The sequence below is a fragment of the Limanda limanda genome, chromosome 14 (assembly GCF_963576545.1).
Source record: "Limanda limanda chromosome 14, fLimLim1.1, whole genome shotgun sequence".
Lineage (NCBI taxonomy): Eukaryota > Metazoa > Chordata > Actinopteri > Pleuronectiformes > Pleuronectidae > Limanda > Limanda limanda.
This window is the reverse complement of record NC_083649.1, coordinates 8,852,906-9,418,445: the sequence shown is the minus strand read 5'-3', so window position 1 is coordinate 9,418,445 and position 565,540 is coordinate 8,852,906. Positions and strand designations below refer to the sequence as shown.

Sequence of the window (565,540 nt, the reverse complement as noted above, 5' to 3'; positions counted from 1 at the left end):
GGTCTGGACCCGACAGGTGGACTGACGTGAAATAAACTGAAATAAATCACACTAAAGCAAAAACAGATCGCAGATTTGGACCCGAACAAGTGATTAAAAGCAAACGAGGCAGTGGAGAGAGGAGGAGGAAGTGGAGGAGGAGGGAAAAGAAGTAGACACGTTTCAGAGGCGTATCCGTTTGGTTTACCTCAGCAATGATCTCGCCATTTCCGCGTGGACCTGAGCGACGCCCGCCCCGCTCCGCCAAGAAGGTGAAGACCTCGTAGAGCTGGTGGAGAAAACACATTAACAGCGTAAATCAAAGTGAGCATTTGTCCTCCGATTCATAATGTTTACACAACGATGAGACACTCCTTTTTTTAAACGGAGGGGTCGACCATAAGCCACAATTTACAGGAACCTGATAATCAACATGATGCCTGTCCACCGCGACATGCTGCAATTATCTTGTGTGGTCTCCAGAGGCGGTTAGAGTCATGTGGGATGAGCTGCAGTTGTTGCTGCATGACATCAGTTTTTTTCAAGCTGGACTATTTCAGTTGCCTCATGGGCTCCTCTGACCAACGGAATTAGCCACAGCTGCATGAGAAACACGGAGGAACCGGCCTCACAGCTCCTGGACGCACACTCTGTGTTTCACAGGCACCACACAGAGTTACAGTACGTACCCACAATACATTCATCTGCTGTAGGTTACACAAGGACGGGTTGTTTCAAGAGAGAGAGGAACCAGATTCATGTTCCTCTCTCTCTAATTCAATTTAGAAATGGTGTTTTACGGTGAATTCCAACCGTGGGTCATAGTTTACTCTCCTTTTATGAACTTGAAGCCAAACTGTTGCCATGCTTTTCTTGTCTTTATGACCCTTATGCAACAAGGCATGACCATCCCGTTTCACAGCCAGTCAGCCAGGATTCATTGTATTGATTTTTATTTGTTAGACAATAAACTCTACATTTCACACCAAATGGAACCAAGTGAAACCAAGAGAATCTATGTTGGCAGTGCGGCCACACACACACACTGAACCACACAGGTTGTGTTTGTGCATGTTGGGCAAACTAAATGTTAAAGTGTACCTCGCTGTTGGTCATCTGGTAGTAGTCCTTGTAAGCCATGTAGACCTGGAACGAGTTCACACCTGTGGAGACACAAGGATTCAACACAATTGGGAAAAGGTCAAAGGTCAGAGGTCAAATCCCATCTCGGGAAAATCTCATCTGACTAGGATCTGTACTCTCTTTCCTCATCAATTGAATGACTTGTATTTTGTATCACTAAGTGAATACAATTTAAAGAGACAGGAGCTAATACCAAGCATTTCAGACAGAGGCTGAAAAGAGGAGCTGCAGCAATGAGCACAATAGGCTATGTCTCCCTTTAAGTTCATATTGATTTTTCAAACATGTCTGTCAGATTCTAATTGTACTGTTGCAACAACTGTGACGACATTTTGAGAAATCAACAACAAGAGGGAAGGAATTCGCTTTATTATCGGCTGGTTTTGAGTACAATCCTTATTTTTCAACTTTCTCAAAATCAGAAGTTAATTTGGAACTTGTAAATCTAAACACGCCATCGCCGCCTACCTTTCTCCTTGATGAGGGTGTCTACCTCCTGCTTCACGCTGTCGTTCCAGTGGGTGACGTCCACATGAAGGGAGTAGTCGCAGCAGGACTTCTCGTCGGCCCACTGCCTCCACTGGTCGTAGGCCTCCATCAGGCTGCTGCCGGGCTCGGGGATCACGTGGTCCACTGGAGGAGAGAGGACAAAGGGATGAGGACGGGAGATGAGTGAGAGGGACACAAAGAGGGGAGACGGCAGGTGATGTGAAATGAATAGACGGACAGAGAGTGGACATTAGGACATTAGGAGAGAGGGGTCGGAATGGTCACACGTAGGAAGATGAAGACAAGGTGATGTCGGGATTTGTCTGCTCCTGCTCCCATCCCCTCCCTCTATTGTTGATCTTGCATAACAGGCTGTCTGTCTGAGTTCCTGTAGAGCTCAGCCGGCAGCGAGCCACAGTGTCAGATGTCACATTACATTTACAACATCTTTGTCTCGGTGTGCGCGTCCTTGAACTATTCGGGGACACTTCTATCGGGGGGTATTTTTGTGGAGTTTTTACACCGTTACATAACCATAGTAATTTTTATAGATTACAGCTTGACACTAAAGGGGATCTGGGGATATTGGATAATGTGTGTGCTTGAAACTCAGTGGAGTGTAGAAACATAACATTTATTCATGCATTAAGCTGAAATTTCAGTCAGAAAAGTCCCACAAAAGTAAAAAATCCTAGATAATTGACTGAATTTATAACCTCCACCAAGGACATTGTGGTTTTGTCTGGGTTTGTTTGCTTGATTGTTAACAGGATTATACAGAAACTACTCAACTGATTTCCATGAAATTTTGTGGAAGGGTGCAGCTTGACCGAAGGACGACCCCATTAAACTTTAGTGTGGATCCGGATCAGGGCTTTTATGGATCTTAAACAAAACCCTGGCATGTTTATAAGGAGTGATATTAATGATTGTGTGAAATTTGGTGCAAATAAATATAAAAATCTGCACCTGGTGAATTTAAACGTGGTTTCATGCAGGGACGTATTTGCTGGTCCAATGTTTGTCTACTTGTGTATATTTTAGAAACAAAGGTTTGCACTGGTGCATGTTTGTTGGATCAATCGTCTAAGTCAGCTTTTGAAATGAGTCGTGCACAAAGTAAATCCTCCTCGTGCACGACAGTATCACAGTGCACGGAATATCCGGCTCCATCTTACTCAGCTGTAAAACAATAGAGCCTCCTGCTGCTTCGCCACCTGACCGGCTTCTTCATCTCATTAAAGACGACCCGATCTGCTTATCTAGTCTTTGCACGTTAATAGGATTGAGCCGGAAAATGGCGGCCGCCGAAACAAAGCAATTGTTGTTTACCGCGCCAACCGAATGAACCGTCGTTTCTGTTCACTTCTCTGTGCACCGGCGCGCAGACACAACATCATCTGGCGCTGGAGGAAGACCATGAATGGAGCCGCCTGACAGTAGCGCGCCTGTTGGTGACTGTGCACAGAACCACGCTGGCAGACAAGCAACAGAGCAGCAGCCAGCCCCAGAGAAGCTAATGGTGCTAACGAGACTCTGGTATATACCAGCTGTTGGCTGTGATAGCGTCTGGTCTCATGAACTGTGCACACATGCACAAACTCACACTGTACGCAAACGTGCACAAGGACACACACTGGGGCTCTATTTCTGTGGGATTAGTATTTCACTCCATGCCCCCCCTCCCCTCCCAAATGCTATCCCCCTTACACTTAGTCTTTTGTGCGCTCCTCTTTTGGAGAGCTGCCCAAACAGAGAATTCCCATTCCCTTTTTTCCTCAGTTGGGGTCTCTCTCCACCCTCCCTACCCCCACCCCCACCCCCAGCCCTCTGTGTGTGTGGACGCCCCTTCGCCGCAGAAACCTCACCGATCATGGTCGTGCCCCCGGCCAGAGCGGCCTTCGACCCCTGAGCGAAGTCGTCCACGGTGGTGGTTCCGCGGTACGGCATCTGGAAGTGGGTGTGGATGTCGATGCCGCCCGGGATCACCATCTTGCCCTGGGCCTCCACGGTCTTCACACCACCGGGCACAATCAGGTTGTCTCCGATCTGCCTGTTGAGGGCAGAGGATGTCGTCAGAATTCTACTTTCTCACTTTAACTACTTTTACAATGCAATGACAATCAAATTATGTCGATACATTCTGAAATAAATAAGCATTAACAGAGGTTATTTTTCCTGCTGGTCCAGCCCAACATTTGCCAATTGGAGTTTCTAAAGCAAAAGCAGGTTTTAGAATGAGTCCAACACAAAGCCAGCCAACCTCGAAGCAGCACATTGTCACCATGTCAACACATCAACATTTCAGCGCTGATAAAAAAAACAACAAGAAAAAAACCCTGCTGTTGTTCAGAGTTTATAGACGGGACAGTCCAGACCGAGGGGAAGGCCAAGGCAGTCATCTGGGTGTTTATTATGCAACACCAGCCTTCCAGTGGGCGCCTCTCTCTGAGCTGCCCCTCAGTCGGGCAGCGGGGACAAAGGGTTTATAATTGGAGAATCGAGTGGGAACAGTACGGGGGGGGGGGGAGAATGGGGGTGAGGACTGACTGATTCAGGAGAAAGGAAACTCGGCCTCTTCTGGCAGGGACAGAATTTGGGTCCAGTGTGAATGTTCATCACTATTAACTACAACCTCACTGTGCTGTAGGTACATTTTATTTTTCATTTTGACAAATGGTTGGAGCTAGAAGTCACTGTTATGTTCAGTTGTTTTACTTTAACATGTACACTTCCCTTCTACATACTCTATATGTCTTTGTCGACCCAGGTATTTTTTGGTCCTTGACTATTGGTGGAAACATGGTGGTGCAGTGGATACTGCTGTCTCGGTTTAGAGTTTCAATGTTCGCTCCATTTCTGTGGGTATTCTGGTTTCCTCCCACAGCCCAGAGATGCAGGTTATTTAACTGGAGACTTATTTTCCTTTAGATGTGAATGTGAGCATGAATGTTGTTGTCAGCCCGGTGATGGACGGTTGACTTGTACATGGTTTACTCCGTCATTCACCCTATAAGAGCAGGGATTGGCTCCAGCCACCTCACGATCCCCATGGATGGAAGACTATCGGTAAATGAGACTTCACCTACCACCTCTGATATTTGAGCAGAGTCTGTTTGTAAGGATGGACGACGTGATGGCTCCCTAAAGGGAAACGTCTCAATCTCCACCTGGTGGCCGGCTGCAGTATAGGTCATTAATCCCACCTCCTCCATGTTAATGAATGAGCCAAACTTAAAAGGCTCATTTAAAATGTTCCCCTGTCAATGAAGTTGCTAAATTGGATTTTATTTCATTATTCGATTTTATAGAACGTGTTTAAACTGACTTGTGATTGGTCAAGCGTGTGTATTTGCAGGACCTCGCTTCTGTGGCTATTATTTATGGATTGATTCCTGGATAGTGGGAGACTTTGGAAAAATGCCTTCATCTTTATATATAATCTATGTAATAGAGAACCATGACAATATGCAGATATTTCCAGGAAAACTACTCTCTGCATTTTCTTTCTGTCACAGGTTGAGATTATGTCTGTTACTCTGACAAAACCGGGGGGGACACTCATGCCCCTTGTCGCTGAAGATGTCACACGTGTCCCAAATCTCTAAGACAGTGATTGCATGTGAAGTTAAAAAACGGAAATAGAATCTGACAAAAAGAAAGTGGAATTTCCCTCTTGACATTTACACAAACTCATCTGGACAATCCATTGGATGGATTGAACAACCTGTAACATATCGTTCATGTCAAGAAGAATTATATTTCTGTAATAGCTGCAGCAGCCATCTGTGTTCTCGTTAGAACGACGCTGTTTAACGTGAAGGAGTTGGAACATATGAGGAACAAGTTAACTGTACCAAAGGATGAACGGATGATTTGTCTGAGCTGAGGAATGAGAGCAAATGGGGATGGAGCAGAAATGAGGGCAGTGGACGACTTACTTAATGACGCCATCCTCCATGTAGATGTCGGCATGGAAGGACTGGTCATCGTTCACGATCCTCCCGCCCTTGATCAGAAGCCTGTCGCTCTGTAGAGAGAATGATGGGGGGGGGAGAAGGAGAGACAGAAGAGTTCAATCGAATGTTCTTGCAACAAAGACCCAGTTTGGGCTGGCATCATCTCCCAGGAGGAATATCTGCCAGATAGCTCCGGGTTCTATATTTGGAATTGAACAATGCTTCCCTATTTCTCTGTCGTTAAATATTATCTTTCCTTTCCCCCAGACAGAGGAGACGGACAATGTCTCATTCATTCATTCATCCAGAGATGGAAAGAGACAGGGCATGTTTGTCGCTGTTGTCCCATGTGAACACACCACGCACAGTTGGGCTGTGGACAGGACCACACACTGTCCTCTCTCCCTGTGGTCTTGTGTAGTGAAGGCGATTGATTCCAGCTGCGAGAAAAACCTCATATTTGCATCCATGTTTTCTTCACACCCACGCTCACTGTTGTGCTGGATCGATTATTATAAAAATCTGCCAATATGAACCATTCATAGACATATCGCAGATTTAAAAACTTGTATTTTACGGACTAAAAACATGCATAAAAGATGTGAATTTGTGTTTATATTATTATTATATTTATATATTGCTAAAATAAATTACCCTTATTTTCTTTATTCAAGTTGTTTATGTTTGGTTGTATTTGGGTTTTACTTTTATTTATAGTCATTAAATAAAGGTTATGGTTGAACTGTAAAATATCAAGCTTCAATTTCCATTGTTTGTCATAAAGGTTTGATAATGACATCTTAGGAATCATTGCCATTTTTTTTATTTATGCATTGGTCGATAAAGTAGTTAAACTATAAAACTATAATAGTTTATATCAGCATCAGCCACTTCAATCAGTATCGATCAAGTGAGCCAAACAAATAAGATAAACCTTGCTCCGCCCTTGTCATACATGTCACACTTATGACGTCCTGATAGATGTGGCATATTGAAGCCATTTAAAATTAAACATGCAATGACTTTCATTATTGTAATGTTAGTCTGGATCTGTGTGTGCGTCCTGAACAAGAATTCAGTTAAAAAGAAACTGAAGTGTTTCTTGCATCGAGGCGTCATGTGTTTGACTCTGTTCCTTGTTTTCTCTCTGTGTGCTCATTAAAAAAGATTAAAAGTAAATTAGATTACTGGTTCTCAAATTTATGCTTGTTTTCATCTTCATCATTGCGACTGTCACAATGTGGCTGCCTTCAAAAGATATTAAGTGGTGAAATATACTGATGAATTTGTTCCAGTCTGATCACATCAACGTATGCTTTGCAAAAACAACTCATGTTTCCACGGTGATCCTGATAAAACCTTAATTCTGTAATATGTTGGGTTGTGTTTGTGGGATTACTTTTCGCTCAGACACAACAGATTAAATCTCTCACTGAAAGAAATGTCCTGAAGCCTCAGAGAACAAGAAGCATCAAGTGATGATAAATCATTATGTTCAATCTTTACAGCAGGAGATGATATTCATAGAGAGTCTGTAACTTATAAATTACCTGAACCACTCATGGTGATAACATATCTGAAGCTGAAGCTGCAGGACACAGAAGTGAAGCTGCTTTTTACGACTGATCACAGATTAACATCCAAACAGCCTTTATCCAGATCTGGTTGTGCAACAGAATCTGTGGATGTTATATTCTCAGTAAAATCCATTCATCCTAGAGACCTACATTTGCCACTGTGGATTATTGATCACTTTACGAGGCAGGATATTATAAAACATCTCCATTAGAAACGAACAATCCCTGAATGTGATGCACACACACAATGTCTCTACAGCACAGTCATGTCTGAGGGAGCCTTCAGCCCCAAGTCTGGTAATGTGGTGTGATCTGGGCGTTGCCATGACATCACAGTCGGACATCAAATCTGCTGCTGCTGCTGCTGCGCCAAGGACTAACTCTGTTGTCATGGCGACTGCAGGGAGAGGGAGCCTGGAGAGAGAGAGAGAGGAGGGGAGAGCGGGCCTGGTTTTGCTGACTTATTGGACGGCTGCTCGGGTTTCAACTGGCTGCTGCTGAACAGGGCGGAGGACAACATGGGCGGGGGGGGAGGGGGGGTGATGGTTTGTAGACGGGTACTTGTGCAGCTGGTTGGATGAGTCGTCTGTGAATTAACTGTTTACACTTAATCAGGGCAGGAAGGATTTCTAGATTGATCAAATAGCCAGAAATGATGATTCAGGTCATGTTGCACATAACAATTTGCTGTTTTTATTTCCTCTTATTTGATTCTGTGCTGACTATATTTGTGTTTTATGAGCTAACTGAAGACATTTCCACCAATTCATGACATTTCATTCACCACCTATTTAATAGAACTGCTGTTTGTAGTCCCAGTAATATGTGTTTATGCAGGTTTGTGGTGCAGCCAGTATGATCTGACATGTCTGATACCTTCATGGGAGTACTGTACGCTGCTTCTGCTCCTTCCTCCACCCCCACACACTATTCAGTCGTATTCATGTTTGTGTTAATCACATGTGGATTAGTTCTCCCAGCAGAATCCTTGTTGCTGCTCTGATCCCTTTGGGGTTCACTCTTTTCCCCAAATTTTAAGCTCTGCATAAATCCTATAAGTTCAGTCATTTATCAAGCAGAAAGATTTAACATAGGTTGGTATCAGCTCAAATGGAAAGACGGAATTCTTAATTCTATTTTGCCAAGTCTGACTGTAGGAAGTCAATGAATTACTAATTTCATTAGAGATCAATCAACTGTTTATTTTCTAGATTAATCAATTGTTTTATTTGTCCATAAAACATTGAATACTAATAAAATAAAAAGACGTCAAGAAAAGAAGATGTTTGGTGCTTTTCATCTAGGAAAAGATGACAATCTGATCAACAAAGGATCTGCTGGTGAAATTTAATCTGATTGATTTTAACCGCTGCCGCTCTCATATGAGATTACAGCTCAATGAATCCATTGTGAAAAGAATCATCGGTTACTGCCTGTCAATGACAGTTTGCTATGAATAACCACGCAATGTACTGGAGAAACAAGTTATTGTGAAAAACAATAATATTAGCTTGTACCTCAGTCCACGTTCAGTAAAATGGATCCTGCAGAGAAGACAGACTTCTCTATTCTCCCTTTAACACATGTGTGAGGAGATTTCTTGGCTGCGGACCCGTTGTTTCATCACTGCAATGAACTGCAGCCACTCCTTCTCATGTCAGAGGAAAAGAGCAACGAGCATAAAAAAGGTTTTGTATGTAGCTCGAGTGAAACAAGCTTCATATCTGCTGAGCTCATAATACATGTGTTCCTGCGCCTGTGTGTGTGTGTGTGTGTGTGTTGGTGATGGAGTGGTGTGATATGGGCCGGCAGCAACCACACCCTGAAGCAGCACATTACAACGCACCGTCATCAGTGGCTGGAAACATAGCACCAGCATAGATCATCACTGCAGAGAGCACATGGCGCACGCTGCCCTAAAACTGTCGCTCATTAGCTCAGACGTTCACAGGGAGGAGAGAACAGGGAGTGGATCCTGATACCTTCAACTCTTTCATGGAGATGACGTGTAGAATATTATTTTTAGCCTGACGTAGACGAGAAACACTTCAGACATCATCAAAGTCTGCAGCTTAAAACGCACAAACTATCAGGACTGACAATTGTGGTGATTACACAATTGTGCAGCAATGATTATTCAATTTATCAATTAGTAAACGATAAAATGACAAAAATTTATATATCCTCACATGTCACATATGAGAACTGAACCAGACCCAGTTTGTTATCTGTACTTGAAAAAATAACTAAAATGATTAATTGCTTATGAAAATAGCTGCTGATTCACTTTCCGATGATCGATTAATCAACTAATTGGTGCAGCTCAAGCAACTGAAAAATAAATAACAGACTTGCAGTTTTCAGTCTAGTTAGAAAACAGTGAGAAATGCATCGAAGCAAACTGCTTGTTTCACTGCAAAAATTATCAAATGTAATGATTTAATCCAGTAGGAGAATTTTAATTCAACAGTGAGTTTTTATCAGATTTATGATACCGCAGTGAGGGGTGTGCCCTCATGCATGGGTCCCTTACACACACACACACACACACGCACACACACCCCTCTTTGTCAACTACTGCCCACTCTCCCGACTGGCCTGTAACAGCATGCAGGAGACTGCAGTCATTGGACAATCAATAGAGCTTTCCATTTCCATTACAACCCAGCAACTGTCTGATTCCCCCGTTAATGCATCTGCCAGTGAAATACATAATGAACTTACTATAACTGTTCAACTGCATTTTATATAAGTCTTCAGTGTTTTCACATCCAAACTATGTGTTGAGATGCGTTCAACACATTAAATAATGAAGCAGAAATATGATTTAAACCCCTATCCAACCTGTCACACCACATATAACTTAAATCCATGCGGTGGTGCTGTTTGGCAAACTAACAGCACATAATCTGAGACAGGAGATTTTGCATTAAAGCCTCCTGATCACACTTAATGAATCTAAACGCAGACAGCATTTATTGAGGGTTTTTTCCCTATAAGCCTCAAACTGTCTCATTCACAGACATTCAGGTCTTTCGACCACAAACAGCGACATATTACACTTCAGTAATTCATAGAAAACATCGCAAGAGACAGCTGTTTCCCACTGCCGCCACAGTTATGTAGTGGATGTGCCACAGGATTCTGTCATTTCATTTCCAAATATGATTTCTCATTATTTCTGCATTATTCTACATTTTTAGTTCACTGTAAATGGGGCTCTCGTGGTTTTCCTGTAACCACGCCGACAGGAAGTCATTAATTTTTCACAGTTTTCTCCCCAAAGTAACAAAACTACTGCGACCGTGTAACCATGACATCGCTGGAGTTGAACTGCCTGTGCTATTTTGTGGTTGTGAGAATAACACTAACCGTTTGTCACGACATGAATGAGACAACGCTTTGACCAGATACCACAACCGTCGTGGTGTTTTGATTTTTTTGTTGTTGTTGCAACCCTGGTTTTTGGCGAGGAAGACTTCATTCTATTCAGTGGCTGTGGTGGTGGAGCCCCGAGTCTGAGATGATCCCGTACGACCACAACCATTTCAAGATGGAGGATCTGGGTACGCTCGATATGAGAGTCTACATAATCACTATGTGCAACTAATGACAGACTTTAATCTTGATGAGAAATGAGAAAAAAGCGTAATAAATCCTGATTGAGCTGCTATTACAAAGCATTTCCAGCTCGTGACTGCACTGAAATGTTAACTGGATTAAAACATTTACACAGGGCATCGGTGATGTTGATCCTGATTTGCTCCGACCTTCCAGGGTCACTGACCATGTCCTCGTTTTGTCAGTCATGTCGCTGTTACACCAGACAGTGTTTTTAAGGGGGGGAAACATCTCAGTTAGAATGAACTGTACCGACGCAGGGTAGAACCAATAAGAGTCAATATGCATTATGCGGCATTCACATAGAAAAGAAGGACCAGGGGAAACACCCTGTATTCTGGCATGGAAGGATTCAGTTATTCCAAAGTGGTTAGCGCTCATGCTAGCCTTTGTCACACCAGATCAATCAATTTATATTGTGTTACGTGTTTGGCAAAGTTGCAATGCATATATATACAATTTGCTGAAAGCATTGTGTTTGTACTAGGCTTAGTTTGAATATAACCACTCACATCTGTGTGTTTTAACGCAAACGTTTTCTCAAAATATATTTTCACCGAGCAACAGATATTGTCACAGGAGGAAATTCTTGATATGGGTGCTTAGCTGTGTCCTGCCTACAAAACAAACTGTTCTAAACAACACAACTTTAAATTAAAACATGTATTAAAATCTTTTAAAATAGACTTTCAGTTCATCTGAACCCTGAACCCTTACACGTAAAGATATATCTTTGGCTTCAACAATCACTAAACCTTCACTCCCACACTTAATGACAGTGTGCGTGCGGGACTGTGACCTAATCCCAGTGTTTTGGAGCTGGGTAAACAGAAGAGGATTTGGTGTTTTTCTATGGAAAGTCACTGAGCACAGGATTTCTTCCCGGACAAATTAGGACAGCCGGAGGAGGATTACTGCGAACGTCATGCAAACGTTTCAACTGAACAACAAATCCTTACAAAAAAAGGTTTATCCCAGTTTGAAAAATTCAAAATGTGGACGGTTTGGGTTGACTGTGGGATTCAAGCTGCTTCACTCCTCTGATGAGTCTCTGAAAGAGTTTTTACAGTCGCTGACAATTCTGGCAACAAAGTCCTTTTGAGTTCACGTGACGAAAATATCTTGACATACCAAAGCACCAAAAATAGAGCACTTCACACTGCACAGGAAACTGTCATTTTCTTTTACACAAGCCAGCACAGCAGGAATCCAGAATAGACGGCAGGATGTTGTTCATGTACTGCCCGGCCACTGAGAGCGTTTTTCCACCTTCCACCAGACAGCAGAGGGGAGAATTGTCATAAACCGGGATGGAAATGCACAATAACCACTCATCCTCGGTGCTTTATATGTGGTAATGGTCCTGGAAAAAACTCCACAGCTACACAGGAGAAGGTCTACAGGGTCCTGGGAGGACATTGGTCATGGCTGCGACAGGCAGGGCTGCGTGGGCGGGGAGAGAGCGGCGAGGAGGCGGGCCGGGCCGGGACCACTGGAAGAGGAAAGTCATCCCCAATGTTCACCAGTGCCTCTGCTTCAACCCTGTTGCCTAGCGAGCAAAAATATTTACTCTTTACCCAAAACTGCACAGGATCTTTTTTTTTCCCTTTCTGGAAAAGTGAAAACAATGGGACTTATCAATCTAAATTAATTGCAGAGGCTCCTTCCCGCCAAGGTTTCGGAGAGAAAACTTGCTCGACTGGAATGTTGATCTGGTGATAGGCGGGAGTAGTGTAGCCACGTTACCATGGCGATGACAGAAAGAGAGAAACAACCCCAGTCTGGATCTGGATCTGATTGGGCCAGACAGGTTGAATTACACAGGCTACTCCTTCAGTGAGGACGTGCCTGTATGACAGAGTCTAAACGTGTGTCGAATCACAGGCCCACACGACCGACCAAACACGGCTTGTATTTTCCTTACATGGCAACCGTGCTGTATATCCGTTGTCATGGCGAGTCGCACGGCAACATCTGGGTAGCCACGGGGTATTTTGTTTGCACTCGGGCCCACTCTGCTGCAGCCTGCATGGCACAGGCACATGTCTGGTGTGGTGGGGCTCTGCTCTGCGGGCGAGTCGGTTCCCCGGGCAGAGCCACCGTCTGCCGGCACCGGTTCGTGCCCACAGATGACGGTTCCAGCTGGAGGGGATTTACGATGACATGTCCCAGCTTGGAGCAACAGTGAGGCCGCTGTGAGAGGGTACATGAGGGAAGGGAAGAGCCACACCTAGAAATGTGACAGAGACACTCTGGCTGAGAGCAGACGTAAGGAAACAGCTGGAATGGAGTGGACAGACGTGGAAATACAGAGGGAGAGTGTGGGAGGGGGAGAGGGTTCTGGTCCCTGAAGCGTGGTCCAGGTCCTTTTATTGGAAGTAAATGAGAATGAGAAAGTACCACAGCTTTCTATGAAGATGTTCATGTGGTCTCACTATGATCACTGTATCTCTCAGGCCAGTGTTACAGACATTACAATATCCACAGTATGGCTGTTGAACATTTCTAATAAGTTAAAGAATAGAACTGATGACATTTTGTTTCTTATAATTATCAAATTCTACGAACAGGATGAGTCCGACCTCACTCACTAAAATCTTAAAAATCCTATATAGTGAACTCATTGTTTTTCCCACAATGCATCGTGAAAAGTAGTGCACAACCGGTGGTCACTAACCACAAGCAAGAGGAGAAAGGGGCAGCTAATCTTCTTCCTCTGGTGGTTCTACTCCTTCTTATTAAAAATGTCATGTTATCATGAGGATGAAGACAGACATGTTAAAATTTGCCGGCCTTTTTGTTACACACCAATTTTCAGCGATTCAGGTTTTTTGACGTACGTCCCTATTTTTTCCGATTGGCATAGTTTGCTAGATGTCTAGACCAATCAGAGTTGTGGCAGTAAATATGTAATAGAGTAGTGTCCCAAAGATCTGTACTTAGAAGTCACTATATAGTGAAGTAGAGGTTTAGTGAATGAGTGGATCTCAGAAAATCAACAATGCTGCTATAACAGCCATTGAAACCTAAAGGGACATAACTTTAATAAGGAGTCACAATTTAAACTTATAGTACTTATATGTACTTTTTAACTCATTGTACTCAAGGAGTATAGGAGAACACTGGATGTGTCTCAGTTTAAGTGCTTTTCATAATGGTGGTGGTTAATATCACGATTTTGTGGATTTAGTCGACTTCCTTAAATACCAAAACTCTTGTGACTGACCCTGCTGGGGTCAAACGGGCTGAGATATTTGTGGTTGTGGGAATAACACTAACCACTTGTTACAACATTAAAGAAAAAGCTCTTTGAGAAGGTTCCACAATCATCGTGGTGTTTGGTTATAAAGATCAAATTCTTGTTGGTTTTTACTCTTTCATGTTGAAGATAAGGGAAAACTAGACTCATTCTTAAAGTGAAATCATTACATCAGTTCCCATGTGTGGATGCTATTTTTAGCCAAAAATGTCTCATGAAGAACCATCGTGTAACTGTTTCTTTAGAGTTCTCCTTGTCACCGGCACAGTCTGGTGGGATTGGCGGCTGGTGTGGCGGTAATTCAACCACGAAAAAAACTGTTCACCATCTTCGTTATTAAAAGAAAAACGTAATCAATTTCATTTGGATTTTAAAAAATGTGTTTCTGTTTAGCTGCTTAAGGTGTGGCCGCTTCCCCCGGTGGTTGACATGGGTATCACTTTGAGCAGCATCATGTGTCCGACACCTGCTATTACCACCAGTCCCCACAGGGGTCACCACATCAACCAGGAAGGAAATCTTGAGAAGTTAAATTGATCGGAAGAAAGATTGCACTAGCCTGACTTAATGAGGGCAAATAGTGAATAATAAATTCCATCCCTCTAATGACTTGGAAAATCCTGGCCCACCCGAGCACATGCTGGAGACATGTCCTACTTTAAGTGTAAAGAATGCAAGATATGGCTGAAAATAGATATATAGATTACAACAGGCGCAGTCTCCCCCCAAACTGTTTCTTTAGAGTTCTCCTTGTCACCGGCACAGTCTGGTGGGATTGGCGGCTGGTGTGGCGTGGTAATTCAACCACAAAAAAAACTGTTCACAATCTTCGTTATTAAAAGAAAACGTAATCATTTGGATTTTAACAAATTTGTTTCTGTTTAGCTGCTTAAGGTGTGGTCGCTTCCCCCGGTGGTTGACATGGGTATCACTCTGAGCAGTATCATGTGTCCGACACCTGCTATTACCACCAGTCACCACAGGGGTCACCACATCAACCAGGAAAGAAATCTTGATAAGTTAAATTGATCGGAAGAAAGATTGCACTAGCCTGACTAAATGAGGGCAAATAGTGACAAATAAATTCCATCCCTCTGATGACTTGGAAAATCCTGGCCCACCCGAGCACATGCTGGAGACATTTCCTACTTTAAGTGTAAAGAATGCAAGATATGGCTGAAAATAGAGATATATAGATTACAACAGGCGCAGTCTCCCCCCCCAAAAAATCTCCCCCTTGGTGTAGTATCAGCTGAGAGGAGGAGACAAAGGCTGTGTCTCCCACAGCTGGGCATCACACCCCCGACTGCAGCCCTGAGCCGCAACAATGAAAACTAGACGGAAGGCGATTCGGACTCACACACACACACACACACACACACAGAGAGAGAGAGAGACAACGAGAGGCAGTGGGTGAGGTTTCTCTGCAGTAGTAACACACACCGACACACACACCGGCTGAGTGTGTAGCACTGCAGGCTGTGTGACACCAGCCATGGCCGGTCCACCTCCATCCTGGATGCTGTGACAGGAGTCCTGATTCTCTTTCTCCTGCAGGAGCGGCCCCATTACAAGGCCGGGCTCCTCACAGCTCATGACAAATGGGCGTGTACTCCCCCCCCCCCTTTTACCAACCACCACCCTTCTCCTCCTCACTCTCCTCTGCAGCAGCCTGCCTGCATCATGAACAGAGGCCGGTGTGTCTGAGGTGTGAAGGAAGGGTGGACAGATTTATTCTTAACCTTTAAAGATATAAGCTGCAGTGTGGATCTAATGAGCCGATGCACAAGAATTACAAATTGTTTGTGCTTTTGCTCAATTATTTTCTAGTCCAAATTAACATCAGGGCCAACATAACGTTATAAAATCATTAGGATACCTTGAAGCATGTTCTGTAAAAAAAAAAAAAAATATTCGTGCATCAGGGGAAAGCTCAGTGGAAATGAGAGCAGAGTTAAATTAGGCCCAGATAGCTTCATCTCCACAGAGAGAAAGGCCTGAGCACATTCTAGTCAAAATGGCTAAAACGTGAAAACAAAGCCCATCCTTTTGCATTTAATAAGTCACCAGAGCTCATGTAGAACCCGGTGTCTGAGCAGCATCACCTCCCTGCAGGAAGGAACCTTTTCAGGTGATGCTTTTCAGGGCGAGCCGGCTCCTCTGCGCGCATGGATCCGCTCAACAAAGAAGATGCAGGACACCTTTAAGAAAACGCCTCGTCTCTCTGCCTGGCCGTCTCTATGGCAGCGGATCGTGACATTTCATTGTGCAGCATATTTTTTTTCCCCCATCGGCTTCCTGCAGGCCAAGTCTGACAATGGAGAGGGGGAACGCGTGTTTCTGATCCATGGCGCAGAGAAGAGAAGCGCAGGGATTTTTTATTCATCTTTCCCCCCCAACAGCACAGCATCAAAGTTAACTGTCTCTACTCACTGTGATCTTCGGGATGTTCTTCTTTCCTTGATAAGACATGTTTTCTTTGATTCGGTTCCACCTTCACAGATTGAGCTGGTTTGGAAAACGGAGATTCCCTCTGGTCGGATGCTGCAGCCCTCGCCTGGATGGGAGCTTCAGGGAATGATGGCCCCTCTGTCAGTGCGATGGAAAGTGGCTAAGAGAGAGATTCAGGAGCGTCTCTGCTTCTCTCAGCCGGCCCCTCCCTCAACACGCTCCACTGGAAGAGGAGCAGTGTGCCGGGCTTTCCGCTAGAGGGCGCAGTGGTGCAGCCTGCAAGCGCTTCATTCTTTTTCGCTCAAATTGGGCTAATTAGTGAGTCTGGCCAATCAGAGGTCGTTCCTCCCTCATGAATACATTAATCGAGCTAACCTGAACTAGCTGGTTTAAAAGACCACCCACACGGTGTCTGTCCTGTGTCTGTGTCTCACTGCTGGACACTGAGCGACTGATAAGGAGGTAACATGTCTGTGTGTGTGTGTGTTTGTGTTATATTTGTTCCTGCTTGTATTTATATTTTAAAACAATGTACTTCATTACTGCTCGACAAGGACTCTAGGGCAAACAAGGTGTTGTGTATCATACGTACCCTTAGGTTAAAAAGAAGATAAATGAAATACAAATACTTATTATTGATCGACATCGACATCCGGGGCTGAAATGATTGAGCTGCTTTAAAATGTTGCTGCAAAAATGCAACTGTTCATCGTGTTGATTTATAATAAGAGGAAAAAAACTTAGAATAGACAGTATATGTGACCATTACATTGTTTTTAAGAGTAATTCTTTTAAAACTTAGATTTGTTATCGTAAAAACACAACCAAATCTGTCTAGTTAAAGAACTATATAAGATGAACACTAATATTCAACTAAGGAAAGAGCCTCACACTTCACCAGTCATTGTAAAGTTTGACATAATATATCACTATTATGATTATTATTATTATTATTATTCTATGCTATTATTATCGTAGAGATTTACAACTGGTTTATGTGTTTCTACAGAGGGAGGGACGACATGGTGGAGCAGCTGTCAGAGAGGCTGTCCACCACATTACACCCCCCACATGTCTACCCCCCCAACACACACACACACACACACACACACACACACACACACACACACACACACACCCTCTCTGTGCATGTCCCCACCCAGCCATGTGTCTCTATTGTTTGGACCTAAAGTGGACGACCCCCCACCCACCACTCTTCACTCCACCAGCCATTTCCTCCAACACTCCCCCCCCCCCAGCGCTAATGCACTCTCAATGATGTGCATGTCAGAGCAGACACGTGACTTAGGGTGTGCCTGTGCATGAACATATGTATGCATCTAAACTGAAAAGTGACTTTCGGAAGTTTTCTACAAAAATGTAAACAAGAGTAGACTTGTATTTGTGTATATTGGGAGGAGATAGTTTGCATAAACAGATAAACAGAGAGCCACTGGTTGTTTTCCTCTCTGCTGACATGTCCTTTCATGGCAGTGAGGCAGCAAGGCATTACCTCAGCGTTCCCCCGGCCGTGGAGAATGCGTCAACAACGGAGTTGAAGTTTGTACGCCTGCTTCCTCTGCAGATCCCATTAACCAGGGGACACTGACAGACAGACAAGGGGCAGACAGATCGAGGATGCAGAAAAAAGACGCTGTCAGATCATCAGACCTGCAACAGCAGCCTTTGCACCCCGGTGGCCCAGATTGATCACGTTTAATACTCCTGCTCATGTGTCATGACTTCTAACCAAAGGATGACACCGGATTTAAGAATGCAATGGTGAGTGCAGAATTAGATTTGGGTTTTGGGACAAATGTGTGTGTGGAATAAAAAGGTTACATCAGCCATTAGCAACATACTTCCGATATAAACAAAGATAGAGATGATCCCTGGTATCAGGAGGTGGTATAAAGCACTGGATCCTACATTTCTCATAATGCAACTCAACAACTCTCTTTGTTGTTCTGTGTTAAATAAAGGTTTTTCACACCCCTCGATGTAACAGTCTGTCTGATTATAACACCACCACTACTCATAATAATATTAATAATTATTTAATATTTAGTTAAAAATATATTTATCTAGAAGCTAATATATTTGGTTTTATGAGTTAAGGGTCAGGTTTTTTTTAAATATTAGATAAGGACCCTCTAAATAGTTTTAAGTTTTTAAAAGTTCAACTGGAAAAAAGACACACTGTTATGAAACACCACCACAGGCTATTTTCTCCACTTGTTATTACTTTGTATGTGATGCTTGACTTAAGAGAATGTACTAAAGTCAGAAGAGTGTAGAAGAGCATGTTCCGTCTCTGTTGTCGGTCCAGTGTCCTCTCACACACTTTCTACACAAAGCAGCAAACACACACGAACACACAGTCTAACTCGGTGTCTGGGGATTTCTGCTGAATCACCTTTTAGCTCAGGAGGTGCAGAATTGCAGTACAGGACCAGGCCACCAGGAGGGAAACAGGCCACTACACTGAAGACATGCACATTCACACTTAGTGGATAGGATAATAATGTTTGACTGCAATGGACTGTGACAGTGAAGGAAAGCTGCAGTTCAGATGCATTGTTCAGAGGAGACAAAATGAATATATAGTTGAGATGATGTAAGGATTCAGATACAGACTAAAAGGTCAGTCAGCAAATCTGGGATCTGCCATAAACATCAACAGAAAAGTTTTGTTTTACTGACTCTGCGCAATTAGACTTGTATCAAGAAGAATTCAAGTAAAAACAGTTGCATCACAGGGATAATGCAGCACATTGACATTTTAGACAAGAATATATCAACGTTCTAATTCATGTGTCTAATATTTGGTCAGCTCTTCCTCCCGAAATCACCGGAAATCCCGAAACTGGCTTTTCTCAAGATATGGTGCCTTTCGAGGAAATTCAAAGAGTGAGAACTTTTAGTATGGACCATGCTGTATTCATTATTTCATTATTTTCAGTAGGCCTATAGTTCGAATCTCAAACACAGAAAAACTGAATTTATGATATTACATTGTCATTAATATCCTCCAAAGCAACACAAACCATTTAGCTGAATTAGAGCTAAATGGTTTGAGCTGAAGTCAGGTGCATTAGCAGACAACTGCGTTTCGATAGATTATATTTAAGTGTAATCTGACGTATTGTATAACAGCAGATCATTTCATAATGTTGAACTCTTTATGGCTCCCACACATTTAAACTTGGCCTCAAATCGCTTTTTCATTCTCAGGCTCATGTCTTACACTGCACTGCTATTTTCACTCTTATTTCTCGTCTTATTTATGTATTTTTTATTATGTATTCAACTCTTTAAATTTCCTTTCAAATGCTTCTTTTATGTATTATCTTATGTTGCTTTTAAAATTTGTCATGATGCCTTTCATATTCTATGGAAATCACGCTGAATTGCCTTGTTGCTGAAATGTGCTATACAAATAATTTTGCCTTGCTTCTCACTTCAAGAAGAAAAAGAAAAATCAGTAAAATTAAATCTTGGGGTTGGATAACATTTTTTGTCGTAGTAACTGAATTTTGTTTTTTAAAAGGTTATATACATCTACAACCTCCCACTCCCACTCTATTCTATAGAGCGGAAAAAGTCAAACCCTGCCTCCCTCTCCATGGTCCTGAAACATTAAACCTCGACCTCTCATTGAACGTCTCTCCACGTTGCCACACACACACCAACAGAACATGCAGCTCTCTGACCACACCTGTAACTTGAGCATGTTGTCACAAAGTCATGGTTTAGTGGGACTCTTTAACTGGATAGAGTTAGATTTCATCCAAATGTAAAACAAATTTAAACTGAAATTTCCCAAAAATCGTCAAAAATAAGAATAAATTCACCCACTGCTGTTTTCTTGGCTCGGACTCTCCCATCAGGTGCCATTAAACTCTGCAGGAGAACAAGGCGTATTGAGATGATGGAATTAACAGAGATCTGTCGAGCCTCGGATGGTGTCGCTGATCTGAACTTGCTGCATTAATGGATCAACAGTCCGTCACACAAAAATAGCGAGTCAACATGTTGTTGAATGTCACACGTGTTGCATTCACTCTGCAGCAAATCCTGTGGCTTCACAAAAACAGAGCCACTGTCTGCAGAGGCCCAGAGCTGCAGTGGTGACAGATATAATCATTTGAGGTTTCCCAGGGTTCGATAACAAGATAACACACGACAAACTAATATTTCTGTATGTTGGCTGTGTCTGTCTCACTCCACAGCCATTTTAGCAGACGTGTGTAGTTTCTCTCTAAAGAAAACAACCTTCAACTTCCCTCTCGGCTGCTTGAGTATGAGTTTCCTACTGTTTGAGTTTCTATGACTACGATGCTAAGGCTGGACAAACCTTTTACATCAGTCAATATCAATATTATCAGAAATAAATGTCACAACATTGTTTCTTTTAAATCTTGATTTTCTGAGTGAGGGTTGTGGATTTAAACTCTTCTTCATGAGCAGAGAAAGACAAACCCTTGATAAATTGAACCTTTGTTGAAAACTACATACTTATTGATTGTTTTGTTGCTCATACTTTCTACTCTGCAATAATTTTAAATTCTCTGTATTTAGTAATATTTATCTTCACTGTTTGTTGATTCATATGGTGATGTGCCAGATTTTGGATTCTTATTGAGGTGTGGTCCATAGAACCAGAGTAAATTGGCACAACTTAACAGGCCTACATTACTCCCATCTTTAATCACAATCTCATTTCATTGTACTTGACATTACAGATATTAACCCTTCATTAATCCATCATTAAACTGAGCCTGTAGGAGGTATAACAGAGGAGATAGAGTATAAAACGTTCACGCACACACACAGTGGACAGCAGCCCTGTCATGTTCACATGTTGCAGCAGCAGCAGTCTGCAGCCAGTGCGCACAACTTCATCAACTTTCAGCCTCCTCACCTTCTCGTCCTCCAGGTTCTGCAGCACTTCTTTACCGCTGCTGCTTCTTATCCGGACCCGGGCGGACTCTTTCCCTCCTCCTCCTCTCTCCGACCCGGTCCAGCTCCTGTCGTCCCTCGCCGGGCTTCTCGCCTCCTCTCTGCCGGTCCTCGGGCTCCGGGAGCTCCTCTGTCCGACGCTCAGCGCGTCAAAGTCGATGGTTTTACTCTCGAACGCTCCCTCGACGTTGCTGAACAAGCCGCCGTATTTCTGCCTGGGGACCTGGTCGGCCGTGCCGGGCCGTGCCAGGTAAACCGGCAGCAAGTCGTCCTCTGCCCGGTCCCGGTTCACCCTGCGCTCTGCCATGCTGATGGAGCTCCCTGTGCAAGTGTGGAACAGAGAGAGACGCTGAAAGTGCAGCTGAACTGGAGTGTGTGTGTGTGTGTGTGTGTGTGTGTGTGTGTGTGTGTGTGTGTGTGTGTGTGTGTGTGTGTGTGTGTGTGTGTGTGTGTGTGTGTGTGTGTGTGTGTGTGTGTGTGTGCGTGCCTGTGTGTGTGTGTGTGTGTGTGTGAGAGAGAGACCAGTGAGTTTTTCGTGTGTGTTGCTGTGTGTGTGTGTATGAGGAAACCAGAGCAGTCAGCCAGGCAGGAGTTGAGTTGAGGTGGCACTGCAGTCGCTGTGGTGCCTGATACACACCAGTACCATTTGGTTTTGAGCCCGATGAGTCAAATTAGTCCAGTTCATCGGATTCATTCATGTTCAGTTCATTTTGAGGTCTTGAAAACACACAAACAGGTGTAGAGGAGCAGTGGTGTGGCCAGGGGACACTTTCAAAGTACTCACACAAATATCTACCTGTTCTTTTGGATGTATACTTTCTCCCTTTGAAAAAAAATATATTGTATTCACCTTTTGATAAAAGCACACATTTAGCAGTTTCATTAGTCCTGTGACCTCGTGTCAAGATGAAGTGTGAAAGGAGCTGTCCACTTTGTCGCTGTCCTTTCAGCACCACATTAAGACGTGTCCCCCACCTGCGCTCTCCCTTTAAACCCCCTCGGCTGCCGGCTGAGACACTTTCACTCAGAGTGGGATAAAAAGCTGATGCTCCCTCCAGCAGCGACACCCTGGGGCGATCAACTGATACGCCAGCACAAATGAGACAGGAGTGTGTCAGCAGCCCGGGGAGACGAGCAGCTTTCAGGCTGCAGGTCTCTGAGAGGTGAGAGACTGCTGAGTCCGGAGTGCAACCGAAGAGGAGGAAACCGGAGTCAACACAGTCTGTAAACAGGGATGTAAGGATGGGAGAGCCATTAATCAGCATGTTTCAGAGTGGGATGAGTGGGATGAGTTTGAAGGAGCCGTGACCTTCCTTTCACCTCCAGAAACTAGACTAGACTTCTGGATATAGATCAAAAATAAGACGAAGAAATGTTTTTTCACCTCTAGATGAAACTGAAAGAAAGTGAAAATTATAATATGTACCATAAAGTTCACTCTGTATCCCTTGTCTTCCTTCTCAACTCTGAAACACCGCCGATAACTGTTGATTCAGACTGTAAGAATGATGAGATACAGTTGTTTTAAAATAATACCGACCAGGAGCAGCACTTTCTATGACTCATCTTCCTTCTTACTGATTAAAAGCCCCTCATTATATGTCAGACTGATTAACTGTGATAAAATTAATAAGAGTTCAGTCTGAGGATATATTTGGTTTAACCAAGGAGGGGAACAGCTCGTGGAGATATGTAATCGGATGGATCAGAAACAAGATGTGGCTGCGGTTGAGATCCCAGTGAGTGGACTCCTGTTTCTTACCTCTTACAGACCTTTTCCAGAAGGATCTGAGGACCTCATGGAGTCCAAAGCCTGGTTCTGATGAGGCAAAACGTCTTTTCTGAGGTCCTGGTTATGATTAAGGGTCAAAGTGAATTGTCATCAGGTTAGGGTTAGGTATCAGGTTTTGGTTTTAACAGGTTGTCATCACTGAAATGAAGCATGAGTTGTTTTCCAGGCAGAGAATTCACTGTTTTAAGTCAATATTTGTATTTTAACAAATTGAACAAATCTCAAATGTATGTTACCATGAAGGGAATTCCTTCACACCACAATGTCTCCTTTGGTTCAAATGTCAAATGAGGCTCGATCTGCAGATATCATTATCTTCTCTTATCTCCTGTGCAGCTGAGCCATACAGAATTCTCAGAGGAAGCTGCAAGTTTGAATCCTTGAAATGATCAGGAATTAAATTCTGAAAAGGAGGCTTTGGGAGAGAGAGGCTGGAGCCGGGTACAAAAAATATGATAAGCAGCTCTATTCCACACATTCCTTGCTGAATACCACTGTCGCATCTCTGTTGGCAGCAAGTGCAGCTCCTGCAGAAATTTCCACTCACATGAATGTGATTAAAGCATCAAGGCTTGTGGAGATGCCAGGAGAATAAAAGTGTCTGCATCTGTAACTTTCTGAGTCTGCATTTCTTTAGGCCGTCCATCCTCCAATATGTTACATGTGTTTATTCAGTAAATAATGTCGAAAGTAGGAGAACAAAATATATTTAAGATGACCTGCAAATAATAAAATATTGTGTGAGTGAAGACAGACGATGCTCAGAGGCTCGTGCAGAGTGTGTTGGGAATAAACTGGACCCTGTTTCCCTGAGGAACAGACAGAGCAGACTGGGAGGCGGTGGAGCCATCAGCTCTCACTGTCTGGCTTTCAATGTCAGTGAGGTCATAATAGCTGCAAACCATAATAAAAAAAATAAATTGTTTATGGCATTTTGGGGCGCAACAGAATTTCCACTGTCACTGTCAAAGCGAAGAAGGGAAATTCCTCCGGAGTAGAAGATGAGTCGAGTATCTCTCTGCAAATAATGAGAAGATTGGAATGACGTGCACAACACTGCGACACGAGGCCGTCTGGCACTCAGACAGGAAGATCACTAACAGGATATTGCTTTGACTTAATGAGGCTTTTAAAGAAATGACAGCAGCAAGACTGGAACAAAAGAGGAGACCAGACCCCCCCATATTCATATTAAATATGTATGTGCACTATAAGGTTTGGCCGGCTAATAAAAATGTATTTTATTTTGCCGATGGTTCTAGTGCACGTTCATTCAGGCACGAGGAAGCAACGGAAGAGTTGGAAAATTCAAGTCTGGGCGTCATCATGGATTTGGCACAAAAGGCCTCATGGCGAGTGAGACGTTTGGTGAAGTGGGGAAGTGGGCCACTGTTCCACAGGCAAGTCAATATGAGTTAATGTAAACGGTCATTGGCGACGCAGAAGGTCTGAGAGACACAAAGTGGTTCTTGTGTTCACTCACCTTTATTCAAGATATTAGATAGTATGAGAGATAAATCAGAAAAAAGATGAAGAATGTTTTTCTGTGTGTTAACGTATATCCCAAGATTTGTGAGCATAAGAACCATTTCGATGTTTAGTCTCACTGTAGATAGAGATGTATGACATGACAGCTTTCCTGAAGTAAAGCCAAATCATCTGGATCTCCCCCTGGTGGCTAGCTGCAGTATAGGTCATAAACACTGCCTCTTCTTTGTTAGCAAATGAACATTAAAGTCTTCATTCTTCAGGTAACTTTGGATTTAATTTGCTGATATAAAAACTGGGTGGAAAGTCATGATTGACAACTGCCTCACTGTGACCTCTGGCTGAATACGTGGAATTTTGGCTTCATTTTCAGGAGGACATATATCTTTATATAAGTCTCACAGATCACCTGTCTGCCCTCACGTCCCTGGAGGCTCTAGTTGGCATATTTAAAAAAAAAAACAAAGACAAAAAACCTTCCCCTTCATTATTTGCAGCAACATGGAGCAGAGGGAGAGCAGCCACAGCAACAGGGACACGACCTGTGGCAACAAAACGTTTACACAATAAAGTTTACATTGTATCTCAAAAGGTTGTCACATATTTAGATTTGAACCAAATCATTCTGGTCCTTTAATTGACCGTTAGAATTGTGCATTTAAAAGTTCAGCGTGTAGAATTTAGTGACATCTATCTGTAAAGCATAAGAACCATTTTGATGTTTAGTTGCCCCCCCACTTCCAAACATGAAGGAAAACCTGTGGCAGCCTTCTGGGCTCCTGGCTGACTCTGCAGAAAGGACCTGCTCCCAATGTAGATATAAAGTATTTAAATATAAACGGCCCATCGGCTAAAGAAAACAACAATTCATACAATTCATATGAATCACACTAGAGAAAACATCACTCTGACTATTTTATATTCAATTTCTGTCAATACCGTTAGATCCTTTACACCTAAATCTTACATACTTAACCTTGAAGTTGTCGATTTGTTTCTAACTGGTGTTATGAGACGAAGCAAACAAGTGAGTTTCCATTCTCACATGTTCAATAGGAGCACCGGAGTGTGAGTTACTGAAGAGCTGAGGAGAACAGGACCGGGCAGCTGCTTCCGCCTGAGACGGTTTGGCTGCCGACCAGCTGCTGCTGTAACAAGGTTAAGAGCCTCCACGGATGTGCTGTGTACTGTACTCTGAGGATTTCACTTGTGTATCTCTTACAGCCAGGCAGGGGTCCCTGCAGAGGTTTTCACGTTATCCACAATGACTCATGATTAAAATATGACGCTTTTTAAAACCGTCCACCCTTTTTTCTCAGCTCTGTCAAAAAAGGTTTTAGCTCAAGGTCTGCAGCTTGTCAATATTCTGCAGGGGAAGCAGTTTCCATTAGCACACGATGAATATGTCAACGGGGATTATGCGTTCGGAAAGCAGAGAAACATGCAGAATTTATTGCAGATTGCTGGAATGATGCTGTTCCAACACAGTTCATCAACATTGTTTACATGTGAATTGGTTTTGACAGGGGGATCATTCAGCCAGTAGACACTGTAACCTCTGTGATTGACCTCTGTGTGGACAGGGGGACGGAGAGAAGAGCTTTCATGACAGACGTCCTGTGGCAGGACTCATCACAAGCTCTGGCTCGGTGCCCGGCTCTCGTCCGGCCTGGCAAGGACAGTAGTGAACAAAGTGAAAAGACAGACTTGTTATCCTGGACTGACTCTGGTCCGGAAAACCCCGCTGTTTAATAATCCTGTGAGATAACAGAGGCATTCACTGCTTTTTACGAGTCTTAAAAAATGTTTCATTACACTGACGACTTGTGTGACTGAGCTGCACTTCTACGTAAAGGTCACAGAAATTATGTTATTCCCTTTGAAGAGCACAACTGATCTTTAACGGCAAAGGACACATGAGCTTCAGTACCTCAGGTTTTCCTGCCCATTGATTATGAAACATGTGCAGAGAACATCAGACAGGAGAGGAACAGATGAGCAGCCACAGCTCTGCCTGCTTCCCTCTTCATGACCTGAACCACACAGGAAAACACAGGCTGCAGATACACACGGACCGGAGTCAATAAAAAAAATAAATGGGTGCATATTGTTGTAATTAAATCATGTACAGAAAAAAAGAGATTGATATGATTTGGTGGAAATTTAATTGGTAACCTTGAAAACATGGTCTGTTTAGTAGCTTTGGCTTGAATCACATGATCTTCATCAGAAGACCCTGGTGAATGTAATTTAATTACATCAGATATTTCAGGACAGCAATGAGAGCAAGTCCTTGAAATTAGATTGTTTTATCAACTTCTGCTTCCACCGTCAAGAATTCACTCTCAGGTTCAACGTCTCAATCAACATGAATTAAAATGCCTTAAAGTACCAAAATTTGAACCTTTTAATATTCACATCGCCATAACAACAGACCATTGATGAGGCATTTTTAAATATAAGCCTTTAAAGAGTTAATTGTATACAATAATAACTAAAATACAATGACAGAAACGAATAAATAATACATCCAACATCTTTTAATGGCTATAATACAAATTTTATACTTGAATATTTCTGCTTTCTTAAACTAATTTATGTAATACATTTAATATTTTCTTTTGAACGAGAAGATTCAAATGAATTGATTCTAATTTAAAATCCTGTTCTTCCCAATGCTGATAGTTCTTTATGCTCCACATCAACTTTACTAATCATCCGTGTGATAAAACATGAAAAGATGACGATTTAACCTTCAATGTCAAAGCCATCATTTTTTTTTATTGTTAACAGCATTTCTCCTTTTGTACATTTTATTTAATAATCTAGGCGAAAGTAGGGTTTGGGGTTAAATTCTCATTGGAAGACAGACGGGGTAAAGATTTAAAAAAAAAAACATCCTCTGTGAAATAAAAACAAAATATATATAAATATATACACAATACATTACATGATAAATCAACCGCCTGAGAAAACAACTGTTACAAAGGAACGTACAAGCGGAGACGAGAGGGGAAAGTGCATTTAAGGCAACTGCATCGTTTTGCTGAGTTTGCACAAAAATAGTCTCCGTCCTTCCCCTCGGTGAGTTGAAGTGAGCAGGTCGTGGTCATCGTGTAATGAGACGCCAGCGAGACGCCGCCCTGGACCTGTGAGTGGAGCCAGAGGGGGGGTGTAGTGGCAGATGCACCAGCTCGGGTACACAGGGAACAAGCAGGTTGTAAATATTGCAGGAACTACAGGCTCGTCAGGAGAGAAGAGGAGCAGGTGTAGTGTTGCATTCACTTTCTCCTGTTTCCTTTTGTGGCGGGTGGACGTCTGCACGGTCAGTGATGTGTAGTAAAAGATGAGCGTTAGTATCAAACACATTTTGGTTAGTAAAAAAAGATGGATAGAGGGAGAACCTGCAATATTTCCAAGACAGAATTATGGGTGAAATCATGTTTTTTTTTCTTCTGTTACATCAAATTTCCAATGATTTTGTTCTCGGACCAGACATCACTGATGAAAAATTAAAGCCGACCCGATTGGATGAAGATCATTTTGCACGTTGCTCTGAAAGTATTTACAAGTTGTTTTAAAGATTCCGTCTCTTTAATTAAAGGGCAATTTAAGAGTCGCCCGGGTGACGACAGCGCCACTTGCTGGTCACCCAGTGCCACCACAGTTGGAACAGTGGAACCCAGTATACTGCATGTGAGAGAGAGGGAGGGGAACACAAGAGAAACGGGTGAGGAAAAATATTCCAGTATTCCACATTCATATTCCAACGATTCTTCAGTTTTATAATTGAAGGAAATTAAATTGATCTTTGCAGCCGTCACCACAATAAAACAGAGCAATTCAAGTCATTTACGTCAACTGTTCAAGCTGCTTCAGAGAGGAAAATAAACTATTCACAGAAATAAAAAGGGGGAGGGGGGACTACGTACAATCATTAATTTACATATCGACAAATTTATATATTAGAGTACAGAATAGGGATTTGTTTTCTCAGTGGAAATCGTGAGACATAGTATCAGGTTGGCGGGAGCTGTAAAAAATAAAAGAGAGAGTAAACAGTCTGTTGGAATTCGAGAAGAAGCGGTTTGATAATCTGTCGATTTTTTTCGGTGACGATCCAGGTGGAGTGAAGCTGAACCGGAGAGGTTGGCATCTTTTCTCTCTTCGCTCAAGTCCGGAGAAGACATGTCCCCCTGAGTGTCCTCTACCCCCCCACCCTACTTTAGTGTCTGTACACACCAGCCTCTGCAGTGCACTTCTGTCTTTTTCCAGGGTGTGAACTCCGGGCAGTTTGGTGTGTAGAGCACCGTCCTGGGCCAGCCGGTGAGTCCGGAGTGTTCCTCATCACAACCCGACCCGAGACCAGCACTGCTCAAGCTGCCTCGGCACTCAAGGGCCCTGAGTTTGGCTCGCTTCTATTTCGCCGAGAGGTGTCACTCCTGAATAAAGTCCTTCCCGGGTTGAAAGGTAAAGGAATGAAGAAGAAAGACAAGGAGAGGTTTGTGGTCCGGTGGTTTTGTTTTCCTCGTTGTCTGTGAGTTTTTCTGTCTCACTTATATTCCCGCTGTGGCTAAATGGCTGTGAATGACATATTATCACCCTGCATGGCAGAGAGAGCATTTCCCAGGCTTTGGTTTGGATTTGTCAAAGCATATGTGTGTGCGTGTGTGAGTGAGTGTGTGTGTGTGCATCTGCATGCTTCTGTTTCCGCATGCCTGTCCGTAACCTGTCTGTTTGCGTTTGTAAGTGTATATATGTTCTAGTTGTGTGTCTGTTGCAGTACTCCCAGCTGATTGGAGAGATGTGAAATGTCCAACACGGCTTTAAAAAGTAGATCGTCCAGGGCAGCGTCCTGAGAACCCGGTGCCCATTTAATAAAAAACACAAGAAAAAGAAAAAGTAAATCTGAAGTGTGAACATCCACGGCCAACGCACGACACATCCACCTTACACTGACAGCAGCCACTGATGCAATGACACCAGCAGCCACTGCTACACACACGGTTCCACGCTGGTCCAGAAAATAAATAACACTGTGGTCACGAAGGAGACCTCCACGCCGACACACCACCTGAGAGAGGGAGACAGAGGGAGACAGAGGAGTCACAAACCGGTCACAACTATTTACAAAACTTAAAAGAACACGAATGAGAGTAAACATGGGTTAAAACATCAGATGTGACAAAAGAACTAAAGTCACGAGGGGGAGATGCTGATGTCACAGTTTACTTCCTAATATTTCACATGTTGGTGTAATGTGGTGACAATTAAGAGAAAAGCACGAGACTCGGAGTGCAAGGAGAAAGAAGGAATGGAAATGGAGTATTTCTTGGGTGAAGCAAAGTGTAGGAGAGAGAGGCTGCAGACCAGGGTCAAACCAGGACATTATTTTACTCAAATTTGCTTTCATTTAAATGAGATTAGGAGTAAATCCCGAAATTACATTCAATTAAATATCAACTGAAAAGAAGCATTCCTAGTTATTGTAAAAGGTCAGACGTCCATATCAGGATGTTTTCACAGTTCTGACTACTTGTCGAGGCGGATTCAGGCAGAGTGTTCCCACGTTTGAGTTTGGCAGCTGCCCAGAATGGAGAACACTCGCTGCGCCGGTTCTGCTTTAAAAGGGAAACTATTTGACCGAGGTCCAGAGGAGGGACGGCGGCGGTTTGAACTTTCTACTCGAAGCCCTCAGGACTCACCTCTGCTACGGGACACGCCAAAGACTTCAAGGCCAAAGGATAAAGGCAAGAGAAAAGAACAAGAACAGAAACAAAAACTGTGGGAAGAGAGAAAGAGATGAAGAAAGAGTAGAAGAAACAGTGAGAGGATTAGAGGAACACTCAAGGTATGTTAGCAGACAGGAACAGATATAGAGAAACTGGAACTGAACCATATATCTGGATAATACTCATATTGTAGGTTGTTGTTTTCCTTATTCCCATTTCCTCAACATTCAAAGTTAAATTCAACATTGATTAGACAGTTTTTAGGGGGGAAAATAGTCTCTTTAAACTAACAAATTTAAGCCTTTTATTGTGAGTTTTACGTTGCAGCTGCTAGTCCTTAATTATCGTTTACATCAAACATACCTTTTCCTCCAGATCTTTAATCTGCCTCCTCTGGATTTCCGTCTTGTCTTCGAGGTCACGAATTCTCTGCAAACATCCAGAGAGAGAAAAAAGGTCACAAATGTGTTTCTTTGTTGCAGAACGCTCCAGAATCTTCCATCCACGTGACGGAGACGGACCTGGTGCGCCTGCTGCAGCAGCTCCATCCTCTCCTGGAGGATCTGGCAGTCGAACTCGCGACTCTTCCTCAGCATCTGCCTCCTCAGCTTCTCCACCGCCGTCCGCAGCTCGTCCCGCTGATGCTCATCCAGAGGCTCGCCGTACTTTATCACCTGGGAGGAGCACATCAGGCAGAGCAGAAACCACGATGAGTTTAAAATAACTCTCAAAAGACGCTATAATCCCTCTAGAAGTCTTATAGGAGTTTAAAACTGGATTTCTTAGCAGTAGTTATAATCTTCATTTGCAAGACACCATGTAAAAGGGTTATGTAGCATGTAGACTCCATGTAGATGGGGCAGATCTTCCAGATGAGTGGGATTTTCTCCTCACAAGACAGCATGACAATATCATTTCCCTAATTTTTCCTGATTTGATAACTCACTCCTATTTCACATTACAGAAAACGTCACTGTACTTCTGTTTCATGGCAGGTTGAATTTTATGATCTGTTTGCACCGAGATGAAAATAGTCACATGGCAGCTCATCGTGTTCCAATTGTTAGTCGCCCTCAGGTGATTATTCATGAGGGGCTCTGCGAGGTCAGATGAGGTCGTATAAAAAGAATGATCGATTCCCATGTGATGTTAGAAAACCTTTCTATCAGAACTTGTCCAATGCACTGAAGTGGTCAAAGTTTTCCAAGTCCAACTAACATTGCTGCATTAGGACACCTGGCTGCACATAGGACCTTCCGGATATTTTGTTAAATTGTAACAACAAGACTAAAATAACCTTGTCCTGCTGCAGGGAGTTGTACAACGTCGCTTCCAACTCCTGGATTTGCTGTTGAGAGGAGAAGAGAAGGGATATTATCAACTTTAATGTCACATACATAAAAATATGGGCTCCCTAATGTGATGTATATATGATGCATTAACACACAGACATGCTCACGTACCATGTAGGCCTGGTCCAGGGCCTGTTTTCTGTAGTCCAGCTCTTCTTCTAGATAACCTTTCTGTTTACAGAACATCTCCTGCACAGAATTAGAAGATTGCTGATATTTAGGCTAGTTACCAATAGAGTAGAAAAAGTAAATGAGCCCTGCCACACAAATTTACTGCACATGTCTGGAAAGCAATGGAGTGCAAAAGTTTTTTCTCCAGCTGAACCATAAATATCTGTCATCATGATTGTATATGGTTACTGATCGACATGCAGTGTCCGGTTGTGACTCACCATCTCGATCTCCAGGTCGATCATCTTCTGGTGCAGTGCTGCCTCCGTCCCCTCGATCTGCTGGATCCACTAGAGGGCGACACACAGCATAACATGGGTCGAGTCAGCCCAGAAATCTACAGTGTGTTAATTAAGATGATCTGATATATTTTCTGAAATTTACCTTTTCTGCCAGTGAGAGAACAGTGCTGGCCTGAATAATGGCCACTTGCTCTTCATTTCTTAAATTCTATACAAAAGGAAAAACATTACTTTTATTAATAATGTGCCTGTTACTGCATCAAATGAGGAGGACGTATTAAAATTCATAGGAATTACCCCGTTGTCTCCCAGGATGTCGAGCAGTTTGATGAGATCTGGTATACACACATCCTGTGAGGAAAATAAATTTAAATCAAGAAGAAAACATCATTTATGTTTTGACTTTTATTGAATTCTAATAAATAGTTGCCTGTTAATCTTTTACTTCAGCTCTAAAAACTGCAGGACGTGTAACAGCCAGAATAGAACATGCTCTACTTTAAGATGAATATTGACGATAGGGCAGAAGAATGATTTCCGCTGTGTACCTTCACCCCCTCCTTCATGCAGTAGATCTGCAGAGCACTGACTCCCTCAGAGAACGGATGCATCCTCAGGTGATTGAACGGAGGCGACCTCCTCTCACGCTCCTGCAACAACAGAAATGCACATTTATTATTCAGCGCTAATAAGATAACTTACTTAAACTCTCATCAAAAGACATTCTCACTCGACTGTAGCATGCCTGGATTAAACTGTATTTTCACAGCGATTATCTTGATTAACTTTATGTCAGGTTTAAAACTTATTGTACGGTTCACGACCGAAGATGTTTCAGTTTTCCAGACAAACTGCTTATGCAACATCAAACACCTGAGAGCAACAGTAAAGGTTTTAGATTCAAAGCAATTTGGTACCAATTCATCTCAACATTGCACTGAGCATATCCGAGTAATCCCTTCCCCTCTGTGCTCACTAGGTGGCACCGTACACCCTCTGTATATAATGTGTTAGTATCTGTTCTTCATATGAAAAATGTGTGAGTGCATGAATCAGGAAATATGATCACTGTAGCTGGAAGATAGTTCAGACAAACTCAAGCCAAAATCTGATCTGTTACAGATTTTGGTTGAATTCACTTTAAATCTCTTTACGAAATAGATGAAAAATAAACCGTGAAATATAATCAGAATTTGCTAGACTGTTTGAAGGGATGTTGAGCTCAGTGTGGCATTTTTTCCGATCTCTTGGGTAGGAACATTTTTTGATGCAATGGTAACAGAGGCTTAGTATGAAACTCACCTCAAGCTCCAGTATCCGGAACTCCAACAGTTCATTCTGGTCTCTGGAGTCTTGTAGCTCCTGCTGCATCCGACCGCTCTCTGAGTCCAACTTATCCATCTGGACGTGGATGAAGAATAAGTGCCAACAGGTTATTGACGTTTAAACACACAGGTTTTCAGCAAATCATTAAGGGATTATTATAAAGAAGATGAATCTGATCACAGCTCAAAACCAAGATTATTTAATACACTTAATTTTCCTTTGATTATTATTATCATCTGTTTTATTTAATGTTTGATTATTGGAAAACAAACTAAGTCAAGTCAAACCTTGTCTAAAAGCTCCTGATTCCGCCGTAAGAAGAGCTGCTTCTCCTCCACCCATTTGGAGTCCTGTCACAGGACACACACACAAACAGTTGATGCTTTATTATTTAAACTATTAAATAAATAAAGTAAAAATATATCTTAATATGTTGAGAACAAGAGAACCTGACCACCCCCTCCCCCCCACGATGCTGAAACAGTCAAACCTTCGGTACATTTATCGATATTCTCACACATTTTAACCCATTTAAAAAGAAATAAGCTTTTAGAAATTAACACATTTAATATTGTATCCTCCCCCATGTGTATATGTGAGTGTTTGTGTGTCCTACCTGTCCCCTCAGGGTCAGTTCCTTCTCCAGGTCCTCTATTTTGGCTTTGTACCTGAGAACGTCTGCATGGAGCTGCTCCTGAGCCTGAAACGTGACAGAACAGACTCTTAAACACTACTAGAGCTCGGCCTCTCTCCAAAGATTTGCAGGAACTCGAGTTGAACATGAACTTTGAATGTGCCTGAGTTGCCACAGATGTGTCAGGACCTGCTGCACTTGAGAACAACCTGGTGCATGAGTTTGGGCTTCTCACAGAACAAACCACTCTGACCTCCTCTGCATTACACTGAGCAGTAAAGGTGAATGTCACAAAACATACTAGGATGAGTCTCACTTCATGAGACCACTCTCATAACAGAATAAAAGACAACACTAATTATTAAATCATGTGGTAGTATCAGTGTTTCAGGTTTTAAGCTGAAGAAATTAAATGTAACTCAATTCCAACAACCTGGTGGCAGCCATATGACACAAACATAAACATTCTATATCTGTACTACGACCTAATAAATACAATTAATACATGTACGCACTTTACCTTAAAACAGGGACTGTTACAGGATTGCCTAACCTAGTCAAGGTGAGTAAAACTACCTTTAAAGTTTCAGAGCCAACTGTATCTTTATTATTTATAGCTTTATGTCACCAGGTTTGTCTTGATAAATGATGACTCAGCCCTGTTTGTACCTTGGCTTCCATCTCAGCATCCAGGATGCCTCCCTTCTGTTCCTGCAGCAGGGCGTAGGCTCGCTGTAAGGCCTGGTACTCCCTGGTCAGCTGACGGAAACGCAGCTCCGACTCCTCATTGGCTAGACCCTTGTTCGACACACGCCCACAAACACACAGCTTTAGACACCGGGGATGCAGCAGGGTGATATAGGAAGGATAAAGGATAAAGAACATATTCTCAGTGACGGACACAAGGGGGAGCTCTCACCTGATCCTGGTCGTCATCAGGAGTAGCAGGAGTTCTGTCCATCCGGAAGGAGGCCACCGAGGACGTCTCCGAGTCCATGGACTCCTCGTCGTATCCGAAGAATGTATCTACTACGATATGCCTCTGCAGAGAGGAAAGAGTTCCAGATGAAGTTGTCTCCAGATACAAACGCCCAACAATCAATATGCCTGGTTCACATCACCTCAGGAAACAGACTTGTCTATGTCTTCACTCTTATGTGTTATATTTAAACATTCTGTCATGTCTTTTAGATTCTCGTTTAAAAAATGTGTTTAAATAAACCCTGTGGCAGCATCATAACCGCTGGCAACAGATGTGAATGTAGCTGCAGTGAGAAATTTGGTTTCAAGACTATGAGCTTTTCTTCCTCACGGTGTAAGTGCATTTAGATAATGTTCAAATTCACTTATACTAATTTAAAAGGCAGAATAAAGGGTTGTGTACCGGACGCATGGTTCAACGGGGTTGTACTTAGTTTCTCAAATAATCATGGGCGTGTTTTGAGTGAAACATCCTTTTCACAATCCCTTTTAGAAGCCAGCTGTGCTCGCACCTCGGCAGATTGCGATTATAATTGTGGTTTTATCCGAGTTGTGCAATCGCTAATGTGGTTGAATATTAATACCATCACGATAACAGGTCTTTGATATAATCATATTACTTTTTAATAAGCTTTGTGCACCTTAGGATAAAAGACCCCTGACATATTCAATTATTTTTACCTTTATTGGCCTGGAACTTCTTTTATGCCTTTTCTTTCTTAGTAGTTTTTCACGATCCTGGAAAAAACAAGAGACAAATTCAAAGAGAGATGACACACGACTGTGAGACTGACTCGTCCTTTTCTTTCTTATCTATTGAAATTAATAAAAGACAAACCAAAATCTCAACGTCACTGACATAAGCTGATGAAGATCAAAACTGTGGACCAAATGACAACGAGATGTTCAATCACATCATTCACAGAGAAAAAGAAACACACAGACACAGGGAAAACATGTCAACTCCACACAGGAGTGTGCTGAACTGGGATTTGATGCAGAAACCTTCCTGCTGGGATACGACAGAGCTAATGGCCACACCAGAGAAAACCTTAATTATAGATGTTCATCTAAAAGCTTATAATACATTTCAAAAAGAATGTACCCTCGTCAGTTCGTCGATCATGTTTTGCTGCTCCAGGACTTGGAGCTTGAGAAAGGCTATTTCCTGGTCATCGTGGGCTTGGTCCAGGTCGTTTAGAGACTTGAGCTTCTTCAGTGGAGGATGCGAGCTGATCTTGTCCTTCTGCAGAGACGCAAAGACAGAAAACCTCTCACGTCATCCATCTGTCCCTCTTACAAAACGAATTTATGATGCTGACGTGACTTTGTGACTGACCATCTCCAGGTTCTCCTTGGCCAGGTTCCTGAGTTTGTCCTCCAGCTTCTGGATGGTCTGGGTCAGGTCATCGTTCCTCTTATTCATCAGCTTGTTCTTGTCCAGCAGGGGCTTGCACTGCTTCTCCGACTCTCGAACTCGCTTCAGCTGGGGGACACAGGGACATGTTAAGTGGTGGCCAACATGAGGGACGTGAAAAGCAACACGAATGAAGCTGGGAGATTTGAAGCAAGAAAGACGAAGGTTAAACGACAGACAGATGACCGATTTTTTTCCTCAAATGATTTTGATCATACTTGTTCATTCCTCTCGTCGACCAGCAGCGAGTTGCGGTCCTCCAGTTTGCGTATAGTTGAGTTGAGGTCAGCAACGCGCCTCTGGTTTCTCCTCATGTCCTGAAATAAACCAGACAACAACTGTCATGTGACAAATTCAATAATCAACCAGGTGAGAAAGAGAGAAGAACAATCTTCACAGTACAAGCAATGGAAGGATGCGCTTTGTAACCACAGGTCAATGCAACGGTTACTTACTGTGATCAATATTTTGTTATTTGAACCAAAACTACGAAATCAGCTAATGTAGAGTTTGGAATTTAGGAACTAGAAAGTTGTAGGAAGCTTATGAGAATAAATTGAATTCAAATAAATCCAATGGCAATGAAATTAGCACATCTGCTCCGAGCCAAGTAACTTTTCATTTTATTGTGCTCGGATCTCAAGGGCACTGAATTGAATAGAATAGAAAGTTAAATCTAAATCTGGAGTTGCCACATGGAGATTCAATTCACGAGTTGACTTCATTTTCTGTCTTATTAGGCCTATTGGTTTCTATGCAGTGAGAGGTCACACTCAAACGTCATATTAAAGGAATGATAGTTTTCTTTTTCGATGAAGTCTGTCACACTGCTGATGAGGTAGACACACAGACGGCGTTTCAGTGTCACCAGGTCACTCAGAGGTACAAACGTCCTTGGGATTGACAGTGTAAGTCTGTGCATCAGTGAATCTCTGGGTTTCCTGAACCTTCTCCCATTTGCTCATTCTCAATCTGTTTTCATTTTCTGGAAACGCTGAGTCGATCACATTTAAAGGCTGCATCACATCTCTCTTGCTTCTGGCAGGTTGTCACCTTTAAATGTGTTGTGGGATCTTTGTCTATTAAAACGAACGGAATATTGACACCTCAGCTACAAAGACGTGTTCAAGAGCTGAAGTAAAAAGGGAAAATTGGGGTCCAAGAGGCAGGAGGAAATGAAAGGCCTCAGAGTTTTTATCTCAAATCACCTGATTGATATTAGATCTTTGAAAGATTAAGCAACGTGAGCATGAAACATCTCCTGGCTCTTCTTACCGGGCTGCCACAGTGCTCGGCTCCGTCTCCAGCTCTGCCTGGGATCTCTCTCTTCGGGCTGCCCAGGCCGCACTCGGCCTCCTTGACGAGGAAGAGCTGATCGTCCAGCATGTCCTTCTGAAGCTGCAGCTTCTGTAGGAACCCTGATGTCGACTCCAGTTCCCTCTCCATAGAGAAGATGGTGCGGTCTTTAGATTTTATTTCATCCACCTGCAGGGACGGAGAGAGAAACAGTGGTGTGGTTAAGAAATGTGAGATTTTTCTGGGTGGGTAAATTGTTCAGGGGCCAGTCTGACAACAATCTTATACAAAGACAAGAGCAGTTATTATTTAGACTCTATAAGTCACGTATTATGTATAAATAATACCAAATATTGTCTGGTTCCTAATTTTTAAATGTATACATTAGATTACATCAAATTTGGAAATTATGCAAATTACATACTTTTCTGGATTTTAAACTATTGGTCGCACAACCTTAACGACTGAAATATTGTTTTGCTAAATTCCTCATCATATATTGATCATCTATATCGTTGAACCTTTGCAGGTCGCTCGGGGGCCGAAACAAATCCCAGGTGACAATGGGCAAGAGGCGATAACAATATATTTAGATATTCAGTATTGTAGTATTCGGTACCAGTCTGCGGACGTCCTTCTCGCAGTCCCACTTGATCTTGGAGATCTGCTCCTGGTGCTGCTGGTGCTCGGACCGCAGGTCCCCGGCCTTCATCTTGTCGGACTGGATCATGTTGCTCAGGGCCTCGTCGGTCTGCTTCTTAACGCTCTTCAGCTCCATTATCTCCTGCAGGAGCTTCACTCTCTCCTGGTCGAAGAAGCGACGAGCCTCCTCTTTGGCTTCCATCGTCAGAGCTGTGCGCACCTGAACACGACGGAGTTTGCCAGATTATTTTTTGATTTTGTATTATTGTATTCAGAAACGTGAACTTCTACTGAACTTCCCCCCCCCAATGTCTTAACCTCACCTTCTCTCCGCTGCCGTCGCGCATGGCGCTCAGTGCGGCTTTCAGCCTCTGGTTCTCCTGGTCTTTGATTTTGGCGTGGCGGGCCAGCTCCTGCTCATGCTGCCGGGTCAGGTTTTCCCTGAGGGCCTGGAGCTCCTTCTGCTTTTCCTCGTGCCACTTGGCCCGCTGCTCTGTCAACGTGGCGGTGTGACGGTGCTGCTCCTGCTCTTTCACCCGCTTCACCTCCTGCACCTTGTCGCGCTCCAGCTTGCTCACCTTTGACGTGAAGAGGAGAGAGGAATGAGTTGTTGTTTTTTTATCATCCTCACATACTACATCTGTTCAGACCAATTATGAGTTCCTGTTTAATTTCACACACTCCCTTCTTTCTCAGAGCAATACCCAAGGTCAGGTTATAGATAAAGGGCCAACTAGCAGTACATTATAGATTCTGCGTTCAGGGACTTTCATATCTATCTCAGATGCCCCACACAGAGACACCAGTGGCAATACTGGGATGCTGTGGGAGACATCTTCAGACTTAGGGGGGGACAATTGCTCATTTGACTCTGTTGGCGTTTGTATATTGTTGCACCTTCTGGTCTCATTGATGCATCAAGTCTAAATTAAAATGTTCTGCATAAAACATCAGCTGCTGCCTGAGTTCACTTTTCATCAGCCTCCAGAAAACTTCCATGACAACAAGTATAATTCACTTGTTTTCAAACATGGCTTAACTTTATTTGAATCTTTATTCATGTATAATTTGTTTAATGGAGGTTATATTGTATGTTTGCAAAGAAACCTTCACAACAACGTAAATGTGGTCATTAAAGCTTAAAAATCTTTAAGAGAAACTATAACTCAAATTAAATATTTATTTTTAATCCCAACAGGGTTTTTTTCAGCCTCAAGCATCTGTTCTCTCTGGTTGTCTGTAGTGCTCCGACAACCTTCACAAAAAAGGCTGAGTCCAAATGTCCACCCTGTCGACAGAACAAACCCTCACAGACATGTGTCATGTTCCGTGACATGTTCACCCTCATCACGTCAAGTCTGCGAGAGAACTTGGCCACGGGGACACGAAATGTGCAAAGACAGCACTTCAGAACTCAGCCGTTTCCATGGATATGAACTGAAATTGCCCAAATTATTCAGCCTGTGTTAAAAAAGCAAACCTATTTATCTTTAAAGCAAACGTATACATCAGATGAGAAAAATGCCAAAAATAGCTTATGGTGTGAGGACCTTTTTCTTGAGGCCCCTTATGGACTTTGACAGCTCTCTGCACTCACACAGATGCCAAGAAAACAACAGTTAAGCCCATTAGTCGGCAAGTGCAGAGAAGTTTTAGCATTAGGATTCAGATGCCTCAGACAGAACAGCGGGCGTGTTAGACTCAGAGCAAACATTCAAAGGTGAAATTTCCCCTTCAGCATTGGACAAAGGCTCTTATATCAGTTTAGCACAAACTCATGATAATGTCAAGTTACACAAAGGAAACTAATTCAAACGTTTATTTCTGTACAACATGTGTCTTATGTACAATGTCTGTATTTAAGGTCATCAGCATACTTCAAAGGGCATAAAGATTTATATTGACAAGGACATAATACTTATACTGTAATGTGTTATAATATTTTATATAAACTCCTTTGGCAATATATTATAATTTAATGTATGAAGGCAACATAAAGATGTTATACATACGATATGTCACAAGATCTTGTGATGTGAGCTGGTTGAATTCTGTTATAAGTAATTAAAGACTTTAATTAACTTGTTTTTTGAATTAATGAGCCAACATGTGAGTCACTTTTAAATATTTGAGGTTATTAAGTTATGCTGTACAGTACCTTGCATTTTTCCTGGTGTAGCTCTATCTGAATGTCCGTCAGCTTGGACCTGAGATCCTCATTGGCTGCCTGCAGGGCAGAGATGAGCGCTTCGGGCTTCTCGCCCTTCGTACGCCCTTTCTTGGCCATTGAGACAAACACTAGACAGTCTCCTCCGATGCTTTCATTGAGACTTGACAGTAACTTTCCCGAGGTGCTCCTACGTTCTCCAGATCCTCCTCTTCCTCATTCTCCTGTCAGACAAAAGGGCTGTGGGGGGGAGGAGAGACAAAGAGAGACAAAGTTAGACGTAGCACAGAATACAGAGGTGATCTAATCAAGGGCATGAGTTGAAATGTGGTAACAGAGAAAGAATACAGATCGAGGATAATAACTAGATGATTGGGGCTTTAACTCCTTGGTTACAGCCACATGTTGCACGTAGGCTCTATACAATGGAGCTATATGCTAATGCTGACAAGTTAAAAATGACAATGTTAACATGCTAATGTTGAGCAGGTGTTATGCACTGTTCACCATGTTCTCCGTGTTATTTACATGCTGTTTATTACACTGTGTCATCTGACAGGTTCATCTAAAAATCTAGGCAATTTATCAAATTGAAAGGTTAAAAGTTAATAGAACTAACTTATTGTTGACTTCATTAACCTAGCTGGAACAAATGTAATGTAAGCAGGGATATGAATTTTATGTGTAAACACTAAATCCAAAATAAGTTACATTTACATGGTAGCGTATATAGAGAGTAGCTGAGGCTAGGGGGTACGTCAATAGGTTTGAAGGGATTTAGTCGAAAACAAATTACATTTGAAAGAGTTAGAATTCATACTGAGGGGAACATACTGTCTGTTTCAAATCGTAAGGTAATTCTTCCAATTTTTGAAAAACTAAAATGTCAACCTCATGGTGTCACTAGAGTAAAAGTCAGGAAATAACTACAGTCAAAAGGATTCATCCTCTCGAAACAACAAATGTCTCGGGGGGGGGGGAGCAGGCGACATAATTGAGCAACTCCCGTCTGAAGAGTCAAATTCACAAAAGCATTTAGCGCAAAAAAATTGTTGGATGCGGACGATTAATGTAATAATAAGACCATGTCAGCACAAATTGGATAACATTATTTGAATGTTGACTAACTTCTGTCTCGGTTTCTTTGATGCGTCTTTGAAGTCAAAATATCACACACTAATCAAAGAAACTTCCAAGAATTTGAAAACTAATGATATTTATATATATTTTATAGGGGGAAAAAAGATAATTTATAACGTCTATCATGCTTTTTCGAGTTAACACAAGAATGCTGGATGATTCAATAGTTCCACAGAGATGAGGTCAGAAGGAAAAAGAACAATTCATCAACAAAAGACATCGTAAAATACATAGATTTATGTCTATAACTCATTGCAGGTATATTTGGCACGAAGTTGCGCAGTGAAATATACTTCAACTTAAGGCTCATTCTGGAGGCTGTACTTGATGTGATGCTGCTGTACACTACAGCCCACTGGGTCTTACAATACCGAAAGATGTCCTTTCCATTTAGTTGGCCCACAACAGAAACACCCTTCAGTATAAAGTAAAACATCTGAATGGCTCCACAAGCCAGCGCCTGCACAACGACAACGAGCCGAATCAAGACCAGTTTCTTTAAAATCTGTAACGTTAAAGGCAAGAAGTGCTACTGCAAGACTGCTGCCGACCTCTGTGTTTCAGAAGGACCTCAGACGGTCACTGTTTAACAGGGGGTTTTTCCGACCTCAGGAGGGATGTCATGATTGTGAATAGGAATGAAAAAAAAAGGCGTTATGGCCTTTACAGCAATGCTCGATAGAAATTATTACCAGCACTAAAGAGCCTAAAACATTGTTTGATGCATGTTCAAGGGAAATGCAGATGGAAGAGCAGATATGAGTTATTGTGTAAAGCATAATCCAAAAACAACATCAATGCTCCAACTGCTCGGGTGACGGACCATGAAGTTAAATATAAACTAGCTGAAGTAATTTATCAGCCAGAATCACTTCAATCACGTTAGGAATACAGGAGCATGGTGAGGGGACACTGGTGCTTAAATATACTCTATTAACCTTCAGGCTTCAGAGTGAAATTTCTGAATAAAATCAATTGATCAATCAACCAGTGAATGTGATGAACGGCATGACAAGTTAAATATATATATCATAGACAGTAAATTGACAGCAATGGCTACTTTTAAACTATTTTGTGGAAGTACTGAAGGTTCTGGTTCCAAACCAAAGGGAGAGCGTCCAGAAGTATGTTGATCCAAGGAACCACAAGAATGTTGGTCTCAATACCGTTGGTATTATTCAAATAAGAAATCGTCCTGATAATTGTGTCAGAGTGATGTTTTTTTGTGGAAGAGATAGTTTTCTGAGTATGCAGTTTAAATCTGTCCTCTCTCTACTCACCACTCAGCCTATGGAGGGGTGGGTGAGGTGCTGGAGTCCACAAAACGTAGAAAAAAAAATGTGTGTAAATGTGAATAAAGAAATCGCCTTCCTCAGTCTTAACTTCTAAATTCATCTCCACCTTGCCTGGATCTCTCCCACACCTTTTTTGGGCCGATCTAGTATACACTGTTTAGAAGGAAGTAATGCGGGTAAAGAAGTTATGAAAAAAATCCTGTCTTTGCAAAATCCATTACAGGTTTGGATATTAGGAAACGCCAGAGCCTGATCTGTTTTAAGTTATTGACGTTTCAAATATACTTTAGCTTTTATCATATTGCATTTGTTGTCTGAAATTGGATGCACAGTGTTTGCTGTAAGTGATACTGCATTCCCTGAGACCACATGCCTTCTCTGAACTGACAGCAACCTCTGAACCCAGCAAACTCGGGACTAAGCTCTATGGAAAATTCAATAAAAGGATTAAATTGTATAGGATTAGACTCCGCTCATGAATTAGCTGGACTTGCCCTTATAAAGATCATCAGTGATTCAGTTTGTCTGCATTAAACCACCTGACCCTTCTTTTCTGCACAAGGATATAAAGAACTGATCTTTTCAGAAAGCCGGTTTATAGTTTTTATATTTGTTTCCACTCATAGCAACCACAACATTGTTGGGATGACCGTAAGTGGCCAAAAATAATTGTATTTTAATACTAATATTTTATATATGTAGTTTTGTTGGCTCTACTATTCACAGGGTAGCTTGATTCACTTGTTTTCTGCTTTTGTTTTTCGAGGCCACTTTCCCTGAGCTTTGCAACACTATAGGCAGCACCCGCCATGAAGGGAGGGAGGAGGTGTGTCCATGAAATATTTGATTTTGTTACGAGATGCTTTTGTAACACTGAGGCAATGAATAACAGATACGTAACTGTTAATAAACACCATATGTTACTTTGTTCTGCATTGTGGAACGTGTTCCAACACAATGTGCGGTACACTTAATGTTGACATGCACGCCAACTACGGCTGGAGTAATAATTGAACCCTTCCTGCTCCATCAACAGATTCCTCTTATCTAAGGGCCGGTTTGCCTCTTCAGTTTGCTATTCAAAAAAAGTAATGGAACACAAACTTAGTCAACCTAACATACATGTCAATTTCAGGTTACAATAACAGACTTTATAGTTACTGTTTTTCAGCTACAGCAACAGTCGATTGAGCAAAGTAGCTGAGCTGCTGTTGCCTGGACATTCAGTTTAGAAAAGGTTCTCCTGCATTTGGATGTGGAAAAATCCGATGGGACATTTATTTCAGTTTATTTGCAGCCATTTAATTTGTCATCAATACTGTGTTTTGGTATACTGTGGTGGTGGTGATTACTAATCTATATTCGTCTTAGCTGAATACACAACATTGACTATTAATACTATGTTAACCTACAAACCATTCCTGGCAGCCAGATACTGCTCTGCAGGGTGAGGCCAGATATGAACTTGCTGCGAGCCCAGCTCAATCTGATTACTGTCATCATCAATTTTCATACTGCACAGGGAAATAATCCCCTGTCTGGCCATAACACCCCCACACGCAGGCACAGTACTGGGCCATACACCGGATGGAGCCTCAACTGCCTAACCTATTTTGACATTCAATTTCAATTTTTGCGTATGTATGAATTTCTGTTTATTACCCTTCTCTTTGAAAAATGAGGGTTCCTGATTGAGGTCGGTTTCACAGGGTTGTCCCCTTGTCGTGGAGATAAACAGATGGAATCCTACTTAACCATTCTATCTCCTGGGATTTCTGTTTACTCTGGAATATCTTGGAAATATGCTCAGTCAGAACTCCTCTCTTCCTAAATGACAGGCATGTGTATTGGAATACTTTTAATATTTAAATAGCAACTGCATCTTTAAAGCAACTACTACTGCCACTACTGTAGCATGAGAAGCACTACTTAACGGGATTCAACCTCAGAAGCGTTTTCGCGATCTTCAACCCACAGACGCCATGGTTCTCGTGAGACATCCAAATAGACAGCAGCATACAGCATTTAATCGATATTATCTTCCTGTACAATTTAGAAATAGCAGAGTGGTTGAAAAAAACATTCAGTAAGTGCACTTGGAGAGCACATACATCTGCCAAGGCTAATGTCCTATCTTGCCATGTTAAAGAAAGGGAAAATTAAACAATTGGATTCAGCCCATTTATCAGGACCAACTCGTCATCAAGCCCCAAGCCTCCACAAAATGACATGGAAATCAGTCCAGTAGTTTTTGAGCAATGGTTCCACTGACAGACAAATATACAAATGGTTATGAATACAACGTAGAATCTATGGGCTAAAAGACAATGATAATGTGAATTAGGCCTATTGATCACATAAAGCAAATGTATTCAAAGACTTAGTAAAACACCTTCAACATCAACCAGCATAGAGCACAGCACCAATAGCTAAATCTTTCCGTCATCAGCAGTGAAAGACTTAAAAAAATAAGGAGACACCCTAGTTAAAAAAGAGGAATCACTTACACCACACTGCTTGTAGCTGTCAAAAACCCACCGTGTGACCCCCACAACCGCAGAGCAGTACAAGTCTCTCCGACAAGAAACCAACTGGCAAAACTGAGGAGCATTTTATATAGCGACTCCCAATAAATCTCAGCCAAGTTGATGACATTGCTCGGCCATGCCAGAATGGGGTTTAAAGAACTGGATCGTGCTAAATCTCTTTTACTGTGCTCTTCTGAAAAACTATCAAGCGGTTCATGCCTCCATCACACTGTCACTCTTTGAACCAGAAGGGGCACTCGACAATCGAGATCCCGGATCCGCCCCTTTATCCAGATCCAATGCGAAAGTGGATGGGTTCTTACTTTGGTAATGCCTAACCTATTCATGAAAGTTGCTTAGGTAGTTTTAAAGCAATCCTGCTAAGGACAAACAGCAATGAAAGCATAACCTCCTCACCAGAGGCAATTGAAATCAAATATTATAAAGATGTAGCCACTACTAATGTTTAAACAAGGTTTCAAAGGCCAGGTATATTAGTATTTTGTACTGTTTTGATAGACATTGTTTTGAGATATCTTCTGGGAGTGTTGTTGCCCACCTTTAACTGGACTGGTGTTAATGTGCTTCTCTGTAATGTACTACCCAACGTTATTACTTGGTGTAGCAAGCAGGCCGAGTCAGCCGGAGATGTCTGGACACAACATGACAGTCTCTGGCTGAGCAGACGGAGCAGATTCAGAAAAGGGGAGGAGATAAATCAGACAGAGACACTGGCGAGCACAGTGGCCCATTTTCACTCTGTGCCCTAACGGTGACCGTGTTGCGTGTCTGTGTATCACAGTGTTTGTGTAGTAATGGGAGCTTGTGTGTATTAAATACTACAGCAGGAATTACCCTGGCACCATGACCCACTCAGACATGACATTTCAGTGTAGGCAGTGGGTCTTCCAGAGAGTCTACCAGGAAGGGAAAAGAACCGTCAGCTGTGCTGGTGCTCTCTGCGTTTGCTGATGTCGCTGAGGACTTAGAGCTGGGAAATGACTGTTTATCGATGGTTATGACTTGGTTTTGCCAAATGCGGCTCATTCACTGTAATTCAATTTTGTGTCATGAGACAAATAGACAGTCCGCCTCCGAGTTCTACATCAACATCAAACATTTAGGAGATTGGTAGTGGGCGTCTCTCCTTCTTTCTGCTCATAAACAAAAGGCAACACTCAGAGGGCTCATCTGTTTTTCTTTTCCAAAATAAATAATGGGGACAGTTTTTGCTTTTCTATATCTGGACCTACCATATGTTGCTCACTATCCAGCCAAAACACTGTGCAAGCCACAGTTTGCCTCGGGTTAGAGAAAGAATCAGGAAATGAAATAGGCTTTGTCTGGTTCACATTAGGAGTCTGAATCCGCTATTTCTACACTCTCTTTTTTCCCAGCATTTGTCTCCACTCTAAACCCCTTCGTTGGCTGAAGTCAAGTAGAGGACTCATGATGTGAAACCAACTCTCTGGAGTCAAGGTTCTGCACTTCAAACAGCTGTCACACTCCCAGAGGGCCTTCCTATAAATTGCTAAGGGTACAAAAATATATTTGACTGAATAAATTAGTAGTAAGATTTCTATATTGCTGCCACAATGTAATGCTACATAGTATTTTTTACAGAGAATGCGTCAACGTAAGAGCAAAGCCATTTAATGTCCACAAATTAACAGACGATCATTAAAAGTCTGTTTTTAAACCATAAAGTGCTTCACTTTACGGCGGCAACCAAACTTACACACGACATGACAGGGAATAAATCGATGAAGTAAAAATACACTAATGTTAAGATACGATAGCACGTCGAGATGAATGTATCAGAGTCCCCCAGCTCAGATAACAGCTTTATGTTATTCCACTTGGTCAAATGGAATTAGACCTGCATGCCAAAAGACTAAGCATCTCTAAATCTGTAATAATCTGGTTGTGACTCGAGCAATTGAATATTACGTAAAAACATGGAGTCACAAAGATATTACATCAAATTAATGAACCCACTGTATTTGCAGGACTCTACATGAGGCACTCTTATCAATGGGCACAATTTTGTATGTTTGGTGTGTTTTTTTTTCTTCCAAACAAGATCTTAGAGTTCAGGACCATTTGTTGTCCTCTCCCTGATCCGGGTTATGCAACCGAGTCAGAGAAAGTGAGTCATATCGATGCCAGCGGTGATGCTAATGTGCGAGAGCAACTTAAGTTGAATCAGTCTGGGACGCGGTCGTGATGTGAGTTGGTTCAAAGTGTCTGTCCAATGTTTTTTGGATTACATTCTATTTCAGGTCAAAACACCAACCCTGTGTATTAAGAGATTTACTAATGTGGCAAATACTTCAGGAAAGAGCATCTCAGTGGTCTGGCTCCACATCTGGTGAAGGTTTCTCAAAAAAAAAAAAAATATATATACCCTTCCCTTATATGTACATGACAATTCACTATATCAGTGTGATCGAACAAATCCACATGGATCTTCTGGTTGAAGCTGTTCACTGCTGATGTAATCCAAATGTTAATTGCAGTATAAAAAATTACAATGTTGACGTCCCTTAAAAGTCAAAAGTTGCAGAGCAGCTGAAATTCAACGTACTGCTTCATGAAACAGCTAAAGAATGAGATGGACCAATGATGATAAGGGAATGGATTGTTCAAATGAACCCTCATCAATGTAAAAAGACTTGATAGCAGATACAGAAAATAATGTATCATCGTTTTAAGCTATTAACCAACACTTTAATCATAGCACACGTGAGGGGCAAAATGACAATAACAAACATGATCATTTATCCTATATGTGATATAATTACTTTTTGCTCTATCGATTGGTATTATTGGATGGAACCTGCGACTGCGAGAGCAATCTATAAACTATTAACTCGTCACTGTAGCCTCCATCTGCGCTGACCCTAAAACAACAGGGTGACGAATGCCCTCCCAGCAGGGGTGATGTGTGTGTAACCAGGCCAGTGTGACACCCTGAGGCAGGAGCAGGCTGAGCTGAGGCCTCCGTCAGCCGGAGCATCCTCTCTGCAGCATCACAGCAGCATCCTGTCCAAAACACAGGGCTGGTGGTGTGATGGTGATGGTGTGATGGGCTGAAAGATGCACAGAGACGGTGCACATCTGGATTCACCTGCAGCACCAGCAGCCTGAATCACCACTGCAACAACAAGTATGGGATGTGAACCAAACACCTGCCACCACCACCAGCACACACACACACACACACACACACACACACACACACACACACACACACACAGATGTGCATGATGCTCGATGAATTGTGAACATGCGTCGTGTGCAAGTGTGTGTGTGTGTGTGTGTGTGTGAGGCCCCTGCAAGACGATGAGAATCCTCAGGGCTGGATCATCATGTTTAAAGGGGAGGGGGGGGTGGGGGGGCTGGCTCATGTAGGCCGAGCTCGACCACTTCCGTCATGCGGGCTACACCGATGCTACACGACCAAATATTGACTCTGATCCCGGTTCTATGTAAAAAAAATACACAACGCTGGTTGTCATCGCTTCGGTGGAATTGGAAACGAGCATCGATGCATCGATGCATGTCCCCGCCGCTGAGCCGGGACTCGAGAACCTGCAGGCCCGCTAGTCCCCGCCCGGCTCGCCCGGGGAGAAGCATCATCTCATCAAGCTTACCTCGTCATCTAGTCCCGTCGTGCGTCGCGTCCTAACCCGTGTGAAGCCGTGTCCATGGCATGCTCCTGTTCTTTCTTATTTCTCTGGCTCTCCTCCGGCTCCGATCGCAGCATCAACCCCACAATGAAGCGGTGATGGCCGGTGGTGATGATGCTGGAGCCCCGCCCTCCTCCCAGTGCAGCCAGGATGAGCTCACTGGTCTCAGCACCGCAGTCCGCCTCCAGCTCAGCGCGCAGGGCCGCTCACACAGGGGGCCGTCGGGGGGGGACTTCTTATAACAGCATGTCTCCTTTACGTTAATTTGTTAAAGAGAACGAGCTTAATGAAGAAATGTTCCTTCAATGTGCACCAGTGTCCATTAATGGAGCTGTATCTAACACTGGCTGCAGTTTGACCTATAGAGGGCAGTGGTGAGTCAATGGAGCTAAAGAGTCGCAAAGACGGTTCTCGGCAAAATCGCAAAATCTCAATAAAATACCCGGGTAATGTTTTCACTAGTGTGTAATCATCTAGATTGTACCAATTGCTGTTTTCATTACCTGTTGGGGCTATACTACCTTAAGTGTGGCACCATCAAATGGTGTGCCTTAGGGCATTCAATAAATATGTCTATCAGAAAAATATTTGATATAAATACTAGAAATATTAATAATAAATAATAACTTTAATTTACATCAAATTTACCTCTGGGCACCACCCTTCAAGGAAAGGAAAAATATAGCCAATTTATTGATTAAGTCTCGTGAAATTTCTAACAAAAAATGTGGAACTCTGATTAATAATTAAGTTTATAACTTTAACCAAATTGATCATGTCAGTAGTTAGTAAAGTTGAAGGATATTGAGTTATTGACAGTGTAAAGATTTGCAAAATACATAGTAGACAACATGTGTGTTAAGGAAAAGCATTTATTGTGAAAATAAAGTATAAACTGATGTATATTCTGGTCAGCCGAGAGGTCGCTGTGTTGTAGAAGCTTGATGATGAAGGAAAGAACCGCGGACCCAGAACTTGCAGTATAACAGAGTGTTTATTACACAGAAGTTTCACAGGTCAGGACGAGCTCTAGAGACTCGGAGAAATCACACAGCCAAAAGGTAGAGTCTGACTGTCAGGGGTCGCACACACAGTATATATAGAGAGATTGGTTCCGCCCATGACTTCAGGTAAATGGCGTCCCCCATGGGATCTCTGACTAAAGAGGGACATGTTTTTGTGTCCGAACATGAAGATGCATTGGTCAAGAACATTCCTTCTACTCCCATCCATTAGCAAGTGAGAGGTCACTCTGAGAGTCAAAGTTCATTTCAAAAAGGTAGAGAACTTCTAAGATAAACATCTGGAGGACTCTCTGAGAGACTTTTATCTGGTAAAGCGAATGATTAGAGGTCTTGGGGCCGAAACGATCTCAACCTATTCTCAAACTTTAAATGGGTAAGAAGCCCGGCTCGCTGGCTTGGAGCCGGGCGTGGAATGCGAGCCGCCTAGTGGGCCACTTTGGGTAAGCCGAACTGGCGCTGCGGGACTCTGTCTGAGAGTCCAGAAGGCAGATATCATAAACGTAATTATGTTTTGAACATACACCAACATGTTCTACTCTAACGAATACACGACAAAACATAGAAACTATCTGAGTGTACTTAGTATATACAGACGAGCTGGACACTATGAAGACAACATTTATTTGGAGTAAAAAGAGAGAGAAACAAAGAGGAAATTAGCATATTAATTGTCCAGGTGACTTCCTGGGTCATGGGGGTCATGGGGTACACACTGTACAATATTGGTTAAAGGTTGTTTCCAAGACCTCTGTCTTAAAAAATAATGAAAAGTGGTTGCAGACTTGTATTCTTGTAGGTCCAACTATTGTTCACCAATACTCTGTACCAACACTATAGGCTTAGTGTATTTAAGTACTTTAAATTAACATCGGGAGCGGGTCCTCTCCGTGGAGACAGCCATGTTTTTTTACAGGAGCTCAGCCTGGACAAACTAAACCTTTTAGTTTTTATGACAACTGTAGGCTACCTCAGGTTCTCCTTCACATTTGGAAGTGGAGGGTGAGGTGAGGGGTCTTCAGCTGCAACATGAAACTTCACCAATATAGATGTCACTAGGGGCGGCTGTGGCTGAGGGGTAGAGGGGTCGTCCTCCAACCTGAAGGTCGGCAGTTCGATCCCCAGTCTGACCCATCTGCATGCCTAAGTGTCCTAGGGCAAGATGCTGAACCCCTAAATGGCCCCTCATAATGTTGAGTGTACTAAAAAATGTAAGTCGCTTTGGACAAAAGCGTCAGCTAAATAACATGTAATGTAATGTAATGAATGTGTGTGTGAATGGGTGAATGTAAAAATGTAAAGCGCTTTGAGTGGTCATCATCAGACTAGAAAAGCGCTATATAAATACCAAAGCATTTACCATTTACTAGCTTCTACACACTGAACCTTTAGCATTTTTCAACATTTTCATTAATGCTCAGAGAATAACTCGATGTGAAATCAGGAATGATCAGGGGACCAGTTCTGGCAAGAGTCCACAAACAGAAACAAAACCACAAAATCGTAAATATACTCTTTATAAAAGGAGTCAAAATCTAGAGTCATGACATAATGTAAAGTATATTGTTAAAAACGGCGTGATCTTTTATCCTTTAAGAGAAGTAGAGCCAAACTCAGTTTTGCTCAATTAAGAATTTATTTAGGAAAGCAATGAACAGGTTACGGCAAAAGACACAATGGGCTTCCACACACTAGTTGTATCAGTGCGCCTCAAACATCCGGCATCTGTTTATTTTATACAGTAGATCTTCGTTCCTCCCTCCTCGGAAGTGCGCACGCGTAGGCCATCCTCCTGGCTTTTGGAATACGGAAGTGAACTTGATCTAATCTAGATCAAGTTAATGTTCATTCTTAATTTGTAGATTAACTCGTAGGAAGGAAAAGGTTATTATTAAATAATTTGTATGAAGGCCTTATATCTAACTAAAACTATTTCTAGCTTTATTGCTTAAGAGTTCTTTCAGCCACAACCTTTAGTTAAAAGTTTGAAATTCCTAACAAAAGTATACAGATCTATTTTGTGAATTTCTGTCATTTCATATGGAAATAGTAATTGAAAAATTAACATAAACATAAACATCTGCTTGTTGTATTCTGTCCTGGTCTTGTCTGGGAGCCTTCACCGGAAGTGGCCCCTGCACGGAGGAGGCTTTGCAGGCAGGGGGACAGACAGGGACTATATAAGAGCCGCTGTCCTGTCGACTCTCTGCACATTTCCACTTCCATGACTGCGCGCAGAAATAAGCCCCAGCAGCAGAGGAAACTCTAGGGAGCGATGACAAAGAACAAGAATGGAACTTGTGCGTACGCCGCCGCTGTGCCAAATGGATGCGCACAGAGCCACAAGGAGCTGGAGGGACGAGGGCACTGGGGGTCCAAGGCTGAGTACATCCTGACTGTGATGGGCGCGATCATCGGACCTGGGAACGTGTGGAGGTTTCCATACCTGTGCTACAGGAACGGCGGAGGTGGATGGTTTTACGCAGCAACTTTTACGCACACTAGAAGCGACTTTAAATGTCTTGTGCAAACAAGTAAAGATCCTCTCTGTCTTACAGGTGTGTTCTTCATCCCGTACGTCTTGTTTATGTTTACATGCGGAATCCCCCTCTTCTTCCTTGAGACTGCACTAGGACAGTACACCAACCAGGGGGGGATCACGTGCTGGAAAAAGATTTGTCCACTTTTTCAGGGTAATTAAACAGCGATTATTTCCCCCCTTGTTGTTCACTTTTGTAAAATCATTATGATATTATAATAAACATATAATACGTGTGATTTCTTTACACCGGACAGCGTGCGTAAATGCACTATCTGGTATTTGGACTGCAGCATCGTTTGGAACTTGAATCTGCGCAATAATCCCTCCTCATTCAACAGATGATAAATCCCGAGTCACCATATTTCTCCTTTTTCTCAGGCATGGGCTTTGCAAGTCACTTAATCATCGCATTCAGCGCAACGTCCTACATCATCATCATAGCGTGGGCGTTCTTCTACCTGTTCTTGTCATTCAGCCAGGATTTGCCCTGGGCCTCATGCGGACACTACTGGAACACAGGTAACAGATAAATCTGTAAAAAAAGAGTTTTGTTTCAGACATTTCCCTGAATGTACAACGCTGTAGCCTAACTTTTAAAAACGTGATAAACGATCATAAAGAATTGTCTTGTTATTATCTCAGAGGAAGGGAAATGGCACATTTTATATGTTCTAATGATATGGAACAGGACAAACTTTTGTCCATAAATGAGCATTTTTACATTCCCAGTGTTTATTTTCCTGTCACATTAGACTCGTGCTTGGACTTCAACAATCCAAACCTGAGCCTCAGCATGATGGGCAAAGAGAACGGCACTCTTCCTGTTGTGGAGTTCTGGCAGTAAGCAAGAAGTCAACCAGTTCAACAAGTTGAACTGAATTCTTTTTTATATTCCTTTTTTGATTCTTACCTCATCATCTGTTCCTCCTCATCCCCTCCCACCCAGTTTTTTTTTATACCTGCCTTCAATTCTGTCCTCCTCATCCACCCTTTCACCCGAAAATCCAATTCCCCCCACTCTCCATTATAATTCACCTCCTTCCCCTCCCTCTCATGTCCATCATCTCTCCCCTTGTCTCTCCAGGCGGCGAGTTTTGAAACTCTCCAATGGAATTGAGGAGGTGGGCAGCTTGAGGTGGGAACTGGTCTTGTGTCTCATCCTGACATGGGTCATCTGCTACTTCTGCGTTTGGAAGGGCATCAAGTCCACAGGAAAGGTTCGCTGCTTGAACACGGAACAACATTCAATAACTTGTTTTTTTAAATAAACCCAAATACTGGATGTTCAGAAGTTTCAGGAGGAACTTCTTTCTTGAAATGTCACCTTGCAGGCTTCCTCACTTCTGACTGAAAAGTGGGAGGTTTCAGGTTAGAAATGTAAAACAATTTAAATTGGACTAGGCGTCGCAGTCAAGACAATTGAGACCACAACAGGACGAATGAAACACAGAGACCACTCACTTGTCCATTATGGAGATTAAATGAAGCTTCGATGCAAAGAATTTGAATAGAAGATTTTTTTCTAATCAAGTTATTGGAGTTACTTGAGTAATTGTTTCAGCTCTGTACTCATTATGTTAAACATGCATCCAAGTTTGACTATATGTCCTCTGAAGTATCTAATGTCTGTTGTGTGTTTTTGGATGCATCTCAACTATGCACTGAATCGTAAAAAATGTTTTAAATCAATTTCACATGTTGTTGTTTTCTTTATTTTGGAAACTTGCAAAGCTCCAATGCTTTGCAAGCAAAGCCCTTCTATGCACACACACACACAAATACACACACACCCTCTTCCACACACACTCACAGTCGTGTCTCCGTAACTAAACTGGATTGACTTATATTGATTCACAAGAGTGAGCTGCAGGCGATTCCCACTTTCCCTTAGGTTTAGCTGTTCAGGATTCCCTCTTATGATTTTTTTATGAGTTGTTACATCAGATCTGCCTCTTTGATATTGTATATACTGTTTCTGTCCTAAACTCTTGGCTGAATGTGAGTGTTGACTGACTGTTAAGGTTGTCAAAGTAGCTTTGAGAAACTCAAATCAAGTAAAGTATTTCCAACAAATGACTCCTGTTTTTTGCAGGGTGTTTTCTGTGTTGATTTTAAGTTACAGTAGCTTTTGTTGTATTGGCAATAACTAAACGTCTTTCTTTCTTTTTTTCAGGCAGCCTACTTCACAGCCACCTTCCCCTTCGTCATGCTGTTAGTTTTGCTAGTTCGCGGCGTTACGCTACCTGGGGCAATGCATGGAATCATTTACTACCTCTACCCTGACATCTCCCGCCTTTCAGATCCCCAGGTGAGAACAGATTCAACAATCTAAAGTCCGGTACGGCTACATAGATTTCTCACATTTGTTTGCTCTCTTCAGGTGTGGATGGACGCTGGAACTCAGATCCTCTTTTCTTACGCCATCGGACTTGGGTTCCTGACCTCTCTTGGGAGTTACAACACTTACAATAATGACTGTTACAGGTAAGAGGAATACTAATACACATCTGAAATACCCTGCTGTGAATGAAATGTGCCCCTGAATCCTCTAAATCGTTTTGAGGAAATAAAAGGATTTTCTTGGGCTTTGTCCATATATATTATTCTGTTGGCTCATAAATGAACACTTTCTATCCATGCTTCCACTCCACTGTTGCATACACGTTTCTAGAACTGGATTGATTTTTCTTTCAGGGACTGTCTGTACTTGTGTCTGCTGAACAGTGTCACCAGCATCGTGGCTGGCTTTGCCGTCTTCTCTATTTTGGGTTTTATGACATATGAACAGGGAGTGGATATTTCAGAGGTGGCAGAATCTGGTAGGTACTGGATCAGTTAAGTGGATGACAGTTGTACCTTTCCTGTCTGGCTTTTGGTAAAGTCGTATTTTTCTGGTAGACTTAAAACTTCTTATGCCATCAGTTTATTATTTCCCCACATTGATATTTTACCTTTAACTTGCGGCAAATGGTACTATGTAATGTTAATTAATTTAATTTAATTTGGCTAGATCATCAGGCCATTTGATGCTATGTTTGTCTGATACTTTGGTTTACAAATGTATTGACATTCCCATCAGTTTTTTCTGTCAGTCCTTGTGTTTTACTTCTCCCCTTGTTTCCCCATGCAGCATCAATATAATAATAATAATACGTATAACCAATTTAAATTTAATGGGTAATCTTTCCTCCATTTGCTTACTTTGTCAAGTTGTTGTATAGTTTTGTATGTTCACACTGTTCTCCATTAGTTTCGTTTATTTGATGTGTCTGGTTACGTTGTGTGTGTGTGTGTGTGTGTGTGTGTGTGTGTGTGTGTGTGTGTGTGTGTGTGTGTGTGTGTGTGTGTGTGTGTGTGTGTGTGTGTGTTTGTGTGTGTGTGTGTAGGCCCAGGGCTGGCTTTCATTGTCTTCCCACGTGCACTCGCTATGATGCCAATGCCTCAGGTGTGGTCAGTGTGTTTCTTCCTCATGATTATTCTGCTCGGACTGGATAGTCAGGTACTGGCAAAACCCCTTGTGAATTGAATGAATGGTTGAATGAATGAACGAAGCTCTGACGCTCTCCTCTCACTGACTCCCCACAGTTTGTTGGGATGGAGTGTTTGATGACATCACTAGTTGATCTGTTCCCAGCTCACCTGCGCAAGGGCTGTAGGCGTGAGCTGCTCCTGCTGGCCATCTGCACCTCCTGCTGTCTGCTGGGACTCTTACTGGTAACAGAGGCAAGTGCAGTACAGTCCAATCTTTTAGATGACCCCTCCTCAGTGTTTTCTGCCATAGCATTAGATAGCATTTCATATGCTTTAGAAACTGATCAATAGTGGGCGAAGCAGAGAAAAGAGGTAAAGAGGCATAACACCACAACAGCTGAAGTTAGTTTCTTCAAAATGTCAGATCTTCGGCCAACAAATCATTCCTGGTCAACAGTCGGATAAATCATAATAATCTGGACTGTTATGTTCCTGGTTGAAACATGACTGAAGAACTAGAATTTGTTGTGGTCATTTTCCAAGTCTCATCCAATTAATCACTAAATCCTATCATGTGAACAGATTGCATTCAGACTGCAACCACTGTCAAGAGTTGACTTCAGTTACTAAGTGATGTCGTTTTTTCATTCATGTTGTTTCATGAGACACACTTGGACTGAAAACCTGCTATTATTATTATTATTATTAATAATAATACGGCATGCCTGCTACAAGAATACTAGTTCCCAAGTATTATTATTATTATTCTCCACATATGACACGAACCTTTGCTCTATTTCTAAGGTGGAAAGAACAAGTTTTGGTCACGTTGTTAATGTGGGCCTTGTGACTCAGATCAGAGTCGAAGATAACACAGAGACTTGTCACATCTTATTTAGTCCAAGGAGTTTGCTGAACCAGATTATTTCACCGCGTTTCTCCAAAAGGATTTCTGTTTTATCCTCATTAAGCTTTAGGAAACATTCAGTGATGGAGCGCAGAGCGTTATCATCATTTTTGCTCAGCAGCAATGTTCAGTTGTCACCCAGTGGCAGCTTGTACAGTGAGAATAATAAAGGTCCAAGGCAGCTCCCCTGTGCAACCTCAAAACAGCTGTCTGTCAGACACGTGATCTCCAACACTGACATAGAACCTCCTCCCTTCAATCATGTACCAGTTAAGGACACGGTCAGACAGACCAACCAAGTTCTCTACACGATTGATAAGGATGTCGTAGTCATTCGTATCAAAAGCAGCACTCGGGTATAGGGAGGATTAGAATTGAAACCTTGTCTTCATCAGAGTTTATTCTGAGGTCATTGATTATTTTAGTAAGTGCAGTTTTAGTGCTGCGATGGGCTCGAATGCCAGACTGAAACTCCTCCAGGATGTTGTTCTCTTGAATCACTGAAATGATTTTTTCAAGTAATTAAGGTGAATTTTGCCGGGTTGCATAATTTTTGCAGGATTTGTTACGATGGTCTGTGTCAGGTCAGCAGTAATACCTGCTCTGATTGAGGGGATTTCCCAGAGTCCCCAGCATTCTCTGTAATAATCTTGGAAAAATAATTCTTCCTTACCAGACGTTTTACTCTTTTATAGGAGGTCATAGCTTCTTTGTAAATATTATAGTGAACTGTAAGTCAAGTTTGCCACGGTGATGGGTGGCTTCCTGTACTTGTTGGGTCAGCTCAAAGCAATATTTTGATCAATAATAATCTTCACCAATAGCGACAGACCACGATTAGATACATTAACAAAAAAACGAGTTGCTGAGCTGTCAAAATAAAACTTCATCTCACATAGAGATTTCCACTCACATTTTACAACAATATACCATCACTTCAAGTATCGGAGATTTAGGTGAAGCCACTGCTGAATGCACCTTTTTGAATTGAAAAGTAGGTCAAAGGATAATTGCGTGCTTTTAATGATCGATTTCAAGAATACAGTATTTGTGAGGGAACCTGTTGCTGATGCCCCATTATATTTGTTGATTTTTTTTATATTGATGAAAGTTGTAATCGCTGCCCTTGTTTCTAGGGAGGGATGTACCTGCTCCAGCTGTTGGATCATCATGTCTGCAGCGGCACCACGCTCATCCTCCTCTCTTTTTGTCAGTCTGTCAGCATTGGCTGGGTCTATGGTAAGTCACGCACACGCTAAACAACTAACCTAGTAACGACTAGATTCTTCAAATTATGAGAACATAGGGTTAAACGTATTTTGAATGGGGTCAAGACACCCCTATGAATGTTTGCTATGCTGATAGATTTCATCTCATTTCTGATCTTCTCTTTTACCCACAGGTTCTGATCGTTTCTATGACAACATCACAGACATGATTGGTTATCGTCCATACCCGTTAATGAAATACTGCTGGTGCTTCATTACTCCCCTCACCTGTATGGTGAGTCCCTTGAATCTCTGTCATTTCATTGCTTTGTTTCCAAAATGTTTCTTGCCATCTCTCTTATTGATTGTTCAACATTTTATGCAGAGAAAAGAGAAAACCACCTCGGCCCACAGTCACAGTCATAAGTTACACACTGTAACATTTCATTTAACTTTATTCCACTTTGTCTCCTCCAATCACAGGGCACCTTCATCTTCTCCATTGTCAAATACTCCCCGCTGAAGTTCAGTAACACGTATGTTTATCCACTCTGGGCCAACATCTTGGGATGGTTCATTGCCAGCGTCTCCCTCTCCCTCATCCCACTGTTTGTGTTAGTGAAAGTGTTGCAGGGAAAAGGCACTCTACGACAGGTGAGCCCCATCCTCCGGTTTCTCTGAATTGTTTGAACACTGTGAAGTAAACCTCTGATCAAACTTTTCATTTTGTACTTGTTGATGATAAAAATATATCTGTGCAACTTTGAGGGCTACATTTGTTCTGTAGAGACCACGCAGGTAGCTGGAATCAATCCATCAAAACATCCTGCTTAGCTTAACTCACAAAACTACAAAAAGGGAGATGGGCGGCACCTACGGCATCAACTATGTGTTAAAGAAAATCATGTTTTGATTTGTTACAGGATTTGTTGGGTCTTTGCGAAAGTCTTTTTTGGCCTTGCTCAAATCTCAGGTTCATAGTGGGACAGGCGACTGGAAAATAACTTTTTCCATATGTACAGTTTTGCAGAAATCGCCCATTGGATCAAATTATTCAGACATAGACAAACATTTTTTGAATTTAGTAAGCCAGTAATCCTGGTTCCATAAATCCTCCACATTGTAGTAATATGTAATCTGGTTAGTTTTAGTTTCAAATGGTATTTTAGGCAGTGGTTTAAATATTTTTGTATGAGATGCAGTACGTCCTGTCGTCACTTATGTGGGCTGCGTCTATCTGTACTTGACATTGATTGGTTTGTAGACACATGTTCATCTGAAGTTAATATGTTGTCAATTCAGCCATCATAATCGCTTACCTGTGTGCATAAATAAAAGAAGTATTTTTTGTATGAATGGAGAAAATGCATCAGCTAGTAATATCCACTGTAATATCATTATGGGACCTCTGGCAACTTGAACGTTCTACTCATCTTTTGGTCTGCCCTTAGTTTTAAGGTAATTAGACTTAAACATAATGAATCTTGTCATTCCAAGGCAGTGCAGCTTGCTTAAAAAATTATATATAAAGTTATATATTAAAAAATAAATATTATAATGTGATAAATGACAAATTAACTCACTGAACATTCAATGATTGAAATGGAATTTTTCCTGCCATATCTGCATAACTAATTTGACGTCTTGTTTCTGGTCTTCGCTCAGCGGTTGGTCTTCCTCTGCCATCCTGTGGATGACCTCCCCTGGAATCAAGAACATCCCCCTGCACTGGGAACCAACGGCACCGCTGCCTACACAGCAGAGCTCAAATCTTTTTCCGACACCGAGGAAGTCACTAAATGAGCACACAAACAAGTTGTTTAGCTGAGTTCTGCTCTGCTTTTTCTTCTTTGACTGCACCAATGACCGTCTTCCAAAGTGCGAACTGAAAAAATTTGAGACATTATTATGTCACCACTAACAGCATTATTGTTCTTCTCTGGTATTTGACAAATCACTAATGTAGACTTTATCGTGACCTACTGGTCCAGCGTGCTTGGTTGAGGGTTTGTACGAATTTTTTGTGTTCTTGTCTTGACAAAGACATTTGTCAAGTGAAGGTCTTTTTTACATAGCGGAATATATCCATTCCAATAAATATCTAGAGGAGTGTAGACAAGGACTTTGAAGTTGTGAGAATCAGCAATAATGTCTCGAATGTCAACAATGGTTTCCACTCAGAAACAACAGACAGGCAGACAAACACTCTCTCACTAGTGTCTTACAATTGATAACACGCTTTTTTTGTTAATACTGAAAAGGTGCTACACACAGTCAAAGCATCAGAACTCAATGCCAAAATCTTTCAAGATTCAACATATTTTTTCTCACTTGAAATCAACCAAACCTCAGTATTTACCATCTATTTTTGGAAAATGTTTACTTTACTGTTGTAAAAACACAAATAACTGTTAACTACATTAAAATGTGCTTTCTATAACTGCTATTTGGGGCTCACAGCTCCAAGCATTTGATTTCATGTCTTTCCGACCTCTGTGACTCCAATGAGGTCATATTTGTGCTAGATGAAAAAAAAGGGTGAATGTGAAGCAATATGCAAAGTGTTTTTAAATTTTAATTGAATATGATGTTTTCTCTTGAATTTCCTGCATTTCGTGCTCTTGGAATAACACTAAACAGAGATACTGTAACACTGTCGGTTAAGTTTGTCCTCAGGGGTTTCAGTTGGGTTAAGTTACGATAAACTCATGGATTGTAAGATAGACCATGAAACCATGTTAACCACATGCAACGGCTTAATGACAGAAAAGCCTTCAGGGAAAACTTTGTCCATGCACGAGGGTAACTAAGGTTATTCTATATAGCTACACTTTACAGATGTCTCCCATATGGCTGTTGGTAGAATCAACATCACGTTCTCCAGGAGGACGGTGGACAGTAGATGGATAAGGACAATTCGAAAAACATCCAGCCACGGCTGTTGTGTGCATCTCGACATTGTAACGCTAATTGGGTGAGACATAAAAATGTCTAATGTCATGATACATTTCCTGCATAATGAATCATTTCATACAGATCAGGAATTTCACCAGTTATTTTTATTTTATCTCTGGGAAATAACAGGGAGACTTGAAAATAATATATATTTCGGGTTAATGTTCCAGCAGTCTGATACTTTTGGGAATAAGTTGCAACAAAGCAAAGAGCAGCACATTATTTTGTATATTTGAAGTAGAAACATGTTTATTCATATTCATATGAAAGTTTGCCCTAACCCTAACCCAGAAATCGTATTGAAACATAGAACTCTCCAATGTGGCCTGCATGGTGCTATTAAAACAGCATAGCTTGAGGCTAATGCAGGTACACAACACTCTAAAAACCTCTAAGTGGCCTTTTAAAAACTACTTTCAAGTCATTACGTGATTAAATGGCTTAACTTCCACCATGTTTCAACAAATAAACAAAAACAGATGATGGTCAATGATGCCAGACTTGACTCAAAACACCATCAGAAACACAAAATCCTGGCAGTCCAATCTAATCCTAGTTAATGTGACTGGTTATATTCCAAGCAACGTTGAAGCTGTTGATGCAATCCTTTTTCCTTAGCAGTTGAACAAAAAGACCAGGGAACAGTGAACTCCACCGTGACCTCAGCGCTCTTGTTTTTTTACAATGGATTGTAAGTCTATAACTTGCAAGGCCTGGCTGCAAGCTTAAAAACTTGTGTGGCTGTATCATGATCCCTTTGAAAACACTGTTCCTGGTGACCAATCTATACATTTTCACATAGTTATAATAAAGATGCATTAACTTTTGTAGGGTAAAATAAAGGATATAGAGCCACTGAGCTTCAGTTAAATTTGTTACGACTTATATGAAAATGCTGGACGCAGGAATTGGATCAAATAAAGACACATTTTGATAAATCATCCTGGATAAGAAAGACATTATGAGGACAGAGTGACGAACCATGTAAAACAGTGAATGAAGGCACTAAACGTTTTGATACAAGACACCGTTTATTGACTTGCTTGTTTGCTATCTTATAGAAAGCACACAATGTAAAAACAGTGTAATAACTTAAACACTATATTAATTTAAAATGTCCTGGGCAAGATTTTGGAGGAAAAATCCTCAGATGTATATGTATATTTTTTTGTCAGGTCTGACAGAGAGGAATACTTTGGATGCAGATGAATGATGACATCAAATTGGCACTTATCATTTTAAACCACAAAATAAATCTGTTAGCAATGAAGACATAGAACTTAAGTGTGTAAAAGAGTCCATTACCAGAAGCATGTAGTCTTTGTTATTGAGAAATGTGCGTTTAAATTTGAAATGTATCATAATAACCTGCCCTGACACCATTTGGCCACATTATCCATGTTATCTGTGTAAACATAAATGCTAATGCTTTTATCTTGAAAGTTACTTATAAAAGCTAAAAGACAAAGTGTTGACACGAGAGCCAAAATACACAAGTTTCTGGCATCACTGGAATGATTTGAGGTTGGACACTTTCAGATTTCATTTTGGATTTGAATTAGATACTATTCATTCATTTATAAAACCGAGATTGAACTGATACAGTTTTGTGGTTTTTATATTTGAAAGTTACTCCGAACTACAATAACATATATTTTTAACATTTTTTGTTTGATCTTTATTCACTTATTTTATCATATGGGTCATATGGCAGATGCACAACTCAGAACTGAGCCCTACAGTTTCTGGTAAGAAAAGAAAAAGGACATCATCCAGCCAGATCTTGCATTCCAGTGTCATAAAACATTTGTCAATTATAGAGAGAAGTTGAGGGAGCAAACACTTACGTAAGGTTTGTAAAAAATGTGTTAGAGTTGCATTTATAAAATAGAAATAAGACAACAGGGAGCACGTTCAGCATGTGCATGTTAGATGTGCATCAAACTTCAGTCTACTTCTGTGAGGCCGCAGGGTCTCCGGAACTCTTGTCCTCGCTCGTGAATCCACTTGTTTGACACTGACGAAATGGAGAAAAGGACAGAAGAAAAGCTTAAATAACAAAGCCGGTTAATCAAAGTCTGCATACAAATTTATAAAAGCCACTTTAAACCTTCACTGCCAACATTTTCTAAACCAGCCTTTGGTAAAGTCACTCTCTTTTTATAGTTTAGTTCCCTGGATAGAAGTTGAAATGTGTCGATGATGTGTTTCACAACCTGAATACAACAGAGCTGCACCCCTGCATCTGTAATTATTAGCAGTTAGCTCACCACCAGGCAGATAGAGTATCAAGAATAAGCAGGATCCCTGCTTATTATCCTGCCTGAGCTAAGGGAGCCTTTCAGTGTGATTAAAACATAAAATTGTGATTATTATACTAAAAACCCTGTGACTACCTGAGATTCAGTATTTTCTGACCAGGTCCCAAAAAATGTGGTCTATTCTGACAACAATTATTATAATTACTGTTATAATAATAAAACAGTGATTTGAAAATAAGATAAACATATATCCCTGTACCATGTCATTCAAACAAATTTATTCGGAAGTAGGGATTCAAAAGAAATTTCCGTATCGATATTTTAAAAGAATTATAAAGGATTTTCAGTGGGACATATTTTCTTTGCTTAGTGTCAGTTATAAAGTCCCTGTTTCCACCATTGAACATGTCACTACTTAAATATGATGAATTTCAACTCTGACTCACCCCATTTACTTCCTACTAAGACAGGACAGGCTGCATGCCGGGTCCTGTAGTCTCCCTCTCCGCTCTTGAACAGATTATACCAGAACACTGCTGTTCCCTGTGGAGAAATGCAACAGATGATAAAAACGTTGGTAACATCTGGTATTGACACAAGAAGGAATGTGAGGATCCAACACAGATTAAGAGAGATCTGCAGCAGCTTCAAGCTGATCAGCAACTGACCCACATTTCCCACAAGAAGACTTTTTTTTATGCTCGTGCCACAAAAGAAAAAAAACACAAAAAAATACCAGGCTTATTTTATGACATTGATACAACTACAACGGTTGTGTGGATTGATTTAAATTCAATGGAAAAAAACATCTTACAGTAGTTTTCATTGTTTAAATCACATCTTTGGTAAATTTCCATGCAATACAGATTAATTTATAGAGACTCACATGTGAGATTTTCCATTTTTCAGCCTTGAACCATTAACTGACAGTAACACTGTTAGGATTAGATTTGTTTTCCCACCGTGGACACGTTTTAAAGCACTTTAAACATGCTCAGTTCTAACATGCACAGAGAAAGACACACTCTGCTCCATCACCTTTCTCGGCACGATTGCTGCTCCAAAGTCAGGGAAGACCGTAGCACCTCCTGCCTCCACATCACTCATCTGAGAAAAGAAATAGAAAACAAACTGGTTGGAAACTTTATCTGTAGTTTCTTTCCAAGATAATGTTTCGTGATAAGATCTAGTTACAATCTTCCAAGAATTAAGAGGTACAAAATGACATGTGACATGATATTTTCCTGTCACACCTGATCATTTTCTCTATGCTCTTCGATATCATGTAAATATTGGACAGAGGTGTCAAGGTACTGTTTAAACACTAATGCAACGGCTTTTTTACAACCTCCTCCCTGGGTTTGTTTTCTTCAAAGCACATAAACAAACTGGAGTCAGAACAACGATTTCAGCAAATGGGATTAGCCTGTTATTTTCCAGTCAGATTTAAAAGAGTGTATAGACAGGGTCAAAAATTGTAAATTTAACTTCAGTCTAATGCAAATTTACACACAGTTGCTGTGTACCTGTACACAGATGTTAACCAAAGTACTTAGAATTGTTTGTAAGTGTACATTACAAGCTCAAAATCCTAAAGACTGAATTTAAATTTGAGTCCATATGTCCTGTTATACTCTCTTCAAATTGTTTTCTTATATACACTGTAAATCACTAATCTACTCAGGCACATTCACATCATGCACCGGAGTCAACACTGAACTTTAAAGGTTATAGGAAATATGACAATTCAAATAAAACAATCATTTAAACACAACATGTTTTGTGTATTTTAGGGTGTAAATATCTTTTATATAGGTCAGTGTTGACCAGGGTAAAATAAAGTGTGGATTCTAACCCTAGTGGAAATGGTTACAAAAAAAACTCTCCACAATATGAACCAGAACTGATTGACAGAAAAAATGTAATGTAAATATTTGTCCAGTCATTCATGTGTCTTACTCATTCAGATGATGGGATATTTGTCCAGGCATAATTTTTTAGAGTTTTCTCTTCCAAAAATGTTGCCCTATCTTGCTCCATTACATCAAGCAACACAAGGTTTCAAGCCAAAAAAGACATTAACGCCAATCAGTGCATCTCTGTAAAAGTCAATCAATCCAAGTCCAAGATTGAACCAGAGCTTATACCCATGAATCTAAAACATAGAAGGATGGCAGGAAGCGTAGATTTTTAACCGCCAGCCCGGGCCTTCACTGAACGGCGACTGGATGCACATACTTACGTAGTTCAAAAAAGTCGCCACACGATTTCCCGTGCCTAATCTTTTGAAAGCATCAGGCTCATCTTTCTATGAGATAAAATTCAAGAATAGAAATGCAACATGAAAAAACTGTACGCTAGCAGACGCACGTACTTACGTAGTTTAGGAACGTAGCAAGTCTATTTCCATCGACCTTGAGTTGGCTGTCAAAAGGACGCTGCAACAGATGTTTATAACATTTAACCCACCGCAAAACTCACAAAGGAGTCCGCCACTATGGCACTAAATACGCTCAACATGAAATAAACTACCTGTCAGAAGCATTAGTTACAACTTTTATCTGAGTTCCTAATCAAAGAGCATGACCTTTCATGTTTAGATTATTATTTCTTCATGCAAAAGGTGAACATAAAATAACAAAATGAAAGACTATACTCTTCAATAAAAGTTAGGAAATTAACTCCATGATACGATAAAGGCAGACAACATTTGTATTTGTAACATATCAAATTAGATCAGTCATTCCGTACCAAGACAGCTCCACATAATGCATAATGTAATATGCATCACAAGAATTTCATCAAGGGTTCCCAGATATCACTATCAGAGAGAGCATATGTCAGATCTTCACAGTAAAGACAGACATACTGTATTTCAGAAGACCATAGGAAGTGGGTAAGGGTTAGGAAAGTATTCTCATAGACATTAGATGGTCTTACATTCATTTCAGAGGACTAAGCCTAACACCAACTATAGACTATACAGTTGGGCTGGCCTCACCTCAACATTTAAGGAGTCACGTTATGTAGACTTACTCTTTATTCCCATTAGGAAAACAAGTCCCTATAATGTGCGAAACACATATAGGTCCCCACAACGAGAGTGATATCTGAACCTCATAAACACACACATGCTTGTCTTACATCAGTTGTGAGGACACTTACCCTTGAGAAGTCATAATGTGGCTCGTACTGTCCTCCGACTCCATAGTTTGCAACCTGGTCAGCATTTGACAAAGATTATTAACATGTTTATAAACAATTGTTATCAAAATGTATTGGCAAACTAATGGGTATTGGTGTACATACTGATTTATATTATTTACTCAGTCTTGTGATAACTAAGGCCATTTGTGAGATTTTTACTTGGGCAAAAAAAACAACCCCACAGAAACAGGCAAATACTATTAGCTAATACAGAAAATATTCATCTGGTTCATTGTACTTGTTTCAGGAATCGAATCTGTGATGCAGGTTAAATAGAGAACTATTGATATATTGTTCACAACATTAACTGGAATGGGGACTATTCTTGGCCAAAAAGTCGTTCCAGTCTGTCATCACTGTGACTGTGGGTGTCTCTGGAAAGACACGCTGCTGCTGAGGTTTCCAGAAACATTTCAAAGCTTTTAAGGCCGCTGGCAAGAATCTGGCTATTTCTTTTATACTGGGATCCGGAGATGAATCTCAGATGTGGAGTCAGAAAATCTGTTTTTTGTTTTCCAATTTTCCTTTGTGAAACAGTGCAAGTCGGTTCAGACAAACTAGATCAGGCTAAATGATTTGAATCAATTTGTCCAATGTTCTTCTTATTTTTGTGTAGTTTTGGATATTTGGTACAACTGTTTGTTTTAGTACTTTCTGTTGTCTGCATCACACTACCTGAAGTAGCTCTGCAGTGTCGACTTCGAGGCCTGTGATGTCTTCTATTCTCTGATTGACTCTGGAAATAACCGGATCGTCCTCTTCTTCCAACCATGCACTGAAAGAACAAATACACGTGCGTTTGAGCATGTAATAGAGCTACACAGTAAAATTGTTGGAATCTCTTGGTTTCCTAATAAGAAAACACGTTTTATGAATACATGAATATGAATAAATACTAAAAATGAGTAATATTGAGTTACCTTTTTGATACTCTGTAGTTGGCTGTGGTCAGGAGTCCTGTTTTGGGATCACGAACGGTAGCTCTGGCAAGCTTAAAAGAAAGAAAACACACAAAGAAGTGTTTGGCATTCATAGTATTGCACAAAAATATCAGTATTATTCATATGGACATATACTATCTGTTATTTCCTGTGTTTATTTGCTTTAAGATAATAGTTTTATACACTTTGATGTAAAAAGCCACAAATGCATAGTTTGGATATAAGTGTCTTTTTTTTAAAGGTAAACATGTCAAGTTAAAAGTAAACAACACTGTTTCAGACATATTCACAAAGTAAAGCCAGACACTTTGAACTGCCATCTTTCTTTCACTGTAAATATATGATGTGCAAAAAAGGGGAAACATCTTCAGCAATAAAAGTTAAATCTTAACATAACCATCAGGTCCACTTGCTGTAGGTAAGTTAAACTTGTCGCAATACTTAAGCTTAATATTGACCCTTTATCTGTGACGCCCATTAGAAAAGTAGTCTTGGAATTCATAAGCATTATCATTTGTATCATCTTGCTATTAAAAAAACATAACTTTAAATTTTGGTTTATGGTTTGAGATGAGAGCAGTTAATTTTTTCATCATTTTTAGCCTCACCCTGGGTTTAGACAGCTCCTTAATCTTTGCAATCTCTTGGTCTGACAGGACGTTCAGGTAGCGTACGATGTGGGGGCTGTCCCACTCGTCCTCCTCCTTCATGGGCTTCAGCAGGAGACGAGGGTTCTGCTTCCCGTCGTGGTAGCGACAGAACAAACGGCTCCGCTTCGCTTCATTCTGGTGAAAAAAGGAAATAATAAACCCTCTTTTCAACATCAATAGCAGGTATAAGGAAAAAGGGCACAAAATCCATTCAGTCATGTTCATCACATTGGGAGAGAATTGAGTTTGAGGTGTTGGAAATTATTTTTTACTGCCCTCTAGTGGCAAAATGTGATTTCACAAGAAATGGGCTGGGTTGTTGCAAACACAGATCCTGTTTTATTCGTAACTACTATTTATATTATTATATTAATATATTATTATTTTGTATTCTATAATTATTATGGACAATAATAATAACATTTCTTTGTTACACCATTAGATCATTTTTGTTCATTAGCATATTAAGACAGTTTGATGAATGTAAACCTTCACTTAGAGCAGAAGATCAAGAAGATTTAAAGTGATAAATCTTTGGATATAAATAAAAAAATCAAGTATTCTGACTGCCTGTCTGCCTCAGGTCCTAACATTACATCCCACCTCATTCCCCACATGCCTGTATTTATGGTGTCTCACCATTTGGAGCCCCTCTCCTCTGCAGAGCGCCTCATAGATCTCCCTCTCTGGGAGATGGTCTTTGGGTCTAGTGTAGGTTCCCAGCTGGATCGGCTCCTCAGAGGCCGGCTGGTAGTCCTGGTTCAGCTCACTCATCTGCTTGGCCAGTAACCGCTCAAAATAACGGAGGTTTCCACCTGCCCTCTGGTGGTTGGCGTCTGTAAGTACAAGAAAATGAGGGTTGGTGGTGGCTCAAAACTTTAACTAAGAAGCAGGTTAACCTATAGTGTTGATACACATGTTCACCAAGTGGCTCTGAGAGGAGATTGATTCCAGTCTCATACCTGTGCATGCTATAACAATATTTGTTTCATGTGACAAGTAAACAAGGTCACCACAGCTCTATGAAAAGACGGCAAGCAGCTGCACATACAGGTCTTGAGGCGGACACAAAAGTAACAGTTAGAAACCACGGGCCCTTTGGTCTGGAGGGACTACACCCTGCTGCTCTGGCAACCGCTGCAGTGAGAGTAGGGTTGACTGCTGTGATTAGTAAAACAGCAGGAAGACAACCCATAAATTACCCCACTGTAGGGGGACTGTGGTTGCAATGGTCAGCCAACTGGTGTCTGCATGTGTTGTGGGAGGCTGCTGAAAAAGTGCTTCTTAATTACATGTTAAATGGGCTTATTTTAGTTTCCCAAGAATTGACGGCATGAACCCATTCACCCATCATGTATAGCAACAAGAAAGACAAATAAAGAGGCTCCTGCTGAGATAAAGGATTATTAGATTACAGGCCTCGTAACTTTGATAGTCTCAAGCCATTTTCAGGAATGAACTTTGAGGATATCCGAAATATTGGTTGGGAACTCTCCACACATGAGTGCAGCAGCAGGAGATTCTCTGCTCATACTGGTTCACTGCAGCCCAGAAATCTCCTGCAAGGGCCGATGCAACCATGTTTTTTGTTGGTTTCATTTTTGTGAGATCTGTCGCTTTTTAGAAACATCATCAACACACCCACTCGCTCAAGGTGTATCCAGAAGGTAATCTCCTGCTGTATTCACACATCGGCTCCTTCGGATTTTCTGCAGACTTTATACTAGGGGGCTGGCCTGAGAAAGGCAGAAAAGCAGAGGCTCTAACTTGGACATGTGCGTTCACACATTCAGCTCCTCTGAAGAATGTCAGGAGGAACTTTTGAGGTCAGTACATGTTTGAAAGCAGCTTCAGAATGTTCCCGTCCAGCAGCCACGTTGTAAAGTATTTAAAAACCTTTTAAAGCGGCCGGTGGTCAGAGAAAAACGTTTTATACCCTGTTTGGACACAAACTAAATGCACTTGTGTCGTGCACTTGAGACCATTCACCTCAGCCGTTAAATGTGAGCCTTGTGTGTAATGTAATGAACCTTTGCTCATGCTGCACATTACCAATAGCCACCAGGCGGCGGGTTAGCTCGATGGCTCGAGGCAGGTCTCCCATTTGGTAGACAGAGTAGCTGAGGTAGTCCAAAATGTCCGCCTTGGAGACCACAGCTTCCTCGCCGGCATCCAGCTGCTTCACGGACTGCTGCATCCACAGCACAGCGTGATAATAGTCTGCGTCGTTATAGGCAGTTTTCCCCATGTCGTAGCAGTCATCCACCGTCAGAAGGGCATTGGAGTGCATTCCTGTGACAAGATTCACTGAAGTTAAACACAGATCATATCGTACCGTACTGCAGGTGAAACCTTCCTGGGTTATATTTGAATGGAAAGAAAAATTCAGATGAAGATATATTGGAATGTATTTTTTTTTCAAATAACCAAGCTAATCAACAATTTTTGATAAAGGCTACGTACAATTACAGACTAGGCTGATACGATGGTCTGGCCGCACCCACACCCACACATTTCCATTCTTCATAACATTTTTGCATTATTGTTCATTTCTGCCCCCATGAAAACAAGTTGAGGGTTACTAAACTCTGTTTCCTTGTAATATAAAACACGACCGTGGTGAGTCAGTGCTGTTTAACACAGTAGATCTGTGAATAGTTCAGTAATTACCTGAACCCACATACAAACCTAATCTTCAATCCAGCCATTGCCCACATCCAAAGTAATTATAATATTACCTCAAAATTTACCTTGTACTTAACTCCAGCCCCACCTTAAGCTAAGAGCAATCCCAACTTTGAATTCAAACCAGTTGAAGAACTGTAAACGTGACTTCAATCTGTTGGGAGGTCCAAAACTCAAACACATTTTCAAAAGAAGCAAAAACACAAATACACATGTCAAACAAATCACTATTGGTTGATGCACCTTTTGTTCTCCCCTTTATTTTATAAATCTGCAAATTACTTGACCCTTTTTGTTAGATTGATACATTTTTTACATCACTGCACACTCCCAGGTTACCTGGCAGCCTTCCTCTTGAGAAGGTCTCAGAATCCAGTTGATACGTGTCCTGAAGACGCATCAATGCCTTGGCTGCACCCGTCTCATCCTCCTCATCGGGGAAGTATTGTCTGTGTATGGACATGTTGGAAATGAACCCTGAGGAGAAGGTGAGAAGTTTATTGATAATGAATAAAAACAGAAAAGTGTAAATGAATGATTGAATCAAACATACTTTGTGAGGCCACCATGACCTTTGACCACCACAATCTAATCAGTTTCTCCTTAAGTCCAAGTGAGTATTTGAACTATATTTCAGGAAATGTCCTCAAGGAAATCTTGAAATATAGTTCATGGGAATGAGACGGACAGACAACCTGAAAACATAATGTGTCCGGCCACTAGATGTCGCCGGCGCGGAGGCATAGAAAAAATATAAATCTCTCACATTTTTATGATTTTCTAATGATCAAAAGTCAGTTTTGCAATCCCTGACTAAAACAAAATGATGATAATTCAATAGACAACCTCAATATCTGTGTAACACACTGACAGCAAAAACTTTACTGACAAAGCAGTTCTAGACTTCTCTGTTCTGACCTCAGAAAGATCTAAATGACCAATGCACTGGAGAAACAGAGTCAGCAACTCCCAAAGGCAGATTTTACTATTTTCTTTATTCCTCTTGATGACTTGTTTGTACTTATTCAGTAGGAATATATTCATCCAGTTACAAGACCTGATATCTCATATATTTAGCAAAGGTCTAAATTCTATTTCCATTTCACTCAGTATCCCTTTGTCATTTAACTTTTAGTTTCACCGACATGTGAACACATCAGTTTTGCAGAGACAAAAATAAATCCGGATAAATGATAATGGATAAATTGGCTTCGTACAACACAATCTGCTGATGTAAAGAAACAATGCAAACATTACATTTAATCATTCTGCATTATCCACTTAAGTTTATAAGGTTAACATCCATTCTCTCTACTGTCTCTCTCTCTCTGTTACTCATGGCCACGTATACAGATTTACTTGTGCACACTCATGCTCAGTTAATCTGTCTCCCACAGATACAGACCCAAGTCTAAACATGCGCTCAGTTCCAAACACACAGACTCAAAGGGAGAACATGGCCAACACACACAGAGATGAGGAACAGCTGCTGCAGCTACTACATGACGGATCTGTTCTCCCTCCGCTCTTGTGCGAGGCAGCAAAAACTTCTCGCATCCTCTCTGCATTTTTTATCCGACCGCTCGCTCTCCGCTTTTGCCCAGACATGGTTCATAAAAAAGAAAAAGTGGTAAATGCTGCTCTTTCAGATGCAGTGTACGACGTGAAGGGATTTTTTAAGGTGGAATGAATGCAAAGTCAGCAGGATGGTTAAAACAAGGTGAACGGGCAGATTTAGCCAAGGCAGCATAAAATGATGCCAATGCACATCTGATTGGATTGAAATATCTTCAACTTGTGCATCTGTTTTAATGCAGGCAGAAGGAAAGAAGGAACGAGTCAGAAAATAATTAAATAAAGTGTCTTGGTTTTGCTTTGGTCTGAGCTGTCGAATACACACGCCCAGTTCAAATATCCATGTTCTCCTATGTGCCACAATAATACCAGCATGCAGCCGAAATTACCCAGACTCGTGGGAGCGGTATTACAACTTATCACGCAGGACACATTACAACTCCAAGCAAAGCTATATCCCAGCATGTCCAGTCTGCATTCACCCACACAGTGTTGTGGAGGGAGCTTACCATCAGAGGGGTTCTGCAGCACCAGGCTCTCCAGCTCAGACCACTCCGTGTTGAGTCTCTTCATTAGTTTGTAGGCGTTCACCGGGTGGGCCAGGTAGCCCTCTGGGTCTGAGGTGGACACTCGGGTCAGAGCGTCCAATTTTTTGGCCCAACTATGAGACAGGACAAACATACACTTTACAAAATGAATAAACACCCTTACAGTGCTTGTGATAAATCTCCACAGCCTCTCAACACTAAAAGGTTACAGGACTGTTAATATGAAGAAATCGCTTTGTTTATAACTAATGGAATAGATATAAATGTTTAAAAAAAAAAATTCAGGCACGTTATGAAACAGATGTGTCAGATATGTTGAGATGATTTTGAGTTTACACAAAAGGAGGGATTTTTTTCTGTTGAATATCACCGTGGTAACTTAATACATTAACACAAGGGGAAAATGTGCGCTGTGGTTAAGTAAGAATACTAATTCAACAGTAACAAATACCTTAACCTTACAAGTAGAAATGCTCTATTCAAAGTATGAATGCCTACTTAGTATTATCAGAACTCAAGTTAACAAATAAAAAGTACTTGTTCTGCTTAAAAATGACTCTGGTGATGAATAGCAAGAGAAGACAGAAGGAAATACTTCTGTAAAATATGTATTAATATTTATGTAGTTTATTTGTGAAGTATTGGATATTGGATAGAAAATTAAATCATCTGAACAAAAACATTATTTGGGGGGTTACTGCTGACATTTAAAACATGGTAAGAGGTCCAAAGTAGACACTGGGTTAAAAAGGCTGGTTTAATATTTAACTATATGTTTTGTAAGCTTAAATCTTGATTTGAAAAGTAAATTGCAGCAAATGTCTGACAATTATAGTAGAATCAAAAAAAATGTCCCTTTTTTAACACAGGGGAGTAGAAGTACAAGTCAAGTACACATACTTCAAAAGGGTTTTTATTACGTCACAGAGTTAAGAATGTACCTTTTGACTTCAGCCAGCTTGGACTCCTCTGCTTTTATGTACTCCCTCAAAGACTGGACCAGCTCCTTCTCTGTGTGGATCAGGTCTGTCATCTGGCCTGCGGAGAGCGAGACAGAGGTGAAGAATTAACCAACCAATTAATGCTTTTGGTATGTATCTGTTAATTCAACTTCACAGTGTGAGTGTTTCTGTTTGTGCTGCTTTCTGCCTGTGCTTTAAAAACCTAGTAACCTATAAAATGTATTTTTGGTTACTGCTCTTCGCCCCAGCCACAGACTGTGGGGCTTTGATTGTATGTTCTTCCACAGGGAGGTGGTTGGGGTCATAGTAAACAACTCCATGGAAATGTTAAGTGTTGATTCATTCACAGGAGTTGCCAGGGAAGAGAAAGAAACACTTTTGTTGTTTCTGCATCCAAACGCATGTTACCGACTGGCCAAGTGCAGTCAATCATTGTGATTTAAGTGACTGTTTGACTCATGATAAGCAGCCTGTTGACTGATGTGGTGCTTAATGTGTATCTGAGCACTTTGTGCAAATCAGTAATTTTCTTCTCACATATTTGACGAAGCAGGTAATTGCTCAAAACTTAAAGAAGCAGTTAATCTTTTTTCTTCTTTAAAGTGGGGGAATCTTAATCTTGCATGAATCATGATGTGGTTAAGCAAAACTTTTTGTCTGAGATTTAACTAAAAGAATCCGCGGACCACAATAATCGACCTTTCATTTTATTCATTGCACCTCAAAGTTTATCGTTCTGTACTCTGGGGCTTTAATGTGAAATTTACCAAGGAACCAAATTTAAACTGGGAGCAGATAAATTGGAAATGTTTAGTTGTCAGATTTAATCGTACTTATGGATGTGAAGACCTCTGCCTGTGTGGTCCAGCAGCAGAAGCAGAGCAGAGTCCAGGAGATGAAACACAAGGATTTCCCCATTCTGTCTTTTTAAATAACCTGCAAAGAGAAACATAAAAACAAAGTCATACAATCTAAGACAAAAGTTTTTCTGCAGACAGATTCCTCTTGAACACTCTTCAAGTCAAACTGTGGAAAAGTTCAGCTGTTACCATATTATTTCCATGTTCATCCATAATTCTCTCTGTGCTTTGCTTTCATATTTGCTTTGAATGGCTTACAAGCAGTATTCTGATCCCAAAAGACATGATACTGGGTTTCCACACTGAATCAACTGATGGTGTAACAAGATTCAAAGTTTCCAGTACGTTTCTTGTGAATGAGTCACTAATGTCTGCTGCCCAGTTCTCATTGTGAAGAATAAAACAAGGAGAGGGTGGAAAATAATGGTGTTTTTTGTCTGTTTGGACACTGCACTTTAAGAACACCTGGCGGACTCATCCATACAAACACTTATTTTTATATTATAAAGTTAAAAAACAGCTGCTTGTAAGTTCTTTGTTTTCATTGCTCTCGTCTGGAGTTCAACGTGGCCTCCAGATACCTCATATAAATGTTCATGACTAAATAAATCCCGGCTCGATCTGCAGAAACACAAAAGCAACTCCCTTCCAAAATGCCAATCCAAGCACAACTCCATGACATTTATAGTAAATAATAATGCGAAAATCCCTCAACAGCTCAGCCGAGCACTTTGTTTCCAGGTCTATTATGACCGTCCTGCCAGAAGCTGCCTCCACCGACATCCATCCTTTCAAAAGAGAGATACTGTAATCTGGGTCGAAAGGCAGATATAACAACGGGGCTGAAAAACAAGACGACCCAAAGAAGGATCACGTAGCAGGAACTCAGTCCTGCACTGAGACCTGCTTTGTTTCAGAGGAAAAGTGACACTGCTCCACTTTCCCTTTATGGGTATCCTGCTTTACCACATCACTTCACAGTAATGACTGCTTACTGCTGGCTGAGTGCACGTACAGCACATACACGTCTCTGAATACAGGCCCACGTGCACAGTCTCATCAGTATCTTCCAAAGTGTATAATCAAAGGCTTAGTGAAACCGAGGTCCTGAAGCAGAAAAGTGGTACCTTTAAATGTGAGCGTCCCCGTAGCGGTGGTGAGGAATCAACTTTTCACTCACATGCCAAAAGGTAAGTTGACTTTCTATTGCTGCTGTTAAAATAAATTACTACAAAAACGGTTTCAGTTTTAGCTTTAAGACACAGAGAAACCGACCATCTGTCAAGACACGTGACTATTCCAGGAAAAAACTGCTTCGGGTTAAAAAGGTTGAACAACCACAAATCACAGAGGTTCAGAGGATCCTCTGAAAAATTCTTCGTAAAAAACAAATATGGCCCTAGGTAGAATTTCATATATTTGTGACAAACGGATGCTTGTAACGAGGTAAACGTCCGAGTCGACTGCACCGTGTGGCGCCGACAAATCAGGGAACCTGTCAGCGAAGGGCTGTGAAATGACCTTAACACATTCAGCAAGTGACTGTGAATTCTATTTCCACTCTCCAGTGTGTTTCACTTCTGCAGGTCTTGCATGCAAAGTCAGGGTTTCTTTAAAAAAACATCAAATAAATCTTATGAGGGATGAGAATGTCTTGTTTTCAGCACTTTCTTTGACTCTCTCTTTACTTTAGTGTTTACAATCACAATTATTTTGCTGGGCTATACCACTTTGGGGTGTGAGAGTCTGGGTCTGTGTATTCAAACATTTCACAAGAAGACACATTCTTTGAGTTGCTTTTTGGCGTTTTCCCAACACAGAAAGGTCGTCCCGTGTCCTCAGCAGAGCAGGAGAGCTGCAGAGCTGCCCTGACATGTTGGGTGTTGCCAGCAGCAGGTATGACAGGCGAACATGCTCACATACTACAAAAAATGAAGACTGCTGCATTTAAAATAAAACCAAGCATCCTTGAAAAATTGATGGAGTGGAGTTGATGAGGATTTTTTTCTTATATAGAGTATGTTCCCCTAGGCAAAATTCTTTCGAAACCCACTGAATTAAAGAGAATAACATACAACTACATCGATGAAGAAACTATCATATACCATGCCTACTTGTTAGGCTCACTGCGTAAGTAAAGGGGTCAGATGGGGTTTCACTGTGGGGACAGAACATCAGGGCCAAGTCATTGCTTTAATTATCAATGTTTTCAATAAGTTATCACATTTAGTTCTTTCTACACAATTGACAAACAGTCCCCCGTAAATTCAATCAAACTCCACCAAATTGCAAACACACATAGATCTCGGTCCTTCAAATTAACCTTCATTTATTTCAGCACGATATCCGCATTATATCTTGAGATATTCCAAATTAGGGAAAAAGCATTTTCTCACACTAATGAAAAATTGAGGGGGGAAAAACAGAATCGATCCTTTTCATGAAATCTGCTTAAAAAAGTATTGGGTTCGTCTTTGGCTCGTAAACCATCTTTCCACCAAGTTTCAATCATATCTATACTGTAGCTTTTGGATGATTCTGTTCAGATAAACATCAATGAGGACATGACCTCCTTGGCAGAATTAACTTTTCATACTGCCTGAAGCAGAGCGAGGCTGAACTCAAAAAAGGCTGGTTAAATACACAACTATTTGTGTGCGATTTGAATTTGTTGACCACAGATTTAACTTTGGGGTTAACTCCTTCACTCTCAAAATACACAAAATCCTTTTCTCAGGGAAACTTCTTCCTACTAGTACGAATTCGGTTTCCAGCGTGTGACCTAGAAATGCTTTCTGGTTTATTCAATAGCCAGCCTATGCAACTATGTACCAAGTCGGAAACTACAGACAAACAAACCTCTCTCCTTATAATTTACAGCCTGTGTGATTGCCAGGCTCAAACATCGTCCCGTCTGTTGTTGCAGGCTGCAACACCCCCGGTCACATTCCTGTTAGAGGGGCCAGTTGCATCTACTGCCCAACGTTCCCCCAGTCTTGACCCTTGCCAGGTGCTTCTGACAAATATGGGGAACAACACTGAGGAGAGCAGGACAGGTGTACTCTGTGGGAGAAATGCACTCACAGCCAAGAGGGAAATCTTTTTTTTTTCCCTAAACATGCAGGTGTGGCTCCACACCTGGAGGTTGCAATCCAGAGAAACACGCTTTGCAAAGGAGTCAGGATCCAAGGTCTGTAACGGGGCAGGGGTGCACAAGTTAACTCAGGGATTAAATTGTCCAACATCTGGAGTTGTCTTGTAGTTCTTCAGCAACATATCCACAGTGAAGAGCGGGTCAGAGTAGCAGCTGTCCTGGCTCACACAAGTCCCAACTGCATGGAGAAGAGATTAAAACGTCTCCAGTCTTTCTTTGGATGGGAAATCTTTCTTCAACATCAGCCAAGACTAAAGGATAGAGACTATTATTGTTCTCATCCTTTTTTCCCCCCCAGACAGTTTGAAAATAATTGATTTCACAAGAGATGCAAACAACAGCAACAACAAACTGAGGCTAATGTGAGCAGGGGATTGTGTCAAGTCAACTAAAGCAATAGGCTAATATTCCTGCACAAAAACTATTTCAACGTTTTTCAAAATGTTTCAGTATTTTCCAACACTGTCCTTTCAAAATCAAATATTAAGGAATGTGTAGGATTTGGGACTGTTAGGAAAAAATATTCAGTTAGAGAAAACAAATAAAGACCAGAAGGCATCATTGACAAAGACAAAGAATAAGAAAAAGGATTGAACTTCAGCATGGTTTTTGACAAAAAGTCATGACGCTGTTTACTCAACGTTTCCCAGATGAAAATGTGGAACTATTCAACTCACAGCTGACGAAGCAACACTTCAAAAAGCAAAGTGTGGAATCATCCCGCTTGGTGTTTATTCTGAGGTGTCATCGTAGTTCATCTTGTCACATTTTGGCAGCGGAGGCCAAATTCCAGTATTTTTTATCAGCGAGGAATGAAAGCAGCCGTCTACAGATAAAGGCGCATGGGAGCCTGACACTGAGATGCTGGACAACAGGAATTTTTCAGTGAATAGAACTGGCACGTATGTATCTACACGAAGCTACAGACTAAATAAGTATGCAAACGTGCACAGGATCCTGGAAAGTTTTACTTTTACAATTAGAATAAAATAAATATGTTACACTCAGAGTGATGTTAGGCTGTGCTGGCAACATCATGACATTCTAGGGAAAAGTTGAAAAGGTTTTTTTGGACTTTCACTTCCTCTAAACATCACAAGGGCAGAATCCAGAACCAATAGAGGACGAGCATTTCCACCACACTTTTGCTGACCCTGTGCATTAGACCGTATCAGGAAGGAAGGTTAGAGTATAAATCTCTAAGAACAGCAAACCCCCACTAAACAATATCTCTGCCAGATTTCTGCTGACCATATGGGTTTAACATCAAAGCGAAACTTGGACTCAGATCCAATGGAAAGCTAAAGAACATTTGAGGCTATTTTGCTTTTAAAAAATAAGTTATATAATTATCTAAGCATCCCGATGTGTGCGCGGTAAAACCTGTGATCTTTAATCAATCACTGCTGCCAACAGGTTCGTCTGGAACCGGTAGAAGAGTTTGTCCATATTGCACAGTCCTTGTTTACTGACCTTTTTCAGACTAAGCATTAACATATAAGAGAAACAGGTGCAAGTATAAGTTTAACATAAGCAAACGTCCACATGGTCATAAACACACAAGATTATACACAGATGATCGACTTCCAAACACTTCTCCTGATATGTAAACACTTAAGAATCATACAAGACATACATGTTGAACTAAATATGAATCCCTCACACATTTAGACAAGTTTTGCTTCAATATTTATGATAAAAATACACAGGCACACGGGCTGCAGCTTATACATAAGGAAAAGACTGTTGATAATAGCGGAGATCAAGGTTTTTAGTACTTTCAGAAAACTTAATAAAGCTTCTCTACGTTCCACCTGCATGTCGTACACCATCCTCCGCTCCACCTGCCTCCACAACCACAGCTACTGCTGAGAGATTTATGACATCCCCCTATTTGCTCCCAGCTCACATTAACACAATCCAAAGGCTGCCACCTACAATTACTGCCATTAACACCTGTCTCCTGCTGTGCCTGCAAGACTTCACACTGGTCCCATAACTTTGCTGTTCATCAACCACAGTGTATCCAATCACATTAAAGGATCAGTTCTTCAGTATAAACTATTAGTCACTTATTTATAGACTGAATAGACAAAAAAATTAAAAGACAACTTTTTTGTAAATTCAGTTTTTTTTGCGTCTCAATGTTCATTTAGCTGAATATATTTTGAAGAAGCTTGAATACATCTGTTCTTTGACATTTTACAGTGCAACGGCGTCACTTCAGAAATTACTTATGGATTGAAATGTTTTATCAAATAAATAATTAGGTGTTGAATGACTAATCTGAGTGTTCACAGCTCACAAATTATAATATTGACAAAATCCTCAGCAGCATCTCCAGTACGCAGTGTCTTTGTTGGGTTACTGAAAATCCACAGACCATACTTCAATGTGACTCGGGAGGTACAAGCGGGTCGTCCACTAACCAAAAGGATCCCAAACTCGTCCATTCCACGTGCCGACGTGCCCTTGGGCAGGACACAGAAGCCCAAATGGCCCCTGAGGGCTAATGTGTGAGAGATGTGCGATAGAGAAAGTGCTGCACATGGATGCACTGTATGAATGGAAAGCAACTGTAGTGCAAAGTGCTTCCAGTGGCCATCAAGTCTAGAAAAAAGCTCTTAAAGGGATAGTTCACCGAAAAATGAAAATCCACTCATTGTCTACTCACCCCTCTGCTGATGGACGGGTGGGTGTTTGAATCGTGTGGGAGTCTCAGTGGTAAACAGTTTTACAGCCAAATCCAATACAATGGAAGTAACTGTTCACCACGTCTTAAAAAAACCCAGCAGAAGATAAACACAACATTCATATTCAACTCAAAACAGTGTCACTTAAACCCTTTAAAAGTCCGCTGCCGGAGGTATAGATGCTACCATGAACCCCTTGGGCAAGAGCTTGTGTGCAGTGTGTGGGTGTGAATGAGGACGTGGCTCCAGACGAGGATATCAGAGGACATTAAGGCTAATGACACGTTGCAAAATTACGCTGTTTCGAGTTGAATTTGAATGTTTCGTGGCTCCCTGACCCTCGGATGACCCCACGGGAGCAGTGTGGAGGCATTTAGAGATATTTGTCTGCCTGTCTTCTGATGTTTGAAGAAAAGAACAGTTCCTCCAATTGTATGGATTCTACTCTAACACTGTTTACCCCTGAAACTCCTGAGAGTGTTTTCTGGACTCAAACACTTGACTTCTTTTTCAGTGAACTATCACTTTAAGTTGGAAGTCAGATTTGTTTTGTCTCTTTTAGGGGAAACAAACGCACTAAATCTGACTTTGACGTCATTGGACTTGAATTGACCTGGAGCTGAGTAGCAGCAGCAGAGTCTCATCCTCTTCTTCCTCCCTTCTCCTCCTCCTCCTCCTCCTCCTCCTCCTCCTCCTCCTCCTCCTCCTCCTCCTCCTCCTCCTCCTCCTCCTCGGTCCTCAGCTGGACAGCAGCCGGGGCCGGGTGACGTCAGCCGAGGACAGTTGTTTCTAGAAAGGACGATCACACTTTGAGGTGTCCTGCGGGGGGGGGACCGAGGACCGCCCGTCCACACACACACGCACACACTCACACACACACGCACACGCACACGCACTCACACTCACACTCACACTCACACACACACACCCACACACACACACACACACACTCACACTCTCACACACACACACACACACACACACCCTCTGTCTCACGTTACTGGGCAGGGGACATGTCGGGAATAAACACAGACACTCGTCGGTACTTCACACACACACACACACACACACACACACACACACACACACACACACACACACACACACACACACACACACACACACACACACACACACACACACACACACACACAGAAACACACATGTCTCTGCCTGGCTTCAGAGAGCGAGGGGACAGAAACAACAACATGAGGGAAGTTTCAGAACTTTCTCCTGCTGCTCTGTGGAAACACTGGGACCCTCTGTCTCACGTCACTGGGCAGGGGACATGTCGGGAATAAACACAGACACTCGTCGGTACTTCACACACACACAGAGAAACACACACACACACACACACACACACACACACACACACACACACACACACACACACACACACACACACACAAGCACACACACACCACACTGCAGCTCCTCTCTTAGAGAACCAGTTCACCTCAGAATAAAGTCCCGTTAGAACCAGCTATAGAGGGACCATCACTGCGTGTTCGGCACACAGTCTTCCGCCGGGGGATGTCCGAGACTGAAAGTGTTCTTACCGTAACTCTCCCGGAGGTTCTAGAGGTTCTAGAGTTCTAGGGTTCTAGAGTTCGAGCAGTACCGGCGGTCCGTGGCTCGCGTAGCAGTGTGAGTCTCCAGCTGGAGGGAGTGATCCGCACAGAGAGGGTCTTCATCCGCTGCCACGTACAGAACCTCCTGCAGGACCCAGCCGTAATACTAGGAGCTGACGCGCAGCCGCATTCCTCGCAGGGGTTCACCGCGTTGCCTTCGCGTACACTTTGTAAATTACGACTCTTGGGCTTTGCGTTGTATAATTGTGTACGCAGCCCCTGAAGTACTTTGCTTTTGTCCTGAAAAGCTACACTTGGGTCAGAGTTCATCGTTGCTGGCTCTGTTAAATGTATCAACCAAAGGCAGTTTGCAATACCCATGTCACCTAGGACACATGCATGCAAAAACTAAATTCTCATAGAGGCAAGAAATCACCTCCCTAACAGTACAAAGCATTGACAAATGAATTAATAGCTAATTAGGGTGTTAAAAGGAGTTTGCATGCATACTTATATCAGTGACATTACTAAATGGGGACATTAGATAGTGGCAGGGACATTTGGATCTCATCTGGCTGAATCGTGGTCCTTTCCAAATGTCTGTTTTGTCTTTGAGAATCAGAATGGAAATCCTTTCTTTGGCATCCCATGCTTAACAAGGTTGTGTTTAAATGATGAGATTCACACCAGATTTGTACCATAAGCACGGAGAAAACCGGAGCTGATCCAGTTTTGTTTTCGCCTGTCATTGATTAAATTGTTGTTGCACAGAGAAACAGGATTGTCAGGAATCATTTGATGCGCATGGTGAAGGAAAACAGGCTCAGCCGACAGAAGGACCATGTTTCAATCATAATACTGGAGAAATCCACAAACACTAAAAGCTATAGATACAACTTTGTGTACATATTAACTGTGAGCACAACTCATTTATAAAAGAAGATAAAATAAAGAAAATATCATCTTTGGGGACTTCAGTGGCTACGTCCATTCAACTAATTGCACTCAACAATATCGGGCTACATTTGGTTATGTCACATATTATAAAGCAGTGTTGCTGTTTTAAATAGCAAAGGCACTGGACAAATAGAGATTTATAGCAATAAACAGATCTTTTGTAATTGAATCAGAATCCACTTTATTCGTCATGTATGTGCACACATACTAGGAATCGGACTCCTGTGTAAACAGTGGACTTACACAAATAGACATACAGTAAAAAACAGTACAAATAGAAGAGTTGATGTTTAAACTCTATTCTGATGTGGCAACCACAATGTTGTAACAGCAGTGATCTGTAACAGCAAGGTTAATCTCTAAATTCTTCGATCATCACAAATCTGGTCTTGTTTGACACAACAAGGCGTCTCTGCTCTTGGCTAAACACAGATGTATTTTTGTTTACTTTGCAGTTAAGCTTGAAGAAAAGCACGCCAACCATCAGGTGATTTTCACACCTGAGCAGAAGCTTTGAGGTGAAGCTGTGGTTTAATACATTACATATTGAAAACTAAATGTCTGGCATTTCTGACGTGACAGAATGTATACATTTTGTTACTCACTGATGCAGCTATGCTCAAATATTTTAATTAAATGATTGTCATTATCTTTTGCCTTTGTCCTCATGTTGTCCGTTTGAGATTGTCATCACTGACCTGTCTGGTCACAAGGAAAATAAACAGCAAGGACCTTCTAATGCAACTTAATCTATTATAATTTAACTTTGATGGCTGTCAACCTGTGTTTTATTTCCAGTCGCTACATATCAGTTGGATTGTTTCGTGAAAATCCCTTAAAAATGTGATGATGTAAAGGGTTAAAGACTCAGCGTTACATGCATTTCGTCCTTACCAATCTGCAATCTGTTACAATAGTTACGGTAATGTAATCCCTTCATTCCGTCACGTTCGCAGTTTATTCCTGTTTCCAGGGCTCGTTCTCTGGATGGAATGAATACAACGTGTTGGATCAATTTCTTCAAATTAGATTGTATCACGAAATCCAGTTTTTGATTTGAACTTGAGTGCAAAACTTTCTAAGTAAGATCATTCTCATCAGAAAAGAGGATCCTGATCTCAGCAGAAAGGTGGATTTCACAAACAAATGTAATTAACCAGAATTTTTTTTTAAATAATGCAACATTTGTATTTTATGTTACTATATTTGGACAGATGTAATTATTTCTTTACATCGGATTTGCCTAATAAACATAGATTGAGTATAAAATAAGATAGAAAACTGCTCTCACTCTAAAACAAAAGCAATCATAATAAATAATTCCCTTATTCTGTTAGAATCAGACCTTCTACAAGCTCATGGGCCTCATGAACATCATCACAGTGAGGGACATGGGACCTGGTAGCGATGGATGTTGTGCAGGACTCTGTTACACCTGTGGGAGACAGGGACACATCTGATGAAACAACCCCTGTTCATTGCAATATACACGTGCATCGTCTCAACCATAGCCTGACATGACATATTCTATCTGATGATATGAGTTTAGCCAAACAGTTTGTTGCCTCAAAGTTCACTGATAGTTTCTTATTTGTAAGATACTTTATAATTAATCTTTTAAAACAGTCAGGATTCCATTGATGATGTGATACATTGTACACGTAGTCATTTAACTCGTCAACATATATGATGTTATACTTATAAGAGAGGTTTATCTGATTTCAGATTAACAATGCATTACATCTATATTACTGAACTGCAACATGGCGTCTGTACAGGGTGACACCAGAAGGTGTCAGTGTGGACCAGTGAAAGAACTCCATCACCAAAACCAATTAACAATTACATTTTTAGGGCCCGAGCACTGACACGCACTAGACAGTGAGGCCTTATTGAAATTTTATATATTCTGGAGGAATTCTCAAATTTCAAGGGCCTCACTGTCTGTCAGTGCTCGGGCTCTACAAAATTAAATTAAACAAGACAAACTGCATCACTCGGTGGACAGGCTCATCATCCCGTACACGTTAAGATTTCAGCGTTTCTCGAATTTCTACCATCGTGGCCTCAGAAACCAAGTCAAACACGTCTCATCTGCTCATGAAACTCCTTTTCTTCTTGAACATTCAGGACACAGGACCTTTTCATTTATTTTCTGAATAGGAGACCTCTCACATGAACGCTGAGCTCCCTTCACATAACTTGAAGTTATTTAAATTCAATACAGTAACATAAAGCAGACATAATAGAGTAACATAAACCTGAGAATAATCATATAAATAAGAGTAAGTTAGGTTCAATCAAAATGAGAAAAATAAACAAAAAGGTGTACTAGTAGAGTCCAGTCCAGTTGGCTGCAAGGTCATGACTCAAATTGTTAAATTTCTTTGGGAATATTGGCATTTTTGTTGGTCAACATGCTCAGATGTTAAAGTGCTCCTCTGGGCCGTTACTATATCTCCTGCAGTGGAGAACATCCTTTCAGCAGACACACTAGTGCCAGGAATGCTCAGGTATCTTTTAAACTCTGAAACTGTCCTTGTGATGCTTTGCCAGCCAGGGGCTGTTACATATATAATTAAATATTGCAAAAATTGTAAATAAAGTATTAAAAAATAAAAATGTTGTAGTGCTACTGTATCGATATATCGCGTGCGCAAAATACGATTTTTTTTTCCCCCCACCACTAAACATTACTGTGACATGAAGTGTTATCTGTGGCTGATTGGACACTTGTCCATATTCTAAACACAGCAGAGGGACAGTCCCTCTCATACTGGTGTGTTCTGGAAGTAGTGTCTCCAGAGAGGTCCGATCTTGTCCTGTCCACCCACGTCCCACACAGTGAAGCTAGCATTTTTATATTCTAGCGTCTCCACATTGAAACCTGTGCAGGGGAGAAAGAGAGAGAGAGAGAGAAGGTTTTCAGATTTTAACAACACACATTTATTGCTAATGTGAGATGCACATACAAAAACCGAATTACTGGTAATCTCTTACCAATGGTTGGGATGGTGGTCACGATTTCTCCAAGCTTCAGTTTGTACAAGATGGTTGTTTTACCTGCAGCATCCAGCCCGACTGCAGAGGAGAGAAAATGTGGTTGACAGCAACAGTTACATGAGGGGAGGACGAGAGCCCCAGATAACAACATGAACTCGGAATTACATAACCAGCGTTGTCCTATAGATGTCCACACGGCAGAGGACATGTGACTGTACGAAGCCAATCAGCTGGGCCGACACTGAATGATTCATTAACGAGCCGGGGAAACCAATCCATCGTTATTGCTGCTGCTCGTAGTGTTAACAAATAGTTCAAGTGACAACACGTCAGTCCCGTACTAACCGTAAGTGGCCTTTAGAGTCAATAGTGACTAACGTCCATTTCATGAGAACACTTAGTTACATGATGAGTAGTTAGATGAAGTTGAAAAAGAGGCAGCACTGTAATGAGTCACTATCTAACATGGTTGTTCATTAAAAAATTTGAGTCGATCATCAGCATTATTTTAGTAAGAATTATCGGGTAAAAGACAAAGGGCAGCAGCAGTCTAGCCTTATTTTTAACAAAGCCAACGTAACTTCAAAAATAAAAGTAGGTGTTTATTTGAAGCTGTTGCCGTGATGAAGTCGCCGTCAGCAGCCGAGCTCCCTTTTAAAAACACCCGGAGTGCCATCAACAAAAAACTTGCTCGTCAAAAGTGCCTGTACTGTAAAAGCTCCAAACTCCAAAGGATGTTGTTACTTTTAACGCCGGCTCCTGTCCCGTGTCCTTCTTTCTATCTTTTAAGGCCGATTTATAGTCTATACGACAAAGCGACGCAAGCCTCACGCAGCCCGCAAGGCTTGTGATTGGTCTGCTTACTACATCCCGTCCGGAGTCTAGTTTCCGGTTTAAGAGCATATCAGCGCCATTTTGAAGATGGACCAACTACAGTAACGTTTGGCTGAAGAGGTTCGCAAATATGACCATTTATATAACCCGTCCTTGTCCGAGTACAAGGACACACAGATGGCCCTTAACTCATGGAAGGAGATCTCGGAGAACTTCGGGTTGAGCGTCGACGAGTGCCTGAAGCGGTGGAGGAGAATTAGAGACAAATTTGGTTTGTCTCTAATTGTTTCTTGTACTTTAAACATGTTGCACTTGTTTAATATGCAGACCTAACTTTTTTATTTTGATAAGGGGTTAAATATAAACTTTGATATCTTTTTGAGTTGCATTGCTGACTTAACTTGTAAGCCCTCTTTTTATTTATTTTTATCACGTTGGAGTTGCTAGTTTAAACCTACAGTTTTGCACTTTAATATTTGAGCCTTTGTTTACATTTTGTGTTGTACTGCATTATACAATGACATACAGTTTGTTGTTGTCAAGATAAAATTAACTGAAATGAAATGGTCAATTTGATTTTTTTGGAGGAAAATTAATCGTTTAGATTAATCGACTAATCTATAAAATAGTCGTCAGATTAATCAATAGAAAAATAGTCGTTAGTGGCAGCCCTAGTCTTTAGTATTCCATTCCATAAAAATCTGCTGGTCATAGACTCTAAATGTATGGAAAAAGAGCCACAAAGTAGCAGGCTTCCTGTGGCGTTTCTCCAATTGCACCTAAGACTATTTTGAATCATTTTCCTAACAGCCTGAACGCTCTTGTTCCATCCCTTGGCATCATGACTCATCATTACTCACATGAAGAGGAGGCTCATTCGGTTTAATGACAAAAGCAGACCATGTGAATATGTTGTACATGACGACATTTTTTCTAACCAAGCATATTCTCATTATCTGTCTTTAAATAGTATATTAAAGACACATATATATCTCCATATGTATACTATTCACACTGTTTATCCGCATGTAAAGGGCGATGCCAACATTAAAGTAGAGAAGCAACGTATCAACATGGTGTGTTAAGGGGATGACTGGGTTTGGAAAAAGTCAATATCCATATGTAATGCATATTTTAAGTACATAATTGTAGGAACCCCACAGATTTGATTTGAAATGTTAACAATGCTACTGTTCTCTTCTCTGCACAATAAGAAATAATAAAATGCACCTTTAATGAACCTCCTCATATTAACTTGATATTCTGCAACACCTCTTCCCGTCTCATTTTATATAACTCAGCTAACCCCCTTCTTCATTTACTTATTTTTTACCATTTCTCAATTTTTTTGCTCTTGGGAACAAGTAATGTTCTTTTCTCATTGTGCTACTGGGTGTTTATACAGTATTTTCATTAACGGGGCGTGAATTGACTGGTGTGTTGATGACTCACATACACAATAGTAGAACAACAACCCCTCCTTTTATTATTTATTATTTTTTGTTTTACTTCAAAATTCAATCAATTCTTATGTTGCCTGTTGGAGGCGTTATTAGACCAACTTTGTTTTCATGCAGTTTACACTATAGCCAACAGATGTCAGTCTTTACCCACTGCTCATTAAAAAATGTGAAGGGTTTATTGAACATTGTCATGTAATCACAGCAGAATAAATTCGTTTATGAAAGGATATCTGCAGCTCTTGCCGCCCCCCCCCCCCCACCTGTCCCACATACAGCAGATTAACCCACTATGTTGCAGAACAATAATTCTTATCATGACTCTGGTCTTGTTGACTCAAAAGGGCGTCTCTGCTCTCTGCTAATCACAAAGTTATTTTTGCTTTGTTACGATTAAAGAAAAAAACGAGCCAACTATCACGTCATTTTCACACCTGAGCAGAAGCTTTGTGGTTAAAAAAAAAAAAAAAAAAAAATCGTGTGAAACTGTGATTTAGTAATAACATATCAGAGTGTCTGGCATGTCACGCATCTCGACAGAAACCACTCAGAGAGGAGCGTAAACAAATCGTTAAACAGAGCGAAAGAATGCATCGCCCGTCTTTGATGAATGGTGTTGGCCTCATTGTTTTGTGAGTGTGACATCAGCGCTCAAAATATGTTTTCTGTCCGGAGTCAGTGGCACAACTGAAAATTCATTCATTATCTACTCACCCCTTTGCCGATGGAGGGGTGGGTGAAGTGTTTGATTGAGACTTACGACGTAATAAAACAACAGGAAAAACATAGCATGCCTCCATACTGCTCGTGTGGTGTCAGCAAGCCCCGGCATTCATATTCGACTCGAAACAAGGTCACTTACTGGATAGTAAAAGTTTACCGGAAGTGGCTATGCTAGCGGTCTTAGCCCCATGATGGTGAACGCAGCTCGTAGGAAGATATCAACTGACATTTAAGCTTAAATCATGATGTAAATGACCTCGTTCCAGGTCCAATATGAATGTCGGGGCTTGTGGACACTTGGATGACACCACACGAGCAGTACGAAGACATGACGTGTATTTCTGTTGTTTTATTACGTCTAAAGAATAGGTCACCGTTGACTTTTATTCTATTGGATTCTGCTGCAACAAAGTTTACCCCTGAGACTCCAGAAGTGTTTTGTGGACTCAAACACCTCACCCACCCTTCCATCGGCAAAGTGGGGAGTAGATAATGAGTGCATTTACATTTTCCTGCAAACTATCCCTTTAAGCCCCGTCCTGCACTCGGCTCAGGACGGCGAGTCGAGCATCGGAGAGGCCACAAGGTCAAAAATGCAACCCTCGCTCTGCAGGGCCGAGCTAAACACACACAGAGAGAGACAGTGTGGTTCATGTACATGTGAGATGTGATGTGAGCTGTTCTCTCTGATGTGCCACCTGACCTCTGGCTCGTGTGTGAGCCCCCCGAGTGATCGAGAGTGAACACACACGTAGCGGGTTTTGGGTTTCAGACGATTTAATCAAACCTCATCAGCTGGGCTCAGGGACCCTGACAGCGACTCGGGCAGTTATTCTCGACACAGCAAGACGCAGAGAAAACAATTCAGCGAGCGTGTGTCCGGTCCAGAGGCTCCAACCAGGTAATGAGGCAGAAAAGACGACAGTGGAGGCACAAAGGAGGGGTCCACTCTGATTCAGTCCATTGAGCGACGGGCAGATTTCACACGAGGGATTTTCTGTGTGTTTGTGTTCTGACAGCACAGGTAGAGACACAGATTTTTTTGTTCAATCGTAAAATGTCCTTAAATCATTAGTGGATCAGAAGGACAAGGCACATTTTGTGTGTGTGTGTCTGTTGTGTGTGTGTGTGTGTGTGGGCTCGTGCCAGACAGTTACTCAGGCCTGCATCACCAGAGGATTGGGTAACATGAGTTGTCTGTCAGCGCAGACAAAATGAGCCCCCCCCTCGGGACACGAGAGACAAAGTGTTGCTCCCACCTCACTGATGTCAAATGTTATTTGGAGGAAATCCTTCAAATTTGTTTTAGCGAGCTCGGATGGCGGAGTGGGAGGAGCTTCACCAGCAGAAATCACAGGAATGCTTTGCAAAGTGGATCGGTGTGTTTTTAACTGCTCTGCCGACAGCATGTGCATCCATCTACTCTCTACGCCCTCCCATCGTGTCGGGGGTCACAGGGGTCCTGTGGGTGAGCATACACAGAGGACACTCTGTCACAAACAGACAAATACACACTCACACTCACATTCACAGCTACTGGTGATTTAGACTCATTTGTTCATCCGACCTCCACCTTTCTCTGTAGAACTTTGCTCGTCTGTTGAAGGTTAAGTGCGTAAGATTTAGTTGAAAGGGATCTAATGGCAGACATTGAATATAAAATAATCATAGTGATGTGTTCAATCTAAATTGTAGGAATTCTTGTTTTCTTAACCCTGGCATAAGCATTTTATGTGGAGGCTGCCATGTTTTTCACAGTAGCCCAGACTGGACAAACTAATCCTTTTGAGTTTTTAATGACATCTGAAGGCTAAGGGGAGGGTGAGGTGAGGTGAGGGGTATTCAGCTGCAAAATGCAACTTCACCACTAGATAGAAATCCCCAGTCTGGGGATGATATCCAGCAAAACTAAAAGCTTTTTTAAAATTAGAGTGTAATTTTGATCTCAAAATAAGAAATGCTTTGTATTCTAAGGTTCTGTTTGTAATCCTCTCTGCCTTCAAACGAGGTTTCTTGTCGGGAGTGGGTGGAGTTGATGGTCACTCGCCAAAAGATTCAGCAGTTGTGTTATTGTGTTTATAAGACAAGAGGTAACAATACACCCTCTGAGGAGTGCTACTTCTAGCATATATATTCAATAGACTTATTTCTTTGTCATGAAAAGACACATGTCCCTGTCCATTTCGTGTGTCATGGCGAGTTGATGAACTTTGATGCCACGCCATTAATATGGTGTTTGACGAAAAGTCACAGTAATCTTTTATCTTCATTATCAATGTCTTGAGACCTGTTTGACACAGTTTGACATGGTTGTGTTAAGTGGATGAGGAGGAATACTTCCAAGTGTAAGACGTTCCAAAAACAACACATTTCCTGTTACCACCAGGGGGTGCTGTGATTTTAAGTCAAGATTTCTGTGTTGATGTCTTCAGGTCGGGACTCTTGTCTTATGTTTCTAGTTTGGACTTGATTGGACCAAATATGTCTGAGATATAGACGCCCGTGTTTTGATGGCGTGTGTAATCAAACTTTGACGCCACGCCACGGTCACACTGTGTGACGAAAAAAACGATCTTTGGATAACCTTTTAATCTCCGTGTTGTTGTGATGACACTCATCTCAATTTGAAGTTGATTTGATAGAAACTCTACGACAAGTACATCAAAGTAAAAATGTGGAATATGGCCAAAATGGGCACTAAATCGAAAATGGCGGGCTTCCTGTTGCGTTTTTCATAATGCACTGAGAGACTTTTTTGTGCTTCTGGTCATGATACACAACGGTCCTCATTTTCGTGTGGATCGGTGAATGCTAAATGAGGGGCTTTTCCGTAGGTGGCGCTGTTGAGGTAATTTGCCCTTTTCAAATGAAGCCCTCAAAAAGCCCATTCACTACGCTCAGAATAATCCTTACAATTTCAATAGGGCCTCACCTGTCAGTGCCTGTCAGTGCTCGGGCCCTAATAAATGTTGGAAACACCATGAAAAGTGGAGACTATTGTGAAAAGTCATGGACAATTTCAAAAGGTTGGTTATAATTACACATAAGGGTCAAACACAAGATCCTGAAAGTCTGAAACTATCTTGAAAATTCAGTTAGAGATTAACTAAACTAAAATTCAGGGTTATTCCTATTACCTGAGCTAAACAGTTCACTGTCCTTATTAATGTTAAACCTCTGTTTATATCTTCTCAATTTCTAATCTCTCTTTCTTTCCATTTCCATTTCCTTTTCTCTTTCTTTCATTGTTCGTACAAACTGGTCGGTACATGTGAGTCTGAGAGTGACGCAGCGGAAGCGTTTGTGTTTGCATCCATTTCACTAAAGGCGCCTGTCACCGAAGCATTGTTGAGCAATTCAACTTATCAGTGAGTTACGGCTTCACCAATATTTGCACAGCTCTCCCGGATGAAAAAGCAGGCGGCTCGAGCAGATGCACAAACAGGTCACAGCCTTTTACGGTTGTGAAATACAGAAGGAAGGAGCCGCCCTGCGAGGCCCGTCCCTGACCAGGCAGCTTGTAACACGTGAGGATGGATGTGATATTATGAACATGACTATTAAATGAAAATGGCAAGTGTGTGCATGTGCAAATAAACAAAGCTACACAAGCAGAACAAAAAAAGTTAGTTGGAAATATGCGGTTGCTTTCAAGTATTGCATTTACTGTAAGCACAATACAAACAATTTCTTTAGGTGGCCCTAAGCTTGTAGTTGAAATACAAATTTTATACATTATAAAGCCAGTATAAATATATCTTTTTACATTTATTATTAACATTAATATTAGTATTAATGTATTATATTACCTTGTTTTCCGCATGTGTCAGTATGTGAAAGGTTGATTTTTGATGTTGTAGAGTTGAAACAATGTGATGATGGTTCCTGGTTCCTGATTCTCATTTGTGAGGTTTTTGTTTTTTCAAAGTGATCATGAATTTCATATTTCTGTATCTATATAGTACATAAATATGCTTAAAAATAAGTAAGTCCTGCTTTTATTAAATATCAACCATGTCTTTTCTTTTTAAAGATTATTAATGTCTTTTAACTGCATTTTTCTTGTAAAGCCCCCTGAGCTGCACTTTGCCATATGAAAAATGTTACTGTTATTATCATAATTATTCAAAAAATAGTCAATGTCAGGAGTTTATTTTCACCTGGAGGCAGAGTTCAGTTTCTGGGATCACTGATCATGTCACCTCCACCTATACATCATGTATTATGGTCTGAAAACACTGAAACCAGTCTTTCAATGAACTGGCCCCAAGTTGGTTTACAACACAAACAATACAAACTCGAGGACAGACTTGAAGTGAGTACTCGACTCCTGGAAGGCTTGACCCCGGAGGTCACCCCTCCAGAGGGCGGTGTTCTGGATGCGCACCGAGGGCTGAGCTGACTTCATACCGCACAAGGACTGGAAACCTCCCTCCTGTCTGCCGCTGTCTCAGGAGTTCCCACTGCAATAAAAGATGCCAAGGAGAAATGCAGATCAGCAGACGCTCGCCGGCGGAGAGCTTTACCGGATCTCTTCTTCCGGTGGAGGGATGGGCTGTGCATCGCATAACCCAGTGGGATGTCGGTTCAGGGTTTTGACCTCAGATTAACACAGTGCTTATTCGGCTTGTTTGCTTTTTCATTTCCATCATATTTTTCAAAAACTTTCCTACCTTGTCTATCTTCTTTTTTTAGTAGCTAGGAATTCCCATCCTTCTATTTCACCAGTACACAACTAAACCTGGCTCACAGCTTGGCAGTGAAATTGTTCCCAGTCAGGAAACAGGTCAAATCCTGCTTGTTGTGTAAAATGATGAGCCAACTAAGTCCAGAAAAAACACAGCTCTGCCTGACCTTGGGGATTGTGTTACTGCTGCTGGCTGTCAAATCACATCGACGTCCAGAGCACTTTGTTCTCGTTCGGAAAAAAGACGAGTTGACTGGTAACAGCACAGGGAGGCATAGAAAAATAAAACTCCCTCCGACATGTGCTGGAGCAATCTGGGAGCAAAGACAACAGAGAGGGAGGCAGAGAGAGAGAGAGAGAGAGAGAGAGAGAGAGAGAGAGAGAGAGAGAGAGAGAGAGAGAGAGAGAGAGAGAGAGAGAGAGAGAGAGAGAGGGGGGGGGGGGGGGGCAGGCAACCAGGTCGTCTTCCATTTCATACAGCTGAACACTTTAGGCCAAAAACCACATTGCATCTTAAAACCGCCGCCTGCGAAAGGCGTAGATTCCTTCGGAGAGTGACAGAGTGAAGCAGAAAGAGAAACACTCTGAGCCAACGCCAATCAGATATGACAGCGTGTATTCACTCGCTTAAAATCAAGGGACTTTCTGTGGATCTAGTTCTGCAGATACGAAATCCCTCAATGTCAAAATGTCTATTTCTGTGGTTGTAATTTCTTTCCCCTCTGGCAGACAGACCAGACGTGATGTCACTGACATCAGCGAGAACCATCGAGCTAAGTAGCTAAAAACAGACATCCAGTGCAGCTGTCACTGAATTAGTTCTTCAAGGTGCAGCGGAGTGAGATTGAGTTACATGATAACATCTGAGTAGAAGCTTGGTCAGTGACTGGGACGTGACCACAGTGGCCCGATTGTTGGAGTGCAGCTCCTGAGTGGAGGAGGGTTCCTGGACACGTTCAGTCTGTGTGGGCTTTGTGGTTTTTTTTGTGGGTTTATTTCTGTCCTTGTTGCGTGTAACAGGGACTTTTACAATGATCGTGACTGGAGGAGACCTGAGTCTAAGAAAATGTGTCTCTCCTGGGAGCTGGTGTAATAAAAACATGTCTTGGCAGGTGTGGATCCACCACAAAACTCAAAATGCAGAGGAGGGATTTTAGCTCCATGACTGACTCAAACGCTGACCGAGCCAAACAGAAAGACACCGTGTATGGAAACAAATAAAATACAAAGGATAGATAGGAGCTGAATACCTAACTGTGTATTTTAACTACTTGATTATTAAACTACACGTGATATAATATAGTGTCTGAAATCCTGTGGTTTGACACTCAAAAACATCATGCCTAAAACTTGGTGAGCTCAATGTTAATGGTCACAAAGTGAACCTTTACATTGAACTTTGTAATAAATGTACATGGAATTTTAATATGTAATCGCAATATATAAATTCAAGGTTTTAGGCATTTTTCTTTTTTGAGTGTCAATCCAGATTTTTATTTGGAGCTGCACAAAATTGCACAAGCTCATAAATATAAATCTCCAAAACATTTTTAATCAATATCCATGAATTATTCTCTGATATATATATATATATATATATATATATATATATATATATAAATCCTGCATCCGTTCCTCATCGGATCCACAGCAAAGTTTAACTTTGTTTTCTATTCAGTCTATTACATTTTAATTCTACAGCACCAAATCCCAACATGCAGTATCACACAGTACGTTCAAAGTACTTTCAAGGTACTAATCTAAATTAGCTTTTCTAAATCCACTGCTCTGTTTTTGATCTTCCACAGCAGCCAGTTGTGTGAAAGTCTCAGATTGTCTGAGATACATATCAGTCAAACCTCAAATTCCTGCCAAGCCATAAAAAGTTTGTTTACTTAGGGATTAACTCAATGATGAGCCCAGACAGTGGAGACGGCAGCTTGAGAGGGAAGCAACACGGGATCGTCTGGAAGTCATTATGCAAAGGAGGATAAACTCTTCCTCATTTAGTCTCTTTAAAACCCCGGGAGTCGCCTGGAGGCTGGAAACAGGTTCTCAGGGATTCTTCAGCTCCTCATCCAGACAACGCATCCTGTCATCATTTAAAGCACACACACACTGACACACACACAAACACACACACACACACACACACACACACACACACACACACACACACACACACACACACCACACACACCACACACACACACACACACACACAAGTGAAATAATAATAGATATAATGAAACCTGTTTTAATAGTATTTGAAAACTTTTGTATTAAAAACCTGATGTAATATTATTCATCGTAATCACAACAATTATGTCTTGAGACTTTTTTGTCCTGAATAATCTTTTCGAGAATGACTTTTGCATTTCCTCACATTAATGTTCTCTTGTAATTCATTTTTTCCATTATCTCACAATACTGTTCTTCTTCCTCTTTCCTCTGGGACATTTGTAGTAGAGTGCATTTAACTTAAATAAACTCCTAGATCAAGATTTTCTTTCAGCTGTTCCCCAGAGCAGAACACAAACATGTGGTGAAGCTGCTTTCAGCCATTACGCTCTGAGACGATGAATCAGCCGTCCAGAGGAGCTGAGAGGATTCTTTTAAACGTAAACTAAAAACGTTCATGTAGTGTTTTAGAATTTGAATAAGTTGTATAATTTTATAGCTTTTTCTATAGAATTTACATCAGTTATATTTATTGTGATATGTTATTCTTTTTAATATGTATTTTATAATCTCTTTGTTCTTCTTATTTCTTTCTTTCTTGTTTTATTAACATTTTATTGTTTTACTACCATTGTCTTTCTGATCTTTTATGAGTGCATTGGAGTCTGACCTTCAGTCAATCGCTCGTAAAACACTTTGATTTGTAAGGTGCTGTATAAATAAAGTTTTGGATTGTTGATTGTCTCCCCAGATGAAGTCAGTTTTGTTATGAGCAAGTTGCCATCGTTACTATACTCAGGACTCAATTTACCATAATTCAATGTTGCATGATGGGAATAGGGAACTATTGTGACATCATATTAGGAAGGAATGTAAAAGTAATCCACATAGATTCTTGCCGTGAGCCTTCGTGGGCTCGGGACAAACAGCAAACCACAAAGAAAAGGTCTAGTTTCCTTATAATACAACAAAAATTAAGGGATCCATGGCCAATTAAGAAAGCTATATTATACAACTTCAATATGACAAACTGATATTTTCTTTTTCCAATGCAAGATGGGCATGATTTGTTTTTCATATTATCGATGGAGCCGTTGCTGGAGGGGCTGAGTGTCTGCACGGCCGCCTGGTCTGGTTCAGCTGATGCTCTTTGCTGCGTTAAAGAGGGAGGCAGGTAAACAAGCTTTCAAGAAATAAAGTGAAACAAATGCCAGACACCGGGCAATTTCCTGTGAGTGTGTGAGTGGGTGGTGGAGCTGGTTGTGTGAGTAGGTGGGGGTTCATGTGCAAGTGTGTCTGTGTGTGGGTGTGTGTGTGTGTGTGTGTGTGTGTGTGTGTGTGTGTGTGTGTGTGTGTGTGTGTGTGTGTGTGTGTGTGTGTGTGTGTACTGTTTGGTGGTCTCTTTTATGTTGCTTTCTCTCAAGTGCTGTTTGACATTCCTGCACTGGGCTAGACCTAAGAAGGGAGGATGAAGGGAGGTGAAGGGGGAGCCGAGGAGGGGTAGAAACAGAAAACCTAGTGTTGTTTATTTATTCATATTTTCATAAAGATCTTCAACTTCAAGAAATTGCAAATACTTTCTTTGTCATGTTTTAGGATATTCTTAATTGGAAAGCGAGGACTCCATTAGTGCAAATGTTTGAATTGGTCTGCTTGTGTGTGTGTGTGTGTTTTTGTGTGTTTGTGTGTGTGTTTGTGTGTGTGTGTGTGTGGTGACAGGGGTGTTTTACAGCTGCTGACCAGTAGCTGTAATTCATTCCTCCTCAGAGACGAACAATATGACACCTTTTCCTGCTAAACATACTGTTGGCTGCATGCGTGTTCAAATCCGAGCTTTTTAAGAGTCCTGTGGGAAATTATCACACTTCAGCCCAGTTTCAACTACAGCTTTCCTCAAATAACTACATGTTACATCTCCGAAGACAATCTGAATCCTACTTCCGCTCTTATCTTGAAATAAATTAAGCATTAACACAAAAAACTGAATTTGAGAATGACACGGAACAGTTTTTAGTCTGTGGAATCATATAATTTCCCTCAGACACAAATTCTTCTTCCACGAGGTGAATACAACTGTCCATTAAACAGAGCTGAGTCATGAGTCATGATGAAAACTGAACTGAAACGGACTCTGATGGACTCACGTCTCAGGGACTTCCCCTCCGGTGTCTCACCTTTTAGCTTTGCTGTGCAACACCTGTTCCTCCTCAGAGTCCAAGCCGGATATGTTTGCTCATTCATTGAAGCCGGGCGAAGTCGAACAGTTGGGGCTTTGAGAAAAGACGCAGCAGGGAACACAGTTTTTCACACAAGAAACAAACCCGGACACTTTTGTGTGTTTTCTTTCCCTCTTTATTTTAAAGTAAACACTTCACGACACTGCGCGCTCATTCAGACTCTATTTACTCCACGTTACAAGCCTATAAACAGTACAACGCAGCACAGGGAGCTTTGTAACCTTTCCGTAATCAACAAAGACGTTTCAAATTACTAACCACAATTAACAGACAGAGGGATCACAGAGCTTTCTGCTTGTTAAATCCCTTAACACCCACTTAGTAGCAGGGATAGCGAACGCACAACTACTTTTAAAAAACTCACGCAATGATAGTACCACAATACTCAGGTGTTTAAAATGTACCCCGATCCTTCCAGTGAAAGTGGCAACGTGCAGTAGTTTTGGTGCGATTTGATTGGCTGTATTTGTCCCAGTTTTGAGACTAAGGTGAACAGAATTGCATTTGTGGAAGAGCACAAATGAGCATTATGCATAAGTAAAAAAACGTTTTCCAAATACCCAACCACATGCATCAAGCTGACAAAAGATAAACACATATATACATATTAAACCAACACACTTCCACCTAACCACATCTCACACAGTGACCAATATGACGGTATATGGACTAAATTAAATAGTACAACTGCTACATCTACTAACACTAACACTTACAGTCTGGATCCAATCCCAGCTGAATTTGTGAGGCAGAACTTGGAGAAATTGCAGGGTCAACACACACAGAAACAAACTGCTCAGAAGAATGAAGGGAACCCTTAATCGTCACAGTATAACACCAAGTCAGCTTATCTTCAGGGATTTTAATCCGTCCATTTATGAAGCACAAGTGATTGTGAATCAATGTCACCACCACGTTCAATGGAGAGGCCAGAAGGGAACGGTTTTACATGTGCTGGCCACAGAAAACGTTCTCTCCTTCTCCTTCCTGACTGATTATCCTCTAGTTTTGTCTTCTGCTAGTGTTCCTGTCACCACTGGTAGCATGAGGCGGCACCTGCAGCCCAATCAGGTTGCCAGGTAGTCCAAAGAGCATGGAGGAGCTACCAGGAGACCGGCCGTTACACGAGGAGGGCTGGACTGGAGAAGGGCATCAACCCAGCAGAGGGTATTTGCTCCCTTATGCGAAGAGGAACAGGAGGAGCACTATAGATACATATAAAGACTAGATGTCTCGTTCGACGGAGCATCGGGCAGCTCGCTAACCCATAACATTGTGTTGGTAGTTGTGAATAACCATAACTTGCTCAATTTTCAACCGATTTTGAAACGGTCTGGTTTGTTATAAACGTCAGAGATGTAGTTATGACACTGCAAATTATTAATTTTTTTTTGAAAATAACATAATTATTCATAAGTAAACAGTGTCATATCTACATCTCTGACGTTTATAACAAACCAGACCGTTTCAAAATCGGTTGAAAATTGAGCAAGTTATGGTTATTTACCACTACCAACACAATGTTATGGGTGAGCGAGCTGCCCGATGCAAGATGGCCGCCATGTGGTGACGTTCGTCTCCGTTGGCCGAGTCATCTAGTGTTTATATCTATGAGGAGCACTACCAGAGCTCGATTGACAGTCGCCAGAGAACACCAGAACTGGCAGGTCCGCCCTGTTCTCTTCACAGATGAGAGCAGGTTCACACTGAGCACATGGGACAGGCGTGACAGAGTCTGGAGACACGGTGGTGAATGATACACTCCCTGTCCCGTCATCCAGCTGGACCGGTTTGACGGTGGGTCAGTGACGCACAGACCTCCATGTCACAGTCAACGGTACCCTGACTGCTGTTAGGCACCAGGATGAGATCCTCAGAGCGATTGTCAGACATCACGCTGGTGCACTATTAAGCATCACAGAGTTAAAGTATTCAAGTATTAAGTACAGGTACATCAGAACTGTACTGAAGAAGAAAAATGCACATTGACACTTTACACAGTTGTTGTAGATGTGTTGAATAGATTGATATCACATGTCTATCACGTGTGCACATTACAGTCACGAGACACAGGCCTTCACAGAGGCAGGACTGCTGGCTGGCATCAGCCCTCTGTGTTATTGCACATCAACTGTAAACACAAAGAAGTGAATGTGCTGATCTCAGTTGTCGGCCGTGGGCATGTGTACACGTGAGAAACATTTGGGTTTTCCAGCAGCTCCGAAACATCCAGCACACGGGCACAAAGGGAGCACTGTTGTAGTGTTGATCTGGAGTAATTTATGTGTGAGGGGGTGTTATTTAATAAGGATTAAATTAGATTTGAATCATTTTCAGATGATTCCGAAGCCAAACTCGTGGCCCGAAGCATCATTTTCCTTTATTGTAGTTCTCTTTATCTCCACGGGCGGGGGGGTCAGTTCCTTGAATCGATTTATTCTGTTTCATTCTGGAGGGCAAATGTTGATCGGTGCTCTCGACTTTTTCTTTTGTTCCACAATGAGGCATCTTCCAACTGCAACCACAACTGTAATCAATTAATTGTCCAGAAATATCAAACCTCATCTGTCAGGAATGTGTGTCACCACCACGACCTTTCACTTCATCTCAGGTCAGATTTACTGTGATTTATCAGACCTTGACTTTTACTTTGTCTTAGATCTTATATGTTTGACTATTCAAAGTGATATTATGCAATTGTTCTTCACTAAAAGGTTTAAAAAACACTCGACCTGTGTTTTAAATTGTGTTGAATTCAAGTTATCCACGGTGATTGAACCTAGAGAAATCCACAAGGTAACAGACCGTTTCATACTGGTCCTTTTTGAATTGCTTCATATCCTCTTTACCTGTTTGTCTGTCTGTGCTTTAACTTCCAGGTCAAACGATGACGGTCACTTTCAGGTCACTGCACGTTTAACCATTTTAATTATATAGCACCGAAATAAATTCCTAGGCCCACTCCTCGTCGTGTGGGCCTGTTTGACGATGGCTCTTTTTGAACGTGGATTGTTTACATGCGAGTGCAGCAGATGACATGTGCAGCAGGGTTCACTCTGGGCTAATGACGGGTCTTGGTGTCAGTTGGGAGCTGTCTACGGCTCGTTCAGGTTTCAGTGGATGTCTTGGTTGAGATGGTTTGATGGTTATTCCTGGTGAGCCTAATTAGACACTCTTAAAGAGGGAGTGTATGAAAAAGAGAGAGAGAGAGAGAGAGAGAGATATGTGGAGAAGGGAGGAAAAGTGTGAGAAAGATGGAAGAAGACGCAGTTTCCAAAATTAAACTAGTGTGAAATATCCAAAGAGGCACTCGAGAAGAGTTTTATAGAACGTTAATGTGTTTTTTAAGATTTATGAAACAACAACTCCCAAAAAGTGAAGCCAAAACATCTGTTTTTCCCCCTGGTGGCTGGCTGGAGTATAGTTTAGTAAACACCATCCCCTCCATGTAAAATAAACAAACATCGTTCGGAGAATCCAACATTCACAGTAAGTAGGGAACAAGGAGCACACAACAATCTCCCGTATTTAAATCTGACATTTGGTTTGTGGCTCTACAACAACACTACTACACACTGAGTCATTATTACATTAGCTGAGGGCTCGGCCACTTGATTGTCAACACGTGTTGTTTTGGGACGTCATGTTTATTTTTGATAAATGCAGTAATGACTTTTACACTGTTTACCCCAAATCACGGTTAAAACTATTAAGCCTCAGGGACTGTTAAACAAAAAAAATGAAACGCAACAGAGAACGTGTCAGTGTCCATACACTTGTGCAAACAAACAAGGGTGAAAAGCAGGTTATGTATTTAGCAGTGACAAAGAAAGTCTTCATCAAGGAAAGGTATAGAGGTGGATGAAAAATCAATTATCAATTTTAGTTATTGATCCGTGACCGTTTCACAACCTTGAACCAACTCTCTAACCTGTTATTATAGCCACAATGACGATGGTCCTCTAACCTTAAGGAAACACTTAATGTAACCCTGACCACAGTATTTCCTTAACCTAACCAAGTAGGGTTTTTTTTAGGTCTAAACCTAACCAGACCGTGACCATCCCAAAACCTTAAATGCATGTTTATTACTGTAACCATGACAACAGGCGTCTGATAAGCCTGCTACTGGTACACTGACATTATTCAAGCCTCTTTGGCCAATTAGGGTGGAGACCCTGTTGAACTCGGGATATAAATTAGCTCCATGTCAAAATAAGAGACGCTCACTGAGGCAGATAATTTGGGTTGATCATTACGGAACGTCACAAATATTGTTTACTCGATGCGATTCTGCAACTAACAATGAGTTTAGAAGTTGTTGTTCAAAGCAACTGTGAAGTTGAGGAGGTGACGTGTTGCAACACGTCTTTTAGCGCTGGTCAAAAAGTGACCCGCAGGTCAGAGTCCAGCCTCCTGTACTAGTTTGTATTCTGTATTATTCATTTTCTTATCTCCTGTATTTTCTTTTACATAGAATCAAAGCAAAGTCTATATGCTTGCACAGGCATTTGAGTGTTGCACGTACATGTCTCAAATGTTAAATATATACATAAAATAAACAGGTTTGCCGCATCCCCAACCAGGAATGTCGGGCCCCTGATGAGATATGTTGCACAGCCAGAGCTACATAATAACATATTTTAGACTCATGCAAATACATGTGTACATACATACTGTATTCATGCCTCTTTATGAGAAGCACATGCGTGGAATTTCATGTAGCAGGCAGTCTCATTGGAAACTTTTTAACAAGCAGTTCCAGCTCCTGCTCTTCTCTATGCCTTTGAGTGTTTTACAGTTTTGCGTAATGCGTACCTTGACTGGTGATTCCCAAACGTGCCCTGATATCCCTCCAGCTGCAGTTATGATAAATTATCAGTGAGTTTTCAGTCGCTGAGTGTGAAAAGTTACACACTGAGCGTGAAACTATGAGTAAGTGCGTGTGTAAAAAGTGCAAATTAAATGATTAATGAATAAAGATTCAATCATCAGAGTGTTAAGTAATAATGTTACTTTAAAAACATGAAAATAAAAGTATTTCTTCAATTGTGGTTTAACTTTGCACATAAACCCCCTCGTTTCCCTGTCAGCACGATGTCTCAACAGTGAGCGGATATTTTATTCTCGTTTCGATTGTATCTCATGTTAATGGACAGCACATCTGTTTTTGTTATTCCAACAACTGTAATACTGCAGCACCACATTAAATATTCATTGCTAGCATCTGGTCAGTGTGTGTGGCCAAGAGACAACCGTTCACAACACGGCCGAGGATGGACAAGCTGCATCAAGGTTTAGTTTTTCCTAAAAACCCCAGTTACTCCTCGAGATTAGTATTTCCTCCCGTATCAACTATTCATTATCAATTATTCTTCAACACATCAACTTGCTGATGTCAAGTCTGCAGCATTCTTACGTGATAGCTCCGGGTCTGTGGTGTTCTTACGATATGAGATCATCTGTTTTTCATTTCTGACTCAGCAATATATCGGCCACAAAAATTAAGCTTCATGATTCCCAGAGAACTATTTGCTTCCCCATGGGGGGCTCCAGGCCCCAGCGATGATTAGTGGCACCATTGTTTCCTGCCTGTGTCCAACCAAATAATTAACCCTTTTCAATACAAAGGGACATAAAGCTACCAACAGGAAAACAGAATCAAAAAATATATGTGGTATTGTAGGAAATATGGAACCTATCAGGAGCTGCTGTGGATGTGCTGCTGCAGACGATTGGACCTCAGTCAAAATTGTGTTCATGATGCTGAAGTCATTCTGGTATTCAAATTGTAAATGTGAGTTACTGAGGGGAACATGTTCACAAATATTTGTCAGTGATGTCACAGCAGCAGAATGCACTTTTGAGTCTGTGGCTTCATCGATGAATTGAGTCCAATGTCTCTCCTTTGGCCTCCTGAGAGAACTGTGTGGCTTTAGAGCTGCTAAATGATTTTCATCACTGATAAGGACATTGCAAAAGGTAAATGATATTCATTTACCTTTTGCACTTACTACTACTGATATTACGTCCTGCAGTATAAGAAATTGAGTGCTGTTACTACAAACGTCCCAATAAAAAATGGCCTGATTCGAATCCCACCCAATCATTATCCACCTACACATAAACCAAGGAGACCTCCACCCCCTACAGAGAGAAAACGACCAGCTCTCAGAAAGAAACAGAGCCATAAAATCTACATCCCTTCAAACAGCTGAAATTCCCATCACAAAATTTGAGCTGAGCCCTTTCGGTCTATTATATGCATTTATTTTATTATCAGGCCTATTAAGATTCAGTTTTTTATGACTTACTTAACTACATAACTTTTTACTACTCCAGAGCGTTTCTGCAAAGATTTTTTACACTATTATACTTTTATTTCTGGTGTGACATTAACCGCCTCAAATCTTTAATCTTCAACTGTAGTGGGCTGATAATGGTCCATGGGTTTGTAGTGGGTCACATTTAGTGACTCCTTTCACATATCACATAATAAACTAATACATTTGTAAAAGTACTGAGTATTGCTCCTGTTAGCTTTTGTAGAGTTTTCTAGGTTTTCCACTTTGATAAATACACTAAATGATGAAATATCATTTTGTTTTTCAGTTCTGTTGTAAATATTACATTTGGGTTGTGAGTGTGCAGCCTTTGGGAAAACATGCACAACATTTACATATTTTAAATTCATCTGGGGAGAGGAAAAATGTTAAAAACCCAAGGTATTCTAATAAAAAGACACATCTGTCTGTAACATTTCTTGCTGAACATGAGAGACTCAGCTAGGATTTTAATCAGAAATGTTTTGCAGATTACTGGATGCTGTTCGGGGAACATTAATAACCATCGGAGTCTATTTTCTACCAGTGAAGGAGCTGGGGAATCAACATTTGAGCAACAGCTCAGATGAGCTCATCCTCCCCGACAGCAGTAATGATCCAGACGAAGGCCGGCGGCGCTCGATTACATCAGCGTCTGTCCTACCTGCCTCCCCCAGGTTCCTCCTGGCTGTGCACTGCACAGTCAAAATCAGGGAGTAAATAGATTTGTCGGTGTTTAAAGAGGACTTCTCCGAAAAAGTCGAATGATGGCCATCTGGGGGGAAAAGAGAACAGAGAGATGGCAGCTCTCTGTAGTTTGACTCAGATTTACCGGCGGAGGGCTTTGAAGAAGATACATATCCGAACTGTCAGCCGGCTGATCTGCACAATAACTCTCCAGCGCTGACTGTTCTTTGGATAGCCATCCTTTGATGTAACAAGCAGAGGAGCAGTCTGTGGATACTGTTCAGTGACACCTGCTGAAATGTGACGGTTACCTTTGTTTACATGTCGATACAAAAAGTCCTGTGTTTCACTTGCGAAAATGGGATCATGGGGAATTCATGGAAATAGGAGAGTGTTACACCAGTATGTCCAAGAATTGAAAATGAGCAATGACAGCACCTGATTGATAATCTATGAGCTTATTTCTAGAATCCAAGGTCCTGAGAGGTGGTTGAAGTTTCTTTACACTAAATTCTACTGAAGCGTCTTTTCAATTGGTTCAAAAACCCACTATCATCTGTCTTTTGTCTGCAAAGTGAATGGATATATTGCGGGTCAAGTGACACAGTCTTTTATCGGCCTCAGCTCCGATCGGCAGTAATGGAAACTTGACAACTGGGTAAAAGGGCTTATATGTTCTTCTTCTTTGTTTTGGTTGACCAGATGCTGACGGAACAACTTTTCCAGCGCAACGCTTGTGACGCACATACAATTACATTTTTTGTACTTAAACAATGTGCCCACAGCATTTTTTCCCCCTCATATCATGCAATATGCTACACTGGCAAGACAGCAAGGTTCCCGACATGACGTTGTACATGACCCACAAGGGTAAAAAAACAGAAGGGCAAACTCTTATATCATCTTCTTTACCCGCGTTTATAAAAATGTCTTGTCTAGTCGAATGTGGTGTAATTCAGGATTTTGTGACCAGGGACGATAATCGGATTCTTCTTTGTTTGCTCTTCTTGTAAAAACAGTGGGTCGGCTCTAATCATCCCCGTGTGCATCGGTATTGACTTGTTGCATCACAGCGGCTCATTGTACAAAGTTTATACAAGACATCAAAAACAGAGTGACTCGTGATGAAACGTGATGTTTTGGATCCAGCTGGTCTGACCTCAGCGTCGCTCTCTGAGACAGAAACTGGGACGGGCGAGCGTCTGCCTCTAGGTGAGTCAGATCTTCAGACGGAGCCCCACATGCCAGCAGTTGTCTGAAGAATAAAAAAAAAAGACTGATTCCCAGGAATGTCTATGAGATCATCGGCTGTGCAGTTAGAAAAATTGTACTACAGCTCAGCGAGTCGCTCTGTAATTGACTGGGGGAGTTTAGGAATCGAGCCGTGGGACAGAGAGGATACTGGGATATTCCCTGACATGTGGGAGAGGTCTTTTCTGTCAGTGAGGGTCCCAGAGTTCACCGCAGCTTCGTTGTGGAAGGTGATCATCAGGCCTTGCTGCTTTTAGCTTAAGACCCTGATCAGTGAGCGACTGGCCTCATAGTTTTAAGTGGATGTCCAGATTATCCTCCAAAGACCCAAGACCAGCAGATCCTTCCGCTTCCACCATCTAGGTTTTCATTTCTTTTTAGTCACGCTGGTTAGTGGCTCTACAGTCTGTCGGGGTTTTCTATTGAAATGTCTCACACTCATGTTCCTCACAGGATGAATTATAATAAAGTGACCACACACTTTTCTCCTCCAGCATCTGCATAAGATCCAAATTTTACTTTGTCTGATACTTTGGTTTAAATTATATATTTATATGTCATTGTCATCAGCATTACAACTTTTTGATTGTCATTTTTTATTTTATTGGTGTTTTATCCTCTTGTGGGCTTTTCTTAAATGCTGATTATCAAATGTTAGCCACAGTAATAGGTGTTGTGTCATCTATGAGGGACACTTCTCGATCTGAATAAAAGTCCCGTTTACAAAATTACTTCCAAATAACAGACAGATCAAGAATATGAAAAACTCAAACTTCCAGCAATCACAGGAAGATTGATGTTTAAGATATAATGAAAGCTTGTTTTTCATATTATTATATTTTGATGCTACGTTAAAATACAGATAAAGTTCAATTAAATTGTGTGAACTACTCAATTACTTATCTGTGTGTGTGTGTGTGTGTGTGTGTGTGTGTGTGTGTGTGTGTGTGTGTGTGTGTGTGTGTGTGTGTGTATTTATGTAGGTTTAAATATGTGTATGTGTAAATGGATGAATGGATGAATGAATGAATATATGTGTGTATGCATATGTGTGTATGTACACTTACTACTACTATTACTATTATTATTATATATACTGTTGCTGCCATTATTACTATATACTGCTGTTATATTGGTATAATTACTATCATATATAAATGTATATTATGTTATATGATATACTATATATATATACTGTACTATTTTTATATACTGTCTAACAATAACATTAGCATCATATCATCAGTACTATTACCATCATCTTGCCACTGCACCTTATCTACCTATTTATCTTGTGTTTCTATTTTTTATTCTTTCTACCTCAATATTTTTTATTTTATTGTATTGTATTTTATTGTATTCAAATATACCGGCTGCTATGACGACTTAATTTCCCTTCGGGGATGAATAAAGTAATCTATCTATCTATCTATCTATCCATCTATCTATCTATCTATCTATCTATCTATCTATCTATCTATCTATCTATCTATCTATCTATCTATCTATCTATCTATCTATCTATCTATCTATCTATCTATCTATCTATCTATCTATCTATCTATCTATCTATCTATCTATCTATCTATCTATCTATCTATCTATCTATCTATCTATCTATCTATCTATCTATCTATCTATCTATCTATCTATCTATCTATCTATCTATCTATCTATCTATCTATCTATCTATCTATCTATCTATCTATCTATCTATCTATCTATCTATCTATCTATCTATCTATCTATCTATCTATCTATCTATCTATCTATCTATCTATCTATCTATCTATCTATCTATCTATCTGTCTGTCTGTCTGTCTATCTATCTATCTATCTATCTATCTGTCTGTCTGTCTGTCTATCTATCTATCTATCTATGTATGTATTAATGTATGTATGAAAGAATGAATGAATCAAAGAATGCATGAATGACAGAATGAATGAATGAATGAATGAATGGGGAAAATAAACTACAGAGTAAACAGAACACCTCCACTCAGCTCTCTGACTCCAATAACCCACATTCATACCTGTCGCTGAACAAGAAGCTGATTCTTGTGACGCCTCCGAACAGGGGGGGGCAGCCCGGGGGAAGGACCAGCCGTCACCGCGCGTCACAGGCGGCTTCAGTATTTAAACTTGAGGCAGGAGGAGGAAAGTTTTCAGGGTCGGGACTTCGTTGCTTAGCAGCTCCAGGCGCAGGACTCCGACTGCCTCGGCTCTTCTCACTGCTCTCTACCAAGGAAGCGCGTCCTCTGTCCGTCTGTCCGTCTGTGTCCTCCTCTCAGTCTCCGTGGCCAACATGTCCCACACCGTGACGCTGAAGGGACCCTCTCCCTGGGGCTTCCGCCTGGTGGGAGGACGGGACTTCAGCACGCCAATAACCATCTCCAGGGTAGGTGCCATCTCCACTGCGCGGTGGTTCCGTTACGTCTCCATTCATTCGGGTTGTGCGCAATTACGCATCGCCGGAGCCACTCGGTTCACTTCAGACTTTCTACATTTTTTTACGCACGAAATGATGATTGAAATGTGGTTTATTCAACGTTTTCATCCTCACAAAGTTTCTACCTGACGAGTTGGAAAGTCATCCTAAAATCCTCGCCTGGTTACTTCACCCTAAATGAGATATGGACCTGATTTCAGATCAGGTCCAGGTCCGTTATCCCTCGCAGCAGGAACTGTAATCGTATCAGGAGAAGCTGAAGTCTGATTCCTGGCAGCTGAAGTGGCCCGTTCAGTTTGAGTCATATCGGCTGATCAAGGGTTAAAGTCTGTGAACCTCATCTATAGAGGCAATTTATGCGAGATTAAATATATATATATATATATGGGGTTATTTTTAAAGATTAATATCATAACATAAAACAATTTGAGTATAATATCATCAATATAAGGACAAAATCAGGTCAAAGGTACTTTTTACTTAATTTTGAATATAGAAATAATGTGATTCAATGTTATTTTCCAACTTTTCATCAAATGAAAGTGTTGCCGTGAGACTCACATTATTGTATTATTATTATTATTATTATTATTATTAATATTGCATGTGTTCATCTGTGAGTTGACGTGGTGCCTCTGCGATTCTCAAACCTCCGTGAACTTCCCTGACCCTCAGAATATGGGTCAGGAGTCAGAGTGCTGGCAGTGGATCTGGCAGTAGCCTATAGTTTATCCCAGCCTGGGTAAACACAGGCCGGTGCTGCTGCAGGGCTTGTAGAGAGAGAGAGAGAGAGAGAGGGAGAGGGAGAGGGGGTGGAGGGGCGCTGACATTTGTTTTTCATCAGAGCTCAGTAGTGCTGCTGAGGGATTCCAGGTGTTGGGCTCTGCAGCTGGAGCACCGGCCCCCAAACCGGCCCTTTAACTACAGGGCCCTTTGCACTTCAGACCAGAGGTGTAATTTTTAGATTTACGGTGGGCAATCAACGACTCTCCGAGCGGAGCAGACGACCGCTGAAGGTCACCTGAAGTGCTCCCTGTTTTAAAAACCTGTCCCTGAAAAGGACAGCTGTGATGCAATAATTTGACGTACATACTTCACAGTTGTCTGAAGGTTTTGCTCGAGGCTCTTACTTTTCACAATCAAAGTGAAACGAAAGCTGGATGTTTTGAAATGTCCAAAAAAAAAAAATCCAGAAATCAAACACTCACAGCTCTTTGTACCTAAATGTCCTCTTTTGTTAAGGGCTCAGATATTATTGGCCGTGTGGATCGCTTGCTGTACGTTTGATCTCCATGATTCACTTATCTGCACGGAGCGGAGTTTCCAACTGAGTCTTTGCCCAACACCAGAAGTCATTTGGAAAAAATGGGAAACCGACACTGTGGCCTCATCTCTCCTGTCTCCACTGCTTACGTTAAAGACCAGATGTTGCTTTCCTGCTTCAGGCCCTGTCAGGTTTTTTCGTGACACGTACCTTCCTAACGTCTTGTAGTAATTTGTACAGTAGGCAAGTTGCGGTTTCACTATAATCACTCTCACAATTAATCATCAGTATCTGTTCATGCTTGCATTACTGCCAATATGAAAAACCATGGCATGCAACAGGGGAGAGTTCTTTATGTGTGTGTGTGGACATTGCGTAATTCAGTGATGACGGCATCAGTGAAATTAATTACTTGTTTCACTTTGCAGACAGTTGCATAAGGTGGCATAAAAGAAACATGGAAAAGCTGCTCGCAAGAATAAATAAAAGGGGTTGAGATTGATTCCAAAATCTTGGCTTGAAAATTAGAGAGGGAAGCAGCTGTTGTGATGCAGGGGCGTTTATCTAAATAAAAGTAATGTCAGAGGCAATGTTTCAGCTGAGAGTCTCAGGATTTCACCTCTCGGAGCCGTTTGTGTCTCTGACACATCAGCTGACAGCACAAAATGCTTTGTACTGGCAGGACATTATAATGGTTTTAGACTGGTGTCTCATTATCTGGTTCACAGAAGCTGGTCAAAGGAAAAATTCAACAGAAACTCAGAAAAATAGACGAAGTGATGGGAACAGTGTCCTCTGTGAGTCGTGTGAGCTGCTTGCCTTCTGAGTTTGTGATTCATTGCCTCTGTGTCTCTTAAACTCGTTGTTCCGTCACACGCTTGTTGCATTCTTGCTGTTCACTGCGCGCCCAAGACGACAATTACAGGTTGTTGAATGGTGACACGGAGAGAGATGCATGGTGGGAGCCGAGGAGTGTGTTTGTGGGAGTTTCAGAGTGAGTTGCTTTATGTCTTACAGGATCCAAAATGTCTCTTTGGGGGATTTTTTAGTATCACGTAATCTTTGTACAAGACCAGAACAGTGTGGAGGATGTGTCTCTGTAGAAGAACAGAAGACCAGAAAAGACCTAAAAACCTTTTGTTTCTTTTGAAGTTTTACAGTTCTTTACATAATCCTTCTGATTATACCTTTGCTCTGCGTGACTGACAGATCTCCTCCCTTCCTCTTTATTCCTGCATATTTGAAAGCGGATGCCACGAAGCACCTGGGAGACAGTGAAAGTTGTAAATACCAGAAAACAAGGTCTGCTGGCAGCAGCTGGTTCTTTGGGTAAGGTGATAATGTCCCGGGATGGGCCCATTAGTCTCCTGTCAGCCCATTAGGACTCCCGCCAGTTAACGGCACGTCTACTTGACTTTGGAAACATTCACCCTGATAACATGCCTGTGTACGCGGTGGCAGCTTGTTAAACGGCTGCGTGCGCACGACAGAGGAAAAGTGGCGGAGACGAATATGAAAATCGCTTGTGTAACTGCAGAAGCATTTAGAGAGGACACGCTGAATACGGCAGCTGTGGTTTAAGCCCCTTTTGTGAACCGACGTCCGGGCAGCGGGTGACGCAGAACGCCTGTCAGTCCGGCCAACGAGCAAACACTCGTCTTCTGGACAGGAATTTACAGCTGAGTGTTGTTCAAATAATGACCCAAATCCCAGCGTAGCTTCCTTTCTCAGAACTTTATGTGGCATATTTAGAGGTCGGGTTTCGCACAAGTTCTTTTAACTGCGTTTGTGGCGAGTGGATGGTTTTTTTGAGTATTTTATTTATTGTTTTGTGAGTGATATACAAAAACAGTTTCTTAAAATCCCAAAACAATGTCTTCAAAAGTGTGTTTGTTGCTCAACCAGTCGTCCTGACGTGAAAGAAATAAACCACAGTGACATAAAATAACAGAAAACCAACACAACCTCATGTTTAAGAAGCTGGAACCATGAGAATGTTTCAAACTGGTATTCTTCAATCCAACGATATTCAGTTTATCAAAAAGAAAACAACAAATTTAAATTCTTGAGCTGGGAAATGTTCGGCATCTTTGGGTGAAAAAGTCGTAGTTGTAGTATTTGTTTCGGTTCCACATTTTATTATTTATATGCAGTAGAGAAACGTAATCAACCCCAGCAGACCTTAAGGGTTCTCTTGTTGTTAACACGTTGCTTTGGAATCAAAGTCCAACCTCAGGCAGACAGATACCTTCTTATCAAAGTGGGACAATCTGATAAACTAACCGTTGAATGTTGTTTATGAATTCAAAGGAAAGGTTCAAGTGTATCTTAAAGCAACACTGACATGCTCATATGTACATTTAAGGGGTTATTGGTCCCTGTATGAACTCCGCCTGCACCCACTGGTCACATACACATGCCTCAGATGCCTCCTTGTAATGGTTTTATTGTGATTGATGGGAGAAGAGCGGTAAAGGGATCACATCCAGACTTGAGTAATGATTTAGAAGACTTAAATCTCCTTTAGGCATATAGTTAAAAATATGATCCTTTAAGGAATAAATAAAGCAGAGAGAAAAAGAGTCTCATTGCATTTGCACATTTCTCGTCCTTCGTCATTCTTTATCTGTAAGTCCCCACCGATCTGGAATTTCTGGAATTCTATAGCGTAAAAGAGAAAAAGCAAAAGCCAGAGCGAATCATGACGCTTCACGTGTCTTATGCTGATTAGACAAGTGTATTGAAGCGCATGAATTAGGAGCAACTATTACTTTGATTGCATTATTATATTATATATCATATATCACATGAACTCAATGTCCCCTGTACCTTTTAATCTCCCAGCATACATCTGTCCAGCCCCCCTGCCACACAGACACAACATGTGACCTGAAGCCACATGGGTTAGTTTCTTCTGCGGGTTGTTGCTCCTTTTCTCGTGATGCCAGAAGCTCTATTAGAAACAGAGATATCAGCTGCATGGCACCGTCGAGGAATTTCCTGTTGTCATCAAAGCTTTATGTGAAGTTCCTGAGTCCGTAAAGCAGAGGAGACAATGTGAGTCCTTGGGTTGTTGCCGAGCATTTCCTCCTCATCTGGCTGTCTGGTGTATGAAAGTCTGTAGCTGATGTTCACACCAGTCCTGTTCTTTCATTGTTCAATAGTCAAAGTGCTTTTGTGTAAAAAAGCTGTGATGAAAGCGGGAAGTTCCTCCACTCTTTTCTCTTAATATTGACTTGGACAAGTCCCCGTTCTAAACATGTCTGTTTGGAACGCAGAACCCCTCTGCTGCACAAAGAGCTGTTCATCTGTTTACTGTAAGTCCGGAGAATCTCGACTCATTATGCAGAACTCCCAATACAGAATTAGTTTTTGTTGCCGTTGTTGCGAAACAGGCTTTTGTCATGTTGTCAACAACTTCATTACATTGATGAGTCCCGGGTTGCTGCTCCTGCAGGAGCGCTGGTCGCCTCTTTATTCAAATTTCATGTATATCGAAAATATCACGGGTCCAAATCCCAGCACATCCTACACTGCTCTTCCTTGGGCCCTTAACAATACATATCTCAAGTGTGCAACATTGAACGTTATGTGACAGATTACATTCATTAAAGCAGCCTGCAGTTGGGATCTTCTCTAAGTCTTGATTTATGTGCCTTCTAGGGACGGGAATCGGCAGGGACCTCCCGATACGATACTATCACGATACTTAGGTGGCGATATGATATGTATTGCGATTTCTGTGGGTATTGCGATTCGATATTACGATTTCCTGGGATTTCTTTTGGTTATTTTATTATTTTAAATACTGGACCATGGAAAAATGTTGAATCATTCCTTCAAATACAACACAGTCAAATTCACTTAGAGCTTTACCAGTTTTATTTCAAATATTAACATTAACTTAATAACTGCCGGGCAGCCAATAGAGAAAAATAAATAAAAATGTTCCCTATTATTGTACAGCCCCTGTCAACTGCACACAAACTGACAGATTAAGAAATGTATGCCACTTAGGCTACTTTTAAAGAATAAATAAAAGGTAAATTAAATAGAATGAATAAAAGTTTACTTAAAATATACACTTTGAAATAAACAAAAAGTAGGCTATTGTTGTTTGCATGTAGCCGATGCAAAGCTAGTGCTTGGGTATGTTTAGATTCTTGTTAAAATCGTCATTCACAAGAATCGCGATTTGTAACTGAATCGATATTTCCCCCCATCCCTAGTGCCTTCCCTTCCAACTTCTCGTCTTCTTAGTCAGTGTTGATCACCACATACACGTCTTTGTTTTCCTGCACACGTTGCCAAATATCTAAAACACCGTTCTTGATTCACGAACATGTTGAAACTTCACACGGTGACAAAGACCTCTGTCGAACTCTTCAGGGAAAGTGTCTGCAAAAAACAGTCAGAGCGCTTAATAATGACATCACGATTCAGATTCACAAGGATTTCCACGCGTTCATTGATGAGTAACATGGATGAGCGATATCGTGGTCATCCTAGACAGACACACAAATGCATCACAAATGCAATTAAGTTCCAAGTGACTCTTCCATTTCCCTGCCCTTATTACATACTGAATTAAATCATAAGCGACCGTGTTCCTTGTTGGTCTTGGCGGACGCAGTGTCTTTGTTTGAGTGCGATAATCACACACCAGCGAGAAACTCACACCCCAAGCTATGTAATGTGTCTCCAAAAGCGTCACCAAGGTCATAACCATGGTTCCTATCGCGCGTCCAACAAGCAAACAAAGGCGTCTGACACGCTGCCAGGAATTATTCTCTCTTGTTGTTGAGATGTGCGCCTCACTGATCCCACCCAGCTGAGAAGGGAAAAAAAGCCTCTGAGGAATTCACGCATGAGAAAAACATTAAGAAGTGACAGGTTCCTCTTTCACGAAGCTCGGAAACAACCGACCACGAGTTGACTTGTTGGTTTTACAGGTCAAGAGGTGTTTAGATGATCGGGTTAGGATGAATGTTGATATTATTTAACCCTCTGGACACTGATGTAGAGGCTGAGGGACATTGTTGTTAGGGTTAGGGTTCCTATAAAATCCACCCGAAGCAAAAGCTTGAAACAACTTGAACGTTTATTACTTTTCTATTGAAATACTAAAGGCCTCTGTCTGGTGATTACATTTCCTTATGTGCGGTAGGAAAATTTGGTAACAGTCAGTTTTGATGGGGCATTTACTGAGGGAGATTGTTATTTTCATGATCATATTCTAATCGATCTAAAACTAAAATCATAATGGTTTAAACATTCAGTCTTTTTGGATTAAATGGTCAGATTTTAGTATGACCTACACAGGATGACATGGTCACTGAGAAGTTAGGGAAACAACAGTTTTATAACATAACCCACAATGATTTTCAGTCAAGTTCAGAGCAGTTTAACTTCGACGTCTGTGCCTTCAAACTGCTCTCTGACTGCTACTATATCATACATATACACTATATTCAGCATAAACTACTTCAGGAGCGTATGAGTTTGTGTGTCCATATCCAACACAGATCCTGATCCAGGAATTCTTACTCATCTCTTATTACAATTCCCACATAAACTGACATTTTCACAACAGCAGTAACTATGCAACATTCAGAACAGAAGCTAAAATGAAAGTATTTGTCCCTCATCTCTTTCCTTTTTGGTGCTTTACACACCACCGTTGCAGAAAAACCCTCTAAAGGTCAACAGCACTTTGATTTTATGGCTTCAATCTTGTAATAAAAGAAAGTCTCACTTTCCCTTGAGACTGACGCAGCTTTAATGTGCACTGTACATTTCACATGGACGGTCCACCTGTGTCCTCTGTCTCCCTCAGTCTCCCTCTCAGACCCACAGAGACAAACGGCCACAGTGAGACCACACTCGTCAGCGTGCCACACGATGACTCGTCGTGACACGAGGTTGTCGTTTGCTAACCGCTTCGTCTGGTAGCGTTTAACTATGTCACCGATTGTGATGTGACTGTTTATATTGCCCAACACCCGGTGAAGTCGCTCTCTGCGGGATCGATGCCGCCTCGAAGCCACAACTGCTGCTTGTGCAATCAGTATAATGATATAATAAGACCTTTCTGGTGTCTGTATATGTTGTGTAACGTCAAAGTTAAACCTGAAGTCAGGATCTCGTGCAGATTTGTCTGAGTGAATCAAGAGATGTGGGTGAAAATGGGATTAAATTCAGTTTCTTATTTCGGCCAAGTTTGACTTTTATTTAATTTATTTATCTTTTCTGCCTCACAACAGAAACCAAACATAGTTCTGGTTCCCTCTGCCTTTGAGCCGAGACAACTGTTTACGAGCTGCAGTCAAACGCCCTACAGTACAGACACGTGCCTCTTCTCATTTTTAATTCGGAATAATTTAATCGTATTTCTCTCATCACGTGAAATAAGTGGAAATGGATGTCTCGGCTTTTGTTACTTGCATGTTAGTAAAATGACAAAAAAAGAAAGTTACGGTTAAAAAAAAAAAACTAAAAAAACTTTTGGGTACCCTTTAAGGCTGCTTGGAGTAATTAGAAAATGACGCTAATTATTAAAGCTCCACATCTCCATCATCATTACATCACCACATCTGCAGTGTAAATATAGCAGATGATGATGATTCTTCGGAAACACACAACTCTACGCCCTCTTCACGTTAGGGGAATGTTTAACCTCTGGTGACGACCTCAGCCACGGCACTTAGCATACCACCTCTGTGTGTGTGTGTGCATGTGTCTGTGTGTGTGTGTGGGGGGGCACTTGTGTGCGTGTGATTCATGCTTAACTATTCGTGGCCTGACCCTGAAGTGCTCACTTATGGACTTGAACAATCCACCATGATGCAACCCAGGGTCAAATCAAATCAAACACACCCACCCACCCACACACACACACACAAACACACACACACACACAAACACACACACACACACACACACAACACACACACAAACACACACACACACACACACGCACACACACACACACACAGACACACACACACACACACACACACACACACACACACACACAGACACACACACACACACACACACACACACACACACACACACACACACACACACACACACACCCAGACATGTTTGTACTCCTATCTTAGTGAGGACACTGATTGACATAACCTTAAACATTCAAACTAAATGCCTCACCCTAACCTAAACCTTCTTCTAACCTCAACCCTAAAACCAAGTCTTAACTCTCAAACAGACTGGTGAAATGTCCTCACTTTCCAAAAATGTCGTCATTGTGTAGGGTCAATGCTTAAAATGGTCCTCATAAAGATATAAGTACAGGAACATACACACACATACACACCCACACAATCAGTGACATTTCTAATCCTCTTTAAAACAGTATTTATTCTGAAACCAACCTCCCTTCGATCAAACTCGTCCATTCTTGTGATTTATGTCATTTCTGCAAAAGCAGCTGATGAACCGAGTGAGTTCAGAGTCTTTTCTTTTCTTTCCACGAGACTCATGCACATTTCCCAGAATGCCTCTGACCTCTGAGCTTGCCGGAACTGAGTCAGGGACATTGGGGTCATTAAAAAGCTGTAAATCAGGACCCCCCCCCACATCTGAATCACACGACTTAGCCGTTAGTGCTTCACGGAGCGTGAACTTGTGAGCCTTTGCTCCTGAAGCGCTCGTCCCATAGCGGACGGGTTTTTCTGCTCCTCTCTGGCTCCTCCTCCTCTGTGCTGCTCATCCAGAGTGGATCGCCAATCACATCTGAGACTCGATTACAGGAAAAGTGTTACTTCTATATACAAGGTTTCACTGTTCCAAACACGATACATCTCAATCTACAGCTGTCAAGGTAATAGGTTAATTAGAGGACGTTGTGGGGTCAGACGGTGGGAGCTCTGGTTTGGAGACGAACGAGCTCATCGAGAGGTTTCCACTTAAAACCTGGGATGACAGGACAGAGATTAATCACCAGCACTCGACATGTAAGGTGCTTATTAACTGGAAAATAATCATAAATCATCTGTTGCCCGTGCATTTATGCAAACAAGTCATTTTAGCCTTTTGTCTGGAGTGACAGTTCCCCTCTCTCTTGTTCACTTTTTATTCAGTGGCATATTTGCTGTAGCGGTTTGCCAAATGAAACAATGATTCAATAAATAATAATCTGTCAGTTTAATATAATGGAGAATCTATTTGGCCATAGGATCTTTGAAGCTATGATGAATTTTTAACATTATATGGATAAAGAAATGAATAATGTGGTAGTTAAAGTACCTGTTAGCTGCAACCCAAGAAGGTGGTGCCGTCATCGAAAGCTGTCACCGCTCAAGCCAAAACTTCTTCCTCTCCTCCTTCCTCTCCTCCTTCCTCTCCTCCTTCCTCTGTTGCTCTTAGAAATATTCTGAATGAACATTAGTTTAATCCCCGTTACACATTTTCCAATCTGCAGCAGAGAGTAGCACAATCCTGCTGTTATTCAGGTGAAAGTGTCACACGGATTAATGCTTTAATTTCCTACAAAAACAGTGCGACCGAGGCGATCGTATCCAGCTGCTGCAGATCTCTGCACGTTTAATAGCTGGAAAAACACTGTCAAACCGATCCTCACACATTTCATAGCTTCGCAGAGCACGGAGAGCGACCGGAGACACGATGAGAATTGTTCACATTTTTTGGTTTTCATTGGTACTAGAGAGCATTTTTCCTCTGCAGCTGTTTCACAGTGGAGGTTTGATGATGGAGGATTTGATTGGTAGTTTCTCCACATTTATGTTCTCCAAAAAAACAACACACGGCCAGTCAGAGGCGGGCCTGGAAACAGCCGGGACGGTTGTGCGTGTCAGCTTGAGCTTGTGATAATAGAAAATTGTTATCATATGTTACTAAGTGTGTCTGGGAAGGTGAAAGAGACCCAGTGGGACGCCCGCTCCCCCCCCCCACCTGTGGTGCTCAGATGTCTGCACATCCGCATGCTCTCTAGTTTGAAGCATCGCAGAGAGGAAGCTGCTCACTGTCTTCGGATTATCTTCGACATAAAAGCGATATGGACATTCGTGACAAAAAGGCCGAAGAACGTGTTGAGCAGATGCTTGTGTGGATCTGACGTTGCACAGAGACAGTTAAGGTTCAAGGTTCAAATCCTGTTAATCAATGGGACTTTTGTCAGTGTGAAGGAGTTGCTGTGCAGATTGTTAGTTTTTTGCAGAATTAAAAAAAAGCTCCAGTTCTTTCCATCGAGACTCCGAGCGGCTTCTCACATCCCAGTGCCGTCGCTGCTGGCTTTTCAAAATGTAAACCCAAGGTGCTGCCCAACATAATATTACGTAAATCAAAAGAGAGTTGCTCTTGTTGAATTTGGCCCTCACTAATACTCTTTTTGTATTTCTGTCTCCCTGACAGTTTGACACCATTTATAACAGCATTTTCTTGCTTTCCTTGATTTGCTGTTTCGGGTGTTGCTCGGATTGTTAAGTGTGTGTTTCTTTGTGTGTTGTCTCCAGATCACAGCAGGCAGCAAGGCGGCCCAAGGCGACCTGTGTCCAGGCGACACCATCCTGGCCATCAACGGCGACAGCACAGAGAGCATGACTCACATGGAGGCTCAGAACAGGATCAAAGCCTGCACTCGGCAGCTCGCGCTCAACATCATCAGGTACGAAAAACACAAGGATTTTCTCAACCAGAGCAACTTAACATCACCGGTCATTTGGTCAGAACCTTAGAATGACTCAAGCCCCTGATCCACTGGTCAAAAACACCCACAAACATCTGGCTTACGTCTGCAGTGGAAATGGGTCAAATGACTCCTCAGTAGACACAAGCTTTTATTGGCTCCGGCACCAGTCAGCAGTGATGGAAACATGACACCCGGGTGAACGCACTAATTCCTTCTTCCCAGGACAGGCGTGTGCACTTCTGCCTCTCTAGGCAAAAAATATCATACCGCCCAATATGCAACATACCATACCAGCAACAACACACAAACACTTGTATTCCATACACACACAGGGCTAGTGCACTGGATCACTAGTGCAACAGTATTAAAGCATACATGACGCAATATGCAGCCATTTCTATAGATCCATATCATGAGTCATGGCAGCACAGATAGCTGTTTTCCAAGTATTCCAATTTCAGTTCCTCAAATTACATAATACCAGTGCAACTCTCTCCTATCTCCTTTCAGAAGTGAACAAGTTGGGCCTTCATCGCAGCAAAAGTCTGCCGCAATCAATATGTTTTAACAACGAGCCGCTCTGTCTTTAGAATGCCTGCTCCTTCAATACTCTGCTCTTTTTATATTCACAGCCAGATAATAACACTGCAGTATCTCCTCTCAATGGATTTGTTTTTTCTTAAAGACAATCTATGGACCTATGTATGGGTCTGAAATTAAGTTAAATGAAGTTAAAATTGAATCGACCACTGCTTCTTGAGAGCAGGGGGCGGGAGGCGGTGAAAGAGGCGGCTTCAGGTGCAGCGCCATTGACAGGTTCCTCAGCAATTCACATTTTGCTTTTATCAGTGTAGACACAGTCACTGAACCTTGATACGTTATGATGCACAATAAACTTGAAATACTTTGGCGGGTAACTGGTAGCGAACATTTTTATACCTCATTGTTTTTTTTACATCTTGGGACCAACCTCACAGCTCTTATTATCAAGAAACCTAATTTAGGAGATCTCTCAACCTAACTCCATCCATCTAGTTAGATTGGCCTTCAAGGGAACCTCTACCGTTTTTTTTTTACTGCTGCACATGTGTAAACAGTTGTATAGAGCTACATGAAGTCTGATTAACTGACTCAACTTATGTCACGTGTTGGAATACTACAGTTCTGAAAATGAATAAAACCTGGGGGTATGGAGTTAATAAAAGAAAAGAGCTTACCAGACCATGGTAGTCTGGTCCTCCTTTCTGAATTTGTTCCATTTTCCATACCATGAGAATCAATATGTGCAGACTGATCCTACATCAGGAAATGTTTGAACATTAGTCACCTGCTAATCAGTCGTTGCTGCTCTGACCCTCGGCGCAGGCAGCTTATGGTTTTTGCTCTGTTGCTCATTAAGTGAATTCGAGGTTGAAAAGCCTGAGGGATTTTTGTATTCGCTGCCTCTCGTCCAGGAACCCACATTGTTTCTATTTGTGGAGGGTCTGTTCAGCTTGGCACAGTCGAGTCATGGCAGCAGATGACAGCTTTACGACGGTTTAAATGATCGAGCCGCCGCTCCTATAGAGCGCCGTCAAAGTCAATGGGGCTTGTGCACACAGTGAGTCAGACGGTGACCTTTTCCAACGGACTTCACAGGGAGATATATTCCACTATATGAGGTGGAAAATTGTCTTTCACTCTGCATCATTTTCAAAAAGCGGCCGAGAGCAACGCGTTTGAGCGTCAACGGCGGAGTGGAAGTCATCCGTCGAAACGGTTAATGACACAGAGAGAGGGGGAGGAGACGAGGAACGACCGAGGAAAAACTGAAACGGCAGTCGCTTCCCACATTTGTGTTAGATGGTTACTTTGGACTGGAAAGTGCAGCGCGAATCTGGCAACCTCTAAACTCCAATCTCTCAGATGGAGAACACTGTGGTTTTTTGGCCTCGGTTGCAAGTGACAACTGCCAACTGGTGCTTCAGCTCTCTCCTTTTAGGGCTTCTCTCTCTCTCGCCATGGGCTTTGACCTGCAGACGCAGTGGAAAGAAGACACACTCCCGCAGTAATCGGACGCCTCTGATGAGAGAAGATTCACACGTTTCTCCGCCCTGTATTGGTGCTGTATAGCGTGAGCTCCAGCATGCAGCACCCCCTCCTGCCCTTCACCTCAGCCTGTAGAGGAACTCATCCATTCATATATCACGCTGAGTGATGGAGCGTTCAGTGGCTTGTCCACATAGGGATTGAAAATCTATTTAAAGTTTGTATTTAGCTCAAAGTGCAGGGCAGCACTTCTACACCTGCAGCAGCACAAACAAGGGCACTGCCACACTTTCCCACTTCAGCTTAATTCCCCCCTGAAGCACTGAAAGTTATCTATCACAACAGGGAACGTAGGAAGGATTTAATATGAGCAGGAGCACTTTAAGAAGATAGATACTTGAAACCCTTGGCTGACATTCACTTGAGTTTTTAAAATGCCACTTTTCAGGGTACATAAAAGTGTTCTTGTGCATACTTTCTTTTACACAGTTTTATGGGAACATCAACGCCAGCTGTTTTGAAACCCAGGTATCTTGACCATCATTTTAACTGATGTGAATTTGAACAATGCCTCTCATTTGAGGTTTTGAATTGGGAATTGACATTATTTTTGTTTTTATTGGAGTAAAACATTTTGCCATGAAATCTCACGGCGCAGAATGCTCATTGGTTAAGTGAAGACCTTTTCTTACAAAGATATTTGACACCCGATAAGCTCTTTTACTTTGTATAGCTAAAAAAATGATTCTGCTAAATTAAAACCACAAGACAAACCCGCGTTGTTCATCAATCCTCCTTAATTCCTCATTTAAGCTGACAAGATAGCGGTTGGATGCTTGGTCATATATCAACACAGGCAGGACAAGGCTGGCTGCTGGTATGTGACCTTCTCTGTGTATATTGGTTGAATAATTACAGTGGGAATTGCCCTGCTGCCAGACGGGAGGAGGGCAAGTCATGTCTGAGAGGGACGTACAGCCACACAGCGTTTGGCTCCGGAGCTGAAATGAAGAAGTGGTGAAGGAGACGGAAGATAGAGCGAGAGGGGCCTTCAAGCAGAGGAGGGGGGAAAACAGTTTAGAAAGACAAGAGCGGACAGGTAGTGGCTGACAGGATGAAAAAAGAGAGGATGGAACCAAAGCTGCTTTCAGACATGCATTGAACTCTGGTCACTTTCCTGAAATGTCCAAGTCTGTAGCTCCGAAGAGACTTTGTCAGAATAAAGCAGGAAAATTGACTTGTAACAAATAACTCGGGATGAAAATACAAGTATAAGACGAAGAGTATTCCTCATGTCCTGACTCCTGCATGCTCTGCACCAGGCGCCACCGATCGCCTGAATGTTCCGGATCTTGGAGCTTGACTTTTTTCTTGTCAAATCAAAGCTGTGATTGGGTGAAAACCTCATACACATGTTTTCCAAAGCAATTCTTTCCAGGTCATTAGAGCCGTACATCCGAAGTACCAAACACCTACTGTGTGGAAGCAGTTTCTCTCGGGGGAAATGCTGCGCAGGAAGTTGTGTGTTAATAAACAGCAACAGTTACTGTGACAAACATAAATAGAGCCAAGCCTAACTTCATTAATAGGGGAAAAAAGAGGTCACGCTATTGCAAATTAACCACCGAGACGCACACAGAGGTTTAAATGGTAAAAATAAGTAAATAAATAAGACATGATGCAAAGTCGACTATTTGGGGGGGGTCATTAAACGTTTTCAAACTTTGAAGAAGCTCTTACAGAAAGTCAATGAGCTGTAAAAAAGCATTGAGGTTTGTTTTATGCCCCAATTATCTAAACAAAAGGGGGCGTCATGTTGATTTGTAAAAGTCAAGTGCTTATTATCGCTATTTACCAAAACAGATGTGGAATAAAGGCTCTTTCAGTTCCCTGGAAACACTCCTCGGCTGTGGGTGACTGGAAAAACCAATAATTATTCAATGGAAGCCATTGATTCTGGAGGCCCAGAAAAAAAGAGAAAAAGTTGGGAGTGACTCCCCGAACCCATGCTGACTCACAAGAAAATAATATTTTAGAGGACATCAGCTCTCAGCCCTCATTAAAAGCCTACGCCATAAAATCCTCCAAACAGTCACAGAGTCATAGATGGTGAAACGAGAGACCTGTAATTTTCTGTTGCTGCCGACCGACAAATATATGAGTCCACACGTCTGCTGTGAACCGAAATTACAGTTCGCTGGCTGCATCTGAGCTTGAGGTCTTGTGTAATGCAAGAATGTTTCTTTGTAAAGTCTCCGCATTTATTGCTTTCATAACCCGCCCCTCCTTCTCTTTTTTTCATAACTCATAATACAGAGCGTTTTTTAAAAGAGGGTTTCTGGTGGGCTGCCCCGGGGAAACACATGAAAGCTGAATGAGAAGTGAAGGAGAACCATGACAATTGGGGGCAGCAGCTGCACTTCTCTGTGTGGTATTGTTTTTTATAAAATGTCATTGAACGATGTTGTTAATCTTTGGTTTTCAGAGTTTATTACCTCTGACAAGGAGGTTAAGTTAGTTTGTTTGTTTGGAAAATTTGGGTGCAGATCCGGAACAGGGGACGGACCTTGGATTATCTTTCGCTCGTTTCAACATGATGGGACATTTTTCAACATTCTCACTTATTTCCCAGGGAATAATTTATGGAACTGATATCTATGATTGTGAGAAATCTGGTTCAGCTTGATTTAATTTAAGGTTGGGCCTTGACGGAGGTAAACGCCATTCTAGTTTTAGTCGTAATAAAGTTTGGTACTTTGTCTCCTCTTCTTTTATAACAGGTAGTGATTTCAGTATTTTCTTCTAACCTCTGGAAAATTGACTTGAACGATCCACATTCAGGAGTTTTTGTGCCGTAAACTGTGCCATAAAATGTCCAAATAAGTAATTACACTTTGGGAAAACCCAGGCCTGATACCTGTATATTCCACTATAGAATAAAATGGATACAGAAATGGACTATACATTATTAATAATTAAACGTCTCTGGTTATTGGCTGGACTTGTGTTTGTCCAGTGTGCGGTTACGTGAGGAAGCTGATTAATCGCAGAACGAAAGAGAAAACCGAGAAGGAAAGAAGGCGAGACGAGGACAAGGACAAGGAACCAGTAAGAAGTACTCTGAGGTCACCGGCTTTTCCATTTTCCAATCCGTCCTCCCGGCGCTTCAGGCCTGTCAGCACTCAGCTGAGAGGTGAAACACGCTCGCCGCTGTTGGTGCTGGCGATCAAATGGAGTCGTGTCGTCTCGGTGGGGAGGAAAAATGGCTGCGGCCCCCCTCCGCAAAACACACACACTTAAGTTCAGGGTGGTGTCAGACGACCTGGACAGACTCACCGGGCCCATATTGGTTGTGTGTCACGTCTGCTCGGCCTGTACATCCGACGCTGGGAACACAAGAACCAGCTGTGGAGGTTACTTTCTTCTCCTTCCTCCATTTTTCCCCTCCCGGTTCATCCCTTACCCCCCTTATGCCTGCCCCTCAATGTGCCGTTCATTCGTCCAAATCCCACCCTACCTATCCACAGCTGTTGCTTCTTGTCCCGTCCCCTCTTCATCTCCTCTTCTCTTCCCATCTCCTTCACCCTGACCTCACCTCCCTGCAGTCAGCCCCCCCGAGCCTTCTGGAGAAAAGAGTGCGGTCGTGCGGAGGCCTGAGAAACAGATGCTGGCGGTGGTTGTGATGTGTGTTTCCACCGCCGGTCAAGCTGTCCGGAAAGCGCCATGCTGAGTGGCAAGTTAAATCTGCTGAGAAATGAGTCATGAGGCCTGAGCTGCGTTACTGTGGGTCTTGTTCTGGTCTTCTATAAAAAGGTCTAATAAGAAAACAGGGACACCCTGCTGTTCTCATTTCAGCTTCATTTACAGTTAGGAAGGGAATTTATAGTTAGGTCTCGGCTGGAGTGAAGGATGACGTGCACACAGTTTTGTCATCTCTGGGTTTTGAGCCTTTGATGGGGCTGAATGGAATTTAACTTGTGCAATACAGAGTCTCTTTTGAATTGTATTGATTTAGATTTTATTGAAATGGTAACAGATGATTAAGTAGTTGAAGGAGATTTTCATAAAGAGGTTATATTTTCACCCCTGTTTTGTTGGTTGGTTGATTTGTGTGGACTGCTTATAAACTGATGAACAGTTTTCCATGAAACTTTGTGGAAGGATGGAACATAAACCAAGATAGAAAACATAAAATTATGGCCAGGATCTGGACAAAAGTAAAGATTTTTTTCACGGCTACCTGAATAAATGCAACAACAGACATGGTATTTGTAACAAATGGTCCCTGAGATTCGCTTCAAGCTTTTATCTGCATGTCCTCTTCCTTATCAGAGACTGAAACCACCAGAGTGTTTACACTTCAGTTATGTTAGTGTAGACTGTGGGATGGCTGATAGCAAGTGGTAATGTGAGATCCTCAATACTTAGTTCAAATATGGTTTGTGTTATTGAAACACAATAATAATATGACTCTGTTTGAGAGATTAAAATGGTTACTGAGCCCTCAACCCTATTCGTTTCAAAAGGTTTTATACTTGCTGATGTGCGTTAATCACAAATAACTTTTAATAACCTGGAATTTGATTTGCCTCCTTGATCCCAATCTGATTGAAAGCCCCCAAAACAAAGTCAGTCATTGAGTTGAGATTATTTTATCACACTATAGAAATCATATTATAATGCATTGATGGGAATGCTGACAGTACATAGTTGCATGTTGTATACAGGTGCATATATACAAGTTCGATGATGATCTGGAGTGTGAAATCACAACAGATCCCAGGGCCGAGGATTCAAGAGGAACCGGAGAGAGGAGGCAGAGAAAAGACCCAGAGTCGGACGTCTCTGGCTCGGGATCGGCTCCTGCTGCCTCACTTTGACTCAAGGGCCTGTGACTCACCGCTGAGGAATTATGCACGAGGCCGCATGCGACCAAAGGAACACAGGACTCCAGCTGGGACAAAGAGAAACCGCCAAAGGAGCCAACTCACACACATGCCTCTGCGCTACTACCAGGACCGCTGCCTTCCCCTTCTCCTCCCTCATCACCTCGTATCGTCATTCCACTCACGCTCTCCCAGGGCCTCTTTTTTTGTGGTGACCATAAAGGCAGCGTCAATGGAGTTGAAGAGGAGAAAGGGGAGGAAGGGGGTCGACCACAATCATTCCTCCTGCTTTTCTCCTTTCACTTCGATCTTGTCATCGGCCAGATGCAGATTTTTCCATGTGACTCGCTCAGGTCGTGACCTCCATAACCGCTCTTCAACAGTTTGAACTCTTCTCACGTTACAAAATGACACAGGAGTCGCTCCGGTGGTGTTTGCTGTACAAGTGGCCTGAGAAACCGCTCTCGTTCAGATGCGTTTCGAGGAAGCGAGTCGGGACTCTGAAGTGAACCATAAAATGTTCCGTGTTCGGCCGCATCTTAATTTGAAGGCACTGCAGGGCCGTCTGTCTCGTGCTCCTCCTCCTCCTCCAGCAGAGTGGTGACCGTGTGCAGCCAAAGAAAACTCATCCGCTGCTCCGAAAAAAACAGAACTCCCCAATCAGGAAATTAAAAAGGTCAAGCGAGGGAAACTATGACCAAAGGAAAGAAGAAAAAAATGACCTGGGCTTTTCTTTTGTCTGAGCTGCTCTCTGTATATGGGTGTTCAGTTTTGTCATGAGTCCATTCGTATTCAGTCTCATGTGGATAAAGTTTTGTAGTTTTTTAAAAAGCTGTATTGCCTTTTCTATCCATGATTGTTATTTTAATTCAAGAGGATTATCATGATTACAGAAATCCACTCCCACTTCATCCTCTGTCTTTTCATTTTTCTCGTTGTTTGCCTGGAGTCAATCTTGCTCGAGGTTGTTCCTTCGGGTGGAAATCAAAGACAACACTTGTAGGAATGAGCTCAGGACTCTTCCCCCTTTGTCCGATTTATCATTGTAAATCTCATTAAGAAACAGAGTGTACCGGTGTCTTCCCACAATACCTTTTGGCATCGGAGGAGGTCGAAGTAAGACGAGATAAAGTCTCAGTCGGCAGCTCGGTTTTAATATCTACTTTCCTTGAGCCTTGCAGATCATGACAGTCTGGTTCATACAGATTTACTGGTTTTTACTGGGCAGGCTGGATTCATCCTTGGATCAGACAGACAGAAGAAATGGAAACAGGGAGAGAGATGATCAACAGGTTGGGAATGTGTTTGTGTTCCTGTGACTGCCCATGCAGACACTCGGGGGGGGTTTCTCACATACTGACCTGAAACTGGGAAACAGAAAGTAAAAATATGTTTGTTTTAAGATTACATCCATTGCTCAATATCTGATGTGTGAGATTTTTCCTGATAACTCAAACAGAAACAAAAAGTGTCAACAGCCTCCAACAATGAGGCTGTTGTTTCACCCTGTCTGTTTGTTGGTTGGTTTGCTTGTTTGTATGTAAACAAGATTTCACAAAAACAAATGAATGGATTTCCATGAAACTTGTTGGAAGGATGAGTCAGGGGTCTGGGAAGAACCCATTGAATTTTGATGCAAATCCTAACGAGAAGTGATCCAGGATTGTTTTTCACTTTCTTTTTCATTGTGAGATTTGGTATTTTTCAACATTTACTCCTTTTTCCAGGATATAATTCATGGATCTTGATGAAAACAACCAGGCACATTAAGATGGCTGACACATATGCGTGTGGGGAATTTGTTGCAGTTTGATTGACTGTGGAATTGTTTTCAAACTTCTGGTAACGAATGACATCTCGCTGCAGACTGACCTTCAGTATAACAAGTGCGACAGTGTAACACTGTGAATCCCAGTTTCCACTCACGCCTCCGCGTTCTCCACTAATGATGGATGGACGGTAAAGTCCAGAATGTCATTTCAAAAAGGCGCCTTCAGTCTGAACTCGTTTCAATGGGCTGTTTTATGCCGTAACCATTGAAACCAAACAATCTGACAACATGTGGGGAGGTCGTCCTCCGCAGTAGCTGCTGTTTGTCTGCCAGACACTCGGCGCCTCATAAGAACGTCCTTGATGGCAACACCTCCGTGGTTCATATCTGCAGCCTCAGCTCAGCCAACGCTGTGCCAGCTGCAGGATGTCAACACACACACACACACACACACACACACACACACAATGTATTAACGTTCATTCATTTCCTGAAGACAGGGGAATACCCTCACCTTAATCTAACCTTAACCGTACACTGGGAAACTGGTTGGAGAGAAGTACACACACACACACACACACACACACACACACACACACACACACGTACACACACACACACACACACACACACACACACGCACACGCACACGCATACAGGCACATACGTACACACACAAAGACACACACTGCCTTGCCTTGTAGTCACTCTGAGTGATTTCCTGGTAGTTGTCGGTTGGATGCTTTCCCGCTAAGCAGCTCACGCCATGGCAACAAAAACTTAATGAACCAAAGAAGTCTCCTCAGATCTTTTTCATAAGACTTTCATAAACCTTCACGAAATCAACTTGATGTGAAACAGCAGTGGATGTGAATTGTCAGTGATGTTGCTGATGAATCACAATGAGGAGCAACCTTTAGTTCAACAGAATCATTTCATTCTCTGGCTGATAAAGGACCAACTGGATTTATGTGGACCTCTGTGACCGTGCTGTAAATAAAGTTTTCTATCATTGCTGTGAGTCTGTAAATCGTGCAGTGTGAGCAGAATGGGCAACTGCAGCCAATTACTGGTAATCTCAAAAGCAGGGTGAAAATCTCAAATACCAGTAATTCTGTTATCGCTGCTTTTGAAAAGTCCACGGCCCAGACTGCCGTGTGCTCCTTCAAAGACTTTGGTGGAGTTATGATGTGATGAAGACTTTATCTTTGCACCAGTGGAATGAGGCCCAGGATGTAGCCTTATCCCATTGCTAATGTGAAAAACTGCCAAATGTACAAATCCACTTTGAAATATAGACTGACACAAAACTGCCAAAGGATTTTTCTAACTGTATTTATACTGTAAGTGATTGTTTTGGCACAAACAGGGGACCGCTAATATCAGACCGCAGTAATGGAGTATCATGTGACGCTAAAGATGTCATCTTACACAGCTTACAGTAATTCAAAGAGGATTCTAATAAGTAATGTCTTTCACTCTTTCCAACATTCACACGCAGAAGTAATTACACTCGAAAAACTTGATATTCTGTGGAAAAAAACCCTTTGTGTGTCTCAGCAGAAACGACTGAACGCTTCAATGCCGGGGTGTGAGATGGCAAAAGATTGATCTGACTCACTCTCTCTCTCTGTTTCTCTCATGGGTATTGTCTTTTAGGTCGGGATCCGGAGACAGAGTGTGGTCGCCGACTGTTAGTGAAGACGGAAAGACAAGTCCTTACACGGAGCCTGACTCACAGGTAACCACTGTTTACTCTGGATTTACCGAAAAGCACAACTCACGGGAGTTTCTTCAGATTTGAATTCACGTCAGGGCCTGAGTTTGTCATCCGTACTTTGTCTACTTAGACTTTGGTTTTGAAATTCCCCAAAAAGTTACTCATCAGCTCAAATATGAGAGAAATAACTAATTGGTGAAGTCAAGGCGGTGAAGCCTTGGTCGGCTCTGGGACCTCATCTGTCTTTGTGGTGTTCTAGTGGTGAGATAAGGAAGACCCATTCATCCCCCCCGAAAAAGCATTCATCAGGAGATGGAGAGGGTCATCTACTTCCCAGAAGGTGGGGGGTTCAAACCCTGCCTCCTCCAGTCCATGTGCAAAACGGTTGTTGGCCAAGATATCGAGCGTCAAATGGCCCTTGACGGTATAAATGTGTGTGATAGAAAAGGGCGAATATGACTTGTGAAGCACTTTGAGCGTTCGCTAAGACTTGAAACATACAATCAGTCCATTTACCATCCTACTCTCAAAATTATAAACTATATATAAACACTGTCTCCCAGATGCTATGGTAAAAAAATGACATCTTCTCCATCAGTTCACTGTTTAACCATCACCAGTCCCAGGACCCATGGCTGCCATTTCTGTTCTTAGTCATTGACGTGAATCAGAGCGGTAGCAAACTCGAAATCCTTTGTTGCTCAATTTGTGAAGGAAACACTGCAACATCCAAAACTCTCCCGGAATCCGAAAAAGCGAAACTGATTCAAGCTGCAGATTGCTTTCAGCTGTTTGTTCTTCTGCTCTTCCCCAACGTTAGTGGTGCACGTAGCAGAGCTATAAAACTGTTATTGAAGGATTCTTGCTGAGATGCACGTTTTTTATGAGCACAGGTTCATACCTTCACTTTTTTTAAAATCGAGAAACCAGGCAATTTCCAACACAGATGCATATTTTTTGACTTTAAGGGGAAAGTTTCCTATTCGTCCAAGTTGTTGAAAAGCTCCAACTGTGAATCACATTGTCTGTGGGAGAAATGAATGGAGCTTTAACGCTGTCCCAGGGATTTGGGTTATCCACCAATGAGAGCGCTATCATGTTGATACAGTAGAAGTGAATAGTAAATCTCAAATCATCTTAAAGCTGCATTTCAACTTCTCTATTGATCTAAATAATCCACAGATTTCACTGTGGGCAGGATGTGTCAAAACCAAACACGTCAAAATAAAATCTGTGTGGCGATTGAGTAATATGTTATTTTTTGGATGAAATTAACCTTTAAACCCAGATTATTCAGTGTTACGTAATTCTGAATGAGACGCCACCTAAGATAACTTCCTTACGTTCAAATCCAAGCGTGTGACTTTGCACGTAGATAATCATATCAGAGACTTATTCACATTTCGGGTCATGACTCTTAAAAAAAGCATTTTGGTGGGTGTGAGACTCAAGTCTTCGAGGTCTGTTTATGTCGTAAACAGAATCCATGGAAACGGGCACAACCCTGGATCCGTGAAGTGCATATACGCTAACGTTCACATGATCACAGATGAGATAATGCATCCCACTGTTCACTCAAACGATTTTGAAATAGTATCCTGATTGTTCTCCAATCATACGAGCTGCCAAACGGATATTCAGGGCAGGATGAATTCTTGCAGATGATCTTATCCAAGTTTTTCCAGTGCTGGCAGGCCAACAGGTTTCTGAGCAGGGAGAGAACAGGAGGTGTGTGTGTGTGTGTGTGTGTGTGTGTGTGTGTGTGTGTGTGTGTGTGTGTGTGTGTGTGTGTGTGTGTGTGTGTGTGTGTGTGTGTGTGTGTGTGTGTGTGTGTGTGTGTGTGTGTGTGTGTGTGTGTGTGTTCGCTCGCACATATGCTTCGAGTATGACGACGAGTGTGTGAACTGAACAGTCAAGACAATGAGCGTATTGTGGCTCAGACATGTGAGAGATGACCATTTGTCAAGTATTGTGTCGGGGTGGTTGTGGAGTCGAGACTGATCTGTGTGTGTCCCTTGCTGAGACAGGGGCTTCTTGTGTAAAAAGGGCGGAGCAGTCGCACAAAGAGCTGAGGTGAAATCTATCCGTCACACATCAATGGGAGTTTGACACCTTACAGGAAGATATTGTTTTCAGCGGCAGAGACAAACGGGAAAGAGGCTCCAGCTTATGTAATCAACCAGGGTTGTTGATGGTCGTTGGATGAGAATTCTCATGAGATGATTCATCTTTGTAAGTAGCAGCTTCACAGGGGACTTTTACTCTGAAATGTCCAATCAACAAACTGAGCTGTATTTTGAATACGATATCAATCAAAAGTTAAAGCAACACCATGTACATTTCCCTGAGCAACAACGCCCTCTGTGGTTATACTGGGTTATTACCTCTGCACTCGATGACCCGAAACAGCTGAATGGTGAATATTACCAATGATCCATGGCTTCCTGAAACAGAAGCTGGGGATGAAAAGGATTTATTTGTAGAAATTGAATATAAAATAATCCTAGTGATGTTTTCACCACTAGAAGTGACTAAATTCTATACACTGAACCTTTAAACTTATCCAAAGAGGAAATCTCTAACAAAGTTTGACCACTTGTCTAAGGCAGTAAACAATTCCTAACTCCTGGGTGGAATAACTAATTCAAACAACCATAAATTAATTGCTTAAAAAGTAATCATTTATCTAAGGTGACCCTAAACAACCATGTATAAGACAATCATTTATATCTTGATAGTTTTTACAGTCCCAAGGCCGGTCTTTCATTCTCCAGCCAACGGTCAAAACTGTGCCTCAGTCTTCACATCACAATCTCAGCACTGGCACCTCAGATCCTGCTTTGATTAACGTGAGGAAATACCAAACCTGAGTGAGAGGAACCATCAGCTACAGCAGTTTGTACAAACATGGACATGCATGACGGGACGGCTTTGCTTGTGGGTAACATGAGAGCTGAAAATCTGCCTCTCGCCTGCTCTTTTCTCCCTTTTTCCTCTCTCCCTGTATCTAAGTAACATCTTATCCACTTCTTCCTCTCCCTCCCTCCCTCCCTCCCCCCCCTCGCTGGAGTTAAAAAAATGTTCCCTGGCGTCTCATTTAATGAAGTGAACCTGGACGCCTGGAAACCACTAAGTCAGGGCCACTTTAGCTTCACGCTCAGGTAAATTCTTTTCTGCCCGAACAGGGGAAACATCCGCCCCCCGGGGTCACATAAAAGGCCGGGGCTCGCTCTCTCTTTTGTTTCCTGCTGTGCGAAGATACAGCTGGAGGGGCCGAGCTGACACAATGGTGATTGCTCCTCAGACACCTCGCCTTTATTGGAAACTATAAATGCAGTGGGGCCTCTAATGCTGCTTCCAGACGTGCACTGAACTCCAGACATTACCCCGAAATTTCCTGGAGGGGCTGTGTGTGAGAACGCAAATGTCGGAGTCAGTTGCTCCTACATTTTTCTGTAAATATTCCTACCAGAATGTCAGGAAAATGTCTTACACAGGATTGATTTAAAACTGAATTCTCAGGATGAAGAAAAGGTGCCACACAAGTATAAGATGCTGAAAGTTAATGGGAGATTTCGGCGAAATTCAAACATAATGTCCTGTCCTGCCTTCTGCACTCAGACGCCAGTCCAAGCCTGAATGTTCAGGACATATTCCAATTGTAGTAAACGTGTCTGACAGTATCCTGACTGGGCCCAAATATTTGGATTTCCTGTCTGAAAACTGCTTTATACACAGGCTCAACCCGAATCAAGCCGAAGTGAGTGATACACAGTTGCTCTACAGCTGAGCCAGTTTGCAGAGCATGGACAAAACTTACCAGAAAGACGAGGATCACTGGACATTTTCTGGCTGCGCTGGCAGATTCTAAACTTACCAACCGCTACGTGATGTGACCCTGAACAAAGGGACTGAAGCAGAGCTCTTTGTCCAACAGGGTGAGAGCTGAGACCAGAGAGGGACACCAGCTGATGTCCAAACAATATACTCTGGAAATTACCACACATTATTTCCCGGCCTAAGAAAGATTGACTCATTCCACTAAGAATAGTACAGCAGCAGCATCAGTGAAGCATTTGCAGAACAGTTGCAGCACTTGAGGCTAATAAAAAAAAAAGGTGCTTAAATGGGATGCCAGCATTCTTCAGGGAATTCTGTGCTTAAGTTTTTCCTTTTGTCTTGTTCTTGGGCAACTGCCTGAGTTAGAAATTCCAACCTCACGTATGGGAATTCAGCAGGAAGTGACACGTGGAAGCTCTGAGACATTTCCTGCGCCTCGGGATGTCGTCATAGAAGTGGACGAGGAAATGATGTATCTCTTTGGATACAAGTATCTGCTTGATATGATATTGTTGATGTGAATATTCTACCAAACAATGTTGAAGTGTTTGTGGGAGTGTGCGATGTGTTTCCATTGAGTTGCGCTCACGTCTCGGCAGTGGTGTCCACCGGATGTCATACACAACTTCCTGTAGATAAAGAGAGCTGGCAGGGACGAGATAATGACGAGCCGTCTGAAGCAGAACAACATGAAGTGTGCGTGTGCAGTTTTGACGACCAAAATCTTGATTTAAGCTCCATCGCGGAAAACAAATGAGCTGTAATCAGATATCCTGCACAGATTCTACATTTCAAGCAAAAGCATTGGGTGCATCTGAGAGAGAGAAGATGTAAAACCTATATGAAGCCTAAATGTGAATCATCTGTATCACCCGAATCAGAGGGTTTTACAGTTGAAACTGAAATGCATGACAATAACACAAACCTAACAAAACCACATTCCTCACAGAAATCATCTGGCGCTATTCTACAGCAATTTTCAGGTGTGAATTTTTCAAGAGTTAACTATTCGAGTCAGATGAGTTCACAGCAACAGATATATTTCTAGAACATTCAGGTTATGAGGTAAAACCTGGGTAGATCATGCAGAGGGCAGGACTTGAAATATAAATACCACTTCGGATATCACAATGTTATAGATTAGCTGTCTTTCAAAGTTGACATCTTCATCAGTATCCAGGGCTGCTCTTTCTCATCCTGAGGTTTTCTTATTTTCCACTTTTACGTCCGTCAAATCCTACAAATGTCATCAACGTGCCCACTCGCTTGCTGTGAATTTTCCAGAGGTTTATTTTGCTGTATTCTCACTTGGGCCCATTTTCCAGTCAGTTTACTGCCAGGCCCCGTTCCAGAAAATGTCCGGATCAACTTACCTGAACAAACAGCTCCTCTGGAAAATCTCAATATAAAGTCTGGACTTTGTCTGAAATCAGCTATTTGCTGTTTTACCGTCTAAATAAACCCTGCAATACCCTCATCAGCGTCAGAGCGCTCCCGGTTGCTTTCGTTCCTTTCCTGAATCAGATTCACTCCACTTCAGATGCGGTCCACATTTTTTCCCCCTGGTTGTCGTCACATCACGTATCAAGATGTGTGTTGTGGTTCGCCCGTTGCGTCAAGTTGAGCCTCAGATTGACTTTTAATCAAAACCTCAGCTGGAGTCAGCCGGAGTCAAGTGCGGTGATCACTTGCTGATGTGTGCAGTGTGCTAAAGTGCATTTGAACAGATGCGATTGCTTAGATCAAAATGTGGAAACTACAGTGCTACAGCTCTGACAGATGTTTTTTAAATCTGCAATGCGAGTCATAATTCTCAAATTCCCTCATTTGGACTGAAATGAAAAGTTTTCATGCTCTTGTTGGGTTTCTCTAAGACATGTGAGTTGTTATTAAAATACTCCAGATACAGTGTTTTCATCAGAAGTCCTCAAGAGCGGTCAAATCTGCAAACTATCACTTTCTGCCATTTTCAAGATGAGAGTTTACGTCATGCTTTACGAGATGCTCATGAGTAATTTTAACGACCACGAGTCTTACAAAACAGAACTAAAATAAGTTAAAACTAATTCAAGTATTTATCTGCTTAACTTTGATTTAAGGACCAGTATCCTGATATGTCTTGATCTTAAATCTGAACCTTTTTTCCGATAATAAAGAGTTTTGAGGGAAAATGCCTCACAGGCTTAAATTGTGTATCTGATCTTACATCTTGGTTGTCAGTTTTATTCTTGGATCAGTTGTATGCTCCAGTTAACTCACACCACCAGTTACTGACATTTCAAGTTTCTGAGAATTCCTTCCATGAAATTACACAGCAGCCGCTTCGAGTAGGTGGGAAAAGCCCATTCGTCAATGCTGAATCAAACAATATTCTTCTGGCAAGAGACATCAGGATGACATTCACTGGGACGATACCCCGTTATTAAAGGGAAAGCTATTGTGGCCAAGCACCATGGCCCCCATGGAAAGAATGAGGCTCCGCAATGCGGAAGCTGAAAGTTCTGGATCACACGTCACGGACGCTTCCAGTTCCAGGCTGGGAGCTGGCAGGCGAAGTCGAATTCTCCGAGCTAACGTTAATGGGAGCTGACAGACAGAGTCCTTGCATGACTTACAGACACAGTAATTCCTTTACTGCTTGGAATTTAATCCTCTGGAGGAAAAAAAGGTGATAGATAGGATTAAAAAAACGTCTGTTTTAGGAATGGAACAAATCAGCTGCTTTCAAATATCTGTCATGAAGAATCATTTGCCCACGAGTGTTTAAAACTTAACAGCGCAGTAAACTTGATTTGTCTGAGATGCATATTTACACCACGGAGCAATAAACAGTGAACCAGATGAGACCAGTGAGATGGAATAAGATTTAGATCCTAGAGAACCTTAAATAGGTCTGAACAATATTGGCCCATCAAACCTTTTATGAGTGTTATCATACGCTGCCAAAATGTGTTTACTGCTACCTCCCATATAAAGCCCTGCCAGGAAATCTCAGACCAGTGGGTCATTGCTGGAAAGTCTTTTTAACAGCTCCATATTCATGCGTGTTAGACCTCTGACCTGTGACCCCTCTTGTTTGGATGTTTGTGTTCACTTATCAGTCAGTAATCCCAGAAATGTCCAAACCAGTCTTTGGGCTTTTCTCCGTAACGGAGCCTTCCCGCTCTGCTCGGCTGTCAGCGCGCCGGGGGGGGCGGGGTCACTGAGAGCGCTCACTGCAGGGGTAAGAAAGGTCCCAGGAGAGGGCAGACGTCCAAACTTGTTCAGATTTAGAACAAACCTTTTGTCAGGGGTCTGTCGAAGGATTAGAGGTTTGAGATTTTTAAATTGTCGTAGTTGTTGCTGGAGAAGTGACAAAGATATTTAAACCCTAAAGAAACACTTCCTGTTATCCTATTATCTAGTCACTGAAGCCTTTAAAACTGACGGTAACAGCATTGCTGCCATTAGTGGCTTCTCTCCTGCATAAATCAACATATCAAATTGAACTTGGTGAACCGAAAGCCAACTATCTTGACAGCACTGAGCTGTGAGGGAAGCCAGAGACGTTGCACCATCCACGTTCGTTGAGAAATCCAGTGTGGAGGATTTAGGGAGATCTATAAGTAGAAATGGAAAAATAATATTCATGATTATATTTTCAATCGCCTTAACCTCAGATTCATGGTGTTTTCATTACTTCAGAATGAGCCGATCGTATGTCATGAGGAAGACTGGTGTTCAATTCCCCAATGGGCAGAGTTCCACCTGCATAGGGACTGTTTATTTATGTCCTTATGTGTATATTTCTAGCTATATATAGTTTTGCAGAGCACCGTGGCTCTGTTGGAAAGAATGTGAAATGCAGAGAGGTATGGATCACATGCCACAGATTCCTCCAGTTGTCCTGATGTAAATATGTACAGCAAAACAGGTCCACTACCAACGAGGACTGCTTATACTTGTTTATATGAGATTACGAAGAAGAGAGGAAAGGGTGTTTCACTTGGTTTCAATCTACAACCTCCTCGAAGCCACCAAATATGATACAGTGCACCTTTAACCCTCCACTGTTTGGGCATAAACTGCTCCACAAAACACACAATTATGAGACTTTAGTACAAATGTGTCTTTTGTATGATTATTATTTATTATTGGCCTGTTAGCAACTAAGGTAAATGCTTGATAACACACTTTTGTTGCTACTTTCCTCAACCCAACATTACATAAATCTGGAACCAAACAACTTCTTCAGTAAAAATGAACCATCTCTGTATATCGTTATCACTGAATGACTTTATCCTTCCAACCACAGGAATCATGCTAAAGGCGAAGTGGCTCGTCTTTGGCTCAGATTCTCACCAAGGAGTTAGGTGTCTTACTTTAACCCAGATGGTTTTCTCTTCAACATCTGTACATTCAGTCCGGCCCAAATAAACGTATAGTTTTTTTTATTCTCTTTAATGCTCTCACTTGAAATTACATTGCTGTAACTTGAATCCTTGAGGCCGTGTTGTAATTCTGTACTTGGCTACATTTGACTTGGCAAAACCAGTGTGGGCAAAAAAAAAAAATCTAAAGTTTAATATCACTTCATTTAAAAGTGTAAATTGATAAACTACAACACGTTTCGTATGCGAGACCCTTGGATTCCACTGCGACATTAATCTTCCTCACAGCACCCCCACTCCGCCTCAGCCCGTCTGACTCTGCTCCCAGAGAGGCACCCAGCGCCGGGACCAGGGAGCCATAAAGGGCTGGTTTGTGTTTGGTTAGTGGTGCAGAGCGCCATGTGAAAAGCTTAATTTCGGAGGTCTGGAGGGATTAAACCACGCAAGAGGAGGAGGAGGAGGTGGTGGTGTCCGTGTGTGTGTGTGTGTGTTGAGCATGAATTTGTTTGTGTCTCCGGTGAGGCAGGCAGGCAGGCAGGCTGCTCTCGATCTGCAGGCATATGATTTCAATTAGTGTCCTCCACCTTTTCCTCTCCTCCTCCTCCTCGTCTCCGTACCCTCGGCTGACCAGACTGTGGCTGAGGCACCGTGGCTGAAACATTCAAGCTCTTATTAATCAGAGTAACCTTCAGTCAGGTTGATGAATGGAGCTACTTGGCTCCACTTGGCTGAAATCACCTCGGTTAATATGTTTTCCTTATTTGTCTTTCTTTGGCACGTTCAGACACACATACATGGTCGGTGATCCTGAACCATTAGCCATGCTTGGTCACCATTGTAAAACAGGCCGGTGGAATCAGACGGCCGCCTGAATTTACGAGCATACAGCGGTAGACAATGCTGGTTCTCATAAATCCTTTGGTTCTTTTACTTTTTCTTCCTTTTCTTTTCCTCTGAGCTGGGAGGAATGCAGCCGAGATTTGGGAGAAAATGAGAGAGTAGCCGCTTCCTCAAGAGACAGAAATTAGGAAACAGAAGATCTCACAGATGGCCTTTCTCAAAAGTCTTGTTATGTTGAGTTTCTGTTGGACGTGGACCGACGCTGCTCAGATGAACTCATATTAATTCTAAACTGTTTTGACTACTTTTGGAAAACAAGATAAGGTTACCGGGAGAGTAAGGGTGAGAAGGCATCCACCAGATTAGCTTGTGTGTCACCTTAACACAAAATCCCCATTAAACCTCAATGTAGACCAGACCTGGAAAGGTAAAATAAATCTCTTTAATGAGACGGTCGTCTTACAGCCGATTTTTCGTGATAAAGAAAAGGAACCGTGCTTTTAGAGCAGCTTGAAAGCGCTCACTGGTTCCAGAATGTTACCAAACTGGCATTTTTATAAGGCGAGCCCCAGATGTGCGGGCTAATAAATCCACCGTCCACCCAAAGGCAAATATCTGGATAACAGACACGCAGCAGGCCGGAGAGGAGCGAGTGATATGAGGAGAAAGACAAAAGGAAGGGCTGAGGAGGTGGAGGGGGAAACAGGAGGAGTCCAACCATCTCTGGCAGGAGTGTGAGGGTGAAAATGGGTGAACATTTGTTTCCTGCTGACAACAGGGAAATCTCAGTACAGCAGTGGTTTCAAGTGCAGTAGTTACACAGTTAATCCTTATTTTTAGACTTTTAAGAGCTTCTTTTGTCTTTGCTGGATGTCAATATTGATGTGGCACTTAATAATGTTTAAGGGGAATGAAGGAATTTATCATTCTGCGTCTTCAGGGTTGGATATCCTGCTGTTTTTAAGGGTTCTGGTGGAGTTTTGTCACTTAAGCTGTGCTTTGTAATCCTTGAAAACATCAGGCTGGAATGAAACAAAACAACTGTCCATGGAGTTCAGCAGGTTCAGGGCCGTGGAGACAATTGCGGCCCGAGTAGAACTCTAACCTTTTTTGTCATGTTAAGGAGTTTTGAGTTCACAGTTTCTCCTGACTTGAACTGCAGGTGCCCATCTGGGTCCCACCGCTGATTTAGGGCTAAGCAAATAAAACTTTATTTCTCGTTCAGGGTTATTTTTTCCCCTCCACTCAATAAAACTAGATCAGCATCTTTTTTGTCTCCTACCTCTCTTTTAAATATATGGTCGTATACGTTAGCGTGTGATTACCTGTCCTCCTGCACATGGCGTGTTTGTTCAGATTATGGGTCATAAATGCAATGTCTTTACCGTCATGTCTCTGCAGGGGTGTGTAATTCAATACACTCTCTGGGATTTTTCCTCCGATTGCCTCCCTTTTATATTCTCTAAACCCAGACGTGAATAAACTTGCCTGACGTTGAAACAGTTGTCGTAGCGATTGTTATTTGCAGATGTAGCTTTGTCTAGATATGATAAATGACTACAGGGTTTTTCTTAAGATTAACAAAGACTTGCAGGGACAGACAGTGACTTCACCTTTCCAGTTCTGGGCGCGTTCTCAGGAAGTTGACATAAGATGAACTGTCGGTGAAATAAAAGATTGTCAGGTTCAAAAGGGCATTTTTAAGAAACCAGGCTAAACTACTCAATGCTAACTGTTTATGTCACTAAACATTCTATTGTAGGATATTTTAATCCCACTCAGTTTAGATCCTCCATCTGCACAAACAGGGCTAAAGCCGATGAGTAAGGTCTGGTTTGGTTTGTCTGGTGATGTGGTGAGAGCCAGGCTTCAGAGGGAACCGGCTGGTTTTGATATTCTGCCCAAACAGGGTTTGGCTTCTGGGGTGAAGCTGCCTCGAGCGCTGCCCCCCCCAGAGAACTTAAACCATGAATGGCCACCTGCTCAAATTTGTTTCCCCCCGGACCTTCTGGATTTATCCATCCTCACATGCCCACGGCTTTTGGGGCGAGTGGGAAGAAGTGGTTTTAGATTTCCTGAAAGTCATCTGTCTTGACTGCAGGAGGCTGACTTCAAGATGTGGGCTGGTCCGGATAGATGTGCTGAAGGTCTCCAGTCTGCTGAAAAGTGCTGATTATGGAAAGATCTGAGGAAGTGTGTGTGTGTGTGGAAGTGTGTGTGTGTGTGTGTGTGTGTGTGTGTGTGTGTGTGTGTGTGTGTGTGTGTGTGTGTGTGTGTGTGTGTGTGTGTGTGTGTGTGTGTGTGTGTGTGTGTGTGTGTGTGTGTGTGTGTGTGTGTGTGTGTGTGTGTGTGGAAGTGGAAGTGTGTGGTCCAGGCGAGGGCCGAGGACAGGATGACATCAAGCAGACCCATCTGTTTAAATGACAGGAGTCCTGTGTGGAAAGGCCGTGAACCTCTACCTCCTGTAGCTAAAAGGCATTTTAAACTTCAACAAAAACACACAGTCAGCCACACACACACACACACACACACACACACACGCACACACACACATACACAAGCACACACACTCATTCCAGTGGCATATGCAACAGTCTAATCTACAATGACTCCATTCTCATCCTGCTTCATCCCTTAACTAAACAAGTCGCATATTTCCAGCTGAAGTGTTTATTGTGTAAACTCGTGCTCATGCGTTTCATCATTAAAAGCTGCTGCTATCTCTCAAATTCAAAGCTCTTAAAACACTATCAGAGGTGGTGACATCATCACAAGCCTTGTAATAAAACTTTTTATCTGGAAAGTTCAGTCTCGGTTACTGAGCGGTATCACTCGAGCTGTGCTGATAAACACCGAGCTGCTGGGTGATGTCACTGTGGAGCTTTTTTGCAAATGCATGAAAAGGGCGTTGACCTCGGGATAAACAAACTGGCCGAGCGCTCAGCAGGCGCATGTGCATCTGTCCCGCGTTACTCCGGTCGACTCGTCTAAACAGTCGTCTCTGAGATGAAGTTACAGCGGAGACAAAGTCTGATGCAGCACGACAGAAAGATAATAAATGTAAACTTGTACAGTCCATCAGCTCGGTCGACTACTCACTTCATAGATGGAAGCAGCCAGGGGAAAAGCTGATTTGCTTTGACAGAAGCATTTGCAGGATATATAATGCAAGGTCTTCCTTTATAACCCTGACTATTATAGAAAGGAGTGGGGGGGGTAGGAAAAAGCCTCACCGCAGCAAAGACTCATTTGGGAACAACCACTTTTTCAGCCTCTAAAGATTTGTGGGTTTCCAGCCAGGGCATCACCAGGCTTTGTTAGTTGTCCCTCTTTTCTCTTTTTATGTAGGATGCATTCTGTAATTAAGTCATTACCCTTTCCCTTCCTGAGTGAGCTCCTCTAACGTAACAAGCTTCTCCTCCACCATCGCATCCCCTGTTTCTCTATAATTACACAAATTTTAAACCATAAAAAATGTCATATTTTATCTTCTGTATCCTGTGTTTTTTGAAACACATGCTTCTTTTTTCTCCTGTGTTTCTAGAATTTCCGTCCCATCAACAGCGGATATGGCGGTTACAGCCGTAAACCTTCATACACCCCCGAGCCCCCATCCCCACCGGCCCCCCCGGCCCCTCAGCCCACTTACGCGAATAACGGACACTCCAGACCCAACAATGGCCACAGCTATGGATACGGAAACGGACACGCTCAGTACAACAACCCGACCGGGCTTTACGCTGGCAGCAACGGAGACAAGTATCTGCCAAGCAAGATGGGCGGCCTGAACCTCAGCGCCTCACACAGGTGAGACATTCAAACTGCGATTTGTACTGGGGACTAAACAGGCGTTAAGGTTAGACTGGTTTTGGACTCTACACAACAATAATACCTCATATATCTACAAAGTTATATACCTTTATACATAGCATCTTTTTTAGAAATCAGTTTTTTTTATTTCCTTTTGTCGACCGTCTCTATGTTGTTGATAGCAGGGACTCATGAGGTGTATCAGCTTTCACTATATCCCATGGGGGGTTTTCCACACCTGCCTCATTGCACAACACTACTGTGAGAAAATCCTGGTAATGGTTATAAATAGTACTCAAGTGATTTCCTCTAAAATCCATAAACCTCACCAGGACCTGCAGAGTGAATCCCATGAAGACACTCAGCAACAGATGCACACACACACACCAACACACACACACACACACACACACACACACGCACGCACACACACACACACACACACACACACACACACACACACACACACACACACACACACACAGAAGTGCACACTCTAGATGTCTCCTGACACACCTACAAAGATGAGTTGGTGCCTCTGGAAAAGCCATTTGTTGTTGCGTGTCCCCTCAGGTGGACGATAAATATATTAGTTTAGACTCCAAATGAACGTGCTCTCCAGAGTCCTGGTCATCCGTACTAGGCCCACACACACACACACACACACACACACACACACACACACACAACACATCCTTCAGACTCCTGGATTCAAGCACATCTGTCAGCAGCTCTGTGCATCTCCCAGAGGTTTGCATGTATCAGATGAACGTGCTCTCCTCCTGTGCGGTTGTGGAATAACTTGATGGATGGATGAACATGCCCGACCATAGCGCAGGGCTGTTGTGATTGAGACTTCACGCCGGTGGAATCACATGTCGAGCGTAAGGCAGAGACGTTTGTAGAAAGAAGAATGCTGTATTTCTCATGGTCTGGGAGCCATCATCTGGTTTTTTTTTGTATCTTTATGTTTAGGCTACTTCAGCTCCTTTAGTTCCTTCTTTAGTCAAACATCAAATCACAACAAATGCATTGTTCAAATCAGCCAAAATCACATCATCCCCCGTGATAACTTAATGTTTTTTAAACACTTGACAATAATACTTTGTCTCTTGCCTCTCCTGTCTCCTTCAGCCCAGAGCCTCCAATGCATTCTCCCGTCCAGCCTCTCTTCCAGCCGGCCATGCATTCTCCCATGCAGCCGGCCATGCAGCCTCCCATGCATTCTCCCATCCAGCTTCCCATGCAGTCTCCCGTGCAGCCTCCCATGCAGTCCCCCGCGGGCCACAATGGTTTCAACACACAGTCGGACGTCTACAAGATGCTGCAGGACTACGAGGAGCCCGTCTCTGAACCCAAACAGTCCGGCTCCTTCAAGTATCTCCAGGGAATCCTGGAGGCTGAGGATGGAGGTAAGGATTTCTGTGCTGCACTTCACACCATGCTGCTTTTTGCAGGAACAGGGAAACACCCATAATAATCTTGGTATTGAGCCAGGAGCTAGAGTTGAATTTCATTCATTTGACTTTAAAATGTTGAGATGAGGCATGTATTAGGTATTTGTAATATGGTAAGCCCCTCTGGACCTGCCTGCGTGCATTCATGCAATCTCACAAAGTGTTTTGTAACCTAATATTGTTTATTCATGTGCTGAAAATTCCTGGGTCAATGTTTCCTCCAATGCAAATGAGGCCAAGTCCGGCCAAAGGAACATCTTGCTCAAGACTGTTTCCAAATCCTCTGTCAAACTGGAATACTTTTCCTTATATAGAAAGACACAGGCAGCGAGGACAGAGCGAGTTAGTCAGCATGAGAGAAAACAAGAGACAGAGGGAACAGGAGGAAAAAAAAACCGATGAAGCTCTTTAAATAGCTCACGCACGGATGAACAAGGGAGGGAAGTTTTTCTAAGGCAATCTACTGCAAAAACAACTTCACAAAGGTCACTAAAGAGAGAAATATGGTTTTCCTGTCGGCCCTCTGACCACGCGGCCGCCGGACTTCTGAGAGGGAGTCATGTGATGCTGACAGCAGGGATAATCCCCGGAACTAAAACCCTCTCTTCGGGTTTCCTTGTTTATCACCAGCGCAGGACAAAAGTTGTGAAAGCAGTAATAATAAGCCGAGGGGTTGGTATGTCACAGCAGAGAGAGCACAGTCCTCAGGGAACAGGGGTTGTGACCTGTTAGCTCGGATCATCAATGATTGATACTTATTTCTCACACTGAGGCGTCCTTTAGAAAATGTCCTTTAACTCTCACTGCTGGAACTGGAGTGTCAGCAGCTGTTAATGCAGGATTCCGCAGCGTCATATCCAGCATGTTTGCTCAGTAACAAATACCACGTGTCAACAATCGTTAGAATGGTTTGTGTGCACCGTGTGGACTTAGTCATATTTGAGAAGCTCCGTCCAAAGTTCTAGCAATTGCTTTAATCTGCTCGGAGAGAGTTCACATACTCTGGTTTGACTGATGTGGCTTTTGGATGGCAGTGCTGGTGCAGATGTTTTTGTTCTACGGCACCTAAATATGGCTAATGTCATGTGGTATAGTAAACTGAATATTTTCCATGCAACAAATCAAGAAAAATATGCAGTTTATGTTTCCTCCTGGGGCCCATTTCACCAAATTTGCAGCATGCAGGCTTGCAACTTGAGAGCATTCCCTCTTTTATTAATGTTAACTAAAAAGAAAAACCCAATGCTCTTGTATGGGAGAGCACTGCAGGAGTTGTATTCCCTCGGTTAATTTATTATTGTCAATTCATCCTTGCCATTCTACTGTCTATTAGCATTTGCATGTGTTCCGTATTGCTGCACAGTTTGAAGATATGCTTTCAACTTTTCCTTGGTTTTATTCTCTTTTTTCTTTATATAAAACGTAAGTGCAAGAGATAACAACAATAACATTTTGACGTGTCTGCAAATCACTTTTGGGAAACAGAGACTCATTTTTGACAGTGCATGAAACGGGAAAAGGAAAAATAAGCCCATATCTCTTCTCTCACTAATAATGCTGGGTAATATCAAAGCTCCGTGTATCTTGCTTCTCTGCCAAAACACAGCTGGGATGGCTCCAGCCCCCCCGTTGACCCTTAAAGGGATAAGCGGCGTAGGTACTTAGAGAGATAGCAACGTTTAGTCTGCAAATCATTATCTTTAGCAACTATATACAGTAGGATATATATGGAAAAAGCCTCAGTTTCTCACATTTTAGAAGAAGAAAAAACTGATTTCTTTTCCCTGTGGAATATTACCATCCCGGGGAAAAAAGTGAAAACTTCCCTGCCGGTTATCACACCTCTGGTTCGGCCTTTTGATGTGAGAACCGACAGGATAATCCACAGCACAAGGAACAAACGCTGCCTGCTCCTGCGGCGAGGCCTGGAGCGCTGCCAGGCCGCTTCAAACTGAATTTACTGCTCAATTCTGCACTCAACGTAGCGAGCGGGTGGGGGAGTGTTGTTGAGGGAAAAGAGTGGCGCTAATGATAGACAAAGGCGCTGCAGGGAGAGCGAGAGAGAGAGAGAGTAAGTAGCGCCTCTGATGGATTGAAGAGATTAAAAGGAAAGTGTGTTTGTCTGCTGTCGGTGGTCGTTCGGCTTCGGGGAGACTCGACAGGTTGATTGACAGACCGGGGTCCTCGGTGGGATGAGCCTGACGAATCCTCGGGTTTAACATCGGGATCACTTTTCAAAAAAGCTGAACCTGTCTCTGCGTTCATCTGCGTGAGACGTGTGAGAGATCCCGTCTCTGCAGTGCGTCCCTGGGACGTGCAGGAAGTCGAATGAACAGCTGTGAGCGGATCCGAACACTCGCGGGTTGGAGTGAAATCGTCCTGTTTTTGCATGCATACCTTGTTGTCAGGCTTTTAAATCACCACAGTTGGTCCCACTTTTGAAGAAGCAACCCCCCCCCCTCTTCCTCCCTGGTAGAGGCCATGTTGACTTTCAGGGGGCTTTTAAAGTTAAAGCAAACAAGAGTGTCGGTTTACCCAGAATTCCAGAGGCTTCACCATCATTGGCTAGAAACGTTGATATAGAAAAGGGGAGGAGGTTTAAAGTTGCATCACTTAAGATGGATAGAATATAAGTCAATTAACCAATATTGTTTTTTTATGATAATATATGGAGCTATTATAAGTTATATGGGAATAAATACTTTACTCCTGAATGGAACAACTGCTGTATGTTGTAAGAAGTACACAGACAACTGTTTTCTTTTGATTGTGAAGAGATTTCTCTATCGCACACAATGCTTTATGATTTAAAATAAAAAAGATTCAGGGATAGAAGGGCACGAGAGGACAGGACGTTTGGGAACGTGTTTCTCCAACAGCTGGGAAAAGAAATAAACATAAGTGCCGGCGACCTCCGGGAAACCTCACACCTTCCCACCAACCATATTTTCTACCTTCAGATGTTTATGTCCCAACACAACGACCTTCTATCAACCCGCCCGGGGTATTTCTGCAGCAGAAAGATGGTCGCCTCACACAATGATGAACGACGACCACAAAAGCGAGTTTCAGTGCGTGTAAAAGTGCTCAGGAGGGAAACAGGCCGTGTCCTTTCCCAGAATACGACCTCTGTGAATTCCTACATCCATCAGCGTCTCTGGTCTGCACAGAGGGAAATGTTATACTCTCAAAGTAAAACACTTCTCTGATTATTGATGCCTGCTGGATGATGAAATGTAAACGCGAAATGCTCACACATAGTGGGAGCTGCTATGCTCAGGTCACTTTGTCCCATGAACCATATGGGAGGTCAAAGGGAAATATATCAAAGTGGTCCCTCTGCTCGAATGCAGTGCAGGCGATAGAGTGATGGAGATAAACATCACATCAGTCAAGTTCCCCTTTTTAAATCCACTGCAGAGGAGGTTGATTCTGCGTGCGAGGGTTTGAGGGAGCGTTCAGTTCAGATGATTATTCCTCAGGGATCGAGACGGACCAGAAAAGATTTAAAGCCCCGTTAAGACTTCTGCTCCAGTGGTTGTTAAACATGTGATTCCATGGGGACCCTTCAACTGTCGACAGGCACAGGGGAAAACACTTCAGATCTCCGAACAGACATTATTTAGATTTTTAATTAAATTTACAAAACTAGTGCAATGCTTTTATGAAACCTGCCTGTTTGCTTGGCCTTTTGTGATGCTTTTTTCTGAAACTATAAAAGACCTGCTGAGGGAGCTTCGCTGATTCTGCTGCACAAAAGGGCTGATAACTGGTTTAATTTAAATTTCAACTGAAGCTTGACTCAGTCTGCAGAACCCTGAACTGCAGAATCAGTTGTTGTTGTTGTGAATGTGCTGTTGTCGTCACTTTCACTTTGGTTGCAGCCGCCGCTGCTACAGAGCATTGATCACCTGTTTATTCAAATGTCATTAATACTTTATGTATCACACCAAATTCTAAACTGCTCTGATCGTGTGAAGCCGATAAGATTCCAACACATATGGTTTTAATAATAGATTTTCATTAATCCTTAAAACTATCATGTCAGCACTTTCTTCAGTTGTTCTTTATCTTGTAACAAAGTTTTTCTCTGATGTCCCCAGAGAAGATGCATGTCTCCCTCCAGCAGTGGATCACTGGGCCCATTTTCCAATTCTACATTTCTTTCTAAATCCCCTTTTTAAAACCCTTTGAGAATTTAAAACCCGCAGCTCAAATGGTCAGGAACAAATCAAGACAGTTTTCTCTGACTTCCTTAAAGAGTTGTTGCTATCCCCTCGACAGCTGTATACACTTATATTATTACAGCTGTTTATTTTTCTTTCAATATCGGGATTTGCTTTGCCTGCAACTCCCCCCCCGGCTCCAAACTCTGCACTTGACAGGTCTCAGTCAGACGGAGGCTAACACACACACACACACACACACACACACACACACACACACACACACACACACACACACACACACACACACACACACACACACACACACACACACACACACACACACACACACACACACACACACACACACACGTTTCTGACCGTTCTACATCACATCTGGTTGATATTAGTCACAGTGAGGGACACACTTGTTGCTCGGGGTGAGATACGCCAGCTTGTTACTGTCAGTCAAACGAAACAATCTCTCAGTCGTCTTGTTTTGCTTCCGTCCAGACTCTGAAAACTCTAAATGCCCAATGTCTCTCAAAGAGCGCTGCACATAAATGCTCCTCCATTAGAGAGCATCATTAGGTGGTGGAGACATTAATCCCAGGAATAACAAACCCAGCTCATGTCAGTGCTTTAACACGCCACGGAGCGGTGAGAGGGGAACTGTTACCGAGTCCGTTGAGTCGGGTGCCAGATGCGAGGTTGTTAGGCCGCGGTTAGTATCGGTGATATGAGGCCTCCGAGCCGCTGGCACATCCCCAGTGAAGGAAAACCACTACTGTGCTGCAGTGGCTGTGCCCAGCTGATCTACCCCGGTGCACCAGTCTGAAGTGGTTCCAGATATCCAGTGTTAACCATCCGCCCCTTTTCATGTGATCCAGTTAGACCTCACTAAATGCTCATAAGGTAGCAACCATCATCCACCAGCCTGAGTTATATATATATGTAAAAATGTAGCAACATAAATGAAAAGTTAGTATAACAACAATAAGAACTGAACATTCCACAATCATTTTTAAGGCCTGACCAGTTTCCAAACGTTTGTGTATTTATTCTGTTGTTATTTTCTTATTTCTAGGTGTGTCCCCCACGGAGAGAATGAGAAACTTGAAGTCTCCAATCAGGTCTCCCATCCCCAAACTGGGAAGCCCCATTCCCAGTCCCATGCCTGGTCTCCAGAAGCTCCCGCAGTGCACACGCTGCTGCAACGGCATTGTGTAAGTGCAGACCCTTCTTTAATATGAATTCATCCTTTTTGTGTCAAATATTTCAAAACTAACGGAAAATTATCAATAAGCACTGTTCTGAGTTGAGTGGGTCTCCACATAATATGACCAAGACTTTACTGCAGAACCCGTCCATCGCTACGTGTCATATCCTCCGTCTCCCCCTGTATCCTGTCCTATCCTTTACAGTGACAGCCAAGTAAAGGTCTCCGTGATCCACAATTACAGACTGCTGACGATAAAGTAAACATGATACTGAAAATACGATGATTTATTCTTAGCCTCGCTGTTTAGGCCGCTTCACTCCCCCATCTGGAAAGGATATTTATCCCGCATGTTTCATCGAAATCGCTCGTGGTCATAAAGTTAACAAAGTTAGTCAGTTATGTTAAAACATATCTTAACAACAGGCATTTCGCAAGCAGTCGAATTTTTTTTTCCCATTCATCATTACAAGGATCAAACCAAACCCTGTTCCACACCCCTTCCCTGGCACAAATGATGTTTACACGTATTTTTGACTGCACACGTGCATGTAGCTGCATATTCATAAACAGTGAGCACACGCACATTCTCACACACATACACACTCCAGCCTTCATGCACTGCTAACACCCCCCCCTGTAAAAGCAGCTCCAGGTGAGCAGTGATGTCATCGGCCTTCTCTACCCGTGAACAAGAGGGCATTGTGGGAGCTTGTGTGGCATAATAAAGCTGTTATGACCTGGGAGCATTTTACAGCTTTTTAAACAAGTGCAGAGCAGAAGTCAGGGGTTTATCCTGCAAGTGGTGAGATGGGGAAAGCTGTTAAAAAAAAGAAAAAGAAAAGCAGCAGGCCCTCGACTGAATGATCGGGTCCCGAGAGGAAAGTCTAACTGGAAGCATGTGAAGGAACAAGTGCAGTCACTGTGTCACAGAGCAGAGAGCGTCTAAATGAAGTAGTGTTGATCGGTGGCAAGCCGGAAAAATAAACATGTACTATTCAGATGTGACAGAAGGAATATGTGTAATGTTTTGTTGAAGAAGGAATATATTTAAATATTTGGTTAGTTGCTATAAGGCTTGATAAATGTTGATGTGCATAGATAATGGGAAATGCAATAAACAACTGTGAGTGTGCAGCTTTCTTTTGAAGTGTTCTGCTCAATGTAATGTCGTCTGCAGCGATGCCTTTTAAGGCCGTCTGCATTTTGCTCGTCAAAGCATCATCAGTATTTTAGTTTTGCTCTCCCGACACATATAAGGCCGTGTTATTCCTGTACACTGATGGTAGAAAATAAATGTTGGATTCAGACTATAGAGTCCAGCAGAGCACGCAGCAAAGAGAGCCACATGAAGGGGAGCAAGAAATCAGTCGACACTAAATCATACTGTAAACCTCAAGCTGGATATTAAGGACGGGGTGAAAGACGGAGAGCTGGTCCTAAAATAAATCTTGGTGGCTCTTTGGACAAAGATCTAGAAAATATAACCACATACTCAGGAATAGTTTTTTCTCAAGAGGATTATGCAGCTACAGTATGGGAAGTCAAAATAAAAAGTTTAAATCAGTACATCGAAGATATTTTAAAGTGTCCTTTGATCCTGTATTGTTTTATTTCACCAGGGAGTAAATGGACATGTCATGGTAACCCACTAACCACTTATTTTCCAATAAATATATAATTTTATTTTCTAATTTTATTTTTTGGGGGGGGCTTTCTTAGTATTTTTCACTTATTGCTTTTGTGCCCCTAATTCCCCGTATTTATTTAAATACTTGGACTTTCTATATTTGTTTTTTAATTCTCTTTATCTATTCCGATATTTGTCTATGTTTGTTAGGCATCAAACATGAAATCAACGTTGAAAACCCTACTTGGCATAAAGCAGGATTCAGATTCTCAAGTATCGCTGATCAATTTGAAATCAAAAGGGTGCATCTGTTATAATAGTTTGTTGGAATAAGGCTAAAAACAACATCTGTGTGTTTCATGTTGGTTGTTTTTCATTGTGCGATCGTCCCCTGCTGCATCCCTGTGGTTTCAACATGTCTAAAAGTCTGTCTCCCTCTCTTGTCTCCCTTCAGCGGCACCATCGTGAAGGCCAGGGACAAGCTCTACCACCCCGACTGCTTCAAGTGCGACGACTGCGGCATCAACCTCAAGCAGAGAGGCTACTTTTTCATCGAGGACAATCTGTACTGTGAGACCCACGCCATGGCGCACGTCCAGGCCCCCGAGGGCTACGACGTCGTGGCGGTGTACCCCAACTCCAAGGTGGAGCTCGTCTGAGGTGGAGGCGGAGCCGGTCATTCTGTAATATAAGTGGGAAGCCAGGATATGGGAGGATGGGTCTACTGAGTATCTTAACCTGGGTTTTATTTGGCTCCCTCTTGGATCTTGGAGTTTTTACCTTTTCGCAGAGTCCTATGAAATGTGTGTTTCTACACTGACTGACCTTATGAAATGCAAATAGGCATCAGGCATATTTAAATATGCAAAAGCATCTCCAACCCATTAACAAGCTGATATTGTTCCCCACTCACCCATTGAATCCTACACACACACACAACTACCAGTTAAAGACGAAAACAATGTTCAAATCCACATCACAAGCACATTACTAGATTATCCCATGTAAAAAGAATACAACAAATAAGCATTGCAGTTAACACAAGAGATGTTTGAGCTGATTGGTCTGTTTGCTGTGATGACGTGTGCAGAGGAGCTGCTGAATTCCCATTTCACCCAGTATAACCACAGTTTCCCAGACAGAACACTCCACTAAAGGTATTGGTGATGTATTGTTTCATGCTTGGATGGGTTTAAAGGCTTCTGTGTCTTTTTAAACTATAACTTACAGTTACACACTATACTCCTGCTGCCGTTGGACTTTTGCATTTGTAATTTACATGTTCATTTTTCAGACTTTTATACAGTTACGCAAACTGGGGAGCATCTCTCTTTGATTGTCACTTTTTTTTTGTTTTTGCTCACTTTTCTGTTACGTGTAATTCATTATAAGCCGATCGGGGATGGAATGTGCGTCAGTTTGCTTTGAGGTGTGGGTTTGCTGAACTATAACCTGCAGTGGACGCCTCGGTACACAGCTATGAAAACACCACCTTCTGAAATGTCAACAAAAACTGCAGGAGCCATTTTCAAAGCTCTGCAAGAGTCGTGGTTAAGATTAAGTAAAAGATTTGAGCACAAAAAAAAACCTGAATTCATTTTCAGCAAAATTGCCACAAATGCAGTGAATTTATTCCCAACAAAGGAGATAAAGTGCTTCTGGCTCATGCACCTGACTGAGAGAGGAGCTCTCACACTGAAGAATTCCAGTTCACGGAGGAGAGAGCACGGAGTTCAGCGGGTGTGTTTATTAAAAACACTAGGGGTTAATGCTCGCCACATCCTTTAAAAGCAACCATGTGCATTCGAGGAGATAGAGCCGTAGAAAACTGTTAGAAACTCATAAAGTGGGGCTCCACAGTCGACAACATGTGTGAGCAATATTCTCTGTGTGTAGAGGGTTGGACCCACTGCGGAGAAACAGCACTGTTCCTCTTTTTGGAAGACGGAGAGAGAGGCAGAAGTTGGAGGTCTGCGTAGTTTTTTATTCCCTTCCTACTTTGAATTCAGATTTCTGCTCACAGCCAAGAGATAAATGAAATATTTTTGTACTTGTCTTTTAAAGAGAGAGAGAGAGAGAGAGGGAAGGAGGAAAGAAATGAGGGGACGGCGCAAGTTTTCTTCCATTGACACTTTCCATTGTTTTTTTTACGATATCATTCTTGGCGTGTTGTGAACTGGGTGGAGAAGAGGGATTTGTTTCTTTTAAAAAAACTTCCTAACAAAACTACTTGGATCATTTCAGATGAGAAAATGAACTGTGCCGTGCTGATATCCGTCTTTTTTGTTTTTTTCTAGATATCAACAATGTCGTGTAGCCACTGGTATGCCATCTGTACTAGTCACCTTGTAAATTATGTGAAAATGATATTGCTACCACATTGCTCCTTTGGTATTGTATATATTTGTTTTTAATCGTGATTGCTTTAACATACATTAAACATGTGTACTCACATGCCTTTTGCATAGCCTGTGTCTTTACATGATTTCTTTGACACAAATCCTCTTTTTGTGTTTAACTTATTGTTCTACCAACACGTGTTTTTTTCCTGGATATTCTTATTTGCCTTTTTTTTTAGGATCTGAATAAAATGAGAATTAAATTACAATGATCGTCCACTTTTCTTTACTGCACGAGAAAAGGTTCAAGACCTTCATCTCTTTAACAGATATCTGGGTCTGTACTTGGTCTGTATTATGTGTCGCTGTGCATCTATGTGCAGCTTTTGCTTCTGTGAGAAGGGACAATTTGGGGGTTCGGTATCTGAATGAATGGGGCAGACTGGGCTTGAACCATCTGCCTTCTAGTGTGCCTTCACCCACAGCCTCCCACAAGATATGTGTCTTACATCCCAAATCCTCAGACATCCACTTCACAGATGCTTCGATTCTGAGCATAAAATTGTCAGGATGTAAAACCAGACCTTGTGGTTTCAGCATGTAGCGTCTCATACAGCTTTATCCCCACGAGAACAAGTCTATTTTTCAGGGTGTGAGTTAATACACATAAAGTCTGATTTGGTCGACTCTTTCTGGGCAGAAATACCAGGAGTTGATTTTATTGAAGAAGCTGTGATGCTTGTTTTGAAATTAATCATTTTATTCAGTCATGTCGCCTTTGCTACGTTCAACTATCACTAAGATTCCCCAACATCAACCTGCTCACAGGTTCCCTCTTTAGCTTCCTACTATAAATGTCAACTTGAAAGTCAACAGATTATCTATTTTTATCACGTTTTGTATCCGCCAGACCTTTTTTTTTTTACTTTTCCCGTTACTTGCTCCCTTTTGGCCCAGTGTCCCCACCTCCGTGTCACCAAACACTGCCTGTCCTATATTTTAATGAGGGCCTATAGTTTAATTTGAGAGTTTATACTGACAACATAGTAAAAGCTAATAAACAAGGAGAGGAGGTAAAACACCAACTTTGAATCTGCTTGTCCAGTTCTTGTGGGTGGTCCACATGTATTTCTCCACTGACAGAAATCATTAATTTAGATTTAAACCTCTGTTGCTCTAGATGCATTATGTCCTAAACTAACTCCGATCATTCTTTAGGACATCGGTTTATTAACTTTGAAGTAATGAGAGGCTGAATTTAGTCCGATGCATTTTCAAAACATGTGTGAAAAATGTTTAAACGAACACTTCGGCTCAGACGTGGTTTGGGAATCGAGCCAGTGGTGCTAAAGTCTTCACACATTTCTGCAGCGATGCTTTACAGCGGCTCTAAATGTGTTGACGTTCATCACTTTTCTGGCTTTTCCTGTCGCTGTGTGTGCTCCAGCCACAGAGCAGAACCACTCCGACACACAGTCAGAGCAGATGGCAAAGATTCAAGGGGTTCGTAATGAAAATCAGGAGGTGAGAAGTCATATATTACCCCATTAAATGACCCAGCGCCTTCAGCTCATTCAGCACAAAGAATGAACGTGTGCAGGGAGAGAAACAGACACACAACAAGAAAAGAAAGCAAGAGAGAGGAAGAAGTAAACAGAGCACCAGTGTCTGGACCAACAGATACTTACTACTCTGAGGGGTTTTCGTCTAATCAGCATTTGCATGTGGGAAACATTAGCAAATGCTTCCCACATGCGAAACCCAAACTGAACTTAATGCAGTTAGAGAGCTCATGTAGGAATTTTCTTTAAAATTGGCGCCACGGGCAAAATTCAGTCCACTCAAGATGTATTTGTTTCAGGACAAGGGTCAGATAAGTTTACTGCAAAGTGAATTTCCCTAATGTTCCAAATGACAGACGTCGAGATACCTTAGACGTTCATCCACCTTAGAAAATACTCCTGGAAAATGTTCAATCATCGTGCTTCAGTTCAGTTTAGTGATGTGAGCATGAAGTCAAGGTAAATCTGTTGTGGAGGAACTTTACCGAAGAGACCCACGCAGCGAAAAGGAAGCAAAACAGGCAACAAGAGGGAGCGAGGGAGAGGGAGAGGGAGACCGAGGCTTAAACATGGAAAGAATTCAGCATCTCTCTCCCGTCTATAAATATTTAGTTCATTTTAAAGACAAACACTTCCAGTTGCATAGACACAGAGCTCCCTGTGCTCGGCAGGCTGCAGCTTCGCCACTTGACCAACTAGTTCAGGGTCCATGACTTCTGTGAACTATGAATATCAATATGTATGTATAATATGCAGTTTCCCACAGCGAAAATTAGGGAAGTGTCATCCTCAAATCAAATTGTGCCTGAAATATATAATTCTACAAAGAATTATGCAACTACCCTACGAAAAAGTATAAATATAAACAAATGAAAGTTTTTCAATTAAATATAGGTAAACACAAGTCGAGGTAAAGTGGTTGCGAGGAGCAGAACCACAAAGACAAATTCCTCTGTATGGAATAGATGACTGTCAGTCTTTTCTGATGTATTTCCTCATTCCTATTATTTGTTTGTTTCATGCATTTGTTGTCATGTCAGTTCCGTCGTCCATTATCTATATCGCTCTAGGGTCCCAGGGGATCTGGAGCCAATCCCAGCTGACATCAGACGAGAGACAGGTACACAGGTCGTAAGGATATGGCCGACATACAGGGACAGACAACCATTAACATACACAGACACAATAAAGAGTCAACAATTAACCTTTCCTCAAATCAGCATAAGTTGGAGGAAGCTGGAGAAAACCCATGTAATAACAGGGGGAACATTCAAAGGTCTGAATAAACTGGGATTCGAACCGTGAACCTTAAGGAAACATTGCTAACCACTGACATCTTTGATAATAAACAATCACAGATAAACAAAATATAAATATCATCCTTGGCCAAGCTCGCAACTGAAGAATATTATCAGACTCTTTGTAGCTCGGTGCATAAATACATAAAAAATAATTTATGTATTGAGAAAAGATGTTTGATTTATCAACTGTAACTTAATCGTTCTTTAGGCTTCACATGAAGTTTATTACCATTTCTACTCAATAAATCCCAAAGATGAAAGTCCAGTTCTGTGTCTGTGGCTTATAGGCTTGTTTTTCTTTCTGTAAATGATGTGCTACTCCGGTTCTTTATTCATGTGAGTGACAGCTCTGATCTGCTGATAGTTCACCAACAGGTCTCTGATCCACCGTTAACACCAGGTTCCTCATTCTCATCCTTTCTCCTCTTCTTCCAGTTGCATCCCAACAGTGTCACTATAGCACCTCACCTCCTTCGTGTTTGATGACAACTCAGTCCTGATCTCTCCATCGTCTCTCTTTTATCTTTGCACCTCCCTCTCCATCTTGACGGAGCATACTGTTCATTCCAGGGCTGTGGTTCCATACGGTACCAACCTGCTGCCTGGGACAGCCGTGATTTGTGGAGTCTTACTGGACGAGTGCCGGAGATACCTGCAAATAAGACTCTGTACATGCAGCAGAGTAACATTCTGGCCATTCCAGCTCACGAGTAAATTAGAAACATGCACCATAACTCAGAGGAATCTCATAAGCAACACACAGACCTTTGATTTACTTCAGAAGAGGGTTTGGTAGATGATGGAGGAGACCAGAGACAATCTTCTGTTTTGCTTTAGAGTAAATGGCTGCAACATGAATTCCATTCAAATGTGAAAAGCAATAATGCAAGTGATTTAGTTTATTACGACCGTACACGTCACAGAGAAATATGCATCTTGCGCATTAAAGTAAAAATCGAGTTGTAGCTTTGAAACATGGAGGAGTTCACGAGAGGAGCTCTGGGTTTGTCTTTCAGTTATTATAAGATTTTGGTCGTTATGGATGAGATTCATGAGGATTCCTCTCAAACGTGACAAAACGTTTACAGACAGAGCCACAGTGCTCCCAGAGTATTTGGCAGAAGACTAGGTGACGTCTTCTGAGAGAAATCTGCTGCTTCAAAATTATTTTTTTGTGATTATAGAAACATCCTACACAAATTGGCTGAGCTTTAATTGATTAATGGCATTGTGTTGTTTTTTTGACATTCATGATTGCACATGTGTTTGATATTGTATTTGTATCGTTTTGGCCGCGTGAAGGGATGAGAATCTGATTGAGTGTTGCTTTGAATCTCTTTTGGATATGGAAAAGAAACAGTCAGTGATCTTGAGATATGCACAAAGTTCTCAGAGGAGCTGTGAAGTCTAGAGAGGAAAGTCAGCAGCTGGTCCTGAAGATGTTGGCGAATAAAGTTGATGGCGGAACAAAATGTTAACTTGGAGTGAATAAATCTGTTAATAATCAAGAAACACAGTTTACCCAAAATAAAATAAAGGAAAGAGCCGAGTGGAAACAAGTTCTGGGGTCTGACTAAACTTTGTGCCTTCATGTGTGATTTCAGACCCCAATTATCTTTTGTTTAACACAACATAACCTAATTCAACTTGAGCTGTTTTTATGTTCACTGAGGAAGAGATAATTTCTAGTCCCATTTGTTTGTCAGATTTACTGAAACGGCTTAAATCTGTGTCGACAGAATCAATCGAACGCAGTGAAGTGTGAGACCATTTGCTCTCCAAGTGATTTCTAGGTTCGTTTAGCTGCCTAATCTTATTAACTCGAAAAAGCTTGACCCTGTCTGGAAATTAAACTGCTCCCATCAAGCCTTGAACTGGTTTCACTCAACCACAGAACAAAAGGAATATTCCAGTATCATATCAAAATCAACAATTGTCAATTGTGTTTCGAAATGTATGCGATTTTGATTGGACCAAGACCGAATCCACACATCTAATGTTGCACAAAGGAGAAGTGACGTGAGTGAGCTGGCGAAAGAGTTTCTGCATCTAAGATGGTTTTACAGTCAATATTTATCCATGATGGCAACATTTAAATTGCACAGAACATACATTACATGTGTTGCAATGCAGCAAGGGAACATCCTCTGACGTCCTCTGTTTACTCTGCACAGTGTAAACAGCCAAGATGGCCGTCTTCCAGTCAACAAGGAGCCATCGCCACAGGAACTGTTGATCTTCAGACATATGCGACGCATCTCTGCTCTCACACGTCTGTTTAAATAAATGTGGATATAAAAAACAACTGAAACAGATGGCTCGTGTTTGAGACATTCCCGCTCTGACCAGAACCTGGCTCAGTGAACGGTAAACTCAACAGACAGTGACGACGGATCAAAGCAGTGGTTGTTTTTTGATGGAGGATTATCTTGTCGATCCGAATAAAAAGAAATACACACATATATATATATATATATATCTGTTTCTGTGAAGAACGCATTCTGAAACAAACAAGTGGGAATATTTATGGATCCACCTGCACTGTGGGTTTTCAGTGAATAATTTCTTTATTTTTCAATTAAAAATGGATTTTACCACATGATAAACTTTATTGGCATGCTGGGAATTTTGACCTTAGACTCTACCTGAAACAAAATAATGGTCGAGGTGGATTTCCACAGCCTCCACTGAGTCAGACACACTTGCATAAAACCCTGTTTCTGGTCAGGCCTCTTTGTTTAGGCCATTTAGGCAAAGTAAGAGATTTAAGGGCAAGAGACAGGAAAGACCAGTTAAGCCGATCCAATCAAAACAAGTCAGCCAAAACAGTAAACAGATGTCGCCAGCCGTAAAGAAGTCTCTTGTCTTGTTTTTTCCTCCCTGTCTTTTATCCAAGCCTGGAACTTAGTCCTTTATACTTCCCCCCAGTTCTCTTAATGTCTCTCTGTCTGTACTTTTTAAAGGTCTTTTTAATGACAAACCTCGACAACACCCTAACAAGAAGCAGCAACGTGTCCCAGTGGATACCATAGTGACTCTGTGAGAAGTTCCACGGCTGTTGGCACTACTGGACGAACGCTGCAGGAACGGAGTGCCAATTCTTTCTCTCTTTCTTCTTCTTCTTCGTCTCTTTATTCCTCTGTCTCTCTTCTCCTTTAACTGATTGAAAAAAGGTCTCTTTCTGCAAACAACTTAGGCTGGATGTCGAGAAGCAGACGGATGAGATACCATCATCACAGGAAGCTAAGTATAGGACAAGCAGACTCGTAATTCCATCCGAGGTGCCTGTCTACTGGAGGTATTTGTGTTGCTTTGGTCTTTCTGTATGAATCACACAAACACAGGCAGGACAGTTCATCTCTTCACCTCAGCAGCAGAAAGAATTGAATCGTACAACTTTTTAGTTGTTGTATAAACTTGCTCTAGACACAAACCTGAGATCTTTGACTGTGCAAAGCTTGTTGTTTTTGTTTTTTCAAAATAAAACACCACGAAACTTTATCAAGGTTTAAACACTCACTTAATTTTAAATGTAATTAATGAAACGGTTTCAGACAGAGAAGACAAATGAGCACTGGACAGTCAGTTGGACAGCAGACCCTTGGATTAATATAAATTTACATAAGAGATCACAACGAGAAGGTTCCTGGTTCTAATCCCAGATTGGCATGGGTCTTTCCTTGGGGAGTTTGTATGTTCTCCTCATGTCTGCGTTAGTTTTGTCCGGGCACTGTGCATGGCCACCTACAGGAGGAGTGGTGTACATGAGGGATGGATGGATGGATTTTGGCAGCTCAGATTTTTAGCATGCAGCAGAAACAACAACAAAAACAGCGGCAGTATTAGAACTTTCATAAAACCACATTATTTGTGTCGTACACGTTATTTTCTATGTGCTACAGGTAAGCCAATATAATACTAGATAGAATACAGTGGTAAAACAAGCATATCATCAATATCTTTGGATCAACAAATAGTATATTTACATATGTAGATTGGTTGTAATCTGGTCAGGGGTTCAATATTATTACGTCTCACACCTCATCTCTTGTGTGTGCTACGTGTCAATTGTTTCTGTTCACATGCATGTTTACATTGCTTACAGCTTTTGAAGCTCTTTATTATTCATTTTCATGAGGCTTGCTATAATTTTTTTAAGAGGTTATCCAACTCTACTGATGGCTTCCAAGATCATTATCGCTTAAAGTTACCACAACAGAACAATCATTTAGGAAACATGATGTATCTACTTTTAAAGTGGCAATAATTAACGTTTCAACAATAAAACTGTATCGAATGCCAACGTGGGAACAATGTGTGCATGTGAAAAGGACTTTTGAGGGGAAATACCAACTTAATCTGCAACTCCCATCAGCTGTGGAGTTTAACAGCAGGTTAAAGTATATTGTTTATTTCTCTGGCTCCAGCTTCACCGTGCTGGTCACGTTTCCGGCTGCAGCAGACGGCTGCTTTCAATGAAAAAGCTGTAAAACTCCAGTGTGCGCTACCTGCTTGGTTCTAAACAACAGCATCGCCCAGTTAGTGAGAAGCTGCTGAACATCTGGAGAGTTGGCTGAGACAGACAGCAGAGGTAAAAAGACAGTCGTTGCTGGAGTATTTGCCAGATGGTCAGAAACACAACTACACATTTGCCTCATTATTGGGAAAAACTGGAAATTCACCTTATCAAGTTAAAGAGGGATGATATTTCAAAGTCTCCATGTTTTATTGACAGATGTATAAATCTTTCATTGCATATACATCAGCTTCAAATTACTTTCTTCCGACAGGGTTAGTTCACACCAGAAGAGGGAGGGTGCACACAATAAGTTCAAAATCACCATCCACAATAAGCAGTTGAAAAACAGAAGTAGTCTGAGAACACAGAAACTCTCTGCTCACACACACACACAGTTTAAAGTTATCCAGGTCTGTGTAAATGACAGGGATTGTGTAATTATAGTTGTGTTAATATGACATAATGTGCAATCCATCCCCAGATGTGTGGGAGTTTTCTGCCGACCGCCTCCATGTTACCATGCAGCTCCACCGGCAAACATGAGCTCATCTCCACATTCAGACTCATAGTTCAAGCTCAGAGCTTAAAATTTGATTCATGCGCGTAAAGTTCGTCCAGGAAACAATCTCCGTTAACCTTCGGTGAACCTCAACGAGAAAGATTTCTTCGAGGAGGCACCGAACTTGGAATTCGTCTCGTATTTGTCATGGTGTAACTGCACAAATATTAAAATAAGTCAAGTCAAGTCAATTTATTTGTAAATCTTGTTTCAAAACAACAGATGTTGACCAAAGTGGCTTAAAAAATCAAACAAACAGAGACAGGAATTAATTTGTGGTGGCAGCTATTTCTAGCCCCAACATGGAACGATTAAGTAAATGACTGAACAGAATAAATAAATGTGTTTCTTCTTTTTTTTTGCCTTCTCTATGTTAGTGGATCGGAAATGGGCCGAACAAAAAAGTCAAAATACATGTCAAATAAATTACTCGCAAAGTAATTTGATTTAGTTTATCACGCTGATGTGTGTTCAAGTGTGTATTTATCCGATAAGTTGGGTTCTAATAATTAGTTATTTAATGCCATACAGAAGAGGTGGGACATCATGATTGACATACTGTGGCTCCACCCCTCGGTCACTGCTGCACAGATTGTGGCTTTAAATACACAAAATGGCAGTTACAGTTTGGACATGTTATTGTGTTAACCACAGGAGGTTTGACTGGAGACAGGCCAAGTTTGTCGAGGCCCCTGTGGAGCGCACACCTGTTCCATCCTGTTCCTTTGATTGAATTTGACTTGTAGGGGGGGGGTGAAGAGAGGTCTGGAGGGGTTCGAACACACAGCCCCAAACATGAGTCTTTCCTCCACAAGGTAGAGAGTAGAAAGGGTTGCTCTTCACTTGTTGTCTCAAAGGTTTTCATGAGCTTTGGATCATCAAATAGAGAAAAAGTAAAAGTGTCAGTCAGACCACCCAGTTTCCTAACTCCCACTCACCTTGGACCTGTTACTGGTAAATACACTATAATTGTTACACCGTCCCATTTTTTGACAATCATCAGTATTCTGTGTTGTCTCTTTTTTATCAAATGCAGTTCTACACAGCCAAAACCCCAAAATCTGAACAAGAGCGTTGAGCCCATAATGGAGCATAAAAATTCTTCAAATAGCTGAAAAGTGGATGCTGCCATAGCTTAAGCCTCCATTTTGGCTCATGCTATTATATAATCATTAACTCATTGTTACCACAAATCTGACAACACATGAAAATACCTCTATGAAAGCCTGTGGGTGCTGGAAGCAATGAAGTGGATGTGATTGATCAAATCCATCCAAAAACAGAAATTTAGCTCTCCTCTAATGCCGAGCCAGGCGTTCCCATGCAGCATTTGTTAAGTGTTTTCAGAAAAAAAGGAAATAGCTCCATTAAGCTAGAGCCCTAAAATCCTAAAAGGCTATTCCTGACTTTAATTATTGGCTTATCAAGACCAAAACGTAAAAACAGCTCCCCACCGCAGGCCACACAAAAACATTTTTATGAATTAAAACACAAGTGGGCCGCTGTCGGATGAACTTGATGAACTTAGCCCGCGCTTTAATCTGAGGGGCATTAATCTTCCGCTCTTCAAAATAAGCACATAAAGTAAAGTTAATCTAGGGCAAATGTATCCGTGTCGGTTACCTCACCACCACCGCACCACTGACGCAGCAGCTTAGTGCGAGCAGGTCCCACAGATGAGAGGCCAGCGAGCCGCCCGGCTGCCAGATGACAGCACTTGTTTGCTTGGCATCGCCATGGTTTCAATGGGCAGGGGCTGGAAGGAAGTGCATGGATGTGGTCGTGTGTGAGGGAGCAAAGCAAGAGCGACTGCATGTAGGATCAATTTGTTTACATGAACATGTCGTGCATTTAATTGGGCATGTGCATGGGGAGTTGGGAGGGCTCATGCTTGGTGGAGTTTGCCTGGGCTCATATGACAATCCCGTTGGACTCGCTGAGCTGCATCACGCCTCCCGTGCGCCGCAAGATTGGGACGTCACTTCATCCACGGGTTAATTCCTCTGAAACTGCAGTGACACAATACTCTCTGGCAGGTTCTGTGTGGGCATGACTCTGATTCCCTCTTTGGACAGAGACTACACTGGTCCCATTGTGTTTTGCGCAGACACAAATGCTTACTTGACCATTTTATTTGTTTGCATCCAGGCTGGGCCGTGACAGGTGATCCTGGGTGACAAAGCGTTTAAGGTTCGCTGTCGAAACATTTGAAAGGGGACATGTTATTCTTTTTAATCCTGAACTTTTTTTTAGAACAGGTTTTACCTGAGGGAGAGGAGCTTGTTTTTTAACATTTTGGATTTTACATACAGATAAAATCTACTCAACACACTGGCGGAAAGAGAACAACAGATAAAGCACAACCTGTGTCCTTAAAAAGTAAATTTTAAAGCGTTTCTAACACACTAAATTAATCTTTAATTTCTGGGATTCACTTGCATTCATTTCATTCAAGGTCAGCTTCAATGTTGTTTATGTAATACATTTCTTAATTTAAGGCCTTTCCCCCCCTAAGTGCCTCTTAGCTGGGTGTGTCAGGGTGTTGAACCAGTTCACCGACCAAAGAGCTTTCACTGGGAGATAAGAGCCTTCATTGTCTGAGTGACCCCGGCTGAGACCGAGTTGGCCACCGCTCTCTCCTACTGTGCATAACGCCACATTAATAACATTGTTCACAGGCCTTGAACTCCTTTATCTGACTTCCAGCCGAGAGAAAGAAACTCGCAGCCACTGGGTGTCAAGTGGAAAGCAGGAGAAGGGCTGGGAGGGGTTGATTGGTGGAGAGGTTTGCGATAAGAAAAGACTGATGGCATGAGGAAGCTTTTTCCCAAACCCTTGGCTCATCAAGTGAACATTGTTGGTAGAGGCGTGTTCAGACAGAAATCTGGGCACCAATTGCTGAACCTTGACCTCTGACGTCTTTAATGCATGATGCCAATCGGCAGACGGGTTGTGTTGAGACGTAGCCATGAAAAACAAGAAAACATCTCGGACGACCCTGAGAAGTGACATCTTCTGCTTTCATGACACTGAAGGAAGGTTAACCAGTGCTTTGTTTGAACATTTCTACTTTCATGACTTCAGTACAATCAATGTAAACATTTCCAGGGCCACCGTGCTGGAAATATTATCTTAACAGTTTGAGTGAGTGTGAGAATTATTTATTCAATCTGTGTGTCTTTCCGTCCAACGCCTCATTCAAATTTAGGGTTTTCCTTTGATTATTTTGCTTTCCCATAGATTATTTTACCTTCTCAAGCTCATTTTCTGACTCCATTCATTGCTTATATTTTATTAAATTACATTCATTCTTCTTCCCTTTCGACACTTTTCCAGCTTTCAATGCCCCTTAATTCAAACCAGCTGTACAGTTTATCGTTAGTATTGGACCAGAATGCTTCTTATGTTATTATTTATATATTATTCTAGTTATGATTGCTGTTATTGCTGCAGTATAAATTGTCATAAGGACATTTGGTTTATGGTATAGTCACGAGTTGAGGATTGCCAAATGTGCTCCTTTCTGTCTTCGAAGACTAAAATAGTTTTTTGGGGATGTCGGTGAAAACAAATTCATAACATATGTAAGACAGAGACTGAGGCGCTACTGACCACGGACTGCAAGCAGCAGTTGTGTTGAACAGAACAAACCTCAGTGTTTCCAGGATGTAGCAGAGCGGTGCTGCAGTCAGCTGAGACACACATAATAATACATGTTAGAGTCTTTTGGCTGTGGCGACGGGGGCCTGCTCTTCCTTCTGCCGATGCCTGACCACTGAATCCCAGACAGCCGGTCTCCCACCCAGCCCCCTCTAATGGTGCGTTCACGTCAAACGCGTTCCAAAGAGAGATGACACACAATGTCAATGCAAAGACTCGACTCTTTGGCAAAGCAAATTGCGCGTAATTCGTTTAGCTGAAATATTTGAACTCAGGCAAAAATTTCTCGTGACCTGTTGTAGGGAAAACCAATCAGGACAGAGCATGAAGCTCACCGCACTCAGGTCCTGGCACCGATCCGAGCTAGGGGTTGATCAAACCATCCACTGGTCAGTTTCCGGTAGCGTTGGAAATGACAGACACCCAGACAGCTACTGGAGAAGACGGTGAAATTCCCCGAGCTGTGTCTGCCTTTGGATGGTTTTTGTGGACTCACACACAACAGCGCTGGCTTCTCTGGGGTTTACACAAAATGCACAACTTGCATGAGTAATGTGAATAAATACAAATGAACCCTTCAACGCAAAGCACTATCCTACATGGTGAAATAGTGCACTTTCTGCATGTGTGCTACTTTGTTTTTGTTATAGAATCCAGGAACAATGTATGGGTTTTGTTGACAGCAGCTTTCAAAGTGGATAAATGTTTCAACAAGAAAATAAACATTTTTGCAGATTATATCTTCACATAGATTCAGAGGGGGGATCCTCATACAAGAAGAAGGGGACAATATTGTTCTCTCATCTTACCCACTGGATGTGGGTGAGTGTATTAATGCTGGGATTGTGTTCCCCTCTCTCCCCTGGCTGGCTCCAGGCTTTCTGCCAGGTCCATACAGTAAAATCCTGAGCCTGAATAGAGGATAAAAGCTGCAGCTGTGGAGGCAGCAGGCAGTCAGACAAAAGTAAATGGAGTCATTCTCCAAATCAAGGCCAACTTGCTGGACTGCTGCTGCAGTTGTAACCCAATTACTCCCAGGCCACATGTTCTCAAAAGCAGGGACGTCAGGCCGAGGGGGAAGCCCTTCTTCTTTCTCCTGCAGCCACCCCGTAAAAAAAAAAGCACTGGAGGGGTGGAGAGGGAGGGTGGCGCGGAGAGTAAGTGTTATTCCATATGACCCAAGTGTAAAGTCCGTTTCACATGTTGTGGCTGTGGACGAGGGCTGACATGTGGTGTGGTATGGTGGGCTGAATATTCTAGAATGCAACTGGAATTCGGATATGAGAGACGACAGGCAACCTACAAGAGATAGAGAGATGATTGGGTGGAAGTTAAATGAAGGAAAGAATTCACCTAATTTATTCTACACTTGAATTTTAAGACAGCCCCAAGGTCATTTTGTAGTTATACACTCACAAGGTAAATCCATAGATTTTATAAATCCAGGTAAAAGCACTGAGTGATGATCTGAGTATGGTGAGGAGTAATGACTGATGTGAGAGTTTATATAGTAAGCTACTGCACAGAGTGTGATTGGTCAACTTCCTTGACCATGTGTTGGAAATCTCACGCCCCTTACCCTGAGGCATCAGCTGTGAACCCACTGCAGCCACACTGGGAAGGTATTGCAGAACCAATTCAAGCCAGACATGATGCAGGTCTCTTGACCATAGGAGAAACATTCAATGACTCCATAGCTGGACATTGAACTTATCAAATCTTGTACATGCATTGAATTCACATCATCAACATTGGAGTCCAAAGATATGTCATGATCTGTTATGCAGTATTTAGTTGCATGTTATTGCCCCCTTGTGGTGGTAAGAGGAGAGCAATTTAACACCACATGCAGGTATTTGCAGCCTGAATGAATTTGAAGGTAAGTGAGAAAATGATTCATTCATTAGTTGGAAAGTTACCAAACCTAACCACATTTAAAAAAAAAAAAAAGTAAACAGAGATTATAGTGGTTTCCTTTCTCTCTCTCTCTCATCCGGGTACATGTGATGGCCTTTGTCTCCATCATGTGGTTAAAGACGTTCACCACATTACCTGCAACTCAAACTTCAAGTTCTCCAATCGTAATGAGCGAGTGCTGGTTCCTTGAGTGACCTGAATGTTTGACTTTTTGTTTTATTCCTTGGTCCACTTGGTTAACCCATGTTATAAATGTTCCCTCAGGTTGTTTTGCTGTCTCTGGCGTCTCCCTCATTATATTGTAGACCACAACATCCAGGATTTCTGAGTCCTCTTTGTTCCTCAGTGACCATGACGGCCTCCAGTGATGTCGCTGGGCCATCATTACTATTGCACCTCTAACCTGAAAGCAGAACAGAGAAAAGAAAGAGGTAAATCAGTGTCATGACCTCAACGGCAGCAAGTAAAGTGGTTGAGTTTGTATCCTAACAATGAAGTGAGGTTATCCAGCGGCTGCAGTGAGGTCATCCACAGAGGGAGGAATCCCAAGTAGGATAACTGGCAAACAGTCAGATCTGCGTGCCTGCAGCATGTTATCTTCCAAAATAGATATAATCACTATGATAATCGTCACGCCGTTCCCTGTCATCACCTTCCAGACGGTCGTGGAGCGGGCAAACACAAGGGATTGTAGTAGCAGGAAGCAGAGGAGAGATGCAAAGCAGCAAACCAGCGGTACCTGTGCACATGTGAGTCGTGTCAGTTTCTGTTTTCATCTAAGAATAGTTGGGATATCTCTTAAAGGTTCAGCTCTTCAAACCATTTTGTTCCTTGTGATCTAAAGCAGAAACTATGGCTGCTCATACCAGGCAGTGCAGTTGCAGAGAGAACAAGGCATAAGTAGGTTAAAGGTGTGGCAGGTATAGGATACCACAGCAGTTTAACAAAGGGTGTTAAAGAAAAATGACTCAAGGCGACAACAAAACAAAGGAGCTTAGGATGAAAGAAACACACAATAAGAACTGGTGCACAAGTCGTAGCGGGAATGAAAATACAGCAGAAGTTACTTTCACAGAAAACTGTGCTATAAGCAGCAAAAGCTTATTTTAAATCGCATCGTGTTGTGTTTACTGTCTGGTGTTGCGCCCTTATCCATAAAAAAAGCAGGAGAATCATGTTACACTCAAAAGATGCTGCTATCAGTTGTTTACATAAAGGTTACAAATTCAACTTCGGAATATGAATATTACCCATCAGCTGTTTGTAAAGGATGCATCTTTGTTTGGTAAACAATTACGCCTTAATTTCGGCAAAGATGATTTCAGACCCTGACAAGTCCGGTAGGGCTCGGACAATGATTTGCAGGGAGGGGTTCATGTAGTAGTCTGTCACATGGGCTAGTCCAATCCACTTGCTCTTTCTGCCCTGCGCGTGCCTGTAATCGATATCAATAAACAAAGCGGCCGTCGGGTTGGACTCGGGCTTTCTTATTTTTCTCAGTCGGGTTCTGTGGTCGGGTCAGACCAAAAATAGCACCCGACCCGCACTCTAATGTGCACACAAGTGCATAGATACCGATTGGGTTGGGGTTTGTAATTAGGGTGTTTGGCTGTTAGGTGTGACTTGGTGTCCCCCCCCCCCTTGAGTGAGCCCATGCCGTCTGTGGTGCTGTAGATGTACACTGCGGTTGTTTATAGCATCTGTAATAATAATAATAATATTATATTAACAGTATAGCTGTTTCATGTCAGAACTCAACCGCTCCCATGTGCCATACCACAATGTGACAGGGTATTGAAACTGTTTTTTACTTTTCCAATAAGAAAAAGGTACCTTAAGATGATTTCATTATAGCACAATAGATGATAATAGACGTTACTATCTCTTGATAAAGTGTGCAAAATGTCACAAGGTCTAACTTTGAGGAAACTTTGAGGTTTTTTTCATTTCAGTTTTTGTGTTTCAAAGCTGCCTCTACTGTCTGACATGTTTGCCCTGTTTATTCCTGCTGCTGTCTGTAATTAAACTGACATGGAATAATTGAGCTGGATAAGTTATTAAGCTAACTTCTTAGTTCCTGTTCTAGAGAGCTTTTGTTGATTTAATTTGGACGGTTCTCACGATCTGCTCTTCCCTGGCGTTCACCCGCGGCTTTGCTTCTGTCTTGAATAATGAAAGAATTCTTATTGACAAAGCATATTATAACTTTATTAAGTGGCTCAGTGAGAACTTCAAGAAAACATTCCAGAGATGCCGCCTTTAAAGTTAATTTGATAACAGGGAAATACAGAAAGAAAAAACACATTGCAAACAACGTGCTCGGTTCAAGTAATTACCAGCCTGCATGCAAGAATGGGAAATCTAGGGTGTGTCCTCCCGCCTCTCACAAACGAGTGTCAACCGGTGTTGAGTGAACAGTTAAGTTGTCACTAAAAAGGAGGGATTACATAAGTCTGGTAGGACAGGGGAGTTAAATGCAACCTAACCGGTTGGTGGAGGTGTACAATGAATCCTCACTCTTGTCCACATGCAGGATAAACCGATGTAAGAACTCAAGTGTCCCTCTTGCCCTTGGACTTCTCAGTAACTTCATGTCATCTTTATGTCATACTCATTGAACTTTTTATATAACTTTTATATAGCTTTGACGTTGTGTTCACTTTGTTCATTGTTGTTTGACTGCTGATTTTTGCTCGACAGCCACAAATTAACCCCAATCAGTGGTTATAAATATATCCACATAACCCTCAGTCCTATAATTATACTGCAACACTGCACGCACGCACACAAACACACACACAAACATAGAGCTGTACTTTTCAAACTCCTCTCTCTCCCCCGCCTGCATTAGAGCAACAATGGTGTTGGTGACTGATGTTCTGATGTTTGAGCCCATGATGATTGTAAACGGCCGCCTGAACATTCAGCAGCACACAGACAGACACCATGAGACAAAGTATGTTTTTATAATATAATTACAATTAATCACATGTGTTAATCAATTTACTAACACCGTCATCAGTGTTCCCACCTGCAGCCACTGGATTGGACAGGATGGCATTTCCCATATCCCGGAGCTCCCCTCCAGCTAGTTGAACGGCAGAGCTCACACGTCAAGGGAACAAACGAAGAAGTGGAGAAGCAGAAAGAGAAGCAGGGTTTTGCAGAGGGTCACACGCTACTGATTTCACTCGCTCTGACATTGTCTCACTTCCCATCGTCCAGTTCTGGCGGATCGATGGGAGGCAGTCATATGATTTAAACAACAACAACAGAACTCTCAATTATAGCTACAGCAACACTCCTACTTGTTTTCAATATTGCAAAAGTCACCCTAATGAATACTCTGCTCAAAACAATGAAGAATGACCTTGAATCAATGCTGCTTCCATTATGAGGTTTATACAAATAATATTTTATTGAAGACCTTGGGTTTTGATGAAATGGGCCTGCTTAAGAAAGTTAATACTCTCTTATTAAATTGCAGAAGATTAAATAAAAGTTCAGAGAAAAAAAGGAAGCCCATTCTATTCTATACAGTAAACGAGAGTAAGAAAGGGACGTGAGAAGATAAGAAAGAGAGGAATGAGAGAACGGAGGGGAGGTGCCACTGTGCAGTGCAGATTAACCATATTAGTAGAGAATGACAGTTTAATGGAAAGTTGAGACTCTCCTCCTTTGTCTTTTAATCCCTCTTTGTTTTCATTTCTAAACCGCGTAGATGTTGTCATGGTTTCATTCAGTCAGACCACTACTAAGTATGTAGACTGACAGAACACTTATAGGGTTTAAGACAAAATTCCTTTGTCGAAACAAGACTTTTAAACGACTTTAACCTTGGCTGGTTTGAGCAGTCGAGGAAGTGCAGATTTGACGATGTCACCGTGGCAACCCAGATTTAATGTTGTCATCATTTAATGTTTGAGCTGAGCAGATCAAACAATATCACTGATAATATTCTTTTATAGAACTTAATATAAAACAAGGGCAAATACAGTTTTCGTTCATGTTCATTATTTATAGTGTAAAATTGGTTTTAATAATCAGGAGCCAATTATTTTGATTTTCTTAAATCGTATATACATATCCTACACGTTGAAATATGTGCAAGAAATATTTTATACATCTTTTAGCGATGGGTTGCCCTCATTCATTTTTCTCATTCCAGTGAGTTCAGTTACTGTCGGATAATTTCTGTTTATTATGCTTTTGTGAACAAGACAAATACAAAAATTTGAATCAGAAAAACCGAGTCTAATATTGTCAGGCTTTCCTTTTAGGATCTAATTAGGTTTTTCCTGGAAAAGTTGTTTGTTGTCTTCAAAGGGAAAGAAATCCTCACGATGAAAACTCAGAAATGACAAAGCTTTGTTTATTTTTAGGTCCTAACAAGAGTCCAACTAAGTCAGCTATAAAAAGTATTACAACTTGTTCTGTTTGCTCTTTCTTTCAAACCTGAGAGTTTCCGTCCCTGTGTTGAACACTGAGGCAGGAGGACCCTCCCTCAGTCTATTACCTTACATCTGTACACCATTAGGAGAACAGCGCCTGTCTAATTCCACACATTCTCCCTTCTCTAAAAGCAATACCCAAGGTTAGGTTATATATAAAAGGCCAACTAGCAGTATATAGTGTCGACACTTCGGGACTTTCATATCTAATGCAGATTCCCAAACACAGAAGCACCTGAATCCAAGTCTTTTGCGTATTCCACCAGGGGCAAGACGTAAAGACACAACGTGATTTAGGAATGGTAACTTTAGGCTAAACTGTCCAATAGGATGCAACATAGAGTGACAGCAATTCTAGCCGTTCATGGATGTGCTGTTGGAATTGGGAGAGGGAGATATACTGGGATGCTGTGGGAGACATCTTCAGACTTGGGGGGGTGACAATTGCTCACGTTACTCCTTAAGAGTGCTATAGGCAGAACTTCCACTGAGACGATGCAGATTTTTAATAAGACAAATCATTAATAAGATTAAATAAACAGAACGTTGTGGTTTTTGTATCGTTGCTGCATTGAACCTGATCCTCTTAGGTAACAGGTAACAAATGACAGGGTTGTGTAACTTTTGTAATCCAAATGTTGCCATCAAACGTCTTAAAATACACAATATACCTATGCCAACATAAGCTACCTGTTTGTTCCTGCTCCAGGTTTAAATTGACCTTTAAAAACTGCAGTGGGTGTCAGTCTGCCTCTGTAACCTGAGAACAGAAACCTTACCTGTATGATTGTTGTCCCACAGGTTTGTCGGAGAAGGCAGGTCTAGCAGCAGAGTCATTAAACCCACATGTAGTGTTTGCGTGCGCATCCGTCTGTGGATAAATAGATGTCCTGAGAGAAATGCTCTGGAACTATTGTCATGACTGCGCCCAAGGAGACGTCTGCGTTGTGCAGGGCGGGAGTTGCTTGTGCACTTGGGAGGGCGAGGCACATCCCAACACATGTGCCCCAGGGCTTTTATGTTCATGTGTGGCTCATTTAGGCAGTAAAAATGATTCTGCGCTGCGCTTGGCACCAGAGGTCTCCGCAGGACGCAGCTACAGTAAACCACCGGAGAGGAAACTTTGAACATGAAGGATTACGATGAGAGCATCGCGTTCCTGGGGCAATGGGGACGTTTCCAGCTGGTCGTGTTCTTCCTGCTCTGCTCCACCATTGTTCCCAATGGCTTTGGAGCTTTCACCCTCGTCTTCCTCACGGACATGCCGAGCCACCACTGCCTGGTGCCGGACGACAACCTCACAGAGGACTGGCGCAAAGCCACCATACCAGTGGAGGTGAGAGCTCCCTCTCATTCATTTCCCTCAATGAACACGCGGTTCTTTTGAATAAGGGCGTAATAGTTTAAATATTACGATAGCATATCCTTCATAAAACATTTGTATTCACTGTTATTTGATAAGATAAGACTTTATTTATCTCCAAGCTCTGGCTCCGAGATTACAGTAACACTATCAAAAAAACGAATAGAGTTAAGTTAAACAATGAAAGTGAAAAATTGAAGTTTATAGTCAATTAAATAGAGATAGAAAGTATAGATGCTGAGAACTGCAGAACCAGTGTCTTATAGTAAATATCAACAGTTGCATGAGACAGAGAAACTAGTACACACACACAAAGTGGCAGTGATTGTAAAGGATAAAGTAGTAATTAATATGGGATATTACACCTGATATTGAAATAATATAATAATGATGGTGGTCATTATTGCACATGTTTGGTTATGATGCACATGAAGAAAGAGAAAGAACATTATTGCACTTCTCTTGTGTTGGTTGTGTCCAAAACATCAGTTTTTCTCTGAAGTGCAATTCCACACATCAATTCCAAGTAATTTCTTTGCTTTGCCAAAGACATTTCTGCAGAATATTTATAATTTAAGAATTCAAAGGTCAAATTCTTAGTTCTGTTTTCTAATTAAGCAACTTTGTTCCTGTAGTGTAACTATTGTACAAACATAATACAGATGGTAACATACAGTAGTAGCGTGGCCATATTTCTTGGTTGTATAGGGTTGCAAAATTCCGGGAATTTTCAAAGTTGGAAACTTTCCATGGGAATTAACGGGAATCAACGGGAATCAACGGGAATAAACTGGAAATGTTGTGGGTAATTTATACTAACTGTATTTACCTTGTCATATACTGACATAAATATAAACATTTTGTTTTGTCATAAGCTGATTTGAGCCCTGAGGAAACTTTGGGCACTTAACTATATGCTTCTGCATCGTTGTGGCATTCTTAACATAGGTCTTTTCACAGTATTTGCAAATGTACACAGCCTTTCCTTCTACATTGGATGGGGTGAAATGCCTCCACACATGAGATAGTGCACGTGGCATTGTTCTGTAGAATAAGATGAGAAAAAAGTTTGTAGAAAAACACTAATGCAATGCCAGAGATATAAATAGTTAGCCACACAATTGGAATCGTCTGTAAACATATTTTACAATTGATGGAAAATTGAATGGAAATAGGCTAGATGAACAGATGAACAATCCTCAATCAGCATGCTAATATATTTTCCCCAGTAATATCATCGAAACTTACCTGACAAGTCCTGCACACTACAGCAGGCCTCAATCAGCCCTGCTGTAGTGTGAAGGATGATTATCTGTGCATGTGATGGAAGAATGCACAGTGGAGGGTTGAAATGCAACATGCAGGTGCTGCATTCCATACATCTTTAAAATAGAGTTTTGAATGATGTTTTTATTGCTCAGCGTTTAATTTTGCCTAGTTTTTTGTTTTTTTTCAAAATTCCCAAAATTCCCGAGCTAAACTTCCCATGGAAAGTTTACGGAAAGCTTACGGAAATTTACCGGAAACTTTCCGCCGGTATTACAATACAGGTATTGTATGGATATAGTGCCCAATTAATGCCATATATTTCCTTTGTCTTGTTATTATTTTACACAATATGTTATGACAGATAATATTACTGCAAAATAAACCCTTGTAATCTAGTGACTTATTGTTATTTTGACCACTCTGAGGTGGTGAATGGGAAAGAGGAGCAGAGCAGATGCAGCAGATACAGGTTGGATGTGGTCAGGAATCTGTCCGCTCAGGGCTTCGTTCCCGGCAGAGACGTCAACCTCACCGACCTGGAGCAGGAGGCCTGTGTGGACGGGTGGAGCTACAGCACGGACACGTACAAATCCACTGTAGTCTCTGAGGTAAGGGTGTGATGGCTGAGACTGTGAGTGAGCTTATTTGTCTCTTGCTGTGTCCTGAAGGTTTTTAATTATCAGCTTACAGGGAGAGGCTGATGTGCCTATACTGCATATAAAGGCACATCAGCCTCTCCCTGTCTATGTCTATTTGTATCCCTACAGCATATACGTGCGTTTGAAACTCTCTCTTTGTTCCGTCCGTACTGAAATTAAAGGGGCGTCAATAAAGATGTTGACAAAATGCTGGGCCCAGGATTTCTTAGGCTCGAGTCCACGTGGTGCATTTGACAAAAATAAATAAATATTTCTCTCAGAAAGCCTGGAAGGCAAACTTCTCCCACGTGCACATGTGGATCAAGAGATTTCTATTCAGGAAGTGTTCTTGTTGTGCAAACAGCAATGAAAACAGACCCTCCTTGGCTCAGGTAATCATATCTTGTTGTCCGTGCAATTCCTTGTTCAAATGTTAATGCAATGATATTTCAGTTTAACCTGGTGTGCGATGAAGAGTGGAAGCAGCCGTTAACCGCCACAGTCTATTTCCTGGGAAGTCTGTGTGGATCTTTCTTCTCCGGGCTGCTGTCAGACAGGTATTCAAACACCTGCTCCACGGGATATACACTGAACACTTCATTTAAGGTCATGTTGTAATGTATGAGTTATTTATGAAGACTGCTGGGCTTTTAAACTCCATAAAGAAAGACAATGAACTTTTATTATATATGTGATGTGGCAGTTGGAGTCTTGACATTTTTATCTTTCACCGTATATTACTTTACACATGGCAAGTATTAACTTGTGTGCACAAAATTGAAAATTAATTTTAGGAGACTTTAGGTTTTGTGTGGTTTAATCCCCCTGAAACTGTGATTCTCCATCATGCTTTCACTTTTCAAACTCAATTTATGGTGCATAACATTTCTATACTTTTACGTCAATACAACTTTGAATGCAATACTTAATATTATGACATTTATGAAAAGACTCAACTCAGAAACCCAAGTGTTTCCTCCACCGCTGACGATATTCACAGTAAAACATTTAGTCTTAGACGACTGTACAATATATCTTGATTTATTGTACTTCTCCCTACAGATTTGGAAGGAAGCCTGTTCTTTTTGCCACCGTAGCACTTCAGACGGTTTTTACCTTCATTCTCGTCTACTCTGCCTCATGGCTAATGTTAACCATCCTCCTCTTCATCAATGGTTTGGGGCAGATATCAAACTTCGTAGCTGCTTTAGTGCTCGGTAAATATACGCTTCCCCTCTATCGTCACACACTTTCAAGATTTACAATGAAAGTGTAAATAACTTTCTTTCTCTCTGCGTGCAGGAGCTGAGATCTTCACCGGCAACGTGCGCGTCCTCTACTCATCTTTGGGCACGTGTTTAGGTTTCACCATCGGCTACATGATGCTGCCGGCCTTCGCTTACTTTATTAGAGACTGGAGATCTCTCACTTTGGCTTTGGCGCTGCCTGGCCTGCTCTACATCCCCCACTGGTGGTAAGTTGCACCCATTTAAAGGAAGCTCATATTTGTGGTTACCCTACTTTGAAGGCTCATGAATGGAATGCGTTGTCTCTTACCAGGATATAAATAAGTGTGTTTGTTAGACAGAAGTTGAATCATTCATTATGGAACCCCCCCATCATCGTGACCAACAGTCCCAGTGGAGTTAAACTTTAGGTGAAACCACAGACAAAACATCAGTGTCCGAGAACGAGTAGAACAAAGCTTAGACATGTTTTACATGTTTTCATTACAGAGTAAGAATTTCCAAAAAGAAATGAAGTGACTGAAACAAATGTGGAACTAAAGTAAAGAAAGGTGTCAATTTTTTTTTTTGATTGTAAAGCGGGTCAGAGTGCTATTAATCCTGTGAAAGTATCAAAATACTGAATCTACTGAGAAATGCACAGCCTGTATTCATAAACTGTGTAAACTGGATCCATCTGGTCTCCGCCGTGTGGAATGTGGTCTTTCAGCCGCGAGTGCAGCACACACTCAGCGCCTGCATGGCGGCTTGCAGCTAGTCAGCTCGCAGCTAGTTACCCAGAGACTTTATGGAGAATGAGCTGAGCCTCTTTAATCCTGGTTCAGCAGCAGTTGGTTGTGGTTTTGCTCTCTAAGATCACAGCTTGCCAAGAAACAAACCTGTTCTAACTGGATGTCCTTGATATTTAGGACACCGCTAATGAGAGCTTTCAGGAAGCCCGCTCAACAAACATGCACATACATGAACAGTGACATGAAGTTGCACTTGAACCGGCAGATAAACTTGTATTAGAACAGATAGAGAGTTTGACAAAATTCTCTGCTCAGTGCAACAGCAACACACTATATTTGTATACATTGAAATGACTGTTTGCTGCTGTATATTTAATTTATGTTGTAAAGTTATTGTCTTTAGATCCACTGAAACTGTTGAACTGCAGGTTCATCCCGGAGTCTCCTCGGTGGCTGCTCTCTCAGGGAAGAAGGGAGGAGGCTGAAGCCATCGTGAGAAAAGCTGCTAAATGGAACAAACTGCAGGCTCCTCCCGTCATCTTTGAGATTTGCAGTGTAAGTTGATCTGAACCCTTTTAGCAGTGAGGCTGAGATGTACAGTATGTGGATGAAATACAGAGACACACCCTTTGTTTTGGGAAGAAATAATAATCCAGAGCTCTTTTACGATGAACATCTTGAGCCTGAGGTCCTTGTGTCTTGCAGGAAGATGAGGATAAAACAGAGGTGAAGGAAAGCCACAGTGTCTTCGACCTGCTGAGGACGAGCAACATCAGAATCACAACAATCCTTCTCTGCTGGGTATCGTGAGTTTCACTTCATCCTCCATATATCACATCACGCTGAGATCCTCTCTAACCCTGTCGACAGTTTCAGAATTACAGGCTGCGATGGCTGAGACAGCTCAATATATTAGAACCAGTGAAGAGAATATATTTCACTTTGCAAACACACGTTTAGAAAAGAAAATTGTTTATAAATGGATGTTTTTGCACGATTAACTTTGAAATAGTTTTTTATATGAGTGAAGTTTACCGCCACAGTTATGTATATGTGTATATTATATATACATATAAATTAGGGCCTTCAACAGATTAAAAAAAATTAACTTATCAAACAAAAAAACACACAGTGCTGTGTTTTCAAAGAGGCTCAGGCCTATTACTCCTACCTATAAGTGGCAGCCAGGTATTTAAATATCATGTATGATAAATTGTGTAAAAAAAAAAGTAAATATCGTATTGTAGTGAAGTATAGAGGAATGTCCATGTGCATGTTTATGTGTCTGGGCATGTTTATGTACGTGTGCATGTGTACATTTATATGCATTGTGGGTGCCCGGCCCTTGCAAGAGGAGAACAGTGGGTAGACAAACTGGAAACAGAGCAGTCAGACGCAGGGATGTATGGTAAATAGAAATTAGGCGTTTATTTACAACTGGGGGAAAAGGGAGGAGGGCGCATAAAGATAACTCAAATAGCTTTGCCAGTCTGGCAGTTGGGGTCTGGGGCTCCAGCGGGATCTTCCTGATTCAACGAGAGAGAAAGACAGCAGTTAATCCTCTTCATCTGACAAAAAGGCAGGCCGTTGGCCTCTTACCCTGAGACTCCTTTTGAAAGCGTCTGGTTCCTACTCCCTCAGTGGCTCAAGAGACTCTGGCCCCATTTCCTCTGGTTTTTAAAAGGGCTCCTGATTGCCTCTTGATTCAGTGCACCTGTGAGGGACAACCAGAGACACCTGGGAGGGGAGGAGCTCCCAAGGAGGATCCCCTGGGGTAGTACCGCCCCTCCAATACCACGCCTCTGGATTGTCTCTGCCTGGCTGTCCTCAGCCATGTGTGGCACGGCTGACAGGCTGGGCCATCACAGCATGTGTATATGTATCTGCATGTGTATGTGCTTGTGTATGAGTGTTTACATGTGCATTTTGTATGCATGTGTACGCACATATGTATGTTTTAAGGTTATTTATATTCAGATTTCTGCTGCAGGTTCACCATGATGACCGGATACTTTGGCCTGTCCTTCAGCACGGCCCAGCTCCATGATAACCCCTACATCAGCTGTTTCATCTCAGCAGCCATAGAGTTTCCTGGGTACATCAGCAGCTGGCTGGCGCTACGATATTTTCCACGGCGAAAAGCTATGATCGGCATCTTGATCCTTGGATCAGTGCCACTGTTACTCATTCAATTTGTACCTGAAAGTAAGTTAAATCATCATTAGCCTACAGGAGTTACAGATAATAGTTATATAGTGTTAGTGGCAGTTGGAGCCTTGAGGTGAACTGTTTCAAGATGTTGTTTCAGTGTCGAATGACTGATGAGGTCTGGTTTCAAACATCACTGGTCTTTTCAGAAAGGGCTTCATTCATTGTGACACTGGGCCTGAAATACACAAACTATTTTTTACAGTTTCATACTTCATGATACCATATACGTTTAATGCAGCATCACTGGATAAAAGGTATTTAGAGGCTGCTTCAAGTTTTGCAAGCCGCAAGCTTTTCACAGTGCTCGCTCCTTTTGAAATCCTAAACAACGTCCAGAAAGCTGCACAAGGCTTCATACACAAATGACAAATCCATTTAAATTGCACACACTCATAGATAGCAGTCTCCTCAACGCACCAGAAACAAGACCCGTGAATTATTAGCCCCGTTGTTCAGATACAGGCCGAAATTGAAACAGTTCTTTCTCGGACCATTTTTCAGGGAGCAAACGCAACCTTCCTTCAAGCGACATGGAAATCCGTTCGGTAGATTTTGCATACTCCTGCTGACAAACAGACAGACAGGCAGGAGTGTAAACAATCGTCCTGGGCAGTGGTAATACAGAGCTCCAGGCTTTGTTGTGTTTCCACTGTGTTGGCTTTGGATAAAAAACAAACTCTCCCCTTATCTTTCAGCTCTACCACACTTGTCTCTTGCTCTGGAGATATTGGGTAAATACGCTCTCACCGCTGGTGTCTCCATGATATTTACCTACACCTCGGAGCTCTACCCAACGCCGCTCAGGAACACGGCCACAGGAACAACGTCCACTATCTCCAGAGTGGGGGCCTGCATCGCACCATTTTTGTTGCAGCTGAGTGAGTACACACATTTGCGTTTTTATTTTGTGGCCCCTTTCTATCTGATTTCCCCTCCCTTAAGACCCAGAGCCCATTCTACCATCTAAACGTCCCCTTCTCCTTGGTTTAGGGATCTACCTGAAGGGCCTTCCTCATATTGTGATGGGGTCTCTGTGTGTTGTGTCGATCTTTGCCACCCTCTTCCTCCCCGAGAGTTTCGGACGACCTCTCCCCGAAACTATTCAAGAGATGCACAAAAGAGAAAGGTATTCTGCTTCAGAAATACATATGTTTTTTTCTACCTACCAAATTATATTGGCCAATGCATTGAATAACTACAGGGTGGAAGTGATTGAATTCAGAACCCTACAAGTAATATTGTTTTTGTGTGTTTGTCTTTCTTACTTCTGACAGGATACGGTGTCCATGCATCAGTGGGGGGGAACAAAACGTACACGTTCACTACCAGGACAGTCTACTATGATTATCAGGTCTTTTATTTATTTACAGTGATTTACCTCTGTATCAATATCTCAAAACACCTTGAAATATTACAACACAACAGTTCCCACCAAGCGCAGGCACGTCGGAGCAGAAAAACGGGTGGAGCAGCCATCTGCCTCGATTTGGAGAAGAGAAATATTTAGACTGAAGTGATCTGTGGAATTGAAAAGGTTCAATGAGCTCCTTAAAACATCTTGTACACGGGATTTTAAACACTATTCTGGGTTTTACTGGGAGCAAATGCAGAGAAGCTTAGAGTGGAGAGATGTGATGATCCTGTCAGTGTTCCTGCTGCAGCAGCATCGATCACCTCTGACTTATCAGGACGTCCTGATAATAGAGAATTATAGTAGTACAATCTACAGGTAACGGATGTTTCTACTTGTTTTTCAACATCAATCTAAAACAGGGTATTTGTGAAACCCCAGCAGAAGAATGTGACATTGATATAAGTTGAGTTATACATCTTAGAATTGTAAAGTGATTTTATAAATAAGCTTTCCATTGTTTCAAGAAATGTAACAAATTGTGTTTTTTTTTACATAAATAAACAACTCAAAAGAAGATTGTATCTAAATGTTATTCATTTAAATGTTAAAGTATTACCTTGTATTAAAACCACATTATTAAATGATTGGTAGCTAAGATCATATTACTATTCACTGCACGGTTTACAGTGGTGACAGTGATCAGAAGAAAGTGGCCTTCACAGAATTGCCTGTAGAACTATTTATCTTAACAAATTTAAAACAACACATATAGAAAGACAATTAAATATCTTGTTATGTTTGTGCAGCCATGGGAATCTTCACTGGGATTGTGTTCGTCTTGTTTCCGTCTGTATGTCTGTGCTCGATCGATGAGTGTTCCGATAAGAAAATGGCAACAAAACAGAAAATGTCACGATGACTCTTTTAATGTATCACTCAAAACCAAAATACCTTCATCATCATCGTGACTGATTGTCTAAAGCGTTAGTTCCACAAGGCAAATGTGTGTTTCATCACAACGTTTTCTGGTTCAGAAAATTCCGATAATACTGTCTACGTCGACTTTATCTATTGCACAATGTGATGCTTTATAAACATCTGACAATGAAGAGATATCCAACAATACACCACCATGAAAAATAGGCAGTTTTTATTAAGGACTTTCTACCTCTTAGTTCAGTCTGTGCACTGTTTGTTCTTTTACAAAGATTATTCAGAAATGTTTAAATACACATTTTAAAAGTGAAAAAAAAGAATTGCAGCTAGACTAAATGTGAAAATCAGTATACTTGAACATTCTACTATATTACATGTACCATGAATATTTGTATTTAATTAATAACAGTAAAGCAGCATATAACTGTAGTTGCAGTTGTTGCTCTCTCACAGAAGATATTATTCCAGGTCTATGGAGATATTTCAAAGCATTATTACTATTTATATCATGTTCTTGCTCCTGGTGATGTCACGTGATTTCACCTAAAAATACCATTTAATGACGAACGGTGGGGGGGTTTCCTCCTTCAATAGCTGGATGTCAGTCCTGCACCTTGATCAAGTGACCACTGGATGTTTCTTTTAACTGGAAATTTCCCCGTCTTCCTCGGTGTGTGCTGCTTTGTAAGGCGTCTTCTGACAGCATCTGTAATAAAGAAAAACCAACGGTGATGCCAGTGGCGTTTCTACAGAAGGGGCAGGTGGGGCACTGCCCCACCAGATGGCGCTGGTGTGCAGAAAGCTAAATACTGCATATCTGAACTTTGTGGCAAAAATATATTTTATTTTATTTCATATGCAAGAAGCGTGAATGTGTGTGTGAATAAACGAGACTCACAAGCATTATAGTCTTGTTTTGGAGTCATTTGATGCGTGTGTGTTTCTGTCTGTGTGCTTGCTTTGTGAAACGCTTCCCTCTTGCCGTCCGTCTCTGCACTGGGCTTTGTGAAACACTTTTCTCTCGCCGTACTTCTCTGCTGTGGGCACAACGGGCAAGCAGCAGACCAGTGCCATGGGAGCACCAATCAGCGTGAACCACACAGACCTCAGTTAACATGGGAAAGTAGTGATTATGCAGATGGCCCCTACGACGTTTCCCAGCAAGCTACTCGACTCCAGTCAGCGTCACCCGGTTCGGCGTCACCTGAGCTAACAGGCTACCTCGGCAGTGGACACCACCCGGGTCTGTGGAGAGGTTCACTCACATCGGATGAATAATACGTTTTGAAGTTCAGTTTGTTCTCCTGGCAGAGAGGCATAGGACGTGTGAGCTCCCGTTTCTGAGGTTTGTCAAGTTTAGTATTGTATTAGTAATAGTAAAAGTATAGTAATAGCGATGCTAACGGGACCATAGCCTACGGAGTTATTGACCGACATGAAGCCACATGATCCAGGCCACCCAGCAGAGAGAAGCGTTAGTTTATGAGGATGAGTGTGTTTGGAGAATAAGCACCCCCACGTAAGATATCTAATTGAATGTAAAGTTATTTCACTCGCCAACCCATTTGACTTGACTACGTTACACAGATTATTTTTATGCAGAAACAGATTTACTGTGATCAACTGAAACGTGAGTATTTATAGTAGTACTATATTCAGTTTTTGACATTGTTAATCTTACCCACCACCTATTTCCTAAACTGAAATGATTATAATCTGATGAACTTTGAAGTAATAAACTTTTATTTTTACCATTTAAAAGTCTGTTAAGGAGTTAACATGGCACATGTATGACTTTCTATATTTTTTCTATGTTTATTTTTGTTGAATGTTCCTCTAGGATGTCAAACATGAGACAACTGGAGTCTAACCAGAGTCATCACTGACTCCAGGTACAGACATGTTTTCATAACTTACAAACAATCAAAGTAAAGTATTGCACATAATACATAATGTAATAAATAATATATGCAATACTAATAATGTGGAAGAACTCCATACATTTCATTCATTGTCTTGGTAGTGCAAAGTTGAATCCAAAACCATATTCAAAATCAGTAGTAGAATATCCACAGAAAATAAGGATACAAGCTTTGTTCATAAGTATCACTTCCTCAACAATAATGCCATACTTTTATGTTTCCTATCATTTTATTAGGGATGGACAGATGGACGAGCCTGAAGCTAGTGCATGTCGCCTCATGTTGAGAATAATAAATGAATAAATTATGCAAGTTATTTGAGCTATGTGTCTGTCTTATCTTTTTACTTTGTTGCAATCATTTTACTTTAATGCTGTATTATAGGCAACATCTTTGTGTCGGGCTGAGCGCTAAAGCATGTGAAATGTATTTGAAAAAGGATTTCTGCTGCCTGCTGGCACTCAAAATGCAGCCCATGGTATATCTTACTGGTCTATACAGGCCTACTGCTTATAATAATCAGCTACCTCTATTTTTGGGACGGTGACATGACGTCATACAAAATTGCCCCACCAGAAATTTCAGGCTAAAATCGCCACTAGGTGATGCACTTTCAGCAGAGCCGGCTCTTCATATGAGCCAAGCGGCTGCTTAGGGACCTACAGCCACCAGGGGGCCACAATAGTCATTTACCATCAGCTGAATTAGGGTTGCCAATGTTTTGCTTACTGCGAGAGACTGAGATTTGACTCTAATGAGACTTTGATCCAGAACTGGCAGCAATGACATTAGTATGTTTGTAACACAGGGCCCCTCAGATACAGACAAATGTGCAGGTTGGACATTGAAAGTAATAATGTTGGTGTAATATTAACCAGATGAAAAACATCAAGTGACCAAGTAGTTATTCTTTTATAGTGTACTTTTAAAAAGTTGACATGACTTTTGAATTTTGAATACATCTGGATAAATGGGTACATCCATTTGTATTCTCCATTTGCCCTCGTAGTTATGGCCATGAAGGATACAGTATATATTTGATATTCCAGAAGTATTAGTAGCCAAAGGAAATTACCCTGGAGGTTGAAAAGCAGTGGTTTGTTGTGTGTGAACATACACTGAAGTAAATCATTTTAAATCTGGCTCTTGTGCAGCAAATTAATCTGCAAAATGAAAAATAAATAGTTGAATAATTGAAAATAAAGCTGCAGAAACACAGACCCAGAAGTAAGCTAGTATAAACTAATGATGACATCTATATGAGCTCCAGTCTGTGGGATGCGCTGTGACTGGGAGGTGTAAACTCACCCAGGGAAGGGCTGCATGTGAGTGATGGTGTCGGGCAGAGGCATTCCATAGGTCTCGGGCAGCAGGAGACTCAGCAACCCCGCCAGAGTCATCAAACTCCCCATGAAGATGTAAGGCAGCGATACGGAATAGCTTCCTGTGGCAGCACATCAGAAGAGCAGAGGGTGAAAAACAGCCTCGGCTGCAGAGGAAACCGTCGAGCGGTTCAGAACAAATGAGACAAAAGGTGAAGTTGTAAGAGACTCTGAAAAAAAAGTGTGATTTAAAACCAATCCAGTAAATCTTGGTAGAAACCTCGGCTGGTTTATCCAACCTGTGTGATAATCAAGCTGGTCTTTGTTTTTACTCTGGGCACATTTGTTCCTGCAGGAACAAGCGTCTCGTTAGAAGAAGGAACTGGTTTTATAAGCACTGGATCCAGATTATTTAATTCATTACCATGTTTTAAACATAAGTAGTTATTATTAAGATAAATGAGCATTTTTAACAAAAACTTTATACGGTATCATTCAAACAGATCACTTTAGTTTTTGGTTTTTACATTTATAGCTCATTTGAAGAATAATGAGATTATATCTAGTGTTAACTTGATGCTTGAGTTTGATCTATTAAATTAATGAAAAGTGAAAAATGTAAAACTCCAGAGCGCCGATGTCCACAGTTATTAATGTAATTCTTTAGGACATAATTACCATGATACTTGTAATAACAGTTTTAAAAAGCCTGTGAGCCAAAAAATTTGATTAATGGTGAGACAGATCCACTCAGTGTCAGAGGTCCAGTTCACTCCCACAGGACAAGGGGTACATGACATGAGATCTCTGAACTCGCCCCATGTGGGACTGTGGGTGTGTAAACACTGTAACACAACTAGTCTCGCACAACTCTGAACAGAACCACTGGTATAGACGATGGATCGATGGATGGACAATTTACAAACTGAAATGCGTCCATCAGTCAAAATATGCCAGAAAGTAAGAGAGCGCTTAAGGTTCAGAAACAGGGAGATCAAGATAATGTGATGGATGGATGGTGCAACTCTGCCATCTCTCCCAGATACAGGATGGATAGATTTTGTTTATAGCCTGTACTGCGGCCAGCCACCGGGGGATGATCAAGATGATTTAGCTTCACTTTGGAGATGTCAAGTTGTAAAATCTTCATTAACAGTCTACAGTACCAAAACTAAAGCCTAAAACGCAGCTGGATATTTAGGATTTCATTTCTTGCACGTATCCCGTAGTGACCAGTAGACGGTTGAGTGATGTAACATAAACACACTGTACTTTGAGCAGATCTTAGAGCGTCCTTACTCAAGTAAATGAAGTACGGAGCGATGATGCTGCCTAATCTGGAGGCCATGGAGCAGGCGCCAATGGCCGTGTTCCTCAGCACGGTTGGGTAGACTTCTGCTGTGTAGGCGTACACGAAGGAGGAGGCTGTCGACACGGCAAACTTCCCCATCATCTCCAGCGTTATGGCAACAGGAATCAGGTCTGGAGGGAATAGAAATGTTTTTTGTTCGAGGTTAAATGTGAGTTGTTAAACAATTCGGCTTCAAACTAAAGTTCTGCTCTTATTGATCGTACCTGCTGGGATGAGCTGTATGAACAGTAGAGACAGTCCTCCCATGGAGAGCGTGGAGAAGATGCTCAGTCGTCTGAAAACCCAGCGAAACAAAACCCACGACAACGCGTAGGCGGGCAGCTCAACCAAGGCCGACAGGAAGCAGTTGAAGTACGCGTTGCCGTGAAGGTTCGCCGTGTTCAGGGACAGCCCGAAGTAGCCAATGGTCATGGTGTTCCTGTGGGGATCATTGTTAAGGTCAGAAACAGAGTGAGACTGGTTTGTGTCCCCGTACGAGCAGTTTTATCAGTGATTCAATTCTGTGGCAAAATTGTAAACACAAATAAATTCAAAAGCTGGATGCAAAGCAGACAGTTTTCTTTAGGACTGTTAGTATATATTTGCATAACAGAAAGCCATGTCAATAGTCTATTTACTTTAAGATTAAATAAATGTATGACTGTTGTGTTTACAGTTTGTTTCTGCTGTCTACTAGCGGCGAATAAGTGTTACTGCAAGTCTAAGAAGCATTAACAACACAAACAGGACAGTAACAATATTGCATTCCAGCCATGAGCGCAAAGACACTTGAAATAATTGCAGTAAAAATAGTGGTTTAATATAATATATAAAAATCATAATTACAAGTCAAGAGGAAGGAGAACTACAGATGAAGTTTTGGTGGAGAAAACAAAATGAAGGTAGTTATTAGGACCTGTTATGACCTGTATTACAACAATATTCAGTTAGGAAATTAATGATTTTGTTTATAAAATGTTCAAATTTCACTTTTTTTAAGCGATGCAGGAGTCTACAAAATAGCGTTATCTAGCAATTTAAGCCTAGATATATTTTAAATACAATATTATTAGCAGAAGAGGTCAAAATGCTTAAAAAGGAATCAAATTTCGCTCATTCACCTGCTGATTCGCTTTTGTTGTGTAAGAATAAGTGTTTCGACAAAAAAAAATAAAAGAATAAGAATCAAGCTGCATCTGTTTTTTGTCGCCTCAGTGAGGAAGTGAGCACAGGAAGAACTCAGTCATGCTGTGCAGTTACATAAAGCCTGATTTTGATCTCGGTCGCAGGCTTCACAGCACCTGACAGGTCATTATTTGTTGTTAAGGAAGCAGGTTGACATGCGGTTGAGTTGATGCATGAACTGGCCGTCACCATTTATTAACAGCGTGCGTGTACTACATGTCTGCATGCCAGTGGATACGTGTGTGTGTGTCTGTGTGTGTGTGTCTGTGTGTCTGTGTAGCTGTGCATGCAGGGTCTCTGTACTAAAAGTGGAGGTCGCCTGGGACAGCGGGGACTCACCACACCAGCCACAGCGTGAGCGAAGTCCCGCAGATGTTTCGTGATCGCAGCAGATCGCAGATGTTGTGGGACGTCCTCTCCTCGGACTGGCGCCTATTCTGTGGGGCAGTTGAGCGAGTGGAACAACAAACATTTAACAAGGAGAGGCAGCAGTCCAGAAATAATGTCATTACAGAGGGAACATCGTGAAACAGTGGCCACTTCCTGAGTGCAGAGACGGACGGCAAGAGGGAAGCGTTGCACAAAGCAAGCACACAGACAGAAACACACATGAATCAAATGACTCCAAAACAAGCACAGGTTCTCACAAACAGAGACCAAACGTGATCAGAAATGAGTGCAGGGGAAATGTCCATTATTAAATGAGAAAATGAGCTAAAAGAAAACTAGAAACAAATGTATTGTATGGTTTTATCCCTTGATCCGAGTTATAGTTATCAAACTATTCCTACACTGTTTGTTGCCCTATGCAACTTGGTGGAACCTTGAACTCCAGATTAAAGGCCAATTTATGCCTCTCCGTTATTTCTATTACGGACAGATAAGACCGCCCTATCCGTCGTGAAACGTCCTCTCCGAGCGCCTCCGACAGCTTTTCGTACACGTCTGATTTTTCTAACTATCCGTCTTCATTTTGGAGACCCGACGGACCGCTCTTGGCTGTGATTGGTCCGCGAACGACATCATTTCCGTATGACGTCATTTCCGTATTTCCGGACCTCAAACTTTCTGTTTACTTGTAGCAACAAACACGAACACAACTATGATTCTACGATTAATGTGACGTGTGTGTTAAGCCAGCGGAGTTGTCCGGCTGACGGTGGCTCGTTAGAGCACTGAGGGCATGTGTGCACGGTCACATACGGTTAGAACGAGCTTTCAAAACGGCGCTAGCAGGCTAGGCTAGCGGGCTGGGCTAGCCACCATGCTAACTGCGGTGGTAACAGTGCAAGAACCCGCCGTCACGACTTTAATTCCACTTCTATCATGACACTGTTTCTATAATACCGTCAGGTTAGAAGCAAACACTGGGTAGTAGTTAGTGCCGGGAGTCCCTGCTGACTGTCTGTGGAAGCTGGGGGGGAGCTAGGTCCTGGTAGCTTCTAGCTACATGTAGCCTCAAGCAGATTCAAGCTGTGGAATCAGCAACACAGTTCGGAAACAAGACCGGGGAACCGCTGCGCTAAGAAACGATTACATCAGCATCTTGACACGCTGGGTGTCACTTTATTTAGATCTGTTAGTTGCCATGGTTCAGTGTGTGGGACGCAAGCTAACATGTCAACAGAGACACGTGGACTTCTTCTTCCCAAATGGGGTAGGCTTCTCTGAGCTCGTCTTCCGTTGCGCCACCTATGGGTTTGGCGGGGAATTGTTTTTAGACGGATAGTCGTCGGAGAAGTAAAAATCAAAAAGACACTTTGTCTCCCGCTGAGACCTCTCCGAGAAACGGATACGTAGAAGTATATAAGAGCCTTTAGTTTTGAAAAGGAAAAAAACTTCAGATTGAAGCTTCAGCAAAAGTTGGGGAGAGTAGAAAGAAATAGCATCTCCGCTTGTGGTGGCAATTTCTGTGAATCAAGCACAAAGTCAAACACCTGTCTTTCTGTAAATTGAATCCAGCATCTGCAGATAGACGCACAGTACAATCACCAGAAGGACATGAGCAAAGAGCAGAGATGAGAGTTGTGTTCTTATAACCCACAGCCACCTCCCGTTGGGTATGTAAAGGTATTTATTACCCTTTTGATGACTTATGAGGGTGGGAGCCATCCTGCCTTCATGACTCTGTGGGAGACCGCTGGACTGAGACCCCTGATGTGAGATCCCAACCATTTGCAAAGAGACACCATAAAGTTAAGGCTTCAAGAGGCCATGGGGTAAAAGTCGCTGAGCAATAATCGTAAAGCTAAAGTTGCATGGTTTAGACAAACTAGCTGGTCAATATTCCCATCACATGTCTGCTCATGTAAAATCACATGCACAAATGACAACATTTCCGTTACAAGCTTTAATACACAGTAGGATAACAGTGCCACTCTGTCCAGTCAAGAATGTAAAACAATGTGCTTTTCCACGATAAAGGAAAATGTAAATATAAGACAAACAGGTCCCTCAGTTTGTTTCCTTCTGTCAGTTTACCATCATGTCAATAGCAAATGTGGCACTAACATCCCAAAACAAATATTGGACAAACATGCGGTGCTCTAAGTGAGGTGCAATCTGGATGTGAACCTAATGTGGCCCGTGTGGTAAATGGAGAATATCGACCAAATAGTACCTAACAAATTCGAGCCACTTTTGGCCCCTTTGGACATGTGGTGTTGCCAGATGGCTGGATGAGGGCCAAATCAGATATTTGTGCAATTTTTCCTTGGATTGCCCAGTTTCCACAATTGTGTAACACTGCAGTGTCACAAGTCTGAACACAGGATGACACTGCCTTGGGGGTTGAGAGTTGAACTATTACTGAAGTTAAAGAAGAAAAATGGGTCAAATCTTGCTTAAGACTCTCCTACTGTAGATTATTGTTGACTCTTGCACAACAGTAAATGATTACACCAAACTTATCAGTGCAAGGGTTGCACTCATTCACACCCCCAACGTGCCGAGAGAAACAGATCCACAGAGATTTTGAGCAGGGAAACCGGTTTGAACTGGATAGTGGCTTAGACACCAGAGTTGAAGGGATGCAGAGGGTTTCAATGCTTTAAATTCAGATTGAAAAATCAACTCCCCGCTCCCTTCCCCAGATACGTTAAACAAGTATCTACTTTAATATTGTACTCCTACATCTGGTTGTTGCAGCAGCCAGCACGTTGGGGTTAATGCAATCACATGAGCCGTCTATTTCAGTGAGATCTCACCTGCAGGGGAGTGAAGATGACTGGCGGAGGCTCGATTTTGTTCCTCTTAGCAGCGTCTCTCACTATGGCCTCGGCCTCCTCCACCCGTCCCTGAGAGAGCAGCCAGCGAGGAGACTCCGGGATGAACCTGCCTCGATTTACAACAAGTGGACGGTGAGAGAGAGAGAAGAGGAAAGCAAACTCGTTTTGACTCCTCATCTGAGTGACTGCAGCTTCCATAAAGTTAACATCCACAGATTATTTTGAGATTGTTAAACTGTCAAGACGCAGTGATAAGATAGAACTTTTTATTCAGTAGTTTTTCATAGATTATTATTTCTTTTATAAAATTAAAGCAAAAGAAAAAACTGAAAAGGGTCCAACTCAAGTTCCCAGAGTCCAAAACCTTAATAATTCCACTTTAGATTACTAAATAGTAACATCCCAGAAGATGGGGAAGTTAATTTATTACATTTGGGTAAGAAAAACGATTTTCTGTTAATTTGACAGTTACAGCTCTAAAATAATACAAAACCTAGTTTAAAAATGTGAAAAGGGAAACTTTTACAACCTACAAATAAATATAACACTTATTAAAAAAAACACATACAGTAGAAAAACAGATGGGAAAGATCAACACTCCCCTGGCACTGCCACGATCAGCCTGTAGAAATCCATGCAGACACACACAAGCAAACACACACCTACCTACCACCAGAAAGGAACATTAAGCAAGCCAGGCAGGTTGAGGGCGAGGATGAGCATCCTCCAGTCTCTGATGAAGTAGCCCAACAGCGGCAGCACCATGTAGCCCAGGCAAAGGAAGAGATTCACACCCACCGTGGAGAAAATGGTCCGCACACGTGGGCCGAGAATCTCTGTCCCTGGAGCACGAGAGAAAAGAAACACAAGGAATGTATTACATGTCTCTTGCTTTAGCGTGAACCAGTAAGCGACTATACACTGTAGTTCTGAGAATTATTATTGAGTCAAATGAAGTACCTAAGACGAATGCACACAAATCATTGGAGATGGTTGCCATCCCGAGTACAAAGTATAAAGCGCAGAACACGGGCCAGGACGGAGAAACCACCAGGATGAGGGCAAACACCGTTTGGGCGCCCAAGGAGACAAACAACACGATTTTCCTCCCATACCTGGACAAGACATAAAGCAGAGGTTAAAGATTAAGAAAGCATGTTTAGATCGACAGTTCATTCACACACATGCCACCAGGACTGACTCTTTATACAATACAATACAATTTATACCAGCAATACAACTTCACAGAGCTCAGTGTATCTAGAGATATAAGAATTGAACTACAAAGGTCGGCTAGCCTCACTTCTTCTGATCGTATGTAGTCAAAGTGACATAAGAATTCCTCGGCTGTGTAAAATCAGTTGGGATTTCCTCTAACAGTCCAAGACATGAAGTCGTAGAGCGAACATTTTACCACCTGTTTGATTGATGTGGGAGGTGACACGTCTTTAAACAAGGTGTTCAATGCACTGCTAGTCTTTTTTTGTGTTGATTTATTTCATCTCTTTTCCAAGCACAGTCAGTTTCTCAATCCCTGCATGTGCAATATTTCCCCTATACTCTGACTTCCACAGGAAACATGATCCAAACAGCAAAGGAAGTGTTTATCATCCATTGTGTTGCACAGATGCAAAGACCTGACATTTGACCTACTCTTGTTGTCACGTAGACATCTTCAAGAGGTCATGAGTGAAAAGTGAAAAAGCACATTGCAAAGTCGACCACTCAGTGATTAACTTATTTAGTTAACGCTGACTCGGCTCTGACTGATCTGCTGTTCGTCACCTGTCAGAGAGATGCCCTGAAATGATGGAGCCGGCGAGAACCCCACAGAAGTAGACGGAGGAAGTCAATGGGTTCTTCCAACTATCATCACACACCAGGTTCCACTGAAAGACACACACACACACACACAAACACACACACACGCACACAAACAGATGATGTACCTATCAAGTAAAGTGTTCAATTCTGATATGTTAGCAATAGAAAGCAGTGCCAGGGTCATAATCAATATCTTAAAGTGTAACCTGTTTAGATTAAAATGAGACAATAAATCATAATGCCCATTATCATAATTCTATTAAAGTTGAATTTAGATATCACTCATTATTTCTGTGACATAGCAGCACTATTTACTGCCATATTCCGACATGATTTAATTGAGGTATACAGAATATTTGAAACAAAGAAAAAAAAAAAAAATATGATCTTCTATCATATTTTATTTTTGGGTTGTTGCTCTTGTTTTACCCATGAATTAATTCTGACATCAAACTCTAGTATTTGTGGTGAAGGGTGAACAAAAGTTATCCATCTCTGTCTTTTCGTATGGGACAGTTTCCAGTACTCTCGTGACTTTATGATGACTAATACGTCTCAGTTATGTTAAAAGGGACATATAGATATAGTTCAGCCATCTATCCTCCCTGTTTCCAAAAGCTGTAGCCTCCTCTAATCAGGGGACACCCACCTCAGTTATGATGGTGGAGGTGTAGATGCTCTGGTCATAGTCCCACCCGTCCAGGCAGCCTTCTCTTGGCACCTGGCTCAGATTCACACTGACACCGGGCTCCAAGCCTCTCTGGGAGAAGCTCAGCAGATCATCCAGTTTGTATCTGAGGCACTTGCTGGACACCAGCTCTCCTCCGCTGTCCTCCTCCAGCGGGATGCTGCTGTTCCTCCACGCCGCCGTCAGGTTTACGCGCGCCGGCACGAGGCAGCGGTGCAGCGGCGTGTCGCCCACAAACACGATGGAGACGGCGGTGAAGCCATTGGGCACCACGGTGATACAGAGGAAGAAGAACACCTGCAGCTGGAAACAACCCCATTCTCCCAGGAAGGACGTTGCCTCGTCATAGTCGAGCATGGTGCCTGCGGAACTGCGCGTAAAGTGGAGCAGAGTCGACAAGAGACGCAGAGGACTCTGCAGTGGCTATTTGAAAAGAGTGGGGGGGTGGGGGGGGAGAGAGGGGGACATCAGCAACGACACCATCCCACCTCCTTCACAGTATTGTATTAATTTGGGGGAAACGGGTTTTAAAGGCACAACCCGAGATTCAGTTTGCAGATAAGGAACAAAAGTATGTTTTTCCTTCATATGTTGGGAAACAATTCTTCTGCTCTCCATCTTTTCCAAACTATAAATAGATAATGTAGTGGCTAAATATCTTTTTCTTTTTCCCTATCTCCCCGACATGGAGTCCAATTTTTTTATGTGGCTCATATCTGACACACAAATCAATGCTATTCTTTCTGAATATTAAGGAAATAATCAACATATTGACCATATTGATGAAAAAGGCACTGACTCCTGTTCATAGGCCGTAGAGAAGTGGAAATGAGTTTTCCATCATCAGGCCGACATAATGCTCTTTAAACTCGCTGATCATTAATGTTCCAATCAACCTTCTCTGGATGTTGATCTGGAAGGCAGCTGTGGAATGGGTCAAATAATGTTGTTGTAAAATGTCTCTATTTTTGAGCCTCAAATTTATTTCAAATGTTGGTTAATGGCCGAACAGACTGTGTGTGTGTGTGTGTGTGTGTGTGTGTGTGTGTGTGTGTGTGTGTGTGTGTGTGTGTGTGATCAACATCCATGTGCACCTGCGTGAATACATGATTCCACTTAACTGCTCACAGAGAGAGATCCATCTTTGAACATAAACAAATAAAACTTGAAAAATGTGATGTTTGAGTGAGATAATCTGATGGATGATAACTAACATGCTAACATGTATTAACATGTATAAACCCAAACTGTGGAACAACCCTTGACCCCCCCAGGACAGAGTTACACACACAAATCCCTGTTAATCAACAACTCTGTCATAAAGGGGCCGAGTTTCTGCAGTACTGTTCATGTTATAAACTCATGAAGAAGATAAAGTGGGTCTACAAGGTGATAAATGCAGATGGTCTTGTGCTAACATGATTATTGCCTCTGTGCTGTCTTTCAGACCAGGCTCTTCCAACCAGTAGGATCCCAGAAGCCCAGGTTAATGATTGTGCATGCCGAGTTTTCAACTTAAGTTTGTAGAATTTTGTGACATCTGGTGCTGAGGTTGCACGTTTCAGCTGAATAACCCCTCACCTCACCCTCCCCTTCCACACATCAAAGAGAAGCTGTGGAAACAAATGTTTAACATGTAAAAGTGATAAATAGGGCAAACTGTATGTCCTAAAATGCATGTAAATGAATGTCTCCTTCTGAAGACCTGGGTGCTCTTCGTAAATAAGCACTGCTGCTGTGCGAGTTGAGTGTCGACACCCGCTCCTTGGTTTAGGGTTAAACACTGTACAGTTTCTCCTGGAATTATATTATATTATATATAATATATATTATAATCATATTTAATTATACTTATCTTATTTCACTTCACTGTATAACCGTAATTCACATACGTGTTATACCTGCACTTTTTTTTCTTAGACTGTCGCACTGTTTGTATTTTGTATTGTTTTTGTGACTGTTCGTATTGTACTGTTCTGTTTTGTGATGTATATTTTGTGTAGCACACTGAGAGCCACTTTACCGAGTCAAATTCCCTGTTTGTGCAAACTTACTTGGCCAATAAACATGATTCTGATTCTGATGTTCAGTTGTCATGTGATCATCATAACCTTGTTAGAAGAAATCACCTCAACTCCTTATCCACTTATAAGAAACATATACAGTCACAAACCAATTCCAATTTTGACTTTACAGTGACACAGGAGCCTCTTTCTCACCACAGACACTGAATCAGGCATCCAGATGTTTTCAAACTTTGATCAGTTGTCTCTGAAAGCCAATGGGTGTTTCCTCAGTGATGAGAGACCGGGATTTAATCTTGTCACAATGTCATGTCTTTAATCCCTTCCTTTGTGCCAGGACAAAACAGACCGCAGTAAAGTGAGCCGTCATCTGGGAAGCCAGCCGCCACTCGGGTTTTTGTTGCGCGTCTACTACTGCCTCATACGGTAAAGCTGTATAGATAGTCGGAGCGCTTAAAAAAAAAAACGAAAAGACAACTATATCTTAGTTATAGTCTCTCATTTGATTTTTTTGTGTTCATCTTCATGACTTATCTGTTCATGTAAATTATGTATTTTTACTGCAAATTGAAGGGCAAGTCTGTAAAAAAGGACCACTGTATTCGTAATGTAACAATATTTGGAAGCTTATTAAAAATATTCCTTGAGACCTTAAAAGTTACTTTGTGTGGATTCTTGTTCATGGTGTCTCTGACTATACTGAGATACATTTTTGTGTATTTTTACAGACACCATGAACAAGAATCCACTCAAATTAATTTTTAAGGTCTCAAGGAATATTTTTAATAAGCTTCCAAATATGGCAACATTATGAATACATTCTTATTCATTACAGACTTGCCCTTTAATTTGCATTAAAAATACATGATAATTGACATGAGTAGGTCATGAAGATCGAAAAAAAAAATCTAATAAAATAAAGTTGTGTTTTTCTTAATTTTGGGCCGTTTTACCCAACCATGCTGTTTTACCGTAAAGCCACAAGTAGACGCGCAAAAAAACAGCGGGGGCGGCTGGCTTCCCAGATAACGGCTCACTTTACTACTGTGTACACGTGTTTGCCGGTGCGCATGGTGACCGTCGCGGCAGCAATGAACTTCCCCGTTGACACGTGTTATCTGTACAAATGTTATCTGTGTGTGTTACATGTCTGTTGTCCGGGTCTGTATACAGACTTTAGGTTTGTCTTACCGTTGTTTGTGTGAGACGAGCAGTACGGGATGCGGATATAAATAGACACTCGACTTCCGGGGTAACCGGAAGTGAACCCGCGGAGTTCTAATTGTGTTCAAACTGTTCTATTATTAGTTGGCTATGCCTTTTTGAAGCTATTGTTTGTTAATATGTTGCCGGTTATGTTTCCAGCCATATGGAGTGTATTGTATCAGCTGTTAAAGCTATGGGATGGCCTTACCTGGGACACCCCTGTGTATAATGTTAGGTTGGTTTGTTCCAATTGTGGGGGCGGGGTTAGGTCCCATTTAAGCAGGTCTGTTCAGTATGTATAGGGAGCTGCTACTGAGAGGACGTGATTCTGAGAGCTCCCAAGAAGTGTTTATCAAAGTATATTGCTATTGTAATCATTTGTTTGGGCCATTGTGCCTATTTGTTTTCTTATTTTCAAGTGTTTGTTTTTTTTGCTCTTTTGTTTTATTTTATATTTACTACCTTGTAAGCCTTATATTGGGGATAATAAAATTCCCTCATACACCGGCATCTCCAAGTACTCCTGAGAGTTATTTCCACCTAGCTCAGCCGCTCATATTCATACCTACCTTTAACATTAGGTACTTAATGAACTGATTAACAGTGTCACTAGGGACATATTGGTGATTCATTGTGTAGCAAAGTAACCCACATGAAGAGGGCAATACAAAGCATTAAATGTTGGCTTTTATCTGCAGATTTTCTACTTGTTGAACATTATAAATTGACCAAACAAAGAGTTTAACAGACTACTGTTGTATGTTAAAGTAAAAGGGCACTCAGTGGAGCGCTTCAATCCATTCAGACCCAACAGTCCCCTCAAATTCAATCAAACTGCACTAAAACTTCACATACTCATCAATATCAGTTCCCTAAATATGACAGATTGAATAAATCCCTGGTAAAATGTGGATGATGTTATGTAACGTAAAAGGAAGTGGAAGAAATTCCTGGATCCGTTCCCTGATCTGGATCCACACCAAATGTAAGGGGTCCTTCCCTGACCTATACCACAGCCTTCCACCAAGTCTCATGAAAATTGGTTTATTCATATTTATTTGATCTCGCTCACAAACAAACATAGAAATCCACCAACAGACAAAGGAATCGGGCTAAAACATAACTGAGTAGCTATGTGTGCTCCTCTCCTTTAGAACAGGGTCCACGTGTTATTGCACTGATGCTGAGGACTTAAGTTGAACTAAACTTAATCATATTGAAAAAAAGTAAGATTCTACCAGAAGATTAAGAGTCAGAGGAAAAATAATTGTTAACAAAAGCAAAAAAAGGACACAAACACATCCTGCATGTCGACTGGGCTCCGGCTTTTTGGAAGCTAATTCACCTTAATTCTGAGCATAATCGAGTCAAAGGCACAATGAAGACACAATGTTCGAAAACATCACAATGAAAGGTTCACAAATCTCTGTGTTGAGAAAAGAGGAAGAAATGTGATGGAATTTCAGATTGTGTTGTTTTTAAGATGTATTGTAAAGATTAAATCACTGATTACCTTAAAAACCAATACAGATGCATAATACAAATAAATATAATATGAACAAACTTTGTTTTTGAAGCACTTTAAAGCCTTTTTACGAAGGTTAAGAGAAAGCAAATAAAAGCACGTTACTATAAATATAAAATATTCATAAAAAAGGTAAAATACACTTGATGAGTTATTATTATTATTATTATTATTATTATTATTATTATCATATCCAAAATCTATTACATATTTATATTGGAAATAGAAAGGATGTAGGGAACATAAGGTGACAGATTTAACGTGGATCACATGAGTTTTATGTGTCTGGGAAAGTTTAACAGTTATTGCCAGATCGAATTAAATGGAGACATTTGTTATGTAAAAGCCACCAACAAGTCCAATGAGAGTCCTAAAGCTACTTAGCAACATTTAGAGTACATGCACGTGCACCTCTTTGGAGTATTTAAAAGTGTGGAATGTTGTTCAGAGAAAACTCTGACCACACTTTGACCACAACGCTACGGGGGCTGGGCGACCAGACCGGCCACTCTGAGCCTTTTGATCATTTCACTTTTAGTCAATCAAAACTAATCAGTGGGGTGGAGATCTCCCCCTTCACTCATCCCAGATAAATAGTCTGAGGCTCTGGTGGAAAAAAAAAACCTGACACCCACGTGTGTCTGGCATTGGTGCTGTAAGGATGAAAAAGTGCTCTGTGAGTCCCACTGAGGGATCAGCTCACTCTGCCCCACAGAGCTCAACTCTATCACTCTGCCACTAAGCTGAAGACTTTAAGGACACAGCACCTCATACTTTGAGGAACTTTTTTTTTGCTCTCCCTCAACGCCAGGGAGGCACTCTTATAAAGAATGGGAGACTACGATGAAGACACGGCATTCCTCTGACAGACCGGTCCTTACTTCTGGACCACATTCTTTCTCCTCAACACAGTTTTTGTCTCCACTGGATTCAACGGGCTTTACATCATCTTTGTTGGAGCAGCGCCGAAACACCACTGTCTCATTCTGGACGTTAACTTGACGGAGGAGTGGAGGGATGCCGTGGTTCCCTTCAGGATAGTGGATGGGGAAGCTGTGCCGAGCCAGTGCAGCAGGTAAGCTGGATGTGGTGAGAAACCTCTCTGCTGAAGGGTATGTTCCTGGAAGGGATGTCAACCTCACTAACCTGGAGTTGGAAGGATGCTTAGATGGATGGAACTACAGCAAAGAAATCTACCAATCCAACATTGTCACTGAGCTCAGAATCAATGTGCATATGTGTGACTCATGAAAGTTTTCAGTTTCCTGTCTCCTTTTTGTTTATGTCATGTTTTACGTCTTTTCACAGTGGGACCTCGTTTGTGACAACAAGTGGAAAGTTCCCTTTGCATCCTCGACTCTGTTCGTGGGATATCTGGTAGGATCCCTGATCTCAGGGCAGCTCTCTGACAGGTATTTAATCCATAGTTATACGTGAAATTCCCCTACAAAACATTTTACATCACTATATTCCAATAAAAAAACCAAACTACTAATACTACTATTCTATCTTCATCAGTGGAGAAATGTTGCCTTGAGTTGTGTTAGTTTTAAGAAAAAGCTCAGGAAAACTAACGAGTGATTGTGAAGTGGTTTCAACATTGAGGATAACTGTGGCAAATGTGACCTCGAGGGCTGACACGCTGCCATTTAATTTACAACAATAGCTCCATCTACTGTTAAAGTCAAAGATGCCTGCATGGAAATCTGTGTGAAAGTGCCTTTGTCACTTCTGGACTAAAGAGCTTCAGCCAGGATCAGAGTTTGTGAAATAACAGTGTTTGGGGGATGGTGGTAAAATGTGCAGCCAGATGAGAGAATAGTGGTTTAATTTACCAGTTATAACACAATTGCTGCTTTCAGACACACACTGAACTTTACTTAGTTCAAGTTCAAGGACAAGCTTCATTTCAGCGTTGGCTTGGGTTGAAGTGGTCATGCTTCCTGTTTATTCTCTAGATCTGTTAGAGATGTGCATGTTGGTCAGTGTAGAGCTGATAACCCTGAGAATTGTAGATCAATGAGTCCTTCTCAGGGTTCATCTCAGAGTTTCATCTCTGTGCTTGTGGAGACGCATGTGGCTCAGGACACAGCAGTGAGGAGCGCCTGTGTGTTGATCTATTTATTTCCTCTGCAGCTGTGAAAACTCTGCCCTCCATGGATGAGAACTGGGGGGTGGGGGGTGGGGTTTGACGTTTTAGAGCTTTTTGATCAGTGTGTCACATTAGGGCTTTTCAAGGATTCAAATGAAGCCGTCCAATAGTTTCCCTGCATGTTTCCATCAGTTCAGGAGATTTGGAGGACAGGTGTAACCTTTTTCTAGGTAGAGTTTCTAACTGAGTTTTCAAGTATGTCATGATGAACAGATTTTTGCAGAAGTTGCAGACATGTTTAGAGCATCTGCTGCAGGGAGGAGTGTGAAAACAATTATCTAGCTTTCTTACAGCCACATTTTAGCAAACAGAAACCCAGCACACTTTAATATAAATCAATAAAAGGTTTTGTAGCACAGCTTTGAATATTACAGCCAAATAAACAATGCAGGCAGTTTTATGGAACACAAAGGAACTGTCTAAGTTGTTTTAACAGGGAATAAAATCCGTTAAAAAGTTCAGCTAATCTATCCCAGATATGGGTTGTGCATAGCCTGGGTGCCAGACGAATTTAGCCCCGCCCACAACATTTGAGTTCGGGAAGTTCGGTCTGGCATTGCTCCGTTGGGGAGAAACTATGATCGCACCGAAACGGTTCGATCCAATCAAATTGTCAGGGCGGGCTTTATACGATGATGGACAGATGATCTACAGTGACGTAATCAACCACGTCACCAAAGAGCGCTGCCTGCCGCTGCAGAGCTGAGATGTGTCGATGCTGCCATCGAGTCTGTTTCAGCAGACATCGACAGCGCATTCATTTTGAAAGAGGAACAGAGGAATGCGATAAAGGCATTTGTAGATCGAACAGATGTTTTCGCCGTCCTCCTACGGGATTCATAAAAAGTTTAATTTATCAGCTGGCCCCGATGCTCTGGCCACACAAGCAGTCATATAAATAAAAAGAGAGTTCGGGGGGGGGAACAAAAGGTGTGTTGGTGCAGCATGGCTGCTGCAGGTGGAGGCTCCAGCCTCCACAAGCTAACACGCCGACACGGCATCAAACTGTGTCCAGCTGTGGACTGCTCGGTGGAGGAGGTCAGTCTGGCTGTGGGTGAGGTTGTTGGGTATGACAATGTGAAGTCTGCCTCACGTATGAACAGTGCTGTGGTGGTGTTTGTAAGTAGCATAGAGAAAGCTAACCCGCCACTGGAGAGGGGAGTGGTGATTAAGGGATCCTTCACACCTGTGTTGTCTCTGGCAAACCCTGTAAAGAAGATCCTGATCTCTAATGTCCCCCCGTTCCTGAACAATGATCTTTTAGAGAGAGAACTGGCGAGACATGGACAATTAATGTCCCCTATAAAAATGATTCCCATTTTTTGTAACTCTCCGCAGCTCAAACATGTTGTGTCTTTTAGGAGACACGTGTTCATGGTGCTGAAGAAGAGTGATGAAGATTTAAACCTGGTCTTTAATTTTAAAATCGAAGAATTTAACTACAAAGTGCATGTTACATCTGGTAACATGAAATGTTTTGGTTGTGGGAGAGAGGGACACCTGATCCGTTTCTGCCCGGAGGGGGCCGGTGAGAGCCAGTCCGCTGCTGCGGCACCGGGTCCCCCGCCTGCCTCGGCGGGTGGTGGGTCCGCTGCTCCGGCACCGGGTCCCCCGCCTGCCTTGGGGGGGGGCTGAGGCCTCTGTCCCGATGGAGTTACAGAGCGACACACCAGTTTCACAGGGGGAGAACAGTGAGGACGTCCATCAGGAGAACGAGGTCAGACACACTCACACAGACACTAGAGGAGCAGAGGCAGAGCTCCCTGATGAGGAGGATTTTTTGATGGAGGAAGATCTTCTCAAACTTTCAGCCAAAAGAAAAAGCGCAGAAAACAAGACAAATAGTGAACAGGCAAAAAAAAGTATCGAAGGTAAACCTGCCGTGTTCTTCCTCTCAATTAGAGGACAGTTTAACAGAAACACAGGAGAACATGCCGGCGGATGAAAAGACTCCTTACTCCTTTACCGCGATTCAGAAGTTTTTACACACTACTAAGGGCTCAAGAATGGTTAAAGAAGAAGACTTCTTCCCACATAATGATCTTTTCATCAAGTCAGCGAAAGTGATCATCGGGAAGTCTGAAGGTACCGGCCAACTGGCCTTCACGGTTCAGGAAAGCTACCGTCTGAAAAAATGAATGTCTTAAGCCCGAGCCCAACAGGCCAATGAATGTTAACACCCTGTCTGCTCTCCTCTGTCTGTGTGTGATCCTCTCTCTCATCCTCAACATGTGTGACATAAAGCTGGGCTCTTTAAATATAAATGGTGCCAGAGGAGATGTGAAGAGAGCTGCCCTGTTCAGCCTATGTAAGATCAGGAAGTTAAATGTTGTCTTTCTCCAGGAAACACACAGCACAGCTGAGATTAAAGCTGCGTGGAGGAAGGAGTGGGATGGGCAGGTGTTCTTCAGCCATAAGAGCAGCAACAGTGCTGGAGTGGCCATTTTATTTTCCAGAGACTTTCTTCCTGTTTCCTCGGTTACAGAGGAAATTGTAGAGGGTCGCATTTTAAAAATACAAGCTGTTTTTGAAAATGTAAAAATAACCTTTATTAATGTTTACTGTAGGCACAGAAAGAGTAACTCTGCTAAACACTCTGAACTCTGTGGTTAACTGGTGTAGTGGTGAAGGGCACATGTTCCTGGGTGGTGACTTTAACTGCACAGCTGATGCAGCTCTGGACAGAAACCATGCAGAACCTCATGGAGCCTCCAGGAGGTGTCTTGTCAAACTGATTGAACAACATGATCTGTGTGACACCTGGAGGTTTCTTCATCACACTCAGCGTCAGTACACCTGGGTCCATACTAGAGACAACAATCTATCTATGGCTCGGCTGGACAGATTCTATTGTTTCAAACATCAGGCCAATGCTCTTCAGAGCTGCTCCATACTCCCAGTTGGCATTTCAGACCATTCACTTGTTCAGGTTTCAGTTTCTATTAAAAATATTAAATGCAGCAGTAGTTACTGGCATTTCAATGTAGCCCTGCTGTCAGATAATGTTTTCAAAAATGCTTTCAGTTTGTTTTGGAACAACTATTCAAAAACAAAATCTGACTACACCTCATTACAGCAGTGGTGGGATATAGGAAAGGGTCAAATTAAGCATCTGTGCCTACAGTACACTCTCAATGTCACTAGGGACATGACCAGGTCTATGAAAGCTCTGGAGACAGAAATAGTGGATCTGCAAGATTTAGCAGAATCCACAGGAGACGGAGAACATATTAAAGTTCTCAAAAACAAAAGGTCAGCTTTGTCAATCCCGTTGGGTTTTTCTGCTCAAGGTGCACTGGTTCGCTCCCGGTTCTAGCATGTTGCCAAGATGGATGCTCCCTCTCACTTCTCCTTTGGCCTCGAACGTAAAAACGGGCAAAAAAGACTGATGACCTCCCTGCGGTCCAACACAGGGCGGCTGCTGCAGGAGTCTGCAGAGATTCGCAGATATGCTGTCAGTTTCTATGAGGAACTGTTCAAGATGGAGTTCCATGAGAGACCAGAGGTGGCACAGACGTTTTTTGAGGCTCTACCCAGGGTTCCTGCAGAGGTCAGTGCAGAGCTACACACGCAGCTCTCTGCTGGAGAACTACATGCTGCGCTGCAGAGGATAAAGAACGGCAAGGCTCCGGGGATCGACGGACTGCCTGCGGACTTTTACAAGGTGTTCTGGCCGGTGATTGGAGGAGATCTGCTGTTGGTTCTCAGAGACAGTTAAAACAAAGGACAGCTACCTTTAAGCTGCAGTAGAGCGGTCCTCACCCTTCTCCCCAAAAAAGGAAATCTTCAAGATATAAAGAACTGGCGACCAGTGGCTCTGCTCTGACTATAAACTTTTGTCCAAAGTGTTGGCCTCGAGGCTGAGAAAAGTGATGGAGCAGGTCATTCATGTAGACCAGACCTATTGTGTGCCCAGCAGGCTGATATCTGACAACATTACTCTGATTCGTGATGTTTTGGAGCTCTCTGGTTCATCGGGCTGTGAACTTGGTCTTATTTCTATAGATCAAGAAAAGGCTTTTGACCGGGTTGAACACAGATACTTGTGGCAGACGCTGCAGGTGTTTGGTTTCAGCCCTGGTCTCATAGCCATGATCCGGACATTGTACAGTGACATTGAGAGTGTCTTAAAGATTAATGGTGGTTTAAGCTCTCCTTTTAAGGGGGGAATCAGACAGGGCCGCTCCCTATCTGGCATGCTGTACTCGCTAGCCATAGAGCCGCTCCTGCACAGACTGAGAGTACAGCTGTCAGGTGCAAATCTCCCAGGGTGTCCACAAGCTGTGAAAGTATCGGCTTATGCGGACGATGTCATGGTCTTTGTAAAAAAACAAGAATACATCGATACACTGGTTGAAACTGTCGATCAGTTCAGCAAAATATCCTCTGCTAAGGTTAACTGGGGAAAAAGCGAAGCTTTAGCAGTGGGAACTGAGCTGAGCAGATAACTTTTGTTACCCGGGGGGTTGACCTGGAATAAAGAAGGTCTTAGATATCTAGGGATCTATCTTGGGAATGCAACCTTCATGAGCAGAAATTGGGATAATGTTTTAGAGAAGGTAGAAGGGCGACTTAAAACATGGAAGTGGCTTCACCCACACATGTCGTTTAAAGGCCGCACCCTCATCATAAACAACCTGGTTTCCTCCATGCTGTGGCACCGACTGGCATGTGTGGACCCCCCAGCACGTCTGCTGGCCAGAGTACAGGCGGTGATGGTGGACTTCTTCTGGGACCGTCTGCACTGGGTCCCACAGTGTCATCTTTCTGCCTACGGAGGAGGGGGGACATGGACTTGTCCACCTGGCTAGCAGGGGGGCCGCTTTCAGGCTCCAGCTCGTCCAAAGACTACTGACCGGACCTGGTCTGGAGACCAGTAGCCCGTACCATACTGGAGCGGTGTGGTGGGATGGGCCTGGCTGAGTCGTGGTTTCTAATAGATCTAAATGGATGTAAGTTGGACAATCTTCCAGTTTTCTACAAAGGACTGCTCAGAGTGTGGGGAATGTTCCATAAGAGGCTGAAGGACTGTGACTCTCTGCTCTGGCTCCTCAGAGAGCCAGTGCTGCACGGGACTCGGCTTCGGTGTGATGCAGAACCAGGCCTGCCTCAAAAACTGTGCGAGGCCCGGGTCCTCACACTGGGCCATGTGGTGGAGGTGTGTGGCCCTCACCTGGACAACGCTGCAGGTCTGGCCTCACGTTTGGGGATCAGGTCAGTCAGGGTGGTGAGCCTCCTGCTGAGAGGCTGGAAACAGCAGCTGACTCACCCTGAACTTCAGTTGATCACTGCTTACTGTAATGAACTCATTCAGCCAGTAGTGACAGTAGTGATCCTCTTCCTCAGTTAACAATTGTTCCTGTGTTAAAATGTGAGGGTGTTTTGTTGAAGTTAAAAGCTGCTTCTAGTAACACACTGGGCACCATGACGGGGAAAACAATGTATTATTTACTAGTGAAGTTTCTGAACCAGAACCGACTAGCAGCCCGGAGTGACTCTCCATGGAGGACTCATCTGGCCCTGACAGAGGCTCAGAGGCCGGTGTAACTGTCAGCAAAACCGGCCAGTTTATGCATACTGTTTTATTCTTTTATTTTAGGGTTGGGCTATATATTGTTCTTATGTTCAACTACGGTTTGGGTTATTTTCAGTTTTATTTCGTCGTCTTTTACACGTAGCGACTCCCCTCGCATAATTACCTGCAGCAAAGGAGCGGACGGTTTTATTCAACACACCTGATCCCTCGTTTCCGCCCCAGTGCAATAAAATACCTGCCGTGAGCCCGGAACAGATAGGAGCGGAAACCAAACCGGACGCCAGCTTCGTGGACCTTCTCGGACCTAAGAACCATCCAAACACCAATAGCTTAACACCCCAAGCGGAACGAGGTAAGGAAGCTGGTCCCATTCACATTGCTGCGGGTAGTGCGGAAGGGAGTCGCTGTCACTCTAACGAGTCAGATGTGTCTCACGTGGCGATTTGTTTGTTCATTGTATTTTAACGTTCGTGTTTGGTTTTAATGATTAAAATCTTTGTAACTTGCAACTGTCATTACAGTTTTACGGTGCTACTACGGCAAGCCAGATACAAAAATAAAGAGCTGTGTACATCAGTCAAGAGACTCAGAAGTTTGTATGGAGAAGCGGGGGGCCGTTACAGCCGGAGTGGAGAGCACTCTACAAACCACCGCTGACTAAGAGGGAGGGGACTTACAGTGGAGGGTTCTACACGGAGCTGTTCCTGTAAATGCTTTTGTCTCTGTGATTAATTCTGAAGTTGCTGCTACGTGTCCCTTCTGTCCACAGAGGGAGACAGTTTTTCATTGTTTTCTGAAGTGTGGGCGGCTCTCCTCACTGTTTCTGTTTCTGACTCATTTGTTTGCTTTGTTTAAGGAATTTTTCTCAGAGCAAATGTTAATCCTGGGTTACAAGTACAGCAGTAAAGACAAAATAAAATACCAATTTTTCAATTTTATTTTGGGTCAAGCAAAGATGGTGATCTATCTCAGCAGGAGAAAAAAACTTGAAGACTCACTGGATGTAGATGTTATGTGCATCTTCAAACGAATGTTAAAGGCAAGGTTGAAAACTGATTTATCTTTCTTTGTCTTGACAAATAATGTGGAAGATTTGAGAAGATGTGCCTCAAGAAAGTTTTATGTTCTGTGGAAAAAGATCAGCTGGTGTTTAGTCACATTTTGGATTGAATATTGTTTTTTATTTTTTTGATGTATCATGTTTTTTTTGGAATTTCAATGAGTAAATAAAAGTGGCTTGAAAAATCAAAATCTCTCTCTCTCTCTCTCTCTCTCTCATCTGGGTAAATGTGATGGCCTTTTTCTCCATCATGTGGTTAAAGACGTTCACCACATTACCTACAACTCAAACTTCAAGTTCTCCAATTGTGGTGAGCGAGTGCTGGTTCCTTGAGTGACCTGAATGTTTGACTTTTTGTTTTATTCCTTAGTCCACTTGGTTAACCCATTTTATAAATGTTCCCTCAGGCCATGCTGGTTGTTTGGTTGTCTCTGGCGTTTCCCTCATTATATTGTAGACCACAACATCCAGGATTTCTGAGTCCTCTTTGTTCCTCAGTGACCATGACGGCCTCCAGTGATGTCGCTGGGCCATCATTACTATTGCACCTCCAACCTGAAAGCAGAATAGAGCAAAGAAAGAGGTAAATCAGTGTCATGACCTCAACGGCAGCAAGTAAAGTGGTTGAGTGGTCATCCTAACAATGAACTGAGGTTATCCAGCGGCTGCAGTGAGGTCATCCACACAGGGACGAATCCAAAGTCAAGTAGGATAACCGGCAAACATTCAGATCTGCGTGCCTGCAGCATGTTATCTGCAACAATAGATATAATCACTATGATAATCGTCACGCCGTTCCCTGTCATCACCTTCCAGCCGGTCGTGGAGCGGGCAAACACGAGGGATTGTAGTGGCAGGAAGCAGAGGAGAGATGCAAAGCAGCAAACCAGCGGTACCTGTTCACATGTGAGTCGTGTCAGTTTCTGTTTTCATCTAAGAATAGTTGGGATATCTCTTAAAGGTTCAGCTCTTCAAACCATTTTGTTCCTTGTGATCTAAAGCAGAAACTATGGCTGCTCATACCAGGCAGTGCAGTTGCAGAGAGAACACAGCATAAGTAGGTTAAAGGTGTGGCAGGTACAGGATACCACAGCAGTTTAACAAAGGAGGCTAAAGAAATATGACTCAAGGCGACAACAAAACAAAGGAGGTTAGGATGAAAGAATCACACAATAAGAACTGGTGCACAAGTCGTAGCGGGAATGAAAATACAGCAGAAGTTACTTTCACAGAAAACTGTGCTATAAGCAGCAAAAAGCTTATTTCCAGTCCAGTTTACTGTCAGGTGTTGCACTGTAATCTATAAAAAAAACAGGAGAATCATGTTACACTGAAAAGATGCTGCTATCAGTTGTTTACATAAAGGTTACAAATTCAACTTCGGAATATGAATATTACTCATCAGCTGTTTGTAAAGAATGCATCTTTGTTTGGTAAACAATTACGCCTTAATTTCGGCAAAGATGATTTCAGACCCTGACAAGTCCGGCAGGGCTCGGACAATGATTTTGCAGGGAGGGGTTCATGTAGTGCTTGGTCACATGGACTGGTAATCGTGGAAAACATTTGGCCGTGGTCGGGTTTCAGATCAATAAACAAAGCGGCTGTCGGGTTGGACTCGGGCTTTCTTATTTTTCACAGTCGGGTTCTGTGGTCGGGTCAGACCAAAAATAGCACCTGTTGGGACTGAGGGCCCAGTGATCTGAGTTTTCAACAATGGGTCATAAAGCTTGAGACCAGGCTCGAGTAACCCCTCACATAAAATTCCAGCATGGAGATCTTATCTCCATGTGGAAGCAAATCACTTCCTGGGTCCTTCGAAGGACCCCACTGTAAGCCGCTCCCTGAGACTTGACTTCTGACCTTTCAATTGGCCGAGGGCCACACTGACCCTTGACCCCTCCTCCAAGGAGGCTGGCCTCCTCCCAGGGGTACAAAACCCCTGGAATCACAGAAATCACTCTCTTGTACTCCGATGCTGACGTTCCACTAGACCCCCCCGGGGTCTTCCTAATTAACCCAGCAATCTAATGGAGGCGATAACACGTTTATTTTAACTCATTTCATTTCCTTTATTCTGTTATCTCAGGCGACGTTTTATTCTGATAGGACTTTTTGCTGTTTTAACTTGAAGGACCGAAACAGGAAATCACTTGCGGGACGAGTGAGACACGGACTTTACTATTCTTTTTCCACACGAGCTACAACGGCTACAAGCAGCTGCACGTTCCTGAAAGGCAGCACGAGCTCCGCTGCTGCAGAAGAAGACGAAGCCTCATCCCGCCACGGAGCATGACTGATCCGCTCTGGTTCGGCCCAGCTGCGGTGCTCACGGGAGCCCGCCTGAGAGGCCAAGACATTGTTCACTGGACTTCCGGGATATCCGCGCGGAACGCGCATGCACCCCACGAAACCACGGTCACAGTAAGAGGCGAAACTGTCTGGGCAGATGTTAGTTTAATACGTAGCGTGTTGTTTTAATACTTGAGGGTATCATGTCACATAGTTAAATCTATATTTAGAGGGCCTGAATGCATCTTGCCGCCATTTTGACTCCAAAGCTAAACCTGAACAAAGAATCCTTTTGTTCTACTTCCTCCTTTGTGTCTCACACGTGGTCCGGCGGCCATTGAAGATTATTCATCTCTAGACCCGCCCTAAATTCTGGCTCTAAATTCATAACGAATCCGCCATTTTGTTTTGTAGTTTTAGGCCTAATGACTCCTTTAGTCATTGTCTGCCTCCATCTTAGATGTGACGTCACCACGTGACTGCGTCATCGCCACGCCCCCTTCTATTTCTCTCTCTCACACACACGCACACACACACACACACACACACACACACACACACACACACACACACACACACATTGATAGACACAGACAGATACTCACACACACAGATACACATAGATGAATACATGTGTGTTCTAAATTGTGATAAGCTGCTGCTGTTGTTATTTTTGAAGGGTTCCCCTCTTTTTAAAAAACATCCGAGGGTTCAACGAAGATGACACCGTGGTTCTTGCAGTTCAAGTCCAACTAAATGTGGACCCGGCGCTGGAAGATGACAACTTTCCCCACGCCAAGATGAACCCCAGCAAAGAGAACCAGGAACAACGACCCTTCCAACAGGGTGCCCCTCAAAACCAAGGGGGTGAGAATTTCAACCAGCCCCACAAACAGTTTCGACCTCAGCACCTGAATCCCTCTCAACAGAGAAGTAGGGGCTGGAACCGACGGAAACCCTATCAGTACCAGGAGTATAGATATGGTGACTGAAATCCAACACATGGGATGCATCCTGGGACAGAGGAATTAATACGGACATGTGTGGATGAAGCAATGAGAAGACATTGTGCCACGTGTTCCTCCAGGCTCCCCTAAGAGACCAGACACTGAACCCCGTTGGCGGAACTAGAAGCAGACGCCCTCCTTCTCCACTCCTAAAGATGACTTCAATGACTGGGACATGTGTGTTCTAAATTGTGATAAGCTGCTGTTGTTATTTTTGAAATATTGGAGTTTGTTAAGATGATGAATCATTAAATAACACTAACTTTATTTCACATACACACACACTTTGACACAGACACACACACACACAGACAGACATACATAGGTAGACCGCAGGTTTTACATGTATTTTCTGAATTGTGATGAGTGCTGCTGCTGTGGTTATCTTTGAAATATTGGAGTTTGTTAAAATGATGAATCATTAAATAGCATTAACTTTATTTCCCCTTTTTAATAAATGCTTTTGTAATTAAAGTATCTGTAGTCTGTGATTATTTGTGCATATGTGTGTGAATACAGCTGGATTATGATTGCCTGTGCTCGAACTTAGAAGCCTTCACTGTTTATTAAATAATCAGTAATATTAACTTAACTTAAGATTATTAATTTAACCAATATCATATGAGACTGATATCTATAGCTTGATTTCGTTGGTCCCTGTAACCCGGGTGGTGCCCCTCTACGATAAGTTATGGCCTTATCATTTTTTTTAAATTATTTTTAATAAATAATCTTTTATTTTAATAATCATATTTCATGATTATTAATAATTAGCCAACCTCAAGTCTACTCCTATTGCACAACATAAATGGTGCCCCCTGTGAGGCCATCTAACTCCAGCTTCAACTCCTGTTTCAAAATACTGTGTACAATAATCCAGATTCTTTTTTTTCCAGAAATTGATTTTTTTTTTTGAAATGTAAATTTTTTTCGAAAAATGTAAATGTTTTCCTTTTCAAACTTTTTTTCTCTCATTTTGAATTGATCATGATTAGTTGTTAAAGAAGAAAATAATTCTGGAAATTTATTCTTTTTTGCAAATTTTTATTTTTAATTAATTTGAACCTTTGCCAAACCGGTATACCAGTGCCTTGTGCATCCCTAATTGGTTGCTTATAGCATATCAGTGGTTGTGTCATCTCAATACACAATAATTATAATTAATTTTTGAAGAGAGACATAGGTTTGGAAACTTATTTCTCTTTGAATTTTCTTTATTCTTAATTCCCTTTGCTAAGCAGACTTTTGTGTAACTATGGTTGGTTGCTGACTGCGTTTCAGTAGTTGGTAATTTTTAGAGGAGATTTTCTGCATGCTTTTTAATCTTAAGGAGACAAACTAGATTTGAGAGACTAGTTTTGAGGAGACTAGTTGTTGAACAACTAGGTCTTAAGGATTGAGCCACAGAGCTATCCTTCATTGCTACTATATAGACACAGGGTGAAGCTCATCTGTGCATCTTGTTGTGTAGTGTTAATTAAGCGTTTTTCCCGCTTTTATCCAAGCAAGCTTGAGCAGTCCACCAGGTGTCTTTTCGCACTCAGAAGATGAGTAGCATGTATCACCATGGGGCAAGTGCTCCCTCAGGACCAGACGTCCTATCAGAGACTGTAGCCAGCCTGATTAATTTTTCTAATGATGCGGTGAGTGAGTTGAGTGAGTATGATTTAAGTACCTGCGATCATAAGATCAAGAACTGTCCATGCACTCATCAACCCCACTGGCCCGCATCCGAAAATACCCCATGCTCTGGCACTCCTCTACCAGCAGAGAGCCAAGCTGCAGACCCAAGAACATGCTAAGGCGCTCAGAGCCATGCAAGCAGCATGTCGGGCGGAGCAGGAGAAAAACTCCCACCTGCGGCATATCATCGAGACCCGCAAAGAACAGGACCAGGCGGTGCAGGAGCACGCGCAGGTCAAAGGTCAGCAGAAAGGGGGGCACAGTCAAACAGAGCTGCCCCCCCCCCCTCGATCTGGTATCCCTGATGACAGGGCCAGGACCTGACGTCATTCCCGGGGGAGCCAGCAGAACAGAGACACTGGGAGAAAAGCTGCGAGCACAGCTACACAACCCTCAGGCAGAGGAAGCTTCGCTCTGGAGAGCCAGACACACCCAGCAGTCGACCGCTCCGACCCACTCAACACCAAAGGGGGAGCCGGACTCAACCCCTAGACGTGCAGTGACCTGGGACCGCTATGAGGCAACATCAAATGCCTGTCCAGCGGACACTAAGCATCCACTCCAGCCAGAACAAACACATCCTGCGCGGAGCCATGCTGATCCACATCACGACGACGGAAGGAATCCGTCCTGGAGGGCTGAAGGAGATTCCCAGTCTGCTACTCAGGCAGAGGCGCACCATGACTCACGGTCGCGTCATGGATGGTCCTCCACTCCCGGTGCAAAAGATTGTGGCCACGAAGATGAATACCGTTGCACATACGAGTCAGAAGACACTGATGACTCAGCACCCCCTCAAAGAGAGGAAATCCGCACCCGGCGGCTAGAGCCCCTTGAAAAAGACATTTATCGCTTCGACCAAAACATCCGAGGGTTCAACGAAGATGACACCGTGGTTCTTGCAGTTCAAGTCCAACTAAATGTGGACCCGGCGCTGGAAGATGACAACTTTCCCCACGCCAAGATGAACCCCAGCAAAGAGAACCAGGAACAACGACCCTTCCAACAGGGTGCCCCTCAAAACCAAGGGGGTGAGAATTTCAACCAGCCCCACAAACAGTTTCGACCTCAGCAACTGAATCCCTCTCAACAGAGAAGTAGGGGCTGGAACCGACGGAAACCCTATCAGTACCAGGAGTATAGATATGGTGACTGAAATCCAACACATGGGATGCATCCTGGGACAGAGGAATTAATACGGACATGTGTGGATGAAGCAATGAGAAGACATTGTGCCACGTGTTCCTCCAGGCTCCCCTAAGAGACCAGACACTGAACCCCGTTGGCGGAACTAGAAGCAGACGCCCTCCTTCTCCACTCCTAAAGATGACTTCAATGACTGGGAAGAACAAGGCACTGCCAGAAACCCCCTCTCACCTCCACATCTGAAAGGGGGGGGGGAGAAATCCCAATTTTAAAACAGAAAGACCGCTCAAACCACTCACTCCATCAATAGCTGCATGCCTTAGACCCTCTGTCATTAAATTGTATAAACGTACATTCAGGTAGTGAACCTCCTTCGACCTCGTTGAGGAATTTTGAAGTCGTTACCACTACGGTTGTGCAGCCCTCCCGGGTACACTTGGCAATTCAGTCTTGGCAGTGCAATTCCAATATCTGTAGATCTGCAAACCTAGAAATAGGATTTTTCATAAATTCACAGATTTGCGAACAACAGAACGTGACTCGCCGTTTTGAATATTTTTGGTTTGACAGGATAACACACATGTTTACCTCAAAACACCAGCACCTACTCAAACATTTTCTTCTGTTCCTTTTTCCACTTTTCTTTCATTTCACTCTTCACCGAAATTCATTGGTATGTTAACAATAACTGCCGATAAGCATTACGTGAAATAGAAAATGTGTGCCGTGTTTTAGAATATATGTTGTTTTAGCCTCTGTCTGCCCAGACAATTACCTCTGTTGGGGGTGAAGTCCTGAGATCTGACCTCCAAACAAAGGGGAGCAATAACACTGCGGCCTGTTGGCCAGCCCGAAACCAGTCCAACCGGTTTCTGCTTTGCATCCACACATTCTTCAGACAGCGTGGAGCCTCGCCCAGCAGGGGGGGGCATTTCCTGTGTCCTTCAAGGACCCCCACTGTGACTCTGAAACGCCCACTGAGGTCGAATCCCCGCCCACTAAGGTCGGAACCCTGACATTCTCATTGGCTGAGAGCCAACTGAGGACCATGACCACTTCCTGAGGAGGCAGGTACCTCCCAGGTACTACAAAACCACTGGACTCACAGAAATCGCTCTCTTTTTCCACGCTGCTCAAGTTGTCTTCTGACCTCAAGAGGCCTAACCACACGACTCAGTTACTAAGGAGGCGATTAGACGTTTGTTTATGATTTGATTTGATTTCTTCTTTTTTCTCAGTCAAAGTTTTATCTTGATAGGACTTTTGGCTGTTTTAACTTGAAGGGCCGAAACAGGAAATCACTTGCGGGACGAGTGAAACACATGGACTTTCTTTTTCCAACGATCCACAAACGGCTTCCACAAAGCCGTTCCCTGCAGAAGCGCGACGTTCATCCCGCTGAGGAGTAAGAGACAATCCACTCCCTTCCTGTAAAACAGCACGTTCTCCGCTGTTACAGAAGAAAGAGGAAGTTTCATTCCGTCAAGGAGCACGAGGAATTCGCCCCCTTTTCCGGTCCAGCGGCGAGCTCCGGAGCTCCGCTTGAGAGAGACCACGTGATTCACTGGCCCCCGACACATTCGCGCCGAGGCGCAGGCACACCGCGAGGGTGGTATAGTAAGAGACTTGATTATCTGGGCAGATACGTAGCGTATTTTTTAATATTTGAGTGTATTTGTTTGCGGGACCTCCGTGTCTCATTGTTTTAGCGGCGACGAGCCGACGACTTCCGGTTTCCGGTTATGGCCGTGTTACAGTTTTAAGCGCCGTGACGATACGTCTCCGGCTGCACTGTTCCCGTCTGAGCAATTTTACAGAATTTTTACCGGTCAAACTTCAGCACACAACGCCGTTTGGGTGCTGAGTGATAAGGTAAATGTAACTTGTTCCTGGCGGTATTTTTAAGAGCTTTGTTCTCTCCTTGTATGTTTCTCTCTCTCTCTCTCTCTCTCTCCTTCTAAACCGACCTATACACCCGTTCCGATCTGTATTTAGAGTACAGTTCATGTAACATATTTATATATTATATATATATATATAAACATATTAAATCTATATTTAAAGGGCCTGAACGCATCTGGCCGCCATTTTGAAGCCAAAACTGAGCTAGAACAAAGAACCCTTTTGTTCTGCCTCCTCCTTGTGTCTCACACGTGGTCCGGCGGCCATTGGAGATTATTCATCTCTAGACCCGCCCTCCATTCTGGCTCTAAATTCATAACGGCTCCGCCATCTTGTTTTGAAGTCACAACCATTTTGAGAGTTTTAAGGCCTTGATTCCACGAATCATGATCGGCCGCCATCTTAGATGTGACGTCACTACGTGACTGCGTCATCGCCACGCCCCCTTCTTTTTCTCTCTCTCTCGCTCTCTCACACACACACACACACACACACACACACACACACACACAGACAGATTGATAGACACAGACAGATACACACACGCACAGAGACACATAGATGAATACATGTGTTTTCTAAATTGTGATAAGCCGCTGCTGTTATCTTTGAAATATGGGAGTTTGTTAAAATGATGAATCATTAAATAGCATTAACTATATTTCACACATACACACACATAGATACACACATACACATAGAGAGACACATTGACACACACACATACAGACAGACATACATAGGTAGACCGCAGGTTACATGTATTTTCTGAATTGTGATGAGTGCTGCTGCTGTGTTTATCTTTGAAATATTGGAGCTTGTTAAAATGATGAATCATTGAATAACATTATAACTTTATTTCCCCTTTTTAATAAATGCTTTTGTAATTAAAGTATCTGTAGTCTGTGATTATTTGTGCATATGTATGTGATTGCAGCTGGATTATGATTGCCTGTGCTCGAACTCAAAGCCTTCATTGTTTATTAAATAATCATTAATATTAAAATATTGAGATTATTGATTTGACATTTATCATTATGAGACTGATAATTATAGTTTGACTCGTTGGTCCCTGTAACCAGGGTGGTGCCCCTCTTCGATAAGTTATGGCCTAATCATTTTTTCAATATTTTTAATAAATAATCTTTTATTTTAATAATCATATTTCATGATTATTAATAATTAGCCAACGTCAAGTCTACTCCTATTGCACAACACCTCTCTCTGTTTAGACTCATGCCTCAAAGACATTTATGCCTCTGCCTCATGATGAACTAACTTTCAATGCTTCAACTCCACTCAAGGATTACCTCTCATGGATTATCACTGGACTCTCGACCCTAGTGTGCCCTGGAAACCGGGGGCACGCCCCACTTTCCAGATCAAAGGGGGACTGTTGGGACTGAGGGCCCAGTGATCTGAGTTTTCAACAATGGGTCATAAAGCTTGAGACCAGGCTCGAGTAACCCCTCACATAAAATTCCAGCATGGAGATCTTATCTCCATGTGGAAGCAAATCACTTCCTGGGTCCTTCGAAGGACCCCACTGTAAGCCGCTCCCTGAGACTTGACTTCTGACCTTTCAATTGGCCGAGGGCCACACTGACCCTTGACCCCTCCTCCAAGGAGGCTGGCCTCCTCCCAGGGGTACAAAACCCCTGGAATCACAGAAATCACTCTCTTGTACTCCGATGCTGACGTTCCACTAGACCCCCCCGGGGTCTTCCTAATTAACCCAGCAATCTAATGGAGGCGATAACACGTTTATTTTAACTCATTTCATTTCCTTTATTCTGTTATCTCAGGCGACGTTTTATTCTGATAGGACTTTTTGCTGTTTTAACTTGAAGGACCGAAACAGGAAATCACTTGCGGGATGAGTGAGACACGGACTTTACTATTCTTTTTCCACACGAGCTACAACGGCTACAAGCAGCTGCACGTTCCTGAAAGGCAGCACGAGCTCCGCTGCTGCAGAAGAAGACGAAGCCTCATCCCGCCACGGAGCATGACTGATCCGCTCTGGTTCGGCCCAGCTGCGGTGCTCACGGGAGCCCGCCTGAGAGGCCAAGACATTGTTCACTGGACTTCCGGGATATCCGCGCGGAACGCGCATGCACCCCACGAAACCACCATCACAGTAAGAGGCGAAACTGTCTGGGCAGATGTTAGTTTAATACGTAGCGTGTTGTTTTAATACTTGAGGGTATTTGCTTGCGGAACCTCCGTGTTTCTTCATTGTTTTAGCCGTGACGAGCCGGCTACTCCGAGCCGCCACTTCCGGTTTCCGGTTTGACAGCAATGAGAAAAGCTTCCGGCCGCGCTGTTAACGTCTGTGGAAGTCTGCAGTGATTTTACCAACCAAAACCTCAACCCACAACGTCCGCTTGAGGGCTGAGGGGTGAACCACTGTTAACTTATCTCTGGCGTATTTTTAAGAGTTCGTTCTCTTTCTCTTGCACTCCCTCTCTCTCTCTGTTCTCCTGAACCTGTTTTACACAAACGTTCCGATCTGTATATACAGTTCATGTCACATAGTTAAATCTATATTTAGAGGGCCTGAATGCATCTTGCCGCCATTTTGACTCCAAAGCTAAACTAGAACAAAGAATCCTTTTGTTCTACTTCCTCCTTTGTGTCTCACACGTGGTCCGGCGGCCATTGAAGATTATTCATCTCTAGACCCGCCCTATATTCTGGCTCTAAATTCATAACGAATCCGCCATTTTGTTTTGTAGTTTTAGGCCTAATGACTCCTTGAGTCATTTTCTGCCTCCATCTTAGATGTGACGTCACCACGTGACTGCGTCATCGCCACGCCCCCTTCTATTTCTCTCTCTCACACACACACACACACACACCCACACACACACACACACACACACACACACACATTGATAGACACAGACAGATACTCACACACACAGATACACATAGATGAATACATGTGTGTTCTAAATTGTGATAAGCTGCTGCTGTTGTTATTTTTGAAATATTGGAGTTTGTTAAGATGATGAATCATTAAATAACACTAACTTTATTTCACATACACACACATAGACACACACACACAGAGAGACACTTTGACACAGACACACACACACAGAGACAGACATACATAGGTAGACCGCAGGTTTTACATGTATTTTCTGAATTGTGATGAGTGCTGCTGCTGTGGTTATCTTTGAAATATTGGAGTTTGTTAAAATGATGAATCATTAAATAGCATTAACTTTATTTCCCCTTTTTAATAAATGCTTTTGTAATTAAAGTGTCTGTAGTCTGTGATTATTTGTGCATATGTGTGTGAATACAGCTGGATTATGATTGCCTGTGCTCGAACTTAGAAGCCTTCACTGTTTATTAAATAATCAGTAATATTAACTATTAAGATTATTAATTTAACCAATATCATATGAGACTGATATCTATAGCTTGATTTGGTTGGTCCCTGTAACCAGGGTGGTGCCCCTCTAAGATAAGTTATGGCCTTATCATTTTTTTTTAATTATTTTTAATAAATAATCTTTTATTATTTTAATAATCATATTTCATGATTATTAATAATTAGCCAACGTCAAGTCTACTCCTATTGCACAACACACCCGACCCGCACTCTAATGTGCACACAAGTGCATAGATACTGACTGGGTTGGGGTTTGTAATCAGGGTATGTGGCAGTTAGGTGTGACTTGGTTTCACCACTCAGCCCTCAAGCGAACGTAGTGGGCTGAGGTTTTGATCGGTAAAATCACTGTAGACTTACACGGACGTTACCAGCGTGGCCGGAGGTGCATCTCGCGGCGCTCAAATACTGTAACACAAATAACCCGGAAATGAACCGGAAGTAGCCGACTCGTTGCGGCTAAACAAATAAAAACACGAAGGTCTTACAAACAAATATATTCAAATAAAGACAATGCTAAATATTAAACTAGTATCTGCCCAGACAATCTAGCCTCTTACTGTGACCGTGGTTTTGTGGGATGCGTGCGTTCTGCGCGGATATCCCGGAAGTCCAGTGAATAATGTCTTGGCCTCTCAAGCTGTGCTGCCGCTGGTTCGCCTGGGGGGAGCGGATTTTCTCGTGCTCCCTCGACGGGATGAACGTCGTCCTTCTTCCTCAGGGATGTGCGGCTGCGTGGAGCCGGTTGAAGATCGTGTGGGAAGGATAAAAGTCTGTGTCTCACTAGTCCCGCGTGTGAGATTCCTGTTTGGTCTTTTCAAGTTAAAATAACCAAATGTCCTTATCTTTCAGCTCTACCACACTTGTCTCTTGCTCTGGAGATATTGGGTAAATACGCTCTCACCGCTGGCGTCTCCATGATATTTACCTACACCTCAGAGCTCTACCCAACGCCGCTCAGGAACACGTCCACTATCTCCAGAGTGGGGGCCTGCATCGCACCGTTTGTGTTGAAGCTGAGTGAGTATACACATTTGCGTTTTTATTCCGGGCCCCTTTCTATCTAATTTCCCCTCGCATAAGACCCAGAGCCCATTCTACCATCTAAACGTCCCCTTCTCCTTGGTTTAGGGATCTACCTGATGGGCCTTCCTCATATTGTGATGGGGTCTCTGTGTGTTGTGTCGATCTTTGCCACCCTCTTCCTCCACGAGAGTTTTGGACGACCTCTCCCTGAAACTATTCAAGAGATGCACAAAAGAGAAAGGTATTCTGCTTCAGAAATACATATGTTTTTTCTACCTACCAAATTATATTGGCCAATGCATTGAATAACTACAGGGTGGAAGTGATTGAATTCAGAACCCTACAAGTAATACTGTTTTTGTGTGTTTGTCTTTATTCCTTCTGACAGGATACGGTGTCCATGCATCAGTGGGGGGGAACAAAATGTACACGTTCACTACCAGGACAGTCTACTATGATTATCAGGTGTTTTATTTATTGACAGTGATTTACCTCTGTAGGAATATCTCAAAACACGTTGAAATATTACAAAGTGGAACACAACAGTTCCCACCAGGCGCAGGCACGTCGGAGAAGAAAAACCCGTCGGGTGGAGCAGCCGTTTGCCTCGAATTGGAGGAGAGAAATATTTAGAGGGAAGTGATCTATGGAATTGAAAAGATTCAATGAGCTCTTTAAAACATTTTGTACACAGGATTTTAAACACTATTCTGGATTTTACTGGGAGCAAATGCAGAGAAGCTTAGACTGAAGAGATGTGATGTTCCTGTCAGTGTTCCTGCTGCAGCAGCATCGATCACCTCTGACTTATCAGGACTTCCTGATAATAGAGAATTACAGTAGTACAATCTACAGGTAACGGATGTTTCTACTTGTTTTTCAACATCAATCTAAAACAGTGTATTTGTGAAACCCCAGCAGAAGAATGTGACATTGAAATAAGTTGAGTTATACATCTTAGAATTGTAGTGATTTTATAAATAAGCTTTACATTGTTTCAAGAAATGTAACAAAATGTGTTTTTTACATAAATAAATAACTAAAAAACAAGATTGTATCTAAATGTAATTCATTTAAATATTAAAGTATTACTTTGTATTAAAACAACATTATTAAATGATTGGTAGCTAAGATCATTTTACTATTCAGTGATCAGAAGTAAGTGGCCTTCACAGATTTGCTTGAAGAGTGTAGAACTATTTCTCTTGACAAAATTAAAACAACACATATAGATAATTAAAGATCTTGTTATGTTTGTGCAGCCATGGGAATCTTCACTGGGATTGTGTTCGTCTTGTTTCCGTCTGTATGTCTGTGCTCGATCGATGAGTGTTCCGATAAGAAAATGGCAACAAAACAGAAAATGTCACGATGACTCTTTTAATGTATCACTCAAAACCAAAATACCTTCATCATCATCGTGACTGATTGTCTAAAGCGTTAGTTCCACAAGGCAAATGTGTGTTTCATCACAACGTTTTTGTGTTCAGAAAATTCAGATAATTCTGTCTACGTCGACTTAATCTATTGCTCAATGTGATGCTTTATAAACGTCTGACAATGAAGAGATATCCAACAATACACCACAATGAAAAATAGGCAGTTTTTATTACCGACTTTCTCTTAGTTCAGTCTGTGCACTGTTTGTTCATTTACAAAGATTATTCAGAAATGTTTAAATACACATTTTAAAAGTGAAAAAAAAGAATTGCAGCTACACTTAATGTGAAAATCAGTATATTTGAACATTCTATGTACCATGTGTATTTGTATGTAATTCATAACAGTAAAGCAGCATATAACTGTAGTTGCAGTGGTTGCTCTCTCACAGAAGATATTATTCCAGGTCTATGGAGATATTTCAAAGCATTATTACTATTTATATCATGTTCTTGCTCCTGGGGATGTCACGTAATTTCACCTAAAAATACCATTTAATGAGGAACGGTGGGGGGGTTTCTTCCTTCAATAGCTGGATGTCAGTCCTGCACCTTGATCAAGTGACCACTGGATGTTTCTTTTCACTGGAAATTTCCCCGTCTTCCTCGGTGTGTGCGGCTGTGTAAGGCGTCTTCTGACAGCATCTGTAATAAAGAAAAAAAAACAGTGACACACTTTCAGCAGAGCCGACTCTTCATATGAGTCAAGTGGCTGCTTAGGGCCCCACAGCCACCAGGGGGCCACAATAGTCATTTACCATAAACTGAATTAGGGTTGCCAATGTATTGCTTACTGCTGAAATCCAAAACTGGCAGCAATGACATTAGTATGTTTGTAATACAGGGCCTCTCATATAAAGACAAATGTTGCAGGTTTGACATTGAAAGTAATAATGTTGCTGTAATATTTACCAGATGAAAAAGTATTTATTCTTTTATAGTGTACTTTTAAAAAGTTGACATGACTTTTGAATTTTGGATGCATTTTGGCACATCCATTTTTTTTTCAAACTTTCTTTAACTTGTCGTTAGGGCATTGCGGAGATTTGTATTCTCCATTTGCCCTCGTAGTTATGGCCATGAAGGATACAGTATATATTTGATATTCCAGAAGTATTAGTAGCCAAAGGAAATGACCCTGGAGGGTGCAAAGCAGTGGTTTGTTGTGTGTGAACATACACTGAAGTAAATCATTTTAAATGTGGCTCTTGTGCAGCAAATTAATCTGCAAAATGAAAAATAAATAGTTGAATAATTGAAAATAAAGCTGCAGAAACACAGACCCAGAAGTAAGCTAGTATAAACTAATGATGACATCTATATGCAGTGTTGGGGAGTAACGGAATACATGTACCGGCGTTACGTATTTAGAATACAAATTATTAGTAACTGTATTCCAATACAGTTACATTGTTGAAATCAGTGGATTACATGACGGTACTTCTCTGTTTCACGAGTTTATTCACTCTCTCGTAAATCCAACGGCGGCAAAGCCCCCAGGAAGCAGCTGGAGTACAGGGCTGCCGTAAGAGCGCCCGGGCCCCCGGCGGCGTGAAGAAGCCTCATCGCTACCCGCTCGGGACCGTTACAGGCCCGGGACCTCTACGGAGCTGCTGAACCGCAAGCTGCCCTTCCAGCGCCTGGTGAGAGAAGACCGACCTGCGCTTCCAGAGCTCCGCTGTCATGGCTCTGCAGGAGGCCAGCGAGGCACGCCTGGTTCACACCGGACGCTGAAGCGCCGTGAAGCGCTGATAATATCACCCGTTGACCCAGAAGCATATGGTCACTTGTTTCTCCAACATTAACTGCAACAGCGTCCCAATTTAATGTCATCCATCCTCAAGAACTTCTCCGCTGTTTGCTCCGTTCAATGTCGGGTGTCGAGGGTAAATTACGTATTCTCCACTCAAGCCAATGGGGAGCCCCCCCCCCCCCTCTCTCTTTTTATCTTTATGACTGCTTGTGTGTCTGTAGTGGATGGGCAGAGGGGGGCATTTAATAATGTGATTGGTAAAATTGGTAAAATTAAAACTCCAGGACAACAGAAGGGGAATACAAACTATGGGATGCATACTTTATCATTTATATAATATAAAATATGTCATCAATATCGTTTAAAATCATTTTTCAGTGTGTTTCCTGGAGGGATACGCTCGCGTCAAGCGCAAACAAAAATAGACTCGACGCCGAAACGATCGCTGCACGGCACGAGGCAGCCTTGGCGCAGCGCGGGGCTTCAGCCTCCGGTGGGACCCGCACAGAGGTGGGAGTGGATGGGAGCCGGATATCCACCTGGCCCGCCGCATCGGCGGAGAGAGAGTTTAAAATGCTGCTGCTCCACTGACTATAACAACGCCGCAATCATACACTTAAAAAATGCAATACAATGTGGAAGTATTCCAAGTATTCAGAATACGTTACTCAGATTAGTTAATGTAATGGAATACGTTACAGATTACATTTTTGGGCATGTATTCTGTATTCTGTAACGGAATACGTTTTGAAAGTATCCTTCTCAACACTGTCTATATGAGCTCCAGTCTGTGGGAGGTGCTGTGACTGGGAGGTGTAAACTCACCCAGGGAAGGGCTGCATGTGAGTAATGGTGTCGGGCAGAGGCATTCCATAGGTCTCGGGCAGCAGGAGACTCAGCAACCCCGCCAGAGTCATCAAACTTCCCATGAGGATGTAAGGCAGCGATACGGAATAGCTTCCTGTGGCAGCACATCAGAAGAGCAGAGGGTGAAAAACAGCCTCGGCTGCAGAGGAAACCGTCGAGCGGTTCAGAACAAATGAGACAAAAGGTGAAGTTGTAAGAGACTCTGAAAAAAAAGTGTGATTTAAAACCAATCCAGTAAATCTTGGTAGAAACCTCGGCTGGTTCATCCAACCTGTGTGCTAATCAAGCTGGTCTTTGTTTTTACTCTGGGCACATTTGTTCCTGCAGGAACCAGCATCTCGTTAGAAGAAGGAACTGGTTTTATAAGCACTGGATCCAGATTATTTAATTCATTACCATGTTTTAAACATATGAGTAGTTATTATTAAGATAAATTAGCATTTTTAACCAAAACTTTCTACGGTATCATTCAAACAGATCACTTTAGTTTTTGGTTTTTACATTTATAGCTCATTTGAAGAATAATGAGATTATATCTAGTGTTAACTTGATGCTTGAGTTTTATCTATTAAATGAATGAAAAGTGAAAAATGTTAAACTCCAGAGCGCCGATGTCCAAAGTGATCAATGTAATTCTTTAGGACATAATTCTCATGAAGCCGCGATACTTGTAATAATAGTTTTAAAAAACCTGGGAGCCGAAAAATTGGATTAATGGTGAGACAGATCCACTCAGTGTCAGGGGTCCAGTTCCCTCCCACAGGACAAGGGGTACATGACATGAGATCTCTGAACTCGCCCCATGTGGGACTGTGGGCGTGTTAACACTGCAACACAAGAACCAGTCTCGCACAACCCTGAACAGAACCACTGGTATAGACGATGGATCGATGGATGGACAATTTACAAACTGAAATGCGTCCATGAGTCAAAATATGCCAGAAATTGAGAGAGAGCTTAATGTTCAGAAAGAGGGAGATCAAGATAATGTATGGATGTATGGTGCAACTCTGCCATCCCTCCCAGATACAGGATGGATAGATTTTGTTTATGGCCTGTACTGCGGCCAGCCACCAGGGGGTGATCAAGATGATTTAGCTTCACTTCAGAGGAGCTGTCAAGTTGTAAAATCTTCATTAACAGTCTACAGTACCAAAACTAAAGCCTTAAACGAAGCTGGATATTTAGGATTTCGTTTCTTGCACGTATCCCCTAGTGACCAGTAGACGGTTGAGTGATGTAACATAAACATAAACTGTTTGAGCAGATCTTAGAGCGTCCTTACTCAAGTAAATGAAGTACGGAGCGATGATGCTGCCTAATCTGGAGGCCATGGAGCAGGCGCCAATGGCCGTGTTCCTCAGCACGGTTGGGTAGACTTCTGCTGTGTAGGCGTACACGAAGGCGAAGGCTGTCGACACGGCAAACTTCCCCATCATCTCCAGTGTTATGGCAACGGGAATCAGGTCTGGAGGGAATAGAAATGTTTTTTGTTTGAGGTAAAATGTGAGTTGTTAAACAATTTGTTAAGCTTCAAACTAAAGTTCTGCTCTTATTGATCGTACTTGCTGGGATGAGCTGTATGAACAGTAGAGACAGTCCTCCCATGGAGAGCGTGGAGAAGATGCTCAGTCGTCTGGAAACCCAGCGAAACAAAACCCACGACAACGCGTAGGCGGGCAGCTCGACCACGGCCGACAGGAAGCAGTTGAAGTACGCGTTGCCGTGAAGGTTCGCTGTGTTCAGGGACAGTGCGAAGTAGCCAATGGTCAGGGTGTTCCTGTGGGGATCATTGTTAAGGTCAGAAACTGAGTGAGACTGGTTCGTGTCCACGTACGAGCAGTTTTATCAGTGTTTCAATTCTGTGGCAAAATTGTAACATGACAAATAAATTAAAAAGCTGTAGGGGTACGACTTTCACAAAGTGGATCACAAATACAGTTATGTGGTGATTGATTAAGGCTGGATCTGCCCTGTCAGAGCGGGAGAATCAGACTGCAGGAATCTGAGAGGCTGAACCGGTTTCCTACAGCACTTAAAGCAACACGATGTATGTTTTACTGAGCAACAGCATCCTCTGCAGCAACAACTGAACTGTCGGTATTACCCATGATCCTTTGCTTCCTGAACCAGGATAGCTGCTGCTGCTGTAACAAATCCACCGAATTATGTTTAGAATTCTTCACATTTTATCTTTCCTGACAGAATATTGACGGCGAACGCTGGTTTTTAATGACTTCTTAGTTCTGCAGTTCAGCATCACCCTGTAATTTGCTGGACCTGATCCTGAAATAAAGTTGTTTTGGATTTGAATTTGACGATTGAAGCTGCAATTATCAGTCAGGTCCATACTTCTCACCAGAGAGCGCAGCCACTCAACAAAATAACTCCACGTCAGTGTAGCCACAAGCACATTTGGAAGCTGCTGTTTTTAGGTGGAAAAGTTGCATAGTGTTGCTCAGCTCATTTGTTTGGTTGTCCGGTCCGCTACTTTAGTAAGATAGTAACTTAAGTGGACAGCAAATAATAAGATTCATCAGGTGGATGCAAAGCAAACAGTGTTCTTAAGGACTGTTAGTATATATTTAAATAACTGAAAGACATGTCAATAGTATATTTACTTTAAGGTTAAATAAATATGTGACTGTCGTGTTTACAGTTTGTTTCTGCTGTCTACTAGCGGCAAATAAGTGTTACTGCAAGTCTAAGAAGCCTTAACAGCAGAAACAGGACAGTAACAATATTGCTTTCCATCCATGAGCGCAAAGACACTTGAAATAATTGCAGTAAAAATAATTGTTTAATATAATATATAAAAATCATAATTACAAGTTAAGAGGAAGGAGAACTACAGATGAAGTTTTGGTTGAGCAATCAAACTGAAGGTATTTATTAGGACCTGTTATGACCTGTATTACAACAATATTCAGTTAGGAAATAAATGATTTTGCTTATAAAATGTTCAAACTTGAATGATGCAGGAGACTACAAAATAGTGTTATCTAGCTATGAAAGCCTAGATATATTTTAAATAAAATATTATTAGCTGAAGAGGTCAAAATGCCAGTATACGAGAAGCAGCAGGCTAGACTTGAAAAATAAGTACTTTGCATTTGCATCCTTAATTAATTTGAAAGCATAAATGTAAATTTAAGTATTCTTAAAATCTGTAAAATGTCTCTCATTCACCTGCTGCGATTCGCTTTTGTTATGTAAGAATAAGTGTTTCGGCCAAAAAAAGAAAAGAATAAGAATCAAGCTGCATCTGTTTTCCGACTCAGCGAGGAAGTGAGCACAGGAAGAACTCAGTCATGCTGTGCAGTTACATAAAGCCTGATTTTGATCTCGGTCGCAGGCTTCACAGCACCTGACAGGTCATTATTTGTTGTTAAGGAAGCAGGTTGACATGCGGTTGAGTTGATGCATGAACCGGCCGTCACCATTTGTTAACAGCGTGCGTGTACTATGTGTCTGTGTGTGTGTGTGTGTGTGTGTGTGTGTGTGTGTGTGTGTGTGTGTGTGTGTCTGTGTAGCTGTGCATGCAGGGTCACTGTACTAAAAGTGGAGGTCGCCTGGGACAGTGGGGACTCACCACACCAGCCACAGCGTGAGCGAAGTCCCGCAGATGTTTCGTGATCGCAGCAGATCGCAGATGTTGTGGGACGTCCTCTCCTCGGACTGGCGCCTATTCTGTGGGGCAGTGGAGCGAGTGGAACAACAAACATTTAACAAGGAGAGGCAGCAGTCCAGAAATAATGTCATTACAGAGGGAACATCGTGAAATAGTGGCCCCTTGATGAGTGAACACATGCACGTGCACAGGTTCACACAAACAGAGACCAATGAGTGCAGGGGAAATGTCAAATATTAAATGAGAAAATGAGCTAAAAGAAAACTAGAAACAAATGTATTGTATGGTTTTATCCCTTGATCCGAGTTATAGTTATCAAACTATTCCTACACTGTTTGTTGCCCTATGCAACTTGGTGGAACCTTAAAGTCCAGATTTAGTTTTGAAAAGGAAAAACCAATGACTTTAGATAGATAGATAGATAGATTACTTTATTCATAATTTATTAATTTAAATAATAAAGATTGAAGCTTCAGCAAAAGTTGGGGAGAGTAGAAAGAAATAGCGTCTCTGCTTGTGGTGGCAATTTCTGTGAATCAAGCACAAAGTCAAACACTTGTCTTTCTGTAAATTGAATCCAGCATCTGCAGATGGACGCACACAATCACCAGAAGGACATGAGCAAAGAGCAGAGATGAGAGTTGTGTTCTTATAACCCACAGCCCCCTCCCATTGGGTATGTAAAGGTATTTATTACCCTTCTGATGACTTATCAGGGTGGGAGCCATCCTGCTTTCATGACTCTGTGGGAGACCCCTGGAATGAGACTCCTGATGTGAGATCCCAACCATTTGCAAAGAGACACCATAAAGTTAAGGCTTCAAGAGGCCATGGGGTAAAAGTCGCTGAGCAATAATCGTAAAGCTAAAGTTGCATGGTGTAGAGAAACTAGCTGGTCAATATTCCCATCACATGTCTGCTCATGTAAAATCACATCCACAAATGACAACATTTCCGTTACAAGCTCTAATACACAGTAGGATAACGGTGCCGCTCTATCCAGTCAAGAATGTAAAACAATCTGCTTTTCCACGATAAAGGAAAATGTAAATATAAGACGAACAGGTCCTTCAGTTTGTTTCCTTCTGTCAGTTTACCATCATGTCAATAGCAAATGTGGCACTAACATCCCAAAACAAATATTGGACAAACATGCGGTGCTCTAAGTGAGGTGCAATCTGGATGTGAACCTAATGTGGCCCGTGTGGTAAATGGAGAATATCGTCCAAATAGTACCTAACAAATTCGGGCCATTTTGGCCCCTTTGGTTGACATGTGGTGTTGCCAGATGGCTGGATGAGGGCCAAATCAGATATTTGTGCAATTTTTCCTTGGATTGCCCAGTTTCCACAATTGTGTAACACTGCAGTGTCACAAGTCTGAACACAGGATGACACTGCCTTGGGGGTTGAGAGTTGAACTATTACTGGAGTAAAAAAAGAAAAATGGGTAAAATCTTGCTTAAGACTCTACTTAAGATTCTACTGTAGATTATTGTTGACTCTTGCGCAACAGTAAATGATTACACCAAACTAATCAGTGCAAGGGTTGCACTCATTCACAACCCCAGCGTGCCGAGAGAAACAGATCCACAGCGATTTTGAGCAGAGACACCGGTTTGAACTGGATAGTGGCTTAGACACCAGAGTTAAAGGGATGCAGAGGGTTTCAATGCTTTAAATGAAAATTCAAAAATCAACTCCACACTCCCTTCCCCTGATATGTTAAACAAGAATATTGTACTCCTATATCTGGTTATTGCAGCAGCCAGCACGTTGGGGTTAATGCCATTACATGAGCCGCCTATTTCAGTGAGATCTCACCTGCAGGGGACTGAAGATGACTGGCGGAGGCTCGATTTTGTTCCTCTTAGCAGCGTCTCTCACTATGGCCTCGGCCTCCTCCACCCGTCCCTGAGAGAGCAGCCAGCGAGGAGACTCCGGGATGAACCTGCCTCGATTTACAACAAGTGGACGGTGAGAGAGAGAGAAGAGGAAAGCAAACTCGTTTTGACTCCTCATCTCAGTGACTGCAGCTTCCATAAAGTTAACATCCACAGATTATTTTGAGGTTGTTAAACTGTCAAGACGCAGTGATAAGATAGAACTTTTTATTCAGTAGTTTTTCATAGATTATTATTTCGTTTATAAAATGAAAGCAAAAGAAAAAACTGAAAAGGGTCCAACTCAAGTTCCCAGAGTCCAAAACCTTAATAATTCCACTTTAGATGACTAAATAGTAACATCCCAGAAGATGGGGAAGTTAATTTATTACATTTGGGTAAGAAAAACGACTTTCTGTTAATAATTAATAATCGTTAATTTGACAGTTTCAGCTCTAAAATAATACAAAACCTAGTTTAAAAATGTGAAAAAGGAAACTTTTACAAGCTACAAATAAATATAACACTTATTAAAAGAAACACATACAGTAGAAAAACAGATGGGAAAGATCAACACTCCCCTGGCACTGCCACGATCAGCCTGTAGAAATCCATGCAGACACACACAAGCAAACACACACCTACCTACCACCAGAAAGGCAAACTAAGCAAGCTAGGCAGGTTGAGGGCGAGGATGAGCATCCTCCAGTCTCTGATGAAGTAGCCCACCAACGGCAGCACCATGTAGCCCACGCAAAAGAAGAGACACACACCCACCGTGGAGAAAATGGTCCGCACACGTGGGCCGAGAATCTCTGTCCCTGGAGCACGAGAGAAAAGAAACACAAGGAATGTATTACACGTCTCTTGCTTTAGCGTGAACCAGTAAGCGACTATACACTGTAGTTCTGAGAATTATTATTGAGTCAAATTAAGTACCTAAGACGAATGCACACACATAATTGGAGATGTTTGCCATCCCGACGATAAAGTATAAAGCGCAGAACACGGGCCAGGACGGAGAAACCACCATGATGAGGGCAAACACCGTGTGGACGACCAAGGAGACAAACAACACGATTTTCCTCCCATACCTGGACAAGACATAGAGCAGAGGTTAAAGACCAAGAAAGCATGTTTAGATCGACAGTTCATTCACACACATGCCACCAGGACTGACTCTTTATACAATACATTATACTTTCTTACATTTCAATGACTTCACAGCGAAAAAGCTGTATTTTTTTGCACTTTTAATGGGCCTCCTATCCTCTTTTGGCTTATTGTTTAGTTTTTATGGCAATCTTAAAGTATGGCTCAAATCTAACTTAAACATCTCCGAGTAGCCCTGTCCACCATTGGATTGCCAGACAGAGTTAGGGCAGAGCTACACTCTCAATAGTCACATGTTGTCTTTTCAGATTTGTACGGTGGCCGAGAGAGCTCAAATAACTACAAATGAGGAAAAACCCATGCAGATAGAAAAAACAAACACGCAAATTTAGAAAACAGCTTCATCAATTTGGCAGAAACGCGCAGCAGATAGCGAAAACGGCACCAAAATGTTTCCAGTGGGACTAAAAAAGTGATCAACCTGGCTGTAGATGGGAAGTAATTGAAGTGTGCTACTCGTCAGCGGTGATAGAAGGTTGCATGTGTCGTCAAGTTGATATAGATGACCTTTCAAGTTGACTCCACCGATTTCACATTATAATCAATTGTCGGGCTCATGTTGAGCGAATTCAATGCAGCACAGCTAATGATCATGTTTTTATATTCCAGATATTCTACTTCCGTATTTATACCTAAGAGGTGCATTACCAGCAATACAACTTCACAGAGTTCACCCTGACTCGGCTCTGACTGATCTGCTGTTCGTCACCTGTCGGAGAGCTGCCCTGAAATGATGGAGCCGGCGAGAACCCCACAAAAGAAGACAGAGGAAGTCAACGGGTTCTTCCACCTGTCATCACACACCAGGTTCCACTGAAAGACACACACACACAAACAGATGATGTACCTATCAAGTAAAGTGTTCAATTCTGATATGTTAGCAATAGAAAGCAGTGCAAGGGTCGTAATCAATATCATTAAGTGTAACCTGTTTAGATTAAAATGAGACAATAAATCATAATGCTCATTATCATAATTCTAATAAAGTGGAATTTAGATATCACTCATTATTTATGTGACAGCATGAAACAAAGAAAACAAAATAAAATATGATTTTCTGTCATATTTTATTTTGGGGTTGTTGCTCTTGTTTTACCCATGAATTTATTCTGACATCAAACTCTAGTATTTGTGGTGAAGGGTGAACAAAAGTTATCCATCTCTGTCTTTTCGTATGGGACAGTTTCCAGTACTCTCGTGACTTTATGATGACTAATACGTCTCAGTCAGTGGCGTTTCTACATAAGGGGCTGGTGGGCACTGCCCCACCAGATGGCGCTGGTGTACAGAAAGCTAAATACTGCATATCTGAAGTTTGTGGCAAAAATATATTTTATTTTATTTTATATGCAAGAAGCGTGAATGTGTGTGTGAATAAACTCACACGCATTAAAGTCTTGTTTTGGAGTCATTTGATTCGTGTGTGTTTCTGTCTGTGTGCTTGCTTTGTGAAACGCTTCCCTCTTGCCGTCCGTCTCTGCACTGGGCTTTGTGAAACACTTTTCTCTCGCCGTACTTCTCTGCTGTGGGCACAACGGGCAAGCAGCAGACCAGTGCCATGGGAGCACCAATCAGCGTGAACCACACAGACCTCAGTTAACATGGGAAAGTAGTGATTATGCAGATGGGCCCTACGACGTTTCCCAGCAAGCTACTCGACTCCAGTCAGCGTCACCCGGTTCGGCGTCACCTGAGCTAGCAGGCTACCTCGGCAGTGGACACCACCCGGGTCTGTGGAGAGGTTCACTCACATCGGATGAATAATACGTTTTGAAGTTCAGCTTGTTCTCCTGGCAGAGAGGCTGAAGACGTGTGAGCTCCCGTTTCTGAGGTTTGTCAAGTTTAGTATTTGTATTTATCTGTAAAAGTAGTGATTCGGTACCTGCTGTACCTGGGTGTTAGCTTAGCTCGGCTAGCCCGCAGACATGCCTGCAGCAGTAATAGCGATGCTAAGGGGACCATAGCCTACGGAGTTATTGACCGACATGAAGCCACATGATCCAGGCCACCCAGCAGAGAGAAGCGTTAGTTTATGAGGATGAGTGTGTTTGGAGAATAAGTTCCCCCAAGTAAGATATCTAATTGAATGTAAAGTTATTTCACTCGCAAACCCATTTGACTTGACTACGTTACACAGATTATTTTTATGCAGAAACAGATTTACTGTGATCAACTGAAACCTGAGTATTTATTGTAGTACTATATTCAGTTTTTTACATCGTTAATCTTACCCACCACCTATTTCCTAAACTGAAATGATTATAATCTGATGAACTTTGAAGTAATAAACTTTTATTTTTACCATTTAAAAGTCTGTTAAGGAGTTAACATGGCACATGTATGACTTTCTATGTCTGTTTATTTTTGTTGAATGTTCCTCTAGGATGTCAAACATGAGATAACTGGAATCCAACCAGAGTCATCACTTCAACACTGACTCCAGGTACAGACATGTTTTCATAACTTACAAACAATCAAAGCAAAGTATTGCACATAATACATAATGTATTAAATAATATATGCAATACTAATAATGTGGAAGAACTCCATACATTTCATTCATTGTCTTGGTAGTGCACAGTTTAATCCAAAACCATATTCAAAATCAGTAGTTGAATATCCACAGAAAATAAGGACACAAGCTTTGTTCATAAGTAACACTTCCTCTACAATAATGCCATACTTTTATGTTTCCTATCATTTTATTAGGTACAGACGAGCCTGAAGGACACAGCTGTGCTGACCGTGTTCTGTCTCTTATGGCAAAGAAGAAAAATAAAACACTGGGTTCTTATCTAAAGTGTATTAAATCAGAAAGCAAAAGATAAACATTGTTCTAATAAGTCTTCATTTGAATATATAATATATAATGAATATAGAAATTAACTCTATTTTCCATGACACTTAGCAATGACTCTAAACAGTTGCAGGCCGTCTTTAGTTAGGGAGGAAAACACAAAGTGTTGTGCAGATGAAGCTGGTGCATGTCGCCTCATGTTGATAATAATAAATTAATAAATTATGCAAGTTATTTGAGCTATGTGTCTGTCTAATCTTTTTACTTTTTTGCAATCATTTTACTTTAATGCTGTATTATAGGCAACATCTTTGTGTCGGGCTGAGCGCTAAAGCATGTGAAATGTATTTGAACAAGGATTTCTGCTCCCTGCTGGCACTCAAAATGCAGCCCATGGTATATCTCACTGGTCTATACAGGCCTACTGCTTATAATAATCAGCTACCTCTATTTTTGTGACGGTGACATGAAGTCATACAAAATTGCCCTACCAGAAATTTCAGGCTAAAATCGCCACTGGTCTCAGTTATGTTAAAAGGGACATATAGATATAGTTCAGCCATCTATCCTCCCTCATCCAAAAGCTGTAGCCTCCTCTAAACAGGGGACACCCACCTCAGTTATGATGGTGGAGGTGTAGATGCTCTGGTCATAGTCCCACCCGTCCAGGCAGCCTTCTCTTGGCAGCTGGCTCAGATTCACACTGACACCGGGCTCCAAGCCTCTCTGGGAGAAGCTCAGCAGATCATCCAGTTTGTATCTGAGGCACTTGCTGGACACCAGCTCTCCTCCGCTGTCCTCCTCCAGCGGGATGCTGCTGTTCCTCCACGCCGCCGTCAGGTTTACGCGCGCCGGCACGACGCAGCGGTGCAGCGGCGTGTCGCCCACAAACACGATGGAGAGGGCGGTGAAGCCATTGGGCACCACGGTGAGACAGAGGAGGAAGAACACCTGCTGCTGGAAACGACCCCATTCTCCCAGGAAGGACGTGGCCTCGTCATAGTCGAGCATGGTGCCTGCGGAGCTGCGCGTAAAGTGGAGCAGAGTCGACAAGAGACGCAGAGGACTCTGCAGTGGCTATTTGAAAAGAGTGTGGGGGGGGGGGGGGGTGTCAGCAACAACACCATCCCACCTCCTTCACAGTATTGTATTAATTTGGGGGGAAACGGGTTTTAAAGGCACAACCCGAGATTCAGTTTGCAGATAAGGAACAAAAGTATGTTTTTCCTTCATATGTTGGGAAACAATTCTTCTGCTCTCCATCTTTTCCAAACTATAAATAGATAATGTAGTGGCTAAATATCTTTTTCTTTTTGCCTATGTCCCCCACATGGAGTCCAATTTTGTATGTGGCTCATATCTGACACACAAATCAATGCTATTCTTTCTGAATATTAAGGAAATAATCAACATATTGACCATGATGAAAAAGGCACTGACTCCTGTTTATAGGCCGTAGAGAAGTGGAAACGTAAAAACATAATGCTCTTCAAACTGGCTGATCATTAATGTTCCAATCAACCTTCTCTGGATGTTGATCTGGAAGGCAGCTGTAGAATGGGTCAAATAATGTTGTTGTAAAATGTCTCTGTGTTTTTGAGCTTCTAAGATTTTATAAATAACAAAAATCTCAAAGGAGTCTGAGTCGTGCTTAGAACCAATTGTGTGTTGATACATCATTTCAAATGTTGGTTAATGGCTGCACAAACTGTGTGTGTATGTGAGTGTGTGTGTGTGTGTGTGTGCACGTGTGTGTGTGATCAACATCCATGTACACCTGCGTGAATACATGATTCCACTTAACTGCTCACAGAGAGAGATCCATCTTCGAACATAAACAAATAAAACTTGAAAAATGTAATGTTTGAGTGAGATAATCTGAAGGATGATAACTAACATGCTAACATGGATTAACATGTATAAACCCAAACTGTGGAACAACCCTTGACCCCCCCAGGACAGAGTAAAGTTACACACACAAATCCCCGTTAATCAACAACTCTGTCATAAAGGGGCCGAGTTTCTGCAGGTCTGTTCATGTTATAAACTCATGAAGAAGATAAAGTGGGTCTACAAGGTGATAAATGCAGTTTTTTTAAGGAGAAAAAATGAAGATGGTCTTATGCTAACATGATTATTGCCTCTGTGCTGTCTTTCAGATCAGCCTCTTCCAACCAGTAGGATCCCAGAAGCCCAGGTTAATGATTGTGCATGCCGAGTTTTCAACTTAAGTTTGTAGAATTTTGTGACATCTAGTGCTGAGGTTGCATGTTTCAGCTGAATAACCCCTCACCTCACCCTCCCCTTCCACACATCAAAGAGAAGCTGTGGAAACAAATGTCTAATCACATGTTTATCACATGTAAAAGTGATAAATAGGGCAAACTGTATGTCCTACAATGCATGTAAATGAATGTCTCCTTTTGAAGACCTGGGTGCTCTTTGTAAATAAGCCCTGCTGCTGTGCTCTTAAAGCGCGAGTTGAGTTTGGACACCCGCTCCTTTGTTAAGAGTTAAACTGATGTTCAGTTGTCATGTGATCATCATAACCTTGTAAGAAGAAATCACCTCAACTCCTTATCCACTTATAACACACATATACAGTCACAAATTTAGACTTTACCCTGGCACAGGAGCATCTTTTTCACCACAGAACCTGAATCAGGCATCCAGATGTTTTCACACTTTGATCAGTTGTCTCTGAAAGCCAATGGGTGTTTCCTCAGTGATGAAAGACTGAGATCTAATCTTGTCACAATGTCATGTATTTAATCCCCTCCTTTGTGCCAGGACAAATACCACAGCTCAGCCTCCTCCGCTGAAAGGTCCCTGATCATCTTCATGAAAGGAAGTCAATGCAGGTACTTAATGAACTGATTAACAGTGTCACCAGGGACATATTGGTGATTCATTGTGTAACCAAGTACCCCACATGAAGAGGGCAATACAAAACATTAAATGTTGGCTTTTATCTGCAGATTTTCTACTTGATTAACATTATAAATTGACCAAACAAAGAGTTTAACAGACTACTGTTGTATGTTAAAGTAAAAGGGCACTCAGTGGAGCGCTTCCCTTCATTCAGGCCCAACAGTCCCCTCAAATTCAATCAAACTGCACTAAAACTTCACATACTCATCAATATCAGTTCCCTAAATATGACAGATTTTTATCCATGAATGAATCCCTGGTAAAATTTGGATAATGTTATGTAACGTAAAAGGAAGTGGAAGATATTCCTGGCTCGGTCCCCTGATCTGGATCCACACCAAATGTAAGGGGTTCTTCCCTGACCTATACCACAGCCTTCCACCAAGTCTCATGAAAATCGGTTTATTCATATTTATTTGATCTCGCTCACAAACAAACATAGAAATCCACCAACAGACAAACTAAAACATAACTGAGTAGCTATGTGTGGCTCCTCTCCTTTAGAACAGGGTCCATGTGTTATTGCACTGATGCCGAGGACTTAAGTTAAACTTAAACTTAATCATATTGAAAAAAAGTAAGATTCTACCAGAAGATTGAGAGTCAGAGGAAAAACAATTGTTAACAAAAGCAAAAAAAGGACACAAACACATCCTTCATGTCGACTTGGCTCTGGCTTGTTGGAAGCTAATTCACCTTAATTCTGAGCATAATGGAGTCAAAGGCACAATGAAGACACAATGTTCGAAAACATCACAATGAAAGCTTCACAAATCTCGGTGTGTTGAGAAAAGTGGACGAAATGTGATGGGATTTCAGATTGTGTTGTTTTTAAGATGTATTGTAAAGATTAAAATCGCTGATTACCTTAAAAACCAATACAGATGCATAATACAAATAAATATAATATGAACAAACTTTGTTTATGAAGCACTTTAAGGACATTTTACGAAGGTTAAGAGAAAGCAAATAAAAGCATGTAACTACAAATAAAAAAATGTGTAGTTACTTGTTATTATTATTATTATTATTATATTATCATTATTATTATTAGTAGTAGTAGTAGTAGTATTTATTATTATCCTATCCAAAATATATTACATATTTATATTGGAAATAGAAAGGATGTAGGGAACATAAGGTGACAGATTTAACGTGGATCACATGAGTTTTATGTGTCTGGGAAAGTTTAACAGTTATTGCCAGATCGAATTAAATGGAGACATTTGTTATGTAAAAGCCACCAACAAGTCCAATGAGAGTCCTAAAGCTACTTAGCAACATTTAGAGTACAGGCACGTGCACCTCTTTGGAGTATTTAAAAGTGTGGAATGTTGTTGAGAGAAACCTCCACTTTCACCACAGCTCTGCGGGGGCTGGGCGACCAGACCGGCCACTCTGAGCCTTTTGATCATTACACTTTTAGTCAATCAAATCTAATCAGTGGGTGGGAGATCTCCCCCTTCGCTCATCCCAGATAAATAGTCTGAGGCTCTGGTGAAAGAAAAACAACTGACACCCACGTGTATCTGGCATTGGTGCTGTAAGGATGAAAAAGTGCTCTGTGACTCTGTCCCACTGAGGGATCAGCTCACTCTGCCCCACAGAGCTCAACTCTACCACTCTGCCAATAAGCTGAAGACTTTAAGAGGGACACAGCACCTCAGACTTTGAGGAACATTTTTTTTCTAAGTCTCCCTCAACGGCAGGGAGGCACTTTTGTAAAGAATGGGAGACTACGATGAAGACACTGCATTCCTCGGACAGACCGGTCCTTACTTCTGGACCACATTCTTCCTCCTCAACACAGTTTTTGTCTCCACTGGATTCAACGGGCTTTACATCGTCTTTGTTGGAGCAGCGCCGAAACACCACTGTCTCATTCCGGACGTTAACTTGACCGAGGAGTGGAGGGATGCCGTGGTTCCCTTCAGGATAGTGGATGGGGAAGCTGTGCCGAGCCAGTGCAGCAGGTACAAGCTGGATGTGGTGAGAAACCTCTCTGCTGAAGGGTATGTTCCTGGAAGGGATGTCAACCTCACTAACCTGGAGTTGGAAGGATGCTTAGATGGATGGAACTACAGCAAAGAAATCTACCAATCCAACATTGTCACTGAGGTCAGAATCAATGTGCATATGTGTTTCTTGCATAAGTTGTGAGTCATGGAAGTTTACAGTTTCCTGATGTCTTTTTGTTTATGTGATTTTTTACGTCTTTTCACAGTGGGACCTTGTTTGTGACAACAAGTGGAAAGTTCCCTTTGCATCTTCGACTCTGTTCGTGGGATACCTGGTAGGATCCCTGATCTCAGGGCAGCTCTCTGACAGGTATTTAATCCATAGTTATACGTGAAATTCCCCTACAACACATTTTACATCACTATATTCCAATATAAAAACTATTAATACTACTATTGTATCTTCATCATTAGAGAAACGTTGCTTTGAGTTGTGTAAGTTTTAAGAAAAAGCTCATGAAAACTCAGGAGTGATTGTGAAGTGGTTTCAACATTGAGGATAACTGTGGCAAATGTGACCTCGAGGGCTGATACGCTGCCATTGTATTTACAACAATAGCGCCATCTACTGTTAAAGTCAAAGACGCCTGCATGGAAATCTGTGTGAAAGTGCCTTTGTCATTTCTGGACTAAAGAGCTTCATCCAGGATTAGAGTTTGTGAAATAACAGTGTTTGGGGGATGGTGGTAAAATGTGCAGCCAGATGAGAGGACGTCCTCTGAGACCCTTTAATGATGCAATGGTCGCAAGATCCTGCAATCATCTGTACGGTTGCTGCTTATTGGAAATTAGTTTCTGCTGAATAGTGGTTTAATTTACTAGTTAAAACACATTAGCTGCTTTCAGAGACACGCTGAACTCCGGATGATCTCCTGATATTCTGCATGTGAGAACGCAAAGACTAACATTTCTAACACGCAACAGAAAAACCGACAAAAAGAATACAAATATCTCAGGATGAAGAACAGTAGAAGACACAGATGAAGAAGTCTACTTAGTTTAAGTTCAAGGACAAGCTTCATTTCAGCGTTGGCTTGGGTTGAAGTGGTCATGCTTCCTCTCTATTGTCTTGATCTGTTAGAGATGTGCATGTTGGTCAGTGTAGATCAATGAGTCCTTTCCAGGGTTCATCTCAGAGTTTCATCTCTGTGCTTGTGGAGACGCATGTGGCTCAGGACACAGCAGTGAGGAGCGCCTGTGTGTTGATCTATTTATTTCCTCTGCAGCTGTGAAAACTCGGCCCTCCATGGATGAGAACTGGGGGGTGGGGGGGTGGGGTTTGACGTTTTAGAGCTTTTTGATCAGTGTGTCACATTAGGGCTTTTCAAGGATTCAAATGAAGCCGTCCAATAGTTTCCTTGCATGTTTCCATCAGTTCAGGAGAGTTGGAGGACAGGTGTAACCTTTTTCTAGGTAGAGGATGGAGGAACCTGAGTTTGCAAGTATGTCTTTGTATGATGAACAGATTTTGGCAGAAGTTGCAGAAATGTTTCAAGCATCTGCTGCAGGGACAGTGTTGGGAAGGATACTTTCAAAACGTATTCCGTTACAGAATACAGAATACATGCCCAAAAATGTAATCTGTAACGTATTCCATTACATTAACTAATCTGAGTAACGTATTCTGAATACTTGGAATACTTCCGGTTTGTATTGCATTTTTTAAGTGTATGATTGCGGCGTTGTTCTCTCTCTCCGCCGATGCGGCGATCGCTTCGGCGTCGAGTCTATTTTTTGCGCTTGACGCGAGCGTATCGCTCTAGGAAACACACTGAAAAATGATTTTAAACGATATTGATGACATTTTATATGATATAAATGATAAAGTATGCATCCCATAGTTTGTATTCCCCTTCTGAGTTTTAATTTTAATATTTTAACGATCACATTATTAAATGCCCCCCTCTGCCCATCCACTACAGACACACAAGCAGTCATAAAGATAAAAAGAGAGGGGGGGGGGGGGGCGGAGAATACGTAATTTACCCTCGATACCCGACATTGAACGGAGCAAACAGCGGAGAAGTTCTTGAAGATAGATGACATTAAATTGGGACGCTGTTGCAGTTAATGTTGGAGCAACAAGTGACCATATGCTTTTATACTTCTGGGTCAACGGGTGATATTATTAGCGCTGCCCGGCGCTTCAGCGTCCGTCGTGAACCCGGCGTGCCTCGCTGGCCTCCTGCAGACCCATGACAGCGGAGCTCTGGAAGCGCAGGTCGGTCTTCTCTCACCAGGCGCTGGAAGGGCAGCTTGCCGATCAGCAGCTCCGTAGATTTCTGGTAGCGACGGAACTCTCTCAGAGCCTCGGTCCCGGGCCTGTGTCCCGAGCCGGTCGCGGTGAGGCTCTTTCACGCCGCCGGGGGCCCGGGCGCTCTTACGGCAGCCCTGGTCTCCAGCTGCTTCCTGGGGGCTTTGCCGCCGGTGGATTTACGAGAGAGTGAATAAACTCGAGAAGTACCATCATGTAATCCACTGATTTCAACAATGTAACTGTATTCTGAATACCATCTATTTATTTTGTAACTGTAACGGAATACAGTTACTCATAATTTGTATTCTAAATACGTAACGCCGTTACATGTATTCCGTTACTCCCCAACACTGTGCAGGGAGGAGTGTGAAAACAATTAACAAGCTTTCTTACAGCCAAATTTTAGTAAACAGAAACCCAGCACACTTTAATAGAAATCAAAAAAAGGTTTTGAAGCACAACTTGGAATATTAGAGCCAAATAAACAATGAAGGCAGTTTTATGGAACACAAAGGAACTGTCTAAGCTGATTTAACAGGGAATAAAATCTGTTAAAAAGTTCAGCTAATCTATCCCAGATATGGGTTATGCATCAAATAACAAAATAAAACCAAACTAATCAGAAACTTGGACTAACATCGTGGGATAAAGTGTAAAACAAAACGCTGGTTTGGCCCATGTTCCACCCACTAACATGTCTACTATACAACAGTATTACACCCACCTATACTGTCAGTGATATTTGTGTATTTTTTCCCCTCAGGTTTGGGAGGAAGAAGGTCGTTTTCATCTCTCTTGCTGCTCAGTGCGTCGCTGTCATGGTTCAGTCCTTCTCCAGCTCGTGGAGGATGTTCTGCATCATGTTCCTCTTTGTTGGAGCCTCCCAGATATCACTCTACATTTCTGCATTTGTACTTGGTAAGAAATTAAAAATCACTCCTCGTCCTACGTTTGGTCTTTCAGGCCTTAAATTCACACGGATATCTCAACATGTTGTTTTCCCACAGGGACGGAGGTGCTGAGTAAAACCATGCGTGTGCTCTTCACAACTCTCGGGGCCTTTCTCTTCTATTGCATCGGGTACATGACCCTGCCTTGGATTGCGTATGGCATCAGAGAATGGAGGACTCTTCTTGCTGTTCTGTCCGCAACTTCTATTGTCTACATCCCCCTCTGGTGGTACGTTGCTCCTAATCAGTTTCTTCATTTTGAGTATGGCCCCTGTAACAATGAGCGGGTCATCAGCAAACTGTGGTCTATTTTAAGATGACACTTGATTTTACCGTGCAGGTTCATCCCGGAGTCTCCGCGCTGGCTGATCACTCAGGGAAGAGTGGAGGAGGCCGAGGTGATAGTGAGAGAAGCTGCCAGGAAAAACAAAGTGGAAGCTCCGGTCGTAATTTTTAAACAATCTCAGGTGAGATTTTTGTAGATTTCTTAGAAAATAATTCATGGATCTTGAAATTTGAAGTTAGTTGCATATCGATTGCAACAAACTTCAAATAGAAATTTGTTGCAGATCCATTTAGGAATCGGGATCCAGTGCCATTCTAGTTACGTCGTTTCTGCCTCATATAAATTCAAGCTGGTTAAAAGTATTTTTCAGTCAACATGCATAAATTCTCCAAAGGATTATTACAGCAACGATCATTGTTCATTATTTTTCAATGCCCCTGAGACAATAAATCAACATAAATCTGTAATATCACAGTTATTGCACCTTATGCAAAGTCTAAATGAATCTGCTTAGAATATATTTGAAATATTCCACATGCGGCTCTGGATTAACAACGTGACAAATGCTGTGTTTTGTTTTTGTCTTGTAGCGACACGGGATGCCTCAGTGTAAGACGTACACAATGCTTGATATTCTCAGATCCAAGAACCTCAGATGCATCACACTGATGTGTCTCATTTTGTGGTGAGCGGTTGTGTCCTTTTCTTCTTGTCTTTATTTTAATCTTAAAATCTGATCATGGACAATGATAACACTATCATCACAAGTGTCATTGCTGCTCCCTTCATGTCTGTCAGATATTTTCTTTTGTAGACACTTTGAACATTGATACACCGTCATGTATGTTAGATACTGTCTATTCCTATGAATGTTGTTAAATTCTATATTTTGTTGATGTGCATTTACTTGATTTTGCAACTAACTTTTCTTTTCTTCTTATTTTTTTTGTCAGGATGGCAATAAACATGGGGTATTTTGGTTTATCCCTGAACACTTCCAACCTGAGTGGAAACCCCTTCATGAACTGTTTTTTATCGGCCACCACTGAGGTCCCGGCCTACGTGGTTTCCACCGTGCTGCTGAAGAGGTGTCCGCGGCGGGCTCTTCTCTCGTCCTTCCTCATCATCGGAGGAGGAGTCCTGCTGCTCATCCAGTTCATCCCTGACAGTAAGACATCTTTCATCAGGACAACCTGACCCTGAAATGATAGATATGGGATGGATGGATGGATTGATGGATTGATGGATTGATGGATTGATGGATTGATGGATTGATGGATTGATGGATTGATGGATTGATTGATTGACTAATTGATTGATTGACTAATTGATTGATTGACTAATTGATTGATTGACTAATTGATTGATTGATAGTACTGTCACTTTGATGCCCACTGTTCTTCTGCGTAACTATGAAAGATTAAGGGTCTTCTTACTCTCTCTCTCTCTCCTCCCCAGCCCTCCAACACGTTGCTCTGGCTCTGGAGATGACCGGGAAGTTTGGCTTCACCATGGCTTTCAGCATCGTCTACATCTACACTGCTGAGATTTACCCCACTGTCCTCAGGAACGTCGGCATGGGGATGTGCTCCTCTGCTGCACGCATTGGCAGCATCACTGCTCCTTATGTCATCTATTTAGGTACGTGGGTGATGAGTGCAATGTCTGTATATTCCCTGCACCATATATCTTAAAGAACAAAAATGTCTACATAGGATGATATGAAAGAACAACAGCAAACTTTTTAGAACAATTTAGTCAAAAAAGAATAACAACTTGCAGACATCTTTTAAAAAACAACAACAACAACGCAAGCAGAAAAAACACACATGGGAGGAAGAAAGGGAGGGAGTCAGAGTAAGTTACTTTTTTTGTTGAGACTCTATATCGATGGGGCAGGATGAAGAAGAGGAGGCAGGAGGGAGGGAGGGAGGGAGGAAAGGAGGAGTAAGACGAGGAGGCATGAGGGAGGAGTAAGAAGAGGAGACAGGAGCCAGAGAGGAAGGGAGGGAGGGAGGAGTAAGAAGAGGAGACAGGAGCCAGAGAGGGCAGAGGATGTCACACCTTGTAAAGCCCTATGAGACAAATTGTGATTTGTGAATATGGGCTATACAAATAGCAATCAATCAATATATTGATTTATTTATAATATCAGATGTATCAGATGTATGTACAAATATAATTAATTTTAGTAATACATAAGTCATATGTTTTTCATTTTCTCATGTATACATTTCCATCATTGTTATTTTCAGGTAGCTATAATAAGGTTCTACCTTATATCCTGATGGGAAGTCTCACCATCGCCGCCTCTGTGGTGAACTTCTTCCTTCCTGAGACCCTCAACAAAGATCTTCCAGAAACAGTGGAGCAGATGCAAGAATGTCAGGGGTGAGAACATGTCACTGGATTCAACTAAAGTTCATGAGTTTTAAGTCTCCATTTGCACTTTGCTTTAGATTAGACAGTGAAAACAGGCCTTGAAGCAGCATATCTATCAGAAATAATATTTGAACAATAATAATAATGTATTCAATTATAAGATACATGTCATAATCAACCATTAAAAGCATATATTACTCTATTTTGTTGGCTCCATAGTAAAGAGACAATATTGTTTACTTCGTTGTTTGACCTGCTCCAAACATAGAGCTCAAAAGTATATATGAAGGAAACAATATGAATATGTAATCATCAGTTTGGTTTCTGTGGTAACTGTGTTGCTGATCAACCAGTTTTAACAACCATTTCTTCTGATTGCAGGTTGTGCTATGGACCCAAAAAGAAGAAATACGTTGAAAACGGAGGAACGGGCAACGCACCTCTACAACATGAGGCCAAATCTGACGTGCCAACACTCAATGTGTAGTAGCCACACGTATTTCTTGAAAGAAAGAAAGAATCTGAAAATAAAATCCCAAACATGCACAGTGGGTATTCAAAAAAAAAACACTTCCAAGAACTGTTTTTTATATTAATACTTATTTTTTTACTCAGTTGGTGCTTGGTGAGAAATATTTTGTATGGAAGTTGAAATGCATGAATATCTGATTATTCTATAATGTTTGTGCCACACAATAAAAGAAATGAACATATCTTTGGAGCCATTTCCTGTTTTCGTTTGTGTTGAATATTTAAAAATCTGTTTATTTTGTTTTGTTTAATATAACTGCTGAGACTATGCCAGTAGAACTATTGTGGTAGTTATATTTACTTGGTTTTGGTGGTTTACGCTTTTATTTTGAAGGTATTGCACACAGTTGATTTTATATATGTGTAGGCAGCATAAGCAGCCAGGGTTCATGGTTTTTTACAAGGGCTTCTTTTTCTGTTTGCTTACAAAAATGTTTTCATATTTTCCACACTCCCGGCACAGTCATGGGTGGCAGCCTGCCAGATTCTTCTATTTATAGCTTTGTACTCTAAACTTGGAGGAGGCTGGCACATGCATTTCCTTCGGCATTGATTAAGTCTTATCTCACCAAATGTTATCTTACTCTTAAAAAAATAACCAAATCCATTCGGTTCCTGAATTTTCTTTTCTTTTTTAAATAACTTTTTGTCAAAACTGCACTGAGGACAGATTCTGAATGTGCTGCTGTACAACAGGACTTTGGTCACCAGTGAAAGTTCATGGTTGACCTTAGTTGATAGTTATTGTAGAGGAATGTTTGACCATCCTCACATTTTGCATCTGTACAGCCCCATTGTGAGAGCCTGTCTAATTCCAGACACTCCCTTCTCTCACCAAGCAATATTCTAGGTAAGGTTATAGATAAAGGGCCAACCAGCAGTACATTGTAGTGTCATGGACTTTCATATTTATTTAACTCAATGCCCCAGACAGAGAGAGTGACAGCAATTCTACCCATTCATGGATGTGCTGTTGCAATGGGTGATGCAGGTAGAGGGAGATATTGGGATGCTGTGGGAGAAATCTTCAGACTTGGGGGGGTTGCAAGTGCTCTTTTCCCTCTGTTGCAGTGTTATCTTGTTTCACCTTCTGCTCTCATTGACGCATCTAGTCTACATAAACTCTTTTGCATCAGACATCAGCTGCTGCCTGAGTTATCCTTTCACCAGCTTCCATAAAACTTCCATAACGGTAACTATCATAGTTATAATCTTTCTGCAGTAATAAAAGTCACTTCAAACATCACTGGTTAGACCCTGACCTCGGTGTAATCTACAATTTTTGCAGGAGCCTGTATCTGTCAGGAAAGATTAGTGCAGACTGTGGTGTGTTAGTTGAACCCCACAGCCCCAAAAAGGAGGGGAGGTTTTCCGGGGGGCTTCGGGCTGCGCTCAATACAGAGGGATCCACCTGAGGTTTAAGCTATAGAAAAGAGGGGAGTATCTACTCTGGGTCCTTTGGGAAAAGTGAATACTTCGTTGGGATTTCTGATCCCCGAGCCGAGGCGCAGATAGTTTTGAGAGTGTGTACACAGGGCAAAATACTTGAAATCATTTAAGTTTGCCATCACTGATGTAGTAAAGCAAAATGTAACTGTGGAAGCTCTGATGCTGCGGCAGGGTTTATAATGTATTATTTTTCAAATATATGTGAATATGCCAACAAAGGAAATAATCAGTCCACAGCCGAGGTTATAGCTAAACTGTCAAAAATGTGTTAATGTTTAAAAAAATAAAAAAATAAAAAAATAAGGCAAATTGGAAAGCAGAGCAAAAGTGTCCTGTTAGTTAAATCAGATCCACGGTGATGAACAGCCAAAACAAGGTGCCTGGACCGAAGCCATGTTTTGCTCCAGAATGCCAGCTGGAGTCACAGGCAATGGAAAAGAACAGAGTTACAGTTTTTCGTGTCTTTTTCTGCGCTCATGTGTGAGTGGACTGATTGTGAATGGTCAGTTGCTGGGTCATTTTCCCCACAAAGTTAAAAAGGTTATGACAAATGAAATGAGAGGAGATTGTAGAAACTAGAGCAGATGAAGCCTTATCCAAAAATATCAGTGATGTTCCTGATGGATGCTGATGAATTAATGTACAAAAGTTTCATAAGAAAACACGATGATAAAATTAACAAAGACTGTTTTTTCACAAATCTACAAGATTAATGTGCTAAACAGGAAGTAAAGTTTGAATGTGTATGTGCTGACATCCCTGTATGTGAGTGAGTATTCTTTTGAGGAATTTGCTACTGATAGCTGAAGTGATCACATCAGATAATGTGCGATATGCTTTAGGGAATCAATGAAATGTGATTTAGGAATGCAAACTTAAGGTTTAACTGTCCAATAGGATGCAAACACCTACATGTAACATAGAGAGTGACAGGTATTCTAGCCATTCATGGATGATATGCTGTTAGAATGGGTGACACAGGGTGAGGAAGATATACTGGGTTGCTGTGGGAAACATCTTCAGACTTGGCGGCTGGCAATTGCTTGTGTTACTCTGTTGACGTTTGTATATTGTTCAACCCTCTGGTCTCATTGATGCATCAAGTCTACATTAAACTCTTTTGCAAGAGACATCAGCTGCTGCCTGAGTTCTCCTTTCACCAGCTTCCATAACACTTCCATAACGGTAATTATCATAGAAATTATCTTTCTGCAGTAATAAAAGTCCCCTCGAACATCACTTGACGACAAAGACAGACCTCACAGACTGTTTTATCTGCTGGGAAATGATTAACTCCCTTTACAAGGGTTCCTCGAATGTTTCCTGGATAACTGTATATTCTGTATATTATACCCGTCACTTGAGCTTGATAGTAAACATTTAAATCAAAATAATGTACATATTGAGGCAATGTGTTGCACGACGAAGAAATTGCATGTCACCATTACTTGTATTTTTGCTCTTGTTTTTTTTTTTGTAAGTAACTGAGTAACTCCCAAGATCAGGTGAACCCGCCATAAAATCTTCCACCGAGCAGCAGGACATTCTCTCTCTAGTACTAACAAAGTATCTGTGTGTCTTCCTTCCTTCCGTGTTTCTAAATATCAAAGATATTGTTGAGATAATGGGAAACTCAAAAATCAGGGACTATGACAGCATCACATCTTTTCTTGGATCTTGGGTTCTTTCCAGCTGAGGATTTTTCTGGCCCTGGCCATCAGCATCCTCCCGAATGGTTTTATCGGTGGCTATATAGTATTTGTGGGTGATACCCCACCTCACGAGTGCTATATCCCCCAGGACTACGGCATCAGTGAGATGTGGAGAAATGTGACAATCCCACTGGAAACAGTCAATGGCATCGAGAAGCGTAGCTCCTGCTCCAGGCTCAACCTGGACCTAGTCAGGAACTTCTCCCAGAATGAACTTATTCCAAATGTGGATGTTAACGTGAGTGAAGTTCCTCTGGAAAGTTGTTTGAACGGGTGGACATACAGCAACCAAATCTACCAATCCACCATCGTCACAGAGGTGAGCAGGAAAGTCATGAAATGGTATTTAGTCACGTTTTTTGTAACTATTCAGGAGGGTCATAGTTAATGTGATCTGTATCTTACAGTTTGACCTGTGCAATAATCACTATAATCTATCAGCATTTTAAGCAAATTGGGGGAAAAAGTCATCACAAAGAGTAATTGGCAATAATCAAAAGCGTGAGACAGGAGACTTTGAATTAATAGAAACATACGTATGTGTAAGGTCCAAACCAAACCAGCTAAGATAACAAAAATGCTTGAGTTACGTGAGGACAAAGCCGGGTCAAAGGCCAAACTTGTAATCATTATATCACTCACACACACCTCGTCCCGTTTGCCATTGTGAACCAATACTTTAAACAGTGTTCTCACATGAAATAGTTCAAAAACTAAAAGAAAAATAGTTTCAATTAAATTACTGACACCAGTCACTTGAATTTAGTTACGTTACATTAATAGCAGCTTTGTAAGTTTAAACTGCAGAGTTTATTGAATGATTTAATTATGTGTAATCAGTACAATAAAGCTAAGCATCATCACAGATGCTAGTTCATAACAGGAGATGCTTTGTTTCTGGATATTTACAACCAAAACTGTCAACCATGAAGGTATATCTGTAGCAAAGTAAACTGACCAGCATGAAAATTGAATAAAAGATAATCCTAGGGATGTTTTCATTCATCTAAATTGTATGAATTGTGGTATTCAAATATATTAAATATATAATTTTGTTTACTACCTGGAATGATTTTAGAGGTTCAGTGTGTTAAATTTAGTGAAATCTAGTGGTGAAGTTGCATGTTGCAGCTGAATACACAACCAAAAGGTCTAAAGTTTGTCCAGTTTGGACTACTGTAAAAAGCATCTGTAGCATCGCTCCAGATGTAAATATGAAGTAGTTAAATATAAAGGGCTCATTCTAGGGTTAAAACAAACCCACAAGTGGTACGACTTAGATGAAACACACTAGTGAAAATATCACTAGGATTATTTTATAGTACATTTCTGCTAATAGATCCCTTTCACCTCAATCTCACACACTGAACCTTTTCGTTGGAAATTTCACAAAAATAACTCACTAGACTATTATCAGTTCTTAAATTTTGAAACCTTATGACCATAATGACTATATACTGCTGCGTTGGTTACTGTAATCAGTATTTCTTAGATGTGGGAGGAAACAAAGTACATTTACTTTGTTCCTGTATGTTAATGGGTCTTAGCCTAGCTGAGATGTTAGAGGGGAACTCGTTATTTTCAAATACTTTTCATAGCCTGTACTTTAATAATTTTTTAATTTTCTACTTGAGAAAAGAATGTGTGTACTTTTGCCACCTCTGGTTACTCATTGCACTGATGGATTTTGCAGTGGGACTTGGTTTGTGACAATGCATACAAAGTGCCACTGACCACCTCCATCAATTACGTCGGTGTGCTGTTGGGGGCATTAATCTCAGGCCAGATGTCTGACAGGTCTGTACACTGATTTCTTTTATCATTGTTTCCATTACTTATACTGTTTCTTCTAACAATCTGCTTCATGCCTACTCAGGTATGGAAGGAAGCCTGCGCTCTTTTTCATGATGATCCTTCAAACTTTGGCGATCACGGCCCAGATATTCTCCCCGAGCTGGGAGGTCTTCACATTTCTGTTTTTCTTGGTGGGTGCCGGGGGATTTTCCAACTACATCATTGGATTTGTGCTGGGTATGTTTTCCATTAAGGATGCAATGTTTGGTTACTGCTTAATGCGTCGGGTGACTTTTTGACAAATTCTCCTTTCATTTATCACAACTACAGGAATAGAAATTCTAAGCCCAAAAGCGCGAGTGGTCTTCTGCTCCCTTGGGGTTTTCATGGCCTCGGCTGTGGGTTACATGGCAATGCCCGGGGTGGCTTACTTCCTCCGTGAATGGTGGATGCTGTTGATTCCCATGGCGGCCAGCGGCCTGATCTACATCCCTCTGTGGTGGTGAGAATAATAAGAAATGATCTTCTCACACAGCAGCCTTTGCATTCCTTGGTATTGTCCTTCAGTTCATAACTCAGGTGTGAGGGTGTAAAACCCTTCATCAGTCAATAGAATCAATCAGTTTATTTACTTCAACTCTCCAGGCTTGTTCCAGAGTCTCCTCGCTGGCTGCTCTCTCAGGGACGCATGAAGGAGGCCGAGGCCATTCTGAGACGTGCTGCCACAGAAAACCACATCGAGGCTCCACAAGACATCTTTACACAAGCTGAGGTCGGTTCATCAGCAAGTTTAAAAAATTTCAATGTTTTTGGGTTGTCCATCCCATTCTCGAAAAGGGTATTTCTTCAAATTTGGTACAAATTTTCACTTGCACTTAATGATTAGCTGATTTGATGTTGGTAGCCAAAGGTCAAAGGCCAAGGTCACAGTGTTCTCACAAACAGTGTTTATTTTTCCTGAAAATTATATCTTAAGATCAGCTCAAGGTTGAAGACCTTGTTTAGGTACAAACATTCACTTTGACTCAGAGATCAACTGATATGTATATAGAAATATGTAGAAATGTGTAGACAGAAACTGCACTTGTTGGCAGAGGCCCAACATTGTGGTAATTGTAGTTAGTTTTAATATTTCATATTAAAACTAACTACAATCGAGATCTGGAGAAAATGTGTACCACGTGATCTCTAGGCTCAGTGTTGCTTTTCAGGTTTTCTTGTATTGTTAGGTAACTTATTTTACAACCTAATGTCTAAACTGTCTGTATGAATATGAAGAATCCAACTATATGGTACTGTACTATGTCTTTGTGTGGCAGGGCTCATGTTTCATCTGTGGATTGGAACCTTCTAATCTAGGGTTAAATTGTTGCAACCATTTCTTCTTGTTTTTTCCCAGACTGACAACGCACTTGCCATGAAAGAAAAGAAATACAACATTTTAGACATCTGGAGGAACTGCAACTTGTTCTCCATCACATTAATTTGCTCACTCCTGTGGTATGTCAACAGTTTCCTCACATGACATGAAACCATAGACTGTATATAAAGATGGACGACATGACCGCTCCCCAAAGGTGAACCCAAATCATTTATGTTCCTGTTCTTTATGTCTCTGCAGGGTCATCATCACCCTCAGTTACTACGCTTTAATCCTCAACACGTCCAACCTGCATGGAGACCCTTACCTAAACTGCTTCTTGTCTGCAGTGACTGAGGTGCCAGCTTACCTCATCGCTTTATTACTGCTGCAGCACTGCTCCAGGCACATCTGCCAGTCGTCTTCACTCTTCCTCGGGGGCGCGATGATCCTCTGCGTTCAGCTCGTCCCGCTTGGTAACGCTTAAATCTGTAGGCACAAGGGTGACAAGTCAAACTGTACAAGCAGCTCACATAAATATGTTGATAAATAAATTAACACAATGATGGATATGCTAAGACATTTAAATGGAACTCAGTAAAGCACATAATTATAGTTAAAAGTACTCTGTGATGGGGTAAAGGGTCAATGTATTACATTTAATACAGTAACAGATATTTCAGTCAAAACTTCCAATAACTGTGATAGCTTTTAGCCTTCACATTGCCATCAAAAGGGCCAATGCCACTAGCATAGATAGTCTGCAAGCCACTCATTCGATATTTTCTCTTTGCTGTAGTTAAAGTTGTCACTCTTTTGTTTCCTCAGAATTACCAATTGTGGCTGTGATCCTCGAGATGCTTGGGAAGTTTGGCATCACGTGTGCATTTTGTGTCGTGTACGCTGTCTCGTCAGAGCTCTTCCCCACAGTCATAAGAAACACAGCAATGGGGTGTTGCTCCATGTCTGCTCGGATTGGAACCATCTTGTCTCCCTTTATTATTTACCTGGGTACGTGCAGGTCGTTTCCGATTGTTGGCACCAATGATTCATATTTCTGGAGAATAGAGCTGCTGTGATCAGTCTGAATCTGAATCAGAATGACAAACATTCTCCGGTTCGAGCTTCTCACATGTTTACTCGTGCATGCCAGTAAATTCTCTATTCTAAGACAAGTTACCACAGTAAGAAATGTCCTGTTTCCTGCTTTAATCTGCAAAAAAAATGATAAAGTCTTTTTTTCCTCACCAATCATCATCAAACAGATATTTCACCTATTGTCAATTTTTCATTTGTATTTCCTCTGCCTTCCTCGTGGTTATTCTTTTCCTCTCTATGTAGGACAATACTTCAGGGCACTGCCGTACATATTGATGGGGGTTCTCGCCATCTCTGGTGCCGTCTTGTGTCTCCTGCTGCCTGAGACTTTTGGGAAGACGTTACCAGAGACCATAACACAAATGCAGCCAGTATGGAGGTGAGTGCCCTCAGTGAACATGCTGGACTGATCCCAGTGTTGCAACATTACTGCACAGAAGGAACCGATGCAAAGGTCACAGTCTTATGTTTGCTTCAGCTTACAGTTTAACAAGTAGCTTGTAAGTCTCTCTTTAAACTGTTTTTTAAATGTTTTCATAAAAGTGCAATGAATATGAATTAATGAGGAGTTAATCGCTGATTACGCTTTTAATGTGCAGAGTTGTTTAATGTTTACGAGGTAAACTGCAGTTGTCCCATGACCTTTGATGTCACTCTTACTGTAACCATTATCATCTCAATGTTCAAACAGGAGGAGAGGGAAAAACCAGAAGGAAGCTGAACATGGAGAGAGCACCGCTGAAAATCAGATTAAAGAATCCAAGTTTTAATGACTTATCTTCTTTTTTATATTTATAATGTGTTTATTTGACTCTAACTAGACACCATGGGGTTGTACTACGAAGCAGGATTTGTTCTTATCCTGGTAACTTCAGGTTTACCTCAATTACCTAACTGTGTTTCTTTTAGCCTTGATAAAGTGTTTATACTTCTGTCAGTTCCGAAGATGGTCAGTGGTCAATTTCAGTAAACCCCGCCCCCTTTATGTGCACCAACCAATTATCAAGAGAAGGAAAACCTGGGTTGACTTGTTGGGTTGATAATTACAATCACATTTGTTCGTCAGACAGATAACTGAAACCTATCCTAGGTGTGTTGAACTCGCTTTGTGATACAGGCACAAGGTGACACATTTTATGAAATCTTGTTGTTTTTGTTTGGTCATGTGTCTTTGTATTAGAGACTAGGCATGGTTTAAAAAGACTTGCACTTCTTTTTATTTTTAGACTGTTTTTCAGTTCGTTCGTTTAAGTGTCTGCATTTTTGCCTAGATAAAAATAACTTTGAAAAAAGAAAAATAAAGTGAACATTGTGAGTTAAACATTGATTGCAATGCCGTTCATTCATGTTTTAGAAATGTCTCATTAACACTTGAATCCTATAAAGTATTTTAAAGGATGTGATGATGTTGTAAAATTTCTGATTATAAATGATTTCTAAATAATCAATCAATCAATCAATCAAGTTTTATTTGTATAGCCCACATTCACAAATAACAATTCGTCTCATGGGGCTTTAACATTGTGTGACATCCTCTGTCCTTAACCCTCAACAAGAGTAAGGAAAAACTACTAAAAACCCTTTTCACAGGTAAAAATATGTAGAAACCTCAGAGAGAGCCACATGTGAGGGATCCCTCTCTCAGGACGGACAGAAGTGCAATAGATGTCAGGTGTAAGAAAACATCATCAGGATTTTTAGCAGCATCCATTAGGCTAAACATTTTTCAATACTATGTGTCAGGCAGTCCCGCTGCAATCACAGTCTCTGGCCAGCAGCAAGACCACGATCCAGCATCAGGATGGGATCCACTATAATCCACAGTCATTGTCCACCGCCGCCAGTTAGAATCCATTATCAGCTGCCGCCTCGGTCGTGGTCCCTCATCATCCGATGCCAACGCGACAAAGGATCCTCCATTACAACGACGATCAGCTGGCACGATACAGAATCCACCGAACTGGATCCACCATTGCGACCTCCGACACGCGATCCACAATCATAATCCATGGTGCGGCCACAGCTGTGGCCCTGCATCCGCGGGCGCTAAGGCACAGAAACTCCGGGAAAAGATCAGGATCAAAATAATCAGGATAGATTTGGTTTTTATATGATACTTAACCATCTCTGAGGTTTATACATCCATCACTGACTTTAATTTAGTCGTTGTGCTCACACGATAAATGACAGGGCACAATCATCTAGCCCAAGGCAATCTTTTCATTATTCTTATTATTCTTATTATTCTTATTATTTTTATTATTCTCCTTCATCTTCTTCTTCTTCTTCTTCTTCTTCTTCTTCTTCTTCTTCTTCTTCTTCTTCTTCTTCTTCTTCTTCTTCTTCTTCTTCTTCTTAATATTATTATTATTATTATTATTATTATTATTATTATTATTATTATTATTATTATTATTAATTATATACAAAGCCCAATTCCTGTGTTCTCAAGCAAACAATTCTGTCTCAGGTTCAGTTTGTATATAAATAATAATAATATTCCTTGCGGTTGTTCCACCCCTGGCCTCTAGGGGTCAGTGTCGGTTTCCCTTCAGGTCTCTTCCGTCAAACTGATGATGTGTCGAAGAGAACGTGTCACTTCCTGTCCACCGCTGTGTTGAGCTGTGATTGGGGAGCTGAGTTTACGGATGTGGCTGCAGACTAATGGAGCCACGAAGCTTCTTATTCACTGTTTACACCATTTAAACAACCTGTTCAGTTCCTGGTTCTTCGTGTGACCCGGGAAGTCGGAGCTCATCCGGCCTGACACGAAGCTCCGCGGGGGGGGGGGGAGACGAGCTAGCTTCCGGGCTAGGTGGCTGTGTCGTCAGTGGCTGCCGGACAACTTCTGGAAAATGGATTGCCTCTGTGATATAGTTCAAGCTTTGGTCGCAATAGCAGCTCTGTGTGTCATTGTGGTGAGTTGTCATAGTGTAGTGTTCATGTTGTGTTGTCAGAGATCTGTCCTGCTTGGTTTGGTGTCTGTAGTGTGAAGCAGGGCTGGTTTCCAACTCTGGTTCTTCCTCCATGTTATAAATCCTTTAACAATGTATTTCACTGAGGTAAAAGGCGTTTTATTTATCTTATATTTGCCCTTAATTTAACGAGCCTACATCTTCCTCTTTGCGTACGAGGATTTAAAAAGTAGCTGTTATCAACTGAGGAAATCATCATTAGAGTTCACTCAAAGGTGGAAAACCAAATTGTTTAGCCAAGTAAAACATCCCATTATTCATAACACACTTGTCCAGAAAAGCCGGATTCTCTTCCTCTTGTCTGCAGAAATGACACCTGTTTCACCTGCAGGCAGAGGTAACATGAGTGGCTCTCTCTCTTTCCAGGTGCTCATTGTCGCGCACGCCACGGCCGAGATGGTGAGACTGACACGCCACGAGAAGGAGAAGTACTTCCTGACCGCCTCAGGAGAGAAGGAGCCATTCCCCAGCTTGCACGACCCCCATTCCAGGGAGCTGTCGGTGGTGGTCCCGGCCTACAACGAGGAGCTCCGCAGTGAGTGACCCAGTTCAGACTTGGTAACATCCGTCCTGAGTGATCCGATCACATGTGGTCAACACTAAGTCCAGGTCTGAATGCCTGCAGATGTGTCCTGAGATCCGATGACAAACAACAAACATTCAAAGGTTCTGAGACCCGTGTGGCATCAGGCTTTTTGCTCTGTGAAAGCAAATTCGTCCTTTGCCTCACATGAAATTCAGCCTCCTCAGATGACTTCCTCTGACCTGCTACGCTTTCACAATGAATTTGTACTTTTACTCCTCCTGGTGGTCATATATTGATCTGCTTGTGGCCACCACCACAATATCAACACTGATCATCACCATATCAAACCATGATTGATAGAAATTGGTAAAATATTACTGTATAGCTGCACGAGAGTCATCAGGCCTCTTGACTCCTCTCTCTACCTCTCGCTCACTCCCAAGACACCAACACACATAAAAGCTTTGTCAACGGATACATCTGTAAACTCAGACATTTATTAATTTGCACATACTTAACGCTGTCGTCTTGTGATATGATCTCTCAGGATGAATGTTAATGCTACAGGGTCAGACTGACATGAGTCACTAAAGTCCCATCAGCTTTTGACTTGGATGTGTGGATACAGGAAACTGTTGTATGATTTCATTGTAGTTGCATTACACTTATTTACAGGATACAAACTGTTTAAAATATAAGACATATAAGTCTGTGTTTCAAGCAATTAATAGTTTTGGATCTGAAATTCGTTGGCAACATTCAAAAAGTGAGAAATGCTCAGTTTACTTTGTGTTGAACTGATGAATGTCAAATATTCATTGTTCTACATGATTCAACATGAACCTGCAGTAGGTTATAGACACTAATGTGGTTTAACTGTGTGTCATGACAGTGCCTGTGATGCTGGATGAAGCTATGGACTACTTGGAAAACAGACAGGTAAGTGCTCAGCTTCGAAAGGCAAGTCCTTACAATAACTTTGCTGTAGTTTGATCATTTATTATAATTTTTACTGATCAGAGCAAATCAGTTCTATCATCCTCTGAAAGGCAGAACATAGAAAATATTCAGGTTAGATCTGTTATTCCTAAAAACGGTCAGCAGGTGGCAGCATTCAACTGAAAATGTGCCTGTTTCCTTCCTGCAGAAACAAAACCCATCCTTTACCTATGAGGTCATTGTGGTGGACGATGGCAGCAAAGACAAAACCACAGAGGTAATACCTTTTTTTGTGGGACAATCTGTTTCCATTAACTTTATATGTGCTCAGTGCTAAACATTTCAAAGTGGATGTGGTGGAGATTTGTGTTGAAATGTACTCTGGTGTGTTGTCTTGCCAGGTTGCTTTGCGGTACTCTAAGAAGCACGGTGCAGATAAAGTGCGAGTCCTGACGCTGGTGACTAACCGGGGGAAAGGAGGAGCTGTGCGAATGGTTTGTCTGACAGCACAAAAAAACATTAGTCAGGAGACTGAGAGTGTATTTTGTCTAGATTTTTACCCACATTTATTTCTGACCCTGTCTCATCTAAAGGGAACAATGAGCTCCAGGGGCGAAATCATTCTGATGGCAGATGCTGACGGAGCCACTAAGTTCTCTGAAATTGACAAAGTGGAGGCAGGACTTAAAGACATTGAGCCTAAACCAGTGAGTCTGAATCCAGTCCTTGTTGTATAACATCAGACCGATATCAAACAGATATTTGAATATTTGGCAGTTAGTGTGTAACCTTTCTATAATTCAATCCTTATATTTAGGAAAACATGGGGATTTCCTGTGGTTCCAGAGCTCACCTGGAGAAAGATTCTGTAGCTGAGGTAATTATCTTGCCTGGAGTCTGAAGAGTATTGTAGAGTATTGTGTGTTAAACCATGAAGTAACCACTGTTTGGTCCTTGCCACAGCGATCAACGTTTCGTACATTCCTCATGTACGGCTTTCACTTCCTGGTGTGGTTCCTCTGTGTGAGAGGCATCAAGGACACACAGTGCGGCTTCAAGCTGTTCACTCGGGAGGCTGCACTCAAGACCTTCTCTTCCCTCCATGTAGAGCGATGGTAAGGCGTCGTGCTCCACGGTGGAGTTTTCAGTAATGACATCAATACAAAGTCTGCAAAAAAACATGGATTTTAAAAGCAACTTTTAAACATCTGTACACTTCTTTCTCCATATCTTCTCCCAGGGCTTTTGATGTGGAGCTCCTGTACATCGCCCAGTGTTTTAAAATCCCCACAGCTGAGGTAGCGGTCATCTGGACCGAAATAGAAGGTAGGTTTTTCATGGAATATGCGGTCATGGATCCTCCCAGTGGGCCACCTTTCTGTGGTTCTATAAATATCTCTGTAGGGTTTGTGTACACGCCTGTGATCGACTGATAACTTCTAGTTACTCCTCTATTAGAAATTGTAGTTGATACCTGCTGATCCTTGTAGTTTGTCATCTTGTTTTTGTCCTTGTCTGTTTTGGTTTCTATTTTTTGACTTTGACAGATTTAGAGGGCTACTGTTGCATGCTTGCCTTATTGCTGGAGTGATTACGTATTTGCTGATGACAGAATCAGTATTAGATGTCAGCAAATTGGTCTATTTCCATCATCTGTCCCTCTAACAGCATCATGTATGTGTGTTTCCTCCACCAGGATCCAAGCTGGTCCCGTTCTGGAGCTGGCTGCAGATGGGTCGAGACCTGATTTTCATCCGCATGCGCTACTTCACCGGAGCCTGGAAACTGGAGTCGCCTCGTAAGACTGACTAGCCAATCAGAAGAGGCCCTGGTATCCCAGAGACAGCCTTTGATAGGGCCATCAAACCCTTTGGATGAGGTGGGATAAACAACTGTGTCAGTTTGCCACAGTCTTCTCCTTTCCAAAAGCCACAGGAGGGGAAGTGAAGACACAGCTGTTGGTTTCCTCGTGGTCCTGCCTTTATTTTGTATAATCTGATATCGGCTTGTGATGGCCCCTGTTACACGCACACTTCTGTGGCCGCGGCTCACAGAATGTTCGTATGAATGAAACCGTGTACTATGTTACTTAATGTTTATCTTGTGGCCAATCATGTGTGAGTGACAAGAACTTGTAGGAAATGTGGAGGATCTGATAATCAGTGCGTCATGATTCTGATTAGACTGAATGTTGTTACTGTTTGTGAGATTGTCAAATGGGAGGGGTGGCATGGATGATTTTAACAGAAATAAAAACAAAATATGAATTATTTATGCTTTTGAAAGTCTTTCTTAACCAAAGTAGTGGCAAAAATTAAAAGTATTTAATGATTTCATATTCTCAAATTCCTTTTGCTTTTATTAACTGTCGATGCTTTAAAATAATTTGGACTATTGGTCTTAATAGTGAAAATCAATTAGTTGCAGCTATATTATTAACAGTTAACTAATTAGTTTTATAATTATGAATAAAAAAGTTCACTTCTTTAGCTTCTATGAGATTTGCTGAGAGGATTTTGTGTCGAAGAGTAACAACAGCAAATAAAAGACCTGAGGGTCTCCCCATCACTCACAGGACACAACTCGTGACCCTGTATCATCTTGTATATCAGTCAAATCATAATGTGGCAGGAAGCAAAAACGGACGAGTTTAAACCTGTTGACCAAACCTAAAGTCTGCTGCGGAGATCTTCTTACAAAGAAAAAGTTACTTGTTTGTAATAATCAATAACCCATCGAACAAATGTGATGCTGACTTTTATACTACGTGAAACATTCTCATGCCATTTGAAAGGTTTTGTATGATGTGTTTTCACCCGCTTTGCACCCCCCCTTCCTCCTGTTTGTTTAAACTTTCTTGATACTTCCTGGATATTTTAACAGATGCACCTTTATCTTAAGTACAGAGGCTGACAATACATACTTGCTTCTATCTCAGGTCACTGTTTCTCAGTCTGGGGGTCTAGAGGGTCTTTATCAGGCACTTGACAGGGAATACTCAGGTTTTTTCAATATTATTAGAGAAAATCTCCAATGTTTAACTCTTATTTTATTTGGTTTGAACTCGACTTAACAGCAGAATTCAGCATGACTGTATTAGAAGTACAGTGGGCTGAGTTATCAGTTTGGCTTGACATGAAAGAAAGCAGCAAACCCCTGGATTACTTTATTAATCACCAGAATCATCCCTTTTTTCCTGTCTTGGAAAATGTCCAGCAAGTTTTTTTTTTTGCGGTGGCAGTAAATGAAGTTCTTCATGGGGCTGTTTTTCATAAGACTACAGACTTGTTTGAGCTGGTGATGCCTCCGGGGCCTCTCGGAGCCTCCTGGAGCCCCAGGGAGAGCATCCTGTTTGTGCTCTGGGACCAGACAAGACACACAGGCGCTGGATCATGATCCGGCTCCGGTTTCCTGTCGCGTTTCAAAATGCAACACATTTGAAATGTTGTTTTTTTGTATATCATTGATCAGATAAGGGGAAGGAAATGAATGGAATGTCATTCATGGAGATTAGTTTCACTTTGGAACTTATGCGTGATGCCACAGTTTTTTTCATTTTTATTCAATGAAACATTTATTAATCAGACTTTTATAAAAGCATGACTTTATTTTATTGTCACCTCCATAAATCTATCTTAACTCATGGATAATCATGAGTCTATAAACATGAATCATGAAAGATGTTGTGCAGGTGACAATAAAATTAATTAATCATTGACATTTATATCAGGCTTTTATTTACTTTAGTTATATTGTATTTTATTTGCTACACTCACTCCACTTCCAAAGAGTGAAAATGAACATGGTCAGTGTTTTGCCCTGGGACCTTCACCGAGGCACCAGACCCGCTTGGCTCCGGTGGACCGTCCCCACCTCCCAGGACACCCCGACATGGTGCGTGTGTAGCCCGGGTTAGATCCACCTGGTGGCCCGGGAGGTTCCAGCCCTGATCCCCAGAGTGGTTTCACTCTGGGCTCGGAGTATTGTTACGTTCCGCAGCAGTTGCTGTAAACTGTGAAAATGTCAAACTTGTAGACTCACTGTCGCCAGCCGGGGCTTGCGTCATTAACTGGACCAGTCACGGCACTCCCAATAAAAGGATCGTATCCATCCGCAATGAGAAGAGACGTCTGTGTGCCTCCCAACAATAGATCATGAAATCACTCTGAGGTTTATTTAAGAGGAATAGAAATGTGTTTGTGTGTGTGTGTGTGTGTGTTTGTGTTTCAGGTTATGATCGAGTTCAGGAGGAAGACTGAGGATCCTTCCTCCTCCAGGAGACTCTACTTTCACAGGCTGCAGGTGTAGAGGCTGTGCATGTGGAGGCGTGCACACAAAACAGGTTAACTACTTATTGAATGACAGGTTCCAGGTAGAAATCCCTCATTATATACAACTGAACATGCTATTATAGACTGTAGATCATATTGATTATTGACTAATTAAGCTTCCAGCATCTATAATCCTGGCTATATTAAACTCCCAGGAGAAAGAGACAACTAATTCAATGTGTGCATCCATCTTGTTAATCCTTATCAGTGTTGTATCATCTGTATATGCATGAAAAACCTGATTTAAATAATGTGATGAAGAAATAGTCTGGAAGGAAGATGAACAGGTGGGAGTGGTTTCCCTCCTCACCTCAGTTAGTTAGTGCCAGTAAATAAATGTGTATACAACGAGGTTGGAGGAAACTATGGTTTAATCCTGAGAAGGTGCATGGCACAGGTGGCGCGCACATGCACACGCACGCGTGCACGCCCCTGCCGCTGGATCAGAAAATCCCTGAAACCCTGGTGAAGTTCCAGGAGTGGGGGGGGGGGGCGGAGGGATCTCTTGTGCAGGCGCTGCGGCTCCAGCCAAGCTGACGCCGCCGCGGCTGTGTGGCTCCGCTCGATCTGCAGGAGGAGCGGCGTCTCCGGCCCGCAGACCTGCGTCAAGGGCCCGCACAGCACCGCAGAGACACCGGAACACTGCGGGACTCCGCCTTCACAATAAAGATAGATAGATTACTTTATTCATCCCCGAAGGGTAATTAAGTCGTCATAGCAACCGGTATATTTGAATACAATAAAATATAATACAATAGAATAAAATAAAAAATATTGAGGTAGAAAGAATAAAAACAGAAACACAAGATAAATAGGTAGATAAGGTGCAGTGGCAAGATGATGGTAATAGTACTGATGATATGATGGTAATGTTATTGTTAGACAGTATATAAAAAAAGTACAGTATATATAGTATATAATATAACATAATATATATTTATATATGATATTAATTATACCAATATAATAGCAGTATATAGTAATAATGGCAGCAACAGTATATATAATAATAATAGTAATATAATAATAATAATTATAACATGTACACATGTATAAATATGTGTATATAGACTTATATATACAAAGAATATACAGAGAGTATGAAATAATATATGATATATAGTAGAGGTATAAATATAAGTATTTGACTATACAATAGATAATATAATATACTATGAGTGTAAGAATATGTAGACAGAGTGTGCAAAAGACAATATTATTGTTTAAAATGATATATAATATCAATATGGTTTATATTAACACATATCACATATGATATGAAGTACGTGTATATGGAGCGGAGTGTTGTACAGGGTACACAGTGCAAGGTAAAGGCAAAGATAATGATGCTCAGTGACTTGTTGAGCTGAGCTGGGAGTGATGCATCGCCAATTTAAAATGTGAGCATTTGTCAAAGTTCACTGGTTTGCTTTGCTAATTTATTACTTCTTCTTATATTTGTTTTTGTCCTTTTTATCTTTGTCTTTGTTTTTTTCAGCATGATCGAAATAAATTGCGAACATAAACCAAATTTGTACTTTTTCTTTGATAAATAAATTGTAAAATGTATAAGTAAAAACAGTAACAGTAGAAATTACTTCAAATCACATCTTAATCTATTCTGAAGATGCAACGTTTCAAAAAAGGAAAACCTCCATATGTGGAGCTCGTAAATATATGTTCTTGTATCACATAATATTCATAAACTAATTGGAAACTGACGTAAATTTGACCACATGAGTTTTTAAATGTTAAACCACAGTTAAATGTAAGACTAATTGATTCACAGCACATTCTGTCTATTAATTGTTACACCCATTTTAAAAGAAATTCAGTTTTGATAACAAATGAACACGTATGATCAGTTGACACCATGCATCACATTTTCTTTCTTTTTAAACTTTACTTTGTTATTTTTTCCTTATTATTATTCGTCTTATTATTATTTTGTTTACTTTTTCATATTTTAGCTTCTTTAACCCCGCTTTTATTTCGAAATCTGCTACCGGAAGCCATTCATACTGAGGCCAACTTGACACTTAAACGTCAACACACATGCTCGCAGACACTATCCACACACACGAACATCCACACACACACACAAACAGACACACACCTCCAGGAACCCTTCTCATGCCCAGGACTGTCTGATGCGCACTTGTCATCACTGCTGAGGTGAGAACCAAAAACAAACTTTACATTTCTACAGAAATCAAGAAATTCTCCCACAACCTCTGTTATTGTGAGTGTTTGTATATTTGTGTGCTGTTTTTAAAATACTTGTAAAGAAGAAGAAAAAAGGGTGGCACTGTTGGGCAACTTCTTGGGAATGAAATATTCTTATTTCATCATTATTTTAATTATGATCAAATATTGGGATGATTTAGTCTGATTGTAACAAAATAAACATATACAGTCATTGGTTGTGATACTAATCCACCTAATTAGGAGTGTGTTGGACGCGTGCGTGTGTCTGGCGTGTTGATGTTGTGTCTGCAGTGTTGGTCTCACACTATGACAGGAATGACTTGCTCACATTATCCACTGTGCCGCCAAGGTGAGGAGGCTTCTAGTGGCTTAGTGCGCAGCCCGGGTTTCTTTTTGGAGTCTTGGCACCAAATGAGTGGTTGTAGTCGTAGTAGAGGAAGCTGGCGTGTTTACTTTATTTGGGGCAGGGGGTGTCCTGGTGATAAAGCATTAGGTAATTAGCCTATCTGAGGCTGCAGACTCAGTGACGCCAGGCTCCATAAAGCAGCAGCAGCAGCAGCAGCAGCACAGGACCGATGCCGCAGTCTGTGCTGTCACTGTGAACCGCAGCTGTCTGTTTGTGTGTCTGTGTTTGTGCTCACACTGCTTCTACACGCACGGAGCACAATGTAGACTATAGGACTACTGAATCACACCACTTACTGTTGTTACCTGTTGGCATCTCTAATTAGAAAAGTCCACACAGTCCTGGAGGAGCGTGGTCTGATTCTGTTGTGTTAGATTTGGATGATTGCATGTCCCAAAACAGACGCTGTGGTTAAATTCAAAAAGCCTCCACTTCACCTTTTGTTGGGAGAATCATCTGCACAACATTTACTCTTCCTGCACAACGAGCAGAAATAACCTGACACGCAAGAATGCTTTACAGGAGACAGTGTTTTTCTACCTCATGGGTCAGATATGATAGAGTGTGCCGCAGGACGTCCTGCCACAGGAGATAAAGCAAGTAGATCACCATAATAAAGTCACTGTTGAGTCTCTCACATGCGATTATTGTTACTGTATGAATATCTGAGAAAACAGATGTATCAGTAAGATTGTTGTCGGAGTGACATGCACTGAAAATGCCTTTGTGGCACTGATTCAATAGGCTGGTGGAGCCAAGTGAGCACTTAATACACCTTGAGATTTCCATACCTGATCGATTTCATATCAGTCTTCAATATTTTCCCGCTGGGCAGAGAGACACAAACATAAAAACAGAGAGCTCTCTCTTTCTCTCTCTCTCTCTCTCTCCCTCTGTCTGTCTGTCTCCCTCTGTCTCCCTCTCTCCCTCTCCCCCTCCTGTCCTGTGATGTGTTCTGGCCAGACAGTATGGCTCCTGGGCGTCAGTGGCATGATCATAGAAACAGAGGCCAGAAAGGACATTCCTCATTGTTGGTGAATCTAGACATGAGCTCGGCTCCATCTTGCCCTGCTCTCTCTCTCTCAGGCAGTTTGGGATATGTGGTTACACTTTATTAAGAAGAAGAAGAAGGAGAAGAAGATAAGATTAAATCAAATAAGATGTACCTTTATTGATCCTCTGCAGAGGAAATTCAAAGTTGACAAAGGAGCACAAGGAAATAGTAGCATAAGGGAAATAATAAGAATAGAAACAGAATCTAGAATGAATAAAATACATTCATCCTTACAATTGAATCCTGAGCTCTCGTTACCTGCACATCTTTAAAAACTGATATAATAACATCTGTGTTTATTCAGCACTTCACAAAAGAACACCAGTAAAAATACATCGAAATAACAATAAAAAGATAAAAATAGAAGTTAAAGACGTGACAGAAATGTAAGACTGACCTCCAAATACAATCATTTTGTTTTGATTTAAAGAAAGCTATCGACTCAACCTGCCAGCTTTTTCCTTCTCAGCTAAAGCAGACCTTAATACCGGTTTCCCATCTCTTCTCTCGCCAGGTGATTGAAACCCGACCTGAATTTCTGGCTGCGTGAGGAGCAACCTTTCCTCCAGGAGGCTTCAAATCCAGCGCTGCCGGATCGGATCCCTCCTGTGCCAACCCAGAGAGGAGATTTAGGGTTTGCGCTGCTCTGGCGGGAGTCCAGCTCCTGCAGCCAGCTCTGCTCGGAAGTAACAGCGGAATACGACGAAAGACAGAAAGGCCTCTGTTTACACAGACTCTGCCTCTTTTATCCTCACCTCTGTTCCCTCGCTGTCCCGGCTGCTCATTTTGCTGTCCTCGAGGGAGCTGTTTATCTCTTAAACATCACCCATCAGCTCATCTCGGCCCTCCCCCTGTCGCATTCATCTCAAAATGAACTCCACAAACGCCATTACGTCCCTGTTCTCCTTCACCAGTCCGGCTGTGAAGCGCCTGCTCGGCTGGAAGCAAGGTGACGAGGAGGAGAAGTGGGCAGAAAAGGCCGTGGACTCACTGGTGAAGAAGCTGAAGAAGAAGAAGGGGGCGATGGAGGAGTTGGAGAGGGCACTCAGCTGCCCCGGGCAGCCCAGTGAGTAACATGGGGTCTAACGGGGTCACAATGCAAACCTCAGGGGTCTTGAGATAATTTACAGGATAGGAAATATTAATTACCCTGATATTTGATTGTTTCTTTCACAAAAGTTATACTTTACATTGCTGGACCTCTGGAAATGATGGAAATGGAACAATTTGAGAAGTAAAATCAATCTTTGGTGCACAACAAACAACATGTGACGAGGGGGGGGCATGTTTTATTTCATGAGTAGTGAGATAAACATTTTGGGAGCCTCTGGCTGTGAGATCACAGGTTTGATTGCGACAGAAGCTTTTTTTGCAATGTGTTCTTGCACAAGACCTGGAAACTTAAACGAAAGAAACCATCTTGAGCAAGTCTCCACAAATCCTTGGATTAAAAGCCTGAAATATTAAATTATATTATAATATTTTTTTGCCAGAAATCAGGATAGATATTTTTTCTATTTTTTTCTTTTTTAATCTTTCCTGAAATCATTTCAATTTCTTTTTTGAAATCATGATAAAAAAAGACATATCTAGGTTCATGTCAATTAGCTGAGCAAAGAAAAGAACAGAATCCTCGTAACTTTGCAGAGTTTCCACGCGGTAGTAACAGTATCACAACGCATTTTCCTACTGTAGAAAAGTGTAAATCTGACCGTTCCATTTTCAATCCTTCAGGCAAGTGTGTGACGATCCCGCGCTCGCTGGACGGCCGGCTGCAGGTGTCCCACAGGAAGGGTCTGCCCCACGTCATCTACTGCCGGGTGTGGCGCTGGCCCGACCTGCAGTCCCACCACGAGCTCAAGGCCCTGGAGTGCTGCGAGTTCGCCTTCGGCTCCAAGCAGAAGGACATCTGCGTCAACCCCTACCACTACAGGCGCGTGGAGACTCCTGGTACGCACAATGTCAAAGTATAATCCTCTGAGTTAGCTTTACAACGTGAGGTAATTGTTGAATTTTAATGTGGCAACTGTAAAGCTTTTATTGGTTCTTAAATAGAGGCAGGACATCTGATCCGGTGCAGCGTTCCCGAGCCGAAGGGATTTGCAGTAACATGATCTTTCTCGCTCTTTGTTTCTCCCTCTCTCTCTCTCTCTCGTGCCCTTGTCTCCTCTCAGTGCTGCCGCCCGTTCTGGTCCCACGCCACAGCGAGTTCAACCCTCAGCACAGTTTACTGGCCAAGTTCAGGAACGCCTCTCTGCACAGCGAGCCTCTGATGCCTCAGAACGCCACTTACCCGGACTCCTTCCTGCCGATGCCCTGCGCCTCCTTCTCCTCCTCCAACGCTTCCTCCCTCGTCTCCCAGTCTCCCACCTCGCAGAGTTACCCCGACTCCCCCAACAGCTCCGCGGAGCCGGGCAGCCCGTACCACATCACGGGTAGGGAAACAAAAACAAGCAAGCCCACACCTTTTTAAACGTTGCTGTCTTAGCCGATTTTAGACTTGAACTCCGGAGAATGTCCGCACGTTTGGATCTTTACTTCTTCCAGAGTTTGCCTTTTTCCATATAAACAACGCAGCAGGAGATTCTCTGGTCAGTAGGGACGGGAATCGGCAAGGACCTCCCGATACGATACTTTCACGATACTTAGGTGGCGATACGATATGTATTGCGATTCTGTGGGTATTGCGATTCGATATTACGATTTCCTGGGATTTCTTTTGGTTATTTTTCTCTTTTTAAATACTGGACCATGGAAAAATGTTGAATCACACCTTCAAATAAAACACAGTCAAATTCACTTAGAGCTTTACAAGTTTTATTTCAAATATTAACATTAACTTAATGACTGCCGGGCAGCCAATAGAGAAAATAAATAAAAATGTGCCCTATTATTGTAAAGCCCCTGTCAACTGCACACAAACTGACAGATTAAGAAATGTATGCCACTTAGGCTACTTTTAAACAATAAATAAAAGGTAAATGAAATAGAATGAAATAAACATGTGATGTTGCTCCCCCCATATACCCCCCCCCCCCGTATATACCAATAAATATATTAAAAAATCGATTTGGGAGGCAGCATGGCGATTTAAAATCGTCATTCACAAGAATCGCGATTTGTAACTGAATCGATTTTTCCCCCCATCCCTACTGGTCAGACACATTCACAACACACAAATTTAACTGTGGAGATCATGTGTTTGTGTTGAGAGGACATCAACACAACTTCTCGACTTTAACAATCTTTTTTGGAGTCGTGTATGGCTCCTCTTTTTCATTCCTTTCTCATTTACTTATCAGTTTTCCTTCCATCGCGTTAGAAACATCAACATTTGTGGAAAGTTTTCTTTGTGTTGAACCATTTTTTGCCTATTTATCATCTCGTTGTGTTGTGTGACCTGTTTTTCCAGCTGAGACTCCCCCGCCTCCGTACACCATGATGGAGACAAGTCCCCAAGACGATGTGAAGTCCGGCAACTCCACAACAACCACTAAACTTACCTTCTCTGCTCCACACACAGGTAAGAAAGTAGACAAGCTAAGTACTATATAAATATATGCAATTTAAATTATAGTAATACATCTATCTACAGGTATAGAGATGTTTTTAGTGTATTCATACTGAGGCATTGATTCCTTCATATCCTCAACATCCCTGCTGCAGATAATGTTGCAAATCAATGGCACCAATGTGTCTTTATAGGATTTTTACATCAATATGATAAAGTATCTCAAATTCAATACAGCGCAGGATAGAATGTGTTCTCTGCGTCTCTGAGTCAGCCCTCTCTGGTGTTCGTAGATCTACGTCCCGTTTGCTACGAGGAGCCGGAGTACTGGTGTTCCATAGCTTACTACGAGCTCAACAACCGGGTGGGCGAGACTTTCCACGCGTCGTCCCGCAGCGTCCTGGTGGACGGCTTCACGGACCCGTCCAACAACAAGAACCGCTTCTGCCTCGGCCTGCTGTCCAACGTCAACCGCAACTCCACCATCGAACACACACGCAGGCACATAGGCAAAGGTAGGCTCCTGCAGGTAATAAATGTCGGGACTAGGGTTGCAAAGGGGCGGAAAGTTTCCGGAAAGTTTCCATGGGAAGTTTAGCTCGGGAATTTTGGGAATTTTGAAAAAAAAAAAAAAAAAAACTACGCAAATTTAACGCTGTGCAATAAAAACATAATTCAAAACTCTATTTTAAAGATGTATGGAAAGCAGCACACGCTGCACGTTGAGTTTCAACCCTCCACTGTGCATTCTACCATCACATGCACAGATAACTCCCAGCATCCTTCACTCTACAGCAGGGCTACTGAGGCCTGCTGTAGTGTGCAGGACTAGTCAGGTAAGTTTCAATGATATCACTGGGGAAAACATATTAGCATGCTGATTGAGGATTGTTCATCTGTTCATCTAGCCTATTTCCATTCATTTATCCATCAATTGTAAAATATGTTTACAGACGATTCCAATTGTTAAACTATTTACGTCTCTGCCATTGCATTAGTGTTTTTTTACAAACTTTTTTCTCATCTTATTCTACAGAGCAATGCCACGTGCACTCTCTCATGTGTGGAGGCATTTCACCCCATCCAATGTAGAAGGAAAGGCTGTGAACATTAGCAAATACTGTGCAAAGACCTATGTTAAGAATGACACAACGATGCAGAAGCTTATAGTCAAGTTCCCAAAGTTTCCTCAGGGCTCAAATCAGCCTATGACAAATCAAAATGTTTATATTTATGTCTGTATATGACAAGGTAAATACAGTAAGTATAAATTACCCACAACATTTCTAGTTTATTTCCGTTAATTCCCGTATATTCCCGTTAATTCCCATGGAAAGTTTCCAACTTTGAATATTCCCGGAATTTTGCAACCCTAGTCGGGACACACAGTTTCCTCAGAGACTGAAGGAAAGCTCCTTTTATTTCTGGGGAAAAAAATGAATATGCAAACTTTATTTCTTCCTGCACCGAATCCTTCAGGCTACATAATGTTGTTTCTGTCTTGGTCAAAGAGTAAAGAAAGGCTGCTTTTGTTGGACGGACATCAAGAGTCTCTGTGGGCTACAGTAATCTGTGCTCTGTGAGGATGTGTGTGGTTTTCTATGATAGGGGTGACACAAAGGGTTGAGGGCAGTTTGTCCCCGACTCAGACGCTAGTGACACGACTCAGACATTCCTCATTTACGAGCGGCGATGCCCTCGTGGGTTTTTCTCTGGTGGAATATAAAAAGAACGAAGCCTTTTCCGTGGAGGCGACCGACTGATGATTGTGGTTTTTATGCTCTTTTGGACATTTGAACTGCTTAAGCTTCCAGACATTCAAGTTGTTGACTCCATTTTCCCCCTCAATCCCTCTCAGGGTTACACCTGTACTACGTGGGCGGAGAGGTGTACGCCGAGTGCCTGAGCGACAGCAGCATCTTCGTCCAGAGCCGCAATTGCAATTTCCAGCACGGCTTCCACGCCACCACCGTGTGCAAGATCCCCAGCGGCTGCAGCCTCAAGATCTTCAACAACCAGCTGTTCGCTCAGCTCCTGGCCCAGTCCGTCAACCACGGCTTCGAGGTCGTCTATGAGCTCACCAAGATGTGCACCATCCGGATGAGCTTCGTGAAGGTACTGACTGATACGGGACATGATGAGAATCTCACTGTAACTTTGTATTCTGTTATTTTGACCTTGAAGTTGTCAAATCACTATATAGGCAAACAAATTAAACAGCTGAGATCCATGGTCTGTCCTCTCTTCAGGGTTGGGGCGCTGAATACCACCGTCAGGATGTGACCAGCACCCCCTGCTGGATCGAGGTACACCTGCACGGGCCCTTGCAGTGGCTGGACAAGGTCCTCACACAGATGGGCTCCCCTCACAACCCCATCTCCTCCGTGTCCTAACACGAGCACCCGCACACTCTCGGTCCTTCACACAGGTAGTCGTAGATTCTGTATGCTCCGCTCGCTCCAGGTGTTCTGACCCGTGGTCCGTCTCTCTTGACCTCTCACACAAAATGAGAAAAATGTATATTGCAGCTTTGTCATCCGATGCAGGACTGAAACTATGTGTATAACTGAATGATGGAGTGTTCTTATAATTTCAGTACGGTAAAGCATTTATCTAGTTGACTGCACTCAAAGACGAGACAAATTGGGACTTGTAGGTACTCAAGACTTGTGTTATGTGTTTTAAATGTTATTGCTGTATTGTGTATTGTATTCTATAAGTGTTGAGTAATGTTTGACTTCCTGTACTTTATTCTGTCATTCCATTAAAGTGTTTTTTTTTCTTTAAGAGTTGAATCTTTGTTTTCGTATAATAAATGGAAGAAACATATCCCATTGAAATATAAACACAGAGACAATGATCTGTGATATTGAAGTCTCACCTTCACAGCAGGGGGGATAGACACTAACACAGCTACACAGGAATAACACACAATACGCAGTTTAATTTGTACACACCACCATGCATCCCATCAAACTTCATTTGAATTCATTTTTGTACACAGTTTGAATTGATTGTTCTGTGACATGATAAAAGTTTTGTGTTACAAATGTCATGGAGCACCATCTGAATAAAAACGAGGCTACGGGAATGCACTGCACAAACGTAAACATTAAAAACCTCAAGAGTACTGCATGAATACGACTCCATAAATAACACTAAATAAATAGCACAACAACAAACAAAGAATCTAGTCCAGGAGAATCACGTTTTTAAATCATCTGAGCAATTTAAACTCGACATTTATAATCCAGAGTTTTGATTCTTTTTGCCAAATTAGGAATAAATAATGGATGTGAACTCTAATATCTTGTATTTAGGAAATCAAACCACATAAACAGCACCAGACACGTTCTGATTGGATGGTTAGTCCTGCCTTTAAGATCCGGTGAGTTCAGTTCATCTGTCTCACCGCGGCTGGAGAATTGTTTCAGTATCGTAACGTTTCCCTTTATGCATCAAATGCCAGCGTTCACGTCCACCAGCCGCTGTCAACAGCCCGGGAACTGTCCCTGTGATTGGCTGCGGTTCTGTGTGGCCAGGAGCTGCTGCTGCTGCTGCAGGAACCCGATCACCTCTGGACTCCGGAGCAGTGACTGGAAGACACACACAATCACATGTGAGTGTAAAGTGCAACAGCAAATATTTCTGAGGATCTAACCTTTGACTTTCTTTTTCTGCCTTTGTTGGGGAGATAACGCCTTGTGTCAAAATGTCCTAATACCACATTTGAATTCACTGGATATGGATTTTATCAGAAATATCTGTCCCCTGAAGACGTCTGATTCTTTTCATGAAGAAACATAAATTATACCAAGAGAAATCAATGAGGAATCAATTTGGATGTAACAAACAAATGACCCATCTCACAATGTTAAAGAAAGAGACAAAAATCCTGGATCCCCTGTATTTCCTGACCCAAACAAACAACAGCTTTACACCAAGTTTCATGGCATCAGCCCAGAAGTGTTAATACATAATCCTGCTAACAGACAGACAGACGAATGAAAACATATCCTCCTTGGCAAAAGCAATAAAGTAAGAAGCAGGGTTCATACACATTTTGACCAATGGATTTCCATGACTTTTCCATGACTTTACAATAACTTTAAACCAAATTTCCATGACCGGACATTTTATGAAATCTCGATGTATACGCGAAAAAGTGACAAAATGTAGTGTTCAAACTAAAAATGAGAATTCCAAGGCATACAGTAGTATACCATAAATGACACAAACCCAAGTATGCCTGCTTATATTTTCAGCGTATTTCTTTAAAATCATATGAATTATTTAAAACATTTAAAGCGTAAGTGAACGACATGAAAATATGAATATAACAAATTTCCATGACTTTTCCAAAACTTTTGGGATGTTATTTTTTTCCATGACTTTTCCAGGTTTTCCATGACCGTACGAACCCTGAAGAAGAAGTTAGAAACACAAATGCTTCCTTGCAAGAAGGGGGGATATTCTGGATCCAGCCATTTAGTAGAAAGGAAATTGTTAAAAGTCACATATTAAACAAACTGGCTTGTGTTGGCCGCCAGTTTGAAGACAATCTGTTAAACCTTTAATGTGTCACTATTGTGTTGTTTCCTCCATCAAGAAGGTTGTGTAATAATCAGCGCCTGTTAGTTAGTTGGTAGGATTACGTCAAACCTACTATTCAGATTTCTACAGATGTGGAATGGGTCAGGGAGGAACCCATAACAGTTTGGTGCCTGTCCAGATCAGAGGGCAGATCTAGGAAATATTTGTCAATTCTTGAACACTTTTTGTGCACATTTTTGAGCAGATCCAAGTAAAGAATGGGGATGTATTGAATTTAAATGTGGTTGCATGAGGAAGTGTTGGGCCTTGGTGGAGGTGAGTGCTCTACTGGGTTCTACTAGGTTCCACCAGTGACCCAGTGGGACTCACCAGTCTCTTCTGGTTGAGGACCTGCTCTATCAGGGAGGGTCTGGCCGGTCGGTCCCCCATGGCACCAAGTCGCTGCTTGTTCACAGACACCGGCCGCTCCTCAGAGTTCTCCTGAACACAAACACAAAGACACAAACAACCATTAATTGACTGAACCACACTTACTTACTGAATTCTGGACTAACAGAGGATCACAGGATCAAATGAATTAAATGTAAACAGAGCTTAAGGGGGGGTGGGTAGCCTGAGTCCAGAACATGTGGACATGCTGACATTCTTACATTACAACACACGTGTCTAACTGACATTTGAGTCGGATTTTGAGCTGGACACCATTGTTTCTTATACTTAAAACATGTTGCACTTTGTTTAATATGCAGACCTAACTTTTTTATTTTGATAAGGGGTTAAATAGAAACTTTGATATCTTTTTGAGTTGCACTGCTGACTTAACTTATAAGCCCTCTTTTTTATTTATTTTTATCACGTTGGAGTTGCTAGTTTAAACCTACAGTTTTGCACTTTAATATTTGAGCCTTTGTTTACATTTTGTTTTGTGCTGCATTATACGATGACAAACAGTTTGTTGTTGTCAAAATAAAATTAACTGAAATGAAATGGTCAATTTTTTTGATTCGTTTAGATTAATCGACTAATCGATAAAATAGTCGACCGATTAATCGATAAAAAAATAGTTGTTTTTAGTTAGTGGCAGCCCTAAAACAAGTATGAACAGAGTTTCCTCTCACGTCTATCTTCCCACTGGACATGGCCTGGTCGCTCTTCTTCTTCTTATACTTGTCCTTGTACATCTTGTTGCGGTGCTTCTTGCACATCCACGGCTTCCGCTGCTTGGCCACCTGCGACGTGGTCTCCGTGCAGCCGTCGTACGTGCACTGCTTGGGGGCGTTGTTGTTGTCGCCCTCCGACATGTCCTCGTCGTTCAGCTCCTCCGGGCTGGCGGCGCCGTCCCGCGGGTCCGAGGTGTCCAGCATGTCGCTCTCCTCGTCCGGGTCGTCCATGTCGTAGGAGGACGCGTTGTTGTTGTCCGGTTCGTGGGGGGTGACCACGTTCCGGCTGTCCACCACCCCGGCCTTGCTCACGTAGTACCGCTGCCCGTCCTTGGTGAGCAGCAGCGTGGAGTCCCGGTCCTTGTTGGCCGGAGCCGAGCCGTCATCTTCGCTCATGACTGCGGGGAAGGAGCGGAGCGGCAGCCGCAGCTAGCTTAGCTTAGCTTAGCCTAGCTAGAGAAATAGCATCCCGTTAGCTCGCGTTAGCTGAGGCAGCGATGTGTAGACGTGTCCGCAAGCATTTGACTTTACAACCGGACGTTTCACTAAGTGGTTGTGTTGAATATCATCAGATTTAGAGATAATAAGAGAGGATCTGTAGCTTCCTGTCGATAAACTGCTGCTTAACAGACTGTGTTCACTGAGAGGACCTTCTTCTTCTCTGCTTTCAGGTCATGTCCTGCACTGACCCCCTGTGGTCAAAGGGGGAAATACATGCTCCAAAGATATGTATATTTTATTCAAGATTCAAGATTTTTTATTGTCAAATGAACAGAGATAACATGAAGTAGTTACTGTCAATGAAATGCTTGGGTCACACACTCTCTTTAAGCAATGCTCAGTAATTTCAACCCCAAAAAATAAATTTAAAATAAAAATAGTATAAAATAGAATAAAAAGAATAACAATGAAATAGAATTTCAAAAATTTAAAATAGAAAATAAAATATATACATCTTAATATATATCTTAACAGATGAATGTTCAATTTGTGCAGTAGTGCAAATATTAAAATATGCTTGTTATGGTGCTGGTGCAAATATGCAAATATTCCAGGGTGCTGGTTTGGTGGAGTTATTGCAGTTCAGAGGAGTTTAAAAGTCTTGAAAGTAAATGCTATTAGAGAAGAGTTTAGTAAAACATTAATTTAATATTGTAGAATATAATATAATACATTATATCTTCCTTTACATTCCACAGCTTTAAATTCGCGTTAGCTGAGGCAGCGATGTGTAGACGTGTCCGCACGCATGTGACTTTACAACCAGAGGTTTCTCTAAGTAGTTGTGATGAATATCATCAGATTTAGAGATAATAAGAGAGGATCTGTAGCTTCCTGCCGATAATCTGCTGCTAAACAGACTGTGTTCACTGAGAGGACCTTCTTCTTCTCTGCTTTCAGGTCATGTCCTGCACTGACCCCCTTTGGTCAAAGGGGGAAATACATGCTCCAAAGATGTGTATATTTGATGCTATTAGAGAAGAGTTTAGTAAAAACATTAATTTAATACAGTAGAATTTAATATAATACAATATATGTTCCTTAACATTCCATAGTCTTACATTCCTTAAAAACCTGCATTCATAATTAAGGCCCGAGCACTGACAGGCACAGGCAAATTGTAAGGATTATTTATTTTTTTCAGGCAAATGAATTGGCTTCTCGTTATTATACATTTTCTTTTGTTTTTATTTAATTACATTTTTTCTTTTTAACTACGCAGAAGTGGAACTGCACACCTCCTGCACAGAAGCGGACTGCGCAGGATTTATTTTATTTTATTTTATTTTATTTTATTTTATTTTATTTTATTTTATTTTATTTTATTTTATTTTATTTTATTTTATTTTATTTTATTTTATTTTATTTTATTTTATCTAATTTAATCTAATTTAATTTAATTTTAAACTGTATTAGTACAAAATAGCAATTTATTATAGTTGGTTTGAAGTTTAAGAAATGTGATTTTTTTAATACTGCTGAGTAGCATAATCTGTATCAATATGTTTTTATGTTATACCTTTGGGGTGTTTGACTTGTGTATTTAATACTATTTTTATTTGATAACTATCAATATATTTTCCTTATATACATTCAACTGTATTTTGCATTTTCACTTAGCTGACGCTTTTATCCAAAGCGACTTACAAGTTACAGTTTAAGTTGCAGGTTTGAATATAAGAAATGTAACTATGTGTACTGGTGAGTAGTGTAATCTGTATTCATTTGTTTTTAATGGGCTGGTCCTACATTTTCTATGTAAAATCTATATCTTAAAAGGTGCGAGGAACTGTCGACAGTTGTCAGACAAATGTATTTCTCAAGTTAAGTACTAATATCTTTAAATGTATTTAGTCAATTCCAACCCTGGTAACAAAATATTTTTCAATTTCAGTTTAAAACCTAAACATGGAAATGATGTATCAATATATTGATGAGATTTAATTACTCTAATTCCAAATAAAATAATCAATACTCTTGTTGGTTTATGGTTATTCAGGCAGGAAAGGAGGACACTAACATGACTGAGTGTATTTTCAAAGATCTACATGTGACAAAGCTGAACGTTTCTAAGGACGAGCAGTTTCATTTTTCATTCAAAACGAGTTTTCAGATCTACAATGGCTCCACAAAACTCTGAACTTCTGGGGAAATACAGTAGCTGAGACAATTCTATCAATAATTTCTCTTCACACAGTGACACTAGACGAAAAGCAGTATTATTGTCACAGTGAACCTCTACGGACAGGCCTGATCCCCTGCTGTAACCAACTGTTTCCATGATGTTACCTCGGCGTTCGCCAGTGAAGACAAGGTGGGTCTATCGGCGTTTGCGGACCTTAAGGGGGATTTGGAGAACAAAGGAGAGAGCCGCGGGGGGGCTCGCGCCGCTGCGCGGACCGATCGCGACGTGTGATCTTATTAGCATATGAATCGGAGTCCAGCCGCTGGCTAGAACCTCTCTCTACTCACCATTGGAGGAAACCACAGACCCTTGAAACTAATGTCACTCGTGATTGGCTGGTAGAAGTGTTGCTATTGGTCACCTTATGGGTCATTGCAGTGCACACGTGGGGTCACAGCATTCCGCACGTGGGGTAAGCCCCTCCCACACAATATTTATAATAAAAATGTATATATTAATATTTATTATTATTTATAAGTAAGCCTTTAACAAAAGCACTGCAGTTAATTAAAACTAAACATTCATGTGATGCTTGATGCTATAGGTGAACATATTGTACAGGGAACAAATGTGAACAAGGTATATGTGGAGTGAAAGCTTTATTTACATACAGCAAAAATATTGTACAAAATCTCAGGTGAGGCTTGAAATGTTTCTCTGCAGCCTCTGGGTCATGACTTCTTTGTGGGACTCTTCTCCAGTGTGTAGACGTCTGTGGTGTGTAGCTGTGAGATCCAGTGTAGCTTCCAGTCTTATATGAAGTGTGGGACACAGGTCGGTGCACTCCTGGCTGTGGAAGGATGGATCCATGTCATCTGTCCCGCTTCAATCAGCTGTAAACACATTCAGTAAAATTAGCACAGTTCAATGACAACATACACCTTTACATGTAACTGGAAAATTATTTAATGAATATAACCTTACCCTCTTTCTTCTCCGACAACTCCTCAATGCTGATGTAAGGTCTGGTCGGATCATACCGGCTCATAGTGTGTCTTTGTACGTCATGGACAGGCAGCTGGAAAACAACACATGTAACATGACTTTATTATTAATAAACGGAAATAGCCGCGCTGCATCACCGTTGGAAGATCCACAGCAAAAAAACACCAAAACAATTCATAAACAGTTACTTACATTCAATGGCTTAATTTTCTGCACTTTAAATCCGGACTTTCAGCGTCTCAGCCTAACGCCTCTTTGTTTGTTTGTGTGTGTGGGGGGGGGGCTGAGGCTGTGAAAACATACAGAAAAAAGTCACGTTGATGAAATAACTTAACGAGAACAAACTGTTACATCTAAGTAATTCATACATATTTACACATGCACTAGATCTGCTCCAGCACTCGATGCTGTATTCGTATTTTAGCAACTTTCTCGCTATCCCAAAGAGTGGCGGACATGCTTTCAGATGTACCAGTTAGCTTAGTGGTTAGCATGGCGTCTCTAGCTCACCGTAACTCAGGGACTGTGCTTCCGTCTTCTCCGCCTCGACTCGTCCACACCGGGCCCGCGGCTCTGCCTCCACACGCACTCATCTTCTCCTCCAGAGAACAGCGTCGTGTCGACTTCAGCAAGTTATTTACCCCGAAGACAGAGTCACTCGTACGGGACAAGCTAAACACGACCCGCTTCCTGTCTGCGGGACACTCGACGCTGCTGCACGGCGTTTACGAGGCTCTGATTGGACGAGTCCATCAGCTGATGACGCGAGCGGGTGACGTGAGCAGCGGTTACTTCATGGGATAAGTATTTGACTGAGGCCAGGTTTATTTTTTGTGGTGTTTAGTAAATTTACACACATGATTCACTCATGCTGTTCTGTGTTCGTAACCTTATAGTTGAATGCACTTATTGTAAGTCGCTTTGGATAAAAGTGTTGACTGTTTTAATGGAATACTGAGAAAGTTTAATAACAACAATTAGACAATTGAAGTTCAAATTATGAAGGAATTTAAGCTCTATATTGTGTCTCCTTTATATTTAAAATAATAATCAAACTGAGTGGAGATGTATGTTTTATCCAAACAGCCGGCTGCTGTGTTTTGTCACTGTGCAGTCCATGGGGGATTAAATATTACACTGAAAAAATAAATCATTAAATCAATGAATGTTTCATAGCAATTTTGAAAGTAGTGGTGAAAAGGTACCATTTATAATTCATGGAACAGCTTAGTTTGCCATTGACATGTGAATTTGATGCCAGTATTTTGGGAGGACAGATATTTTTATGGAAAGCCAGTAGAAGTTTGGAGCTTACAGGACACAGATGATCATACCCAGCATCATTTATTTGCTGGTAGAGGTGTGGTTTACACTTCCTCTGTGCATTTAACCAGCACAATTGAAAAAGTGACTGTAATCATGCCACTCTATACAGTTGTTGAGATTTAGGATTGTTTTGGATGACAATAAAAATTTGAAATAAAGTGCATTGTTTCATTTCTTTTGACTGCATTGACCTTTGTTCGTGGTATACAATATAATTCATTATAGCACACTTACTTACTTAAGAACAATTTAAAATTTCAGGTTTAATATTTATTTTAAGCCTGGTTTACTCAGCCAGATAGTTTGTTGGTGCCTCTTACACATTGGTGTTATCTGCTCTCAGGGAAACTGATTTGCATTTGTGAAGCTCAGAGCATTGTCATTTGCATATGAAAGCGTCCTCTAGGAGTTGGAGCAGGGGGGGTCAAATCTCAACAGCTCACAGGCTTGACAACTGCAGGAACCCTGAGCGTTTCCTTTGCTGCCTGCAGATACGTGTGAAAGTCGTTAACCGAAGGATGTGCCAACACTTCTCTGCGACACAGATTGACACAAACGCTTCTTTTCATGCAGTGTGAATAACCCTTTTTTCATGAAACCTCCAGATACTCCCCCACAATACCTTACGAGTGAAAAATGTTTTTATTGCTTTTTATCAATGCCACACAGGACTTTTCCGGCCCACCTCTGATAACTGCAATACAAATGCTTTTTATTGAATGTTACCGAGAGAAAGTCCAAAACAAAATTTCCACGAATAGATGAAGTGGACAAAGTTTCCTCTCTTCTCCACCATCATCCCACCTGTCGTGTCAAGTACAGAAAATGTTGGCTTCCACTTCTCCGACCAGAGCAGTTGTGGGATTTATGACAATATATCAAGTACCTCTATGGTGAAGTGGCTTTTCAGCAGATAGTGGATAACAATAGCACAATTAAAAGCCTCAGTGGGAGGATGTGCCTGTGTTTTAAAGGAAAAATTGACCATTCAATAAAAGTGTGGGATCCTTAGTGCACTGTAAAATATGGGATTTAATGGTTGCATTTGAAAAAGCATGGAAACAAAGTGACAAATAACATAATTGAATAGATTTCAAGCTCTACATTTTATTATCAAAAAGTATTTGACAAATTGAAGCTCTACAAACAACACAGACACTTTGTTTTTGGAACATATTTTAATTATTACTATTATTATTGATAGATCATTGTTGAACAGAGGTACAGGTATTGGTATTGCAACAGGTTTGAACACTGTGGTGCAGCTGTGAGAGCACTTTGGTAAACCACATGTGCCCGTGTGCCGGGGAGAGTTCATCCCCACAGCACAACTAACTCATACTGATTGGGTCAATATGACGGCACATCACTGTCTATGTGTGACGATGGGAACAAATACACAAACTTCTAGACACGTGTGACAACAGCAGGGAAAAAGATCTGAAAAGAGAAAACCCCTGTATCCCACATCTTCTCTTTTTTTTGTTTTGTTCTCACATCAGTTATTGGGAATCCCTTTGCTTTTACAGAGGAAGTGACATCGTTCCCAGTGTCCGACAAGAAGAAGAAATGGTCGTCTCATTTCGTCCGTGTAGATGAATGTAAGCGGTGCAACGTCAGGTCTTTTTCAACGTTACGGTTTCATTTCGACCCGATTTTTATTTTTATTTTGCTGACACACACGAATGACTGAGTTCTCTACCAGTAAATAAATATACTGTATTGTGGACTATCAAAATAAATAAAATTATGTTATTTACATAACATATAAAACAAATACCTCATCACTAAACTGCATTGTTTTTTTTTCTATAAGAATACGCTACTGAATGTCTGTCACGCTTCCGTCTGAATAAATGAAGCCATGAATGAGGTTGTACAGAGCTGAAATAAAATCCTCTTCACCTGTACTGCTTCTCTATTGTGCTGCTGGTTCTCCGGCATCCATATTGACTCTGTCAGACCTGTGTGACTGCACCCAAACCGCAGTACTTTGTGCAAATAGGCAGTCGCTCTCCGGAACTGTACCTGAAACATTTCTACAAAGCCACAAAAAGTGTCGCAACAACGACACTTCTCTTCACTGCTGGAATATGTAGATGAAGTATGTCTTCGGTGTTTTTGGAAAAAATGTAAACAAGGCTTAAAATACATGAGCGTCACAAAATAAACAAGATATCAACATGGAATGAATGTGTGAAATTGAGTGCATCAAGGGGAAATACTTCAAATGGTGAGTTTGCTACACAAGCACCCAAATTCTGGAATTTTATGTGTAAAGATGCTATGGATGAAGCAGAAGGGAGCGATCCAATGCACCATTATTTGACAAAATAGCAGTCTGTGTAAAATGTAAACTGTAAAACTGCAATCCAACGTTACAGGAAGGCAATGCCAATACTGTGTTGAGCACAGGATTATAGCACAAGTGCTGTCTTAGATGTAGTTTTCAGTGAACACTGCTTTCTGGAACACATTTTGTAATAAAAAAAAGTCCCTTCTCCGCTCATTTTTTCAACATTATACTGTTTATCAAGTCTATGCTCATACCTGCCTCACAATCCGAGCTTCTACTTCTATTTCCATTATGTCATTATTCCACAAAGCTCTATAGGACAAGTCAAGAAAAAGTTGTCCTCAATGAAAAAAGGAAAATACATAATCAATAAAAAGAAAGAAAAGAGTATGAATAATAATGAATAAATAAGGTTCAATAAAACATGAACATTAGTCCATATTCTCATATTGCCTTGGAGAGCGGCTCCGCCATAAGGAAGTTTCCATGTTGAGCCCGGATCATCACTGAAGGGTAAACAAATCACTGTCGCCCTTCCTCGCTCCTTGAGCCCTGCAACATGTGCTCAGGTGAGAGAACGTTAAAAAAGGAAATAAAGAAAAGTCTTTCACATCGTTCTGCCCCTCTCCCTCTTCCTCGTGATCCCTGTTTCTTGTTGCCTCTTTAGTTCTTTTCTCACTCAAAGGTCTCCACCCTTTGATCGATCTCTCCTCCAAGTTTGGAGAGATGGATTCAGGGAAGATACAAGTTTTTTCTCGTCCACAGTTTCCCCCTTTCACCCCCAGCGTCTCCTCTTCCTCCTCCTCCATGCAGAGGGAGGAGATGGATGAGGATCTATGTCTCCTCGCGTCCTCCTCTGCACATCTTCTCCTCCACCTGCTCTCTAGAAGGGCGAGCTGGGGGAGCAGACGGTGCTGGCTGAGCTGATGTGAGATGTCATCAGAGTCGGACGGGAGGCTGGGGTACGGGGGAGGGGTCAGAGCAAGTCTCAGGGGTCAGAGAGGGAGGGGCCATGGGCAGGCCGGGGAGGCAACTGGGAGGCTGGGCCCAGGGTGCGTTTGTCGTTGATGTTGTCACTGGTGTCACCGTCAGAGTCGTCGGCAGGGGCGGCGGCTTCACATCCGGGTGGCGTCCTCGTCTGAGAACCTGCCCCTCCTTATCAAGAGCGGTGGCCTGAGGGAGGAACAGGAGAACATGGGATTAGATCCTTTAATTTAAAGGATCGAGTGGAACAGTGAATAAATCCAGGATGGAGGACGAGGAGAGCCAAACGTGTTCTTGGCTAATGAAATTTAATTATACGGTTAGAATAGAGATTCACAAAAATAATAAAGTGGTTCATAAACAACTAAAAGATGCTAAGTGGAAATGGGAGCTGAGATCCTGGTGTTAGTAGATGCAGCCATCACATCAAGCAAAAACAATCCCTGACATAGACAAACATGGGGATCATATATTTGGAGAGGCAGCATTCACAAAGAAATAGCGTAAATGAAAAGTGCCTGTTACAAAATCCTTTTTGTTCATTAAAGAAACATGGGACATTTAGAACCCAAAGGGTTTTCCACAGAAATCAAGGAGACACCGATAAACACGGACACGACAGGGAGGACAACAACGATGCAGGTATGAAAACTGATTTGCAGCGAGCGGGGGATGAAAGGTAGGAAGCAGAAAGCAAAGGACACAGATCACGAAGCAGGGACGACAGGAAGCTGTGAGAGCAGCAGCACGGCATGTGGGGGGGTGGGCGGACATCAATTTCAGGGACACAATTTTGGTTTGTTTGGATTTCTCGCTGGTTTGTGAACACTCCAGCCTAAGTTGTGTGTCTCTATGGCAACCGGGCCTACCTTATCCAGTACATGGCCGGGTGCTGGTAGAAATCCAACGACCCAGATCTCTGCATAGAAAAGCTGTCATCCAGCTGAATACAAAGAGAAAGCAGCACAATCAATCCAAACAGCAGCTCAGCCACAGGAATAAGAAAAGACTTCATGAAAAGAGACAGAGTGTAACCTGTAGGTCAAGGTGAATCATGGGTAGTGTAGTAGCTTCAATGACTTACAGAAATGACTGACACTCCTGCAGTGGTGTCGTTGACCTTCGGGCTGGTGTTGAAGTGCTTCTTTATCTTCCCTGCTACTGACAGCTGGCGATCATTCTCACATAGACCTTCGTCCTGTAGTGAGCAAAAGAGGAGAGGTTTTAAAAACTGAAAAGAAAATCTCATATTTGTGGGACAAAGGAATGAATGTGTGGGGCTCAGTTGGACTCACGGTGACCCAGGGGTGCTCGAGCACCTGGAGGGAAGAGCATCTCTGGTCCACCTCCACCTCCAGCATGGATCGGATCAGCTCCTGCAGCAGGGAGCAAACAATCATCAGGTTTTATTCCTTCATAATAAAGTGAAGTGTCTCTTTTCAGAATACAAACAATCACACAGGGATGCTCACCTTGGCTGTCTCCGACACATGGTCCCAGTACGGGAGAGGAAATTCAAGCTGTCCCATTAGTATCTGATCAAAAAGCACTTCCTGATCCTCACTGCTTCTGCAAACAAAACATTTTCACGTGAACACGAGTATAAACTGCTCCGGTGAACAGTGTTCAAAGGATTTCAGATGTAGAATTATCATCCAACTATTAGCAAGAGTCACACACAAGTTGAATTTCTCTCTTTGGAGCAGCTCTTACCCTCTAAAGGGGGGGAAACCACACAGTAGGATGTAGGTGATGACTCCAGCTGCCCAGATGTCCACCTTAAGGCCATAACTGCACAAAGACAAACAGCAAAGATTCAGAACATTTCTAAGCAATAACACAGACAGTTAATTCTCTGTAACCAGCCTCCCAACGGCGTTCAGACCCAGATGTTGGCCATGAAATGACCCGTCACATTAGAGGAGCTGTGTTTACAGCTGTGTCCTCTGTCTGCAGCAGCTGATGCCCTCACCCTGTTTCTGCGATGATTTCGGGTGCTACATATGTCGGGGTCCCGCAGACGGTGTAGAGGGGTCCGTCCAACACGGTCGCCAAACCAAAGTCCCCCAGCTTCAGGCTCTTGCTGCCGTCTGCATGCTCATACACCTGAGACAAGAACAAATATTTATAATAATGCTGAGATAAGATACAGATAAATAGTGTGTGAGACTAACAAGTCATCCAATGCATAAACATCATTTCTGACTCCCAGTGTTGGGAAGGATACTTTCAAAACGTATTCCGTTACAGAATACAGAATACATGCCCAAAAATGTAATCTGTAACGTATTCCATTACATTAACTAATCTGAGTAACGTATTCTGAATACTTGGAATACTTCCGGTTTGTATTGCATTTTTTAAGTGTATGATTGCCGCGTTGTTATAGTCAGTGGAGCAGCAGCAGTTTAAACTCTCTCTCCGCCGATGCGGCGGGCCAGCTGGATGTCCGGCTCCCATCCACTCCCACGTCTGTGCCGGCCCCACCGGAGGCTGAAGGACCCCCCCCCCCCCCCCCCCGCGCCAAGGCTGCCTCGCGCCGTGCTACGATCGTTTCGGCGTCGAGTCTATTTTTTTTTGCGCTTGACGCGAGCGTATCGCTCCATGAAACACACTGAAAAATGATTTTAAACGATATTGATGACATTTTATATGATATAAATGATAAAGTATGCATCCCATAGTTTGTATTCCCCTTCTGTTGTCCTGGAGTTTTAATTTTACCAATTTTACCGATCACATTATTAAATGCCCCCCTCTGCCCATCCACTACAGACACACAAGCAGTCATAAAGATAAAAAGAGAGGGGGGGCGGCGGAGAATACGTAATTTACCCTCGACACCCGACATTGAACGGAGAGAACAGCGGAGAAGTTCTTGAGGATGGATGAAATTAAATTGAGACGCTGTTCCAGTTAATGTTGGAGCAACAAGTGACTATATGCTTTTATACTACTGGGTCAACGGGTGATATTATTAGCGCTGCCCGGCGCTTCAGCGTCCGGTGTGAACCCGGCGTGCCTCGCTGGTCTCCTGCAGAGCCATGACAGCGGAGCTCTGGAAGCGCAGGTCGGTCTTCTCTCACCAGGTGCTGGAAGGGCAGCTTGCGGATCAGCAGCTCCGTAGATTTCTGGTAGCGACGGAACTCTCTCAGAGCCTCGGTCCCGGGGCCTGTAACGGTCCCGAGCCGGTGGCGGTGAGGCTTCTTCACGCCGGGGGCCCGGGCGCTCTTACGGCAGCCCTGGTCTCCAGCTGCTTCCTGGGGGCTTTGCCGCCGGTGGATTTACGAGAGAGTGAATAAACTCGAGAAGTACCGTCATGTAATCCACTGATTTCAACAATGTAACTGTATTCTGAATACCATCTATTTAATTTGTAACTGTAACGGAATACAGTTACTCATAATTTGTATTCTAAATACGTAACGCCGTTACATGTATTCCGTTACTCCCCAACACTGCTGACTCCCACTGCATTCGTGTTTGTGCAGCAGTGTGAGCTCTTCATTTTGTTTCTCTCAGGCCAAATCCATCGGGGGAATTTGAGGACAGTGGCATGTCTGGCTTTTTGCTTAACTGATCTTTTTTGCTCGAGCCACAGGGGGGCGCCAGGGAGTGAAACGGTTTTAACAAGCACACACTATGAGTTACTTGCAGCCAGAAACTACTATAGAACAACATTTATTGGTAATGTTCACCCAACTCCACTTGTCACTTCAGCACCGCTTCTTTCAGTGTTTTGCAGCTGATTATTTTTAAATTTTTACGAGCCATTACTTTTCTGCTTTAGTTGACTCTAACAGTTCTGATCAGTATCATTTCCAGATGTTGCTCGCAGCTGTTTTTTTTATTTAGCAGCTACAGAGCCAGACATTAACAGCGACCTTGGTGGAGACTAACACAGAGGGAAAAGGTGGTGGAATATTGGATAATTAAAGTATTAGAATACTCATGGCAAAATATTAGCAAAATGACTCCAAAAGGAAAGACAGTGTTGCTCAGTTTCTGGTTGTTGTTTGTTTGGTGTGGTACAGTGGCAAAAATAAACTTAAACAGGTTTAAAAGATGATGATACATTTGAGATAGTGTGCACCTCAAAATCTCTCAAGATATCAGGACCAATCAGGATCAAAACTCTGGCATTAACTGAAAAGAAGCCAGCGCGAAAATATTCATGTCCAATCAAGCTCAAGATTTTATAGCTTACTGAAACAGCTGGAAAGAAAAGAAAACAAGACAAGACGCTGCAATCCCATCTTTGGTCTGTAGGGGGAGAATGTGGCAACACAGGCCATTCAATCATCTATAGGCGAAAACATCCTTAGAGCCTCTACAGGTGAGAACGTCTGGTCCTCACAGTCAGTGTGTTTGAAATGAGAGAAGAGGGGGCAAAGAAGAGCAGACTGAGGATGAGAATACGCCAAGGAAGGCTGACAGAGGAGGAAGATAAGGATGAGGAGGGAGGAAAGAAACGTACAAGGCTGGAGAAGGAGTGTGCGGGAGGTGTGAGGTCGGCAGGGATGACTCATCTTTGTTGTGAGTGATTTTACTTGAGGACGGAGAAAGAGAGAGACACATGCAGAGCCGCTCGGTGTGAACTCACCAGCAGGTTCTCTGGTTTGATGTCTCTGTGCACAATGTTGAGGCTGTGGAGGTATTTGATGGCACTGGCCAGGTTGTAGAGCATGCCACTGGCGTCTCGCTCCGTGTATCTGTTGGCAGAGGTGATGGCGTCGAACAGATCCCCCCCCTGCGGACAGAGAGGACGGCGTGTCAGCGATGGGAACAATAAGTGTCACAAGAGTTTCTCTGGCGCTTTTCACACGGACAACTTGGCAGATTCACTTTCCCAAGTTTTCACAGTTGCTCATCTCGTCTGCTGAGAAGAGTTCTCGGCGGAGAAGTTGGTTTAGTAACAAGGTTTTCTTTTCGTCTGCTCAGCAGCTGGAGGGATAAACTGTGTCCTCATTCCCCAACTCAGTTGAAACATCTCCTCCCTGTGTCTTAAATATTTCCCTTCCGTTTGATTTTTTCCCCCTTTAATTCCCACTTTCTCTCAGGCTTTTTCTTTGTCTGTCTCATTTTCTCATATTTCTCGTTCTGTTTTAATCACCCTCATCTTACCTGTCTCTCTCTTTCCTATTCCTTCTCTCTCTCTCTCTCTCTACCCCTGACTGGACTAAGTGGAACAGAGGCTTAAAATAGGGCCGGATCTCTCCCTCTCCCTGCACAGACACTGTCAGCCTTCGACGTGCACAGCCAGTTATTTAAATATGAGCGCCGTCAAATCCAACAGCTCGGCCCATGAGCAATGCATTGCAATCACTTCTCTGCAAAAGTATGTGGACACTGGGTGAGAGGTTAGACAGCTATACCTGCAGTTGTTAAACATCTCATCTCAAATGCAAAGGCTCATAACGTGGGGCTGTAAGACTCTCCAAGATGGGTGCAGACACATGGTACACAGACAGGATGTCAGTCAGTGAAACCACAGGTTCCATGTTCTTCCACAACATATTAAAATACAAAAAATGTAGTGGGTGTCGTTTATTTAAAAGAACTTCCCAATACTGTCAAAGTTGGACGCACACTTTTATCGGAAAGATCAGTGTGTGTCGTTGCATTTTTCCCTTAGTTGAAATTAAGGGGAAAATGCCTAAAACCGCAACAGGCAAAAACTATGTTGACATAGTCTGAGTTATATTCTGCACCATTTATTTGTTGCATGCTGCTCTTGCCTCCGCTACAAATTCGCTCTCCCTGTCCCTCTCTCTCCACCTCATTCATCCTCAGCCTCCTCTCCATCCTCCTCCTACACTGGGACGCGCTCACGTGTGCACACACTTCTCCAACAGATTGCCTCTCATCTATATTCTGTAGTACTCCACGCTGCAACACGAACAGATGGATCACATTCCTGCCTCCTGAATTATGCACAAATATTTCTCGACTCAGAGAATGAAGAATGTGAACACACGAGCGCTCCGGGGCCACAGATTTCTATCTCTCAGTCCCACACTGGGTGACGGGTTGGAATTCAACATTCGCCTCAGTAGCTGAACGCTGCTGCTCTGTGTCTGTTGCTGATTCTGCCTCGCCTGCTCTTCTCTAACTGGAGATAATCATCATAATCATCATCATCATCATCATCATCATCATCATCATCATCATCATCATCATCATCATCATCATCATACACAGACAATAGTTGCATCCATTATATCTGTCGGGCAAAATAGCTCGGCCTGCTCCCAAACACAAACATAACAAAACTAGAATCTCACTCAATAAATCACAAACCTCCGCCAAGGCCCAGTAGTCCATTTATATGCTGCACCAAATCTGTCATATTAATTTGGACACAGTTCTAAAACTATATATATTATTGCTAATATTATACTATACATGAACAAAATGTACCTTGGGATTAATAAAGTATATTTCTCTCTAAACTATTGCCTTCTGGCTGAATCCACATTATCTCAGCTCAACAATCGGTGGTAAGTACAGGTTTGTTTTTAGATCCGTCTTCATCAAGACACATAAATTATTTCCTAGGAAATCTGCTAAAATGACAACTCGCAATGTTAAAATAAGCGATAAGTTAAATCTTGGACCCCCCTCCCTGGATCGACGCAAAAATGTAAACGTTCTTGTGTTTGTGTGAATCCATTTGATCTTTGTTGTGTAATCTTGTTGACAAACAAACAGATAAACCCCAAAACAACCCAACGAACAGCAGATGAAAACGAAATCCTTTGCAGAAAATGGAAGTTGACGAACACGGACACACACCTTGACCAGCTCCATGACCAGGTAGAGTTCGTTGTACGTGTCCACCTCCTCTATCAGCAGCACGATATTTGGATGTTTGACTCTGCGGAGGATCGCCACCTCGTTCTGGATCATGTGCTCCTGGGAAAAAGAATTTCAATCAATTTTAGAGCCATGGAAAACAAACTGGGAGAAATTTGGTCTCCTAGATACGATGTCGAGAAGAAGTTTTAGAAGTGATGGGTGTGGTCAGAGGTGAGTGACCACACCCAAAAGAACAGAAAATTGGCTCATGCCTTCAGCCAATAAAGCTAAATTTAAAGAAATTATTTGAGAAAAGGTTTTCCCTGAGTTCTGTTGTTCAATTCTTTGTTTTCTCAGCTCTCTGTTAGTTTTATTGTCACTGAAATTATTTACTGATGTTCAGAGGCTAAAGAATCATTTTCATGTATTTTAGCAGTTTTCAACACAAGTATCATTCAGATGAAGCAAACTTCTACTTGTCCAGCTTCAGACTTCTGTACCTTTCCTCTGCATTTGCTCTTGTTGATGATCTTCAGGGCGTACTCCCGTCCCGTGGTGTGCTCCACGCACTCTCGGACCACCGCAAAGTTCCCGTCGCCGAGCATGCGTCCCACCTTGTAACGGTCTGATATGTAGGATGGCACAGCTGGCACCTCATCCACCAGAACCTCGGCTGCAGGGAGGAAACACAAGGTTTAGAACTGAGCATGTTTTGTAAACTTTGTCAGACTGTATCGATTGCATAACATTGCGGTAACAGAGGACATAGAAAATCTTGTTAAAGTCTCCAGCGTGGGTTGAGGCTGTAATGGCTAATAATTGGTACAGTGTTTAGCAATGTGGCCTCACAGCCTCTAGGGACCAGGGCCCAGACATATCTCTGCAGTGGATGGATAGATTATTTAAAATCAAATCAATGGGTGGAGGATGGTGGAAAATATTGTGGGTGGGGCTTCTCTGAGCCATACTCAGTTTTCTAAAACCATCCCAGTACGATTTAACACAAACTGCAGGATACCAGTTCTTTGTGATATATTTGGTAATTATTAAATTCCAATAATAAGCATGTCAGTCGTTTCTGAATCATTCTCTAAGTCAAATATATGCAGAAAATAATAATTTGATAAATAATCAAATTGATAAATAATTTAAATTATTATTAGTTGTGGCCCTTGTGCTCAGAATCCTGAAACATACAGTACTATTAACAAACACTATTAAGACAAAATAAAAGGAAGAGCCATATACTGCGGGATTTCTTATGAAGTAAAACTTTATTAAAAGGCACAGTGGGTCAGGGGAACATGTGTGTGTCTGTGTGTGACATCTTATTTGAACAGGAATTTTGCCCTTCGGGCCTTCTGATTAGCAAATCTCTCAACGACCCTGTTATTGAAGTCCGGAATGTTTCGGACTAGTTCCTTTTCCATGGAGAGCAGAGCCAGAGCATTCAGGTGTTCCTGTGTCTTGGTGTTCCTCAGGAAGGTTTTGATCCGTTTTAAGGTGGAGAAGCACCTCCCTGACTCTGCTGATGTCATGGGTGTAGTGATCAGGATTCTGAGGAGACTGACCGTCTCAGTGAAGGTGTCCTGGAGGTTGTTCTCCATGAAGAACAGGAACAGGGTCAGTGCCCCCCTGCAGGCTCGGAACTCCTTGTTCTTGTATATAAGGGATAGCTCTGTTTTCAGCTTGGCCTTGCTCAACATGGGGTAGGCCTCCACTGTGGCGTCTAGTGCTGAATCTGGGAACCTCCTGTCGTGCTCTGGGAACAGGTCTCCTTGTAAGAGGGTGGCGCTGATGAGGTGAGTGGTGAAAGAGAACCGCTCCTTGGCATCGCTCAAAACGATATCGCATATCTACGAAAAATGAAACGTACAATCATGTCACAATAGTGTGCAACTCTTATATTAGATCCCAAGAATTTAGGGGGAGACAGTGAAACATAAAGGGTCATTTTACAGATTAACAATTACTTAAATATGGTTGATAACAGAATTATGTTACAGCTTACCACTGTAGCCAACTGCTGGCGTTCTCCTTGTCCGAGTGTCCTCCTCTTCTTCATGGGCTGCTCCTGCACAGACCCACTGGCCTGCCCATGCACAGAAGGAAAGGAGTCCCTGATACAAAACAAACACAATCCACAATTATTGTTTCAGAAGCTAACCGTCAGGAAACGTACATATTGGTCTGTCATTGTGTACGGTGTTTACAATATTCAATTAAGTATTTACTTGTTGTTCTAGTGTGTACAACCATGTACGTTCATGTTTTTACATACTGCTTATTTTTTCAATCTTTAATATTTTCTAAGCCAATAATAATAATGAATTGTTTACCTGATCTTTTGCATGTTGTCGGTGAAGCTCTGGAGGATTCCTGAGATGACGTCCGAGTAACGTGTTGTGAGGTTCATCTTCTGCCACTGTTTGAACAGCGTGTCCACGTGGGGCATGATCCTGTGAAACAACGCCAGGAAAAAGCAGAAATCTTCGTCTTGAAGCATCCGCACGAAGCCCCCGGCCTCCCTGACAGTCTGAGGATCCAAGTGACTGGAGTCTCTGATGGTCTGGAAGCACAGCAGGAGGTCGTCCTGGTGCTCGTACACAAGCTGTAGAGCATGCCTGTGGAAGTCCCACCTGGTTGTTAAAGATCTGGGAAGTCTGCGTGCCACCACTTCCTCCAGCGCTGCAGTTCTCTTGCAGGACCTGGAGAAGAACTCAGAGAACCCACCGAGGTCTGAGAAGAACGCTCTGACCCGGGGGATACGTGACGTCGCCTGCTGGGCGATGACGTCCAGATAGTTGGCATAGCAGTGGACGTAGTGTGCATTACCATAGACCTCCAGGACTTCAACATAGCTCCATCTAACAGCTCCATCGTAGGCCTGGGCGATCAGCCGGCACTCCTGGCCCTCGGGCAACAGCGTCCTCAGCTTCTCCAGCAGCGAGGAGAAGATCGAGTCAGGGTTGGCAAGCGAGATGAAGTCGAAGAACCGCTCCTGGACGGTGTTGTGAAGGTCGATGTACCGCAGCACCAGCACCACCTGGCCCTGGGGGGACACGTCGGTGGTCTCGTCCACCTGGATGGCCAGGTACTCTGCCTTGTGCACCTCGTCCAGGATGCAGTCCTTCAGCACGGACAGCATGGAGTCCAGCAGCTCCTGTTGCACCGTCCTCAAGGAGCCTTTGAACACGGTGGCCTTCATCAGATGTTCCTCCAGCACGGAGTCCCAGGAGGACACGGGACCTTCCAGCCCCGGGCCGGAGGAGTCCTGGTCCCAGTGGAGGACCGAGTCCAGCTCGAACACCCAGCAGAGGACACAGTCCACCATCTTGGACAGAATGATCCGGTTCTTCAGCACCTCCTCGTTGTGTCTCCTCACCCGGGCCCGGTGGCCTTCATCCAGCTGCTCGGCCACGCCCCCTGTCCCCAGCATGGCCAGCTCCATGGTGTTCACCAGGTGCGCCCGCGAACACTCGTGGTTCCGGATCTTCTCGGAGAGGTTCTTCATGTTCTGGATTCCAGTGACCGTCCAGGCCGTGTCCGCTCCGGCGGTTTTTAGAAGTAAACACGGGAAGCAGAAGAACGCGTTCAAGTGGCCGCATCCCGCCAGCCAAGCCTTCCGGCGGTACCACTTCCGGGAGAACCCCCGGCTGCTCTTCTTTCTACCTGTCCCCCCGGCGGGAAGGCGGACTGTGAGGTCCGGGTGGTCGGGTCCGCTCTCCTTGATCTGCAGCTGCTCGTCCAGGGGTCTCCTCTCGAACGGGTCCCGGAGAAGAGCTTGGATCGAGTGTGGAAGCTGACCTGCTGTTTTTTGCCGTGCTCCGGCGGCCATCGTTATCACCGCTACCTGACTTCCTCTCCGACTTCCGGCTCCAGCGACCCTCAGTGACCGGGCTCGGGTCCAATCAGAATCGCCCTCTGGCTTTTTTTTACCGACGATGTTGATTGGCTGAATCGACTTTGCTACCCGCGTACTAGATGTCTCGTTCGACGGAGCCGGACGTCACCACATGGCGGCCATCTTGCTACGGGGCAGCTCGCTCACCCATACCATTGTGTTGGTAGTGGTAAATAACCATAACTTGCTCAATTTTCAACCGATTTTGAAACGGTCTGGTTTGTTATAAACGTCAGAGATGTAGATATGACACTGCATACTTATGAATAATTATGTTATTTTCTAAAAAAATTTAATAATTTATGCTCTTTATATATGTCTATGCGTACCTTCCCTAGTATTAGTCCCTTATTGGCTACTGGTCTCTGATTGATTTATGTGCGACCAGCCCAGCCAACCACAGACTGGACCCTGATCACTCGTTTCCCCCTTGAACATATTTATTTATATTTTATACAACACACGTTATTGTGAATTTTAAACACATAAATAAGTTATAATATTTTTTTCAATTGGAATCACACTCTCCTCAAGGGATAGAGAATGATTTCTCTGTTGGATATTGTCTCTTAGTAAATGGTAAAAAATGTTTTATTTATATAGCGCTTTTCTATTCTTGATGAGCACTCAAAGCACTTTACAGTACAGTTTTACATTCACCCATTCACACACACATTCATACAGTGCGTCTATTAGCAGCACTTTTGTTGTTCTATGAGGTCAAATTCAGGGTTCAGCATCTTGCCCAAGGAGACTTCGGCATGCAGATGGGAAAGACTGGGGATCGAACTACCGATCTTCGTGTTGGAGGATGACCGCTTTACCTCTCAGCCACAGCCGCCCTTCGTGTAGTGTGTATCATGTTGTTTGTAAATGTGACCCGCACCTTTATCTGTCGAGTCGGACATTTCACACCCATCAGTGTGTTGTCACGTTTTATAATAGAAGAGACAAAGAGAGACATCTCAAGTCTGAACATTCATCAACTTCTTTTGTTTTTAAGTCCCGGTCACCACCTATTCCAGAAAATCTCTGCACCTTAGCACTGCACGTGCCCACAACTCTCTTACTGTATATATTGTTGTTTTATATTTAAATTGTTGTTTAATGTCTGACTGTTGTTTTATGTACACATGCACCAACCACACCAAGGCAATTTCCTGTATGTGCAAATATACTTGGCAAATAAAAAGAATTCTGATTCTGATTCTGAATCTGAATCTGAATCTGAATCTGAATCTGAATCCCTCTAATTGACCATAACAGTGTGATTAATAAAACATATTTACAAGTAAGTAGGAGGACTTGTGAAATGGATGAAAAACAAATACAGACAGCACAGAATCTGATGATAAAATACTTCTTAGAATAAAGCCATATCTTATTAAAATAGAGGTTTTTAAAATAGAGTTTAATCATTGAGCCCATGACAATTAAAAAATATATTAACTTTAAAGTTAACGAGGGCCCTGGTTACATCCCACTGATGGCATTTAGTCACACTGAGGCTTAGCGGAGGGTAATCACAGTGGCAAATTGAAAAATAAACGCGGATCAAAATGAGAATATATGCAATGAATGTTTGGTTGAACATTAATTTGTGAATTAATGCGTGTCACTTGGGAAGGTTCCCCAGCTCCTCCGTAAATGATTAAAATCAAAAATAAATGTCACATGATATTAAGATTTCTCCAACTCAGAGAGATTCAAACTGTTTGTGGTTATTTCTTTAGTTCAGTGGATTGAGAGGAAGCTTTCTACTACTCACAGTTCGCCAAACAACAAAATATAACAAATCCTCTGGTTAATACATACAAAGACTCGCACTAATGTTGATATTATCCACTTTTTAAATGGAAAGAGCTGCAATCTGTCCCACAACTGCATTTGTTATATTGTTATATGCTGTTATTCACGATTCTTGTAATTGTTTTACTGTTCTGTTCTTGTGTTGCTTTTTATTTATCAACTCTTTGTTGTGTCGTATTTATTAGCTGATTGTAAATGTCTCTCGTTTTCAGATCTCTATTGAAAAAGTAAGGAGAAACTCAATGAGTCTGCCTGATTAAATAAATATTGAATTAAAAATCATATATATATAACAGCACTGTTATTGAGTTTTATGAAGTCAGGGGGGGTGAAGAAAGGTGGAGGGGAGAGGCGGCGAGAACAGAAAGTACAAACCAGAGGAAGAAAACATACAGAAGAGATGGAGATGCATCAGAGGTCATGAACATGATTCAGACACGCATGATTTCCATCACCTTTGCCCACTAACGCACAGATGAGACGTGTCGGGTTTTCTCACCTTCAGTGACGAGTCCATCCCCATCTTCCACGGAGCTGGAGACTTGGGCGGAAGACAGAGAGCTGGAAGAACCCTGGGACCCCTGCATAGACAAGAGCGGCAAAACGAATGTGATCATTTTAATCTATAGTGTTGCCGGAAATAGTTTGTAAGCCACCTGACATTCAATAAAACACAATGAAACTGTCCCTCCTGCGACAATCCTGAAAATAGACGACTCGTTTCATCCCCAGTACATCCTCCGGTCTGTCTGTTATTGTGCTGCATGAACACAGTGTCCATGAAAACAGCCAGAACCGATTTGCTTAAGCTACTTGAGCTGAATATAAATCTGTTTCTTATTCTGCAAACCACCTGCATGAATGTGTGCTCACAAACGTGCTTCCCAGTAAGCTCCTGTCCATTCACAAAACATAAATGTCTGTCTAATCACCCCTTTCTTTTCACTCCTCTCCACTAAACCATAACATAAACACAACAAATACAGGTTTTGGTGATGCTAGTTAAGGCGGATGAATATCACCTTTCATGCGGTTGCTAAGTAGGGGGTCATTAGGGGGAGGAGGAGGAAGGAGAGGGGCTGAGATGCGGCGTCTGCGTCTATCCAAAGACAGAAACTCATTACGGTCTCCACCTCGTAACCCTCTGTCTGGTTGTCATGGAAGCAACAAGGATGGGGAGCGAGGACGGAGTCAGGACTGTAAATGAGAATCCGCCCCTCTCTCATTTCTATTTCTCAGCTTGCCTGTTGACAGTTTTGAAATTCGTCCACTCTATTTGTTCGGGGTCTGGCTGGGCTTCGTTTGTATGATTTATGTTTTCGATATCCATCTCCGCTCAGATTCTTCTCTCCTGCCTCGTTGCAGTGTGTCCTGAACATACAGCAGCAGTAATGCACCTTGGGGGTTTGGGGGTTTCCAGCACTTAAACAAATCCCACTGGTGAAACTGGCACATGTAGTCGGACCCTCACACTTTTTTCTACAATAAAAGCAGAGGCCCTGGACAGATGTGAATTATAAAGAAGTGCAGTTTGTTCAATACCGTGTGTGTCTGCATGAGCAACTTGCCTGAAGCTTTGAGGTGTAGCCGGACTTGTGTTTTGACGTTTAGACATGGTAAAGTCACCTGTTGTGATGCCTGATCCTGAGAAATTATAATTTGAATTGAAGTAACAGACAAATGACAGCCGCCCAAAAGTGGAGCCAAAACACCTGGATGTCCCCCTGGTGGCTCGCTGATTTGGCAATGAACTTTTATAGAATATTCAAGGTTCACAAAAGAAACCGTCCTAAAATGGTGTAGAATTAAATCGCACATCATATTCCTGATTTTTACAAAGCGGGTCTTCAACAACCGTGCAGATCAGAAGGAACAGATCTTATCCATCGTATAGAGGAAAAAAGAGACCTATTGAAATGTAACCTGTGTTTATTTCCGGAATTAAAACAATTTGACCCTTCTGATCTTATTTCTTTGAACCCAGGCCTCATGTGAAGCTCTTGTTTCTGTGGCGTCCAGTGAGAAACGGGCGAGAGAGCTGGTTTGTCGGAGGGGAAAAGGCCACCCATCGTATCGACTTAGATCTAAAAACTATTTTCAGAGCTGATCTGCCCTGTATCTGGGGCCAAGCAACTGTCGGCTCCTTTACTCATCTGTACTGCTGCGGCCCCAGAGCCACCCAGGTGAGTGTGGCTGTGAGTCAGGCAGAATTTGCTTTATGTAATGTTGTTTTTGGTCTGGCGCTCATCCCGGATACAGAGAGGAAAAAAAAACCTTAACACCCATAAAAGCCAATGACCCCCCTGTTCATACTCCTGCTCTTTTATTTCCTCGTCCCCACTCGCCTCGTATATTCACCTTCTCCTTGTGCCCTTATCGCACATCCAGCCCCGTCGTCTCTACCTTCCCATTTTCAATCCTATCTCCCTCTTCCTGCCACCGAGAGCAACAAAATGTTGTTGCTATGGAAACTGCTCACAGAGAGGAGAGAGAGGCAGCATCATGAGACTTTCCAGTGTGGAGACAGAAAGCCTATATAAGGCCATTTCCTGTCTGCGGGCTGGGAGGTATAGGGTTGTGCCTTTCGATGAACATTGCGTCTCTTTGCTGTGTGGAAGACTGTGAGACAGATGGAGTGATAGACAGAGAGAGGAACAGGGAGAGAGAGAGAGAGAACAGAGAGAGAGAGAGAGAGAGAGAAAGAGAGAGAGATTGAGGAAGGGAAACAAAGAAACAGGAGGAATGATGCAGCCTATGGAGTCTGGTGGGGTTTGTATTGATCATTAGATTTGTCTCGTTATTGTTAGACCGACCTGCTTTCTCGCTGTTGCACAATTCGACCGACGTACACTATTCCTGGCTCCGCACCCCGACCCTCTTTGCTCTGGGCTGTGACTCACACCACTAAAAAACACACTGACGAACCTTTTGCATCATGACGGGGGGGGCAGCAGCTCTTCAAACCCGTCGGGCAACACTCAGCGGGCTGAATACTGATCAGTGCATAAACAGGAATTCATCAGGAGCTCCATGATTGACCTTAAACACGTGGAATCAGCCCAGGAGGGAGAAGTGAGGCAGCAGAGACGAAGATTTATTTTGTGGTTGAAAAGGAAGTCCGCCAATGGTGGAATTCGGCATTTAAGATGCACCGCGGATTTACATAACCAACTTAAGAGTAATGCTGGACTTGTCCTCGGTGCCCCCGGTTTGAATCAGATTACGCCACACGTCCTAAAGCCTTCTTTTCGCTCTGTCCCCTAAGCTGGAGGAGGAGGGGTAGAGCCAAACCTTTCCTCCAGCAGCACTTCTTCACTTTCACTCTCATGCAATATCCAGCCAGAGCAGCATTTATTAGTGTTTGTTTCAGTGGGAACACAAGATTTGATTGAATTTAAGTAGTGTTGTGTTTTAAATTCCTCACAAGGAACACAAGGAGGAGGTAAAATGTCACAGCCGTCAGTTTGGCGTCTAGACGGACGGGAAACATAATCTATTTGAGCTGATCTGCAGGGATCAACCCTGTTTGGGTTTTTCCGTCTCTCTGCTCTGCCAGTTGGACACAGGCAAGCTTTCCAATCACGTTCCTTATGGTCTGCAATCCTGGTGAAATCACAGAAACGTGATTAAATAGTCAAGGGAAAATTAAATACTTGGTCGGAGACTTGGGCTGCAGTGGAACAGGGGAGATGAACACACCCCCGGGACTGGGATTGTGTTGTATTCTCTTGCTCTACTGAACACAGAACTGGGTTTAACAAAGCGTAACCACTGATAAATGTAGATAAATACAATTATTTTCATTAGAACCTTTCACTATCCAGTGGAAATTATCATGGATGAGGTATTTTTGCATGTGATGAACCACTGTTAATAAATGAGGAGCATGAGAATAAATGAAGGAATAAAGGAATAAACACAAAATGAAAATGAAATGACAATGAATTTAATCGACATCAACAAATGGAAATTAATACATTAGACAAGGAAAATACAAACAGAAACAAATGAGCCATGAAGAGCTGGCAGCCTCACATCAGAAAATCACAACACACAGACGATGCACCGGATTATTGAAGAGAATTTGCCACAGATACCTTTCATATTTACATATCTTTCATCGCAGTGCAAATTTTCATGTTACAGGTTCTCAGATGGGATAAAAAAAAATATGTAAATAGGAAACCACGTTGGAATGGTTTGGTTAAGCCAGTGCACCAGTTTCCTTCACGTGCTGCCGCCAGTCTCTCTGGCAGCGACAGGAACAGAAATGAACAAACCATCTAATGACAACAACACAACAAATAACAAATACAATCCTTATTGTAACAACACAGTCACATGGATGAGATGAGACAATAATTCACAAGTTCATAATACACACATGCTGGCTCAGTCTGCCCTCGTTCTCTCTCTCTCTCTCTCTCTCTCTCCTCTCAGACACACACACACAAACACACACACACACTCACATAATTTAATCATGAATCACCCAACACAAAATATGGACGATAAGAAAAAGAGATGGAGCATGCAACTGAATGGATTATGCACATGAATGACTCAATGGTGAGAGGAGGATATAGGTGACATATACTGTAGCTAACAATTAGCTCTCTCTGTCTCTCACACACTCGCACAAGCCGACACCTGACTGAATCAGTTGTGTGTTGGAGTCACACACCATCTGTTTGTCTTGCCTTCAGTCTGTCGGTCACCGCTCTGATTTATTCTCCTGTCTGGGTTTTTTTTCTCTCATCTCTAACCGAGAGGAAAGAGCTTTGGCCTCGCCGGCTCGGTCACTTTGTCTGCTACGAGCTTTAAAACCAGAAACAGGAAACTGTTTTCTTCTCTGTGTGGGTGCGTGTGTCTTTAGGGTTGATGATAAATATTACAGCGACGTGAGTACGGAAAGCTGGAGTGCTCTCAGTGAAGCAAGTGGCTGTGAGAAGTACAAGGGAGAAGGAAGAGGGGGGAGGATGGATGACTTCATGAATGTAAAACATCATGATCCTGTTGCTAATTCATAAAAATGGGTCACACTAGCAAACACCAGCTGCAGGAAGCTGTGCACAAATGGAAATAGCATGTATAGTGTTTTTTCTGAAGCCTACATGAACCTAGAAGAGTGCATCTCTCTATGCCTGCAGTTACGTATGTGTGAAATGAAAAGATAAAAGCAGACGCTATAGTTCTGTATGTTCTGCACAGGGGAATAGGTTGTGATGGTCTGAACCGAGCGATCAACCTACTTCAGGCAGCAAAGTGCCTGTTAGTGTTTAAATGCAGGGTCCAGAGAGGTGAACGTTCTAAATGCAACGCTCGTAGTGGGTCACTGAGGCTTCATGCATGGTGAATAGTTCGTGGAAGCTTTCAGCGCTTTACTGGCAAAGAGATTTGAGCTATTTTTAAACCAGAGATGCTCAAATTCAGGAAAAGGGTAATTTCTGAGTCATGGTTTGTTATGTTGAGTTATGCATTTTAGCCACACGGGCGAGAAACATAATCACTTGCCATTGTAAGCGTAACAATAACAGGATTTGACTTTGAGTACTCTAAGATTATTCCTGCATGTTTACATATAAGGGGAACATAGACGGAGAGAAAATGTGAAATTATAGTGTCGGGAACTTGGCGCCTACTTCTCAAAAGAAGCTTAGAATTAATCTACAAGGGGAGCTGGTGGAATATGATTTCTCCCTGTGAAGTTAATACTCTTTCACGTGGGGGGAGAGAGAAATGGGGATGGGTGGGGTGGAAATTAGAAAGTGTCGGGACGACGAGGAAAGGGGGAGGATCGCTAACGAGACGATTAGGGGGAAAGTACGAAGCCACTGTAATATGGCAGGAGCTGCAGAGTGGAGGGGAGAGATAATGGGCTGTGAGGCTTCCTCTCCATGTTTCCGGGCAGGAGCCGTGCAGGCTTAGCATGGAGTGGCTGTGAGTGCAAAGCCTGGAATAATCTCTGTGTGAGAAACACACACGCTCGGCTCGTCGTGTAAAACCACAATTTAAATGTCGTTACACTGAGGTCAGAACCGCACCACACGGCCCATTTGTGGAGGTTAAGGTTCGATGGAGAAAAGTGGGTGGAAGCAGAACGACAACCAGCGTGGCTGATTGTGGAGAGGGAGGAGAAACATATGTGATTTCTCAGTGCATCATGGGGTAGCCAGACTCTCACTCTGAAACTGTGACTGGGAGGAAATAACAGAGCAACTGAAACTGATTACTTATAATGATCTTAATTATAATACAGTAATTATATTAAATAATAACTGTCCCACTTTTATTTACTTATCGAGTCGACAGGAGGAAAGAGCGAGTTTATAGACGAGTGCACCTCCAATCCTCTTTCCCATTCAATCTGTGCTGACCCACTTCCTTTGTGCAGACGACTGTGGAAGCTCCGCTGCACCTTGACCTCCTCTCAGTCCCCGCAGCCCCAATTTGATCTGTTTCCTGTTGTCTGGGCATGACCTTCATATCACATCAATACAACCCCATTACTGATGGAGTCACAAGCCTGAGGGCCACACTCTCCACCGTCAAATAGAGCAAGGGACTGAAGCAAGAGAGGAATTCTGTATACCGCGCTGATTTTAGTGTAATGGATCGGCCGATATGAGCCTTTTAACAGACAGATCAGACGGTATCGGCGTTTATGTTTGTCGACATGCGCTGATAAGAAAACTTTTGTTGTACAGACTAAACGACCTTTTGTTGTACAGACTAAACAAAGCAGAAATTATGTATATTTATGTCAAATACGTCAAATAAATATGTTTATTTTCTTAATTCAGGATCTATATATTTGGTTGTGTCTGTGGCTGTAGTAAAGTCACTCATACACACAGCCACACGTACTCACTTCTGTGCAAAGGTAATTTACAATCACTGTGTCCCTCATTAAACTGTATTGACTTCATCCACTTCTATACCCTCAAAAAGTGTTGTGCCTGCACCAGTAAATATCTAAATAATTACATCCTCATACTCTTCTCATACTGAGTTTTCATCCGGTCCAAATGCTTAGGAAATACACAAGCCGCGTACAGCTGGAGCCCATATGAACAAATCCCAGGTCCACACACACACACACACACACTGGTCTGATGTGTGTGTGACGTGAACTGAACGTGTGTGAGTTTGTTTACGATGGAGCGAGATCTAGATCAGCAACGGGCTTAGGAGGCTCCTGCAAATTAAACAGCGGCTGTTGGGATTGAGGCTGATATTAAAAGCTCACCATCACTGTCAAGGACTGGATTAACACATACTTGATCTTGAACGAACGCACAAACACACACACACACGTCACCCTGAACATTCACTTAACCTCTCTAAAGTGAGATTCAAGGTTATCCGGTTCACTTGCATGCTCCTGCTCTGCACAGCAGTATTTTACAGTGACAACAAGATATACAGTGCACAAAGCCAGTTTGCATCTCAGGTCCTTTCCTCACAGGTTCGCTACAGAAAATAGAGTTTTGACGTTTCAACACATGTTTTTGAAACCCAGGCCAATTTTCAAATATATACTAGTATAAAACTGTCTTTCTAAAACTCTCACAGAATAGGACATGTACAAAATGACACAACTTGATAAAAAAAGTCGTCCCCGATCAAAAGATCAGTAATGTTTGGGTCTTTCCTTTATGCCAAGCACTGCCTGGTAGCTAACAGCTTTGAACCCTTTTTTTTTTTTTTTTAGCAGAATAAAAAGGTTGAAGGTTGAAGCACAAAGCCAATTGTCGGCCTCATCTCTAGATCAGATTAGATCAGACAAACTGCCGTCTGACAGATGGGGTCACATGGAAACGTCAGTGATAGCATAATTCGCTGTTGAGCTACCAAAGGCCGAGAGAGTTCTGCACGAAGAGCTTTATTTGTGGGAATGTGACAGGGAATCAGCACGAAAGGGTGGGGGGAGGATTTGCCCTTTAAGTCAAATTAACATAAAATTTGTAACATAACTGGGTCTTAACATGAGCCTGCCAGTCTTGGACCCCCATGGCAGCACTGCATGAGGTCAAAGGTCAACACCTCGCCCCTTTCTGGGACATTATAGACGGTGGGATGTTGTGGTTCCTTCGTATTCTAACAACTCTAAGATGTAGTCGGCCTATGCTCAGTCACAGCTTTGTCCTTTTCCTGAGAACATAGAGGGAATGTGTTATAGATTCAGTGTCACTAAATGTAAAGGATGAGTGTGTGTGTGTGTGTGTGTGTGTGTGTGTGTGTGTGTGTGTGTGTGTGTGTGTGTGTGTGTGTGTTTGTGTGCGTGTGTGTTTGTGTGTATTACCCGGCGTTGGCTGAGGCTGCCCGGGCTGGTCGGAGAGGGGCTGGGAGACTTTCCCGAGTGAGGAGTGGAGATCTGACTGGCCGGCGTCCCGTTCACTGGAGGGAGAAGGGCGAGAGAGGAAATGGAGCAGGGTGAGACCGGGACAGAAGTATTGAAATAGATGATCCTTTCAGGGTGAATCCACATTTTCTGGAACATCTATATTTCCGAGTGTCTGGCAGCGGCCCACACTTTCCGCCCCTCAGCATCCATCCATTCACACGAGTGAGGCAGAGGTGGATGAGGAGGATGAGGACGAGAGTCGGGGGTGTGAAGGAAAAGAGCACTGAAGTACACACTGCTCTTTTTTGTCTTTTTATTTCAGCCAAAATACAAAAAATCCTGTTGGTAGAACAAATCCGAACCCTTCACACATACGTGCGTCTAACAATCACAGCACGCTCTACATACAACACAGGCTGTCCTCCTTTTCACCACTTCCCCCCCCCCCCCCGTTCAATGCACTTGTGACCTCTCAGCCTGATCTACTTCTTCCAGCTGCGGCACGGCACAAAAAACCCAGAGGCACCAGCTCATTATTAAACAGGAACATTGGATTAATCAACGCTGCCCCTGGAATCCGGCGTGTGCGGTCGAGCACAAGTCACATCCAGCAGCATCAGACCTGCACACTGAACACCAGCCTGTTTGTCATCTGACTGAAGACATGGGCCATTTTCTCTTGGCTCTGTACCAGACAGTTCCTAACCTCAAGTCAACCCAAGGCTGCTCTGGCTTAACCACTGGTCTGTGAAGCTGCAGCAAAGCAGTTGCATTGTGGATCCTCATGCAATCCAAATAAAAACAAGATCCAGTGTAGATTTTTTTTTAAAGGATATTAAAAAACAGGTGTAAGGGAAATATAACAGTTGACCATATATATAATCATGTTTAATCCCCTTTGATTGATCATGATTGAACCTATTACAATATAACCTTGATCATGCTGTTTGCTGTACTACTGAATGAATCTTGGCCTGATTGCTTTAATTAAGGCATTGTTGTTCTCATGTGATCAGAATCAGAATTATTTTATTTTTTCAGGTATGTTTGCACATACAGGAAATTGCCTTGATGTCATTGGTGCACTGAACATAAAACAACAATATAAAAACAACAATATATAACAAAATAAAATAAAATAGAATAAAATATATACAGTAACAGAGTTAGAGTTATGTGTTAAGGTCTATGCTCAGTCACAGCTTTGTCCTTTTAGAAGATTCCCACCTTTGACTTTGTAACAACTCCAACCAGAGTGGGAGGGGTTAGCCAAATGTATAAAGACAAAGAACTGTTTCCCACCGGTGTGCTTGTTACAAACTAACCTTTGTGATATGCACCATGCTCGAGCATGAAAGGAAGGTGACATTACTGTAAGGGAAATTTGTGTCTCGTTTCCTCCTTGGTAGAGTGGGATTGTAGAAATTGCCACGATACAGGCTATTCTTTTTTCTTTTTTTTTTGCATTAAATTCACATTATAAGCCAATGACGTTTCCAGAGCTAGTCCAGTTTGATGCATGAGAAAAATCCAACCTGTGCTGCCACCGTCTCTATAATGTTTATTGTTCCCCTGCAGAGATCAGATAACTTTGTGAATTATTCAGGCCACAGAGGAGATGGAACCCGGGCACAGCAGAATCAAACACCAGCTGCCTCCATCACATTACACCAGTCTGTTGTCTTATAGAGAAAACGAAGTAGGCCAATGCAATAAACTGCTTTCGTTTCGCCCCGTTCCCAGACATCTCCATTGATGAAATTCAGCATCAGCATCAGCGTTACGCACACGGACAGACACTCCTCCCGGTTACACAACGGCACAGCATTAACATCACATCTCCCAGTGACCTCATAGTACTACACAAACAACCACACAGCGGCCGGCATCCAGAGACACACACACATGCATGTCCGAGGGAACACACAAGGAGCAAGGACGCGTGAAGTTTACGCGGTCGTCATTCCAAGGGGAATATGACAGAATCCGCCGAACGTGTAATGGTCCTCCTACCTTCCTCTTCCAGCATGACGGAGAAAACACAGTGATAATCCAGAGAGACGTGGACAGAGGAGAAGGAGGAGATGGACAGCACCTCTGTACGAGCTCCGTCCGAGGGTGATAGTAAACTGTGGTGAATGGAAGAGAAGGAGCAGCGCTGTACTACACCGGAGGAGGAGGAGGGAGGAGGGATGCTTGCGCAAAGGCTGACGCGCATCGAGGAGAGGGAGAGAGGGAAGGAGGGAAGGAGGGGGAGAGAGAGAGAGAGAGAGAGAGAGAGAGAGAGAGAGAGAGAGAGAGAGAGAGAGAGAGAGAGAGAGAGAGGGAAGGAGACATAGAAAGAGAGCGGGAAGGAGAAAGGGGGGAGGAGAGAGAGAGAGACTTAGAAAGAGAGGGAAGGAGACATAGAAAGAGAGAGAGAGAGAGAGAGAGAGAGAGAGAGAGAGAGAGAGAGAGAGAGAGAGAGAGAGAGAGAGAGAAAAAGAGAGAAAGAGAGAGAAAAAGAGAGAGAGAGAGAGAGACATAGAAAGAGAGGGAAGGAGACACAGAAAGAGAGAGGGAAGGTGAAAGTGGGGAAGAGAGAGAGAGAGACATAGAAAGAGAAGGAAGGAGACATAGAAAGAGAGAGGGGAGGAGAGAGAGAGAGAGAGAGAGAGAAAGAGACAGAGAGAGCGAGAGAGAGAGAAAGAGAGAGACAGACATAGAAAGAGAGGGAAGGAGACAAAGAAAGAGAGAGGGGAGGAGAAAGGGGGGAGGAGAGACAGAGAGAGACATAGAAAGAGAAGGAAGGAGACATAGAAAGAGAGAGGGAGAGAGAGAGAGAGAGAGAGAGAGAGAGAGAGAGAGAGAGAGAGAGAGAGCGAGCATGGCACTTTGTTGTCCAAACATCCCCAAAGGCTGCAGCTCTGCTCTGCATATCAGGCTTGTTTCTCTTACTCCTGCAGCTCTGCACTGACTGACTGACTCACTCATGAAGACAGACAGTGAAGAGATGGTCAAGAATCTGAAAACATGAGTGGCAGCACACATGTTCTGGATGAAGGACGATCGAGATGTCCGAGTGTTAAAATGTAGAGGAGCAAAACACTTTGCATGTCTAATGGTTTCACTCTAGATTAGTTTTCATCGGCTGTGGAGGAGTAGAGCTGGATATGAGCTACATAAGATGCAAGGGCAATTAACAGGCTTCAGTAGCTTGCCCGAGGACACTTCGGCATGCAGATGAGGAAGACATGGGATCGAACTCCTGACCCTCCCCGCTGGTTAGAGGATGACCGCTCTACCCCCTCAGCCACAGCCGCCCCTCTGGCTTGTGTGTTTCAGCTTCTTTGCACGAGTCTTCACAAATGAGCTGAGCTGGGAATACAGGACAGCACCTCATGTACCCGCCGGTCTCCAGCTGTGCCATGTGTGATAAAAGGTCTAAGAATCATAACATGGCCTCATAATAAGATACAGAGTCAAAATGGTGGCTACACATGTAAAACAAACCATGTAACTTAAAGTACAAAACATCTGCGACTCAATCCAAGCATTTAAAAACCAAAACTAAACACTGAGAACACTACATCTGAAGCTGAAGGGGATGCAATTAGTTTTGCTCTATTTGGTCATAAACCTAGAGAGCAAATGTTAGAGGGCAAGTTTCCACAACTCATCCTGAGGGGAACAGAAGTGTCAGCAGCTGTTGCCCATCACTCAAAACCACAAACGCCTACCTCAAGGTGGCGCTAGAGGAAAAGTCGAGGCATCCATCCTAGTCATAAGCATTCATCCTCTAGAGACCATGAATGTCTGCACAAAATAAGATATTTCCGTCTGGACTAAAGTGGTGGAGCAACATTTACTGAGATTGTGATTCCAACAAAGCAGAGTGAAAAATAATTTTTGAATGTGGCAGGATTGAATCTTTTCATTCCTAATTTTTTTTTTTTACAATTGACAAGCAATAAATTCGACATTGAGCTTAAATGGTTCAATATATATATATATATATATATTTTTAGTGCTTTCAGTTAAACGCGTTATTAACGGCATTAACGCAAACCCATTTTAACGGCGTCAATTTTTTTAACGCGAGTTAAAGCAGAGCTGCAGCTGCAGCTTCAGTATCTGTGTTCGCTTCCAGTCTGACCTGCTCTCGCTTTTTGTTTTAATATTTCGACAACTAAAATATATATTTTAAGCTATGTAGCATCCCCTCTTACACAGGACACGGAACTTCTTCGTGGTTTAGTAGCTTTTATTATCCTACACGAACATGTGCAGTTCTCGCTCTTACTCCGTCACTCGCACACATCAACAACCCTTCACTTCCTTATTGACCCGCCGATCCCCAAACAACCCCATACTATTGGTCCAAACAGTCACATGTCCCACCCCGACCCCTTCACTGACCCTCAGACATCAGAACACTCCTTCAACACAGTGTTTTACTGAACATACGTCAAAACCAAACATAAACATAAACCCAGTCTGTTACACTATTAGGCTGCAGCTATATGTTTTTATTTATTTCAAAATAGGGTACTTCTTATTTCATTACTTTGTACCGCCCAGTTTGTCAATGTTGTTTTTCAATAAAATAAAACATTTGCATAAAGCAAGCCAATCCACTTTTCCATGTTGATAAGAGCATTAAAATGAAAAAAAAATTATGGAAAAAAAGTAAATGAAGGGACATTTAGAATAGATACAAATTTGTGATTAATTGCGATTAATAGCGAGTTAACTATGACATTAATGCGATTAATCGTGATTAAATATTTTAATCGTTTGACAGCACTAATATATTTATATACAGGAATCTCTAGAAAGACGAATAAATTCTGGATGACCTTGAACCTTATATCAGCCTCATCTTTGAAAAGACTCAATGCTTAACGGCCTTGATGGATTAATGAGTCTTGACTACCAATCAATCACACCCTTCCCTTTACATCTCATCATATTATCAAACACGTTCCATATCGCACAAGCGTATAATCACACAGTTATTTTCAGAACTGCATCTCACCCCACACATTCTCTGGGGTAATTATTTTATTATAATTACAAACACATACGGTTCTTTATATGAACATTTGATGAAGTTAATGCATGGTCTATAAGAAGTCTGTCAAAAAGGACATGTGGGAACTCAACACATGAAGCTAGGAGGTTTAGCAGAAATATACAACTCATGACAAACATGGGACATCTTCTCCTAAAGAAATAGGAGCCAAACCTCTCAGATTCATAAACACATCGCTGCTTCATAAACACAAATCTGCCTCGAGGCTTGTTTTAATCTCGCCCCTAGAGCAAATATCAATACTGCCCAAGCCATGGATTAGGTTTTCCTTGCCTCTGTTATTTCACTTGCTCCCTGTGCTCATATGGTTTGTACCGTGTAGGTTTCTATCGAGAGGAAAAGTGGCAACGGCAGCCAACGTGGTGCGATCACAGTTCAGGAAGTGTCCCGGCAGCCGATCCACGGGGTTTTATTTGTTGGTCGTCAGCCCTGCGCACTTCCACGTGAAGTCGTGCGGTGTTGCTCGTGACAGAGACACAACGATGAGACCCCCGAAGTATCAGCGTGATGCTCGTTGGCACCGTCGCTAGGCCTCTGTTAAAATTAGCTGACATGAGGCATCGGAGGAGAGCAGGGAGACAGATGGCGGGACGCGGCGAGAAACTATGTATGAGTGCAAATTAGTTTTCTCACATTATTCTGGTTGTGTGTGTGTGTGTGTGTGTGTGTGTCTGTGCGTGTGTGTGTGTGTGTGTGTGTGTGTGTGTGTGTGTGTGTGTGTGTGTGTGTGTGTGTGTGTGTGTGTGTGTGTGTGTGTGTGTGTGTGTGTGTGTGTGTGTGTGCAGAGAGCTGATCTGGGGTTGTGAGATCAGAGTGATGACACAGTGTCAGGCTGTCACACAAGAACCTGCTCACACCCACTCACGCGTATACATACACCGAACTTATAGGACTTATATATAACACCATTCAGATGATCTATAACGTGAGGGTGGATTTCTTTTGGTTACAGTGATATTTCAAATGAGAAGGAAATTCAATCAGCTTGTTGTCGTCAATGCTGAGAGTGAGAAAAAGTAAAGGTGTAATTTGTATCTGAAGATTTAATCAGATAAACACACTAATTTTAGTGTCGCACTTTCAGTCACTTTGAGGCTCTTAATTTATATCACAATTATTATTTGATGAGTAATGAAGATCAAGACTCATGATTAAGAGCCACAGTGTGATTCACCTCCCAAACATACAACACACAAGTCTTAATGCTTTAATGTTTTTTCATAAGATAAATGACAGAGAGGAAAATTCTCAAAGCAGGAAGCAGCCTGTATTTACTTATTATTGTGTTTCTAAATTGATTCTGCGTGTTCAAATCCATCATTCTGTCTTTGAGTGTTATTTTCAACACTTTTTACACATTTGTGACTGTGCAGCAAATGATCCGGATCTGCACCAAAACTGAAGGGTTTCTTCCCTGACACATACAACAACCTTCCATCAAGGTTCACGTAAATCTGTTTCACAATATTTCTAGAATCTTGCTCACAAACAAACAAACACACAAACAAACACACAAACGGACAGGTCTGAAAACATAATCTCCTTGGTTGCAGTAATTAACTTTCAATTTGACTTCTGAAAACTATTTGGATCTGCCTGTGTCCTCATAAAGAAGTAAATCCTAATGTATTTTATAATATCATGTAAAGTATGTTCCTATAAATAATTTTTAAAAAAGTCCACTTTGATTCAATGTAAAACAAAACCAGAACATTTACAGGGAGGGCAAATATTTATCATAGTCAGGTTATGTTTTTACAATAAAACTTCTGATTGTCTTCTATGTGTGTGTGTATCTATGTGTGTGTGTGTGTGTTTACAAGTGTGCGACTGTCTGTCTCACCAGTCTGTTTTTGCTGCTGCTGTCTGTCTGTCTGTCTGTCTGTCTGTCTGTCTGTCTGTCTGTCTGTCTGTCTGTCTGTCTGTCTGTCTGTCTGTCTGTCTGTCTGTCTGTCTGTCTGTCTGTCTGTCTGTCTGTCTGTCTGTCTGTCTGTCTGTCTGTCTGTCTGTCTGTCTGTCTGTCTGTCTGTCTGTCTTTCTCACCAGTCTGTTTGTGCGTCCCTCACACACACTCCTGTCGAAACACACACAATGAGAAGCGGCCAGACACACAGAGGGACACCAGGTGGTGTTTGAGAACGTGTTGTGTTCTCTCTCTGTCTGTCTGTCTGTCTGTCTGTCTGTCTGTCTGTCTGTCTGTCTGTCTGTCTGTCTGTCTGTCTGTCTGTCTGTCTGTCTGTCTGTCTGTCTGTCTGTCTGTCTGTCTGTCTCTCTGTCTGTCTCTCTCTCTCTCTCTCTCTCTCTCCCTCTCTCTCTCTCTCTCTCTCTCTCTCTCTCTCTCGCTCTCTCTCTCTCTCTAGATATATATATATCTATGTCTATGTCTGTCCTTCACTGCCTCAGACATCATTTACACATCACTTCTTCTCTGTGCAGCTCCTCCAGCCCAGATTATTAAATGTGATGAAGAACTTTCTTTATTAGCATGTGTTTTGACTGAAAGAGAAATGAACATGGGACTTGGAGGCTGCTTTCAGAAAACCTTGAGATCGGCAGAGTTTATTTATTATCTTTAAATATCTTACTCTCTACTCATCTACGTTGCAGATGTTTTATATATTTGTCCTGTGATTATTTATATCGATTTCAAAACTGCAGCTAAGAATTATTTTTATTATTGGTTAATTTGTTAATTATTTTTTTGATTAACTGACTAAATGTTTAGTCAATAGACTTTCAGAGAAAAGTGAAAATCCTATTTTAATTTTAATTTTCCAATTGCTTTTATTTAGTAATGTTAAATTTGCAATTATACACAACAGAGAAAAGTAGCAGGTCGTCACTATTGAGAAGCTCAACACATCAATATCTGGTACTTTTGCATTTATCTGCAATTAGGATTCATTTTGTGCAGATCAGCTTATTAATTAACTGACTAATCCTTTCAGCAACAGTTTGATGGGATAAGAACAAATTTCAATAGTTCTGAAAAAACTGAACTCACTGTTTCTCAAATATTAAATAAATATCACATGTGTATCACAGGTGTAAAGGAAAGGCTCCTCTCATCACAAACATCAAACCACACTGTTACACACTGGATCTGTTCAGAAATCTCTAATTTCCTTCCCACACATGTGAGGTATTCTGCTTTATCACATCTAAATGTTCATTATTAGATTTGAGACAAGATCTCAGTGCACACACACACACACACACACACACACACACACACACACACACACACACACACACACACACACACACACACACACACACACACACACACACACACACACACACACACACACACCAACACACAACTGTTATTGACTGTTACCATCGGCCTCACACAAACTGTCAGGATCCATCAGTTATTTCTTATCACCTCTCGTGGCTCCAGCACAAACTCTCCTGGTGCAAACTGATGAGGTTTCGGGGACTGAAAACAAAACGCTGTCGACAGTAATCTGGGGACATGTGATGATGTTGGTGGCTGAAGCGGCGCCGGCAGGGAAACAATCCTTCTGGAAGGTTCTGACTCAGGGTTCCAGCGAGGACCCGGCATCAGGCAGCTCCGCCGCAGGCCGCTTCACCGGAAGTCACTGCCAAATATGGCCGTCACAGACTATTGTGTCTGCAGCTACATGCTCCTACTGTGCTATGTTTCTATGGCAACCAAGACGAGTCAGTCTTATCTCTACCTCTCTCTCTCTACACACACAGACACACACACAGACACACACTCAGACACACACACACACACACACCCTCCAGTGCACCTTGATTCCAGACTTGCTTCAGCCGACGAGATCAGACCGCGCATGACTCACTCTCATAACCTTTTCCCCAAAGTTTTCAAGCCGTCAACACCCAGAACTTTCTCTCCTCGCCCCAGTTGCTTCTCTCCACCACTTTGCTTTTCACTGCCACCGCACAAATCAACACAACACATATCAACAACTACAGGTTTTCATTATAGGACATATACATTATAAGAAGCGTGTGTGTCCGTGTGTGTCTGTGTGTGTCCCTGTGGTCCTCGGCTGCAGGTAGACTTGCTTCCTTCTGGGGAATTTCTGTGCGTTGCATCACCCAATTGAATCATTCCCAACCTTAACCTCTCTCCAGGCACCTCAATCACAGAAGTGATAACGGTGAGAAGGAGCAGTCAAGTGTGCTGTTGCATAACTGGGCGTTTTTTTTACATGCAGCCACAACACAAGCTGTGCAATCAGGGAAAAGAACAACCAGATATTTGGTGAAGCTCGGAGCAGAGCGCCAAGTCCTCAGCAGCTCTCGTGGTTCCCACACACGGCGCTGCCTTCAGCTGTTTTCAATTATCACTCTGCTGTGTATTGGCACTTCTTTTAGTTTTTTATTTCTTGCATCCAAAGACATTTTTGGCTTTTTTATTATCAGCCATAAACAATGCAGATGCCCCAATAGCAAGCTCTGACCATTTTTTTTGAATTTTTTTGTATATCAGGTGAAGGGCGGCCGGGGGGGGGGGGAGCTGCAGGATTGCATCATCAACCTCTTCCCCTCTTCTTTCCCTCTCATCTTCATTCCCACTCCCTCACTCGCTTTTTTTTACCTCTCTGTTTGCCTTTTTCTCCGTTCCCTTGTGAAATCATTCTCATTCTGAATTCATATATTCAGAGACACAGCTCACACAGCTCACACACACACACAGAGTTGACACTGCCAGACGCTCCACACACGGAGCTCTGATTTCATCGCAGTGTGTATTCATACTGTTTTCCTTCGATGTGAGTCTGAAACACTGATTGAGTGATGAGCTGGAAAAGTGGTCACATGAGGAAGTATTAAGACGCAAACTAGTCCCGACTGTGTCCATTAGGACTAAGAGGCTGCACACACTCCTCATGCACAAACTCACATACACAAGGGAACACACACTCATTGACAAGCAGGAGGTTACACACTGTACACACCCCAATAAGGCAGTGTAACTTTGTAATAAGCTGGAGATTGTGTCTCTGATCTTATTGGTTGCAAAATCAAATGCATTTCTACACTGTATGTCATCATATTCTGAATTCATAGTGACATCATTCTTTCCACACGATCATAAATGATTCATCGATCTAGAATCCTCGGGTCGTCTCTTTAGTCCAACAGGACCCAGAGATACCTCGAAAAATAAATCTTTGAACTACGCATAACTTAATTTTCTGGCTTCTTTGTATCCACTTGACCTTTTGATCAATTTAAGCTTCAGATTAACTCTTATCTGTGGAGATAAATGAACATATTCTTGTTGACCTTGTCCTTGACCTTTAAGAGAAAATCTGTAGATATCTATAGATACACACACACACACACACACACACAAAAACAGACACACGGAGGGGTGAAAGCAATACCCTGCATCCGGTTAAGCCAGCACGCATGCAGGGTAAGTATCTGTCAGGCCAATTAAACCATGAAGAATTCCATTAATGGATTGGAGGGGAGGAGGAGACAAAGGAAGACACTTAATTGAATTGTCTTACAGGAAGCAGGAGACTTGCTGCGTCGGGCTTGGACGACGGTCCTGGGGGAGCTTCTGGTCAGAGAGCCGGTCATCTTCCCGTAGTTCACCGACTTCATCACACGACACTCTGCAAAAAGCACATGGACAAAACAGACAAATGCTTTGGTAAATACACAAACACAGGCACTGAAGGAAAAAATTTCTAGTGTGTGACACTGTGATATGTCATTGTGTTAAAACACAATAACAACCTAGCGTTTTGAAATACAATTCTGTTGCGCTGAAATTCAAATTTTATGGTTTACAAACCAAGTATCGTTTTAATATTTTTGATTGATTCTGACCTCTAGTCTGGAAAACACAAAACCACTAATGTATCAACACAGCTGTAATTGTTTTTCACCTGGAGGTCGCCTGCAAAAATGAGTTCTGACATTTTTCAGACACACAGTCCGTGAACTTGTGATGGTGTACACACACACATACACACACACACACACACACACACACACACACCCTGCCTGCCTCCTTCATCCCCAAAAATGTGCTCCTCTCCTGCTCATTAACCAAACCCCATTGTAGCTCATTGTTATTTTACACCAGCGGGAAGGAGAAAATCTGGCATATCTCTTTAGCTGCATATATGAGCATGGGGGCAAGTCTGTCTACTTCTGTGTGTCTGTGTGTGTGTGTGTGTGTGTGTGTGTGTGCGTGTGTGTTATGAGCTTGTGTGGCAGCCATTGTGGCCCTGTGAGTAATGTACAATGCAGAATGTTAACATGATGACAGTGTGCCAGAGCTGAGGCAGAGGCGATAATTATAGTGATGCTGAGAGGAGGCAAAGTTGTCTGCAGCTCTGACTGCGACTGTCTCTCGGCTCGGTTTGCCGCTCTGCCTTTCTGTCAGTGCGTTTCTACCTCCGGTGCCTCCTGTTCCCTGGGCTCCAGGACATCAGGCATGAGGAGGTGTCAAAATGAGCTCCGTGTCCCAGAGGACGAAGAAAAAATAACATTACTCATGTTGATGCTGTTTACAGAGTCACATAACGGGGACTTGTTTTCCTTATGGAGACAAAAAGCAAGTCCACATAACAGAAATACCTTTTTTTAAGGTTAGGTTTAGGTTAAGGTCAAGGTTCGTTATTCTCAGACAAGGTCATTTAATCCTAATATAAACTGTGTAACAGCCATTTTAATGTTTACATCACTGACAGAAGGACAACGCCAGCATGATGTCAGAGAAGTCAAGTGTCTGGAATATTTCTCAAATTTGTGAAGGTAAGTCCACAAAAGTCAAAGGCCGGGTTTAACACTCAGATTTGTCAAAGCACCTGAAAACTGTCAGTATAAGCTTGTCCCTTCACCTTCAACGACCTCATGTTAACAAATTATCTCTCCGCCTACACCCCCTCTTTCCCTTTAGACAACCAACCACTTAAAAGAGACAATCATCAGTAACTAATGAAAGTGCAGAGACCCTGGAAACATGGTCTTTGAATGCCGTGTTGCGTGTAGGAGGCTGTTTTATGGTCTTTATCAAGAGAGAGGAGCGCTACCAAAGGGAATCTGGCTAATGGAAGCAACAAGCCATTATATTTGTTTCGAAATGTGAGGAGAGTAAAGGGAGAGGGGGAACGAGAGAAAGGGAGACGGAAGGAGGGAGGAGGTGGGCACCGGCGATGCCCGTGGGATGAACACAAAGGGGAACAGATGACTTGGGGAAAAAAAACAACCTTTGAACAAAAGGCACAGTCATTCATGTGGGAGACAGAAAGAGAGAGAGAGAGAGAGAGAGAGAGAGGGGAGAATGCAGATGAGGGCTAAATGGCAGGAGTCTGCTGTGACAGCCAAGACGGAGAAGCGGGGGGGGGGGGAGACAGAGACGCAGGTGGGTGAAGTGAGGACAAACCACATCCAGACAGTGAGGAAGGCTTTGGGATAAAGTCAGAGGAGCAGAGAGGCGACGGAGCGTAATGAGCTGGAGAGTCTTCACAGAGCTCGGCCACCTGATCCAGGGAGAGGAGGCTCACACAGGGCAGACAGGGGGAAGGGGGGGGGGCTTTTTTTGTGAACAAGCTGTGTGTGTGTGGAGAGTTGTGTAACAGTATCTCATTTTGTGTGCGGAATCAGGTTAGTACATGTGTACAAGTATCTGCAAATTAGTGTTTGCATATGTATAACAAATGCATGCATAGATCTGTGAATGTGTAGATAATTTTGCACCAAAATTGTACGTTTAAATGCAAGTAAAAACACACTAATTGACTCTTATCTCATTATCACTTTTGTTTTAGTTTTTACCCCCCCGGTGTGTGATGTCTAACGTCATTGGACACTGAGGTGCTCTCTCTCTCTTCGCTGTCTTAATGTCAAATTAGCACATTCACCCAGGTGTCATGGCTGAAGGGATTTCCTCTTGGAGCTGGAAATAGGTGTCATCAGTTGCATCGGAAACAGGCAACACAATCTATTACTTTACATGTGATTTTTGCTGCACTTCTATTGTAGCACATCTGCAAGTGTGTGAAAGGATCTGCACGTCTTAACAAAATCCACAATGTGTTTCGTGACAAGCAAGGTGGCCAATAATGTCACTTTTCTCATGCATTTTACTGCATGAGTTACACAACTTTCCACACATACACACATACACACAGAAATACTATTGCTACAACATTGGCCCTGTAGAGAACCCAAGATGGGCCGACAAATGTGAAATGCGAGTCGTCTCACCGCCTTCGTCCAGCATCAGGTCATCCTGGTAGCGGTACTTCTCCGGTCCACACGCAACAAAAATGTCTTCGTCCCCGAAGAAGTCCTGCAAACATGACACCTGGAAACAAAGACACGTAGATGACGTCAGTTATTACTTACACAGATACACACATTCAACCTCTGGCAGCAGCAGAAAGCAATGTCAGCGTTCGACTGTCGGGGGCTGAATGCTTTGTTCGGGGGCACTTTTGTCTGCAGAGATTTAAAGTCCCGCTCCAGGGAAAAGCAAGTTTTAAAGATATGTTACCGTGTCCCCCCCTGGAGCATTTTATATGATGAAAGCCAGAGTCAGTGCCATAGCTAAGTATTTCCACATTAACAGTGAAGGGAAAAAATGCCAGTCTGACAAAGTGGATTCAGACAGCCAGGGTTTGGGATTTCACAAACCTAAGAAACCAATCCTGTAAACCTGTGGGTGGGGCTCAGTGGATGGAGGTGAGTTGTGAGGGTGGGGACACCGGGACAGGGGTGGGGTCCCAATCATGAAATGAGGGAGGAAGGTGGAGAGTTACATTTCAGCCATTTTAAGGCCAAAGACAGAATACATAAATTTGAGGAGCAATGAAGAGCTAAAGGGGGTGAAAAACCTGCTGAAGCGAGACTTGGAACGAAAACTCTCCAATCAGAAGTCTAGTTTACTTAATCCCAGGCGACTGATGCTGTGAATGCATACAGAACAAAAACTGCATTCTGTGTTCAGGTCTGTACATGGTCACCAATATGAACCTTCCTTCCCTGTAATCAGGTGAAGAGTCCCACTGCACTCTGAGCACCAGGAGACGGATAAGGAAGATACTGGGTGTTTATTTGTGTGTTTTATGTTTGCATGTTTCCTCATTGTTGCCTGTGAATAACCAAATAAGTCCCTGAGCTGCAGGTACGTGTCTTATCAGCTCTTTATCCGTCCATCAGCGACCATATCGAGACCTCGCTGACTCACTAATTTGCTAATGCGCTGCGGTGCGTTCGCCGGATGTCTAGAGACCCAAGTGGTGGGTCTGTTCCCTGAAACACCACAGCTCATGAATGGTAATGAATGGCGAAGAAAATAATCATCAAGAGCAGAGAGGGAGACATGAACAGCCCAGAGAGAGAGAGAGTGTGAGGCAGAGAGAGGTTAACTCTATAGGCTATCTGACTCACAGAGACAAAGTCCTTGTGAGTCACTGTGGCTCTTCAACGGACTCCATGCTGTGACGCTAATACAAAATGTACAGGGACACGCTAACGGGCATTATGTTAAAAACAGTAAAACACTGAGTCACTAAACACAACACAACAGGAGCCGGATCAATGAAGAAGAAAGGTCCTTTGGAAAGAGGGTCTCTGGAATCGTGCATATTTAGCCTGGAGGTGCCCGATTAATTCATTATTCCAAACCTAAGCTCCTAATCTGTTCATTTTGTCAGCTCAAGACAGATGTTATTAATTTTTTTTATCCTCCAAGAAGTCTCAGCAATAAGGTGTTGATGATGACAAATTGGCAAAGCTGCTGTTCATTATTTTCTATTTGATTTAGTTGGCAGCTGATTCCATATCTGATCCTAACTCAGCACGATTTACACAAATAACTTTAATTACACCCCACAGGCCAAGCGTCATATTTCAATCCCAAGACATCAATTTCCCAAATCATATTTCCCGATGGGCAGAATAGGATTAAGACAATAGTTTATTCATCCTCTATGACGAATATCCCCCCCCGAAAAACTATTAAGAGCTATTACAGTTTCAGCGGCACACGCATGTTAAGCACCGCCGGGAGTTAACACACAAACAAGAAGCTACCGCTCACTGCGTTTCATGGAAATTATCGTCCAAGAATCCATTTGGATCTTTATTAGGAAGCGATCAACACCCCAAAAGAAAAGTCACAGCTGGTATAACAGCATTATCAACAAAATACCCAGTAAACAGCCAAGAGGCCATTTTCTCTCTCTCTCTATCTCTCTCTCTGTCTCTCCTGCTTTCCCCACCTCAAGTTTAATCTCAGACTCAGACTCTCTGTGGAATATGGGAAGGTTTCATTTAACTTTTCAAATCAAGGCCGGGCGTCTGTGTGTGAATCTGCGTCCGTTTGGCCACACATCGCAGGAGGACACGTTTCTGCACACGAGGAGATTCCAGTTTCATAAAAGAGTGCATATTGCCTTGTTCCCCGAAATCCCCTGATACCGCGTTACTGATTATTTCTCACGCAAGCCTCTCGGGTTCCTAACAAGATGGCTGCAGATACAGATGCCGGTGCCGTCAACACTTCCCCAGTGCGTCTGAGCCACTTCTACCTCTCATCACACTGTTTTTTTTTGTATTTCCCTGTATTTTCACATTATTTTCATCTTAACATAAATTTCATACTGCTGGCTATTGCATATACTGCTTATAGATTCTGTTGCACACTGTGTCCACTGTGCACCATCATCTAACCTTCAAAGTATTGCATTAATAATGCTGTTTGCTGTTCTTGGCTCAGCTGTTATCACATATTCATAGGCAGCCTCTCTGAAGCTGTTTGTGTGAGCAATAGTGATGGTAATTTGAAATCTTTGTGACAATTCGTTTATGAAGAAAGAACAAAAGCAACACATTAATCAGTATTTAAAATAATCAATAGTGCAAGCTAGTCATTTAATTATAATGAATTTAATCAATCAATTTTGATTTGTGTGTCATCTTTTGGAGCAAAGATGTGAAGTTTTCTCTGGTTGTAGCTTCTCAAAAGTGAAGATTAGTTTTGTTTTTTGTTTTTCTTGTATCATGAGCGCCCTTAAAGCTGTCAAACCGTTGTTCAGACAAATCCAGTCACCTTAAATTAAAAGAAGCCTTATATTCGAGGGCACATTACGTTTCTCAGCTATACACTTGTGGTGGTTACAGGTTTCTAGGCAGATTTATTACAATACAGCAGCTGAAAGAAAACTACACCCCTACAAAACCAGGTTTAGATTAACTAGTTAAAGATTTTTATTTGGTTCTACATGGAATTTTGTTTCATCGGGATCCATGAATTATTGACTGAGAAAACAAGGAAAATGTTGGAAAACATATTATTAAAGAAAGGAAAAATCAATCCTCGTACTATTCAGAATCCACACTAGAATGTAATGACTTCCTCCTCGGCTCCTGCCCCACCACTCCACAAAATGTCATGGGAATCAGTTTAGTGGTTTGTGCGTAATCCTGGTCACAAACAAACAAAAACATAACCTCCTTGGCAGAAGTATTAATCAATTGAATCAGCACAGAACTGCTGCTGCTGCTGGACTCCAACCAAGAGGAGGTTGGTGCACAGAGGCTCTTTGAAGCTGCTCGTCCAAATATAGAAACTGTAGCACCAGAAACCACAGGTATAAAAGGAGGAGAGTGTAATCAGGAGGTGGTGAGAACAACACAAGAGACGAATCCGGGAAGAAGTGAGTCTTGATGTAGGACAGCCTCTGAGGGCACCACTGAGCTGAGGGTAAACCAATATGGAGCAACGCACCAACACATACTGGGCAGTGTTACTGAGGAAGGGTGTGAAAAAGTATGGTTGCCATGGCGACAATGCCCTCTAGACACTGGTGCATAGCTGGTGCGTGCCACCGATTCCACGGTGTGCAAACTGCGATAGAGAGCTCCATCATTCATAATTCATTTACTATGGGCAGAGTACTCGACAGAACTGTGTCATTCAGGCAAATACACACAAACACACAAACACACACAGACCGACTGGTTCACATCGAGATACACTATCCCCTCGTTTTAAACAAGATGAGATCCTGAAAGGCTCGTGGAGACAGACGGACCGATGAATGGTGAAGAGGAGAGGGAGCTGGTGAAGATGAAAAGAGTCGAGGAACAACAACAACAACAACAACAGAAACAACAACAAAAACAGTCTGAGATGAAACCAAATCTCCAAAGTCCTCTGAGTCACAGAGGAAGCAAACAGATGGAAAAGAGTAATCGATGAGGATGAGATCTATTCCTGACTGCTGTTTGGAGCCCAATGACAAAACAAGCTGCTTTGATGTCTCGGGTGTTGCGTTCACACAGAGAACAAGCAGCGTTACACAACATCCACGCTGCTAAAACAAGGACGGCAGGAAACAAACAAAGAGGCAGCGAAAGAGAGCGACTATAATAAGATGATGAGGGGTAAGAAAAGGCAGAGCACGGTGGAAATTGGTTTATTCATAACCTTTCTAACTCTAAGGGCAGGTCACAATGACTGAACAACTTGGATACGTTAGATTTGATTTTTACATTTTATTTAACATCAACTGCAGGAGTCAGGCAGAGGGTTAACAGGATTTAAACAGGTTTGTGAATCAGATCTCACGTGTCTGAGAAATCCTTCCCCTTATCGTCCACCTGCCACCATGACTGAGAGGATCATTCATTATCTATGATGGTTTCTGGAATCCGATCGACATTTAACGATATCGCACACGTTACAAGAGTAATTACATAGAAAAGCATAGACACAAAATACATCTCTCCACGACCAGAGGGGTGTGACCTCCAAAGATGTGACCACCATCCCCTCCTGAAAGTGTCTTATGCAACAAATCATAGAATAGCTCTCAGTAAACCCATTTATACTCTCACTACGCCACCTAGTGTGGAAGCAAAGACCAAACACCTTCTAATCTACAGTGTCTGCTTCTGTGTCTCTGATGTCTCTCCCTGGTTTGTTCTTCTCTCTCTTTCTTTCTTTGAGATTAAATCACATTTTTTTTTGGTCAGATACACGGAGCTGCACGGAGCTTTACTTGCACATCATTATTCCAAAGGATCATAGAACTGAGACAGAGGGAAGGCTGACACCACACGGTGGCACTGTTGAATAACCTTACGCCGAGAAACCCAAAAGCTGTTCGACACTGCAACAATTAAAACTAAAAAGCCTTGTTTCTGTAACACAACAGCAGGAGTGAGGTTCAGTCCAGAAGCCAACGTCTAAAGTATAAAGGTTGTTAGCAGATGCATTGAAGCTTTTTAAATCTGTGTATCTGCAGGACAAAGCTTTGTGTCAGTTTGGTGTTTGTCAGGAGGGATGACTGTCCAGATTTTTAGTCTGTGTGCTCGAGGACAAAACATTTTGTTTTTTCATAGGCTGATTTGAGCCCTGAGGAAACTTTGGGCACTTGACTATATGCGTCTGCATCGTTGTGTCATTCTTAACATAGGTCTTTGCACAGTATTTGAAAATGTACACAACCTTTCCTTCTACATTTTATTGGGTTTAAATGTCTCCACACATGGGATAGTGCACGTGGCATTGTTCTGTAGAATAAGATGAGAAAACAGTTTGTTAAAGAACACTAATGCAATGCCAGAGATATAAATAGTTAGCCAAACAATTGGAACCGCCTGTAAACATATTTTACAATTGATGGATAAGTGAATGGAAATAGGCTAGATGAACAGATGAACAATCCTCAATCAGCATGCTAATATATTTTCCCTAGTAATATCATGGAAACTTACCTGACTAGTCCTGCACACTACAGTAGGCCTCAATAGCCCTGCTGTAGTGTGAAGGATGCTGGGAGTTATCTGTGCATGTGATGGAAGAATGCACAGTGGAGGGTTGAAACTCAACGTGCAGCGTGTGCTGCATTCCATACATCTTTAAAATAGAGTTTTGAATGATGTTTTTATTGCTCAGCGTTTAATTTGAGTATTTTTTTTTTTTTTGAAAATTCCCAAAATTCCCGAGCTAAACTTCCCATGGAAAGTTTCCGGAAAGTTTCCGGAAATTTACCGGAAACTTTCCACCCCTTTGCAACCCTAGTCCATACACACACTCACTGGTTATTTAGCCAGTCTCACATGCACAAATCTCTTGACAGCTACAACCAGCTTCTGAGCACAGTGACGGTGCAAAATCTTCACACACAGCTACATCATATAGTTCTGTCTCCATGTTGGACTTCAGCTCTACGTTAGGACTCTTCTGTCAGGAGCCTGATTCCCACAGCAGTGCACACGTGTCAGAGCACATGCTTTTGTTTTTACCTGTACAAAACACCCAACAGATTTAAAATATAAATAGTTTTATTATAATTTGATGCTTCCAGTTTTTCCAAATGTGAGGATGTTGGGTTTGTTGATTCTACAAAACACAAATGTGTGCAGCCATGGTTACAGCACATCAGTTGTTTTTTTTTTATCTTTGCTTTGATAAGAAACAGAGACATTTCTCTGAGACAAACTGACGCCTGCAGAGCCAGAAAGAGGGGGAAAAAGGGAGAAGCACTAATCTGCTGCACCACAATAGACTCACAGTGGTTACACAGAGGACACGGTGAGGTCAACGTAATCCGTCCCGCAGAAAAGACGCGTTCAGGACGGACGGGCTGTCGCTGCCGGGGGAGCTTAGCTCGGTGGAGCTGTCCCTGGTGCTGAACCAGCTGCAGCTGGCCGAGCTGCTCTGCTCCTCACAGACAGACGGACGGACGAACAGACAGATGGACGTGATAGATAAGACAGGTAGAGACACAGGAGGACAGATGGGCGGATTGTGAGAGAGATGTAGGGAGATAGAAACAGAGAGAGCAAGGCAATTTGTTGCAAACATGCAGTGCATTCGAGGTGAAGGGATAAAAGGGAGGAATTATATGATGGAGCTTTAGAACTGGCACAGCAGCAGGTCGGAGCAACATTCACCATCAGTGTTTCTGAACGGACCACAATCAATACAAATACATTAGTTTGACAGACAATTTCTGTGTAGGAGTATTAGTATTTAACTGACTGTACTGTTAGCAGTGATCGATGTGTGTTTAAACAGATCTACATATCTATATTCCACTGAGGTTTTATATATTTACTGTACAGGCTCGAGATGACATTGGCATTCTCTCCATTATCTATACTACTTAACTTACATTGTATATAATCTATATACTTCAAAAATGCTGTTTTACTGGTATAGAGAGTTTTAAAGGGTCACAAACTCTAAAAGAAACAAACACTTCCCTCGTCACTGTCAAGAATACATATCGCATTAAAACATCTACAGAAACTATTTCAGTCTGAATCCCAAAAGGAAACTGCAAAACACCTTTCCTTACACTCCAGGGGTTTTCAAAGTATCCCCTTAGAGAAAAAAGAGAGAGAGAGATGGGCGGGCAAAGAGCCATGCAGGCTGACAAGAGGAGAGGGAGACAGAAATCAATCTAGGGAGAATTCACACACCGCATGACCTCCCGCTGCCTCAATCAGGGAACCTGCGGATAGAGTGAGGCGGCAGGGAAACAAGCAGGAGATGAAGAGAAGAAGGAAGAGCTGACAAACAAAATAAAGGGAAAGGGAACAAGGTTGATGTGAGCCAATTAGCGGTGCAGCGCTGTGAGTTACTGGTCCTGCTTGCACCTCGAAGCAGCGCAGCAGACTGACTGCCAGGCTGGCTGCTCAGTTGCATAACAACTTATGTAACAGCCTCTGCTCTCCAGAGGGAGGATAGCAAACTTCCTTCTGGAGCTGGATCTGTGTGAGCGCAGCCTCCTGTCCTTCAGGGAACCGGTGTTTTCATTCAGACATGAATGGAATCAGAAATACGGTTTTGTGTAGCGCTGGTCCCACGAGGGGACGAGTGAGACCTCACATGGCATCAGACTAAAGTTTCTCTTCCTCTTCCTGCCCTTTTCTCATGCTTTTGTTTTGCTTCATCTCTTTTGTTTTCCTTATCATTAAATTTGTTGAATTATTCTGTGCTTTTTATCTGACTCCCATTTTCTCCTCAAACCCAGATCTTGCATTATTCTGCAAGAGATGATGTCTTCAAATACCTCTCTTTGTCCGAGCAACAATCTGGATACTAAATACATGCAATGTACTGTCACAGGAAGAAACTAACTTATGCCAGTTTTGATAAATTAATTAATTTAATGATAGATGGTCTGGTGATGTACCAATTGATTAATCAGCTTATGGTTTTCGCTTCATGTAAATGCAACACAGCAAACTCTTAAACACATGATGGGAAATATATGTAAGGACAACACGACTCCCACTCCAGTTTAACTGCAGTAACAGAGGTGCAGCAAATGAGCCCTTAATTACATACAAAACTGTTTTGATTATGCAGTATGCATAGTGTATATTTGAATGGTTAGGGTCAGAGCTACTGGTGGCACAAAAACAAATAAAAACAATCAATATACAATACAGTTAAATGGGACTTTTTTATTATTTGAGATTGGGTTTATAATCGTTTCATCTGCACAGGAAGTTCCTATTAGTTCAAAATGATGCGGTACAAGCATTTTTCAAATTGGGATGTCATTTCTTCCCAATATTCCAGCAGGAGGAAAGCAGCTCTGCTGGTTGTCATGTTTACAACCAAGTGTCTCAGTGAGTCATGACTCAACAAAACCTCTGACAGGTGATATGTACGTAAGTTGAGGCCAACAAAAAGAAAAACAGATACACTCTCTCAAAAGCAGATTTAGCTGCGTGAGTCAGGAAAAGCATGAGCCAGACTGTGTGTGTGTGTGTGTGTCTGTGATGAAGTTGTGGTGTGACGAGGTTCTCGACAGTCTGCCAGAGCCCGAAACGTCTGCCATCGATCCTAATTTGGCAGCATGTCCTCTGACTACAGACAGCTCCCCAATCTGCCACAGTCACCAGACATAGACTCAGCTAACTGACTGACTGAAATACAGAGAGACGGGGAGAACGCAAGATTTGTGTGCGATACCATTCCAGCCATTTATGTGATTTATGTCATTTACTGCACATATACTGTATAGCAGCATAAATACTGTATACCCGGTCCAGACGCTCCACAGACAATGCTGCGCAGACTTGCTGTGACTCAGCAAAACAGCAGGAGCAGATGGACTTTGCTTCCCACAATCCTCCCATGAAGAGAAAAGTGACATCACCAGCAAACAACCAATCGAATAAAGATAAACAAGCAGCTAAATGGTTTGTTTTTGAGCAGAGCATATTCCCTGCTCTTAATAATACGCAATGTCTTTAAGTGATGTCCCTGCAGAGCTGGCTAAAGCCAAAAGAGGAGAAAAGAGATGCAAAAAAAAAGTAAGACCAGGAGGGTGTGGAGGGACAGACAGAGAGAGGGAGGGAAGGAGGGCGAGGGAGAGACAGAGAATGGGGGAAGGAGAGAGTGATGCCATATGTTGCAGCTCTTGGATTTGGGGGTGCATGCCGAGTGTGCTAATTAAACGAAGACTAAATAGCCGGAAAAACAATGGCACGTTGACAGCAAGAGACAGAGTGAGAAAAAAAATCCAGTAGAGGGAGGCGAGAGAGAGAAGACGAGAGGGGGAAACTGCAGCTAACGTGATGAGAGGAGCCAATTTGTTTGATCGGAGAAAAAAACTAAACATTATGTAAGTGAATAAAATAATGATGCGTATGAAGAGAGACGCAGAAATTGGAAAGGGTGGAGGGAAAAAGAAAAGAAGTGTGCAGCACTTGAGAAGACAATGAGGAAGGAGGAGGAAGAAGAGGAGGCTGCAGAGAAAAAAAACAAGAAGATAAAAGAGTATTAAAAGCTCTTCGGCGTTGCCAACAAGTAGAAGGACAGGCCAACAATGCAGCTGGAAAAGTGAGAGCTGCACTGCAGATAGTGAACAAGTGGTTCACTCTCACTCCTCTCCTCCAAACGGTATAACCTTTGTTGAGCATGTGACATTTAATTAGTCCAAAGACAGAGGGCAGTATTACCAGGGACACGCTGCGTAGACCAGGTGGACAAAGGAAATCATATTAGTGCTTCAAAGAGGAGGACATGAACTCTGGAGCAACTCGTTAGGAACGGACCGATCGAGTTGAATGTCAAGCAGCAGCACAGATAATAGCCTTTAGTAGGTCTCTGTGAGTTCACAGTGATGTAAAGAAAATTCATCTGCGCAGATTTCAGGTTTACAAAAAAAGGGGAAACTGTTTGATAGAATGAGGTCGTCTCAAAACGCCTGACAGCTTCCTTCATACGCAGACAATATGCAGAAACCAAAACAAGGGTATGAGTTGTAATAATGCAGAGTGGATCCAGGGGTGGATCCAGGGGTGGGGTATGGGGGTAGTGCCCCTGTCCTGTCGTAAAAATGTGTCACTTACACACATGTCACTTACAATGTTGACAATAAATATGACAATTTGTTTACAAGTACACAATATGCTTGAACAAGGAATAATTCTCAAAGTATATTCAATGAAATATGGTTTTGCTAATAGCTAAAGAGCTAACAGCAAACAGGGAAAGAGTTCAACGTGCTAACATATGCTAGGGCAAGAAAATTGGTTCGAAATTACTTTTGTTGTTATGATATTTCAGTCTGGATCAAAACAGTAAACCGACAGATCTCTACAAAACTAACATACAACTGGAGTAGTAGTCTTAATGTAAAGGCAGTTCATATGGGAATTATCGACACTTGCAAATGCTCAACCCACAGAGACACACACTGAAGGATCTCATTAACGCGACGCTCAACAACTAGAATGCAACCAACTTAAAGGACGACTCCGTGGAATCACTTCATGCGTTGGTTGATAATTGCCTATAGTAAATGGCCACTGGTGCATGAGCAGAAATCCAGAGGAGTCCATTGAAAAGCGTGTGTGTCACTGTGCGTGCCTAAGTATGCGTAAGCCTAGCAAGGCTCCCGGCTGGCAGCTGGGGTCCAACACAGCGTGTGTGTGTGTGTGTGTGTGAGTGTGTGTGTGTGTCTTTAATGTGTGTGTAAACAGAGCTTTACGTGTATTAATAGACCAGCCATGTCCGCGTCCTAAGCCACTTACAGGTCGTCTACCATCAGACCAATACTGCAAGGCCCTCATCACAGCGTCGCCGCGGGTTGGCTGGTTCCTCGGCAACCACATCCAATTATCACTAAAACACGGCCAAGGTGAAGAAGCTTGCCACAGAAATATGAGGCTGTGGTAACCCCCAGAGGAGAGGGAGCTAAAAATACCACCTATCAGAGACAGTGAGACCTGAGACAGGGGGCGAATCAATAGAGCGGTGGGGGGTCGGAACTTGATATATAGCTTCTCACTTGGTCGCTCGTATTACACAGAGAAATATGATATCCAAAATGATCAGAGTGGAGTAAGCTCACAACTGAGTGTGTGGCACATATCAGAGGCTCAGACGTACCTCTCACATGTTGTCTCCTCACCATCAACATCGGATTATTCTCATCAACTCGCCCCCAATGGAAAAGCAAAACTTGCAATTTATCACAGTGATAAGAGGAACAGACTGAAAACAACAACCAAAGCCAACGTTTTATAACAAAATATTGATCTGAGGTCAAAAGCAAATACACAGACACACACACAGACACACAAATCATGAAGAGTCATAACAAGACAACTAAGAGAGGACTAGCAGAGACAGACTAACTCTCGGGTGAACTCTTTGCTTTCAGATACCAACAACATTATCTATTATTCATCTCAGCGCTTTTAAGCCTCTGCAACGAAATTTTTTAAGGAGAATCAAATGAGTAAAAAGTATAATTTTTTGTTTTAAACCCACATGAACAGTCTTGTGAGCAGCTGAGAACAATTCTAAAACAAAGGGAAAGGGAAGATGATGGAGAAGATGAAGAAGATGAAGAAGATGAAGAAGATGAAGAAGATGAGGAAGGTGAAGAAGATGAAGAGGACAAAGTAGATGAAAATGAAGATTGGCCTGTGGGGATGTACAGTACATATCCATCCTGCCCCACTGACTCTGGCCTCATTACGGGAGTTAATGAAAGCAAGGAGCCTGAGCTTCGGTTGTAGATTTCTCTCTCAGGCTCTTTAGCTCTGCCGAGACGTAACGTTTCTACCAGCCAGGCCCAGAAACCTACTTCTGCCGTGGGCTGGATGACGGACGTGGCTCAGCTGACGGCAGCAGGCCCATTCTCACAAAAACACTAAACCCTTAAAGTAACTAGGGACGGGAATCGGCAGGGACCTCCCGATACAATACTATCACGATACTTAGGTGGCGATACGATATGTGTTGCGATTCTGTAAGTATTGCGATTCGATATTATGATTTCTTTTGGTTATTTATTTTTTTTAAATACTGGGCCATTGAAAAATGTTGAATCATACCTTCAAATACAACACAGTCAAATTCACTTAGAGCTTTACAAGTTTTATTTCAAATATTAACATTAACTTAATGACTGCCGGGCAGCCAATAGAGAAAATAAATAAAAATGTTCCCTATTATTGTATAGCCCCAGTCAACTGCACACAAACTGACAGATTAAGAAATGTATGCCACTTAGGCTACTTTTAAACAATAAATAAAAGGTAAATTAAATAGAATGAATAAAAGTTTACTTAAAATATAAACTTTGAAATAAACAAAAAGTAGGCTATTGTTGTTTGCATGTAGCCGATGCAAAACTAGTGGTTGGGTATTTTTAGATTCTTGGGCAAAAACAAGAGCTGGTCAACATGCTCTGGGGTGATGTTGCTCCCCCCCTCAATATATCCCCCCGTATAAAACCAATAAATATATGTTTAAAAAAAAATGTAATTATTATTATTATTTTTTTTTTAAATCTATTTGGGAGGCAGCATGGCGATTTTAAATCGTCATTCACAAGAATCGCGATTCCTAAATGAATCGATTTTTTCCCCCACCCCTAAAAGTAAACTTGACCCAGGGCAGGTAATTAATTACCTTTAGCTCACTCCATATATTCAGTAGTGTGTATTTGAGTGTCATCAACATACGGTAAATTCATCCCTTCATTCATATGTTTGTTGTTGTTGTGATTCTTTTTTTATTCAAATGTGTATCTAGACAGTTCATGCAATTGTTAGTTAATCGTATTTTCATAATGTAATGTTATGCTGAGCCTTATTCCCTGAAACGGTTAAGTTAACATGGATTAACTACATTTCACAGAGGGTTTAAATGTGCTACACGATTATCCAGTGTTTCCTGAGACCTTTCAGAAGGAGACGGCTGTTCCAGTCTCGTTGTGGATTTCCAAACACTCATGGAAACTCTCACTCTTTTGCATTCATTCCCATCTTGCTTTATAATCCCTCATTCTTCCATTGGCAGTTCACTTAGTAACATATTCAGAGACGCACACGCTCCCACGTGCGTTAACCCACGCACACATTCGCAGTCACACATACACAAAACCAGGACTCGGTCCTGCACTCAGCCTAGTTTGGTAGCGAGCGTGTTACCATGCCTACAGGCCCAATCAATATCACAATCTAAAAATAGAATAGCCATAATAGTCTTACTTCCAATCGCAGTGGGGGGAACTGGGCGAGAGCAGTGTTTATTGTGTAATCTCCAGGACAACTGTAACAAGTGGCCACCGCAGAGCTGTCGAGCACTTGTGCAAAAGTGCGAGTTTAATCCCCGACAGGAGGTTTCTCAAGGAAAACCTGATCTGATCTGACCGGATTTGATTGGCCGGTGCTGGGATCTCACAGCAGGTCGGGTCAGGAAATCTGGAATGACTTCCTGCTGGGTTAAAGTAGGTCATTACACGGTCAGCACGATTAATCTTTACAACCGGGATAAATGGTAACACCGAGGGACTTAATGAAAAGAGCACAATCATGAGAATCACAAATTAGCCAATCGGGAGATGATTGCTGCTGTGCGACACAAAAATGAAAGGACGCCCTTGATGTCAAACAGAAAGTGTTTCAAACAGCTCAATAACCTGGAGCTACAACACGACCCAGACAGAGAGCAGACACACAGACAGAACCAGGGATGGTGACGGGAGGCGTGAGAGAGGAAGGGACACAGAGACAAACAGGAAGACAGGGAAGAGGTTAGACTCATAAAACTCTCAAAGACATGTTTTCTTTCTCTTTCTGTCCCCTCTCCACAACATGAGCATGTGCCAGCACAGATAATCTGCGTTTCACTGCAGTGCAGAACAAGGTCAGAGCCATTTCCACATGCACAGAACCAGCTGAAGAAAAGTGCATGAGTCTATTCGTATGTTTACTGTGCACTTACACTATCTTACAGTCGTTCTTTTTATACCCTCTACCTCCACAGCTGAGCTGAGAGGGAGCCGGAGAGGTGGGTGGACTGTCAAGGAGCCCGAGACTTATTTCTGTGTCGGGAGGCAAAAGCTCTGGCACACATTGCTGCAGCGTGGGAGAGAACCCAGACTCCATTCATTGCCTCTTTACCTTCTCTCGACCTCTTTCACTCGCTGTGTCACACGTTTGTCTCCGCAGCTCCGACTGTAAACTGGGGAAACGGATGCTCTTCATTCACAAGGGGCTCATAAAAGAGAAATGAGCGTGTGGTCATTAAATATTGATCCGTTCGGAGCCTTCTAACAGCCTGTTGAGCTGTGTTTTCCCTTTTCAAGCAACACCGTCGCAGAAACCACCACCTTCATTAAAGAGTAATTGTTAGTCGCCTTGATTTGAACTCTTTCTGCTGCACATAAAACCTCATCCACAGCAACAGAAACAAATCCCTCCTTATTTCCAGCAGTACCACCCATGATAAAACCATTTTAAAGCCATGTCTGATGTCCTAACAATCCAAACGGGCACAAATGAGAAATGTATTAATTCAAAAGTAAGATTCCTCACCAGCTTCCCCTCCAGTGTGTAGATCTTCTTCACGATTCCGGAGTCCAGCTTGATGGCGTCGGTGATGTCGGTGAGGACCTGCTCGTAGGAATGGGCGGTTTTCTTGTTCAGCAGGATCCTCACAGCTTTGCGTGGCTTCACTCCGCTCCGCACCACTGTCACCAGCTTGGGACGGATGAACTCCTTGTTTTCGCGGTTCTCCGGTCCGCTGGCCTTGGCGCTGCCCAGGGATGGGGGGCCGCGGGAGGTCGCCGCCGCCGCCTTCACGTTCACCGACCAGTTGGGGTTGACGTTCTTTGTGTAATCCAACTTTTTGAAAGCTTCGATGGAGCTGCAGACGTAACTGTCACCTGGGAGAAGGGAGAGCGAGATTAATTGTTAAAAGTAATACAAGAGAGATGAGAAGCTCTTTCTCTTGGGAGATGGGAAGGTCAAGAAAAATGGTCAAAATGAGAAGAAAGGTGAAGAAAGGAGGGAATAATATTTGTTCTGTGCAACTTCTTCTAACCAGGCAACAGCTGCAGCCACTATATATCTTTGATAAACAGATTCATACAGCTTGCATTCCTTTCTACATTTGTATACAGTATATATATATTTCTCAAATCCTATATCAAATAAAGAAGATGCTGACAGTGTACAGCTCCTCCCATCACAGTAACGATACAGTATTGGAGTAAAACAGATCAGGAGAGAGCTAATCTCAGAGGAAACATATGCCTCTGACACCAGATGGCAATTCAACCAGTGATATAATCTTCATAATAATAATCTACAGTCTGCTCTGCTGGATTAGCCAGTTTTGGAGCACATAGAGTGTTGAGCCTGATTTCAAATGGGTCTAATTGTGGGGGATATGGTGTTAGAGGAGTTCTATGCAGCAGGTGGATGTGAAGGAGAGGATCACAGAACCTGGAAGCTGACAGGTGAGCCAGGGCTGGTTCTTTAGGAGAAGAAGGGATGCACAGTCAGGCCGAATGTGTCCAACTAGATTTTGGAATATGAGTCCAGGACTGAAAAGCTTTTGCATGTCAAGCCCTGGTTGTGTAACCCTCTAAGTGAGCCGTGTAGCCTTCTTATAACCTCACCTTCCACAAGTTGATCCACACAGGCGATCTTCTTGGAGCCATCCAGGGTGTAGATGGTCCGGACCCCCTGGGGCAGGTTGACATTGTCGGACAGCGCGCGGGTCAGGTCTGCCAGCAGTGCGTCGAAGGTCCGGAACCTGTCCACGGAGATGGCGTACACGATCCCGTTGAAGTAGCGGTCCCCGTTGCGGTAGAAGCGGACCTTCATGGCCCTCTTCTCCGCGCTGAGGGTCTTCAGGGTGCGGGTCCGGTACAGGCTGCAGTGGGCGCTGTGCGTCGGGCTCACCACCCCGTTCATCCGAGCGCTGGAGCGGCCGTGCCTCTGACCTTTGTCCCGGTCGTCGAAGTGCTCCAACTCCATCTCGCTGCCGAGGCTCACGACGACGGCCGTGCTGTCTGGGATAGACACACACACACACACACACACACACACACACAACGGGATGTGGGTGAAAGTTTTGTGTTTTTTAGCAAGTCAAACAGAAGCAAGCGGAGATGGAGGACGATGCGTAAAGGCAGCCGGAGCTCGTCGCTGGCGCACGGTCTGAGAATAACTCCCTAATGACAGATTAAGTGCTGTTAAGCCGGGCAGTGCTGGACAGTGAGCTCCATGACGAGCCACCACCACCAGGCACAATGTCCTGGGGCGCAGGTGGATGAGCAGAGAATCCATAACAGCCCATTAATGCCCCCAATGGCACAGAGAACCGCAGGGAGCCAACTCCAAAATAAATACCCCAGGACGCCACTGGAGCAAATCATCAAATCTATATTTATATGTAAATATTGATGTGTTTCTGATCAAGAGACGTGGATGGTCAGAAGTAGAGAATTCCAAAAAACAACAATAACAGAAAGGAGGATTTTGACGCACTTACCCAGACGCGTGATTAACGCTTCCGTGACGTTCAGCTCCATCCTGACGGAGGCTGCGTGTCCCTGCGGATCCGAGAGGAGAGAGTTCAGTGAGCTGGTCTCTGATGGGGAAGTGGGATTCCAGTCCTGGATCCTGCAGAGAGAGAGACCACCTCTCTCTCTGTTTATCTTTCTCTCTCTCTCTCTCTCTCTCTCTTCTGTCTCCTCTGTGTGTCCCGTTGTTGTCCTGTTGATTTCTCCACCACCACCACCACCACCACCACCTCCTCCACCAGCACCGAAAACCAGTGTGTGGAGGCACGGGCACTGGGAATGGACGAGGTGGCAGCTGTTTCCCCTCCCATCCTCTCCTCACCCCCCCCCCCCCCTTCCACGTCACTCGGTCGTGATTTCCACTGAGGCACCCTCCCACCACCAACACCACCAGCAGCACCACCACCAGCAGCACCACCTCTTCATAAGGATGCCGACCCACGCTTGCTGGACGCACCCCCCTCCAAGAGTCACGAATCGGCTGGGGAGGGGGGTCGATCTTGTTCAAATTATGAAAAGATGAATTTTAATCATCATAATAATGATTATAATAATAATACGTGGGTAGATGTGGTCTCAGAAGTACCTGGATTATAATCCTATATGTATTAAATTCATTTTAATTTCACATATATATAACATATAGTTATATCTGCATATTTGCGTGGATTATTTTGTTTATTCTAAGAGTTAACATAAACTGAAGATATACAAGTTGCCTATATCAGAAGTTCTCAAAGTTTTCTGAAACAAAGAACCACCTATACAAGATATAAAATATGACAGGGACCCCTGCTTATATGCTCCTATAGGCAGTGGTGTACAAAGTACTTGAAAGCCATACTTGAGTAAAAGTACAGATATCTTACCTGAAAGTGACTTCGGTAAACCCGTCAGAAAATGACTTGAGTAAAAGTCTTAAAGTAGCTCATATTAAAAGTACTTAAGTATCAAAAGTATCTGCTGTTGAAATGTACTTAAGTATCAAAAGTAAAAGTACGAGTACCAAAATTAAAAATGCAAAGTGCTTTTTATAGTAATCCTATACAGACACAAAACAACCCAAAATGTTTCTCCTCAAGATTTATCTCAACTGACTGAAAAATTTTAACAACAATATGAATATAATGTATATAATGTATAATTTTACCAATTTTGAACCCTAGATGCTGAGGTTCAAATAGTAATGGACCAGTGCATCTGAACTTCTAGAGACAACAAAGAATCAACTATAAACAGTTTTCAGAATGTAAGAAGTAGAAAGTTTTGATATTTGTTCTCAAGTAAAGTACAGATATGTGAAAAAATCTACTTAAGTACAGTAACAAAGTATTTCTACTTCGTTACTTTCCACCACTGCCTATAGGAATAATTTGACATGTGAGAAAACAACATGAGAAGATATTTATGTTTTTAAAGTATTTTCAGAACAATATTCAAATGGCTGATTCTGGATACTTCTTGCAGACCCCCATTTGAGAGCCACCAGCCCCTATACAGCCTGTAGGTTGGCGTGCATGGACTAATCTCATCTCATTAAAACCTTGAGACTGCACAGGCACAGCAGCAGCCTTATGTTTGACCCACTGAGATGTTACGTAACACCCTCACTCCTTTGTATTAACCACAGGAGTCTCAAGGCAGCTGAACACTAACAGAGCAGCATCCAGGAGGATCCAAAACCAACGTGAAGACTCTGATGTGGGACTGCCTGAGAGCTACAGAGGAAATGCTGCATGTGTCATTCTCATACGAGCTTGTTTCTTCCCATGAGCTCTGAGGTTTGTTTGCATGTAACAGCAGGAGAGGATCTCCCCGAGCACTGGAACAGATAAAGACCCCTGGCCTACATCCTGGCCCCCGAGAGACCCCCCAATTCTGCTCCATCACCACTCCCCTGTGATCCATATACAAGTGTGTGTTACCCTTACCCAGCATTTATTAATCTGTGCCAGTGGTGATGAATTCTCATTGTTTGACATGTTGAATACATCACAGCTTTATTGTGTAAAAGTATACATGTGTACATGTTATAATTATAATTATTATTATATTACTACTATTATTATTATATATACTGTTGCTGCCATTATTATATACTGCTATTATATTGGTATAATTACTATCATATATAAATATATATTATGTTATATTATATACTACATATACTGTACTATTTGTATATACTGTCAAACAATAACATTACCATCATATCATCAGTACTATTACCATCATCTTGCCACTGCACCTTATCTACCTATTTATCTTGTGTTTCTATTTTTTATTCTTTCTACCTCAATATTTTTTATTTTATTGTATTTTATTGTATTCAAATATTCCGGCTGCTATGACGACTTAATTTTCCTTCGGGGATGAATAAAGTAATCTATCTATCTATCTATCTATCTATCTATCTATCTATCTATCTATCTATCTATCTATCTATCTATCTATCTATCTATCTATCTATCTATCTATCTATCTATCTATCTATCTATCTATCTATCTATCTATCTATCTATCTATCTATCTATCTATCTATCTATCTATCTATCTATCTATCTATCTATCTATCTATCTATCTATCTATCTTTGTGTGTGTGACATTTATTCACTGCCTGTTTTTAGAAGATCTGCTTCGTCCAATCCAAAAAGTCCAACTGGGAACATGCTTGCATCTTTTATGGCTGCTTCCGTGAGCAGACCAGCTTGCGTGAATATGAATCCATCAAAGTGTGTGACAGTGACAGAAGGAGGGTTTTTTTTTTAACCCCCCACACACACACACAGATTTTCTCTATTTCGAGGAGACACACGCAGGGACCCAGTGTGCGTCACAAACTGAGGGGCTGACAAGGTGGTCCCGTCTCAATGAATCCTGGGGAAGCAGGGCAGGAGTGGGGGGGGGGGGGCTGTTGTTAGGCCAGGGTAAGAAGGATGGAGGACAAGGGCAGGACACATTTAGTGCTCTCGTCTCCAGAGGAACTTGGGAGTCAGTGCTGGTTTTTGTAAGTGTCCAAATGCGTTCAATTCACAGACCTGTAGCTTTATCTACGTTTTTAGTGCTTTCATTGAATCATACATTTTCAAAGTTTGCCTCCTCACAGTATTGCAGCGGACTCGTGTGATACACAGGAGACTTGGTAATGTTGCATTCATGCATGCCAGCCATAAAATTGGCAGAAATTATTCAAAGAAGGAGAATTCTGACATCTGAGGGCAGGGCCATCAAAGCTTCTTCGCAGAAATAATTATTTATTTTGATTACAAGTTAACCTTCATGGAGAATATTTAATGTGGAGTGGACACTTTAATGATTTGCTTTGCCTCATGAAAAAAAACAAGAGATAATTACTTTTTTATGCCCTTGACTCACGACTTCCAATTTTGTTATTGCAATAGTTGTTTCAGTGACACTCAAAAACACGTTAAGACACAATTCAGCACATGCAAGATTAAATATGTCTTCATTTTCGAGCTCAGGGGGGACATTTCAAGACTGTCCCCTCAGACTGTTGACAGATCCTGTCGGTAATCACTGCGTATTCATACAACAACAACACAATGTGTGAACGTAAAAGTCGGAATATTCAATTCACAAGTATTGTGATGTATTTCACATCTACACTTGTCTTCTGCACACACACACACACACACACACACTGCAAGTACGCATTTCCTTTGCAGCATGGTTAGTGCAGAGAGAACTGAATTAACACGGGCAGGCAGCAATAGTGTGATTCTTGTTTTGACACATGGTGTATTGATTTGTCACCACGTTTCACCTGAGGGGGGGGGGGCAGCACGCACGGAGTTGTAGTAACGTGAGCTTGAAGACGGAGGCAGAGAGCAGTGTGCTCGCCCTCTCATGAGACGCAACATCATTAAATCCTTAATCTGAGATAAACAACCCGTCACCACAGCGGCAGGCAGCACATTCAGGATCGTTCACCTGAAAAATGAATTCACTCGGTGCTGCTGCAGGGATTTTAGACAGTGGAGCAAACACAAGGAAAAGTCTCCTGTAGCTATTAGAGCAGTCACTGATTCTGGAGTACTTTTATTGAATGAACAAATAAATTATGAAGTGATTGAACCATGTTTGAGGTACAAAATCCAGATAAGTTGCAGCATATCATTTATCTGTATATATAGTTTAAAGGTCAGTTTGGGCTTGAATTAAACAAATTGATGAATTCATGCTGGTTTTGCCTGTGAGACTTCGTCCTCAGTGAGGAGATGCTGTTTCAGGTCAGAGTTTTCAAGCTGACAGGAACTGAACCCATCCTCCGCACTGCTCCACAAACCACGAATGAAACAGCTCCTGGCAATTTTCATATTCACTACTTGGACACAGATTTCTTCCTCCCACATCTGTAGAGGTGGTCGGTGGGCGGGGGGGGGGGGGGACTCTGTTGCTCTGCAGATGAACTACATGCTGTGTGAGAGGTGGATGTGCTGCTGCTTACGTAATGCAAGTTGTAGGAGATGTGTTTGGATATGACCTCACTGCGCTCAACGCTTGTAATATCTGCCATCTCTCATATTTCTCCCTATAGAGAGGCCGGACGTTCAGTGTAACACTGTTTGAATTGTATAATAAACACTGGATTGTGATGCTGGCTGTGGCACGTGGGTAGAAAACCTAAGAATCAGCTTTTGAGAAATGTTTACAAAAACAAAGGAATCTGACAGACGTGTACAAAATATAAAATTAAATTCACAAATAAAAAAGAACATAGAAAGTGTCTTCTGCCTGACAGACGAGCAACTTTACTATGTTTTAAGAAAGGGCCTCTAACATCAGGTCTGGGTCAGGGTCTGTGTTTCAGGTATAGTGCTTCAGGGTGGGTAACCTGTTCCCCCTTTGGGACCTGTCCTCTTCTCTCCTCTCTGCTGTTGCTCCACAGCCGCCTCCTCCTTTCGCGTTCGCTCCTCCTCCACCTTCTTTCTTCTTCTCTTTCTTTTCCTTTCTTAGGATAAGCCTCTGCATTCCTGCTGCTCTGCTTCCCTCTAGGCACCGAGAGATGAGAGGAGGAAATTAAAGACCTGCAGTGTGTGAATGAAGGCTGTGCTCATTCCTGCAGCATGATTCATTTATAAGCTGCGTATCAGAAGCTTGTGCAGCAACTTCAATATTAACACACAGTAATATACACATCAGTTAGTCAGGAAATAAAATAATGAAATCTATTCACAGTAAATGTAGGAAGATATAGGAGATACACATTTTAGTGACCTGCTTTGTCTCTCATTCTCAGGTTATCATAAAAGGTGGTTCCTACTTACATTTACTTTTAGTTGCAAAACATTTGGTAAATCATAAGTAAAGCTGAATTAAACATTAAGATAAAAGCAATAACTCTATTCTGTATAAATATTTCTTTGCTGTTGTGAAACTAATAATTGTTTACTAATAATTCAGACACCCTCAAACACCTGTTACCCATGTGAAGGGTTTAATATCTGGATTTTATTTACTTATTCACTCATTTTGATGCCATCTTGTTCTCTCATATTTGTGTGTCCACCACCTCTACCTGTTGTGCCTCACTGAGCTCCTCAGTTTGCTGTCTAGCGCCCCTTGTGGCCTGGTGGAGTACTGTCTCCTTTGGGCCTCGATTGTGGAGGAAACCTGTGGCAGATGGGGACAGATGGGGAAAAATTACAGTTCCAGGCACTTCAGACTCATAAACCTTAAGTGTAGCTGTATTTACATTATGTACAGGATGTGTGTGTGTCTGTTTTGGTTCACAGGGAAGAGCCAGTCACATGTGGGGAAATTCTTTAGCTCTGAAGGAACCACTGATGTTGCAGCATTAGGCAGAAAGTCCTTGAGTAACTTTTTTCACTGACCAGGGACTCGGCTGTTACACAACAGGACAGAGCCGCTCCAGAGGATAAATGATAAATCATAATTAGACCTGCTGCTCTTTGCACTCTACTGTACTTTTGTAGCCCTTTGCCATGGCAGCCATTCTTCAAGTGGCCATATAATGAATATCCGATGATTTGTAGTCAATATGTCTGGTTTTAGAGCGAATTGCTTGAACTGTATTATCACGGATCAAAAGAACACTTACCTTGGCAATTTCTGAAAGATACGCCCGTCTCTCGTCGTTGGTTTTGTGAAACGCCTGAAAGAAACAGAGGAGCTGTCAGTAATCTGTCTGCTCGTGGCAAAGTGCTTGTTGTGTGTTTATATTTCTACAATGTTAACCAGCAGCAGATTACAACAGGGAATTAGAGGTTGCACGTGAAATCTTGCTTATTGTTCAGCAGAACAATAAACAAAGAACCAAATCACCGACCTAAGAGCACATTGGCCCGGTCGTAGCAGCACAAGACAAATCTTTATCAATATAAGACAAATCTTTTTCAATTCTGTGCTAATGATGGTAATTTCTCATTTTAATGTGTTTAACATGGAAGAATTCAAAGCTGTTTGTCTAAGAAATAATCAAACTGGACCTGGACACATTGTGACCTTCGGTAATGCTCAACAGAAAATCCCTGTTACTGTATCAGCGACAACGACTGACACCAGCACCTTTCCCTCCTGTTCGGTTCTGAGGTGACAGTCCATCAGCTGAGTCTGGAGGTCGCACTTCTCTTCGCTCAGGAGCTTCAGACGCTGCCTCAGTGTTTCCTGCAGGGAAACGTGTAAACACAACAAGAGACTTATAATAAAGAGGAACGAGGCCTGGTGTATTTCTGGGTTTGAGTCCCTCTCGTCCTTGTTATTGTGTATTGCACATTTGAAATGTTTATAAACCAGTTTTTATGTAAGCATTTGAAATACATATGTTAATCCTGCTTATTCAAATACTGTGTGCAAGCTGTGTTGTTTTCACCCGTTTCTGTGTGTGGGTGAGTGTGTGTGGTTACAAAATAATGGATGGATCTTCACAAACTTATCTCAAGACTTTTGGAGCAGTACAAGAAAATATGGTCTGGAAAAAACTATTTCCTAGATATCTTATATGATAGATAGAGGCATTCTAAAGCTTTTAATTATCAGAATTTTGTTTTACTCCATTCATATGACATTATGTGATTGGTAACATCCTGAAGAAGTGACAATGAAGTCAGAAAATGACATCATGCATATTTAAGAAATGCATTTTTTTTCATTTTCATTCTAATCAGGGATTGTGAATCCCCTCCACAAGTTCACAACACATACTAACTCAAAGTCTATGTTATTAAAAGTAACAGTTATGGCATCACATAGAGGCATATTAATATATACATTATACAGTTCAGAATTCAGGAGGGAGAGTATACAAGTACTGATGACACCACAATCATGGAACTAATTGAAGAATAATCTATGTTCTTCTCACATATTCAGTCTGTCTGAGTGTCTCTCTCACAGTTTGACTCCTGATCTCCGGTCAATGTCGTGGTCCCGGCTCCACTAATGAGCATCTGTTAGTTCTGCCTTAAGGCCCAAGGACAAACACACATTTAGACTGTATAGTGAATTCATGTGTGTGTGTTAAAACGTTGTAATTAGTGCGCATCACTCTCTGTTGGTTTGTAATCCTGTGATTACAGTGCTGGGATTAAACTGGTGCATCAGTGGAGAGGATGGAGGGAAGCTGTTGTTACAACTCTCTCCTCCCCTCATTCTGTGTATCTGGCTCCCTCTGCTGGTGTGAGTCTCTACTAACTCATATACAACATCCAGCTCTGTGTTTCATCCTCATTTTATAAAACCTCACAAAGCAAAAAGGAACAGAGTGAAAACAGAGCACTCACTACTGCCATGTCATCATAAGACCGGATGGAGGCCAATCGATCTGTTAAAAACAAGAGAGTCTGAACATCACGAACAAAATAGATATAAACTTACTAGAGATGGATAAATATATATTATATTTGAATTTCCAAATGCATTTTTCAAATGCGAACATTGTGAATTAAATACACCCTGATTGACTATGCATATAGTACTGTACTTGTATAAGTCTCTATTACTATACCGTATTCTTTAAGAATACTTCATCACCCCTTTTCTTTCTACTTTCAGAGCAAACAGAAAAGTCTGAGCTAAACTACTTCTTTTCTAGATGTATTGCTATGGTTTAGTTATTGGTTTGGAGAATGTAAATCAAACTGTTCTTGTGTGTAAAGCATGATTTGAATTTACATAACCAATAAAACCTACTAAATGTAAATAGCCTGCAGTTATACTGTGCTTTTATAGTCTTCAGCCCTTCACACACTGTAGGAGATTATTATTAATATTTTGGTTATGAAACAAGCTGTAATGGGTTTGTATTTCAGAGCTATCATTTTGAGGTATAGAGAGGTATACATTTTATGCTATTTTCTATCGTACATCATCATTCTCATCATTTGATTGAACCAAAAACCTTCTGGTTAGTGGACAACCGGCTCTTCCTCCTGAGCCACAGGTGCTCAAAAACACGAGTGTACTTCCAGAATAAAAGCCTTTAAAAGCAGGAACCTACCCATGGGGTTCCCTCGCAGGTCCTCCAGTCTCTCGTGAATGAGTGAGATCTGTCTGTCCAGCTGCCCGTTGAGCTCAGTCTGTGTCTCATACCTCGTCTTCCACTCGTTACCTGGTGCAGAAGGAGAAACAGAGGAAACTGTCACATTTCAGTGACAGTGATAGAAACTAGAGGACACCAGCTAAGATAAAGTTTTTACAATTCATTCTCTGCTTGTTGATAGAGAACTTTTTTTAACTTGACTGAGCTTCAGTGTCGTGCCTTTGGAGTCTTCTAAGCTGGTTTCCCACTTTTAGAGAGAGCAGCCATTCATTTAACAGTAAAACCAATACATTTCTGAACTATTTCAATCTTCCAGCTTAATACAAGTCAACAAAACTTGATTGTAAGTCTCTCTGCAAGTCAAGACTTGTGAAAGGCAAAATCTAAATGTTTGAGTGATTGTTTTTATTTTTAATTAAAGTAGCAGCTTTAAACTGGTTTCAGGGTTTTCTCCAGGTTTGTTACTCCATACTCCAGTTTGCTTTTAATGATGATAATCTCTATTTTTATTAATTCATTTACCTTCATACGACTCTTGATCTTTTCATTCGGAATCATCTATCTATCTATCTATCTATCTATCTATCTATCTATCTATCTATCTATCTATCTATCTATCTATCTATCTATCTATCTATCTATCTATTTATCCATCTATCTATCTATCTATCTATCTATCTATCTATCTATCTATCTATCTATCTATCTATCTATCTATCTATCTATCTATCTATCTATCTATCTATCTATCTATTTATCCATATATCTATCTATCTATCTATCTATCTATCTATCTATCTATCTATCTATCTATCTATCTATCTATCCATCCATCCATCCATCCATCCATCCATCCATCCATCCATCCATCCATCCATCCATCCATCCATCCATCCATCTATCTATCTATCTATCTATCTATCTATCTATCTATCTATCTATCTATCTATCTATCTATCTGTCCACCTAACTATCCATCACTCATGTATTTAACAATCCATTTATCCATTAATTCATCTATCTATCCATGTATCTATCCATCCATTTATCCATCTATAGATTAAATTATCCATCTATCCATTTATCCATTTATATATTTATCCATCTATCATCTATCTATCAATACATTAATCTATTTATCAATCCATCACCCTTCCATGTATCCATCCATCTCTCTTTAGTATAACTTTAATGATCATCTAACCACACTTTCAGACAGCTTTATAACATAGTTCCAGAGCTTATTAATAAACTGAGTGTAATCTGGATCTGTGACTGACCCTCTCCATCCACACTGTGGAGTCTCTCCTGCAGCTCACGCATGGTTCCCCGCAGGTCACGCACCGACTCCTGCAGCATTTCCCTGGAAGGAGGAGACACAGGAGGCTGATTCCACAGGGATCTACTCAGTGATGAAGACCTGAAGTCTCCTCAGACTCTCACTCACCTCATCTCCTTCTCCTGCTCCAGCTCCTCCTGCAGACGCGTCGCATCGTATTTGCTGAACTCGCTGTCTGCTGCCATGTTTCTGTCTGACAACAACCGAGGGCAGGTTTGTGCCTGGGGGGGTTACCATGGAGACCGCTACTTCCGGCTGCTTTGAGGGCTGCGCCGGAAACAACGCAGCTACTTTGGCGAGAAGTTGAAATATGGATTTTAAATGTCTTAAAACTGGTTTGAAATGAGAGAAATTGACTCTTCTCTTCTATAAATATCTGTTTATACCGCAGATGATTAATTACAATTGAGAACGCCAACAGAAAGAAGGAAATAGATAAATAAATAAAGATAGACAGAAGGAAAGCAATATTTCACATACATGTTTTGTGCAATACTATTAAGCTAATATCTGTCAGTGCAATCTCAATGTCTCTTATATTGCATAATTGTTTGTTATATGCGTTTCTTTATGTTTGTGTTCTATGTTTATTTATTAATAACTTTGTATTGATGCTTCTTAGTTTAACTATTCGCTTTGCTGCTGAAATGCAGAAAATATCCCAGTTCTACAATAAATAATGTCAAATAATCAGATAATTGTGAAAGTTTTTTATATTCAACATTTGTGCATAATATCACAAGATTCATACAGATCTGAGTATGAAGGAGGTCATATCAGGCTGTAGATGTAAATCCACTTGTAGCGTTTAGCCAGTGAACAGGTTGTTGTAAAGAACATACAGAAAATACTGTTAAATAAGTTTAAAATCACATTATGACAATTCAAAACCTAGAGATATATAAATAACTTAAATAGCTTAAAGTAGATCTGGACTTTGATTTAGGTTACTACCTGAGTTCGTTTTTAAATCCTTAACTAAAACAAAAAAACATCTCTTCCAAAAACAAATGACCTATATTTCCGCTTATAAATGTACAAATGAGATTGTGACCCATCAATCAGACGTCCTGTGGAAATCTTATTTCTTCATTACTTCCTCCTCTGTCTTCATCACTTCCTCTTCTTTCTTCGGCTCCTTATCTTCTTTCTTCGGCACCTCCTCTTCTTTCTTCATCACTTCTTTCTTCATCACTTCCTCTTCTTTCTTCGGCACCTCCTTCCCCTCAATTTCTGCTGTCTTTCCGTCTGGTTTCCTGACCATGGCCTTGGCCGTCTGCTTGCCTGCGCTCTTCAGGATGGCTTTGATGCCCAGGTGGTCGATGTTGTACGCAGTCACACCGACATTGACTGCCGACTGCAGAGCTTTGTCCGTGGCCTCACCTGCATCGTTACCGTACCTTCACCACGGATGATACGGTGGAGTTAGGGAAGAGTAGTTTGGTGTCAATAAATAACATGTGGAGGATGTGTATGGAATTGAAATTCTAGGCAAGTATGTGATGCTCATTCTGTCGCCGGTGTTAGTCAACACACTGTAGTTCAAGAAACACACAGTCATGATTCGCTGTGTAGCAGTTTTATTAGTAAGGAACCAAGAGAAAGTGTTTCAGATAGTGTGAACAGCATCACCACCCGGCACCAGAAGACACTGCAGGTAACACGGAAAGACAAACAGCAGAGGATTCAACTGTATAAAGTCAAAAAATAACTCAAAATACAAACACATAGAATTTCTGTGTTAGCTGTTGCTTAGACTGGGATTATGTCAGATTTTTGGTTATTTTCTGACTTGATCTGAGAGTGAAAAGAGTGAAAAGGATTTGCCTTTGTTCCCCCCGAGCAGTCAGATGTTGCTGGACATGTTAAATAGACTCGCTAAGCCCCTAAATCTGAAAAGAAAAGGGTGTGAAAGCAGATCAGTTTCCCAGCGTACCAAGAGGAAAGCCACACAGTAGGAAACTGTAAAGACTGGTTTCTGTTCTAATGCTGTTTAAAACAAACCAAAGACAGTCAGAAACAAGCTCAACAATCATCCAATACGATCAGAACATGTCTATCTAAAGAAACAGGTGCTGGAAATGTCAGAACTTACTTGTAGGTCACAGTTGTGACCGTCTCGGCTGTAACACTTTTGCCAACAAGCTTTGCTCCAGTCTCCAGACTAGACCAAACTGTAGAGAAACCTAGTTTGGATGTAATTGAGAAGTTGTGCTCTTAAAATTAGATTTTATCCACCATCTTTAATCAAACAGGATAAAACATTATTTCAACATTTAAAGCTTGACTGAGATTGTGAGATGAGAACAACATTTACATATTAAAGTGTATGTAAGGGATCAAATAACTCTACACTTCCTGCAATTTCCTGTTCTGCGGGTTTTTACCTTGAACGCTTGTGACTGCCACTAACTTGGCTCCATCCAAATTTGAAGGCTTGCCATCTTTGCTCTTCATGGACTCTGGGATCAGTTTAGCACCTTGTTTTTTAACGTGTGGCGCCACCTTATCTGCCACATGTCCTGCCACTGTACTCACTCCATTAACTGTAAACACACATAATTATAAAGGGAGAGGCATACAAGGGATATACAGCCACACCAGTCTATTACGAGTTAAAATTAAGAATTTATGGAGATTTAATAAAAACAGGTGTCCATCCTCATCATCATGTACGTTGGCTCAAACTGAAATCTAGTTTTTGTACAGTTTTTTTTATGGTTTTTCATGTATTGACTCGAGTCCTTACCCAAGAACTGGCTGACTCGCAAAGCACCCCCAGTGGCCTGTTTAGCCACCTGCAGACCTTTGCTGACCCGGGGGCTGACCTCTGAGGGCGTGTCCTCAGGCGTCACGTGGTCCCGGATCTTGGCCGCTCCTTTATGAATGGCCCGACCTGTGGCATCTGCTCCTTTTACAAACTCTTGACTAAACCATGACGCTCCTAAAAACAGATGTTTTACTTGTTACACACTGGGAAGTTGTGTTGTCAAATGATCTATTGAGGCAACGTTTTTCCTTGCTTGATGATGCATTAAACACCTCCCTCCAGTGGACATTTTCTATACACAGCACACAGCCTGAACAAACCTGTAAGGATTCCTTGTGCCATCTTCTCACTCCATCCAGGAACTAGTCGTTTTTCCTTCTCCCCAGTCAGTGCTGTCTGGGGCTGCGAGGGACCGAGAGGGACTTTCATACTCAGGTTGACGACCTCTGACCCCTCTGGACCCTGTCAGGAAATGCATTAAAGCATTTGTTAAACAGCTGTTATAAAAGGAATCATCATATTTTGCATTTAAAATGTCTGAACATTCCAAGAACATGAAAACTACTTTCTGCTTTTCAAATTGTTCCAACCTAAGCAGGACCTATTTTGTAACTACAACTGTGTTCCTTGGGATAAAAGTGGCATAATCCTTTTTATATAAAAACATTAGGGCATGTAGTGTAACATCACAAAATGTGTTTTCACTTTCAACCGCACTGCATCATAGATATTTCCAAGAAGGGAAAAAATAGGTGACCATCAAAATGGATAAGCACAACTGTCAGGAAATGTTATACACTAGAAGAATCTCTCTTCAAACACCTGATTCCTTTTTGTATGTGCTCCATCCACTCCCATCCCTTACATAAGCTCAGTACTGAGAGTAAAGCCTGACCTGGATCCTGAGGTCGGCGAGCTGCGATAGGATGTCAACAAACATATCTCTGTAGGCAGCGGGCAGTTCAGAGGACAGCACTATGCCCACGTAGGACCCGGGCGTATCTGCCAAGGAGTCGGGGAACATGAAGATCCCGGAGTTGGCCAACAGCACCGGTGTTTCTGCTGTCAGTGGGTACAGCCAATCACACACCTTGAAAACACAAAAACCACAAATCAATAAGATGGTTGGGGAGGATGAAGGCTTCCATAGGTCAGGGGTCATCATCCATCACTATGAGAGAAGTTTGATTTATTCTAACTGATCACCAGCTGTAGTTCATTTAAAACAGGTTACAAAAATAGCTGTATGACACAAGCTAGATTACATCAGTTAAATAAAAATATTTGTATTAAACGTTGCACATGATTTTACTGCAGTGTGAGGGTAAGCAAATTGCAGCTTTGCATGAGTTATACGTATAACTGTAATTTCTCAAGGATTTAGTTTAGAATTAAATCCTGTTTTCTAGTTATAACTGTATATGTGAATGGATGGTTTCTTATGTGACTGAATACAGATCATTTATCTGGTTTTGATAATTTTTTCAGACACGAAAACGCACTGTTGTTTCCCAGCAGGCAAAGTGTCCCAAGCTCTGATGTTTACATCACAGGAATTTAGCCCCGTCAGGTTTTATGTCGACATAATACGGATACAGACTTTTGCTGTAGCGTTGTGCCGCTGGTATGCCCCCCCCTTAAAAAATGACCCCATGTGAGGGTACAGGACGCCGACCAGCAGCACAACAGAAGAGCAGAGTCATCTGTTAAATGGGACCATTGTCTTGCTGGGAAACAAAGCAGGGCCAGAATAAAGGAGAGCAGCTGTAGGAAACAGAGTCATGGGGTAAGACTGAGGTTCACTGGGCTGCATAATACACTCTTTGTAGAGGTGCCAGAATGCAGGATTGTTGTTTACAAGTTGTATATTTGCTCAATACAAAAATCATCACAAAGCTCCGCACCTGGCTGAGATCGGTTACACACAATGTTTTTAAAGTCATTCTTTTAGATGAACTGTGCCTTAAAAGTTCTGACTCTTTTTAGCCAAAACTTCAATAATCATCTATTGCTTACACGCTAAAATTTATAGATATTATACACCATAAAGATACATTTCTGAGAATAAAGACATGATAAATACTTCTGAAGTATTAATATGTCCGAATTGCAATTGGACAGCTCAACATCATTAATTTAAGCTGCAAGTATACAATGTTTCATATCACTCAAATGTTTAAAATAACACAGTTGTAAGTGTAAAGGCAATACGTTTATTATAACTGGAGCTGAAACAAAAAGTCAAGTACTTGAGTCTCGGACTGAAAATGTAAATGCAACTTCTTTTAAAATCAAACAAAATATCACAGAGTCTCAAATGGGGAAAAAATTGATTACATATCTCTCTATTTTAAATGAAAGTAAACTGAATGTATTGGTGTTTTAGACCGTCGATAAACAGTTGAGCACATTACATTTAAGTATTTCTAAGTGTTTTGTAGATCACACAAAATTATGAATTGAGAAAATAACTGAGATTATTCACTGATGGAAAATATGTATTATTTAACTAATTGTAATATCCTTGATAAGCCAACAAACTATGTACAGGTAATACTGTGCTACATCCAATTCAACAACTTTTAAAGCTTAGTTTTGACACGTTTATCATATCATGTGTGTGTTCTGTCAAACTCAAAGTTTTCCACGCACATGTATGAGAATACTTCACCATGACAACATCTGTGTATTTATTAGTTTGACATATCTCTGTGACTTCTACTCATCTGAATACCAACACACTGACTCATAGTTAGTTTGGAAACTTGTGGAATACCTATGACGTGGTTAGACGCTGTCCACACCTCGAGGACACACGCCCAGGGAAGACGTTGTGCATACACAGCATTCAGAAAGTTATGGTGACACACTGTTTACTTACATGTAGGAATGCTGAGGGTCTTCCCGCAGTGGAATCCTTGTTCTCAGCATCAAATGTGATGACACGCAGGTACCCTGGATTAGACAAGGAGCTGACCTGTCCGTTCGGTGCCACAAAAAACATCTGCACCCCCGAGGGGACGAGGAGCAGCTCGTTTCCATCTCGTCCTGCTGCTGCCGCTCTGCTCTGCTGGCCCGACCAGAGCCCGGCTCCAGCAGGGCCGTACACCAGGCTGCGGTGCCCGTCTGAGGAATTCGGTGTGTACGCTGGAGGCTGGTCCCCTGGATTAGCCATGGCTATAGCTCCTGGAGCCGCTGCAGAGAGGGAGTATCTGTACAGAGCAGGCGAAACAGGACGGGGAGGGAGTGCAATTGGGGTTGGAGTTGGGCCTGGGGTTGTGTCCTGGGTGGGAGGGAGGATGGGGTGCAGGTGGAGGAGAGAGCCACTGGGAGGCTGACTGTTGAGATCCAGTAACAGTCGCTGCCTCTGGTCCCCTGGATTAGCTATGGCTATAGCTCCTGGAGCCTCTACAGAGAGGGAGTTTCTGTACAGAGCAGGGGAAACAGGACGGGGAGGGAGTGCAATTGGGGTTGGGGCTGGGGTTGGAGTTAGGGTTGGGGTTGTGTCCTGGGTGGGAGGGAGGGTGGGGTACAGGTGGAGGAGAGAGCCACTGGGAGGCTGACTGTTGAGATCCAGTAACAGTCGCTGCCTCTGGTCCCCTGTGGTCAGCTGGGAGGTCTCCAGGTCAGAGAGGTGGGTGTGGACAGTCCTCAGAGTGTCCCTCATCCTCTGTTGGAGCTGCCTGGCCGTGTCCCAGGCCGCTCCGTGGTGCCTCTCCCCCCCAGTGGGGACCTCCACTCCATAGGTCAGGTGCTGGTGGCCCTTTCTGTAATACTCCAGGGCCTCCGCACTTTCACCGGCCTCTTCGGCAGTCAACCCACGACTCAGGGAGTGAAACGCCGAGTCATGCTGGTCTCTGATGAGCAGCAGCTCAGCAGGCTCCATCGTACCGAGAGTCAGACGGAGACAGAGACTGGAGAGAAAAGAATGGAGGCAGAGTTTAAAATCAAATTAACTAACTGAGCTCGACCAATTGGGCTGATTCCGATGTTGGAGAGAATAATTAAAATCCTATACCTATATAACGGCCGATATGTATATTTAAAAAAGAAAAACTGCCATGTTTACAAAGACATATAATTGATAGGGCCTCACAAAAATGATTTTTTGAAGGGGCCACTGCCAATAATGGTATGGATCTGCTTTAACACCTGATATATAGTTGTCCAAAAAAAACTCAGCAATAAAAAAAAGGGAAACAAATACAACCAAATATATAGAATTTGAATTTAGAAACTAAACAGATTTGTATGTAATATACGGTCGGGCTCGTGTAACTGAGGCTCAATATTTTACAAGTTAACGATAAACTTTATGATAAAGAACTGTATGACAAAAAACAAATATTCATTTTTACTGCAGCGTTAACACACATGTAAACACTAGTTACTGGTTGGTTGTTATTTTGTAGTTTGTTTGTTTATAATAGTGAACAAATGAACACTTCAGTAAGTTGAAGGAGGACTAAAGACAAAAACCAGTAAAGGATGAAGACAACAGTGAGAAAACATTGAGGAGGGAAGGTGAGGTTCCTCTCACCAACATTTGCAGCTAAACCAGGTGAATCAAGACTCCTCACTGACACAAGAACTCTCCACAGGCAAGTGTGTGAGAAAAATCTGTGTAATGTGGGCAACTGTTGCTGGAGCTTCAGGTTTGACCTGAACAACCTGAATGTGAGCATTGTGTAAATATGGAGATTTAACTTTTAAACCAACACTGAATCTTTACCTCACTTCTAAATGTACCAATAAACAACTTGTCATAGAGCACATCTGAAGACTGAGCCAAAACAAATGACAAAGTTCCAGATTAAAAGTTTCTTACCTTCAGACAAACTTTTAAAATCCTGCGAGAGGTTAAAATTGATGGTGAATAGTTGATCTCAGAGAATCTTTCCTTCACGTTTCTAGATCTCTTGTTCTTTCATTCTGAGTAAATGTCTATCCTCGGATCTATTTGCGTTCACATATCTTCACCTGACGCAGCCGCAGCAGGAGCGTCACATCAGCCAGAGCAATGGATCCGGTCAGCACTTTCAAAATAAAACGTTAAAAAAATAAAAGCTTTATTCGGAAATACATGCAGCAGTACACCCGACACTTGACACATGGGAAATAAAGCGTGGCCAGTTGATTTTGCAATTCTTGATTTAACATGAACTTTTATTACATTCTGCACAAAACATTAACATATATTACAACTCACAACATTTTAAATGAAATCAAATCTGAATGGCATGAATATAGACAGACATTAATTATTATTATTTATTGTGCTTGCATAAACTATAAGAAAGAGACAATATAAATGAGAAATCGTGTCCAGAGAAAAGAGAAATATCTGCAGACAGTTTTGTTCTCAGTCGTTGTTCTGGCAGAAGCTCCGGTCGATGGGTGGAGCAGTGACTCATGGGAAAAGCAGCGTGTCGGGTGGAGTGATCCTCGACACGTGACAATACCTGAAAACAGACAGAAGAATAGGTGTCAATTTACAGATGAATCAACGACCAAATGAAACTGAAACTGCACATGAAATCAAACGGCATTAAAAAAACAAGCTACATCTCACTTTGAGCTCTTGTACTTCTTGGTGATGGCCTGTTGTGGGTGATTCTCTGCCCTGACGAAGAGCTGGTGGAGCTCATTTAGGCACGGGCCAATGTCAGCCATGGTGTAGGCAGTAAAGTTAGATAAGGAATCAGGCTACAACATAAGAAGAAATGTTTTTTTAAAGTCTACAACCCCAAAATAATGATTTTTATGATTCAGAACAGTGATCCAATCAAACTTACCCAGAGAGATTCGGTCACAGTGTACAAGGCTAGGCAGAAGGCTGCAGCTGCGACTATGGATGAGGTATAGTGTAGGAAGGGTTCAATTTCCATCAGGCTTAACTCAGCTACATACTAGAGACAGAACAAAATCAAAATATGATTGAGGTAAGTGTAAAAGTGACTCTTCAAAAGGCGGAGGGCATAAACCCAGAGTCTGGTTGAAATGTGAGTGATTGGTTTGACTCACCAGGGCCAGGTTCTCTGTGTTGGCACTGACCGGGTGGACGGTCATGAAGAGACGAAGGAACTGGTTCATGGTGGGTGCTGCCATCTTGAAGGCCAGCACTTTCAAAATAAAATGCTCCATCCGAATCAGCTGCCACTTGGTGTAGGTGCTGTCGGTGATGTACACAAAGTCATTCAGCCTGGGGGGGTAGATCTCCTCGTATTTTCTACAAGGCAAAATATCAGAAGACATCCAGTTACTATCTGTTGAGTTGATTAGGTCGTTTCCTCCAATGAGTTTCAAATCTTTTTGACAAATCAATACAGGAGACGTAATAATTAAAAGCACTGACGGATTATTTTTTACAAAGCGAAGCCATTTTATAATAAAGTCATCATGACATAATACTGAAACAATCAATTGGTTAATAGAAATAAGTTGTAGATAATGCATGACTTCACAGTGATGTAATGGCGACATCATTCCTATCAAATGATCATGAATACATTTGACAAGCTTTAGGTCGTGGCTGTAGTCCTATAGGATGCAGACACCTGAAGAAATGCATTTTTGTATAAATGCATCAGCTAATTTTCTGACTTCTTCATGATCTCACTTCTCAAATGACATCATATGACAGGGAATAATTTTCTGCTTATAGCCCTATTATTGTTTTTCTGACCATATTTTTTTTGACTTTTGATTTTTGAGCAATCAGCTCCTAAAGTTAGTGGTTTGGAGATATCAATCAAATCAATATCACCACGATATCGTGAAAATCTTTCCATGCATTATTCAGTTATTTTGCACATACACACACACGGGTGGAAATAACCTAAAAGTGTTCTTACGAAGCAATCAGTAACGCCGTTGTGCCGACCAGCTGCAGCTTTGCCCGCTGGACGAGCGCCGTGCCGGAGAGAAAACGGTCCAAGTAGTTGACAGCGAGGTGCAGAGTTTCAAGGCGAAGGTTGTACTCCTGGACGACTTCCACCATCCAGTCCACCAGGACCACGCGCATGTCGCTGGTGATCTCTGGATGATTCTTCAAGTGGCCGGGCTTTGCCCTTAACTTCATCTGTCATTAGAGACAGAAGCAGTTTTCATGATGCATTGCAATACATCACAACCAGGGTGTACTTAATGTTGACCAAACACAGTGACATGACAGAAATGACTCAAAGCACATATTAGTTCAGATCATTTTCGCACTTCGCTCTCCCTCAGGTGATGGTGGATGTCCTCTGTGTACTCAGAAGCAAACAGATCCTCGTCTGACAGCAGGGAGTCGTCTATCTCAGACTGCATAGACGACTCCTGGCAGGGACCTTTACGAGAGGGAACAGGCGTCGGGACATAAACAAGACAACACAATAAAAAAAAGTCTTGATGGATGTTTTTGTAACCGGCGAACTCACTTGAACTAAGCCCCAGCAGGAGTCTCATATCTGTATTTTGCAGGCCGGCGGTTTCAGTCTCACGGTGATAACTCTCTGACACTATTTCTTGACCAGAAGCTGAAAGAACAACTTCACAAGCCTCTTCGACATATACATCGAAGCCAGAACTGGAGGTGCAGCCACGCTGGGAGCTGCCTGACACCGAACTGTGTCTGGAAAACCGCTCTCCCTGTTGACAGAAACAAGTCACCCTGATAACCACAAGAAGTTGAAATGAATACTCTGTGAACAGAATTGAAAATCAGTAAAAAAGAAAAAGGCCTCTCTCCTTTACCTTGCTGACAGATCGGCGCTGCTGCTGATTCTCTGACAGGACTCCGAGCACGGTCCGCTGTTTGGGCCTCTGGGCCTGGGAGGCATCTCCTTTACTTGAAGGTGGGATGTTTTCTTTGCTGTTGTGCCGCAGTTGGGCACTCGAGCTGAGGTTCAGCTTTAAACAATGAGACAGGGAAAGATGAAGTTGAAAATATAAAAAATGCAAAATAACACAAAATTAAAATAGATCTTGGAGGAACCTAAATAAAGCACCTAAAACATTGAGCTAATAACAGTATGATGCACTGCAATGATCTATGTTAGTGGTTGGAACCCCCAAGGTAACCCCAAGATGAACCTGAGAGGCTGCAAGATGAATAAAATCACACGCAATTATAAATAAAGCATTCTGTGCATCATGAATTTGAATTTCTATATTTCTACTTTTTTTAATGTTTCTACTGTGAACTGCTGGGCTGTTTTAATTATCCAAGCCTCTAAAACTATTAAAATTAAACAATCAAGGAAATAAAGATCACGCACAACCTGTAACCTGTAGGCAGCTGAGAAGACTGCATTATTTTTAAGGGTTATAAGATAAGAAAAGGTTAGATATTGGATAAGCAGCACACATAAATAAATTAGGTGGTTGGTCTATGACCCCCTGACAGAAGGATGAATCTAGTTTTTGAATGTAAAGTATCATAAAATAATTCCTTATGTGACAGGTGATGTATTCAAATAGCTTGTTTGCACTTCAGAACCCTGCAATGTGTAATGTATTATCACACTGTAATAAGAACTATATATATAGCAGCTTTGAAAATAGTTAAAAAGGTAAAAAAGCAAACAATTACAAGCATTTGAGCACAAATACAAACATTACAGATTAAAAAAGAGTGAGGCTGGACATAAACCGTAGTTTATATTATAAAATATACTAATTGGTTAAAAGGTGAGTGTAGATATTGCGGTTACAAACACGGAAATCCTCCACTGACACCTAAAGGAAGATGGTGGAAAATTAAATCAGCATTTCAGGGATTGAAAGAAGAAGCTTAAACATTAAATAGATACAATTAAAGTGCTCTGATGCACAAATCTCTGTATCATCAGATCTCAAAGTTCTCCCACACGCTTGGTGCTGACCCTGGGGTTTCCATGGTAACAATAATTGATCAGATCGTGAGTAACAGAAAACAAACAGTTAAACAAAGCGAGGGGGGGTGCGAATGAACAAATAAAGTGTGATTAACAGATCCCCGATGACTTCCTGTTGGTTTGCATCCATCACACATCACCTGCCCCCCCACTGGGAACTCACCATGTTCAGGATCCACGTAGTGAAAGCAGCAGCGGCGGCGGCGGAGGGATCTGGTCCCGTAGCGAAGCCAGCGGACTAGTTAACGTGAAGTTACCTCGATGTCAACCTAGAGACGAACAGCGACCCCTGGTGAATTAAAGCCGCTTCCCGATTGGTTGGTCCGGTTGGAGGTCTCGTCCTCACGTTGTTGATCGACCAATCAGGTGGCTGTCCTCTTAGCCGTTTGTCCGGTAACTAACGGGTCACGCGTCAGGAACGTAAACAGACGGTCAGCTGTTTACCTGAGCTTCACATTAAAAAGATCTGATTAGACCTCAATCCATAACCTCCATCATGTGATTTTAGGTTTTTCATAATACTACTACTACTACTACTACTACTACTACTTCTAATAATAATAATAATTCAGTTATATATTACCTCTCAAAATGCAGTTACAAAGTGCTTTACAAGTTAAAAATGAAAACTTTAAGGCAAACAATAGGAAACGGTTAAAGGGAATTTGAAGATCATACAGCATTAGAACTCAGGTACATACATACAAAAAAAAAGTCTAAAGGTGACAAGAGTATAAACATTATACAATTATTAAAAGAAAGGAAACCTATAATATATTTGAGGGATTTAAAAGAGGATAAGGAGTTTTCCTTATGGATCTCCTCGGGGCGATTGTTCCAAAGAGTGGGAGCCCTGTCACCTCTGGTCCTCAGGCAGGACTGTGGAATAGACCTCAGGTTATGACCGGGCACATATGGTGGAAAAAGACACCATATAAGCCCATATAATATGAAATAATCATAATTATTCTCCCATCTCCAGTAAAAAAAAAATGTTATTAAAGTAATAGACCAAGTAGTAAAACAGCTGCTTGTCTGAGCAGAGTATCTGAGTCCCTGCTCTTGTATTTGTATCTGACATTTGCACTTGATGACATCATAAAAGCAGCGTCCGTCCCTGTTCAGACAGAGAATTATTGGTATCGTATTCTCACAAGTCTGGATTTTCTCTTCAACATGATAACATGGCCTTAACAACTATTCCTACTCCTGCTGAACAAAGAAGAAGATGGAGGGTGAGTCAGGATAAAAGCATTTCTGCTGAGAAGTAAATGCCGACCTGTCAGCTATGTCCTCAGCGGGGGGGTTAAATGGTGACCAGCATTATTTACACTGCTTGTCAATACTGATCTCTTTGCTGCTGCTGTTCCGTTGCATTTAATGACAGGAGAGTGACAATGATAAGGTAATAACACAAAGACCAGCAGCAAATAAATCCCTTCTTAAAAAAAACTTTTTATCAGAGAGCCTTTCCTGATTTGACCAGAATTTGAATGAGTTGTATTGTTCATTTTCATTTAATAGAATTTCATGTCTATTAAATGAATATCGTCTTTTAATATTTGTGATTCCTAAACTTTTGCTGTGATCATGATTAAATGACCTGTTTTATTTTGCTGCCTTGTGGTCCACAGTGGTTCTGACCTGACCAGTAATATCAAAAGTATCCCGATGGAACATTGTCTGTGTTTCTCCAGTTTCCTTCAACATCACTTGAACATCATTCATGTATAACACAAAATGTGTAAAGATGTGTGGAACAAGATTTACACTGTCCAACAAAAACAATGCAAAATGGATGATACATTTAAGGTCGATGAAAATAGATATTGTTAATGACAGAAAAGAAAAACTCTACTTACATTGACAGATCAATGTTCAGTCTGTGTAGAGAGCAACCTGCTGACAGCCTGCAAGTCCTTCATTGTCCTTTAGATGGCAGCCTTCCTCTTCAGAGACAACAGCCTGATGTTTTCCCATCAGCAGTTCAGTCAGGCAGACTTTAGACATCTTGTCACGTCACAACAACATTTTGGAGCTTGTCACATTTGGTCACCACAAACACACAGAGTCTAAGTTCCAGGCTACACAACTTAAAAAAACAAGAATAATGTCAAATTCACTATTTGACTTTTTGACCCCATTATTATTTTTTACAAATTACCACTGAACCTCTGCTGAGCCAAAACTCCTCAGGGATGTAGAGGATGAAAAGTGGATTCAGTTGATTAAAACACTTTGGTCCTTGGACTCTGCCTAAGTTTCCACTTTCTATAACTGTCTGTTGTCTCTATCATTATAAGAACTACAGGAGGTATTCAAAGGAGGCAGGTAGAAGAACTTGGGAGGATCCAGGGGCGTTAACTTGCAGACTTGTCCTGCCGCTGCTGCTTCTGCTGAGCAGCTCCACTGGAGCAACGGCAGATTAAGGATTCCAATTTGCAACCTTTTGGCCACAAGGCTGCTTCTTGAACCTTCTGCCAACCGTCACTCTTAATACTTTACCCGACATATGCATGTGATGGAGGACTCCTTCTCCTGGTTTTACTGGTGTTTATTAACCGTGCACCAGAATAGTATGTTAGAAAGGATGTCTTTCCTTGCCTTCAATCCAAACATGCATTATATTTAGAAAACAAATATGCAGCGTTATCCGTATAGAGGAGGTACATAGTCCTCCTCAGAGCGTATAATTATGCAGTAATCTATAAATGATTCCCCTGTCACCAGGTTCAAAACAGACAGAAAACAGAACACATATTTTGAGAGGTTAGCAACTGTATTTGTTACGTCACAGAGGGAATCGTGAAGTCATGTAAGTGTGTTTCTTTCAAGATGTTATGGTAAAGCTTCTATTCATCTGGCATTTTCACATTTTTAGTGCGGATCCAGAATGGGAACTAGAACTCAGAATGCCCTTTTACCCCCAATGCGATCTATGAATAAGTCTGAGAAATCAAAAGGTCAAAAAAATGCTTTATCTTTAAATTTGAAGGAAAGTGGATTCCAGAACAAATGTGAATAGGTTCTTCACTGACCCATATCGCATCGTTACACTAAGTTCCGTGGTTATTTGTCCAATAGTTTTTAAATCTAAGGCGACTGTTGTGCATTTGCTGACGTATGCTGAATGTCATTCTAGTTGACAACGTAATAATATGTAATTCTGAGAGTGTGATTCCATCGTAAATCTCTGTGATAAAAGTCCTAATTGTATTAAAATTATGGAAAACAGCAATAAAAAGATCCATATGTGGTAATAAAAAAAACAGATGAAGCAGCTGTTCCTCATGTGAACACATTCTGACGATGTCAATAATACGTCTCTTATACGCCTATATCCCAATTTCACTCAGACAATGTATTTTTAATAACGTTCAAGACAATATCGAGCAGAACGAGTTTTGGTCTCACAGAGCAAACATCATGACTCAATGTCCTATTCTTTTTGAAGTAAATTCAAATTTGACAATGTGACATGCACTGAAATCTGGATCAGAGATCATCAAGTCAAAGGTGATTCAGTTGTTTTTCTCTTTTCTCTCTCACGACCACGGTGGGATTTCGACATGTTCAGAGTTTGAATTTGACATCAAATCCAGTTGCATCGAGGACCAAGGCTGAGAGAAACAAACACAAGAAAAGGGAATACAAAGAAAAAGAAGGTTCAGTGAGTATTTTTCTCTTTTCTTATCTCTTTTTTTCTCTTTCACAGTTATGATGCAATGGAACCTTGTTCTAACGCAGAGCTGATGAAATGTATCCTCTCAAACTAAAACAGGGTATCATGTTCACAGTGCCGAAGAGGAGGGACTGAGTCACACATTCATACTTAAACACACAAACATGGTACCTGCTCGGGGGGGGGGCGGAGGAGAAGCACAGTCTCTCCGTCTTCCTGCCACTTCCTCCGTATTTTCATCCCTCTTCCTCATTTCCGTTCGATACCCGAGCAGATGCAGATTGTTTATGACAGATAGCGCTGGGCTGGTGCCATTTCATTAGTGTGATGTATCTCTGGTGACAGCCTTGAGGCCAGATTGGCCAGCAGTCTGAGCATCACCTCTAAAATGACTGTGCCGTCCAGGAGCGTCCCCCCCCCCCCCCAGCTGAGGACGGACATGCATCATCTGTCTCTCCGTCAGTCCCTGTTGGGAAAATGACAGCAGAGATTGTCTCACGCCTTGAGCTTGAAAAATATCCCTTTATTTTTAGGTCAACAAAATGTAGTGGATGTGAAAGAGGCTGAAACCTGGATGACAATGAGATGAAATCTGATCTGCTGATATTTAATTCATGTTGAACAGATTCTCCCCTCCACCTTCAGCAGGAGACGCGGATTTATTCTCTGAGAAATCAACGAAAATGATGAAATGTTGCCCAATCTTGCAATTTTAGAGAGAGTGGAAAACACTTCCTGGATTCACATCAATGTTTTATGGATTCCTCCCTGACTCAAACCACAACCATCCACCAGGTTTTGTGGTTAATCTGTTTTTGCTTAAACTTGTTTACAAACGAAAAAAAACACAGATGCTAAACATAACCTCCTTGGCCGATGACAACTTTTAGTGACACCTCAGGAACCTTCCTCTGATCGGTGAGATCTCTGTCATCTGCTTTCCTTCTCCATCCAGATCACGTAGCTCCACCAAGACCCAGCAGTTCCATTACACTTAATCAAGCCTCAACAAATTGATATTAGTCCAAAACTCAAAATATGCCAGATTTCTTTCACCAAGATCCAAGATTTATTCCCTGGGAAATTGGTGGAAATGTCAAAAAGATTTCCCATCTCGCACGCCAAAGTTGAATGTGCTCTTTATTGGCCCGTGTCCCACACTGCCACCAGATTGTGTGAGAAGGCAATCAGTAGTTTTTGTGTAGTGCTGCTGACACACAAACAGACAAACAGGGATGAAAACATAAGCTCTTTGGCAGAAGTGAATATGGGTCATGTCAGGTTAAAGGACGAGGAGTTATCAAAGCAACACGAGACCAACAGGAGAACGCCAAACTGCATATTAAAATCATTTAATATGAAGCCACCCCCGACAAACAACAACAAACTGCATCAAATATGAGCAGCAGCGATCACAGGTTCAAAATAACCAACAGGCAGTTTATCTATCGGTGAAAAAGGGAGAGCTGCTTAAATCTGGATGACACAACACACACAACACACACACACACACACACACACACTCACACACAGGCTGTTTAACCAATCTGCAACCAGAGGGCATCATTTGATGGAATATCAGAGTGAGTCACAATATTGCCACAAACCACTGATGAAAGTGTAATTGTTTACTTTGTGTTGTTGTTGTCGTTAATTAGCGACTCGGAGGGAATCACAGAGGAAGCTGTCGACCCGAGAGGAGGAAAGATACGAGTCCAAACCCACTGAAGCGCAGAAAGTCGTAAACTGACTCACATGAAGACAAAGTGTTGCACTGCCGACTTGTTTTATCTCGACGTGCCACGGCCAATGTGTACATCACATATCTCCCCCCCGACCCACCCACCCCCTCTCTCCCAGCCCGAGCCGTGGAACATATGAATTATGAATGTCTGAAAAGTAACAGCTTTTTTTTATTTTGCAATTTAAGGGGCCCAAAAATCTTTTGGTGCACTAAATTATTCATGTATTCAAATGAATCTGACTTTGAGGACATTTTTTCCCTTTCTTCCTCTATTTCATGAATTTTGATTGTGCCCTTCAGAGGGACAGGTCAGAATTAGCGGCAAAGCTTTTATCAGAACCGTGTTTTTAAAAGGTTACAGTTGGGAATTCTTTCTTTTTTTCCCACTCAGACATGTTTTAGTAAATTGGGTCCTGTCGTTTTTGATTCTCCGCCCAGGGGAGATGTCTTTCGGGACTGTGTCGATATTGCACTGCCACCTCTCTCATTGTTATTCCTGACAACTGCCCGCCTGTCAGGCTGCTGTAATGGGAGTCAATGGAGAAGAGTGTCACTCACTCACGGCTCCATGCCCTCCGATCTGTGGACATCAATTTGATTGACGCAGCAACGAGACGAAAAGCTGGAGCCCAGCGCTGACGTCAAGTTGTCCAGGATATCCTTTTTTTATACGACAGTGAAGATCACAAATAATTCTGCGTGAGATATCTTGGAGGCATGGAGAAAATGTTTGAAATTCCGAGCGTGTCCTCAAGATTGGGGGATGCAGAGATCCCGTGCTACTGCAACAAGGAGGAGACGAGTGAAAGAGTCCGATTTCCTGTGCTCATCAGTCTTAAATTTAGCTTTTCGGGCGCCTCTCTCTCTGTGGGGTGCGGTGCAAAGGAGAAGTAAAACATATCCACTGCTGCGTCTAAAACACAAGCACTTCTAACATATACTTGCAACTAATTCCTCAACACTTTCCTGAGTGTTATCTCAAGGTTTAATGAGGTTCCCCACAGGGTTAGCAGGATGAGCACGTCAAACCACAAACACACACTTTGGCCCAGAATAGTCCCCGTAGCTGCACGACCCCCCCCCCCCCCCCCCCCCCGCCTCATTAACATGCCGTGCAGAGGCTGGTGTCCTCACAAGGGCAGCGGCAGGATGGCACGGAGGCAGAACGGGTCCGGGGATATCAGGGAATGACACGGAAATGGCGGCCACTTCTTTGCCCTCTGGGATTAGTGACAAAAGCTAGCTGAGGCCGAAGCTCTTATCTCCATCCCGCAGTCCTCTCTCGCATAAACACACAAACACACACACAGAAACACACAGGCAACAAAAAAGCACACAAGAACACTATTTGAGTTTGCACAGACACAAGCACATGTGCTCATGCAGCCTAATTAGCTTTGTCGAACATATTCCCCTCTTTAGGAAAATAAGGAACTCTGTGTGTGTGTGTTTGTGTGTTTGTGTGTGTGTGTGTGTGTGTGAGAGGACCATTTTGAGCCTACAACCTATGAGGACATTTTGGGAAATTTAGGACGTTCCTCACTTTAAGACCCTTTTTATGGACTGTTTGAGGGTTAAGACTTGTTTAGGGTTAGAACTAGGTTTAGGTAAGAATAAGGGTTTAGGTTAGGTTAGTTTAGGGTTAAGGTTAGTATACGGGTTTGGTTAGGGTTAGAATTAGGTTAAGTTTAGCTCCCGGTTTCGGTCTTAGTTAGGATTAAGGTTAGAATTAGATTTAGGTTTTAGTTAGGGTTAGAATTAGGTTAGGTTTTAGTTTGGGTTAAGGTTAGAATTAGGTTTAAGTTAGGCATTTAGTTAGGGTTAGGGTTAAGGTAATGGTTAAGGTTCGGGTAAGGGGGCAGGGGAATACATAATAACATCGTACCCAATGTAATAATTACATTGTGTGACATATGTCTTCCCCCCTGTCCTTGGTTTCTCCCTCAACACTGTGTCAACATCCGTGAAACTGCCAACAGCGTCTCATTAAAATATTGATCAACATTTGCTTTTTTTCTGCGTCTTGGAGGCTTCAGATTAAGAAAATATTCTCAGATCCACGCTCATCAGACGAATCCCAGACCTCTCCGCGTGGCTGTCAAATTTCTGTCTGAAGTGCACATGAAGAGCAGCCATGTGATGATGTTAGTGAACGCTGCATGGGTTTGGATGTGAAATAAAGTGCTCTCCCTCTTATCTGCTTGCTCTCTCTCTCTCTGTTCTCTCCTGCAAAGCCGGTGTCAGCGGGGCAGATGGCAAAAGACGGAGGCATCTGCGGAGGGGGAGGCGGCTCTTTCCCTCCTTCGCGGAGCAGGGACAGGTGTCATCTGCCACACACTCAACACTTTCATGAATTCCATTAAGATGCAAACAAGCTCATGCTTGAGATTCACAGACACGCACCTAAAATGGATTATTGATCAGAAGGAACTGAATCATATTTGGAGCCTTTCGTTCCCAAATTAGTTACAGTCAAAGTAAAGCACTTTTAAAGGGTCGGCTCACCCAAATAACAAATTGTGTACTCAAGTGGAACAATTCTCTTTCAAAAAAACTAAAAACACAGACACAGATGTTGAATATATAATTAATAAAAACACATTGTCTCGTGTTTATTCTGTGATTTTTTATTTAACTGGTGTTTGACCCCCTTCTACTTTTGAAATCATCACTTTGGACCAGACTGAACGATCTGGACATTGGTCCCTGGAGGATGATTTCGGTGTCTCTTGGGATCCTATGACGTCTTCTCTACTTCCACCAGATCGTCTAATGTTTCACTTTTTCCATTTCAATATCTCAGAATGTTTACAAAAGCAAACACATCCAAACTTGATGAACACTTCTCCACTTCCTCCCATTATCCAGAAATGAAGCCAAAATATCAGGGTTAAGAAGGCAGCCATCTTGCTCTGTGTCCACGTAATGATAGTTGGATGGAGTTGAGCTCGGCCAATCGCGAGTCAGTCTCAGCTCTCATGGGGTTCATGACGTTCCCCCCAATTTTTTGCTGGAACTGGCCCTTCCATCAGGAGCCTGTAAGTGTTGAGTCATCCAGCGCTGAACAGTTTAGCTTTAGAGTATTGGATCATCTTTGTTTATCGATTATTGATGAAAATCTTTTATTCCACCTCAAGTATTGAAGTGAGCGATTTCTTTCAGCATATGCTACGTCTCCAAATGGAAATCTGTGCAGTTCTACAGAGGAGGTTTGCTCAGTCGCTGTCTGCAGAGATACTGTTTAGAGGAGGGATAAGAAGAGGAAGAGAGGGAAGTCAAAGAAAAGATAAGAGCTTGAAGATGAAGGGAGAGCAGTGGTGAGGAACTGAGGGGTGTTAAACCTTTCTTATGACTCAAGGGTCGATCTGACCGTCTCATCCGAACACTTCAGTCGGCAGATGGTGATATCGCCCACCGCTGGAAACCGTTTTCTGACGCAGGCTGACAGCAGAGAGCAAGGCTGTAGCACAGAGAGAAATATGAGAAATGACGGCTCAATCGTTTGTGTGTGTGTGTGTCTGTGTGTGTGTGTGTGTGTGGGAGTGCGAGGGATGACAGACACTGATTTATTGATCAGTTTAATCGACCTGCATGTCCTGCTTTAGATTTGTCTGCCCTCTAACTCGACTGATAAATGAACAGCCTCACTGTGACGAATGTTTGCTCAGTTAGAACGAGACAAACAAAAACAACACACAGAGGAGCAGATTTGCCTGTTGATGTGATCGTTATTCAAAGGTGACGACAAAAGTGGGAGGGTGGAGACGGACTGAGTCACACACACAGAGAGAGAGAGAGAGAGAGAGAGAGGAAGGGGATGGGATTAGAGGGAGCACTACTCCCTCTCCTCTCTCCTCTTCACCTCTTCTCTACTATCGAAAAAAACATCAGTGTCGTTCATTAGTGGCAGCCGGCCCTGTGTGTTCCCTTTCTGAATGAGACAGAGAGGGTCCGACATTGTCTCCTCCTGCTGTAGTGTTGTGTGTCTGTGAGTGTGTGTGTGAGTCACATTGAATGACAGAAACAGAGAGAGAAGAGAGATAGAGATAGAGAAAGAGAGAGAGAGAGAGAGAGAGAGAGAGAGAGAGGGAGGGAGGGAGGCTCACAGAGAAGATCTCGGGGCAACAGATCCGTTTTGCTCGGCTGAGAGACCAAACACAACGGGATGGATTTCTGCACGACGTGAACAAAAGGAAAAAGGTGTGTATCTCTTTTATTTTTAAAACGATTTCACATTATATAGCTGATGCTTCACGCAGATTTTCATGAAATTAGTTAACAACGGTATTAATCTGATCCGTTAGAGGACGGAGGGGGATTCCTGCCGAATACAAAGAAAAGCTTAAATAATCATTCTCCATTCAGATGCCAGAAACTTTATTCAGCGATTTGTAACTGTAAGCAGAGCTGTCGTGAGAAAACAAAGGGAAGACGGGTACAGTAAATGAAAGATGAAATAGTAACAAAGGAAGGAGGAGAAAATGTATAAATGCTCCGAGACTTATCAGCAACTGAGGCGTGCAGTTAACAAGAATAGAAGGAAGGAGGGGTTAACCATGTATACTTTAATAAAGCAACTTTGCAAACGAGCAGGATTCAAAAGGTGGCAGTTGAGAAAAAGAGGGAAGGAGTGACTGATGAGTGACTGATAGACGAAGAGAGAGGGGGGGGGGGCGTACAAATGTCCCAATTAGAACAAGAGCAGGTTTGTTTGTGCTTAAGATAAATAGTGTGACTCACTCAGGGTCATCATGATGAACACAAGCGCTCAGTGACATGTAATTGAAAGTCACAATTTTCAGTGGAAATTGAGATTTGTTTCATCAGATTGTCTCTGGATATGATGATGGTGGGATTTTTTTGCTGAGGTCAGCAGCGAACATGCATGTTCCCTTAAGTCCTGATAACATGATTTGTCGGCCGGAGGCATGTCTGCAACCCCACAACGCTTCATCCACCATGGTGTGTTGTGACAACCTTGATCAGAGAAATGCAGCTCCTGCGATTTGGATATTGCACTTTGAATAATATTCAGATTCATTATTCATCCCTTTTGAGAACAAGACTAAAAAAACGCAAGTATCAGATTTATTGGCAACTCAGAAATATCAGGAGTAATTAACAGATATGAGAACGAGGTGAAAAAGTACACTTCTCCACAGGGGTGAGCTGACACACACAAACAAACACACACACACACACACACACACACACACACACACACACACACACACACACACACAAACACATCAAAGCAATATGAGCTCATTATCTACACTGGCCACTGACCAAAAAAAATGTCCAATACTAACTATTCATAACGATCTCTGGTTCTAACCCTTGTTGCTGCTCTTTCACTAATTTTGGAAATCTTCCCTTTTCATGCATCTAATATCTGAGAGAGTCAGACGATGATTGAACGGCCGTGTTCAACCCTTGCAGTTGCTTCAAGGGCACTCAGGTGCGCTGTGGGATTTCTCCATTCAAATGTAAACGTGATGAATAAAAACAATCAGTTCATTGTTTTGGTAAGCTCATTAAGATTCCACCTCTGTTTCCCAACATTTAATATTCATATCTACACACAGCCAGAGACATCACGTTGAGCCTAAAACTGAAAACAAACCAAACTGGGGGAGAAATGGTTCAAAAGTGGTTGAGAGTTTCAGACAGATAGTGAAACATCAGCTGCTTTCATCATTCCTGATTATCTCTGACCCCTCTGTGGGTTATCTGTGGTATTTAGGCCTGCTGAGGCCATTTGGAATTCATGTGGTTTGGCCTCAGGTCTGTTTTCAGCTGATCTGGCTCAGAATATGAGAAATTTTACATGTTTGAAATTCAGGCTACGCTGTTATCTCCTGGCAATCTGCTGCTTGAACTAAGCATGTGCATGTGTGTGTGTGTGTGTGTGTGTGTGTGTGTGTGTGTGTGTGTGTGTGTATGTGTGTGTGCGTGTGTGTGTGTGTGTGTGTGTGTGTGAGTGTGTGTGTGTTAGACACATCTTTGGCATTTTTTACATATGCGCATGCATGAGAATTGAATATCACTTGTATTTCTGCTACAGGCTCCGCTTGTCTTAGTTTGAGCATGTGGTGTGAATATAGTATGAGAAAGTGCACACACACACACACACACACACACACACACACACACGCACACAAAGAATATGGTCCAAATGCCATGACATTTTGCCACACATGGATCTTCTCCATTATTCATGAAGCGGAGAGCTGAGAACTGAACAGACAACAGAATCTCTCTCTCTCTCTCTCAGAAGTTTGGGTTTCAGTAAATATTTGCATAAGCTGCATGCACGGACTGCAGAAATCCCAGTAATTGCCAGGGCGATTTTCTGTCATCAAAAGAGAGCTGGAGGTTTAATTGAAAACTGTAACGAGTTTATGGCAGACTATGTTTCGCCCTGAGTGGACAAACTGTCAAAGCCGTATTCCTTATGATATATTTTATCAATGGAAACAAAAAAATGTCTGTTTTAATGTTTAATAAAATTCCATGAGTACTGAATACCAATGTCAATAGGACAAATTACATCAAACAAACAGATTTTACACAGCACATTGAAAAGATTATAAGGAGATGATGAGAAACAGAATGAGTGTGAGGAGCAGATTGAGAAAGTGGAGCAGAGGAAGCGACGCGTCACAGTCTCAGGGGGAGCTCGGCTGAACGTGCACTGGATGAGATGAGCTTGTCGGAGGAGCGAGTTGCAGAGATCGTGACGCTCAAGAAAGAGTTTGAACGGGACAAAAAGTGGCTTTGAGAGTCGAATGAGCAGAAACAGAAGAAAGCTGCGGAACTCAATTCAGAGGCTGCATCCCCTAATCCTTCAGAGGACTCAGTGTACCAGGCCCAAGAATTACTAAGCTCGTCCCGACCTTCCTGCTGTTGCCCATAAAGAACTGAGGCTGGACACGACAAGAAAGTTTTATTGCCCCTTGTTTTGTTATGTTTACCCGCTAGCTGTTCAATTGAGTTGAAGGGTAAACATCTTGTTGCTTGCCAGCACCATTACCTCTTTGAAAAAACAGTTTGTCACTTAAGAGCAATGAATCCTGGGATTAATGGGCCAGAAAGGATCCACCCCTTGGTGCCTTTGTTTCTCTGGGATGGAAGGACACATTTGTTGGTCGCTTTGGAAGTACCTTTTCGAAATAGGACGGTCTCATAGCACTGCTGTGACGCAATCAATCTTCACATGTAGGCTCTGAACTATCAGCCCCTTGATAGAGACACGGCTACAGAGAAATTCACTGAAGACAGCCTGGTTTGAAGAATGTTTAGTAGATAACCAAGGCTACAAAGAATGTTTTAAAAGCTGCTGACAGAAGAATAAAATCATAGATGAGAATTAAAAGCAAGTGCACTTCAGGGACATCTCACGGTGAAGCTGCAGGCGGGGATAAGGGAGTCGGGAGGGAACAGGAAGACAAGGAGACTGAAAAGGAAGAACAGCCTCAAACACCTGAACTCTACATGGACCTGACTGGTACAGAGGAGCAGACACTTTAAGTTGTTAAAGAAGAGCAGAGATGATCAGTCAGGACAAGCAAAGGAAAGTAACATAACTCCAGACTCGGGTTAAGCCCAGTCTCAATGAATGGCTCTTGAAGACCAGTCAGGTAATTTCCCTTTACCTGTGAGAGCAGCAGCTACTGCAACCTTCCATTATTCTGCTGCGGCGGTACGACAGAACGGCCTTTCATGCTTTCAAAAGGCCTCATCTGCTCAGAGGGCGAGCGTAGGAGCCGCTGAGACCAGGCATGATTCACTTCCTCTGTCAGATGGACAATGACAAGCAGAACAATGTTTGAATTGAACCTTTTACCTGAAGAAAGCTCAACTTCAACAGTTTCTGCTGATGATTCAAAGAGCCAGAGATATAATCAATTTTGTGCCAAAAATGGACAAATGAAGAATAGCCAAAAAATAACTTTAAACTCTAAGGAATGTTCTTGCTTGAAGGTGATTCTTATTAAAAGTCACAAAGTGTCAAGCTGATAAAACAGCTAAAAGCAAAAGAGCTGAAATTCAGCCAGGCTCTTGTTACAGTCGTTTGAGAACAAATGAGATTACAGATAAGCGGGAGAGAGATGAAAAAAAAAGGTGGCATGATTTGTGTTTTCTGCTCTCAGAAAAAGAAATGCTGATAAGAGAACAGAGTCTGGGCAGGAATGAGGGATGAGAAGTGAAGCTGCAGGGAGACAAGGATCAGCTGGATGGATTCAACACCTCAAGGACCAACAGTCAAAAAGACAGGTTGGATAAAAAACTCAAGACCAAGCAAAGTCACAGAGATAAACAGCCTCACAACAGAAGATCACACAAATAACAACTCAACACTCTATGAAAATCCTCACCTTGCTTCAGAGATATAAAAAGAAAAAGTTGGACGGAGATAATGTGGTCAGAGGTGAAACAGGCTCGAATCCTTCAACACGACAAAGAGCAAACACCTTTTTCAAACAAGAGAAAACAACACAACTGGATATGAGCACTAATCTTCGGATTGTGATTCAATTCACACGGCTTAGGGGGGAGAGTGGGTCTTCCACTAATCTCAAGGTTGTTGGGTCAGTTCCCTCAAGTCCACATGCTGAAGTCCATGGGAAATACACAAATCCCCAAACAAAAGAAGCCTGAGGTGAATGTCTGAATGTAAACTGTAATGTATTTTGACTGGATACCTCTGCAAAGGTGGTTATGTTTTCACATCTGTCCTTTCTTTAGTTATTAAGTACTTATAGTTTGTTTGTGAACAAGATTACACATAAACTACTGGGTGGTTTACCACAAAACTTAGTGGAAGGAAGCGGTAGGGATCAGGGGAGAACCCATTGAGGTTTAGTGAAGATTCAAATCAAGCAGCAGATCCAGGAACAGCAAGATAGGGTTGTTGTTTTTTTACATTTTCCCCGATTTCTCAGGGAATAATTTTTGGAATTGAATTCTTGAGACTGATGTGAAATTTGGTTGTTAGAGGTTCAATGATGTGGTTATATCAAATAAATACGAATGTTGGTTATGTGGTTCTCAGGCTTTATCTATTACAATCACCATGTAGGCAACAGTGCTGTTTCCTTGAATACAAAAGTATGCACATTTAAGGCTAAAGTGAAAACACATTCACTCTTTGTAGATGCAAATTGACTAAAAAATGATAAATCTATATTTTTAGATTTATCATGTGCATGCATTGAGCAAGAATAATAAGAAACCAGGACCACTTCTAAGGGTATTATCATTGTGCCTATTTTTAAAAGTAATTGCTACACATGGACAGTCAGTAGCAGTAATGACAGTTTGAAGTACAGTGTAATGACCACTTTGAGCAGAGGCAGGACAGACAGTCCGCCCACTGAGTAATCTGGAGTTTGTGTTGATAGCTGCAGGTTAGACAGTGTTATCAGTCCACTCACTGGTCACTCCACCTGCAGCGCCTCACAGCTAGAGACGTTATCTCTTCATGAGGAGTAAATTTCAGCAAGATTTCAAATAGTCGGACAATTCGCAGTCACATTTTACAAGACTGTCATGTTAAGGTAACTCATATGGGCAGCTATCGTATTTTATATACATTTTTAAAACTCAGTTTGTGCACCATGTAAATCTCCACCAAAGAACCACTAACATTAAGTGCAGATTTTTATTGAGAAACGTTGTAGATGCAAAGATCAATGTCAGGATTTTAAGAATCGATAATAGATAATTTAAATAAATGTTTATATTCTTTTATTGGATCGTTCTCCAGAGAGTGTGAATGTGGTCGTGTTGCTTGGCATGAAACTCAGAAAGCAGAAGATGAATGACCTTTAAAGACACAAGAATAAAATATTCGGTCACAAAAGTCAAGCCATTTATATAATTTTCCTCAATAAATATGCATCATTATCTCAATTTGCTCGTGGTGTTCTCTCTAATACCCTGGCAGGTAGTCCTAGAGAAAATAACTGGTGTTCATTATACGTAGGCGAGTGTGTACGTGCGTGTGTGTGTATCTGACCTCTACAGCCTCAGCAGGACGGCGTGGCCTGGCCTCTCAAAGGAGATTAGCTTGAAAAATAACTGAATGCACCACGTTGCCTGGATACAAAAAGCATCATTAAGCACAATTATCAGCCACTTCTGTGCACAATGAACGAGCCTCATCACAGATTTCAAAACAACAAATCATTACCGTCAGCAACCTGCACGCAGCAGAAAAAGATGAGGGAGAGACAAGAGGAGGCCGGTGGGTGTAAGACGGGGGGGACGGAGGAGCGGAGGCAGATGGAGGTGGAGGAGTAGAGCATGTGAGGAGGTGGGGGGGCTGGGTGTCACGTTAACAGACATATTCTGACATGACTGGCACATTATGAGCTTACAAAAGTAAAATTTAGATTGATTTTCCCATTCAAATTGAAAGATAGACCTTTTTTTAATATTTGCGTTTAAACTCTCATAGAAATTGTTGTTAAAATAGCAAAATCAAGATCATTAAAACATTTCAGGGAGGAAATTTGATGAGGGGGGGGATAAGGGCGCCATTCAGTATCAATACATCCATTTGGAAAAAAGGCAGGAGAGAAAGAGACAAGGGGGCTTTTCATTGGTCTGCGAGGAGCATCATGGGAGTATTTGATAAGGAAAACCCAGTTGGGGGAAGAGAGCATGCCACCACAGAAGAAGAGTGCGACTCTTCTTCATCGCTGCTCACCGCTGTGGATCTCCCTGAAGGCTGCAAATTAAACAGAGAGCAAAGATCTTGTCTACTGCACCATCCAGACAAACAGGGAGGAGGAGGAGGAGGAGGAGGAGGAGGAGGAGGAGGAGGAGGAGGAGGAGGAGGAGGAGGAGGAGGAGGAGGAGGAGATGGAGGAGGAGGAGGAGGAGGGAAAAAGAGAATAAAAGAGAGGGAATAAATGGGGATGAAGAAAACGAGTTAGGGGACAAGAGCGGCTGGCTTAAACTTCAAAAGCCATTTTACACAATGGCAGATTAAGACAATCTTTTGGCGCAGCTCTGACTTGTGTTACAGACTCGGAATGAAACACTGGTGCAACACAAACACAACTGTTACAGGGCTGGTGCAGGTTTAAATACGTTCAATTAAAGACTTTTTAGGACCACAATAAATTCAATTTGCGATGTATGTCAGGTATGAACATATGAAGAAATATCAGAGTTTGGTTTTTGAACATAATATGAAGTATACTTGTAGAGAATAACCCTCAATATGCTCATATATCTCACAAAAGACTAAATAGGCTGCTTGTTGTTGTATCGCTCACAAATTGCTCTTAATAAATATTATCTTGAATTAATCATTAATAGGTGAAAAGTAACTTTAAAGAAAATAATATTTCCCTTTATTATGAAATATCATGTTTTACAATAACAGGTCATTCAAAACCTTTGATTCCCATTCTTTTTGCCTTTCAGTTCTTCATGTTTTGAATAATTAACTACACCGAATTACCTATTAGCTCTTCCTATTTGCTATATACCATCAAAAATACTGATTATTCTCACTCAGGTTCTGGAATTAGAAGATGCGTGTTTCCTCTTCACTTTCCAAGCGGGTGATGGAGGTTTTATTTGCACACTTCCTCATCATCGGACCATATAAGTCACGGTGAAATAAAAAATGTGTGTGTCATGTATTTCTGTTCAGATTTGACTCAGTTAAAACTCTTTACCGCTAAATGTTTTGAAGCTGCCTTACCTTGAAGCCGATGGGTCACTTCCGCTGCTGCAGCTGAGGTCACTGATGACGTGGATAACGAGCCACATAAGAAGAACCACTTGAGGACACCTGCAGGTTTCTTTGTCCCTTCACCTCCTGCAGTGTTTTACATAGTGTTTCTCCCTCTTCATACACAGTCTATGGTTTCTACCCAATCTGACTGTTCACAGGAGGAACTGCTGCAAAAACATTACTCATTTATACGTCCAATATAAAGGAAAAATAGGTTATTATCCAATGTGACGTCATCTCTGTGAGAGGACAGACACACAAACACTATGTCAGTGCCATAAAACCGAGAAATGTGCGTCGTTTAAAATGGTTTTAATGTTTTTTAAATTTTAAATTCACTCTGTATCTCCCTGTTCCTCGTACAATAAATATTCTGGTTAATCCTTGAGTTCCCGAAATGCAGTTATTAAGGATGTTTTCACGCCTGTCCATTGGTTTGTAGGTTATTTTCTTAGTAATTATTAGTATTATAGTAAGATTACACATGACATTTTACAATCAATCTAGGTGGAAGGATGCAGCCGTGGAATTTCTTTCAAGTTTTATTTTTCATTTTTACAGATTTTCATGGATCTTGGTGAAACAAATGTATTTTGAGGACTGATATTTATGAGTGAGTGAAATTTGGTGCACACTGAACCAAAGGAGACTGTTGGGACCTGGCAGAGGTACGAGCTCCACTAGGTGCCATTCTAGTTTGTTGATTGGTTTGTGCGTTTGTTTGATTGCAAGATCACATAAAAACAACTTGGAATTTTCCCAGGGAACAACTCGTGGATCTTGATAAAACAAATCAGGCACATGTTTCGTGGGACTGATATTTAGGAGTGTGTGAAATCTGCTGCAGCTTGATTGGATTTAAAAGGGGGCGTTGGGCCGTCTCTGTTTACTCGAGTCCTGTATGAACATAACGTGTGGCCAGGCACACATGTGCTTTGTGAAATGAATAACCATGAAGTGGAGATGAAGAAGCTGGCAGATAGGAGAGAAGTGTGAATGTGTGTTTGTGTGTTTGTGTGTGTGTGTGTGTGTGTGTGTGTGTGTGTGTGTGTGTGTGTGTGTGTGTGTGTGTGTGTGTGTGTGTGTGTGTCTGTGACCTCTTGCTTTCATTCATGGTTATGGTCAATTATTCGTGCCTTTGAAGTGTCTGTCTCCGCTGTCATAGATCAAGTGAAGACACGAGGCCCCTAACCTAAATAACAGAGGAGACTCTCTCTCTCTCTCCTCCTCTCTCTCTCTCCCTCTCCTCCTCTCTCTCTCTCTCTCTCTCACACACACACACACTTCTCTCGTCCTCAACACTCAGACTCATGAGCTCCTATCTGGGTTCTGCAGTCATTTGCACTGGAGCATTATTAGCAGTATTAGCGTGCGGCGGAGGAGGGGTTGGCTCTCAGCCGTCTTTGTGGAAGCTGATTATGAGGAGTTTAATTTCATCAGATAAGGAAGCTCTCTTATGAGCAGACCCAGCTCCAGGCGCCAAAGGCCTGGCGGGCAGTCGATGAGACAAGTGCTCCCCCTGCTGTCACTGCTCATACAGGACGGTCAAGTGTCGAGCCCTCAATCAAACAAACTCCACGACTTTACAAGTAAACTAGAGCCATGGAAAAATCCTTTTGGATGACCACAACTATTCCATTGGATCTTTTATAATCAGAAATTCATTTGTATGCATTAAACTCAGTGATCAATGGATAATTCTGAACCAATAACATTCAATAATCTTTATTTTTTTATGCATAAATAAATACCTTAAGGAACATTTATTGATATTATTTGATGAAGATTATTTCATACAGATTAAATCAATTACTACATAATCTAACATATTGCGTGATTTTTCTCTACAGCAAATATCTTTGGGATAGATAGATAGATAGATAGATGGATGGATAGATGGATGGATGGATGGATGGATGGATGGATGGATGGATGGATGGATGGATGGATGGATGGATGGATGGATGGATGGATGGATGGATGGATGGATGGATGGATGGATGGATAGATAGATAGATAGATAGATAGATAGATAGATAGATAGATAGATAGATAGATAGATAGATAGATAGATAGATAGATAGATAGATAGATAGATAGATAGATAGATAGATAGATAGATAGATAGATGTATTTTATTGATATAAAACTGGGAAACAAGGTACCAGCCACATAACAGAATAAACAAGATGAAGAATTATAAGGACAAAACTATTCAAAATATGGTAAATGAAAGTATAATCTCCTCTGCTTTATTTCTTAGTCATTTCATATATTTATTTTACTGCTGAATGACAGATGGGAACGTTTTTACAATTTAGGGCGAGGAAATAAAAGATTTGTGTTCAATAACAGTTCAGTATTTTTAAGTCAACCAGCTTCTTGCCAATTTTCCTGAACCTTCCATCCGGTGCTTGAAGAGGGCTTTAGAGGAAATTATTAGTATTTGCAATTATTATTTGATTTCTGAATCTTGGCCCCTTGTAGTACATCGCTGGTATTAAATCAGAATGGCAAAGTGCTCTGTGTGTCCCTCATCCTTCCTCATCCTGCCTCTCAGCCAAGGCCGTTTGAAGGTCGTAGTTAAAAGCTCCTGTGTCAGCAAGGGGCCGCCCTGCTGAAGTGAACTGGAGGGAGAAGCTAAATCCCTGGAAACATACAAAAGAAAACCTCTCCTATAAGTTCCCTGTGTTTAACAATATTATTTTGTTCTTTCAGCCAGGATGTCTGGGATGGACGTCCCACTGGTGGACCACAATGACACTGGAGTCTCTCCAATAGACGACGGGACCTTCCTGCGTTTCTCTCCGACCTCTGTCTCCACCTCGGCCGCCGCCTCGTCCCCGGGTCGTCCGGGCAACGTGTACGTCTACGTGTGGCTCTTCCTCGGCCTGCTGGTGTTCCTGCTCACGCTGCTCATCATCTCCCTCCACAGGCTGAAGAACATCATCTCCTCCTCCTCCTCGGTGCCCGACTGCAGCAGCGAAGGGGGGAGCTCCTTCACCAACATGGAGATCTGTAGCATCTCGTCCCAGAGGTCCACCATCTCCTCACTGTCCACCTGAGGGAGGGAGATATGGGGAGACGTATGGACGTGTATGTCCGTGTGCATGTGTGCTCAGACATGCAAGCATGCACACACATGAAGATCTAGCTCCTCACTCTTCTCTGTGACACAGGAACACAAACTTTACTCCATGCATGCATGGCTTTACTTTCCATCCATGCATATTCTCTCCACCTGAAGGTTCAGTGAGTCACAAGGCGTGAGCGTGACTGAGCTTTATTTCACGGACGGTGAGACAAAGCTGAAAATTGCCTTCCCTCTGCAGGAAAAAAGAGGAACTATTATCTTTCCTAATCCATTTTTTTGTAAAAGTCATTTCCTGTGCTTTCCCTGTCATATTTACGAAACCAAATTAAGTGGATCTTTGTACAGCTTGTCTCATAGTGTCAGTCGACTCCACTGCAATAATCAGCATTAAAATACCACTTTGTACAGACATGCATGATTTTGCCTCCATAAGAGATGCTGTAACTCATCTTACTTGTACCAAGCGAAAGGAAAGATATCTTGAGAAGCGTGTACATGCCACATCGGTTCATGATTCCCCAGGTTTGGTTGAGAAGATGTTGCACAAAGGAGCAGGAGACACGGGGAAGGTGAGAGAGAAATGAAGGTTGTCGAGTATTGACGGGGACTCAGCCTCCGACTGCAGCTGCAGACAGACCGGGTCAAAAGTGTCAGACACTACAAGATTAAATTCAGCTCCTGGAAGACAGGTCGACCAGCGGAACGGATTACCCTCTCCTGCCTGTCAGCTCATGTGGCATCTGATCGCAGTCTCCATAGTGACTGGAGCATGAGAGCTCCATGCAGCTGTCAGCCATGTGTGTAGTCCAGGCTTAACAGTGATGGTTTGTTCCTGCTCAAAATACATTATTTTAAAAAGAAATACTGTGAGATATTGTTTTTTTTGACAAGGTTAAAAAATACTCTTCACATTCCGATGAAATCATTGGAAGAAAGGTTCATTCATCTTTGTCACAGAAGTTTGAAAACAATCAGAAAACAGAGGTGGTTTGTTTCAGACGTCCTTAATCAGTAAAATGTGACCAATGACAAGTCAAGTCCTCAAATTCTTTGCATATTTTATTTTTCTTATCATCATTTTTTTTTTTCAACTCACACATGTCATATTTTACATCTTTGCAATAAAACATGAATACAATAGTTTTTAGGGTTTCATAGATCCAAAAATATTTAACCTTTTTTTTTGGATACGTAAGTTGAACCTGTCGATAGAGTATGTGCATGTGCGCATTTGATCAAGATGGCTTCACACATACAGTTCGTCCCACACGTCACCCCCCCCCCCCCCAGCCTCTATCAGCTACAGAATCATGATATTGCTTACAACTGTGAGGTTGTAAAACTTAATAACCACACATGAGCTCAACGTTTTAAATACAAACATCAATGCACAAATAATCCCGCAGGGGAAAAAAAATAAAAATGGACCTAAACAAAATGGCAGCCGACCAGAAAGAACCAAGCTAATAAATAATGATATGTGATTGGTGCAAAGTGCAAATACAAAACAAACTTTTACATTGATTTGATTCTCTTATTTTTTTTCTTTTTTTTAAATAATCAACAAATGTGGGTAAGTGAAGGTTTCCGTTGCGGCTTCAGTCTTATTCAGCTGATTAGGTCTCCCGCCGAGCCTGAACCGAGACTATATGTACATATTTGACAAAACAATCACCAAATATACAAAGGAAATCATGTCGGTCTCGTGGGCGTCAGCCGCGGTGGCACTGGCAAGAAAGACCGCTTCATCGTTTCTATCTCCGGCAAAACAATCACCATCCTTGACACTGTCGTCATTACCATCAGTCTTGTCAACATTATAATAATTATTACACAATATGTTACATACAGCAAGTCATTAATAAATTAAAGGTGATAAGCGCAGTTTGTGTAGTGAAAGAACAAGTGTGGACCCTGAAGGAAGCAGAGTCGTATTTACAGAAACGTCAGACTTAACCCTGCTGTGGGTAAAAAGAAAAGAATAATGAAATTAGAAAATGAAATAAACACCTGGTAAAAATCAATAAGAGAAAATAAAAATCAAACCCCCTCCACCCCCCACAGGCCATTTTTCACGGGTGAATTTAAGATCAAGCCAATAGCACCGCTTTTTGGAACAGTGGGTGGGGCTGGTTCACGTTTCTAATCTGCTCGGACACATTGAAGGAGTCTCGAATTCAGAGTCTTCCTCCGCTCAAATGAAAAGGACAGAACGAAATGTGAAAGCCAGAAGAAGAAAAGAGAGAGAAAAACTTAGGTTCATAGTCTGTGAAGCGTTAAGCGTACCTGGAGCAGCGACTGCACCGGTCCTGCGAGCGGCTCGGGTTCGATCGCCCTCTACAGCGTCTGCTTGACTTGCTCTCTCTCTCCCCATTCTGCAGCCTTGTTTAGTTTATTAGCAGGTTTTGGTGTGTATCTTCGAAGGGGAGGGGGGGGGGTGTTATGTGTCTGTGGTTACACACGTGTGTGTGTTTTCACGCGTGCACAGGAGGACGTTTTCTTTCCAGCAAGCTTCTCAACAGAATAGAGCCTAAGGTCCGGTACTTGTTCTTTCCTCTTCCTCTCGGTGCCTGTAGATTCGCCGTGTCGCAGAAACACAGAAGAAAGCATCGCCTCCTTTATTCATCTCTCGTTCTTCTCTCCTTCCCTCCTCCTCGAACCGGCCGACCTCAGTACCTGTTCTGGTGTTCGTAGTGCCAGCGGTTGAAGTCTATGTTAAACGCCACAATGCTGCCGGACGCCATGCCAGTGATTAGGGTCCTGAGAGAAGAGCAAAGAGAGAGTCACATATTTAAAACAAAACATAGACATTCTCTGTAAAGTACCACAATCAATCTGTTTATTTATTATTCGTTTCCGGGGCCTGGGACATAATCTGAGCTTTGATTCAAATAACCGCCTCCTTTCTGTAAATTCAGTATTACCCCAACAACAGCAGAGCTTTTAGAAAACACCTCCCTGAATTTGGCTTCCTTCTAACAAACTGTCTACATGTGCTTCTGTCTGACACAACACCCGGTCTGGTTCACCTCTGGTCGTGTGAGAGGTCCATGGCGCGGATGCCGGCATCACAGCCGGGGTAGATGTAAAGCTGTTTGAAGTCGCACGCCTGCCACACTTCCACAACTCCGTTATCACCTCCTGTGACCAGGTTCTGTCCGTCGCTGCTCAGCAGGATGGCCTGGAGCGAGACCGAGAGGAGAGAGAAGTTAAAAGAGGCTCACAGGCTCCAGAAACTACCATAAACAGAATAATATTATCCATACACGCTGCATTATTCTGATATTACATCATGTTGACGTAAACCGAATCAACTCCGACAGCCTCACCCGTGTGGAGTCGTTGACCTCCATTTGTGCCAGCAGTTTTCCGTTTATGCTGAAATTGCAGAAGCGGCCTCTCTCGTAGTTGATGATGCAGTGGCCTTCGCTGGACACTGAGATGAGGCGAGGCCGCTGACACAGCTCGGGACCCTCCAGGGCCCTCAGCAGGTCCCCTGTGATGGTGTGGACCAGGCACGGACCCTCTGAGGACGCAGCAAGACCAGAGCAACTTTAAAATGACATATCTTTGGTGATGGTTAATTGCGTTTACAATCTATTCAGAAAACAGACTCTGGGGAAAGCGTAGAGAATCTTGATTTTCTATTTAATGTAGTCGACCATAAATGTCTTGAGCAAAGGGCTTTCAAGTCTTGGCAGAGCAGAATAAGAGATATTCATTGATTTATTGAAGTTTAAACTTCAGTTTGTATCATTGTAAATAACCTATAAAGTGCCTATATTATTATGCTTTTGTGGTTTTTCCCTTTCCTTTAGTGTGTTTTTTGTGCATAAAAAAATTCAAAGCAATGACCTACTATAGGTATATATATATTTATATATATATATATATGCCCGATATGTTGTAGTGACCCCCAAATCAAAATCACTCACCTGTAAATGACACAAATAGGGGCCCTTTAAATCTAAATGTAAAATTGTGCTTCTCTCTTTGGCACAAACAGATTAATGAAAACTCACAAACCTTTAGCTCCACTGATGACCAACCCCAGCTCCGCACAGACAGAGACGCACACCACCTCGTGGTCGTGTCCCGTCAGCACCGCCCTGGGAGCAGGATAGTCACCTGAAGGAGAAAACACACATCACCACAAAACTCGGGTTAGAAGAGCCTCTCTCCTTTAAAGCTGTTTATTTAAGTAATCTCTTCGCAGGAACATATTCAAGCAAACTGGAACTTTCACACCACGCTGCCACTCACTGTTATTGGGGTTGTCGCCTATTATGTGGTGTCGTCCACTCCAGTACCACAGAAGAAGAGTGGCGTCTCTGGAGCCGGACACGATGTAGCAGTCTCCTCCGATGTAGGACTCTGACCGCGCCAGGCACGTCACCACATCCCAGTGGCCAAAAACGATCTGGGTCAGTTTTCCTGTGGAGAGGAAGGAGGAGGACGGTGAGTCTGTGTGTGAACGCATTCTTTATAAATCCATGTTTTTTTATTCTCTGGGATATAAATGCACTTCAAGATGAGGGTTAGTGAACAGGGGGTCACTGGTTTAAATCTCTGGACTAATAAACACAGCAATGGATATTCTAAGACCTCTCCAAATCTCCTGTGGTTTATCAAATTGAAATAAAAATACAAATGCAAATAAAAGTCTGCATGATCCACATCTAAAGTTAATCTCTGACAGAATCTGAAATCAAGACTGCTACTCAACAATAACAAAACAAAAACGTACCAGTTTCAGTGGAGTAAACCCGGAAGCTCTTGTCCCAGAAGCCGCACACCAGGATGTAGCGGTTGTCGGCGGTAACCACAAAACAGTGTGTGTTGATTTGGATGCTCTGGTCGACCAGGTCAGTGATCTGACGCTTGTTCACGCCTGAGTTGTTTGCTGCGGGGGGGGGGAACGGAGACGCTAATGAGGGCAAATGGAGGCAATAATGTCCTGGAACGTTTGCAGGTAGTTCAATACTCAGAGGTCAGCGTTTGAGATGAATTATGTAATATATTGATTTCAGTCCCGCTGGTGACCTGCCTGCCCTCATTATCTCCTCACAGCTAAATGTGTCCTTGATAATATCCTGACTGGAAGCTGGTAATGCTGCAGATATTATCCTTTATCATCCAGCAGCTTTTAGTTTAGGAGATAAAAACATAACACCAGTAAAGTCTGCATGTGCACTGACCTATGAGAGGGTCCATCTCGATGGGGAGATGATGAGCCTGTTCCAGGGAATAACCTGGAGCTCCTCGAAGGCCTGAGGGACAGAAACATGACATAAATACTCACATGTACATCAGTGTACCACAATATAATAGTACCAATAATTTTCAAACTAGGGAGGATAAGAAATTTACATTTTCCATTCAATATTGTGGAGTAACTTTGTGGAATGACAACATTTACTTATTGGATTCCTCTGATTCATCTGTATTTATAAAGAATGTTCTTCCCTTTATCTATTTTCAAACCAATTTTCCCTTTAACACTAATACATAACTCTAATTTTCTCTGTTTTGTGTTTTGTTATATTTGGGTGTGGTATATATTTTAACATTTCATACATGTAATTTATATTTATGTTGTTTCAACTAAACTAAACTAAACTAAACTAAACTAAACTAAACTAAACTAAACTAAACTACATCCTCTCACACATACAAGTGTTCTCTGATGAAAGATCCAAAGCGGAAAAATATAAGTCCTTAATGTGGCAATCAACAAGAAAACTCATTTAAACTGCGTCATGACCCTTAATAATCACTTTGGCATAGTTAATTGCACCTAGCCTGCTGCGCTAATGAGTCAATTAACTGGGTTAATTGCAACTTTAATTAAAAATATTTCCATGTCAACATACAGGATGTGGATTAAATCAGACTAACAACTAATAAAACACAATCAAATATAAAAACAACTATGGGCTCAATGACTAACAGTGACATGTCACTCATATAATCACAGGCTTCCATGATTGTATGTCTGATACAAGTCCCACAGTTTGTCCCTTTAATTTGCATTTTTCCAACAAATCATCTAATAAAACATTACAATTCTAGAAAGAGAATTGAAAACAAAGGAACCAGCAGGTCTTAGAAAAATGACTTTAGAAGCCAACTGGTTATTATAATGTCTGAGGTTGTTTGAGTTATCGATTGGTCGAAACGCTCGCTCCACCGTCATTATAAACTCTGTAGGTTTCTGTATTATCGTACATCAATATCTCACATTATCTCTTCAATAGATTTAAACACTGGTGCAAATTAAAACCATGTAATAACAAAGCTGTATATTGATCAGATAATTCCATATCCTGCTACCGGGTACAGGTTTGATCCTGGGATTTTAGTTGCTGAAATTAATTTGAATTTGAATGCATCGTGTATCCTTTGTATTTCCATGACAACAACATCCTCCCTCCCAACACGAGCACTCACCGACTGTGTTGTGCCAGCGGTTGACTGCGAACAGCCGGCTGCACGTGACGGTGACCGCCGCCGGGATGCTGAGGTGGGGGAGCGTGTTGGCGGCCACGTGCGTGACGGGCGAGTTGGACGGGAACTTGAGCACCATGATGACGTCCTGCTGCATCTGATCCTTAAACATCAGAGGGCTCTGGGGAAGGAAACACTGGTGAGACAGACAGAGAGAAAGAGAGAGGGACAGAGAGGAGGAGGGCAGAGAAGAGGGAGAGGGGAGGGAAGGTCGGGGGGGAGAGGAGGGGTCGGGGGGGAATGGCGACGGAGGTAGAGGGAGAGACAGAACGGATGGGACAGAGGGAGGGGAAGGGAGAAGGTAGATTAGTGGGAGCGCAGGGTCAGAGCAGGTTCACACACTGAGGGGGGGGGCGCTCCGGGCCCACGAGGGGAGATGGAGGCTCAGGTCGGTCTGGGGTCAGGACGGACAGGTTGGGGTCGACATGGACGAGTCTCTGATGTGGAGACACGGAGGCCTTGGGGGGGGGGGGGGGGGGACGGACAGGCCGACACCGGGTTGGGACTCGCTTTGACAAAACACCATTACATACACGAGTGTGATGTAACGTCACAGATCCATTCACCTGGGTAATGGTGGCTCCTCATACCATAACTCATATCAAAGCAACACTATGCAACTTTTTTACTTTAAAATAGCAGCTTCAGAATCAGTTTGATGATTTACTGATTTTGAAAGGAGAGAATGGAGCCGATTTTATTCCCACACATCTTCAATTGTCAGAATCAGGTTCAGCAAGTTCAAGATTAAAGCTGAAGTGTAGATCAGTTAAAAATATCCAGAAGTCGTTCAAAAAGCAGTGTTTATCTCCAATATTCAGCGAGAAAACATTTCAAATTTCAAACAGGAACTATTCCAGGAAGCCGTGGATCATGGGTAATATCCACTAGACTTTGTTTTCTGTCTACATGAAAACTGCTCGCACACTGGGCCCAACAGGACAAATTGCCACATGTGGCTGCAGAGGGCGCTGTTGCTCACTAAAAGTTACACAGTGTTGCTAAAATATGAAATTTAAACAATAACTTTTCAATAAAACTCTGACAAAAGTGTGTGTCCGTTTTGTGTTTCAGTGGCTCCGTGTGTGCACATCCTATACGGAGTGCACAATTTAGAAACTCAAAACTGACGAGCGGAGGATTTCTCACCAGGTGCATGGCGGAGGAGCGAGGGGGGTGTGGCTCTATCAGCAGCTGCGAGGGAACCTGACCACAGAGCTGAATCTGCATCTCAATAACCTGCAGGCGGAGAGAGAGAGAGACGTGATGTCAACGTGGGAACAGAGGAGGAAGGTTACACACTTTAGAGAGACATTGAAACAAACTTTGAAAGACATATCTCCCTTGATTTTAATGACTTTATTTCCCCCTAAATATGCATGTTTGTCTGTTCTGCGTCCTTCCTGATTCCTCAATCTGATGCCACTACTGTGTGACATTGAAGAAATCCTCAATCTGTTGTGGCAGGTGTGTTTGAAACCAACCTCGCGTTGCGGACCGTCTAAATTGTCCAGGGTGACCGATCCCTCGTAGGACAGGAAGTCGAACACGTTGAGGGATCGGACCGCCTCCGGCCCCCGCTGCTTGTAGCCGAATATTAGATCGATCCACTGGTGAAGCTGGCACGACACAAACTCGCTCTCCAGCGCCTGGTGACACGCAGGGCAGAGAGAGAGAGAGGGAGGAAGAAGAGGACAAGAATATTTATTTAGATTTTGATTTAAAAATGCATTTTTCATACTCTAGAAGGGTCTGTGAGTGCGTCTCTCACCATCCGGTTGATGCGGACAAAGTCCTCAGGTTTCTTGGCCCAGGCAGGAAGCTCCACGTCACACACGGGGACGCCGTCCTCACGCATCCCCAGCTCGTACTCGTTACTGTTGACAAACAACTCGGGCAGATAGTAGAACTCTGGGATCAGCTCCTGAAGGACACAACAGAATCACATTGTTAATTTCAACACAATCATCTCTCCGGCACCGCTTCAGTATAGGCTCCATTATGCTTCTATGTATCCGTGTCGCGGAGAGGGTCGCACGGATACCACGGACTCTTTCTGATTTATGCTTTTCCGACGACCGTCCGTCTGAAAACAATTCACCGCCAAACAGTAGGTGGCGCAACAGAAGACGAGCTCAGAGAAGCCTACCCCATTTCTGGGAAGAAGAAGTCCTGTCGGTGCTCGTACCTCCGGACCTCCTCCACTAGACGCTCTTCAATGTTGCTATCCATATTCGTATCGTAGTTGTGTTTGGATTTTAAGTGGAAGAAAACCGGAAGTTTGAGGTCCGGAAATGTTAAATCCGGAAATGACGTTGTACGGAGATGATGTCGTTAGCGTACCAATCACAGCCAAGGGCTATGCGTAGGCTATCCGAAATATCCAAGGATAGTTAGAAAAATCAGAGGTGCACGAAAAGCTCTCCGAGGCGCTCGGAGAGGGCGGTCCTATCTGTCTGTATCCGTAAAAACGGAGGAGCATAAATCGGCCTTATGTTGTTCCTTCTCATCGGGAATAGTTACCTTGACGTCAGCTGTGTCCCTCTGGCAGTTCCTCCACGAATGGCCGATGCCGGAGAAGGCTCTATCTGGATGGTCGAACTTCTCGTCGTTGGCGTTGAGGAAGAACGTGCTGAAGGGCTCCTACAGGCGGGAGAACGGAGAAATAAATGTGAGAAAAAGCCTTCTGTCTGGTGTGTGTTCAAATCGCTGCTGGGGTTCAGAGCTTGTTAGTGTCTTAAGCGGCTCCTCACTATTCTGAGCATCCACATCAGAGTTGAGTGAGCGGTGGAGTACAGGGTGGTGTAGTGGTGAGGGGACGTGCTGTCGTCGTCCCACGTCTCGTAGCGCTCGGCGTAGAAGGCTGCCCGCTTGGGATTCAGAGCACCGATTGGCTGGGAGACACCAGGGAGAAATACAGGAAGTCAATAAATGCAAAGAAAATATACTTCTGTTCAAACTAACAACCTCAAGTCCATTTTGATCCTCTCATAATATCGTCCTAGTAGTACGTATGCAGTCTAGCGTTATGGGTCGGGGGGGATCTTACCTTGGAGAGGTCTCTAAAGTTTCCAGGCAGAGTGAGATCGAGCTCCTCTGAATCGTAGTTGGTCAAGACCCAGGGGAAGATGGGATACTGGTTCAGATCATTGTAGGTTCTCCCTGCAGGGACGAGAGACACGAGAGAGAGAGAGAGAGAGGAACAAAAAGCGGATGAGTTCAAATTATTAACTAAATAACTTGCCCCATACAGCAGAGTGTGACTATGGATGAGGCAATCTGCTTATTATCTACTTTATTAATAAAACTTAGACTGTTTTACATGTAATACATTTATATATTCAGATATTTGTGAGATTTGACTTACTCCTCTTCAGGCAATTTATTTTCATTTTATCTGTTCACATTTCCATTTCATAATCTTGTTTTTTATTATTTTATCTTCTTTTACTTGCTTTTGCTGTTTCCTGTTTTCAACTTTTTGAGATTTATGATAGAGTTTCTGTTGAGGTCGGAGTATTGTTTTTACACCATTTGTTCTGTAAAGCACTTTGTGTTACATTGTTTGTTTTACGTGTGCTATTCAAATAAAGTCAGATTTATTGATTGATATTGAAACATTGCTCTGTGTTTGACATTATTAGATTCATATAAAAAATATATGTGGCCATTTAAACTGTAAAGAATGTGATTTACAGCATCATTCCTGCTCATTTTCAGGCTTGAAAACCGCCTCACGTAATAAGTCGGGCTCATGCTCACACAATTATTTAGTGAGGCGAATGTCTGAGCAAAGATTCAGAGTCAGACTGGAGTTAAAATGACGAAGGTTGTAGGTTAATGAGATACAAGATCATCCAACTGAGAAAGACATAAAAGCACAAGCTGTTGACAAACGGCTCCATGCGAGAATATTCTAGGGCTTTTTTACACTTTGGAGCCATATATCTATATAACTACAGTATTACAAATTCTTTATTGTAAAATACGGTTTTACTGAGATATATTTTCTATAATTTATATGCATCATTAAATAAATTCCAGTACATAAAAGACTTAAAATAGCAATTGCTGATGAAATTATTTTTAATTCATTGCTTTTAGTACTTTTATTCATCAGCCAGTCTCTTTTATTTTTGTATTTTTGCATATGCAGCTCACACTGGGATCAAACAGCAGCTACACTCCAACTGTAACTGACACAGGTTTCTCTTTGGTCGGAGAAAAAGAACGACCTCATCAAACAGAGCTGTGTGTTTCCCTTCTTCATAAATTATTCAAACGCTTAGACTCTCAATAACAGACCTGGCAGAATGAGAGCTCATTAAAAATGACTGAAAGTGGACGTTACCTGCAATGGTGTTGAGGAACATGAGGTACTCAAAGTTGGAGATCTCTCTCCTCTGCCAGCGCTGAGTCATGTTGGACGACTTGAAGAGCTGACGAGGGGTTGCTAAGGAAATACGCCTGAAACAAACACACACATACATTAAAGAGACACTCTTTTATGTTATTCAAATCATAAAACTGCCAGTGGTGGCCCTGGACCCTACCTGGCCTGGGGGAGCCCGTAACTCGTTCCGACCCCGACCCGGGGGAGACTGTAAACCACCCGTTTGACCGTGGACTGGTCGGGGAAGTTAAACATCACAGACGCTGGAGAGAGGAAGAGACAACATCCTGTCAACAAGCTGAAAACAAACATCTCACCTTATACTGGGACATTATATTTAGGTGGTTTGAGTACAGGGAACGACACTGTTCTTCTTTCTGAGCAACATTTTAAAATAAAACTCCACTGTAAAGAAAGATTACAACGACAACAATGAGAAAACACATTTACATAATTATTCTATACTCCTTAACCTAGATATTCTATCATGTTTTAATTCAATGCTTTACATTTATTTCTAAATTCTTAACAAACCACTGTCCTCTCTTAGCTGAATTCCACTGCATCTTATTAATACTGATGCCCCAATTATTTCAAGTTGAGCTTTTGGTTTATGGGTTGTTGTTATCAATTACCAAAACTGTTTCTGGACTCCTCAATTAATAATCAAGGCAAATAAATGTTGCACTTGATAGATGAACCGCTTCCAGAAACAGTTTGGTGCTTTACTTTATTTTAATGGGATTATCATAGTGATGGCAACTAAATGAAAAGAACTATCAGTGGCAAGGATATGTAGGTTTGTGGAGGCAGACTTGTAAACTACTACTAAGAGCTTTTGCAGACTTACTCCTGTTTGCCATGAAGACCTCGAGTCCAGTGTTCTGCAGCAGGTATCGTCTGGAAAACACAGCTCGGATCTCGCTGAACATCCACTTGCCGTGCAGACCCTCTGAGTAGGCCAGGACCTGAGGAGAGGGGGCAACCATTTTAAAATAAAAAACCGGATCCAATCTTTTACAGAGCATGTGATCTAAACCTTTTCCGTTTCCCGACCCTGAACAACAACAGAAACAGTTTGTCCTCACTTTAGGATCCGTGTCCTTAAAGGCGGCGTCGTCCTCGTCCACCTCGAAGTAGATCTCGGTCGTGGTGATGGACAGAGTCCCGCGAGCCACCACCACAGGAGCCACCAGCTGAGCGGGGGTGCTCAGAACCACGGGTCCTGGGGGGGAGGGGGGACAGTGGAGCTCCTCAGGGATTGCTCAAGTATTCATAACACTGACAGTAACACCCATAATACACAATAAGCAATAAGCAATAAGCAATAATCACACAAAAGGGATAATCAAATGAAACACACACTGTAAGAGAGTCATTTCATGTTAGTTGAGATTGAACATTTATCTGCTTCTTCTACTTTCCTACTGTAATTAACCAGGTCATGTGTGAGTCACAGAGGAATCGGCGGATTAAATTGTTTGGTTTATATCAGAATCAGATTTTAGTGAATTAAATTATGATTTTGATTAATAATCTAAAGTCAGATACACCAGCTGGTTGGTTAGAGGAGCCGCTGAACGTTCACATGTCCAACTTGCCTTTGGAGATAAAAAGCCTCGGAAGGAAACGTACTAAAAACAAGAGTCACACATTTTGCTGTTTAGTCGCAGTGTTGCACCGTGTGTGTGTGTGTGCGTGTGCGTGTGTGTGTGTGTGTGTGTGCGTGTCTTTGTGTGTGTGTGTGTGTGTCTTTGTGTGTGTGTGTTACCTGCAAGGTTATCAATCTCTTTTTCCTGCAGCAGACTAACAGCGTCATCGTCTCCCTCCAGCATTAACTCCGCCTCTGGGTTCTGGGCGACCACGGACTGGTTGCGCAAATTCTTTTTCGACTTCACCCCCTCCTCTTCCTCTTCTGTACCTGTGTGGGTGAGTTTGTAAATGTGCACGTAAGAGTTCTGTTGTCTGCAAAAAAAAAAAAATTGTTACTGAACATTTGCATTAGTGCACATTACACACCATAGTCCTCCAGGGCCTTGAGTGACATATCGGCGTGGGTGGAGCCAAAGGCATTTCGCACAAATCTCCGTCTCCTCCTCAGGTCGTCCTCCCAGTAGTCCAGACGCCAGAAGTCATGACATTGGCTGAGGACATAAAGAGGGAGGAGCAAATGATGAGCTTTTTCAGTGGAGGCAGGTAAACAAGGTGTGCAGGTTTGGGAAGGTTAAGTCCAAAAAGTTAAAGTTTGAGATGAATCTGACATAATTCAATTTCATAACTAATTTACTACAGAGAAACAAAACATTTATATTGGGATAATGACTTAATTATCGTGAAACATATAAAACATATGGTTCAGATATAAATAGTTGACTGAAATGAATCTGAACATTAAAGATATCTTAAGGGCCGGAGCCCTTCAGATGCGATTTAACTTTTCTTTTGATCTGAGAGGGGGGGGTGGGGGGGGGTTTATTAACATCCCCAGTGTTGTGGTTTACAATTTAATTAATTAACAGTGACATGTGGAAGACGGGCTTCAGATGTTGCCTGTCCTCAAATTAAATCACATGTCTTTAGAGTAACTGCCGGCCTGGAGGCAGATCAGGATAACAAGCAATCATGGAGGTAATGAGTGTGTGTTTGTGTGTGTGTGTGTGTGTGTGTGTGTGTGTGTGTGTGTGTGTGTGTGTGTGTGCGTGTGTGTGTGTGCGCTAAATAAGGAGATCAGTCTCACACAGCCACCAGGCAGATGACTGTGTGTGCTGTAGTTGATATTCAATAAATTATAGATGTAAGATGTTGGTTCATGAAGCTTGATTTACACTGACAGTAATATAAATGTTTTCCAAATATCTCTTCTGCATTCCAGCACTGACCATACTATATCTATATGTCTCCATGTCCTCCCAGTACCCAGAAATGATGCTAAAATATCCCAGATACCACCACTGCCATCTTGGTCATTTGCAATCAGGTGATGGAGCCAATCAGGAGTCAGTGTCAGCTGTCAATCATTATGTTTCAGCTTGTTTTTGTCGCATAAAATAATCGATCAAAACCAAATTTATCAGAAAAATGAACGAAAAAGGTACTTAACGTGTACTTTGACTTTTTACTACGGAACTTGTCCAATCCAATACCATGGAGAAGGCAAGGTTTATGCCTTATACTGCAGACAGCCACCAGGGGGTGATCAAGACAGTTTTGCTTCACTTTTGGAAAGCACTAAGGTCGTCCATCTTTATATACTATGGGTTGTACTTACAATCAGAGTCTATGATGAATATAATATAATATATTTAACTTTTCGATTCACAGTGCTACTCAAATATAAGCATCCTGACATCACTCTCATTATATGCATAAAGGTTCCTCGAGAGCACTGATCCTCAGTAATACCTCCTTCCAGCAGAATGACATCCTGGGTAAAAACGTCCCACAGTGTAATTGGACCCGCGGCTCCTCTCACCTCTGGGACATTGTCCCCCACGCTCCGTGCTTATTGGTCAGGATGTTGAGGATCTTCTGCTTCAGCTGGTTGGCCGTCACATGATCCCTGTGCTTAGCGGCGCTGATGAGGTGGTCGCACATTTTCTCCTCCTCTCTCCGGTCCGCAGCATACTGGGCACAGTTCGACTGGAGGAGAGCGTAAAAGACATGAACAGGAAAGAAGAGCAGTGAGAAAACAAAGAGGGTTACTGTTAGAGACAATGAGACGATTCCTGACTAGTGCATGTTTGTTTGAGTTAATTATAAAAGCAATAAATTCTCAATACAGCAACTTGGTTTCAAAGATTGTTATCTACTCTAGCTAGTTCTAAATCTATACAATTTACTTTCTGGTTTACTGGTATTGCATAATGTTGGCCTATGAGTGGGAGAATATTGACAAACACACATTTTGACACTGTTGAAAAAGATTAATTTAGGGATCCTTACCGCTAGGCTCTCATGTTGAAAATAAATATTGATCATCATTATCAATTTATCTCTCAAATATCAATATCAGTACTGGTCTTTAAGGTCAAGTATCTCATTAACAACCCTAACTTCATTATATATCTATTGTGTCTAATGTGGATAAACTGGGTTTACCTCAAACTCTGCGTGCTTGTGAACGTCCTCGGCTCTCTGTCTGTTCAGGATGAACTCCGCCTCGTTGGCAACGCGCACGATATGATCCTTCATGGCGTGACACAGAAGTCTGGTGAGAGAGTGAGAGACTCAGGAAGTGACAAAGAAGACAGATCCTCAATGAGACGACATTTGAGAAAGTTCTCCTCAGTGTCTCAACCTTTTCTTAAATCATAACAACACAGACAGGTCAGTGATTTGCAGCTGAAGCTTTCTGCTTGTACTTTTTAATTCAAGTTTGTTTGGGTTTGTATTTTTGTATTTGTAGTGATTTATCCTAAAGGTTGTGGTTAAACTTTAAAATATCAAACCTCAATTACATCTCTATGTCACAAAGGTTTGAAAACCACATCTTAGGAATCATTACAAATGTTTTTTTAACATATGAATCACCCAAAATATCAATTCCTGGAAATGTATGTATGCATTTAACTATTTAAGTATCTATGTATGTGTGTATGTATGTATGCATATAATTGGAAACAGTAGGTTTAAATTGCATAAATCCTCTTTTCCTTGATTTGTGTTTATCTCTACTCCACTTTAATTAAGTTTTGCACCAATACTCCACTAAACACTTTGGACTGAAAGATTACAGGCACTGAAAATAGAGCAGCACCAATCAGCAGTAAACTTAATTGCACTCTAATGAGTCGGCGTCCTACTGAACACACATGGCACTGTGCACTTATCCCCGTACGCTTCTCATTAGGCCTCTATCATTAGTTGTTAAGCACTGATAACAGCATTTGCATTAATGTGCGGGATCACAGGGAGAGATGTTGGTGATAATCAGTCAGTGTGATGGATTACCTTCCCTCATTGATCAGCTCAATGAAGGCCAGACCGGCGTTCTTCTGAATGGAGTTTTGCCATTCCTAAATCAAAGGAGAGGACACATCGAGATTTAATGTAGCAGGAAACGAATGAGGAGGCTTGATGTGTGCAAAACAAATCTTATATATTATTTCATATATGGTTAATTGACCTTTGTATATATAGAGAGCTTTTCTAGTGTAATCATCCACTTTACACTACAATAAACATTCACCCATTCAGCTCTACTACACACAGTGATTATTCTATCAGAGTCCCAGCAGCCGTCAAGGGTTATTTAGGATCACTTCAGACTGTGGACTGGTGGAGCTCAGGATCGAACCACCGACCCTCAGTTTAGTGGACAACCCGCTGTTTCCCCGGAACCACAGCCACTTACACAATTTAATTTTAAGCAGATTTGAATGCCTCTTCTTTGACTGATCTTAAATATCTAAAATTCAAGGTGCACACTAACAAAAAGTTTGATAAATTCACGTAATAAAGCCGACCTGCTTATTAATTTGCCTTTATTCTCCACAGTGGCCCTGCGTGAACATATCGTGCGTTAAAATCTCTGTTGTTTCACTGCTTAAATTGTCACACTATGTAATCCTGGGTGAAAGATGTAGGCGTGATGTCAACTCGTACGAAGTGGCAGTAATTACAGATATAAAAATAGCTTTTATTCAAGAGGAAAAATAGTTACTGTTGCCATCTTCACGTTAAAAATGGTACAGCTGCACGAAACTGCTCAAACTGAGGATGAGAACCAGCTCAGGGGCTTCCTGAGTGTCGATGAGGAGTGGACGCACCCATCTGAGAGTCCGTGAGTGTTTTGTGTGTTTGTGAATATGAGAGTGGAGACTTCTGAGCAGGACGATGAGAGTGCTGCTGAAAGCCTAAAACTATCACAGCTCCATTAGCTCCACCGGCTCTTAAAGGCTGCGAAGGACACATGGGAGCATCTCCTGTTACATCCCCCCACCCAGACGATCAATATCTGGGCTAGGGTTCACTCTCCCGAGCCGGTAATGTCAGACGAGGCTGGAGCCGAGGGGTAATACTATACATGCTGACGAGCAGCCAGCCTGGAGGGTGGATGGAAGGGGAAAGGGAGTGGTGAGAGGAAACAACAGCAGAGTGGTAGAAGATGAAAGCAGTTGCCACCGAGAAGTGGACCAGAGAAGCAGAGGGGTTGAAGATGGAGCAGGACGATGGGAGAGCAAGGAGAAGGAAAGACCAGGGTGAGGAAGAGCGAGAGGAAAGTGCAGAGCTCCTCTGAAGATAAGAGCTCTTACAGGCGGCGAGGATCTAAAAGAACCGAGAGGAGTTGGGAGACGAACTTGGTGACATGAGAGAGGAGACCACTGCTGCACCAGCAGGAGAGACCTCTGAACGGGTAAGTGCCTCTTTGCTGTAGCTCATCTCCGGCTCATACCGGGGAAATAGAGACAGTGGCTTCGAATGCAAGTTAAATAAATGAGCCCAGAACCATGGAGTTGAGCTGTGATGCCTTTGTGATTTAACGTGGCTCCTAAAAGTTAAAATCCAGAACAGAAGAGAAGTTTACGTGCATGGAAACGACATGAAAACTCCTCTTTTTAGGGGCCTCGGTATCGAACCTCTGGCGTGATGATGCGTATAAACTGATATTATATTACATCTGCAATGCGCTCATTACAAAGTCGACCCTGCGGCTGAGGACGGATCAATAACTCCACGGCTTCCTGTGTGCGTTCAACTTTGCCAATTATTGTGTTTTACACAAAAAAACAACAACACTTCAAGTGAGCGAGAAACGGGACAAATTGAAGTTGTTTTTTTTCCAGGCGTGACAAAATGGAACCTGTGTGTGTCTGTGTGTGTGTGTGTGAAGGGGGCGGGCGCATATAGACAGACAGGGAAGGAAAGGGGAGGAGTTACCAACCTGAGAACAGAGCAGCATCACAAGCTCCACCACAGACGTGCTTGACTTCATACACACCAGGCCTGCAGCACAAAGACACACAGCACAGTCAGGAGCTTCTCGTTGCCTCTCCCTGACACACACACACGCACACACACACACACACACACGCACGCACACACACACACACACGCACAAACAGACACACACACACACACACCTCGCCTCGAGACACAAACATATCATCAAAGGTGACACTGTATAGCCTCAGTGGTTTCTGCCATTGTTTGCAGTCATCACAGTCAAGTGTATAAAAAGCATGCCACAGAGAAGACAGGAACAAACAGTAGAGGAAAGGGTGAGGGAGGAGAGGAGAGAGGAGGCGGGGGAGGGAGAGAGAGAGAGAGAGAAGGGAGCAGTAAGTGAGGAGAGGGAGAGAGAGAGAGAGCAACATAGAGACGGTGGATCACGAGTACAGGACGCCAGGAAGCAGGTGGGCAGACACATCACATGGAGTCGAATCTAAAACAGCAGCAACTTGAACATAATCTGATCTAAACACTTTGATCTGACTAGCTGAACGGAAAGTGGTGCAAAATACAGACTTCATACCTTCTGGACGAATGAGTGAAGCAGCCAGCTCAGACACGCACTCACCCGTTCACTCGCTCGCTCACTCGATCACACACACTCGCTCACTGCCAGTACGGTGAGGGACGGTGAATGGGGGGGGACTCCACAGAGAGACGCCACTTAGAGAAAAAGGAGCCGTGTACAGCACCTGTACCTTCTATGAGCAGTTCCTGCCCATGGCTACCCAGCAGCGTCCTGGACAGGAAGGGGGCGAAGTCCACAAAGATCTCCCTCAGCAGCGGCGCCACCTTCTCCAGGGCGCGCTCCAGCTTGGTGGTGATGCTGCGGGCGGGAGAGGAAGTGAGAGAGGAAGATGAGGAGAGAGGGAGTGAAGATCAAATAAGACACATTCAGATGAGGGCAGAAGAGCGTGTGAGGGAAGACAAAAACTCAAGGGGATATTCATGTGCAGCCGGTGAGAGAAGGAGGAAGAACTTGAAGGAACGACGAGTGAGAAAAAGAGCAGAGGGAAGCTGAGAGAGAAAGAAATAGAAAGATGAACTGGACACAGAAGAACTTACAGAATGTGTTTAATGTTGCTTGGATATGGAAGCACGATGCCTGGGTCAGTATCGGTTTATGCTTCTATAGTTTAAAGACTAAATCGCCGAGCTAATCAACTCGGTTCTCTGAGATGAGTGAACCTAGAAGTGCATAAAAACTACAGCTTATTATAAACTGCACTGGGAACAAATATGGTATAATATGCAGCATTGTAACTTGTTTTGTCTTTATGTAGGTGCATTTGAGTGTGTATTTTCTATTCAGTTAAGAAATGGAGAAAGTAAGGCAGCAAACAGACTAAAGTATGGAGCCAAGATGGCAGTGGAGTGCGTCTTCTGTTACAGACCCGGGTCAACAGTATTTACAAATCCTGGATTAGCTTTCACCTGCTCAGCAAACCAGGAGTTTGCAAAGATGGTTTGACGCAGGTCTGATGTTTGAGTTCAGGGTTAGTGTGAGAAGACGGCCATGCCAGAAGTCACAGAGTTGACTTTAAATATAACAGAACCAGCTGCTGGCCTGAAACAGATGTGATGCTGTTCTTGCATGACATTCTGGGAACATCGAGTCGCAGTAAGAGGACGTGCGTAGCAGAGGGTGTGTGGTGGAGGTGGGGTAGGTGTGTGGGGGGTGTGTGGGTATGGGGGGACAGGACGGGTGTCTCCTTGCCTAAAACACTGTCCTGCGTCTCGGGGGGCCGTCTGGAAGCCGGCCAGGGAGCTAAAGGACTTGAGCTCAGGCGGCGTCTGACCGCTGCGTAGCGCACACTGCGCCACCTCACAATAGGCACTGCAACACAAACCACACACACACAAGTAAAGACATGCACACTGATTAAGGAACACGCACACACCACACAAGTCACAAGTCAATGTGCTCTCTCTAAGGAGAGAGCACATTGCAAACGTTACAGTACAAACTGCTACAAACCAATCATCTAGTGTTTGTTATTGTAATTCTACTTCCTCATTATGAACTGTGTCTCATATTGCAGATCATCATCTTAAATCTTTATCAGTGTCAGACTTCACACAGAATGGAAACATACAAAAAACAAACAGATTTATGTTCATGATCCATTGGTCTTATAGAATTATTCTTGCTTAAAGTTGGATTAAGAATCAGTGATATTATAATATTGTGATGTAAAAAAAACACAGTTGCCATTTCAAGGATGAAAAGCACCAGAGTGTAGACTGAGTAAGATGTGTGAGCAGAGAATGTGAGTTTAAATAAATACTCTGTTTTTATTATTTCATCATGTCAGCTTTAAAAAGTAAAGCAGGAATCTTTCAATTATGCCTTTTTCTTGCTGATTCCTGTGACTTTTAATTTATAGTCATGTTACCCAGCACAACTTGTTAAGTAACAAATGAAGTTGTCTTTCATTATTATAGGTTTTGACATGTTTTTGGTCGCTGACACTGTGTTGTGACCTGTTACAGGCATCAACAAGGATGCAGGTGCACTGCAGTTCATCTGACCTTAAAAATCAGTTATAAGAATTCTCTTGAAAGGATGAAGACCAAAGTGTGAAATGAAACAGGGACAGGACTAAAATGGAAAAGGCTCAAGCACCCGAGACAAAACAGACAAATTAATGTGATAACAAAAGGAGTGAATGTTGAAAGTGAATGGTCGAAGCGAATCCAGAGTTTTTGGTGATGCAGCGAGCGCCGACCTCATGTTCTCCATCGAGTCTTCTGCCATGGGCGCCACCGTCTGCACCGCCGGCAGATTCTTACTCGTGGCACCGTTGACAAACGACGAAGAGGAGGAGGAGGAAGAGGACGCGGAGTCTGTGGCACCTGAACAGAGGAACAGCAGCGAGAGTGATGAGAAACAAGGCGAACAATAAAGTGACGCCCAAAGATTAGCGAGCTGGATAACGATGAGGGAAACGTATTAATGTCCCGGTCGACTGAGACCGAATTCAATTTGGATAGAATTTCACCGGACACGCAGCCGCTCGTCTCCTCGTAATGTCCCCGTTTGTGGAAACAGCTTTGTAATCGATACACTGAATCCATTCCAGGGAACAAATCCTTTCCTTGTCCACTATGCATGTTTGATACAGAACAACATGTCTGACAAAGCCTTGATTACAAATCCACTCTGCTATAATGGATCTGCTCAGTGTGATGCTGCATAGAAACAGTGCATGTCTGCATGTCAGTATTTTGCCGAGGAGGTCAGGTTCTGGGCCCCGCCCCCTTTTGTTTGATTTTTTTGTTTGCCGGCTTCCACAAAACCTCGTCTGGCTCTTTTCAACATTTTCATCGTTTTCTCAGAGAATTATTCAGGGTTGTCGAAAAAGAAATATTTAGAGGACTGATATCTTCGAGTGTGTTCAGTTTGTTGCAGCTTGATTAATTTTAAGGAGGCTGTTGGGCCTCCGTTGGTATTCGCTCCATTGAGTGCCATTCTATTCTGGTTATTACCTCTATCAGGGAGGTTATGTTTTCACTGATATTTGCAGGATTACCTAAAAACCACCCAACCGATTATCATGACATTTTGCGGAAGGTTCTGAAATGACCCAGGCAAGAACACATAGGATTTTGGAGTAGATCCAGTCAGGTGAAGTGTTAGATGTGCTCTCCGGATGCCTGTTGGGTCTGAAATTTGTTCCTGTAAATAAACATATCTCTAATCCACATTTTTATCTGCTGTTAAAAGTCACTGAATTAATCTTCTTGTTCATGTCAGATATTTAACGCTTCGCTGTGTTTTGCAACGTACTTCATTTGTGCCCCTCACCAGGCTTAGACAAATTTTTATCAGATTAGTTTCTTTCCATTCCGGATCGACGACGATAGAGAATAGCATCAAAATGTTTTATAACGAGAGACAAAATTCTGCTTCTGCCTTTGAATCTCTTGAAGCCTTTCACCCAAACCCTTGTATCCCCCTGCAGTCGTCTTGTCTGCTGCATCTCCTCAAATCACACACTGAATAAATGCAGTTCAAAGTAAAAAAATAAAAATCCAATAAATAAGTCGATAACTGCACCGAGCATCATCTCTCACCTGTAGTGTTGATCATGCTCTTGGGTGTTGCTGTCGCGGCAGCAAAGATGTTGGGGGTGCTGCCAGCGGTGGTGGACCCGCCGGTGGTGGGTGTGCCCACGGTGTTGACTATCAGGCTGCCGGGCGGCGGCTTCTTGACTGGAACCACAACACTCCTGCAAGAGACGAGACACATTTCTCATCTGTGAACTATTGGGAGTTTTTGATGAGCGTGCAGGTGAAATAAGCACATTCTGTTAGCTGGTAGATTGTTTCCATCCAAATAGCTTTTTTCAAAAGGCAGGATGTTTTCTTTTTTTAAATAATCAATTCATCCATTTCTGTGTCCAGTGTTGTCTAGAGCTGATGTAAAGCAATTATTAAAAAAAGGCTGGAAGAAAGGGATGAATTGATGGATGTGCCCGACTCTGTCTCTGTGTCCTGTAGGTCAAACAGCAGGTGGGACGGACCTGTCGAAGGAGTGGAACTGCATGGGCAGCATGGGGTGTGTCTTCAGGGCGGGGTCCGGGTGGTAGGGCGTCGGCCCCGACTCCTGACCCAAGTCCCCCCCGTCGACCGGCGCTGCCACCAAACTCTTCAGGATCTCCTGCGTCACAGAAAGAGCAACGAATCTGGTGAGTGCAGGTCACAAGCTGCAGAATGTGATGAGTTGAACGCCTGGATTTTGACAAGTCTAAGAAAATTGAGCTGAAAAGCTTATATTCTAGCAGTGAGCCATGAATGTAAGTGAGTCAGAGAAGGACAAAACAATAACCTTCCACAACTTCACTATGAGGAAGAATCTTGACTCCGTTCAGACCCGACATTACAATTCTTTAGCTTTGTCATTCAAACCACATTGAAATGTTCACAAGGTCAAGTGTGATCTCAGCAGTGAGGAGTAAATTAAAATGTGTTTCCTGAGCCATCACCTCTATTGGTAGAAGTACAAAAACATGTCCATAATTAAACTGGCTGCAGAAATACAATGTGGTCATTAGTTCATTTTCTGAATATATCAGGATGAAATTAGCTGATATCCCACAGACTCACCTTGACATTGATGCCTTTGCTTGTTTGACTGATGCTGGAGATGGACGAGGGGGGGGCGTTGGGGTGGGAGCCGGGGTTGTGGGGAGAATCCAGAAGGCTCTCCTGTGACCTCCTGACGTCCGACAGGCTGCACAGCAGATCCGTGCCTCCTCCTCCTCCTCCTCCTCCCCCCATGTCTCTGTCTCGATCCCGGTCTGTCTCCCTCCCGACCAGGCCCAGGCCGAGGCCGAGACCCATCTCCGAGCCGTTCAGGGACCCGGCCACGTGACCCTCCTCTCCGATGCCCGAGTCCGTGTGGGGGAGCCCGGCCCGGGGGGAGTCGTCCACGGGGGTGGGGGTCTGCTTGTCGGAGAAGGCTGTGGCTGGGTGCTCTGGATGAAGGGGGAGGGGATAAATAATTAAATGTGATTTTTTTTTTTTGAAATTCTCTTTTTATTTAGAAAGGCAAGAACACAACCGGGGAGCGCATCATGATGCACATCACATAAAAAAGGAGGATCACACAAAACAAAAGTATATTCAAATAAAATTAGATCTAACTGGTTTTACATACTCAGTCCATTTGATCCAGGTCTTATAAAAAATGTCTTTCTCGACCTTGAGGGAAAAAGAGATCTTTTCCATAACATAAATCTCATACACAATTTCATTCCATTCATCAATGATGGGAGGGACCACTTTTAACCATTTCCTCGTGACACATTTCTTACTAGCTGCCAACAGTATAGCAAGCAGTTTTTTGTCTTTTATGTTCCACGTTTCAAACAATATATTGCCCAAAAACAAAGTTTCACATCAAATGTGATTTTATGAGGATGATTACTCAGAATAATACATCGTCACGAGATTCCATGAAATAGTTTCTGTGTTTAAAATGTCTTCCTCAGCTATTGTCCTCTTGTTTGTGAGCTTTCATGTCACTGCTGAGTAACACCTTCCTTTTCTTCCTCCTTCTTGCTTCATTCCTCTTTAAGTGTCTCTCGACAAAAGGTTTTGTTGTTCGCCTGAAGCCCGTACTCACCACACCAACGCTCCGATAATGACTCACCAGTCATCCAAGCATACCCCATTAAGGATATTGCATCAGAAGAGAAATGATAATCACCTGTACTGGTTGGGGAGTTGATCTCGTGGCGGATGCTTCTCCCTGATAGGCTGGTGGATCGGCAAATCTCCCGCTGGGGTTCCAAAATGTCCCGGTACTTCGACACCATGAGGACGGAGATGAAGTAGACAACTGCCAGCGCCAGGAACTGAGCTTGCTTACTGTCGTCCTACAGGAAACAACACAGAAGGATTATTCAGTGGAGGAAAAAAACACATTCAGGCATTTCCTCCCTTGTATCTATAGCTATAAAATACCCCATACACAATAAAACTACACACACACACACACACACTTACCACGTCTCTGAATACTACAGCTCGGAGACGATTGATGTCGACATCCTGCAGGAGTCTGTCTGGATCCTGCTAAATATGGAAAACAGGTGTGTCGTACATATACGCGTGTCTCTGTGTCAGATTTTTTTAGTGTGTGTGCAGGATGTGTCTTTGATTTGTGTGTGTCTGTGTGTGTGTGTGTGTGTGTGTGTGTGTGTGTGGTACCTTGCTGGTGTTGGAGGCACTGTGGAGGCTGTCCTGCGACTTGCTGCTGGTTAAGGAGGACTTGCAGCTCCGGTCTCTCTGTCTCTGTCTGCACTCCAGACAGTTCCTCACCGCCACGCAGCAAACTGACGGAGAGACGGAGGCAGAGAGGAAACGTGTGAGTGTCGTGTGATGGTTGGGTCTATTATATCACATGTGCAAAAAATAGTAGTGTATAATAACACCAGAGAAGCCCCATATATGCAATATAGATCACATATAAATTGAATATAGGGCTGCAATACAACTAATGATTATTTTATTTTCCATTATAGATTAATATGCTCTTTATTTCTAAGGATGGCAGCAAACTATTATATTAAAAAAAATAATTATCTTGTAAAACCATTAAAAAGAATACTTTAAATACTTCAAATAACCAATCGATAATTTTAGAATTGTATGAATATAATAATAAGAGGTAATAATAGCAAATGCAATAAACCATGTTAGATCCAAGGATTAAAAGACTACTAAGAATAATATGAAGGGACCTGGAGGGACATACATTGCAAAAAACACACATTGTGTTGCCTTAAAAAACATTTTTCAATATTGTTTCAGAAACTTAATTGATTAGACAATAAACATTATAATAATCTAGAATTTCAAATTAATAAATTAAGCAAAGATGCTGAATTTTTCCAATTTGTAAATCTGAGGAACTTTTGTTTTTCTTTGAATAAAATGATCAATGTTTTTTGAATATATTTGGCCAAAAAAAACTAATTACGATTCATCAGTTATAGAAAATTGCTTTTTTCTAGAAGTACCGGGCCAAGTGTGAAACCAACCACATTAACAGTTTTAAAATGTCAAGATCAGACCCAGCCAGCGAGCACCCACCCAGGCGGAGACACTGCCTCATCAGCCCTCCCGACGACATGTTCTTCTCGGCCTCGATCTCGCTGAAGTTGAGGGAGCTGGCGAACACCAGCACGTCCACCATGGCCATGAGCCGCGAGAGGAAGGTGACCGCCGTCTCCGAGGACATTCCCTGCGTCGCCTCGATGTTCTCCAGCTCCGTCTGGGTAACAGGGAGGAGAAACGCACACGTGCTTTCCAGTCATTCCGTGTCAAACCAGCACATGTGCACAATGACCTCAGTGGTTCTAGAAAGGTGGTGACGTACTGAAGTGGCCTCCCCCTTTTTAAACATTTAAACGTGACCTTTAGAAGATGTTCGCTGCCGGGTCTCGACCACAACAGTCATGCTGATCAAGTGAAATACAAACTTATGATGACGTCTGGCAACATGAGGTGCTCTACACAACACACAGGAAGTGCAGCCTGATGACACACAGCTAATGGTGACAGTGGGGTTGTGACGGTTGCAGTGTGGAGACAGACAAAGCTACGACTAAGATCCCCTTACGTTCACACCAACCCAAGTGTTTAATTACAGGATCTTCAGTGTAGCTACTGGAAATAGATCTGAAGGCAGCATTTGGCTTCTGATAAGACTGTGTGGTTCTGCTGTGTCTCTGCTTCAGCGAGCAGGACGTGCACGGCTGTGGAGAGTCGACACAAAGTGCAAGCAACCGGGGGGGGGCTCGTCCGCGCAGGTGAGCACACACATTCGTGGGGGGGGGGTAACAGACACAAGGTGGAAACAGAAGGACTCGGGGTTGGTGTTCTTAGCTCTCCTGGTGATGGTGAGAGTCTCAGGCTCTTTACGCACCTCTCCCCCTGTGCCTCCTCCCCCAGGAACAGGGGTCACCTCCTCTCCCTTTGACCCCCTCTGGGGTCCGGCTCCTCCTGCCTTCTTTAGTGTTGATACAAATGGGACAGGCTTAGCAGATGCAACCCTCAAGGTCTCTTGTAAAACTCTCATGCTTTTGTCTTTTTCTTCTAAACAAATCTTCTCACTCTTATTTCTCCAACCTCCTGGCTTTTTTAGTCCACTCTACCCCCCTGGTATAATACTCTTTCAATGTCAGGATACTATATCTTTAAGAATCAGACACCCATAATATTTATAACAGTATAAAGGGGAATACAATTTAGCAGTAGAAGGAGCACAACAAGTAGAAACACTATGGATGTCAGACAGGCAAGGGTTAGTGTCAGTCACAATGGTAAATAAACCAGAACAAAGTATTAGTAGAATGTAAAGAGAGGAAGAAACCACAACTTACAGCGTTGGCACTATTCTTAGAACTCTGCACATGCAACAAAACAGACAAAAACAGAGACAAAGAAAGAACGAGAAAATACGAAGAACACATGTAACACAGAGAAGAAAGGAAAAAAGAAGGATGTATTAAAAGAAACAGATTAATATACCGTCAAATCAAATATATTGTTAAGTAAGTAAAAGTAAGTAAGTAAAAGGATTTGAGCAACGACCAAATAAAGGTTAAAAATCCTATGTCACTAGTGTTAGATTGACAGTTAAATACAGAGAGATATAGATGAAAGGAAAAAAGTTTTTAGAGTTTAATTAATTTACTAATGTTTTAATTCATTGCCAAAATAAACAGATTTTTGTTTGACAATAAACCTTTAAAAATGTAAAATTATTTTTTGATCGACAATAATCGACTAGAATCAGGTTGAAGAGGCTCTTCTCGAGTCTGAGTCCTACGAAAGCAGCTGTTGACCTGCAGTTCTCCCTCCTACCACAGAGGGGCCGAGTGGAGCCACTTACGGAAGGGGAGGTGGCGGCGGACAGCAGAGGAAGGATGCCTCCACAGGCGATGATGATGTTGTCCACCATCTGAGAAATGAGGTGGATGGTGTTGTGGACGAAGATGATGTTTTCATTGCTGTTCACGAAATCCATCACAGACTTGGTTGAGTGACTGAAACGGAAAAAACAAAGAGTTTGATGGATGATCCAAAACCAGTAGAGACGTCGTCATGGCGATAGAGACATCTGAGTAGGGTTGCAAAGGAGCGGAAAGTTTCCGGTAAATTTCCGGAAACTTTTTAAAGATGTATGGAATGCAGCACACGCTGCACGTTGAGTTTCAACCCTCCACTGTGCATTCTTCCATCACATGCACAGATAATTCCCAGCATCCTTCACTCTACAGCAGGGCTATTGAGGCCTGCTGTAGAGTGAAGGACTAGTCAGGTAAGTTTCAATGATATTACTGGGAAAATATATTAGCATGCTGATTGAGGATTGTTCATCTGTTCATCTAGCATATTTCCATTAATTTATACATCAATTGTAAAATATGTTTACAGACGACTCAATTGTTTGACTAACTATTTATATCTCTGGCATTGCAATAGTGTTTTTTTACAAACTTTTTTCTCATCTTATTCTACAGAACAATGCCACGTGCACTATCTCATGTGTGGAGGCATTTCACCCCATCCAATGTAGAAGGAAAGGCTGTGAACATTTGCAAATACTGTGCAAAGACCTATGTTAAGAATGACACAACGATGCAGAAGCATATAGTCAAGTGCCCAAAGTTTCCTCAGGGCTCAAATCAGCCTATGACACAACAAAATGTTTATATTTATGTCTGTATATGACAAGGTAAATACAGTTAGTATAAATTACCCACAACATTTCCAGTTTATTCCCGTTAATTCCCGTATATTCCCGTTAATTCCCGTATATTCCCGTTAATTCCCGTTAATTCCCATGGAAAGTTTCCAACTTTGAATATTCCCGGAATTTTGCAACCCTACATCAGAGACACCACTTCCCGATCAAATCCTCAGATCAACGTGCGAGCCGTGCAGATGCATTGGAAACCAAACGCTAAATGGCATCAAAGATCTGATCACAGCAACATGTCAGAGGTTATTTCACAGGTTTATATCAAAGTGGGACCCTCTCACCTCCTCCACACGTGCACGTCGGTCTCGAGGGCGAACAGCAGGTCGGTGAGCAGCCGCTGGTGCATGGGCGACCACTTGAACTCGGGGATACGGAACATGGTCGTGCGTGGGCCGGGGCTGAACTGCCGGCGCTGCTCCTCCGTCATGGGCATCCCCCGGAAGCCCAGGTCCACGCGGAGGTCCCGCTCCAGCTGCGCAGCGGTGCGGCCGTGAAGGGCCTGCAGTGGATGGGAGGGGGGGGGGGGTTAAAGGTCAGCCTGAGGACGTCTTTCAGAAACATCTCTGACTGACATAGAACCCGGAATAGATTCAGATATCTAAATCTATTTTATTAAAGAAGCCCCGGAGGAGTTTCCGTGACCTCTCATTCTGTTTTCAATGAGCCGATGGAAATTGAGCTTGTGTGTGTGGGAGAGTCACCGGGTTTCTCTGCCCGGACAAACTGTCCACGGCCGAGTGTTTTACTGGAATTAGCAGCAAACACAATCCAATCACACAGGGGCAGCAGTGGCCTGGAGAATGGAGGAGGAGGAGGAGGAGGAGGAGGAGGAGGAGGAGGAGGAGGAGGAGGAGGAGGAGGAGGAGGAGGAGGAGGAGGAGGAGGAGGAGGAGGAGGAGGAGGAGGAGGAGGAGGAGGAGGAGGAGGAGGAGGAGGAGGCTCGTGACTGTTCAGTCCCCAGAATGAAGATTATTCTCGATGGAGGTGTTTCGCTAATTATAACTTACAAACCTTTTTTATATAAAAACAGTGTACAGTATGTTATGAAGAGCATTAAGACTTTACACCTGATATGAAAACAAACTCTTGTGAAGCCCATAATTAATCTAATTACAGTGATCCAGTGTTTTACTTCAGAATCAGAACCATGAACACATGGAGGAGGAGAAGGAGGAGGAGGAGGAGGAGGAGGAGGAGGAGGAGGAGGAGGAGGAGGAGGAGGAGGAGGAGGCCTGTGACTGTAAAGTCCCTGGAATGAAGGTTATTCTAGATGGAGGTGATTCGCTAATTATAACTTACAAACCTTTTTCACAAATTTTAATAAAAACAGTAGAGGAAAAATAAATGATTTACCTTAAATCTGTACAGTATGTTATGAAGCTGCATAAGACTGCATAAATCTCTTGTGAAGCCCATAATTAATCTAATTACAGTGATCCAGCAGTTTAACTTCAGAATCAGAACCATGAACACACACCTGAGTAGTCGCGGTAGTTTGGATCTTCTTCGTGTCTTTGTCCTTGCCGTCGTCCGACCTCTCTGTATCCGAGGTGGTGCTGGCCGTGTCTCCGCCCGTCTTCAGCCCGGCAGCCTCCCCCTCCCCCCCGGCCGGGCCCTCTCCCTCTGGGAAGTCGGTGGTTCTGGACGCCGCCTGGATCAGGCTCTCGGCCTCCGCGATGGAGCTGATGTCAGCGAGAGGGCTCTGGATCTTGAAGAGCCCGTCCTCCGGCAGCTCCCCGGCCGTGTGGCTCTGGGTCTGTAGGTCCGAGCCGCAGCCGGTCATGTGGGCGAGCAGACTGAGGTCGTCACTGGCGCTGGTGCTGGAGAGGGACGGGACCGGGCCGGAGGAGGTGGGCTGGTCCGGACTGGGCAGCACCAGGGGGTCCGTGGCTGCCAGAGCTGGAAGCAGCTTCTCATCAACCTGGAGGAGAGGAATGGAGGAAATAGAAATGAGCAGAACTTTTTCACATTGTGCAAACTTTGCAGCAAAATCTTGTTTTCAGAGAGAGATAGAAAGTAGAGATACGACACAGACTGATTGGGTTTATTAAATTCTTGCTCCGCGGGGAGAGGGTGGCTTCACAGATAAGATTTGAATTATTCAGCAGCAATAATCTTCATAACAAAACCCTACCTTGCTGAAGAGGAACCCGTTGTTGCTCGGGACGCTGTCCTTCTCATCAGCCAGAGTGATGAGCGGACCCATGTTCCCATCATCCTCCAGGCTGACCCCCGAGAGCCCCAGGCCGACCCCTGAGGCCGGCGTGTCATCTTTAGGAGCCAGAGTCCCGTTCATGTTCTGGACGACAGCGCAGTAAGCACTGTCCAGGAGAGAGTCCACCTCCACCAGAGGCCCGTTCTCCATTCCTCCCCCACCCACCACCACCACACCTCCACTGAGGCCCTCGGGAGACAGGTCCAGGTCATCCAGCTTCACCTCTGTGGCCTCCACTTTCTCAGCTTTAATGTCCACCAGCAGGTCGTGGACCTCCACCCTCACGCCCGGACCAGCGCCCTGCTCCCCGGGCGCCAGGGCCTCTCCGTTGGGTCGCTTCACGGCGCCTTCGGCCAGGAGGTTGGCTCCCTCGCTGTATTCAGCCTCGCTCTCCGGCGTCTGCGTCTGGGAGTTATCATCGATCTCCAGGTTGCCGTTGACAACGGGGGCGGGCACAGCGGAGAGCCCAGAGATGGTGGACACACAGCCTTTCTTTCCTTTCTTCATGTTCTCCTCCTCCTGACGCTGGTACTCTTCGTACATCTTAGCTAAGTATTCCTTGTGGGCCTCGTAGGTCACCTGCGACAGAGGATGGGTGTAAATGTTACGTCATCAGAACACAAGCACTGACGATAGCTAACCTCCACATCTATAATGTCCACGTGAAATAAAGCTTATAGATCATTAGCATGGATCAAACTGGGACGGCCTGCTCTGACCACAGTGTTTGACCAGTATCTATTGTTAGTCGTAATAAACACAACGTATATTATATAGACGTTTATTGATCACTCTCAATACATGGACACAGCCATAACAAGTCCCGCTCCGGAACTCCCACAAACCCCTGCGCGACCCGTGGTCAAAGGTAAGGGGTCAAAGGGAACACTTCCTTTTACCATAACGAACATAATAGAGGGGAAATACATGTTAACATCTATAACGTCCCCTCAGTGCTGTGCTTCCATGAGAAGGAAGTGCATGAACAGGGCAAAAAGATGGAATCACTTATTGAACATTACGTCCATGATGAATTGGTCAGGGTCTTCCAGGGCGATGAACCAAGAAATCATAATTAAAAATAATCAATATGTACAAATCAATAGGTTTTGTGTTTAGCCTTTATGACAGTTTCAGTTTCTGTATCAATAATGGAAAAATCATTACCACCAGTTCTGTGTTCATTTTTTGGTGCAACAGATTTGAAGTCATTGTCATTTGAGGCGGCTGTGGCTCAGGAGCGGGTCGTCCACTAACCAGAGATCGGAGGTTTGATCCCAGTCTCCCCAACTCCATGTTAGTTTAAGTGCCCCTGACATCTGTGCCGGCAGTGTGTGTCTGTGTGTGTGTCTGTGTGTGTGTGTGTGTGTGTGTGTGATGTATGACAAAGTAAGTGCTGCACACATAGCTGCACTGTGTGAATGTGTGCAAATGTTCTGTGAAGTGCTTGAGTGGTCATCGTGACTAGAAAGGCTTCCACATAAACACAGTCCATTACCGCTGTAAAGCAAATATTCCTCAAGGATCTGGACGATGCAGCTTGACTTGACGAATCGATATCTACCTCTGTCAATATCTTTTAACACTCATCCCATAGGATAAAAGAGCAGCATGAAGAAAGTAAATCGGATCTTTCCTGTGCATGAAAATTCTATGAGGAAGTCTCCGTACCGCCTGAAAAATGTATGTATCTTACCTTGGAGTGTGCGATGGACAGGGTATCAACCCACACTCTCCACCCGCCCCATTCGTATTTGATGGCGTGGTAGAGCAGGATCCTGAATATGTTGTACACCATCTCGGTGATTTTCTGCTCCTCGGGGCTCTTGGGGTTGATGTATCCGAGGGAGAACATCCAGTCCTGCCACACGGAGCACTGCAGCAGGCAGCTGGCACACAACACAAAGACCGAATGTGAGTGGGGCTCGATATGAAAAGTGCAACAATCATTGTAAGGAGCGAATGGGGCTCGGGCAGTTGAATTGATGTGCAGCCGCTTGTGCGCCCTCACCGACGGTTTTCGCGGCTGTTGCTGAAGAGCTTGATCATGTCGGAGAGAAAGAGTCTCCTGACTTCCATCAGCTCGGCACTGGGAGAGGAGTTCTTCAGGAGGGTCGCCACCACTTTCAGAATCACTGGGTGGGGAGGTGAAGATTGGGTGAGGTGAAGAGGAAAGAGGGAGACAGGAGATTGAGTGAGTGAGTAGGAGAAGCAGAAATAAATAAACCGTGTATTTAGAATAAGAGAGAGACGGCATCAGCTTCTGAATTCAGGCTTTGTTGTTTATTCGCTTGCATTAAAAAAACATTTTGTTATTGGCAGACCAAAGAACACACAGTGAGAGAGAGAGAGAGACGCAGGCTAAAGCGTTTCATACTTACTGGGATTCTGGATCTTGACGGTGGAGTCGGGCTCAGGGTGGGGTTTGTGGACCACCTGAGTGCACACCTGCTCGGTCAGAATCTGCACACAAGACACAAAATCCACAGAGGTCAATGACATGCAGAGACAATCACCTGAGCTCTGACGACTGGAAACGGTCGCACACTCTCTGTGCACGGCTCGAAGTGATGCAGTGTGTGAAAGAGCCGCTGACAAACAAGCACCCACCTCGTACAGCGTGTTGTAGGTGGTGATGGAGACGGTGTTAGTGTGCATCATCAGCCTCTCGCCCAGCAGCGTGAACAGACTGTGCGTGTGCATGATCTCTACCTTCCTCCTGCAGGGAATCACAAACACACACACAGACAAACACACACACACACACACACACACACAGAGGGTTTATTATTCATTACAGAACTTGCGACGGGCTGAAGCTGACATTGATCGCCACTGGCCCAATGACATGTGGCCCTGTCAGTTATGATGGGAGGATAAGAACAGCACAGAGACAAGAATAGAACGACAACACTGCAGGAGTAACCGGGGCAACGCTCACACGGCTGTGAATAAGTAATTTGTGACTGTTAAACAGACCAGAGGCTTTTAATTTGAAAGGTTCAGGCATCAGAGCTGACATCAGCATTATTTATGAACCAAGCGTCCATTTCGTCCTTATCTCTGTGCGTCTTGAAAAGGAAAGAAATAAAGTATTATTTGCCCTTATAAAGGGCAAATAATACGTTTTTTCAGTTTAACCAAATTGCATTTGACAGAACGTATGAAATTTCCTAGAGGGGCTAAACGCAAACCTGGTATATACTGTAACTAAGAACATCACAAAATAAATATGTTCTATTTGTCAGGATGAGACATAAAGTGTTTTTATATAAATTGATCTCTAAGATTTTATTACACAGCATCTCAAAACATTTCCAAGGACAACTTCAAAGTCGTTTTTTTGTCAATTAGATTTGACATTGAGTCTCAAACCACAGTGAAGAAACCCACTCAAATCTGAAATTGGTTTTAGCTTATTTTTATCTTATTTTTTTATTTATTAGATTCTCTGCAAAACCCTTCAAAGATGTGTTGTGATTTATTTTTATATAAAATAAAGCAATGTCTATGGCTGTTCTGCGTGATGACATGACGACATGTCAAGTTAAAGGAGGCGCTCCTTCAGGACTTCAAAGGGAGGTGAAGTGGGCGGCGGGGGGGGTCTGAAGGTGCAGGGCTCAGGTGCAGCCCGGCCCATGTGGTGCAGTAAGGGGCGTGTTGTGTCACATGGGACGATTAAATCCCCCTTGCTGCTCATCAAGGTCCACCCCCCCCCTGCCAGTGCACGCTGTCAGAATCATTATTCCGCTTGGATGTGATGATGAGGACATTATCTTCAAGTACACACACACACACACACACACACACAAACAACCAGTGCTTGAGACTGCACTGCTGTCGTTCTTTGGTTTTAAGCAATGGCATCATAAAACATTTGCCTTTCTACAGAGAATCCCTCCGCAGTGAGAGAAACAGGAGCTTACTTGTGACCGAGGTGCTTGAGGAAGTAGCCGAGGACTTTGAGGGCCTGGACCCGGATGCTCTCACTCTTGGAGGCCAGGAGTTTGCAGATCACCCTGCGACATGTCAACACACAGCCACAAGCATTTCACATCACTGAATGAGTTGCACTACGTTAGATGAAGGCGACAAGCACCACAAAAAAATGTATAAATCGAAATAAAGATCAAGGCGTTCTTCTGCGTGTGGTAAACACCTGCCGCCTGATCCTCAGTAAACCTCAAAGTCAACATGGAGACTGACTCTTCAAACGCAGGAGGATATCAAAGTGAAAAGAAAATGTGGCGACGCATTACAGAGGAGTTACCATGGCAACATTAAAGATATTCATGAGTAGGCCACATGGTTGAGGCTTGTATACTTTACTGTTTGTGACATCTGAACTGTAACTGAACAGATAAGAAGTGGATTTTGTAGTTGGATTTTGTACATTTGAAATCCATAAATTAAAATTTCCTTTTTCGCTACTTGGTTTTAAAACCCTTTTTTTACTGAATCTGTAAATAACTTAGAATTTGACTACATCAGTAATATGAATATTCATCAGTAATATGAAATATGCACATATATATATATATAAGTGGTCACTGCTTTGTGGAGAATTTTCAATTGTTTAATGTATGGCCTTATTATTATAAATAACGTCTTTGTAGCTAAACGTATTGTGTATGAATACAAATTATTTTAATCTTACATTCTTCAGATATTCTATTTTGAATTGGATGTGTATTTTGTTATTTTGTTCTTAACTCGTTATTTAAATAAATATAAATGCATATAAAGACCTAACCATATGGTTAATATCATGTGTGATAAAGGAAGATCTTGCTTCATCTCGGTAGAATCTGATGTTGCATTGGATATTTTTGATGAGTATTTTTGGTGTGTGTGTGTTTGTTGGTGTGTGTGTGTGTGTGTGTGTGTGTTTGTGTGTGTGTGTGTGTGTGTACCCCATGTGGGCAGCACACTCACCTTATTCCATTTCTCTGATCGAAAGCAGGGATCATGGACGCCGGGTGCTCAGACATGAGAGCCACCAGCAGCTGGAGCACGTCATGGATGTTCTCATCCTGCAGAGACAAAGAAAGCAAAGTAGCGCAGGTGAACAAAAGAGGAAGAGGAAACCCCGTGGGACGGATGAATAGAGGGTTAATAGGACGAAGAGAGAGGTGTATTGGGGGGGGGGGGCTGCGGAGGAGCGTGTGGCATAATGCAACAAGAATAGATATAATTGTTACAGAGGAGTACATTCTGTTCTGTCCATTGTTGCACCATTTTTCATGCTGTCACTGCGCCGAGGCTGACACACTCTCGCTCGTTTAAGTAGACCATAACTCCAGCCCACAATTTATAATGCCCATTTTGCCACCAGCTCCGTTTCTCCCCCGTCTCCTAATGTCTCTGTTTACCTCATGCATGGTCAGTAGGTAGTTGAGAATGCTCTGCAGCTCGTCCTCCTTCACGCCCCGGTCCTGTAAGAAAAAACACATCTTTAAGTTGCTCTTTTTACATCCTGTTGACCTCAGATTACTGATGCATTTTAAGATTAAGATACATTTTATTATCCCAAACACATGCACAGACATGCACAGGCACACTCATGCAAGGGGAAATTTAACCTCTGCTTTTAACCCCTCTGGTGCAGGACACACAGAGCAGTGGGCAGCCATGTACAGCGCCCGGGGAGCAGATGTTGGGGGAGTAAGGTGCCTTGCTCAGGGGCACTAGACAGGGTAGGGAGAATCCTCTTGGATTTTTGGACAGATCAATCCAGGTTCGTCTTTTTGTTGTTTCTCCGTGGAGTCGAACCAGAGACGAACCAGAGACCTTTTCAGCCCATAGTCCAAGTTTCTGCCACTTGTCCACCGCCTCTCCCTAAACTTTAAACGTGAATCAGCAACAACCTCACACATGCAGGAACAAATGCTCTATAACGCTGCTGGTCTATAATGTGATTCTCCACACACACAAACACACAGATTTTAGACGAAGCTGTTGGTCCCTCGGCGGCGAGAACAACAAAGCGATTTTAAACAACTTAATCAGTGCGGTGGAGATTATCGGTTTCTCTGGCCTTACCTTCAGTATCAGCTGTTTGAGGAAGAGGAGCATGAAGGCTCGGAGCGAGATGATCTCCTTTTGGGACGGCCGCGGTCCGTCTGCACACAAAACACAAACAAAAGAATAATTTCCTGTTAAAAGTCAAATTTTTTTATCCGAGATACAGATCGACTAAAAAAGCCTGTAGTTCAGGCTGAGTGAGTTTCACTGATATTAGCTTTCATTAGGCTTCCTGGAGAGCAGAGACAAACTTGTTCACTCACACAAACACACAGACAGAAGTGTGTGAACTGTAATTTAACCACTGTCATTACCTCCAGAGGCAATCTGGGTATTTTAACTTGAACTAATTTAACTGATAACAGCAAAGATGTGACTGATTGTCCCAATGATTCAAACCGAACAAGCACTCTATCCCACGGATTCCTGATTAAAGCTCTGGTACTCGATCAGGTCTGTGGAGGGCTACAGAGAAATGAAATAATCAAGCTTGCACCTTTCTAGGACTGACATCTCTGTCGCGTTAAATGCGACAGGCGTCCTCCACCTTTAAACTCTTACTTTAAAAGCTACAAAGCGCTGTTTCCGTTCATAATTATCCAACCTTCTGTTTTACCTCTATTATATTTGTTCATTCTGACATTTGGCTCCTTCCACCTCTGATAAAACCACGACCCAGCCGCACTTTTTAACTGTACTGAAAAAAACCTCCAACAATAGCATTTCATTTTCCAGTGATGTAATTAGGTTTCATTTAATTTTTGAGGCGTTTAATGTGCCAGACGCACTCCAAGCTCCTGCTGATTGATGATCAAAATGGCTGCCAAACAACTCGCTAACGCAACGCGAAGCCAAACAGCCTCACAGATGAATCGATTCAGATCAAAACAAGAAGACCGGCCCCTTTATGTCCTCCTCTTTAATGGTCCCAGTGTCCACAGGCAGTTAAAGTCGACTTTGTCCCCACTCGTTCTCCACCTTCCTACAGATGTCATTAACAAACAAACACTCACGACACAATGACCCTCGTAAGCGCACTGCTCTCATCAGCATTCCAAGCACCCGGGCAGAGGTTTGTCAAGTTTACAAGGCAACAATAAACATTTATGACGATCGGCTTGTGTGCATTTGCCACCGTGCACTTTGCCGTGTCGGGGACGTCTGGAACCAGCCTGATTTGAATTCAAGCCACAGAGGGAGAAGCCCTGCAACTGCAAACAGGGGAGCTGAATACAAACACACTTCAACTGATATCTGACCCGAAGCTGCAGAAGCCAGCTGATGCAAGCTCGGCAGACTGATGGAGACGGAGATTTGAGGCTTTCTCTCTTTGTCATGCTCGGCCGGCACTGAATCACGAGTGAGTGTGTACCCCACGACACCGGCGCTGTCCTCTATGATCCATCATCGTTATCTGTCGAGCTGGTACATACAGGTGGAATGGAGACACTCGTGGTTCAACCATCCATCATGGTTTTACGCAGCAGCTCCGAGTCGAGCAAGTGCACGCACGCACCAAGAGAACATGTGCGGGTGTAATTTCGGTTTTTTTTAGGGGTCTTTTGTTAACAGAGGATTTGAAAAGAGCTTCTAATCATCTAAACCTCCTCTCGGGGGTGAATATAATTATCATCCTCTTCTCCTTCAAATTAATTTTCCTCTTCTTGCGCTGCTCTGTATATGCCGACCTGACTCAACCACTTTATCCAGTCATTGTGAAATTGAATGCTCTTGCATGTGCTTGGGAGTCAAGGCATGTATGAAAAGAGTGAGTGTGTTCTGACTGGATCTAAAACTCTATTTGAATAATTGTGAATTATTATGAATTATGCTTAAGCTCACTTGAGGACATTTACACTCAAATTTAAAACTAGGCAAAATCCATTATTTGACAATACAAGGGTATCACTGAGGTTAGAAGAATAAAACGCTTTAGCTGAAGAAATAAATTAAACTCAGGCACCTAAACATTTTCTTCTTAATCAGTGTTTCCGTTTCATTATAATTTGGCAGAGTTCAAAAGCAACGCAGCTTTGTACCGGAGCAAAAAGGGCCCGAGGTGTTTTCATCATGTACAGCACAGACTTCTTTTCAACCAACAACATCAAATGGAGTTATTTGTACAAAATATATGAGGACAACTTGAAGAGGAATTATGTGTCTCTAAGCAGATTTAATTCAGTTGCTGGATAGAAATACACTAAGAAATGGTGTTTATCTGCGACAGGGATTCAACCTCATGACTTCAAGCCGAGACACGCTCACATATTATTATCCACAAAGCCAAGTGTGCGTATTTAAATATCTTTCTATTGCCATGCAAATCAATGCCTATAAGACTCTTACTGTATTGTTGATACGCACATTTCCATACCACAACTGGTGCATCCTTTGAATTTGAGGGACCATTAATAGCGTCTGAGGCTAATTGCTAGCGTTATCCAAAGGTTCCAAATCCCGGCAGCCGAGCCGCAATATCACCAAACGGCAAGGAAAGCCAGACAGCCACTTGATTAGAAATTCTAAGAACTCCCTTGGATGTGCCAATCAAATCCGTCTGTTGCCGTGGCAACGTGGGATGCGCACGACGCCGTGTGCAGAGGGTCCCGGGCGAACGACGAGGTTGATTAGAGTGAGAGACCTTTCCGGAGCTCTGATGTGTGGCGACAGTGTGTGCCTTCGGTAACGCAAATCCTTCTGCTCTGTCACAAAGGCAGCGGACACATCAATTCTGATTTGACACCTTGTTGTGTTTGGAATAAGATTTGTCATATAACTGCAATTCTTATTTTTCCCCTCGACTTAAAACACATCAGGAAGCATGGGCTCGCATTTCAGTTCAACATTTAAAAGTCATCTGATATAAAGGCTTTGTCATTCTGCTCCTGGAACAAAACACTATTTCAATCATTAGTCATTTACAAGGGTAAAAAAAAAACGGAATTTGAAAACTCTCCAAAAGTTACACAAAATACAAATAAACAACTTCTATACCAGGAGCTGCTTTTTCTTGCTGATGAGCACCCAGCAACTACAGTGGTTGTTAGATGCATGTGTGTGTGTCTGTGTGTGTGTGTGTGTGTGTAGCGTAAATGTCCACTTTCCTTACTGTCATTACCTCAGTGTGGAAATTAACTGTACTTTAATGCGATTTAACAGAGCTGTAATTATCTCACATCACCTGAGGGGTTTCTGCAGATTTTTTAAAACCCTTTCAGAGCCATTACAAGTCTTATTGATTATTGACCCCAGGTCTTCATTAAGCCGTTTTCAGCTTTAAACTAAAGCCGGAATGGATTTGGCGTTTTTTACGAAATGCTCATCAGGGCTTATTTTGAGCCGGATCCTGTCGGAAGTAGAACTGAAAGCTCTCTGTTTCTGACTGCTTGTGTTCGGATCCATGATCACGAGGCTCACGATCTCGTTTGATTCATGTAACTATGTTGTAGAATTAAAACTGAATAAAAATCAAATCCATTATAATCATCAGAACTTTCCTGAAAGTGGTGACAAACCTTATGGTTCTTCCAATTTAAAAAACATCCATTGATCATTTTGAGCACAACCCAAAGTCACCTTCCCTGTGACTTACATTTCCCACTATAGTGGATACACAAAAATGACTGCATCTCACGATTTGCTGCTTTAGTATGTAAATTGTGTCTGAAGAATGAATACATTACATCACAGCTCAGTTCTGAACACACTGTACCAACAGCAATCAGGGGGAAATCTTTAACAAGTGCAGGAATGCGATGATTGATTCAGAAATTATACCATAATTAGTATAAAAACGAGCACCGGTATTTGGCTTGAGTGGAGTTAAGATCCTTGTGAGCCTGACCTCCTTAATACGTAATGTGAAAAAAGCCAAGAGGGTCCATATTTAAAAAATGCACCGCTCATACGCTCCATGTATTAATCAATAGAAGCCTTTCTGCAGTAATGTCTGTTTTAGGAAGGTCAGTTGCATCTGTGAATCGCACTAATGGAGAGACAGCAGCTCCCAGCTCCAGAGAGCTGCTGACTTAATGAAATCCTAAATCAAGCTGAGTCACTTCAAGTTTATTTGTATTTGTGTGATATCTCAACGCAAAGTTTATTTTTCTGGCTTCTGCAGCACTTTTCATCGAAGAGGAAAAGAAGCTCTAGATAGGATAAAGGCTAAAGACAGAGTAACATAGGTTTCCTAAAAGCCCATCTTCATTCCAAACACATGTAAACTATAAATATCAAACTGCTTCTTCTTTGAGGGTTGCTTGAGCCGATCCCAGTGGACATTGGGCGAGAGGCGTAGATAAACAAACCCAGTCCACACATCTTTGGACTGCGGGAGGAAGCCGAAGATTTGAACCAAGAACCTTCTTCCACTCTAGGATTGTGCCGGATTTCGACCTTCAGTCCAAAAGACATCCATCATCCAACTAGCCATTATCTATATTGTTTATCCGTTGAAGGTCGTGGGGGGGTGGGAGCTGGAGCCAATCCCAGCTGACATTGGGCGAGAGCCGACGTACACACACCCTCCCTCCAGTGTATCACAACACCGACACAAGGAGACAAACAACCATACACACTCACAAACACAATTCAATTTAGCGTCCAGCAGGAAACCCACGCACAAACAGGGACAATGTGCAGCTCCACACAGGACGACCTTGGGATTCAAACCAGGAACCTCTTCGCTCCTCAGCATCACTCTGCCTCCGAGTTCAAAGACAGAACAAAAAACGGCAAACGCAAAAATGCAATAACCATAAAAATATGAGATAATCGCTTTTGAAGAATCTTTTCCTGGAATGCACTCAAAAGTGTCACATTCAGTTCACATTAAAAAGTGCAAGTAATGCTTTTGAAATGAGAGAGAGCGAGAGAGAGAGAGAGAGAGAGGAGTTGAAACCCTGCTCGCTCTCACCTTTGCACACCTGACCAACCCCGTGCAAGCTTGTCAGGCTTTCAGATTTTTTTGTCAGCGTTTTTTAGAGGCTGACATCACCGGATAAATGCAGCGTTAAAAATAATTTTTACGACTTGTGAAGGCGTGACGGGAGCTGCTTGTGCTTTCTTCTTTGTGAGTGTTTGAGAGGCTGCTGTGAGAAATAAAAACCGCTGAGTCACAAAGAGGTTTAGAGGAACGAGACGGTAAAGACGGCTCAGGGGGGGATGAAGAGATGAAGAGAAGAAGAGATGAAGAGAAGAAAGTGGGTGAATTTAAGAAAATGGAACAAAAGCAGCTGTGTGTAGATGCTCTGTGTGACATGTGCATATATCAGGGTTCATACACATTTTGACCAATGGATTTCCATGACTTTTCCATGACTTTTCAATAACTTTAAACCAAATTTCCATGATCGAACATTTTGTGAAATCTCAGTGTATACGCGAAAAAGTGACAAAATGTAGTATTCAAACTAACAATGAGAATTCCAAGGCATACAGTATACCTTAAATGACACAAACCCAAGTATGCCTGCCTATATTTTGAGCGTATTTCTTTAAAAGCATATGAATTATTTAAAACTCAGCGTAAATGAACTAGGGATGGGCATTCGATTAAATTGTCTTAATCGATTGTCGGGAGAATTAACGATCAATTTTCGATTAATCATTAATATTTTTAAATTATTAAATTAAAATTCACTATTTATAGGCTATATTAAAATGCAGTGAAAATAAAAAAAGATCTTTATTACAAGATGAACAACTCTTGTGGCAGTTAAACGGGATCCGTTCAATGGTTACACTTGTAAATATGCGCTGCTGTACTCTTCAGCCCCGATGAGAGAGCAGCTAGCCGCTGAGAGCTAGCTCGTCTATTAATTATGCCCATCCCTAAAATGAACGAAATGAAAATATGAATATAGCAAATTTCTAAGACTTTTCCAAAACTTTTGGGAGATTATTTTTTTCCATGACTTTTCCAGGCTTGGAAAAACACATTTTAAAATTCCATGACTTTTCCAGGTTTTCCATGACCGTACGAACCCTGATATCTAGTGGTGTTCATTAGGAGAGTAGAAGGGTCTCTCCTCTCGTTTCCACTCGTTTTTCCTTTCTCCTTCTTCATTACGTGAAAACGGTGCACATGTGTAGACTTACCGAGACCTTTGGGGCTGATTCCACTGCACTCCAGCGGGTTGATGGCCCAGTAGTAGTACTTCAGAGTGTGCATCAGCTGCAGGACGGTGCCCACCCGGCGGATGGTGGTGTAGATGGTGGCGGTGCCGATGAACTCCGATGACAGGTAGGTGTAGAGGGACAGCTGGACCTGTGTGCACACATCACATCCGTTTCATCCACACAAACACACACAAGACCATTTTCAAAAGTCCACAACTCGCCAGACGCTCGCTGGGGAGAGACAAATACTCTTTGTGTGTTTGTGGTGTTCAAACAGAAGCGGGTTTTATTGTGAAAAGACAGCCCACGAAGGAATGGAAAAGAAAGTTCGCTCCAGTGAAAGCAGCATTTGTTTTTCCTGCCTTGTGTTATTTTTGATGTGTCTGTGCCCGAAGCCGTGGAGCATGTGAGGAGCTCCGGGGGAAGGCGGCGCTGACATTTAAGGAGGGCGCTCGCCGACTGATCATTTGCTTCTCCCCTCTTCTGTTCCCCTTCCTCCCTCTCTAACCAGTCCTCTCCATCGTTCAAGTCTGCGGCACAAATCTCTGAGCTCATTACAGTGACCGGGACGCTGAGGACCAGCCATAACGAGGTGGGTCTGTATTAAGCGGACGGAATTAGCAGAGCGCCTCGGCCGGACCACACCGCGTTTGGTCCAAGGTTTGAAAAAAAGTTACTGCCAACGTTAGTTTTAAAAGCACTTTAACCTGTTCTGCACATTATTCTAATCACACAGAGAGCAGATGATGTCATATTGTTCATTACTGTAGAAACCTCAGATCTCTTTTTTTTTTAAGATTTTATTTTTCATAATATATACATGTATTATACTGTACAATAAGAACTTTAATTCCAGATCCTCATCAAAAAAAAAAATAAAGCGTTATTTGAAATTCAAAAAAACACCTCTGATCTCTAAAGGAATTCCACACCTCAGGAAGTACTTTTTATTCTAATATATATAATTATATGGGATGTATAAAACATTTACTTCACCCTTTGACATTTGGTTCCAGGTGGAGTCAGACAAACGTAAATGGTTTGGATGTGTGAACTTTTTGAGTCATACTTTTACTAATTTAATGCAGGAGTCAAAGTATGTATTTCAAAATGTAGTATTTTACTTTAAGCTCTCAATATCTGATTCTTTTGAGAAACTTAAACATATTTCTTAATGAAAAAACAGCTCAAACAGGGATAAGTTTGTGTTTGTGGCTCCAATAAAAGAGAAATGTCAGTCTATGGAATGGAGAGAACACTCTGCCGGCGTTCATCACGTTACATTTCACGCACTGAGCATGTTTGTTTATCTGCGAGTAAAAAAAAAAAGAAACAACCCCCTTGAAAATCCCAGATCCCAGCACAACAGTTTTGGAATGCACCGCTGCACCGGAGCTGTGGCTTATTACCAAACAAGCGTGGCAAAGACAAAGCAGCTCCTTTTATTTTCCGTGAGCACGGGGGAGGACGTGGGAGAGATGAGATTCAGATATACGATTTCTTCAGGTGATTTCATTAAGTCCTGAATATGACCGAGATCGTTCCTGCCGATAATGAAGACGAGGATAACACCTGGGAAGTGGAAACATAATAAAAAGCTGAGGGAGACACACTTTTTATATTAAAAACAAATGGGAGCTGGAGTTAAATATTATAATTGAGGATGGGGAGTGGGAAACAATGTGCATTGGATGTCATAAAGGTATCAATAGTAACATGTGGAAGGAGTTTGATTGGAAGATGAAGACTAGGTTCTTTAAGACGCCCTCCGTGGTCTCTAAATTTGCAGATAATCCAGCGGCAATATACTGCTGGAGACGATGTGGAATGGTTGGCGACCACTCACACATATTTTGGGATTGCCCAATGATGCTTCCTTTCTGGAAGGGCATAAAGAGCGAGATAGATGCAGTTTTGGGAATTAATATACTATTCACCCCAAGTCAGTTTCTTTTCGATCTAACTCCTGAAGGCATGTACACAAGAGACCAAGAGCACTTGTTACATATACTCTTGATGACTGCTAGGAAAATGGTGACAATAAAATGGTTGAATCCACCTACAGTGGCACAGTGGAAACAGAAGCTGAGGGAGGTGTATGGAATGGAGGCTTTAACTGCTCAATTACAATTAAGGTCTGATGTTTTTGTGAGGAGGTGGCTACCTATTGCAGGATACCTCTCTAACTGAGGGGAATCCTGTGGTACGATGGAATGTCTTAACTGTCCACTTATTTCTTTATTTCTTAATTATTTTTCACTAATCAGTCTATATAATTTGTGATGTTGTCAAGGAATGTTTGTGTTTCTCCTAAATAAAGTTCTAAAAAAAAAAAAGCTGAGGGAGAAACAGACGTAAGGGGTTTTTTTTGCGATGCTGCTCAGTGCATTTACTCTGTTTGTTGTGTTCTCATTATTACACTGTTGTAATTGCCTTGTCTGTTCAAGCACTCAATGCAGGTAAAAGACTTGCAATATTGACTTATACAAATCTTTCTGCCACTTCCGGATGTGGGTGGGGTAAACATAAAATAACATGGCGACCCTCGAGGAGATACACATTGGGTTAATGTTAAGATTAAGACCGAAATAGGCTGTGTCTCAGAGGCCTAAAAGACACATTATACAAATATGGTTATAACTCAGGACCCGGTCATAGAGCTCGTCTTCTAAACTCTTGCCCTGATGATGAGGACGTGCACAACCACACACCTTTTCCTTTTCTCTCCTGAGCTGCAGCAGCTGTTCACTCGCATCTTCTTTCCACCTCGACTCCAGCGCCGGTGGTCAGAGGTGGAAGGAGGCAGGGAAGTCAGGGAGTTTTTGGGGAATAAAGGAGGCTGAAGCTGATTTGTCCTGTGGGAGCTGCCAGGAATGCTCACATCTAGTTCAGAGTGAGAGTGAAAAGAAGAACCACACGTCTCATCTCCTCTCATCTTGTCCCGCGGTCGCTCCGAATGTCACTTTTCTATCTTTGTTTTCTCCGCTCGTGTGTTTTGTTCTTTCCACGCATGACGTGCCAGCTCCTGCTTGTGCAACTTCCTTTATTGTGTTATTGTAAAGGGCAACGACCACTAAGATGTCAGTCGCTCTTCCCTCTTTGTTTTTATGCCGCTTGCTCGTCTTGATTTTACTCATTCAAACTCTCTTGTTTGCTTTCTTTCCGAATTTATTCTCTAATTCAGAACCTCATCACCCCTTCTTTTTTTTTCCGCAGCAGCAAGGTCATGAAAACACACACAGGCACTGCTGATACACACACACACACACACACAAGCATATAATAAACAGACCTTGGCAGGGGTGTGTATCCAGATGGCAGCGTTGAACAGGACATGGTCACAGAGCTGTTTGAGGAGTGGCGCTCCATGAGGTAAACCATCCAGATACTTGGCGAAGGACAGGAACTGTTCCAGTACGGCCCTGGTGATGTGGACTCGGGACGACTGGACAGAGGACAAAGGACAGGCAGGATGAGACGTGACGATCACATTATGGGAGATCAACACACATCGGGTTCAATTAAATCGTAATTCGTTATAATTTAATTAAGTCGGGCGATGCTGACGAGCTACAGTAAAGCCAGTGTTACATTCAATCAACCTGCCTGTGCTGTATAACCTTAGGAGCCTTATGTGAAAAATTGCCAAAGCTGTCAAGTAATTAATTTACACCAGCAACCAACATGTGCAGGATGTGATGAATATTAATGGGATCACTGTCTTTTTCTTCCCACACCTTTTTTTTTTAAAATAACATCATTTTCAGTATTGCAGGAAACGCATATACAAAAAATGTGTGATAAGTATAAGGGCAATTAAAATGTGAAGCAGTACCCAATATAGAAAAAGGAGTGTAGTTCAATAAGAATAGTAAAACAAGGCTACTTACTTTATTCTACAAATGAACAACAAATAAACTTAACATGTAAATAAACTCCTCCTTGGCTTCTCACTGACCTTCTCAAGCAGGTATCCAATCACCAGGAAGCCCTTCCCTCCCAGCATCTGCTCCTGCATGGCCACTGAGCTCTTCAACAGCTCCACCAGGAACGCCAGCAGAGTGGCACTGCAACACACACACACACACACACAGGACACACACAGGACACACACAGGACACACACAGGACACACACAGGACACACACAGGACACACACACACATTTCAGTAATGCAGCCTGGATTACTCTGATGGATTGATAACATGATAACGTCCCCTCTGTGTTTGCTTTCCTCTCCACCATTTAATTTCATCAGTTTATTTTAGCAGTTGTTTCAATTGTTGTCTTCCTGAGAATTTGAGACAAATAGTCTGACTGCAGTGCACGTGACGTGAGCATGCTGCCTGATATGTAATTGCATTAAGGTTCACGTGCTACAGAGACATCTGGAGGATCTAAGTTCAAAGACACTACGATTTCTTAAAAGCCTGACGACAACTGTCACACATGTAAGATTCATATTCGCTGTGTAGATGGAAAATGATGTCATATAGTGTAGTCACGCGTTAACATTTGCAAACAATAAGATTAGAGACACGACCTACAGCTTATTTGATTGACCAACGATTCATCATGATATGATATGAATCATGTTTTGATGATGTCATTAAGTAAATGAAGTCATTAAGAAGTCATTAAGTCAAAGCCAAATCTTATTTCAGACTTGTGGGTCAATATCAGTACCAAAATATCATCGAAACACAACATTATGCATAAAATTCCTCAGCAGAGAATGAAAGGGGGGGAACACTTCTGTAATAAACACGTGGCTTGTTCTTGTCCATCATATAAAAGAGTCCGTGCACACAGGGCCTACATCAGCTTTTCATTAACTAATGTTGCTTATTTTCATATCCTTTACCATTACTAGTTTCTCTGTCCGTTTTAGGATCAGCTGCAGTAGATGTTGCACAGTAAACAAACAATCCTGCCTGTTTGGACGTGAATTGTTCTAATGTAAAACATAATTAACAGTGTCTACATCTACATCACTCACCAGACTGACGTGTCCACACTGCAGTCGTTGAGCTGCTTGTAGTCCAGCTGAGCAAAGAGAGGGAACAGGACCTGGATGCCTCCTATCGAGTGGATGGCACTGTGGATGGAGTGGGTAACTATGGCCTTCACGTCCTGTGGGGGCAGGAATGAGCTGTTAGCGGGTAACATGCTGTTTCTGTTGTTTATCGTTAAGTCTTGACCATTAGCTTCCTCCTGATTTTCATCAGATTCAGGTTTTAATACTCTGGGAAAGAAACGCATCCTTTTCGTGGCTGTGGTTCAATGTCAGAGCAGTTTCTGATCTGAGAGAGAAATATGTGAATCGTATCATTTTCAAAGGATCGTAAAAATGTAGACAACAAAAAGAGACATTTCCATACTCACAATGGCTGTCTCATGCTGCCTTGACTGAACTGAACCGACACAAAACTATGATTGTGCAGAACCACGGAACTAGAATAACGATATATTATAACCAAACACATTGTGAGTCACTTTCTGCCTTTGTGATTGTGAATTACAGTAACTACGGCCTTGAATTGCTGCTGCACTTTCCTCACACTGAACAAAGAAATGTTAGAAGACACACAAGCAACCACCATTAGTGTAGCAGAGCCCCCCCCCCACCCCTAATGACGGCTTAGATTCAACTGCAGCCAGCGTCTCGTGTGAACTCTCACGGGGTGCACGTCAGCCTGTGATGAACTAGCTGGATTAATCAGATGATCATTCATGTGTGAACTGCTGAGATGTGGGCGGGGACTCAAGAGCTCTGGAAGTAGGGACAGTGATGAACGGCCACTCGGAAGAATAGAGCCGCACCGACCTGTAGCATGAGGGCGTGCGGCGAGTGGACGAAGATGGAGGCGTTCTCCCTCGGCGAGGACTCCAGGCACAGCTGGGCGTCGGTGGCCTTGGCGTTGTAGGTGAAGGAGATGGAGTTGGCCAGCTTGCTGTCGTACAGCACCTGCTTGTGGTGCTCGGCCAGGTGGATGTCGCTCTCGGACTTGAACTTGAAGGTGCTCTGCAGGTGACAAAGGACAGAAGAAGCAGTGAGAAAAAAAAACACTCGGAGTCAACGGGACAGTGTACGTGTGCACGTTCGACACCCCCCGAAAAAAGAGAGGGCTTAATTGCAGCATGTGTCCTGTGTAAACAACACAGCATTAGCTTAATGAACACAGCGCTAACCGGGGCACTAATTCAATTAGGCCAGAATAAGAGATGGAGAGGGGGAGCGGATGTGTGGGAGAGAAACACTCAGAGCTCCAAATCTATCTTCTCTCTTTGTAGTGGAACAACAGAAAACACACAGAGGAGTTCAGACACACACTGACACGTCTGCGTGATTCCATTTCTTTGTAAAACATTACAATTTTACGGCAAATACCCCAAAAAAATGTACTTTCCAGAGTGGATATCGAGTGGATATCTTATTAAAGACATTCAGTCTTATCATTACTTCTAATCTTAAGAGGATATTAGTTCCTTCTGTGGTCAAATCCAATGAACAAATTGGGCTGAAACAATTGTGGGACGTGTTTAAACAAGTGCAGACGGCTTTTTGGCTATCTTTAATAAAAATGATACATTTAAAAAATGATATTGCAGGAAATATAAGTGTGATTGTGGCTCTATGCCTAAATCTATCTTCTCTCTTTGTAGTCGAGCAACAGAAAACACACAGAGGAGTTCAGACACACACTGACACGTCTGCCTGATTCCATTTCTTTGTATAACATTACAATTTTATTGCATATACCAAAAAAAATTAACTTTCCCCAGGAGCTGCTGAGGCTTTATCTAGTGGATTTCTTAATAAAGACATTCAGTCTTATCATTACTTATTATCTTAAGAGGATATTAGTTCCTTCTGTGGTCAAATCCAATGAACAAATTGGGCTGAAACAATTGTGGGACGTGTTGAAACAAGTTCAGATGGCTTTTTGGCTATCTTAAATAAAAATGATAAATTTAAAAAAAGATATTGTAGGAAATATAAGTGTGATTGTGCCTCTAAGCCTAAATCTGTCTGTCTGCACAGGTCTGTGGATCCACCTTTTCCTCACACGCACATGCAACCCTGCAGATGACTGGCCTGTGAGTTTCTCCTTGCCCCCCCCGTCTGCAGCAGCTCAAGGCGAGGTGCGCCCCCCCCCTCTCATACGTGAGGGTCCCCGGGTGGCTTCCTCCGCCTGACTGCTCAGGAAAAGCCCCGGGCTGCTCACAGACCTGCAGGCCTGTCTCGTTTGAAACCTTTCATCTGAGGTCTACTGTAGAAAACGTGCCCTAAGCAGTTTAAACCATGCAGAACTCAATTTCACACCGAAGCAAAGAGCGCGCCGGCACAATGGAGACGTCTGAAGAAAACAGCTTCTCTGTGGCGGTAACATCCTTATCGCTGACCGAGGGCGGGATACAGGTCGACTGTTTCCTTGCATCCTTTCACACTTAACTTTTCCCTTTCCCTGTAGAGACTAATAGCCTGTGTATCTGAAACCTGTTTCCAAACACACACCTAAATACACATTTTCTAGTAATTCATGGTAATAACATAAAACATGTTTTCAAAGTTTGTATTTCCAGACTCAAGGACAAATTTATTTATCTGTGCTCAACGACCGACACCATTAGGACAAATTTGAATAGTTATACCCCAGGAACACAACATTCAAGAAGGTGGACTCGAGGTTTAAAGGTAAAATTCACAAAACTGCCAAGTGGCCATTTCCTGGGAGATGTGGAGTGATAGTACTTCATTATCAACCTGCTATTTACCTGTTTTTGTTAATTTGCAGGGATGCATTTCCAGAGAATGACTGTGAACTTTACAAAACAGGTGTATTGGCATTTACAACAGCCCTAAATTGGAAATGACTGCATGTCTCTCTTTGGCGTTAACATCCTTATAGCTGATCGAGGGCTGAATACAGGTCTACTGTTTCCTTGCATCGTCTCACACTTAACTTTTCCCTTTCCCTGTAGAGACTAATAGTCTGTGTATCTGAAACACACTTTCCAAACACACACCTACACACACATTTTCCAGTAATTCAGGGTAATAACATAAAACATGTTGTCAAAGTTTGTATTTCCAGACTCAAGGACACATTTATTTAGTAAAATTCAACAGCTGATGACCCACTGTTGAAAAGATTATCTGTTGAGCAGCTGTGTTAGAAGAATATCCATTAAACAGGAACCTGTAATACTGCAGCCATGTGCAGGGACAATAAATCACAAACACAAATAAATTGCTCTTTTCGGTTTGTCGAGAAGGTTAGTGGGCCCTCGGCGAGAAAAAAAAAAGTACTGAATAGCCTGAATGTAAAATTAATACGCTTATTAAGATGCACATTTTTGCAGCGTAAGCCTGTTTATTATTGTGGGGCATTTATTTAGGAGTGTGTGTGTGTGTGTGTGTGTGTGTGTGTGTGTGTGTGTGTGTGTGTGTGTGTGTGTGTGTGTGTGTGTGTGTGTGTGTGTGTGTGTGTTTGTGTGTGTTAAACGATAGAGGTATGTAGCTGAAAGTGTAAAAGAGCTTTGCTGACTCTTTAAAGTTCCGTATTAAGAGATGTATGGAGGCATTCGATGAGCAGCGGGAGAAACATGCAAGCGAACAAGCCTGATTTTTATTTAATTTTTTAAATATGTAAATCTTCACACGGCTGTGATTTAGCACACGTGTCCCTCGCCTGGTCCCACAAAGAGGAATGAAAGCGACCGCTCCCGCCCGCCTCGTACCTGACAGCTGCAGATACGGCGCTGGCCTGCGGAGATAACAACACACTCACGTCTCCTCTACTCGGCTCAGCCGGTGCCTCTCTGTGCACAACATCTCAAATTGATCAGAGAATAAGTAAACAATACAAAAAATCCCTACCGAGGCATTTGAGGACATCTTACAGGACAGTTGAAAACATGCCGTTCAGTAGCGAAGGGACTAAATACTAATAAAATGCACAAAACAATACTACTGTGATGCCAAATACATGCACATGTCCAGATTGACTGACATGGTTCATCTCTGGATTGAGAGTAAAACACCATTGACAACGTGTGAGTAGGGTTTCAAAATTCCGGGAATATCAAAGTTTGAAACTTTCCGTGGGAATTAACGGGAATATACAGGAATATACGGGAATTAACGGGAATATACAGGAATTAACGGGAATAAACTGGAAATGTTGTGGGTAATTTATACTCACTGTATTTACCTTGTCATATACAGACATAAATATAAACATTTTGTTGTGTCATAGGCTGATTTGAGCCCTGAGGAAACTTTGGGCACTTGACTATATGCTTCTGCATTGTTGTGGCATTGTTATCATAGGTCTCTTCACAGTATTTGCAAATGTACACAGCCTTTCCTTCTACATTGGATGGGGTGAAATGTCTCCACACATGAGATAGTGCACGTGGCATTGTTCTGTAGAATAAGATGAGAAAAAAGTTTGTAAAAAAACACTAATGCAATGCCAGAGATATAAATAGTTAGCAAAACAATTGGAATCGTCTGTAAAAATATTTTACAATTGATGGATAAATGAATGGAAATAGGCTAGATGAACAGATGAACAATCCTCAATCAGCATGCTAATATATTTTCCCCAGGAGGGTTGAAATTCAACATGCACTGTGTGCTGCATTCCAAACATCTTTAAAATAGAATTTTGAATGATGTTTTTATTGCTCAGCGTTTAATTTGCGTAGGTTTTTTTTCTTTCAAAATTCCCCAAATTCCCGAGCTTAACTTTCCGCCCCTTTGCAACCCTATATAAAATACATGCACGTGTCCAGATCGACTGACATGGTTCATCTGGACGGAGACTAAAACCCCCTCGACAACGTGTGAGTGACAGAAAATACACAGAACACACACACAGACACCCTCCAAAATAAAACACAAACTGCTGGCGCTTCCTTCGCCCACACAGAAAAACAAGATGTTATGTTCCATCTTCTTCTTTCATTACGCCAGCGAGGAAGTGCTGAAGTGCGCACACGCACAGATATTGGGTCCACACAGCGTGCCATGTGCCATCCTGAGTCACGTCAAGCGAGCAGACCTTGAACAACCTCCCTGTGCTGAAGGCTTGTTTAGCAGAGCGAGCAGAAAGTCTGTCTGCGTTTCTGCTCCTCGTTATTGAACAGCAACCCTGACAGTGGCTGAGAACAAGAGGCCTTATATATATATATATATATATATATATATATAGCTACACATAGACACATGTACACTGTACAGTATACACAGAAGAGCAGCTTTCATGTACACAGATCATCATCTGGCCTACATTTGCATTAAAACAGGAAAGTGTGAGCCACAAGTTGAGTTTCGCTGGCGCTCGACCAGAATAAACCCGCGCACTCATCATTACAATACCAGCTCTGAGGCCTGCGGCTCTGAAACAACCGAGCCGTTTAATGGTCTCCTCTGGGCGAAGTGAGAAGCCCATTCTGCGGCGTGCGGAGAGGCAATCATTTGACTGATCGGCCTCAAGAAACTGCGGGCTGTGACTGACAGAGGAATCAGTATCTGTGGCGGAGCAGACAGCAACTCCCGAGCATGTGATCATTAGCAGGAACAAGTGAGGACTCTAGTCTGTAACACGGCTTATGTACTATGACGTAAGAGAGAGTTTGAGGAGAAAGAGGATGTCTGTATGATATATATAAACAGATAAATATATATATCTACTCTGCACGCTGTCAGAATGTTTCTCCATTAGTGTTATCAGGTTTTGGTAATTAAAGCAGATTCAGTATAAAACCCACGGAGGAGCTGAAATCCCAGCGGCTGTGTGTGTGCAGACATCAGCAGCCTCAGGTTTCCCTGCGGTGTCATGGTGATGAAATCTAGACAGTTCTGGACGCCTGAGTAAACAAGTGGCCCGAGGCAGAAGGCTGGCAAGGTGTTGCAGCATCTCAGCTGTCACTGTCGGGCCAGGGCCAAAAGGCAGGGCTGGTGAATCCTAAAGTTATCAGTGCTCAACACCCCACACCATTAGGACTCATTTGAATAGTTATAACCCCGAGAAACACAACATTCAAAAGTCTAGACTTGAGGTTTAAAGGCAAAATTCACAAAAACTGCCAAGTGGCCATTTCCCGGGAGATGTGAAGTGATAGTACCTCATTCTCAATCTGCTATTTACGTGTTTTTGTTAATTTGCAGGGATGCATTTCCAGAGAATGACTGTGAACTTTACAAAACAGGTGTATTGGCATTTACAAGAGCCCTAAATTGGAAATGACTGCAGACAAGCGCCGGTCAGATCACAGCATGTCTCTCTTCTGCACAGAATTACAAGATGATCGACCACGGAGAATTTCAGGAGCTGGCTCTGCCTCTCTCAAAATAAAAAAGCCTCAAGCCTCAAGCCTTGGATGAGGGAGCTCATCCAAGGCTTGGCTCTGGACAATGAAAACTGCTTCTATGAGGCAATGGTGTAACGTGAGTTTTACACTGAGTATGTGTCAGTATTCTTTTTGAAAAGTAGAGTTTTGCTTCATACATTCATACATTGCTGAGGAGCTACGTCTTAACAAAAGACAGTTGAGCGTCTCACCTTGTATCCCGGGCCGAGCTGGTGAATGGCAAAGATCTGAGCTGGATTCAGGGCCTCACTGAAAACGTAGATGGCTCCCAGCTGCCCACAGAACACCCTGTTAGCGTCCGCTGTCTCCGAGGAACCCAGGAAACACTTGTCGTAGCTCTGTGAAAAGACAGACAGGGAAAAATGTAATATCGTGTCAGGATTTTCAACTTTTCAGAGCGTGCAAAAGACGACTATCTATGACGTGAATCTCTGCAAGAAAGGAAGCAGAAGTGAGTTTTCTTTTTGAAGGATGGACATTTCTTTGACTAATTATCACACAGTTTATTTGAAGTTCAACATTTAAACTAATTCTAGCTTTGCTGAAACCTGTAAACTTTTAAATACTTGTTTAAAGTTTGTTGATCTTCGCATTTCAAGACGTCTCAGGAGTCACTTAATTATTCATCTTCCATCTCTGCTCATTTCAGTTCACGGCGTCTGCAGTGATGAAGACAGCGGACGGTGATGAACTTCTGAAAGCTGCTGCTTCTTTTTAATGGCTCTTTACTTCTCTGCCCATCACTTAATACCATCGTCTTCGTGTCTTCTCTCATTTCGTCTCCTCCGTCCCTCTGGCGCCCTTCATCACTCTGAGATCTTCACTCATCTGCTTCTTCAAAGTTTTAATCATGAGCCTGATATCCTGACAGCATCGGGACATTCCCAGACCTGTTCTTTCACCTTCACCTTTTCTTTCATTTTCCTTTCTCACTTGTCTTTTGCTGAGCTGTGTGAGACATTTTCACCCAAGGTCGAGGAATTCCTCACAGAGAATAACACGCAGCCTTCAGTAATTGCAGTGAAGTCAAGAGCCGGCCAGGAAGTGGAATGAATGCTGCCACTGAGAGGTCGGGCTAACTGTCCCCTGCTCAACGGGAAAGTGGCAAGTTGGAGTTTCGACGCCCAAGGGCAAACCTGGCACGGCTGACGGACGTAGAGGACAAATCTCAAAATGTTTGCCAGTGTCACAGAGGGAGGGGATTGAGAAGTAAAGGCAGAGTAAATCGGCTTTCTGAGGCTGGTGCAGAGGCTTTATTTTTTATTGATTATCTTATCTTTTTTATAATCTGATACTTACATCATTGGTGTTGACGTGCCAGGCCATGTCACCATAGGAGACCAGTTGACCGTTAACATAGCAACGAATCTCCGAGTTCCTCCAGCGGTTGTAGATGTGGACGATGCTGATCATGTACCACTGGAAAGAAAATACACAACACATTCAAAAATATGACTAAAATCTCAACAAAACTAAACATTTTTAAACCGAACTGCAGTTGCATGTCTCCCTTCACCAGTGCAGTTTCCAAGTATATATTTTTACACATTTTTCCCCCCAGATTCCTATAAGGTCAATGTGACCTTTGACCACTGAAATGTCATTTCTTTATCTTTGAGTACCAGTGAAAATTCCCTAAAGCAGTCGAGAGATATCGCGTTCAAGTGGATGTTTGTGCCAAATGTGAAAGGATTCCTTGATCGCGTTCCAGAGCTATAACCTCCACAAGGCAAAACATGGTTCTTGAGAGGTCACAGTGACCTTTGACCCCATAAATCGAATCAGTCCAAGTTAATATTTGTACCAAAGTAGAAGAAATTCCCTAAAGGCGTCCATGAGATATCATGTTCACTAGAATCAGACAGACAGACAGATAACAGAATGCCTCCGACCAATAGCTGTCGCTGGCGTAGAGCATTAAAAATGATTCTCATGATTGTTTTTTACTTTAAGCTATTTTCATTTAAACATTACAAGTGGGAGTTCCTCTTCAAAGCAGTTGGTTTATATTTACTGATGTATTTATTAAGCAGACATTGCTGCTACTGATTTAAATGATCCTATTTTAAAATCATTTTATTTTCCTTTTCATTGTGTGTTTTTTCCACGTGTGTCTCATCCTTTGTGCAGCATCCAACAGCTCCCGTGTTGGATGGACGCCACCCGCCCCCCCCCCGACTGATCTATATCTCTTTAACCCTGTTTGATGTCCGGATGCACATTATTTAGTACATCGACACGCTAGGCGGCCGAATCTACTGAAGTGACAATACTAATGTGAGAAAAATTTGTTAAAGCCTGCGGTGAGTCAAACGTTATTAAATAAACAACAATTACTGAAGTACACAGAGAGCAGCCTCCTGCTGTGCGATAATTATTTTAGAGCTTTTTTTGTCAACTAACAGGTTTTGCATTCAAATTCATGTCGTCACAATAACAAAATGGGTCCCTCTAAACACTGATCGTAATTTTTTCACTTCAGCACTCTTCCAAAGCTCACTTACTAACATCTAGTACCATTAATAGAGTGCATGTGAGTATGAGGAAACCCTGAAATGCAAGCGAGACTGTTCGGAGGAGACACATATAAACTAGAAGTTTGCAGGTGCACACATACAGTATCTGGGGATTTGGACACCGTCACGCTTACATGCTCACACACACATTAACACGTGCACAGTGCGAGCAAAAAATGCTATGAGACACGGTGACTTATAAATTGATCAAATGAAACCACTGGGAACTTTGTTAGGCAGTTCAGAGATTCTACTGGGTCAGCAAATCCAGCGGAAGGCCATCTCATCAAGAGAATGTGTGCGTGTGTTTATGTCCTGCATGCAAGAGCGCGTGTGTGTGTGTGTGTGTGTGTGTGTGTGTGTGTGTGTGTGTGTGTGTGTGTGTTTATGTGCAGGGCCGTAGCAAAATGCTGACGGTGCGTTCGAGGAGCAGAGTTTAGGTCGTAATTGACAGACCTTATCTAGACTCAATAACACTCCTAGTGAGTGCAAGGAGAGATACAAGCAGGGAGCAGCCACATGGTCCTGATGCCGTCTCATCCCACGAGAGGGAAACCATAAAGAAACACTGCTAACTTAAAATTGAGTTGTTTGTTTGTGCATGTGTGTGTTTGTGTGTGTGTTGTCTTACCTTGCGGGGCTGGAAATCGTATTTCACACAGTGCTGAAAGCCTTTTCCCTTCGATTTCAACGATGTCACGATGAGACAGTTTCCCACAAAGTGAGCGGAGTAACCGATTCCTTTGCTGGTGCGAAAACTGTGGGGGGGAGAGAGAATCAGAGGGGAGTTCCAGTTGATTTATTCTGTTATCATTTCAAGATCCGTGGTTTGAAAATAACTCTGAATTTAAAAACAAACGACAGCTCTAAATTAAAACTAATTATGATGCTTCTTAACCAACGCTGCCTAATTTGAATTTCTTTGCGGATTCGTGGTGTTTCAGTAGATTTTAGTGAGACTGAACAAATTCTCATTTCTTTGTTGATATTCCTTAACATTTGTCGAATTAAGCCGGACAACATGGTCGGGTTGGATTTGTCAGGGAGGCTTTATTGCAAATAATATCTGTAACGTATTGCACTAGAGCTCATAACTTCACCGAGGCCACACAAACCTACACATGAGATCTTCTTCTTATTAAAGGAATAAAACAGCAGAGAGGGAGATGCGTGATAACACAAAACACAACACACAAACAATATTATGAAACAGTGGAAAAGCGAGATCTGTAATTCACTCTCTGTAAAATTTAAGATTTCTCACACACTTATAAATATCCGTCCCCTAAATGTCCTTTATCAGATCCTTTAATTTGCATCCATACCAGAATGTAATAAGTTCTAATCCTGCAAACAAATCCACCTACAACCTGCTGCACCAGCCTCCATTTTCGGATCAAATAATTCCTGAAGAAACCTTGCCCACCGAAATACAAGCAGGACACATTTCCCTCCCACGCATCACATCCTTCCAGCCAACAGCAGGCACAGAAAGCAAGATAGTATGAAGTCCTCTCTCAGCACCAGGGGTTCCAGCTCAAAGGTTCATGAGAATCACAGCTAATCTCTTTCACTCCATTTTTTTCCTCTTCCCACACATGTAACCTCCACGTAGAAGCCCAGTCTCACAGAGACGCTATTTCATGAAACAACAAGAGCCACTCCACTTCTGCACTCGGCCCAGAAGGATCACACACATAGCAGGAGGAGGACGCAGACATAAATCCCTCCAAAGTGAATCCCAGGTATATACGTTGGGGGGGTGTTATCGGGGGGGCTTCGTGGAGGCCGGTATCCGACAGGCGGCTGGAGTAGCAGCTGGAGGAGGATGATAAGACCCGGACCAGTGGAGACGAGGGGAAGCCTCCCGCGCTCGCTCCTTGCTTACCATGACAACCTGACAAATGGTCACTACGGAAACAGGTTCACATCCTGACGCTTTCCCCTGATTACAGCTCGTCTCTGTGATGTTATCCAGAGAATATATGGATGTATGACATCCTTCCTGTAGATGACTTGCTCCTTGATTCATTAGGGTAGCTGGTAATGAATCAGTTTGACTCTGCGAGAGGCAAAGGGAGCGCGGCGCTGCTGGTTAGCGTCATAAGAGTGAAGAGGTGGAGGGAAGAGGAGTCACAGGAGTTCAATTAAATAAAAGGTCAAAGCTAATGAGGCGTCATTGTGGCTAACGGCGTGCACTTACAATGCTAACGTGGTGGCCAGCGAGGGCGAGAGCTGTAGGACGAGCGGAGACGTCCACCGGGCGGCAGGCGCATCCTGGAGTGGCCTGACATTTAAAGTTATGTTCTAATTCATTATCTGTTCATCTATTTTCTTTCAGTGTCACTCAGTCGCTTGAGTTAAATGTTTATCGTCTGCAGTGTTAGAGTAGAGAATGGAAATGATGCCGTGTGTATTGTGGAGGAAGAAGAGGGAGGAAAGGTTTAAGGAAACTATTTGTTTTTAATTCCTGTAGAGGAAGAATTGTTTTTTATACAGGCAGACCTATGACTGATTGGTGAAATGCCAACACAATTCACTTTTTAATTTTGGTAGTGCACAAAGGCAATATTTTATGTAGCTGAATTGCTGCTTTGCTTGGTTTAATGTTGAAATATTGTCGAGGATACCATTTGTAAAAAACTTATATTTATTTAAATACATAACCTATCGAACAATAACATAAACCTTTCTGACAAAGAAATCGAATTGAGGCTTGATATTCAGTTAAACCAATAACTTTAGAAGAAATAAGTAGAAATAAAAAAGAAAACACAAGTACAACCAATTATATAAAATCTAAACATTAACAAATCATATTTTTTTTTATGTAAAATAAAACCTAACCACAGATTCCAATATGTCCGTGAAAGGCTCTTATCAGCTGATTATATCTGTCAACAGATAAATCGGTCGGGCTCTCGTACATTAAATATCTTTGGATTTCTAACTGTTGGATAAAACAAAACAAGCGATTCCACCACATCACTCCTCAATTAGAGAAACCGTCTCAACCGTCCGTGAATGTTCGATTAGCGTCCTCGTACCTTTGTTGACGGCTAATGTGGCAGATCACGAGGCCGGTGCAAAGTCTGTCTGTGGCTGCTGAGTGCTTTCTCTCGCTGTGATTAAGTGCAGCACACTTCCCTTCAACCTGCGGCGTTCGAGTTCACTTCAGTTTGTTTCTTCATACTTTCACCAGAGAGGAGAGTTGACAGGGAAGAAAGTGGCACCAAAGCCTCTTTTACTTCTTCTCTGGTTCTAAAGGTCTTTTTGTTGTGGTTTTTAAGCACAGATTTTAATTTAATTAAAATAAAATAACGTCACTGGGTAAAAGATGAAATAAAAGATTCCCGACCATTATTAGAAATGCTCTGATTGTGCTGAAGTGAATATGGATGTTCTGAGTTGTTCCATCTCATTCAATCTGGGCGACTAGTGTTCCTACTCACCAATAGAGGTACGGTTTGTCTTTATCCACGTTGATGTTGTTGAGCGGATCCTGCCTGAACCAGGTGTTGATGGTGAATCCGTTCTGGTAAGGCCATTTGGCAATTGGTGGCAATGCTATAGCCTGGAGAGGGGAAGGGTAAACACATGAGAGCAGCTCTTTATGTTAACAGCCATCATTATGTCACTCTGTTTGTCATTATTTATTTTTACCCAACTCCTCATACTGTTGGCTAATTAACATGTGTTGGTTACAAAAAATCAATATCTAGCAATGTGAGGGCTGAATTTGGCTCATGTGTGTTTTGTGTGTTTTTCATTGGTCAGTCTCACCGCTGCACTGCGTCCTGGGAAGTTGAAGAAGGTATCAGGACCGTGTCTCTGAGGCATCTGGTTCAACACCGACAAGAGCTTGATCGCGTGTCTTGGCTGCAGGAGAGGATGAGGAGAGGAAAGGAGAGGAGAGGATGAGAAGAGGAGAGGAGAGGAGAGGAGAGGTTTTTGGTTTTTCAAAATCCATTTATTTTCTATTTCCAGGAACAAAAACACTTCTTACGTCAGCCACCAGCTGTACACCGCAACCAAACAAGGTTAATAAATACTACATAGATTATTTTCGATATATACACACACACACACACACACATGTACATACCCACTCACACATCCATACTAACTGTCGTATCTCAAATTACAGGTTAAAAATCAGTTCCCCTTCATCCCCAAGGGTGCATAGAATCCCCGCAACAGCCCATATGCGGCTAAATGTCATCAAATTGTCCATCATTTTGTAGTAGGCGTGTTCTACTCTGAGTCTGGCTTTCAGAAATCCAACCAGCATTGGCGCCGGATGCACGCTACCAGTGTCCAGTGCTTGGTTCCTCCGTGTCAGCCAAATGGCTAGCTTTGCAGAACCAGAGACAAAGTTTACCAGGTTGTGTACAGCTTTTTCCTTTGCAGAATATTTCGGACCATAAATGAACAAACCAAAAGAAAATACCTCTCCCAGGCCCTGAAACCACCCTTTTAACACATTAAAAAGTGCTTCCAGCCGTGGACACTGAACAAATAAATGTTCCAGTGTTTCAGCTTGGGAGCAGAACGTACACCCCTCCCCCAGCTCCGGATCAAGGTGCGCTCTGTATCTGTTTGTAGCTATCGCCCCGTGCACTACCCTCCACTGGAGGTCTGCTGTCCGTTTTTCAATGGGCAGCTTGTACAAGGCCCGCCAGCTGCCTTTCGGAGAAGCCTCTGGCTCCAATAGCCCAGTCCACCTCGACTCTCTCATCTCTTCCAGAGAGTGCAAATTACGAACCTTTACACAGGTCTGGTAGACAGACTTTTTTCCCACAGACTGAAAGCTGTCTAGGTGAGGAGTTGGGAAGGACAACAACTGACCACGCCTCTCCTGCCACTCCCCAACAGCTGGGCTGATGAATAAGGAGGGGAAACTGTATTCCGAGTCATCACTCCACTGGTCACACAGAGTATTGTTGCTTGCAAAGACTCTCATGGTTTGTGGCAGGGCGGCACAGACCTCCTCCAACACTTTGTTTATCAGTCTGGTAGAGTTGATATTGCTGTTCGCTCTCAGGGTATCCACCGATGTTGCTGTCATCTTTATCAGATGGCCCAGTTTGGTGCATCCAGCTCGTCTGAGGTTGTCTCTGAGGCTGGCAGACTGCAGTGTTTCCGACCTCATAAAGTCATTGAAGAACAGCGGTTCCTCAAACAGCCACAAACCAGGTGTTTCATTGTTTTCTCTACTGACATGAAAAATCTGCCATGCATCTAACATTGACTTGTAAAACGGGGTCAGCCCGGTGAGATCCATGTCCTCCGTTCTTAAAAGGAAGAGATGTTTGTCGTAGCCCAATCTTCCAGCTCTCCTCAGCAGCAGACGTGCCGCATCAACCCACCTCGGCCCACAGTTGTACAGTAGTCTTTGAGCTGCCCGAAGGCGAAAAGCGGCAATTTTGGACTTGATGTCCACCAGTCCCTGTCCTCCTTCCACCACCGGCAGATAGAGGACTGCTGCCCGAACCCAGTGTTTGCCAGACCAGAAGAAATCCAGTATGGCTCTTTGTAGTTCCTCAATTAGTCCTCTCGGTGGCGTCAGAGCCGTAAGCCTGTGCCAGAGAGTCGAGGCAACCAGACTGCCGGCAACCAAAGCTCTTCCCCTATAGGACAGCTGGGGTAGCAACCATTTCCACTTAGACAACCGAGCACACACCTTCTCCTTCACTCCCTCCCAGTTTTTTGTTAGAAACACATCGCTACCCAAAAATACACCCAAAACTCTTAACCCCTCCTTCCCCCACTCAAGACCCCCAGGCAGACTTGGTATTGCTTGCCCGCTCCACTGTCCCACCAACAAAGCCTCGCTCTTTTCCCAGTTCACCCGTGCAGAGGAAGCCTTACAATACAGTGACAGTGCTTCTTGTAAAGAGGACACATCTTGTTGATTAGAGACCAACACATTTACATCATCTGCATATGCAGAGACTATGAGGGAGTACTCGGGATCTGGGAAGCCAGGCAGCGAGAGGCCACAGATCTTACCCCTCAACCTGCAAAGCAAAGGCTCTATGGCCAGACTGTATAACTGCCCAGAGATTGGACAGCCTTGTCTTATCCCCCGCTGTACCTGGATTGGTCTGGTCAGCCCTGTCCCCATCTTTATCATGCATTGTGCACCATTATATAATAGGCTGAGCCATGCAATAAACCCATCACCTAAACCAAAAGCTCTTAAAGTGTCAAATAAATAAGAGTGATCTACCCTATCAAAAGCTTTCTCTTGATCCAAAGAAACAATTCCACAATTAAACTCATATTTTTTACATACATCCATAACATCTCTAATCAGAAAAATATTGTCCATGATTGTCCGATCTGGTATACAGTACGTTTGGTCTCTGTGGACAATCATCTCCAAAATGTTTTTTAGTCTGTTGGCTAAGGCTTTTGAAAGTACCTTGTAGTCTGTGCACAGGAGAGCAACGGGCCTCCAGTTTTTAAGTAAGGCCAAATCTCCTTTCTTTGGCAGCAGGGAGATTACTGCTCGCTGACAAGAGACAGGAAGTGAACCTGTTCTCAAACATTCCAAAAGGACGCCATGTAGGTCCGGACCAATGATGCTCCAGAATCTCCTTAGCAGATCATTGGAGAGACCATCAATCCCTGGCGCTCGTCCTGATGCCATCTGGTTCACCGCTTCTGTCAGCTCCTGCAGAGTTAGCTCAGAGTCGAGGGCAGTTTTCTCCTCTTGGCTAAGCTGGGGTAGTCCCTGCAGCAGCTCCTCACGGGACTCCATGCAGCAATTTTCCTCACCAAACAGGTCGGTGTAAAAAGCTGACGCCTGGCTCCTCATCTCGCCTGGACAGGTGGTTATTCCGCCCCCTGGGAGTCTAATGCAGGTGAGCTGTCTTCTTTGTGCAACTGATCTTTCAAGATCGAAAAAGAAAGCAGTTGGTGCATCCATGTCTGTTAGATGAAGCAGCCGGGACCTCACGAGAGCTCCCTTAACCCTTTCCTGCAGGTATGAGCTCAATTTCAACTTTTTTTCCTTCAGTAGTGTTTGACCTGTGGTGGAATCTGCAACTAAGCCCTCCTCTATGTTTATAATGCTATCCTCCAGTTCTTTAATGACTGCTTTAGCTGTGGCAGTGGAGTATGAGGTGTACTGTTGGCAAAACACACGAATTTGTGCCTTGCCTATCTCCCACCAGAGCTTTAAAGAACTGTAATCTGTTTTTTTATTTTTCCACTGGCGCCAAAACAGCTCAAAAGCTTTACAGAACGCAGTGTCTTGCAGCAGTTTGTTGTTAAAACACCAGTAGGATTTAACCCTCTCCCCTGGTGAAATTACTAACTCTATGCTAACCAGATGATGGTCTGAGAAACCAACCGGGCTAATGATGCTGTCACTTAGTCTGGCTCGAAGGTTTTGGGATATAAGCAACATGTCTAGTCTGGCTGCCGTCACCCTGCTTTCTCTGACCCTCATCCATGTATATTGTCTGGCTATTGGATGCTTTAACCTCCAGGTGTCAACCAGATCTTGCTGTTTAATAAGACTGTTAAGGGTCTGCGCTGACTGGGGGTGAGGTTCTTCACTGGTCCGGTCCTTAGTAAAATCTAGAGTACAATTGAAATCACCTCCGACAATTAGCTGATCCTGCTGATAGTTTTTAAGTTCGTTTTCTAGTAACTTAAAAAAGCGTACTCTCTCTGCACCTTGATTAGGGGCATAGACGTTCACAAAAACCAACACTGTATTTTCTATTTCTGCTTTTACTAATAACAACCGCCCCTTCACTAATTCTGTAACGGATAAGATGGTTGCATTTATTGTTTTGGTGAACATTACAGCTACTCCTGCAATGAAGTTGGAGCCATGGCTTAAGGCATGAGGACCCCTCCACCATAAACCCCAGTCTACTTCATCACTCGATGTTGTGTGTGTTTCCTGCAAAAATAACACATCAATGTGTTTTTGAGTCGAGATCTCTGCTATAACAGCTCTTTTTTTACTTTCTCTTCCCCCGTTAATGTTAAGTGACCCTATTTTTAATTTCCTCATAGAAAAGTCAGAAAAGAAAATAAACAGGAAAAATACAGAAATCAGTGAAGAAGAAAACACCAAGTGATGCATGATTATTTTACAGTGCTCCTCGTCTGTCTCGTTGTTTTTCCTTTAGCCTGTTTCCTCAGGGTTGTCATGTGTTTTTTCAGACGGAAACGTTTCTTCTCGTCGAGCTGATCCAACCCATACTGTCTTTTCAGAAACGCCACCGATCTAATAAATTTTTCTGTATCATCAAAATACTCTTCCACTTTGGCTACTCTCGCATATGTTACGTCAAGAAAGTTGTTTATTTCTTCCAAAGTGTAGAGGGAGATATCTCTAGCTGGGGTCCCAAAAGATGCTACACTCTCTAGGTCTGACTCCTCCTCCATCTCTTCACCTGGGGCCTGACTGGCTGGCAGACTCTGTCCCTCATCGTTGTTCACACAGTGATCTGTGGCACCTGAGGGACCTGCCTCCTCAACATGTGGCATTTCTGCAGCTGCAGACTGGGAGGATTTCTCTAGGTCCTCAGACACACGCAATTTCTTGGACAGACTCTGCCCCTCTGACTTCTCTGCTTCAGGCTGTGAACCGTCCCCCCCACTCACTGCATCACCGCCACTTAAGGCTCTGCCGCGAGTGGGCTTTGACACTCCAGCGCGAGGAGCGTCCTCCGCTGCGGCGCCGGGCGCTGTTTCCGGTTCAGCGCCGGCCGCCGCCCCGGTCCCCGAGCCGCTCGGCTCAGTTTCCGGTTCGGTGCTCGGTGCCGCCGCGGCCCCCGAGCCGCCAGGTGTAGCCGCTGCTTCGGTGCTATGCGCACCTGCCGCCCCTTCGGCAGTGGCAGCGGCAGCGGCAGCCGCCGCATCCGCCGCCTCCTCAGCAGTGGCAGCGGCAGCCGCCTCCGGGCCGCTGCCACTGCCACCTGCCGCTTCACCGGCCCGCCGATGGTGCGGACACGAGGAGCGCTTGTGCCCCACATCCCCGCAATCAAAGCACTTAAAGCTCCCGGAGCTGGCGTACACCATGTAGAACCCGTCCCCGTGCTTCACTCTGAAGGAGACCTCCAGAGAGTTCGTGGTGGATGACAGGAACATAAACGCCTGCCGTCTCAGGGACTGTACATGTCTCAATTTGGGATCCTTGCAACCGAGATTTAACGTTCTGAACCCGCTAGAAAATTTACCGAATCTGCTGAGCTCGGATCTTAAGATCTCATTTGAGATAAAAGGCGGAACTCCGGATACCGTGATCCGAGTTGCGGGAACCGACAGCGGGTTCACCTGCACGAAGCCGTCCCTAATAAACACTCCACTGGCAATCAGCTGGTGCACCTGTGGTTCCTCCTTGAGAAATACCACCACCGCTTTGCTCATTCTGGAGGCATAAACTACATTATCATGTCCCACCTGTTCTCCAACAGCCAGCAGGACTTCCTCCACCTTAACGTTGTCCCCCGGCGGGACTATTCTGACTCCCTGCCGGAGTGACGGAGGTGGCGTCTCCGTGGACGCCATTCCTCCAGAGACCCCCGACAAACCCGCGGTCTGTCGTTGCCACTTGAAAACGATAATAAAGAAAAGGCTTACCTTATCATGCAGATAGGAAATGAGAAACAAAAACCAAGGAAATCCCAGTAAACAGGCAAACCCAGTTCAAATTCTCCGCGCCACCCACGCGTCCACCACCACCACTCACTCACACCGGAAACGGAAAGAGAGAGAGGAGAGGAGAGGAGAGGAGAGGAGAGGAGAGGAGAGGAGAGGATGAGAGGAGAGGAGAGGAGAGGAAGAAAAAAGAAAGTGATCGCTGTTATCATGTGACAAATGCTGCATATCAGAGGCACAGGGGAGAAAATCGGTTAAAGAAAAAAACACATAATGTGACATCACATCTCTACCACAACCCCAGTGGATCAATAACTCTTCAATCACCCCGGCCCTCCCCTGACAACACCTCATCAATACCATGGCAACCCTTTATTGATCTGTCTCTGGAGAGGGCAGCCGGGGGAGAAATTGGAAAAGACAGGGAAACAGGGGCGAGGTGGATGAGGCGGCGATGACTATTGGACAGCGGTGGTATGAAGAGAAGGGCTGAAGGGGCGGGTGATGGTCTCGCTGTGGACCACTGAGCGGTGACCAGGGGTGGTTGATTGTCCCCGAGCCGGAGCCCGAGGGGAGATTGACGAGAGGGAACGAGGGTATATTGACTTAGCTGCTGCTGCTGCACGAGCCCGGAGAGGGCAGGGATAGCAGAGCAGAAAGTTTAGTCACACGAAACCATCCTAAATATCATAGCTCCATTTTGAAACATCTACTCTGACACAACTAGTGACAAGAGCTGAGCATATCAGCAAACTGCTGGGGGGGCAGTTAGGATGCCGACGACAAGAAGCCCTGAGGTGGAATACACACAAAGCAACACGTCTCAAATCCTGATTTCATCTCTTTAACAGCTACTTAGAGTAAACATGGTGTTGTAGATCTACAAGTCAGCGACTGCACAGCCTACTACCCCTTCTATTCAGTCACCAATAAAAAAAAACTACTCCTACAACTACTACTACTTTTAATAATAATAATGAATTATAGTTACAAAGTCCTTAACGAGGGCAGAAACTGTTCAGCCAATAAAACTATAGAGAATTAAATCCAATCAAATGAACCTCAGATAAGAACCCAAAGAAAAAAGGATAAACCAGCGAAGTACATTTGTCCAACCCCTACTGACAACAGCCACAGTCAAATAACCAAACTAGAATGAGTGCATACCTCCGCCAAGGAGTCCCCTTATGTAATCTTTAAAATCACTAGATCCAGATTTTTACTTGGATCTGCAGGAAGAATTTAGAAATATCAGTTCCCTGAATAATTCTGTTAGAAATCCACAAAAATGTTGAAAACAGCCTCTCTTGCAATGAGTCAAATTTGCTGGATCCAACCCCAGATCCGTATTCGCACCAACATTGTTTTGGCTCTTTCCTAACTCATTCCACATCCTTCAACCAAGTTTCATAGGAATCACTGAAGTAGTTGTTTGTGTAATAGCATTGTGTAATGCTAACAGACAAATAAACGTACATGAAAACATAACCTCCTCTGTGAATTAAGCAACATCTAGTTGATATGGAAGTACACATATTTACTAGGTATTACTGCCTATTCAAAGTGACAGAGGAAGTTATAGATCATCAGATACTGTGAACGACTGGAATCTCTCCATTTGTCTCGTGAAAACATCCGACAAAGGAGAAGGAGGAGTAAAGTCCTCCACTCCAGCCGAGCTGCTGCTGGTTATTAGATGGTGGTTATGTGCATATAGATTAAAGAGGGTGGGTATCTGGCAGGGTGTGGATGAGAAGATGTCAGCCTTCACAACGGGAGATAAAGTATTCTGAATCAACAGGCTGTTGCAGACGTGTTTCACCTTCAAGGCTGATTAGGCTGATTCTTATTACTCTAACAGAAGTAACACAGTTAAACCCCTTCTGCATTGATAATGTCAATTACCCCAAAAAAGAGTTAAACATGAGCCTAATTGTCCTTGTCTTGACATACACTCCGAAAGCAACTCACAAACACACACACACACACACACACACACACATGCTTACACACACATACAATTCTACTCTATTCACAACCATCTCATTAAATTCCATCCAGACACACAAACAAACTCATGCTGCAGTTAATCAAGTGTCAAATAAGTTTAGCTTCAACAACAATTACAGAACACTGGCAGATCAGAAACTGTGAAATATATAATCATTGTAAGTCAAGATGACATTTCTCTAAGAACAATAACAAATCACACTGAGTTCAAACACAGATATAGTGACGTAACCATGACGATATTATGGAGTGAAACTGAAAAATGAAAAGATAAAAGTTAAAAAGTAGACATGTTTGCAGACACTGTTGTTGCCTCCTCTGTCATTGTTAACCTATTATTATTATTATTAGCATTATTATTACACTTACTACTTGTTTTAACTGATGCATCAATAATAACATTGTTGCTGTTATTATGGATGACATCATTACCTATCTATAAGTATCACTATTATTGCTATTGTCATCATAATAATAACCAGTCTGCTTAATCCAACCTCTCCTGGTCTCTCTCTCTCTCTCCCTCCTGTCCACCCACATCTCCTCTCTCCCCCGTGTTATTGTTTTTTATATTTGTTGCTATGTCAATGTCTGTTGCCTGGTACCTGCAAAGTACAGATAGATGTGCGTGGGTCTGTTCAGCAAAAAAATATGAATGTGGCCATTTAGTTATAACATCAGGGTGTGTTTTCAAGTGTCCACCAACTCACCCAGATGCCGTTGTCTCCCCTCAGCATACTGAAGAGCAGCTTCAGCTCCTTGACTGTGATGCTGTAACTGGCCATGACTCCCAGCATGTCCACCAGAAGGTCTGAGGAAACACAGGCAGCGGCAGAAAGTGAGTGTAAGACAGCAGAGACGTGACAACAAGTGTGTGTGTGTGTGTGTGTGTTCTCATGATGAGTGTGTTAGTGAGTCAGCATTTGGAACCCCCTCTACTGACACATAGTGAGTAATGGATTTTTTCAGTACTGTCAAAATTCACGTGTGAACCATCCAAGAACTCGGAGCTCCTTCATTGTGCAGAAAATACACACGTCCTTGAATCTCGAGTCACAGCCACGTAACATCTTGTTGTGTTAGACACGTATTGATATGTTAAACACTCTCTGGCTTATATAGACAACAGTGACAGGCCTGCACATAATGTACATGAGGCTTGTTGATAATGAATGTTGATTTATGAATATAAACCACATCAATAAACTCACAGATGTTCATGTTTTGAAAAAGAAAACTTGTGTAAAATGGCTTAATATGTACGAACGTTCTTTTTCTTTTTCAAATGTTTTTCTATATTAGTTAACCACTTTATTCACTGAGACTTAGAATAGCATCGATACATTTTTCTCATGTTTTCTATGCTAAATACAAAGGCATAGCTTAGCTTAGCATAAGATGTAAATACATTGGGAATCAATAGGTGAGCTTGGAGAACGCAAACCTAGTGAATCTTGTCAAGTTGAAGAAACATCTGCTCATTTACAGATCTGCTTCAATTTTGCATGTGTTCTTTCTTAGGTCATGCCCCCAAACTGAAGGGAAATTGTTTCAGTAGTTTTTAAATTCTACCTGCACCACCCTCTACTTAAAAACAAAAATCTTAAATTCCCAAAATGATCTAATGACCGTTTCCCCCGGTCCCCTTAAGGGTCGAACTATTCTTTTAATACCTTGACATTTTAATAAGCAAAAAAAAACCTGTAACACAACAACCTGTCGACAGATTCATTCAAAGGCTGCAAATGAGCTTTCCCTTTAATGAGTACATGTCAAGAACCTGACAAACAGGGGCATTAAAATATTATCCCTCTGAATATTTAAGGAGCTAGTTAGAGGCTGCGTTGTTGTTAACAGCGATTGTTTGGTCTGAACGACCTTCCCGCCTCGCTGCCTCTCACTTCCCACAGTCGCCACCGATCCGTGACGATAAGGCCTAGGCGCAATCTGCTCACAAAGGTTCCTCTTCCCTGTTAGGCCTGCTCCATATGAATAGAGCCTTCCCACAATATTTAATTAGCCTGAGCCCGGCGATAGGGAATAAAGCAGAGGGCCAGCTCACCGAGGTGCTTGGTATGGGAGGGAAAAAAAAAAAAAAACGCAGCACACAATGTCCTAGATTTAAAACCCCTCTCCGCTCTGTTTGTGGTACGATCAATCCATGTAGGTCAGATTCTACAGTCTAAGAATCGTGGCTCAGAAAGGGATTCTACAAGCGTTGGCATTGAATTGATTCAGGCGATGTACACTCTCGCTGTGGTGAGGCCCTAGCAAGTCGAAGAAGTTATAAAACAGATTATCCTGAGGCAGGGGGGGGTATAGGACAGAGAGGACATAGGGGGGGAGGAGGAGGAGGGAGGGAGAGGACCCGCAGTCTGAGGCATCATTAAGGGGAAGTCAAGGCCAATAGGATCATGTGGAGGGACGGCTGCGTATGTGCTGCTTCCAGATCAAGCTCTGGATACAAACAGCAGCGCACACAGAAGCACAGGGAGGTCAGAACCTCTGCTGCACCAGTGGGTTGTTAGAGAGGTCTGACTGCAGGGCAAACACACACACACACACACACACACACACACACACACACACACACACACACACACACACACACACATCTATACACATCTATATGAGAGGAGTGAAACTGTTGGTTCTGGGCTTGAACTGAAGTAAGTCAACCTCATTAGTTTCACAGGTTTGAACTAAACTTGTAATGTGATATGCTTTGAAATGATCTCCTTCATTATTTTCCTTCAGTTGTGGTGATTTTATATATTCCCAAGTATAAATAAATTCCAATGTATGGCTCTGTAGCGGTTTTAATTCCACGTCCATACAAACACACAGAATTGAACTGCACAACAGCTCCTAGCTAAAAACAACAGGGTCAGCCACTCTTTTAATTGATTTTCCATGTTGTGTTCTACACTGGTAATGACAGTTGTTTCTTCCAGAGGGGGGGGAAGGTCATGTGATCGGAGCCTGACAAATCAGCCTAAACCGCGTCCTGACCGAAAAGACCAGGTCCCCACTTTTCACCATTTTGCAGGAACATTCGGTTGCATACCCGGCACATAGGTTCTTTCTCTCGTTCCTTTCTGCCCGTGTTACGATTATTCCTCCTCCTACACACAGCCCACTCTTGAATCCAGGAGTTGATGCTCTTTGTGTGATTCTGAAAGGCACTTGTGGGAAAATCACTACCTGTCTGAGGTCAGCCATTACCACAGCTAAGCAGCAGGAGCTCAACTAATCAACGAACCAATCTTTGTCTTTGTTAAACTCCATAAAACAAACGAGTGTGTGAGGTCAACGCATGCAGGGCAGTAAAACTGTGATTTATTTTACATTCAATTATTTATAAAAGCATAATAACAACGGGGGATTAATTCATATTTCGGTGAAAGTGAAGAGAAAAGTTTTCAGAAATTATCGTTTATTTCAGCGTCATTGAGTTGGATGTGATGTTTTTGTCCAAGTTAGGGATCTCAAGCAGAATGTGTTGTGTCCTTTAACTGATGTCACCTTGAAAAGCAGATCTGTGAGGTCATCAAGTTTATTTTGCAAGTGGATAAGTCACATCACACTGAACACTCCTCAGAGGTTCTGTATAATGCTGAACACTGAATTATCACTTTTCTGAAAACACCAATAACACATTTTAAAGCTCTGTTATTGCTGAATTTGTGGTGACGCTGTTGTATTGGATTTCATTACCTTGTATACATTTCTCTAATAAAGTGGCCACTGGATGTGTATGGATACTTGGAAAACATCCATCCATCCCTACAGCAATTATCCCTACTGCTTATTCTCTGAGGGGCGGAGCTGGAGCCAATCCCAGCTGACATTGGACGAGAGGGCGGAGAACATCCTGGACCAGTCAATCACAGTGCTGACATATAGAGACAAGCATTGATGTTCTCATTCACACCTACGTGCATGTGAGAGTCTCCAATTAACTGTGGGAGGGAGCTGGAGTACCCAGAGGAAACCCACGCAGACCCAGTGAGAACAAGCAAACTCCAAAAGCCTGTAGGTTCCAACACAAAATATCTTTGTGTAGTCTCTAGGGATGGGGGGAAAAATCGATTCAGTTACAAATCGCGATTCTTGTGAATGACGATTTTTAAATCGATATGCTGCCTCCCAAATCGATTTTTTTTTTTTTTTTTTTTTTTTAAAACATATTTATTGTTTTATACCGGGGGGGGATATATGGGGGGAGCAACATTACCCCAGAGCATGTTGACCAGCTCTTGTTTTTGCACAAGATTCTAAACATACCCAAGCACTAGCTTTGCATCGGCTACATGCAAACAACAATAGCCTACTTTTTGTTTATTTCAAAGTTTATATTTTAAGTAAACTTTTATTCATTCTATTTAATTTATCTTTTATTTATTGTTTAAAAGTAGCCTAAGTGGCCTACATTTCTTAATCTGTCAGTTTGTGTGCAGTTGACAGGGGCTATACAATAATAGGGCACATCTTATTTATTTTCTCTATTGGCTGCCCGGCAGTCATTAAGTTAATGTTAATATTTGAAATAAAACTGGTAAAGCTCTAATTGAATTTGACTGTGTTGTATTTGAAGGAATGATTCAACATTTTTCCATGGTCCAGTATTTAAAAAAAAAAAATAACCAAAAGAAATCCCAGGAAATCGTAATATCGAATCGCAATACTTACAGAATCGCAATACATATCGTATCGCCACCTAAGTATCGTGATAGTATCGTATCGGGAGGTCCCTGCCGATTTCCGTCCCTAGTAGTCTGTGTGATTGAGACTTTGTACGTCTGTGCATTTCAGTGTCCCGTCTGTTGCTCACCTGCGATCATGTCGTCCACCGTGCTCATCTTCAGCAGCACCTGCTGGATGAGGCCCACCTCCGTGCTGGTCTGCAGGTTGCGCACGCTCTTGCGGAGGATGGCCGTGAACATGCTCCAGATCTCAGCCTGGCACGTCACCTCGCAGTGGGACAGCAGCTCCACCATGCAGCCAATGCTCTCCGCCTCCTGGATGATGAAGTTCATCTCCAGGTCAAACTCGCCGCCCACCAGCTGGAGAGGAGGGAAGAGGAGGAGGAGGATGGGGGAGGAGGAGGAGGGAGACATGAAGGGGAAGGAGGACATGGGTTGGGATGTAGGAAAGGACAGGGGAGTATTGGTTTGGGGTTGAAGGGGTAAGGAGGGGTGTGGAAAAGAGAGAGAACAAAAAGAGAGAATGATTTAGAGAAGCGTTTAACCTTTTGTCTGTAGGAGCGGTAAGCCTGGCTTCTGATGGATGCTGATTGTGGTTAGAAAAGCATTTCCTCCGCCGGGGGCCTCACATACTGCAACAAATAAATGTCCTTCATCTGAACACACACACACACACAAACACACACACACACACACACACACACAAGCCCATCTCCTCCTCTGCTCTCGCTCCCTAATGTGAGCAGCGCAGCACTCTCCTCCGTGAACTACAATCATTTTCAAAAATACAGCAGGCACAAAAACGCACCCACCTCCCTCAGACACACACAGAGAACCACACACTGAAACACACACAGGCCCTGATTAACACACCTCTCCGTCTCTGTCATCTCACAGATAGCATTAGTCAGAGGATACCATACTTTTAAAGTCGAGTGCAAATGTTCAGCCTCTTAATGGCTGATGCACCGTAATTACTTGTGAAAGTAGAGTCGTCATATCACTGTGCTTCTCTCACTCACACACACACACACACACACACACACGCTGACACACTCACTCATCACATCCACCACATGAGCACAAGCGTACCCACTCAGCAGTATACTACACTATCCAGGAAACGGTAGCCATAACAACCAACAAGCCACTGCTCGAGAACACCGCTGAGGTCATTAAATCAGATGGAACAGAAACACGGCGTCAGTTATGCAAAGCTGGCAGACAAAAGATTACGGGCAGACATAAAGTCACCGGGCAGGATAATCTGTGTCTGTACGACTGTGGCTGCGGTCACTGCCACGGGCACAGAAGGGGAAACGGACGGATAATCCACAGGGTCGGTAATGAAATGAAAAAGGAAAGAGAGAAGCCCTCTGTTATCTGCGTTGTGAAGAGGACAAGGGAAGCAAAACATGTGTCGGTGCTTGTGACTAACAGGGATCAGGGGAATTTGTGGTCAGAAATGAAATCAGAATCTGGATTGTGTATTTGAATAAATCATTTAGTCTTGGTAATTCGTTCTGCGAGTCGTTTAAAATCCCTGAATGGAAAAAACATATATATACAGTATATTCTGAGGTCTGGGAATTAATTCAGTAACACTCAATGAGATGAGCTTATTATATTTCCTCATCTTATAATAATAAATGAAATATTTCCATGTGCTATATTGTCACACATATGGATGCATATATAAAATGTATATCCTGGTATGTATTTCAGGCCATTTAAAGACATAAGGGACACACGTATAAATCGTATTACAAATAAAAAGCTGAACTGATGAGCAATTACACTCAGCCTTGCTACGTTGAAGAGCAAGTCTGGTACTTTATCCTTATTAGTATAAAACTATTAATATTTCCGACTCAGACTTTTCTGATCGAGTTCAGTGACTTTCTGAGTCGTTATGTGTTCGTGCTGCTGTTAAAAAAAGTTCCAATATTTGGTATTACTACGCAATTTTCACTTTACACTGATTATATTCATTTTCAATTTGTGCATAAAAATAAAGCAGAAACTGGGAGGAGAAAAAATGGGGAAATGCTGCAACTTTGTCATTTTAGCATTACCTTATTAAACCAAACTTACTGGAAAAAGCATCATACGGATGAGAACTACCTTAAATGACAGAGATCACAGAGAAAAGATATTTAACTCTGTGTACATTTTAGTTTTGGTACATGTCCCATCCACTAACATGGTGGAGCTGTGATTTATAAACTATACCGCAGCCAGCCACCAGGGGCGATTGAGATTATAGATATATTATATATATTTTGACTTTATGTTACACTATTCCAACGCTATTCCAACAGACAAAGACAGAATCTGTCTGTCATAGTTCTCATTAAATTACTTGTTTGACCACATGTTGCCATGGTGACACATTGGATAAAAAACAGTACCAGCCAAGTGTGAACCGATGAGACTGTAACGTTTCTATCTCATTCATTCATGAAAGAAAATCATTTCAGGCCTGAGGATCAGACACTCTGATGATTTACAGTATAATATTGACATAAAATGGAACATCAGTTGGAGAAATAATTTTCCACCGCAGCCCTCATTACCCATCGGCCCATTGACGGACTTGTTCCTCGGCTCCGGTGAGACCTTTAAGATTAAGGGTTAGCCTTCAAAGCAACGGCTCATTTGGTCCTGTACGTTTCACTGGTGTCGCCCCCCCATTGATCATATTTTAGACTCAGGGCTCTATCATCCAGCAACTCATCCCATCTCATCTCTTCCCACTAGTCGGAAAGACTAACTCTCTCTCATTCCTCCCTCTCATCCTGCCTCTCTCTCTACCAGCGAAGGCAATTGATCCAGTGCACTCTGCGAACGCATTAGCACAGATTACAGACGACCCCCTGAACGAGGCACGGAATAACAGGCGGGAGAATTAATTCATCCTACGTCGAATTTTTCCATCTCCTGCGAGGTTCCCAATTATGGAGCTCGCTGGGGACCGCTGCGTCAACATCTATGCAACCTGCCAGTCGGAGGATGCTCGGCACACCCTGCGACTCAAGCTTCAGGGGAGAGAGAGAGAGAGCTTTCTGTAGGAACTCGTGCAGCAGTACATACACGGCAACTCGAACACGGAAACACACATATCCCCGGGCGTACCTACACATGTTCAGCACAGGCAAGATCTCTCTCTCTCTCTCTCTCTCTCTGTGCTTACACTTCCCAACCGTGTATAGCACATCACAGCGAGATGAGAGGGGTGATGCAAACAATGGCAACAAATTGAGTCTTGTGACCAACAATGGGGAGGAAGAAGGAGCCCGGGCGCAGGAAACGCAGTGGGAGGGGAAAAAAATGACATGCCCAGATAATTATTATCTCTTCTCCAGCAGAGGCGGCATCTGGAGAGGCAGCTAAAACCTGGACGACACTTCAGAGAAGAGCCCGGACCCGGAACGTCAGGAGGGAGTGAAGGACAGTCAGAGAGAGAGAGAGAAGGGTGAGCTACAAAAACAGGATGAGGGAGAAAATGAGTCTTCAATGTTAAAAAATGCTCCAATCAAATTTACACATGAAGTATATTTCTGGTCAGCCGAGAGGTTGATGTTGTTGTCGAAGTTTGATGATGAAGGAAAGGACCGCGGACCCAGTACTTACAAGTATAATAATGTTTATTACAGAGAAGTTTCACAGGTCAGACGGGCACCATGGTATACCCGGAGACATCACAAGCCAATAGTGAAAGTCTGACTTCCAGGGGTCGGACACACAGTATATATAGAGAGATTGGTTCCGCCCATGACTTCAGGTAAATGCCGTCCCCCCATGGGATTTCTGACTAAAGAGGGACATGTTTTTGTGACCGAACATGAAGACATAGTGGTCAAGAACATTCCTTCTACACCCATCCATTAGCTAGTCAGAGGTCATTCCCAAAGTCAAGGATCATTTCAAAAAGGTAGAGAACTTCTAAGGTAAACACCTGGAGGACTCTCTGAGAATTTCTGAGAGTCCAGAAAGCAGGTATCATAACCGTAAGCCTGTCATTATGTTTTGAACACGTAGCAAAATGATCTACTCTAACGAATATACGAAACACACACCATTTAAATTTGGCTTCCATAAAAATGAGAGATGTTTCGGCATTTCCGAGCCGATTATTTGCTCGAGTGGGGCTTTTAATTGATGTGTAAATAAACATGCTGCACAAACTGCAAAAAGGTTGATGGTGAATGGGGCGATCACACTCGAGCGCACTCAAGCACCATCGCCCTCGCCACCGCGCGCACGGACAAAAGATCACTAATTAGTTTTACGAGCGAACATGATTCTTTCCGCATAAACACTGGTAACCTCCGGTCTCTCTCTCTCTCTCTTCACCCCACGCCGTGTGTCCGCGAACGTCAACGCACCGGCAAAGCACCGACAGAGAGAATCACAGGCGATTACATCAATGAGCACGCACAAAGGGTCTTTTTACCCCCCCGACGTGTAGCCTGGTGGTTAAAGGAGTAGCGCGCATAAACAGGGACCCTCATTATGCCACGGGCCGCAGGATAGAGGGGCTTGGCAGTGCCAGCCCGTCTCCTCCCAGGCGATGTGGGCGCTGACCTCACTGTCTTCTTGGCAAATGGTTAAAGCAAACACGTTTGTTTTGGCAGCGTTTTGACAACGATTGCCCCCCCGAGTGTAGCGCCCGTGAGTGTGTGTTCCAAACACATCGAGGAAACAGGCAACTATGTCCAACATGTTGTCAGTGAGTCGATGCTGCTGTATACAGAATATGCACTTGTGTCACACTGGAAATTATAGACTGCAATTCAATATGTACTAAAGACCAGCTTGAGAGAGTGAACCCAAACTATCTCTATCGCCCCTAGTGGCTGGGCGCAGTATAGCTCATAAACCCCACCTCCTCCATGTTAGCAGAATGGACATAAAAAGTCAAAGTGCAGATTTAAATAAGTTTTTGTCATTTAAAGTGTTTCTTATGACACTGATGCATGTTCGTGTTCAGTTTTCCAGTTTTTTTACTTTGTTATTTGATGCTGTAACAACAGCTGACTGCTGACTCGTGATTGGTCGAGCATGTTCCTCAGCTGGACCATGATACCGCACACCTCCACCGCACAATCACCACAGCCCAGACTCTGACTCCAAACAGAGTAATATTTCAAGATGAAATATAATAATCTTCCTCGTGGTACCAGGAGCTTCAGAGCTGTGAGTGTGCTATGGTTGACCTTGAAACACTTTTAGAAACAGACTGGAATCTCCCACTGGACGCTCCACTGATGACTAATCTCCTCTTATTGTGGATTATTTATGGGTTTGAGAAAAAACTCTGTCGGGCTCTCTACCACTTTTTCCAATTCTTCTTTTAAAGAAATCTCTTTTTCCGTGCTTGCACACTTCTGTGATACCTTTCCTCTCTGCTCCCATGTTTCTAATTCTGTCCTGAGCAGCTTTGCAGCGCTGCTCATTCAGCCCCTGAAGGAAGCTGGCACTCTGCTTGGCATCATCCTGGATGTGTTGGGGAGGTGGGAGTTTGAGAAGGAAGGGGAGGGGGGGGTCAGTGCCAGGGCCGTCTTCACACCACAAAGAGCTTATGTGAGCAGGCACCTCCACCAGCCAAAACCAGCTCACATAAGAGGCTGCAAAAACAAACAGTCCCTCTGTCCAATCTGACCGATTCTCAGCAGCCACTCGGCTCAGAAACAGCCCCGAGTTCCTCCGGGGGCAAAAGACCTTTTCAGGGAAGACGTGTCACAGTCGGACAAACACAGGAGCTGCCCACAACGTGTTCACACCTGAGCAGCAAATCAGGCAATTTCTCTCTACCCTCAAAAATGACCTATAAATCTGTTCTAAAAATATGATCTTAATGATCTCGTCTGTGATCAAACCTGCAATAACTTATTTATTAGGCACTTTTAGCAACAAGTTGTGAACAGGTTGACATTTTGCTTATTTACACATCCAGCAGGTTACATGGCTACACTTTAGCAGAAGTACTCATTAAACAGTGGAGTTGTATTTCTTGCTTACTTGCTGAATGTTAGTCTAAACACATGCACTGAAGGTGAGAACCATAGGTGAGGACGCAAATGTCAGATTAAGTTTCTCCAACCTGCGCCCCGATGGATTCACCACAAGTGTTGGTGATGTTTGTAACACTTGACTTAAAATAGAATAGAAATATCTTAGGATAGAAAAGCAGAGCCATACACAAAGGAGAAAGACGAAGTTGTCAAGTTTTTGGTGTTAAGAGCAGACCATTCACTTTCTTTTAGCTCTGAGTTTGGTCTCCACCAACTCTAACAAAGTACAGTGCTGCTACATGTACCACTATGTTCACCCAACTGGACATTATCTTAAAATACATCTTGTTCTGCATGTTTTACTCTGTAAAATAAACATTTTCATATATGGTGCATATCATCAAACATAAAAGCAGATACAAAATATGTCTGTGAAAGGCTCAGTTATCAACCAACTAATAAACGGGTCAGGCTCTATGAAAGACTGACTGACAGCTTTGAACTCTTTTCATTTGACTTTGAAGACCAAACCTTCATCCTGCTCTTCCTCCATAAGACGCTCTGCAGCTCTACAGCACCGCCTCATTATTTATGCATCTGTGAGGGACAGATTCCAGCTATGACCACAAGATGTCCCTTAACAGGAAAATGTGAACACTGGTCATTTTCACTGTAGGAACAAACAACTCTAAGCTGTCTTTTAGTTTCCTGTTGAGAACCGTCTCTGTTACCCTGGACAGCCTCAAATGTAGAATTCACTGGGACTGTCAGAGATGAACATTCAGTTCCCTTGAGTCGGCCCAAACCTAAAAATAAAGCAGCGTGACAAATTTCTGCTCTTGTGTTTACTTTGCTCCACAAAGTGAGCGATCACCAGGTAACTTGTCAAGTTACGTAAACGTTTTAAAGCCTCTTACGGCTTTTTAAACTTTTCCCTTGTGAGGTTTTGAGGTTTAAACCAGAATAAATCAATCACAAAGTATTGTATGCAAACTATTTCTCATTCCGGCTTTTTTTCCCACAGATGTTGTGAGTGGTGTGAAAACCACAGGTGTAACTAATAATTATAAAACCCGCTATTCAAGTGTACCATTAAGCCATGACAGTGTGACAGTGTGACAGGGAGCCAGCGCACAATAGCAGGACCCTGAAGCCCGAAGCAGCTAAATGAATGAGAATCAGCCGTGATTCATTTTATTATTTAATCCGGTGCTTTTCCTGCTGTGACGAGTCACACGGCTCATTTATCACAATGAAACCGAAATGAAATGAAAGCTCTGAGGTGACAATTGTAACAAAGCCTGTAATATTTTACCACAGTTTTTAAGCATTGCTTTCCTGCATTAAAACAAATATTTTGTTTTAATTGTATTGTTTCATAGATTTTAAATTAAACTTCTAATTCACTGGTGAGTCGATAAAAACTGTGCTTTTCGTAAACATATCAGTATTGGCGTTTGTGTTTGCTACCATGAGCCAGTAAGAAAACAAATATTTTACAGAATAAACAAAGATGTTCAATTACATTATTTACATTTTCTGCAATAATATTAATTTTCTATTTCATTTCAAATTTATTTCCACATACAGCCATTTAGGTGCATTTGATTTCTTTATTTTATAGCTATTTATCAACATTTCTATAGTTTAACTGAAATATTAAGCCTCAATCATATTTCCTTGTTATGGATTTGTATTTGTATTTGTATTTATATAGCGCTTTTCTAGTCTGATGATGACCACTCAAAGTGCGTTACAGTACAGTTTCACATTCACCCATTCACACACACATTCATACAGTGCATCTACTTGCAGCACTTTGTTATTCTATGGGGTTATAAAATTTAAAAACGACATCTTAGAGATGATTGGCAAAAAAGAATTGAATCTCCAGATTAGCCGATTCATCTGCATCAGCCCTGAGACATTGATATGTGTCAGGTTCTAGTTTGTATTCCAGGAGTTTACACTCAAAGGTGTGGCGTTATTTATAAATACCGTAATCATTATCATTTGATGGAGAGCGATCCCTCACAGACCCACCGCAGCCCATTATGTAGCGCCGCCATGATGGCACATCAAACGAGCCATTACGTTGGCTGATTGCTGCGACTGACTGACAGCGGATGAATATTGGATGACTATCAAGGCCGAGGCTGGCAAAGGAGGCACCTGTTGCTCATTACAGCCGTCAGCCGATGACAGGTCAGGCCGGTGAGCCGACGGTCAATGGCCGCCTCCTCTGCCTCGGCACATTCAATTGAGCCTTTGGAGCCAGCGTCATCAATATGCAACTTCAAAGCCTCTGGGAGGGCGCTGCAGAGGTGCGAGCATGTGTGTGTGTGTGTGTGTGTGTGTGTTTGTGTGATCAGTGTGTGCGTGTAGGTGTGTGTGTGTGTGTGGCTCATTACTCATTTGTGTCCCCTGAGTGCGCCGTGGCCATTCAGTCCCTTTGTGTGCAGAGTGAGAGAGGAGACGAGAGGCCCATCTAGACATGAGATCACAGATTATACACTTAACGCTTCGCCAAGAGGGCTCAGCGGTGCGCAGGAGAGCAAAATTGAAGGAGAGCGAGAGAGAGCGGGGTGGGTGGGGGGGGAAACTGGAGAGGGAGACGAAAGGGAGAAAAACAAACAAAGAGGATGAACGATGTAAACTGCCAAAGCAGACCGGACAGAGGAGACAACGGGCGATGAGAGAGTGTTTGTGTTGCAGAGCGTGAATGGGAGAGAGACGGAGTGAGAGAGAGAGAAACGAGGGCGAGCGAGAGGCTGAACGCTGTTGTGCTTCCTTATCGGGATGGCAGAGCGAGTTTTATTGCCCACAGCCTTTAGTGCCCAGATGATGACCATAGCAAATCCACGATAAAATATGGATTACACTGGAGCTCAACCGGCCACAACCCGCTCAATAATCCACATTCTGCAGTTTGCTGCATGACCTCGATTTTTTGGGGTAAACAGAATTGATAAGAGCTGCAGATCCTTTTTTTTTATCACTGGCTGCAAATCAGGTTCAGGATAAACTTTGCGTAATCTCGATTTTTCAAAGCTTTAGGTTGATGCAGGCTTTAAAAATAAGGGTGACTAGGATATTTAAAGCAAATATGAACAATATCTCTAATCCTGAGAGTCATTAAGGGATTGGAACAATTAGTTGAATTAGTGATTAGTTCATCAGCTTCAATAAGCAACCATTTTTAATTATCATGTTTGTGTCATTTGTTATTCTGCAAAACAGACACAACATTTGCTGCGTTGAGCTTCTTATAGTAAGTGACGATTTACTGCTTTTCATTTCATTACATCACACTAATCTGAATATCTGTGGAATTTGGATTGTTGGGGGACAAAAACATTGTGAATATGTCATGTTGGGATTTACAGCTTTGTGAATATGAATTTTGTTCAGACAAATAAATGAATCTGAGGAAATCAATTTGGTCTCAGGGACTTTTTAATTATCAGGACTTTCTTGTAATTTATTTACTTGCTTTTAAGAAACATATGGAACACGCACAACAATATGCACACCTAGATATAATAAATAAACATTAGGGAGAAAAGAAAATAGATAAAAATAAAATAATTAAAAATAGAAAGAGTTAAAAAAAAGGATATATAGATGCATACGCAATTTTAAAACTGAATGTTAAACGGATTAATCCCAGAAAATTATAATAATTGCCTCTGCCAATGAGGTTATCTTTCCCCCCTGTCTGTCTGTTTGTTTTTCAAATGCAGGATTAAGCAATCTTTACTGATTTCCCTGGGAATAATTCATGAATCTTGATGAAATATCTGAGTGTGTGCAGCTTGATACAGCTTGATTGAAACCAAGGGGACTCCTGGGCCTTGTTGGAGGTGTTCACTCTACTCTGCCACTCCTGTTGGCTAAATGGATAACAACGAAATATGATTAGATGCAACCTGAGGTGAACAACTCTGGAACACTGGTGTAAATGTTCGCATGAGGGAAAGAGGGAAAGTGTAACAAGAAGAAAGACAAAGTTGGGGATGAACAGATGCAATGAAGGCAGCGTGTGTGTATGTGTGTGTGTGTCTCTCTATGATTGTGATCAGAAATGACATGTTGACTGACTGTAGCCTACAGACACACAGGCAGGAGGGGGGTTGCTGGACTGCATTTCCCATGGGCCTTTGTACCAGTGTCTGCACAGATGGCAGACAAAGCCCCCACTCGCGAAAGCCTTTTCAGATTCGCATCACTGTCAGCAGCAAACACACATAGATACATACACGCGCACACAAAATAAAAATAAACCTTATCAGCAACGAGTGAATAGAATATCTAAGAACCTGAAGTGTCAGGCTTTTACTTTGGATTTTACAGGAGGAGACGTGAGAGGAATGAGGTACAGTGGTGCAGTTTTTAAAAAGGATGCAAAGAAAAACAGGGATTCAACAAACACACACACACACACACACACAGACACACACGTCAGGTACTGCAAAAATTCACCAGTGATTACATAAGTCCACACTGGGTGATATAAGTATTGTTTAGACCAGCACAAGTGAGGCAGGTTTTTGAGTTTATGTGTTTATGCATGTGCAAGTCAATGTCTGGAACACATGCATTCAGGGTGTGTCTATATACACCTTCTTAGTTCAACGTTTGATTTAAACAACATTGAACAAACATGGAGCAGAGTGAACAGGGAAAAAAGATATGGTGATTTTTGAAAAGACTGAAACGAACAGAAAAACGTAGGCAGACAGACACCAGACTCAAACAGAAAGGGAAAGAGTTAACGGATGAGTCAGGAAAGTGCAGTCTCAAAACAATAGAGATTAGCGAGTGTGTGTATCGTTATTACCTCAGCCAACGAGGTTGTGTTTTTAATTTGGATTGTGACCGAACTACTGAAACTACTTGGTTGACGGGTGAGAAATGGGCCCATGAACACATTAACTTAATTTTCTGTGAATTTCTCAAGAAATAGGGCAGAAATCTTTATGAAATAAATCATCAATGTGTAGAAACTATTATCAATGAATAGTTTGGTGTAGATTCAGTTTTTGTGAATCAAATATTTTTCAAGGTTCATCTATATTCAGTTACTGTTAGTTAACAAATACAGCAGGTGCCTGTAACAACCACAAATCTGTAGCTTAGATGATGAGGATTTGAACATTTCTATGTCCATTGTATCTGATCTAAATACAAGCAAATGGTTGTGAATGTAAACGTCTGGCAGAGATATGCTCTTTACAGTTTTTAATGGGTATGAAATGACATCTATATGAGATTTTGGTACAAAAGACTCACGCAGCCTCGAGCGTGGAGAGCGATCTGGAAACCTTTTACTTTTCCTTTTAATGCTCAGCTGAAGGTTTCTCCCACACGTGAGATAGAGAGCTAATGCATCATGGGAAACTGACAGATCTCACATCCAACCACTCCCAGTGATTGGACTGGTGGACCTGTACCTCCTCCTTTAATCTTACCACTACACAACACCGGTGTATACACTAGATTCCCGCTGACAACCATCATAAGAAAAGAAAAAAAACACAAAGGGCGCTTTAAACAAAGTGACAGAATCTAGAATCACACAATACACAAGCTACACAATGTGCTGTTCTTGTTCAGACAATGCACAAGTGCAGATGGCAGTTAATTACAAGCGGATTCGTCATCCTCACACAGCAGCTCTGTGCCGCAGACACACTTCCCTCTGTGACATCAGCTCTGTTCTCTTCACTCTCACACATCAGCCGTCCAATGGCAGAGCCGGTTCAGAGAGAGACCGAGAAATAAATAGAGAAACGGAGGAGCAAAGGAAACAAGTTTGGTTTAGATGCGTCTTCACTAGTCTTTTTTCCACATAATCCTGTAAATATAGAACATAATTTGGATTTAAAAATAACTGTGAGCAACTGCGGTGCCAAGCAAACACAAATATTTGAGTTTTGCATTAATACATAAAATCTGCAAATAAATTAAATCCGACATGCAGCTGGCAACCAATGTTTTCCTTCTCTTACAAATCAGGCCAGATGATGCACGAGCCATAATAAACAGAACCAAAAATTGAGTCATCAGGGCTTAAATCTGAATATGGAAAAAGTCATGTATGTATAAAAAAGGTTGCCTATGGGCAGAAAGGGTTTGCTTCCAATCAGCTATAGTGTGAACCAGTCAAGGGTGCTGTGCCGTGGGGGTGAAAAATTCCAATCAACAGAAACTGCTCCACCAATTTAACAAGAAAGCGCACGCTCTTCACTTCCATTAGATTCAAAACACACACACACACACTTGTGTTGTCGGTGGCAAAAGCTGTAGCCTGGGCACATTTCCCACAAAATATAACCATGAACGTGCGCCTGTATACATCAAAAGGAAAAGGCAACGCGGTTAAATGTTCCCAACCATCGGCTTGTCAGTGTTTATTAACACCGCCGGAAGCCAGAGGAGGGAGAGCCGGATGAAAGAGGAGCGAGAGAAGGCGAGAGATGTCAGTAATACCTGCTGAGATCTGTCTTCATGAAAGACTCTAGTCTCTAGTTCGGCTTCAAGGGAAGTGTGTCTTTACCCGCCTCCAACATCTCACTCCAACATGGTCCTGCATGTGCAAGCTTAGAACTAACTGTACACACACATACACAAACACACACACACACACACACACACACACACACACACACACACACACACACACACACACACACACACATACTCACTCAGCATTCAAAGGGCAAAAGCTTTTTAAGCTACTCATTGCAAAAAAAAAAGCCTGTAGGTTTTACTCATTCTCACATGCACTCTCTGTCAGTTTGTGACGTTCACATTCACACATGCTCACAACAGCAGCGTTACATTAATGGCAGCACGAGTGCACATAAAACGAGAGAAGAGAAGAAATAAGAGAAGAAGAAGGAGAAGAAGAAGAGCACTGCAGCGACACACTGAATCATCCCCAAAAATAATCCAATAATAATGAGGCGCCATTTCATTAGCATAAGAGCAGCATGAAAAGAGAAATCCGCTTTTTTGAAATGTCTGTTTACTAGAGTGGGAGGTGAGAGAGCTTTTAGAAGAAGAAGAAGAAGAAGAGAAGATGAAGAAGAGACGAGAGGAACAACAAAGAGCGAGGGAGGAAGGGGGGAGACTGTGAGAAAGTGAGATCAGAGTCGGACGTCACAAACAGGACGGAGAAGAAAACTGCAGGAACAGTAAGAGTAGAGGGAAACGACTCCTTAACCAGGCAAGAGAGACGATTCCTGTTTTGCAAGCAGCTCTGGTTCTGTGCTGGTGGATAAAGACAGAAATCCTTCACTAAGACCTTCGGTATCCACTGTGAGACACGTGAAACTGCAACCGCACCTATATCTGTATTAATACCATCAATATTTTCAAAGAGGGAAAGTGTGTGACCGCAAAATATGACTCTAATGGGAAAATTCAAAGGTTCGAGAGCGCCGCTGTCTGCAGGCGCCGCGGCAAAACAGGAACCACACTGTTCAAAGACTCGTGATGATCTCAGGGGAAATATTCAGGTCAGAAACACACACACACACACACACACACACACACTGCGACTGGGACTGAGGACGGCAGCCAGGTGATCACAACCCTGACCTTATCCAACCGCAGTTTAGAATGTCTGCCACCTGATTGGCTAAAGAGGCTTAGTAACGGATCTCGCAATAAGCCCCGTCACATGCTATTGGACAACAAACAGAAAATACCAGTTGTTTCCTGCCCTTTTCATCTTTCTGAGCAACAAACATGATTCTCTCACTTGTAGCTAGTTTGTCTATTTGTTAGATGTCAGCAGGAATTACTAAAACATTTTTTGTAAAATTGTAAAATTTTGTATTGAATTTGAAGGACATAGAGGCCTTTGTTTTTACAACTGTACTATTTTCCGCTCCGCTTTAAAAAATATCTCTGTCCACATGACCTTCTTTTACAAAATATTTTTACGAGTTAACTAATACCCAGCCAGTAGGTGGCGATAATGTCTCCATCAATGATCTACCAGAGAAGATATATCCACATTGGTGTGGACGAGGTGTGAGACAACAGAGAACTCAATTATTCAAAACATAAGCTCTCAGTAGATCCACGGCTAAAAACATACACATTTTTGCATTTAGATTTAGTGACATAAATTATGTGCTTGACACTACGAATGATGGAGAATTTCCTAAAATCATGCCCCCAGCTAAAGTAATAAACTACTGTGCTTTCTCATGAATAAATTTACATTCTGCTCCATACCACTTGATCCAGAGTCATTCAGTACGAGATGGGTCTTTACCAAGCAAATTGAGATCATTGGAAAAAATAAACATGGGAAAATGAAGTACATGTCAAGCCTTGGCAGCAGTGATAAGCATCAGAGCTGCTGATAAGTGAACTGGAACCTGCAGTAATAAACTGATCATAAGTAAACCTTTGCCCAATTGTTGGAATATTTCTGGGAAGTACACTGGAAAACAAACAAATCTCTTCTCATGGACGATGACACCAGATTAATTCAGGTCTGTCAATCTTGGTTTTGTCTTCTCGTCCACCAACCAGAAGGTCGGTAGTTCAATCCCCGGCTCTTCCAGTCGGCAGCGTTCTTGGGCAAGACATTGAACCTTAGATTTCCCATAGAAAAACTGTGCTGGCAGTGTGTGAATGATAGATGAATGTGACATGTACTGTAAAGCACGTTGGGTGGTTCATAAGAATAGAAAAGTGCTATTTTAGTATAGAACATTTAATATTTAAAGGCCCAAACTGGACACACAAACCACTGGATGAGCACAGATCCATCCTCCTCATAGATTCAACATGAGAGATTGAGACGATTGATTTTTATTTATGGATGAGCAAACGAAATGACAAAAACCAAACCTGAAAAACCAAATAATCTTAAAATCCAAAAAGAAAAATACACAATCTAAATACTGTGAGGTTAGCGAACTCTTTAAACCCTTTTAAAATGGTTAATTGACTCCATTCCCATTGCAAGTCGACCTTCTGCCTTATTCACTGGTGCATCATGTTCCACGTCACAAACTCACCGACCTACAGGCGCTCTCTCACCTCGCTGTCTTGCCAAATTAATGTTCACCATTGTGTCACGTTTCAATCACTGCTGTTCAAAACCAGTGTTTGTGCTGCAGGCAAAAAACAGATGTTGGGCGCTACAACCCCCTTTAACAGGGAAATGCCTGAGCCTTACCAGACTAGAGAAACCTCAGCAATTTCATATTTCTAAAAAAAAGAAAAAAAAGGACCAAAGGCAACGTGTCAGCGGGGGGGACCAAGAGATCTGGAGGAGCGCAGGGTATGAGAGAGAAAGCATTTAAATTGCCGAGGCACAGAGGGAGAGGGAAGAAGAAAAGACCGAAAAGGAAAAACTCAGAGGCAGGGGAGAAAAACAGCATCAATGAGAGGTGGAGATGGAGAGGGCACCGCTGAAAGGACAGCACACAACAAATGAGACGTACTCCTGAATCCTACAAGACACAGGGGGAGCGGGAGAGAAAGCAGACGCTGAATGGCGAGGGTGCAGGAGTAGGGGGTGTCAAGGTGTTGTCTTGGCAGCTCAATTTTGCTCTCTTTAGATTTTTGGTTCCCCGAGACAGGCAGTAACGAGGGCATCCCCGGGCGCCATGTCACGGGCGCCTGGGAAGGAAGGACTCCGGGCGGAGATAAGGTGCTTTAACAAGGCCGGCTCTCCTGTCTGCACTCAAACGTGCTCGTTTCAAGGAAGCTGACAGGAAGTGAGCTCCTACAGGGCGTCCTGCATGTTGCTTCCACCTCACCGGGCAGATCAGAGATGAAAGTGGAGGCACGAGAGCAGCGCCGAGAGTTACAGGTCACGACAAACTCCTTATCCTCCTCTGCATCTGCTCATCGACCAGAAATACAACACTCCATGAATGAGTGCAGCCGTTCCATTAAATGTGCAGTGGCCGAGTGTGTGTCAGTGTGTGTGTGTGTGTGTGTGTGCGTGTGTGTGAGACGAGGCAGGTGCAGACGAGCTTCCGCTAAGGTCAAAGGTCACCAGATAAGTCCTGTAGCCCTGACTCAGGCCAGGCTGGTGGCAATTCAGGATCCCTAATCTGTTTGTTGGTCGAGTGTGTGTGCTGCAGCAGGACAAGTGCATGTCTGACACACACACACACACACACACACACACACACACACACACACACACACACGTGTTTGCCTTCCGCTGAAACAATGGAGAGTACTGTTCCTCTGAGCCACAGCTGATGGAGGATAAGAGAGGCAGCAAGCAGTTCCGATAGGCGCTCAGTAATCCATCCTCATAAGACAGGATCGGGAGTGACACACACACACACACACACACACACACACACAATAGGGTTGTGAAGGTCAGTAGAGCGTGTTATTGTACAAAAAAGACCACACACACACAGGGGACAAACATACTGTACACAAAATAATCCGAAGTCAAGTCGGAAAAACAGCGAAAGATGAAAAACACCGAAAACCAGAAGCTGAGACCAAACTCTCAACATATCGTCATCTCCTGTTCTTCCGTGAAACATTTGGTCCAAAGAACTAGAAACTTAGTTATTTGGAGTTGAAACTTCCTCTGCGTCTCCGCGGAGGTGTTTCTGTGCCCAGGGCCTGTCACTGCATCAGCCTTACTTCAGACTCGTCCTCCACACCGGACGCTCGAGGAGGACGGGTGTTGTTTGAAGCACAAAGGAGACAGAGGGAACAGTTCGTCAGAGGCTCGGGAGTAAAAGGGAATCATGTGAAGTTTCCATTCGTGGCGATCCACTAACATCTTCTGCATTTCTTCTAATTACATTATTAAGAAGCTTCTTTTATGCGATGGACTAATTTACCAATGGTGCCGTCATCCTGGAGGATATTATCGTGGATACTAATGGATAACAAATGGTCGCAAATTGGCTAAGTGAGACTTTAAATCTGTAACTGCAATACAGCGGAGACGTCTTCCAGAACGCTTCACTTCTACAACAAATATCTATAATTCATGAGCTGGATAAGCCACTGAAACAATCACTGGATATATCGTTCTCATTAACTAACACAGCAAGCAGAGTCATCAGAGTTAAACGACCCAATGCAGCTACTTTACAGTCGGGTTTCAGTGGAAAATATGGTGGTTTCTAGTCCAATTCAACTGAAATAATAAGACATTTTCAAACTAGAAATGAAACCAAATATGATCAACACTCGATTGGGATTTTTATGTGGATCTGCGCCACATTGCAAACAATCATACATATCAATCTTCTAAGATACCTGACTGAATTCACACCCTGATGAATCAGTGAAAAGGTAAAATATCTGTCCTCTAGATATATATCCCTCTAAACTGACCTGCATGTGGTACATGTCGCCATTTGACCTTCCAGGGTGAAATATTGGAACTTTCTAATATTTCCGCTTCCTCCACCGTAAATCACTTCTTAACGTAAATCGCGTATGGTTTTGCATTCTTGCCAATGACCGACCCAACGTTTTTGCCAGTTTTGGAAGCATTTTTGATGCTGCTATCCGTATATCTTTGGGTCAGGCCCCTGTCATGTTCATGGCAATCGGTTCAGTAGTTTTTGAGCAAGCCTGCTGATCCTGCTGACTGACAGGCAGACAGACAAATAGAAACACAGCCTTCTCAGCGGAGGTCAAACTCAGACACAGTGGAAGTGCAGAACGTTATCAAGAACCTTCCTTAAAGCGGCCTTCCCAGATAACAATGTCAAAGGTCAAATTCAACCACAAAATAAGAATTCTATCAAAAGGTCAAATCAACACATAACCCATTCTCAAATATCACAGCCCATTCCCGGATGACACTTGCAGCCTTGAAAGCTTCGGCACTTTTATTCAAGAAGGGCAAAACACTTGCAGGAAAATTGCAAGATAAAGATAAAGATTTTTTTTTTTTTAAATCTACCAGCGATGTTGCAAAGTCTAAAATTATTCTTGGGGTGGAGGAAAAAACTGAGTTAGTCAAGTCTGAGAATACAATTAGTTCATGAATCATATATATTAAGTTTTTAAGGTAAGTAAAAAAAAAATGCAAATGCTTAAGCAAGCGACATGCTAAACTGTAAAGCTACTGTAGAATAAAAGCAAGTGTGCATGATCCTCAACAGCGGTGACTAATCTGCCGAGCTCTCTGCTACTTCATCGGGTAAGTGAAATTTCCATATGTGGCCGAGCTGGTAAGATGAGCGGACTCAAGGCAAGACTCCATACATTAACATGATTATAAGAATTGCTTCTCTGCATCCACATTCTGTGTTCAGAACTAATAGTCTTCCTGGAACCGGGGCCTGAACGCAGCAGCAGTAGTGGAGGGGTGAGGAAGCAAGGGGGGTGGGGGGGTGGTGGTGATGTCAGGCGGGTAGCAGAGTGAGTCATCACCACCGCCAGGTAATGGCTGCATTAAACTCGTCCTCCAACGTCTTTCTTTCCAGTGTTTCTGAGTGAGAGAGAGAGAGAGAGAGAGCAGGACAGAACCTGGCACGCTGCTGTGTGGGTCTGAAACCAGCTGCTGCACTGGGACCAGTAGAGATAACTTCAGGTGAATGGGTGAGATCTGTGCCTGGTTATTTTAGAATGATTTTCCAGTGTGGAGCGCTCACTCTGTAGAAACCAGCTTCACACTGACTGTCAAAGAAAGGTTGTTTTTTTTAAATTAATGAGCCAATTAAAGAATCTCAGTCACCCAAGGTGATTTTTTTATATAATTTATTACATTTTTTGGGTATCTATTAAGTGTTTCATCCCTGCTCTTTGAAAAGCTGTTTTTGATATTCAAACCTTTTCCCTTCACACCTTGCCACAAACATTGATCTGCAGTTTTAATGGATTTCTGTTATTGTTTTTTTTATGACATTTTCCAACACATACAATTTAGCCTGAACAACATGGCTGTTTTTCTTGCCTTTGATTCGGCATAATCATCGGTAAAGGCTGGTTGGTTTGTCACCACAATTATGCAACAAAACGACTAAATGAATATTGAAACTTGGTGCCAGGACGGAACATGGCACAAGAAAGAACCAATTAGATGTTGACGTCGATCCAGACATAGGGGAGGACATTTTTTGACAATTTTACCGATTTCCAAAGCATAAAATCATGGATCTGGATTGGAAGAAGATATATACTAGTTGCTTTTTGGGGCTGTCGACAAGACTGAGTGACAGCCAGCCCCTCCCTCTCCACTCTACTCTGTGCTCTTCTTTCACTGTCTGAGCTAGACCAGATCACACAGGCCTGACTTGAGTGTGTCTCCGGGAAACCCCCCCCCCCAAGGAAAGAGCACAGTAAAGCAGCAAACTATGTGTCACCGTCTGGTTCATTTAACTACTTCTCTTTGGAGTATACACAGCATCAACCAAAGTCTCTCCCTGCCTGAAAGTTTAAACATTCTTGTTTAACCCTCCCCTTCATGTGCAGCTCTGTGTCATTAGTACTGAAGAGGATTTATGAGATGAAATCCTGAAGGGAGCGTGTAACACTCATCTGCATTCTCACGTCGAAGTCTATATCATGGGGAGAACATGCAGTCGTGACACCTCAATCACCAGGTGCAGGAAACTGATGGAAGTAACGAGAAACTGCGATGGAAAACGTCCTGGTTCGATAGCGAGTGTGGATCCACTATCCGGTGTAATGTGGTGTTAAATGACCTGTAACAACTTGTGATGCCGTGGTTCCTGCTGCAGGGGAAGTGCGGGTACAGCAGAGAGATGCTATGATGGCTGAGGTATAAAATAACATTAGCTGTAGAACACGGACGCACCACACACAACACAACCTTCAGCCACTGCAGTACGCAGTATGCAGCATGATGAATAACTACACAGTTAGCTATACTTCACAGTAAAGCAGATGTGTGTGTGTGTGTGTGTGTGTGTGTGTGTGAGGAGCCAAGGGAGAGAGGCGAAGTAGGCCAGCATGAATATAAAATCACGCCTGCCAGGCAATAATGTGGGCTACAAGAGGGAAGAGAGCAGTGTGTGAATTTTTTTGGAATGCATGTGTGTGTGTGTGTGTGTGTGTGTTGCAGCTTTTGGATTGTGTTGCCAGAGAGAATGTGCAGATGAAGGTGTAGGAGACGAAAGCAAGGGTTGGTAGGAACACTCGTTTATCAGCTCTCAGGGACGTTGAGGGCGTCGACACTCACCAGCGCACAAACACCAGGTAATTTAAACAAAGCAGCTTGTTATAATTTGGAGAGCAGTGCATTGTTGGGGTGCCAGACTGGTACACACACACACACACACACACACACACACACACACACACACACACACACACACACACACACACACACACACACACACACACACATATAAACACAGAAGCAGATGCGCACATAGCCACAAACAATATTTCTACAGTGGTTTTGATCCAAATGTGTCGAATAAGGATGCTATAGAAATGATCCCCCCCCCCTTCTCCCAACAGACACACACACTTGGCTCAGACATACATGTTGGATATTTTTAAAAAGACAAAAGATCCAGACACAATAGCTTCAACCCAGCCAGACACGATTGTGTGCAAATAAGGAGCATAGAGGAAGAAAAGAAGATTGTGAATACACACGTTCTGCTACCTGCATATGAATAGTAAGTGCTGAATGAATTATTTATTAGGCTTTGTTTAATAATAGGAAATGATGGGGTGGTACAATAATAACAAGCTGGGTGCAGTGTCACACATGCAAGGAAATGTGTTATTCTTTGGTTGTCTTACTCTTTTTAGGAAAATATTTCCATCTCTAGTGTTTTATACTGTTTATAAGGTAAATTATCAGCATTCAAGTATTTTAGTTTGTGTTTTTTTTATTTAAAACAATCTTGGGATTCATCCTCCTTTGTTTTTATTATAAAAATCTAGGGAGAGTTGAAAAAAAGACAGTAATATTACAAAGGTGCAGGTGAAAGTCACTCCCACGTCAGATCCAGTAAAACGACAACAATCCCTACAGCTCTTTGAACCCAGAAGTTTAACACACTCAACTTCTCATTGGTTCAGGTTGATTCTGATCAGTCGTCTCCTCCACATGAATGAGCAGTGGATAAGAAGACAAGCCGAGTCAGGACTTCTCCTATTACTGCATTTGTGAATCAATAAAACCTAAATCAATGAGTATAATTATTATATGTGATTCATTAAACATACAGGGCGTATAGCACAGAGGGTTGGTTTAACAGACACTATGTTTGGAGTTGAGCAGTTGGGAATGACCCATGTTTTCCATGTGTAATAAAACATTTTTTAATACAGAAAACACGAGTGAAAGAGACACAACTTGACAACAAAATCAACAACACAACCATCAAAGCCAACCATGGGAAACACAGGGCTACTTTCTGCGTTTGAGAGCCGTCGTTTGTGAAATCCTGTTTTTTGCTTAAAATGTGATGCCTGTCTGTTAGAGGAGTTAAGGTACAGGTGCTTGGAGTGCCCAAAAAGGACGAAGGCCCCTTGAATAGACGAGGATCACATTTTAAGCAGCGACTGGCCTGAACACACAAAGGAACTCCTGCTCGGTTCATTGTTAACATCCGTTCTCGCTCAGTTCCGTTGTGTTGAGGCTTTTGTGATTGTGTCTTCAATTGATGACCTTGTGTGTAACGTCTCACCACCGTAAAGTGATGTCTGCCGTCTGATAACAATTTGAACTCTTGCAGCTCAATAAGAAAAGACTGTACTATTCTTTGTATTTCAGAGGTCAATATAAACTATAACTCAAGATATTTATGTGTCAGCTAGTGAAAAGTAGTGAAAAAAAAACACAAACTCATTTCTAAAACTCATTCATACGCTTCTGTCACCATCGTCACAAAAGCCAAACAAACAATCCTGTGCTCAGAATACTTAAAAATATGAAGTCGTAAAATATCCCTCCTCCTCTCCTCCTCCTCTCCTCAGCGGCCTTTTGTCCTCCTCCTCCTTCGTCCTTCAACTCCACATTTAGAACCACAGTTAGCTGCAGCACATTGGAAGTGATGGCAGACACAGGCTTCCGTGCTCCAGCCTCACGCAGCTTGAAATGTGGCAAAGATGAGTGGAGGGCGACAGCGAGAGGAGCAGACAGCTCCATTACCTCCTCACAATAGGGATCATGCAGCCGCAGCTTCACCCAACCCGGGCGTCAGCAAGGGAGCGGGGGGGACGAGATTACACCGAAGGGTTCGGGAGACGGATGTGCTCACAGAGACAATAAAGAACGGAGAGACGGGCGAGGAAAGAGGCAAAAAGGTGCAAGAATAGGAATTATTTTTCTTCTTCTAGTGTTTCCCTCCCCCCCCGCCCGATTCCCAGAAGGTGCCCTCACCCAAAATCTGACATGGCTGATCCTCTGAGAAATCCCAGCTTCTGGAAATAGCAGCTAACGATGGATGAGGAGGAATTTGGAGAAGTGGAGCAGAATTGAGGCAATCTAAGACGCAGAGAGGTGAACGGTTTAGCCGGGGAGCTTAACTCCTCTCACTCTCTCACTCACACACACAGCCTGCAAATCAGACCGGGGAGAGGCTAAATCAAATGAAAATGAAAGAGAGAGAACTAAAGTGGCACTTAGTAGTCTTATTTTTATCAAGATCGGTGAGTTATTCTTTAGGAAATCGACAAAATTACATGTGAATTTTAAAGAAGGTGAAATTGAATTTAAAACGTTCCTCCCTAACCTTTAGCACATCTTCCCTCTAGGGATGGGGGAAAAAATCGATTCAGTTACAAATCGCGATTCTTGTGATTTTAAACCGATATTTTTTTTTTTTTTAAACATATTTATTGGTTTATACCGGGGGGGATATATGGGGGGAGCAACATCACCCCAGAGCATGTTGGCCAGCTCTTGTTTTTGCACAAGAATCTAAACATACCCAAGAACTAGCTTTGTATCGCCTACATGCAGACAACAATAGCCTACTTTTTGTTTATTTCAAAGTTTATATTTTAAGTAAACTTTTATTCATTCTATATAATTTACCTTTTATTTATTGTTTAAAAGTAGCCTAAGTGGCCTACATTTCTTAATCTGTCAGTTTGTGTGCAGTTGACAGGGGCTATACAATAATAGGGAACATTTTTATTTATTTTCTCTATTGGCTGCCCGGCAGTCATTAAGTTAATGTTAATATTTGAAATAAAACTTGTAAAGCTCTAAGTGCTGTGTTGTATTTGAAGGTATGATTCAACATTTTTCCATGGTCCAGTATTTAAAAAAAAAAAATAACCAAAAAAATCCCTGGAAATCGTAATATCGAATCGCAATACATATCGTATCCCCACCTAAGTATCGTGATAGTATCGTATCGGGAGGTCCCTGCCGATTCCCGTCCCTACTTCCCTCCAAGTTTCATGGTAATCTGTGTCGCTGTTCTTTGTATGATATTACTGTCTCATAGGATGTAGTCAGGACCATAAATATATATAAAAGACTAGATGTCTCGTCTGCGTTGCCGGCCAACGGAGCCGGACGTCACCACATGGCGGCCATCTTGCCAGAGGTTGCTCGCTCACCCATAACATTGTGTTGGTAGTGGTAAATAACCATAACTTGCTCAATTTTCAACCGATTTTGAAACGGTCTGGTTTGTTATAAAAGTCAGAGATGTAGTTTTGACACTGCATAAAAAGATGGCCGCCATGTGGGGACGTCCGGCTCCGTCGAAACGAGACATCTAGTCTTTATATATATCTATGGTCAGGACATCCCCTTAAAAAGACTCATTTGTCTCTAAAGCACGATTGTGGTGAGGAGAATATTGTTTCATTAAACGGGACAAGTTTGCCGTTTAGATTTTTAATTGCTTATTCTTCTTTTTTTTCCCGGACCCTGCAGAAAGAGTTTCTACATTTATCCAACACGCCTTCAGAGCACGGAAGCTACGACCGCAGCCGTTGCTTCCACATCGCAAACGTTAGCCGTGCTAACGAGCCGGCCAGAGCTAATCTCACAGTGTGACAATTGACTGATGAAGACAAATGGCCAATTAGAGCTCAAAATGTCAAAGTATCTCTAACAGGATTGGTGCTTAATGCAGAAAAAAAAAAAAAAGTGGTGTGCACGCTCTCCCGTTTAGAAACCATGGAGCTCCTGCTGTGTTTCACTCCTCAATCACCAGGAGCTGAGAGAGGAGAGAGAGAGAGAGAGAGAGAGAGAGAGAGAGAGAGAGAGAGAGAGAGAGAGAGAGAGAGAGAGAGAGAGAGAGAGAGAGAGAGAGAGAGAGACAGCAGGAGGAGGCTCGGTGGGGGGGGGACCCATCAGACCCCCACACGGCTGGACCCGTGTTACACTTAGAAGGGAGAGAGCACCTGAATGACAATCACCGACTTTTCAATTTCCCATCTGAAAAAAAAAAAGAGTCTGTGAATGCTTCTCATCATCTCTCTCGCCGCAGTTCACCATCGCCCCCCCCCCCCCCCCCCCCCCTCATCACTCGTTCTGAAGTAAAGATGAGGATCCTTCTCACGGCATCGTTTTTCCTTCGATCTCTCTCTCTCTCTCTCTCTCTCTCTCTCTCTCTCTCTCTCTCTCTGTCTCTCTCTCTGTAGCTCTCTGTAGCTCTCTCTCTCTCTCTCTCTCTCTGTCTCTCTCTCTGTAGCTCTCTCTCTGTAGCTCTCTCTCTCTATCTCTCTCTCTCCCTCTCTCTCTCTCTCTCTCTCTCTCTCTCTCTCCCTGCCTCGTGCTGCATGGGGTCAGGATGATCCAGCTGTGTGATAGATAGCAAAGTCACGTATGACCTTGCAGTGGAAGCCACACCCTCTGTCCGCCTCTAAATCACATGCTGCATGTGTGTGTGTTTTCTGAAATGCAATGCAGTGTGCCTGAGTGCATGTGTGTGTGTGTGTGTGTGTGTGTGTGTGTGTGTGTGTGTGTGTGTGTGTGTGTGTGTCCACAAACTGAAAAGTGGCAGGTCGCCCCCATGCCAAAACAATTTGAGTCGTTTTTATTCCAGGGGTCAGTCCTGGCACTGCTGTCTCTGTGAGCTGATGTCACTCAGCGGCTGTCACCCACCCACCCCACCCCCCCCCCCTCCAGGCACAAACTTCCTCTGCAGCATTACAGCAGCTTATCTTTCCCCCAAAATAACCCCCAGCCTCATCTCCCAAAGTCCTGCAAAGCACTTGGAGACGTGTGCGTCCTCTTCCCGTCACATTTGTTTGTCCCTGAAATTTCAGCGTTTCTCCAAATGCGTCTCTTTCGCTGCAGCAAATCCCCCCCCCTTCCTCTTCCCGTGAGGACAAGATACACCAGCAGTCCTGCTCCTCAAAAAGCTAATCCAGAATTCAATCATGGCATGACTAATTATATTTTAGATTGATCAGTTATTTGATCCCCACCCCCCAAAAAAAACCCATGAATAATTAAATGAGTCATGAATCAATGTGTATTGTTAAGGGCCAAGGGAAGAGCAGTTTTACATTTGGTGCAATATTAATACAGTTTGAAAACAAAGACAGTCGTTTTCGATCATGACAACAGCGAGTTCACGACAAACACGACTGACAACTGGTTCTCCAGGTGGTGGCTCTGCGTACTGCAGGTCTTTACTCAGCCGCTGCAGGTCACAGCATCAGCACAGGCCAAGCAAACGGCCCATTCTGAGCAGAAAGACACAGGCACTGCACTAGTGTAGATACTCAGGTGATGCAATCATTTCTCAAGCTAATAATTCTCTTGTTTGTGGAGATTAGCTGCTTTTTCCCACCTCTAATGAGACAGTTAACTTATTGTGTTTGTTTGTTGTCATCTGGCAGTTGTCATATTCATTTTTTTTGTGTTTTTCCGCTGAGACAACCGTTGACAGCTTAATCAATAATGAAAATAATAATTAGTAGTTGCAGACCTAGATTCTGATCTGACTTAGTTTGTCCCATTTAATGGAGGTATCAACAAAACGGTTATATTATATTATTTCTGTAAACAGCAGAAAACCATTACATCAATAACACAGACGGGTGTTGCTGAGCTCACTGATGACTGACCTCCAAATTATTTTTACACTGTCAGCTACTAAATCAGATTGGACATAAACCGGGTAGGATGTAATTAATTACTTATTGTTGTGCTAATAATGTTTTCTCAATTATTGCATTATCTTAAGAGGGGATTCAATTCAACTTTCATATATGGAAAAAGAAAAGTAGCAAATCATCTGGTTTGAAAAAGCTAAAACCTGCAAGTTTTACTTGGAAATTTACTAAAATAAAATGTATCAATGATCGAAGGAATTGCCAATTAAGCGTCTTTCAACTGAGCAATTGCTCAATTGATCATTTCAGAGTCATAGAGTCACTGGACCCCTATAATAAAGACAGAATGCAAAAGTACAAACATCTTAAACACCACTGCTGATGCTACAGTGACAAAGAGCCTGTTTTTCTGACCGGGCAAAATGCACCTTACATGAATTATATGTTGCAGCTACATTAAAACTAATGTGGGACATGATGAGCGCTAGGAAAGTACACACAAGTCTCCATGTGCAGTAATAACACAATGTCATAAAGCTGCTGATTTTCTGGTTTTGTTTATGAAAAGCTCCAACCAAGGACACGCATTAATTATCAGCCTGTCGAAGCGTGTGAGAATGATTTCCTCGTCTTCATGACGATGCATTGTTGTGAGAGGAGATTACAGCGCTGCAGGGAAACAGTTAACCAGACCCCTGCTAACCACAGTCTGCAACCACAGGGCAAACGTGGAAAACTGTTCAATTCAAACAGAATGCTGCACCGACGTTTGAAACCACTACCACGATTTTAAATTGGATGAACTATTCCTTTAAGAATGTGATGTTTCAATCAGCTCATCAATGTCATTGCTCTCCAAGCAGCTCTCAGAATCTGTCCTCTATTTTCCTCTCATCTTTGTTTTTCCTTTAATCTATTATAACTTTAAGAAAAGAGAAACCTCAATCGATACGTGTGCAAATGATAAGACATGTGCCTGAATATCAACATGGAAATATTTAAATGAGTGTGTGTATATTTTGGGGATGTGCAGGCCTGTGCGTGTGTGTTTGTGTGTGTGTGTGTGTGTGTGTGTGTGTGTGTGTGTGTGTGTGTGTGTGTGTGTGTGTGTGTGTGTGTGTGTGTGTGTGTGTGTGTGTGTGTGTGTGTGTGTGTGTGTGTGTGTGTGTGTGTGTGTGTGTGTGTGTGTGTGTGTGTGTTATGCTGACTGTGACTCTGCCGGCTGTGGACTCAGTATCAGGTGACCTTGGTGATTGTGAAGTGTGTGGACAAGAATAATGAGATGTTTGCCAACAGGGATTCAGTGGGAACTCTAAAAAAGAGGAGTGAGGTGAGGATTGACACGGCCGGAAGAAAATCGGACTGAGGAGGTGAAAAAGAGCGGAAACGCAAAGATCAAGCGCTGAAGCCGAGAGTGGAGACAGACGGTGCCACCGATCTTTCCTCCTCTGCCAGACAAACACGATGCTTTGATCCCCCCCAAAAAAAGCATTACTACTAGATAAAGCTGTCTAAAAAATAAGCTGGTTCAGCGTTTAGCCAGATGGACTGACCTCGTCTTCAAATAGAGAAAACGACAGAACAGTTCACACCCGGTTTCTAACTTCCAACATCCATCTTCATATCATGTCAAAGCCACCAGCCACAGCCTTGAGTTCAATCCACAGAACCAGCAGAACAGTGAGAGAGAGAGGGAAGCCCTGTCCACTTACGGGACGACCCAAGAACCCGATCATCACACCACAGAGACTCTGGTCCTGCAGAACCACGTCTACCAGAGCCGATCCCTTAAGACCAATTTATGCCTCTCCGTTTTTTCTATTACGCACAGATAAGACCGCCCTATCCGTCGTGAAACGCCCTCTCCGAGTGCTTCGGACAGCTTTTCGTACACGTCTGATTTTTCTAACTATCCGTCTTCATGTTGGAGACCCGACGGACCGCTCTTGGCTGTGATTGGTCCGCGAACGACGTAATTTCCGTATTTCCGGACCTCAAACTTCCTGTTTACTTGTAGCAACAAACACGAACACAACTATGATTCTACGATTAATGTGACGTGTGTGTTAAGCCAGCGGAGTTGTCCGGCTGACGGTGGCTCGTTAGAGCACTGAGGGCATGTGTACACGGTCACAGACGGTTATAACGAGCTTTCAAAAAGGCGCTAGCAGGCTAGGCTAGCCACCATGCTAACTGCGGTGGTAACAGTGCAAGAACCCGCCGTCACGACTTTAATTCCACTTCTATCATGACACTGTTTATATAATACCGTCAGGTTAGAAGCAAACACTGGATAGTAGTAGTTAGTGCCGGGAGTCCCTGCTGACTGTGTGTGGAAGCTGGGGGGGAGCTAGGTCCGTGTAGCTTCTAGCTACATGTAGCCTCAAGCAGATTCAAGCTGTGGAATCAGCAACACAGTTCGGAAACAAGACCGGGGAACCGCTGCGCTAAGAAACGATTACATCAGCATTTTGACCCGCTGGGTGTCACTTTATTTAGTTCTGTTAGTTGCCATGGTTCAGTGTGTTGGACGCAGGCTAACATGTCAACAGAGACACGTGGACTTCTTCTTCCCAAATGGGGTAGGCTTCTCTGAGCTCGTCTTCCGTTGCGCCACCTATGGGTTTGGCGATGAATTTTTTCCGACGGACTGTGTCGGAGAAGTAAAAATCAAAAAGACTCTTTGCCCTCCGCTGAGACCTCTCCGAGAAACGGACACGTAGTAGTATATAAGAGCCTTTACTTTTAACCCTTTAACACAACTGATGACCTATAATCATCAACCCAAAAGGAGATATTAATGTTTCACAGCCCCATGACTCCTTGACTTCCGAGTTGAGAACCACCACTGATCTCCACTGCAAGGGGGGCTCAACAACTTTATCTGTTGTGGGTCCACGTCTGTCCAACTTTGACAGATTGCATTGCCCCTATAACCAGTTGTCAACCTGTCTCTTCTCAGCTCTGATCCATGTGTGTGGGACGGAGCTCGGACAGACACATGGTGAAACAGAAAGCAAGAGGACAGAAGAGAAACGCCACCTTTAATAACTAACACAAACCAGACAGAGCTGAGCTGAAATCAAACGATTGCACACATATTCAAATGCACAGACAGGCGACCAATTTAAGACAATAAACCAGAAAATGGTTCAATGAATTAAAAAAATGGACATGAGTCGTATGCTGTTGCTTTCACAGCCTTCACGTCTCAACCCAATGGAAGATTGTGGTGTGATGTGAAAACACAAAGTGAGGTGATATCTTTTGGGAGAATTCTGTTCATCCCTCCATCCAGAGGCTTATACAATCCAAAGCAAAGAGTCTAGTGCGTCTAGTCTGGGCGGCCTCATCACTTCAGACACGTGAAATTGGATTTTAAGTTGAATTTGCTCATAAACCCAAACTTGTTCCCTGGTGATGCCACTAAAAAAAGAAACCTCACTGCAGTATAGTGAGCACCTTCTCCGGTTCTTCAGTCCTGATTAGTGCAAAGGTTTCCTCAACATAAAGCAGCTATCAGGAGACGGAGCCACGGGACAGACAAAGGGAGGAAGAGCGTGAGAGATGGAGAGAGAGAAAGGCTGTTGCAGAAGTCCGGAAGTGGAGAGAGCAACACCAGGTGGTCGAGCGTCTGGAGGCAGGCAGTCAAAGAGCAGCGTTGCCTTGACAACTGTGATGCCTTGTTGATGGTAATAGCTGAGCACCTCGCCACCAGCAGCCCGTCCACACACACACACACACAGTTTATACGTGATTTTACGAGTGTGCGTTGTATCTACACAATCTAAAGGTTAACATCAACGATCATTACAATGTGCAGCACTGATAAACCGATTCCACTCTCTTGTTTAAAGCCACATCAGCATCAGTGAGGCCAGAATTCAGGCCCGAGTTGGTTTTTTTTGTAATGTCCTCCTTCTCCTCTTCTTCCTTTCCTTTGCACAGACGCTACAGTTCATCACTTGCCAAAAGGCCAGCATCGTGCCATATAGAAACGGGGGGGGGGGGCATATCTGATCCAGCCGACGAGCCATCTGTTCTCCCAGGGCCGCAGCGGGAGCTGATCAATACGGCCGGGAGGTGGTGGATGGAGAATGTGGCTGCTGTGGTCTCCCACATCGACGGGCATAATGGATCAGCTCCGGGGTCACAGTGGACTCGTTGCACCGCGGAGGTCTCCTGCCTCCACACCTCTTTGTATCAACTCTTTTAATTAAGGAGCTGGGCAGCAGAATTCCCTAACAGGCTTAGCTATTGGCAGCCTGGCAAACCGGAACTGATTGTTCAAATTCAGGATTTAGCAAGTAAAGCTTTTTTTATAATGCAAACACAGAGAGCCCTTTTAATTTGTCAGGCGTTTGTGCGTTGTTGATGCATCGGACCAACACAACCCGGTTGGGCTCGGGTCTGAGCGCAGGAATCTGTGTGTGAACCGGACGTCTCAGCTGAACGCTCTGATCGGATGTGGACCAATCCAGCGTCCTCTCCTCTTCCGCTGCATCAGCTGGTGATTTCTGAGCACATAGCCACTGCAGCATCCTACCACCTCATCCTCCTCCTCCTCCACTCTCTCTTCTCCTCCCCCACCCTCCCTCAACCCCCTCTCCTCCTCCACCTCCTCCTCCTCTCCACCTGCTTTTAAATGCATGGCGCTGCCCTGCCAGGCCGGTCTTTGCAGGCAGCAGTCTCTCTCCTCTCTGCTCCTTCCAGAGTGAGGGAGAAGGCGCTGGAACAGGACGGATGGTTATCGGGCCTGTGCAGCCAAGAGGGTGGGAGGGGGTGGGAGACAAGGTCGGAGTGAGGCAGCAGAGACCCCCTGCTCCTCCGTGTAGTACCAATAATCGATTGGGAGATGAGGGGCGACCTGAATCCGGATGGCTCATCAGTCTGACTGAGAGGGAAAATGGTTTGGCCCAGATGTAGCAAACAGGCCACAGCCAACCAGAACCCTGGAAGAGTCCAAATCCAGAAAAATCTGTCTGGGAATCAAATCTGTTATAGATTCTTCTTCTTCTTCTTCTTCCTCACAACAAAAAAGAGTCTCAAATAATAAGACACCCCCTTTTTATTCATGGCAGATATTTAATATGATGCAGTAAACGCCATTGCCTGATGCATGGAGAGAGAGGGGGGGGTGGAGAGACAAGCAGCTAGGGAGCATCCAGCACACACGCGTCCCACATCCATGTGTTTCGTAACGGGAACCACCAGTCTTGTCAAAACAAGGGGGGGGGGGTAAAAAAAAAACACACACAACACCCGGGCTGGATTAAATCCTCTGGTGTGTGTTGTGCAGCTCAGGCCTCGGATGGAGGAGGAAAGATGGAGGGAGGAGGGAGGGTGGAGTGGAAGGGGAAGGGGAAGGGGGGGTGCTTGGCAAACGTATATGAGATCCATAAATAAAACAATCGCAGCACCGGGAAGACACACACACACAGGCCCCGGCCTCACACAATGGGCCTGTGCGTTGTGTGCACACATTTGTGGGTCGGTAGCATCATGCTAGTCCGGCCTTTTGTCCGTGAGGGACGCGTCTCCACGCCGCAGCGGGTCTCTCTCATCACCGGGGCTCATTCCCTCTATGTGCGTGTGTGTGTGTGTGTGTGTGACCGCAACCATGCAACCACACAATTCTCCGTTTGCCAGCAGGGTCAGGAGATGGACAAACCCAGCTCTCACACACACACACACACACACTTTCCTCCTCTGCCTCTGGATGTGTTGCTCACCGACTCACGGAGTCAACAATGGCCGGTGATCAGACTCCCTCGCTGGGGTCACATGCTCCATCCAAGCTCCTCTATAGGCGTTTACAATAACACAGCTTTTTTTAATTATTCTCCAGCCTACCACCACCTCCACCTCCACCACCACCACCACCACCACCTCTGCGTGTTTGCTGCTTTATTTTATTTTTTTAAATCCTGCACAAACAAATGACATCATCACCCTCTCTGGAAGCCTCACAGCCAGGGGAGCGAGGCATCGTAAATAAAACATAGCGGGTGAGGGCGCAGTGATTCCGCTATGGCCGCCTCTCTCTCTCTCTCTGTGTGGTTCTCCAGCACTCACCAGGTTCAGCACCGTCTCCACGATGTCCCTGTTGCTAACCTCCCCGACCTGGATCAGGCCCACCAGCACGGCGAATTTCATCTGGATATTCCTGATCGGCACGGCCGGGTTGATCCCCCCGGCGGGCAGGACCATGGAGCCGGCTGCGGACACCATCCTCTCCCCGGCTCCGGAGCTCGCTGCTCCCGGGCCGGTGGAGCCCGGCGGCGGGTTCGGGTTCGGGTCCCGGTGGTCCGTGTCCGGTGGTGCTGCTGCTGAAGTAGCCGGGCCCGGTGGTGGTGCTGCTGAAGCCGGCTTCTCGCTCGACATGTCCCCCCCTCTGGAAACAAGGGAGGAGAGAAGCCTCTGTCTCTCGCACCTGCCTTTACGAGCTCTGCACGGACGACATGGGCATGCGCAGGGAAATGCAACACAAAAAAAAAAAAACACACACACAAAAAAACAAACAAAGGAGAGATCTGTGGGGTTTTTAAAAAATCAAATCCTCTGAATTCACCCTATCCTCCTGGAAACATGTAGGGATTCATAGGGCTGGAAGAAGGATGGAGCTCTGACAGGACCCTCTCTCTCTCTCTCTCTCGCTCTCTCTCCTTCTCTGTCTTTCTATGTCTCTCTCTCATTGGCAGGTTGCAGTCAGTGCGGTCGTCGAGAGAGAGAGAGAGAGAGAGAGATGTTGACGCCCCCTGTCTGCGGTAGTGCGCGCTCGCCACGCATGCGCACAGGGGCCCTTTCCGATGGGGGGGGGTGCCCGAGTGGAATAACATGGAGCCGTCCATGCGTGGGTTCACACACAGAGCACAGTCCAACCTCAACAGCTGGGTGATTGTTTGGTTTTCTCCTCCTGCGTAGTTACTTTTTATTTTTAATATGTGTTTTCTTCGATTGGTTTCAACAGGTGATGTCTCCGGAGCGGAATGCAGATGTTTTAAAATGGATTAAAAGCCCATTAGAAAGTAAAGAGTCGTGTAAATGATTGTTTATAGGACGGTGAACAAGATAAAGGGGCTGGGGAAAAATTGATGATTGTAGGAACGTAGATAAATACTGAATGATTAAAGTGGTCGGAGTGCATCGAGGTAAGTAGCACAGGCGTAAATTATGCACAGTTAAGGTGAATGAAGAATACATCAATATATATATTTATATAAACAGGACCAGGTAGCAGCGGATGAATAAATACAGAAGCATATGAATACATATATATGCAGCACATATATATACAGATTCTGAACAGTTAAGGTGAATCCTGATAATGAAGAATACATGTACAGGATAGGTGGCAGCAGGTGAATAAATATTGTAGCAGAGAAAGAAGCATGGATGAGCACTGGGGGAGGAGGTGTAGGTTGGGGGGCCGGGGGGCCGGGGGCAGTTCAAAACGACCTGGTTGCCAGACAGAGGCTGTTTACGGATTCAGAAGACATCCGTCTGTCCCACTTACCGCTGTCCTGACTCTAACTCTGCTGCCTTTGTTTCCTCATTAAGCGTCACAGCATTGCTCTCCTGACACTGATCTCTTCTCTGATGTTTTTCTACCCGATGACTTCGCTTCTCTTCTCCACTCCTGCAGTTGTTATTTTTTCATTTTTGTCCTCAGGCTCCCGCTTACATCATCCCTTCAGCGGTCTTGTTTTACAATTCGCAGATTTTTTTAAAGGCCCTTGTGTAGAATATACAGTCTTTAGATTAACATTGTATATCTGTGCATAGCACGACGGCACTTTTAGTAAACAACCCCCCTCTGTTTGGACTCCTTTGATTGAGTATCAGTTTGAGAACCAGCAGCACACATGCCGGGCCCGGCGCCATTAGGGGGCTCAACCACCTCACTGTTCCCCCCCTGTTTGAGAAAGAGCTGCGAGCCGCTAGCCCTGTTTTTGGCAACATTACAGCACATAGGCCTTATGTTGTTGTTATTTATCCAATATATAAAATGTTATATATTTTAGGTATTGCAAGGTTAAATCAAAGAGTGCTTACAAAGATGGATGACGTGACAGCTTCCCAAAAGTGAAGCCAAAGCGTCTTGATCGCCATCTGGTGGCCAGATGCAGTATAGGTCATACATCCTGCCTCCTTCATGTTCTCGGACGGGACATGGATCAAAATAAGTGCACGTCAAACAAAGTTTTTCTCAAAGATAGTTTCTGTTATTTAAGGTAGTTCTTATTACACAGATATAAAGATTAAAGTGCCATTTTTTTCTGGTGAGTCTTGTTTTTATTAGTTATTTGATGCGAGAAATACAGGTTGAAACGTCTTCTTCAAACATCATCTCTGGGTCGTGGGAGGAAGTGGTGACATCGCAGTCTTTAGCTTCATCCTGGCGTCAGACTTGACACGTGCACATGTGCCGCGTGTGCAAATCCTGGATTTATCGATGAATTCAAAGTCCTGCCTCCTTGGCTGTCACTGGATATTGATTGCAACACATTTCTTCAGTTCATGCACTGCACGGACACACAATCGGTGTCTCTCACAAACACAAACACACTCACACACCTGCAGTGTCCTCCGGTGGCTGCTGGTTCACTACCTGCTCACATGAGCCTGATTCACAATGCATGTGTAATTCTAACAGGACACATCTGTGAGGTAGGATTTCCATTAGCAAGGAAGCTATTGAGGTTGATTCTCTACTCGTGCGTGTCTGTCATATTATGAGTGTGTGCACGTGTGTGTGTGTGTGTGTGTCTGTTCGGGTGTATTTTCATAGAGGCAGCGACGACAGTCTCTTTGATGTCCTTATTTTTCTTGAGATGCTCGCTGTTGACAAGGGCTGGCAAGTTGAGGGTGACATTTTCTGGCTGCGTGTGTGTGTATCTGTGTGTGTGTGTGTGTGTATGTGCGTCACACTTGCTGCGTGTGCACGTGTGAACTGATTAGAGAATTTTACAGATGAGCAGAGGCCATCTCCTGTTTTTCCTCGACCTAATCATCGGCACAAAGGAAATGAAGGAGACAATCACACACACTCCGTCAACCGCACACTCACTCACACACAACTTGCATCTGTCACACGCTTCACTCACACTCAGAGAGGCAGCTTCTCAAACCGGCACATGCTATCTTGCTCTCGGACGTGCACGCACTTGTGTTCCCACTCACACACACACACACACACTCACACACGCACACAATGGCAGGCTCTCTCCTCAGAAACACACTCCTCATTGTTTCCACACAAAGGCTTGCTTCTGCAGCTTTGTCATGAGTCCACAAAAGACTTTAACAGAAAGAGAGGTCTTAACCGGGATCTGGTTGGTGATTGGGTAAAAGCACTAACATTGCTTCTCTTTCTCTCCCTCACCCCCCACTCTCTCTCTCTCTCTATCTCTCTCTCTCTCCATCCCTCCTCCACCTCACCTCTCTCTCTCTCTTTCCCCGCCCTCACCTCCAGCAGAGATGCAGTACTCAAGCAGTCGTTTCTCCTCTCTGTCCCTGTGCACCTTTGTGGGGACATGTGTGTAGACCAGTGTCTTGTGGGAGCAGATGATCATAGTGCTGGAGCTTCTGAGGGGACCAGGACTTGGGGGGGGGGGGGGGGATCAGGCAGAGAGAGAGCAGCCGAGGGGACATCTGTCACAAAGGGTTTGATCAGTGCAGACTGGAGAAAACGCAGTGTGTTTCCAATGTTTTTGGGCGTTTGTGGTTGTGTGTGTATGGATTTGGTGTGACATCACTTAGAGGACAAAGTCTGGTGATTCAGAGAAAGGTCGAGCCCACTTGACGCCACAGTTTTTTATCCCGTGGCATCCTGAGCTCAGTCTGTGTTGTCAGAGTTAATCGAAAATCCGACTTGTAGATTTATCAAGCGCTGACCTCAGAGCCGAAGGTAATTACTTCCTGTTTTCACCGGCGGATGTGAATCATCACCAGGAACCATGAGCGTGGGTGTGCATCCGTGTGGCTATGTGTGTGTGTGAGTGTGTGTCTGTGTGTGATAAGGTGATAGAGAAGGGAGATGGAAAGAAACCGATAACAGAGTTGGCTCAACACAGACATTTGCTCTAAATTATATATATGTCTGTCATTGTTTTTGCATTATTCATAATGGTTTACTTTCAGTGAATCGTCCTGTCATCTCAGCGGCACGGTGGTGCAGTGGTTGTTCTCTTCATGAATACGCTGGTGTCCTCCTGGTGCACCGGCCTCCATCCACAGTCCGAACACGGCCGGTGCAGGTTGGGGTTAACTCGCAGCTCTGAATTGCCTGTAGGTGTGAGAATGAGTGTGAATGGTTGACTGTGTCCATATGTCAGCTCTGTGATCGACTCGCCTTCCTGTTCTCCCTCCCCTGGTTGAATGCTGTTCTCCTGTTTTATTACCTCCTACAAGGTTGTTGCGTTTTCACCCCAGTCTGTTTTCTTTTATATATACTCTATATAAATCATTTTTGTATTCACATTTTTTTATATTCAACACAAAACAAAACAGCTCAGACAAGACCCAGCAGAATCAGTGTGGAAGGTGAGAATTAGATTTTGAAATGTGGGCATTGCATCCAAACCCCCTTCAGCCCCGGTGACAGGGAAAGGCAACATCAGATGGGGTTTGTTTGTTTGTTTCTCACTGGGATTACGCAAATACTACTGGACGAATTCCCACAAAACCTGGTGGCAGGATGGCACATAAGAGAGAGCTCATTAAATGTTGGCGAGGATTCCTACAGCAGACAGCAGATCCAGGATTTTTCGCAGTTTTCACCATGACAAGGATGGGTGTTTTGGGATATCTTCACCAATTTCCCAGGGAATAATTCATGGATCTTGAAGCAATAAATCTGCCATATTCAAAGGACTGATATGTATGAGCGTGTTATATTTGGAGGAGAGGCGACTGTTGGGCTTTGGTGGCGGGAAACACGCTGCTACTGAATGTCACTCTTGTTTTTGTATAGTTTCCTTTATGATACAAAAACGTATAAATTTCAATGATTCAGTGTCATCCTTTAAAGCAGTTTTGTTTTGTGCTGTGTCCTTTGTTCGGAAATTCCCTGGAGACGTTTCCTTCTGTATATGCAAGGCAGATTAAAGCTATTCATTGTATATAACTTAAAAAGAAATTTCCTTCTCGAAGATCTAATGAAACTTTAGCTGGATTTTCATTTTAACAGGTGTTAACTTCTCTCTCCACCGGCAGCTTTTATCACGTTTGCTGAAAACGAGACTTAGTCACAGACTCCGAGGGCATTACACCAGATTGTCTCAGTCGCTCCTTTCGCGAAGATCATCTGCAATCTCGGGACTAATTACTTCCAACACGTGGGTCATATTCCCTGTCGCATTCCCTCAGTTACACTAACACTGGTGGAACGGCAGAGGACAATCCTCAAAGGACACCACAGAGTATCTTATTAAAGTTTTAGAGATTAAACGAGTGGCTCGGTCGGGAGGAAAGAGTGGATGAGGAGAGAAAGAGAAGTCATCCTGCTAAAGTCTCATAACCTCGATATTGGTCATTGTCCTGTTTTAAGGATTACACGCTTCTCTTATGGTTAAGAAGATTAGACTTAGATGAGGTCTTATGAATCTCTTTCAAGACGCATCTATATGAACTCAGAAGTGAGCAGCGATAAAGGAATAAACCCGCCCGCTCAGTCTGAATCAGGGAATAAAAGACACTTTGGAGATGGATCAGAGGAAAATATCCCAGAAGCAAATATTTTGAAACATATTCTTCTGCATAAACCGTGTCAGAGCTCCTCATTTTTCGTAACCCGGCCCCAGTAACAGACCATTTGTTCTGGAGAGCTTTCACCAGGGATGAAGGAGCCAGGGCTTTGACAGGGGTCACGACCTGGGATCAAGGACTTGACTCTTTGACTGGGCTGCAACACGGCCGCTCCTGAACCGCAGCGGTGGCCATGAATAATCCAGCCGAGATGGAACAGGCACTTGGGGTTTGATAGAAAAATCGTAGGTGTATAGAACCGAAGGCCAGCTCTGAAAACATAAACACGAAGAGAGCAACGTACAAACAAGATTTGATTGTCGGCAAATCTGTGGCATCTCTTAAAATACCAGAACGGAGATGTTACCTCAATATATCAAAAGCTTTACAAACACTGAGCTGCCTCCAGAAATCTCAGATATTCATCCCTTTGGTTTCTACAGGAAGATAAATAGTCCACTAGGATATTTTGGGATGATTTATATGATATTTTATCATTTCCAGCCCCAGTTTGTGTGGATTGCCAATAATTTGCATTCAAGTCACAGGGCTAAGAATCTAGTTTATTGGCTGGAAATCTTTGTTAAATAAGGAAAGTTGTTTGACAGAACTAAAGGCCGTTTAGAAGGTTTCCTTGGTGGAAGGATGGGACCCGTAGACCAAGAAAGAATCGCCAAAATTCAGAATAATGGCCTGATTCTTGTTTCAACATTGTTTATTGAGATTTTCACCAATCTTCCAGGGAATGATTCATGGATCTTCAAGGCACATTTAGGGAATTGATATCTATGAGTGCGGCTGGTGCAGCTTGATTGAATTTAAATGGACAGGGTTTGCTGGCGGTAGGAGCTCCACCGAGTGTCGTTCTAGTTTTTAAATCCATCCAAACAAAGATGTTAGCCAGAAATGACATATAAAACTAGAATGGCACTCCGTAGAGCGCAGACCTCTTCCAAAGCCCAACAGTCCCTTTAAACTCAATCAATCTGCACCAAATTTCACACACTCATTGATATCAGTCCCCTAAATATGTCAGATTTTTTTTCCCCCATCGAGATTCATGAATAATTCCCTGGGAAAAGATGAAAATGTTAAAAGATAAAAAGCCCAATCTCACAATGTTGCAAAAGATCCTGGATCTGCACCAAAATTGTACGAGTTCTTCCCTGACCCATAATGCATCTTTCCAGCGAGTTTTGTGGACATCTGTTCAGTTGCTTTTGTTTTATATTGCTAACAAACATACAAACAAACAAACCAACGAAAACACAAAGGGACTGGGGTGAAAACATATATTCAAAAATACATTAAATCGAAATCATTTAATGCAAGATCACTGATATAATTAAATTATGCTTCAACAAAATCAGTGCGTTTACGCAGCCTTAACTTTCCCTCTATACAAACAATCCTTTAACGACTTCAAACCAAAACTACTGAATAATATAAGAAGGTCTTTGCCCTTGTTAATAGGATTAAACTGGTAAAATGGGGAAGTATAATAGAAAACATATGAATCTTTGAATAATCGTGGTATTTACAAGATTTTGTTAATACTTTTATCATGGTCATGCTCAACCTTTCAGCCCAGGACTCTGTGAAACTCTTCAAATTAATACATTTATGTAATCCCTTCTTCGGAGGCTACAAGGCTCAGTTTGCACAGTGTTGGTAATATCATCATGCCAATGGCCACCACCACACACTCAGGTACACTGTACACACCACTGCCATCATGGCCTCATCAATAACTCATTCACTGGATAACTTATTCATCCATGACCTTATCGTGGTTGTCTGGAAGAAGACGACGGATTAGCCAGACTCAGAGCAGATTTTCCTTTTCTCCGTCTTTCTCTCTCTCTCTGAGCTCAGTTTTCAGAACATCATCATTGAAAGTGCAAACATCCACTGAGCTCTTTGATGACACGGGATAGATCTCTTTAAATCCTGCTATTTTTGAACTGTTCATTTGGCAGTTGAATAAGTGAGGCTGTGTTGAGATGAGCCATCGCTCCTTCAATCTTTTTAATTTGCGATCCAAGGAAAGCAAGACTGATGTTTATAGTGATTTAATCAACAATTTAATGATATATCATTCTGCAATATTTTTTAAATCTCTTAATCTTATTTTCTAAAAGAGTATGTGTTTATTACCAAGGTTTTTTTTTCTGGCACTTAAAGACACTTCTCTCCGATTTCTTAAGTTATAAATTTAAATAGCCTATTGAAATATTAATTTAAAGTATATTTAAGATATGATTACATTGAGTGATCTAAATAGCTTTTATTTAATTCATTTTTTTCTATATAACTATACTCTTAACACAGACTTCAACTTTTGAACCAATTTTGTTTATTTACAGTACCATGAAAATGAAAAATATGCAATGAAGATAAAGAAATGTATTTAATTTGTCCTAATACACCTGACTAGTTTCTGATGTAAAGTACCAAAGCATTTTGTATAAAATAAAAAAAAGGAGATGAGATCATGGAAGTTTCCTACAAACTATTTTTAAAGAGTTTTCCTCACTATAATTCAGTCAAATCCAAATATAAGTGTATTATACACATATTTTCAGATTCAGTGTTTCTTATTCTTACCAACTTCATCCTCTACAGTGGTGTCTCTGATGACTCAGCTAACCTTAAATGGCACGTGTTTTGACCTAAATGTTAACAAACATGAGTTTTAAAAGGATATAAATTGTTTCCTTCAGTTAACTAACGCCATGGATTATCTATAGACTACTTCCTGGTTATATCCATCGGTCGCCCTGAATTGTGGGAACTGTAGATCAAACCACAGCACATGATTGTCCTCTAAAGTAAGAATCAGAAGGAAATAACAGCACTAAATCCATTACTTATATATTTGTTATAGTTTTTCATATTGCAATACAAAATCAATATTTAAATAGAGCTGTTCAGGCTTGGACTCCGATCATGAGACAGAAGTTTGGACGTGATAGGACAATGCACAGTGGAGTTATGTCAACATTGTCTCTGTTTCCCTATTTCAATAGGGCCTCACCTGACCCTCAGTGCTTGGCCCCTAATAAACAACTTAATTAAAAAGGAATAAAGTCTGAATGCAGTGACCTCTCCACAGGGATAGATTTTTTTGTTCATATTGGAACACATCTTCAAAGTAACGAGACTGTTAGTTGTGTGTTTCTTGGTTGCCCTTTCAAGACAAATATTTACAGCACATTTTATACACACAAAAAGAGAAAGCATCATCCACACACAATAAAAGATTTAAAAGCCAGTGTAGTTGTATTTGTGTCCCCATTGCCAATGTCAGATACCTCTGATAATGTGAGAGCTGGCTGTTCTGCTGATGGATCATATGGTGATGTGGAAACTGAGTCAGTGACAGAAAGTGATGATGGTGTTGTTGAAAACGTGCTCGAACTAATTTAGCGAAAAATAGCCGTAATATTATTAAAATTGGAAAAGATATTTCCTATTCCAGCAAAAGGCGTAGATGAGTTATTTGAAGAGTTGCATTGTTTTTGTTAAGTTCAGCTAGTGTACCTGTCACAAAGCGTACAGTTACAGAAATGTTCCAAAGCCATAACCTCCATATTGGTCAGGCTGTTATTGAAGAACTTGCCAATTCTGTATGTGTTTCTAACCCTGTGGGCAAACTTTTGGGAAAGTCTGACTTTTGGGAAAGTTTGGCCCTCTTGCCTCTTCTTACAAAAGAAAGCAACAAGCTAAATGTTAGGGTTGTAGAGCCTATTGAATATTTATTTGTAGACCAAAAGAGGTCATTTCATTACATCCCTTTATTACAGCCAGTGCAAGAAATACTTAGTCACAGTAAATGACTGGATAGTGCAGTTCTAGTGGAACTCTTTTGAAATGCATCGTGCTTTGTCCTTTTTCTTTCCAGGGGCAGGTTCACACCGAGGTGTGAAGTGGAAGCACCCTGGGAGACTGAGTTCTGGAAGCTCATCTTTGTCTCCAGAACAAAAAAGACATGTTGTCTCAGGCCTTGTCTTCACATGTAGGCCCAACTATTAGGTCCCAGCATTTAGTAAAAATTCATGAATAAACGTGCATATATATCTCAATTTAAAAACCTGAAACTATCTGAGTGTTAAATCCTACTTAATGACAGATAATGTTATATTTACATTACAACTTAAATAATCTGAACTCTGTTTAATAGCTTTTATTATTTTTATCACAATATTAAATCACATCACCAGGCTGCTGTTGAATAAACACTTTTACAAACAGAATCATTTTGGCTTCATCACATGTTCATATATGTTGGATTATTTCACATGTGAACAGACTTTTTGTGATTAAACATGAATCATGTCTCATGTGTGAGTTTTAATAAAGTTTGTTGAATGTAAACAATGATCAGCTGTTATTGATAAATGTGTTTTTATGTGGATCTTCATCAGTTTGCTCGACTTCATGGATCCACACAAAATCTAAATGATAGAAAATATTTTCCATGGAAATAAAAAACAAACCAAATACAAAGATCAGAAAATAATGAAATATTTGCACACACGTGGAAAAGTCGACTGGAGAAATAAAAATGAGTGAGAAGTAAAAGGAGAAATAAACAAAGCTTTAGAAATAAAGCAGATTTGTCTTGAAGAAATAAACACGATGAAAAAAATCTTTATCTCTAACTGTTCTGATCCAGCGTCACAGAGACTTTCACAGGTAACAGCTTAAAGGGATCTCTAATGCTAAAGAATGGAAACATCTTCTGAGTGAAGGTGTGTGTAAAGGTGTGAATGTGTTTGTTAGTATCTAGATCAGAGAACGACAGTTCTCCTATGTTCCAGTCCAGTTTCACTCTGATCCTCTGGATCTTCTGCACAGAGACAACAGATGATCCTGATGGTGACCCGGCTGAGTATTTCCCGTCATAGAACCCTATTCCCCATAATCCAGACCGATTGTTTCCCTTCCTCTGGACAGGCTCTGAGCTTACACCCAGTGCCCAGCGTGGATTGTCTCCAACCAGGACGTCCCAGCTGTGATTCCCTGAGTTAAACCCCTCAGATCCCAGGACTGAGAGGAAATGATCAAACCTCTCTGGATTGTCAGGAAGCTTCTGTCTTGCTCCTAGACTCAAACTGGTCAGATCTTCAGACAGGACGAGAGATGGACTAGCAGAGTTTGGGTCCAGAACCACAGGACTGTAGGAGACCACGTCCTTCATCTTGTTCCAGATGTTGAAGCTCAGGTTGCCCAGATGTTTGGCCTCGTCCATCAGAGCTCCTGAGGCCAGCTGTGGATCATCCACCAGGGGGTGCTGCTGAACTCGTTCCACTGCAGCCTTGTAGTTGAGCATAAACGAGACGTCTACAGCTCTCAGCTCGTCCTCTGTGGTTCTGATTGTGTCTGAAAGAGACGTTATGTCTCTGCTCAGAGCCTCAATCTTCTCCTTCATCATCGGACTCTTCTGCTCCTCTTCCTCCCTCAGAGCAGCCATCCTGGCCTCCTCTTCCTCCTCCAGAAACTGATGAAGCTTTTTAAACTGCTCCTTGATCTGCGTCTCTGTGAGCCCGGCCTGGACCTTAATATGTTTTGCTGTTTCTTCCAACTCTACTTTATCACGTTCAAAACACGGTAACTTCTTCTTCAAGGGCTCCCAAGTTTCCTGAAGCTGCTTCTTGGGTTGTTGTGCAGCTTCATCGATGGGGCTGAATCTGTGGTCAGTGTGTTTTTCTGAATCTCTGCAGATGAGACACTCTGGCTGCTGATGGTCCAGACAGAAGAGTCTGAGTTTCTCTGAGTGCAGACTGCAGAGAGCATGTGAAGAGCTCTGATCGCTCTCCTGTAAGAAGGTCTCACACAGGTTCAACACCGGGCTAACAAGTGGTTCAATCATTGAAGGTCTTCTCTTACAGAGTGGACACTCTTTTACTTCATCCATTTTGTCGTGATTAGTATACCTTACGTGTGACACAATTATACAGTGTGACTTTGGGCATTCAGTAATTGTGGCTGTCAGAAACATATTTAATACAAGACATAAAGATTCCTTTGATCTATGGCCACTGACACTGTCACTACAGGAGTGGAGTTGTTGTTTACGGCTCAGCATCAAAGGATTCATGGTCCATGTATGTCTAGGTTACAGAACCTTGTGCTTTAATGGCGTGTAATCAAACTTTGACGCCACTCAACGGTCACACCGTGTTACGAAAAATCGATCTTTGAATAACTTTGTATCCCCATCTTGCATCTTGTTGTGATGACACTCATCTCATTTTGAAGTTGATCTGACTTAAGCCCTTGTACAAGTACCTCAAAGTAAAAATGTGAAATATGGCCAAAATGCCACTAAATGCAAAATAGCAGGCTTCCTGTGGCGTTTTTCCAATTGCACCTAGACTTTTTTGTTTGTCTGGTCCTGATACACGTGTGTATTGATTTTTGTGAAGATCGGTCAATGTGAACACGTTCCAGGGGTCTCGGGGGCACCGGTGAGCCATTTTGCGACGCCCATTGAAAGTTCTTCCAGAATATGTAAATTTTCACCACTTTCTAACTTTCTGCAAATTTTGGTAAGAATTTGAGCATGGTAAAGCCCTCAAAAAGCCAATTAATTTGCCTGGATGAAAATAATAATAATCCTTTCAATTTCAATAGGGCCTCATCTGACCTTTGATGTCAGTGCTCGGGCCCTAATTACTACTTTAACTACTGAGATGTCCAATCCCCAAAGGTTTTATATAACAGGGTCCAATCACACTTTTTATACATGAACATACTTAAACATAATAAAAAGTCAACAATTTTAAATAAAGATTTATTGGACAGGTTGGTAGTTGGACATGCTTTTCCTGTTTTCTCCAGAAGAGGTCACCCTCAAGTTCCTCTGCAGGGGTCACCATCATAGACTGTGTGAGAGGACAGTGATGACACACACACACGCGCACACACACACACACACACACACACACACACACACACACACACACACACACACACACACACACACACACACACACACACACACACACACACACACACGCACACACACACAAACACACACAAACTACATTGAAGTATCCTGAAATGATCTATTTTCTACAGTGAAAATCCTGAAATGATATATTCCACAGTGAAAATGTTGGACTTTACTTTAAAGAATCTCCAAATCTATCCGAATTGAGTAATGTTTGCTATTCAGTATGCAGGTAGTCAGAGCGGTCCTGAACACAGGCATCTCTCTGAAATTATTGAGCAAAGTGTTTTTACAGTACTTTGAAGTATCCTGAAAATGTTGCCAGCAACATAATATCTGTCTCGACCACATTTATCCATCCATTCAACATGTGCAATTTCTGTCTGTTCAGAGTACAAATACAATTAGTTGTATGTAACTTCAGATTTTTATATCTACCTAGGAAACCCCTAGAATTCTAAATTACATTTGTAAGTATGAAATTACATTTTGTTCGCCTATGTTCCACATGTCTTTCTCTCTTGAATTATCCTCTGCATTGTATTTGAATCTGTGGCCCCAAGAAAAACACACCACAAGTGGATGGAGTTTGGTGAAATCGATGCTTGATTCACTTCGTTGTTTTTCCTTTTTCATTCCCCCACGTTGGTGTAATTTGCAACATAGTGCTGCTGATTAGTCCGAGCCCATGGAGTGGTGGAGTTAGAGTAGTCTCAGTATCTGTATTCCAACACCTTCATCGTCCTCTGTGAGAGCCCCCCCCCCCTCCTCTAACACAGCTAAGTAGGTAAATGTGATTGAGTATTGATCCGAGCTTTGCTGGTTTAGATTCGTGCTCATTCATCCACTGAGAGGACGCAGGCAGTTAAATCGTCCTCAGGGAGAAACACATTCACTCACTTATCTAAAAATATTTTCCATGGCATACTTTTCTCATTCCTTCCTGACCTTCAGACTCCAGCGGAGCAACAGCACCACACGATGGACGAAGTAGGACAGGACAAAGGAAAATGTAATCTGTGTTTCCCCGGTATTTACTATGATTTGTTCTTCTGCCGAGGAGGTCACGTTTTATCTGTTTGTTATTCATAAAGGATTTAATGCAAAAACTACTCCACCGATTTCTAATAAGGTTCGTACAGGGGTTGGGCATGACCTTGAACTTAGGGGCGGATCCAGGATTTCCCTTTAACATTGTGAGAGGTCATTTTGCAGCATTCTCCTTGATTTGATAGTTGGAAATTTGGTGTAGATCCAAAAACAAATCTAGATCTGGTGAATGTAAATGTGTTTTTACAAGGGGGCTGTGGGCGGAGGTCCAGTCTCAACACTGAGCCCTGTGACATTAGAGCAGTTGAATGAACAGACACTGGAGAACATATTTGTTGAATTCATACATTTTTATTCTCTTGTTTAGAAACAACGGTTCTATTATCCGTCACTTTGTCAGAAATAACCGAGCACAGATCAGCTACTCAGCTCCAGTCGGGGGGGGGGGGGGCTCTCCGCACTACAGCCGAGGGCTCAGGTCAAAGTCACTCACTCACTCTTTTGTCTGTCTCATACACACATATTTACACACATATACACACACACACACATCCACACACACATGGTTCTCCAGCAAGCAGCATCCACATGGGACTTTGGTGGCACTGTAGAGATACTGTATCGTAGCAACACCATAGCAACACAGCGGAGACACACAAAAAAAAGCCAAGGCGGCGCCATGGCGGAGCAAGCTCTAGTCTGCTATTGCTTCAGTAGGATGTTGTGTGGGAAGTTCACATTTCAGCATATCAATATGATAGGTAGATAAGCAATGAGGGTTGATCTGCTGCCACAGCACAGAAAGCATCAGATAGTGTGAATTACAGCCGGTTCCAAACTGCTGGACTCAGCTGTTGTACAGACTGTATGTATATCTAAAATGCAGATACACAGGTACATCCATGCACACACACACACACACACACACACGCACACACAGACTCACACACATGCAAATATTGAAACAAGCTTCCCAGAAGCAGTGAAATGGTCTCATGTCTTAGACATTGTATAAATGACAATAAAAACACAATGATACCATGTACGGAGAGATAATGACAATAATAACTTTAAAATAACATTTAATTTAGATAAGATTAACACTGAAAATAATGACAGGGAACTAAATCAACAGTGATATCCAACTCAATGTTTCCATAACTGGGTTGAAGCACATTTATGGACCCGATGACTGTTTCCCGTTTTCTGTGATCCGGATCCCTTGTGTCCTCGATTCTTCCTGAAACTAACGCACTTTCACAATGTAGTGCTGTCATGTGCCCATACTGTACTGGTCCTAGTCATTCCTATGGATCTATACAGCATCTGTAGAAGGCTCAAGAATAATATAGAATAATTAAGTGCATGCTATAAATGTACATATAAGAAGATCCAGATTCCACTAGTTTATTAAAAGATTAATCAGATAATAATTGTAGATAAGATGTCATCGTCAAGTGTTTGTCAATGTGGCTGTTTGTAGCTGACAGTGTTTAAAATGACAAAACCAGACTGGAGTGAATATGTCCTGTTTGTCAGGTCTGTTCTATAACATAGAGGAAATTGTTGCCTCTGATAAGGACGTTGTGTTCTCACTCGTGTCTTTTGGTTTGTGTAGTTGCTTCTTTTTTAGCAGGAAGAAATACTTCATTTCATTGCCAAATACTGTGGCAAACATCTCATGATCAAACCTGCCGACGCAGACTGGTTCATTGATGGATTTTAAAGAAGGACCCAGTAAACACTGGAAAGTACTCACTGTCTACTCAACCTTACCCTTCAAAAACTGCACGTGGTCAGGAGTTGATTATGTGAAAGGGAAAACTAAAATGTTTGTTCTATGGTACACTGGAAAATAAATTAGTGATTACATGATATAAACTACCCCTCTCCCGTCTGTGTGTGAATGACTGTGACTCAGTACAGTTTGGTACAGACAGGCTCAGTGTGGCTCAGCAGCATGAAAAGACACCAACGTCCATTTCCTGGATGATTCCCCTCCTGGATCAGCTGACCCAGGATAAAGCTGGTTTCCCCAGGGTTCAGACCTTGGCCTCGGTGCTCGTCTGATCTGGAGGGAGAAAAGAGGAGCGGATCCTCTGGACTTCATTGACACACAGGTGACCGAAGGCCTTGTTGTACCAGTCTGGAGATCTTCCCCTGGGACGAGAAACGGGCAGATAAAGCACATTAACGACCGCGGTGTTGATTGAACCCTTCACCGTGTGGACACTTGGAGTCGGGCCACACCTGAGGTCCACTCTGGAGATGTGTGTGAGCCTGGTCCTCTCCGTCCCACAGGGCTCCAGGAGGTACTGCGACTCCAGCACGACCCCCCGAAGCCCCCCCATGCGTGGGGAGTCCTCGTGCTCCACGGACACGCTCACCAGCGCACAGGAACCTCTGCACAGCTCCGTACGCCACGACCTGAGAGGAAGTGAGGGAGAGACATTTAATGAAGATATGTGATTAATGTCTCGAAAACTTTTTCTAAGTAATAATTATTTCATTGAGCCAGGGGACTCAAACCTCTCTTTGCCTCTGAGAGCTACTTTGACAAAATGAAAGTGACAGAGCACTACTTACGTTTGTAATATTTATTCACAGAGCTAACGTCCATGTAAACCTACTGAATCAAACTATATGTGAGTAGATAGACTCTAAAACCAGAAAACAACAAAAAATGTCAATTTAATGTCTGAAAAACAACCCCAAAAATTTAAATTACAATTAAACTTTCGAGTTTACTTAAATGTTTCTGTATTTCAGGATATATTTAGGCCGAATTGATTGAATAGTCCTAAAATATTAACTAAACAACAATGCTGCTCATTATTTTAATTTATCAGCTGATTACAGCACCTGTAATTAACAACTGTCTCAATTAACAACTTCCACACACAAAACCAGTGAAATCCATCAGTCCTGACCTCAGTACCACATAGTCACAGTTGGGTTGAGGTGCCATGTTGCAGCAGGAGTACTGGTACACATCCGTCTGTCTGTCCAGCGGCTCCAGAACCTTCTCCTGCCGTAGCTCAGTCTGCCACAGGGGGCGCTCTCTGAGCAGCCGGTGCAGCACCTCATTGGGAGGAGCCGGCACCTCCACGCACACACGCCACTGCCGCAGAGGGTTTCCATCTCCCACCTGATGCACAAGCACAAGGCGTGTAAGGTTCATAGTGACAATTTGCACAAAGGATGTTTATGTTCTATATATCATAAAAATGCTGATATTCCCTGGGTGCTCGTTCCACACTGTGACGACGCACCTTTTTAAAAGCCAGCTCTGTATTGTCAACAGTCGAGCGTGACACCCAGGCTTTGCTCTTGTCTTTGGCATCTTTCAGCAGGTTCTGGACCAGGCGCTCTATGTGTCCATGATAGGATCCTTCCTCATCGTCCTCCTCTTCGTCCTCATCCACCTCCTCCTCGTGAGCCTTGCACAGCTCGTCCAGCGGCGGCACCATCAGCTCGGCCTCCATGTAGGAATTACGAGACTGGGTCACCATCTCCTCTGGGATCTGGGGAACAGCCAGGAGAACGTGCATCGTGTCACGTGACATCAGGTCAGGCCTATTTTAAAAACAACTGTACTGGTTATTTTATCATAATATCCAGGGTCCTCTATTCTTTCAAATGTTGTCATCCTGCGAAGGCCTTTAAAATGAAACACCAGTCACTTTCATGTATTCTCGATACAGCACAGTATCCACTTAAGAGGAGTCAGCTGTTGATTCTGATAGGAAAACTCCTTGAACCATGTTAGTCTCTAACACATGGTAATGAAGTCGGTTTCTCTTTGTCCCTGAAGAGGTTTCCACTGACAGCAGCGAGATATTCTGTGCACACTGACAGTCTCAAGGTAATGACGGCGTACAGCTTTAGAATCGAGCTCATTGAACACAATCATACAGCGGAAACCTCCCTCGGCTTCATGTTGTTGGTTATTTTCATACATAAAGAGGTGGTCATGTATTATTTATTAGGCAGCACAATGACTATCAAACAAATAAGGAAGTAAATCCTGACCTGAAACAGACGCTGGCTCTCGGAGATCATGTGTGCCAGGCCCTGAGTGGCGGCCAGGTTCTCACTCAGGTCTTTCTGATCCGGACGGCCGGTGGTGTACTTCTTCTGGATCGACCTTGAGAGAAATAATACAGAGATTGATATTGTCCTGGTGGCTTCAGAGGAAAACAAGTGACTATTATTATTATTGTACCAATTCTATTACAAGTGGTTTTACTGGTGGGCATATATGCAACAATTGCCACATTTAAAACGAGTATAAGACAATAAAATAAGATGTAAGAAGGAAAAAAACTGAATTAGCTGAATAACAACCTAACTTCTAATTCACTTCAAATAAAAAATTTGACCAAATAATCATAAACGTATCTTCAGTGTTAATAATAGTCACGGACTGAGACCACTGAGTGTTTTCTCTGATCACCGGTCTAAATGTGCACCTTGGCGACAGCGTCTCGTTCTTCAGGATGCTGAGGTGGAAGAGCGAAGGCCCCAGACACACGGCCAGGTTCATCGGCGTCATCTGGTTCTCCTCCACCAGGGCGGTGACGTCGCGCAGGAAGGAGAGCAGCGTCTGCAGAACCTCCCTGTTCTCGTCCGGCATCAGCAAGATGGCCGCTCGGACCGCCTGCAACCGCTGCTCCTTCGGGACGTCTGGAGAGAAGAGGAAATAAGGAGAAGGAAAAGAAAAGGTCACATTTCCCAACATAATACAAATATATAAGATTATCCTTTTGGACGTTGCTATTCATTTATAAGTGGGAGTCTCGACATAGATCAGAAGTGCAGAGAGACCTCGCTGGGAATCAAACAGTGGACATTTGTGATTATGTGGTTTGTGGCATAGACATATATAAGGCTAGATGTCTCGGCCAATGGAGTCGAACGTCCCCACATGGCGGCCATCTTGCTGCAGGCGGCTCACTCACCCATAACATTGTGCTGTAGTGGAGCATACTTTTTAAATAACCATAACTTGCTCAATTTTCAACCGATTTTTAAACTGTTTGGTTTGTTATAAACGTCAGAAATGTAGTTATGACACTGCATTAATTTAATAAATTGTTTTGAAAAATAACATAATTATTCATAAGTATACATTAAATCATGCTCATAGTATAGTTACTATGCTCATAGTAAGAAGCTAGAATGTTCATTTCATATCTGATATTGTTTTTTGAATGTTATCCAGAACGGGCCTAAAAAAACTCACTTGCTGTATTTTGAATATGATCAAACATATCACTATGAAAGTATTCAAAGTACTAATTTGACTGTAGTGTGAGTGGTGTGGAGGCAGATGCAGTGTTTCGGGGATTCACCGCTCGGAGGCGACTCACATTGGTAAATGTGCAGGAAGGTTTCCCCCAGCTTGCTGGTGAGCAGAGGCTCAGGCAAGTCTCTGAAGAACTGCTTCACCATGTCGGCCACGTCGTACGCCGACTGGTCCTCGTAGCTCACGGAGTCGGGGGACAGCTCACACTGCTGCCTCAAAGCCAGAATACGAGACTTCACGCCTGATTTGCGGAACAATCCCACCTGAGGGGAAGACAAAGAAAGCAGCGAGGGGTTTAGTGGAGGTTTCAGCTGCCTCGTATGTAAACAACCAATATTAGCACGATGAGGAGAAAAGCCAGGTCTTGTAAAACTAACCTGGTCCAGACAGTGTGTTCGGAGGTGGCCGAGGGCCTGCTGTAAACACAGAGGGAGCGGGAAACCACAGCGCTGGACATGCACGATGAGGGGAACACCAAACACACTCCTCTCTTTGTAGTCGGGCACCTTGATGCGCTTCATAAACTTGGGCACAGACCTGGGAGCGACAGACAGAGCGAGGGAAGTGCGTGAGAGAAAGAGACGTCTGTGCTTTCATTAACAGACTCTTTATGTCAAACAGGATTTCCCTCTTGGGGATAATAAAAATAAACAGGACGGGTCATAAAAACACACTGATGGGCCTGTGTTTGGCAAAAAAATTGAAAAAAGGGTAATAAGAATAAAATAAGAAGTTTGTTCATATTATTTATATGAAAATACATTGAATATGTACTCAAGTTAATACGTTTATTAAACTCATTCACATTTTGTAAATTCCCTGCGTTAGAAATCAGTGAATGAATTATAGTTTAAGTTATCAGCAGTAAAGAACAGTAGAAAATGGACAAAGACACAGAACCATCTCCATGAGGTATTGAACAATGTGGACCCACCATGTCCAGCCGTGTTTATTAGACATGGAATATTTCTCCATGATGGCGGTGAGGCGGAGCAAAGAGAACTTCTGCAGCAGGCTGAGCTGGCCTGCTGATTGGCTGCTGATCTGCAGCGAGGACGCCGGCTGGTTGAGATGATCGGAGGTTCTGAAACTGGGCCATCGCAGACTGGGACGGGAAGAGAAGAAATGAATAAGAACATTAGAGAAGCATTATTCTTCTTTCTCACAAATAAGGTCCTATTATCGTTGTTTTAGATGATTCCTATATCCAATTAAATCCTTGCAGTTAAACACAGTGACTGCTGAGGTCTGGAAATGCAGAAAGATTACTAAAAAGAAACACAGGAATACAGAAAGGAAGCACAACCATCACACTGTCCTCACACTGGCCACAAACCTGGAGGTTTATCAAACTCCAGCAAGGAAAACGAGAGTGAACAGTAAAATTACTCATTAACTCTTGATTGTTAACATCCCTCACATTTTATAGCCCATCTGCCTGGTTCAGCTTTCATTTGATTGATTACTTCCCGCTGTCGGATGATTATTATTTCAGTTGCCGTCTCTCTTTAAGTTTCTTCTTCTCAGTCTTTCCTCCAAATAAAGTTTTTACTCGTCAGTCTAACAGCTGTTTTCTTTCGCCGTTAAACTTTTCTGCAGCAACGTTTGCAAGTTCTAATTATCTCATAACCTTAAACTTTTTAAAACAGAACAAAAGTTGTAATAAAACCAAATCATCTTTTGGAATAAATATACTATTTACCCCAAGTCAGTTTCTTTTTGATCTAACTCCTGAAGGCATGTACACACAAGACCAAGAGCACTTGTTACATATATTCTTGATGACTGCTAGGAAAATGGTGACAATAAAATGGTTGAATCAACAGCCACCTACAGTGGAAACAGAAGCTGAGGGAGGTGTATGGAATGGAGGCTTTAACTGCTCAATTACAATTAAGGTCTGATGTTTTTGTGAGGAGGTGGCTACCTATTGCAGGATACCTCTCTAACTGAGGGGAATCCTGTGGTACGATAGAATGTCTTAACCGTCCATTTATTTATTTATTATTTTTCACTAATCAGTCTGTCATATATAATTTGTGATGTTGTCAAGGAATGTTTGTGTTTCTCTTCAATAAAGTTCTAAAAAAAAAAAATGTTTACGCAAGTCTTAAAATGCATAATGGAAAAAATTATATTCCTACTCCTTGACTGTATTTCTGGTGTCGCAGACCTCTGTGTGTCGGTATTTTTTATTTTATATTTTATTTTATTATATTATATTATATTATACTGCATTACATTGCATATTGCAATTTGACACCGCTCACTGTTTTGCTTTTTGCATTTTGAATTTCACTTTTTACTTCACTTTTTATATCTTTTGTCTTTTATATATTTAAGGTCTGATGTTTTTGTGAGGAGGTGGCTACCTATTGCAGGATACCTCACTGAGGGGAATCCTGTGGTACGATGGAATGTCTTAACTGTCCATTTATTTCTTTATTTCTTTATTATTTTTCACTAATCAGTCTGTCATATATAATTTGTGATGTTGCCAAGGAATGTTTGTGTTTCTCTTAATAAAGTTTAAAAAAAATAAAAAAATCATCTTTAAAACCCTTGAACTCACCGTGGTCTCGTCAGCGAGGCCCCGACTCCAGAGTCCCGCCTCTCCCGACCGGTCCCCGTGGAGTCTGTATCGTTCATGGAGACGCCGTCCCTCTCGCACTCGCTGGGGGTGGTCCGGCCCTCCCCCTCCCCCTCCTCCTCCCCCGTGTCGTCCTCGGGCAGCACGCTCCTGCTCCAGTGGTCCACGATTTGCTGCAAGCCGCTGACGTGCTGGATGATGTCGTCCAGGTGAGGGAACATGTTGTCCTCGGTCTCCAGGTCCTGCAGGTCCCCGGTGCTGGCGTACAGGTGCGAGCCCGGCACGTTGTCGTACACGCTCACCCTGCTGCCCCGGGGGGCTCCGGGACAGGGGGGCCTGGAGAGAGGTTTGCTGGACCAGGGATCCCCCAGGCCGTTGCAGGGCGTGGAAGGTTGGGTCCGTGTCTGGCGGCCATTGTTCCTGTCGTCGGGGGAGGGCGCCAGGCTCTCGATGGACAGAGCTTTGGGGAAAGTGCCAGGTTTATGGTCTTTGGGGATGTGAATGAGGAGGTTCTCATACGAATGAAACTGGTTTCTGCCAAACTGACTCTGCCCCTCAGTCCTCTTCCCCTGAGAAGGCAGCTCCATGTCCTCCAGGTACATGCTGCTTCTCTTGCTGGCCGGCCGAGGTCTGGTGAACCCCGCCTCCTTCACGTCGGGCGCCACTGCCTCACTGCTGGCGCTCACTCTCACCAGGGACCGGTCTTTACAATCATTGGTGAGTGTGTCAGCAGGAGTGTCTTCATCCGTTTGGTGGTTGTTAGGACTGGGCTCTAATTGGCTGATGGGAGTACACTGGAGCACCTGCAGTGCCTGAGGCTCCTCCCCCTGTAACACCGGCCCACTGATAACGAGTGGCGGCCGGCGGTTTGAGCTTTTCCGCCTGGTGGACGGCCCCCAGGTGCGCATCCCTTCCATGCGACGCAAAAACTCTTTGGCTTTGCTCCGCCCACCTTGGCGGTGGCGGCTGCTTTTCATTGGCAGGGAGTTGTAGTGTGAGAGCTCACTGGGCGGTTGGTAGGAGGCGGAGAGGGACGCCATGGAGAGGGAGTCGGGCATGGCCGAGGTGGAGTCCTCACTGTGCAGCGAGGAAATGTCGGTGATCTCCTGCTCGCTGAGGTCGGTCAGGACGCTCTCGCTGCTCACTGTGCTGCGCAGACCCCCCCCCGGACCTGTCGGGCTGTTGTCATTGGTGCTGTCCAACAGGAAGTCCTGCAGACGAGACCAGCGTCGGCTGCTCCACTCAAACGTCCACCGCTTACTGATCGCCAGCGGGTCGTCTTCATCGGAGTCATCACCCTGGGGACGGATAAAAGTATTCAGGAGGAGTCAGAAAAAATGGGTACACACGTTTATTTCTACACATATTTTAGTGGAGACCAAAGAAAAATCATGATTAATTATTAGCTCTGCCAAAGAGGTTATGATTTTACCCGTGTCCTTTTATAAATTAGATTATACCAAAACTACTGGACAGATTTTGATGGACAGATGCAGTATGTGTCATGAATTTCGTCTCTTTCTTTCACAATGCGAGATTGAATTTAATTCCTGGATCCTGATTTTTTAAATATGGCAAATCCATGGAACGGATATCAATGAGTGTGAGTCTGTTGGGCCTTGGCAAAGTCATGAGCTCTACTCAGGACCACACTAGCTTTACAACAAATAAATCACATCTAAACCTAATGTCACATGGAAGGACTGGAATGATTGATGATAGTTCAGACTGGGACTGAAGTCATTAACTGTGGTTTGGTTGGTCAATGTGCAGCCGTGACTCTTCATTGATCCGGTTTGATTAAAAGAACTCTTATATTCGACCAACGCAAATGCAGCAGGTTTACATGTGAGAACAAGAAATGGAATCAAATGGTGCGTCACATGTGTACAAAGACTTCTATAATAATTAGTAAACCTTCACAAAGGTATTACAGAAAACGTCTATTCTTGACAGCTGTGAATAAACAGGTAAAATAATAATAATAACAATAACACTACTTCTACTACTGCTACTAATAATCATATTAATAATAATGAAAATAATAATAATAATAAATTGGCTTACTTTCTTCTTGGGGTGACTGACATCCAGTTTCATGGACGCACACTTGTTCAGAGTATTGAGACGTCTGCAACACACAGTCAAACACACATGTCAGAGCTGGTAGGTTGGATAGATTCACCCTGCTCACATTCATTGTCTTATCTTTCTTTTCTCTCCCTCCTTTCTCTCCCTCCTTCCCCCTTTCCCCTCCTCAGTCTGATCATTTGCAGAAAAGCCTCTTCATCCCCTTCTCTTTCATCTTCCTCCCTGTCTATCCCTTTTCTCCTCCCACCCTCTCCTCCTCTGGCATCCTCAGCCTCGAGGGGCACATCTCCCCCCCCCCGAAAAACAAAGCTGGCTCCTCCCACACTTGCCTCCCTCCTCCCTTCAGCATGTCACCCATTCCAATCCCCTTTTGTGTGTCTTTTCAATACAGGGAACATTAAAAACATGCTTTTTGAGACCTTTGTCATTTGAAAGATTTCAGCCTCTAACCCCTTGTTGCCTGAATTAATTTCCAATTACATAAAAAAATATTATTTGTGTCTTTGGCTGTCATACAGATGCTTAATTAAGTGGGGATTGTTAATTTCAATATAGCATATACAATAGATACAAAATTTAGGTATGAAGCAAATTAGCGACATTAGGCATAATGGGGCATAACCGTAACTTAACAAATTTTCCAGTCTCTGGTATGTAGATTATTATATTGATGCTGCTTTTGCTTGAAATTGAATAACAACATATGTTTCTGTACAATCATTGCTGTTCCATCATCCCAGTATTTCCAATACAGCTTAATATCTCAAAATAACTTTGCTGCACAGTACCAAGGGGCTAGTATGTATTTTTCACTCCGACCACTAGACGGCGTCAGAGTACTTCCAATACCTTCATGGTATGTGTAGTATTTGCACCATCAGGCATTAGTGGGATAAAAAGAACGGAATGGGGTTTGAGGCGAATTCGCGACATTCGTCTACAGGGGGCTAACAGCACAGTATGAAAAAACCTGATTGTACAATGTTTCTCTGTCCTGTCAGACAAAGAGTCGCTTGTTGCTGCATGTAAACCTGAAGAACAGGATTCACAAAGTCGTATCAACTGCTGAGAGTAAACACACGAGCTGGAAAATACAGCAATCATCTCCGAACCCTGTATTTCTCCTGCAGCGTGGCCACATCACAGATTTAGACTCTCTGCTCCGTACACTACACGAGTCTATAATCTTAAAATCTAAAAGGCTCTTTAAAAAAAATATATATATATAAGGTTGGTCTTTTTTTTGTAAAGACCTATGCGTGAACAAGCGAGACCTCATTAGCAGGGTTTTACGGGGGGGGCAATATATCTGTCAGGAATCACTAACGCTGTAATTACCACGCCCTCCTCTACCATACACGCTGGGCAGGCAGGGGCGAGCGACGAGGAGAGAGAAAGACAACTTCAATGATTTGAAATATCGCAGAGAGATGTGCAGACGTACTTAAAACACACTCTCGAAGCCCCATCTGGCAGAGTACATCGCCCCCCCGACCCCCTGAGGGTCTCTGCTCTTTGAATGGGAGATCAGAGCGTGTGGCGGAGGGGGGGGGCGAGGCGACGGGATCAAAGGTTGGGTTGTCTGAGCGGGAGACAGCGATGGGGAGTTCATTAAGGGTCAGGGTCAGACAAGTCGTGATTAGTGGTGAGCACCGGGCTGCAGGGACGAGTCGGAGGAGCAGAACCAGCGGGACCAGTAAAAGGGTTTCGAGATTCTAATGGTTTTAAATGATCGGTGGACGTGTAGTGGATGAGAATGAGCTCCTCATGTTCAAGATTCAAGATTTTTTATTGTCAAATGCACAGAGATAACATGAAGCAGTCGCTGGCAATGAAATACTTGGGTCACAGGCTCTCTTCTAGCAATGCTCAGTAATTTCAACAACAAAAAAATTAAATAAAAATAGAAATAGTATAAAATAGAATAAAATAGAATATCAAAAATTTAAAATAGAAAATAAAACATATATATCCAAATATATATCTTTACAGCTGAAGAGAAAAATATAAAACAACAATAGTTCAATTTGTGCAGTAGTGCAAATATTCAAATATGCTTATTACGGTGCTGGTGCCAATATGCAAATATGCCAGGGTGCTGGTCTGGTGGAGTTATTGCAGTTCAGAGGAGTTTAAAAGTCTTGTGGCCTTATGGCGTATGAAGAGGTGCGTTTGTGGATGAGTGTTCCTCACCGACATAGCGGCTCCACCAGATCCCGGTCCAAGAAGTCATGGTCCCTTTTCACTGAGGAAATGTCAACTGGAAACTGGGAATCTGACCAAGAGGAAGAAGAAAGAGAGGAAATGACAGTTGTGCTGGTTAATGACTAACGGAAGACAGGAGATCTGAGGGTTGGTGTGTGAAGTATGGTCGCACAACTGCTGCCGCTAGACTTAACACCTGTCATCTGCACGTGGAGTTTAGAGAACACGCACATTTTGAAACCCTGTAATAACTTGGATTACACATAATCTACACAAAATGCAAATGGTGATTCTCTATGAATGCTATATATACAGTCTATGGTGAACCCGGAAGCCGCCACAGAGGCGCAGAGGCCGGCCATTACTGGCGCTCACAGAATATGCAGTGTGTGTGTGTGTGTGTGTGTGTGTGTGTGTGTGTGTGTGTGTGTGAGCGTGTGCTGTTAAAGAGGGACCGCTGGATTTTAAGAGCTACTTCTGAGATTACTGGGGCCACTTCCTGTTTGTGCCCAATGGTCATCACATGAATGAACGCCTGTAGTTTTTACAGAGAGGTGGAAGGAGGGCGAGGTGGAAGAAGGGAAGGAGGACAGGGGGCGTGAAGTGAAAAGAGAGAAAGGCAGGAAGAGAGAAAAGCTGTGAAAATACAGGCGTTGACTGGGGGAGGACTGAGAGAGAAGTGGTGAGCGAGTTGAGGGAGAAAGGTGGAGGAGAGAGAGAGAGAGAGAGAGAGAGAAAAAGAGAGAGAGAGAGAGAGAGAGAGAGAGAGAGAGAAGCTGTGAGAGTCCCAGCAGTGATAACAAGGCCTTTCCCATGACCTCTCCCTCTGGACAGGAACTGAAGCCTGGAAATAGAAAACAGCAGCACAGAAGACTGGGGGATACGAAGATGAAGGGATGGCAGAAAAAGAAGAGGAGCAGCAATGAAAAAAATTTAAGTAGAGAGAGAGAGAGAGATAGAGAGATAGAGAGAGAGAGAGGGAGAGAGAGAGAGAGAGAGTAAGAGAGAGAGAGAGAGAGAGAGGGGGGAGAACTAGAAGCAGGAGGTAACTCAAGGAGAGATGTGTAAGAGACGGGTCTTGTGTTTTAGCAGCTGGGTAAATTCTGGCTCCCTCTGTGTGTGTTTGTGTTTCTGTGTGTGTGTATTTGTGTGTGTGTGTGTGTGTGTCTGTGTGTGTGTGTGTTTGTGTGTCTTACCTTCATAAAGCTGGGCGTACTGTGGAAATCCTGCTGCTCTAAGCCAATCACAAGCCTCCTTAGCCTCAATCTCTGTAAAGCAAAAAATAAAGCAGTTGAGGCATTTTGATTACACACATAGTTTAGAAGCAGATTTTCTGAAGGATTTATGGTTTTATTCTGTAAAACTGAAAAAATGAAGTTAACAGTAAGAGACCGGAATCATCACATGGTTTTTTTTCGAGAAGGAATTTGATACTGAATTTCCCTCTTGGAATCTCAGTGAAGTTATGTCTTACAGACCAATCATCAGCAATGTGAACTATTAACTTTCTATTATAAGCATAAAACTCAGATAAATTAAGAGTCAAGGAGGGAAACACAGAACTTAAGACTTTTCCCATACAGGGGAGGAACATCTTAATTTTCCTTTGGGAATTCACTGAGCCAGACAGGGCTGCACAGTTCACACAGCTAAACATTAAATATCCTGTATAGACTTCCAAACAAAATACACTCAGATGAACAGGCAGTCAGGTTTCAGCTGTAAATGCAAAAACATTTTTAACAGGCCTTATACACACGGCACCACAACCAATCAGGTGCTGCCGCCAACATCACTACATGTTTTACAGGTGTTGGTTTTTGCTACTTTTAATATTGCTCAGACTGCTCCACTGGCAGCTCTCAAATGTGCATACGAGTGTATGAATTATTTCTGTAGAGCATCATTCTGCAAAGCTCTTAATAATAATAGAACATTTAATTTCATGACACTTTTCTGCACACCCAAGAACACCTTACAATGCATTATGGGAGATATAAATGATATAATAACTAATATAGCACCCAGAAGAGAGCATACGTCCACCAAGGCCCAGAAATCCCCTTCAAATTTAATCAAGCTGCACAAATTCATCGATTGTTTTCATCTGGATCCATATTTTATTACCTGGCAAATCTGTGAAAATGTTGAAAATTGCCTTATCTTGCAATTTAAAGAAAAATTCCTGGATCTCCTTGTTATGACCAGTACTTCCACTAACTTTCCTTGGGATCAAATGTTGGGGATATTATTATGTACAGGTAAGAAGAGAATAAATTGATACGACCAGTTCTGAACTTCAAAATAATATGAACTTGCACACAATTATAGCACGATACAGCACGAAGAGCAATGCCTTTCCATCTGCTTCATCCCACAGTCACTGCTCCCTTTCCACGGCTCTTTCACAACATTCACTCTCACTGGTCTCATTCATGGCTTTAAAGGCGCTGGCAGCGATTCAGAGCGGCACCGCAGAGACGCCGTGGACAGAGTTCAGCGAGGGCAATAAAAAAGCCTCGGTTTTCACCCTCAGATGACATGAGAACGGTAGCAGGAAACAATCCCGTCGCCACAGTCCAGCAATTACATCCCTCTCCCAGCATTCCCGGCATAGCTGCTCTCTCTAAATCACATACGAAGCAAACGCGAGGTTAGATCATGAAAAATATTTTTAAGATGCTGAAAATAGAGAAATTCCAGAGAGGAACAACTTCAGGAGAGGAGACGCGCGGAGAGAGCTGAACACTTACTTGAAGCCCTCATGGTGCCAGTGATGACATGCTGCTATTTATCTCTCCGGCGCTCAGACTGATGTTTTCTCTCCATCCCACTCGCTCGTCCACTCACTTCTACCCAGCTCTCCATCAAGTGTTAGCTCTTTGTGCTCTTTCCTCCTCGCTGCCTCGCTACCTCCCTTGTGTTTACAACTCGGCCTCCCTCCGCCAGCCGGCCCCATGCACGTTTTCTCTTCCCTGTAATTTTCTCCTCAGCCTCCTCTCTCGCACTCGCTGCTTTGTTGGGATCCACGTTACAAGATCTCTCTATTTCCACGTCTCTCTCTCTCCTTCTCTCTTCTATTCTGCTCCTTTCCTCTCCTCACTTTGCCCCTTTTTGCTCATCTTTGTGATCACGTCTTTCTCCATCCTGAACATCACTGTCTCCACGTTTCTCTTCCCTTCTCTTTGTACTTAATGAAATAGTTTCAAATGTTTTCCTCCTTAACCTGCATTTTTATTTCCCTTAAAGGTTCCCTTACACGTTTTCCTCGATCATCCTCATCCTCTCTTCCACTCGGATGCAACAAAACTCTTCATCTTCTTTGTCACCAGTCGTCAGTCTGCCCCGAGGTAACAGACTGACGACTGGTGGATTTTAACTTCACATGTCAGCTTAACCTGCAGGCAGGCGAGCTATAGCAAGGGCGGTCTGACCTCATCATCGTCCTTTACATTTACTGTACGATGCCGCCGACCTGATCAGCTTGTTGGAGAACACACACACACACACACACACACACACACACACACACACACACACACACACACACACACACATGTTGCCCCCAGTGAGTCAGAGAATGCAAAGCGGATGCGACAGGCAGAACGGAGGGCAGAGACGGAAAGACCCCTTGGATTAAATCACAGGGAGGAGGAGACATCACATCCTGTCACATTACGTTGTGTCTTTACATTAAAGAGCAAATAATCTGGCGTTGTCAGCATAATGCCACAGACCTCAGTTTTTGACCTTAATTAAAAACACATCAGTAAGACACACGGCTGCACAGGTTGGTCCAGTGAACACAGGAGCTGTGGTTTACTGTGAGTCAGTCAAGTCAATGTGTTACCATGAATATTCCTTAGTGAAGCAAATTCTCAGTTTCTGCAATCTCCTCCAATGACCATCCTGCAGGACTTACTGCTGTAAAGCTCTGGTTGTTTCTGTCCACTCAGCTGTAACTGCACACTGTTTGCATGCTGTTGCACAGACGCTGGAAATGCTGAACCTACATATCACTTGTAAATGCACACCTTATACAGAACCTCAAATCCCTCCATCTTCTCCAGGGTTTCATTGAAAAGGAATCAATACCCATAAAGCCATTGTAGTGCCCAGGTAATGTTTTACAAAAGCACAAAGTTGTGTACTTCATTAGAGTGGTGTGCATTTGTTTGTGCACAAATGAGCTGAATGTCAAAGCCGCCGTCACCGTGGGAACAAAGCGCTGCTGTTCATCTGTGCAGGATTTAATCAAGAGATTAATTAGTACACAAATATGTTGTTAGAGGGCCACAAAACGCACAAATGCACACAGTCAGACGGAGCTAATCCACGCTGCCAACTGTGCTTTTCCCTCGGTTGATTCCGTGGCGCTGCATTCCTTCTGCGTAGGATATACGACGAGCCACTGGAACCACAGCAGGGAAGGCAGACAGATGGTATGTGTATCAGTTAGAAAGTGGGCGTCCATGTACGGGACACGGGGGCCGAGAGGTAACGCCTTACATAACCAGGTGCTCGGCGTGTTACATAACACACACAACACAAGCAACCTACATCCTTCCCTCTGCTTCTGGACCGATGACTTCACCGATCTATCTGAGCTAATTTAATTTTCTCCCTTCATCCAGAGCCAGAAAACCTTGACTGTCTGACAACCTTCCCTCCGTGTTATGTCTGACTATCCCTGGGTCTCAAGGACCCTGGAGTGGATGACATCAGTTCCTGTTCTGAATTTCCCATGCGTCCAGAGCGGCATGCGAGCTAAGAACAGCAACAGGAAGTCTTGGGACTGAACACGTCAGTCCGACTTAGCGGGAATAATTGTAATGAGCCACACTAATGGATGATGATCGGTAACAGAGACGAGGATGAGGGGAAAATCACTTAATTCATTTTACAGAGTTTAATTTTAAATGATGTTTATTTGAATGGTTCCACTCAGACATAATTGATTAAATAAGAGATAAACAGTAGAGACGAGGGACAGAGAGACATAACTTCAAGTGTGTAAAGACTGTGTAGGCATGAAGTGAGTAATAGTCCTCCCACACACACACACACACACACACACACACACACACACACACACACACACACACACACACACACACACACACACACACACACACACACACACACACACACACACACACACACACACACACACACACACACACACACACACAGACAGGATGTCTGGAAAGCAGCCATATTCCCACATAAGCTAAAGCACTTAGTCCTTCATGTTTAAAGGTCACACAGAAAAAAAGAAGAATCTAAGAACTTGGAGGAGAAGTGATGGGATGGGGGGATTGGGGGAGGGAGGGAGGGAGGGAGGGAGGGAGGGAGGGAGGATGGGGGGAGGAGGTTAAAGAGGAATATGTGTGTCCTGTCCCGTATGGTTCATCTGTGGTGATGTCTTGCCCTGAGGAATTTGCGTTAAAGCAGAGAGAGTCCACTGGCATGAAATCAGTGCCGGCTCATATGGAGCCTATAATATATTATGACAGGTCCTGGCAGGAGCGCTGTGTGTTGGTAGTTGACCATAATTATTCACGGCTCTGGGGTTATGGTCAGATTTAACCCGCTGCAATAATAAAGTTGGGATATGATGAGATTGTAAGAGACAGGACTGAATGTGATGGAATTGGTGATTTTTTTCCTTTTTCTCCAGCAGAGGGTGTTGAAGCAGCATCTGGCAGCAATGCATTTACATGACAGTCCAATTATTACATGGCTCCAGGCTGTGGTTACAGGAAGGAGCGGAAGGGGATTATTACGAATGGGCTACGTCTTTTAATTTTAGGGATTTGAGCATTTATTGTAAATTGGCTGAAACGTTAAGTGCTCTGCTTGGAGTAGCAGCCAGTGGAGTACTTGTGGTTTGCCAGTAGCAATTGTGGGCACGGTGGTGAGAGACAGACATATACATTCAATTTGAGTTTCCTCTAAAAGAAAACACAGACAGGTGACAAATTGACGGAATAAGGAGGGAGGCGGCTGAATGGTTTGTGAGGTGAATCATAGATTACACTGAGGCCTTCGCTCTAGATTTCACCCAAACTGGTAACTTGAGGGAGATTTTGGACTTCAAAACACCAAATAAGGGTTATAGATTTTTTATAAAATTGCGTTTTACTTGAAGAAGTTCAAGAGTATTGAAGAATCTATAGCAAGAGGCACCGATGCTTCCAAAACATCTGGACAGCCCCCCTAGTGGCTGATTGTGGTATAGGCCAACAACCCTGCCTTAACCTTTGGCAGATGGGACATGGACCAAACATTTTGTGTCGTCACAAGATGGCAGAGCTCGTATCTGTAGCCTTTTGGCTTCATTGTTGAACCAGTGGGAGGAAGTGGAGACATGTTATCCAACTTCATGGGTGAAAACACATCTGTAACATTAGTGTATCCTGATCTATGGGATAAACACTAACTGTAGTGTAAACCACCAGGAAATGATAAAATGCTTTATACAGATGCATGTAAATCAAACTATGATGTGGGGTTTTCACTTTAAATGAAATTTAAATTTAGAAACAGACATTAAAGTGCTTTTTTCCATGGATATAATAGGTATTTTTGACTTGACTACGCCATATCAGGAAATAATCACTTGTATTATAAATGAATGCACGTCATTTAAGAGTTAGGAAGTTCCAGGGTCTTGACAGCTGTGCATGTCTGCTCCCTGGCACAGCATCCTGGGAAATTGTGAAGTACATTTATAAAATATGTGGATATCCTGCTAAGACAAGTCAAAATGTCTTCTGTGAAAAGAGCCAATACTTGTTCTAATTCTTTGCAGCTGAAAGCAGCTCCTCTGTTTCCTTTGAGCACTGCATCATGGGAGAGCAGTAAATTATTGACAACACACGCAAATATCTTAGCTTTCTATTTAGAGCTACTGGTCATTGGCTCCGAATCCAGCGACTACAGGTTACTTTCCACCAAAAGTTCCAGGAAATGTCATTTCCTAAGAACTCAATGATTTGTTTCCACAGTAGGCCAGAGGGAGATTAAGCTAATGAATCTGCTGACGTATCAAAAGCTCAACAATCGCCTTTCTCATCTTTATCCATGAGAAAAATCCAGCCTGATGAGGAGAAGATGGAAAAAAAGCAAACACCTGGACTGAGTCATCAGACCACTGGTCATGAAATCTCTCGGGCCTCAAACCACAAGCCAAACAACATGTTTGCAGTGAAAAGATTTTAAAAAACGCCTATTCTGTGGGAAAAAACGTCAGTGTCCTTGACAGATCAGTTTCACACAGGAAGTTCCTGAACCAGCATTGAGTAAGTTTCCAATGTGGAAGCTTTGGAAACATGGAACCCTCAAACAGACCTTAAATTGTGATCACAACACTTTCATATCGTCACCTTTAATAGATGACATTGTGAACTTGTTAGTGGCTTTTTGTCTTTATCCTCAACCAGGAAGACACAGAACAACGTCTGCATTCATTTTGAGTTGTCCTGGTGTGTGTGTAGTTTTGCCATTTGTTGCCGGGCAGGAAGCGAATCAATCACTCTTAGATACAGCATTGTTTCCATCGTCATGATCAATACCATGACGATAGCGGTTTTAAATCCTCACCCATCTACATGTGGACCATGTGCATATATAAATCTAAAGGGTGAGAGAGGCCATGCTTTACAGATATGAATCAAAATCTCTTGCTTTTGAGTGGGATCAGATGTGAGGTCACTGAGTTTATTTAAGTCTGTCTGACAGTCGACCAGCTGCTGAGAAGTGGAATGCAACTGGGATGTGTGTGTGAGAGAGAGAGAGGGAGAGAGAGAGAGAGAGGGAGAGAGAGAGAAAGAGAGAGAGAGAGAGATGGAGAATCAGAGGAGAAAATTGAGTGAAAGTTAAAGGAGTGATTCCATTATCCAAACCCAGCACAGGCATAAACTTGCTCCTCCATCTACATTCCTCACCTGCAATAACCGTCATGTCACTCGCTCTCAAATTTGTGAGCAGGCGGAATAAAAACAAACATCTAACGCAAGACTTTGCATGTTTCTTCTCGTCTTTTACGAAAATTCTACGACAGAAAAAAACGCACAAACACGCTACTGAAACGCAGAATATCGCAGCTGATTGAGGAAACCAACTCATCCTCTACATTGTGTTCAGCAGCCGGTGGATCCGGCCAAAGCCTCAGCTGCGACATTTTCATGAACACCGGGATGTTCTGTTTACTCCCCGGGAAACACGGCGCACGTGACAGGAAGTTGAGGAAGTTAACCACGGAATACAAAGCCTGACGAGTTCGGTAGGGGAGACACAGACAAAAACAATAACACTACAAAGACCTTCAAGACTTGTTGTGACTTCTTTGAGATTCATGAGAGATATATTTTTTGGAGGAGAAATGGCTCCATATGTCCAACTGAGTAAAACCAGAAGGAAGTGGGAGCACTGGCAAAGCTTTAGCGAGTGGGCTCTTGCCAAAAAAGCATACTATGATGAAACAGAAGATTGATATTCTACTTCTAAAAGTCATTCCTGGTGTTGTGAAAACCTCTGCGGGAGAGGTCAAATTTTGAAAAGTCCTCATTGAGAAAAGCTTGCATGAAATATCGTCACAATTTGTTTATCAGAGCTTAAATGGCTCAAATATGAACAAATATTTCTTCTCTAGCTCTGAATGGACACGCGAGACGATCCATCTTGATGATATCCATTCTCTGTTTCTCAAGCGAATAAGGGAGATCTTGACATTTACCTAAATAACATGGATCCAAGCTACGTTCAAAAACCAGCAGAATCTTCAGAAGAATCTGCGACTGTGCCGTCTGGTTAAATGATATCACATGTCTCTACTATAGGGTCTATTTTATGCATGATGTATTTTGATGTGAGCTGAGAGCATGGCAGATGAGAAGCTGGGGATAAAACAGAACTCGACTAGAGTGGGTCGACGATGCATGAGCAGATATTTCTCAAAGCAAAACCGTCTGTGAACTTTGTTTGGCTGCAATTCTAGAGGTCAAACAAAAAATCTGTTCAACCACCTTAAAAGAAAACATCACATAAGTGGTAATTAATCAAAATATGTGTTATTTTATAATAGCAGTAACTGATGGAAAGAGGCCACAGAGGGAGTCAGTGTTAAAGACTGTGGACAATGAAGGGTTTAAGAGACGGCTGCACATCTGTCAGTGTCCTTAATGTAACACTGTGTTTTAAACGAGTCAAACATTTCAAAACTTAGAGAAAAAGTTTCTATTAAAAAGAAGAAAGTTAATGATGATGCCTTTCGTAAAACATGGGAACCCTTTCTGTCATATGTTGGTCTGAATGTTTCCACCATTCTCACAAGAGAGTTTGTATCATAGCTCAGAATGCTCTGCCTCAAAAGAGGCACTCTGTTTTACCATTTAATTGATTTACTTTTATTTCTGTATACTTTTATTCTACTTATCTGTTTTTAATTTTTTCTTACTTGTATAGGACGTGACCCCTGAATCTTCTGCCTGTATGGATTTGAATATGTGTGTGAGCCAAATGTTTGTCTTGTTTTTGTTTTGTGTTGTATTACCTGTTGGAAAACTAATAAACATATATGAGGGAAAAAAAAAAAAAAAAGAAGAAAGTTATGTTAAAAAGGTTGTAATATAATATACACTACTAGATGAGTTCACACCTCCAGGTAAGAAAATAAATTATAGGGGAATTCATGAGAAGCTCAAAAGCCACAATGTCAAGTCCATTCATGTTCCACCTCAGCACATCTGGAGAAGAAATTCAAGCTTCATGAAACAGTGGATTGATAAACTCCTACTCCTATTCTAATCAAGTCAAATCCAGGCTATAACCTTCTCTATATTTCTCCGTCTCTACCTTGTTCCAGCTTCCGAAGCAGCTGCTGCCGGGCGATGATGCGTGAGAGGCGCAGGGCCGAGCGCCGCCGGGGGGTGTCGCCCAGCCGCAGGTAGAAGTCCTGACACACGGGCGTCATGGCCTCCAGACAAGCTCTCTCATTGGTGCTGTCGCCTTCACCCTGGCAGTCATTACTCTTACTGTCCTTGACACTTTGCACCACACCGTCTCCACTTTCCATTCTCCTGCAGTCTGCAGCACCAGCGTCAGCGATTGTTGCACTCGTAGGGCGTTTCATTTCCCCGGTATCCGCAGCACCGGTGACGTTTTCATCCTTCGGAGTTGCTGCTGCGGTGGCACCGTCCTCACTGTCCAGATTGGAATTCACTGGCCCTTCGTCCCCTGCAGCACTGGCATGGTCTGCACCCCCACAGTGAACTGAGGCACTGTCCACATCTACTGCAGCGTCCACGTCCTCCATGCTGCCGTCCACAGCCTCCGGAACACCACAATGCAATCCTCGCTGAGCTACAAGACTTCCTCCCGCTCGCCCTGATGAGGTTTTGTGCGAACACTCCTTGTGAATTCCTGCCTCCGACATGCCCTCACTGGAAGTCAACTCCCCACCCGCCCGCCCGCCCGCCCGCCTCCTCCTCCCTGCAGCTCATCCCAGTCGACAACAAACACACGGGCTACATCACAACAGCTGATTCAGATGACCCACCTTGTTCTTCTCTCTCACACACACACAGACACACACACATGTACATGCTCAGACTCCCCAGCCGAGATGGGAGGGAGACTCTCAAACTCTTGTTTCCACAAAGTTTGGGTCACATGATGATCAACATCCAATTAGAGAAATGTTTAGGGAACAGGGCTTCCTGACACTCGGCCTCTGCCAAAGAAGCAATTGTGGTACAAGCCGAGGCCATATGAGCGTGCATGTGTGTGTGTGCGTGTATGTGTGTGTGTGTGTGTGTGTGTGTGTGCGTGTGTGTGTGTGTGTGAATGGTCAGCGGAGAGAACCACTAGCCCAGCAGCCTAATGGGAAAAGGGAAAGGGCAGAACAATGGAGAACGTGTGGGTGTGAGACCGTACAGAGGAATGTGTGTAGAAACCAACGCTACTGTTGCTAATGCTGAGTGGGACTGTAATGCTATTGAGAAATTTTCTCTAAATCCACGCCATCAAACCACATGATATTTATCATAACCATATTCTGTGTGCGCCGCTCGCTCTCGTTCCCTGCGCTCGGGCCTCAGACACCAACCACATGTAACAGAAAAAAGAAAATCTGCGGTATAGCAGCTGCACTGAGAAACGCTAATGTCTGAAATGTGTGACTGAATGCTGCCATACAGTCACCGAGTTAGCAGATAAACGTATGGAATGCAGCGAGAGGAGGAGGAGGAGGAGGAGGAGGAGGAGGAGGAGGAGGAGGCAGGTTCATACTTTGACCTAGTTCGGCAAAATAGTGATCCTCCAGGACGAGAGGATTTAGGGGGGTGATTTTTAATTCATTTTAAGGGAGGGGAAGGGTAAGGAGGTATAAGAAGGGGATGTGGGGGGGGGCTCACGTGAAAAGTAGGTCAAAGCAAAGTCAGTTTTAGGTCAGCAGTCTCCCACACAGACACACACACACACACACTCGAACACACACCTGATCTCACAGTGGAGGGCTTACCCAGAGGCGTTTCAGTCTGCTGGTGGCACAGTGTCAGAGAGGTGTGAGGGAACCAGCTGAAATGAGCCCCCCCTAACCCCCCCCCAAACCCACTCAGAGACGATGGGACGTAGTAAATCTGTCGTTTGATTTGATTTGATAAGACTGCCCTCTTGAGGCAAGCTCAGAAAAAAAAGATCAGCCTAGATAGACTAAATGAATAAATAATAAAATAAAAAAATTATGTAAAAACACTGCCCAGCGCTCAGGGGGAATATGCCCAAGCATGCAGAGCGCAGTAAAGTGATAGTGAGCTGAGTAGATGTGTGTGAACGCACTGGGCTGTGGTGAGCGCTCAGTAATAATAACTCAGTCTCAGTTACAGTTGGACGAGACTGGAACTAAACAGGAAAACTGACGAGTAAAGACTGGAGAACTAAACAGATGTAAGCAGATTACAGCAGGATTCGATTATGGAAACCACCCATGAAAATATGAGCAGGAGTAGAGTTGTGTTGCAGAATTCATTATTCCAAACTCTGCGTATTTTCAATCCCCTGCAGGATCCTGACTGTCAAAGCCCAGTGACCTTTGACCTTTAATCTACAGCCGAGTATCTCAGGCTGGACTTGGGAAGAACAGAGATTAAAAAATATAAATAAAAACCTTTAAAAATATGACATTAATCATAAAACTGAATTACCATAATGCTTTTCTTAAAGCAAACTAGGTATTCGTCACAAACCAACAACCAGAGCCGGAGCAGCTATTAGAGACGAGCCATTCTCAGTGCAGACGTCAGTGCAGAGCCACCAAAGAAACTGAAAAACCCATTTCCATAGATGTAAACCGAATAACCCAAACATTTCTATGTGATTAAAGCCGAGAGCTCGAATTGAGTCGCTTTCATCTGATATCAAAGACATGCAGCGGCATCCAGTGCGTCCTGAAGCTGCATGAAAAGGAATAAAAAAGAATTTCTCTGGGAGAAATATGAGAGGATTTACCTTTTTGAAATGTTTGAAAGCTTGATACCACCTGGGGATAATCTCTGAAAGCACAAGAACTCTTCTGGATTTGTCCTTAGATTCATTCTCTGCCTCCAGACATCGAGCTCTGAACAAATCGGGTTTTACTTACAGCCCGACGATAACTTCAGTAAAGCAGCGAAACACACAAACTGACAACTATATAATGAGCACAACGATTTGTTGGGAAGAGGTGATTTAAGGTAAACGCTAAAGCAACCGAGACCCACAAATCCCACACACACACCCCTCCCCCCGATAACCTGAAAATCCTCTGGGATTGAGACTAAATCCAGGTGCAACTGTGAAATCTGGTTCTTCTGACACACAAACACACACAGGATGGAATGGAACCATGTTTGCAATTAAATACACTTCACTACCGAGTCAGTTTCAGCACTGATCAGTTCATTTGTTTATCTTGGCATCTAACCATGTTTAAATTTACAGATGCTAATGTGCACTTTACATTTACACATCTATTTTACTTATGTCCTTCTTTGTTTGTTTGTCCTCAGGCAAAAGTCCCATATGAGGCAAATTGTGCTTTGTGATTCAATCGGTGATATTTGGACTATATGACCTTTGACTTATGTGACCTCAGATTCAAACTTGAACTCACTGACAGTTGTTTTGTAAATATCACATTCCAGTTGTCCAAAAAACAATCAAACAGTTTGAAACAAAAGACATTTGACTCTCACGCATGAACCTCGTGATGTGATATTCCTTTGCTTTGAATAATTCATAGAGTGGAAGAACCAAGAGCAAAATGAAAGCAAAAGGGTCTAAGGCCAGATGTGCACATTTTAAGGACCCCCGATCCAGACAGATGTGACCCAGGTGCCTTCTGAACTGATGGGGTTCAGCAGTGGGGGTGCGGGTTGGTGTTTGGGGGGGTTTGGGGATGTGGCTGGAGGAGGATGAAGGGGTGAAGAGGATTACTGGAGCAGCAGGTGCTCCACGATGCTCCTCTACACCGACAAGTCCCTCTGCTATTTGAATCTAAGGCATCAGATTCATAAGTTAGTGGGATACACATGCATCACGCAATCCTGGACAAATGATCTGGAACACAATCCAGGTTCCACTTTGCTTTGTGTGCGACTGTTTCCTGCATGGATCTGTGGTTTGGGAATGTTAGTCTCTTAATTTGTATAAGAGGGTGAGAGACTGATTCTATTAAAGCCAGGAGACAGCTGCACCTCTCTGCACCTCTCTCTCTCTCTCCTCCTCTCCTCCCCCTGTGACGCAAGGCTGAGAGAGAGAGAGAGAGAGAGAGAGAGAGAGAGAGAGAGAGAGAGAGAGAGAGAGAGAGAGAGAGAGAGAGAGACACGAACAGACGTCTCCAACTCTGCGCACCCAGTCCACGGAGCAAACTTGGCGCATTGGCGCGTCCATGCAGAACCATTTCACTACACGCAGATCATAAATCCATAATCCAATCTGCGTGCTTCTGCACAAAGCAATAAATTCAGACCGTGGAAACACACACACACACACACACACACGCAGGAGGCAGCTGAGATCCTGGCTCGACTCCTGAACATGCCTGCGCCTTTTTGGACACTAAATTTGACAATGACCTTCCCAAAATATCTGGGCTCTGCAAGAACAACCCAACACACACACAGGCTCCATGTCTTTATATGATTCTATTACCAGTCAGCAAAGTTGTTAGAATAGAAGCTGTAGAGGTAAATCAAAACATGGGATCAATACCAAAACAGTGACCATGCGCAAAATATAAATATCCCTGTAGTCACGTTTCTGTTTTATTTTAATATAATAATAATATATGATGATAATATAATATCTCCAGCACATTGAACATCTCTCCGGGCTCCGGGCTCTCTGACCTGCCAGCCGTCGCTCCCGGACATTCCTCCACAGCAGATCCCAGGCCCGGGCCGTGGAGTCCCGCAGCTGCTCGCTGATCGACCGCCGCAGCCGGAGCCTGGCAGACCTCCGCGGGCTGCTCATTGCGGGACCACCGGGCTCATGTTCCCGGACCGACTCACACCAGAGGGTCCGTCCGTCAACGCATGAATTATGTCCCTAGCTCGTTGACTTAATTCCACTCAATTCCAAACCCGACCGGGACACCGGGACCGGGGACACCACCGGGGCTGCAGCGTCCGGGCTGCCGCAGTGGTCGTGACCGCTCCGCCGGGGAACGAGCTCCGTGCTGCGGCGGCTCCTCCCAGCAGCAGCAGCCGGGGATGAGCTCCGGTTCTCGGGCAAAACTAGAGAAATGCTACCGGTGCATTCGTGTCCTGGCTCCTGTCTGTGGAGCGGAGGCGCAGAAATGTTTCATCACAACTTCTCCTGCATGTGAAAGCTGGAGCTGTGACGAGGAGAGCCAGATGTGGGAGGCGGTCCCCCCCCCCCAACCCCACTCCCCCCACTCCCCATGTGCAAGACTCTCTCTCTCACACACACACACATTCATACACATACACGTTTGTACTCCTATCTTAGTGAGGACACTCCCTTTTATACATTCCCAACCCCTTACCCTGACCATCCAAACTAAAAGCCTAAACCTTACCTTAACATTAACCTAATTTGAGCCCTAAACCTAAAACCAAGTTTTAATACTCAAACATCTCATTGAAAAAGTGAAGAACGGTCAGAAATGTCCTCACTTTAAATAAATATCCTCCCTCTGTAGGGTCTCAATGCTTAAAATGTTCCTCGAGGATATACAAGTACAGGAACACACACACACAGTGACCTCAGAGAACATTACATTGATTGATTTACATTGATTTTCTGCATTAACTGTAATCTTGCCTCACCCGAACCAAAGCTCATCTTAACTTTAACTTTAACATAAACCCTATAACATGTCTTCACCTTAAAATGTAATGTTTTACTTTGTGGTGACTTGATTTTTGCCCCCATAAGGAAGAAAAGATGATGTGACTCCCTTACTCTAACCATCACAACTAAATGCCTAACCCTTACCTTAACATTAACCTAATTCGAACCCTAAACCTAAAACCAAGATGTAATACTCAAACATCTCATTGAAAAAGTGAAGAAAGGTCAGAAATGTCCTCACTTTAAAAAAATGTCCTCCCTCTGTAGGGTCTCAATGCTTAAAATGGTCCTCGAGGATATATAAGAACAGGAACACACACACACACACACACACACAGTGACCTCAGAGAACATTGCATTGATTGATTTACATTGATTTTCTGCATTTACTGTAATCTTGCCTTATCCTCACCCGAACCAAAGCTCATCTTAACTTTAACTTTAACTTAAACCCTTTAACATGTTTTCACCTTAAAATGTAATGTTTACTGTATGGTGAATTGATTTTTGCCCCCGTAAGGAAGAAAAGATGACGTGACTCCCTTACTCTAACCCTAACCCTAACTTATAGTTCTAACCCTAAAACCAAGTCTTAACCCTCAAGCAGCTCATTGGAAGTGATGACTGGTCAAACTGTCCCCACTCCGCAAGTTCTAGTCTAAAAACGGTCCTCACTAAGATATCTGCGCAAGTTCACACAAAACACACATCTTCTCCAAGACCCTAACCCTAAACCCACCCACCCGGACAAGGATCTCTTTCAATCCCCTGACACACACACACACACACACACACCAATAACACACACATTCATGCCACACACTCACAACATGCAACTGAGTCGTGTTGCCAGGAAAAGCTTTTCCTTCACATCTCCTCTCAGCAGCTGTACACAATGTCCCAACACACATGTTGGACATTATCTAGCTAACGGGTTGATACCTGGGACTATTTTCCCTATTGTCAACCCTTTTTTTCCATTGATACATTTTTGAAAATCTTTAAAATAGACACTGCAAGTTAACAAATCTGATGTCACAAGCAAATATTTCTGCAAATCCTCAAATCGAAGGAGCTGGATGCGCTGATCATTTGAACATGTCTAGGTTGCCAAAGGAAATAGTAAAACACACCAAAATCCTTCACAATCCATTAGTGTATTAATGGATTTCATTCTGCATCACATGTGTCTGCAGTTTGATAAAGTGTACATTCATCGGTCTGCCTAACAACCTAAAATGAAAGTGCATAAACTGGTGTCATCCCAGGAATGCCAGGCAGAGTGATGAGACCAGCCAGGACGCTCTTCAGCTGCCGTCTGCCTGACACCGTCGGACGTCCTGTTTGTGGTGTTGAGTTCCAGGTCAGCAGGGATCCATGAGACCTGATTCAACGTTTCAGCCTGTTGAGACGCGTCTGACATCCCGAGCCGTCAGCAGAATGCAGCGGAGGTTATCTGGACACTGAATGACACTTCTACTCGCTGGCGTTTACCTGACAGTCATAGATTCAGAGCGATTTCAACTAGTGGAGATGAACAAGATTTAGTCTTCATACAAAAATGTGACTTCAGCAGTCAGGTCTGACTCCCCATCAAATTATACAGCCAACATGCTGAAGGGAGAATGTAATGGAGTCTGGAGGTCATGGCCCAACTTCTGCTGCCTGCTCTGCAGTGACCTGGGTTAGGGTTAGGGTTAGGGCTAACCCTAACCCTAACCCTGTGGAGAGAACCAGTGATGTATGTATATTCCTGCATCGCACTGCAGAGACAAGGGGGAGATCCATGGCTGGCACTGGCAGTCGGCCATAATGAGAGGTAAAGAATGTACAATGAAAATCTGAGGAGGAGGAATCGTGGAAAGAAGGAGGTGATGGGAGGCTACAAGACGAATAAAACATCAGACATCCAGAGAGGGATCAGAAGAAAGAGAAAGAAACCTTGTTCAATGACGGAATGTGGAATAAAATGACTGTGTTGTGTATTAATGAAGTTAGTTTTAGTAAATGATTGATGTGCTTCTGCTAAAAACGCTAGTGCCAGAATAGCAGAGCACTTTCCTGCCTCTTTCTATTTAATAAAGATGTATATATGTATATATAGAGTATATTTTTAATAATGTTATGCTGCTAGGTCTTGGAGCAATAGTGATGGAAGCAAAAAGTAAGTGAATGCATGTGCATCCAGTTTGCATGTAGTACACATGCTATATAGTGAACTCTCTGTGCAAATGCAGTCATGTGTAGTCCACAGGATTAAGGGATGAACATTATCACAGCTAACTAAAAGCACAACTGTGTTATAATCAGAAGATTAGGAACCGCTGACATTTTCTCTGAAATCCTACTGAACATTTGCTGCTGATATCGAGTTCTCAGGGAGATTTATTGAGCAAAGTCGATACACGACTGCAAGGAGCCCAGGAAACATGCTGCGTCATCGTTTTAAGCTGCAAAGTAATATTCTAAAATCTTCAGTTGAGTCGATCACTGAGGAACAAGCGATTTCCCTGATTGGTCCTTTTCTATGTTTCTGTTTTCATGAGAGTTTGTTTAAGGAGAGGTCTTTGGGTAATGTGTGTCACTACAAACCGCTCTTACACATGATTGTCGAGTGCAGGAAAAATCCTCAAATAAATTCTACTTGTCACAGAAACTAAAATAATGTTTAATTTCTTTTAACATTTACCAACTGTAGGTGAAAATGGACGATATGCAGCTCCCTAAAAGTGACGCCAAATCGTCTCAATTGCCCCCCTGGTGGCTGGCAGCAGTATTGGTAATAAGCCCCTCCTCCTCCATGTTAGTGGATGGGAGGTGTACCGAACATAGATACAACTTTTCTGTCACATTAGGCAGTTATTATCACACTGATGTTTGTCCAAATATGCATTTTTTTCCAGTAAGTTTGGTTTTAACTAGGTATTTGATGTTAAAATCTGGGTGACACATCATGATTGACACTTGGGACTGGCCCATGATTGGTCAAGTGCGTGTATAAGGGGGGGAGGGGGGCGTCGACTCAGAATCTGGCTCCAAGTGAAGTCATTGGCACAAGATGGCAGCGTTCATATACAGAGAAGAAATGTCCGTTTGTAATTACCACCTATGGCACTAACATTGGCAGGCAGTCAGCGGTCATACAGTGTGTGTGTGTGTGTGTGTGTGTGTGTGTGTGTGTGTGTGTGTGTGTGTGTGTGTGTGTGTGTGTGTGTGCGTGTGTTTAAGGGGGTACAGTGTACGTGTGGAGGAAAGAGGTCACAGGTCAGGCATTAAACACTTTGTGGAAAACATTCTAAACCTCCAGTGCAGTGACTTTGATCTATATCTCCTCTGTGATGTTACAGGCGTTGATATGTGGAGGTCGAGCTGGTCCTTGAGGTCAACCTCTACTCCGGGCCGAGAGAGAGAGAGAGAGAGAGAGAGAGAGAGAGAGAGAGAGAGAGAGAGAGAGACACACACCACAGGAACACTGTCTCGCCATCAGCTGCCAATCAAAACACATTCCAAGGCTCAAACAGCCAATCAAAGCAGCACAATGGACTTGTTCTGGACGGACTCAGGATCTGATTCTCAAGAACAAATACACAGCGGAGCACGGGCGTTTCCACGGGGAAGAGCGATTACATTTTTACAGTGGTTATAAAAATGGACAGGGCTGGTTTGGAGAGGACTACTGTTTTCTACGGGAGACAGAAGAGGAGATGGTGGAGCCAGAGGAGGAGGTCGAGTTTCTGCCCCTTCCTCCTGTCTCCAACACCAGGTCATCTAAGGTTAAGGAATTGTGTCACATCAGCAGAAAGTTGTGTCACAATTCAGAGACGACTCACTGTGTCACTACAGCGCAACTACACTGTCTCGTTTCGCAGGCTCCTTCGAATGCGTCCTTCCATCCCGGAGAGCTTGAAACCTTTTCTCAGATTTTTAGCTGATGAACATCATCAGATCCCTCCTACTCGCTCTACTCTTGTATTTATGATAATATTTTCTCGACATTTGTAGTTGAGGATCACATTTAAAACATTTTGTTCCCTATCTTATCCAGTATTCTCCCGGGTTCTCTTTCACTGAGATTCTCCCACATTTCGTGATATTACTTTAAAAAGTGGCTGTAGCTGCATGTGCATGCAAAGTCTGAATTTGGGAGTTGAGACCAATGAATGATTTAATAGATCACATGATCCCCCTCTCCACCCGTATTCTAATGTCTGCTCAGCAACCCAGTATCCTTCCCTGATTCTTCCTCCTCCTCTTCATCCCTGCCACTGTCTCCCTGGTCCCTGTCTTCTATTTTCAGCAACACTCAGTCATTCAGGCCAAGCCGCTCAGCTCTCTCGACTTCGCTGTTTGAGCTGGAAACACACACGCACAGACATAACCCCCCCCCCCACTGTTGTGTCACCTCAACTACAGCTCACTTAAGATCCGGAGGTGCGCTGCAATCGAAAAACTCACACGAGGAATCCAGAGGGAGAATCCTCTGGACACAACACAAGAACCATGTGTTCATCCCGTGAGAGGAAGCTTGTTACCTGCTGCACTGAGAACCACCAGTCTGCTTAAAGTGGAAAACACCCAGATTAAACGAAACCCCTTGAACAGATGGCACCGTGTGAGCGTGACCTAAATTCCTCGCTCATACTATCTGTTTTTGGTGAGACCCTGAGAGTACAAATACACACACAGACACACACACAGACACACACACACACACACAAACTACCTATGCATAATTATCTTACTATGTATAGTAATTCCATATGTTGCTCACTTCCTCGAAACGCATGCAGGATTCAGATAACAACATCTGTTTATGAGTTTACCCATGACCTTGCACTTCACCTGCAGCAACCGAATAGCAACTGCATGAAAACTGAAAACTTCTATCTTATAAGAAACATTAACACCTAATAAAGTAAGTAAGTAAATCAAATTTTAAAATATAAATGCAGAGAAAACCTGCCCGAGCTTTAAACATGGAAGCTTCAAGAAAAAACTGTTGCTGATGTTTTGCCTTCAGATGTGATATTGTGAACTTGACCCTTGACCTTTATACATCAGGGAGACAAAGTGATTGACAGGTGTAAAAGGTTGGCTTGCAAAAGCAAAGAAAGGGAAGGTCGGGAAGGGAGGAGAGGAAATGATGAGGATGAGAAAAACGCCGGTGTCTCCGGGGATCAGAAAGAAGACAACGCAATGAAGACACAAAGTGAAGCCACAAAGACGTAGAGTGATTTTTGTTGAAAGCAGAAACACGTGTTATTTTCCAGTGGAGGACGGAGAAACAAATGGAAACAATTTAGATTTTCCTGCCTGACATTTGAGTTTGATCTGTGAGCTGGACTTAAGCGAAGCACGACAGGATGAAGAAATAATACATATTTCCAACATTTTTAGGATCCATGTGCTTCTCATGTGTCATCACAAGACTGAAACGGCAACATCATAGGGAGCAGATATTATGCACATCTGCTCACATGGGCTGGAACCAATAGAATGAACGTCTCTGTCAAAATTTCTGCGAACGCCGTCGAGGAATTCGGCTGCTGTGAGTTCCTCAAGAAAAATGGGTGAGGAGCTAATTCCGAGTGTGTGTCCGACACACTTTCCCCAAACAATAACAACTACTTTCCTTGTCCAGCCTTTGGAGATAAGGTTGTTGACCTTCTCCACCTCCCGTTCAGGAGCCTGGATCCCCTACGGCAGTAGAGATGGCTATCGCTCCGACCCGCCTGAGGCGAGAGGACCCAAAGCAGAGGTCTCAGCCTAAAGAGCAACAGGGGGGGGGGGGGGGGGTGATACAGATGGGAAATACAGGAAGGCAGGGCCGGGATGTGGAGAGCAAACACAGCCTGAGGTATCAAGTAAATGAGGGAACGATAGTCCTCACATTTGGGGAGTTGAGGAACTGAGTACAGACTGTATGGAAGGAGGAAGACCTGGGGCAGGACTGGGAGTGGGGTGGGGGGGGGACAATAGCTAATGGACAAGGAGGAAACTCCACAGGTCATGGGAGCGCAGATCACATGCCGATAGGAGGTCCTGCCGCCGAGTGTCTTGTTTTAAAGGCACTTAGGAGCCATATACATATAGTGAGGCTTGTAGCTGTTAAAACAATCATGTTTAAATCCTCCCTCCTTCCTGGAGCCTGTTCTCTGGGCTGGTAAAAGGTTGCGGGACCACACACAAACACACACGTGTTCCGGCAACACACTCATACGCACTCCGGCATGTGTCGCCATGCACACACAAATACACACGTAGCAGCGGCTCATGTTGTGCACGTGTGTGGGGCTCAAACGCGGCCACACGTGACGGGATTTCTGTAACAAGCAAACTATCATGAAATGCTCTCTTGTACTGATGAAGTGAACAAGGCCGCTATTATCACAAACATAATGAGTGTATAATTACAGGGGACCATTAAGACTGGAGAGTAATGATTGTAACAAAGTGGAACAGAACTCACAAGCTTCACTTTACTTCTCTAGATATTCTGCTACTGATGAATCAGTGCATGTTAACCCTGTGGGAACATGGTCGTCCTCTTTGCTGTACTGTGTTGTCTAATAAAGGCTACTTGGTCCCATGTGACAGTCTGAGTCTGAGCCGCAGCCGCCATGAGGAGGCGGAGCTGGTTCTCTAACGAGACAGTCGGGGGTTCGATTCCCCAGCGACTCCACGTGCCCCCAAGACACTGAACCCTAGATTTCTCCTGACGCCTGCACTGGCAGCTGTGTGAATGATGAGTGATAGAATAGAGTAGAATGATAAAAGCTCTGCGTAAAGAGGCATTTTATGAATATGCATGTGAACATGATTTGTAAAAGAGGGGAATTTCATTTGCATGCACACCGTAAAACATTTGTAGTAATCCCTCCCTGCACAGGAAAATGATGATTATATTCAGGAGGAATGATGACAGCTGGAATCATCAAATTTAAGGGCATTAGACATATGGGAGCCAGATTTTTATAATGCATACAGAAAAAACTGTCCTTTAAAATCCTCACAAAAGTCTGTGCTCGTGTTTCTACAGCAAATAGCTTAAAATGAATCGACTCTAACGAAGAACACGTTTTAACAGTAAATGTGTGTTTAATTGTGGTTATTTTCATTTGTGTTATTTTTTCACGTAAAGAAAAATAAGCATCTTGCAGAGTGGAGAATGCAGCAAACAGTCGCAGTAAAACAGATCAAGGTGGAAAACAGACACAGAAAATAGACACAGACAAAAAAAAAAAATCACTGTGCAAGGTCGAGTTACAGCTGGAACAGACAGAGGAGACAACAGAGGAGAGAGAGGAGGAGGGAACAGGGAGAGGTGAAGGGAGAGAGAAAGGGAGAGACTGGGACTGAGGCCAAATCCACTTCCAGACTTGTTAAAGCACTGATGCACACTTCTGCAATATTTACCACACAAACACACACACACACACGGTAACACTAATGAGTCACCGTCATTAAGTTATACAGATTTATTGCCTGTTGATTGCTGAGCCGACTGCTTTTCTGTCTGAGGTATCTTAATCATAACACGCAGTGGCAGTGTTAAAAATAAACAATCTCTCACACACACACACAAACACACACACACACACACACACACACACACGCACGCAAACACACACACTGTAACTTTGGACAATTTTAGCACAATTCAAAAGAAAACGTCAAGGAAAATATTTGTGTTGAATGTCGTCAGGACGCTGCTTCTATAGAAATGTGTGTCAGAAGTTGGTTGCAGCCATAGATCAGCTGAATCCCTCCAGTCAGACATATTAAAAACATATTACCAACATGCAAGGGACACACGCTAAAAGGATTGGCAGGGGTCGTAGGTCAAGATTACCCGCAGCCTCCCAAGCCCTTTCCAATAACATGCAAATTCTGATGGATTATATGTTATTTTATAATCCTGGAGTTCTGTGGAAATGTGGGGAATGTCTGTCGTGTGTGTTTGGTTCACGCCAAGGTCATATGTAGCTTAGCAGCCGCTCTAAAATAGCAGCACACATCTAAAATATCCTTGAGTGGTCATGTTTACCAGCAGTAGTAGTGTATGGTGTGCTCCTCCTCGTCTGGAGGAGGCTCGGCTGAAGACATGTGGATTATGGAATAAACAGCTGGAATCAAACTGGATTTAAATGCTGTGTGGAATAAACGGCATGAATGGAGTTTATTCACACAGCAAATAAACTTCTTAAATTTTCATAGTCGTCACAATGACGGTTTTATTTGAGAGACTCATGAATCTTGCAGTTAATCTGGTCTGTTGTATCTTTGCTGGTGTGGTAAGAGGAAACACTTGTCCTTTGTTTTGTTGATTTTATACAAGGACTAATACAGATGTAATTATTCTGTTAGGACAACATAGACGGCAAACTAGACTGTCATCGTCTTTTTTTAAATGTGCAACACGAGGAGCCGACCTCAAAGATTAAGAGATGGTTGAAATGCAAATAAATTTGAGATCAAGTAAAGTGCTTAAGCATCAAAACAAAATTACCCCGAGAAAAACTAAATGATTTCATCTTTGCAGGGATTTTCCTCAGCGGCTTGAGGGCAGATGTATTTCAAACCAAACACTGTCTTGGCATGTTTTCTCTTTCACCCGCACACACACAAACAGATGCATTCAATACAAAAAAAACATGTGGTGTGTTTGATTAGAAACATTGAGTCAGATAAGAAGGAGACAACCCCCAGCAGAAAACAGGTATGAACTCCAGTTGTTGTGGGAGGAATTCCCTGTTTATCTGGCAGGGAGCAGGGTGAATGTCAACTATGTGAGTTCAGATATGCGCACATCATATCTTGTCGCTTTGCAGCGGAGCCTCAGACCACACAGGCCGACAAACAGGGTCTGATTAGACGGGATTTCTGTCAAACAGCCAAAGTGTTTCCTTGTATCAGAGGAGAAAATAAACACGCTCAAGTGAGAAAACAAACCTGAGGCATGAACGCCCAAACAATGAAACTAATCTACACTCCTCCCTCAGCGCTGTCGTGTTTGGATGAAGTGTTTCTTACACACACACACACATACAGACACACACACTCTCTCTCTCATCGTATGCCACTGACGGCATCACCTCTAACCTCCCAGCAGCCTCTGGGGCCTCATTACCCCCGCTGCACCTCTCCTCCACGGACAGTAATGTGACCCCCTGGTGATGGTGGCAACACCGGAGACACCTCAACTGTAACAACACACACACACACACACACACAATCACACACACACACACTCACACACACACACACTCACATGCAAGCACAGGGATGTGCAGCCTCACACAAATATACAGACAAAACATACCAAAATAAACAATCCCGCTGTGCAGGAAACGCAACCCTGTCGCCGAGACATCTCCCCGGGTTGCGCTTAACTACAGTCGCCATGACGCCTGTGCACGTCAATCAAAAGGGACACACTCGGAGGATAAGAGATATGGACAAGGGTCAGAGTTGGGCTCATTAATCATCTGCTCTCGACTCTCGTATCACCGACTCTGGAAACTCGAGTCCGAGAGGCAAAATAGAGAAAAGACGAAATTTTGAGACCGAAGACAAAAATAACGTGAATGTCACTGTTAATAGAACAGATCTTATTAATTAGAAAAGCTGACAATGAGCTGTGTGTGTTTTCACATGACAAATAAACTCATCGCAAAGGTTGTGTGTCTTTTTGTATAGGCTCTCTTAAATATTTGTGTTTATACACCTGAGTATGCACATGTTGTGTATGTGTACAAGCAAGGCCCTGAGTGTTTGTGTGTGTATGTGTGTGTGTGTGTGTGTGTGTGTATGTGTGTGTGTGTGTGTGTGTGTGTTATTGGAGAAAACTACTTCTGGGTGGTGGAGGTTTGATGTACAGGCTAGGAATCCTGTGGGAGACATTCCCAGAAGTCCAGTTTTATCCCGAAGTGGGAATGCAAACAATCCAACACAAACGATACCGGATGAACACAACCCCCAAATACACACACACACACACACACACACACACACACACACACACAAGTGCACAGGGTTATCGTACCTGCTGATCCGCTGGTGATCCTTGAAGCGGCCTGAAATGACAATAAACAGAGAGTAAGAGAGAAGTATAGGAGAACCACAAGAAAAACAATTGAACAAATACTAACACTGCTCATAGAGACTCCAGCTCCGGAGAATGTAAACTCAATATTATCCAAAGACAATGAATCAGTTTCCCTGATTCACAGCAGCGCTGGGAAAATGACCCAGATTCTAAATCTGCCAACAGAAACAGATTCCCTGAGAGTTTAGGCCATCCGATCTTATGAAAACTATTCTTATTTATTTGAATATTAACCTGACTTATTGTAATCAACTGGATATAATACAAGTGAAGAATATCTTGTTTCCTTTGATAACGGAGCAACTTGAACCATATTATATGATGAAATTAAATTAGAGGGTATTGGAGAGGATGTGTGTGTGTGTGTGTGTGCGTTTGCGTGTGTGTGTGCGTGTGTGTGTGTGTGTGAGAGAGAGAGTGTGAGACCTGGTTTGGAGAGAAAAGCAGAAAACAGGACATGACAGAAAAGCTAATGAAAATAGATCATAAATAATAGATGAAAGTATGTGATGTAAAAAAAAAAATACAAGGGTAGAGTAAAAAAAAAGAGTTAGGATAAAAATAAGGTTTAAAAGCAGTAACGGTAAAATCCAGTAGCAAAAGAAAAACCCACACGACTTAAAACTCCAGTTGTCAGAATATTAACACAGGAAATTAAAGCTTAGACACAAATCGTGAAGAGCACATTACAAACACACACCTACACTTAAAAAGTCCCAGAATCCACAGGAAATGACAAAGATCAAGTAACTTAATGACCCAGATTAATTTCCTAACCAGGGTATGAAACATGATCCTGACACAGCTACAGTCTCCTACACATCCCTTCCAAGACGCTGGGATTTACCAAATGATCCACCTGCAGGTTTGGGAAACTCGTGCAACATTTTCATGGGTTTTCCACAACTTTTAAAAGTCTAACTGCTCGCTGTATATTAATAATATTTAAGTTATCGTTGAAAATCAAGTCTGAAACCACCAGAGATGTTTTAAATAGCAGGGAATGAAAAATAACTTACCCTCGAATATTCCTTTCCCTGAAACCACCTCATAATAAACTCTCTATGGGAAGAAACCTCGGGTGTAAATGAGCTGATTTTAAAAGTATCCAACTACTTGAGCAGTGCTGACTAGTTCTGATTGTGAAAAATCATTGGCCCACTTTAATATAGAGGCTCCGCAAATGTTTTGACCTTGGAAAAGAAGAAAAAGGGAGATTTTTCCTTGGAATCCTAATTTGAGTCAGAAAAACTCCCCAGTCCGTCAGTTCCTGTTACTGCATTGATTTCAGATTCGCTCGTCTTGCACGTCTCCTCATCCCACTGAAAGCCTGATGCTGGACAAACCCAAGCTCAATACCTGGTGGATTATTATAAAAACACTACATCTTCCTAATCACCAGAGTAAGAAAACTGTACAACAAGACTTTCTGTGCACAGGACGGAAATATGACACAAATATGTATTTTTTTAAATTATGAATAACAACAACTTATCGATAATCGGAGCTGAGAATCAAGCACATATCTCAGTGTGTGTGTGTGTGTGTGTGTGTGTGTGTGTGTGTGTGTGTGTGTGTGTGTGTGTGTGTGTGTGCATGTCAGTTTGGACAGCTGTGCTCCATCAGTCACGGTGAGGCGAAAGTAAACCCACTCCTTAACATCAGTCTGATCCCATGGCCCCTGATTCGCTCGTCTTGCACGTCTCCTCATCCCACTGAAAGCCTGATGCTGGACAAACCCAAGCTCAATACCTGGTGGATTATTATAAAAACACTACATCTTCCTAATCACCAGAGTAAGAAAACTGTACAACAAGACTTTCTGTGCACAGGACGGAAATATGACACAAATATGTATTTTTTTAAATTATGAATAACAACAACTTATCGATAATCGGAGCTGAGAATCAAGCACATATCTCAGTGTGTGTGTGTGTGTGTGTGTGTGTGTGTGTGTGTGTGTGTGTGTGTGTGTGTGTGTGTGTGTGTGCATGTCAGTTTGGACAGCTGTGCTCCATCAGTCACGGTGAGGCGAAAGTAAACCCACTCCTTAACATCAGTCTGATCCCATGGCCCCTGCTGCTCTCACTACCTACCTACACACACACGAGCGCACAAACACACACACACACACATGAGCGCACACACACACACGCACACACTATATTCTGCAGAGAGTTGCCATCTCTTGTGGAGGCAGAACAATGAGCCTTGAACTGCACTGCTACAGAACTTTCAATATCATGTCAAGTCAAACTAGTATTTTTAAGATTACTTTCAGAAAACATGAACAAGAATTCTTAAAAGGTGTTAACAGCTTCATGTTAACACCTTTTAAAAATTCATCAACTGCTTCTGGATTCATTGATGAAAACCCTGTTTCTCAGATCAGTTCCAGAGTCTCTTCACTCTTGATGAAGGAGGGCAGTTGGACTTTTGAACCGCGCTGTGGTTTATTGATGGTGGTGCTCGTCTGCTGACACAGAGAGACGTGACCTTGCATCCAGCTGGAGGGAGCAGAGCTGCCTCATCCTTTTTCTTTCACCTCATTTACACAACAGCAGGAAACATGCAGAGCGAATGGGAAAGCCCACAGAGGGGGAGGAGGATGACGGAGCTAAGGGAGGGTTTATTTATAGGAAACAGTCATAAGAGAAAGTGAAGAAAACGTTATCTTTCCTGTCGAGAGTTTCTGGTTGAAATACATAAACTATGCTGAGGCAGCGCAAAGATAGATAAAGGGAAGCAATACGGATTTCAAAACGAAAAGTCATCCATCCCTACTCTAATAATGCCATCTCATAATGCTATCATCAATGTGTCATTTATATCATATAATGACGATTGAATAACTAATATCCTGTCTCACAAGTTATTAGTTGCATGATTTAATGCCTTGCTACACTGACTTCTTTGTGACTTCTTCACAACATCACTTATAATAAGACATCATGTGATGAGAAATCATTTCATGATCTATATACGCATTGGATTGTCTCTATTATTAGCGGAGATATCTTGATAATTGTATTAAGATCCTGTTTGTGTTGGCCTTGACTGATCAGCTCCTAAAGTTAATCACCTGAATATAACCTCCAAAGTAATATTCCTACCAAGTTTGGTGAAAATCTGTACATACACAGACATATAGGGTTTAAAAAACAACACCCTGTTGATTCTGAAGCAGTTTGTTTCAACATAGCTGAGTCATGCTCACGATGATACAGCACAAAACAGGCCTGAGCCTTCAGGCTGTTTCAAATCTGAGCTTCACACATTTAAATAATCAACTTATGTCAGTCAGACGTGGTTCATATGAATCTCCTGTTAGAAAGTGTTGTTGTTTATCTCTAAACCAGCGTGTAAACAGTTTATAAAGAGGTAGTGAGGCCAGAGTTAGCAGCAGGGACGTCTACATGTTTGAGTGAAATCTGTAAGATGATCAAACTGAGACACGAGTTACATCCTTTTAGTGTTTGTAAATGTATTGAGGGGCAGCTGCACTTTTATTCTGTGTTATTATTCTGGGTCTTACACAACATGTCCTTGTGTGTTGTTTGTTCCACAATGTGCTGTTCTGCTGCTGCTGTAGCACTTTGGCACAAGAAGAAGAAGTTTCCCCATAGGGACAATAAAGGATATTTGATCTGATTTGAGTTCACAGACATTATTTCTATTTGTGAGTGTTAAACTTGATGTTATTATCTGCTGGAGAGGAAACAGTGGACAGAATTCTCGTAGCATCTGTGATTAAACAAAGAAATCAAGTCACAAACTGACACACAACTGATTCTGAGCCTGAAACCAGTCGTTGCGATTAAGAGTCTCTGGTATGAACATTATCAACTGGTCCCAACACAAAAACACACAGAGAAACATCGTCTGGCTCACCCTGGCCCGTCGAGCGTCCAGGTGAGTGGGGGACGAGAGGGACGAGCGGGTCAGCGGCCTGCTGCGGGTCAAAGGTCGTGAGCGCCGTCTCGTCAGCGGCTCATATCTGTCTGGAGACCTGCAGCTTCCCTGATCCTGACTCTGGGCTTGGCTCGCCGTCCTGGCCACAGCAGGGACACCCTGGGAGGACAGAGAAGACGGACAGTCAAGAGGACGACACAGAGAAGGTGCAACATAAAAAACAGTATTGATCTTGGTAACAGCTCCAATCGAGAGCTTTTCTGGAGGCGTTCAGTGATATAAAGAGTATTTGAGGGATTTATTTTCACTTATTGTAAGAAACTGTCTCACTCTCTGTCCAGTCTTCTCTTCTGTCCACTTGTTTACTTGTGTTATTTGCAGTTGTGTCTCAAAATAACAGATTTCATACCCAGATTCAACATGTACTGTCAGGTCTCACTGCAGCTGGTGTAACTGGGGAGTATTTAAAGATATGAAGACACTGATGATGATGTGTTTCTGCTCCTCTGTCATAGAAAATAAAAAAACCTTATCTGGGACCCTCCTCATCCTCATCTTCATCTTCACTCATTAAAACACTGGAAAGTCCGTGAGGGACTGTACCACTTGAGGGCTTCCCGCTTTTCCCTCCTGTCCGTTCCCCTCGGCTCCCGTCCAACATTGAGCTTATGACATAGATGTGTGTGCAAATGGGAGTGTGTGTGTGTGTGTGTGTGTGTGACTGAAAGTGAAGGCGAATCGGCATTAATGTCCACAAATGCACAGAGAGACACAATTCCGCTTCACCACAACACACAATGCTCGCTTGTGTAGAAAATTCCCTTTCTGACCTCGTCGATCATTTCCATCACAGAGAGGGAGCGAGTGTGGTCCCAGTCAGATAACAACATCAAGGACTGTGTCCGCTGCACAAAGGAGCTTCAGTTCAAACCGAAAGTTGGTCAACGTCTCAACTATACTGTACTTTCACATTCATTATTATAAATTACAGTGATTATTTGGTTAAATGTGGGAATTCTCCTTTGTCTAATGGGAACAATAGAGATAAGGAGTCTGTGGCTAAAGTCCCATTGTCTGTACTTTTACATGTGTTGTGCTTTGAGCCAAATCAATGGGAACATCAGCTCAGAATATATCACTAAGCACAGAGCTGAGGCGATAACATGCGATAATCTCTTCCTGTATATCTGTATAATGTATGTTCAATATTATAGCCTGCATTATTTGAAATGACCCACTGTTGTGGGTACTGGTCTGTTTTGTGTGATTTTGTTTTGCGTGTTTGGAAAAGGCATTTGTGTAATTTTGTGAGTCATATGTGGGAGCAAAATTTAATAATGAGAACTTCTTGACATGACAAAAAAGGAGGATGCTGATGATAGCAGGTTTGAGTTAGCTCACATTTCCCAATAAGCCCTAATCACAAAGTAGAGCTGTGGCTGATGGGAAATCTGCTCAGCACTGACACTTTACTGATGGAATGGGAGAGGTAATTCACGCTAAAGTCAAAGATCATTTGTGGGTATAAATGTGGCTTCTAACTGGTTTCTAACTGAAAACAGACTCAGGTAAAATCAAAATGGCAAATTGGCGCTAAGTGTCTTGTGGTTTGCGATGTCACAGATATTTTCAGAAACGTATTTTGATACAATTGAAAAGGTGCAAAAAATCAAATGTAGTGGCACAATATTAACTTCTTCTACCCCTAATATCAAAAACATGCTTTTACCCCTTATGTGTTACATTTTGGAACTACAGCTCAATCGGCCCCATTTCATTCCGGATGTGTAAGTTCTCTCTATATGTGAAATTCTCTGGTACTAGACAAACGTTAAGTGATCACTAAGCTTTTAAGTCATACCAAGGGAGTAAAGAGTATGCGTGACACTTTCATGGTGATCCCTCCATTATAGAGTCAAATATTTCACTTAATACCACAATTGTGTATATCCTGTACCAGGGGAAACCCCAGATGAGTGTAAGGATTCACTGTCTGGGAACCGCGGCAGTTGTGAAGACGTGTCAGTCGATGCTGACAGACGTCCATCCAGCTAAAAATACCCCAAAAATCCCCAAGTCTCAAAAATAGAGTTATTGGCTGGTTTTATGAATATAATTGAGCCTGTGGTTAAATGATAATATCTGTTCGGAGTAAAGTGGCTGAGGAAAGAATGAAGAAATAATCAGATCATATTTTTTAGATGGAACATGAATATTTCAGGGGTTTTTTCTATGTTTAGCTCATGACAGAAGCTCAGTTATAGGACGGCACAGCGGATGAATAGACTGCTAAGAGGAGTTATGATTAATTTGAAGTTCATTTCTTTTTTTAAACTCAACCAAATCTTAATTATTTATGACTCTGCACCCACATCCACACATTACTGTTTTGGGCTGAGGTAATTTCATCTTAATGACCCATAAATATGACATATTTGGGATAAACGGTCTCGCTGCTCCTCTTCTCCTCTGAACATTATTATTGAATTCTCTCATTTATCGATCATCTTATTGTGCTGCATTGTGTATTTTACCTTGAAGGGTCACTGCAGGTCGTCTAAACTTACTGCAAATAAACTTTACTTTAGCGTCACATAAAATTACTGGACACATAATGGGACACACGGAGCTAAACATGTCTGTTTTATGGCCGTTTTTCTCCAACGTGCCAGACGGTTTGATTGAGATTAGCCTGATTAAATGCAGCTTTTTTATAAGAATTCCTAAACTTCTGTGCTGTTGGTTTAAGAGCTGTTTGAGGTTACTGGATTTACACTGGGTAAGCGTAATGAGGCAGCTGGAATGCCCTGTGAGAGGAGAACAGGCGAGCGCAGCACAGACACACATCTACACACTGTTCCTCCTCCAGAAAATCATGTTAAATGCACCTTTAAAACAACAATGCGCGGGAATAGGCTGAGCGCTCGTCCTCTGTGGTCTCTGAGGGGGAGCGGTGCAGTTTCCAGATGGACGCCAGACAAATCAGAAAGTACCTGATTCATGAGCTAATGGCAGAAAAACAACAGGCCTGGAAACTGTCCAAACTATTATTCTTAATGAATCCAGCCCATAGGAGAGACTGCCAACCTGGCAACCCATTCCCCTGAGTCGGCTCTCTGTCCACCATGTGTGTGGTTCCTGTATGACTTCATGGTTAAATGTGCTTGAGTGTGTGTGGCCACGAATAATGTGGAGTAAAGTGTTACTGAATAGATCTGAAGGCAAAAGCATTCCATAACTTCGATTAGATTCTTATAAAGTCTCGTGAAAATCTGTCTACCAGACGGAATTAGGTGGAAGGATGTGATATGAGTCAGGAATGAAACCATTCAAGTTTTGGGGGCAGATCCAGGTTGTATTTAGCTTTTCTTTAACATTTTTTGACTTAGTTTTGTAACGTTTTAACTGATTTCTCAAAAAGAAAACTTAATTGAGGGGTAAAAACAGGAACATTAAGGGAACTGATGTGTATTAGTGTGCAATTTGGTGCAGATCCAAATAAAAATCTAGTGAATGTAAATGTGGTCTCATTAGGGGACTGTTGGGCCTTGGCCGAGGTGTGTGTTCTACTATGCGCCATTCAACTTTATGGTAACTTTATTAAAAATATGCATGATTGAGTTGAATGTTTGGGATCTGAACTGAAAGCAGATAAAACTTTTAAAAATATTTTTTCTTTTCATTCGTTTTTCAAACAAATGTCCATTTGATGATGTCCTTTCAAATTGAACAGAACTAACATGAAGAAAGTATATCTGCATAAAATAACATTCTGCATCAATCTTTCTACAGTTTCTACAACTCTTCATCCAGAACGACTGCTTCAGATTGTAAAAAACTGTCAACTTTGGTCTGTTAATTTTCTTTCACCCTTTTAGCTCCTGTCGATTTGTTTTTTTTTACATCTGATCATCTGAGCTTCACTCACCACGGCGCTCTGCTGCTCCTGCTCAGCTCTGGTCTCATCCGGTCGGGAGGAATCAGCCTTTTGGATTTCCTGGTTCTCCTCATTGAGCCGAACCAACTTGTTCATCAGCAGCTTCATGGAGTCACCAGCAGCAGCCTAGAAACACGCGGGTGGAAAAGACATAAACGCAGGTAAATGTGGCTCATGGGCAAACTCCGGGGTTAACGTTCCACTGGGGCCTTTCATTCAAGCTGCCCCCCCAACACACACACACACACACACACATACACTCCTCATCCACCTACTCCACCCTTCCGTGCTTTTTCAGTACACACAGTGAACCCCACATCGTGGAGGAGGTGACGAATCTTAATGAGATTATTGCAGGGCGAAGACGACAGAAGAGTAAAATGTGTAAAGATCGGTGCTGGCAGGGAATGAGCTGATTTTGCTGCATCTAAAAACAGCAACGCAGCCAATGCACGTCATGTAAATGTGTATTTATCCGTATCACAGTTATGCACGTACCTAAACCCTGGCTTTCCCTCTCTTTTCCTGTCCACCCATTGGTCGACGGCTCTGACTGAGACACTTGTTCGCCGGGCTTCCAGGAAATGAACAAACCGCTTTGTTTCTGGGCTCCGCTGCCAATCCCAGAGTCCCAGAGGCTGATAGCACAAATAGGGCCTCTTTGAGGAGCTACAAGTCCCAAAACAGCCCCCTCACTCACACACACACACACACACACACACGCACTCACAAGTATGTCCTCACCCTCCCACCCACACACACTCGTGCACACAAACACACCCTTCTGTCCACTCCTATTCCCAAACCCATCTTGCTGACCAGTTTAAAAAATGTCTGCAGTAACAGCTTTGGCAGTAAAGCCATTTCCTGTGTGTTGCAGCCCCCACATCTCCAGATTCCTTCACTCACTGGAACACAGAAGGCTGCCTATGTGCACCCGGCTGCTATTTTTACCCTCACTATGAGGGACAGAGCCTGGGCGAGGGGAGAACACGGGGAGTGGAGGCTCTCTGGTGGCACGAGTGACTGCAAACACGTACACACACACACGTACACACACACAAACACACACACTCAGGTTGGCATGTGAACTGTGCTAATGTGAACCCACATCATTGCATATCCTGACACACATTTGCACACACTCAGGCTTCACATTGCTCTCAAAGTTCATGAAATGTTAATGGGATTCTGTCTCAAGCATTTAGTGACGACCGAGCTCTTAATGCATCACTGGATCTCTGCCACACGACCATTTTATTAGTGAACTATCTTGGACAGGCTATTAGCTTGATACACAGCACTATGAATAGCTACAGAAGGGGAACCACAGTGTGTGCTGCCACTCTTGAATAAACAATACATAACAATCTCAGAGTCAGTTTTCCTCGGCTTAATCCTGGGGAATTAATTTGCAATGTTTTTTTAATTTCGCATTCTATTTATGGACCAAAATACTATGTCATTCAGTGGAGCACATACCCTCAGCAAGGCCCAACAGTCCATGATAATTCATCCAAATTGCACCAGAATTCACAAACTCACAAACATCAGTTCATGTGCCGGACACTTGTCATCAAGATACATAAATTATTAATAGTGAAAATGTTGAAAATGTAACATATTAAAGACGAGAACAAAATCCCAGTCCAAACCTGAGGTCGGATATAAACCAGCTCTCATTCTGTCCTGTCCTTTCAGAGTTACTATGGTTACGTTATCAGCCTCCACAGCTACGACCACAACAATCAACAGGATCTCAATCATCCAATTTGGAAAGGGGAAATCGTTCAGATGATTTTCCACAATCCAGAGAAGCGTGTGGAACATTCCAGCTATCAGGCTAAAGATACCAGTAGAAATGAGTAATTCATGAAGGATGGGCAGTTGCACTTTTTGTGAACTGCCAACAAGAGGCTGGTGATTCAAGAAGCACAAGTCAATCCTCTGTTCATCTTTAAGAATAACATAAAGTGTTATGCACTCAATAAAAAAAAATTGTTCATGATATCTTCAACTGGGTTTTACAGGGATGTGTCCGAAAAACTATTCACAACCGGGTCATGACTGTAGTGCGTATTACAGTCAAGCTTATTATCCTCATTCCTCTTTAAAGGCCAATTAAAAACGTGTTCCTTACTCTACATTCCTCAAATTATTTCATCTGGCAAAGTTGTTACCCGCAACGAGGAGTGTGACGAAACTGCCCGAGCCAAGATATTCAAAGTATGCGGCGGCACAATGGGGCCTCTCAGAGTTAACAGGTATTCAAATGAGCATCGGCCCTGGCCTGTCAATAAGTGACTTTAAAAGCCACTTGGTCAAACTCTGAGAAGGACATGCGGAGAAGCAGCGCGGGAGAACAAATCCTTTCATTTCAGGCCTAGAGGGGGGGGCGGCGTGCCAGCGGAGCAGCATGGGAACGTGCCAGCGCCTGACAGGTCTGACAGGTGTGAGAACATGCTCAGGGGGCCGGCTCACACTGGAGGATGCCCACTGGTAGAGTAAATGCCCGGAGGTGGAGATGCCAACATGGGCCAGGAGAAACAATGAGAAGAATGTATGATTGAGGGGTTGAGCAGCCAAAATATTGCTTTTTATTCAGGTCCCACACATAAACACACTGGGTTCTCCCTCACTTCAAAAACTCAATTACCAGAGAATTCAAGCGGTAGTTAGAAATACCTGTATGACCTAGATTAGTTGCACAACAGGAAACAAGATCAAAACCGTTTTTTGAAAATTATAACCTCCACCAAGGAGATTATGTTTCCAGCTATGTTTGTTTGTTTATCTGTTTGCAGGATTAAACAATATCTTCTAAACTGAATTCCATCAAACAAGCTGGAGGGATGGGATCTAGGGCGCAACCCTAATATTGTGTTGCGCATACAGATTGTGGGGCTGATGCTTATGGAAACTCTTCTTCTTTCTTGTAATCTTTTACTTTAAGAAATATAAAATGATGTGTAGGATTATCTGGCACTAGAATAGTTTTCAGCTTTACTGTATCATTAGTTTTCACCTTTATTGATTGTCAATAGCACAGAAATACAAGACACATGGGGACAAAGTAGGAAGTGAATAATATTGAAATGAACGAATGACTCGAAAAAAGATTCGTTCATTTTACTGAACGAGATTCAAAGAACCGAGTCGGTAAAATGATCCGAACTTCCCATCACTAGTGAGAACATGCTCAGGGGGCCGGCTCACACTGGAGGATGCCCACTGGTAGAGTAAATGCCCGGAGGTGGAGATGCCAACATGGGCCAGGAGAAACAATGAGAAGAATGTATGATTGAGGCGTTGAGCAGCCAAAATATTGCTTTTTATTCAGGTCCCACACATAAACACACTGTGTTCTCCCTCACTTCAAAAACTCAATTACCAGAGAATTCAAGCGGTAGTTAGAAATACCTGTAAGACCTAGATTAGCTGCACAACAGGAAACAAGATCAAAACCGTTTTTAGATTATAACCTCCACCAAGGAGATTATGTTTCTGACTATGTTTGTTTGTTTATCTGTTTGCAGGATTAAACAATATCTTCTAAACTGAATTCCATCAAACAAGCTGGAGGGATGGGATCTAGGACGCAACCGTAATATTGTGTTGCGGATACAGATTGTGGGGCTGATGCTCATGGAAACTCTTCTTCTTTCTTGTAATATTTTACTATAAGAAATATAAAATGATGTGTAGGATTATCTGGCACTAGAATAGTTTTCAGCTTTACTGTATCATTAGTTATCACCTTAATTGATTGTCAATAGCACAGAAATATAAGAAACATAGGGACAAAGTAGGAAGTGGATAATATTGAAATGAACGAATGACTCGAAAAAATATTCGTTCATTTTACCGAACGAGATTCAAAGAACCGAGTCGGTAAAATGATCCGAACTTCCCATCACTAGTGAGAACATGCTCAGGGGGCCGGCTCCATTAGAGGATGCCCACTGGTAGAGTAAATGCCCGGAGGTGGAGATGCCAACATGGGCCAGGAGAAACAATGAGAGGAATGTATGATTGAGGGGTTTAGCAGCCAAAATATTGCTTTTTATTCAGGTCCCACACATAAACACACTGGGTTCTCCCTCACTTCAAAAACTCAATTAACAGAGAATTCAAGCGGTAGTTAGAAATACCTGTATGACCTACATGAGCTGCACAACAGGAAACAAGACTCATGTTTTTAGATTATAACCTCCATCAAGGAGATTATGTTTCTGACTATGTTTGTTTGTTTATCTGTTTGCAGGATTAAACAATATCTTCTAAACTGAATTCCTTTAAACAAGCTGGAGGGATGGGATCTAGGGCGCAACCGTAATATTGTGTTGCGGATTCAGATTGTGGGGCTGATGCTCATGGAAACTCTTCTTCTTTCTTGTAATCTTTTACTATAAGAAATATAAAATGATGTGTAGGATTATCTGGCACTAGAATAGTTTTCAGCTTTACTGTATCATTAGTTTTCACCTTTATTGATTGTCAATAGCACAGAAATATAAGAAACATGGGGACAAAGTATGAAGTGGATAATATTTAAAAAGCAATGCTAAGGCCGAATCAGGGACATTACAACCACATGTTTCTGAATCTTTGCATCTTTGACCGCACCTCAAAAAAGAAACAATATCCTGTTAGTGTGTGTGGACCCTCTGCTATGCTGCACCAGGTAAATACAGGACTGAGTCAGAACACATGTGCTACGGCAGGACACTGTACATAATACAGTACATATAACATGTAGTTTCATATTCATTCAAAATCCTTGGAAGACTCACTGGACCCTCAGCCAAAAAGAAAACACTCCTGCTGAACTACCTGCAACAACTAGACATTGCTGCCCTCTAGTGGTGTAAGTAGGCATCACAAAATTTGCTGTTTTAACTTGAGAAATCTTTGGTATGTGGCATCAGTAAAAACATAAATAATAAAAAGTAATGAGGGTTCAGTGTCACTCAGTCACGGCTCATTGAGAGAAAATTGAGCTTTTATTAGTTAAAGCTGTCTTTTCTGTTTTAACAAGACAAATGTATGAAGGCCTGTCTGTCGTGTGACAACATGAAGCTGCTGCATTTCTTTCTCTCTAGAATAAGACATCTCTGATCTTGTTCTCACACCATTCCTGTTTTATTCATTTATCCTTTACTTAACCAGGAATGTCCCACTATGAAGCCATATGAAATGAAATAATAGCAGGGACAGAACACTAAAACACCAACATGCCAAAATACTAAAAAACAGTCAAATAAATGACAAAAATGATTTATGGGAAATGAAAAAGCCAAAAGGTCAAATCTGTGACATTGTTGTGTGAAAAGTGATTTCTCAACCTGCCAAGGGTCTTGTATTTCTCACCTGTTTCCCATTGTTCTCCTCTTCCTCTCCGCCACCGGTGGGCTTGGCACAGTCCTGGCTGGTGGGCTTCGGCCGGCCAGATGCTGAGCCGTTAGGCTGGGCATCCTCTCTCTTCCTCAGGCACTTCCTGTTCCTGCTCGAGTTTCTACGGCGACAACTGGCCAGGAATTCCTTATATTGTAACGTCTCAGAAAAGTTGTCATCCTCGTCGTTGTCCCCCTCTTCCTCCTCGGTGCCGGACGAGGAGGACTCGCCGCCGTCAGAGCTCCCGTTGGACACGGTCCCCCGATGGTCACAACCATGGTCGCAGAACACGATGACACTCGGCTGGTGTTTCACTATTCTGAGCCCCTCCTCTGATGGAGACACACAGGGGCTTCCTTCTTGTTGCTGAGTGGATGTGGCTCCACAATGAGAATTATTACGAGCAGCAGCAGCAGGTTTGTGCTCCAGGTCAGAAACCTCTGTGTCTTTTCCATTAGCCACTTCTGAGCTGTGTCCATTCTGCTTTAAGTCACGATTAGTTGGATCACAAGTGGACCTGTTCTCCATCTTCATCTCCCTCCCTCTTCGGTCCTGACTGGCCACAGGATCTGGAGCAGAGTTCAGCAGAGGGACAGGTTCAGACATGGTTCTCCTGCGGCTGCTGGAGCTTTGAGTCGGGAAGGGAACTTGACCTTGCAGGCCATCCAGAGAGACACCCACAGCCTGGGGGTGAATCTTCCTGTCGGGCTGCTGCTGAACAGCTGCTGCTGGTCCTTCAAGCATTACCAGTTTACCAGTCCTCATCTGGGAGTTGTTTTCTGGTGAGCACTCTGTCGCCTCATGATCCCGATGAATCAGCAGATGTAATGAAGCAACTAAGACGTTTGTTTACACTTTGGCCCACATTTGAATTCTCCCAGAAAATTCCTGCAATACCTGAGCTGGAGACAGAAGGAGAGAGAGAAAGAGCCTGAATGTAAATCTGGGCAAATTGATTCAAGTTCACACATGCACACTAAAGAATAAATGCATGTAATAATCCAGGGTCAGTGGTTTCTGTGGGTTAAATGTATACTGTGCATATGGATTCAGGTGTGACTCTTAAGAAGAAGGAAAAGTTCCAGGACAAAAGTCATTTTTGTCCCGGAACATAAAGGCCTTCAGGCAGTGAGACGTGGTCCTCTACTCTGCTGTAGCTTATTACTAATTACTAAAGAGTTTGAAATTATACTGGAATCAAATACTGTTAGGTTTAATATGTTTAAAATCTAAAATATCAGTGTGCTTCACCGACAAATATTCAAAATTTAAAAAATCCTGTCTGAAGAGTAGTAGGAAGAAATTAATCCTTATCGCGTCATACAAGGTTTTCATATTTTATCAATACATTTGTGAAGTTCTGCAATATTTTAGGGTTTAAGTGTAAATTGTAAAGAAAAATTTATTTGCAATGCAAAATAAAACTGTGTAAAAGATGGTTTCGCCTATTATTCATATCAATCTTTATTTTGTTATAACTGGATACTTGATATTAAAGAACCACAGATGTGATCGGTCCACGCAGGCCAACGTCAACAAAGTCTGAGTTCATAACATCCCCATAGCGAGAAGCTGTCAGACCTTTTCCTTTAAAAAAGAGAAAAATGCATTTTGCTCAAACCCATTGTTTTTTCCTGGAAGATATTTTGGGCTTCGGACAACACACACTTCCCTCGCCTGACGTGCTCCCTCACCCTCACAGTGGAGGGGCTGAAAATCTGCTTCCAACCCTGGAAATTCCTTCACTTTAAAACTTTCCTTCAAGCGTTTCATCGTACACACACACACGCACACAAAGAGACATTTGTTCCAAAGCCATGTGTCAGCCAGTCTGTGGAAAACAACATGACTCTAAAGTGACGTAATGAGGCCTGATGTGGTCAATACCCAACAATTAAAACAAAGGGGTGTCTGTAACTTTAACGTCTTTCAAGAGTACAAATATATTAGTTACTATATGAAGCTTCTAAGTATCAGATAATTCATATTTCAACGTACCAGATGTTTTAGTACAGGAGTTGTGTCATCCACGAACACATCCAGCGCAGCAGTAGGAAGAACCGGGGGGGGGGGGCGCAGGTATCCAGCCACGGCAGCTCGGCGCTCGAACGCTGCACGACACACACGAGACAGAAAGAGAGTGACTTTACGTCTGAGAACATATGAACCGCTGTGAGGGGGAGGAGAGAGAGAGAGAAAAGGGCTGAGGAATTCTTCTCCCTCCTACATTACCTCAGCGAGGAGACTGGGGGCTCCACAGGCAGGTGTTTGTGCTGCAAAAGTATATGTGTGTGTGTGTGTGTTAATGTGTGTGTGTATGTGAGCAGTACAACTTTTGATTCTCATGTGAATGCAAGTAACAGAGGAGTTGTGTAATTGATCAAACTGATTAAATAGCTGCACGTACATTTGTCTGATCTTATCCAATTGGCTTTGATTAAAAGGATAGGGGTCGTTCACCTTCCTGATTCCTCCTTCTCACTCGCTGCTGTATAATGTGGCTGCGGGCGAAGGACTTTTCACCTCAGAAGAACATTCCTTGACAACACATGAGGTAATGCCTCAAACATGTCAAACTGGCACTCGCTCTAAATCTCTTTCCCCTTCAAAACCTTTCTGAAACTGCAGCGTCTGTGAGTCCTATCTCCCCCGGGAAAAAGGACTTATGGTTCTTACAGATCTGTCGACACACTGCGGAATTCCTCGGGTTCGCCTGCAAACGGTGAATTATCCTGATTTGGGGGTGAACGTCCTCGGTCGGGACTAAAGACCGTCTTCTTGTAGGTTAACGCTGAGGATGACTCTGCCTGTTGAGGCTTGTTTGACCCTCAAGGTCACAGGGACAGAAGATCAGGTCCATGTTGAGGAGTTAAAGGAAAACTGCTTCTAATCAGAAACTGCTCTTTGTTACGTTTCCTCACCCACAAACAAATAAACCTTTTTATTATTGTGACGTCAACATGTCTGTAAAGTGTCAGAGGTATTTGCTGAGGTATAAAGATGAGAGATATAATTCCTCTTGATACACATAAGCTCAGTAACGGTACAGTAAATGTGCAGCGGTCTAATAAAAGAAAATAAATTAGAATTCGACAAACTCAACATTATATCTTATCAAAAGGAAATCATCTTACGTGATTCTTAAGTCATCTTACCTGCAGGAACTTGACCCCCCCCCCCTGCCGGCCTCCTGGGCTGTTACACTGTCCCGAGTTTCCACGATGATGGATGCGTATCAATTTTAACTCCAACATTTCGATACAAGCAGAGCCAGCTTGCAGAGACACGCACCTCCATACGTCGCATTCCTGCGGAGAGGTAGTTACCTGAAGGAGAGCAGGGTGAAGAGAGAAGAAGAGAAGGCAACATCTGACAGATTTATGCAGTTTACATAAAGCAAAAACAATTAGAGAAAAGAAAATAGAAGATAATATCGAAAATGCTTAAAACAAGTGTATTCCTCTGAGAGAAACTATACATACATGAAACCTAAGTAACCAGAAAAGAGAAAATGTTACTTTACAAATCCGTCATTGTGTGACTGAAAACTTCCACCTCCTGATGACGGAACCCATAAAATAAACATAATAACTCTTTGTTGCAACATGAGCCTGATAGGGATATCACTTTTTTTTTTACAGTTGATTTATTCTATCCATTTATTATTTTTGTTAAATTAGGATCATTTACAGCTCAAACCTCCTCACTACAGCATGACATGGCACATTGTGATCTTTTGTTTCTGTTGTCTGGGATTAGCTGTCTCACATTCCTCGCTGCCATCAGACTGTTTGGTTGTCGTCTTCATAAACACATAGAAATCTGCAGCAGTAAAGAAAAGATGTTATCTCTCCAAATCCATAAAGCATAAAGCAACAATAACCGGCTTCAGTACTGAGCCTCTTTTAAAATGTCGACAGACCCTGAGCTTTCTACCACCTACACTGTGTTTGTCCTGGGCTACACACACGTACACACATACACACACGCGCACGCACACCTGTGTCTACAAGACTTTAGAGGACATAACCTTTGCCTAACATAACCTTAACCTAGCCTTGACCTAGCTTTAACCTAACCTAAGTAGCGGGTCCTCTCTACGGAGGCCACCATGTTTTTCTACAGTAGCCCAGACTGGACGAACGAAACAACTTTCGAGTTTTTATGACAACTGAAGGTTTCCACAGTTTCTCTTTTATGTTTGGAAGTGGCGGGTGAGGTGAGAGGTGTTCAGCTGCAACGTGCAACTTCACCACTAGATGTCACTAAATCCTACACACTGAACCTTTAAAACATGTCCTCACACATTACAGGGACTTGATTTTTGTCCCCCTACCATAATGTGACTGTGTAAATAGAAAGATTTAGGTCCCCACAACATGTTATGAGTAGAACACCCACCTTCACCCCCCCCACACACACAATAAGTTTATCTTTGGTATCTCCAGTGTGTGGAGGTAGTATTCATCACTTTATCTAAATTTGTACTCAGGTAACTTTTCTACATCGGTAAAAGTATTTGCTCTCAAATATAATTAAAGTTTTAATAGTAAAAGTACTTGCTGTGGGTCCAGGTCCATCTCAGGTGTTTCTTCACCATCACACCTGCAGCTTCTTCTTCTTGGTTTAATGGCGGTTAACAGAGTAGCTTACAGGTGCATTACCGCCACCTACTGGGCTGGAATGTGGGTTAACCATGGGGTTAACAGATTTGCAGCCAGGAAAAGAAAACTTAAATCTCTCTATTAGGCCTGTTTCATTCCTGTTAATATGGTGAACTTAACAATAATATAACTCTGATAGATTCATTTTCAACATCTGTCTATCACCCCATTGTGATGGTGTTGCTGTGTTGTGTCTTTTGTATTTGTGTTTTCCTTGTTTTGCTTGTGTGAGACGTCTCAGCCTCCGTAGAAATGTACCTGCAAATGACTTTAATCAAGTAAATATAGATACATAAAATATGTACTGTGGTACAATAATGAAGTAAGGACACATGTTTTTTGTTTTGATTTTAAGCAACAATACTGACAATTCTCAGTATTCCAGCGTTTCCACTGTGGGATTTTGCTTTTCACAGTTTTATTAGGGCCCGAGCACTGATCAAAGGTCAGGGAGGTCCCTATTGTTATTGTAAGGATTATTTATTAGGGCCCGAGCACAGACATCAAAGGTGTCTGGTGAGACCCTATTGAAATTGTAAGGATTATTATTAGGGCCCGAGCACTGATCAAAGGTCAGGGAGGTCCCTATTGTTATTGTAAGGATTATTCTTCTTTTTATTTTTCTTCTTCTTCAGGCAAATGAATTGGCTTTTTGAGGGCTTTACCATGCTCAACTTCTTACCAAAATTTGCAGAAAGTTAGAAAGTGGTGAAAATTTACGTATTCTGAAGGAATTTTCAATGGGCGTCGCAAAAATGGCTCAACAGTGCCCCCCGAGACCCCCGGAAGGTGTTCACATTGACCGGTCTTCACATAAATCGATATACAGGTGTATCATGACCAGACAAACAAAAAAGTCTTTAGTTGCAATTGGAAAAACACAACAGGAAGCCTGCTATTTTGCATTTAGTGGCCATTTTGGCCATATTCCACATTTTTACTTTGATACACTTGTACCAGGGTTTTCATCGGATCAACTTCAAATTGAGATGAGTGTCATCACAACAAGATGGCGATAAAAACTGACTGACGGATTTTTTTTTAGTCACACGGTGTGACCGTGGCGTGGCGTCAAAGCTTGATTACACGCCATTAAAACACGATGTCCTGGCCATTAAAACACGATGTTCTGTAGATACATCAACCATGAATCCTTTGATGCTGAGCTGGTCAAATATCAAAGGAATCTTTGTTTTTATTATTATTTTCAGGCAAAACGCATGCAACGCTTCAAAATGCATGTGCTCGGGCCCGCCCAGTGCTGCTTTGCAGCCCTAGAAATTTTATTCTGTTTAATATTCTACCCTTAATACACATTTATTAATTCCATCTTGAGTTTTGAGGTACATCACTGTCACATGACTACACTATCACCACTAATTATTATTATTATTATTATTATTCAGGCAAATGAATTGGCTTTTTGAGGGCTTTAATTATTATTATTATTATTTATTATTATTATTATTATTATTATTATTATTATTATTGTCTAAGTATTCAACATATTTATATTCAGCTATGTTATACAAATAACATGTGATTGAACCTCTTCAGCTTAGACTGACTAAGTCTTGGCAAAACCTAGAATAGCAAACAAACACCTGTGTGACTGGTTGAATGGAGAATTAGCGGTTCCCATGGTTTAGCGAATAGAGAGCTAATCAAACCGGATCTGCTGTGTTTCATTTTTTACTTTAGTGGTGCCAACAAATTGAATATCAACCAAATTACTGAACTAAAAACTGCCATACAGTGAACCTGGAACCATTACTCCTGCCGTCATTTCGGCATTAGTGAGGCTGATATTAAACACAGGGGTCGTATCATTAAGAGTGACCTCTTCTTTGAAAGTGGCAAACGGGACAGGGTGGCCTACCACACAGTTTGGACATATTCCACGCACATTTCACATGAGAGCTATATAAATACATTAGGCGGGTGTATGTGTTATGAGAAACATAATTTTCACAGATGCAATCTCATGCCTCCCCCTCTTTGATTCTTTGTGAAAGATTGCATTGGAACACAATCAAGCTCAGCAGAGTCAGTTTTCTGCAGCCTCACAGCTGAGCTCCAGTTTCTCAGTGGCTCTGTGCAAACAATGGGATCTGAACGCGATCACGTATGGAGAGCGTAGCTGTTTATTTGAAGCTGACTGTTTCCTCTTGTAGAAATCAGGCAGAACATTTATGAACACCAGGACAAACTGTTTGGTGGCGCACACTGCCTGTATTTACACTCTCCTGTGTCTCATTCTATAACGGCTGTTAACGTGACACTGTTCATTATAAGTAACCTGTGTGGGATTTTCAAATAGTACTTGAAAAACATGTTCTCTATTGGAATAATGACGTGTGTGCTCAGCTTGCTGCTTTACATGTCTGCTGGAAGGGATTCTGGGACCAGAGGAAAAAACAATATAACTGGACTAAATAATGGTGAGGATGATCCTGATGCTTGGATGTAGTATTTTTTAACAATGTAAGTGATCTTTTGTTTTTCGCTCGAATTAAACTGTGGCAGAACATCTAGTTTCACTGTGATATATTATAGATAAATTACATCACACAGACTTTTGTAAAAATCCAGTTAATATCAGGCAGGTCATATAGGCATAATATTTTTTTTATTTTAAGTTTTAAGACTCATTGTTGCTCCTGAGTGAAGGTTTTTGGTTCTCTTAAATTTATGGGCAGAGAAAGACACTTGCCAAACAGCATAACATTAAAAAGGTCTGAGGCAGAAATGTTATGTGTTTTACTTTCTTACTCTGCTAACACAGTGCATAAATAGTATGTAGATATGTACTGGATTTTTGCTATAGATGAAAATAACTTAATTGTTATTTGTGCGTGTGTGTGTCACAGAACAAGCCTTGACCAGATCAGTGTGAAGAGAAAGGTCAAACAGTGTGAAGTGTAACACTTTAAACCCTTGTTTCTTCTGCCATGTTGAATTCATTAACACTACAGTAAATGTAAAGTAACAGAGGGTAGACAACTCATTAGGGTTAGGGTTAGGGTTAGGGTTAGTGAACTTGCTTTGAATCCTGTATAACCCGCACAACTAACCGCATCACTTGGAACAGTGTCTCCCAGATGTGTAGGTGCATTTTTGAGGGGGCACACATTCACTATTGTGTAGATATGGCAGCAATGTGTGGTGGCATCACAGCTGCATAAAATACAGCCCCCATGGCATTTGACCAGCCAAGATAGATCTTAGTTTGAGTTTTTCTTAGACTGCCTTCTCACTTATGCCAGAAGGTAGTTATGGACTGAGAATCTAAGTCTACTTTTATTAAGCCCCTAAGACATGCAGAATAAAGTTTTAAATTAAAACTGGATAATAAAAAAAGAAAGCAGATGTCACTTAAATTTTAAAAAGAATGTGAGGGAACAGTGTTAATAAATCAAATATCACTGAATATTAATGAGCCAGAACCTCAGCCGATAAGCAGCTTCAGAAGCAATAGAAGAAAATACATAATGGATCCCTCATGAAATTTTAAAAGCACTGCTAATCTCAAGAGAGTAAGGTTTAATGTTATAATTACATTTCAACTTAAAAAAGGTCAGAACTCTGTTTCTGTTTCATAGTTTTTATTATTTTTATCACAATATTAAAATCACATCACTAGGCTGCTGTTGAATAAACACTTTTACAGACAGAATCATTATGGCTTCATCACATCAAACAGACAAATGTTCATATACATTGGATTATTTCATATGTGAACAGACTTTATGTGATTAAACATGAATCATGTCTCATGTGTGAGTTTTAATAAAGTTTGTTGAATGTGAACAATGATCAGCTGTTATTGATAAATGTGTTTTTATGTGGATCTTCATCAGTTTGCTCGACTTCATGGATCCACACAAAATCTAAATGATAGAAAACATTTTCCATGAAAGTAAAAAACAAACCAAAGATAAAGATCAGAAAATAATGAAATCTTTTTACACACGTGGAAAAGTTGACAGGAGAAATAAAAACGAGTGAGAAGTAAAAGGAGAAATAAACAAAGCTTTAGAATAACGCGTTTAACTTTTAGATTCAGCAGATTTCTCTTGAAGAAATAAACATGATGAATAAAATCTTTATCTCGAACGTCTCTGATTCAGCGTCACAGAGACTTTCACAGGTAACAACTTCAAGTGACCTGTAATGCTAAAGCATGGAAACATCTTCTGAGTGAAAGTGTGTATGAAGGTGTGAATGTGTTTGTTAGTATCAAGATCAGAGAACGACAGTTCTCCTCTGTTCCAGTCCAGTTTCACTCTGATCCTCTGGATCTTCTGCACAGAGAGAACAGATGATGCTGATGGTGATGATGCTAAGTATTTACCTTCATAGAACCCTATTCTCCAGTATCTAGACAGATCGTCTCCCTTCCTCTGGACAGGCTCTGCTGACACACCCAGTGCCCAGTTTGTACTGTCTCCAACCAGGACGTCCCAGCTATGAGTCCCTGAGTTAAAACCCTCAGATCCCAGGACTGAGGCGTGTTTATCAAACCTCTCTGGATTGTCAGGAAGCTTCTGTCTCGCTCCTCCTCTCAAACTGGTCAGATCTTCAGACAGGACGAGTGCTGGATGAGCAGAGTTTAGGTCCAGAACCACAGGACTGTAGGAGACCATGTCCTTCATCTTGTTCCAGATGTTGAAGCTCAGATTGCCCAGATGTTTAGCCTTGTCTATCAGAGCTCCTAAGTCCAGCTGTGGATCATTCAGCAGGGGGAGCTGTTGGACTTGTTCCACTGCAGCCTTGTAGTTGAGCAGGAACAAGACGTCTTTAGCTCTCAGCTCTGAAGTCTCTGTGGTTCTGATTCTGTCTGAAAGATCCGTTATGTCTCTGCTCAGATACTCAATATTATCCTTCATCATCAGACTCTTCTGCTTCTCTTCCTCCCTCAGTGCAACCATCCTAGCCTCCTCTTCCTCCTCCAGAAACCGATGAAGCTTTTTAAACTGCTCCTTGATCTGCGTCTCTGTGAGTCCGGCCTGGACCTTAATGTGTTTTGCTGTTTGTTCAAACTCTACTTTAACACGTTTTAAACTCTGTAACTTCTTCTTCAAGGGCTCCAGAGTTTCCTGAAGCTGCTTCTTGTGTTGTTGTGCAGCTTCATCGATGGGTTTGAATCTGTGGCCGGTGTGTTTTTCTGAATCTCTGCAGATGACACACACTGGCTGCTGATGGTCCAGACAGAAGAGTCTGAGTTTCTCTGAGTGCAGACTGCAGAGAGCAGGTGAAGAGCTCTGATGTCTCTCCTGTAAGAAGGTCTCACACAGGTTTTTTAACACCAGGTTACAAGGTGGTTCTGACCTTGAAGATCTTCTCTTACAAAGTGGACACTCTTTTACTCCTTTGTCTTTCCACCACCTCTTCACACAGTCTTTACAGAAGCTGTGGCTACATGTTAGAAGAACAGGATCTTTAAAGACATCATGGCAGATGGAACAGTAGAGGTCATCTTCTAATCTGGAAGCCATTGAGTCTCCAGGTGAAGCTGAAAACAGACAGTCAGTCAGTCACAGCTCCATGAACTTTACTGAGGTTCACTTCCTCTCTGAGTCGAGGTGTTTGTTAAACTCACAGTAAGTGTGTGGAGCGTCGGCAGGTTGTAGTTTGACTCTTCTCTCCTGTAGCTGGACTCACTCAGGACGTCTGGTCTGGTTTAGTTTGGTTTGGAAGGTGAATGTGATCGTCTGGTTTTCAGCCTGCGTCTCTTCAGGGAGGAACAGATGCTTCCTGGTTTCTCTGGTGTGTCAGGACACGATTGTAAAAAGTAATTCAAGCCTTGGATTTGATAACTGGTCAAAAGTCATTTGGCAGCAACAAGCTCACACAGACAAGAGACTTGGTTCTAAATTTCAGCCTTGTGGCAAAATTCAGAGGTCGGTGAAAGTGAAAGTTTAATATGAACAGGAAGTGCAGGGGGGGGGGGGGAGTCTGTGACGTAACTGCATAGCTGAAGTTTCATTAAAGAGACAGAAGCAAAGTATAAACAAATGGACACAAGTTCAGAAAATTAAAAGAGAGTTTTATAGATATCCAACTTCCCAGCAACACTTTCCAGCTCCTCTTCCATCCTGAGCCATTCCTCAGCCAAATGGGATGTAAAGCAGCAAGGAGACCTCCTGAGACAAGGCCTGAACCTCCTCTCTCCCTTTTCAGGAGAAGCAGCAGCAGCTCTACTCCATGCATCTGTCTGTCTATCTATCTATTATCTATTTATTATCTATCTTATATCTATCTATCTACCTTCTCTGTAAGCCTTGGCCTCTCCTCTTGTTCTCCCCTCTTATTTCCCATATGTTTGGCCCCTGGGGTAAATCCTGTGTAGTCATGACATCTCTTTCCGTGCTGTGCGGTTGGCTGATGATTTTCAGCTGATATTCATCTGATATAATACCATAATTCTGATGCAGCTGAAAATAATGATATCAACAGACTTGTGCAGTGAGAGCAGAAGAGTCACTGTCACTGTCACGAATAAGTGACAGTGTCACACAGTGTTATTTTTTATTTTTTTACTCAGATCACTACTATGCACAATAATATTCAACACTTTACATCTATATTTATATCATGGTCACTTATAATGGTTACATTGCAATATTTATATTTTCCTTTATACTATCTTGTAGTATTATTTATATTATGGTCACTTACTTTTAATTATTTTTTATTTTTTCTGTATCATGGACACTATTGTTGCAATATTACTTATAATACTTTTGTTTTCATTACAATAACACTTACATCACTCCACTTTCTCCCCAGTACCTGCTTTTGCACAGTGTCTGTTTTGCAGGTTGTTTTTTGTTTTTGTTTTCTGTATATTTTTACTCTCATTATGTGTAGTTTAGTAGTGTATATATTTTGATCTTTCTTTTTTATTGTTGCTTCGGCACTGTTATTTAAATTCTGTTTTTCTCTTTTTTGCTGTAACAAGTGAATTTCCCCGTTGTGTGGATAAATAAAGAAATCTAATCTAATCTAAGTCAGTCTGACGATTACCAGCTACTGATTTAAAGTGAAACATCTATTGGTATCCTCTGTGTTCATTTCTTTAATGTTAAGAATGTTTCTCATACGACCTTATCAGATTGCATTGTGAAACATCTGGGTCACCTAATTTTAGTGTAAACAAGAGGGTGAACTTACTTATGACTGGATGTATTTAGCACTGATACACAAGCTTGATGTTACACATCTTAAACAATATGACATGGTTGCCACTTAGACAACAAGACCTGTGTGCTTTGCTGTGACTATAACTGACTGAACCTCAGATAAAGAAACAAATGTTCTGACTTCCGTTACTGAGGTACTCTCTACAGAATTTAACATGCCCATTCTACTTCAAATCCATTGGATCATTGTGTGTTTATTTTGCTTAAAGCAGAGCATTCACTGCTTTAACGTAATCAGCATCTTATCTGCCAATAACATGGTGTAGAAGTGCAAGGAAATCCCAACATGTTATGATCAATGCCATTTATTATTCACAAAAATTACATACAAGGATATGATCAACAATTCTCATTCAAAAAATTACAAAAACAGTGTTTTGGAGAGGGGGGGTTTCAGAGGGAGGGGGATGCTCTGAAGAAAGTTCTGTGACTCCAGGTCTGCTGCTTGGTGTGATGGAGACAGGAGGTTAGCATCAGGAGTGGAGGCTGCAGGAGGGAGCGTGGTGCTGGAGCACAGTGGTACAGCTTCACTTGAGGAGAACTGAAGGACACAAACAAACCATAGTGTTAAATTATGAAGATGGTTCACTCTGATTTTTTTTTTTTTTTAAAGACAAACATCAGACAGGCAGCTAAAAACTAAAAATGCTAAAGGTAACAGCTACCCAACACCAAGCTAATACCAAGCTAATGCCACAGCACTCACAGTTCATCATCAGTGGAGAAGTAACTCACCATGTTTTCCTCTTCAGAGGAGGAGTCATCCAAAGACATTGTTGCTGTTCCAGAATATGTCAGACCTGCTGCAGCCTGCTGAGCTTGAACTTTGTGCAATCTTCTCTTGAGCACGCAGGGAGGAGACCCTCACGTCCCGTCTCCGTAAATGCCTCAGCACTGTCTGAGAATATAGTTTTAATTGTAATTTTAATTTTTGAGGTTTTATGTTGTTTATAACTTTCGCCCTCCGCCCTCTTTTGTCCCCTTCGACTTACCGTAGCTTGTCCGGAAGTAGCGGCGCGGGTCTGTGTGAATATTTCGCGGGAGATCCGCAGCAGCCACAGAGACTTTTAACTTTCAACACGAAGTTTAACTTTAACTTTAACTCTTCTCTAAAGTAACACGATGAGTCTGTGGGTGGATAAGTACCGACCGACGGCTCTGGGGAAGCTGGACTTTCACAAGGAGCAAGCGGCTCAGCTCAAGAACCTGGTGAGAAGAGAAACCATCTTGTTCCAGCTTCATGTTCCACAGATCCACAGAAACACGTTCAGGATACAAGAGACTCGCTGTGCTCAGGAACTTCGTTATAATCGATCATTTACGTGTTTATCTGCGTTCCAATTCAAGCTAGCTTGTTTGAGGTAGCACTGTTTATGTTAGCTTGACTCACATCATGCTACACGTCTCGTTTCAGCTTTATTGTTTATATATAATGTTGTTGCTCGTCACAATAAAAGCCACTGGCTGTAACTAGGAGGAGATTTTTGTTAATGTGTGAGGCAAATAACAGAGTTAAATGTCACCCAAGCGTCATTTTACTCCAGTTATTGTGTCAATAGCGAGGAAATTAATGTAATAACAAACTTATTGTGTTACCTTGGACACATTTAGATGTGTAGCCCGTGTTATTCAGAATCATAAGTATTTTATTGCCAAGTACGTTCACACATACAAGGAATTTGCTCTGGTAATGGTGCAAACAATGAACATAGAACATAAAGACGCAATAAATACAGCATGCATGGAGAGCAATAAAAAATGGGAAACCAGTATATATTTACTCACTGTTTACTTCTAATTTACTCACTTTTTATCAATATTTATACAAAGTAACATTTGTTTTGAGATAAACATTTCTGAATAAAAATATATAAAAAATATAAAATATAAAAAGTGAAGTAAAAAGTGAAATGCTAAATGCAAAACAGTTAACAGTGTCATATTGCAATATGCAATGTAATGCAGTATAATATAATTTGAATCCATTCAGTAAATAATCCTCTTTGTAGCATCTCTAGCTTTTCCTGCATATACTGTTCACTACAGGCTGATAAATGTAATGATAGATAATAGCTATGAACAAACATAACAATTATTAAGTAAAGTAAATTATAACATTTATTACAATAAATACAGTTTTGTGCAGGTTGCAAGATTTGTCGATTTTAGTTTGTTTTTAGAGATGTTAAAATCAGGCTTTTTCCAATGTTATTGCTCTTAGTTTATATTATGTGCTCTTTAGTGACAAATTCCACTCTCCTACACCACAAGCTTTGAGGCTTTAATGTCTCATTAGCTGATGATTCCTAATGACGAGTGTTGACATGCTTTATTAGTCTTAAAAGTATATACTGGTCTGACCTAAGTTGATCCAAGTCTTTGTGAACGTTTGTGTCAGGTTCAATGTGGCGACTTCCCACACCTGCTGGTGTACGGTCCATCGGGGGCCGGGAAGAAGACCCGCATCATGTGTCTGCTGCGGGAGCTGTACGGAGCCGGCGTGGAGAAGCTTCGCATCGAGCACCAGACCATCGTGGTGAGTGTCTGAAAACCCATCTCCACATCAAGTCACATGTAGTGTCTCTACGTCCAGTCACGGTTTAGTCCTCAGACGAACATCAAGCTGATTCTCTGTTTGTGGGGTTTTTTAATTTTCAGGCTCCTTCAAAGAAGAAAATTGAGATCAACACAATAGCCAGCAACTATCACTTGGAAGTCAATCCCAGGTTCCATGTCCTCCTTATCCCTTTACTCCTTTACATTATATTTACTTCACTGCATCCAACGATAACTGTGTGTCTGTCCTGTGTTGTACAGTGATGCAGGAAACCAGGACCGTGTGGTGATTCAGGAGCTGATTAAAACTGTGGCTCAGTCCCAACAGATCCAGTCGAGTACCCAGAGAGAGTTTAAAGGTAGAACAGACACAACCCACTGGTGTCAGAGGCTCATCTCTCCTCTAGTTGTCCCTGATGCCCCCCCCTCTGGTCATTCTTGTAGTAATCTTCACACTTTTCCCTTCTCAGTGGTATTGCTAACGGAAGTGGACAGACTCACGAAGGATGCTCAGCACGCTCTGCGTCGCACCATGGAGAAGTACATGTCCACCTGCCGCCTCATCCTCTGCTCCACCTCCACCTCCAGAGTCATCGGGCCAATCAGGAGCCGTTGTCTGGCGATCAGGGTTCCTCTGCCCAGCACGGAAGAGGTAAGACGGAGATGGGAGTCGCGTATATAAAAAGCCGAAACATTTGTCTCCTCTTCAACTCTTTGTCTTGTTTCTGTTGTTTTTAGGTCTGTGGTGTTTTGACATCAGTCTGTAAAAAGGAGGGTTTGTCCCTCCCGCCCGAGCTCGCCAAGCAAATCAGTGAGAAGTCGGGTCGCAACCTCCGCAAAGCTCTCCTGATGTGCGAGGCCTGCAGAGTGCAGCAGTGAGTTCTCTCAAAACTTCCCGTCATTCTACCGAAGCATTGTCCACGGAGTAGTATAGATTAAAAGGTTTGTTCTCATTCAGGCTTTGTTTATCTCCTGCAGGTATCCGTTCTCAGTGGACCAGGAGGTCCCAGTGACGGACTGGGAGGTGTACCTCCGAGAAACAGCCAACGCCATCGTCAGCCAGCAGAGCCCTCAGAGGTAAGAGAGGCAGAGTGTGAGACATTACATTACATTATTACATTTCATTTATCTGACGCTTTTATCGAAAGCGACTTACAATAAGTGCATTCAACCCAGAGGGTACAAACCAAGAACAACAAGAATCAAGAAAGTACACGTTCTTCAAAAAAAAAAGCAAAACTACAAAATGCTATAAGTGCTACTAAATTGTTAGTTTCAAAAATTGTCAGTAATATTTAAAAAAAATGTATTCAAGGTATAGTCTGAAGAGGTGTGTTTTTAGTTTGCGGCGGAAGATGAGGAAACTTTCTGATGTCCGGATGTCGATGGGAGTTGTTGGTTCTGTTGGAGAGGAACTCAATCAGACCAACTCTGTCTTTGTTCCAGGTTGTTGGAGGTCCGAGCCCGACTCTACGAGCTGCTGACTCACTGCATCCCTCCTGAGATCATCATGAAGGTACCATTTCACCATCAAAGTGCTCAGACAGTCCCGAGTAATGTTCAGGATGATAAGTGTTCATTTCCCTTTGGCCCGTCCTGTGACAGGGACTGGTGACGGAGCTGCTGAGCAACTGCGATGGTCAGCTGAAGACCGAGGTCGCTCACATGGCGGCTTACTACGAACACCGGCTGCAGCTGGGAAACAAAGCCATCTACCACCTGGAGGCCTTCACTGCCAAGTTCATGGCCATCTACAAGAAGTTCATGGAAGACGGCCTGGACGCCATGATGTTTTGATTCTGGACTTTATTACTGTTACTTATCTTGAAGTTGGAGATCAACGGCACTAGCAGTTCATTTGTTTTCTCTTTGCTTAGACAAGACGAATATCATCGGACAGATTTACATGAGTGTTCTGTTAGGCACTGTGGCGACCCCAGTTTGTGGCTTTATGCCCAAAAAAAATAGCACTGGACAGTTTGTAATCCTTCACTCTAGTGGTGTGAGATACAGATCATACGTATCACGTAGCCAAAGAGAGAAGCTTCGATAGTGACTGTAAGTAGGAAATAATCTGCATTAAAAACATACTGCAAGGACAAGAAATATCCTCTGAACAGTCGACACTAGAAGATTTACAATAAAAATGATTTGTTAATAAACATGTAAAAAGTCTGATGTTGCGACAGCTTTCCCAGTCTGAGTTTATTTTTATTAAGGGTTTTATAATGAGATCTAATTCACCCAAAACTGTCTTCGATGTTTATTTTCTTCTTCTGGTTCAAGCTTGTTTATCATCCTCAGTTCAGCAGAAACAATAGATAAACAAATAAAAACAGTCTGTGACTAGCAGCATGATGGAGCGCAGTGTAAAAAATAAATTAAAAAACCTGATTAACAGTTATTTCCGATCAGCATAAACTCCCCCCTTCAACAATAAGTTTTGAAAAGTCCTTCCTGTGATACACACCATCAACTGGGGTTGATCATTCTTGTGGTAGTTAAACCTGGATAATAAATAATAGATGAAGTTTCTCCTCTATATTAATAATTGCACAATTTTCTAAAAGACAACTGGAGATGCAGTCGAGTCTTTAAAAGATTGTTTAAAAACATCTTGATACATTCACAGGTTCATCAGCAGCTACAGGTAACAAATTCACACCATCTTTAAATAACACGTAATAACAGTGGTCACGAGGAGTTCACCACAAGTGCAAATTCAAACCTCATTTAGAAGCAACTCAATAGACGAAGAATAATTACAAACTGACATGAACTCTACACACGCTGGACAACGAGCCCAATATAATTTGTTGACTCATTTACAAAAAGACAAAACAATAACCCGAACAGTCCTCAGTAGCACTCTTTGTGTCTCTTGGTTGTGTAGTAAATGATGAGGCACAGGGTGATCAGCACCCCCGAGCCCACCAGAGTCAAGAATCCCACCACGGGCCTCTTCACCAGCACGTGGCAGCCCGGGCAGGGCGGGGGGGAGCTGGGACACTGCTGCGGGGGGGCTCCCTGGATGGGGAAGCCGTTGTGCTGGATGATGTTTCGGTAGTTGGAGAGAGACGCCTTGTCGATGACCTCCTCGTGGACCTGGCCGTACAGACCGAAGCCCGGGTCCCTCTGGTCGCTCAGTGCGTACGCAAAGTAACCCTTCAGGTTCACGCCGTCCAGAGTGTACGCTGAGGAGGAGACGCACAACAGGGACCTTATTCATTTTGATTTATGTGTGTGTGTGTGTGAAGGTGAGGAGGTGAACTGGATGTGACAGGAAGAAAAAAGATAACACTTTACATTTAACCTGTAGCATATAATGAAACGGATAACACTGACTGAACAAAATGTTGTGAACTGATCCTGCCTTTTTTCTTATTTTTCTTTTTATTTATTTATTTATTTTATTTTTTACTCCATTAGTTTGATGTCTGTTGTCATTGTCCATTTTATTTATTTATTTTTTTCTTTGTCTTTGTGAATGAGTGGCTGTTTGAGGGGAAATAAATGAAAATGTTTGTAAATTCTGCATAAAGTTTGATATGCACTTAAAACTTCAATAAAAATTATTGTTAAAAAAAAAAAAAAAAAACCTGTAGCATATAATATGTATTGTTTTTTTGTAATCACAGAATAAATTATCATAAATGATTCTGAAGTTCATTAATATACTTTATTTTTAGGGCCCGAGCACTGACAGGCCTTATTGAAGTTGTAAGGATTATTATAAAAAAATGTCAGGCAAAAGACTTGTTTTTTTAGGTCTTTGACATGCTGAAATTCTTACAAACATTTGCAGAAAATTAGAAAGTGGTGAAAATTTACTTTTAATTTATTTTCTGTTCCTTTTTTTATTTTTTCATTTATAATTTATTTACCTCCTTGAGGAGCGCTTTGCAGTCCTAGAAATTTTAGAAATTGTATTTTATAGTTTTAATTTAAATTTTAATGGGATGGAGCCAATGTCCCAAGTTAATATTCTGTCTTATGCCTTCATTAGACAGATCTGGTTTTACTTTTTCTTTTTCTTTTACTTAAATCTAAGTTTCATTTAAATTCTGAAACATTAGAAGTTTTACCCCTAATGATTTGTGAACAAGACAAACTCACAAAGCTGGTAACAATTATAACTTCTACGATGACATATTGTAGATACTCTTATGTTAATATTAGAGGTAGAGTTGTTTATTAATTTCATAAATATTAATGCCTTAAATCTTTAAACCTTCATAAAGATTCTCCTCAATCTAAATACACAAAATTGTGAACAACTTTCTGTAGTGCTGCCACTCAGTGGTGACAGATCACATTACAACACAATAACATGACAACAACCTCATGTGACTTCTTCACAGAGTAAAACTAATAAACTCCACAAGGACAGATAACCAGATAGTGAGTTACCTTGACTCAGTTCAGTGCAGCAGAGTGTGTACCTCTGTTGATATTTGTGTGCGTTTGCGTGTGTGTGTGTGTGTGTTCTGAGTCAGCTGACTGTTCAGAGGTCAGTGACCTAAGTACTCGTGTAATATTTAAGCCCTGCTGAGGCTGTTAAATGAAAGCTAGAGGGAAGATGTCCTGCAGGACTAATAGCTAAACACACTAATAATAATCTGTTAATCACTCACTCAAGGGAAACTTAACTTTACTGGAATAAACGTGTATTTTGTATTATTTATTTATTACTTTATTTTTATTACAGGATTGTTCAAAACCTACTGAAGCGAAGGAAGTGTTTTTTGAATTTTTCTCTCTTTAAGATTATAGGTTTTTTACATTTTCACAGATTTCCCACAGAACTATTCATGGACCTTTAGAGGCCTGATATCTATTCTACTGAGTGATATTCTAGGTTATTGATGTTTCTCATTTTTCTTCCACTTTACTGCTGTTACGTGACAAATCTCCCCATAGAGGAGCCGATAAAGGGATTAATATAATTCTTATTATATCTTATATCTTATCTTATCTCAGCAGTGAAATGTGTGTGTTCTCACCTTTCAGAGCCTCATTGATGTAGTTGTACAGGTAGTAGACTCTCAGGCTGTCCTTGAAGCGGGCCGGGTCTTCCTGGACCCCGTTAGCCATCACAAACACGGGCACGTCACTGTAGTGCTCCTTCACCTGGCACAGCAGAGGAGCAGTGGCACGTTCAAAACACAGGTTTTTATATATCTACCTCTTCTCCAGGATCCAGAATCACTGGAAATAGAAATATTGAACTCAAAACACATTTTTCAGTGAGCGGGGGGATTTGAGGTTGTAGTTTTCCCTGTTTTCCTCAAATCAGATCCTGCAGTGTCGTCTGTCCGGTGTCTCACCTTCACTGAGTCACTGTCAGCTTTCCCACGACTGCTTTTATTCAAAATTTTTAACTTTACACACGACTGTAAATTAAGAACAGACAAGATGTGAATGAACCAGCCACCAAACACACGGTGACTCCTCCTCCTCCGTCCTCTCTCACCCAGTTGAGGGCTTTCCTCAGGCCCCAGGGCACCACCGGCCTCGGGGACATGATCCACGTGGTGTCGATCATGTGTTGGACCTCCAGCATGGTCGTGTAGGTGTACCTGCAGACATGGTGATGATAGAGACGCTCATTATGGGCTGTAATCTCGACATATCACTGCATTAGAGCAATATGACTGTCATCAATTAGTGGTTGAGATGCAAACACAACATCTCTTGCTGCATCTCATACCTTCACCCTCTCTCCCACTTTGTTTCCCGTCTGTCACTATCAAAATAAAGGCAAAGATTTAAACTCACGGGTCTTCCTTCGCATGCGTCACCAACTCGGTGCTGAAGTGACTGATGGCGAAGAAGTCATATGTTCCTTTAACCAGCTGCTTGTCCTCTTCGTTGAAGACCGGCAGTCTGTGGGAACACACAGGACAGATGGGCTTTTACACAGGAGACGATATAACAGTAGAATTTACTTTATTGTGAACAGTTCTTTCACAATTTAATGCAGCGCTGGGATGAAGCTCAAGACTCAATAAATCGTCAATAATCTGCTACAGTGAAGATTTGGTGGCTTTTCGTTAAAGTTTTCAGAGCAAAAAATTATCCTGATTGAAAGCTCGGAAATTTGAGGTTTCATTAAAAAACTGGGGAGTTCAGTAATGAATTCAGGATCATCCAAGTCCTCAGGAGACCGTGAGTGTCAGAATGAAACTACTCGTACTCCAGTGAGCTGAGCTGACGCAGCCAGCTCCTCATCCCCAGAGGATAGTCCCCGCTGCCGAAGATCGGCTCCGCGAACCAGCCGACTCGGAAGTCCAGGACCCGTTTGGCCGGTTCCACGTCCTCACGGCTGAAGGAAAAGGCCGGTTCCACCCAGTCCATGTGCAGAGCCAGGGACACCTGAGACACAGCGGCAAACATGGCAGGCACAAATGGTCAAGTTCTCTAGTTTACAATTGTTGTTTTTATTTGTATTTTAAAAGAAAATCCCACATAGAAATCTGAGAAAAAACACATGTTGCTGTCAGACTAAACAGAATCTATGAAGGAATGAAACAGCTGCTGAAACACGTAACTCTGTATCTGTACTGACCTGTCCTCCCTGCGTGGGTCTGAACTCGCGGTCGTAGGCGCGCCAGGCCCGAGCGTGCGCCCGCAGCATCTGATGCCCCTCCTGGTAGCTCACCATCTCGTCGTTGGGCTCGTTCAGGGTGATCCACATCTTCACGTGGGCTCCGAGTTCCCTGTAGCAGAGTCGGGCGTAATCTGCAAACGCCTTCGGAATCTCCCTGACAGGAAAGTCAAATGAGGACGTCTTTATTTTGCGCACTGAGATGTATTTCTCTAAAAGTATTATTATAAGACAAGAAATATGTTTACTAATAGTTAAACAATTAGATCAGAGATATGTTTAATATGAGGATGACTGTGTACAGTGATATATCTTTATGACAGGAAAAGGAAAGATGATACCATGGCAGCAAGAGATAAAAGACGCTTCAGAAGACAGAATGTTCCTGGGAACAGTGTTGGATGTTTACTTTCACATCCGACCAGTAAAGTGTAATAAACTACATCAGACAGGTGAAGGAGGTGGTGGTGGTTTATTGATCTTTATGTTAGGACAGTCTGTTAGGACAGACTATGTATCTATGTATCTATCTATGTATCTATGTATCTATGTATCTATGTATCTATGTATCTATGTATCTATCTATGTATCTATGTATCTATGTATCTATCTATGTATCTATGTATCTATGTATCTATCTATCTATCTATCTATCTATCTATCTATCTATCTATCTATCTATCTATCTATCTATCTATCTATCTATCTATGTATGTATGTATGTATGTATGTATGTATGTATGTATGTATGTATGTATGTATGTATGTATGTATGTATGTATGTATGTATGTAT

The 565,540-nt window shown here is 42.6% G+C and overlaps 22 protein-coding genes, 2 long non-coding RNA genes and 1 pseudogene across 32 annotated transcripts in view; 10 read left to right on the top strand and 15 right to left on the bottom strand.

Moving 5' to 3' along the window:
* The window catches only part of dpysl3 (dihydropyrimidinase like 3), a 36,496-nt gene extending 14,749 nt beyond the window's left edge, over positions 1-21,747 (bottom strand). For both annotated transcript variants that reach the window (XM_061085984.1, XM_061085985.1), the window contains exons 1-6: positions 21,403-21,747; positions 5,553-5,641; positions 3,480-3,664; positions 1,591-1,755; positions 1,081-1,142; positions 188-268 (exon numbers count right to left, since the gene is read on the bottom strand). In XM_061085984.1, coding sequence (XP_060941967.1) covers positions 188-268; positions 1,081-1,142; positions 1,591-1,755; positions 3,480-3,664; positions 5,553-5,641; positions 21,403-21,747 — 927 coding nt within the window. The remainder of the gene's footprint in view (positions 1-187; positions 269-1,080; positions 1,143-1,590; positions 1,756-3,479; positions 3,665-5,552; positions 5,642-21,402) is intronic.
* An 8,704-nt stretch (positions 21,748-30,451) lies between these two features.
* On the bottom strand, positions 30,452-40,800 carry jakmip2 (janus kinase and microtubule interacting protein 2). Of its 2 annotated transcripts, XM_061085992.1 has the most exons (22): positions 40,672-40,800; positions 38,837-39,091; positions 38,491-38,733; positions 37,851-38,060; positions 36,794-36,892; positions 36,498-36,644; positions 36,264-36,404; positions 35,840-35,896; positions 35,097-35,219; positions 34,847-34,975; positions 34,160-34,243; positions 33,831-33,893; positions 33,520-33,618; positions 32,766-32,867; positions 32,515-32,568; positions 32,360-32,425; positions 32,197-32,265; positions 31,916-31,993; positions 31,750-31,800; positions 30,974-31,126; positions 30,816-30,881; positions 30,452-30,502 (listed from the first exon to the last, which is right to left on the bottom strand). In XM_061085992.1, the coding sequence occupies exons 1-22, from the start codon at positions 40,798-40,800 to the stop codon at positions 30,452-30,454; spliced, it is 2,469 nt and encodes an 822-aa protein (XP_060941975.1). The 2 variants fall into 2 exon arrangements, with proteins under 2 accessions (XP_060941975.1, XP_060941976.1); XM_061085993.1 differs by lacking the exon at positions 33,831-33,893.
* A 6,831-nt stretch (positions 40,801-47,631) lies between these two features.
* LOC133018951 (sodium- and chloride-dependent GABA transporter 2-like) lies at positions 47,632-60,288 on the top strand. Its single transcript, XM_061085291.1, has 15 exons — positions 47,632-47,642; positions 52,698-52,825; positions 52,916-53,050; positions 53,278-53,418; positions 53,652-53,739; positions 53,984-54,116; positions 55,073-55,207; positions 55,280-55,383; positions 55,624-55,718; positions 56,286-56,398; positions 56,485-56,622; positions 58,414-58,516; positions 58,680-58,780; positions 58,969-59,139; positions 60,151-60,288. The coding sequence occupies exons 1-15, from the start codon at positions 47,632-47,634 to the stop codon at positions 60,286-60,288; spliced, it is 1,734 nt and encodes a 577-aa protein (XP_060941274.1).
* Positions 60,289-62,484: 2,196 nt separating this feature from the next.
* LOC133019531 (prolyl 4-hydroxylase subunit alpha-2-like) lies at positions 62,485-82,619 on the bottom strand. Of its 3 annotated transcripts, XM_061086048.1 has the most exons (16): positions 82,539-82,619; positions 75,103-75,205; positions 74,249-74,345; positions 73,269-73,420; positions 71,524-71,661; positions 70,552-70,791; positions 69,139-69,335; positions 68,458-68,634; positions 67,829-67,899; positions 67,584-67,683; positions 66,867-66,920; positions 66,080-66,139; positions 65,944-66,009; positions 64,740-64,808; positions 64,148-64,244; positions 62,485-63,457 (listed from the first exon to the last, which is right to left on the bottom strand). In XM_061086048.1, the coding sequence occupies exons 2-16, from the start codon at positions 75,185-75,187 to the stop codon at positions 63,387-63,389; spliced, it is 1,674 nt and encodes a 557-aa protein (XP_060942031.1). In that variant the 5' UTR covers positions 75,188-75,205; positions 82,539-82,619; the 3' UTR covers positions 62,485-63,386. The 3 variants fall into 3 exon arrangements, with proteins under 3 accessions (XP_060942031.1, XP_060942030.1, XP_060942029.1); XM_061086047.1 differs by lacking the exon at positions 65,944-66,009 and having other exon boundaries at positions 82,539-82,618; XM_061086046.1 differs by lacking the exon at positions 66,080-66,139 and having other exon boundaries at positions 82,539-82,618.
* A 26,430-nt stretch (positions 82,620-109,049) lies between these two features.
* Positions 109,050-154,577, top strand: pdlim4 (PDZ and LIM domain 4). The gene is made up of 7 exons (XM_061085606.1): positions 109,050-109,291; positions 120,104-120,255; positions 130,624-130,705; positions 143,279-143,541; positions 144,679-144,956; positions 150,255-150,393; positions 152,471-154,577. The coding sequence occupies exons 1-7, from the start codon at positions 109,199-109,201 to the stop codon at positions 152,673-152,675; spliced, it is 1,212 nt and encodes a 403-aa protein (XP_060941589.1). The 5' UTR covers positions 109,050-109,198; the 3' UTR covers positions 152,676-154,577.
* Positions 154,578-173,453: 18,876 nt separating this feature from the next.
* Positions 173,454-181,127, top strand: LOC133019824 (solute carrier family 22 member 4-like). Its single transcript, XM_061086393.1, has 11 exons — positions 173,454-173,660; positions 175,382-175,564; positions 176,048-176,151; positions 176,657-176,811; positions 176,897-177,068; positions 178,001-178,127; positions 178,278-178,378; positions 179,563-179,777; positions 180,479-180,661; positions 180,774-180,909; positions 181,058-181,127. Exons 1-11 carry the CDS (start codon positions 173,454-173,456, stop codon positions 181,125-181,127), a joined length of 1,653 nt encoding a protein of 550 aa, XP_060942376.1.
* Positions 181,128-182,270: 1,143 nt separating this feature from the next.
* Positions 182,271-196,860, bottom strand: LOC133019459 (organic cation/carnitine transporter 2-like). Of its 2 annotated transcripts, none has more exons than XM_061085949.1 (11): positions 196,808-196,860; positions 193,554-194,015; positions 192,866-192,969; positions 192,041-192,195; positions 191,751-191,922; positions 191,060-191,186; positions 188,193-188,290; positions 186,893-187,107; positions 186,617-186,799; positions 185,304-185,439; positions 182,271-182,779 (listed from the first exon to the last, which is right to left on the bottom strand). In XM_061085949.1, exons 2-11 carry the CDS (start codon positions 193,947-193,949, stop codon positions 182,716-182,718), a joined length of 1,650 nt encoding a protein of 549 aa, XP_060941932.1. In that variant the 5' UTR covers positions 193,950-194,015; positions 196,808-196,860; the 3' UTR covers positions 182,271-182,715. The 2 variants fall into 2 exon arrangements, with proteins under 2 accessions (XP_060941932.1, XP_060941933.1); XM_061085950.1 differs by lacking the exon at positions 196,808-196,860 and adding an exon at positions 195,174-195,185.
* Positions 196,861-220,823: 23,963 nt separating this feature from the next.
* On the bottom strand, positions 220,824-234,171 carry LOC133019458 (organic cation/carnitine transporter 2-like). Its single transcript, XM_061085948.1, has 10 exons — positions 233,715-234,171; positions 231,012-231,115; positions 230,069-230,223; positions 229,779-229,950; positions 229,071-229,197; positions 227,209-227,306; positions 225,182-225,396; positions 224,902-225,084; positions 223,575-223,710; positions 220,824-221,641 (listed from the first exon to the last, which is right to left on the bottom strand). The coding sequence occupies exons 1-10, from the start codon at positions 234,108-234,110 to the stop codon at positions 221,554-221,556; spliced, it is 1,674 nt and encodes a 557-aa protein (XP_060941931.1). The 5' UTR covers positions 234,111-234,171; the 3' UTR covers positions 220,824-221,553.
* LOC133019460 (uncharacterized) lies at positions 232,027-233,324 on the top strand. Its single transcript, XR_009682878.1, has 3 exons — positions 232,027-232,133; positions 232,686-232,745; positions 233,012-233,324. It is a non-coding gene; the product is annotated as an uncharacterized LOC133019460 (long non-coding RNA).
* A 3,587-nt stretch (positions 234,172-237,758) lies between the features above and the next one.
* slc22a5 (solute carrier family 22 member 5) lies at positions 237,759-244,410 on the top strand. The gene is made up of 10 exons (XM_061086095.1): positions 237,759-238,148; positions 238,255-238,358; positions 241,069-241,223; positions 241,313-241,484; positions 241,596-241,722; positions 242,132-242,226; positions 242,495-242,709; positions 243,000-243,186; positions 243,801-243,932; positions 244,305-244,410. The coding sequence occupies exons 1-10, from the start codon at positions 237,759-237,761 to the stop codon at positions 244,408-244,410; spliced, it is 1,683 nt and encodes a 560-aa protein (XP_060942078.1).
* A 3,117-nt stretch (positions 244,411-247,527) lies between these two features.
* LOC133019823 (solute carrier family 22 member 4-like) lies at positions 247,528-252,637 on the top strand (annotated as a pseudogene).
* A 1,821-nt stretch (positions 252,638-254,458) lies between these two features.
* On the top strand, positions 254,459-258,577 carry alg5 (ALG5 dolichyl-phosphate beta-glucosyltransferase). The gene is made up of 10 exons (XM_061085439.1): positions 254,459-254,785; positions 255,209-255,377; positions 256,261-256,307; positions 256,516-256,584; positions 256,709-256,801; positions 256,901-257,014; positions 257,125-257,184; positions 257,271-257,422; positions 257,548-257,633; positions 258,004-258,577. The coding sequence occupies exons 1-10, from the start codon at positions 254,723-254,725 to the stop codon at positions 258,117-258,119; spliced, it is 969 nt and encodes a 322-aa protein (XP_060941422.1). The 5' UTR covers positions 254,459-254,722; the 3' UTR covers positions 258,120-258,577.
* A 4,170-nt stretch (positions 258,578-262,747) lies between these two features.
* On the top strand, positions 262,748-270,604 carry smad9 (SMAD family member 9). Its single transcript, XM_061085721.1, has 8 exons — positions 262,748-262,813; positions 264,821-265,372; positions 266,041-266,256; positions 266,481-266,741; positions 267,719-267,829; positions 268,111-268,332; positions 269,676-269,932; positions 270,067-270,604. Exons 2-8 carry the CDS (start codon positions 265,177-265,179, stop codon positions 270,208-270,210), a joined length of 1,407 nt encoding a protein of 468 aa, XP_060941704.1. The 5' UTR covers positions 262,748-262,813; positions 264,821-265,176; the 3' UTR covers positions 270,211-270,604.
* Positions 270,605-270,741: 137 nt separating this feature from the next.
* Positions 270,742-274,181, bottom strand: rfxap (regulatory factor X-associated protein). The gene is made up of 3 exons (XM_061085960.1): positions 273,490-274,181; positions 272,741-272,851; positions 270,742-271,413 (listed from the first exon to the last, which is right to left on the bottom strand). Exons 1-3 carry the CDS (start codon positions 273,925-273,927, stop codon positions 271,309-271,311), a joined length of 654 nt encoding a protein of 217 aa, XP_060941943.1. The 5' UTR covers positions 273,928-274,181; the 3' UTR covers positions 270,742-271,308.
* A 2,618-nt stretch (positions 274,182-276,799) lies between these two features.
* On the bottom strand, positions 276,800-278,216 carry LOC133019359 (uncharacterized). Its single transcript, XR_009682874.1, has 4 exons — positions 277,673-278,216; positions 277,355-277,451; positions 277,142-277,235; positions 276,800-277,050 (listed from the first exon to the last, which is right to left on the bottom strand). It is a non-coding gene; the product is annotated as an uncharacterized LOC133019359 (long non-coding RNA).
* A 3,675-nt stretch (positions 278,217-281,891) lies between these two features.
* LOC133019900 (serine/threonine-protein kinase DCLK1-like) lies at positions 281,892-332,003 on the bottom strand. 3 transcript variants are annotated; one of them, XM_061086491.1, is made up of 17 exons: positions 331,628-332,003; positions 330,540-330,889; positions 315,933-316,032; positions 313,220-313,327; positions 311,297-311,305; positions 302,585-302,679; positions 294,791-294,860; positions 289,067-289,242; positions 288,564-288,683; positions 286,372-286,518; positions 283,741-283,874; positions 283,482-283,559; positions 283,241-283,337; positions 283,064-283,144; positions 282,853-282,966; positions 282,638-282,711; positions 281,892-281,957 (listed from the first exon to the last, which is right to left on the bottom strand). In XM_061086491.1, the coding sequence occupies exons 1-17, from the start codon at positions 331,986-331,988 to the stop codon at positions 281,900-281,902; spliced, it is 2,172 nt and encodes a 723-aa protein (XP_060942474.1). In that variant the 5' UTR covers positions 331,989-332,003; the 3' UTR covers positions 281,892-281,899. The 3 variants fall into 3 exon arrangements, with proteins under 3 accessions (XP_060942474.1, XP_060942473.1, XP_060942475.1); XM_061086490.1 differs by lacking the exon at positions 311,297-311,305 and having other exon boundaries at positions 289,067-289,239; positions 294,779-294,860; positions 331,628-331,988; XM_061086492.1 differs by lacking the exons at positions 281,892-281,957; positions 282,638-282,711; positions 282,853-282,966; ... (7 more) ...; positions 294,791-294,860; positions 311,297-311,305 and adding an exon at positions 298,204-298,867 and having other exon boundaries at positions 302,584-302,679; positions 331,628-331,988.
* On the bottom strand, positions 289,819-292,407 carry LOC133019899 (zinc finger MYM-type protein 1-like). Its single transcript, XM_061086489.1, has 3 exons — positions 290,906-292,407; positions 290,578-290,686; positions 289,819-290,422 (listed from the first exon to the last, which is right to left on the bottom strand). The coding sequence occupies exons 1-3, from the start codon at positions 292,402-292,404 to the stop codon at positions 289,895-289,897; spliced, it is 2,136 nt and encodes a 711-aa protein (XP_060942472.1). The 5' UTR covers positions 292,405-292,407; the 3' UTR covers positions 289,819-289,894.
* A 5,361-nt stretch (positions 332,004-337,364) lies between the features above and the next one.
* ccdc169 (coiled-coil domain containing 169) lies at positions 337,365-342,582 on the bottom strand. The gene is given in 9 exon segments (XM_061086391.1): positions 337,365-337,484; positions 337,486-337,549; positions 338,071-338,171; positions 338,620-338,673; positions 339,087-339,185; positions 340,301-340,341; positions 341,017-341,127; positions 342,339-342,421; positions 342,506-342,582. Coding segments are annotated over 9 exon segments (750 nt in total).
* Positions 342,583-343,478: 896 nt separating this feature from the next.
* On the bottom strand, positions 343,479-349,852 carry sparta (spartin a). The gene is made up of 9 exons (XM_061086390.1): positions 349,830-349,852; positions 348,683-349,081; positions 348,049-348,511; positions 346,063-346,257; positions 345,488-345,629; positions 345,147-345,341; positions 344,785-344,943; positions 344,493-344,583; positions 343,479-343,797 (listed from the first exon to the last, which is right to left on the bottom strand). Exons 1-9 carry the CDS (start codon positions 349,850-349,852, stop codon positions 343,479-343,481), a joined length of 1,986 nt encoding a protein of 661 aa, XP_060942373.1.
* A 725-nt stretch (positions 349,853-350,577) lies between these two features.
* Positions 350,578-364,225, bottom strand: ccna1 (cyclin A1). The gene is made up of 10 exons (XM_061086389.1): positions 364,213-364,225; positions 362,843-362,913; positions 352,905-353,060; positions 352,589-352,799; positions 352,383-352,498; positions 352,022-352,248; positions 351,192-351,396; positions 350,963-351,076; positions 350,740-350,873; positions 350,578-350,629 (listed from the first exon to the last, which is right to left on the bottom strand). The coding sequence occupies exons 1-10, from the start codon at positions 364,223-364,225 to the stop codon at positions 350,578-350,580; spliced, it is 1,299 nt and encodes a 432-aa protein (XP_060942372.1).
* A 9,728-nt stretch (positions 364,226-373,953) lies between these two features.
* On the top strand, positions 373,954-374,295 carry LOC133018889 (serine-rich and transmembrane domain-containing protein 1). Its single transcript, XM_061085211.1, has one exon. The coding sequence runs from the start codon at positions 373,954-373,956 to the stop codon at positions 374,293-374,295; it is 342 nt and encodes a 113-aa protein (XP_060941194.1).
* Positions 374,296-375,630: 1,335 nt separating this feature from the next.
* On the bottom strand, positions 375,631-479,440 carry LOC133019225 (neurobeachin-like). 2 transcript variants are annotated; one of them, XM_061085626.1, is made up of 62 exons: positions 479,132-479,440; positions 447,185-447,416; positions 443,061-443,161; positions 434,497-434,592; positions 434,166-434,287; positions 431,345-431,471; positions 429,497-429,616; positions 428,389-428,535; positions 422,640-422,837; positions 421,812-421,945; positions 420,772-420,880; positions 420,106-420,258; positions 416,793-416,961; positions 410,712-410,791; positions 410,042-410,104; positions 409,605-409,702; positions 408,596-408,688; positions 407,280-407,388; positions 407,051-407,132; positions 406,681-406,804; positions 406,366-406,558; positions 404,589-405,248; positions 403,932-404,375; positions 402,736-402,953; positions 401,582-401,735; positions 401,070-401,093; positions 400,613-400,696; positions 399,778-399,958; positions 398,893-399,017; positions 398,689-398,757; positions 398,390-398,558; positions 397,285-397,655; positions 396,702-396,838; positions 396,253-396,407; positions 394,905-395,031; positions 393,893-394,012; positions 392,868-393,001; positions 392,108-392,169; positions 390,175-390,239; positions 389,323-389,431; positions 388,697-388,863; positions 387,244-387,368; positions 386,996-387,145; positions 386,826-386,858; positions 386,313-386,449; positions 386,075-386,192; positions 385,385-385,487; positions 385,183-385,298; positions 383,881-383,993; positions 383,585-383,725; positions 383,355-383,474; positions 382,603-382,755; positions 382,316-382,480; positions 381,981-382,070; positions 380,775-380,967; positions 379,523-379,594; positions 379,072-379,227; positions 378,588-378,758; positions 378,351-378,452; positions 377,654-377,850; positions 377,354-377,505; positions 375,631-377,084 (listed from the first exon to the last, which is right to left on the bottom strand). In XM_061085626.1, the coding sequence occupies exons 1-62, from the start codon at positions 479,438-479,440 to the stop codon at positions 376,994-376,996; spliced, it is 9,132 nt and encodes a 3,043-aa protein (XP_060941609.1). In that variant the 3' UTR covers positions 375,631-376,993. The 2 variants fall into 2 exon arrangements, with proteins under 2 accessions (XP_060941609.1, XP_060941610.1); XM_061085627.1 differs by lacking the exon at positions 386,826-386,858.
* A 13,703-nt stretch (positions 479,441-493,143) lies between these two features.
* On the bottom strand, positions 493,144-519,770 carry LOC133019226 (stAR-related lipid transfer protein 13-like). The gene is made up of 14 exons (XM_061085628.1): positions 519,397-519,770; positions 506,203-506,274; positions 504,995-505,076; positions 502,778-502,841; positions 500,693-502,008; positions 499,055-499,225; positions 498,498-498,657; positions 498,185-498,383; positions 497,285-497,498; positions 496,845-496,959; positions 496,085-496,336; positions 495,743-495,960; positions 495,063-495,239; positions 493,144-494,972 (listed from the first exon to the last, which is right to left on the bottom strand). Exons 1-14 carry the CDS (start codon positions 519,518-519,520, stop codon positions 494,855-494,857), a joined length of 3,282 nt encoding a protein of 1,093 aa, XP_060941611.1. The 5' UTR covers positions 519,521-519,770; the 3' UTR covers positions 493,144-494,854.
* Positions 519,771-556,615: 36,845 nt separating this feature from the next.
* rfc3 (replication factor C (activator 1) 3) lies at positions 556,616-560,314 on the top strand. Its single transcript, XM_061086556.1, has 9 exons — positions 556,616-556,792; positions 557,982-558,119; positions 558,242-558,309; positions 558,401-558,498; positions 558,610-558,791; positions 558,878-559,014; positions 559,118-559,216; positions 559,586-559,655; positions 559,745-560,314. The coding sequence occupies exons 1-9, from the start codon at positions 556,706-556,708 to the stop codon at positions 559,934-559,936; spliced, it is 1,071 nt and encodes a 356-aa protein (XP_060942539.1). The 5' UTR covers positions 556,616-556,705; the 3' UTR covers positions 559,937-560,314.
* Positions 560,315-560,319: 5 nt separating this feature from the next.
* kl (klotho) overlaps positions 560,320-565,540 on the bottom strand; it is a 16,596-nt gene continuing 11,375 nt past the window's right edge. Inside the window, exons 8-13 of the mRNA XM_061086555.1 lie at positions 564,708-564,903; positions 564,336-564,514; positions 563,918-564,025; positions 563,613-563,718; positions 563,143-563,269; positions 560,320-561,333 (exon numbers count right to left, since the gene is read on the bottom strand). Coding sequence (XP_060942538.1) covers positions 560,999-561,333; positions 563,143-563,269; positions 563,613-563,718; positions 563,918-564,025; positions 564,336-564,514; positions 564,708-564,903 — 1,051 coding nt within the window. The 3' untranslated portion in view covers positions 560,320-560,998. The remainder of the gene's footprint in view (positions 561,334-563,142; positions 563,270-563,612; positions 563,719-563,917; positions 564,026-564,335; positions 564,515-564,707; positions 564,904-565,540) is intronic.

Coding starts and splice junctions, on each gene's coding strand:
- smad9 (XM_061085721.1), top strand. CDS start 265,177: ATGAACTCCACAAACGCCATTACGTCCCTGTTCTCCTTCACCAGTCCG. Junction 266,257..266,480: donor CAGGCGCGTGGAGACTCCTG/GTACGCACAATG, acceptor GTCTCCTCTCAG/TGCTGCCGCCCGTTCTGGTC. Junction 267,830..268,110: donor CTTCTCTGCTCCACACACAG/GTAAGAAAGTAG, acceptor TGGTGTTCGTAG/ATCTACGTCCCGTTTGCTAC.
- alg5 (XM_061085439.1), top strand. CDS start 254,723: ATGGATTGCCTCTGTGATATAGTTCAAGCTTTGGTCGCAATAGCAGCT. Junction 256,802..256,900: donor AAGGAGGAGCTGTGCGAATG/GTTTGTCTGACA, acceptor TCTCATCTAAAG/GGAACAATGAGCTCCAGGGG. Junction 257,634..258,003: donor CATCTGGACCGAAATAGAAG/GTAGGTTTTTCA, acceptor TTCCTCCACCAG/GATCCAAGCTGGTCCCGTTC.
- slc22a5 (XM_061086095.1), top strand. CDS start 237,759: ATGGGAGACTACGATGAAGACACTGCATTCCTCGGACAGACCGGTCCT. Junction 238,359..241,068: donor TCAGGGCAGCTCTCTGACAG/GTATTTAATCCA, acceptor TTTTCCCCTCAG/GTTTGGGAGGAAGAAGGTCG. Junction 243,933..244,304: donor CAGATGCAAGAATGTCAGGG/GTGAGAACATGT, acceptor TTCTGATTGCAG/GTTGTGCTATGGACCCAAAA.
- LOC133019824 (XM_061086393.1), top strand. CDS start 173,454: ATGAAGGATTACGATGAGAGCATCGCGTTCCTGGGGCAATGGGGACGT. Junction 178,379..179,562: donor ATCCTTCTCTGCTGGGTATC/GTGAGTTTCACT, acceptor TTTCTGCTGCAG/GTTCACCATGATGACCGGAT. Junction 179,778..180,478: donor CATTCAATTTGTACCTGAAA/GTAAGTTAAATC, acceptor CTTATCTTTCAG/CTCTACCACACTTGTCTCTT.
- jakmip2 (XM_061085992.1), bottom strand. CDS start 40,800: ATGGCCAAGAAAGGGCGTACGAAGGGCGAGAAGCCCGAAGCGCTCATC. Junction 36,645..36,793: donor TCGACGAGAGGAATGAACAA/GTATGATCAAAA, acceptor TGTGTCCCCCAG/CTGAAGCGAGTTCGAGAGTC. Junction 35,897..36,263: donor TGATCGACGAACTGACGAGG/GTACATTCTTTT, acceptor TGTTTTTTCCAG/GATCGTGAAAAACTACTAAG.
- rfc3 (XM_061086556.1), top strand. CDS start 556,706: ATGAGTCTGTGGGTGGATAAGTACCGACCGACGGCTCTGGGGAAGCTG. Junction 558,310..558,400: donor CACTTGGAAGTCAATCCCAG/GTTCCATGTCCT, acceptor TGTGTTGTACAG/TGATGCAGGAAACCAGGACC. Junction 559,217..559,585: donor AGCCAGCAGAGCCCTCAGAG/GTAAGAGAGGCA, acceptor TCTTTGTTCCAG/GTTGTTGGAGGTCCGAGCCC.
- LOC133018951 (XM_061085291.1), top strand. Junction 55,719..56,285: donor TTCAGAGGTGGCAGAATCTG/GTAGGTACTGGA, acceptor GTGTGTGTGTAG/GCCCAGGGCTGGCTTTCATT. Junction 58,781..58,968: donor TTACTCCCCTCACCTGTATG/GTGAGTCCCTTG, acceptor CTCCAATCACAG/GGCACCTTCATCTTCTCCAT.
- LOC133019459 (XM_061085949.1), bottom strand. CDS start 193,949: ATGCTCGACTATGACGAGGCAACGTCCTTCCTGGGAGAATGGGGTTGT. Junction 192,970..193,553: donor CCTCCACCATCATAACTGAG/GTGGGTGTCCCC, acceptor TGTGTCTTTCAG/TGGAACCTGGTGTGTGATGA. Junction 182,780..185,303: donor CACATGCAGCCCTTCCCTGG/GTGAGTTTACAC, acceptor TCTTTATTACAG/ATGCTGTCAGAAGACGCCTT.
- pdlim4 (XM_061085606.1), top strand. CDS start 109,199: ATGTCCCACACCGTGACGCTGAAGGGACCCTCTCCCTGGGGCTTCCGC. Junction 120,256..130,623: donor CTCGCGCTCAACATCATCAG/GTACGAAAAACA, acceptor ATTGTCTTTTAG/GTCGGGATCCGGAGACAGAG. Junction 144,957..150,254: donor CCTGGAGGCTGAGGATGGAG/GTAAGGATTTCT, acceptor TCTTATTTCTAG/GTGTGTCCCCCACGGAGAGA.
- LOC133018889 (XM_061085211.1), top strand. CDS start 373,954: ATGTCTGGGATGGACGTCCCACTGGTGGACCACAATGACACTGGAGTC.
- LOC133019531 (XM_061086048.1), bottom strand. CDS start 75,187: ATGGGGAAATCCTTGTGTTTCATCTCCTGGACTCTGCTCTGCTTCTGC. Junction 64,809..65,943: donor TGGCGACTTTTTTGAACTAC/GTAAGTATGTGC, acceptor TTCTTTTCTCAG/ATGAGTGATGTGGAGGCAGG. Junction 63,458..64,147: donor CTTAGTAGGAAGTAAATGGG/GTGAGTCAGAGT, acceptor CCATTTCGTCAG/TGTCAAACAAGTGGATTCAC.
- LOC133019899 (XM_061086489.1), bottom strand. CDS start 292,404: ATGGCCGCCGGAGCACGGCAAAAAACAGCAGGTCAGCTTCCACACTCG. Junction 290,687..290,905: donor GACAACATGCAAAAGATCAG/GTAAACAATTCA, acceptor GTTTTGTATCAG/GGACTCCTTTCCTTCTGTGC. Junction 290,423..290,577: donor GCCAGCAGTTGGCTACAGTG/GTAAGCTGTAAC, acceptor CATTTTTCGTAG/ATATGCGATATCGTTTTGAG.
- LOC133019225 (XM_061085626.1), bottom strand. CDS start 479,440: ATGTCGAGCGAGAAGCCGGCTTCAGCAGCACCACCACCGGGCCCGGCT. Junction 410,792..416,792: donor AATCAGCCCCAAAGGTCTCG/GTAAGTCTACAC, acceptor TTTTGTGTGCAG/ACGGACCGCGGCCGTCCCAA. Junction 377,506..377,653: donor AGGTCAACGACTCCACACGG/GTGAGGCTGTCG, acceptor GTCTCGCTCCAG/GCCATCCTGCTGAGCAGCGA.
- LOC133019226 (XM_061085628.1), bottom strand. CDS start 519,520: ATGAGCAGCCCGCGGAGGTCTGCCAGGCTCCGGCTGCGGCGGTCGATC. Junction 502,842..504,994: donor CTGGTGGAGCCGCTATGTCG/GTGAGGAACACT, acceptor TGTGTGTTGCAG/ACGTCTCAATACTCTGAACA. Junction 495,961..496,084: donor CAGAGCTGGCTTTTAAAAAG/GTGCGTCGTCAC, acceptor CTTGTGCATCAG/GTGGGAGATGGAAACCCTCT.
- ccna1 (XM_061086389.1), bottom strand. Junction 352,499..352,588: donor CCTGCTGGGGCTTAGTTCAA/GTGAGTTCGCCG, acceptor CCTCTCGTAAAG/GTCCCTGCCAGGAGTCGTCT. Junction 351,397..352,021: donor ACGGCGTTACTGATTGCTTC/GTAAGAACACTT, acceptor TTTGCCTTGTAG/AAAATACGAGGAGATCTACC.
- LOC133019900 (XM_061086491.1), bottom strand. CDS start 331,988: ATGGAGTTGGAGCACTTCGACGACCGGGACAAAGGTCAGAGGCACGGC. Junction 288,684..289,066: donor AGAGCAAATGCAGAGGAAAG/GTACAGAAGTCT, acceptor TCTTTTTCCCAG/GAGCACATGATCCAGAACGA. Junction 283,560..283,740: donor GAAATCATCGCAGAAACAGG/GTGAGGGCATCA, acceptor GTCTTTGTGCAG/TTATGGCCTTAAGGTGGACA.
- rfxap (XM_061085960.1), bottom strand. CDS start 273,927: ATGAGCGAAGATGACGGCTCGGCTCCGGCCAACAAGGACCGGGACTCC. Junction 272,852..273,489: donor TGTCCAGTGGGAAGATAGAC/GTGAGAGGAAAC, acceptor GTTTGTGTTCAG/GAGAACTCTGAGGAGCGGCC. Junction 271,414..272,740: donor TCCTCAACCAGAAGAGACTG/GTGAGTCCCACT, acceptor TGTGTCTTCCAG/TCACTGCTCCGGAGTCCAGA.
- LOC133019458 (XM_061085948.1), bottom strand. CDS start 234,110: ATGCTCGACTATGACGAGGCCACGTCCTTCCTGGGAGAATGGGGTCGT. Junction 227,307..229,070: donor TCATCTTCAGTCCCCTGCAG/GTGAGATCTCAC, acceptor ACTGCCCCACAG/AATAGGCGCCAGTCCGAGGA. Junction 225,085..225,181: donor CATACAGCTCATCCCAGCAA/GTACGATCAATA, acceptor TATTCCCTCCAG/ACCTGATTCCCGTTGCCATA.
- sparta (XM_061086390.1), bottom strand. CDS start 349,852: ATGCTCACATTCAGGTTGTTCAG. Junction 344,944..345,146: donor GCGAGTCAGCCAGTTCTTGG/GTAAGGACTCGA, acceptor GTGTGTTTACAG/TTAATGGAGTGAGTACAGTG. Junction 343,798..344,492: donor GTCACAACTGTGACCTACAA/GTAAGTTCTGAC, acceptor TCCGTGGTGAAG/GTACGGTAACGATGCAGGTG.